This window comes from Chelonia mydas, chromosome 2 (genome assembly GCF_015237465.2).
Source record: "Chelonia mydas isolate rCheMyd1 chromosome 2, rCheMyd1.pri.v2, whole genome shotgun sequence".
NCBI lineage: Eukaryota > Metazoa > Chordata > Testudines > Cheloniidae > Chelonia > Chelonia mydas.
In genome coordinates, this window is record NC_057850.1 from 162,212,620 (window position 1) to 162,789,335 (window position 576,716).

The window sequence follows — 576,716 nt, forward strand, 5'->3', positions numbered from 1 at the left end:
GTAATACACACCAGTCAAGCGTATAACATTTCAGCCAAGCTCTTAAGGACTCTCAACAGGAAACACTTTTAATTGTGATTTTTTTATTATTATTATTTTCTCAGCATTGTGTCCAGAATTGCTAATATGTGGCCCAACCTGGAATGGGTTTTGGATTGGGGCCATAGTGACCAAGAAACAAGTGTAGAGAGAGAACTGACAGAGTTCAATGCAGAGAAATGGAATGGGGCTAAAAACGTGAGAAAGGAATATTATCCTTAAATGCCTAACACTACAAAAGACAGATAAGAAGGGAAATCTGGGGATGATGTAGGCTGTAACCATAAAACCCACAAAACAGTGTCTAGGAAAAGAAATAAATCTAACTGTATATAAGAAACTCAGGATAGCCCAGACTTTAATACTCTTTTATTTTCTTTTTAAAAGATATTTGTGACATGGTACGGCAAGAACTTCAGCTGCTGTAAATTGCTGTAACTCCACTGAACACAATGGAACTACTCCAAATTATACCAGCTGAGGATTTGGTTCATAAAATCTACAATCAATGGAGAAACTATAGCAGATGGCAGCCAGTGAGATTAAGGAACTCAGTGAATTTAGTTAAAAAGAGAGACTGGAGAAAAGGGCCTGTACTCTTTGGAAAAGAAGAAACGGAGTGACCTCATTCACAAAATGCTGAAGGGAATGCAAGGGACAGATGCTTCAAGATTATCTGAACTTGTGTTATATACAATAACCTTGGGCACAAACTAAAGTTTAAGGAGGGTGTAGGGCTTTAAAGAACTGAGGGAGACTTTCCTTCAGGGTACCGTTCACAATGTCTAAACATGCTCTAATGGACACAGTGAGTTTTCATCAACTAGTTCTCACAGCCCCAAAGCTATCTATCTTCTTCTATCCCCGAAATGCATTACTGTATGTTCCTAGGCCACTGTGGGATTAATATGCTAAGGGCTGTCTTTTGTTTAATTTTATTAATGAGCTTTAGCTCTGTTGATCCAAAGATCTCAAAGCACCTCACAAACAAGTATAAATATTATATCTCCATTTTAATGATGGGGAAACTGAGGCTCAGAGGTGATTAACTTGTATAAGAACAGGAGGAGGAGTATACTCTGCATGCACAATTTCCTGTGCACAAAGTAGTATCTGAAATTTGCAGGTCAAACACATACACATAAGTTGCAGCCAGACAGTGTCAGTTTGAACATTTGCAGGAAATAAACTACTGCACACAGGTGTTAGAAATTTTGAAGTGCACACAAAGGTGTTTTTTTCAGATGCAAAATGTAGGCACATAATAATATACCAGCAATGTTGCACACACAAGCGGACATAGTGCCCTTAATAATTTTTAACTCTTTCATACTGATCTTGTCTTGGAGCAAATCTTCGAGAAGATCTTTGTGTGTGTGCACCTGCTGGGATCTTCTTCCATCCTATCTTCAATTGCAGCAGTCAGCATGTGAAACATGCTTCAGATATACAAGCACGGTACTTATACAGCTGTTCATATCTGGCATATAGGAGATGATTGATTTCCTGGTTGCCACCAGAACATACTACTAGACTGCAAGGGATTATTGAGTCATCAGAAACTTGAAGTGTATGTGGGGCCAGGGACAGTGACAGAAAGTTAGGTTTATAGAATTTAATTCTGCTACACAACACACTCAGTGTTGGAGAAAGAGCCAAGCTTCTTCTTTTTTTCTTTTTTGCTCCCTGAGCCATTTACCACAATTAGGTAAAATAATGATTTGGTTAGAATTAAATGGACAAGTGATATTGCATCCATCACTGATTTGTGCCACACCTAAAACTTTTTGGAAATTTTTACAGCATGTGTGTGGTGTTTAGATGTTGCTGGTAATTATTAGAATTGGGAGCACTGGCTGTTGGCAGTCTGAAAGGACCGGAAACAGGAAGGAGAGGGGACGAGTTGAGAGGCTGGGAGAAAGCTACAGAGGGTGCAGCAGCAGCTTGGTAAAGAGGTTTCCATTTTGAAAATAAAGTCCTGTTGAAGCTTGTTAGGTACCTTGCCTGGTTGATACAACAATGTGTTTTCTCCCAAACCGGTTTTAGAGGTAACTTTCCAAAAGCTCCAAATAAAAAAAAATTGATGTACTGTACTTGGTGAACAGTATTCAGAAACTGCTAGTAGTGAGTCCTCTATATATCTATAGCTACCATCTCACCAATATAACATATGGCAAGGGTGACCAGATAGCAAGTGTGAAAAAGCAGGATGGGAGTGGGGAGTGATAGGCACCTATATAATACAAAGCCCTGAATATCGGGACTGTCCCTATAAAATCAGGACATCTGGTCACCCTACATATGGCCTAGACCAAGAAAGCAGATCACAACCTTGCCTCCGATGGAGTGCATCTAAAGTGGTCAATGAAGAAGTAGAGAAACAAGGTGGGCAAGGTAATGTCTTTTATTGACCAACTTCTGTCCATGAGAGAGACAAGCTTTCAAATGTATACTTCTTCAGCTCTGTGTAGCTCAAAAGCTTGTCTCTCTTCCCAACAGAAGTTGGTCCAATAACAGATATTGCCTCATCCACCGTGTCTCTTTAATATTTTGTGACTGACATGGCTAGAACAACATTGCATACAATAAAGAAGCAAAACATTCACATTACTTCTGTTTGCTGGATTCCTGGGTACCCTTAATATGCTGTCTTTGTTTTGCTTTAGGCTTGCTAAAATTGAAAGATAGCAAAGTAAAATCTACAACAATGTCCTGCTTGGGGGATCAAATCCTCAACCCCTAGCCGCCCTGAACCATCAAATTGCTCCTCCTTCTCTTGATCTCTTTGGCAAGCAAGACAAATGGATACTTTGATTGGCTGTGTGTTCAAGATGAAAGGCTTCCAGTTCCCTTTCTATCTGATGTTATTACACCACAAAATATACTTTCAAGACGAAAAGCCCTGGAAAGTGTCTCTACACTCAAAATGTTGCTGACCACTGTAGCTCATGGCTACAAGGAATAATGTGGCCCTACATGCAGGAAATCTATAGTTCTGCAGTGGAGTTCTCTAGACTATAGCGATGTCATGAGGCACAAGAGCAAAGCATGAGTAGTTTATGGCTGTGATTGGTAAACATGGATGAAGTTAGAGCTAATTATATTTTGCATCTATATAACCTTTTTCATTCACACATCTCAAAGGGCCGAATCATTTCCTATTGACCCTCCACATGGATCTCCCTCTAAACAGGAGGGAGGACATTTCCCTACAACACAGCCGTCCCCCGACCCTTATAATAAACAAAATCCTACAATACCTTGAGTTTTGAGACCAGGGACCTGCAAATGGGGAAAGGAGTAGGAGAAGGGAGGAAAGCATATCACTCCCTGAAAAAGCCTTAAGGGGAGCCTGGTAGAAAGTTAATGGAGCACAAGCTTGCAATGTAAAGGTACAAGCACACAAGAGCATCACATGTAAAGTTAGTACCAGCTGTATAGCTGGTTGGGAATTTTGTGAGTAAGTGTTTTTTGTCTGAAAATGAAGATTAGTCAATACTGAAACTTTTTGTGGAAACATATCAGGTTTGACAAACCTTTTGTCAGGAAGGTTTCTCAGGTTCAGCATGTAATTTCTGTTGGATGAATGCCTCTCACTTTCCCTCCAACCAAGAATATCCAATAGCTCAGCGGTTATTCAAATTCCTCCTCCAAATCAGACAGAACAGGACCTGCCTGGAGTGTTCATATCCTAGGAGTACTGGCATTAATAGGAGCAAGATTGGGGCTTTACATGGTCTCTTCTTACTTCTGAAGAACACCTAGAAATTGCGATAGTATAGAAAGAATAATACATTATCAGCAATCTAGCTGGCACGTCTCCAACTTCTTCATGCTGTGGACTGGTGCATAAGAGAAAGGAGATGGTCTCATTAATCCACTTTACATCCCAGTGCCTCAGTTCCCTATTGCTTAATTCACAAAATGCTTCATTCTTCTCACCTCCATGAAGGGCTCCACCATCTTCTGGTGGTCCAGAGACTACAGCTTGGAAACCATGGATCTAGGCAATACAGGGATCCATACGTTCCTTTAATTGGACATGTTTTCTAAGTCTGAGAGGGAATTCTTTGGTGAATTATCATAAAAACATAGGAAAGCAAAGATCCTTCCTTCCTCCTCTCCATTTAAAAAGTAAAAACTTGTCCGCACACATTTGTTTTCCTTTCTTTAGTACTTTCAGTTATTAAACAGCCTGATAATGTTATGAAGAAGAGACCTTAAATATTGTATTTTTTTTTAAAATGGATGGAGAATTCCCCAAATGTCAGAAAACAAAACTAGGAAGTAAATTTGTCTGATCCTATTAAATCAGTTCAACAGGAAGAAACTATATGGTCTATCAGACAAACTGATAGCACTGAGGAATGCACAGGAGACATTCAATGCCAGAGGCACTATTGTTGCTGCCAGAAGAGTTTAAATTAAAACAGTTCCTGAGATTATGTGCTGCTTAACATTGTGAGTTCCTTTCACTTCACTTGAAGCTAGAAATTAGAAGGCCTGTACTCTGTGCTAGTTATTCTTCCTTTCCTAAGTACAGTTGTGGAGAAAAATTCAGTAGGAATGTTATGAATACATTCACACAAGGCTGGGGAGATGGGGAGATAAGGAGGACAACTGTAATGGTGCCCCAAGCTCAAAGGGGTCCCCCAAATGTCTAGTGTCTGTGCAAATAAAGTGAAATGGGAACGGGTGGGGGCCAGTGAACATAATGCCCTGGGCCCCTAGTTTTTTCTTGATAGGTCTGAATACATATGATCAGCCCAGAGGAAGGATGACTAGCTAACTGAGAACATTACCACAGCTAAGGTAGGGTGTGCAGGTTCAGTTGAAACCACATACCCTCTTTTACCTCAACTGGGTGTGGTGGCTTGAGGCAGATGAAGTAATTGATATGGGATGGAATGTTTTCTGGAAATACCATGCTCTTGATACAAAATTCAACCTTTGCCAGTTATTTCCTGAGTCAAATTAAAGGATCCTAGATATCACAGTGTGGTAACTGTTGGTAAAATTATGTCTTTTTCTCAGTGATTTTCTCAGTGATTCTCAAACTTTTGTACTGGTGACCCTTTCACATAGCAAGCCTCTGAGTGTGACCCCCCCCCCCCTTATAAATTAAAAACACTTTTTAATATATTTAACACCATTATAAATGCTGGAGACAAAGTGAGGTTTGGGGTGGAGTCTGACAGCTCGCAATCTCCCACATAATAACATCATGACCCCCTGAGGGGTCCCAACCCCCAGTTTGAGAACCCCTGGTCTTTTTAAATGGAAACCACTGTATACAAGTAGTCCCTTCAAGTGTCACTTAATAGCTTGCGATAGGTGAACTGGTTTGCTAAAAAGGAGAATCAGATTAAATGCAAAGATCCACAAACGTGTCAGTTTAAAACAATTTCGTTAAAGATATTGCTTCCCCCAGCCCCAGTGCACCTTCTGAATGAGTACAACTGCATCTCAGGAGCTCAGTGACTCTGATTGCTGCATTTAAATCGCATGAGTACCAGGGTTTTCCTCAGACTGGGCAGTATAAGTACAGCACCTTAAGCACAGAAAGCTGAACAGAAGAGCTAACTAAACCAGAAAGTATGCCAGATCTGAGCAAATCTGTTTGTTTCTCCCATATACGCTCCATCCTTCCCACTTCTTCCATTTTACAATTAAATATTCCCCACCACCACCCTTTTTTTTAAAAAAACAGGTCAGTTAATCATTGTTCCCCGCAGTGACTTTTCTAGAGCTTTAAACTTGTACTCAAAGTCAAACTCCTTCCCAATGTAATTCCACTGCTATTCATGGAGTTTCATCAGAAATTAATTTGGCCCTTACTTTTCAAGCCTAAACACTTAGCATAAGCTTTATTCAGCATGTTCTTAGCGGCAGCTGTTTGTAGGATTTTTTGCTTAGTTCCAAGGGGAGATTAAAAAGAAAAAACAGGATAGTGCTGCTGAAAATGCTATTCCCTTGAGTGTTCCATGCATTTGCCATTTTGCAAATGCTGTCAATTTCTGGTTTCTGTAAATGGTTACAGGGTCTGCAAAAACGTCTTTTTGACCTGAAGAATCCAGAGATGCACAGAAGCAAATCAGGACTCTACATTTTAGAGTCTTTTTGATTAGCCAAAACATGGAGACTGCACTGGTCTCATATTATGCTAAAATCAATTCAATTAATACCCCCTTCAAATGCCAACAAAGGTATAACACACAGTTATCACAAATGGCAATATGATTCTCACTTTAAGTAACAAAAGCAAGCTCGGAACTAAGGCGATCATTCTCGTCCTGATGCAGTTTTTCTATGAAGCTATAGCATTATCTATTATATTCAATACACCTTTCCTGTCTTGGCGCAGCCAATTTCTCTTGGTGTTAGCAGGACAAGGAATTGGTCTGGACAGTAACAGGCGTGCTTAGGAGCAGTAGTGGAATGACATTAAGAAAAAGAAAACCGTCTGAATAGGAGGATAAAAACTTCTTAACAGTCAGTTCTACTAGCTTGTGGAATAGTTTGTTCTAGAAAAAGGCCTGGGACCCTGGGGTTCTACTCGCAGCTCTTGTATTGATTCATTGTGTGACCTCAGCCAAAGCACTTAGCATCTCTCTGCCTATCGGTACGTTGGGGATCACCATGATTCCCTACGTCGCAAGGGTCTTAAGAAAATTAATGAATGTTTGGAAAAGGGTCAGATATCCTCAGCTGCAAGGTGTGCAACCTCTTGTTATTAGTAAACATATGAATAATCATTTCCCAGCTCTGATTATTAGAATTACAATAAAATCTAGAGGGGTACAGCTGAGATCAGGGCCCCCATTTGTGTTATGTGTTGTACATACACATAATAAGTTACATTACTGGCCCTGAATCTCTTTGTGTGTTTCTACTGGCTTCTGACTCCTGGCCCACCTTGTACAAGGTGCATATTGGGCTGGCAGTAGAGAAGAGGGTATTATGGGGCAAGAGGTGGGGCTGGAGCACGTTCACTGGAGATCAGCAGGGCATGTAACAGACCATAGGGGACAGCTCTGGAAGTTTGCAGGGTAATTAGCAAGTTGTTTTTTGAGTTAGAGGCATTCAAAGAAGTATTAGACGAAAGCCAACATTTCAGAGTAATTTTTAAAAGATCTAGAACTTAACCTTTTGATGAATTTCCTTTTAACTATGCATAAATTCTCTCCTTTGACTTGAGGGTAAACTGGGCAATTTTCAAGCCAAATCAATTTTACAAGTCAATGTCACGGGGCCAAAGTGAGTTTTATAGGGAATGCTGTTTGCAACCTTAGGTCCACATTCCATCACAGCTATTCCCTGTGCGTGGATTTTACTCTACAAATTGTCCCATGGGTTTCAGTCATGCCCTTAATATGAATAGGTTATTATTTCTCTGTAGTAAAGTCCCAACGGTAAACCAGATCCAAGCAACCCTGAACTTTGGGGAAGTTTAGGTTCAGATTCAATTTTTCAGCCAAATTTCTCAATTTGATTCCTTTTTTAATTGTAATAACTTTTCCCCTTACAGACTCCATTGGCATATATTAGGTGGTCCCATAATCCACACATCAGTGACCTGACATGCACTACTTCTTTAGTCTTTAATTCATGGTTCTGCATATAACATGCTCAGTAATTTTACACTCTAGAAGTCAAGAGATGTACTAGTAAGCAAACTGATTTGCCCATCTATTTCTCATTAATACCCAATATTACCAGTTCACATAATTGTCTAAGACTCCAAATCAGCCAAGCACATGCTTGACTTCCATGGGACTATTCTTGAGCTTAAAGTTAAGCATTTGTTTAAGTGCTTTGCTGAACTGGGTCTAACCCAATAGCCTCTGAAGTCTAAGTAATCCAAAGTTGTCAGATGGGTCTGGTTCTTATGGCTGCATGGAACATAGCCAGTGTTACAGAATGCGCCTGGAAAAATACATTCTAATGATCCAGTGACTCAAGGAGAACACAGTGGAAAATGGCAGCACAGATAAGACACAGTTATTATTTTACGAGCATTAGTGAATGTGCAAAGACCCTCACCAAAGTAGTGATGAAGCAGTCCCTGCCCCAAGGATGCACAATCTAAATCCAACTTGACACAAGAGTGAGGGTTGACAATAGACAACTGGGGGGGAGGGCTGAAAGAAGGAAGGGAGGACAATGGTGACAATAGTAAGGTTAATCAATAAGGCGCACAACCTGTTGATGATTTATTTTCTTCTTTCTTTTAAATTGATTTTTGCTGTCACAAAAGTGTTGATCTAGGGAGCCTTTTAAGAGCTTAAAGGAGTGCAAATCACAACAAAATAAAAGGACGGGAAGCTAAAAATATACCATTCTCTCTTTTAGCATTCCTGCTACTGATGCCTTGTAGAATAGGTCAAGTTTGAGCCTTGAGCAAATTCTTAACTGCTAAGAAATAAACCCTTCAAATTAGGAGTTTCAAAACATGGCTATAACCTTAATTATTGTGTGCTTACGGGGAGCAGTGCTATGATAAAAGAAATGTCCCTAGTGTTCTTTAAGGTTGGTTCCTAATGTGTTTCACTTTATACGAGCTGCAATTCAAAGAGCAGCTGGTTGATGAAGCTCCCAGGACAATATGTCCTTCTTTATGATTGTTTGGCCTAGGGGTTATGTTAAAAAAAAAAGTCTGATGTCCTCAATCCTAAACTATGTTAACTCAAAAGGTTTTTTTTAAACTTCTGCTGGATGGGTCTGATCTTGCTGCCAGCGAATTCAATAGCAAAACTCCCACAGAATGTAATAGTCCAGGAGCATATGAGAAATGTGCAAACTTTTCTTCCAGATTTCAAACACACTCAAATACTGTGGCTATGAAAGGATGGGTGGAATTTGAACATGATAGGGTTTTCCTTTCTGATTAGGTGAAACTGTGAGGAAAAAAAATAAAATGAGAACAGAGAGAAAACAAAATCTAATGAAAAAATAAGGTGAACAGTGAAGCAGAGAATGGGCAGAATGAAAAACATTTTTACAGGGTATGTTGCGGCGCGAGTGCACCCCATCCTCTTTTGGGGAGGGGTAAATGTGCTGTAGTCCTGCAGCTAAGTCTGCCTGGCTACCCTTATCTTCAGGGCAGTGCGGCCTAAGGGTCAGAGTCAATAAGGCTGCCCCTCTCTGCAGGGATGTGTGACCTAGTGATCAGAGTTAATAAGGCACCCCTCCCCCCCTTTCACAGGGTGATACAGCCCAATGGCCAGAGTCAGTAAGGCTGCCCTTCTCCACAGGGCTGTGTGACCTACTGCCAGAGTCAATACAGCTGCCCTTCTCTGCAGGGTTGCATGGTGTAGTGGCCAGAGTCTATATGGTTGCCCAGCTCCACTGGGCTCTGTGACATAGTGGCCAGTTGGTGAAGTGAGCCACCCCCTTAGGGTGGGTGGCAGCTGGAGTAGGGGGACCTGGGCCCTCCTAGTCCACCGGGTCCCAGGCCAGGGCCCTGGAAATGGCGAATGTACTAAGCACTGAATAAGTGGGGATCTGACTGAAACACGCTGATTTAATATCTGGTCCTATGACCAGTCCACTGTCTAGTTTCCTTAGGCCACTTCCTACGGTGTCTCCTGATGCAATTGTCCAGGCATCTCATGGGTCTCTAGGTTCCTTGGCTTGTGCTGCTGCCTGCAGCTCTAACCTTTCGTGGGTGTCTGCAGGGGGCTGGTTCTCCACCTGGGTTTCTGGCTTCTGTGGTTTGGGGCGTCAGCAGTGCCCTGGCTGGAGCCTGCAAGGTGCATCCTCCCTCCTCAGCTGAGCTGAACTGCTCCTTTTTATAGCAGGACTCCAGTTGAAGCATGCCCATCAGGAGTGAGGGGGCACAAATTCTGCTGCCAAGAGTGCGGGTTTAACCTCTTCGTGTCCAGTGCAGGGCGAGTGTACCACATCACAGGCTATTTTAGAAAAAATCTGCCATATGAGCAATACGACTGACAGCTCCACGGGTGGTTTTGTTGTTGTTTTGCTTTGTAATATGGCTTGTATTTTTGACCATTTGCAAATATGAGGTTCCCCCTACCATCCCTATTTACTGCCTCAATATTAACACACTGTGGAGTGTCTCTGCATTGTATAGGACAGCGGGTCTCAACTGGAGGTCCACAGCCCCCCGGGGTCTGCAAGCCCTTTCAAGGGGGCCGCGGGGCTCCACAGCTGAAACCCAGAGCCCAAGCCCTGGCGCCTCCCGTGGACCTGAAGCTTGGAGGCCTAGGACTGAAGCCCTGATCCCCAGCACTCCCCAAGGGGCTGAAGCCCCAATCCCAGGTGCATGGGGCTTAAGCCAGGAGGCGCAGGGCTGAATTCCCGAGCCCTGGTGGCTTCCTGTGGGAAGAAGGCCTGAGCTCATGGGCAGAGTTGGGGACAGGGAGGGCATTGCCCTCACCCAAAAAACTGTAGCGCAAGCTCACTGCAGTCCCAAGGGCAGCCCCACACCTTCCCCACCCCCCATCTCCTCTCCCCCACACCCTGGCCAGGTCAGAGGCGGGAGGCCAGAGCCGGGCAGGGTGGGACAGCTGCTGCTCTGGCTGGTGCCATGGAACAGGCAGCAGCAGCGTTCCCTACTCTCCTGTTGGTGCCATGGATTGAAGCTTCTCCTCAGCTCCCAGCCCCCTTTGCTCCCGCAGAGACAGCTGGTAAGAGTCGCCTGGGTGGGGAGACCTGGCTCCGTGGCTGGCAGACCCCTCTGAGAACAGGGAGCACAGGGGAGCCCTCCTGGCACACAGCCCCTAATATTCCTCTCCCTAAACCCTGAGCTATGCCCTCCCTGCACTACTTGAGCTACCCCATGTCCACACACAGCCCCATTTATCCCCTCCCTGCACCCTAAGCTGCGCCCCCCCGGCCTGCACCCAGCCCCTAGCTAGTCCTCTCCTTGCACCCTGAACTTCCCCCTGCCTGCACACAGCCCCTAGCAATCCCCTCCCTCCACCCTGAGCTACCCTACTGCCTGCACATAGCCCCTAGCTACCGCCCTGCCTGCACACAGGTCCTAGCTACCCCCGAGCTACCGCCTGCCCCTAGTTGCCCCCCTCCCTGCACTCTGAGTTGTTTGCCAATTTTTTGAGCTGATCCCCCCACCTTTGAGTTATAATTTTTGGTTGCACACACACCCCAACCCAGACAGGTGGGTGGCCTGCTGAGGTGAGTTGGGGGGTGGAGGTGGCGCTCCCTCCCTGGACCCCACCATGCAGAGGTGGCTTGAGCCCCACTGGCCGTTGCCTCCCCAAAATAGAAGTCAAACTACACCTATGCCCAAGGCCCCTGCTCCGAGACCCCCCTTCCCCACCCCCACGGAGCCCTGGAGTTTTTATAGCAGGTTGAGGGGAGCCTCAGAGAGAAAAGGGTTGAGAACCCCTGGTATAGGAGAACAATGTAGACCCTTAAAGGCTGTTTCTAGCCGTTTAACCAACTCAGTAGTCTGACCGGGGCTAAATCTCCCCCCATAGCTAAAACTGTCTTTCCAACTATTTGATTTTACTTGGCCATTAATTACACAACCACATATCTACAGGCCTGCTGCCTCTTTCGTTGCACAAGATGGACAATGAATGAGGAAGAGGGTTGCAAGAAGAGAAAGAAATTCTCATTGGTTTAATGCACTGGACCTGGAACCAGGAAAACTGGCTTTTTCATATTCAAACTTCCTATGGGATGTTGAGCAAGACTGTCATGGAGCATACATGCAAGAGTGCTGAATATAGGTTACCAGGACAACCTTTTCCTAACTTTTGAAAGGCTTGCCTTTTAATCTTCAGAGTGTAGTTTCTTGTGTGTGACAACATTATGTTTCTGAGAACAAACTGAGGGGGTGCTCTTTGCATGGCTGTCCAGAAGTAGCCTGGGGTTTGAGGAGCACGGATAGCTAAGTCTCATAACAGCCCTTCTGTGTATCTTTAGGAGTGCTGTGTGCACTCTGTTTTGTGCCTTTTCTTGGTACATCTAGCTGGCTTCAATTTTAGTATTTCAACAGCGTATTTTCACTCTTAAACTGCTTCCATAGACAAACCTCAGAAAGGCCACACAGTTTTCTGTTTACCATAAATAATAAAAGAAGATAACTTTTTAAATTGAAATCATACTTCCATATAATGGTTTGTCCTAAGCAGCCCTCCCAAGCTCTCCTCTTTGCTTTCTTCAATTACTTTCTCAGTGCCTCAATTACTCTCGTTTGAAATTACAAACAATAAAACCCTCTTGTAAAAGGTGGAATTGCACCTCAAAGGCATCTTTTTATGACAACAGTGAGAAAAAGAAAAAATCCCACCATTTTAAGAAGTAGAATGACCCATTTAATCATTTCTGGAAAGCAGGTTGCTTTCTGTGTTATATGTTCCAATACTGTTCTCTCAGCTGATCCTCGGTTATTCTCAATATTATGTTTTCTCTATTGATTTTACAGATGCTGCAATGTGAATAAAAACAGCGTACACAACATTCAGGTTAAGGTGGTACAGAAAGCCTGACAAAGCCAAATAGTGACTGTGAAATTAAACAAAGTGCCATGGAAATGTCCAAAGCCCTTTTAATTCCAGGGAGTATCCTTCTAAAGAGCTATGTTAAGGTGGGATGCATGTGGTGTACATTGTCTCACATTCCAATTCTAGAAAAGGTCAGGGTTATGCAAGGAATTGGGAAAGGAGGGGAGGTTCTTTGTGCCCTTTGCCATACTGTGCACCCATGTAATGGCCAAGCAGAATCTTGCCCTTGGTTATTAGCAGTGAATTGTCCCTGGGATCAATGCATAATTAAGAAAATAAGAGGGATTTTTTTTTAAAAGTACATGTTTAACTAGCCTAGCAAATTACACAGTAACTTTCTCATTCAGCCTTAATCCCTGGTACAGATCTGCTGCAAAGGACACAACACGCTACAGAAATTCAACAAAAGAGGGATCTGCTCTGTATGGGCTGTGTCCAAAATAGCAGCGAGTAGGGGCTGGAGGTAAATGTAGACTAATTTTCTGTTTGCAAATCATCAATGTGCAGTTGCAAATGTTTTCCAGTTCAGTACTCATTATCATCTGCCAAATATTTTCTGGGACTGGCTCTTGATCTGTAGATCTTCATGAGCACTTCTTTGCATCTATCTGATCATCAAAATTCAAGATGTGGTGTTTAGTTTTGATAGAGCATATCAAATGACCTTCAGTTCATTTGCAAATTTGACACCATCAGCTCAGGATTAAACAAAGACTGTGAATGGCTAGCCAGCTACAAAAGCAGTTTCTCCTCCCTTGGTGTTCACACCTCAACTGCTAGAAGAGGGCCTCATCCTCCCTGATTGAACTATCCTCATTATCCCTAGCCTGATTCTTGCTTGCATATTTATACCTGCCTCTGGAAATTTTCACTACATGCATCTGATGAAGTGCATCTGATGAGCACCCACGAAAGCTTATGCTCCAATACGTCTGTTAGTCTATAAGGTGCCACAGGACTCTTTGCTGCTTTAATAGAGGTCTGTTCACTGCAAAATATGGTGCAAATAAGCATAATTGGCATTCTTTGATTGGAACATAACTAGACCTGCAGGTGAGCAAAACTATTACATCAGCTTAGCTGTGTAGGTTAGTTTGTAGAAAAACTGCTTTGATTCTAGGCAGGGTGACTAGTTTCTTGGACACGAAACAATACCTTACATTCAATCAAACAATTAAAGCCTGGTGGCTCTGGGTAACTCTGTTATTTTGAAGTGCTTTTAAAATATTTGCATGAGGAGAATTACAAAACACCAGGCAGGGTTGACATTTTGCTTGCTAAGTTTAAAGAGCAATTCCTAGTGGTTCTTTGCCATGTTCTTGGAATGTTACATTGTGCTGACCTTATGGTGTTGAGGTGTTCTATGATAAACAACAACAGAGCAAAGGTACTGGCACTCTCCTTAAAAACCGAAACAAAACCAATGACTGTGCAATAGTTTCAACTTTTTCTTTAAGTGAACTGCCTCTCCTTCAAACTGACAGTTTGATTCTGAACACTGAGGTCAGGAAAATTACTAGTAGCTTTCAATTACTGGAGTAATTGCTACATAGCAGTATTTATTGTTTACTATTACCCATTGTATCATTCATCTGGTAGTGTATGCAACATATTTTGTGGTACATTAACATTTTCTTTTAAATGGCAGTGGAGAGCAACAGGAAGTTGTGCAACCACAAGTTTGTATATTATGTTGAAGTCACCTGAAGTATAATGAGCTAAATAAAGCAATGTTTGCTCAAAGCTTGACAAACAATGCAAATCTGCAGTGAAGGATGGCCGGGCATCTGAAAGCCAAGGAAGCTCAAGATTTTAAATTCTATACATTACACATGGAAAAGGCTCTCTCATGTTGTAAACAACTTAAATGCTGAAATTCACAGTATATTGTGGCTGGCAAGCTGGGTACCATGTTTGATTTCCATGAGCCAAGCTGATCGGAATGGGTTCTGCATTTCAAGTAAGAGGCTGTGGTGCCTCTCCAGGGTGCTGAACAGGTTAGCCTCTCGCTCACTCCCATTCGTTTCGTTCATCTATCAGAGAAGGGCAGAGAACAAAGTAATATTTTTAAAAGGCATGCCCCCCCATTGACTCAAACATCAAAACAAAGCACACACAATACGTTTCTTGTTAAACAGGTGGTCTGCCTTAAATAAAAAGGGATCCATTTCCCAGTCTGTCATAGACAACTGCTGCAGGCCGAAAGCACTTATGATGTCAAATGCTCAAGCAGAACTGAGCTAATCATCATCATCATAATATATATAAATCTGTCCCTTTCTGCAGCACAAATTGAAAAGAAGGGACAATGGTTATGATCCTGCTCCTATTGAAGCCAATGGCAAAATTCCCATTAATGTCAGTGGAGCAGGACTGGACCCAATAATTGGATAAAGATGAGAAACACTGAGCATTTAGCATTTGATCATGGATAAGTGGGTCTGATTTTCAGAGGTGCTGAGCACCCACAGGTCTTATACAGGTCAGTGGGAGCTGCGACGGCTCAGTACCTCTTGAAAAATCAGGCCAAAAACATTTCGATGAAATTCCATTATGTTTAAACTGTGTCAAGCCATTAGTTATCAGAGATATACCTTATTAGGAGTATATGACCATCCAAAACTTTTCAGATGCAAAAGAAGCCAAGGTAGACAAAGAAGGCATCACCCATATACAATTGCTATAAAAATACTAGACAAGTACTAGCTGTGTAAAGGGGCCCATTAAACAAGCAACCTCACCTCACTCCCACATCTATGAGTCATAATCACATTCAGGGGAACACTAAACGGAGGACAGGAGACTATACTAATCATATTGATTAACTTGACCAGATAACCCTTTTCTAACAGTTACTTTCAAACACTGGGCTGTATTTTGATCTATTATACCAATGTTAATGCAGATGACTCCATTAGAGTCAGTGGAACATCTCTGGATTTATACCAGTATATTTGAAGCTACTCTGAAGTCATAGCACTATAGCGGAAAATGGACTATGGCTCTTTATTCTCCTCTTTAAGAAGCTCCAGATTAAATAACTGCATTGATGCAAAATATTTAATCAAAATTACAAGTAAAACAAAGGAAATATATGCTCACCACTTTGAAACAAGAAGCAGAGGCTTTATGTACACTAGGCTACAGAGCCTTTCATTACCTCTCTCATAATTTATTAATATGTTTCATACAAGTTCTCTCTTGTGCATTAATTGCAATCAATTCATAGAGAGTATTGCTAGGAAACAAACCTTTTAGAAGGATCAGTTCCTTAAAAAGTAAAAATAGGGAAGTATTTGTAGCGGCTATCCTCCTGCAACAATTAGACTCCTGGAAGACTCTCTAGATATCTGACAAAATATGGAGATGTTATCATTTAATTGCTTCTAAGAATATAAAAGAAATGAGCAGGGCAAGGACAGCAGTGAAATAGACAAATGCATTTAAAGAAACAAAACTGGATGATCAAGTGAGACAAATTCAGACTAGAAATAAAGGTGCCAATTTTTATCTGTGAGAGTAATTAACCATTTTAACAACTTACCTAGGGATGTGGTGGATTCTCCATCTTTAAAGTCTTTAAATCAAGGCTGGATATTTTCCTAAATGGTATGCTCTGGCTCACCCAGAAGTTATGGTCTCAATGTAGGAATCACTGGGTGAAGTGCTGTGGCCTGTGTTATGCAGTTCAGACTAGATGATCATAATGGCTCATTCTAGTCTGCAAATCTATGAATGTAGGACTCTATAACTGGCCCAGCCAGCCAATGGGAGCTTTACTTCAACAAGGACTATAATGATGCTGATCTTAATCTTGGAAGCTTTGGCCCTGATTCAGGAAAGCACTGAAGCAGTATTTAAGTTCATCGCTATTTGGAACAGCACTTAATCATATGCTTAAGTCCCATTTACTTCCATAAGATTTAAGCATTAGAGGCAAAACATGTGCTTCAGTGCTGTCCCAAATAGGGATGCTTTTCTAAATTGGGACCTTAAGGAATTGGCTTATTCTTAAAAATGAGAGCAAATGTTTAAAGATCAAGGGTAACATCAAGTTTTTTTATGCCATAATTCAGCTCCAACATTCTGTTCTTCCCATCTTGGCAAAACTTCCATTAATTTACAACAGAAATGATTTCTCATAACCGCTTAATCATGCCCTTGAACACCTTCATTTCAACCCTGCCACAGCCCGAGAAGTCTTAGTTGGAACCCATTCCCTGCATTTCCACATTTGATATCAGAAGAAACTTCATCTCTCACAAAAGGGAGATGCTTAGAGAGAAATATTGAAAATGTGGTCAAAGTAAAGAATGTTAAGAGTAAGAGTGTAAGGCAGACTGGGAAATACCGATGAAGATATGTCTGCCACTTGAAGGAACAGAATTCTGATCACAGAGCTTTTCAATCACTCTGACAGCTCTACAATGGCAGTGGGAAAATCACCAAGTGGGGAGCTGTAGAATGTATAGTATGTCACAGCTTCTTCACATGGTTTGTTGAGCAACAGCAAACTCACAGATTTGGTTCTGTTGGTGGTTTGGTTGGTTGGCTTTTTGTGGCCTTTGTCTTAGAAAACAATCCAGGAATGATACATACGTTGCATGTGGGTTAGTATCTACTGTCTGGCAAGTACTATCTACTTGGAACTACTCCTGGGGAAGTGTGTAAATAGCAGTAGAAAGAAAATATTGAACGTAGAGAATGCAAAGCAGTTCAGAAGAAACAGAGATAGACTGTTGTCCAGAAAACCTACTGAGAAAACATAGAAAAAAAAGAGGGTGTTTGACAAACAGACATGGAGGTAAAAACCGGTGAGCATTTCAAATATAGTATAAATCCAATTATCCAAATTCCCTTTATCTGAAAATCCTAGTTATCGGCATGCACAGTGTGTACACCATGTAGTACTATGTTAATTGCCTGCTAATAACTTCTGTTAGCTTCTTAGTGCCTGTTAGTGCTAATCAATGGCTTCATATTTCGTTGTATTTGTAGAGCAGTCCTGAGCAGTCACCTGCAGTTACTGGGACCTAATCCTCTTACAGCAGCACAAAGTATTAAGCAAACATGAGCATACTCCCTTCATTTCCTGATTTTCTATATCAGTGAAATTGCAGCTCAAAAGGTTCCCGGGTTGCCCAGCCCATTCGGATAAACCGGAGTATACTGTATAAGCTAAGGGCCTGTCTCCACTGTCACACCAGTGTAAAAGCAATTCCCCGGACTTCAGCCTAGTCTATGTTTTCAGCCTCTCTGCACAGGTACCACGGTGGAGAATGGTTTGGAAGAGTTATCTGAGGGAAGGGATCAGAAGGAGACCCCGTCGACCGGAAGGCATGGGATGCATTGTCCTAGGGATGGGGGTTCCATGACCACCACTCCCAAGAGAAGGAGATGGGTGGTGGTGGTCAGGGACTTCCTCCTAAGGGGGATGGAATCATCCATCTGCTTTCCAGACTGGGAGACTCGAGAAGTGAGCTGTTTGCCTGGAGCTAGAATTCAGGTTGTGATGGAGTGTCTGCTGAGACTGATCAAGCCTTCAGACCACTACCCCTTTCTACTTCTCCACATGGGCACCAATTATACTGCCAAGAATAACCTTGAGCGGGTCACTGCAGACTACGAGGCTCTGGGAAGAAGGATAAAAGAGTTTGAGGTGCAAGTTGTGTTCTCATTCGTCCTCCCTGTTGAAGGAAAAGGCCCAGGTAGGGACCATCAAATTGTGGAGGTAAATGTGTGGTACATAGGTGGTGTTGGAGAGAAGGCTTTGGATTCTTTGACCATGGGATGTTGTTTGAGGAAGGAGGATTGCTAGGGAGAGATGGGATCCACCTAACGAAGAGAGGGAAGAACATCTTCACAGACAGGCTTCCTAACCTAGTGAGGAGGGCTTTAAACTACGTTCACCGGGGGACGGTGACCTAAGCCCCGAGGTAAGTGGGGAAGTGGGATACCAGAAGGAAACACAAGGAGGAGGGTGCAACTGGGGAGGCCTTCTGATTCAGACTGAGAAAGCAGGGCAATCGGCTAGTTATCTTAGGTGCCTGCGCATGAATGCAAGTAGCCTGGGAAACAAGCAGGGAGAACCGGAAGTCCTGGCACAGTCAAGGAACTATGATGTGATTGGAGTAACAGAGACTTGGTGGGGTAACTCACATGACTGGAGAACTGTCATGCATGGGTATAAACTGTTCAGAAAGGACAGGCGGGGGAGAAAAGGTGGAGGAGTTGCACTGTATGTAAGGCCATGTCTACAATACGAAAGTACTCTGATTTTACAGAAGTCAATTTTTGGGAACAGATTGTATAAAGTTGAGTGCATGCATCCACACTAAACACATTAATTCAGCAGTGTGCGTCCACAGTACCATGGCAAGCATCGACATTCTGAGCAGTGCACTGTGGGTAGCTATCCCACAGTTCTCGCAGTCCCCACTGCCCATTGGAATTCTGGGCTGAGCTCCCAATGCCTGATAGAGCCAAAAATTTGTTACGGGTTATGGGTAAATATCGTCAGTCAACCCTCCCTCCCTCCGTGAAAGCAACAGCAGACAATCATTTTGCGCCCTTTTCCCTGAATTGCCTGAGCAGACGCCACAGCACAGCAAGCATGGAGCCCATTCAGCTTACCGCAGCAGTTATAACCATTGTAAACAGCTCGCACATTATCGTGCAGTTTATGCAGAACCAGCACCTGAAAAACCAGGAGAGGAGGCGACAGCAGCGCGGTGATGAGGACATGAACACAGATTTCTCCAAAACCGTGGTCCCTAGGAATTTGGAGATCATGGTGTTACTGGGGCAGACTCATGCCGTGGAACACCGATTCTGGGCCCGGGAAACAAGCAGAGAGTGGTGGGACTCCATAGTGTTGCAGGTTTCGGATGATTCCCAGTGGCTCCGAAACTTTCGCATGCGTAAGGGCACTTTCATGGAACTTTGTGACTTGCTTTCCCCTGCCCTGAAGCGCAAGAATACCAAGATGAGAGCAGCTCTTACGGTTCACAAGCGAGTGGCAATAGCTCTGTGGAAGCTTGCAACACCAGACAGCTACCAGTCAGTCGGTAATCAATTTGGAGTGGGCAAATCTACTGTGGGGGTTGCTGTGATGCAAGTAGCCAACGCAATCATTGAGCTGCTGCTATCAAAGGTAGTGACTCTGGGAAATGTGTAGGTAATACTAGATGGCTTTGCTGCAATGGGATTCCCTAACAGTGGTGGGGCTATAGACGGAACTCATATCCCTATCTTGGGACTGGACCACCAGGGAAGCCAGTACGTAAACCACAAAGGATACTTTTCAATGATGCTGCAAGCACTGGTGGATCACAAGGGACGTTTCACCAACATCAACGTGGGATGGCTGGGAAAGGTTCATGACGCGTGTCTTTAGGAACTCTGGTCTGTTTAAATGGCTGCAGGAAGGGATTTACTTCCCAGACCAGAAAATAACTGTTGGGGATGTTGAAATGCCTATAGTTATCCTTGGGGACCCAGCCTACCCTTTAATGCCCTGGCTCATGAAGCCGTACACAGACACCCTCGACAGTAGTACGGAGCTGTTCAACTATAGGCTGAGCAAGTGCAGAATGGTGATAGAATGTGCATTTGGACATTTAAAGGGTCGCTGGTGCAGTTTACCGACTTGCTCAGACCTCAGCGAAGCCAATATTTCCATTGTTATTGCTGCTTGCTGTGTTCTCCATAATCTCTGTGACAGTAAGGGGAGACATTTATGGTGGGGTGGGAGGTTGAGGCAAATCACCTGGCCGCTGAATACACGCAGCCAGACACCAGGGCAGTTAGAAGAGCACAGCAGGAAGCGCTGCGCATCAGAGAAGCTTTGAAAACCAGTTTCATGACTGTCCAGGGTACTGTGTGACACTTCTGTTTGTTTCTCCTTGATGAAAACCGGCCCCCTTTGTTGCCTCTAAATTCTCTGTAAGCCACCCGCCCTCGCCCCTTCGATCATAGCTTACTTGTAAAGGAAATAAAGTCACTATCATTTAAAAAACATGTATTCTTTATTAATTGATTACAAAAATAGGGAGATAACTCACAAGGTAGCCCGGGTGGGATGTGGGAGGAGGGTAGGAGGGAAGGAAAAGGCCACTTTAAAAATTCTTGAATGACAGCCTTATGTTGTTTGGGCTGTCCACTGTGGTGGAATGGTTGGGTGCCCGGAGCCTCCCACCCCCATGTTCTTGGGCGTCTGGGTGAGAAGGCTATGGAACTTGGGGAGGTGGGAGGGCGGTTAAACAGGGGCTTCAGCGGCAGTCTGTGATCCTGCTGCTGTTCATGAACCTCCACCAGACGTCGGAGCATGTCCGTTTGATCCCGCAGTAGCCCCAGAATTGCCTCATGTCTCTTCCTGCTGCCACCTCTCCTCACGTTCATCGGCCACTTTCCTGTACTCTGCTACTGTGCCCCTCCACACATTGTGCTGAGCTCTGTCAGTGCCGGACGACAGCATGAGCTCAGAGAACATTTCATTGCGTGTGCGTTTTTTTTCGCCGCCTTATCTGAGATAGCCTTTGGGATGGAGGAAGGAGGCTTGAAACATTTGCAGCTGCTGGAGGAAAAAAAGGGAGTGAAGTATTTAAAAAGATACGTTTTACAAAACAATGGCTATTCTCTTTCACGGTGAACAACACTATTCACATTACATAGCACATGTGATTTTGGTACAAGGTCGCATTTTGCATCTTATATTGAGTGCCTGCGGCTTTGGTGTTAGAGATCATACACACAGGGCCGGGCAACAGAATTCGGATTGCAGGCAGCCATGGTAAGCAATTGTCTTTCGGCTTCTGCAACCTTCATAACAGCAGTGCCCTCCTCTCCCATACCAAGCAAAGCACGTTGAGTTGGCCATTTAGTGCTGTGGTTTTCCTGTTAACGTGCAGCAGCAGAAACCAAACTAACCACCCCCCGCTCCAATTCTCTGGGATGATTGCTTTACCCCTCACCCAACCGCATGACTGGTATCAGGGAAGATCCCTGCTAGCGAAATGCTAACAGCTCAGCGCCAATGCCCCGCCCCACCATGTGGCTAACTGCTGGGAGGATTTCTTTTCAGCCACAGGCAAACAGCCCAGTAGGAACAGCTACCTCTGAATGTCCCCTTAATTAAATGCCCCTATTTCAACCAGATTACCACGAACGATATCACTCTCCTGAGGATAACACAGAGAGATAAAGAACGGATGTTGCTTGAATGCCAGCAAACACCGGGACCATACGCTGCCAGGCTTTGTCATGCAATGATATCAGATTACTTGCTACTAGCATGGCGCGGTAAAGTGTCCTACCATGGAGGATGGAATAAGGCTGCTCTCCCCAGAAACCTTCCGCAAAGGCTTTTAGAGTACCTCCAAGAGAGCTTCATGGAAATGTCCCTGGAGGATTTCTGCTCCATCCCCAGACACGTTAACAGACTTTTCCAGTAGCAGTACTGGCCACGAATGCATCCCAAGTCCTCAGGGCTACTTAATCATTAAAAAACGCTTGCTTTTATAACATGTATTACATTTTAAAAAGGTACACTCACCAGGGGTCCCTTTTCCAGCTTTGTTGGGTTGGGAGGGTATTTCAGTCAGGGTGATAAAAAGATCCTGGCTGTTGGGGAGAATGGTGTGCTGTGTGCTCTCCTCAAGCTTGTCCTCCTCCTCCTCCTCCTCCTCCTCTTCCTCCTCATCTTCCCCGTCCGCAAAATCCTCAGGCATGGCGGAGAGTATCCCATCATCGGAGTCCATGGACGGGGTGGGGTCGTGGTGGTGCCCCGCCCCCCAGAATTGAATGCAGCTCAGTGTAGAAGCGGCATGTCTGGGGTTCTGTCCTGGAGCATCAGTTTGATTCTTTGGTTTTCTGGTACGCTTGTCTGAACTCCTTAAGTTTCACGCGGCACTGTGTTGCGTCCCTGCTGCAGCCTCTGTTCCTCATGGCCTCGGAGGTTTTTTTTAAATGTTTTGGCATTTCGTCTTTTGGAACGTAGTTCTGATAGCACAGATTCCTCTCCCCATACAGCAATCAGATCCAGTACCTCCCGTTCGGTCCATGCTGGAGCTCTTTTTCGATTCTGGGACTGCATGGTCACCTGTGCTGATGAGCTCGCCTGGCCAAACAGGAAATGAGATTCAAAAGTTCCTGGGGCTTTTCCTGTACACCTGGCCAGTGCATCTGAGTTCAGACTACTGTCCAGAGCGGTCACAATGGTGCACTGTGGGATAGTTCCCAGAGGCCAAAACCTTCAAATTGCGTCCACACTATCCCTAATTCAAAACGGCGATGTCGATTTCAGCACTAATCCCCTCGTTGGGGAGGAGTATAGAAATCGGTTTTAAGATCCCTTTATGTTGAAAAGAATGGCTTCTTTATGTGGACGGGTGCAGGGTTAATTTGATTTAACGCTGCTAAATCCGACAAACTCGTAGTGTAGACCAGGCCTAAGAGAGCACTTGATTCCTCAGAACTCCAGTATGAAACTGGAGAAAAGCCTGTTGAGAGTCTTTGGGTTCAGTTTAGAGGCGAGAGAAACAAGAGTGATGTCGTGGTGGGCATCTGCTCTAGACTACCAGACCAGAAGGATGAGGTATACAAGGCTTTCTTCAGAAGTTTCCAGATCACAGGCCCTGGTTCTCATGGGGAACTTCAATCACCCTGACATCTGCTGGGAGAGCAGTACAGCAGTGCACAGACAATCCAGGAAGTTTTTGGAGAGTGCTGGGGACAACTTCCTGGTGCAAGTGCTGGAGGAACCAACTAGGGGCCATACTCCTCTTGATCTGCTGCTCACAAACAGGGAAGAATTGGTAGGGGAAGTAGAAGTGGGTGGCAACTTGGGCAGCAGTGACCATGAGATGGTCGAGTTCAGGATCCTGACGAAAGGAAGAAAGGAAAACAGCAAAATATGGACCCTGGACTTCCGAAAAGCAGACTGACTCCCTCAGGGAATGGATGGGCAGGATCCCCTGTAGGCTAATATGAGGGGGAAAGAAGTCCAGGAGAGCTCGTTGTATTTTAAAGTAGCCTTATTGAGGGCGCCGGAACAAACCATCACGATGTGCAGAAAGAATAGCAAATATGGCAGATGACCAGCTTGGCTTAACAGAAAAATCTCTGATGAGCTTAAACACAGAAAGGAAGCTTACAAGAAGTGGAAACTTGGACAGATGAATATGGAGGAGTATACAAATATTTCTCAAGCATGCAGGGGTGTAATCAGAAAGGCCAAAGCACAACTGGAGTTGCAGCTAGAAAGGGATGCAAAAGGTAACAATAAGAGTTTCCACAGTTATGTTAGCAACAAGAAAAATGTTAAGGAAAGTGTGGGACCCTTGCTGAATGGGGGTGGCAACATAGTGACAGATGACGTGGAAAGAGCTGAAGTACTCAATGCTTTTTTTGTCTCAGTTTTCACAGACAAGGTCAGCTCCCAGACTGCTGCACTGGGCAGCACAGTATGGGGAGGAGGTGAGCAGTCCTCAGTGGTGAAGAAACACGTTAAGGACTATTTAGAAAAGCTAGACATGCACAAGCCCATGGGTCCAAATCAAATGCATCCGAGGGTGCTGAGGGAGTTGGCTGATGTGATTGCAGAGCCATTGGCCATTATCTTTGAAAACTCGTGGCAATCAGCCACAGTCCTGGATGACTGGAAAAAGGCAAATACAGTGCCTATCTTTAAAAAAGGGAAGAAGGAGAATCTGGGGAACTACAGGCTGGTCAGCCTCACCTCAGTCCCTGGAAAAATCATGGAGCAGGTCCTCAAGGAATCCATTTTGAAGCACTTGGAGGAGAGGAAGGTGATCAGGAACAATCAACATGGATTCACCAAGTAAAGTCATGACTGACCAACCTGATTGCCTTCTCTGATGAGATAACTGGCTCTGTGGATATGGGGAAAGTGGTGGACGTGATATATTTTGACTTTAGCAAAGCTTTTGATACGATCTCTTGAAACAGCAAGTTAAAAAAGTATGGATTGGACGAATGGACTACAAGGTGGATAGAAAGCTGGCAAGATCATTGGGCTCAACGGGTAGCGATGAACGGCTCGATGTCTAGTTGGCAGCCAGTATCAAGCAGAGTGCCCCAGGGCTCAGTCCTAGGGCCAGTTTTGTTCAACAGCTTCATTAATGATCTGGATGATGGGATGGATGGCACCCTCAGCAAATTTGCGGATGACAGTAAGCTGGGGGGAGAGGTAGATCTGCTGGAGAGTAGGGATAGAGTCCAGAGTGACTTAGACAAATTGGAGGATTGGGCGAAAAGAAATCTGAAGAGTTTCAACAAAGATAAGTGCAGAGTCCTGCACTTAGGATGGAAGAATCCCATGCACTGCTACAGGCTGGGGACAGACTGGCTAAATGGCGGTTCTGCAGAAAAGGGGATTACAGTGGATGAGTCAACAATGTGCCCTTGTTGCCAAGAAGTCTAAAGGCATATTGGGCTGTATTGTAAGAGCATTGCCAGCAGATCAAGGGAAGTGATTATTCCCTTCTCTTCAGTACTGGTGAGGCCACATCTGGAGTACTGCATCCAGTTTTGGGTCCCCCACTACAGAAGGGATGTGGACAAATTGGAGAGAGTCCAGGGGAGGACAATGAAAATGATTAACGGGATGGGACACATGAGTTATGAGGAGAGGCTGAGAGAACTGGGCTTATTTAGTCTGCAGAAGAGAAGAGTGAGTGGGAATTTTATAGCAGCCTTCAACTATCTGAAGGGGAGCGGGGGTCCAAAGAGGATGGAGCTAGGCTGTTCTCAGTGGTGGCAGATGACAGAAGCAGTAATGGTCTCAAGTTGCAGTCTAGGTCGCAGGGAGGTCTAGGTTGGATAGTAGAAAAAAACTATTTCACTAGGAGGGTGGTGAAGCACTGGAATGGGTTACCTAGAAAGGTGGTGGAATCTCCTTCCTTAGAGGTTTTTAAGGCCTGGCTTGACAAAGCCCTGGCTGGGATGATTTAATTGTGGTTGGTCCTGCTTTGAGCCGGGGGTTGGACTAGATGACCTCCTATGGTCTCTTCCAACCCTAATCTTCTAAGATGCTATGATACTCTAGGAAATTAGGTTGGTATAACTACATCGCCTAGAGGTGTGAAACATTCACACCCCTGAACGATGCAGTTAAACTGCCCTAACCCTCTGTGTAGACAGCCCTAGGTTGACGGGAAAATTCTGTCAACCTTGCTACTGCCTCTCAGGGAGGTGGAGTACCTATGTTGACAGGAGAAGCCCTCCCATCAGAGTAAGTAGTGTCTTCACAGTGGCACAACTGTGCTGCTGCAGCATTTTAGACGGAGACAAGCCCCTAGTGAAGTTACCAGCATCTGTTACCAATGACTGAACAACTGGTAATGAACCAGTGTAAAGTAGAGATCAGAACTGGGCACTAAGTGCCAGATCCTCAGCTGGCGCAAATTGGCTTATCGCCATTCAATGAAGTTACACCAGTTTACACCAGCTGAGAATCTGGCACCCCAGCATTGAAAATGCGAAGGAAATTTGTATCTAGCATTGGGGTAAAGAAACATCATCTCCAGATAAACATGAAGCCTGTAGAAGCTGAAAAAGGAGAGAATTTAAATGTAAAGCAGCAACTACTGTGAGAATGAAGAAATAAGCATCAAACGCTGAAGATTTCAAACAAAAATACTGCCCACATGCAGTAGAGAACTATTCAGTGACCACCTGTTTCTCTGCTACACACACACAAAAAAGGCTGTTTTCCATGGCATCATTAATGCTATGGCAGTGTGAACTAGGCTTCCTGGCTGTCATGTTTGCTGATATGTTTTGCATGAGCGCTAAAGTCACGAGCCCCTGACTAGGGTTTGCAAGTCTTTTCTTTTCCACAACTGTCTCTCCAAATTAGGAGGACAGACATGGGATTGAGTCAGCAATTGAAATTGTACAGAGCATGAGAAAGCAAGAGATTAAGGAGAGTGCAGTGGAGTAGGAGGATGTTGATTGGTATTGCTGATAGTCTATGACAAGAGGAAAGCAGGTCTGGAGAAACAGCCTTCATGGAAGTCTATAGACTAAATATTGACTTTGCACTGGAGGGAGAAGAAAGAGCCCCTTCCCAGTTCACCCTTTCAGGAGGCAGCCAGATATGGTGGCTTGTCCTCTCCCTTGCAAACAGTGCCAGACATTTTAAAAGGAAAGACTATCACAGAAGGTTGGGGATGAGTCCAGAACCCAAGCCCTTCTGCCCCAGCTAGCATTTGGAGTGCTTGAAGGAGTGCACAGAATACCTCTTGTATAATTTGTGGGAAGTCTCCAGCATCCCTAAAGGCATTATGCCTTATGTAGGCATATCATCTTCATGCACTAGCACTTGGACACTCACCTCCCAGGCCCCAATACTTCCCTGGTTTTCAGAGCAGTAATTTAACTCTGTGTATTTGTTTCATTTTAAAATATCGTTAGCCTTTGAAAGATTTGAAGCCAATTAATGGACTGTAACACAACTTTACTAGGCAGAGTTCCCCCGTCATAGCACTGATTGTTTCTCCAAATTTGGGCATAGGCCTATGCCTTATTAACCCTATGGTGCACTGTGCTAGAAAAGTGCAGCAGAAAACATGTAGAAATTGCATTTAGTTCAAGTCCCAGTGCACATGTGCCATATGAAAATTAGCACTTTTGGTACAAGGAGAGAGAGATTCACCTCTCATTGCAGAGGAGATATTTGTTCATAAGTCCTAATATTACTGTAATATTATTACAAAATAATTCCTTAAGTGAACATCTCCCAAAATGTCTGATTTTTCCAGGTCTACAAACAGGCTGTGTGTTGTGTGGTTGGTTTGTTTGTTTGTTTGTTATGTTTGTTTTTTGCCTAATCCACTTGAGCGTAACATCAGTTTTCAGGCACAGGGTCAGATCTCTAAATATCACAGGACACTGCTACATTCGGCCACAATTAATTTATTACCATATTCTTATAATACCTGATACCGATATTGGGGAAAAGGATGTTGGTGGGAAATGCCCTGTAATCTGTAACAATAACTTGGTACACCTTATATTTCTTTCTATTTTGTTTAAAGGGATTTTTTTCTACCTCAAAGATTTAGGTCAGTTCGCGTTGTTCATGGGTAACAACTAGTTCAGTTGCAAATCCTGAACAGAATGCACATGTTGTTGGCAGGCTTACATGTGCCCAAAGGGGTCTTGGATGAAGAGAACTGAGGACTTCAGTTACCATCATGCCAGTCCCTTAACCTTAACCTGCCTGAACATGCATTCAAAATATTGGCACAGGTACAAAAATAAGCAAACAAAAACAACAGTAGTGAGAATAAAACTGAGCACTGGAAATATTCCAACCTTAAATAGCACACTTATGAGACATCATTTTTGGCTTTTGTATTCAAATGTTATTACAGCTTCTATATTAACTATTTACCTTGTATATGAAAATTGTTCTCTCAAAGGATTGCAATTTTGACCTCAACAGAACCATCTGCTCTTAAGGGAACTTTACATTCTTGCTCCCTCTACTGTTCTATCATAGACATACCGATCCTTTTACCTATTCCTTTTCAGAATGTTTTTCTTGTTATTTCCTCTCTCATCACATCCAGCCAGCAAAGTAACCTGATCACAAAAGAACATCACAGCAGACTTCACGAGGGTGTTACTTTGAAATTTAAACACATCCCACCAACTTGGCACGATACTAGATAACCCGAAAATTCTGTGAGGGAGATCCCTTACATCAGTCAAATCAAAGCTAAAAACATACAGCTTGTCATGTTTGCCAACAGTGCGATATCGGGAGAGGGAGGGTGCGGCACATGTGAATTATCAAAGCTGCCCACTAAAGACATATGGTAACTAACCATTGCGGTCATATACCCAGTGTATGGCCAGTAGCTAACTTCCAGCCCAAAGCAAAGAGAAAATGCGTGTGCTAGTCTTTCTTCAATTTAGTTATTCATAACACTGTGCGTGCACACATATACACAGAGAATTCAGGGCTATCTGCTTAACAACAGAGATATCTAAACAAAATAAAAGAGAATTTCCATTGGCACTTATAGCCTGTTTTCAGGCCAGTGGCTAGAAGATGGGACTCTCCCAAGTAATGAACTCCTGAGCGACATGATTATGTGTAGCAGAGGATGGCAATCAGCAAACTTAACATTTTCCCTGAAGGCTGCTGCTAATTTTTGCTGAAATTTCATTTTTAAAAAAGGATGATTATTCCTTATAGTTGCAAATATAAACCTCGGAATGTGAGCTCAGCACAACTGATGCAATGATATCTGGCTGAATCTCCAGCCAGCCTGAAACAACCATTTTGAGAGTCTGTGTGAACTGCTCTCATTCATCTCAATGGGATGCAATAAACTCTGAAGCCTATTGGTAGCACATCGGCACTGTTAACTAGTTCACTGCTGAACAGAAGCATGCAAGAAAGGAGAGGAATGATCATATTATAAAAATCTGAACCATCTACTATGGATAATATTTTCTTCTGGTGTCAGGAGTGGGAAGAGCTTAGGTTGTGCGGGAAAGTTCCAACACTTCCTATTTTCCATTCTGAATTCTGACAGTGGTAAGGAAGTGATACCCACAATCAATCGAATAAAATATGAGTGGTCAAATTCTACTCTCATTTACATCAGTGCGACCTGCTGATGATCTTTAAATTGGTGGTGGGGAGGATCTTTGCTTCCAGTAGTTTTCAATGGGCATATTTTTGGACCAAACTATCACTATTTTTGTAATGCATAAAACCTCTTGGTTGAGAAGATTTAGAATTAATACGACCTTTTTTTAAAATGAATAGGACGACTTCTTCTCTTTTTTATTTCTGTGAATTACTGTACCAAACTCACTGCACGCAATTCTCTTCCAAACTGATAAATATTCTTTCAAGTTCACATATATAGTCCACCAATGACATCTAGCAATTACTTAATTATTGTGACATACTCCTTAGAGATATGTCATAGGGCCAAATCCTCCCCTCACATATTTGGGTTCAGCTCTCATTGTCTTTATTGTGGGTTGTTTCTGCTTACTGAGAGCAGATTTAAGCCTGACTTTACTATTTAAAAGGAGCAATCATAATCCACTTGCAGCTTCAGAAGGCTTTTGCTGTGTGCTGAGCATTGGACCATTAAACTATCGTATTTTGATAAATTCTTTCATTACATTTTAAAGGTCCAATATCATCTCTTAATAACAAACCGGGTCATACCCCTCTTTCTTAAGAAAGCTGTTGATTGAAAAAAGAAAACAAATAATCTTTTTTTCCTCCCATATATTTTTCTAGGCTGCTCGTATTCTATTTGGTCCCAAATCAAAGCAAGATAAAAGCAAATTAAAGATTCTATTAATCTGCTATTCACATTTGGCTAGAGATGCATTTCCTGTTATCTAATGCCATATTATTTAATACACTTGGTTTTATATGTTTGGGAGAAAAGTGGAATACAATATATTTGCAGGTTTCAGAGTAGCAGCCGTGTTAGTCTGTATCTGCAAAAAGAAAAGGAGAACTTGTGGCACCTTAGAGACTAACAAATTTATTTGCAGACGATAAAGTTTTATTTAACCTTGGTAAATATTTATATGCACATGTGAGCAAAATTTAAAGCCCTGCATGGATAAGCAAATGAACTGCAAGAATCAGAAATGTATTGTATTATCAAACAGGGGGATGTGTTTTTTTGTTCATTCTAATTCACTGGGCAAAAATATAATGGGTAGGATTTTCAAAAGCACCAAACATTTTTCATTTCTCCCTCCTCTCCCCACTTTGACCATTTCCTCTTTTTGTCACTAAAAAAAGAGCAGGAGGAAAAGAAAAAGAAAAAAAAGAGGCAAAGGCAGGAGAGAGGAAAAATCAAAACTGAAAACACAAGAAAACAAATCTTGTAAAATAGTTTCTGATTTTGGTGATAAAACAATTTTTTCATTAAAAATGCCATATTTTCAACACTTTTTTCATTAGAAAAATGTCAACAGTCTTTACTAGTCACATGTCCAAAAGCCAGAGAACTTTGAAAGGTCCTTGTCATTTACTCATAAGAAGCAAACATTAGAAAGCATGGAACAATGCTAAGTTAGGATTGACCTTTTCCAAAACCAAACTCAGGAACACATGGAAATGTGACACATCTCCAACACCCATAATTCTATCCCAACAATGCTGCCAGCTTGTACAACACCCATCCAAGGCAGATACTTGCCTGTATCAAGTATGGTAATTGCCTTGGTAATGCAGCATTATGCAACAATGGTCAGGCAGCTGGTATGCTGAAACCATTGCTTTTCATACTCCCCAATACCATACTATTGTTTTTCTTGTGCTTCCCCATCTGTCTGTTTACACTTAGATTGTAAGCGCTTCTGGGCAGGGATCTTCTCTCTGATACTTTTGTACAGCACCTAGGATAATGCAGTCCTGGCCACTAAGCATTACCAAATTATATATAATAGCAGGATGCGGGTGGACTGCTGCACGTCTGTGGATTCCATTAAAGCCAATAGGGCTACATGCAGGCATAGCAGTCTGCCTGTGTGCTACAGATGGCATTACTAGGGCCTAAAGCAATGTCACGGCTAGGTGACATTCTTGACTATGTATTATTTGGCCAGGAACTAGTGCCATCTTAAACCTTTCAAACATAAGCAGTTTACTTAAGCATTCACAAGGAAGGGACTGAATTGAGAGACTAATGGTCACACAGCACACCAAAACAAATAGATTTGAAGGAGAAATGGTGACTAATTTTCTTCTACTTTCAGCAGATTCAGAGTACTGACAGAAGAAATTGACTATATTGTATTTTTCTCAACTCTATCAAAATGGATTAAGTTCCACTGAAAAGCTCTACAATTTATCCGTAAGTTTTGACATAGTTCTACAATCTGGTAACCTTAAAAAATTCACGTGTACACTATCCTCACCCATCATAAGAGCAGTCATAGTGAATAATGTACTCAACCAATTTGCCTCCTCTTTCAGTTTGTGAATCATCTAATCATTTAACTGTAATTTTAAAATCCAGTCAAAAGTAGCTGCCAAATAATTTATATTAATTCGTCTGTAGATTTATGAGTTTGTTGTGAGGTTTCAGTATGCATAATTTGAGCTGCATTGCTTCGATATTGATTGGAAACACAGGTCACATAATATTGACTCTGCTCCCTGACTCACTTATACTAATCCTTGGAATACATTTTTTTTTGGTGCAAATAACTGCAATTATGGACAAATTTTGCTTCTGTGAATATTCCCTAATATTTGTTATTAATATGCTGTTTCTGTTAATATGCCTAACAGGAAACTGCTTCACTAGTAGAGTAGTTCACCAATAATACTTATGGAAAGTAAAATAATTAAGGGCAATGGACATAGGTGAAGAAAATTCCACATTGTGTTCAGGCTTCAGTCTGTGGCATGCTATTAGCTTTTCAGCTTTTGCAGCACCATCTGATGTGGTGAGAGAAACCAGCTAGGAAGGGGTACTAGATCTTCCTGCACTCCACACACATTTAGAAACAAGAGGGACACAGAATTGGAGCAGAAGCTGGAAGGAGAGATGGGATCTGGTAACTGTGGAGATCTGGAGGAGGGGCAGCCACTAGGAGAAACAGCTCAGATTTTGAGGTCATTCCTGCTTTGTAACCATGCTACAAACAAAGGTTAAAGTATCATGACCTGGAGCTTTGCAGGGTGGAGTGAGAGCCAGTAATGCGTTGGAGGGGGTGTGGTGAGGGCTTACAAAATAAACATGCCTTGGAGGTAGAGAGAGCCTGGGGTCTTAGCAGAAGTAACCTTGGCACACATCAAGTCTTATCCCCTTGAAGAATTTATGATACCACCCCTGCTGCATAGGGTCCAGTTTGTCACACATTCAGACAGTCAAATATGTGCCTGGGGACCCGAAACACACTCCTAGTAGAAAGGGAGTAAGACCCACAGCAAGAGATTTCCCACATCTCTTGGAACTCTAACTGCTGGAAATGGCTGATGAAAGCTCTTGTCCGGAGAAAGAGATGTCTGGTGTTTCTGTCACTCTCTGAAGGTGTGAGCCTCAGGAGTCAGCGAGAGGGAGAAAGGAAGGGGTGGGGGAAGAGCGTGCTGAAGCATTTTGCTGAACAACTTTGAAGCATTGACTCAGTCATCCTTTGCCTTTGCTAACCTTTCCTTGCTAATCCCTTTCTTCAGAGTCTGCCACACAGAGCCTATGTTTTATTGTTTTCTTGTAGCTAATGGGGGTGAACTGTAATTACACATGAATAATTGAGGGCTTGTTAGTGTTTTTAGAAATTGAATGTCCCTGGTCTTTTGCCCTTTCTTTCTTTGCCTTTCTATGAAATAAAACTGTTGCCTGTAGTCACCTTTTTAAAAATAGCTGTCGAGTCGGGGCGGAGGGGGACTTGTTTTCCCCCTCCGGACACCGTGTCTGTCTCCATGTTCTTTCAGGGCCAAAAGTCACTTATCTCCCCCATCCCCACCAAAGAGATCTGGCTCACATAATTTATCAAAACACACCAATGAACTAAAAAAGCCATGGAAAAAACATTGGTATAAATATTTTACAAAAAAAATTTATATTAAATAATAAATGGGGAAGGGGAATGTGTGTACACAAGGACAGATCCAATCAATCAGTCATTGGATGGCCAGCAAGACTCAGGAGAGATTGCGGCGGGAGGAAATGGTGTCACTAAGGACACAAGATCACTAAGAAACTGCGGGGAGGAGGGTGGGTTGGTGGTAAGGGCCAGGTCACACAGCCCAGATTTGGTCACAATATTGAAGAACGAAAGAGGGAAGGGGTTCATTTTGGCTGAGGTTTACCTGCTCCTGACTGAATTATTACTGATACCAAGTGAATTTAGTTCTTGGGAAAGGTGCTGGACAAGCAGCCCTAGAGGCTGAATCTCTTAGTTACAGAAGAGATACAGAATGAGCATCACAGTGGAAACTTCTCATGGATACAAAAGCAGTATGGGGCAATAGCCTTTGATCAGAACACACAAGGGTCAATTGGGCCCAGTCTGAGAGACGATGAGCACCTTTAATTCTCATTGATGTCCATGGGCCTGATTCTCCACTGCCTTGCAACATGGGTTGTCCTTTACATCTGTGCAAAGTGAATGCAAAATTCTACCATTCTTATGTAATTCTGTTTCATCCCCACTTCGCATTCATATTGTGAGCGTGCAGGGGGCAAGAGCAGTGGAGGATCAGGCCTGATAAGAGTAAAGGGTGATCAGCCCTTCATGCCGAGGGCAGTCACAATGCTGGTCTTGGTCTCATGTAATAAGTAATCCGTAGACAGGATGGGACGGGGAAGAAACCTTCACAGCAGTGTACAGGGGTAATTGCAGGCAGAAGAATAAGGTGGAGTCTGGGATATCCCTGCCATGGGCATTAAAAATCATCTGACATTTGGTGCCATCTGGTGCATTCTAAATGATTCTCTTCTCTCAGTAAAATAACACCCATCCCGCACCCCCTCCCCAAATTCTGTGTCACCTCTAACTCCATCATCCCTCAAAGTCACCTCTTCTGTACCTCTAAGACACATTGCACCTTTGTTTTCTTTCACCACCGTCAGCCCCACTATTTCATCTCCACCCTCACCAACTCCACTCACTCCTCCCGCAACTAATACTCCGTATTCCACTTCTCTTCTTCCCTCTGCACAGTTCCTTTGCTCCTCCTCCTTGCCTGTCTCTGCCCCACCCCGCACATTGCATCTCTGGTTCCCCCCCTTCATTCCATCTTGTTTCCTCCATTCCCCCACACCAAAAACGTTGTTCCCTTTCTCAGCTGTCCCCTACATCAAGTCAGTCTCTAGCAGCTCTATCAGTTGCCTTATCCCCTTCCCCTCAGGCCTCTCCTAGCCCCAATATCAATTTCTTCAGTAGCCCTGATTTGCTCATCCATAAAAATTCCACTTACCTGTCAGTGGGCCTGGAGAGCGAAAGAGATGGGGAGGGCTCTTAGCCTGATCTGAGCAGCAGGACAGCCGGCTGGGAAAGGCTGTGGCTTGTTGTTCGCTTTTGTTGGGTTGGCAGAAGATTCAGCAACCCTCTCCCTTGATGCACTAGAGGGAGGAAGTGAGACTCCACAGAAACTTCTTTTTTCTCCTATGTGAAGGGAGGGACAGAGTAATAAGGCAGATGGTCCTGGCTGCAACATACAGCAGCTACCACTGTGTCACTCTATCCTGCAACTCCTTTACAAGCATAGCAGACCTACTAGACAGCCACTAGAAGCACTCCTAGAGAGTGTATTCCATGTGCATCAATTGGGTCAGGGAGCGGAGCTCACATCCAGATGGTTTCACAGCAGCTCAATCCAGGCCTGCAGACTTCATCCATACCACAGGGCAAGCAGCTCAAACCCTTCTGTGAATGGACCAGCAGTGTCCAAGACTCAGTAGTTTTTCTCCCTGTCTCTTCAGTCTTTGCTGAGGTTGACAACAAGGTTGCTGAATGATGTTATTTTTGGTGACTGGGTCACTTATCCACTCGGAGCAGGATTGAAACAGGACAGTATGGTGCTGTCAGAGCTGGGCTTGAACCAGCAACCTGGAGATGCAAGTCTGTATCCCATATATGAAAACATATATTTGGTTTTGTGGTTAAGACCTACTAGAAATCAGGGGATCTGAGTTTAATTCTGAGCTCTGCCACAAATTTTCTGTGGGACTTTGGGCATATGACTTAATCACTCAGTGCCTCAGTTCCCCATCTGTAAAATTAGGATAATAATACTTCCTTTCTCCCATCTTTTGTCTGTTTTTGACATCTATTTATATTTATACTAAAGGTCTTCGGAGCAGGGATCATTTTGTGTCTGTACAGCATCTAAATTAATTGAATCTCAGTCTTAGGTGGGGCATAATGCATACAAATATATTTATATTTGGGAATGCTATGGAGTGGCCTCAGACGTAGGTTTCTCTGTATGTCCAAAGACATTTTGCAGTTATTAGAAATGAGAAAAAAGTTTGAGATTTAACTGTCTCTGTGATTTCCGCTCAGGGCAGCATGGCCTAATGGCCAGAGTCAATAATGCAGCCCTTCTGTTCAGGTCAGTGTGGCGTAATGGCCTGAGTCAATAAAGTCGCACCCCTCCATGGGGTTGTGTGGCCTATTGGCCCGCTGGGGAAGTGGGGCGCCACTTGGGGATGTGTGGCACCCCGGGTAGTGGGACTCGGGCCCTCCTTCCTCCAAGCCCCAGCCCAGGGTCCCGGCAGTGTGGGGTTACTTGCCACTGAGTCAGCGGGGATCCTCCCGAAACATGCTGACTGTGTTCCTAGTTCACCCACCAGAGCATATTCTAAGTCCCTTGGGCTGCTTCCCACCTTGTGTACAGACACAAAATGATCCCTGCTCCAAAAACCTTTAGTATAAATATAAATAGCATTTGCATGCCTTGACTCTGGGGTCGGGTCCTGTAGCAGCTCCCTGGAGAGAGCCTGCAATCTGTGTCCTCTCCCTTCAGCAGCCAGCCCAGACTGAGCTGGGCCGCTTCCTTCTATACCTTGCCTCCAGGATGAGCATGCCCATCAGAGGCGAAGAGGCATGGCTTCCTCAGCCTGCAATGCACAGTTAACCCCTGCAGAACTAGGGCCGGGTAGGTGCACCCCATCACACTTTGGGTCAGGGTGCTGGGTTTCATTTAAGAACAGAAACAAATTTGCTTTGAGATAAAGCAATTATTAGAGTACTTCTGACCCAATGAAAATTAGCCCGCAAAAATCAATTTAATCTGTCACATCAGAATCTCAAGATAATGCCTTTTATTGTAAGATTTCCTACTGGTTTTTTAATGCAAAATATTTTGGATAAGTGGAGATAATGCTAGCCTGATGTGAATCTAAACTATTTTGTTTGACCTTTTCATACCCAGAATTCAAAATTATGATGGGGGAGGCAGGAAGGCATATCCACTGGTAAACCTACTCTGCACATCTATGCGTAATGCTGAAAGTCTCTGGGGTTATTTTATTATAATTTATACTACTACTAAGGAGCTGCTGATTGCAATTCCAAGGTTCAATTTGCAAATGGTGTTCCATTATAAGCCTTATTTGACAATCCTAACTCCTAAATTAGGGAACTTTTACCTGGAAGAGCTACTAGTCTGATTTCTTCTGTGATTAGCTTGTGCAGCAGAATTGGTTTTGATTATTTTCAGTAGCATAGGATGGGTAGGAATTTTTTTTATAATGAGAGAGATCCACATTATTTTCTGACCATTCTTATCTGAACATAGATTTACTGCAGAAGTCTAAAAAAAATCATACATGTGTAAACCATAGGACACTTGTGAATGTTGTCATTTAAAAAAAACCGATTTCAAGATTCTGTTACTATTTTCATGTTTCAAAAGTATGTAGTGATTTTACATTTGGAATGTCATTATGTAATACATGTGATGTCAGATGCATTTGGCCTGCTGACAGATTCAAATTCAAACTCTGCAATGCTTTTACTTTACAAAGTGTATGTTTCTAATTCCATCTTTGAAAAAGATAAACTTGGGAATGTAAATGGATATAGTATTAACCTAAACTAATGGATAGGTCTCAGAAAGGAGGTTTTGTCAAATATATTTATCATGAAATGAATTTGATGACGAAAGATAATAAAACCTTTGATCCCAAATATCATATGACTAATGATATACAGGGTACACAGATTGTGTACGTCCAATAGGCTATACAGCCTTTTGTCTATAGGATGTATAGGCTGTACAAGGTATGTACAATATTCATATTATATCATGTTTATCACTTTCAGATAAAACTTGAAACATCTTTTAACAGTATTCAAAATACAACATTATAAAATATTTTATAAACTAGAACATTGAATAAAAATGTTCTTGTTACTATTATGGTTAGTATGTGCTAAGAGGGGTTATACACATCTTTGAACAAACTCCACCATTAACAAGTGTGGAAATCACAATCTGAGATTACAAAAACAGTTTTGATACCAACCTTAGCACACAGTTAACACAGAAAGACACTTAAACAGAAAAAAAGTCTGAATAATTAGAACCCATGGCAATCACAATAGTTGTCTTATAACAAAACAGTCCATTTGAAGAGCAATACTTTTCTGCTGAGGAAACTAGTTCCAGGTTAAAAGGAAATAAATACCATTAGAGACAAAACTACTATGTATGAATATAACTCTTGTTGCCACATCATAAAACATACTGTTATGGATTGCATTAAACCTCACTGGGGAGAGGGCATAACTTCACCCTTAATTTAAGAAGCCATTAAACTCCGTCATGGAACCAAATAGCTGAAACAACATAGGCCTCAAACTGAAACATAGGCACCATGTGAGGCCGATGAGGAATTATCACTGTGAGTGAAGGGACTACACAAATTTTATTTTAACCGGGGAGGAGAGGAGGAGAGAAGGCAGCCACAAAGCACCAGACATAGAAGAACTGGAAGGATGACTCAGGGAAAAAAACTAAGAGAGGCCTTTTGGGTTAAGTGCTGTCTGAAAGAGGCTTGGAATTGTAAGCAAATACCCTATTTTGTGTTTGATTCCTCTTGTGTTCAAGGAAACAAAACTTTGTATATTCTTTGTACAAATAACTGGTTCTATCCTCAATTTCTCCTTCTAATGGAAACTGTAGGACCCCAAATTTTGGCTAAGTACTAGGGGCAAAAAAGGGTATCAATACATAACAGGACCTGTTCATTCACGTCAGTACAAGTCACTAAACTTTGGAATGAATATCATATACACATGCCCTCAGTTATCCATATTTGTAATGTTGAAATGACTATAAGGAACTAGTCCTGCTCTGAGTAAAGTTAAGGAAACACTATCATACTCTTCGATGGAAGTTGGGTTGGAAACCTAAAACAATAACCCTAGTACAGAGACAAAATTAGGGTTGTTTGGATGTTGGTTATTCAGAATTTCTCTGTATAGTGATCTATATCCATGAACTGAGATTTGGGGTTGGTATCAGAACTGTCTATGTAGTCATATCTTGCGATTTCCATACTTCCTAATGTTGAAGATTTTTTTAAGCATGCATTTATGGTGCATCTCTTGAATTGCATTAGCAAACTCAACTGTACCTTAACATTTTTTTATTTTATTTTCCTGAGATTGGAAGAAGTCCATGTCAAAGTAATCCCATGTGATCTCACCTGCCATTCTTGCCTGGCAGGAGGATCCTGTTCATTTCCTGCTGGCTCCCTTATACTCTGCTGAACCCCTACTCTTTAATCCTCATGGTATTTCTTTTAACCATAGCTGGCACAGCAGACTGGCAAATGGGATGGAAAAGGTAGGCAGTGTGTTGTTCTCTAGCTGGAATAAATTAGGTGTATATACAGATCTTGCCTATTGGTTTTACCTTTCTTACAGCTGAAACCCATTTTTCTCCATCTATTGACAATCATGGAAAACCAGGCGTGTGCATTTACTAATTTGATCTGCCTGAGTGCATCACCATCCTTCTTTAAAGTCCCCTGGCTTTTTTAACACACTTTCTTTTCATGGGCATCACATTTATGGGTACAAGAGGGGCCAGAATTCGGCCCAATGTGTATTTCAATTTGGCAGTAAGTATAATTGTACTGATGAAACAATCTTTGCTATGATGCTAAACAACAACAAAAAGGAAGAGAGACTTCTGATGTCTTTTCAGATGACCAAATCATTACTCAGCACAAAGAAGTTTCATTGAAGCACACAATCGGAAGGCCCATGCTGAAAGAACTGGAATCTTGCTTTCTCTGCCAGATTAAGAAAGGTGTGATTTCCATTTCAAATTTGCTGCCACGATCATGACACTTGCAGCAACAGTTTTGTTTGTGATGTCACCATCTAGTGTGTAACTCTGAAAGAATGCTGTCTTCCAGAACTCCTCAGAGAAGCTGTCTGACCTCAGCTCTCACTCAATCAAAGCAAGATATTTTCATTTGTGGCTCTGATCTGATGCCTTTTTTAAAAAAACAAAACAAAACAAAAACACATTTGCAAGCTGCTGACATTAAAAGATGTAAATACCATTCCATCTTTCCCATTTCTAGAGATGAATCAAGAAAGCAGTTATTCTAACCTGATTAGGTTTAGGCTGGGTTCAAGGTTCAGGTTCAAGCCCAATCTGGTCAGATTCAACTACATCAAAAAGTGTCACAAACCATTCAGAGGAGACATGGCCTTTAACGGTACAAATCTCACAAATCACCAGAGCAGATGACTGCAACAAGCCTCCCACCATTTTAACTGGAAATGTCATAAGATTTGATGTTATTTTCAAATTTCCACTAACTATGGTCACATGTGAACCAGATCTGGGAAACAGGTCCCTTTTGTTCTGGACTGAAACCATATGGGAGGTTAAGATCCAAGTAATTAAAATCCTAAATTCCTGGGGGTTCTGATTTGGGCTTTTCTCTTCCAATTTCATTCTAGAAAGCGTGAAAGTGAAATTAGATCCAACCAGTATGGAAGTCAGTGGAAGCCTTTTCTTTTTACTTCAACAGGCATGGGAATAGGCTTTTAAACAGATAGATGTGAAACTCATCTTCCCCATTTCAACTTTAGCATTTCAGCCATTCCTTTGTTTTAAATTCTGAGTTCAGTTCTCATTTCATCCTGCAAAGCAAGAGGTACACAGTCTGACACAGAGAAATCGGTCATGGAAATACCTACCAGAAATCTCATAAGAGAAGGTGTATTTTTTCTTTAAAATCCTCTGTTGTCTTGGATTCAAAATCCAAAGGTGCTAACATGCATACCATTTCTGTGTGATTCATAAATTCAGTGACTCTGTCAACATTAACATATGAATTGACCTTTTCTTGGAACAGATTTTTTTTTCTTTAATTAAAAAAAAAAATTCTTCAAAGACTAGACTTTGCAAACTTCCAGAGTGCAGCATTTCAAAGACTGGGAAAAAGTCCTCTGAGACAGAACCCAGTACACTGGAACTCAATTAGATTTTGACCTTCTTCAACCATAAAGGATTGGGAGAGAAACATTGTTTGCTACTTGCTTCAATTAAATTGGGTCCCGAGAGAGACAGATGAAGAGATTCAAAGAAGAGAAATGTAGTTAACAGAATTGCATTCAACCATCAGTCTGAAATAAATCTTATTTACTTTATTCACCCACTACATTAATACAATATTCCACACTTTACTCAGAAAACTGACATTTAATTAAGTTTTCAGGATTTAACATTTTGAAAAGAGCAAGAATAAGTTTTCAAAGTGGGAACCCTGAGTTCTAAATTCGTTCAAAAGCATCATGGTCCAAAAATACACCTGCCAATGTGAGAATCAAAAACCCTTTTGGGTCGGCTTGAAAAACCTAAGGCACAAGCATAACACTTTAAAATGACATCCTGCTACAGCATGGCATTAAAGCAGGGACACAGGAACACAGATAGCCTCTGATTAGATCCTTTTATCTCAAAGTGTACAATTTGATTTTCACATCAATTATACCACAGAAATACCTTTCTACCAAATCACAGTGTTCCAAAATTTCAACTATCAGATAATAGAGCCCAAATGAAAGCAATATCAACTCCTGGGCACAGGGTTCCCAGAGAGCTTCTTTATAAAAAAAGAGCTAAGAGCTTCTCCTCTTCCCCCCACTCCAAGAAGTTCTGATCTTTCTCTAGCCACAGAATATGAGGATGGATGAAAGAGGCTGAGGTTTTGTTCATTAAATGTTAATTTCTGTCTCAGATTTACAGGCTGGTGACCCTATTGAAGGCTGTGGCACAGCCCTGTCTGAAGAATCTGAAATAGACTCAAAAGGTTATTGATCAATGCCTGTACACTTATCTCATGTACTTCCAATATGTCCTGGGCTACAAACCCAGTTTGACCTTCTCTTAGAACGTTAAAAAGTAACATGAAAAAGCTAACAAAATAGATTATTAACGATGCTCTAGAATCCCTAAAGAAATAACCTACAGGTGTTAGGGAGAACTCATTGTCAAGTGTGATTCATGAAACCTTGTTAAATGTACTTAATATAACCGCACGAATACCCCCTTTGACAAAAAGCCCTTATGGAATATAGTGCTTCTTTTATACAATAAAAAAGGCTAATTTAGCTTGTCATAACACAGAACGGAATTATTGCAGCAGTCAAAGTGCTCTCATTTGAGTTATTAAATACAAATATTATATGATAGCATGGCTGTTCCTAATATCCATTGGGTTGGCTTCCCTTCTAATGTAATAATTATGGATATTTAACGTGACTGTGATCAAATGAACAGAGGGCTACCTCCCCACCCGCTCCAGCAAAAAACTTCTGAAATGTCACTCTTTATACGATCATCCCTTTTACTGTGTTACAGATTTCCATTAATTAGGCCAACTGTTTTATTACAAAATTCCAGTTCAGTAAAGGAGAGTACATTTTTTTTGGCCGTGTGTGTGTATAATAACCACTCTTTCTACTAAGAACTGGTAGGTCTGTTTTTTGGTCTATAAATTGCAAATTTTGCCTTCCCTTTCAGTTTGGCAGTAACCAGGTGAAAAGCTGTATTGACTGTAAAATGTTTTGCTGGATGGTGAACTGCGCTGAGCCTAGACTGGCAGATGGTGATGATGATTGGTGGAAGATTCTTGTGCACAATAAGACGTTTCCTGCTGCTGAGTAGCAAAATTAATAAATACCTGCAAGACACAACAGAGGAGGGCTTATGGGATAGCAATACATGAGCTAGAACTTTGTCTCTTTTTGTGACTTTTTCAGGCCACTTTTATTAAGATGCTTTCTAAAGCAAATCAGTAAAAGTCTGTGTTCAAAACTGATTCGAGTTACATTTGATCTAGAGCAGTTTGCAAACAAATTGCTCCTCACCTCTACATCTTCAAGTCAAATAAAAATAATGATAAAATAAGTTCAAATTTTATATGGTTATCCACATTCCTTGGGAACACTGGATTTTGCTTGTATTGAATAAACAAATCAATATTTTAAAAAAAAAAATTAGGGAGGGGCCTGATCCTGCCTCCATCCACTTGAATGGCAAAACTCCCATTGACTTCAGTGGTGCAGGATCTATGCCCAGATATTTAAAGCTAAAATTTATGTTGAGTAACCTTCTGAACGCTGTGGATTGATGTGGCCAAACATCCATTTGAATTCCAAATGCCTGTTGTATTCAGTTGGGTCCCCTGCTCGTTTCCTTTTCACCTACATTCATGTGAAAGGGTTTTTTGATCACTCGGATATTTGAGGGATGACAGTTCTTCATTCCCATAACAATATTCACATGGAAGCAAAGGAATTCATTCAAGAGGAAGTATATTTGTTATTCAGTAGTCACTATTATCCTGTTTAAAACTTTCACTTATTCAGGCAGGGTGCAAAAACAGTACCATGTGACTGAGGTGAGCAATCACTCACCATAAATAATGAAGAGTAAACAAGCTTGAGTGAACAGTCAAGGAACAACCCATAGGCTATTTGTTTGGATAATTTGCTCACTGAATAATTAAAGCAGCAGGAGCTGATAGATTCATACAAATCAAAGTCTGTTCATGAATGATTTGCTATCTCACAGCAAAAAAAGAGCTAATCTCACAGCAAATATTATACATAATTAATGTTCTGACTAGCTCAGCTTCTCAGTGTTTTCAGAAGATACGTGAGAAGTTATATCCCTAGATGCCACAGGCACCCAGGAATGTCAGGATCATCACTATATTATACATGATGTAAACCCAGGATTTCATAGGCATAAGCAGGGAACCCTTCTATCTGTGTGTTGCTAATGTGCCTGTTGCCGTGCTACATAGGTTGCAAATGCAAGTAAACTGCATGACATTTGCTTCAAAAGGAAAGATCCCAACCACTTGCACTAAGGAAGAAAAGCCTTTAGTTATAAGGTTATCGTGGGTTATGAATCGCACTAGGACAGCTCTAGATAAACTATATACTGCAATATTCTACTGCATACTTAATTCAAGTGGCACAGCATATTCAGAAAAAGAGAGGCAACATAGAGGAGGAGGAACATACCTGCTCTAAAGTGGTTTCATTAATGGAATAATGTTTGATTTGCAGCAGAACTTTGTGGTTCTCTAAAACTTTGAAGAGCTCTGGTAAGCGGCCGCATCCGTATGGTACACGATACTCCTGGAGATTAAGGTGCTGTTCCTTCAAACAAACATAAGTAAATGCTAGTGAATATTCTGATAGAGTTATATTTATTTTCAACTGACCCGGTTTCAATATGAGCCTCAGCTGAAAAATAGGATTCTGTAAGAATCCGCTAGATCTTGATTGTAACATTGTAAAAGGCACAACGTGGTGTGGTTCAGAAAAGATCTTTCAGTTTCCACAAAGCTATCACAATGGACCTGAAAGACAGCGGGCTGTTTGTAGCTGCGGGGATGTATTTTTCTTATCAATTTTAAAGTTAGAGAGGGCTTCAAACCAAACCCATTGATTCAGACACTTTGGGGAATGAGAAACATTTCAGAAGCCACATTGAAATCAGCATGTCACAGCCGGTATCTACAATGGCCAAACCAAAACCTCAAATCAGAACCCTACCCTGACACTCAGGGTGCTAGAAACCGATATGCAGACCAAAATTCTACAGCTTGGGACCATCTACTTTTATAGGATACATTTTCAGAGACAGAGTTCTAAATTACACCTATAAAGGATCAATTTTGCATGTGAAAATATATGTTTTAATCTACTGAGTTTGATATTTATGCCTGAACACACATTTTGGGGATGTGACAGATGGCTGTGGTATATTTGAAAGCATTACCCTTTTATGATGTGTTCATATCATACAATATATGCAAATCCAGGACACTTTTATGGATACAGGGCACAACACACCAATTGACTTTTCCTCTGTGACCTTGGAAAACAGAGGTGCTTCAGAGCACTGGACTATAGCCATCTTACTGCAGACATTGGCAAGATTAGAGAAAGTAGAATAAAGTTTACTTTTATTAACTAGTGGGTACCACATCTATTTTATATAAACACACACAAACCAGCTAATCCTGGGTTACCATTAGAGTTTATTATGAACACAGCTAAGAGCAAAAATGTGTGATTTCTACATCAGCAATATTATTTAACCAAATAGCCAAGTGCCTGTGAAACTGAAAATCTCACTACATCTATGGGCTTGTACACCTCATTAGATTAAGATATCGCACCTGTTTATCTGAACGGATGGTCTAAAGAAAAGAAAGAAAAATGAAAGGAGGAGTTCAAATGTCTTGAGAGAAAATGTCTAAAATATTATATAACTGGATCTCTTGGTTGGGATGCCCATTTCCTTGCATTAGTTCAGCCTCAGAAGAATTCCCCTATTTTAATTCCGAGCCCCCTATTTTAATTCAGGCAACCTGCTGGGAAAGGAGAACAAAGTTGTAGCACAACATTTCAGTCAACTATTAAATATATATTTGAGAGCTTTTCTGGTGATGACATGTATACATAGAAATTGCCATTCAACAATCAAGAGTTATCACACAATGATATCTGAAACACGACGTCATATCCTTATACTTAAAATAGAAGGCATCGGAGGCATTTTAGATGTCACTGTGTGGTAGCTGTGGGTAAATGTTGACTTCCTAATGCAATAAGATCACCTGACTTCCATTTTCTAGGTACTGGATTGACTGGGTGAGGACAAACTAAAATATGGTGTTGCTGATGTATTAACTCCAAAATTACTTCCATTCACTTCAGTGGACATAGGATCAGGCCCTGCGTGCATGTACTGGAAATTCTGACTCTGTAAATACCAAAGATAAGAAAAGGGAAGTGTAGCTCATGAACCAATCACATTTGCTTATGCTGCCGAAATGGCCCTACTCTGCATCTGAGGTTAATCTGCACCGTATTGTGGGTGACAATTTAACAGTTACGCACATATCAATTAAAACGAGTAGCCATATTGATCAGGAAAGAATGAGAAACCAGCTAGTTTATTCAACTTTACCTTTCGTTAATGGTCTCAAGAACCTATCCTTGGCAACTGCTATAAACAGAGAATTTCAGGCGTACCTTAAACTGTGTTCCTGGAAAATGTAGCTGAAGATAGTCCAAAATAGCACCGTGGTTACTTGTTTCTTTGTTAAGCCAAACCTTGACTGAATAGCCATCTCCAAACCTGAAAGCATTGAGCAGAGACACAGATGTACATGTTCTTTTCCATAAAGATGAAAAGAATGCTCAGCTAAATTGATTGTCACACAATGTTATCAAGTAACAGCGTGGAAGCCTATTGTATTATCACCACTGGGATTTTAATATTATATTATCATCAACACACACTGATAACCACAAGGAAGAGACAATGTCACTGATACTCATAGTGCCACAAAACTGTTATTTGTAAAAGGAGGACATGTCTTAATGACTACACAGCTTTGAACAGTCAGTGGAGGATAGCATTTGTTGCCAGAACCAAATACAGAAAAGGAAGAGTAGGAGGTGTATTTTTCCTAATGGGAGAGAGAAAGTATTAAACTGTAGGTGATCACAATACATTGCATTTAGTGAGACCTTGCCATGGAGGAGCTCAAATGTTTTACAAACATGGGTATTATCTGTATTTTAGAGAAGTAGAAAGTAAGGCATAGAGTTGTTAAGTGCTTTGTCAATGTTCATACTACAAATCAGCAACATTTAGGCACACAACCCAAGTCTCCTGATTCCTAGTTTCCTACTTTAACTACTTGTTAACACTATTAAATCTCATGGAATAATGTAGATAATTTATTTTCCTCTCTCTGGACACATTTCATAATATGTAGGTAAGTCAAGTTTTGAAAACCTAACTAAAGCATTATTTTTATTAAATATATTCTTTCTAGCATATAGTGCAGATGGTTAATTTTATACATAAAATAGACACATTATAAGTGATGAAAGTCACCTCTATAGCATTCTACATTTTCTCATGATCATTTTCAACTACAGGTGTACGTGTAAGTGCTTTTTCTGCTCTAAAACAAAGTCCACATGCTATATAGATTCAAAATCTCACCCTCCTTTCCTAGGATTTGGCTATAAAATAACACACCACACACAATTTAATATCATTCAGTATAAACTTTCTGCCCCACTTACCTGTTCCAAGGGTTCCTATCTCAGTATTGTTTTGCCTATACCCTAAATCCTCTCTTACAAGCAAACCACTCCCACCTGCTTCACTTACATCTGGGTGAGGTAATGAGTTGTTGTCTAAGTGAGTCAGCTGAATCCACTTTCTCTCATTAAGCTCAAGGCTTGTTACCAGAGTTGGGTGTTTCAGACAAACTCTGCTATAACACCATGGCTACAGAGTGCTACATGGAAGGTCTGTTATTCACTGTTGAATTAGGAACATCAGAACACTCCTTTCATATGTTGTACATTTTTAAGTGTTTCTAGAATGTTCATAAAGGGTCTGAAGTATGTGGCACATTTATCAAGTGACCAATGCATTTCCAGACTATGCCACCCACTACTGCACAGCACTAGTGGAATTTCTGCGGCTCACGAGAAGTCTACCACATGGTAGAGAAATAGTTACCAGGCTATATTAGCCAAATGGCTGTTCTTCTGAGGCCTGGTGGTGGGAAGGGTTCCTTATTTCACAATGTCCCTGCAGAAATATCCAGTTTCCAGTACACAACTCATGACACATGCTGAGTTCTTGGATTTATCATATATTGCGCAAATTATCATCATCATCATCAAAACAGTGGTAGATGGAATAGTATACAGTTTACTCCCGTTTACCTGAAACCCTATTATCCAATCTTCCACATTATCCAAATCCCTTCCTCGTCCCCCAGCGTGAGCCATGCTGCAGAGGGTGCATTTCTCATGCTGGGGGACAAGGAAGAGATTTGAATAATGTGGAGGTTTGGATAACAGAGCAGAGGCCCCTGGCCAGAACAGCGAGGAGGAGTGGGGAAAAGGCCCTGATATGGGCGAGGCCATCCCGCTGCTGAATGGCTCCTGTGGCAGTGCAGAGAGCCCTCTGCAGCCTCACTGTAATGGGAACGAGTGAGCTTGGCCATGACAGCAGAGCTGCAGAGGGCTCCTTGTGCTGCTGCACCTTGTGTCAGCAGGGATTGGGTGTCACTGGCCCCATAGCAAGTGGGGAGCCCTTTGCAGCGCCACTGTCACAGGAATGAGTGAGCAGGGCAGAGCAGAGAAACCCAGCCTGGGCTACAAGGAGAAGGACAAGCTGTTGTCCATGGGGGAGGCCTCCCCACTGCTGAATGGCTCCTGCCCTCTTGATTATTCAAAATCCCAAAACCCATGTCCCCCATGCCAGTCAGATAATCTGGAGTAAACTGTACATTATACATTTCCTTCTTCAAGTTTAGAAAAATATGTCTATAGGTACACATTGCATAGGTTGAACACACACAAAGGTACAAATAGAAAAGGACTGCCCACAGATATAATCACCCGAAACCCTCAGCTCAACCTCTCCTCAATAGTCTGAGAAAGAAAAGAAGTAAAGATAAGATGCTAAAGCACAAACCTCGGATTCAGGAGATGTTTTCCCAGTTTCATCACAGATTGTCTGCGTTCCTTTGACCCACTTACTTTATAAAACACATGGATTATAATAATGGCTGTGAGATTTGCATTGAGCCAGATCCTTAGCTGGTGTAAAGCCATGTACCTGTGACTACCTGACATGTAACACCAGGTGAAGACCTAGCCAATTATTTCAAAAGTTTAGATCCATAGAGCAAAGTATTATTTTCATGTATCTTATTAGACTGAAGAATCTTATTGTGGGAATGGTTGGTACACAGGCTACGTAGCAAAGCTGTGTTGCAGCATCCTAAAATATGAGTGTGATGACTTGTTTAAAAAGATATAGACAGCACCCCAACACTGCATGTGTTTTGTTTCATCTTTCCGATTGCATTTGGACCCAAACATTTAAATGGCATCGGAAAAGGAAACATGCCATTATTTAGCTTTGTTCAAATGCGACACTACCCAATCTGTGCTGTTGATTTCCAAACATCCTTTGACTAGCATGAAGTAACATGTGAACAACATGATCACAGGAGAAGGATGCGGAATGCTGTGGAATCCAGAGCAGTGGCTGGCTGGCTTCAATGATTTACAAACACATAATAGACTTGTAATTAAATCTTTTATATGCATATCATCATCCCTGCAGAAATGACAAAGAAAATGCAACAAAGATGGATAGTGTTAACAAGGGTATTCAATGTAGATGGAAGCCAAGCGAAGGTAACCTTTTACGAGAGAGCATTGATTCTGATCAGTCTTCTGGTGCTTGTACACAGAGGTCCTGTGGAATTACAGTCAGAAAAATGCTGTTTTATGGAGATGTTCAGCTGTCTCATAAAATGAAAATGTTGCATGCAGTGAAGTTTCCAATGAAAATAAATAAAAATTCTGATTAGCACGGACAGAAATCTCTGTGGCTTAATGTAATTCTTAATCCTGAATGGCATAAATACCAACATGGGTACAAATAAAAAGCTTTCAAAAATGGGAAATGTTTCTGGCTAGTCAAATTATGCATCTCCTATACCTTGAATTCTGCAGAAGTTTCTGTACAGGGTACTGTGATCATCTACAACATCTCCCCCCTTCCTGTAATCAACCAGCAAATTGCTCTCTGTAGTCAACTGAGGCAATGGAAATTGAACTGACCATTTTTTCCTCTAAATGTTTTCCTCTCTGACCCAACTGATACAATTAATGCAGAAACCCAAAGTGGAATTACACAGACCACCACATTCTGGTTTGATTAGCAATGCTAGGAGCAAACCTTTAATACCAAAAAGTTCAAGACCTGAGGAGGAAAACATAATCGTTAAATCAGCATCAGTTGAACCAGCGCACCTGTTCAGCAGCCATCTGTTGCCCTATCTATGGTGCTGCTCAGCAAATGTGTTTTCCATTGCTATAAGCATGCACCATCACATCAATTTAATGCTGCCTTCATTTGTTTTTAATCTCGCTCTTTTCCAACCAGGCTATTTGTTCAATTTGGACTCTGACCAAACCCAAAGGAACTGCTCATGGAAGTAAAGTTACTCATTGAGTGTCTACATGATTGGACCATTATTTTGTAAATACCAACTATATTATGGAGCTGGTTCCCAGCCCTGCTCTGTTCCCTTTGTGCCACACATGCAGTGTAAAGGGAATGGAGGCTGTCTCCTCTAACCGGGGATTCTCCAGTGGATGCAAAGCCATTAATGCTATCTCTTATGCCACCTTCTCAAAAGCCCAGTGCAGGGGCCTGGAGGGAGTCGAAGAGAAGTGGCTGGATGCCAACATCTTCCTGCTACACTCAGTTGGCAGATGTGCTAGCTGAGTGTGGTCACCAATTTACAGAAGTATGTGGGTGCTCCTGTAACCTGCACCAAGAATTGGCAGAGTATCAGACAGCTACAGCAAGGAGCTCCCTGAATTCCAACACCACCCCTCCCACCAAGTTTGCTAAATGTAATTTCAGTGAAGCAGCATATCTGGGCCTGTATCTTAATTCCTGATGACTAGCCCGAGCTGCTAATCATCTAGATATATCTCACTATTTAAAACACACATTTCCTTGATGTTGTTCTTTCTAGTTCTGTTGTCTCCGCCCGGAAATATGCATCACTAAATTAGCACTGTCTGAAAATTTGCTTGTGAAAAAATAATGTGCACACTTTATCATTTAGTATAAAATTAGCTTGACTGATCTCTTCTATTGCTTCATATAATATCAACAGATTACTCAAAGAATGACATTATATCAGACAATAAAATCAAAGCATTATTAGAATTTAATGTCTGGAAGAGAGACCATAAGCCATATCCTTCAGAACATCGGCCATACTTCAAGAATAAGAAACAACACACTACTGCAATGCTTAACTCTTTACTTTACTTCACATTCCTTTCCATACATCGGATGCAATTTTTTCTTCCCTTAAATGAATAGTCATCATGGGTGCAAGTTGCCTGACTTCAATTAGCACTACTCACATAAACAAAGGATCAGGCCCTCTATTGGGAGGCCCTCTATGTGACTCTTCACACAATGCACAGTAAACCTGTAGAACTCATTGCCAGGGGATGTTGAAGGCAAAAAGTATAACTGGGTTAAAAAATAACGAGATAATTTCATGGAGGAAAGGTCCATCCCTGGCTATTAGCCAGGGTGCTCAGGGACACAACCCCATACTTAATGTTCTTAAACCTCTGACTTCTGGAAGCTGCAACTGGATGACAGAGGTGGATCACTGAATAATTGCTCTGTTCTGTTCATTTCCTCTGTCATAAATATAAAGGGAAGGGTAAACACCTTTAAATCCCTCCTGGCCAGAGGAAAAACCCTTTCACCTGTAAAGGGTTAAGAAGCTAAGATAACCTCACTGGCACCTGACCAAAATGACCAATGAGGAAACAAGATACTTTCAAAGCTGGAGGTGGGGGGGCAGGGGGAAACAAAGGGTTCTCTCTGTGTGTTGCTTTTGCCAGGAATGCAGGTCAGAACTTCTGTGAAGAGTTAATAAGCAATCTAGTTAGAGATGCGTTAGATTCTGTTTTGTTTAAATGGATGAAAAAATAAGTTGTGCTGAATGGAATGTATATTCCTGGTTTTGTGTCTTTTTGTAACTTAATATTTAGCCTAGAGGGATTCTCTATGTTTTGAATCTGATTACCCTGTAAGGTATTTACCATCCTGATTTTACAGAGGTGATTCTTTTACTTTTTCTTTAATTAAAATTCTTCTTTTAAGAACCTGATTGTTTTTTCATTGTTCTTAAGATCCAAGGGTTTGGGCCTGTGTTCACCTGTACAAATTGGTGAGGATTTTTATCAAGCCTTCCCCAGGAAAGGGGGTGTAGGGTTTGGGGGGATTTTGGGGGGGAAAGACATTTCCAAGTGGGCTCTTTCCCTGTTATATTTGTTAGACGCTTGGTGGTGGCAGCAATAAGGCCCAGGGACAAAAGGTAAAATAGTTTGTACTTGGGGAAGTTTTAACCTAAGCTGGTAAAAATAAGCTTAGGGGGTTTTTCATGCAGGTCCCCACATCTGTACCCTAGAGTTCAGAGTGGGGAAGGAACCTTGACACCCTCTGAGGCATCTGGCATTGGCAACTGCCAGATAACAGGATATTGGGCTAGATGGATCATTGATCTGGCCCAGCATGACTGTTTTACGTAATAAAATTTACAAACAAATACAAATGTATTTGAAAAGAGAAAAAATTGAGATAAATGTATCTATTAAAAATTAAAACTGAACTGATGAAACTTTCACTTTCTTAAAAAAAAGCTTAACAAATTCAAAACTGGTACCAACTTCTATATGCCATTTCCTTATATGGTTATTCGAAGTGGAACAACCTCAGTGTTGCTGAACAAATACAAAATCATAAGTAGATTATATAGCAATTTTTAATATATAAAATCTCCTTCCCATAAGCTATTCATCAGTTATTTCTTTTCGTAATTATCTGTTTTCTTAAGTAACAACAGGAATGTAAAAACAGACAGATTGACACATAATACTCAGGTATGGGCCATATATAGTGTATTGGACATATAGTTCATAAGACATGTCCATGTATACACACTCAGAACCTAGATTTTTCAAAACCTAGTCTCACAAGTCCATATTTAGGTCGCTAAATAGGTGGCATGTTTTTTTTTTAAATGCTTTGCTCCCAGCAACTCCCACCACAGTCAACATGAGATGTTGGGCACTCGACACTTATGGGTTTAAGATCCTATATGTAGGCACCTATTTTTAAAATTTTGATTATTTTATATACAGTATACTCCTAATTATCCAAATAGCAGGGTGGGCATGGATCTTATTCTGATAATTGAGATTTCAGATAATCAAGAGGGCAGAAGCTATTCAGTAGAGGGATGGCCTCCCCTGAGCCTGGGGGCTCATCCCCTTCCTCTTCCTCCTCCTTGCAGTCCTGGCTGGGGGTTTCTACTCTGCCCATGCTCACTCACTCCCATCAATCCCTGCAGGCGCAAGGTGTGGGGCACAGTAGAGACTCCAGACCAAGACTCTGCATGGAGGACAAGGAAGGGTTTTGGATAATAGGGTTTTGGATAAAGGGAAGCATACTGTATATCAAAATCTTGATAACTGTATTCACATACACATGTATACATACATTTTGTGTGTGTGTTTACGTACGTACACCCACACCCATCCCCTGGGCTTGATTCACCACTGTGATACTCTGGTCTTCCACTGGTGGAGTAATGAAGTGGTGGTTCAGACCCTATATATTACAGACCGGGCTAGTAGCACAACCTGCTGAGGTTGCCTGATACTGCTCATTATAAGATCTTGTTTTCAGTTGCTTGTAACTTTGCCAACCTTTAACCATTTGGGCTGAAATTTTTCATGCTTTGTGCTGGCCTCAGACTGAATTTGTTTTGGGGAAATTTCAGCTAAAATGGTTTTGGCCAATGTCAAGAATAAGGCTAGATCAAAATATGTTGTTTTACTGAGGTTGAGAGAGTCTGGCAATTTTTTATAGAAAAGTTGGAAAAGTTGTAGGGCCCCAGATTTGGAGCAGGGACTTGAAATTTGTCAGGGGGTGTCCTTTATGTCTAGGTGTACTTTTTGCTCTCCCCATGAAGATCCACCTAATTTGGCCAAGTTATAAGCCTGTGAAAAATCGCAGCGTGCACATACTCAGTAGAAACATAGATTTTAGCCATTAAATACCCCAAACAGTCTGTCCGTGTTGGACATGTTCCAACCCTGGGCTGAGCAGAATGTTCCCTGCGGTTACAGATTTGGGCTGCCACCAGCTATGCAGGTCTAGTCACCTGAGCAGAGAGTCTCACTCCTGTGGCCTCAAGTAGTGTGGAGAAGGAAGCTGCCTGATTGGAATGCAGAAGGGACAAGAGCCAGATGTGTGTTGGGGGAGGGTCACGGGGGGAGTAGATTATGAGAAGGAACTTGTAGGGGTGGAGACAGGACTGGAGGATGGCAGAGGGAAATTGGGAGGCTGAGGAAGGAGGCTGGATTGGGACCTGGAAAGAAAAACAGGTGGAGGGATGACTGGAAGCCAGTAGGTCAGGGAAGACTGTGTTTAGATGAGGAAGCAGGGGAAGACTGGGATTGTCTGGAGGAAAAGACTGGACCTGAGACCTAGTGGGGCAGCGGACTGAAGTGAGGGAAACAGATATGAAGAGGAGCCACAATGAGCGGGGAGTACTGGTAATCTTGACAGAGAGGCTGGAAGAAGGAGCTAGGCAAGAGAAGCACAAATTTGATAAGGAGCTTCTGGAAGCCAGAAGGAATGGGAATATCGGCTGGGAGACATAACTGAGGGTAGAATGAGACCAATCAGATGAGAAGAGTGGACTATGATTGTTTCGGTAAGGGTTGTCTGGAGGGATCAGATTAGGACTTGCTGGGCAAGAAGCCCGGGACTAAGAAGAGAAGCCTGAGGAGTGGAGTTTGGAACTGGAGAGGCAAGGAGAATGGGACTGGGATGAGGAGTCAAGGGCAGGGAAGAGCTAGGACTGGGACAGGGACAGATTGTATCAGGTGGGACAGAAGAGGTCATGGTTGGGGAAAATGAACACAAGAGTCTGTGCCCACTAGAGAACACTCCCCTCCAGAGCCTGGAATGGAAACCAAGATTCCCAAGCCTCATAATTCCTCAGCTGTCAGCAAATGTCTATGACACCCACTGGCAAAGTGTCCCATTCCCTCTAGTGCTGGTCTACATAGAGGATGGCAGCTACTACTGCTATCAACTATTTCATTAGCTCACATGGAAGTCTGTACAGTGGATTTAAAGGTTCCAAACCTACTGATGACCTATGTGGATATCAATCTGATGTCAGATGATAGAATTTCTGTTTTCTTCAGTTAGCTTTTTTTAAAAAAAAACCCCTAGGATATTACACACACAAAATTATTAAAACATCATCATTAAGGTTGCAAGGCCAAGCACACAAAAGTCAGGAAATGTTAGAAATAAGGGTGCCTATGCAATCTTAATAGGGCCCTCTTTTGAAAATGCATTATACTAAAGTCTTTAACAGGACCCGTGCCTCATTCAGTGCTCAGGCAACTTTAATTCAGGCATTTCCTAACTTTCTTGTGCTTGAGTTTGCAACTTAATCATGTTATTTTAATGTAAGGTTTGGTGTTTAATATGTATAAATATAAATAGATAGGGCTCATTCCCAGACTTCAAATGTTTGGGAATTTTTAAAGATACATAATATTTGTAATGAAAAATGTACCTTTTCAGGGAGTGCTAGCTGGACTCCACAGAAAGCTGCTTTCAACCTTAATTCTTAATTGGGAATATATTGAGATAAATATATATATGCCTACACACTCAGTGACAATAACCAGTTTGTCGAATGAAAAAAAATATTTTGATTTTTCAAGATAATAGGTATAAAAATTGCATTATTCCATGTCATTAATGGCATGTTTTATGATTTCTAATAAACACATCATGACTTTATTACCTAATAAATCCCGGGATCCTCCAGTATTGTAACTCTGTTTCCACTCAGCACTGGAATATTCATGAGATTTTTAAATTCAAACCTCTCCTTTCACTCTAAGAAATCCACAAATGTGTTAGAAAGAAAGACGAAAATCTTCCCCATCAACCTAATTTTTTAAATGGTAAAGTGTAACCAGTTTGGCAACACATTTTCACTTCAGCTCTGCCATAACAAATGGATTAGTTGTTGGGTAATTTAATCAGCTGGCTTGCTGATATTATTTGTCCACAGACTTGATGTGCATCCAGCACTTGAAAAATGGGTATGGGTATTTCATTTATGAGAAATCTGTCCAGATGGACCCAGAATGAAGGAAGATATTCAAAATACTGTTCCTAGGGGATTGGCCAGCTGTATCGAACATAAAAATGCTTCTGTGCAATTTCTTGAAAAACATAAAATATCATGGAGAATGCTGGGGAGAGAGCAGAAACGTAATCAATTCACAATTTAGAGTGACTTATTTGGCAGGAGTCAATTGAAATTAGGTTTTAGCAGCCACGTCTACTAAAGCATGTAGCTCCTGCAAGCCATATCTAGAAATGAGTTTCTAGCTCACCTCTAAGCTCACTCTTTCCAAGTAACAAAGCCTTTCTGGCATTATTCAGAAATTTAGCAGCTGCAATAAGAGATCTTCTAAAGGAACTAGACAATAACTTTAATAGTGGGAAGGAGTCTGAGATATTTTAAATCTCTGTCAACATAGATAAATATAGTCTTACAAATGGCCCTGAATCTGAACAGGAGATGGACTACCTGCAAGCGTAACTCGGACCTTGGATGAACAGTGAACGTATCAGCTGAGAATAGGGAAGAAGGAAAACCGGAAAAGAGACTAGGGCAAATAGGGAAAGCAGTAAAACAGCAGTAGAAATTATTTGAGTCTAGAAATAACCTCTTCTCAGTGTGGAGTTTGAGTTGCTATATTTATGTATGGGTAAAACCCCAAGACATAATAATACTATGGTAAATAAACTAAAAATATGTCTCCTACTGAGTTCTCCTATTATACAGCATTGCCTCGTTTTAGTATGTTAAAATAAGGTTCCAAGAAAGTGTTACAAAATTGTGCTGGTCACCAAAACGTATGGCTTTTAAATTGAAATGAACCAATGACATAAAGGTTTGGTTCAGATGCTGACACAATATTCAGTCAGATTTATTTGTTTCACTCAACTGTCAGTTGGACCACTATAGCTACATGTGATTTGGGAATATTTATTGTGTAAATCTTTCTAGAAAGATTTACACAGGTAAATAATTGGTTAAAAACAAATTGTATATATAAAAATATGCATAGCATCAGTAGAACCAACATAAAATACCTCTGTTAATGTTAAATGATAAACTAATTTTATTTAATGGAATTAAATGTTAATGAAAGCCTTTGACAAGGCCCCTCATCAAAGGCTCTTAAGCAAAGTAAGCAGTCATGGGATAAGAGTAACTTATAGTAATTGATTAAAAGATAGGAAACAAAGGGTAGCATTAAATGCTCAGTTTTCAAAGTGGAGATAGGTAAATAGCGGGGTGCCCCAAGGATCTGTACTGGGACCATCACTGTTCAATATATTCATAAATGATCCGGAAAAAGCGGTAAAGAGTGAGGTGGCAAAATTTGCAGATGATACAAAATTACTCAAGACAGTTAAGTCCAAGGCAGCATGTGAAAAGTTAAAAAGAGATCTCCCAAAACTGGGTGACTGGGCAACAAAATGGCAGATGAAATTCAGTGTTGATAAATGCAAAGTAATGCACACTGGAAAACATAATCCCAACTGTACATATAAAATGATGGGGTCTAAATTAGCTGTTACCACTCAAGAATGAGACCTTGGAAAAAAGCTGACAGAGGTTAGGAACCATTAGGAAAAGGATAGATAATAAGGCAGAAAATATCATAACGCAACTTTATAAAATCCATGGTACTCCCACACCTTGAATATTGCATGCAGTTCAGGTCGTCCCCACTCAGAAAAGACATATTAGAATTAGAAAAGACGCAGAGAAGGACAACAAAAAATATTAGGAGTATAGTATAGCCTGTATATGAGGAGATATTAGAAAGACTGTTCATATTAGAAAAGAGACAAGGGGGGATATGATAGATGTCTATAAAATCATGAATGATGTGGAGAAAACGAATAAGGAAGTGTTTACCCATTCACATAACACAAGAACCAGGGGTCATCAATGAAGTTAATAGGCAGCAGGTTTAAAACAAACATACGGAAGTATTTCTTCACACAATGCACAGTTGACCTGTGGAACTCATTACCAAGGTGTGTTGTGAAGGCCAAAAGTATAAATAGGTTCAAAAAAGTATTAGATAAATTTATGGAGGATAAGTCCATCATAAGATATTAGCCAAGATAGTAATCCCATGTTCTAGGTGTTCCTAAGCCTCTGGCTGTCAGAAGCTGGGACTCAATGAGAGGGGATGGATTACTCAGTATATTGACCTGGTCTGTTCATTCCCTCTGAAGCATCGGGCACTGTCCACTGTCAGAAGACAGGATACTGGGCTGGATGGCCATTTTTATGTTCTATCATACAATTAATATGGTTTACATGAATTTCCTTTCAGCAGAATTCTTGCTTAAAAATAAACTATAAATAAAAAAGTGTCACCTGTGTAACCAACATACACAAAAATCATTGTTAATTTAAAATTTATGTGGTTTACATGAATTTCCTTTCAGCATAATCAATCACCAAGCAAATCAATTAATATTATGACTAAGCACAATACACACTCTACCACTCAAATAGAATGGGATTCCTCAAACACGTTTTCACTTTCAGGATACAACCACACACAATGCACTTATCAAATTCCTCAAAGTAACACTCAAGCATACAATCTTTACTCCAGTCTTAGCGTGACAACAACAGCAGCCTTTTCAAGGTAAGGCATAATCTATCAATAGCATACATTAATCATGCGGAAGTCAAAGTTAAGGTTAAGGTTGTGCATTTCAGTTGGAAGTGGAAGGGGAATTTTGTTGTAGACGGGAGAAAGGCTGCAGTTGCGTTTGGGCAGTAGAACAGGTTAAATCAAGTTCATCTAGTTGTTAATGTTGCCTTAAGTGATTGTATTGAGTTTTACTGACTCTCTTCACTTGAGTCACCTTAACTGAAAGTTAACTTTGTGTGTACATGTGTGTGCGTGTGTGTAAGGGGTGGGGTTACTTTTTTCCTTTTTTTTTGTTTCTGTTTCTATGAAGTGTTACAGTGCTGGTGGACATTGCGTTGACAGGATATAGAAGAAACAGGGACACTAAAGGGTGTTGAGTAAGTGGGCATGGGGATGTGGGTAGGCTTCAAGGCCGCAGGAATTGGTGAGTGAAGCAGGCAGTAGGTAGCCTGGGTGGTTGGTAAGGGTAGTAGATTGAGGAGGGAAGTAGTGTTTGGCAGCTGGGCATTTAGGATGCCAGGAAAACAGGAGGTGCATTGCATTTGAAGTGGTAAGGTTTCAGTGGGATTAGTAAGGCTGAAAGGGGGGCAGAGGAGGAGGCTGGGAAGAGGAGGGAGTAATGAATGAACTATAAGAGAAGCCGGGGGGGCAGGGGGAGGGAAGGTAAGGAGGGTTCCAGAGGTTGGCTGTGAATATCCGAGGTGGGCGAGCATAGCAGTAGTGTTGAGCAGGGAGTAAGAAAAAACTGCACCAGCTAAATTTCAACGCAGAATGGTCTGAATTGATTTCTCTGGGAAAGTTAGTAACTATTTTTTCCACCAAAATGTAATAGTCCTCTGCAGAATAATTGTGGTATATATTTGGAAACTAAACTCAATCAATCAATCAACCAATCAGTGAGCTGTGAAATAGAGAGGCACTTCACGCCAGCACACCGTATCTGGTCTGTGGGGACCTGGGGTGTTAGCGAGGTGACCATGCAGTGGAATAAAGAAACCTGGAATCAGGAGCTGGCTAGGGATATCTGTATGGATTGGAGCTTGGAAACCAAGGAGGGAGGCTGGACAGCGAGAAAGCAGTGAATGGAAGTTCATGGAGGATACTGAAATTCTCATTGGCTTCCCTTCGGGTATATCCCAAGTGTTAAGATGGAGAAGGGGAACAACTTCTATTGCATTTAATTTTTACTTTGCCCATCATATCATTTTACTGGATGCTTGTGTGTGAGGTTCTAAGTTAATGGTGATGGCAGTGGCTTAGCTACACGAAGCTAAAGACAAAAGTGAGACTGTTGGAGCCAATTTTCTGATTGTCATAAATATAAAGGGAAGGGTAACCACCTTTCTTTATACAGTGCTATAAAATCCCTCCTGGCCAGAGGCAACATCCTGTTACCTGTAAAGGGTTAAGAAGCTCAGCTAACCTGGCTGACACCTGACCCAAAGGACCAATAAGGGGACAAGATACTTTCAAATCTTGGGTCGGGGGGGGAAGGGGGGAGAGGAGAAGACTTTTTTGGTGCTCTTTGTTTACGTGGTTGTTCTCTCTTGGGACTGAGAGAGACCAGACAGAAATCCATCTCCTCCAACCCATCCTAATTCAAGTCTCCAATATTGCAACAAGTATAGGTAAGCCAGGCAAGGCGGATTAGTTTATCTTTTGTTTTATGTGAATTTTCCCTGTGTTAAGAGGGAGGTTTATTCCTGTTTTCTGTAACTTCAAGGTTTTGCCCAGAGGGGGATCCTCTGTGTTTTGAATCTGAATACCCTGTAAAGTATTTTCCACCCTGATCTAACAGAGATTATTTTTACCTTTCTTTTTTTTTAATAAAATCCTTCTTTTAAGAACCTGACTGATTTTTACATTGTTCCAAGATCCAGGGATTTGGGTCTTTGATGATTTTTTAACCAATTGGTTAGGATATTATTCTCAAGCCTGCCCAGGAAAGGGGGTGTGTAGGGCTTGGGGGGAAGAGGTGGTCTCTTTCCCTGTTCTTTGTTTAAAACGCTTGGTGGTGGCAGCATACTGTTCAAGGACAAGGCAAAGTTTGTACCTTGGGGAAGTTTTTAACCTAAGTTGGTAAGAATAAGCTTAGGGGGTCTTCCATGTGGGTCCACACATCTGTACCCTAGAGTTCAGAGTGGGGAAGGAACCCTGATAATGATATTGATTCCTGTAGAAAAGTTAGTGACTTTCTCCCTCCTCCCAAAAGAAAGAGAAAGAAAGAGAAGGAAATTCAGTAGCTTTCTGGATAATAAGTGTGGTTAATCTGGAGACCACATTCAATCACTGAACTGTGAGCTAAAGAAATTTTAATCTTCTTTATGTGAAAATCTTAGTGCAGCTTTAACTACGGGCTCACTACAGACGCCTCAATGATATTGATAACCAGTGCACATATCACAAAATCCCACATGCATGCCATTAAGATTCAATTATTGAAAGAACTGACATGGCAAATAGAAGGAATGCAAATCTGCTGATAATGTAAAATATGCCTGGTGTGCTGTTTTTCCACTTAAAAGTAATTAATTTTACAAGAATTACTACTATGAATTTGTGTCAGACACACTCTCTTTTGAGAATATGTTCTGCTGGAATCCTGTTTTGGAGAAACTGAAAGCAGCTGTTGATTTGTGAGTGTCCAGAAATCATTAGTATTGGGAGGAACTTCCCATGTGTCACCTAGTTTATTCCCCTGCCTAGTTCTCATTGCACCCAGTTGCCTAATAGATGCATATCTATTTTAGACTTGGATATCTCCAGGGATTGTGAACCCAAAAATTCTCTTTAGAGTTTGTTATTATTATTAAATGTGCTTACAGTTATAATGCCAGATGCTCAGCTGGTATAAATTAGCATAGCCTCACTGACTCGAATGGAGTTATGTTGATTGGACTGGAAAAAGGCTAATGTAGTCCCCATCTTTAAAAAAGGGAAGGAGGAGGATCCAGGGAACTACAGGCCAGTCAGCCTCACCTCAGTCCCTGGAAAAATCATGGAGTAGGTCCTCAAGGAATCAATTCTGAAGCACGTAGAGGAGAGGAAACAGATCAGGAACAGTCAGCATGGATTCACCAAGGGTAAGTCATGCCTGAATAATCTAATTGCCTTCTATGATGAGATAACTGGCTCTGTGGATGAGGGGAAAGCAGTGGACGTGTTATTCCTTGACTTTAGCAAAGCTTTTGATACTGTCTCCCACAGTATTCTTGCCAGCAAGTTAAAGAAGTATGGGCTGGATTAATGGACTATAAGGTGGATAGAAAGCTGGCTAGATCGTTGGGCTCAACAGTGATCAATGGCTCCATTTCTAGTTGGCAGCTGGTATCAAGCAGAGTGCCCCAAGGGTTGGTCCTGGGGCCGGTTTTGTTCAATATCTTCATTAAGGATCTGGAGGATGGAGTGGATTGCACCCTCAACAAGTTTGCAGATGACACTAAACTGGGAGGAGTGGTAGATATTCTGGAGGGTAGGGATAGGATACAACGGGACCTAGACAAATTAGAGGATTGGGCCAAAAGAAATCTGATGAGGTTCAACAAGGACAAGTGCAGAGTCCTGCACTTGGGAGGGAAGAATCCCATGCACTGCTACGGACTAGAAACCAAATGGCTAGGCAGCAGTTCTGCAGAAAAGGACTGAGGGGTTACAGTGGATGAGAAGCTGGATATGAGTTAACAGTGTGCCCTTGTTGCCAAGAAGGCTAACGACATTTTGGGTTGTATAAGTAGGAGCATTGCCAGCAGATCGAGGGACAAGATTGTTCCCCTCTATTCGACATTGGTGAGGCCTCATAGAATCATAGAATATCAGGGTTGGAAGGGACCCCAGAAGGTCATCTAGTCCAACCCCCTGCTCAAAGCAGGACCAAGTCCCAGTTAAATCATCCCAGCCAGGGCTTTGTCAAGCCTGACCTTAAAAACCTGTAAGGAAGGAGATTCTACCACCTCCCTAGGTAACGCATTCCAGTGTTTCACCACCCTCTTAGTGAAAAAGTTTTTCCTAATATCCAATCTAAACCTCCCCCATTGCAACTTGAGACCATTACTCCTCGTTCTGTCATCTGCTACCATTGAGAACAGTCTAGAGCCATCCTCTTTGGAACCCCCTTTCAGGTAGTTGAAAGCAGCTATCAAATCCCCCCTCATTCTTCTCTTCTGCAGACTAAACAATCCCAGCTCCCTCAGCCTCTCCTCATAAGTCATGTGCTCTAGACCCCTAATCATTTTTGTTGCCCTTCGCTGGACTCTTTCCAATTTATCCACATCCTTCTTGTAGTGTGGGGCCCAAAACTGGACACAGTACTCCAGATGAGGCCTCACCAGTGTCGAATAGAGGGGAACGATCACGTCCCTCGATCTGCTCGCTATGCCCCTACTTATACATCCCAAAATGCCATTGGCCTTCTTGGCAACAAAGGCACACTGCTGACTCATATCCAGCTTCTCGTCTACTGTCACCCCTAGGTCCTTTTCCGCAGAACTGCTGCCTAGCCATTCGGTCCCTAGTCTGTAGCGGTGCATTGGATTCTTCCATCCTAAGTGCAGGACCCTGCACTTATCCTTATTGAACCTCATCAGATTTCTTTTGGCCCAATCCTCCAATTTGTCTAGGTCCTTCTGTATCCTATCCCTCCCCTCCAGCGTATCTACCACTCCTCCCAGTTTAGTATCATCCGCAAATTTGCTGAGAGTGCAATCCACACCATCCTCCAGATCATTTATGAAGATATTGAACAAAACCGGCCCCAGGACCGACCCCTGGGGCACTCCACTTGACACCGGCTGCCAACTAGACATGGAGCCATTGATCACTACCCGTTGAGCCCGACAATCTAGCCAGCTTTCTACCCACCTTATAGTGCATTCATCCAGCCCATACTTCCTTAACTTGCTGACAAGAATGCTGTGGGAGACCGTGTCAAAAGCTTTGCTAAAGTCAAGAAACAATACATCCACTGCTTTCCCTTCATCCACAGAACCAGTAATCTCATCATAAAAGGCGATTAGATTAGTCAGGCATGACCTTCCCTTGGTGAATCCATGCTGACTGTTCCTGATCACTTTCCTCTCCTCTAAGTGCTTCAGGATTGATTCTTTGAGGACCTGCTCCATGATTTTTCCAGGGACTGAGGTGAGGCTGACTGGCCTGTAGTTCCCAGGATCCTCCTTCTTCCCTTTTTTAAAGATGGGCACTACATTAGCCTTTTTCCAGTCATCCGGGACTTCCCCCGTTCGCCACGAGTTTTCAAAGATAATGGCCAAGGGCTCTGCAATCACAGCCGCCAATTCCTTCAGCACTCTCGGATGCAATTCGTCCGGCCCCATGGACTTGTGCACGTCCAGCTTTTCTAAATAGTCCCTAACCACCTCTATCTCTACAGAGGGCTGGCCATCTCTTCCCCATTTTGTGATGCCCAGCGCAGCAGTCTGGGAGCTGACCTTGTTAGTGAAAACAGAGGCAAAAAAAGTACTGTGTCCAGTTTTGGGCCCCACACTACAAGAAGGATGGGAAAAAATTGGAAAGAGTCCAGCGGAGGGCAACAAAAATGATTAGGGGACTGGAACATGTGACTTATGAGGAGAGGCTGAGGGAACTGGGATTGTTTAGTCTGCGGAAGAGAAGAATGAGGGGGGATTTGATAGCTGCTTTCAACTATCTGAAAGAGGGCTCCAAAGAGGATGGCTCTAGACTGTTCTCAGTGGTAGCAGATGACAGAACAAGGAGTAATGGTCTCAAGTTGCAGTGGGGGAGGTTTAGGTTGGATATTAGGAAAAACTTTTTCACTGAGAGGGTGGTGAAGCACTGGAATGCGTTACCTAGGGAGGTGGTGGAATCTCCTTCCTTTGAGGTTTTTAAGGTCAGGCTTGACAAAGCCCTGGCTGGGATGATTTAGTTGGGGATTGGTTCTGCTTTGAGCAGGGGGTTGGACTAGATGACCTCCTGAGGTCCCTTCCAACCCTGATATTCTATGATTTACACCAGCTGAGAAACTGACCCACAAAGTCTATTCTAACATTTAATCTAAGTTTTCAAAGCTGAAGTTTAACCCACTACTTCTTGCCCTGTTTTTCTGTTGGTAATGTGCACCGGTCCTCTTTATAACATACCCACTTACCTAGATTATGTTTCACTTCAGAGCACATACAAAGCAGAATTGAGTGTGCTCAGTCCATGGGAAGGAAAGAGAAGAACATTATTTATAAATAGAGAGCCTGATTCTCAGGACATACAATTACCATTGAGGTCAGCTCAAGAGGGTATTAGGTGAGAGGGATAGCTAATTTGAGGGCCCAGAAAGCATTTGTTTCGTGGGTACTGTTCTGGTACATGCTTATTTCTATGAGCAGAGAGGCATGTGATGAACGTAAGGCTTTTTTTATGAATCCAGCAAAATGTCAAACTGCATACAATCCATTTCTCAGGTTGGGTGCAATAGAAACTTGATTTAGATACAGTTTTTTGTCTTTCAAATACCAATACATATTATAGAGTATTTTAGCAATGTCATTCATACATCCATTTAGTTTGCTAATATCTTAAATGCTTCTCTTTTAACTTCAGTAATGGTAGGTAAGGGAAAACTGTTCTGCAGTTGTAAGTATTTATACCCTGTTGGCACTATTAAAATGTCTAGCTAAATCTCTGCCTGAATTTAGCAGCAGTAGTTTAGATGTCAACAGATAATACCTGTTTTTAATATGCTGGGGAGAACCAAGACACCTGAAACTGCCATCGACCATAATAGCAAGCCGAGTGCAGAGGGCTTCACACTCTTCCATACTAGAGGAAAAATGGTGAAAAGAACAATAATTAGAACAGATGAAAGTTATTTATGACAAACTTTAATTAAAATTTGAACGAATCTGGATGGCAGAGAAAATGGGATACAGAACCTTTCACTTCTAGGTCAATGGTTCAAATGCATCACAAGTCAGTAGAGACCAAAAGTTATTACCATATGACAGCTGGTGGAGTCCTATAAAAATGAATTCATGTTTTCAGTCTGTTTCTAAGTGGACAATTCTGGCCATGTTACAAAAGCCATACTACTACAGGCACTAATTGACTACCTTATTTGCACTCTCAGCAGAGATGCTAAGGACTGGGCTATCAGCACAATGCTCTCTAACATGCGTAGTGGAGGTCACTCCAAATTAGGGTTGGAATGTTTGGCAGGGCAGCTTTGTAAAACTACACGGCTTCTTTTGCTTCGTGCTAGTCCTTGTGAAGTGAAATACTAAGTATTATTATGGGCTACAGAGTAGAGACCACAAAATGACCCAAACAAAAATGAATTTAGGATATAGCACCAAAGTTCTAAAAGATGCATCATGCTGTATTTGAATGCTTCAAATAATAATGAATTATTGGGACTTACAAATATTAGAGCAAAAGCGCTACCCTCAGATGGAATTGCTTGGGAAAGCACTGTTGAGGTACTCCCATGAGAGGAGCTCATTCACAAGGGGGCACGGAAGCAGGGACAGATAGGGAGTGGGTAAACCATAGCTCCGCCCCTGTTACATGAGGGGAGTATGTTACAGCCCTTAAAGGTAGTTTGTAGATAGCTTTCCCCACAGCACAGACAGGAAGCTAGCTCCAAGAGGCATTCTCTTTGAGGTACAATGCCTCCCAATGCTACCTCTGGGGTGATGCCCCCAAACGAGATCATGGTTAAATACCACAATCCAGCACTAAGGGAAAATTAATACAACCTCCAAAAACAGAGGTACTCTCCAAAATTTAAGCCCACTAACTTCAGAGACTACATTTTCAGAGGGTCCCTTAAAAAGCAGCCATATATTTTATATGTACATTTGTTGATGCACAAAAAACTGCATTTACAAACACAAATTCATTTCCCATTTAAGAAGTCCTTTGAAAAATCTGGCCTCCAATATCAAATGTTGCCCACACGCAACCGGTCGCAGCAATGTGCTATTAATTAGAATTGGAATCCACGTACACTACCACTATTAATTTTTACTACTCTAGCTTAAAATCATTCATTCATGGAGCTGAATGAATGATTATCAATACTTTATTTGAGAAGTTTATTTTCTTTTCCTGCTCACAACATATCTTTGCGTTGATCACTATTATCCTCAGTTTGTTGTTTGAAAATGATGGTTTTATTCTGTGGTTTGAAAATCAAGCTGTGCTGTTTACCGGTGACAATTTACCTAAAATCACATGTTTCTGTCCCCTAGCTGGATGAGTAGTCTAGCAATTTGGATACAAACATTCACGTATGTGAATTTAAAAATTCAGTTTCCATGAATACCGAAACAACTTTTAAATTCATTTTCTGTGAGCCTCAAGCATTTGCACATTGAATATTCACAGCAAGAAAACGTCCTGAACACATCTGAAGCAACTTTCATTTAAAATATCTAACAAATCTTCTGTTGTGGCATTTTATTGATTCATTTACTAATTCAGGATTTAATTTGATCAAAACATTAATTCAGTGTTTTGATTAATTAGTTCTGCCCCTTCTAGGCATTCTTTCATAATTACACAGATAGAGATTTCTATCTGTGAATCAGATTGCTCCCTCACTTTAAGCCATTTATATATAATTATACTTACTATATAGCGTGCCCTGCAGGGAACATGCAATTTATTCAAGTTACTGTAGATGCTACAAAACAGTTTCAATGTCTCCTCCATTAAACTGACAAAATAGAGAGTATATTAGGGAGGATTCACAAGATGTTTGGAGCCATGTTGGGGATCACAAAGAACCACGGCATCCCCGGGGGGTACAGTCATTTCCAGTGCAGGAAGTGTAGATAGATGGTGTATGCTGGACAGGGCTCAAGTTTTCATGTAGTATTTCCTGAAGCTCCAAGATTTGGGGCTTCAGCACCACAGGGCGTACAGGGGCTCCAGCCCTGTGCATTTGAAAATATTTACCAGCGCTCTACTCTGGACAAATGTGGTTGAACTTAAAACCTGATACTGGAACATCCTTTAAGTTGGGGCAGCATGCTTCCCCACTCCAATGCCAATCACCATTTCTGGTCAGTCCAGAGAAGGGAAATGGCCATGGACCTCTCCTCCTTGTCCCCTTTGGTGATGGCTAGTTCCTTGGGGGATGGTTGGAGAGGCTTAAAAGAAACAGCTCTAGTACCCCAGGGAACACAGGGATTGTACTAGTGGTTGATCCTTGAATGAGGAGAGCAAGGGAAGTGGAAAGGTCATTATCTCCTCCCTATCTCAGGGTGCCCATCAAGCCATAATGTAGCCCTTAACACCTAAATTTCGGCAAATTCAGATTTCATGGATGAGAAAGAGCTGCCATAATATAGCAAGAGACTTTAGCACTTTTCATCCTGAACACAAATATCAATTTCTCTCTTTCAGAGGTGTGTGCCTCAGAACTCAATTTGAGCAAGTGATTAGACAAAGAGAGGATGTTAGACAATGTGATAATATTGCACCTGTGGGATGTGAGCACAGCAGCACAGCCATCCTGAACTTCCTTCATGATGGCTTTCCAGAGGTACCGCTTGGAACAGGGATCCATTCCAGAACTGGGTTCATCCTACAGAAACAAATGCATCAGTTAACAATGGAATTAGAGGAGAGAGAGAAAGAATTGGATGACGATGCAATTAGGGCCTGATGCTCTTCAGATGGTCTATTTACATGTAGGCGAAGGGAGGTCTCTGACTTGGGATTAGCAAAGTTTCTCTGTTTTGGTGGGGTGGGGTTTGGTGGGGATGCAGTGTTTGCTGCTCCTCCCTGCCTAGAATTTGTGGATCTGCCAGAGGCACGGGCTAACAAATTAGAGTTCCTGTATCTCCATGAAGAAAAGGAGTACTTGTGGCACCTTAGAGACTAACCAATTTATTTGAGCATAAGCTTTCATGAGCTACAGCTCACTTTGGTTAGTCTCTAAGGTGCCACAAGTACTCCTTTTCTTTTTGCGAATACAGACTAACACGGCTGTTACTCTGAAACCTGTATCTCCATGCTGTCTCCCCTGCACAATCACACATAGCTCCTCAGTGCTCTAAGGGAGCACAGCTTCCTTCCCGCAGGTTCCCCATGCTATGCTTTCCTTCAAGGGGCATTCCAATCTGTGGTGGGGGGAACCATGTGACTACATACTGACCCAGGCAGCATTGCCTTGTTCCATAATATCCCTCAGGGTTTGAGAGAAGACAAAATGCAGAGGCCAGCCATTGCCCCAGCCTGTCTCATTCATAGTCCAACACTTCCAAAAGCTGGGGAAACTAAATCTCCTGGAGCAGTCATGCAGTGCTTCTGTGGAAAAGGAAGTCCAGCAGAGATTGCACTTCCCCTTTCTGCATCCTCTGCGCCTGATAAGATGGGTTTTTATACCTTTTGCTGATGGAAGTGGAACCACCACTGATGGAAGTGGAACTACCACTTGGCCCTTATTCTTTAAAGCCCATCCACTTTTGTAGTGACAGAGAAGACAGCCTTTTCAATGGTTCCACTGAATGCAGGGTGTCATGAGGGTGGCATTGGCTATCAGTACCAATGGTGTGGGGCTGGTTTGTTTTCAGGAAGGAATCCTAGCTGAGACTTGTAAGCAAGAAGTACAGGAAGTTGCAGCATGCTGCTCTAACTCCAATTTTGGTGCTTAGACACAAATGACACAAGGAGAGAGTGAGTCCATCTCAGTCTGTCTTATATTTCCTTTGTCGGCTCTCCAGGGATGGCAGGAGTAAAAGACATTACAAAACAAAAACAAAACAAAACCCAAAAACTTCACTTCTTATTTAGGTGATAAAAATATATGACTCTAAACATTAACGAGGAGCAGATCTGTTGGGTAAATTGATTCTATTTTTAACATTGTTACTTTAATAGAGAAAACACTTCACATGGTATTACTTCTGTTCCTAATTATGGATCCTTCATAAATAAAACCCTCTATAAATCCTTTATAAGTAATCCTTCCCAAAACACTTATAATATGTATAAACCTTTTAGAGCATTCGAGTTATTTAAAAGTGTGTTTTTCCTCTCAAACTACATATGTGAGGATGCATCTTTCACAGCAAGAGGCAAATTGAAATGGGTGCCTCCAGTGGTAGATTGTCCTAAAGAGATTTCATAATAGTTGGAGTACCTTCTGAGAGTAGGGGAAGCGGTGACTTAAGAAGATAGCCTTCCCCTTTTGCCAAGTCATTCAAGATCAGTTTGAGCTCAAAAAATGTAAGTAAAACCATCCAACACATAAGTGGATTAGTGCTATGAAATTAGAGGAAGCAAAATATCCCTGGTCTTATGAACATTTGTAGATTCAGAGGGACAGCTCGGTAAGTGAATTAATCTAGTTTAACCAATTCTGTACTTACTTTGGGGAGACACTCGTGGGATTGATGTTTTATCCTTTTACTCTGGGGAGTATACTCCCACCCAGTGGCATTTCTGATGAGATTTGTTTATTTAATTATTCCCCTCCCTCCCAGGCATAGAAATTGGAGAGGACTTTTGTTTCCTCTAGTGGAATTCTTACACCATATGATGGGTTCAGTATAAGATAAGAAAAGAAAGAAGGTACCCATCTTTCTCTGGCCACCGCTTCCAGCAGCTCCCATTGGCCTGGAGTAGTGAACCGTGGCCACTGGGAGCCACGATTGGCCGAACCTGCGGGTGCAGCAAGTAAACAAACCGGCCCAGCCCGCCACTGGCTTTCCTTGCACAAGCGGTGGAACAACTTTGGGAACCACTGAACTATCGCAATGGGAGAACTCTTCCCATTGATGTAGATAGTATCTACACTGAAGTGCTACAGTGGTTTAAGTGTAGTCATACCCTCCATCTTTCTTGTCCCTTCTCAATTTCTTTGTGTCCTGCCTTTTCTCTCTCTTCCCTGCCCCTCACCACACTCCTACCCAAAACATAACTCAGCTAAAGTCGGTAGGTGGGCTCACACACGCCTTTTGTCTTAGGTGGGGTTTTTGTTTATAGTTATGCCAGGGGTTCTCAAACTGGAGGTCGGGACCCCTCAGGGGGTTGTGAGGTGAGTACATGGGGGTGGGAGGAGGTCATGAGCTGTCAACCTCCACCCCAAATCCCACTTTGCCTCCAGCATTTATAATGGTATTAAATATATAAAAAAGTGTTTTAATTTATAAGGGGGGGGAGGCGCTCAGAGGCTTGCTATGTGAAAGGGGTCACCAGTAAAAAAGTTTGAGAGCCACTGAGTTATACTAATTGAAGGGTGAGCTCACGCGTATCAATCTGAATCCCAGGCAAAGTTCTACCCAGCTCATAAGAATACTAAAGAATGCATTTCCATGATCGAAAAAACTACTGGTACCACTGTCATTAAAATAAAATAATCCCTATTGCTCAATATGCTACATGGAATCGTATCCTTGTAAAGGGCTACACTCACTGTAGGTGTGCCTCCTTGTGGCTAGGTCTGGGCATTAGCTTTTGCTCCATATAGTGCCGCCTGTCGTTGGTTGCTTGTGCTGTGGGCTCTCTCTCTCTCTCCACAACTCAAAGCCAGGTCACTAAACAGACCCTCACTTCCGGGGTATCTAATTCACTCTGACAGGGTGCCCGGATGCCACCTCAGACAGTCTTCTGTTCCACCTCTAGGTCCTGTGCCACTTCCTAGCAGCTAATAGGGGAAACCAGGCCTGTCTGTAACTTGGGTTCCAGACCAGAGATTCTGTGACTAGCAATTCAGGTCTGTTCAGTCTCAGTTGTTGTTTCACTCTACTCCTTCCTACCCAACCTCTCTATATGCCACCAGAGCTTCCCCTGCTCTCTGTGGCTACTTCCTCCCCATCAGCCTCTTGTCAGATTCCCTAGGATGCCCGGTTTTACTGTCCCCCTGGCCTTCCTCCTTGGCCTTGGCTCCATTTCCCCTTAGAGTGTGACTGCAGGCTCCTTCCCTGCAATTCCTGCAGTTCTCCCTTCCTGGGCTTTATAATCCTACCCCAGCTCTACCCCCAACTGGGCTTCATCTGCAAGTAGTGTTTATCAATCCCTGCCTTCCCTCCAAGTGCAGCATATAAGGTTAATTGTCCCCTTCTTGCTCACCTTAACCCTTTCAGGACTGGTGAGCACACCATTACAATCCTATTTTTGTTTTTTGATTTTCTTACATTGTGCAGAAATGTGGGCAGAAAATTTACTATACTTTGTAATACATTGAACAATAAATTCTATTTCTCTTGTTCTGTGAATCAAAGAAATCTCGGTCTAAAAAATACATACCCAAGCCGCAGCAGGAATGTAGCACTTGTACTACTGACAGCCTAGGAAACCCAGCTCCAACTGGGGAATGTTGGAGCACAAATTAAAACAAGTTTATTCTGGGAGCTGAAAATGACAACTGCTCTGCTTCTGTGTCACTTATTCCCTGGAGGCAATTTGGAAGCTGCACTATGTTTTCATGCATCAGACAGGAAAATAAAATAATTAAATATGTTAACACTTCCAAAGCAATAATAATGTTCACTCTACTCACCAGTAAAAGTATTTGGGGTTTGCCAATTAAAGCCAAAGCTGTTGAAAGCTTCCTCTTTGTGCCACCGCTATATGTCCTCACCAGTTTGTTAATATGGGTGTCAAGGTGCAATCGGCTAACAAGGTCCCCAGCTACCTGCAATCAAGAAATGGCAAGCTTGGTCAGACTTTTATATTCAATAGAACAGTGGTTTTCAACCCTTTTTCATTTGCGGACCCCTAAAAACTGTGAATGGAGATGTGGAAATCTTTCCTTTGGAAATCTTAGATATAGTGTGTGGATCACAGGTTGAAAACCACTATTCTACAGCAACAACCTTTCACAGACCCCTTACACATAGTCTGCAGACCCCCAGGGTTCCACAGACCATGGGCTGAAAACCACTGCAATAGAGTCTGCACTAGTATGGAATCTTTTTTTTCTGGCTGAGCACATTAAAAAAGAACACAAAGTATTTCCATTTTTCTCATCTGACACATGCTGTTACTTTTAAGTCCTGGAAGAAGGCTCTCTGGAATCTGTCAGGCAAAATGTTGAGAATAAAAGGCTGCAGCTAGGGGACCCCCAAGGACAAGAAAATTTGGCTTTGTCAACTCTTGTAACAGTCATTTGCATTCATTTTGGGTTGTTGAGTCAATAATTTAAAATGCTCCTCATTCCAACTAGTTTCTGTAATATCTATCTGATCAAACACATTTCTCAAGTGCTAGAGAATCTGAGAGAATGAAATAATAGGTCAGACACAAAAAGATGGGATCAGCAGAAAGGCAATCACATGAATAATGGGTTCAGCCATTCTAAATGACTGAGTTAAACAAGACACAGGGCTAACTTGATAACATCTCCACTTGCAGGCTCTGAGCTGGTAAAGGAGAACGGCAAGTGTGACAATCAGGGTCCCCATACCCCTGGAGAGAACAGGGGGTCTGAACCCCAGAGAATAAGCAACTGAATTAAGTAGCTGTATACAACGGTATTGTGCACAAACTTACATCAAATAAGGTCTTTTATGAAAGCTTGTAATGTTCTGAGCTTGATGGTCATTAGGAGATTTGTATGTAGGGGATGGCTATGAACGTATGCATGTATATGTGCATAGAACATTGTAATTGTAAGTGTGGTGCAACTACAACATCACCTCATAACAGGAAGTGATGTAAATAGGCAGGCAGTGTCATCTCTCAGGCTAGCTGTTTATACAAAACCAACTTAAAGTACCCATCCATTGTCCAGCCAGGAAGACACAATAGTGGACCATTGAAGTTAATGGAAAGGAGGGCGTTTCCTTCACTCTGAACAATGATGAGTCATCATGGCAGGAGAAAGAAAGAAAAAACTTTTTAAAACAGGCTTGGTTTTGAGGTTTGGTATCCAGAAACTGAGGGCTAGCGTCTAAGCCGGGAGCTGTCTGTGAAACACTGAATCTTGGCTATGACACGGTGAGGTAATCAGGAAGGGAGCAGCACCTTTTCTAATACAAGCTACCATCTGCTTTTGCCCAGTTTCCCAGCATGCCCTCTGTTATAGTGAGGATCCAGTGTTTCACAGACAGCATTAAGACACCCCAAGTTAAAAGGCAGTAGGTAACAGAACCCCTTATCAGTCTGGGTCATCTCCAAAATGTTACAGCAAATTAGTCCCAACTCTTTTTGTTTAAGTTGGTCGTGTAAACAGTGGGGAGGGGGCGCGGGGGGGGGGGGGGGCAGGGGCGCACGCAGGGGAGAGGCAGATTAGGCTGGCCCTGCACAGCGGCACTAGTGGAAATAGAGAAGATTCAATCAGCGTCCTCAGATTTGGTGTCTCCTGCCCCGGAGACAATCAGAATCCTAACATTTCTGCTCAACCAAACCCTTAATGTAGCTGGTTTTCTAGATATGAAAATGAGCCACATCTTCTAGTGCATGCAGCTTATGCTGGGTATAGCAATGAGGGGAAGAGCAGTCGGAGTGCAAGTTCCAGTTCCATTAGTTTCCACCTATCGCTGGCACTAGCTGAAAACATCTGCCAGGAAATCCCGAGCAGGAGAGTTATGCACATTTCCTCTCACTCTGCACCATCTGAGTGTCAACAGCAAAAGTCATGGGAAATTGTAGGGTTAAAATTAGACAGAGCCCAGTCAGCTCAGAGAATTCACAGAAAAGTTATCAACACAGAGAAGTGAACATTTACAACCTATTACTGGTATATACATAATCATGCCCTTGGTAATTAATTTATATAAGCAAACTGTCCTTATGCAAAATTTCCTGAGGAAGAGTTGAGAACCTCGGTATACCATAGAAAACATTCTTAACACTACATCTAAAAACAAAACAAAACAGATAAATGAACAAAAATCTTGCAAAGGGATCTCAAACCCAAGCCCCTCTTTAGTATGTGCAATGCTTCATGCACTTGCACATACTGTATTTTAGCACTGTCACCCATATACATAGGTGAAAGGCTCCATCACTTGCATGAACAGGTGATTGCTTTCTGTGCATGTCCATGCTATAACCTGCTAAAAATGTAAGATGTCAAATGGAAGCTACATTTTGGAAATATGGTCCTAACTATCTGCAAGTTAAAAAACACACAAGTTAAAAAAAAACATATCTGACAATCAGGAAACCACCATTTTGGCAATTTGGTGATGCAAAGTATATGTTTTCTTGCTATTCCACAGGTGACCGACAAACTCTGTTTTGCTCCACTTATGAGACAGGTGCTGCAAGAAGTTGGCTTAGTAAGAACACATGGGGCTGCTGAGTCTCCCTGCATGGCCCGTTCACTTCTTTGCCTCCTCTTCCCCACGTATAGTGGAACTGCAGAGATTCTGCTAGATTTGGCACAATCTCTGGCTTTGAAGAAGGCCAGAGGATTTGGCCCTAATATATTATAACTGAGCACTGGTATTTTCCTTTCAAATAAGGAGTCTGGCTGAGCAAAGTTCTAAGCACAGTCAAGTTCTGTTGACACCTGGTGACACTAAGAAGAAAAAGGGATATTAAGAAAAATAGATCTGAAACAGCATATAAAGTCCTTCTCTTTGAAATATAAGGCACGCAGTTTATCCACTATGCTAAACGGCTTTAGTACCATTTGGAAAATGTGTGTTACTGAGAACCAGAGTGGGTTTTCCACACAAGCAAGAAAAATATTCTGAGAATTGACTGGAAGAGCTTATAAAAATAGAAAATAAAGATAGAGAGTTAAAAATCTGATCCCATGTGCTTATCGAGAAAAATGTCAAGGAATCTCAAGAATGACTGTAATTTACACTGAGTTGCTACCTCAACCAAAATCATAGAATCATAGAATATCAGGGTTGGAAGGGACCTCAGGAGGTCATCTAGTCCAACCCCCTGCTCAAAGCAGGACCAATCCCCAACTAAATCATCCCAGCCAGGGCTTTGTCAAGCCTGACCTTAAAAACCTCAAAGGAAGGAGATTCCACCAACTCTCTAGGTAACGCATTCCAGTGCTTCACCACCCTCCTAGTGAAAAAGCTTTTCCTAATATCCAACCTAAACCTCCCCCACTGCAACTTGAGACCATTACTCCTTGTTCTGTCATCTGCTACCACTGAGAACAGTCTAGAGCCATCCTCTTTGGAGCCCCCTTTCAGATAGTTGAAAGCAGCTATCAAATCCCCCCTCATTCTTCTCTTCCGCAGACTAAACAATCCCAGTTCCCTCAGCCTCTCCTCATAAGTCACGTGTTTCAGTCCCCTAATCATTTTTGTTGCCCTCCGCTGGACTCTTTCCAATTTTTTCACATCCTTCTTGTAGTGTGGGGCCCAAAACTGGACACAGTACTCCAGATGAGGCCTCACCAATGTCGAATAGAGGGGAACGATCACGTCCCTCGATCTGCTGGCAATGCCCCTACTTATACAGCCCAAAATGTTGTTAGCCTTCTTGGCAACAAGGGCACACTGTTGACTCATATCCAGCTTCTCGTCCACTGTAACCCCTAGGTCCTTTTCTGCAGAACTGCTGCTGAGCCATTCGGTCCCTAGTCTGTAGCGGTGCATGAGATTCTTCCGTCCTAAGTGCAGGACTCTGCACTTGTCCTTGTTGAACCTCATCAGATTTCTTTTGGCCCAATCCTCTAAATTGTCTAGGTCCCTCTGTATCCTATCCTTATCCTCCAGCGTATCTACCACTCCTCCCAGTTTAGAGTCATCTGCAAACTTGCTGAGGGTGCAATCCACTCCATCCTCCAGATCATTAATGAAGATATCGAACAAAATCGGCCCGAGGACCGATCCTTGGGGCACTCCGCTTGATACCGGCTGCCAACTAGACATGGAGCCATACAAAGAAGGAGAAGATTACTATATTTTAGCTATAAAAAAACTATTTTCTCTAACATGGCTTTTAAACATTACTGCCAGTCTTACTACAATCAGCAAAAAAATATCTTTTAAAAAAAGAATAGTCAATGGGGAGGAATTTAAAAAGCAGAGGAATATTGGCCGAGAAATCATAGAAAGCAGTTCAAGGAAGTCAAGTCGGATGTTAGAGTTTGCAGGCCCCGAGGAGGCTGAATCACATGTTCTTAGCAAGCTAGCCCAGCAGTAATTTACTATGTTTTTCTTTATTAGAAATATGAATGTGGTGTAATTCCCAAATTGTGGATAAATCTTGCCTTTGCTTTAATTTATCTAGAACCAAAACATGCCCCACGATTTGATTTTTACACAAGAATATGCAGTGCATAGACAGTCATGCTAAACTATGCCATTGTCAAAATAGCAAAGGGAAGTAGAGATACCCAGATTCATAAATTCCAAAGCCAGAGGGACCATTCTGATCAACTATTCTGACCTCCTATTTAGAACACAGGCCATAAAACTTCCCCCAAATAATTCCTAGAGCAGATCTTTTAGAAAAACATCCAGTCTTAATTTAAAAATGGTCAGTGATGGAGAATCCACCAGGACCCTTGGTAAATTGTTCTAATGTGATTAATTCCTCTCACTGCTAAAACATTATGTCTTATTTCTAGCCTGAATTGGTCTAGCTTCACCTTCCAGCTATTGGATTATGTTATACCTTTGACTGAAGAGTCCATTTTTAAATATTTGTTCCCCATGTAGGTACTTACACTGTAATCAAGTGACCCCCTTAACTTCTCTTTGTTCAGCTAAATAGATTGAGTTCCTTGTGTCTATCACTATATGGCATGTTTTCTAATCCTTTAATCATTCTCGTGGCTCTTCTCTTAACCCTCTGCAATTTATCAACATCCTTCTTGAACTGTGGATAACAAAACTTGACACAGTATTGCAGCAACAGTCAGACCAGTGCCAAATATAGAAGTACGGCAATTTTTGACATAGAGTACCACTCCCTCTCCCTTTTTGCCCACTTGATCCTTTCTAAATAGGTTATAACCATTGATTCAGGCCACTTATTCTTGTGCTACAGAAATTTTGCTGGCTTCTAAGTAAAGGGCCATTTCATGGTACTCATTTTGCTGTTCCTTTGAATGCATAAAGCTACCCAGCTAGCTTTTGCAGATGATTACAGCATATACACAAGCTGGCTGAAGGTCTAATATATTATCTGTACAACAGAAGTGTAACAGTGCAGCTGTGGGGACTGATTCACAATGGTGGGTAGGCAGAAGGGTTATAAAACTTTCTCAGTCCTAGTGCGGTCTTGAGCGCTATGAAGAGAGTCTGCTTTGCTGGGTGCTCTCAGAAAGAGGCTCCCTATATCCTGGTATCTCCCTCAAACCTTATCCACTAAAGCAGCACAGTAGAATTTAGCTCATCAAATATAACATCATACATTTTATTCGACTATGCTCTTCAGCAGATGCCTCCTCCCGTTATCTCTTTTTCATTAACATATCTATAGAGAGAGACTAAATTTGCAGTAATAGTCTCAAACCCATTAATATAATCTAAATAGTAATGAAGATGCCATCTAAATTACATCTAAGTTAGATATATTGTAAAGTAGCCAATACTTCTCCATTATAACTTCATTTAGCTGCATTCCTAATGGTGTACTGTTGTTTGGATGGTGCCACACCATAAAGTATACATGAAAATACCTCTCATCTTGACGAAACTCAAATGTGTGACATGATGTGTGACAAAGACTTAAAGTGACACACACACACACACACACACTATTCATGCAGAAAACTGAAAATGCTGTGGGATTCCTTCCTCTCTGTCCTCAGTTTCATGAGTCTTTATTTCAGATATAAATAATTTTCCAGGCTTGAAAGTGATGTGACTCCTCAGTTTGTGCAAGATATAGGTGACTCAGACTGAAATAAGGGCTATATGAGAGATTTGTACACTAATATATACATTGTAACTTCATCCAAACCACATAGTTGGTTTGGATGAAGTTACATCCACCTCACCTGAGCACCTCCTCAATGCACACTTTAAGCTCTCTCAACTCTTTCCCTCTCTCCCAGAACCAGGAAACTAAAACAACTCTTCACATCCATAGACAGACATCCGTATCACTAGTCTCCAATGTTACTTAAGTAAACTTCAAGATGTGTTACCTTGATAATTCTAACTCAAGTAAAGAGCTCTCCTCTTCCTAAATTAGAGTCTAATCCAACTCCCACTGATTTATAAAATCTAAGGCCTAGATGCTTTGAATTCCTGCCCATACACTTAACATTACACACAAATAATCCCACTGAAACCAGTGGGACTAGTCAAGGGTGTGAAGTTAACCATCTCTGTAAATTTGTGTAAGATTGGAGATTAAGGTAGGGACCACGTTTGTATTTATCCATAAAGCACCAGGCATACTGATTGCACTGCAAAAAATAACATGTATAATTGATTCCAATTATTAAACCAGAGACTTTTCCAAAGTCAGTAACAGCACTCAGGTAAATTATATATAGGAAGAGGTACTGAGACTCTCCTGGTACTTTCTTCAGATTTACCTCCAAACTAGGGAATTTTTAGTATTGGATATTTATCCATCCTACTAACTTCGAAAAATATCATAAATTGTTAATTTTGGATCAGTCACTTCTGAATAGGACTGATTAATACAATGCACAACTCATCATCCTTATAGTTAACACACACACACACAGCGCCAGATCCAACTTTCACTGAACTCTATAGAAAGACTCCCTTTGAATTTCATAAGAGTTGGACTGCATCCTTATAAACTGGTGATACTCGTGTGAATAATTACAGACTTACTGAACATTTCAAACTTAGAATGAATTTTAATACCCTATAATTAAAAAAAAACATTTTGCCCAATTTTCTACAAATTGTGCACAAAAATTATGTATTACTCTTCAGAGTAAATTTAGCAATTTTAGGAAAACTCATATTATTAGCTGAAGTTATAGGAGTTTATTGCACTTTCAGCTGTGATCCTGAAAAGAGCTGCACACAAGCAAACTTGCAAAGCTCAGTTGACTATAGGACTAAATTCTGCTCAGATTCTGGTTAAGTCACCAAAGTATCAGAGGGCAGAATAGCACACAGCCTTCATAGAGTTCAAGTCAATGGAGCTCCACAAGGGAGCAAAAATCCACCTAGGGACTTATTGAAGGACAAACCCTGCCCATGCTCCTTCAGGCTATCTGTTAGCTTCTGAAGCTCTGATAAAAATCAGAGAAGGTTGGTTTGAAGAATCTCCAACCAGAAATAGTAATTTTAATATTGATAGGCCAAGCGTTGAAACATTGCAGTTGTTATGATTTTAATTAGGTTGGTAGGTGGGACAGATATTTGTATTCTTTGAATAAATGTGTTCCAAATTCTACTCTCATCTACTGTGGTGATTTCATTGGATTTGTACTGGTGTAACTGACAGCAGAATATAGCTCTAACCATTTCCACTGAGACAAATGTAATAAAAATAAATATTTTTTAAAACAAATATGCCAATCCAGTGTGATAACCGGTTGAACATCCCAAGAGCTGTGTATTATTTAAGCTCAACTCAAATTCTATTTAGTTTTACACACAGGTATAGTTTGACTTCTATATTTGGGGGACAGCTCTAGCCAGGCCAATGGGACTATGCGTGGGGAGCAAATGCCATGCCTGCCCAAGGCTTACAGGGCTGAGCCTGCTGTGGGGTCACCGGGCACCTGCCCCGTCTTTGTTATGGTCTCGCACAGGTATCCAGGGGGAATTTAACCAGGAGCACAGAGTGGCTAATGTTCAGGAACCCTGCACCTCGGGAGGGGGTGCTAGAGGGGTGTGTGTGTATACTGGGAGGTGGTATTTGGGGGGGGGGCGGGCTGGAGGACCTGCAGCCTCACATTCAAGGTGGGGGGCAGTGTTGCACTCCCTGTCATGATGGTAGAGTGGCTGGTGCAGGCCCGGGATGCAGTGCCAGCCCCATCAGGCCTCCCTGCAGGCCTCTCCCTCTCTCCAGCGTGGGGGGTCTGGCCTTGTCACCCCTCCTGGCTGGGTTCTGAGGCCCCACAGTGGCCCAGGCACATACCACTCCGCTTACCCAGTGGGCTAGGTTGGACCAGGATGGGCAGGATTCAGCAGCTATGGAGGGCCAAATCGGGGCACAGAGATGGCTCTTTCTGAGCTGTAATGTCTGCTCCCCAAAGGAAAAATCCCAGGCATTGCCTCTTATTTGAAAAGTTCGCCTGGATGGAGAATGGACTATCAAAAAAGAGGCAATGTCCAGGAAAACCTGAACGTATGGTAACCCTACCTTGGGGGAAGGGGGGAAGAAATGCCCCCCTGCATACACTTCAAACTCCACCCAAGGCTTTACAACATCATGATTTAAAAGAAACTTCTAGGGCTGCTTTAAAAAGCAGATTAAAACTTCATATAATATACAGTTTCACTTTGATAACAAATGATCCATTTTCTCATCCTTTCCCATTCAGTTAATTACTGTTTTGGAACATTAAGTGCACTCAACTTCATGTCAGGCATTTAATTCCTGCTGCTGACAAATCTGTCTAGTGAAGGATCGGATCCTTGAAGTTATTGCTTTAATAGATTATATTTACTTATGCGGCAGTGCATACCGTAAGTCACCTGCTCGCTTGCCAACTCACTTTAAACAAAATGAACTCAGATTGCTTTCCACCTTCGAATCAAACAACTGTGTTCCCTAGTGCCTGCTCTTTCCTTCTTTTGTTAACACAAACACTTTAACAGTAAGCACTCAGAGAGCTTGGCCTGGAGCACAGCATAATGTGTGGGAGTGAGACAACAAAAACAACAATTTACATTTCCATAGGAACTGCTATCCTCAAGGATTCACAAGCATTCCGGTTTACAAATTTAAGCTCAAATACAACTTTACACAGGGATCATTTCATTCACCACTGAAATTTAGCCATTTCTGAGGTGCAGCACAGCAGCTGCTTCACACTGTACTGCAACGCTACACAAGAGTCTAGGACAGGAAGTGAACACGGGCATAGCATACCTAGGTCAGATTCACACAAAAGTTTTGTTTGTTTTTTTTCCTAACAAGGTTTAGCTTTAGTTTGACTTTTGGGGGAAGGTTGAAGGTCAGTTATTATATATTATTTACAATAGCTCCTAGGCAGGCCACACATCCGGTATGAAACTGGACTGTCTTGCTTTTCTAAAGTTTGTCCCCCATCTGATACCCAGACAAAACTGGAAAAGTCTATTTTAAGGAAACTAGGACCAGATTTGCAAAGGTATTTAAGACCCGTTTGAAAATGGGACTTAGGCACTTATGAAAATGTGCAACTCTATTTTTTTTTAAAATATAAATAACTATATAGGGGCATTTGACTCCACTTAAGATCCATTATATTTTTGCTGCTAGGGAGGTGCTCTATTGGAAGGGTTACAAGAAAAAGTGAACACACTCACATATGTGGCAGATGTGTCCAGGAATTAGAAAATTTTGGGAGGAAAGGATTAAAGATACCTTATGACAAAATGCTCCTTCCTAGAGATCCCCTGACCTGCTTACTTAATGCTCCAGTCAAGAATCTACTTTTAAACACAACAAAGTCATCTCTTTTTTATTGTTAACTAGACTTTGAATTGCACGGTATTAGAAAAATGACTCTCCTCCTACGGAATTGTGGTATAGTAAAATATGGACTTTCCTTGTAATGGAAAAGCTTTCACACCAAGTACATACACAGGAGAAGTGCCAAAAAGAGGATCAGTACATAGAAATTTGGTCACTTTTTTGTATACTAAGATAAGGAGGAGGGCTCCTCAGCCAATAAGCCAGACTCTTTAGGTCTTTGAATATAAAGCTGATCCTGAATAAGTAACAAGTAATGGACAATGTAGTATGTCAATGTTTTATTGTAATTTTGCCTGAATAAAAAAAAAGTTGTGTTTTTTTTAAATCACCATGTGACTTTAGGAGCCATGACCCTAGGCACAGGTTTATAGTGCCTATGCTTTGAACTGGCCCTGAACCAAAGATGCCCCGCATGGGAAATTTATTACAAGGGGTCATCTAACGCAGTTGCCACATGCCCAACAATGCCGAGGCAGCTATCCTCCTTCATTAGCTCATTCATGCTCCAGCTATCTCTAATTTCCCCATCTGCCCTGTTTTGCACTGGACTAATTCCAGCACTGGGATGGAAAATGTTCATTCTGCACACATTGCACCTGATATAGTCAGTCAGCTTCCTTAGAGCAATGTTGTGGCCATATCGTGTACATATTCCACATCAGGGCACTTCTGCTTAAAACACCCTGGCTGTAATACTGGGGAGCTTACAGGTATGATTTTAAAAGGTATATAAGTGAATTAGGACAATTTCTACTGACTTTCAATGGGACTTGTGCTCTTCAGTCACTTAGGTACTTTTGAAAATTCCACGCCATATCTACTGTTGTCAACATTAGTGCCTCAGTTTATTATATACGTTCTACCATGTGGACAAGTACATTGCAAGGATGTATTGTCGTCTGTTCTGTTGGACAGAACAGAGAAGGTTAAGAACCATGTTTCACAGCATTTTAAGACTTTGCTGCCTAATTAAATAATCAAGCTTTGATTTCTGCTTTAAGTTACATTGATGACCAAAACATAGTTGATGACTTATGTGAGACTTATGAATATTTAAACAGCATTCTCTTAAATGAATGTACAGCTCTAAGAGACATGCCAGAAACTGTTCTTATCCGTGTCTCTATTAAATTCCACGATAATAGATGGTTAGTACAGTTGTGCTAAAAGCTGATCATAAGAGGGGAATTGTCACTGGATAGAGATGACAGGTAATTTTCACCAAGAGGCTTAATGCAATAATAATTATCTCTTAATATATTTCCCTTAGACCAAGGGGAACAAATCTTCATGTTTGCAGTACTCTGGCCGTCTTTAATCCAAAACTAATGAGGTGGGTTGACAACACTGAACAGCTAAGGAAAAGATTGGATGCTGAATTCTAAGTAGCTATCGTAAATGGTGCTTGGCACTGTTTACAAGGGGGGGGCCTTGTTAAGACGGCAAGCTGCATTCTCAGGTCCAGCCAAGCTCTGCTACACACAGGGCTCAAGTGAAGGGGAAAATGTGGCCGTTGCTAACTTTACTGCCCAACTTCAATCCTGGAGCTACATGAGGGGTTTGCTGTGTCCTGGGGTCAGGTTAGACTAGCTCCAGAGCTGCTCTATCTTGTGCGCAGCTGCAATGTCTCCCCAAAGGCCTTCCTTGGAGTTGAAAGAAGAAAAGGAGTACTTGTGGCACCTTAGAGACTAACAAATTTATTTGAGCATAACCATAAGCAGTGCAGCCGTACTCTGACCACACTCCATTCCCCCAACAGGCCTCCTATGCTGGGCGGGGCCTGCAAATTAGTGGTGAAGAGCTAGTTTTGAAGTTATTTTGCTAAGAAGCCAGAATGGTGAAGTGAAAAGTGAAGATGCTACATACGCAGACTTTTAATTTTAATTCTTTTATGGTTTGTGGGCCAGGCATTGCTTTCACACTGGTGTAATTCCAATAACTTCAGGGAAGTTACTCTTGATGTACACTGGGATAAGAGGAAAATCATGCTACATTTAAAACTTCAAAGTAATCAATACATTTTGGGGTGGGCAGAGAAGATTCCTAATGACCAAAACTGTTAAAGACAAATGTCGGACTTAAAAGGTGCATTTTCTAGTGCAAGAAAATGAAACTCATGTGAACTCTATAGCCCAACCTTGCTCCATCTATTCCTTGCAAAGCTACTCATGGATAATTACCTTATGGATACATTGTTTTGGAACCCCACGCAGGCTGCAGTAATAATAAAGATGCTCCCAACCAGTTAGAAGTTCATCCAGGGCATCTTGCTGTGGGCAGTAGCCAATCAAAATTCCTTCAGAGCTAGCAGACAATATATCCATTTCAGACCTATTTAAAAGAAAAGCAAAAGATTTAAATACTTGAGCGTGATTTTCCTTAGTACAGTATACTTAGTACTGGTGTTACTGTTTTACAGCCTTAATCCAAACAGTCCTCAAGAATAAGTATATTCACCTTAGAATTCGAAGAGGGATGGGAGTAGAATAGGCTCAGCTCCCATCTCTCTCTTCTCATTACTTTCCCTGAGATAAGCCCAGCAGCTCTCTGTGCTCTTTCCCCTTCCATTTCTTTCCCCTCTCTAATCCCACAGTCCTGCCAGAAGAGGGTCCTCTGGTTCCACTGAGCTTCCCCATTCTGTAGCTGCTTTAGCTCCCCAGCCAGCAGCTCTAATTGGAGACAGAGCTATTTCTGGGTTCCATGCTATAAAGTATTCACCTGGCCTAGCACTGTCACTTGGAGACACCCAGGCTCTGCTGCTTCTCCACAGGAGGTAGGAAGCAAGCCTCCTGTGCAGGCCTTGGGAAAAGCAGGGGGGAGATGTGGTATGTAGTAATTGACTTCACAGGTGTACCTTCCCCCTCCACCTTACTAAAGCATCTTCATGACACTCTTCTTTAATACAGAAGAATGACCAGACCTGAAGATGTAGAACACTTCAAGAACAGCCAGTTTCATCAGGGGTAAGGTTAGTTATGGGCCTTCTCTCAAGCACTGCAGAGCGTGCCTATGCTGACTGATAAGCAGATCCCTCAGTAATTTACAGAGAGAGAGGTGTGTGTGTGTGTGTGTGTGTGTGTAATTCCACATATTCAAAAACTCTTCAGCAAACGCAAAAAACAAAACAGAAATATTAAATGCCTAATAGTTTAAATGATGATATCCAGATAAAAAACACACTTGTCACTTATAAATTATCACCTGCATCTCAGAATCTTTGGCCTCAGTTTTGTAGCTGTACAACATTACTAGAAACTGCATTCATTGCTAAGAAGCAGGCTTGATTGCAACGGTGTCTCATTACCCATAATGATGCTAAATGTACCCTTATTTATTCCAATACCTAATCCAACATTTGGTGGTGCTGATTTAAATTTACAGAAAATGATTCAGACAAACAGCGCAACTATAGACCTGTCAAAAATCAAGATGCTTTTTTGTAAAGTCTGATGAGCTCTGGGGGAAAAAAGGTAATAATAAAAAAAGGCTTTGAATTACAATATGATATTATTTTTATTTTGCTATAGTGCTTATGTGTTGCTCTGAATCTGATTAATAAGGTTGAATACAGAGCTAATCATTTAGAAATGGAAAAGCAAATGTTCTATGTAGATGGGCTACAAATGCCAAAATTGGAGAAAGCATAAATATGTATCTGTTAATCCTTTACAAGGCTCTCTTGTCTGGGGAGAAAGTAGTACAAACTGTGTATTTTACATTCTGAACCATAGTATCAAAGTATTTTAAATGCTCTCAAAAGTTAATTTATCATCATATGATGCACCTTGCTGGGGACTCATTGGAATGGACTTCTTGCTCTTAATAAAAATAAAATATATGAAATTTTAATACTTATGTAAGTGTGCATGGAACCAAAAAATGCATGTCAGGAGCTCTGGTAAACTCTAAAATGTGACATGACATAAAATGAAAGTCAGGATTAAACTCCACCATTTGCCCATGGTCAGTTCAAGGGTTGCTCTTTAAAAATAAATATAAACATTACAGAATTTCTCCCAACACTATTTCAAGCATATCTAAATCAAATTAAATGGTTTTTTAAAGCCATCTGCATCTTAGGGCATGGATTTACTAATGTGGACTATATTAGCATAAATTGGCAGAGGCAGTGAATTCCTTCCATAATGAACTCTGACATGCAGAAATTCTATTTATAGTCAATTCCTTCCTGGGCACCAAAGACATTGAAAGAGATACACAGAGCAACCTCAAATTAAGGCAAACAGAGCAGTTCGATACAAACCTTCCTTGTGGAGCACTTAAAGTCTTGACTTGAGGCAATATGCAAGGCACACAGATCGGAGACCAAATTAAATGCTGGGGTAATTTTGCTAACTTCTGGAAACTTTCATTCGGGGGGAATTTAGTTTAGTGAGTCTAGTAACTGAATGGGCAATTCCCGTCCAGAATGGTTCTACCATCTGGGTGGAAAAGATCACCTATGGAAGCAAAATAACAAACAGCCAAAACATTCATTAAGTCTCAGTTTGTGTGACTGTGCCTCAATAGGGATACACTTTAGCTAGTTTTCTATTTTGCTTAGGGCAATATAACCCATTTAGAGTCCCTGGCTTCACCGATAATCCAAGACAATATTAGTGTCTTACTTCCAGTTCAACATAAAGACCTAGAAATACAGGGGGTCCCGATGGTAAAGTATAACTTCCATAAAGGAGGAACACATTGCAAAGCAGTTTGAAACATTTTGCCATGTAGCCTTGCACACTTTTGCCCTGATCCTGCAATTAGATCAACTAGTGCAGACCCTGTACTCATGTGGAGTTCTAATGGGTACTGTGACGTTACCCTCCCATAATGTTTTATGGAAATATGCTTATGAAAGTAAATATGACATAACTGGAATATGTTTTAGGCTACATATGCCATGTAACATATCTCTGAAAAGGTTATGAACTACTGAATATATTCATCCTATTTGTATGCATGTATCATTTTTGTATTCAAAGTTATGAATATTGTCAGTGTACTTGTTTGATTTTAAGTAGCCTTAGTAAGGCATTTGGGCAACTTCTTTAGAAAGGAATTTGCAAATTAAATGCCCAATCAATAAACACTTAATGGACAATGGATCTTGGAAGTCTCCAATCCACATAAGAAGTCTACCTGAGAACGTTCAAGATAGCATGCAAACAATGGCTGCTACCTGTAAGTTCTGAGTCATGCATGGACATGTGACTTGCCCATGTGACTTCAAAACTCCATCTTGGAGCTGGGATTCTACACAGGGGGGAGGGAGGGGTGTCCAACCACAAGAGAAAGTCTATTTAAACCCCTGGGAGACCTCTCTATTTTGCTTTCAGCTGGCTCAAGAGATAGCCTCTCCACTGCCAAAGGATACCCAAAAGAAACAGGAACAAGGGACAATAATCATGGGGGTGAGATTTTATCTGTATTCAGTTTTCTTACTGTATTAGGCATAGACTTGTGTGTTTTATTTTATTTTGTTTTGTAATTTGTTTTGTTCTGTCTGTTATTACTTGGAACCACTTAAATCCTAGTTTCTGTATTTAATAAAATCACTTTTTACTTATTAATTAACCCAGAGTGTGTATTAACACAAGGGGGCGGGGGCAAACAGCTGTGCATATCTTTCTATCATTGTTATAGAGGGAGAACAATTTATGAGTTTATCCTGTATAAGCTTTATACAGGGTATAACAGATTTATTTGGAGTTTGGACCCCCATGGGAGCTGGGCATCTGAGTGTTCGAGACAGGAACACTTCTTAAGCTGTTTTCAGTTTAGCCTGCAGTTTGTGGGACATAGTTCAGACCTGGGTCTGTGTTTGTAGCTGGCAAGCATGTCTGGCACAACCAGGCAGGGTTCTGGAGTCCCAAGCTGGCAGGGAAAGCAGGGGCAGAAGCAGTCTTGGGACATCAGTTGGCAGCCCCAAGGGGGTTTCTGTGATCCAATCCGTCACAGGTACAAAGGTCCTTGCTAGCAGATCCAATAGCAAGATCAGGGCCTTTGTTTGTTTCTACTTTTAGAGGCCTTTAGCTCTTTACAAGATAGAAAAATGTCATATATGGTTTACAGAGGACAAAAAGCCATTTGAGGTGGTGGGTGTTTGAGACTTTATGTTGTGTATAGTGTGATGCTTGTTCTTCCCCCAGTGCAGTATAAGCAATCTCATTGACTGGGATCTCCAAATCAAAATGACTACGGGATGAGTGCTTTTTAGCTTTGCCCTATGCTTTTGTTGCATTCTGAAAAAAAAGGTTAATCAAAAAGACAGATTAGTTTTCAAATGTTCTGCTGACCCGAGGAAGGAAACCCCCACTTCCCACCTCTTTAAAATAAATTGACCTCCAAGGAAATCTCATCTTTCCATTTTACTTTCATGTATACAGGAGAAATTCGCATTCCACCTGTTAAAAAAAAATCCTCCTCATTATATAATGTACTGTATAGGGTTTTGCATTCAAACCATAATTATCCTTAATTTATACTTTAAAGCTATTAGTTGTATTAATTATATTCTCCTCCTCCCTCCGCACATACACATATAATATGCATGATGTTATTAAGCCATCCATGTTAATGAGAAAAAGAGCAGGAAGAGAAAATGCAGTTGATTTTATATATGAAGCAAGATTTTATGATGACCGAGTCCAGCCTCACTCTGTCTATAGCAATTGGGTACATCAATAGACACAGTGTTTCTCAGCATAATACCAAAACAATAAAGGCAGTAATACAGCAGCCTACGCTTACATAGCAACTTGCATCTTAATTGCTTTAAAAACATCAGTGAGTTTTAGTAGTTACCTTTCGAACTTGTCAATAGCTTTAGGTAATACAGTACCTTAGAATACTGCATATACTGAAGTAAAGTAAATTATCTAGGCACTCTCTATAATAAGTATAAGGAAAATTTAGGTAATGCTCCAAACATTGAGGTAAACTTATCTAAGGCAGAACTAATAAGACTTAAGGTTGAATGTTGTAATAATAATAGAATAAGACTTAGCTCTTGTATAGCCTTTTCGTTGGCAGATTGCGAAGTGCTTTACAAAAAAGGCATTTTTATCCTCATTCTACAGATAGGGAAACTGAGGCACAAAAAACAACAAGGTCACACATTGATTCAGTGACTTAACAGAGAATACAGAACAGATGTAAAAGAAGTTTATTGACAAAGGGGTCTAATGCCCCATTGTCTGACTCTAGCTTTATACTGGTGGCACTCTACTGTTTTCTCCACTTTGTTTAGCAATATGATATCATATCTAAATGGACTTAGTTTTCTATCTTTTAACCAAACTGTGAAGATGTCTGGACTTTGATATGGAAAAGAAGCAGAATTCTTATCTGAATGCAGCAGCAGAGAAGTCACCCACTCTTAGAAACCTCTTCCTCTTTCATACATGTTCATTCAGGAGCCAGGCTGCCACACCCAGGTGGCCTGGGTGCTCACAGTATACTGAACCTTGGATTAGAAGGGCCTCCATCCCAAAGGGAAAGACAATAAGGGTATTCTACAGAGAGATTCAGAAACTCTGCTAAACGAAGCCCTGAAGTACTTGCTACACCTAAAGCAGAATTTATGAATTGATTGGCTGCAGGGCTCAAAATTTCTTTGGCTAGCAGGAATTGGAGAGAGCACTGAGGAAACCATTGGTTTCTGTGGAATCTGAGCATCCAATATTCAATGCAAGCAAAAAGTCCAGTTTCCTTGGCATTTTAGCCAAAGCAGGAGATACCATTGACAAAGGCTGGTGGTTTTTTCTTCACTGCCATCTAGAAGATGTAATCTTTATTGCAACAGAACAACTGCCTGCTCTGGCAAGTTGTAGGAAAACTAAGAACTCTTCTCTGTGAAGATCTGTTACACTATACTAATCATGATTGAAAAAGTCGTGGGGGAAACTCCCTAAACCATCACATATAACACAGGAACAGTGATCTTTTCCCATTTTCATCTGCAGGCAGGAGGGAATTATACCATTCTCTGAGCTGCCAAACTAGGAACATTGGGTAAAGTTTAAGGGTATGTCTTCACTACCTTCCGGATCGGCAGGCAGCAATCGATCCATCCGGGATCGATTTATTGCGTCTAGTCTACACGCGATAAATTGACCCCAAGTGCTCTCCCATGGACTCCTGTACTCCAGCACCACAAGAGGCGCAGGTAGAGACGACGGGGGAGCGGCAGCAGTCGACTCACCACGGTGAAGACACCATGGTAAATTGATCTAAGTACGTCGACTTCAGCTATGTTATTCACGTAGCTGAAGTTGTGTAACTTAGATCGATTCCCCACCACCACCACCCCCCCGCCGGTGTAGACCAGGGCTAAGAAAAGACATATAGGTGGGAAACAATTAAATGAACTGATCAGAAGAGACAGAGAAAAAACCTTTTATGGTTGTAAAAACTAGCTTACACAAAGAGAGATTTGCACTGGTACAATGGTTAGCCAATATGAAGCAGTTTTCTGGGAAGATCCTCAAAGTCCTGTTTGATGTGCAAGCATTGAATGATTACACCAAGGAAAGAGAGAGAACATATTGCAATTGTTCCTCAGACTTCAAAGGAAAGACAAAAGGGTTAAGAATCAGAAAGCAAATGCCAGAAGTTCAGCCACTAAAAGGGTTGTGGTTCAAAGGGGCAGCTCAGGGTACATGCTGTCTGAGATAGACAAAGGATATTAGAGACTTCAGAGCCTGGTAAGAAATATCTGTAAATGAAATTAACTCCTAACTACAGAAGGCCAGATTCTCAGTTGATGTAAGTTAGTGTCATTCTACTGGATTCAATAGAGCAGGGCATTTTGCACCAGCTGAAGACCTGGCCCAGACTCTTTCCCCATGGATAGCCAGAAGAGTGCTTCACTTATCTCTTTTCATGATCCTAAGTTTATATGCCTTCTTCTTCATGTCTGGAATGCCCCCTTTGATGTGGTCTACCATCCCTTAACCTTTTATTTCTCAACTCCCTCCCTAAAAAACGCTTCCTCTAGATGTTGCAGAAAAAAATAAATATATATTTTAGTGACTAACCCAAAAAATCATAGACCTAACATGCTGAACTGCACAGCTCATTTGCACTATTTTGCATAATATCCCATCCCTCCCATACTCCATTTGCATATTGTGTATGTAGATGGCAGGATCTTTGGGTCTGCTAGATAAAGACCATATTGTGGCCCATCTAGTGTGGCCACACGGATGCCTTCAACCACATTTGAGCTCCCTGCCTAAAGCAATTGACAAGTTTGAAAGGTAACCACTATAGCTCATTGATGTTTTTAAAGCAATTTAGATGGCAGTTGCTATGTAAGTGTAGGCTGCTGTATTACTGCCTTTATTGTTTTGGTATTATGCTGAGAAACACTGTGCCTATTGATGTATCCAATTGCTATAGACAGAGCGAGGCTGGACTCAAAGCCACGTTTCCCTCCCAAGGCTCCAAATGCAGCAATAGGGAATTGATCAAAGTGCAATCTAGCCCTAAATAACCAAAGAAAATAATAATTCATTTCTCTGAATATAGTTAGTAACAGAGCCGTGTAGGGAATGGTTTTCCCATTCTGGGAAAAAATTTGAGATTTCTACAGTTTTTCCTCATACCACATTGGGGTGAAAAGTCAAAATCTCAAAAATTTCCCAGGATGGGAAATCGATTCCCAACACAGCTCTGTTACTAAGTATATTCAGACAAATGAATTCTTATTTTCTTGGTTCAAGTCAATTGAAGTGTTTCATTTAAATAACTTCTAATTGTCTCAATGTTGAGCTTTTAATGATTTAATTCTTTTAAACTAGAAATTAAGTTTCTAAAAGAAATAGCTTAAAACAGAATTTTTGGTTTCATAAAGTGTCAAAATGAAAGATTTGGACAATTTTGAAACTTTTTCCCCCCATAAAAAACTGTTTCTAAAAGGGAAATTTGTTGAAACTGACCCTTTCCCACAAAAAAATTCAGCTTCAATTAATTGGTATTTTTGATGGAAATTTTTTAGTCAAAAAATTGCCGACCAGCTCTATTGAGTAGTTAAGACTGTGTAAAGTGTAACCTAGATATGTATGCATTATTAGGAGACAATATAGCTACAAACTTACATATTATTATTGCCCTTTTTCAAAAGGTAAAGAACTACCTAGCTCCCACATCAGAGGCAGTGCAGTCTAGCAGCTAGAGCAGGGAAATGGGAGCCCTGGGTCCTACTCCAGCCACTTAGTCTATTTTTTTTTATAAAGTCTCGGTGTCTTGGTCACCTCACCTGTAAACTGGGGATAATAATACTACTTCTGCATTGTAAAGTGCTTTCAGAAAGTTCAGGGAGTGGGAAGAAAGGCTTTATATAAATGCAGTGTTGTTCTTGGTTTTGCAAAGTGTTGTGGTTTCTATGACAGAAAGGGCAGCCTCACTAAAGTCAGTGGGGATAAAGTTTTGGCCGACAGTTATTTTTTCACCAGTCTCCCTATGGTCTTTTAACTCAGCGTCCCAAGTGTGGGCCAGAAAACCTTCATACTCCCGCCTGCCCAGAACGAGTGAGGGGACACTCCGGGGCACTGAATCAAAAAAAGACCATAGGAGAATGGCAGAAAAACACCATAGGGTGAAAACGTGCTCATCTTACACAAATCGACCAACTGACTTCAGGGAGACTAGTGGTGAGCGAGGCACCAGGATTTGGCCCTTTATATGTTGTGATGTTAACAAAAATAGAATGTGGACATTTAACGGCTCATTTTTAGAGGTGTTTAGTACCCATAGCTCCCATTGGCCTAAAAGCTCAGCTCCTCTGAAAATCTGCCGCTTGCTGTGCTGGAAGATTTGTTTTACTGTTGACACCAATTTATATTCAGTTTAATTTTTGCAGCTTCTTTCAGGCAGTACAAGCATAAAGTAAAGGCAGTGATATAATCCAGTACTTGCATTGGCTTCAACAGAGAGATAAATTCCATTAATTAGTCAAAATGACATACAAATTTACAAATCACAAAAGTAGTTAGGAACTCCATTGTGCTTATAACTGCACATTTGATTCAGTGCATACTAATACTCGATTAACATTATAAAAAAACAAGGTTAAAATATAATTAATATAACTATAGCTTAGTTATAATTAAAGTAATTATACTGATATACAGTGTTACAACAGCCATCTCAGCCATTATATTGATGCAAATTTATTCTGCTTTTGAAGTAAAGCTATTTGAATTACATTTTTAATTATTTATCAAGCTGAATATCATAACCATGAAAACAGGCCCAGTTCTGGTTGAAAAGAAATACTGTTGTTTCCCCTCTTTGGAGAGGTACCCTCTGGCCTTTTGAACTTCTAATCCAAGATTTTAGATAAAAAATGACTTCTAGTTCAAATATGAATGGGAGCTGCTGTAATAGAAAATCTCTCTATACACTGGGAGTTGCTATAATAGAAAATCTCTCTATACACTGGAATGCATGGGAGAGAAATTAAATCAGTCATATTAGGAGTGTCAAATGTTAATTACTTTATCCACTAGTTTCAATGGGACAACTTGTGCCCAACCTATCTAATCCTTATCAATAGGACCCCAATTCAGCAAACCACTTAAACACAGGCTTTGCCTTAAGCACAGGCTTAAGTTCATGACTATTTGGCAAAGCACTCAAACACAAATATGTGCTGAGAATTAAGCTTAAGTAGCAGTGAAGTGAGAGCCAAAGAAACTATCCAGTTCTCTCATGCTGGTCTCTGGCTAATACTTGAAAGTTGTTTGATATCCTCCTGAGGGATCTGTGTCTAGCCCTCTTCAGCAGCAGGGGCTGCACGTCATACAGAACCCCTGAAGGCTGTTGGGGCAAAGTAAAGAAGGTGGGGGGAAGAAGGCAGCTACGCAACATAACTAAGAAAATGGTACAGATGTATAATGCCTATTTGTGTGGCCTGGTAGTGATATTTAATTTCTAACGGTGACATCTAAATGTGAGCACTATGGCCTCCTTTCTTTTTCTATTTAAACATTCTAGATAAGTGTGTGCTTTTAAGAGTACATTATACACAATCTTATTCCTTACCACATGGGAGTCCAGTACCATATTGTTGAAAACTGATGGCTATGACATACAGATATCATTCAAAAATGGGATATGTGGCCAGATTTTCCTAACATTTTATAGTGTCATTATTTATAATATAGGTAAGGACATTAGGGGTTTTTTTAATATGATATTTATTCTGATTGTGTCCTTTACTGCCCATTTAACTCCCATTGACAGAGGTCAGAAATATTATAGTATTCCATTGTACTGGTGTTTCATTTCCACACCTTCCAGAGTGACTGCTTGTGATATTGTTCCTTGGCTTGGGTTAGTATTAGGTTTCAAATAACTAACTGGGAGGCATTACCTGTATTCAATAATCGTTTATATAGTTTGGATGACTGTGTCACTGAATTATGCCAGCGCTAATGAGATGCATACAAAATGAAAAGGTAAAACTGTTTTTAAGTAGTACATCGCTATTACTGTGTCATGTTTGCTTGTAATTACTGCTAAATTTGTATTATTTCTCTTTCTGGAGCATTTTTATTAGAGTAGTTAATTACAGCTAGAACATGGTAGTAAAACCTTATTATGTGCCTAAAGCCTTCACATCTGAGGAGGAATACTAAAACAAAAAATGCAATTATTTCGTGGACTGATTGTGTGCTTTGGACACAATAAATATGTTTCAGTAGGAAATTCAATAAGACCTATCACAGTAAATGCACAGGGACCACTTGAAATACACATTTACTTTTGGCTGCATTAAAGAAATAGTATAGTAATAAAAATTATGGGACAAATACATCTCTGAGAAGATGCTATTGAAGACCATGAAATTTCAGGAGGGATTAATTTGGCCCTATTTACTTAAAAACAAATGACTGCTCTGTGTTACCAATAACCCCTTGTATTATTAAATCTGAATAACATTTTAAAATATTATTTACTTTCCATCTTTTAAGACATTTTGCCCAACTTGAATAGTGAAACTCTAGAGGTCAGTTTTCTCTTTAGCTCTCATGTGCTACACAGTGCTTTTGGTTTTGGGTTTCCAACACTTAAAAATTTATTTTCAATGCTTTTTTTTTTTTAAATACATGAAAAATACTTCTGTTCACATTAAGTTTTCGAATACAATCTTGTCTTTTAAAAAAACAACAAATTTTAAGATCAAGATTTCCAAATGTGCCTATTGTTTTTGGGTACCCAACTTGAGACACCTTAAAGGGGCTTTATTTTCAGAGGGTGGGTGGGTATATGGGGCACTTTCTGAAAATAAAGCCCCTTTAAGGTGACTTAAGTCAGTTACTCCATAATAGAGATACCCCAAATCACCAGGTACTTTTGAAAATCTTGTCTTAAATTTCTCGGCCTAAACAATGGACCTTTGGTATAAAAGATGGCAGGTCAAATTCAATCCCAGTGTTACAATGACTTCAAATAGATTATCAAATATCTATACTATTAACTTAACATGTATATAGCTGCTCAGGACAGAGAGGGATAAGCAACATCTGACTGTGCAGGAAGGATTCAGCTTCTTTTTTCATGACATATCCTGTAAATTGTGTACTGTCTAGGTATTGACCATTAAAAGTAGCACTTTGACCTGTTCTTCATGAGTTAAACCATAGCTATATGGTTGTGTAGAAACAGAGGTTTGTAGATCTTCCTAAGAAAAAGATGAAAAAATCTGGAGATACAGGATGTGTGTTCATTTCAACCATCCCCACTGTGGGCAAGATTGTGTCTTTAAGCCATTGAACTGCCTTGTGGGTGATGGTGGGGGAGGGAGGAAAGGGAAAAGAGAAGGTTTGCTGCATGCACTGGGATAGTCCATATGACATCCCAGGGACTATTCATGCACAAATCAAATGCAGACACTTTCCCCCCATTTCTTTATACTTGGCACATTTATTCTCAATAAACAAACCTTTAAACTTACGAGGAAAACAAGATTTCGGAAAGTTTCCTGATGTAACAAAAACTACTGCGTGCATGTAGAGTCCTTAGAGAGTATCTTTCAGTGCACAGCAAATTAGAGGAACAGAAGCCTTTCCATGACTTGGTGAAATTTCAATATTGTTTTTGCCTCTAAATACTCACATAAATGTGGTAGCTAAAGAGCCAGGATTTGGTCACTGACGTTCCATTTTCAATAAACATTAGCTGAAGCTGCAGTTCAGAAATATCCAGAACTGGGAAACGTTTATGACACTCCCCAAATAGAAAACAGCTACCAAAATAATTAAAAATAGCCGATTTCCTTGTGGTGCTATTTCTTGTTTCGTTTGGTGGTTAGGACTGGGGAGGGAGTTCTATTCATGTTCTTTTTAAACTGGGTGCATTTGGTAATTACATAAAAAAGACTGACAGATCAAGAAAAGAACCAAGTGAAACTAATGCAATACCCCACCATAGGCATTTCTGTTTCCATCTCCTCACTTTCCTGCATTAAATCTTAGCTCAAGTCATTCACAGACAATGGCCCCCCATCTTACTGGCCTTTCAATTTCACCAACAATTCCATCCGATCACATCCAGCATCAGTAATTACTAGAAGCAGTGCAGGAAAGATAGAGCGAATGCAGCCTGGGGAAATTCCAAGTGGTGTACGTCCAATGAAGGGAATACGGCTGGAGAAAAGGGAATGTGGCCAGACTGCTGCTGTGCTCCAACAATCCCTCCTGTCAGAGCATTCTCCCAAAGCTGCTCTTAGTGGCTTCTTGGGAAATTACGAGTGCCTCAGGGCACCAGCCACCTTTGTAGGCTGCTACTGTGTGCACACACACTCTCTCTCTCTCACCAGGCATCTGGTCATGAGGATCAGACTCAAAGAGAGGAGAGTGTACATTTTTCAACCGACAACGCTATTCAGGTCAGCTTGGCTTAGAAGTAGGTGCTAAAGCATGAAGGAAACAGCGAGGGAGAGTGAAAGGGCACACAGTCATAAATCACTATTAATTTCCTCTTAACTCTTGTTCTGGTATTATATCCACTCATTCCCCTAATACGATCTACAAGTGCTGTATAACTGAATCTCTGACTTATGGCTATAGCTTTCTCATTATCACCAGCCTGTTCTAATATTGCAGTTTTGAAGACAGAAATATAAACACATATTTTATACATACAGGATTTCAGACTTTTTCATTTAACCATTGGCATGTCATTGCTTATTCTCCTCTCTAGTGTCCTAATCTTTGCAATCACTCTCCATCTAAAAGTCTTTCCACATTTGGCTCATAGGGATTTTTGCATTTTTTAACATTTATTTTTGGTTTGCATTTTTTTTTTAACATTTTACATTTAATGTATTGAAAGAAAACAAACAAACATTGCACATGAAAAACATCAAAATCAAGGCAATAAGTATACCCAGGATTAACAAATCTATGTGGGCAGGAACAGTGTCCCCTTGCTATGTAATACCCCTGCTCTTCCTGATCACCTCTGCACTTGATTAATTGATTAATCTGGGGGTTTCCACTAAGCATTTAGAAATTAGCCCTCCTGAGTATTGCTTAGGAGCCTAACAGTGAAAATCTTTTGGTCTGGTATTGATTTATGGGGATGTGTATTTGTGTACCTGTAGAATATGTGCTGATATTTCCTACCTCCCACTCTATTGCTGTTGAACCAACCCATTCCCAATTAACTGAATTGCCAGACAGAATTACATAATGTTAAACTGCTTAACCCAGACAACTGGCTTTAAAACCTTTATTTTTTGCACCATAGCCTTTGTAATAATAATGTAGTGTGCGGTAAATTGTGAAAGAATACAAACCACTCCTTGGAATACAACATAAAGAGTCGTAAGCATGCTGAGGCTTTCATAACAGTATTCTGATCGAGCTCTATGCTATTTACCCTGTAGGAGTCCTCATAACAGCACGCCCCCCAGATGGGGTGATGTCTCCAGTCAGCATCTTAAATGTTGTACTTTTCCCAGCACCATTTGTTCCCAGGAGCCCAAAGCACTAACAGGAAGAGGAAAAAAGACATAATTATATCTAAAGATAGAGATATCACAACGAGCAGCATTAACTTTTCATCATGTTTTGTTTTTTTTCCACTCCTGAACTAGTTGTGAAGAGAACATACATGTGGATGTGCAAATTTCAAAAATCACCTAAGTGACACAGGAATGCATAGTTTTATGTATATACACAGAGAGAGAGAGAGAGAGAGAGAGAGAGGAGGTAATTCAACCTTTATAAGGTTTCTTGAAAAAGGAATTCAGTCAAATTAAAGGGAAAAGGCAATGTAATAAAAACACTAGTTTGATCACTGTGGATAAAAATTTCAAATATTTCCTAAGTCCAATTTTGCAAATAACTACCTAGACACTTAGGACCGTTTGTGTCATTGAAAGTCCTATTCAGTGAACACATATAGTTACCTACAGTATTATAAGCAATCGAAATATTTTCCTTTCAAGTCATGTAAAAGGACAAAAGCAGGATTAATAAATTTGTGTGTGTGTGTGTGTGATTTATACCTTTGTCCTCTCTTTGCTGGATATTGGCCAATTTTTAATCCGTTTGAATAATATTCTTTGGAAACTGGGAAAGGAACTCAAAATTTTGAGGTTCCCATTTTGCCATTTCCCATATGTTGCTGACAGACAGTGCCTAATGTGGGAGCAAATGTACCTATACTACAGACAAGGTAACCTCCTACCTCCCAACACCCGAGGGAGCAGAGAAACAAAATCCTTGCCTACTGGATGAGGGGGAAGATAATAAACACTGACACACATCCCTATGATGGCTCCACCCAATGTTCCCTCTGCAGACAGAGCTGGGATGTTCAGCTCACAGTCCCCAAGGATTGGGAAGAATGGCAGTGAGCCTTCTTGTTGACACCGTGACAACAAATGGTTGACACCATGACAACAAATGATAAGGGTGTTAGTCAGCTTACCATCCTCAGAAAACGATGAAGGGGACAGTGTGTTGAGGGGCAAGATTTAGGGTCTAGAGGGTGGGAATCTGCATCTTCACTCCCCTGCCCTGGGTTTGAGTGAGGGCAGGAGTGGAGGGGTGTGCTTAGTATTTCCTTTTCTTCCTCCTACTTCCCCACCTCCACCTATCATCTCAAACTGTTCAGTCTAGAAATGCAGAAATTCCAAATTCTATAATCTAGATCCCTGGATGCAGAGGACTAGTTCTAATAAGGTTGGCTACAAAATCTAGGCTTTATTCACCACAGAAACATGACTTTCTGAAAATTCTGTCAGGGCTCAATACACTTTATAAACTTCACACTAAATCTAGCAAAGCTTGCAAAGTCTTTCATCAGGGTTTACCATCCAGAGTTGGTTATGCAAACAGTTTTGTAAAACCTCATCTGGAACAGCTCACAAACAAATCTGAACCACATGGAATCAAGGAGTCTGAGTGCTCCTTCTCTAGATCCAACTGAGCTCCTGGAGTATACCCACTGCTAGCACAGCTTTCAGATTGTATAATCTGCTTCAGCGAAATCACTTGGGGCCAGAGAAGTTTACAGACATATCTGGCAGAATTTGTAAATTCTATCAGCTCAACAGCTAGAACGAAAGGGGGTCCCAGAATCCTCTAGTACAGCCTGTAATGTTGGTAAGGTTCATCAGCTGAACAGCTCTAGTATAGTGGAAATATTAGTAGAGTGTTTGATTCAAATACTGTATTGTTTTCTGTTTAATTGAATAATATGTATAATCTTTATGTCACAACTATGATTACAGCAAAACAGTCTTACTATCTTAAGAAAATATACCAACTGCTTCAATTTACAAATAATAGCTTTTAAAACTACTTTCTAAAAAACTAAGGAAATTCTCCCATTGCCAAATTAACTAATTTACAATTACAGTTGTAAATAACTATTAAATTAAAACCACATTACTACAATGTTGCAGTTATTTAAAAAAACAAAGTATTTGAAGTCTGGAAGTTCAAAGTTAAAGTTAATAAATATTTGAAAGTCAGGAATTTCACAGTTGTGGTTTCATGACCAACCCTGACTTTGACCAGACACTGATACCAACCTTCTACATTTCCACCAAGAACTCTCTTAATCAAAACCACTATACTGCTGAATCAATATACCACATTTACATTTGTGAAACAGACCATAAACCTTTATCTAAATATAGTAATAAAATAAATAGTAAATACACGTAAATAAATAAATACACGTGAATTGAAACATTCCACATCTTTGTAATTCCCTGACATGTCTCAGTTATCACATCAAGAATGGCTACACTGGGGATGAGGATACCAGGCCAGACATAAAGTTGTTTTACAAAACAACTGTACATTCTGTAGTGATCAAATGTGCTCACCTGCCTAACAACCACAACCCAAAACTCAGACGATGTTCTTCGAGCCACATCAGGAAAACACGCTGATCCCTGACTGCCATGATGAAGACGACCAGGAAGGAATTGGCTGTGAGCTCCCCAAGTAGCCAGTTTCACCTCCCAAACTGAACCAACTTGCCTGGAATTTGGAGGGAGGCACCCAGGTTGCAGGAGGACAGAGTTTTAAGGAGGCACCAGGAAGTTAGTCTGTATGCTCATGCTATTTCCGCTCCTCCCTGGTCTCACGCATCTGGGCAGAGTTCCTCTGGTCAGCGTCCGCTGGCTCCCTTGACGCCTTCGAGGAGCAGTTGGTGCTGTCCAGGGTTCTCTGCTTGGTGTCCCTGTCCGGTTCCCCTCGTTTAACCCTGTGACCTCACTCCTGTTCCTGTTCTATCTTTAGTTGTCCCCTGTACTTAATTGAGATCCCGGACGTTGTGGATTCTCCCCTTAGGCTGGGGGAGATCCTTAGTAGGATCCCAACAGGCTGGAATGCTAACTACACATTTGCAGCATATCTGTAAATAGCTGTCTTAATAAAGAGCCAGTTTACTTTGTACAAGCATTGAGTCTTTTCATGTTGTTGCCCAGCATGTGGTATATTAAACATTAACTCGTCAATACTGTGGATGGCAGTGTCTGAAATGTGCTAACCATGTCTGCCCCAAACCCAGCACTGAACAGTATGTGCTAATAGCAGGGGAGTACCCTCTGCCACCAATGTCATTCAGTTAAGCACTGCAGCATGTACCCATGCTAGGACAGGGCTTGCATTCTAGTGGTTTATGTTATTTTAATTTAATTAAGCTATTTATACTTTCAGCTGTATTTTAGTGAAGTTGTAAGTCTGATAAGTAGGCTTACATTAGCAATAAACAACTCTGTGTTAGGTATTTCCTAGCAGCTGATCACTGGTTGGTTAAAAACCCACAGCATCACACACTGGTGTCTCACCTCCTCCAGCTGGTTATTAGGAACCTGGAAATACCCTCCCCTTCCCTGACAGCATTTATAGAATAAAGGCAATAATTCCTCACCTGCATTTTTGGAAGTTAAATCTCCACATACCTCTTCAACTGGAAAAACTAGCTAACTTTCCTCTGACATCTTAAGGTTCTACAGTGTTTAAAGATTCAGGTTTAGGTTCCGGTTCATTCAAATATACTGGGACTGTTTCCATAAGGCCAAATCCTCACTGTTTTTAAACTCTTTCCTAACTCAGGCAAAACTGCTATTTAAGCTAATTAGAGTTTAGCCCAAGGCCAATTCAGAATTTAGTCCATGGTTTGTGAATTGTTGAACTAGATATGCACAGTAGTTCCATGCCTAAACAACACTTACTTCCATATACGAGCAGGCTGAAAATCTATGTTGCTTTTTAACTTTTAGGTTACTTTAATCCATACAATATCTCAGTAAAAACAAGCCAAAAGAAATAATACTTTCTGATGCAATGAACACAACGACAACAACAAAGAGATGTAAGCCAAAAAGTAATATATCAATCACCAACAATTGCTTCTAAGATGTTAACAGTCCCCAGCAGTGCTTTCACTTCTGCCCAACATTATCGATTTCTCAGAAATTACTGCAATTGGAAGGCTTCTGCTAGCAACCACAGAGCTTTGATTTCAGACTTTCTGAACATGCCTGAACAATTGCCTATGATTACACAATTTTTTTTTTTAGAAGAGGAGAAATGAAAAGGAAAAAAATACAGAACCTTTTACCTCTCCCCTTGGTATCCCCAAGCTAATGTCTTTCACAGCAGTGTTCCTCTTGCTGAAACCTTGGTAACATTTCCTGAGATTGTACAGTAGGAGGATATCATTCTGAGTTCTTCCACCAAAGAGCCTCTTTCGTTCCACTTGTACATCCTCATCTTCTGAAGGACTGACTGTGCTGCCGATGGAACAGTGACTCCTAAGAAGAAAAGATCACAATAAATGGCAAATTACACACTGTCATTTCATGGATACTAAAAGGAGCACTTTTCTGCTTATTAGAGATGGCAGGGGAAACAGCTTTTAGTTCTGCAAATATTGTTGAGATTTCAGGGGAAAAATTCAACCCAAATCAGAACAAAAAAGCTCAAAAATTTTAATGGAACTGAAATATATTTTCTTTTGAAGCCTGGGCTCCATTTACAGTTTGTTAACGCCAAGTCATTTCCATTTCAACATTTCAATTTTGGCAAATTAGCAAATTGACAAAAATTGTTTCTTTGGAATTTTTCAAGCAAGCTCTACTGCTTATGTCCCATTAAGGTTCAGCCATTCAAATCTCAACAGGATCCGAATGCTTCACAGAAACCCCTACACGTTTGCTCTGCAATTCCCATTGATTCTGACAAGCCTGGTCCATATTTCATTTTTTTTTTAATGAAAGGAAATAGTATATTATTTCACAGGGGAAATAGGGGTCCTGAAGTGAGACTGAAATGTCATTTGAGCATGGAGATAAATCTGCTATACGATTTGAAAATACACCTGAACTTGGGGGGAGGGGTGGGGGGAAGAAGCAGAATTTTCAAAATGGGAGCACAGGGAGTGAAATGCATCTAGGTATGTTTTTTTTTTAAAGCTACGAAGTAAAATGACTTTAAAAGTATGAGCCCACAATTAAACTTTTCTTAAAGAATACTTGCCGCATTCTTTTATATTGTAGATATACACCTACGGAAAAACAGGGATGATAAGAGACATAAGCCAAACAGGCATCTGCCTAGGGGACCCACAGAAAAACTCTTCAGGTCTTTTCTATTAAAAGAAAGTTAAACTAAAGTTCTGACATTGGCCTCCCCATGAAAAAGATCCTGCTGGAGAAGCCAGAAATGTGAGGTGGCTTTGCTAGAAACTTTGCAAGGAATTAGGCCAGCTTTGAAGAAAACACACATTGCCTGCCTTGCTCTGGGGTTCACACAAATAAGGAAAATGAATACTATATCACAGATGTTCCCGTCTTGAGCAAAAGCAGTTGAAGGTGAACAAAATGTGAGCATGAAGTGCACACTCCTTCTCTGATCCAAAATGACAATGCAAGGTGAAGGCTAAGGACCACAGCGATGACAGCCTCTAACCCTGGCATGTCCCAGCCCCCCTTCCCTCCATGTACAGCAGTATGTCAAGTTTAGTAGACTGCCATGGGCTCAGTGCCCTCTGTTGTTCTCTTTAATTCCACAGAGCAAGTCACAGAATGTAAAATGGGAAATACTGCTGCTTGAGGCATCAGTAATTCCCCACAATCTTACTCTGTCTAGGTGGTTTTGAAGAGCAGGGAACATGCAGCATATAGGTACCCTTTTGCTCTGTCCAACCATTCCTCCCTTGCAGACAAGGGTCTAGAGCAAGCTTTTGCAAAGAAGGCAGTCTTCAATGCAAGCAGGATCAAACTTCAGAAGCATAAGTTGGTACAATTCACCATGTTATAAGATGGAACATACATATGGCAGGGTGCAGTTATTAATGCTAAAATGTTTCACAGAAAAGCCAAGCTTTCAGAAGCATTTTGAAGGAGGAAGAGGAGGAGACTGCTTGTTCTCCAACATGATCTTTCAGTACAATGGTACGTGGGGAAAGAAGAACCCTGCAAGTGGACGTCAGAGATCGATAGTTTGTTACCAGCGCAGCTTTCCTGGAAATCCTGTCTCCTGGAGTAAAGGAATTAATATAAAAGAGAGAAAATCTATATTATAATAATACTGGCAAAATTCCTTCTAGATTCTACATCAGAACTGCTATTAGAGCTAAGGAATTTCACAGAAACCTGCTCATGGTTTAAAAGTTAATCAAATAGCTGAAAAAATTCTCCCATCTGGCTTTTTTGAATAACTTTTGAAGTTCTCTTTCCCACCCTATGTGACTAATAAAGATACAGAAATAGCAAGCCATAATGCATGGGCTCATTACAGCCACATGGAATAATGATCAGATTGTCTTATCTTCTAGTTTTCAGAAGGATTTAATCTTCCTCTGTCTTTGGGAAATTAGTCAATGTCCATGAAAGCAGAGTATAAATAATACACACCACACACCTTAGTTTCTGGAGCAGGTCCCAATGCAGCAGAATCCTCAGAAGGAGAATAACTGTGCCCTGCAGGGCCATTTCCACAAAGATCCAGCCCAGGAAATTCATCTCAAAAGGACTCACATAAGAATCGATTCCAAAGCTGCTTGTCAGGTCAAACTTGATCTGATTGTAGGAAAGCTCTAGTAAACCCTGGCCCAAGCAGAATGGTGGGAAAACGATAAAGGCCCACTTGAGGATGTTGTAGATATTCTGCAAACTCTGTAAAGAAAGGAGTCAGTTGGGATTGGGCAAAAGCAAGGCGGAGAAAATGTTGAATCTCTTAGAAATAGAAAATTAAGCAGACTTAAAGGCTATGAGCTTTATTTTATTCTCATACCAGTTCGACACTGTTGCAACTCCATTTACTTCAGTGGAGTCTATTCTTATGTATACCAGTGCAAGATAAGAATAAGGCCCTGGACCATTTCAAAATTTGAAACTTAAGTCCATATGCAATTCTAGCCCACAGATTATTTTGGATACAGATGGTCTCTTATTCTAAGTTTGTATGGTGCCCTAGTTCAATGGTTTTGGGTCCCTAGGTAGTGCCATAATATAAATAGTAATTGTTTCCACCCGGAACACTACCAACAGCAAAATGTTTAGGGACCAAGTAGTATCTAGATTCTTATATGTAAACAAAATGTCTCTAGTTTTTCTTGGTAAGATTAAGAGTGAAATGACAAGACGTATTCAGTGAATGCATGGTTAGCAGCAGTACCAGAACATATATACTACTTCAGCAATATATTATATATATCTTGCAACACTTAAGCACAATGGAATGATCAGGGTCAGTTTACTCACCATTCCTATGCTCTTGCAGTTTTAAACTGTGAGTGCCATAAAAACCGAGCCACAACCCTAGTCCGAATTTGTCCTCAAATGTGTACCCCAACCCTGAGCCAAAATTTAATCCAGATCTGTATTCAAACATCACTTCCTCAGCATAGCCCATTTAGATATGTTCTGAAAACTATGGATTTCCATCTCCTTTCCTCAATTCACGTGTACAATTCCCATTGAGATTAATATTAATGGGAGTTACATATATATACTGAGGGAATGTATTATTATTCACACAATACACTATATCTCCTATAAACAACTGCTTACCACTTATGTTAATATTATTCAAACAAATTTTGGAACACACATTATCTACTCAGTGGACCTGAACAGCTCCCATTATGTGCAAATTATGAATTAAAGGCCTGGAAAATATTACCGTGTCAATTAAAGCTGTTTTTGCATTATTAGAGTGCAATTCTTTTTTTTTTTTTTTTAAACAAGTAAAACCAAAATGGGTTTATAAACTGTTGTGGAGAACAATAACCTATAATGATTGAGGATAAAGAAAAAGTGAAATATTTCATTACAATTTAAACTGCAAGTGATTTGGCCTTGGAAAATACTTTCCTATACACAACATTTATGGGAAGTGGTGCTGAGGGTTCATACTGACCTGTGCTTTGGAAATCGTGGCTAACAAATGAGGCAAGAGGGTCAACAGCATGGTACAAAGGCCAAACACAAAGTTTAAGGAGATGTAAGAAATGAAAGCTATGTCTGAACTTGAAAAGAATCTGGACATCAGATACATCCATGGTAAAGTTGCATATCTGAAAAAAGTAAAAAAAGAATAAAACCACATCATAAGTAATTTATGGTTTTCTTCACCAGCTGACTCATGAGCTCAGTATCCTTTGTGTCACTGTAAAGAAATATAACGGCTACTCATGATTTTATGATTTATAACTCCTTTCCAAATCCTTCAACCTTACTGGTGGAAACACTTACCTATCTGGCTCACCTGTATTTCCTGTATTTCACATACATATTTCACGTGTATTTCCAGTATTTAACAGACATATCTACTGCTATGTGAGGACCAGTTGTAACTCATTCTTTTCTGTTTGTTAACCTCATATATTTTCTTTCATGGCTCCAGGTAGCTCACCACCTTGATTTCTTAACAATTGCAAAACTAAGCCATTTTATACACTTCAGCTAAAATGAGATACAGTAAAAAGAAACTTGTTTAAGAGCAAACTTTGGTCTCACAGCTGCCATCTGTTCTTATAGATTTTACCTCACAAAAATTATAGCATGCTGGAACTGGAACTAAGAACTGTGAAAACGATGTCCAAGCGATAGCTTATATCTGCTACCACCAGCACATTAGCACTCTGAATTATCTATTATGGACAAATGTTTAGCATAGTGGCTACCATTAAAACATCAACATTAACCCACAGTTTCCACATGGTAGTATCTGAGATATGACAGCATAGGCCTGGCTGCTAAAATATGAGTTATATTTAGGTGACTAAAGAAAGAATGGGCAGAGATATGTTGCCCAATCAGACCATCTGGTGCACAAAAGAGCAAAATGTCAGCTTCTTGACAAACAAGAGAGAGATATACCCACAGAACATTGCCCATAAGTGTAGTCCAGGGCAGTCACTTGAGCATGAACACTGTGCAAAGAACAGTATTTGGAGTGAAAAATGCAAAGCAGGACATGCTTACTAGAACTATCGGGCAGGACTGCATATACAACATGAGCATCTCACACACCAAAAATTAACTTATTCATGTCTTTTTGAAAAACAACAGTCTTATTGAAACACAAGTTATTCAGCTCACTCCAGGAGTCACTCGGTGAAATGCTGTAAAACTGGGTGTTCTGCAGGACGTCAGATTAAATGAACAACAGATTTTAAGACCAAAGGAGACCATAGTATTTTGCACTTTTATGGCACCGTCCTTGTGAGGATCTCAAAACACTTTACAAACTTTAGTGAATTAAACCTGCCAACTCCCCCTGTTAAGTTGTAGGTGCTATTATCCTCAATTTACAGGCACAGAGAGGTTACGTGACTTGCTCAAGGTCTCCAAGGAAGTTTGTGGCAGAGTTTAAACTAGAACTTTTATTTTCAAGTTTCCAGTTCCATGCCTTACCTGTCTTTCCTCCCCTTTGTTCTGAAATCACTACTCTGAATTTTATTGAGTTAAACAAGTGCAAATACTCTATTGAAGACAATGGAGTTCAATGGCTTAGGTGGAGTTATATCAGTATAAATGAGATGAGAATTTAACCTATAGGTGTTTTGCCTAAGAATCAAGAATATAAAAATTTAGCTCTAAAATTGTATGGAGTTTTGGCAGATCACATAAAGTCCATACCAGTCTCAGATTCTATTTTTCTACCTTCCCCTCCTGCAAAAGTGAGTTTAAAGCACTCCATATATCATGAGATACTTTGACTTGAGGACAGGTCATTTTGGACAAATGTGCATGAAGGGCAGTGCTGTACAAAATTTCTGTTACCAGCCAGAAAAAAAAATAAGGACAGAGAAGCTTTGTCATGAATTCTGGATATTTTAAAAAATGTCAGTAACCCTGCTTGAATTAATACACCTGAATGACAAAAAATGTTAAGCAGAGTGCTTTCAGTAATGTTAAGCTTCTGTCACATAACTAGGTCATTAAGGATTTTGCTCTTTATTTTAGGTTGGACAAAATGCCTTTTTAAGATCACAAATTGTTATTGAAAAATTTAAAGGGGAAAAAATATGACACGGAATATACATATAAGGAAATTACATGAAACATTTATGGTGGTGGAGGCGAGAGGAAAGAGTCACAAAAGTACTTCACTGAATTGACTGTGTGTTTGGAGCCATGAAGGGGTGATGTGTGAAGAAGATCTAGTACAAATAAATATATGCATTTGTATGTCACACATCATTTCTTGGGGTCTTGTTAAATTTATTGAACATTTGATTGGTACAGGCCTTTTTAAGATTCATTGATACAGGGACTGATCCTGCACCACTGGCATCAATGGAAGTTACATCACTGACTTCAACTAGAGCTGGATCAGGCCCACACAGTACAAAAAGGTTTATCCTTAATGGTTTGAATTCCGTTACAAGCCAGCCACAGCTCTGCTTTTGTAAATGCTCCAGCTCTCTAATTAATAGTCACAAGTTCTGAAGTAACTTCAACCATCACTTGGCTAAAATAACGTTAGCACTAATACCTCGTAACAGCATCATACCGCATAGGCCTGATCCAAAACCTATGGAACTCAGTAAAAGTCATTCCACTAGCTTCAATGGACACTGAATGAGGCTTGTATACTTGTTTCAGGCCCATTGACGTGAGGAGAGAGGTTAGGATTTATGTAGCTGTCCATTCACATATTGTAGTCAACAGCAGGAATCAAAAAGGATTCATCATTTATATAGATGATAAGAAGACAGTTATGTTAGGTAAGATAAACATTTACAAGGGATATATCTCCCCATGCATAAACCAACCATCGACTGCTTGGGGTAATGAAGAAACCTCCTCTCTGGGCAGCATATTCCATAATTCTTTATCTTACACTTTCTTCTCAATCACCCTGCTGGAAACAGAGTATAGGTGTAGATGAACCTTTGGTCTGATCCAGTATGGCGATTCCTATATACCTATAGGAGCTATTTCACCTGTAAAAAAATGACTTGGGAAAATTAGCTGAAGCAGGCCTAGGTAAGTGCTTTCTCATCTCATAATATTTGTTGGAGGTATATCCTCAACCAATCCGGAGCTCAAACTCAGCCAGCTTTCTCACACCAATGAATATAATAAAAGACAGTTTCAGCTCTTGGTGATATTCTGCAACCCAGTCACTGAAATTCAAGCCTGGCTACGCTACTATTTTTGGCACCTAGATGATTCCTTTCGTGAGAATAACACACAATCAATTTTTAACAGTAAAAGATTGTTGTACAGCTTGAGTGTTTTCTTGAGACATTTTTAGTACTACTCTCATTATGAGTGAGCAAATCTCCCTTCCCTTTCCCACATGATGCATTCAGCTTCATGCTGCAGCTTGTTCTCTCATTATCCACTGCCGCCCCATAATCGTCTGCAAAGACAGAAAATCATGCACCCAGCAGCAGGTGCAAACCAAGCCTAAAGATTTCTGTTTGTAAGAAACAAGCCATAATTCTAGAGCAGCATCTCCAATCACATACCCAAAGAGGATCAGCAGGAGAGCTGTGGCTGCCAAGTTTTCTCGGAAAGTGAAGGCTGATAACTGAAAGGCAGCAATAACACTGATACACAGGCCGACTGGAACCAGGTAGAAGAGCTAGAAAGAGAAGAAAAACAGAAACATTGCAGGAAAGCATCTCAGAGTGGTCTTATCCAATGAACATGGAAGTATCTTTGCAATTGGTAGCAACTTTGTTTTACATAGCGCACTAGAAATATGCAGGCAGTGGAGTTCTGCGATCTTGTACTCAGTAGTTCCACCACGGGGCAGCTGGAGTACTGTCTTGCTCAAAACCCCTGCGAAAATACCATCCAAATAGATACATTCACCTTTGTGCCAATCCTACAATCCTAGCTGCCATCACTTGCTGTTAATTTAAGAAGCTAGCTCCTGCACATAGTAGATCCAGGTGGGACTGCTGCTCCAGTGCCCCCGAACGATATTGCAGGCATTCCAGGATGGGCCGCAGCAGCACCACAACTACCAGGGTTTCACTGAACAATCCAGCAACCACAGCAGAGCACTGAGAGACAGTTTCAGCATGACTTTAATGAATGAGAACATGTGCAGGTGAAGCATCCCCTAACATTTTTAACAAAAACTGACACTGCTTGCATTCACACACAGCAGTAACAGACAGACACACTCGACAATAAAGAATCTAGCCTCCCCTTGATACATGCTCCTATCTGCCATTAACATAACAGTTAGCACAGGGAATGATAGCTGTCCTAATGATCAGGCACAGGGCAGAGTCTTCTCCCAGTTCTTGGGTTCTTACCCCAGTTCTACCAATGACCTGATGTGTGACCTTGGTAAGTCACGTCACCTCTCCAGGCAGCTGAACTTGTTGATAGCCAATTTAGATGCATTTTTTCTTGTGCCAACATGGATCCTTAACTTCAGAAACTCCCTCCCTGGTATTGCTTCCTCGGATGTATTTTTAGAGAGCAATCATATCTCCCCTCATTTGCATCGGGTAAACAAGCCTAGAGACTTGAGTCTCCTCTTCTAAGGTAGGTTTTCCATTCCTCTAATCATCCTTGTAGCCCTTATCTGCATCTGCTCCAGTTTAAATTAATCTTTTTTAAACCTGGGAGACCGGAATTGCACACACTATTCCAGATGAGGTCTCACCAGTACCTTGTAAAATGACACTAACATTTCCCTCTCTCTACTGGAAATACCTCACTTGATGCCTCCTGTGCATTAGTCTTTTTTCACAGCTGCATCACACTGGCAGCTCTTAGTCATCCTGTGATCAACCAATACACCCAGGGCTTTCTCCTCCTGTGTCACTTCAAATTGATAAGTCACCAGCTTTTAGAAGAAATTCTTGTTGTTAGTCCCTTAGTGCATGACCTTGCACTTTGCACTATTAAATTTCATCCCATTTCTATTACTCCAGTTTACAAGATCATCCTGATCATCTTGTATGATATTCCAATCTTCCTCTGTACTGGCAATACCTCCCAACTCCGTGTCATTCCAAAGTTTATTAGCACATTTCCTTTTTTTCTGCCAAGGTCAGTAATAAAAATTGTCCCCAAGACCAATCCTTGAGGAACTCCACTCATAACCTCCCTCCAGCCTGATAGTTCATCTTGCAGTATGACTCGCTGTAGTCTCCCCTTTAATCAATTCCTTATCCTTTCAATTCTCACCTCAATCCTCATCTCATCTCAATCCTTATCCTTTCAATTCTCATATCACTTCTTCTCCAATTTAACTCATAATTTCCCATGGGAAACTGTATCAAATGCCATATGAAATCCAGGTAGATTAGATACACTGCCTTTCCTTATCCTTAAAATTATTTTATCCCAATAACTGTTTACCTCTATGTCCTTAACCACTTTTCCTTTCAAAATTGTTCCAAAACCTTGTATACAACTGAGATCAAACTAACAGGTCTGTAGTTTCCCAATTCACTTCCCCCCCACCCCACTTTCTTAAAAATAAGTACTCTATTAGCATTTCTTCAGTTGGAGAGTACGACCCCCGAGTTTACAGATTCATTAAAAATCCTTGCTATTGGGCTTGCAATTTCATGTGCTAGTTGCTTTAATATTCATGGATGGAGATTATCCCCCGCCCCTCCCATTTAGTCCCAATAAGCAGTTTGAGTTTGACTTCTATCTTGGGTGGCGTAATTTCTACTTCCAAAAACTCACTCCAATTATTCACATTGCCACTACCCCTAAACTCATTACCCTTATTAAAAACTGAGGCAAAGTATTTAAGTGTTGGACCATGCATAGATTATCTTTAATCTCCACCCCAGCCTTAGTGTTTAGCAGTCCCACTTCTTTCTTTGTTTTCTTTTTACTTATATGGCTATAGAACCTTTTACTATTGGTTTTAATTTCCTTTACAAGGACCGACTCTGCTTGCTTTTCCACAATTCTCACTTTATCCCGACACTCTCTGACCTCCAGGAGGTAGCTTTCCTTGCTGATCCTTCCCATCTTCCATTCCTTGTAGGGTTTCTGCTTTCTCTTAATCACCTGTTTGAGATGCTTGCTCATCCAGCTTGGTCTGCAACCCTTCCCTACAATTTTTTCCCACTAGCTTTGAAGGTTTCAGATACTTTAATTCTAAGTTGTAGACACTAACTCCATGCCTCCTTCACACTCAGAGCCTTACATTCTTCAGTCCAGTCCAGTCCCTCCTTAATACGTGTTCTAAAGCACCTGGCACAATGGGGCTCTGATCTTAGTTGGGACCTCTAGGTGCTACTATTACAGATAATGATTAACAACAGCAGCCTCTCGTTTTATTGAGGGAATGATAACAGAGTTCTCATTTTTAAAAAGGACATTCAAACTGAGGAACAATATGAAACATCAGACTCATCCCATAGGACACTGACTGATTAGTTCCCAACTAATTTAACACCTTGGAGACTGTCATTTTCTAAGATTTAAGAGGAGGACAATGGAGCCAGATGTGAGAAAGTGGATGTGGTATTTTCCTCCTGCTTGCAGTGCACATGTTATTCAAGCAGCTGATCAATTTTTAGCCCCTGTGAAATGACCACACACTATGTTTATGTTGGCATTAGGACTGGAGAACTGTATAAGTAAGTTTGGGTGAATGTTTCCATTAATACTACCTGTTTTCAGTTGCTAATAACTTTCAGAAACTTTCACCTATTGGTTTGAAAATTTCCCAGCCTGGTAACTGCCCAAAAGTGAATTAAGGAGAAACACATGCACACACACCCTACCCGCCCCCAGCTCACACACCTATTATAAACAGTTTCATGCAACAGTGTTCCATAAATGCAATTTTCAGCTATGCAGGGACCCTAAAATACTTCAGTGTGAACACTGAGTGGAACAAGGTGTTGTTTAAAGAGCTCCAGTCCATGGATTTTTTTCACTAGGGATTTTCAGAATAAAAATTACATTAAGTAGATGTGATGGTTTTGCAGATAAGGATTGAAACATCCTTGTCAACGTTAAGGTTGCACATGCAATCTTAAATTTTGCCCTCTTTTTGTTTATGCTTTATGACACAACATTAATTTAGATTGGGCCCAGAGCAACACAACTTCTCATAATATTTTTTACAGATTACATTTTTCTTATTATTGAACATATTAATGGAAATATTAATTCAATCAATCAACACATTAAGAACAGCCAGATTATCATGATAATGGGATCATAAATCAAATATTAAAATTTATCACAAATCTAAGGAAGATTATCTAATTAATGACATATGACATGATCTGAAACTCTTAAAAAGTCTGGGAGGAATCCATGCTTGACTTTTCATATATTCATGCATTCAGAATCTCTAGCTTACCTGCAGTATGGTTAGCATTTAAGCAGTCCCTGTTCTTTCCCAGCCCAGGATACATCATCCAGAATATGTGACAACATTTTGAAAGCAATGGACTGGCAAAACTAACAAGGAGCTGACTTTTCCGCACAACCAAGCACAAGGAGAAGCCGTGCCCTCCCTATGAGGGAATAAGCTCTCAGTCAAGCACCCTTATTTGAAATGAGAGCAAAGGGAATACAGAAATTTACTGGCTAACTAATGGCTTTTTGTGCTCTCTTATTTCAAGTATGTGTTTTTTGTTCTCTTATTTCAAGTTTGCTCAAGTGTGAAAGTCCCATTTTAGAACACGGTTGGGTGAAGCTCCAGTGTTTCAGGTTCAGATTAGTTTGAGTGAGAACCACAAATGTTCTAAATATCTGTCCCCCAAGAATAACTTGGTGTGCTTAGTGCTTTCAATTGCCCTGTGCTAGACCTGGATTGCATTCTGAGTCCTTCTTTCCCTGAACTAATAAGGATAAGGAGTACTGCAGAAGTATGCTCCTCCCTTGTCATACAGATTGGCTGGAGCGCTTTGAGGTGAAGCTGCTGGATAATCGAATTGGCATCAATTGGTTCCAGAGGCAGCAGAACCCGGTCTCACAAGCCGGAAAACGTCTCCTCCTTGGGAAAAAACCCACTAAAATAATTAAACAGAGTACCTATATATACACAGTGATTTTACTGAGCTTTTCTGGGAGGAGGGAATTCATCTTCAGCATGCCAGGGTCTCTGCTTTGGTTCTGAATAGGTCAGTGCTGCACGGGCTGTTTGTGGATGGATTACAGAATTCATTATTATATAGCTCCATGGGCCAAGCATACACAGGGGACACAAAATATCAGTGAATGTGAATAGGTTTTACTGCAGACTGGCTGCAAGCCGGAATGGTGAGTTCTATTCTCTCACCCCTGATTAGCTCCCTGCGCAAAGGCTAATTTCTCACACTTTGAGAGTGGAGCCATGAATTCCAGCCACAGTGATGATTTAACTGCATGGGTTAAATCCTACTTTCCAAAAGTCATTTCCTACTCATACATGTGTCTTTGCACTTGGTAAGTAAGGAACTGATTGGGAGAGATTGAGAAAACAATAATGTTCTTGATATTTTCAAAGGATGGAAAGATTTTCATATTTTTCTGTGCACTGACTGCAGATAAAGAATGTTAGTTTGTAGGAGACTGAATTAATGTTGCTAATAATCTAACCTAGCTGCACGAGCACAGAAATGTTTAGTGGAACTCTGTTTGCAAGATAGAGATTTTACTTGTATGCCTGCATTTGAGTTAGGAAGTTCTCTACATATAAATCCATATATTCTGTTATTTACTATATATATCACCCACAATGGAGAGTGCAGTTTACAAGTCAACTTCAGAAAACTGAGAACACAGTCCCTGCCCGGAGGAGTTTTATATTAGAGTGGAAAAGCACGAATGGGTATAATACAGTGCACAAATATACAGAATGGACATCTTAACATGTAACAATCAAACAGGGTGTTACCCTAAACATTTCTCACAACAGAATTCTACTGTATTAAAAATGAATTTTATTATGAACACAACTCCTCCACTAGTCTGAGTCCACCCAGAACAACCCATTAAGAAATATACCTGGAGCATGCAGGGACATGTGTTGCCTTACACAGTACGTACCATATCATACAGGAAGTTAGCAAGCCAATAGGTCTTGTAGCCAAGTCCAGAGATGTGCTGCAGGCGTTTTGTACCAGACACTCGGTCTTTCACTACTGAGTTTCCAATGGATGCCATAAGAATAGAGAAACCCAACATGATACACAGCGCCACTCCACACTGACGAACATTCTCCATTCTGAGGTTCAAAACAAAATGGTACTATTAAAACAAAGGCAGGCAAATATTTTCAAGTCCCATTTATTACCAAAACAATTGCTACTTATCTTGATAAATATGAGATTAGTGGTATTATGTACACACAAACACATCCACAAGACAAGTATAGATATAGAGATGTTATTATCTCTTAGTAAATATTAACCTTTTTAGTCCTTTTCTTTTTGTATACTTGATTCATTTATATCTTAACTTTTCTTCAGAATCCTTAGGATATTAACAAAGAGTATGTTGAATTCTAAGGCCCAGAACACTGGTCCTTGACCGATGAGTAACCCGACTCAGGAATTCTGTGCTGTATCTAATCATCCATGGCATCTCTATGTTAATAAAACTCTAGATAATCTGAGAAAATCCCCTTAACATACATACATATACGTAAAATGCTTACATAAACATATATAAACCTGAAAAACTGATGAGAGATTATTGTTGTATCAGATGTTTCCTTTAGAGAATCAAGAGAGAAGAATGATTATGGGGGAATAAAGACCCCACTGAAAGATATTATCCTCACATAGCTGAAGTTGCGTAACTTAGATCGATCCCGCCCCCCAGTGTAGACCAGGTCTCATACACCCTTGTACTATACACTGGCAGTGGAAATGCACAGCTAAATGGACTTGTGCATAGCAAAATTACTGCATAAAATATACGTGCGTTTTAATTTGCAACATTCTTTATTTGGCCATAGGGGCTTTTCTTTTGATTTTATATACAGCTTACTTACATTTTGTCCTCATCTAGCAAGGCTCCTCCATATGGATGGCTATAGAGCGTGATTCCTATGAAGGGAAATTAAAAAAAATCCCACATCAATGCTACAAGCTCTAGAATTAACAGACCCTGAAATTTGTATTAAAATCATTATCTTGGGGGGGAGAAAGAGATACTTATAAAATGTGTCAAAGTTCCTTTGTGATTTTCAGGTTCCAAAGTTGTTTCAGAACTTGTTTTGTGAACAGAGTGCAGAGGTGGCAGAGTTTATGATAATGAGCGATAGAAGAAGAAAGAGCAACAGAGGGGAATAGAGAATGATGCAAAATGAAAAGGGAGAGGAAACAAAAGAAAGATTACTTTATTTTGAATATTATCACTTTCGTATGTAGGCATTACTTAATAGCTCAAAAGTGCCATTAACATGGAGGATTGGTGTTAGCAGCTCCATAGTTAAGTGTCCAACTGTGCAAACTGACCATATGCTGTGAAATTCTGAGCCAATCTGTGATCCAGACAATGGAATTGATGACGCTCAGGACTCAAGTGTTGACATCTTGCAGGATCAGGGATTAAGGCTACAAATTGGCCCTTTTATTTCTGAATTCCAATTATACAAGGATGTTATATTTGGCAAATATATCATACAACGACCTAATATTACTAACTAATGACGGATGGAGTTTACTTCTCTGTACGGGTTTGATCCTGAAAGGCGTTTGAGAGACATTGTCAAATTAGAGATTATCCTCTTTAGAAACATTGTTGATTTCACAGAAGTTACGTATGGGTGAAAATGTAGACCAGTATCCTACATTAACCTTTATCTGATTGTATTATTTTTATTTTTTTAGTATTTTATTTTTTAAAATCACCTATTTTTCAATGTTTATGTCAAAAACTGAAGGCAGCTTTCAGTGTCAGACAATTCTCATTCTGCTCTTTTTGTTGAAGTGGGAGTGGGGGTATTTTCCTCTTGGAGGAAATCCACATTTTGCTCAGGATGAGAGTTTTATTATTTTCATGCACAATTTAAAAAAAGCTTCCACATCAGCTATTAATTGGACTTGCTGTCTTTACATTTATATAATAATTATATTATTATATAAACATAATAAATCCACTTCTCTGTTCTACAAGGCAATAATCTGATTCCTCAGTGGCTGAATTTGAGACTGAAGGAACTGGGTTATTGCCAAGGAAAACAGAGGCACTCTGATGTAATAAAATATAATGATATCGTTAAATAATAATAATAGTTTTAGTTATTTTATTTGTCCATTTTCTGGGATGTTCACAAACGGAGATGTTGCATCCTTCATTTATTTTATGTCTCCATATCCGTTGGCAGATGAGGCCATTTAGAAGAACACTCATGAAAGTTGATGATAACCTGGAGCTGGTCAATTTCATTCCCATTTCTCTCATCCATTCACAGACTCTTGTCATTGGCCTTAGATACTAACCTGTTTCCCCACCCTCCTAACTCCTGATATATCCCTTACCCTGCAGAAGCCCCCTCCAAATCTAGGGATCACTCACAACAGTGAAAAAGGGGATCTCCTGCTCTGTCCTGCTGAATATCTTCTAAGTACTCAGCCACCTTATAGCACTCTGTCTTTTCTGACCTGCCCTGACATTTCACTCCTCTGCAGTACCTGCCCCTTCATGTCTCTCAGTATTAGGATAAAAATGAAACCAAGAGCAAGGGAAGCAGGGTAAATAGTACAAACAGATTAGGGAGGAGAGGTAGCTGTCGGCTAGAGGGAAACCAGACAAGCTGCAGTCAGCCCCTTCAAACCAGCCCCTTCTTTTGTCTACAGGTTGTCCCTCCTCCTTGGTTCAGAACCCACTGCTGCCCTCCCCAGGACTGTTCAGCACTGGCCAGTCCTGATGGGTTAACACCATTCAGGGTTTGCCAGTGTCATACGGATTCATGTCAGCTCTCTTGCATTTGGATTGGGGAAGTGAGTCCAATTGTGTTATATATCATTAGTGGGTTTGTTTCACATAAAAGAGATAATGGGGATATTCTATGGTAATTTTTGTACTTTATGTATTCTCTTTTCATGATTAGTTATGAAGGTTGTTACTGAAATCTAAATGGAATGATTGATATTTTACCAGTGTTTAAATCACACCTGTGGGTTTTCTATGAACCTGATTTCTTTTGTAGAAAATGGTTCTGTGGCTGAAGTACCAAAATAAAAGAAAATGAAAGGCTTGAAAATGTAAGATTTCCTATTAAAAAGTAAAATGCTTGATTTGGTTGGCTGAGAATATTGCTAGTATGATATGTTTGTGTTGGCTTTTGCATACAGCCAGGTTGTAGAAAACTAGTAAATAATAAAGTCATTACACTTCAGGGTTGAGAATTTACTAGGGTCTGGGACGGTGGCTCTGCTGAGTTGGCGGAGAAGTGAGAGATCTGTAAAAAGAAAGCATGGTCAGATCTGTAGCCCTTTGATCTCTAAGCTCTCCCTGGCACGGACAACACCATTTGAAGATTCCTCGTTGCTGGCTGAATCAACAGGTGCCTGGTTGGGGCAGGTTTAAAAGCAGTTTGGCACCACTCTGATGGCACAATCAACCTCATCCAACGTTAGGATCTGCCCCTTTGTTTTAACAAGGAGAGAAATGTTCTTTCCAAAACCCAATCCTCCTCAGAGCCCTGCAGGATGCCAGTTATATGAACTGACCACAACTGTTTAGGGTCCAACTGCATGCCCAAGATAAACCTAAACGTTATTCTGATAATAGGCACAATCAGCCCCTACATTATTGTCCTATCCCCTGAATGCCTTTGTTCCTCAGCTTCAAGCCAATAACAATTAAAACAGGTATCAGGGTTCCCTCCCCACTCTGAACTCTCAGGTACAGATGTAGGGACCTGCATGAAAGACCCCCAAAGTTTATTTCTACCAGCTTAGGTTAAAACTTCCCCAAGGCACAAACTCTTTGCCCTTGGAGGGTATGCTGCCACCACCAAGTGATTAACAAATAATCAGGGAAAGGACCACTTGGAGTTCCTATTCCCCCAAAATATCCTCCCAAGCCCTTACACCACCTTTCCTGGGGAGGCTTGAGAATAATATCCTAACTCTTTAGTTAGTGATAACAGAGCCAAACCCCTGGATCTTAGGACAATAGAGAAATCAGTCAGGCTCTTAAAAGAAACAGAACTTCATTAGAAAGAAAAAAGGTAAAAGAAGCACCTCTGTAAAATTAGAAGGGAAGCTAATCTCACAGGGCAATCAGATTTAAAACACAGAGGATTTCCCTCTGGGCAAAAACTTTAACGTTACAAAAAGAAAACCAGGAATACACCTTCCTCTCAGCACAGAGAAAATCACAAGCCAAAACAGAAGTAAACTAACGCATTTCCTTGCTAGTACTTACTAATTCTAATGGAGTTGGATTGCTTGCTTTCTTGATCTCTCTCTAGTAAGCACACAGAACAAACAGACAAAACCTCCCCCCCCACCTCGCCCCAGATTTGAAAGTATTTTGTCCCCTTATTGGTCCTTTTGGTCAGGTGCCAGCCAGGTTACCTGAGCTTCTTAACCCTTCACAGGTAAAAGTATTTTGTGCCTCTGGCCAGGGGGGATTTTATAGTACTGTATACAGGAAGGTTGTTACCCTTCCCTTTAGATTTATGACAACAGGATATCAATGGAAAGTCATCTTGCAATCAAAACTTGAACAGCGGAAGTTTAAACCAAGTATAATTCTGAGACTACTAAACACTCAAAGTTGCACATCCCTGGCCAAAGCTTGTTATTAAAAGAAGAATCAAAACAATAATGTTTTGATTCATCACCAACAGACATGTGTGCTGTTTGTGGGAGGTTTTTCTGTCATTTGTCCAGAAGGGCTGTGGCATAAATATAAAGGGAAAGGTAACAACCTTCCTGTATACAGTACTATAAAATCCCTCCTGGCCAGAGACACAAAATCCTTTTACCCGTAAAGGGTTAAGAAGTTCAGGTAACCTGGCTGGCACCTGACCAAAAGGACCAATAAGGCGACAAGATACTTTCAAATCTGAGGGTGCGGTAAGGTTTTGGTCTGTCTGTTCTGAGTGCTTGCCGGACACAGATCAAGGAAGCAAACAATCCAACTCCATTAGAATCAGTAAGTTCTAGCAAGGGAATGCGTTAGCTTGTTTTTGTTTTGGCTTGTGATTTTCTCTGTGTTAAGAGGAAGGTGTATTCCTGGTTTTTCTTTTTGTAACTTTAACGTTTGGCCCATAGGGAAATCCTCTGTGTTTCTGAATCTTTTTTTACCCTGTAAAGTTATTTTCCATTCTGATTTTACAGAGGTGATTTTTACTTTTTTTTTTTTTAAATAAAATCCTTCTTTTAAGAACCTGACTGATTTTTCTATTGTCCAAGACCCAGGGGTTTGGGTCTGTGATCACTTTGTAATCCATTGGTTAGGATATTATTCTCAAGCCTCCCTAGGAAACAGGGTGTAAGAAGCTTGGGGGGATACTTTGGGGGAATAGGAACTCCAAGTGGTCCTTTCCCTGTTTCTTTGTTAAATCACTTGGTGGTGGCAGTGTACCGTCCAGTTGCAAAGAGTTTGTGCCTTGGGGAAGTTTTAACCTAAGCTGGTAGAAATAAGCTTAGGGGGTCTTTCATGCAGGTTCCCACATCTGTACCCTAGAGTTCAGAGTGGGGAGGGAACCCTGACAGGCTGTGTAAAGCTTTACATTTTTTTTTTAATTTTATGCTATTAATGTTTTTAAAAGCAATAGTTGTAATTTGTCTGAAGCAGAAACAGGCATATCAGAGACATTTTAGCAAAACTTTCTTTACAACAACCTTTCCTTTACTTAAAAAGGAGTGCAGGAGCTTATTCCTCAGAAAAGTTTTTCAAACTTTTACACAGATGGATGTATATTACAACTGAGATTGTATTTACTCCTTTCATTTGGAATCCTGGGGGACACAGATAAATCTCCTACTGGATTAGAAATGGGTAAACCATTTGGATAAAATAAGAATTGAACTAAACCGTCACCAAAAACTCAAGCTGAACCCAGCCTACTTAGACATTTGAAAAATGTCTGTTAAATTTGCCAGAAGCTGGGAATGAGCAACAGAGGATGGATCACTTGATGACTACCTGTTCTGTTCATTCCCCCTGGGGCATCTGGCATTGGTCACTGTCAGAAGACAGGATACTGGGCTAGATGGACCTTTGGTCTGACCCAGTATGGCAGTTCTTATGTATGTATGTTCTTTCAGTACCCCCATAAGCTCATTTTTCATGGATACCTTCGTCTGAGCTTTCTGTTTCTAACCAATGCCATTTATACCAGTGGCAAAACTTCCATAGACTTCAAAGACACAAAAAGCAGCAGGTTCCAAAGAGAAGAAAACCTGTGACCTCACCCCTTGATTTTAGAGTCCTAGAAATCTGTTTTTTATTTTTTTTAAGGTTAGTGTCTAATTCTTCTCCTTGAAAAGCTAAGATCTGATCCTGCAGAGTGCTTAAGCACATGCATGAGTTTAAGCATGTGAATAATCCCATTGAATTCAATGGAACTACTCATGTGCTTAAAATTAAGCATGTACTTAAGTGCTCTGCAGGATCAGGACACGAGACTGTAAACGGATGTATACTGATTGCTAGGGTAGAAAGTTTACCACTGACAGACTTCAGAAGTCACAAATTATTCATGGTATCCTTGAAGACATGTGGGACTGGCCTTTGGTTACAATAGAATTTGCTAAAATGGATCCTCCATTCTGGAGGGAACATGAGACCAATTCGCAGCTGTTGGAGGTGGTGCTGTCAGCACTGCCTTTAATAACACTACAGCTACTGCAGGTTCCCTTTCCGCTGCTGGCCAGCTCTCTGCAAGTAGCCGATTCCTCTATTGAGCAGCTAGTGTGGCCTGTGGCCTCAATAAGGAATAACTCAGTACTGTGAGAGGCTAAATGGTCCAATGGACCAAGCACAGATCTGAAAGCAAGAGACTCCTACTTTCCCAACTACGATTTGACAATGACTCTGAGTGTGATTTTAATCAAGTCTATACAGACAAAATTTTCAACAATGCCCATTAATTTTGGGTACCTAGGCCTGATCTTTGGAATTGCTTAATACTGACAACTCCAAATTACGTCAATGGGAGCTGAGAGTTCTCGGTACCTCTGAAAATCAGTCCTCAGGTGTCTCAAATTGGGCACCCAAAATTTGTGGACACTTCTGAAAATGAAGACCTTATATTCTGTCTGAATTTCCCCAACTGTAACATGAGGACAATATTTCCTTCTCAGAGGGATTATGATAATTAAATTATATTTAAATTCACCAGAATGCCCACAAAATCCTAGTGGTACCAAGACCCACTCACTCAGTTTATTCAAATAATTGTCCCTTAAAATGTTTTCTGTATTTTGGATATAGGTCTGGATGGGTGGGCTCTACTTCTCCTGCAGCTGGAAGCAAGTTATAGCATGAATACTACCCATTCCACTTCTTATTTAAAAGGAGGTAGCTAAAGAATCACTTTGCTTATCTTCCCCACAAATCCAAGATTGACCCTGGGCACAGGAGTCACTCATCTTTTGAGGGAGGAGAGGCAAAAACTGATTTTGAAGATCTACCCTGTAGAGAACTTGGAAGATAGCTGTATTATTTGTATGACTATTGTGTATGCCTCAATTTACCTGCTCATTTTTATGATACTGGATACATGGTCTCAAAGAGTTAACCTTGGCTGGTGCTCTCAACAGAGTGGGGCTGGAAAATGGACAATGACATCAGATAAACCTTAATGCCTGGTTCTCAAAAAGATAACTGAGGCGCCAATTCCTTTGAAGTCTCACTTTTGCTAGGCTCTGGCTAGCGAAGCTATTGATAGGGGAAGACACTGGCAGGAAAGCAGAGGTGAAGATCTTTGGTTCTGATAAATGTAGCCCTGAAAAAACATTGGGGGCGAGGAGAGTGAAGACTCTCTGAGAGACTGCTAGAGATCCTCTCTGTCATCCCAGCTCCCTGAATGGATGCATGGGACAAATGGGACCTACCTAAACTTGTAAGGAGAGAGTGAGGGGGTAAGGCAAGATCGATTCAGGTAGATTGTTTATTGTCTAAAGATCTGTTTCTCTGAATGCCTTGATTCTGAACAAACAATTATTTGCTTGATGAAACCTGCTTGGTCACTGTAATTACCAATTGATAGAGGTCCTGAAGAGGAGTACCTGGTATAGGGGTCAAATCCAATCAGACCTGCTGAGGCATTCACAGTTGATAACCAGGATAGCTGCAGCTCAGCACTTGGTCTCAGAGAGGCAGCTGTGGGGTCCCACCCTCAGATGTGAAAGTAGTGAGACCTATCACCTGGGTGGGAGATGCACTCCAAGATGCCACACAGGGGTCTGAGATGCAGCTAGCCTGGTAACTGTTACATCCCAAAAGTGCTAAGGCTTGCTCCACAGAGCTAGAGCCAGACTCTCAGCTGGTGTAAATTTGCATAGTTGTGCCAACTTATACCTGCTGAAAACCTGACCAACAGATTATACAGAGGAAAATCATCCACACTTACAATAATTTTCTGAACCAAATCAAACAATATGAAATTAGTGAAACATGCAAAACAGTACTAGAGAGGAAATGGCATCAAACATTTTACTGCAAAAGGACAAAAGTTCTTCAGTGACAATCTCAACACACTCAAAAATACTTTCCCTTCTGAATGCACAAAGGCCTGTATTTATTGAATGCAGCAAGCAAGCCAGAGAAAACACTAACAAAAGTGTAAAATGACTAAGCCACTACTAGACAAGGATCAGCAGAGGCTAAGTTAGGTCCCATACAAGGAATTAGATCATAAGATCATACAATACACACAGATAAAAGAAAATGGGACAACTGCCAGGTAACAAAAATCTGTGGGGAATAAGATGTGCCTTAGACAGTTGCATTACACAAAATTTACTGAAAAAGCAAACTAGTGAAAGAGCTACCCTTTACTCGTTAAGTCGTAGTACTGAAAATAAAATGTGCAATTCACAACGAAGGACATAGTTACAAAATGTAACCAAGCCTCCTTAAAAATAGAACTACTGGAGTAACTACCTTCTATTTCCAAAGTGTCCATAAGCAGAATGCAGATTAAAAAAGAAACAGATTTTTTTTTTAAATGAACACAAATAATTGGAGTTGAATCTCTGGTCTTCGTCAATTGTCTTTACACAATATCCATCATTGTCATACTTAGTTCAGAGCAGTGCTGCAAGTTCCTCTCTTTCCAGAGTACTAAATATTGTTCTTAATTAGTAATTTGTTGGGAAAAAAAGTTCCATATAATCTAAATTGAAAAAGAAAAAATAGAGCTAAAAAATGTCATACTATATTAAAATTAGCAAATGCAGTTTGGTATATCAATAAATATTTCATGTATTTCTTTAAAATAAAATGTTACTTTTCTAATTTACCAACTCCTAAAATTCTCATGTCTAATCACCAGGGCCCTCTTACTTTACATATATATTTGTCCTGACACAGCTGTTAGTGGGAGATGGAATGTACATATTGGTTGCTTTCTTGCCTTTATGTGCCTTTTTTATTGTGTAGACTTGCTATGATGGCTTTTGTTAAACTGAAAACCAAGCACATAATTTTTAAGATCGTAAAGCCCTTTCTTCAAGTTTGAGTCATAACTCAAATCAAGGAATGTAAATGATTGATAAAATAAGGAGGTTCAAAATAATAAAGCCTCTGTTTAATGGATATGTGTCGTGTTTTATTTGGGGATTTTTATGGAATGTACTTGGAAGACTTGAATGAACAGTCTTTAGGGCAAGTTTTACGAAATTGGTATTCACCAGGGAAAACATGTCATGCCACATTGACTAAAGTGATTGATTCACCTCTAGTCCTTTCTGCTTCTTTTCATAAATTTCTTAATTTAAAATGGATTGTTTCACACCTGAAGAATACCACTCTACCCCGTTGATTTACTGCACCAGAATTTTTCCAGTGGCTCCAAAATATCTTCCTTAGAAACTTCAGTGTCTGTCAAGACCACAGACTGATCTCCAATAAAAAGTGTCTTTTGAATAGAAGTATTCACATTTTTTACAGTGAGCATTTAGGGCAGGGTTTTTTAAAGCATATAAGTAACTTTGGCACACAAGTAACATTGAAGTCAATGAGACTTGCACTCCCAAGTCATTTAGTTGTTTCTGAAAATGCCAACCTAAGGCTCTAATTCTGCAAGCTCATGTCAATATCCACTGAAGTCAATGGGACTGTATATGGGCACAGGATTTTGCCTACATAGAACCGATACCAGGACTGGACCTCTATGAGAAAACATCATGTAACTAATCCCTGAGACCATACTTCAGCATCTTCTTACAGCATTGTAACTTCTAAAACTAATTGCAGGTTTCTGCTGTTACTGATCCACAAGTATCTCCGCCCAAACTTGGCTAATGGCAGTGGCTATCAACAAAGTGAGAAAGGCCTGGCCACTAATCAGACGGATGAGAAAGAAATGTGATGTTTCTGCTGTGCTGCAAAGCAAACCTCTTTTCTATGGGTCCGATGCAATGCCCACTGTAGTCAATAGACAGACTAGCTCTATGGCCCCCATCCTCTAAATAAGAATCTTCGAACATGGACTCTGATACCCATGCAGATTCCAGTGGATCAGGATCTTTGGGTCCCAGTCACAGAGGTAACTGAATTGAATATTAGGAAAACTGAACACCATGAAGGTTAGTCTTATTGAGATACAGTAACTTGAGAATGGGAACCACTACTTTATTGTTGAGATACCAGTTCTGAGAAAAAACAACATTGTTTTCTTAGTTTATTTTTAGAAATTTTTTGAAATTTCCTTTGCTTCCTTCCCTCTGGGGCTTTTTCTGTACAGATACATTTTTTGAGGAAAATGTTCTTTATATCTGGTATCTATTCTTCAGTGAAAGACTGTAAAGTTTATATAGTTTCGGAACAAAAAGGGAATTTAGTCATTTTTACTAGCCCTGGTAGCCTCAATGCTGATAGGGAACAGGTGTGATGCTATGATAGTTTTGTCTCTTGCTTTCTTTTCGTTTGCTTTGCTAAATGGACTGTATTGTCAAAAGTGTATGGTGGGAGATGCAGTGTTTCTGGAGAGTACCTCCCCTAGAAAGCAGCATCAGGAATTCCTGAACTATCTGCCAATACTTGTTACTATTAGGTTAGTTGTTTCCTACAATCAGGAAAATCATGCTCCCTTGGCTAACAATACTTGTATATTATGAGGCTGCTTTCCTGAAATGAAGAGGCGGGGGGGGGGGGGGGGGCATCAAACTTCATTATATAACAGAATTTGAAATTCTTTCAGCAAACAATTGATGAGAGAGACTGAATGGATCAGAAATTGGTAAGGCACAGAATCGTTCACCTCTAGGCCCATGTCACAGGGTGCCTGCCCCTTTTAGGGGTGATGCATCTAGCCCGATCAATAATACAGTTAGCTCGCCTCCCCAGGAAGGAGCAGAAAATAAGCACAGTCACATGACAGGCACGTCATGTGGCTAAAAAAATAACCAACCCAGTTCTTCTGGGGTGAAGATAAAAACAGAAGCCTCTGCAACATTAAAGGGGTAGAGAGAGGGCAGACAGCCTGGAGAGGAGCATGGCAGGGGGAATTGGAAGCCTGGGGAGGACAGATTTGGGCCTGAAGGTTCAAAGGAGACCAGATTGTTTAAAGACCTCAAGAAGGGGGAATGTCACTTTGAGTACTCTCGGCTTTGAATTAATTACTGAGCTCAGGGTAACTGCAATACCACATGGTGCCAAGAGGGAGCATGGTTGGGGTCAGCACCCTGTCAGCCCACTAGCTCAAAACTGATCTAGGACTACTAGTAAGTGAGAGAATGCTGTGTCCGTTTCAGAATTCAGTAGACTATGCTGTATGAACTGGAAGACTCAGTACTGTTCCAAGGGTACGCATCATAACACCTGATATGACATTTAGCTCTAACTGAAATCCTGGCCAGCAAGCTTAGGAAAAACCAATGAGTGGAAATAAAGACCGGCCCCTCTTCTGCCTGTGAATGACTCCCTCACATTGAGAAGTGGTTCCTCCAGGTCAGGGCTGAGACACACTGGCTGTCCAATGTACTACTGTCAGTGTTACAACTGTTCTGCACATACTGGGAACTTCAGTTTCTCCTCCTATCAATATAGTGCTGCACCTTTCAGAGATACTTAATTCACATAAGAACAAACTGCCTAAGGAGGTTGTGGAAGGTCCTTTGCTGGAGGTTTTCAGAAGGAGACTCAATAGCCAGCTGTCTTGGATGGTTTAAACCCAACGAATCCTGCATCTTGGCAGGGGGTTAGACTAGATGACCTTTGTGGTCCCTTTTAACCCTGTGGTTCTATGACAAATCCTGGCCATTTCCATGAGAGCATGGACAGTTGCTCCTGCTAGGAACTAGTGTGATTCTACTCTGTAGGAGGGCTGTACTCAGAGAGTCCGCACAACTGCAGAGCTCAAGCTCTACTGGGATCCTAATGTGCTGTCACACAGCAGGGACTGGGGGAGGGGCAGGACAGATGGTACCTCCCTCTGCAGATCGGCTAGATATTCTCTACCCCTGCATGAGTGGGGAAGGAGGTAAGGATATGAAGGGTTGAAGAGGCTATTTCAGCCCTGAGTTTGAAACAGCAGCCACAGAGCAGTTCCAGTATTACTCCATGGCTTGGAAGGGAGGAATATTTCCCTGTCCCCTTCCACAGCTCTGTGGTGGGACTAAGATTTGGGGCTTGAATCATTTTGTAATAAAAAGACACATTCTGAACTGGCTGATGACGACTGACAGCTGAGCTATTATAGAACAGCAGCTGCATAAGTAGAACACCAATACTTTACTTCCTGAATACAGATTTTTAAAATAATTTAAAATGTCTTTCACTATTTTAATAATAATACAGATCCATTTTTTTATACCAGCAAGAGCCACCTGGATTCCCAAAATCTTTCTTTTGTCATACTTCCAGCCTGATTGAAAGTTCTTGCCCTTCTATGTATACACAATACCCAGGGGCCAAACTGTGCCTTCCCACTTATGCAGCCTCATTTAGTTCAGTGTGTGGGTCAATGAGGGTAGAGCTGGGCCAAAGATGTTCAACTACAGCTGTTGTCATGTCTTATAATTAAAATTCTAGTAACAGAGTAACTATAACCGTAACAGTGCATTTGTGAACAGATCAATTCAATTAACAAAGAATCACAGTAACCTGTGTTCCTGATTAAATCTCCTGATGGAGATTATGGAGACTAATGGTATTATAAAGATAAAGCAAAGTACTGGAGCAAATTGCTGCACCAACATGGTTTTATGTTGTTGTTTTGTTGTGTTGTGTGTGTGTGTTTTTAACTCACTTTTATAATCAGTTCTCTAAATGAGACACAAGAACTGTGAAAAAGTGTGATTATAGCGTGGCAAGGAGAGGAGAAAGAGAGATGATTTCTGCAGTGAGAACATCACTGAAATAGTAACACACTGGGAATGAAGATAATTTCATTATGGATTCTTTTGCTGGTAATCCCATGGGTTGCCTCTGATCTTCTACATACAGAGAACATCCACAATCCTGTACATGTAATTCTTTTAAAAGAAAAGATATCCCAAAGCTGCAGAAATAAGTTCTCTATAAAGGTGGAATTGTAGTTATGGGCAAAGGTATTTGAATCAGGGAAACATACAGAACCTAATTCACTGTGGCTCTTAATAGACATTGGTTTAAAAGAAAAATTACCTTCGATATCACATTTACACATCTATCTTTCTGCAGATATTCTATATGGCATGAAACTAGATTGACTCCAATATAATCTACTCAATCATCATACATGTTTGGCCAAATCCTCTGCTCGAATAAATCAGCATAACTCTATTGACTTTAATGGCACTACACTGATTTATACCAGCTGAGGATCTGGCTCACCAAGGACCAGATTGGGTCCAGCCCTGCAAGGATGCACAAGAAACCTTCCCTCTTCTGAGCCTCTGTGCAGTGAGGGGTCTATTGCTAGTAAAGATGCTAGACTGAGAGGGAGAACAGTGAGAGGGTGATGGAGACCATGACACCACACTCTCCATCCTGGATAGCACAGCTAGCTCAAACAGGGGAAACACATGCTGTACACTTTCAAGGGTGTAGCAGTCTGCATGCTTCCACCCTGTTGCATGCCTGGCTGCTTTGGTGAGTTTCCATTGGGGACACCTGTCCCCCATCACCTCTCCTCTAACCGGCGGTTTACTGCCACTTTGGTCCAAAATGTGTAGCTTCACACTAAGCTCAGGAGGTTTCAAGAGCAGGTGACTTGGAATTGCAATTTCAAAACTGAGCATGAGTGTTTCTTTTGTTGACCATAAAGAGAGCCAGGTCCAACTTGAGTGATCGATCCTGCCTTCTTCCTGCGGGTGGTGTAAAGCACTATACTCTGTTGGCCAGCTCAATTCTTACACAATCCAGCTTCCCACTCTCCAGGCCTTAACATGTTGTCAGGTGTTACAAAGACTGCAGCTTTGTGGATGGAATTAGAAGGCCAATGATATGTAACACTTCACACTGCTGGAGGGGAAGTATAGCTTCAGTGCGTCTTCATGCTCATTTACTCTCTGTAAGCCAGCCAGGTCTGTCTCTTATGGCATTGATCCCTGAGAGAATACCTAAGTACAGAGGACCCCCCAAAAATGTGTCCCTCTGTGGCTGTAAATTCCCTGATGCCTTAGGCTAGCCTTTGATCTCATTGCTCTTTTCTTTACTGTAAGCGTTTGTCCAAGTAACATACCACTCAAGAGCCCTCATGATAGATACACCAATCATTAGGGTCTTAAAGTTGACCACACAGGTTCCACACAGGTTAGGATGTTCCCTCACTTTTGTAAATAGTTTATCTCAAAAATAATGACTCGGGAAATTAAAGGTTACAGAGAGAGTCATTTTCACTAAAGGAAGGAATCCAGCAGCCTTTTACGTGTCCTGCAGTAATGTACTTTATGTGTCTCATTCTGGTCTTCTGTCATACACCATGTTCAACTTTTGAGCATTGACAGCTTGAGAGGTATGGTCCATTACCTAGAAAAAATTTCCCCTGCTCTGTCTGTTGTGTAGTGCACTGTGTATTGTCTGCCTTGCCCAGCACCTCCCAACCCAAGGGTATCTACATTTCAGTAGTGCTGATATAAACAGCCTGTGAATCACTTTAGGATGAAAGGGTACATCTAGAGATGTAAAATATTACCTCCAAAATATTATTGACTGCACCAGCCCTAAGTTGCAGAGACTAGGAATTCTTTATTCATGAGAGTGTAAATGGCATTCCACTCCAGCCATTGATGGATTTTGTTTATAACAGGTTATCATAGGTTTTTACAGGTTCTTCTTTGGAGGGAATTTATATTTATGATGAGAATTTCTAAGAGCTCTTGCAAGGTGTTTGTATTTAATGAGACATTTCTATTTTACTGTGAATTACAACTTTTATTTTATGGAGCATTCCACAGGAGCAGCTCATTGATGATTGACATCTCCCCTCCCCCCCACTAACCAGACAAAGATAACAAGGTCCCTAGCACAGGGCTCTTAGTGAGATCCTGGTTTTAGGATTTAAGGCTGGGATTTCAAAGGAGCCTAAGGAGTTAGGCTGACCACTCCTACTGAAACTCAGTGGGCGTTGTCTGCCTAACTCTTTTAGGCTCCTTCAAAATATCTCAGCCCAAATAAATAACTGAGGACACAATATTGGGCTTACAATGAGCCCCCACTATGAGGCTTAAAACAGATAGACAAGCTACAACCCTAATTCAAGGATTACAACAGATGGCCACTACATACATAAACCCCAAATATTTCTGTGCTTACAGATTCCTGTTCTTTGAATAGTGACCTAGGAATGTGATCTGGCCACTGGATATCACCAGAGAATATGACAAGCACGCCTTCCTTCCTTCCTTTTTGTATTGTAAGCTTTCTTGGGCTGGGAATAAGCCTTCCTATTTGCTTGCACTCTGGAGGAGATGATATGATGGGATAGCCTAATTTTGGCAATTAATTAATTGATCTTCGACTATTAGCGGTAGATATGCCCAATGGCCTGTGATGGGATGGTAGATGGGGTGGGATCTGAGTTACTACAGAGAATTCTTTCCTGGGTGTCTGGCTGGTGAGTCTTGCCCACATGCTCAGGGTTTAGCTGATCGCCATATTTGGAGTCGGGAAGGAATTTTCCTCCAGGGCAGATTGGCAGAGGCCATGGGGGTTTTTCACCTTCTCTGCAGTGTGGGGCACGAGTCACTTGCTGGAGGATTCTCTGCACCTTGAAGTGTTTAAAACACGATTTGAGGACTTCAATAGCTCAGACATAAGTTAGGGGTTTGTTACAAGAGTGGGTGGGTGAGATTCTGTGGCCTGCATCATGCAGGACGTCAGACTAGATGATCATAATGGTCCCTTCTGACTTTAAAGTCTATGATTCTATGCTTAGCATATTTTGGGTGCTACTGTAATACAGCTAATAAGGAAACATATTGCCTCTTCACTTCCACGCCATAAATATTTTTAATCCTGTGTCTTTTCCTTGCCCCCTTTACTATTATTTAGCATCGTAAGTATATTATCTAATCCTGGGGATACAGCATGTATGAAATACAAGTTACAAAACAAAATATTATATGCATTGAAGTATGTGCCAAGCACTGCTCTAACACAGCACTATGAAGAAACCCAGCATATTTTCCTTTACTATTGAATTTCCCCCTCCCCACCACCAGTAAAATATTTTTTAATGCTTAACTTTTCATTTTCATGCTGCCCCACAGAATTTGTAACCCAACATGAGCATGGGTCAATACTACCAGTTTTTATGCCAACGGTGAAAGACAATCACATTTATTTCTCTTTTAACACCTGCAGCTTCTGGTGAAATGGATGGGTTAGCATGGGGGCAGTTGTCAGTGATGTTTGTTTGTTTTTAAACAGAAGAGGAAACAGATCTAGGTTCATTATAGGGCTACGGGTTGCTGTCCACAGAAATGCTGAAGACAGGCTATTTTCAGAGAGTGAAATATTCCTGAACTGCCATATCAGAATAGACCACTGATATATTAACTCTGGTATACTTTGACTTTGATTTTGGCCACCTGCTGCTCCATTACCATAAGACAGTGTTCTGCAACCTGTGGTCTGTAAACCCCTGGGGGTCCGTAGACTTATGTCAAAGATTTGCAGAGGGGTCCACACCTCCATTCAAAATTTTGTATAGGTCGACAAATGAAAAAAAAGGTTGTCCAAATCGCTGTCCAAGTATCTCCAAAAATTTCCATGTGAATCTGTAGATGCACTTGCTCATTAAAAACATCTACTCAAATCAAGTGCCTAAATATTAAAACTATGTGAAACTAACAAATTCCCACTTTGCAGTTGTTCCCACAATGAAATAATATTTGATATTTGTGAATCTAAACAGGGGAGAAATGTCAACATCTCTTCAAAGAATGTACCTTTTTGAGGTGCGGGAGGCCAGATTCCATTGCTATTGATACTGCGGGACAACATTCAAGAGGAAATCTCTGCTGGTCACTAAACCATTCCCACCCCCATTCACACACAAACTTAGTAAGGTCAAAGTCAAACTAATATTTTGGGATGACATAGCAGAAGTCAGCAAAGCCTTTTTATCAGGTGCAACCCATTAATCAAAACAAGGAACTGTAAAAGCTAAAAGAAAAGACCTCTCTAACTTAGTCCTCAGAACCTTATTGTAGAACCCTGGCATCCCATGAATTCTCTTCCTCAAATATTCTAGCAGCTCCTCTCCTGTGTGAGGAAAGGACGGGGGGAAGCCAGAATTAACCTCTTACCCATGAGCCATGTCACTCAGACCTATGCCAAAGAGGGGCTAATCCAGCTGGTTTTATGTGAGTGAACTGGATTACTCACAGAAGTAAGGCAAGTAGGATTTTATCAACCTATCCCAAGATTTGTTTCTGCACCACAATGCCTACACATCTCTGCTTGGCATTATAGGCAAAACTATGTTCTTTCATATTCTAGTGAGTCTTTTTCAGTAAAACAATATCTATTTTGTTGCCTTTGAAAGGTCCAATTATTCCCTTGACACGTAAAGAAAGAAATTCAACAGTATTATTCATCTTGACAGGAAAATGTTATCCTCTGAAAACAGAAAAAATGGCATTAATGCAAGAAAGGATACACATCTCAACAAGTTTTCTAAAAGCTTTTTCAGCAATATGCTAGAATATACCTTGCACTCTCCATAAACACGAGTCTCGAGATGAAATTATCCAAGGTAAACAAAAACATTAACAAATAGTCTACCATCCGGAAATTCAATAATCCCTAGTAACCTTTTGAACACCACTTCTAAAAATTACTTTCAATTTCTCTCTCCTATCTGAAAGCACACAATGTTTTTTTTTTCTACCTCAGAGTTGCATGTTTATTAAATCTATCCTTCCGGATGTCATCAAAACCCATTCCAGAGATGCGACAACAAAGCTGTACTTGTAAAAATGCTTTTTTCCGCCCACAAACAGCCTTATACCAAAAAATAATCACATGTCTTCTGTAGCATTAACCTCAAATTCCACAGAGTTTCTCTCCACCAAAATAAGAGAAAGCTGAAAGTTAATGGGAGTTGATAGCCTAATTGCCCTTTGTGCCTTTGAAAATCTCCACCGACTTTTATACATCTTGACCCCTTTCTCTTTCAAAGATGATCCTGTCCCTTTCTCCTCCATTGAGTCTCTACAGCATGATCAACCCATCCTTTTTGTGCCTGTGCCATAGACACACATTATGGTAATAAATACAGTGCTTTCCAGCTTATGAACTACCTGTAGGGATGTTTAACCAGGGTATACCACCAGGAGACTACAGAAACTGGGCCAGTTTAATGTAGTAGTCATTCAAAGACTCCACATATTTCCCATGAACCTTTTCTACTATGCATCCTCTCCTCATTTAAAAGAGCACAAAACTACCCCAATCCATTTGACTACCTTGCACTGACTTCTTCATCCATAGTTTGGAGAAAGTCTCCCAAATCTCACTGAGCACTTCTAGATCTATAGGCTAGAATGCCTAACACAATGGGGTCCCAATCCTGACTGGGATGTCTTCTGCTACCAGAATACAAACCATCACCCCTAACTAGACCTGGTCAAAACATTCCAACTAGCTCTACCTGCAACCATTGCAAAATATTCCTGATGAATAAAATAGGTAAAATGTAAACTTTTGTGGCTTTCGATAATCTACTTTTAATTTTCTCCAAGCCAAGCCAATTGTTCCTTTGCGAGGGACCTCATGAAAGAAAGAGAAAATAGAATCTGGGTAGAGATGGACCAAAGCTGCAAAATGCAGAACAGGATCCAGATTTCAGTGCCCCAAAAATTCAGGAATCTTTGGATCTGGTATTTCGATCTGGCCCATTATAAGGAAAGTGTCCATTTGGATTTCAAATAACCCGAAAGTCTGGTTTTCATTCAGATTGAGGAGATTTCATTCAGAACCTATCATTAAATATGCTGAGCATCACAATCTCTCTCTCTCTCTCTCTCTCTCTCTCTTTCTTTCTGGTTTAGCTTTGGACCCAACATGCAATGTCACTTTCAAAATGGTCTGATATTTGAAAATGCTTATGATTCAAAACAGAATAAATATTTTGAATTTTAAAACTTGTAATTAAATAATTCTGGAACACAGTAATTTTTGATTATTATAGTATATACATACATCAGTTCAACACCACATATAAGCTCTTAGTTACATTGTTATTTTATGGGACCCCCATCTTGTAACCTCCCTGAAAGTATGCACGTCTACTTCTTCCCTTCTGGGGGACTTTAAACATCTTCACATGTTTTCACACTGCTATTTAATTTGATTTCCATTTTTTTCTACTTCTTTTTCTTTTCTTTTTTTAAATCAGCATTTTTAGAAAGAGATGGACGCACATTTGAATAGAGATTTGAAAAATATTACCATACTGTCTCCAGTCCACAGAAGGAGGCAAATTCATCCACAGAATAAGATTGTTGAGTTGATTTAAGTAAGACGGCAGTGAATGGAAACCTTTCTGACTGTACCACACCTAAGAGAGAAAACAGAGATGTTAAATGAAAGGGGTCCTGAACCAGGACCCCAGATCCTAATACCCTGGAATTATGTAAGATTATAGGAGCTATGTGCCCCTCTGAGAAGCCACATGCATGGGATGGGCTGATCTAGATGGAACAGAATCAAATGAGCTGTAGAGGTCCTTTGGCTGAGTACAGTTGTTGCAAACCCTTTCCATTCCAGGGCTCTCCATTCAACTAGCAACAAAGGAAAGGGAAGAGAACTCATGGTTTAGTGGATCATCTAAACCAGCCCTGTCATAAACATACAGCTAAGGGTAGCCTAGAATTCCTCCTTACCTGTAAGGGGTTAAGAAGCTCAAATAACCTGGTTGGCACCTGACCAAAGGGACCAATGGGGAAAGAAGATACTTTCAAATCCGGGGGAGGGGGAGGCTTTGTGGTGTGTTCTCTGGGGAAAGCAGAGAAGCATCAGGTCAAAAGAACTCCTTCTCCTATAAACCATCCTGTACAAGTCTCTGATATTATAAAAACAGTAAGTAAATAAGGCAAGGCACGTTAGATTACCTTTTGTTTTCAACTTGTGAATTTTCTCTTTGCTAGAGGGAGGTTTATCCCATTTTTTGTAACTTTAAAGTTTTGCCTAGAGGGGAATCCTCTGTGTTTTGAATCTGATTACCCTATAAAGTAATTACCATCCTGATTTTACAGACGTGATTCTTTTACTTTTTCTTTAATTAAAATACTTCTTTTAAGAACCTGACTGATTTTTCCATTGTTCCAAGACCCAGGGGTTTGGGTCTTTGATCATTTTGTAACCAATTGTTTAGGATATTATTTTCAAGCCTCCCCAGGAAAGGGGGTGTAGGGGATTGGGGGGATTGCTGGGGCAAGAGGAACTCCAAATGGTCCTTTTCCCTGGCTCTTTGTTAAATGACTTGGTGGTGGCAGCGTTACTTAAACCCAAGGTACAAGGGAGAATTTGTGCCTGGGGAGTTTTTAACCTAAGCTGGTAAAAATAAGCTTTGGGGGTCTTTCATGCAGGTCCCCACATCTGTACCCTAGAATTCAGAGTGGGGAGGGAACCCTGACAAGCCCCTTACTTCATGCCAGGTCTAATATACATGAAACACATAACTCTCCTATTTGTGCTGAAAAGGGAACATTAATTGGTTTAATTTGAAACCCAGTGGGAGAATTTAGAAAACAATAAAACTTTGAGGAACTTTTTACTTTTGAGATTTGAAAATGAGATCTGCAAGCAACAGAAAAACACAACAATTGGCACTAAAATGTGCTCTGACCCTATGCTCAAGAAAAGAGGGGGGGTGGGAAAGGAGGACTCAAAGGCAGGGACTGCATGAAACTAATTAAGCTAGCCATTCCATATGGGGCATGGAGGAATGAGGCCAATAGCATAGAAAAGCATGAATACTGCCCTTAATGGGTGTTGTAACATGCTCCCCCTACCCCACCCAACCCCTGCCCAATGAGGATTTCTGGGAAGCAGTGTGCCCGAGCTTGGGCACAATACCTTCTTGAACAATGCAGCTCTACACTTCCCCAACAGAGTAATACCTTTATAGCACAACCCAACCCTTCTCCAAGGAACAGGTAGCACTCGTTTCTGTCCCATAGCCTGACCAATATGCCTCAGGCTTTAATGGAATTACCACTTCTTGAGGTGAGAAAACAGCATAATCTCCATGCCCTTTCAGCTGATACTACCAACAAAAGTGGTAATGAGTTCCATTTATAGTTGGGGTTGTTGGTGGATACCCGTCCTTAGGAACTCAGCTGACCCTCACCAACTCATTTCACATAGGCCACCAAACGGATACTAGATGGCAACAATTTTAACTTCTTTACACAAAGGGAATATTTATTTGTACAGATGAGAGAATCTTTATTTACAAAAAGGTCTCATTTCTGGAGGAAAAATAATTATCTCATTGCTCTAGAGTATAGCTAACTCTAGTGTGCAGCTACTGACTGTAAAGAATTATGAATTGGGGATTGTTTTGTGGCTCATCGGGTTCTTCTATGTTCCAGTCTGAGACCTGACAACTATTTAATCAGCAGGTGACCCCCTACTGGTTCAGAAAAAGAGCAAGCCCGGTACCTACTAAAAGTTCAGGAACAGTCTCCAAATATTTAACTTTCAGATCTCTGCACTTCCTGGTCACCTGTGCAACCATGTGCCAGAACAGAATCAATACTGAACTAGCAAGGGGAGCGAATGCCCCCACACATCATCCCATTTCTTCCTCTATCTATTCTGCTAAAATCCTCCCAAATAAGAATGTTTAACATATGTAATGGAACCCATTGCAATTATGCACATTGTAAAGACAAAAAGAAGCAATTACAAAAAACAATAATGCAAGATTCTGCTGACACATCCTCAGTTAATTGGAGGCAGGGGAGAGGTCTCAATAAGTATTCACAGAATATCCTAGTAAATTTCATAATGTAACCAAAATAATAAGGAATGCAAAAAAATGACAATATAGCATTGTCTTTAACAATACATTTAGAAGTCCTGCACAGTAATTAGAATCACAGCATCTTCAGAGCATTCACAGCATTGTTCATCCAAGAGTGCGATAAAATTATGTAACTGAGTCAGGCCATCAGGAAATAACCAAATTAAAGCAAAATATTTAATCATTTATAATCTGGCAAAAAGAAAAAAAGTCATTGATGTTATTATCTTCATCAGAGGATGCATCTGGTTCTTTTTCAAAAGCCTGAGCACAACTAATTTTGAACCAAGCAACCACAACATTGAAAAAGAGGTATTGGTATTTAGTTCCATCCAAAACAACATGCAGCTTTGCTAGACAAAACACTGCCATGTGAATAACATTTTTTAAGGTGAGGTGAAAGATGGGGGAGGAAACTGCTGATTAATCTTGGTTTTCTAATTGGGTCTGACATGCCAAACCTTGGAAAATCTCCCTTCTAGCACAGGACCAGTTTTAACTCTCAAAATTGGTAGAGCCTAATCACGGGTAGCAAGCATGATTGAGGGAATAGCGCATTAGAATGGGACTCAGGACAGCTGGGTCCAAGTCTTGTCTCTGTAACTTCCTCCTCCTATTTAATTTGTCTAACTGCGTCTGACTTTTTGTGTGACTATAGATTAATTTATTCACATACCTCAGTTCCCCATCTGTAAAAAGGAATACTATTAAGCTCTATAAGGTGCTCAGATATTATAGGGATAAGGACCATAAAAAATACTTAGATAGATGTGTGTTTATATATATGCATATATTCCTATATATGTATATTTCTACAAATATCACAGGGGGAGCAGTGGTTTGGAGGACAGCAGATATTTTGCCAAGGTTACTGTACATGTTCTCCCCTGACAGGGGTGGTCTCCACGTACAAGGAGAGTTAATATCCAGGAGAGTTCCTAAGAGTTCTGTGTCCCAACAATGCTCTTACCATCTATGCTTTTTTTTATGCCAAGTGTTCTTGAATGGTTATATTTTACTTGGTTCGTTAAAAGTTGTATCTCTCTCGCTCCCTCTTGAGTACCTATGAGTAAAATTCATCTGCAGTGGAATTCTACTGCCTTTGAGAAGAGCAGTTGGGTGTTCCTTAGATAAATGCTATCAAATTGTGAATTTACATAATTTTATCTTCCACTCATAGTCCGACAAATTTCTTCCACAGCGAGAAACATTTTTTTTTCCACGTTACAATTATATGGTGAATAGGCACAGGCTACTTTGGGATCTAATTGATTTCATATTGCCTCAGTTCCATGAACCTGTGACAACTTGGTAAGGTCAAACTAGAGAAAGAACTATCTGGGGGATGCCCCCTAAATTCGTAATTACAGACCACAACAAGAACCCAAACTTTCTTTAGGTTTGCTTAGGCTTTTCAGATGTTTTTGTACAATAGGTTATATACATGTCTGAATATGAATCTTAGCACTTATATAGCACTGTCAATGGGTCATCCGCCTCGCACGTGCCTCCTCATCACAACCCTGGAAGCAGCCTCTTGCCTCAGTTTCCCTCCTCAAGGGGCTTCTTAAATAAACTCCACACAGGATTTCACAAGTCCAATGACAATAGCCCTCCCTAGGGTCTGATTTTATTCACATGAAATTCACAAACAGAAAAAAGTCTTTCACCTCAGCCTTTAGCTGGCACAGTCTCTCCTTTCTGTCTAAGCAGCTGGAGAAGATGCAAGGCCTGACCTGCCTTCAGGCCTTCTCTCCAAATAGAAATCAAACTTCCAGACAGGCTTTCTATCCAGCCACACCCTTCCCAACTGGAGTCTCCCTTCCTCATATCAGGGACCACGACAGGAGACTCTCCCTTCTTGCTGCTTATTTCCCTTGGTTGTCTCTCCTTGAGTGTCCTCTTCTCCCTGAAGCTTCCTGCTGTTTTTATAGGGGAATCGCCCGACTCCTGCTCAGGTGTGCCTCCTTAGTAACTAGAGTTAGCTGGCCCCAGCCCTCTGACCCTTAAAAGAGCAAGCCACCTTGCAACAAACACTTTATAGGTCAGATTACAGAGACAATGAACACGCAATACAACTAAGGAAGGGGCAGGTGTGGGTGGGATGAGCTACTGAGTTCCGCTACACACTCCTGTTCCATGAGTCATCTTTGAATGTCGAATGCCAGAGTTTTTTCAAACATGCTTGGTATGTGATACACACTGTGGGTGTATTTTTGTCTCATACCTGGAACAAGATGCATTTAAGGTGCTTGTCACCTTCCATGTTTTGGCTAGGTATTGTTAAAACTGGAGTGGGAAGTTAGTTGTCATGTACATCCTGCAGTGGAGAGGAATAATTTGTGTAGGACTCAGAGGTTTTCTGCTGTGTAATGAATCGTACAGTAAGTCTCTTCATATGCAAATTTCCCATTTTCGTTCATAAAAGGCTATGTAAGTGGTACATTCACTGTCTTGTGAACAGGCCCAAAAGGTCAAAGACTGGTCATTAATTATTGAAAGGTTAATGCAATAATTTGACACTACATCAGTCGAAAGCCACTTCAAGGAGGTAGTTTAGATAACATAGAGCCCTTTATAAGTCTAATGCACTATTAAGTTGGCTCTGAAAAATGAAGCTTACTCACTAACAGTATAACTATAATTTATTCTTCTGCTGATGACATGTGGAGTAGATGCCAAAGACCAAAACAAACAAACAAAAACAGCAGACAGAGAAACACAGTATATTGTAGCCATTTGGACTCAAGTGCACAATTATGCACTGATCAAGTCAAGAGTTCAAAGCTGCAAGAAATTTGGGGGAACATAAATAAAGTTAAGATTATGTCACAGGTATTTTTAGTAATAGTCAGGGATAGGTCACAGGCAATAAACAAAAATTCAGGGAAGCCCATGACCTGTTCCTAACTTTCACTAAAAATACTTTGTGGGATGGGGAACTAACAGTGGGAGTGCTGCGGGGGGCAGGTGGGAGGGAGGTGATACAGGCCTCTGTTCCAGCCCCAGGACCAGACACCGCTCTGGCAGGCCCCAGGGCCCACTGCACTGGCAGCCCCTGCTCTAGCAGCCCTGGGGACAACCCCCAGCCAGCTGCTTTAGTGGCCCTGGGGCAGGCCACCAGCCACTGCTCCGGCAGCCCTGGGGGCAACTACTCCGGCATCCCCGTAGCTGGCCACTCTGGCAGCCCCAGGGCTGACCGCAGCAGCTGCTCCAGCCCCAATGCTGTTCCTGTGGCAGGGGCTGACCCTCCCCGCCCCCTGCTGCTTCAACCCTGGGACCCCTGCTCTGACAGCCCTGGAGCTGACAGCTCCTCCAGCCCTGCCACTGCAGAAGTCATGGAGGTCCAGTAAAGTAATGGAATTAGTGACCTCCATAGCAGAGTCATACCCTTAACCATAAAGAACCAAAAAATAAAATGTAAACAGTTAGTTTTTTGATGGACAAATCCAGATTTGGCAAAAGTGCCAAACCAAACTTCAGATAAGCGATGTGTGCATGTCCCATTTTAATAACTAACCTCCTGCCCCTGCTGGTAGTTTGGGGCAAGGCTTGGATAAATGTTTCCACCTCTACTTCAAAAACAACAAGTTTTTATCCCCTTTCCAACCTATATAAAATGTTTAAGGTCAGGGCTTCTTTCCGTCCAGCTCCAATTTAACATTCAAAGGTCAGCTCCCTTAACTTACAAGGCAACTTGCTTCTTCAGTGCCCTTCATTTCAACAAAAACACAAAACAGAGGTCAGTCATAGAGACCCTGAAACACATCTGGGAGACTGCTGTTCCCCTTCATGTTGCTGGACTCCGGGTCTAGAAGTTCTCTGAACAGTTGTGTGAACCTCAAAGATTTTTCAGGTAGTCTGAGGAAGGTCTTACAACCAATGGAAACACACTAAAATTTCTTAGACTCCTAAATCCCCACTGGACCATAGGTCTCATCCAGTCTTCTACAGTGTCCTCTCTGGAAATATTTCCAGTGCACTTCAAAAAGCCTTAAGAAAAGTCTGAATTTGGTAGATGGAGGACTACTCCTACAGTCTCTGCCTCTAATGGATCGCTCCAAAACAGTTAATCAGGAAAACCTCTGGTAGTGAGGTACAGTGCAAGACAGAATGATTTACTGGTTAAAACATAGTCTGGAAACCGAGAGATCTGGGTGCTAAGCCTCTGGCTTATTATGTGACCTCATGCAAGACGTGAACTCACAGTTTCTCCTGCTGTAAAAGGGGAATAATATTTACTCATATTTGTAAAGTATTTTAGGAGCATCTTATAAGTGCAAAGTACTATTTACTTTATTATTCTTGCAGTAGCTACTCTAGACATCCACATCTTTACTCTTTTAAATGCAATGAAATTGCTATATTTTAGTTTGTTTGCTTTCAGAAAAAAGAATATTGATCACAAGACTGAAATAGCCATCAATAAAACACAATTGATAGTTCACTTTACTTCAGCCAATTCTGAGATTGATTTTAGTAGGAGTAGAAGGGAAATAGAGAAAAATGTAGGCTGACTATCGGGAAATAATCTTAAAAAGTGAGGTCTATTAGACGGTGAAATAGTTTCCCAAGGGAAGTGATGGAAACCCCTCATTTGAGTTATTTACGACTGAATTGCACAAAGCACAGGGTAATACAACAATCCTGGGACAGAGTAATTGACTAAAAATATCTTAGGATTTTTCCCAATTTTAAACACAAGAATTCTAAAATTACATTATTTTACAGTAGAACCTCAGCATTACGAACACCTTGGGAATGGAGGTTGTTCGTAACTCTGAAATGTTTGTAACTGTGAATCAAACATCATGGTTGTTCTTTCAAAGATTTACAACTGAACATGGACTTAATACAGCTTTGAAACTTAACTATGCAGAAGAAAAATGCTGCTTTTTAACTGTCTTAATTTAAATGAAACAAGCACAAACGGTTTCCTTCCCTTATCAAATCTTTTTTTTAAACTTTCCCTTTATTTTTTCAGCAGTTTACATTTAACATGGTTCTATACTGTATTTGCCTTTTTGTGTGTGTGTGTGGTCTTTGAGGCTGCCTGATTGCATGCTTCCAATTCCAAATGAGAGGTGTGGTTGACCAGTCAGTTTGTAACTATGTTAAGTGCCAAGGAGTTAGGAATCTGAATACTTTGGCATTGCAATACGGATTGGACTCTATATGCATATCTTACCTTAGCCAGAGGCTTAGAGTATGTTTTATTCAGTTTCTGGTCTTGAAGTTCAGGGGATGTTTTCACACCAAAAGACCAGCCTCCATATCTGGTAATACAAAACAAAGTAATAGGAGGCTGTCTGTCACCAGCTTACCTTTCTTAGCATTGTGAGGAATGTTTTCTTGCAACACAGAATTCATAAGCATCTTTATTATTGTTTTACATTTCAAGTTAGAAGTACAGCTCAGCCCCATATAATCACGATATCTGTATTTGAAAGAGACGTCTAATCTACTCCTTATATACAGGTGAATGGTATGTGCCTTGAAACAAATGTTTTCCCTTTGAACCCGGTAGTCAAAACCTGTATTTTCAGAAAAGGAAAACACAAATAAGCTGATGAGCAAGGAAGGGGTAGTTTTGAAAGTTCCCAACACTCAAAATGTGTTTTGGTCATTTACCCTAAGAGCATAACTTTCCTCCATGTTATTAAATCAATTTCATGTCGTGTTTCGCATGTATGTGTAACACTTCCCTCTTCTTGATAAAGTTGCACCTGCTCAAATGTTTGTAATTATGTCACTCTTCAGTGGTTGACAATTAAGCCGGGCTGAAGTAACGCATAGGCACTATATGGGGCCATGTCGAGCCCCGGCACCTGGAGTCATATGATTACGCCAGAATCAGAGTTTTCACTTAAATAAAAGTCAATTTCTAGCTCTCAGAATTGCAAAGAAAATCTTGAAATGTGACTGGAGTGTTACCAATACAGCAATGCCTGAGTCTACAGAAGGCCTGCAACAATAGCTCTGAAAAATGTAAATTGTCCTATTGATCTTTATGTAGTGTTAACGCCTAGATCTACTGCCCAGCCAACACCACCCCAACAGAGGTCTCTGAATGGCAAGAGAGGAAGAGTGCAGAGAGCCCAGGCCCACTCACCCTCCCAAACACATACAGTTCAAGCGCAAGTGTAAATAATGGGAAGCTTCTGTGGATATAAACCCTGCTACCAGTGACAGATTAAGATTCTCCCATAGCTCCAAGAGGCCTATGAAGCAGGAAGTCCCATGCTGCACATATACAATTTAGCTGGCACACATATGATCTGTCTGTACGTGACCAAGCATTTGATCAATGCTATCTTAGGGTTTTATACTGCTGCTCAACTCTGTACTATCTGAGTGCCTGTGTTATCCACTTGGCTGGGACAACTTTTCTAGGCAACTGATTAATTAAGAGGAAACCCTGCAGAAAGAAGAAGTTACTCACCTTGTGCAGTAATGATGGTTCTTCAAGATGTGTCCCCACTATGGGTTCTCATCTGTTGGTGTGCTTATATCCCTGCACTGCTGGTTGGAGAACTTTGGTAGCAGTGTCCGTTGCATATGTGCTGTCTCTCCTTGTGCCCTACCACAAGGCTAGCCCATGCGCCTGGGCTAACACCCCCCCCACACACACACACACAGTTCTTTCTCCACCACAGAGTCATTGACAAGAACTCAGAAGCAGAGGGGAGAAGGACAGATTGTGGAGCACCCATAGGGAGTCACATCTCAAAGAACCATCGTTATTGCTCGAGGTGAGCAACTTTTTCTTTGAATAGTGTCCCTATGAGTGCGCCATTGTTGGTGACCTCTGAGCAAAATCCCTACCAGAAGGCTGGGGCTTCGGAGTTGGGTCACTTACAGATGACAATACTGTGGAGCTGAAGATGGCATCTGAGGCAGAGTCCCCAGCGATCACCTTTTGAAAAAGGTATGGACTGATGCCCATGTCGCCACTCTACAGATTTCAGAGATAGGGACATTCTTGAAGAAGGCAACGGATGAGGAGAACAATCTCGTGGAGTGTGCGCGAATATTATCTGGTGGGGTCATGTTGCAGATCTGATAACATCGTCTAATGTAGTTTGATATCCATTTGGCGAGTCTCTGGACTGATATTGCTGAGCCCTTCGATCTTTACACAATAGAGAGGAACAGTTTAAGAGATTTCCTGAAAGCCTTCGTTCTATCCAGGTAAAAGACTAGGGTTCTCCTGACATCTAGAGTGTGGAATATAGCCTCCCTGTTGTCACAGTGAGGCTTGAAGTAGAAAAGTGGAAGGTGAATAAATTGGTTCATGTAGAATGGAAACGTTACCTTAGGGATGAATTTTGGATCTGGCCTGAGCACAAGCTTGTCCCGAAAGAATACTGCATAAGGGGGCTATGCCATCAGAGCTGCTATTTCTCCTATTCTCTGATAGCCAAAGTAATTGTTATCAGGAAGGCCTTCTTCATTGAAAGGTATGTAAGCAAGCAGGTAGCCACAAGGCCAAAAGGAGGTCTAGTCAGGCCTTTCAATATCAGGTTTGGGTCCCACATGGGGGTAGAATGTCAGGGTTGTGGGAAAAGGTTTTCTATATCCCTAAGGAATTGTTTAGTGGTCGGGTGTGATAGCACTCAGTATCTCTCTATTTGACTGTGAAAGGCTGCTATAGCCAGTTGGTGGACCCTGAGGGAACTGATGGTCCCGATTTAAAAAAAAGAAAAAAGAAAAAAAAGTGTTAGTACATAGTCTAGGATCTTTGGAAGAGTTGCAGATGCCAGAGAGATTTGTGTGGAAGTACACTGAATCCAAAACCTGGACCATTTTTGTAGGTAAGATGGGCATGTCGAGGACTTTCTACCGTGCAGTAATACCTCTTGTATCTCCTTCAAGCAGGAGCTCTCTGTGTATTGGAACCATGAAGGAGCTACGCCTTGAGGCCAAGAATCCCCAGGATGGGTTGTAGGGTGCGTCCTTTGTTCTGCGAGAGGAGGTAAGGAATGGATTGGAGAGAGATTGGCGGGCATATAGCGAGTTGTGACAGGTAAGGATACCAAGTCTGTTGGCCAAGTAGGAGCAATCAGTATGACATATGCTCCTTCTCTTTTTATTTCTAATAGGACTTTTGACTGTTGGGTAAACAGAGGAAAGGTATAAAGAAGGTCCTTGTCCGAAGGGAGAAGGAGAGCATTGCCCAGGGAGTGTTGTCCCATCCCTGCTCTGAGTAGTAGCATTGACATTTCTTGTTTAGGTAAGTGGCGAACAGGTCTGTGGTTGGTCCCCCACCACCTGAATAGGTCATGAAGCACTGCTGAGTTTATCTCCCGCTCATGGTCATGTGGGAATTTGCGACAGACGGTCGGCGATCAAATTTTGAGTGCCCAGAAGGTAAGCAACTGATAGCGTGGTCAAATTATCCTCCCTCTGTGCAGAGGCAATCTAGCTCCCCTTTGCCAATTTATGTAGTACAAACATGTTATGTTGTATGTTAGGACTCTCATGTGTGATCCCTTGATCAGCAGGAGGAAATGGGTGCAGGCATTCCTGACTGCCCTGAGTTTGAGGAGGTTGATGTGGAGAGATATCTCTGTGCATAACCACCTGCCTTGTGTCCTGAAGTCATTTAGATATGTGCCTCATCCTATGATGAATGCATCGGTGGTGAGAAGCAATGATGGGGAGGTTTCTGAAAATGGGATCCCCTTGCAAACATCTGCTAGTCTTTCCGCCAGTCTAAGGACTTTTTGATCCTGGTGGGTAGTGACAGACATTTATCTAGTCTGTCTCTGTTTGGTCTGTAAACTGAACTGATCCACATCTGGAGGTATCACATGTGAAGCCTGGCATGTGGTATTACTGCTGTAGCTGCTGCCCTATGCCCCAGTGTAGGCAGTGTCTGGAGCACATGGCAGCAGTGTCTGGCTGATATTTGTGGGCTGCTTTGAACAGTGTCCATGAATGTGGCCAAAAAGAGGAATCTGTGTTAAGATAAGAGAACTCTGACCTGTAAGGAGTCAAGGTCAGCGCCTATGAATTCCAGGTGCTGCACTGGAATGAGAGTTGATTTCTGGACGTTGATCTGTAGGCCTAGTTCTGTGAATAAATCTATTGTAGACCTGGTGACTCGGTGAGTCTCTTGAAAGGACTGAGCTCTGAGAAGGCAGTCATTCAGGTACGGGTACATCATGATCCCTTGAGAGCACAGGTGCACAGCCACTACTGAGAGAACCTTGGAGAATACTCTTGGAGTGGCTGATAACTGAAAGGCAAGTACTCTGTACTGGTACTGGGGTCTTGTCCTAGGGTAAATCTGAGGAACCATCTGTGAGATGGTAGGATTGAGATATGGAAGTAGGTGTCCTGAAGGTCAAGGGTCGAAAACCAGTCTCCCTGTTCCAGCAGTGGAATAATCATTGCTAGAGTGACTATCTTGAATTTTTGAGCTTTGACAAACTTGTTGAGTGCTCGGAGGTCTGATATGGGTCTTCAACCTCCCTTCCTCTTAGGTATTAGGAAATAGCAAGAATAAAAACTTTTGCCTTGTAGATGTTGAGGTACTGGCTCTAAGGCTCCTAACTAGAGGAGACAATCTATCTCTTGTTGTAGTAAACTCTTGTGAGAACTGTCCCTGAAGAGGGACAGGCAGGGGGTAAGGAGGTAAAATGGATGGAGTAGCCATTCTGAACAATCTCCAAGACCCATCAGTCCGATGTTATGCATTCCCTGGTCCTGCACAACATTGCCCGGTGGTAGTCAAATGGGTAGGAAGCGGTGGTCAGCTGTAGTAGTTGGGTGGTGTGATCTATCAATGCCTTGACTAACACATCAAAATTGGTGCTTGGAAGTGGACGGTAAGGATCTGTGGGCCAGATGATTTAGGCCCAGGGAATTTAGTTTTCTTCCTGTGTGGCTTGTAGTAGTGCTGAGTAAGGTATTGGGAGGTGCATGGTTTGTTCTGGGGCAGTGGACTAAATTTTCTCTTTTGTCCTAGCATGTAGATGCCCAGGAAGTGGAGAGTGGTCCTAAAATCTTTGAGATATGAAGAGAGGAGTCTGTCTTCTCTGTGAAGAGTTTAGTGCCTTCAAAGGGAAGGTCTTTGATGGTCAACTGCACCTCCTTAGGGAAGCCCGACAGGTGTAGCCACGATACATATTGCATAACCACCACTGTGGAGATGGATCGGGCTGCTGTGTCAGCTGCATTGAGGGCAGATTATAGCACCATCTTGGCCGTTAGTTGTCCACCCTGGATGACGGCTTTGAACTGGTCACAGTGCAACTCAGGCAGCTGATCAATAAAGTTGCTAAGTTTCAAATCGTTGACATTGTCATACTTTGCCACTGGGGCTTGGTAACTGGCAATTCATTGTAGCATGGCCGAGGAATAGCTTACTTCTCAAAGAGGTCCAAGCACTTCTAATCCCTGTTGTAGGGAGTGGACCTCACTTGGTGTTGATGACCACAAGAGTTCACAACACCCATCATAATGGAGGTGGGTGGAGGGTGGGAGAAGGGTAATTCCATCTCCCTAGCTGGGGCATAATATTTATTGGCCCGCTTTCAAGTAGGCACCACCAATGCTGGGGTCTGCTGTATAATTTTGCAGGGTCCAGGAGAGCCTCATTAATAGGGCAGGCTATTTTAGAGGACAAGGGGGAGCATAATACGTCAAGGACCTTGTGATAGGTGTCCTTGATTTTTCTAATGGTGTCTGTAGAGTATCTACAACTCTTTTTGCCACATCCTGGAAAAGCCAGAATTCACAGGCCTACGAAAGTGGTGGATGCATGATGGCTTCATCTGGGGAGGAGGAGGAGGAGATGTTGGTACTCAGAGTCACTACTTCCTTAATGCCACCATCCTGTTCCTCCACAATCTCTTCTGGAGGTTCCAAGGCTCTGGATGCTGTGGCCGAGGGGAAGCATCTCAGGGGTTCATGGGTGAGCCTAGAAGCCCAAGAGGCATGGGGGGTGATATGCAGCCCAAGGATCCCAATATGGACACTGGGATGGTAGTATAAATCCTGGTGCTGGTGCCTATGGTTGGCTCTACTAAGGTGGTGATGGTGGGGCGGCCTAAGGGTATGACTGGGGACCCTCTTGGTAATGAGCATCATAGGGAGCATGGAGGAGTAAAGAGACACGACCTCCTCTGGTTCTCTGTCTGAGTCTGCACTGGAGAGTGGGGCTGCGTGGGGCAGCAGAGAAGACTCGGTGTCGAGGTCCCAGTACCAAGGAGGCTCTGGTATGTTGGATACACGGAGATCTCTACAGTGCCGGAAATCTGACGGTACCAACTGACTTGGAGCCACTGGCAGGACCAAACGGACTGGAGATCTTGCTTGCACTGACCAGTCCAGTGCTGGATGGGGCATCAATGCCAGTGCCATTGCTACAGTGCATACCAGCAGCATCTTCTTAGTGGAGTGCTGGCTCCTGTCTTTGTCCTCCAGTGCCATTGACTTGGTGCCTGTCCCCATCGGGTCCTTAGGCATGTCAGTGTCACATACCGCTCCAGATCTTTGTGAGCTGTGGGAACCAGCTGGGATTATCTCAGTGCTGACAGTACCAAGGATACAAAGCATGTCAGAGATCATTTACGGCTGGCTCAGGGCTCACTCTGGGGACTTCCGGCTCTCTTTTTTGATGACTTGCGAGAGAGGTCTCTGGCTGATTTCTTCAACTCACAAACCCTGGATGTTGAGGTCTATGGGGAAGACTCATGTCTGCCAGGTGACTCTCGGTGTGGGTCCGGGGAAGGTTAGAGGACTGCCTCCGTGAAGATAATCTTCTGTCTCAACACCCTGTCCTTGCGAGGCCTGGGTCTGAGTTGCTGGCAGAGTCCACACTTCTGTGGGATATGGCCTTACTTGAGGCAGCATATGCACTGGGAGTGCTTGTCTGCTACATGGATGGCCTCTTTGCAGGAGAGACATTTGTTGAAGCCCAGTGAACCAGGCATACCCTGTGGGGTGGGAGGAAGGGTCCCCGATGAAAAAGTTGGGGTGGGGGATTTGTGGGGGAAGTGTGTTTGTTTGTCTGTTTGTTTGGGAAGAAAGTACAAAAAGAAAAAACTACAACTAAGTCTCGGGAGACTGACTAACTATAGAAATGTAAAAGAAGGTGATGGTCATAAACAGACTGCTAATAGCTCAATCTCTAGCCCTGGAGGTTGAAAAGGAACTGAGCGGGATTAGCCCCTGTGCACTGGGCTAGCCTCATGGTGGGGCACAAGGAGAGACAGTACATGTGCGGGCCTAACGGACACTGTTATTGAAGTTCTCCGACGAGCAATGCAGGGACGCAAGCACACCTACAGTGGAACACCCGTATGGACACTACTCGAAGAAGAATTTTAAAATTACCTTGCTTTGTTTGTAGACATGATTAAGTATTCTTCCACACTGAAACCCGAGAGGTTGTACAGAACATGCCCTTTCCTGTTCTCCAGATAGGCAGCAGACACATTGAAGCTTGGACACTTCTGGAAAACAATATACATATATCAGTAAGGTTATTTTAAAAGCCTCAGCCACTATTTTTTAGCCATGATTCTGAATTCACACTCAAACTTTACTGCCTTGCTTTTCAGCTGGATTGGCTTTTTCTGGCTTTTATAACTTTTCAACAAATTAGGTATGTTTTTTATGTTCATAGGACATCTGAAATCATGGTAACTGTCACTAGTAAATCAAAGCCACCTTTTATTTCCGTTGTAACCTTATCAGTCAACTTTGTTTTGGAAACAACATTTTTTATCATGCAATTTTGGGAAAGTTTACAGCAATGAAAAGGCAATGAGACTTTTACAGCCACTATCATTCATCTGCTGAAGCTGAAAATAAACACACAAAATTCATTGAACAGAGTATGAGGGGGAGACAGGATTCAAATTCATGTGATCTGTTTGATGAGAAATACATGAAAACATTCTTTAATGATTTATGGGAATTCTCTCCTTGGGCCAGAGAGTGGGAAGAAGAGATACAAAAATCTGGTGAATGCGGAGAGATGTAATATGGTGGACATAAGCTCACAAACAACTATCTACTCCAAGATCTTTTCCTCAGAGGCTGGCTTCATTTTCAAATGTGAGCAAATGAACTCAAAATGCTGTCCTAATAACCTGCAGATTTCTAACTTCTATCAGCTGGGAGGAGAGAGAACACAGTCTTCCAACTCTGAAATTAGACCAACTTTCAGTTTATTAGACATTATTTTGTATTTTAACCACTTAATTTTGTACTTTGAAGTTTAATTTCCATATTGTCTTAAAGGCAAAGTTCTGCCTGCTGATATAAGTTCAACTCCTCTAACTTGTGTTACCTCAATTCAAGTGGTATGAGCACGATGGAGGGCAAATTTTTCCCCTAATATTGCTGGTATTGTTTGCAGTGTACATTATATTCAGATAATAGAACATTTTCATATAGAGAGATTCTCTGCCCCCTCCCCAGCCCCCAAGCTTGAGCTCTATTATCTCCAGAGCAGATAAGAATAAACTACAGTAATAGAGGGTGGAAGTGGGGCAGTGATCTGTTCATTCTTATTACAGTTACAAGACTATTGCAGGATGCAAATGAGGGTTTGGGAATAGATAGGGGGCACTTGGCTAACAAAACCCCAGAGTGGTGTTGTTCACAAGTGCACAAGGTGGAGGACAAAAGTTCCATTGTGCAGGTGCCAGCCACATTTGCAGTCCTTGTGCTATCCTGCATACAAGGACTGCTTCCTGCTAGTGTTTCACTGGGTTCCAACACCCCATCCCAACCTCCAAAGGGTGAAGACGAGATGAGACCAGTCCCCAGCCTTCTCTGCACTGCCAAGTTGTGTTTGATAGCCAAGTTGAGTTTGATAGCCATAGATCAAATGCTGCTAAGACAGGTTTGAGCCCCAACTCCACAAATGCCCAGATCTTGGTTTTGCTGGGCTTATCACATTCAGATTTATATAAAATTATATCTGAAATGTCTGACAGCTATCTTGGAGAAAATATGTCTTTAACAAAAAATTGTTTCATATACAGTGTCCTCACAGTGATACATTTCTGGAAGATATGATAGTTCACAAGGTTGACATAGTGACAGCAAGTGTTTTGTCTAGATGTAGCCTAATATTATTTTATACATTATTTCCCTGAAAACTTTTGAAAATTAAGTCAAAGCAATACTAGACACAGAATGAAAATCACCAGTCATAATGAGCCCAATCCATTAGTTTCATTTTGTTAAGGAAAGGAATAAAATATACCCGATGATCTGTCACACACCCACATGCATCCAAGAATTCCTGTGGTGGACTAGGCTCAGTCTGCCAGCATGAATCATTTTTTCTACTGGAGCAAAAATAACAATAGGAACAATCATTAAAAGATAAACTATAATATTTTATCTAACAGTGGATGTCGAAAGAATGATAAACAGATGCTGTATCTTGACCACCTCCATCTTCACCACCTCCACAATATTGGTGCTAAAACAATGGTTGTATTGTTGTTCGATGAAATGTCAATTTTATTCATCGTGGATCAGTGTAATAACTTCTGACATTTCTCACTTAGTGGCTTCTAACTTGTCACTGCAAACATCTGACAAGTGCATGCAAATCAGATATTTCCCTGAGCAAACAGCCAATTAGTTGTACACCAGGTTTTTGTGTGCGTAACACAGATGCAAGTAAACATACTACCCAAACCAGTCATGTCTAACTTGGAAAATCTGGCCTTCTCTTTAACGAACATTGATTCAGTATAGTGTCACTAGCAGTTACTGACTGTATCACCAACCTTCATTCTTACTGACTTCGGACCTGATCCAAATCCTGCTGAAATTAATTGGAAGGTTCTCACAGACTTCAATGGGACTTAGAAGCCTATTATGCATTTCAGCTAGAACCCAGCTCATTCATCAATACAATTTTTTAAAAGTCATACTAAAATGGTCAAACAAAGCATAAGCTGTATGGACATACTACATAAAATAGGACACAAAATTATTTAATCACAGGATTCCATGTTATCCATTCTTTTACTTTTGGAGGCACATATATTCTATTAAACTTACATTTCATAAGGAAAGATTGAATCCAGTGTTCTACATCTAGTGAAGATTATTCCTATTCAGGCAGCTAATAGCTAATAACTTTTTAAACGAATAAATATTATAACATTAACATAAAATCTTACAAAACATGAAATGTAAATAGTAACTATTGATTCACTCCCCCTTGCGAGAACCTCTGTATCAACAGCAGTAATCATTAGTCACTTAGTACTTTAAAAAAGTTGCATTGTTCACACTTACACATCTTGTCTTGAATAGGTGCATGGGTGATCCTGGCCTGCAAAATGTCTCAACAGCACATAAGAAAGGTTTCCTAGATCATCACTTTCAGTGCTGCTCAGAGGAAAGGGGGAATAAATAAGGTCATTAGAACTAAGGAGATCCACATTCAAGTACAAGATAGAAACTGAGGCAGCATAAAATAACTCTGTTCAAAACATGTGCCCTGGCTATATAGTCACAATAGCTTTGAGACAGAAGAATAGCTCACAGTTTATTTCACTGATTAAAAACTAACATTTTTTAAAAACTAAACTAATGGTGAAGGATTTCAAAGTAAAGGTTACGACATGGACCTTAACTCTGCCTATCCTCCAGTTATTGGCATGAACTTCCATCAGTTGCCATAAAAAAGAAATTTAAGTCTTTCACATTTCATGTATAAGTTCAACAGTATGGACTTTTGCTTTATGATACAACCTGCATCCTCCCTTTTGACCTATGCCAGGTACAGGAAGCATCTCTATCCAATATTGCAAGGCAATATATAGTATTGTGGCAGTCTGTTGTCTGCACTTGGTATAGAAAAGGACTGCGGACCCTGTAAACTGGGCTGCACCGACAGACATTGACAGATCCAAAGGAAACACCTGCAGAGCTAGTACATTCCACAGCCATAAGTATAGCAGTTAAAAGTTCAATAACAGAGACTCTAGATCTTATAACTGCTGGCTTGCATTTGTAGACCAAGAAAGCTTTACAGGCAATGCCTACAGACCTAGTAAACGAAGCAGAAATAAGCTAAAGCAATAAACATATGCACATGTGTATGATTGTGTGCACACATATACATTATATAAAAATGCTAATGACCTATCTTGAAAGAGATTGCCCAATCCAGCCTGATCCAAAGCCTCTGTCCTTTCTCTACCATTTGCTTTGTGCCTCAGCACATAATAAGATGCATTTCTGTTATTCAAATAGATGCAATTTACCCATCACTATTATCCACAACATTGAAATAAGTGACTAACAAATTTTTGATGGGGTGAGCAGCTCTCAAGACATTTTGTTTTTAAAAAATCCATTTGCTATAAAATGTGAGTTTGATTACTCTGCTTAGAGAAAAAAAAAAAACTTAAATAATCAAAAATGACGATCCTGCTCCAGAGTTACTGACGATGATAAATGGGTTTTTTACCTAAAGAAGGAGGATTCTGCGTTGTCATAAAGGCCTGGCATCAGCTTGAGTGAAGGATAATCAATAGCTAATGGCTTCACAGTAAACAACGCCATTGCCATGGCGACAAAGAGGACAGGGAGCAGAACATTTGACAGAGCTCCTCTCCAGTCTCGCCTGGTGTGGTGAAACCGCTTCATTAAAAGGGCAGCAATCTGTGTGAGAACAAGCCTTGTTCCACGCACACTCCGGGCATCCAGGAGTGAGCTACCTGCCGGGAGACAGACAAAGCTCTTCACAAACATGCACTGTCATTTCTGGGAAATCACATGATTCTCATCTGATGCTAGATCCGCAAACAGAGAACATGATGACCTCTTTAAAAAAAATCTCTCTCTTTACCTTCCCTGGGAAACATTTAGTCTCTTATCAAGGATAAAAATAAAACAGCCATAACAACAAATGATGATAAAACAAAATCACAGGCCCAATCTTGCACTCCTGACTCAGATAAAAATAACTACTGAAGTCAATGGTGGAAGTCAATGAGAGTTTGATTGAGTATGGGCTGTGGTGCAGTTCGAAGGAACTGGAACAATAAACCCACAAACAATCCTGCTTACCATTTTCGGTATAAGGCATTTTGTGTTTTCAAAGTGCTATACAAATATTCTCTCAACTTTCAACATTTAGCCACTGGCCTCAGGAGGAGGCATTATAGAGCTGCATTGCTCCACAAGGCATACAGGGCCCTCAGAAATGCACAAATCTGCCCACAGCAACCCAGAGAGGATTTTGCCACCTACAGCGGTATTTGGAATGGTGCAACATGATCCTATGATAACTGTGGGTTCCCCCTGAGAATCGTGAGGCATCTCACTATTACCTGCCCTTAGCATGAGGGAGTTTTGTCTGTGCCGGCTGTGGATCAGCTCCCTGAATCCACCAGCCTTTGGCAACACGAGCACAACCTTCCAGGCCTTGCTCTCCCTCTACTGGTTAGCAATAGGCACACACCAACCCCCGAATCCTCCCAGTGTCCTTCTGCAATGCTCAGTACCTGTTCCACTGAACATACACAGGATTGTCTGATTTACTACTCCCAAAGGAGTAGTACTCACCAGCTTCCAAGATTCAACTCAGGATCCTCACTCTACGTAACACACAACACGTATTTTACTTACACACACACAAACAAAGAATAAGTTTATTATCAAAGAACAGGTTTCAGAGTAGCAGCCGTGTTAGTCTGTATTCGCAAAAAGAAAAGGAGTACTTGTGGCACCTTAGAGACTAACAAATTTATTTGAGCATAATCTTTCGTGAGCTACAGTTCACTTCATGGAAGAACAGAGATTCAGGTAACAGAATGTAAGAATATTGGAAAGCAAAAGCATAACATCTCCTATAAGATACCTTATCCTATGTCATTTTCTCAGCATTTTCAACCAGGCTGGCTGAAATCCCCCCTTTCACAAGATCAAGGCCGCTGTCAGTTCGTCTTTATAGATGACAGGATAACCGGGGGTTCATCTGCACACCAGATATAGTTTCAAAAGTTCTTTCTCACTCCTAAGCAGGATGACCCCTATTGTTTTTGTTCTTTCCCACAGCCCACATAACCTGTTGATTAACATCTTGCTCAGACTGTAAATGGGTGCCCATTGCAAAACCAATACTTAATTTGCACACGACCAGCCAAGTGACATAAGTGTTTCTTCTTCCTTTGCCTCTGCTCCGCAGGTATGAAAAAAAGAGTGGTGGGACCAAGGTCCCATCTCATCTCTGCCACCTTTGGGGCTCTGTGCACAACTGTGAGAGTGCTGAGTATACAATTTTGTCATGCCCTTGCCCAGGCCATGGAAAGGGGGTGGGTTGCCTCCTTGCACCCTGGATAAATGCCTGTTATTATAGTCTTGACCTGTGTGGACATCAAGGATCTGATCTAACTCCCACTGAAATCAATGAGACTTTTTCAGTTGGCTTTAATAGGAGCTGGGCCACCTATCAAGAGAAAATATTGTAATATCACAGGAACTAAACATGAAAAAGTCCCATTAATGCATTCAGTTCATCTCCCTTTCAATACAGGAATCTCCCCTATAGAACATGTTCTAATGTTTTATCCAACCAAACTGATGGCTCCAAATCCCAGCTGACAGATCTTCCATCACTACCTGACAGGAAACCCCATCCATAGTTAAACCCCTGTGAATATTGCTAATTACTTCCTCTTCATTCTTGACATTAATACCCTTCAAATATGTGTAACACTATTACCATGCCCCTTACCACCATTCAGTTGTAGGTTAGCCAAACTCTCTCTCTGTATATATGTGTGTGTGTGTGTATTTATATATTTATATTTCTACTTTCTCTTTTGGTTAAAATACACTGGTCTCTGGGGTTGCTTTTTAACAGCAGGCGTTTGTAGTGTTGTAAGACCGAATGGCTTGTTTGCACTAGGGCTCAATAAGATCTAAGAAGAACTATCATGTCTAGTTAGATTTGTCCCTCTTATCTTGCATTCTATGTATTGAGCTGTTCACAGATGTTATTTCTGCACTAGATTTTAACCATTGTTTGTGCGGGTGCTTTCAGTTAGCCTCGGGGTCAATTGTCTCTTGCCTTTCATGGTTTCTTCTGGTGCACTGGAATTTTCTTCTTTAATTTTGAAAGGTGACTCCTCATATTGACATGGGGCGGTGTTTTATATAGAGAACAATCTCAGTTAAACATAAAATGATGGCAGTTGCAGAGGGAGGGGGAAAGGTTAGTGAGTACAAATCCAGAAAAAAAGAGTTAGTTTTGATACAGATAAGGGGAGAGAAGTTGGACTGATGAAGATAGAGATAATATCAAAAGCTGAATTTACTTGCATCCGAGAGTGCTAAAGGAGTTGGCGGCTGTGATTGCAGAGCCATTGGCCATTATCTTTGAAAACTCATGGCGATCGGGGGAAGTCCCTGACGACTGGAAAAAGGCTAATGTAGTGCCCATCTTTAAAAAAGGGAAGAAGGAGGATCCTGGGAACTACAGGCCAGTCAGCCTCACCTCAGTCCCCGGAAAAATCATGGAGCAGGTCCTCAAGGAATCAATCCTGAAGCACTTACACAAGAGGAAAGTGATCAGGAACAGTCAGCATAGATTCACCAAGGGAAAGTCATGCCTGACTAATCTAATTGCCTTCTATGATGAGATTACTGGTTCTGTGGATGAAGGGAAAGCAGTGGATGTATTGTTTCTTGACTTTAGCAAAGCTTTTGACACGGTCTCCCACAGTATTCTTGTCAGCAAGTTAAAGAAGTATGGGCTGGATGAATGCACTATAAGGTGGGTAGAAAGTTGGCTAGATTGTCGGGCTCAACGGGTAGTGATCAATGACTCCATGTCTAGATGGCAGCCGGTATCAAGTGGAGTGCCCCAAGGGTCGGTCCTGTGGCCGGTTTTGTTCAATATCTTCATAAATGATCTGGAGGATGGTGTGGATTGCACTCTCAGCAAATTTGCGGATGATACTAAACTAGGAGGAGTGGTAGATACGGTGGCAGGTAGGGATAGGATACAGAGGGACCTAGACAAATTGGAGGATTGGGCCAAAAGAAATCTGATGAGGATCAACAAGGATAAGTGCAGAGTCCTGCACTTAGGATGGAAGAATCCAATGCACCGCTACAGACTAGGGACCGAATGGCTAGGAAGCAGTTCTGCAGAAAAGGACCTAGAGGTGACAGTGTATGAGAAGCTGGATATGAGTCAACAGTGTGCCCTTGTTGCCAAGAAGGCCAATGGCATTTTGGGATGTATAAGTAGGGGCATTGCCAGCAGATCGAGGGACGTGATCGTTCCCCTCTATTCGACATTGGTGAGCCTCATCTGGAGTACTGTGTCCAGTTTTGGGCCCCACACTACAAGAAGGATGTGGAAAAATTGGAGAGAGTCCAGCGAAGGGCAACAAAAATGATTAGGGGTCTGGAACACATGACTTATGAGGAGAGGCTGAGAGAACTGGGATTGTTTAGTCTGCAGAAGAGAAGAATGAGGGGGGATTTGATAGCTGCTTTCAACTACCTGAGAGGTGGTTCCAAAGAGGATGGTTCTAGACTATTCTCAGTGGTAGACGATGACAGGACAAGGAGTAATGGTCTCAAGTTGCAGTGGGGGAGGTTTAGGTTGGATATTAGGAAAAACTTTTTCACTAGGAGGGTGGTGAACCACTGGAATGCGTTACCTAGGGATGTGGTAGAATCTCCTTCCTTAGAAGTTTTTAAGGTCAGGCTTGACAAAGCGCTGGCTGGGATGATTTAATTGGGGACTGGTCCTGCTTTGAGCAGGGGGTTGGACTAGATGACCTCCTGAGGTCCCTTCCAACCCTGATATTCTATGATTCTATGATACTTCAGACATTTGGCTTTTGAAAAACATAGGCCAAATTCTGTGCTCATTCCCATACTGTGTATCTTCAGTGAAAGTCCATTGATCTACATGGTCCATTGCACAGAACTTGGCCAATGGGTTTCTTGTTACATTCAAAATTCTGTACATTTTGTCATAAGAAATTGCAATATTATAAACCATACTACAAGTTAAGTTTGCTGAAGACAGCATAAATGTGTCTTTAACTAAGGCTGTATTTTTGTAACTTACACCGAGGGGGCTGGTGAGAACAGGTAGGGGACAGGAAGTAAATATCAAGCCTAGTGATGAAATATTAAGCTTTACTCACTGGAAATTATGACCATTTTAATTAGCATGTCTGGAGGGGAACAAAAGGAGCAGTATCTTCCTTGGAGAAATTCCACCTCTAACTCACAATCTGCACCTTTGGCTCCCTACTTTGCATCAGTCCCATATAGTTCACCATTCATGCTCTTTAACGAAGGTTGAAAACTTTGGCATCACTTTAATTTCAGCAAGAGTCACAATTTAAGAGGCTCTTATGCTTGAATTCCCCAGATAGCCCCACACAGGCAGCAACATATATTGCAGGCTTAACTGTGGCTTTGAAAGCCATGGCAACAGAAGGGGGATGCAAGCATGTACCATACTAGTGGATTAGCCCCAGGATTCTGTTTCCAGACCTCTGAGGCAGCCGGAATGCCTCCAGGGTCCCTAGAGACACACCACATTTCTGTTTTGAGAATTTTGAATTTGCAGCATGCACTTCCCTGACCTCAGACCTCCAGCTGGTGCTGCCCTAGCACAGATTCAAAGAGGCATGGAAGGGCTCCCTGCTTTCTATTCTCACTCTGCACTTGGGCTCCCATGCAGTGTCAGTCATGGTAGGCTCTATGAAGGTTCACAAACTACAATGCACGTCTGCATTAAATATGCTACTGAGCCAAATTATTCACTACGGGCTTGATACAACACGCAGTGCAGCCCACAGACGTTTTTCTACTGTCTTTAATGGACATTAAATCAAGGCCTAAATGCAGTCGCACTTAAACTACATAGGTTACACTAGCTCTGGGGAGCATTTATCCCACTCTTCTCACTTTCTTCTTCCCCTCACGAAAGTGATTTTTATTTCAGAACAAGGAAAACAAGCCAGACAGGCTGAAATAAATCACTGTAAAATCTCCATGAAAGAGAAAGCGAAATGTATTTCTCACATGGCAGGAAACCTCAGAACCAGCTCCCTGCACACCTACCAGGGACAACTTCTTACATATAAAGGTGCAGGCTGGAGAAAACAGTATCATAATGTAAATCCCCCCTACATTTATAGCTGCACATGCCATAGTTTGTCTCTGGGGTTTGGGTCCATTAGAGAGAGAAGGGCTTAGCTACAAAATTCAGATCCACATCTGCATTCCAAACCCCACCTCACAGTCCTGGGATGTTTTGATGTTGGGTTTGGGAGCCATATTTTTAATTAAGACTGCTTAAGAGAACACAACTTGAGTGAAAAAAGAAGAGTTCATTTAACCGATTTCTTATGTACTTTTAAATCTCTACCAGGAATACTGACCAAGATTTTTGCATGTGACAAGGGATTTTGGATGTCTGATTTAAGACACCTTGAAGTACCCTGGTTATCAGAGGATGGTATTCCACACTTTCTGAAAATCAGACTCTCTTAAAGCATCTCACAATTGAGGCACACAAAATTAGTGACTTTTTAAAGTCTTGGTCAATGCATTTTCAACAGAACAGTATGTTGCTGAGATAAAAGCACAAATGAATAACATGGCCACATGGGAATAAATCACACAATGGGATCTGAATCATTCACAGTATCTGACTTTTGGAACATAATTCACAGGTCCAAGGTAAAAGACAAATATGGTGATTTCTTAGGGAAAAGTCTGACAATGAAAATACAGCTCTGAATTCACCTGCTTCTCAGGAAAAAAGAGAAGAGAAAAATAGTAGCAGATTAAGTCAGGTATTTCAACAGATAGAGAAAACATAGGACTTGCAAAGACTGGATCAGACCGAAGGTCCATCTAGTCTGGTATCCTGATCAACAGTGGCCATCACCAGATGCTTCAAGGGAAGATGCAAGGAGCCCCCCTTAGGGAGATGTGGGATAATCCATCACAGAGGGAAGACCCCTCATGACCCAAAACACTTTGAGATTGGTGTAAATCCTAAAACATGATATTTTACCTTCACTATCAACAATCCAAATTTTTCAATCTCTCAGCATGTAATAATTTGTCCATGTCCCTAATCATTCTCACTGCTTGTCTCTGAACCCCCCTCTACTTCAACAATATCATTTTTAGCTGAGTGACCAGTACTGCACACAATGTTCCAGATGAGGGCAAACCATGGATTTATACAAATGGCATGAAACTTCTTTGTATTGTTCTCCATCCCATTCCTTAGGCAACTTACCATTTTTGTTGCTTTTTTGACTGCACCTAATGGGAATCCGGGAACTGGCAGGCAGAAGTCTGCCCACAGCAAAAGGTCCCTCCCCCCTGGCTGCATATCAAACATAGGTCTATGTAGACCTTTCCACGTTCACTTGAAATTCACCCAAGCATGTCCTGTTTTTTTCATTGAAAATGTGATGTATTTGCTTATAACTGGAATTCAGAGTCATTTTTGCTTTGCTTGGTGTAAGGAAGTAGTTCCTTACATCCCTTTTGTACGCATGTCAGGAGGCATAAGCAAAGCACAAACTTATGAGAATCAAGAGTTTTTCAATTGGTAAAGTAATTATAACAGAAAAGGACCAACCAACCTCCCAATTATGAATTTAACTTTCATGCTGATGGCATATAGAAATCTTCACATGAATAATTTAGCTGATAAAATTAAAAATCTGACCCAACTGTTAAAAATTGTCTTATATGACTTATGAGTGCAATTATGTGCAAGTGCAATTATGTCCACAATTAAATTGTACTTCCCAATTCACCCAGACTCTCCCTTTGCATTTCAGAGACGATTATTAGTGAATTTTAATTCATGAAGCTACAGAAAAATGAGACAGAAAGCAATCAACTCATTTCAATGAGTCCCGTAGTTTTGGACTCCAGGAACACAGAATTTATAACTCATTCAAAAGTTCATAGGTTCCAGAATTCTGAACAGTACCAAAAGTTTTGAAGTTCTCATTTAGGATATAAAACTTCTGTGTTAAAATTAGTTGAAAAAACAATGTGTATGTTTTTAAATGTCTTTTGTCATACAGAAGCACAGTAGGAAGGAGGGTGTCTAACTATTACAGAAGGTGACTGGGAGTCAGAGGTCCTAGATTCTGTTTTGAATTTTTAACTGATTCAACTGTGAGGTTAAGTGACTTGCCCAAAGCCCATCTCTGCATCTGTTTATCAATCTGTAAAACAAAGATATTTATTGACCTCACAAGTGTTGTGAAGATTTTCATAAAGTACTTTGAGATTTTTGGATGAAAAGTGCCTTAACAGTGGAGAACATGAAGGGGTAGGCCATGCCTTGTGAATCCATGGAATCATAGAACTGGAAGGGACCTCAAGAGGTCATATAGTCAAATCCCTGGCACTCATGGCAGGACTATGTATTATCTAGACCATCCCTGGTAGGTGTTTGTCTAATCTGCTCTTAAAAATCTCCAATGATGGAGATTTCACAATCTCCCTGGACAATTTATTCCAGTGCTTAGCCACCCTGACAGTTAGGAATTTTTTCCAGATGTTCAATCTAAGCCATCCTTGCTGCAATTTAAGCTCATTGCTTCTTGTCCTATTGTCGGAGGTTAAAGAGAACAATTTTTCTCCTTCCTCTTTGTAACAATCTTTTATGTACTTGAAAACTGATATGTCCCCTCTCAGCCTTTTCTTCTCCAGACTAAATAAACCCAGTTTTATCAATCTTCCCTCATAGGTCATGTTTTCTAGATCTTTAATCATTTTTGTTGCACTTCTCTGGACTTTCTCCCATTTGTCCACATCTTTCCTGAAATGTATCACCCAGAACTGGACACAATACTCCAGGTGAGGCTTAATCGGAATAGAGCAGAAGAATTACTTCCCGTGTCTTGCTTGAAACACTCCTGCTAATAAAACCCAGAATTCTGTTTGCTTTTTTTGGTAACAGTGTTACAATGTTGATTCATATTTAGCTTGTGATCCACTATGACCCCCATATCCCTTTCCGCAGTACTCCTTCCTAGGCAGTCATTTCCCATTTTGTAGGGAGTGCTTGTACTTTCCTAAGAGGAATACTTTCATTTGTCCTTATTGAATTTCATCCTATTTACTTCAAACCATTTCTCCAGTTTGTCCAGAGCATTTTGAATTTTAACCCTCTCCTCCAAAGAACTTGCAACCCCTCCCAACTTAGCATCATCTGCAAACTTTACAAGTGTACTCTCTATGCCAGGGATTCTCAAATTTCATTGCTCCGCAACCCCTTTCTGAGAACAAAAATTATTACATGACTCTGGGAGGATGGAACAAAGCCTGAACCTGCCCAAGCTCCGCTGCCCCAGGTAGAGGGGCCAAAGCCCCAGCCCAAGGGCTTTTGCCCCAAGCAGGGGGCCTGTGCCCAGCTGCTGAAGGCTAAAGCCCTCAGGTTTCAGCTCCAGGCAATGGGGCTTGGGCTCCGGCCCCAGGCCCCAGCAAGTCTAAGCCAGCCCTGGTGACCCCATTAAAATGGGGTCCCAACCCACTTTGGGGTCCCAACCCACAGTTTGAGAACCATTGTTCTATGCCATTATCTAGATCATTGATGAAGATATTGAACAGAATCGGACCCAGAACTGATCCCTGAGGGACTCCATTCAATATGCCTTTCTAGCTTGACTGTGAACCACTGATGATTACTCTCTGGGAATGGATTTCCAATCAGTTATGCACTCACCTTATAGTAGCTCCATCTAGGTTGTGGAAAGTCATTTAGCCATTTCCACATTTTCTTTTATTGTCCCCAGCCCTTGAGTGGTTCCATGCATAGAAGGACCAATTCATATGCTGAACTACCCTATCTATGAGAAATGGGGGCACAAGCTACCTCCATGGTAGAGCTAATGATAAAATCTAGTTTATCTGTAAGGAAAAATTCCCAGGGAATAGAAATTAAATAAAACTTTCAGGTGTTACATGGGAAATTTTGTTTACACAATGTTTCAAATCAAGACAAAATAAAAACTTTTGTTTCATTTCATTTGAAATATTTTAGACTCAAAGTGTCATTGAATTTAAAGTCAGAAGAGACCACCAGCTCATCAAGTCTGACCTCTTGTGTACCACAAGATACCACCACCAGCACCACCGAGCACCCACATGCTAAACCCAACAACCAAAATTAGCCCAAGGTATTACAATCCACAAGAGATTATACTATTATGTGCCACAAGTAGAGAATCTGAAACAATTTTATTTTGAGAAGTTGATTCAAAACAATTCATTTTTGTTTTAGAATTTATGCTCCAGAAAATGTTGATTTCAGTGAAGCCCCATTTTTCAATGGGAAAATTTTCTAGATGAAAAATGTCAACCAGCTGTGGAGTAGAGCTTTATATCTATGTCCCTCTGCAAAAGAACTCTGGATGGGGCTTAAGATCCATGAACAGAAGAGCTGAAGCAGCTGTGGGGGCAAGACCCCCACAAACCTCTGTGGAATCTGCTTGGGAATTAGTACAGCTGAAGCTGGACACAGGCACAGAGTGATTCAGCTGCGACTCCATGACCTGGTAGAGGGGATTTTTCCTGCTTCCAAATGCAGATTGACCTAGCTCATTTTTTTCAACCCAGGCACTGGGCAGAGGATTTCCTTTATGTATGTAAGGCATTCAAAGGGCTTACGATATCATATATTAGGCATTTAGTACATGGCTTATAAGGACCGAACCTGGGAAAGCAAGGTCATCATCATCAGATAAGCAAGTGGCTGAAGATTTCGGTGACGCGGAAAATTCAGTTCATACAGAAAAACCACAGCACCCACAAGACAACAGACACAACATACGGAGTGCACCAAAACAAGATGAGGTTCATTAGAAAAAAACTTGCTGGCAACTTTTTCTGGCCAGCAGCCTCTCTAGGTGCCCAGTTCCTGCTATTCTCAGAGAGCTGAGGAGAGAGGAAGCCCCTTCATTTGTATGCTAGACCCTTCTCTGCTTCTGGAGGAACAGCCTTGACTCAGCCCATCAGGCCCATCACTTACTATTCATAAGGAGGAATTTATTTTTAGGCCTTCGTTACCATCAAACTTACTCATATGGGGCCTACTTCACACAGCCTACCTCAGTAGGCTTAAAGTAGATCTGGGTTCCTCTTAACTGAGGATGGTAGATCTCACAAGATCTTCCCCATCAAAAAAGAACATCGAAGCCTGCCTAACTGCTAATACCCCCCACATACCTATTCTAGGAATATGTACAAAAAGTACAGCAGGACTTGCATTTAGTTCAATGCTATAGTCTCTGGGCTGGCTGGGCTTAGGATCATTGTAGCAATATACCTAGCCAATGTGTGACTGGGAGCAAGCACCTTGTGGCCCCCTCAAAGCTGGATCAACAGCTTGTGGGAGAACAAGCATCTCACCTTTATCAGCTAAAGGGAAAGACGAGGTTGAGCCTTTGAGGGTGGTGAGAAATGTAAAATGAGGATGGGCGTATGGACAGCCACCCGTGCTCATTTCCCACCCCTCCACTCCCAATAAGTGCATTTTTAGTGTTTCTATCTGGGATTTTACTACACTCATGACAGATTTATACCCAAACCACAACTTCTGAATCTAGATTTCATGTTTGGGATTAATGTTCAGGTTTGCCTCAATGTGTAAACACATTGTATAGTTCAATATAAAATAGATATTAAATGCTGATTTAAAATACATTGCTAATACATACTGGGGGAAAAAAAGCCACAAGAATCACAGCCTCTCCCCCATTTTGGCTTTTATTTCAATTCCATACTCTACACCATGCAATACGCTAAGAAATTTATCGAACAACTCATGATCGATCTGTCAATTTGTGATCAAATACACAGGGTGCACGTTCCTTGTTCTGGTTGCTGGAAAAAAGCAGTTAAGTAAGCAATTTTCCAGTTGTCATGCAGCTGTGTTTCAAACGTTATGCAATTGTTACAAACATTTCACCACTGGTTCAAAAACACACTACTCCTCTCGCACACAGTGATGACAATGGCCAGAATGTTAACAGCATCCGCTTCCCTTGCCTTTTTCGGAGATTGTTTTGGGATAGTTAACTAGCAAATGGATAATTCGTTGCACCTTGTATTGTATCTTGGGTACTACTGACTAAATGATATTTGGAGTCTCAGCTGCTTCTGGATCAGGGAGTTGGCTACATAACCACTACTGACATACATTGAGCTCTGTGTTGTTGATGGAAATGTGGGATCACAGCCTCAAAGTGAGTGGGAGATGCACACACATTTCCATAGGTAGTACGAATAATTTCAAAACCAAAAAATATCCCCTGGCAATCCATCTGTATAGGCTACTGAAGCACCATACATAGCCAGCCTCAGTCTGACTTTCTGTGAAAGTGTAAAAATCAGACTAAGGAAGTTTCAACAGGCATGCTGCTTTCCAGATGGCTACTCGTGGATGTACCAAGTGAATCCTAACTCTTCTTGGCTGAAAAACTCATACACTAAGCATATCAGGACCATACAGTCAAGTGAAATTCAATTAATTAATTTCAGGATACTTTTTAGACAATATCATCACTAGTTTGTTATACCTTTTAGCGTTGAAATTTTATAAAGAGCTGTGCAAATGAAAAGTTGAAAAGTGAAAGAAGGAAAAGTTATTCAAACACACACATGCATCTGACAATTTTATTTTGTAAAAAATATTTTTCCCTATGCATTCTGATAACTCACTTGGCTGGATTAACCCAATAGCTGCAAATAGCTACGCGGATTTTAATTAACCGAACCTACTCTTTTATTATCTTGTAAGGCTCTCTGATGAGTGTGATATATCTAGGTAGGTCAGATAAACAGAGACACTGGTGTGTTGAGAGAGACAGAACAGTGCTCACTATGGGTGAAATTCTCACTTACGCCAGAGGTCCAGCATAAGATTTATGCACTATACAAGTGCCATTTAATCCCCCTTTGGAAGTCTCAAACCTCAACTCTGTGGCACAATGCATGATAATAACATGCTAACAAAGAGGTAAACACAAGATCACTCCATGAACAGTTAGGAAGAGAACCCAGGATTCTAACATGGTAGACCTAAATCCTATCTAATTGACACCCTGCCTTTCAGATTGAATGTGCTATATTTATTCTCCCTCTAAGCACTAAACCAGATTCTTTTCTCAGAGCCAGGGATATCAAGCCAGGATTCCTGATAGCCAGTACGTTCCGCACTAGGAAACAGTTGTGCAACCCACTGGAAAAGCGTGGGTTAAGTCCTCCTCTAGTGCATGAACTAAGTACTGGCTAACAATTGCTCCTGTAGCTCAAGTGGTGAGGATCCCAGAATGGGGGAGGAGGGAGAGGTCTGTCAGTTATAACATGTCTATACTTACTGGTAGATCAGCACTGCTGTGATCGATGCAGCAGTGTCAATTTAGCGGGTCTGGTGACTTAGGTCGGCTTACCGCAGTAGTGTAGACCAGCCCCTTACCTCATATGCTAGTACAAAATTTTAATGATGGCATCATGAAGAACAACATGAAGCCAGAATAACTTCCCAAATGTACAGAATGTGTGACAGTCAGATGTGCTGGTCTGTTGATTCCAGAACATTTGTTATCTGGGTACATATTGCTTTTTTTGGTATCTGTTTGAAGTGGAAGTGAAAGCCTGATGCTGTGCTGAACTGTGTTACCATGCAGATAAGGAATGCAAGAAACTTTTCCCTTAGCTTTTTATTTCCATGCTTTTCAGGTTTTCCATTGGTGGGCTGTGACCTGATTGAAACTTCACAGTCAATAAACCAAGTTTTTGTGTGTTTATTCAGTAATGTTTGTGAGGCATTTAGATACTACAATGGGGAGCATTACAGAAAGGCCTATAAATAAAATAATGTGTTTTTCCCCTTTCTCCAAATGCAATAAAAGCTGTAGCCCTTATACATGCCAAGTCTTAAATTTAAAAATAAGGCTGTTTTCTCACAACCCGCCCAAATCTGAAACACTGGTTTGGTTAAAACACAAACAAAAGCAGCATGGTGTCCAAACCACCTTCTCATAATTCAAAAATGAATAACCTAAAAAATGAAGTTACATGATGCTTACTAGAAAAAAAGATTCAACTCAGACTGGGCATGAGTAATTTTAGCTGAAGTTTTGTTTTGTTATTTCTTTTGAGAAATCTGTAATCAAATGAAACGGGAGTTTAAAATGGAGGTGCCATCAACCCTATCGACAGTCTTGTTAGCACAACTCTCAAACAGAACAAACTGTATTTTATGCATGGTAGTTATTCTTTAGATATTTATGCATTAGATGAGACAAAACACCAATGACTCAACATCACAGTTCTTTCATTAGCCATTGTATAAACCTTTTCTGGAGTAAAAGTTCTTTTAATTAGCACTCTGCATTCTTAGCAGTATTTTTCCTCCTGTATAAGAAAACATAACAATACCTGAACTTTAAAAATGCCTGAATAATTTAATGCATCTGAATTTCTTGGGGCAGCTGCATGAACAGTGATGTCAAGTACATACTTAAGGTTTTAAAGTGCATGTGTGTGTATATATATATATTTATATTCCCTATTAAAAATGTAAATTGAGCTTGCAAAATAAAGCAAAGTTAGGAAATGCCAGAATTAATTTTCTGTAGACAGGCTGGAAGATGGCAAGCAGTCAGTGAATTAGCAACCATTCAGTATTTCTTTTTTATCCTCTCCAATCAGTGTGTGACATTCCTCCAACCCACTCTTTACATATACCATCCAAACTCTGTAATGGAATATTTTTTTAAAAAAATTCTTAATGGACTTTTCAATTGCATTCATTGCTGTAGTATTCTAACATTAATTATTATTTTTATTTCTTGTATTAAAGTAGCAGAAATTATCTTCACAACACCACTGTGAGGTGAGATGGCTTTATCTCCATTTTACATGGGGAACTGAGGCACAGAGAGTTAAGACCAAAATTTATCGCAAATGAAATCTTGTACCAAAAATATGAAGATTTTTTCCTCGTCTGGGTTTACAAAGACCATACTCTAATGTGCCAGGTGTCCTATGGTAGCAAATTATTTCAATATTACCTACGTCATGTTTACAAAATCTCAATTTTTTATTTTTGTGGCAATTAGAAAGAAATCTTTATGTCGCCTGAGTAGCTACAGCATAGAAATGTCACGTTTCCCTTTCACAAAGGTATATTAAATTTAGTTTGTAAATTAGATTACCTTACATACATCGTAAAAAACGGTTACTCACGTCTCGTAACTGTTGTTCTTCGAGATGTGTTTTTTCATATCCATTCCAATTAGGTGTGTGCGTGCCACGTGCACAGTTGTCCAAACGTTTTTCCCCTAGCAGCACCCGTTGGGTCAGGTGTGGAGCCCCCTGGAGTGGCACCTTCATGGCGCTCAATATATGACCCTGCCGACCCAGCTCCTCCTCAGTTTCTTCTTGCCAGCTGCTCTGACAGAGGGGAAGGTGGGTGGGTTTGGAATGGATATGAGCAACACATCTCGAAGAACAACAGTTACGAGAGGTGAGTAACCGTTTTTTCTTCTTTGAGTGATTGCTCATATCGATTCCAATTAGGTGACTCCCAAGCCTTACCCAGGTGGTGGGGTTGGAGTTAAGGAAATGTTGATTGTAGCACTGCTCTATCAAAAGCCACGTCATATCTTATGTGCCGGATGATGAAGTAGTGAGAGGTGAAGGTATGTACCAAGGCCCAAATCTGCCCTTCAGATTTCTTGGATCAGGACCTGAGTCAGGAACACCGCTGATAAGGCCTGGGCCCTAGTGGAGTGTGTCGTGAGAGCTGGGGTCGGCACACTGGCCAGTACATAGCATGTGTGGATGCAGGAGGTGATCCAGGAGGATATTCTTTGAGAAGAGACCAGGAGGCCTTTCATCCAGTCTGCCACTGCTACGACTAGCTGGTTCAATTTTACGAATGGCTTAGAGCACTCGATGTAGAAAGCTAGCGCTCTTCGAACATCAAGGGAATGTAGCCGTTGCTCCCAGGTACTGGGATGAGGCTTAGGGTAAAAGACAGGTAGGAAAATGTCCTCACTGGTGTGGAATTGCAACACTACTTTGGGGAGAAAGGCTGGGTGTGGCCTGAGTTGCACCTTATCCTTGTGGAAAACTGTGTAAGAAGGTTATGAGGGGAGGGTCTTTAGCTCAGACACCCATCTCGCAGACGTACTGGTGACCAGGAAAGCTGTCTTCCAAGACAGATACAGGAGGGAGCAAGTCGCCATTGGTTCGAATGGGGGCCCCATGAGCCTGGAAAGGACCAGGTTACGGTCCCACACAGGTACAGGCTGCCAGATCTGAGGATGTAGGAGCTCCAAACCTTTGAGGAAGCATCCAACCATAGGGTTGGCAAAGACCAATTGACCAGATACTCCCTGGTGGAAGGCCGAGATGGCAGCAACGTGTACCCTTATGGAGGACACCACCAGGCCTTGATGTTTCAGGTGCAGGAGGTACTCTAAGAAGAGGGGTACTGGTGCCTGGAGGGATGGGGGTGTTGCGACTCTGGTCACACCTACATGAGAATCTTTTCCACTTTGCCAGATACGTGGCTCTAGTAGAGGGCTTCCGGCTGCCTTGGAGGACCTCCTTTACTTGTTCCAAGCACAGAAGTTCCATGGGGTTCAGCCATGAAGTTCCGAGCCATGACTTGGAGGGACCATAGGTCGGGATGACAGAGGCAACTGCAGTCCTGAGTAAGTCAGTCAGGAAGGAAAGGCAAAGTGACTGGTGTGTCTACCGACAGCTCCAGTAGTGTGGTATACCAGTGCTGGCGAGACCAAGCTGGAGCTATCAGAATTACCTTTGCCCCATCCCTGTGGATTTTGAGCAGGACCTTGTGCACAAGAGGATATGGGGGAAAGGCATAGAGCAGGTGACCTCTCCAGGGTAGCAGAAACGCATCCGTGAGGGAGCCTGGGCTGTGACCTTGGGCACTTCCTGTTGTGTGAGGTGGCAAACAGGTCAACCTGGGGAAATCCCCACCTTTGGAAAATGGGTTGTAGGAGATCTGGTCGGATGGACCACTCATGAGTGTGGAAGGACCTGCCGGTTTGTTCTGAACTCCTGGTAGAAAGGAAGCATCCAGGTGAATGGAGTGGGCTATTCAGAACTCCCACAGCCAAAGGGCCTCCTGGCATAGTGGGGAGAAATGGGCTCCTCCTTGCTTGTTGATGTAAAACATGGTGGTGGTGTTGTCCATTAGAACTGCTATTCCCTGTCCTGGCAGTCAGGCCTGGAAGGCCTGGCAAGCAAGGCACACCGCCCTCAGCTCCCTGACATTGATATGGAGGGAGAGCTCATCCTGTGACCACAGGCCCTGTGTCTGGAGTTCCCCCAGTTGCACCCCCCCATCAGATAGCCAAAGCGTTCATAACCAGGGACAAGGAAGGTTGGGGATTGTGCAAGAGGACTCCTCCATACACCGCTTGGGGGTTGAGCCACCAGCAAAGGTACATGAGGACCTGTCCCGGCACCGTGACCACTGAATTCAAGCTGCTGTGCCCCGGGCGGTAAGCCGAGGCGAACTACGTCTGCAATGGTCTTAGCTGGAGCCTGGCATGCCGGGTCACATAAATGCAAGAAGCCACCCCTTGCTGTTGAGGTTGGGAATTGCTGGAGGCTTTGAATGATGTCCATGATGACTCGGAATCAGGACTCCGGTAGAAGGCCCGTGCCTTCAGGGTTGACTTCCCCAAGTTGAGGAGGAGACCCAGCTACTCGAACGTGCACCTGACCAAGTGGAATTGGGACTGCACCTGTGTCGTGGTGCAGCCCCTGAGCAGCCAGTCATTGAGGTAGGGGTATACCTGCACCTGCCATCGATGAAGGAAAGCATCCACGACCAACATGCACCTGGTGAACATTTGGGGGCTGTTGAGAGGCCGAATGATAGGGCAGTGAATTGGTAATGTTTGCGGTTGATCACAAAGCGCAGGAAGTGCCTGTGTGCTGGACGAATCGCTATGTGGAAGTATGCATCCTTCATGTCGAGGGCGGCGTACCAGTCTCCCAGATCCAGGGAGGGGATAATAGTGCCTTGGGAGACCGTGCGGAACTTCAACTTTACCATGAATTTGTGGAGCCCACAGAAGTCTGGGATAGGTCTGAGAACCCCTTGGCCTTGAGGATTAGGAAGTATCAGGAGTAGAATCCCTTGCCCCTTAGTTCCTGAGGAACGAACGTATATTAAATTTCTACAGGAGTGCCCAAACCCCCTGTATAAGGAGTTGCTCGTGAGGTCCCTGAAGAGGGACAAGGAAGGGGGGTGGGAGGGAGGGTAGGAGCAGAACTGGAGAGAGTATCCCGCTTCTATTCTGCAGAGGACCAGTGGTCTTATGTTATTTGGGACCAGGCACAGTAGAAGTGGGACAAACAATTCAAAAAGGGCAGGGAAGGATCCGGTGATGAGTCTGGTGCGCTGTCCTCGGGCATCCCTTCAAAAGGCCTCCTTGGAACCCAACAATAGTTTGATCAGGCCCTGGCCTTGCCCAGACAGGGGTTGGAGGGCTTCCTTCTGCCGTTCTTGCTCCTTCATCTGTTAAAGTCCTGCCTCGGCTGAGAAGGGTAGGAGCGCTGCTGTGGAAGTTGAGGCTTGAAGCGTTTCTGTTGGGTTGCTGGGGTGTGCATACCCAAGGATTTCATACCCGCTCCATCAAAAGCCAGGTCCTGCATTGTCAGCTGAACCTCAGGTGGTAGGGCAGAGGCTTGCAACCATGAGGTGTGTCTCATGGCAATACCTGAGGACAGAGTGCACGCCTCCAATTCCACAGCATCCAGTGAGGCCTGTAAAAAGGTCCGTGCCAACGCCTTGCCCTCCTCTACTATGGCCCCAAACTGCTCTGTGGACTCAGTTGGCACAAGCTCCTTGAATCTGAGCATCAAGTTCCAGGAGTTGAAGTTATATCAGCTCAGAATTGCCCGCTGGTTGGCAATCCTGAGCTGGAGCCCCCCCGTAGAGTACACTTTACGGTCAGACAAGTCCAGGCACTTGGACTTCTTGTACTTGAGCACTGGAGCCTGCTGTCCCTACCTCTCTTTCTCATTTACAGTCGCAACCACCAATGAACAGGGTTGCAGGTGCGTAAAGAGATATTCATACATGTTTGAGGGCATGAAGTACTTCCTCTCAACACCCTTCGCTGTGGGAGGGATGGAGGCCAGAGTCAGCCAGATAGTCTTGGCATTGGCCTGTATAGTTTTGATGAGGGGCAGAACCACCCTTGAAGGACCTTCTGGACCCAGAATGTCGACCACTGAGTCCTGACTCCACCACCTCCTTGGCCTGCAGACCCATGTTGCATGCCACCCTGCGCGGGAGGTCCTGGTGGGTGTGGCTGTCTATAGGAGGTGGTCCAGAGATGGAAGTGCCTGCCACGCCCTCCTCTGGGGAGGAGGACGAAGAGGCCAATGGGGGAATCGGGTTCTCCCATACCTCCTGCTCATCAGGAGCCCCACAACCTGCTTCACTGGTAGCCCCTGGCTCAGGAACCAGAGTTGGAGTCAGTTCCAAGGGGTGGCAGGGGCATGGCACCTCCTCAGCACCTCTAGGGCGGGCTGACTGGCTGAGGCCTCGGCACCCTCGGTTCAGAGGTGGCCGATCGGGAGCCTTTAGACTGGGCACCCTGAACCTGGTTGTGCACCCATGAGGTCCAAAATAGCCACTGTGCTGGTCCCTGCCCCCACCTCAGAATGTCGATGGCCTGACCGGCGCCGGTCCCACTCCAAGTACCTAGATCCTGCCTCTGAGGACCTGGATTGGGACTGCGAGGGCCAGGGTGGTGCCGAGCGGTGCCGCGATCTAGAGTGGTACCATGACCTGGAGCTACACAGGGTTGTTGAGCGGCACCGGGATCGGTGCCGGGTCCGGGACCTGCTCCACAAAGGGGACCGACATGCAGATCGGCGTCATGATCGGGAGCCCTGGCATGACCTACAGAGGTACTGCAAGTCTGACCGGAGCCACAATTGGAAGCAGTGCCGGGACTTGATCAGTGGTGCCGACAGCCGGATCATCGCTGGTTTGCCTCGAGATGGTGCCATATGCTCTGGTACTGGAGGCTTGGCGCGAATTGTAGGCAACCTGGGAGCTGTCATAGAGATGAGGTCCCTTGCGGCTGCAAAGGTTACTGGAGCGGATGGTAGCTTTACCTCCTCGATGATGTGGGCCGGGGAGTTCAACAGCACTGGACTCAATGGTCCCCCTTGCGGCGCCGAAGTCAACGGTGCCACCTCCGCAGGCTTCGGCACTGGGTGCTCCTCACGAGGATGTGCCCCATTGGCCAGCTCCAGAGTGGTGGGCCTCTGGGATGGAGAGCCACTCCTCTCTTGCTTCTGGTGCCGCTTCTGCACCAGATAGTGGGAGCGGGAGCAGTGCTGGGTGGATCCCACCAGTTTCAGCGCTGGGGAGTGGCAGTGCTGCAGGTCTCTGCTAGAGTCCGTCCACAGTGCTGCTTCCACCACTGCCACTGGGGCGCTACGCACTGAAGAACTCGGTGCCAGGTCCTGCTGCGCCAAAGGAGGCTGAGGTCTAAGTGCTGCCTCCATAAGGAGCTGCTTAAGGCAAAAGTCTCGCTCCTTTTTGGTTCTAGGGTGAAACCCTTTGCAAATCCTGCACCTACCGCTTGGTTAGCCTCCTCCACACAAGCATCGTGGGGGTCGCCTGTTGGCATGGGATTGGAGCAGGACTTGCAGGGCTTGAACCCCGGGACTTAGGCATGAAAGCCCTCCCAGGAAAAAGCGGTCGGGATGGAGGGTAAACCCCCCAGCCCAACTGCTACAAACTACTACTAAAATAAACTACAAGAAACTAAATAAAAGGTATAAGAACAATGAGAAACAAGAGCTAGGAAAACATGGAGAACTTGCTGAGCAAGTTGCCACAGTTCCAACGACCATCACGTGCGGTAAGAAGGAACTGAGAAGGCGCCGGGTTGTCAGGGTCATATACTGAGTGCCATGAAGGCACCACTCCAGGGGGCCCCACAGCCGACCCAACGGGTGCTGCTAGGGGAGAAACTTTTTGATGATTGTTCATGCAGTGCACACACACCTACTTGGAATCAATATGAGCAATCACTCGAAGAACAACTTATAATTTACATGAAGAGTAAATACAGAGCCTTTGATATTGATGTTTTATAATGTTCACGTGAAATACTGTAAACTGTTTACCAAGGACTGCCTTGATTTCCAAACATCATTCTATTTCACAGTACATTAGGCTTTATTACACCTTTCCCTCCCCCCTTCACCATATTTTCATTTTCTGCAATAAAGTAAACTAAATTTAAAATATGGAACAATCATTTATTTCTCTAAACTGATGGATATCTCTCATAAAGATTTTGAGCAGCCATGTCAATCTCTGAGTCACACACAGTAGGATTGTATATTTGCTCATCATTGCTCAAGGGAACAAAGGGAATATTTAACCCAAGAAAAAGACAGCAAAATGAAATCCATTGAGCAGAGTGAAGGAGCATCTCAAAAGGTGACAATTTTTGGCTGTTGAGACTCGGCTTTAAAGATTAAACACATGGCTTAACACACACTACAAATGAGTATCTGGTGCTTTGTTTCACTGACCTAAACTTCCAAAAAACTAACTGAATTATGGGGAAAAAATTCACCACAAATAGGAAAGCTTAATGTGCTGATTTTGGAAAATTCACGTTAATGAATGAGAAAATGAAGACCTAAACCAAAAAACCAAAAGGGCAAGGGATCAGATAGGTGAGGAGGGCAAAATAGATAATGTTATTGAGCAAGTACAATTAAAAGTTTTACCTCTACTGTCTATCGTTTTTGCCCCTGGCTTTTCACCTCATTCTTTCAGTACACTGAGGTAGAGGGATAACCTCAACCTGTACATATTTCTAGTCCTGAAATTTGGAATTATTGTAGAAGTAAAACCAGGAGGATCATGGACCATACCTGCTCAGTAAAAGCCACATAAGGTATGTCTACACTGCCAAACACCCCCTTCTCCCCCCGCCCCAAAATGCCTTCTTAAATCTGGTTAGTTAATTTGGATTAAAATAGCAATGAAGATACGACATTACTTTTAGCTCACATTAACATCTCAAGTAAAGCCTATAAAGGGAGGCTGAGATTTAATTGGAGTTAGTAACTTGAATTAAAATCTGGAATGTCCACTTTCCATTGCAACTTTAACCTGAGTTAGTTACATGGGTTAGCCAACCCAAGTTAAGAACAGACCTTTTTTTTCCCATTGTAGACATAACCACAGTGAATTGGCAACAGAAAAAGAAATAAAACCCATGAGGCCTAACTTCCAGGCCCCGCCTCCAGCCACAAGATAGTCCAGCTTCCCTTGGTTATTGTATTTCTTGTTCTAAAAACCCATAATGAATCAATGTGCAGTGATATTCAACATGGAACTGGCTGGGCAGCTTGGGGAGCAATTGGGATTTTCCTGTCCATATCTTACCTCATCAAAGGAGATGATGGAACAATGTGGTATCACCAGCACACAGGCACCTGCTGCCTACCAACCCCATAAATATTTTGGTTTCAGAGAGCAGAGGCACTAGGTAAGTTGGGAAAAATTGGAGTAAATTCATACACCAATCAATACACCAGCTACCATGCCCAATACTGACATTGACTTATTACAGTTTCAAGAAACTCTGTTGCCCACCGACTAAAACTATTCTCAGATGCCTTCTTAACAGGTTGGAGAGCACATCTGGGGTCACTGAAAGTTCAAGCTGTGGTCAGAACAGGAAGCTTCTCTCCATGTCGATGTTCTGGAGATTCGGGCCATTTGATGCCTGTCAGATTTTTCAAAATCACATCAGGGACTCAGTGATTCTCATAATCACCAACACCACTGTGAGGCATTATGTAAATGTACAGGGAGAAGCACACTCCAACATGCTGTGTCAGGAGGCGATCAAGGTCTGGTAGTTTTGCATCTGGGGAAACATTACATCCATGATCAATCATTTACCCGAGGTCCAGATCACCTGGCCGATCGCCTCAGCAGAAATTTCTCTGATTAAAGAGTGGTCTCTGAAGCATCCTGCGGTCCATTTTTTCAGTTTGGGGCATCCCCATGATCCACCTCTTCACCATGAGACAAAACAAGAAATGCTGACTGCTGTACTCCCGAGGGTGTCTCTGTCCGGTTCCTTGACGGATGTTTTTCACCAGAGCTGAGAATCAGCACTCCTATATGCTTTTCCCCTAATTCAAATAATCTCACAGGTCATTTTCAAGATTAAATTGGACCATACCATGCTCATTGTCATTGCTCCTCCTATATCCCTTCCTCTTCATCCTAACCTTCTGACCCTGAAGCATGGTCAGGTTTTGAATCCAGTGTTCAGCTGCCTGCATCTCACAGTGTGGATGCTGCATGGTTAGACGAGGAGGAGGAATGATGTTCAGAAGCAGTCCGGTAAGTCTTGTTCAATAATAGGAAGCCCTCCACCACAGCAAACTATTTGGACAAGTGGAAGTGGTTCTTGTTGTGGTCATTAGCCCGAGGTGGTCAACAAAGCTGCTGGCTTGTTTCCAGGACATCTTGGATGATTAGTTACTGCTTGGCATGGGTCAGCCCTGAAGGACATTTAGAGCTGCTTATTATAAAAGTTTATATTACCTTTTTAAATCTAAGACTGTAACTGCTGTGTGTGTGTGTGTGTGTTTTTCCTGTTTTAACCTTTTAAATAACCTTCTTTTATTTTTCCTAGTTAATAAATCTTTAGCTAGTTTATTACAGGATTAGCTATAAGTGTTGTCTTTGGTTTGAGATCTGAGAACAAGTGCCTTGGATAAGTGACTGGTCCTTTGGGACTGGAAGTAACCTGAATACTGTTGTGCAAAGGGACACACAACTTGGTGTAAGGGACCATCTATCACTAAGTCCAACTTGCCTGGATGGCAGGATAGACTTGCATACCCAAGGGGACTGTCTGTGATGCCATGGTGAAATTGTTATAGTGCTTTAAGAGTCCACATGTGTTACTGGGTTGGTGAAGTCTGATTATAGAACATACAATTGGTTTGGGGTTTCTGCCCTGCTTTTTGACAGCCTGCCCTGAGGCTGGCACTTACAATCATGAGCCACTCCAGACAGCATGACATGGCCACCCAATTAACAAAGTCATATTTGGAAAGCAATGCCTCCTGGTTCACAATGTGCATCTGCAGGGAAGAAAAGGTATACATCTTTTCCCCCATAAAGTCCAACCTCTTGGACTCCTTATCCTTAGGGGTAGACCTACACCTGCTTTGCCATGCCATGTCATTTGCTGCAGTTACCAGCCGAGAGTTAGGGGACAAGTGGGTGAGGAAACCCTTAAAACCCTGAATGAAGTGCCCCTTCATTGTCTCTCTGAATAAGAGACAATGAAGCTGGAGTATTCCAGAGGTCCTTTGCAGGCTCCAAGACAGCCTCATTTATTAGGAGGGCTCTTCTCCCCAGAGCTGATGATTGGAGAATATCTAGCAGTTTGTGTGTATTCTCCTGCAGGAATTCTGCCTGGATGCTCAAGGTAGTGGCCATTCATCTTAGGAAGTCCTGATACGCTTTAAAGTCCTCAGGCATGGAGAAAAGATTCCAGCACAGTAGAGTTATCCAGAGAGGACCAAGAGGTGGTTTGGTTGGCTGTGCCAACAACAGTCCTGTTCTTGCACCACAGGATCTGCTCAGAATAACCCTAGTGGTCGAGAGGGACCAGGTGCAGCAGTCACTACCAGATGAGGTGGTTTGGGAGCAGGAGCCACCATCAGGACTTTCCTCCTGGAGCAGGTCGAAGAGTGTGACCCCGGGGACTGAAGAGTGCCTAAAGACATTGGTGGCCAGCACGCCCTAGCCAAGAGTTCCCATCCTGACTACAGGACAGATGGTGATCTCGGTACCAATCATGATCTATGGAAGATCTCAAGGGCCTACTGGGTGACGATGAAGGGGAGATGACTCTGAACTGGATATTCAGGAGTCCCTGAGGTTCTCTGGTGATAACAGGAGAACCAGCCCCCAATGGGGAAAAGAGTCAGAGTTGTCTGAAGCCCAACATGGGGGCAGCATTGGTCCCAAATAGGAATGGGAATCAGCACAGGCAATAGCAAATGGGATACATTCTCATCCAGTACCAGAAGAGGCACTATTATCAAGGCTAAGGGTGGTACCAAACTCTACGCAGGGATCTGCCACACCACACCAACACAAATTAATTTTTCCAGTAAGATTTTGAGACCTAGTATTGAAAGATTTATTAAAATCCATCATCCATCTTTTTAAACAAAACTCTCCAGGGGACAGAATGCAGAGTTCCACTTAAAAAACAGTGGCACAGTATGTCCCCAAATATATTACGTCTACTGCCTTCCTGCCATCCCAATTTTTATAATTCTATCAAATGTAGGAATTGCCAACAGGGATTCAAAAAGGTTAATGCCATAAAATCATTTAGTCTGAACTCATATCACAGGCCAATATATTTCACCGAGGTACCCCTATATTGAGTCCAATAACTTACATTTAGCTAAAGTAAATTTTCCACAAAGGCATCTAATACTGATTTGAAGACATCAAGAGAGGGAGGATCAACCACTTCCCTTGTTGGTTTGCTCCAGTTGTTAATCACCCTCACTATTAAAAACAGGTTTCAGAGTAACAGCCGTGTTAGTCTGTATTCGCAAAAAGAAAAGGAGTACTTGTGGCACCTTAGAGACTAACCAATTTATTTGAGCATAAGCTTTCGTGAGCTACAGCTCACTTCATCGGATGCATACTGTGGAAAGTACAGAAGATCTTTTTATACACACAACCATGAAAAAATGGGTGTTTACCACTACAAAAGGTTTTCTCTCCCCCTACCCCACTCTCCTTCTGGTAATAGCTTATCTAAAGTGATCACTCACCTTACAATGTGTATGATAATCAAGTTGAGCCATTTCCAGCACAAAAAGATCTTCTGTACTTTCCACAGTATGCATCCGATGAAGTGAGCTGTAGCTCACGAAAGCTTATGCTCAAATAAATTGGTTAGTCTCTAAGGTGCCACAAGTACTCCTTTTCTTTTTACTGTTAAAAACACACACCTTATTCCCAATTTAATTTCTAGCCACTGGTTCTTGTTGTCCATTTCTCTGCTAGATTAATGAGCCCCTGAGTACCCTATATTTTTTTTTCAGTAGAAGTACTTACCCACTGAAATTAACACCACCTCAATTTTTTTGATAAGCTAAGAAGATTGACCTATTTACAATTCTCAGGGCAAGACATTTTCTCCAGCCTTCAGTCATTCTTTGGAATCATTTCTGCACCCTCTCCAATTTGTCAACATTCTTTTTAAAATGTGGATGCCAAAACTTGATACAGTATTCCAGTCTTGGTCTCCTCAGTGCTCTATACAAACACAAAATCACCTCTATACTCCTAACTCACCACCCCTCTGTGTATACATCCAAGAATCATATTAGCCCTTTTTGAGATGGTATCAGAATGGGAGTTCATGTTCCATTACTGGTCTACTAGGACCCATTTTCAAAGTCTTTCTAGGAAACCATCCTTTATTCCGTAGGTATGGCTTGCATTCCAAAATGTGTAACTTTGCATTTAGCTGTATTAAAAACACATCTTGTGTGAAGGGACCCAGTTTACCAAGAAATCCAGATCATACTGTGTATGCCTGTCCATATCACTATTTACCATTCTAACAACCTTTTTCTCATCTGCAATTTTATCAGGAGTGATTTTATATTTACTCCCAGATCATTGATGACTGTGTTGAATACTGTTGGGCCCAGAACTGGTCCCTGTGGATCCCCACTACAAACATCCACATTTAATGATTCCCCATTGATGACTATTTTTGAGATTGTCAATTAGCCAGTTCTTAGTGCATTCAACATGTACCTTATTGATACGGTATAGTGCTAGTTTTTTAAAATCAGAGTCAGAGCGGTGGTCCATCTAGTCCAGTATCTGCTTCTAACAGTGGCTAATATCAGCTGCTTCAGAGAAAGGTACGAGAAAGCCTACAGTAGCAGTGATGGGATAATCTGCCCCCAGGGAAAGTTTCCTTGTGACCACAATGGTAGGAGACTGGCTTGTACCCAGAAGCATGAGGATTATCCATTTCAATTTTTTTTAAAATATTCACTATTATAAACATGGATTTCTTGTTATCTAAATAAATGCCTACTCCTTTTTCAATGCTGCTAAGCTTTTGGCTTCAGTGATCTATTGCTGCATTGAGTACCACAGGTTAATCATATGTTGTGTGAAAAAGGATGTGTTATTTTATTAGTTTTACATTTTACCTTTCAGTTTCATTGAACATAACTTTGATACCTCAGCCCCTGACTGCATATTATCTTTATATTCAGAAAAGATCAGATCCAGCATAAGTACCTTGCTAATATGCTCTGTAGTGAAAAGTGATGCAGATTATTCATTTAGCTCCTCAGCAAAGTATTCATATACCTTATTTTCGCCTTTCCTCCCTTGTGGTCCAGTTTTAAAAGCACATGTCACAGACAACTGTATAGGCATTCTGTGATGTTAAAAATTCTATCTCCTCTTCACAGAAAGAGAAGAGCTATATAATTATCTAATCTTTACTGGAAATAAATTAAGGGGGACCAGCAGAGCTTCTGCAAAGTAATATTACCGATTGGAAATAACAAGTAAATGTTTATAGACTCCAAAATTACAAATACATTAAAAGCATTAAAATGAACACACTGGATACACAAGTTGTTGCTTTACTTTTGTGTTGATGTGTAGGTTTCCAACTCCAATTCAGCAGTCCATCCCTCTTCATGAGTGCACTTAAGCATGTGCTTAGCTTTAAGCATGTGATTATGTCCCTTTGCCTTCAATGGGGCACAAGCACATAGTTAAAGTTAAGTGCATGTTTAAGGTCTTTGATGAATTGAGGTCCTGTATGTTTTTTGCAACTGCTCATTGGCCAAATCCTGTCATTCTTGGATCTTAACGTTTTGGTTTTTTGCCTTCTGGTTTTTATAAACCTTTTACAGTTCCTGTTCCAACATCAGCACTTTTTCACCAACACACACACACACCCTATATGCCCTCAGAAGGCCAGACTCTGATACGCTTATACACACACACACGCGCACACACACAGTAACACCCATCAGCACGTGGCCCAGATTGATTTGACCTTCTCTGCTTGAAGAACAAACGCAATAGTTAGTCAAAATAGATTTTTAGGAAAGACAGATCAAATTAGGACCGAATGGCAGCCCGCAGTCCAGATCCAATCATGTGGCTTTATTATGGACCTGAATTGGACAAATGGATCAAATCCAATAAAAGAGCTTTAATCTGTGGAAAATGCTCTGAAGTGCAACAACACGGGAAGGTACCTTCAGCTCCAACAACCGCTTCAGGACATTCAAAACCACAGCTGACTACTGCTAGGCAATGGGAGAGGAATAGGTAGCCCCACTACACAGATTTGACTCTTACGGATTCATGCTAAACCTAAAGCTACTGGCATGGACCTTAACACATCCAACTTCCTCAGATTGGTGTGGCCATATAAGATAGATATTTCCATTGTGGGCAGTCCAGATGCAGGGGTCCAAGAGACTGACTCCAGTGATGTTCTCTAGAATGCATCCTCACAACAGCTCTCTAACCCAAATTCTCTCTAGCTGTGTTCTTAACAATCCAGCCATTTGCTTTTGGGCCTTTCTAAAATCCATTGAACTGCTCTGAGAAAGAAAAAGTTTTTGACTGTCTTTGAGTCTGCTTTCCGAGACAAAAGTATACAGGTCAAGCTATTGCCCATGGAATATTCTGAATAACTAACAGAGATGGATAGCTTTCATGAGCAATTTCCAAAGCCCTTATGCCTTCACTTCACAACTGTGCTTAATGATGAATGACAGTCATCAGCCTTGAATGAAAATTTCTCCTTCATCTTCCTTCCCACAGAAATGACATTATCACCATATTTTCTTACTATAATTTATCAGCCTCAGAAATATGGAACTAATTACCAATTCTTTAATTATGTGCCAAATACCAAATGAAGACACATCCTGGAAGGTTAGCTGGTAATTATAGCTTACGTTATTAGATACAATATAGTTCAAATATTGATTACCATAGAAACTGCAATTCTTAGACCCTAATGAAAATGCAACATAGAGAGGAGAAACAAATCTAACTGCACAGTTATCTAATTGGAGTCTTCAGTAATACAGAATTGTATGTCAGTTATAAAATAAAGGGATACCCCAAACTGTACCTTTTAATTGAGCAACTGTTTTCATCTCTCATGGCGTTTTTGTTGTTCTTATTTTATTTTGTTTGTTTTTTTTCAGAAGAACTCTTGTCACATTCATTCCTCATGCACATCTCCACCACCATATGTATATGACAAGAAAAGTAGTAGCCAGGACTAGTTAATTAACTAATGTACAAGTCACTATAGGGTATTTAGAGAGATTTTGAAAAGAACTCGATGTCCCATTGAAGTCAGTGATAAAACTCCCACAGATTTCAATGGGAGTGGAGCTAAGCCAGCACTGAACGGTTTGTAAATCCCAAGCCACAGTGTTTGCACTTGGTGAGGGATGGTGTCAATTAGGTGACAGTTCTCTTTGGCACAGGTGCTATGCCATAGTGACAGCCTTGACTGGAGGTTATTGTGACAGAGGACACAAAGCTTGGTTCAAAATACCCCTAGTCAGAGCGAGCAACATGAAGTGTATCATCTGAGAAGGATTATTTGGCTACTTCATGTGCACACAAAAGGGCACTACCAGAGCACTATGGGGACACATGGCAATCTCCACATGCTGTCTAATCTAGGAAAGTTTTTGCCTGTTTAGCTGCAAGTCTCTTACTTGTATGAGCACAGTTGCTTTCAAGGAGAACTTAATTTTCTACTTACAGTTTTGGTAGGTTGATTCAGGGCTGTTAATGTGGGGGAGCCCCAACTCCTCTGCCAGGGGAACTTGTGGCTTCTGCTCTGTGTACTGCAGCAGCTTCAAAAATACCTTTTGTGAAATAAAAAGAGAAATGAGACTTATTTGCCATAACTGGCTTTCACCCTCCATCACCCAGGGCGTCAGACCAGGATGTACCACCTCACTCCACTCTGCTGGAACATTTCCTATAACTTACTGATCCAGTATAATTACTTTGGGCAAGAGCTTTCCCTCCAGTGGAGAGGGGTAAATGTTCCATGGATTCAGAAGTACTCATATGGAGTGCTGCTGACCCCAGCACACTGCTCTTTGGTCCTCTCTGCCCTCTAATTGCATAGCTCTTTCAACAACCCTGCTGTCATTGACTGAGTCTCCCAGGTGTGGAGTCATAGGACACATGGGGTCCAGAGTTAACGTGCACTCGAAGCAGCACTAATTCCCCCACTGGTATTCCAAGTTGAACTCCGTGGGCTCAGCAAGGGACAGTGCTGCAGACAGTAGCCAGTTCCCCTTCCTATCTCCTTACATTCCAGGCCCAACCCACAAAACTCTACAGAGTGCTGAAGCCTTGGAACACTAGCAAAAGAGCTTCCTCACGGCTAGCAGAAGTGGGTGGGCAATCTCCCCAACTCTACCCTCCCCCGACTAGATCGGCTCGTCTTGGCCCTCTCCACTCATGGAAGTGGAAGGGATGATTTAGCCCTTTGAGAGCAGGAATTCTGCTGAAATAAAGTTAAAATAATGTACATTTTGCAGCAAATGCAGTTGCCATCTGCACACAAACACCACAAACGATTAATCAGATTTTAAAAAAAGATCAGAGGGTCTTGTTTGAGGGATGTTAGCGTATTTTAATCAAAGTGACAGGCATGTAATTTCCATCAGTGCATCTGAAGGGCAGAAGCCTCTAAGGAAGAGATGGAGAGAAGCTCGTGGAAGTATTTTTAAAAAATAGCAGTAATATTTTCCATGGGTTTAATAACCTAAAGATATGTCTACACTGCAGTTAGCACCTGCGGCTGGTCTATGGGGCTCATGCTGCGGGGCTGTTTAATTGCAGTGTGGACTTCCAGTTCTGGAGTGGAGCCCGGGCTCTAGGATCCTGTGAGATGGGAGGTTTACACTGCAACTAAATAGCCCTAAACCCCAAGTCAGTTGGCATAGGCCAGCCACGGGTTTTTAATTTTGGTGCTAACATACCCTAAGAGGCACATGTAAATGTTACACACAGTGTGTCCACTAGATTTGCCTGAGACCTACTCTATTGGGCTTGATCCTGTTTCTACACCTTAAGTCAGCAGGAATTTCAAAGTTAGAATAGTGGGGGTTAGAGGTGCTGGAATACCACAGTAGATTGTTAGTAGTGACTTAAGAGTTAAGACACTCACTCACTTCTTATTGTAAGCCTGATAAATCAATAAAAACTCAAAAACGTCCTTACAAGTATATGTTCCCTCTGTAAATTCACGTTTTCTCCCTAGGCCACAAATTAATTTTGTGGGGGGGGGAGGGGGAGGGAGAAGAGAAGGCACATGAGGTCTGGGGGAGGATTTTAGATTAACCAGAAAAGAAACCAAAATACATCCACTAGTGGGGTAAGTAGGCCCATGTTCAATTTTGTCAACAGTGAATTTGGCCCAAGATATACCTGAGATAGAAAATGCTGAAAAATAAGCTCTTTTCTGAAGTATTTTCCCCCCAAAGCCACCTGTAACAACACAGCATGGCCTAGAAACTCCAAATTTGTGTCCAAAATTTCAGATTTTGCTTCCAGTGTAAGCTTGCACATCAATTCAGCAGAGCATATACATCTCCTGAGCACCTTTAAACAGAGCTTTCACTAAAATTATGAGCAACTTTGACTCTATCTCGCTTAAACCTCCTGTTTGGGAGTGCACATCAAATTCTGATTATAACAATGTTAAAAAATGTTCATGGCCATATTTAATTGCTCCCACAAAGGATTCCAATATTGGCTATAACAAAAGCACATAGTAGCTAAGGAGTCCACTATACAATGGATAATAAAAGCCAATCAATTTGAAATACATTAGCTTTGAGGAAAGGCACTTTCTTGCTCCACTGTGGTCTGCTAGCTACAAGGATTATGTTTTGTTTAGTCAATATAATTGCTGTTTAATAGCGATGACGGACTGCCTAGCTACACGGCAACTTTAAGTGAATGGTTTTGGCCATTAGTTCAAGGACAGAGGAAGTTAAGTGTCTCACGCTGTTTCTGTATTAGAGCCTATAGGGGGACACTGACTGTCCAAACCCATATCTTGTTTGGCTCCTGTGGGATGGTTTGATGATGTCACTGCTGTGCATCAAATTTCCAGTACTGCAAAGCCAGAAGCTCATAACTAAAAACCAAAGCAAATACCCCTAATTAAGTACTTCAGTCCCCCACCATGGTATCTGAACACATCACAAGCATTAATGAATTTATCTTCAGCTCCCCTGAGAGTCAGGAGCGTATCACTGTCCCTACTGTACAGATGTAGTAGTAGGATTTTATCTTTGTATTTTGCATAATTTAAAATGATGAATAAATAATAATGAGATAATGTAGTATGTATTAAATGTATTGGTGTATGATTTGATCATATCCTGCCAGCCACCCTTTTTGAATAGCAGAAAAGAATGGCCTTATGTGCCAATGGGTAGAGATACCTCAGCCAGAATCTGTGTCTGGACTGATTTCAAGGCAGCGACAGACCTTTGAGGTTTGTTGTAGGTTTAGCATTTTAAAATAATTAACAGAATTTAATGATTGTTTTTCTTTTGCATTGCAACTTGATTTTCCTGTTCAAAATATTCTGTGTAAATTAATTTTGTTTTGTGTGTGAATGAGGAGTGTGTGTGTTAAGAGATAAGTGTGAAGGCCATCACTGAACCAGATGGTCTATGGAGGAACCAGAGACAGATGCAAGGGCGCCAGGAGGCTGTAACACACGCCTATTAAAATGTCAGAGGAGGGCAGATTGATGACACTAAAAATGAGACAGGCACCTTTCAATGGGGACAAGATAGCTGTAATTAAAAACCAGCATGGGATAACTCCCTGAGGAACTTAATGAAAGAACAAGATAAAGGATGAGAAGGACAATTTAAGAAAACAAGCACTCATCAAACAACAATTGATTACAGTGTGACAGTGCAAAACTCATTGGTCCCAATGAAGGAAAATCACTATATAAACAGGGTGCCTTGCCATGAAACTTTGGGTTCGTCCTGCCAAGACTTCCCAGGAGCATCGTGTCGCAACCGACTGAACCCGCCTCCTACCTACCCATGGTCAACCTAGCTGACCACTAGATTGATCTGGACTCTGGACTGGTAACTAACATCAACTGGCGGGACTGTGTGTGTATGTGTGTAGTGTGATTGAATGCGTATGCTAATTGTAGTATCTTCAATAAATGTGGCGTATTGCCTTTTCCCCTGAAAAAATCCCATATGCTTCTTATAAGCATAATACAGATGGAAACTAAACCACACAGACTGTAATTTGCCCAATGTCCCAAGGAAAGTCTGTGACAGACCTGGGAACAGAACCAAAATGCTACTGCCAGTGCTAGCATCATCTCTGAAATAGGAGGGGAGATTTCGGGAAGGAAGTCATGGACCCCATGAGATGGTGCCATCTCAGTGCAGATCTGTGCCTTTAAGTGATGGGAGGAAAGGAAGCTTCCTTAATGAGTGAACGAGAGAAGAAAATAGAAGCAGATGGTGGAGGATGAGGGAGAGGTTGAAGAGGATGATGAAAAGTTGTAGACTGTTCTTGCAAACAAAGTATCAAGCTACTATTTCAGCAGCATTTTAGGGTTTTCCAGTCCCACTTATCTCAATTTCCACTGTAAAAACAAAACTGCTAAGTCCTGGATGTGCTCATTTAATTTTTATATTAGAAAATGGCTACTGGCCAAGAACCTGTTGATGAAAGGGCAGCAAAGATCATGGGAGATAACATGATGGAACCAGAGTCAATATAGCCAAGGAAATATAGAACAACTGAAGAGAAGGTAGAAAAAATAATCAATACATATAGCCAAAATTGTAGGGAAATGGTGCTTAAAGGTTAAACACATTTTCCCTACTGTAATCTCTTGTTCTTGTACTAGGAACCACTGAAGTTCCCACAAACATATGAGTGGATTGGGAAGAATGTTACACATTTTGCTTTTTTATCTTTTTTTTTTAAAAATAGAGATAGCCCTCAATCAAAACTCCAGATCTGAAAATCTTCAGCTTTAAGGATATTCAGATCCAGATTTGGGAATGTTTGAATCCTATATGGCTCTGTATATCTGTATTTTTAAATGAAACCTGGGAAGTAGCGGGTCAAATATCCCTCTGACAGTTTTGATTTTTAAGTACTTTAATATCATCAAAATCTTTACTCCTACTACTATTTTATCTTAAACATATTAACACTGTCAGAACTACTGATGCAATTCTCTTCTCTTCTTTCCTTTTTTGTGTTGTTTTTATCCTTTCTTCAGACAGTGAATGCTCCTATGGCTGCAGCTGAAATCAATGGCAAATATCCCATAGATTTAAATGGTGCAGGACTATGCTCATAGCCATTAACTGTATTTCCTGTGTCAATAGGGAAACTAATGCACAAGAGATCTAGGTTTAGCAAACAACAGGAACACACTTATTCAGCTGTAACATTCAGGGCTCATGTATATGGCCCACAGTTTGACCTAGAAGTGTGTGAATAGCTGGACTCTATTAACGCAAAATAGGAACCTTTTAGTTCATGCCTGCAACATCCACAAAGGGGAGTTACAGCACAGCACTTGAGTGTGAATTGCTAATCACGCCCCTGAATCCAAACAGAGGTGTAGTATAGACACCGCCTCAGAAGAAGAGAGACATTACACAGCTTACAGTTACCAAAAGAAATTGCCTGCACTTTCATAGAGCCAAAGTCAGGTTCACAACAAAGTCACTGGTAGATTCAGGCCACAAGGGACCCGCTTGTGATCATGTAGGCTGATCTCCCACATCACAAAGAGTGCAGTACTTCCCTAAAATAATTCCTGTTTGAACTAGAGCATATATCTTTTAGACATGGATCAATGAGAGGTCATGATGTAAGGCAGACAGCCCAAATAGCATACGAAACAGATACATTAGTGTGAGTAGAGCTGACTGGAACATTTTTGATGAAATGTTTTTTTCATTGAAACTTGCTGTTTTGTTGAAGGTGAAACATTTGCTGGAGCTGTATCTATTTTAACAAAATTTTGCCGGGAAGAGGTCTGTGATCCAGCATGGCCTTTCTGGTCATTTCAAGAGAGAAAGGTCTGAACAGAAAACCTTTTCAATCTGGAAATGGATGTTTCATCACAATTCCATTTTGCAACAACATTCCAATGCAGAATGAACACAAATTTCAAAAAATCAAAAGTTGTCATGAAACAGATTTGTTATCCTCTAGCCAGCTGTAAGCGTTATGTAGTGATTTTAATAAATCACGGTCCTGATTCTCCCCCAATTCCCACTCTTGGCTTTTTGCTTATATTTATATTATATTATTCCTAATTCAGACAAGGAGAAAACAGTTAAAATCAAATGTAGCTAAGTTGATAAGAATGGGTTTGATGTGCCAGTGACATGTTTTCCACTCACAAGATGCTTCCTAGACATGAGTGGCAATATGGTCTCCCTTAAAGAGTTAAGATTTTGAAAGCGTACAAGTGTTCTGAAAACAAGTGGACTGAAAAACAGCAGGGAGTTGGGGGGGGGGGGCAGGACCTCTGCACAAACAATAACTTGATACATTTTCCTTTTAAAGTCAGAGTTCTTTGTTTCCAGATTGAATTATTTGAATAGACTCAATAGAACTATTATGTGCTATCCATTTACTTGCCAGCGCAAAGAGGCTTTTGATAAGAAAATGGAGAATGAAGGTAACAATGGCTAATGATGACTGTGCAGAGATGACAGAATTCACCACAAATTAACTTGTTAGTCTTCAAGGTACTGCATGATGTATCAGTATCTGTTGCCATTTAGGAAAGCTTATTTGCTTTTCTGCAGAAAACAACCAAGGCCAGGTACCTTTAAACTGAATGATCCAGAGAAATATGCTGATGAATGTTATATGTTTGCTATGATTGGTTTCTGTGGTAGGGCTATAATTTCCCTTTATGTAAAAGTCCTATAGAATTCAAGAGGATGAAACCAAATCATATAGAGAATATTCTAACCACCTATAAAATTTAATAGATTATATCCTTTCCATACAAAGTTAAAATCACCCTGTATAATTTCAAAGAGAATGACAGTCTTTCATAGGCTTTTTTGACTCACCCCATAGAATTCTACAACAAGGATATAATTCACCATTACATTCTAAAGAATGGTTATAAAAACCTGTAAATTATCTTTATTATGATTTTATTACTCTTATTGCAGGAGCACATTGTGCTAGCAATTGTCCTCAGATATAACAAAAAGAAGGTCCCAGAGTGGTAGCTGTATTAGTCTGTAACAGCAAAAAGAACAAGGAGTACTTGCGGCACCTTAGAGACTAACAAATTTATTTGAGTATAAGCGTTCATGGGCTAAAGTTCAGCCACCAGGTTTGCTGTGACATTATCGGGGATACTGTTCCTGATGGCTTGTAGTCCATTTTTGTGTGGAATGTTGGTGTAGAGGGCTTCTACATCCATAGTGGCCAGGATGGTGTTCCTGAGGAAACTACAATCCATTGATGATCTTCCAGAAAACACCATCCTGGCCACTATGGATGTAGAAGCCCTCTACACCAACATTCCACATAAAGATGGACTACAAGCCGTCAGGAACAGTATCCCCGATAATGTCACGGCTAACCTGGTGGCTGAACTTTGTGACTTTGTCCTCGCCCACAATTATTTTGCATTTGGGGACAATGTATACCTTCAAGTCAGTGGCACCGCTATGGGTATCCACATGGCTCCACAGTATGCCAACATTTTTATGGCTGACTTAGAACAACGCTTCCTTAGCTCTCATCCCCTAAAGCCCCTAGTCTACTTGCGCTACATTGATGACATCTTCATCATCTGGACCCATGGAAAAGAAGCCCTTGATGAATTTCACCACGATTTCAACAATTTCCATCCCACCATCAACCTCAACCTGGACCAGCCCACACAAGAGATCCATTTCCTGGACACTACAGTGCTAATAAGAGATGGTCACATAAACACCAATCTACTGGAAACCTACTGACCACTATACTTGCCTACATGCCTCCAGCTTTCATCCAGACCACACCACATGATCCATTGTCTACAGCCAAGCTCAAAGATACAACCACATTTGCTCCAGCCGCTCAGACAGAGACAAACACCTACAAGATCTCTATCAAGCATTCTTAAAATTATAATACCCACCTGCTGAAGTGAAAAAACAGATTGACAGAGCCAGAAGAGTACCCAGAAGTCACCTGCTACAGGACAGGCCCAACAAAGAAAGTAACAGAACGCCATTAGCTGTCACCTTCAGCCCCCAACTAAAAGCTCTCCAGCGCACCATCAAGGATCTACAACCTATCCTGAAGGATAATCCTTCACTCTCACAGATCTTGGGAGACAGGCCAGTCCTCGCTTATAGACAACCCCCCAACCTGAAGCAAATACTCACCAGCAACCACACACCACACAACAAAAACACTAACCCAGGAACCTATCCTTGCAACAAGCCGGTTGCCAACTCTATCCATATATCTATTCAAGGGACATCATCATAGGACCTAATCACATCAGCCACACTATCAGGGGCTCGTTCACCTGCATATCTACCAATGTGATATATGCCATCATGTGCCAGCAATGCCCCTCTGCCATGTACATTGGCCAAACCAGACAGTCTCTACACAAAAGAATAAATGGACACAAATAAGAATCAATAATTATAACATTGGAAAACCAGTCGGAGAACACTTCAACCTACCTGGACACTCAATTACAAACCTAAAAGTTGCAATTATTCAACAAAAAAACTTCAAAAACGGACTCCAATGAGAAACTGCAGAACTGGAATTAATTTGCAAACTGGACACCATTAAATTAGGCTTGAATAAAGAGTGGGAGTGGATGAGTCATTACACAAACTAAAAACTATTTCCCTATGCTAAATTGCCCCCTGCTGTTACTCACACCTTCTTGTCAACTGTTTGAAATGGGCCATCCTGATTATCACTACAAAATTTTTTTTCTCCTGCTGATAATAGCCCACCTTAATTGATTAGTCTTGTTAGAGTTGGTATGGTAACCCCTATTTTTTCATGTTCTATTTTTAGCCCCACAGCCTGAGCCCTCAATCCATTGACCTGGTCAGCGTAGACATATCCTGTGTGTCGGAAGGGTACATGAAGGGTCTTAACAACTTTTTTAGCACTTCACATAGTTCTAAGGCTGCGGTTCTCAAACTGTGGGTCAGGACCCTATTTTAATGGGGTCACCCAGGCTGATGTTAGCCCTGGGCCCCAGCAAGTCTGAAGCCTAAACCCCACCACCCAGGGCTAAGATTACATGCCCCCCATCTAGGGCAGAAGCTCCTGGGCTTCATCTTTGGACCTCCCGCCCAGGGCAGTGGGACTCGGGCGATCTCAGTCTTCGGTCCCCCCATCCTGGGGTCACATAGTAATTTTTGTTGTCAGAAGGGGGTCCTGGTGCAATGAAGTTTGAGAACCGCTGTTCTAATGTATGCATCAATGCAGTGGCTCTCAGCCTTTCCAGACTACTGTACTCCTTTCAGGAGTCTGATTTGTCTTGAGTACCCCTCAATTAAAAACTAATTTCTTACAAAATCAGACATAAAAATGCAGAAGTGTCACGTCACACTGTTACTGCAAAATTGCTTTCTTTCTTATATTTACCATATAATTATAAAATAAATTGATTGGAATATAAATACTGTACTTACATTTCAGTGTTTTGTATACAGAGTGGTATAAAAAGCCACTGTATGAAATTTTCATTTGTACTGACTTCGCTAGTGCTTTTTCTGTAGCCTGTTGTAAAACTAGGCAAATATCTAGATGAGTTGATGTACCCCTGGTTGAGAACCACTGCTCCAATGAACCCTTTCACAGAACTGAATGTATTTAGTAAACAGGAGCTAAGCATTTCTCATCATTCTAAGTTTGTTCGTATGAACGTGGATTTTTGTATTTTTTATTTGAAAATAAAACGTCAATTCTAAATTGGCACACAAAAAAGTCTCAGTGTTACAAACCAGATAACTGCTAATGGTTTTTATATCTGACCCCATTATTTTCCACATGCATAGTTCATGCTGCAAAGCTACAACACATAATTAATGTCCCAGATGACAAGCTTTCCAGAGTCTTTGTTTCATAAGCCCAGAAAAGAGATAAGTGTCTTCCCTAGATGACATTCTCTTCAGACGGCTGCTAATAATGCAACATACCTTCCCATCCCTTAGGGCGCTGGGTACATAAAATGATTGAAAGTTTATCACACAGTGTATAGTAAGCTATCTAACTCATAAAAATGTGCATTTTGTATGCTTGGCATTTGTTTTGTTCTTGGTCATATCCTAAGTTTTCTTTTTGTACATGACCCACTTTGGGCTGTTTACAGAACTAAAGGAGATCACTGGAAAAATCATATTTCCACGAAATGCTGCAGAGTGGATTGTGCCAGTAAATGAAACTATTGTCTCCCATCTACTGAAAAATATTAGCTTTGTTCTTATGTCATCATTTCAAGCAGTGAAAAACAGGGGAGTGTTTTGTTTTTTTTTAAGGATCTACACTATGATACTAGAGTAACGATGGGTCAGGGAATTTTGTAGTGGAAATAATTCATTCTCTGGCATAACCAGTTAAATAATGCCAGAGCCAAAACCAGTCGTGATGAACCCCCATCAGGTACATTGGCCAGATTAGAAGCTGAAGTAAATTTGCAAGAACAGCTATTCTTGTCAGATTTCCAGGCCAGTTCTGCCAACTCCTGAGGTTTTGTTAGTTCAGATAGAATTCAGAGAAGAGACAGAATTTTTTTGAGTTATCTGAACTGTACAGCCAAACCTTCTGAAGTTCATCCTCAGTTAATTCAAAGCTCAATTTTTTTCTGATGCTAAGAGTTAATGAGAGATTTGGACTGACAGTGGTTTGGGGTTAAAGCCCAGGTCATGTAAAAATGTCCTGAGATCAGCTGAGATAGAGAAGAACTTTCCAAAAGGCAATATCACCCTTTAGGATACATCAGGCTGTTGGAATGAATTATGGGAAGAGTGTGGTTGTTGCCCTTAAATAACACAGCAAAATTTAAAATCTATATTCTACATGAGATGCTCTTTCATTCTCCCCTCAGGAACCTGTCCTGAAATATTCGGTAGTAAAAACATGGTCAAGAAGGTTAGATAGAAGCCAGTAGAGCATCTTTAACCACTGACAGCTACTATGGAGAGAGAAACAAAGTACCTCTTCCAAGGTGGTATCTGAAATACCATAGCCAGTCACATGTAGACGTTCAAGGTTTTCATCCATAGCCTGAAAGAGGCCATTAAAGAAGGCCTTATCTGCCTTCATTGGAATCACATAGGTCAGCTCACTCCCACTGTTCTCTTTTAGGAACGCTTCTGGTACATAGAACTGTACCAGAGATGTGACTTGACTGATGTACTCAGGATCCTCGATTTCAAATGCAGAGGGCTGTGCAGAAAGGAAAAAAATAATAAATGGAATTTATATGCCATCAGAAAATTGTAAAACAGGTCAAACTGAAAACAAATATGGGGCCAATGCTGGAAATCCTTCCTCAATTGGGTAGTCCCAGTGAAGTTCCTGGGTCTAATCTTGTGAGCAAGGGACTACTCACCATGAGTAAGGGATTCCAGGATTGGTCCTCTATTCAGCAAATCATCAAAATTACTAATTTTCACTATGTTGCTAGATTATTTTATGTGCAAATTAATTCAACTATGAAGGTTGCGAAAAACATTTGCTATACACCAGTATTAAATAGACCAAGTCTTCCCTGCATTGCTGGTTATATAAGATAAAAGAATTACCACATTTATCTCGCATGTAAATTACTAGCAGCGTTGCAAGGTTCCCTCAGAATAATTGATATGACCTTTTCTTAGCTGGAAGTACATATTGTGCACAATTCTGTCACCATACCTTTTTTATGAGTGTTAGACGGTATCCCTGGCCATATGTTTCCTTCAGATAAGAGGGAGGACCACAGCATCTCAGCTGCCCCTGCTGCAAGATGGCAATGCGATCACTGAGCACTTCTGCCTCATCAAGATGGTGAGTGGTGAAGATCAAGGTGCAACCTACCCCAGGAAGAGCAGTGCACACAGATTAAGATTTTATTTTAAAATGTTTTCTCATGAGAGAGACTTTTTTTTCCAAGAGGATACTTGAGGCGATAGTAATTCTATAAATTTACAAGCATGTACTTCAGTATGCAGAACACAGACACAAAATGCCTGCTAACATGTGTCCCATTCACACTCACTGAGACTATACAGATTATAAATCAGTGCAAAGTTTGGACTAGACTCTAAGAGAGACAACAACAAGCAGTTGCAATTTCAAGGTTGAGAAGGTGTTTTGTGAGATTAAGAGATTCTTAAAATCACGTAACTCTGGTGCCGGTTTCAAGGGATCATTCACTGTGGTTTATTCCAGCTAATAGGGCGGGGAGGTGCCTGCTATCTCAGAAGCTTACCTCCTACAGTCACTTTTAGCTCAGGACACTTGAAAATCAATGGAATGGTTTGACTGATGAGTATTTTCTTTAGAAGAAAAATATATGCAGCCATATGGGAAAGTAAGAGCCCCCCCAAAATGAAAAAGCAAAGTCAAACAGTGATGAAAGTAGGAGATAACCCTTTTCATCCAGGGCAGGATCAGCATGGACTCATAGCTAAATTGAATCTTGCATTAAATCCAATAGATTTTTCAAACCGTGGTTCATGACCCGGAACTGGGTCATGGAATGGAAGGGACTGGGTCGCAGCAGCTCTGGTCAGCACCGCCAACCGGGCCATCAGCAGTGCTACAGAGCTAAGGCAGGCTAGTCCCTATCTGTTCCGACACCGCGCTGCGCCCTGGAAATGGCCAGCAGATCTGGCTCCTTGGTGGGAGGGGGGCCATGGGACTCCGCATGCTGCCCCCGCCCTGAGCACCGGGGGCTATGACTGCGAGAGCTGCACGGAGCTACTTGCACACCTCTGCCTAGGATCTGGACCTGCTGCTGGCTGTTTTCGGCACGCAGCGCACCCGCAGTGCCAGGACAGGCGGGAATCCTGCCTCTGCACCCCAGCTGCGCCGCTGACTGGAAACCGCCAGAGGTAAGCCCACGCCCCAACCCTGCACCCTAATCCCCTGCCACAGCCCTGAGCCAGCTCCCCCTCAAACCCGGAGCCCTTTCCTGCACCCCAAACCCCTCATCCCGGCCCCAACCCAGAGCCTGCACCCCTCCTACACCCTACCACGGCCCTGAGTCCCCCCCAAATCCAGAGCCCTTTCCTGCACCCCAAACTCCTCATCGCAGCCCCACACCAGAGCCTGCACCCCCAGACCAGACCCCCTACTGCACCCTGCCACAGCCCTGAGTCCCTCCCCAACCCAGAGCCCTTTCCTTACCCCAAACCCTTCATCCCCAGCCCCATCCCAGAGCCTGCACCCCCAGCCCAGAGCCCTGACCCCCTCCCACACTCCAACCCCCTGCCCCAGCCCAGAGCCCACACCCTGAAACCCTAATTCCTGGCCCCACCCCACAGCCCTCACCCCTGCACCCCAACCCTCTGCCCCAGCCCTGAGCCCCTCCCACATCCCAAACCCCTCATCCCCAGCTCCACTGGGTCGCGGGCATCAACTATTTTCTTCAACTGGGTCATCAGAAAAAAAAAGTTTGAAAACCACTGCACTAGATCAACCATCTTTCTTGAAGACAAAGAGAAGTAAGCTTTGAATTTTAGTTGTCTGCTTTAAAATTTCAACAGCTGAATGAAACAGTTATCTCTGTTAGGATTTCTGTTCAGCAACTGGAAAGCAAAATACTATTTTCAGCCACCCTTTGCCTGGGAAGGATGTTCGCCAGAACATGAGATAAGTTTTGTACCAGCTCTGTACTTCAACAGAATATCCCAGATTCTCCGACGTGAACATGGATCCACACCACTGGTGGGCTCATCTAGAACAACTGTCTTTGAGTTTCCAATAAAGGAAATAGCAATTGAGAGCCTCCTTTTCATTCCCCCAGACAGGGCTCCAACATGTTTGAACTGATGGTGGGATAAATCCACATCTTCCAGGGCTCTAGAATAAGAATACAAATAAAACTGTGACCTTTGAAAATTGCAAGCCTTTTTAGATCAACTACCACATCATCCCAACCAGTGACGCTGGAACATTTTGAGTAGTGGGAGTGCTGAAAGCCAGCCCTCTTACCCTTTCTCCCCTCCCCAGAGCTGAGTCTGGGAGCAGGGCTGTGTCTCTGGGAAGGGGGGACCCAGACAGGGTTAAGGGGGCTGAGGCTGTGGCCACCGCTGGGTGCTGGCGTGGGGCCCGGAGCGGAGCCCCAGTCAGGGGCTGGCAGCCAGGACCCCAAGTGAGGGACCTGGAGCAGAGCCCTGGGAGCGTGGGCCAGGCATGGGGTCCTGAGAGTGGAGCCTTGGGAGCAGTGGATGAGGCCAGGTGCGTGGCTCCGGGCCAGCAGCTGGGGTGGCGGCCGGGACCCGAGGCCCAGGTGCAGGGTTGGGGAGTGGAGTGCAGGGTGTGGAGCCAGCGGCTGGGGAACGGGGCTAGTGGCTAGGTCCTGAGCTGGGGAGCAGAGTCCCAGGTGGCATGGTGAGAGCAGAGCCCTGGGTGCAGAGCCAGCGGCTGGGGAGCGGGGCCAACCCTTGGGACCCGAGCCAGGGAGTGGAGCCCTGGGCTTGGGGCCAGCAGCCCCATATAAAACCTGGGGGTGCTGCAGCACCCTCCCACACCCCTACTTCCCGTGCCTATGATCCCAACCCTCAGCAAAGTGACGAAAAGTCACTTGTATGCAAAATATCCATGGGCAGTTCAAGTACAGAGCAGCATATATAACTATTCAGTTTCTTCTGGTATCCACTGAAAAGAAGTAATAGTAATAATCAAAAAAATTCTTATTTTTAATGGCAACCTCCCCATGAGCCTCCTGAAATATACTTTTAATGGCCTCTGTACAGGCTAAAGCAAAAAATAATTCAAAATTATAGGCCTCAACCATGTTCCAGTGAAGTCACTGAGAGTCCTTCCATAGATTTCAATAAGCTTTAGATTAGCCCCTCTAAGAATCTGGAGGGAGTGGGGAACAGTTCAAGGACAGCTGAGGATAGTTCAAGGACTCTGAATTATTATTTAATATTTGTATAACCTAGAGTTACCAACTTTCTAATTGCAGAAAACTGAACACTCTTGCCCTGCCCCCAAGCCCCAGCCCATGTCCTGCCCCTTCCCTGAGGCCCGGCCCCCCACTCACTCCATCATCACCACCCCTATCGCTTGCTCTCCCCCACCCTCGCTCACTCGCTCATTTTCACCAGGCTGTGGCAGAGAGTTGGGGTATGGGAGGGAGTGAGAGCTCAGGGGTGGGGCTGGGGATGAGGGCTCAGGGGTGCAGGAGAGGGCTCCAGGCTGGGGGGGTGGGGCCGAGGGGTTCGGAGTGTGGGAGGGGGCTCCGAACTGTGGCAGGGGCTTGGGGTGTGGGAGGGGGTATGGGCTCTGGGCTGGGGCCAGAAATGAGATGTTCAGGATGCAGGAGGGGGCTCAGGAAGGGGGCTGGGGTGCAGGAGGGGGTGAGCGGTGCGGGCTCCAGGAAGTGCTTACCTAAGGCAGCTCCCAGGAAGCAGCAACATGTCCCGCCAGCTCCACTTACTGTTCCTGCCTTCAGACACCGCTCCTGCAGCTCCCATTGGCTGTGGTTCCTGGCCAATGGGAGCTGCAGAGCCAGCGCTCGGGGTGGGGAAATTGCGTGGAGCCCTGTGGCCAGCGGGACATGCTGGCCACTTCCCGGTAGCCGGGCAGAGTCATGCAGGGAGCCTGCCAGGACCACTGTACTGCCAACCGGACTTTTAATGGCCCGGTCAGCAGTGCTGACCGGAGCCGCCACATCCCTTTTTAACCAGGTATTCCGGTCGAAAACCAGACACCTGCTACCCTAGTATAACCACCCAGGCAAGTAAAAACCCACACATTGATCTGAAAGAAACAATTATAAGAACTAGAGGATAATTAGCACATTCTGCTTCTCCTTAAAAACAAGAACTTTAAGGCCACAGCCCTGCAAAGAGATCCCCCAATGCAAACACGTCTGTGTGGTGTCCCATTATATCAAACAGATGCCAAACAGAAGCAATGGTATGAAGCCCTGATGAATTCAGCTTGTAAATAGGTGCCAGATTGAAAGGCAAAGCCAACAGAACAATATAAACCTCAGCAGAGCACATTTCCCCACACTTTGTGAAAGGTCATCCCTTGGGAAAAGGAGGTAGTTTATTTGCCACAGCTAGTCAGTCCTTAGCCATTGTTTGATGCTGCCTCCATGTATTATGTGGACACCTGTCCAATAAGAACTGGACTGCAAGGCCACTAACTTATTTCATGTCACTCAACAGCCATTGGCTGCTAATTATGTTCTATCACTATCAACCTGGATTGATTTGAACTGGCAAGCAAAAGACAAGATATCCCAGTGCTTGTCTGCTCAGTCCTCCAGTCCTTCAAAGTAATTTCCTACTTTAAAGAAAGCAAATTTTTACAGCAAAGAGCTGACTTTATATGAATAAATACATTTATATCAAGGTATACACAGCAGGTTTTCCAATCTTCTGACAAGCTACATTAAAATCTTGTGTTATTTTGTTTAGAAAAAGAAATGTTACTGTTGCCTTAATCTTTTTTTTAATTTCTCATTTCTGTTATTAGCCTTAGCAATGGGGGCCTAATTTGATACAAATGTTCTGCTTCCCATAAAAATATCCAGTTAGTGGCAAGAATCTATCCCCCGTGTCTATGAGGATCTTGCATAGCATTGTTATTACATGGTTCTAGGGTATTCAGAATTCAGTCGTCCAAGTACTATAAAAGAGAGTGTTTCCACTTCAACTATGCTTTAGCTGAAACCACTAGAGAGTTTTTTTAAACCTTCTCTGTAATATTCTTACTCTAATTTTTATTTCCATAATTTTATTACTGAAAATTAAGATCAGGAAATACATTTACAAGCCAGAATTTTAGAACACCAAACCCATCATTAGCGCTCTCAGGATTCCAATAGTTAGGGCTGACTCTCCTAGCATGAGGCTTTGTTCGTTCACCACAGTGTTCTTGGAATGGTTTTGAAGGACAGCCTACATACAGGTTTCCCACAAGGAAAATAAGAACCACTAACCTACTGACTTGCTGATGTAACTGTTTCTTTGTCCATAGAGGTGCTTTCACTGAGCCATAGAACAGCAGATGCTCTCGCACAGTTAAGGTGTCAAACAGCACATCATACTGTGGGCAAACACCCATCTCCATTCTGATAGCAGCCAGCTCAGTATGTATATCCCTTCCATTGATGATGATGGTCCCAGAGCTGGGCGGGTACAGGCCTGTCAACATTGATCTGATACAAGAAATAAGTGTTGTTGTAGCTGTTTTGATCGCAGGAGAGAAGCAGAAGAGCTCTGTGGAGCTCAAAAGCGTTTCTCTTTCACCAACAGAAGTTGGTCCAATAAAAAAAAATATATTACCTCCCACTCATAAGAAATAACACAAATTCAATAAAACCACCACATTCAGGACACACTATGTTGTACTCTGAATTTGATCAATTCACTTCTGGCAATATTTTCTTGTCTAGCAGCTGCACTATTTAAATGATGCTGGAGTCTGTATGGAGGAAACCTTGAGATTAATGCAAAAATGGTTATTAATAAAATTATCATTTACTCTTACAATGTTATCTTTACTGATTTTAAGAAAGACCTACATTTATATGTATACTCATTGTGCTTGGAGATTTGAACACATATTTTTGTTTTTGGTTGCTTATTTTATTAAATGGAATGTTTAATTTTATTAAATGGAATTCTTTAGGCAATCTTCTTTCTGGCAACCATTGACAAGTCTCAAGTGTCAAAGGAGATACCTTTGCTATAAAACTCCTGTATGTTTATACAGGGTCTAAAAATTAACTTTTACCTTCAATTTTGCTTTAACTTTCTATACTACTTTCTTTTATGTTTTTAAAATGTACATAAGCATTGGTTATTGTGATGAGTGTTTTGCATAAAATAAATATTTAATACAAATCTTTACTTGAAAGATGTAAATATATCGCAAAAGCAGATCGTAAATCCAAGAACCATTTTGGTCCAAAGACCATAATAAAGGGGTCTTATAAAAAACAGGACATCTTTTGTGTAAGATACCAGGTGATATAAATATGATCTTACCTTAAAAAAATTGTATGATGATATTTATGCTTTAGAAAGAGTCCTGACTTTAAAAGAAGGTAAGGATGTTCTGTTTAGAACAAAGGGAAATGTATGGATGTGGTGTTAACTGTAAAACTAAGATGTAAAGTGGGCTTTCGTTTTATCCCACCCTCCACACAGGCTCTTTCAACACAAAACTTCTAATTTAAAACCTACTCATAAGGTGCTAAAGAATTTTCTTATTGAAAATAATTTCTTCTCTAAGCACTCAAAAGCATTCATTCTTCATACTAAGAAAATCCCGGATAGCTGGAAAATGTTTTACGGAAGTTGTTGGTTACTTTTATCTACCTCGTTTTTCCTTTTAATGGTTCAAAACTTTGTTTATTCCTTAAATGCTTTTGAGATGTACAACTGCAAATATTTTATCTAAATGACAAGTTTTTTATGCAATAATTTACTAATATCTTTGCTAAATGGTAAGATGCTTCATGTACTATTATGGAATCCACTGACCTTTCTGTGACTGGCTATTAGTGTAAGAAGTCATCTGAGTATACATTATTAATTTTTTATTAATTGGGGGGGGGTTAATTAGTTATCTGGCAATGCTTAAGCAACTTCCTTACCGAACTCCTAAAAACAAGCAGCACCTCTCCAAAGATTGAGTAGGAGAAAGGACAATAATTTATTTAATGAATACTGAAGTTTAAAAACCTCTCTTCAAGAATTAAGTTTAAGACTAATTCAAAATTGAAAAACTTTCATATCTAACATATGGGTGGCTTGAACCTATTTGAAACAGAATTTCAACTCCTGATGAAACCTACTGAATAGCTCAGAAAATGGACTGAGTAAAAAGTTAAAACTCTAACATTAAGGATGTTCTGACAGTTTCCTACCACAAAAAAGCAAAAGCAATTAGAAGTTTATATTTACAAGGGAGGGTTTTTACTAAGACCAACCCACAAAGGCATTGAGCCAATGAAACAATGACAACAGCTTATCTTAATCCTACTAAGTTTTCTCCTCTTTCCGTGACATTAGATGACGAGAGGTGCATAAAGCAAATGACCAGCAACACTCTGCTCTCATCCTCAACTTTGCAGAATTCATCACAGTTCATCCTGTTCATCTCTGCAACTGAGCTGTGACCAACTACTAAGAAGAAGACAGACACTGAACAGCATCAAGAAGAAGTAATTTTCTAGCTCAAATGGCATCACCATCAAGACTTCAATATGGATCGGTGAGATGAAGTTGTAGAGGGCTGCCAAGGAATTAGATTTAAAGTTTTCTTGTAATGATGTTCATGTGATATTGAAATACCACTGTAACTTAGGATATCCATAGTTTCTTCCATTAAACTACAAATTGTTTAGACCATTTATTTTTAGAGAGAAGCCACTGACTAACCTTTGGTAAACAGAGAAAGAGAAACAGTGGGATTTAATTTGAATTTAAGATTCTGGATATTAACTAACTTGCCATTCAAAGAGTGGTCTTGAGACTTGACACAGGACTCTCTACTAATTTTGGGAATAAAAGGACCTCTGTCAGGGCGCACAATTTTCAAAGGTGTAACCTGTCCAAAGTTCTCCACAGACTCATACTGTATATAGAAGAGTTTGTAACTGAAGTAACATTTGTTTATCTTTTGTTTTTTATTTTTCACATTTCCTTTCCTTGGTAAGGCAGTCATAGTTACAAACTGGTATTATTTTGCTTGTTTTAATTGCAGTTTCCCCTTAATCCTGGCAAGGGACGCCTTGTGACTACAATAGTGGGAGTCATGTCACTGAATTAGCATTATGAGAGAGAATTAAAGGTTTGCCCTGCTATTTCTTGTTTCTCTAAATTGTAAGTTTTAGTAATTTTTTTTTAAAATAAAATGACTTGGTGCTCAACAACTTGAAACACTCCTTTGTACTCCAAAAGTGCTTTAGGTAGATCTTCAACTGATGTAAATTGGTATACTTCTATTAGGTGTACTGGAACAACAACAACTTGCACAAGTGGAGTATTTGGCCCTTTATAATTATGGAAAAGTTTCTAATGGTATAATCTTTTTTTAATTAAACCCAATATCAACAATTCATTATCTCTCTTGCTATTTCCTGAACAAGGCTCATTTGTCTAGCAGGCAGAAAGAGAGAGAGAGAGATCAACTGACCAGTGTTTCCTGGTTAAATATGATATATCTCTCACAGTTTAGCTGTAAATGCAGGGTTAAATCTCTAATTCCTAATTCATGAAGGTCAGTTCTGCAGTCCTTACCCATGTTAATCAAGTTGACTAAAATCTAGAATCCAGTTCTTTCTCATTAGTAATTTATGTACCTGCAGGGGTTGAGGAAAAAATGGTCGAAATTCTTGATATTTCTTTAATATAAAGGGCAGAAATAAATTAACTTTTTAATTAAGCCAGATTTTTTAAATGTTTTTCTTTGTTATTTCTGCTTCTTTTCAGTTGTCAGAACATCCTCTTCAACATCCAGGAAGAAAGCTTACAAGTTCAGTAAACCTCTAAGATCTCCATCTGATGGAAGCATAAGTGTGAGGAAAAGAAAGAAGGGTTTCCTTCAGGTGTCTCTGTACCCATGCCCACAATAACCCCTCGTCTCCCAGCTACCACTAAAGCTGCTTAAAACAATAGCTTTACCACTGAGGTTATGATAAAGGAGACCCAATTTTCCACTGCAATGCATTTGTTTTGCCAGGGGCACCATGGCACAGTAAATTCATTTAAGCCGTCTTAGTGACATCTTTTGCATGGCAAAACTGTGCAAGAACAATAACCAAGCAAGGAGATGGAGTAGTTCATTTGCTGATGTACAAAACATTTCAAGGCACCAGATAAGGTAAAATGTGTAAGTCGGCCATCATTCAGCAAAGGACATACATTATTGTAGTCTTGCCAGCTCCATTGGCACCCAAGAGAGCTGTGATTTGACCCTTGTAGAAAATGAGGTTGAGATCTTTAACTGCAGTCTTTTTGTTGTCTGTGTATTTTTTGGTGAGTGACATCAGAATAACTCCTATTGGGCTTCCTCCTTCACTCATGCGTCTCTCATCTGGGGGCAGAGAACCTGTGTAAATGAAGAATAAGGCTTTAAAAGCACTGGCAGTTATATAGTGAAAATTCATTGGCTTTACCTTTCCTGAAATGGTCCTCACTGCTGTGACATTTAAGCTACAGGCTCAGGTGGTATAAATTGGGATAGCTCCATTCAAATCAATGCTGCTATGCCAATTTATAATGATCAAGGATAGGGACCACAGTTATGCTAAGTATCTAATCAGTGAAAACGTTTAATTGCAGTTTAAAACACCCAAACTAAAACTGATAAACATGTGTGCACATGCTAATACAAATATACACATATATAGTAATTATTAAAAAGTTAATGTCATCTATTAAAATGTATTTCTTGAATAATGAGGTTTTTACAAAGGAACGAGCAAAAGTGGAGGTTGCGGACCAGAGAAAATGGGAACAATATGGATTGACTAAATGGAGTGGAGAAAAAGAAATGCACACAACATGAAGGAAAAACAGACTAGTGTTTGGAGAACCAGTTCTGTTTAAATATGAAACAACCAGAACCTCTGCTCGTTGCTCAGTCATTTTTCATATTAGCATAAAGTTGGTTCTAACCCCTTCCAACAACCCTGTGAGCATCCTCCAACTAGACTTTGCCAGCTTCCCTGCAACTCATACCAATGTCCTTCTCCTGGTTCATCCTCCCCTTTACCTTTCCTGGATTGTGTTTCAGAGGCCAGAACCTTTAACTCTAGCAGCCCTTTCTGCTACTTGATATGAATCCCAGGTGTACTCTGGAGCCTAATACAAAGGTACTGGACCCTGCCATTGCTCAGGTGAGAGAGAGAGACTGGAAGGAGAAAAGAAAGACCAAGAAGAGCAAAGAGTTGTCAGGACTGAGAGAGAAAAAGTGAAGGTCTCTATCCAAAGAAAACATCAAAGGTAAACGTGAAATCTATTTTTTGGAGGGACCTGTTTGTGAGGAGAGATCACTCTGTGGACGGCTTCAAAGTCAAGATAGTTCAGATAATATTCCAACTAAGATCTACATATTTAGACATTTAAGTGAACCTCTGAAGCTTCTGAAATTTTCCCTTCAGTAGTAGAGAGGTATTGATACAAAATTCTCGTGGGTGACTGGGACTTCTGGCTTCCACTATAGATAGCTGAACCAGCCCAGATAATTACCAGATAGTATGTAATTTCATATAGTCACAGAAGACTGCCAAGGCCCAAGAATGGATGTGGGTGGCATGTGTTCCTCTATCCATGAATCTTTAATCAAAATAAATACATGACATTGTAGTGAAATGGGCCTTGGAGAAAAGAAAGAAATCAGATTTTAAAGAGCAAAACATGTAAGGAATGCATAAGTAGCCAAACACAGAACTGGAAAGAAATAGTGGAAATGGTTGTAGGCAGCGGTAGCCCTGGAAAATAGAGATGATAAGCGTGTTATTAAAATGTGAGGTTAAAAAAGAGAGCCAGAAAGGGCAGAGTTTAGATAACAAGACAGAATGAAAAAGAAAATTCACATAAAAGACAAACTTTTCACAGAAGCAAATAGAAGATAAAAACAGAGCCTTATGTTTGATTTCATCTGAAAAAAAGTGTAGCTGAAGAAAAACAGAACTCTGGCCATGAATTTTAATGAGCACAAAATTGTTCAGGTTAGTGAACACTGTACAACACTGTGAGGAATGTCAAAGGGACCTTAAAAAGCTGGGTGAATGGGCTGCAAAATGGCAGATGAAATTCAGTGTTGACAGATACAAAGTAGTATCTATTCAAAGAGTCATTTGAACGACTCATACTGTAATACCAAGGTACCAAATATACAGGAATGACAGAATAGGTCAGGCTAGTGGGAGAGTGGCACTTTATGTGAAAAAGCATAGAGTCAAATATAGTAAAAATCTTAAATGAATCAAACTGTACCACAGAATCTCTTAGAAATTCTGTGCTTGAATAATTAGAGAATAGTAAGAGGACTATACTACTGATCATTTGACCCGGATGTTGATGGTGATTGTGAAATGCTCAAGAAAATTAGAGACAAAATAAAAAATAGAAGACTCAGTAATAATGGGGGATTTCAACTATCCTCATATTGATTGGGTACAGGTCACATCAGGATGGGATTCAGAAATAATGTTTCTAGACACGATTAATGACTGCTTCTTGGAGCAGCTATCCTTGGAACTCACAAGGGGAGAGGCAAATTTTGACTTAGTCCTAAGTGAAGCACAGGATCTGGTCCAAGAGATGAATATATCTGAACCGCTCAGAAATAGCAACAACAATATAATTAAATTTAACATTCTTGTAGAGGGGGGAAATAGCAAAGAAACCCACCACAGTAGCATTTAACTTCAAAAAGGGGAACTACACAAAAATGAGGAAACTATGTAAATGGACATTAAAAGGAACAGTTATACGGGGAGATTATGATGGATCAGTAAAATTATGCAGGGAGATTATGATGGATCAGACCACTACCAGTGACTGGAAAATCAATTATCATGCTTATTGACAAAAACAGCCAATTTAGTGGGCCCGTGTTAGCATAACTAAGCCAGGAGGTGAGGGAGTTTGAGCGACCACAAGAAGGGAGCCTGACCCTGCATTCTCCCTGATAAGATCTCTGTTGAAATTGCTGAGGCATGGGTTTTAGAAAACAGGAAGCTTATCTATATTTGTACTCTGGGATGTGTTTGTCAGGGCCCTCAAGCATGCAGACTTTGAAAAAACACATTTTTCTAATTAGCAGTCTGAGGAAACTTATTGCTTAACCTCTGAAATTGTTTGCTTAACAAGTTTTTTTGATTGACATGTTATTGTCATACTAACAATAAATAAGGGGGGAGAAGTTTGGGTAGTTGGAGTACTTTGTGAACAAACCTGAGGGTACCCAATGGCAGATGGAAGACAGGACATTGGATGGCTGTCATTGTGCCACTTGAAAACTGCTCCAGGCTTTAGTAATTATTGGGGGTTGGGGGTTTTTACTAACCAGTTGGGGACATATGTAAGTGCTTGAGACTAAATAAAGTACAACTTTAAGTAAGAGCACTCTTGTACTGTAATGTCAATCATCTATCAGTTGGATGGCCATGTCCCCATTTACTTATGTCCTGCCTCTGCCTCACCAAGAGTAAATGTTACCAAGAGCTTTGGGTTCATAAAGCCCCGGATAACACAGTCACAAGAGTGAAATGCCTGCAAGCTGCATGGAAACTTTAAAAACACCAAATAGAGGCTCAAATTAAATGTATACCCCAAATTAAAAGAATAGCAAGAGAATCAAAAAATGCCACCATTGCTAAAAAACACAGTAAAAGGAGCAGAGACAAAAAGGCACCCTTTAAAAATTGAAACTCAAATCCTACTGAGGAAAATAGAAAGGAGCATAAAAGTATAAATAGGCAGACCAAAAAAAGGATTTGAAGAGCAACTAGAAAAAGACTCAAAAACTAACAGCAAAAATTTTTAAGTACATCAGAAACAAGAAGCCTGCCAAACAATGAGTGGGACCCACTGCACAATCGAGGTGCTAAAGAAGCACTCAAGGAAGACAAGGCCATTGCAGAGAAGATAAATTAATTCTTTGCATCAGTCTTCACTGTAGAGCATGTGAGGGAGAATCCCACACCTGAGCCATTATTAAGTGACAAATCTGAGGAACTGTCCCAAATTGAGGTGTCAATAGAGGTGGTCTTGGAATAAACTGATACGTTAAACAGTACTATGTCACCAAGACCAGATGCTATTTACCCAAGTGTCCTGAAGGAACTCAAATATGAAACTGCAGAAATGTTGTATGTAACCTATCGCTTAAATCAGCTCCTGTACTAGATGACTGGGGGATAGTTAACCTGATGCCAGGTTGTTGTTTTTTTAAAAGACTCAAGAGATGATCCTTGCAGTTACAGGCCAGTAAGCCTATCTTCAGTACCAGGCAAACTGGTTGAAACGACAGTAAAAAAAACAGAATTATCGGACACATAGATGAACACGATTTGTTAGGGAAGAATCAACATAGCTTTTTCTAAAGGAAAATCATGAATCATGGGCTGGGGGGGTCAACAACATGTTGACAAGGGTGATGTGGTGGATATAGTGGATACTGGATATTGCACTTTCAGAAAGCCTTTGACAAGATCTCTCTTACTTAAATAAAGTAAAGATAAGAGGGAAGGTCCTCTCATAGATCAATAACTGGCTAAAAGATAGGAAACGAAGGGTCAGTTTAAAAAATGGAGACAAGGAAATAGTGGGAAGCCCCAGTGATCTGTACTGGTGCTGTTCAACATATTCATAAATGAGCTGGAAAAAGGGGGTAAACAGTGAGGTGGCAAAGTTTGCTGATCATACAAAATTACTTAAGATAGCGAAGTGCAAAGCAGACTGCGAAGAGTCACAAAGGGATCTCACAGAACCAGGTGATTGGGCAACAAAATCGTAGATTAAATTCAATGTTGGTAAATGTAAAGTAATGCATATTGGAAAAAAAAAATCCTAACTATACATACAAAATGATGGGGTCTAAATTAGCTGCTATCACTCAAGAAAGATCTTGGAGTCATTGTGAATAGTTCTCTAAAACATCCACTCAGTGTGCAGCGGCAGTCAAAAGAGCGAAAAGAATGTTAGAAAGCTTTAAGAAAAGGGTAGATAATAAAACAGTAATTATCATAATGCCATTATATAAATCCATGATACGCCCATACCTTGAATACTTCGGGCAGTTCTGGTTACCCCATCTCAAAAAAAATGTATTAGAAATGGAAAAGGTACAGAGAAGGGCAACAAACTGGATTAGGGGTATGGAACAGCTTCCATAAGAGGAGAGATTAAAAAGACTGGGATTATTCAGTTTGGAAAAGAGATGACAAGGGGGATATGATTGAGGTCTATAAAGTCATGAATAGTGTTGAGAAAGTCAACAGGCCCCAGGGAAGTGTTATTTACCCCTCACGTAACACAAGAAGCAGGGATCACCAAATGAAATTAATAGGCAGCAAGTTTAAAACAAAATGCAGAGTCAACTTCTGGTTCTCGTTGCCAGGGGATGTTCTGAAGGCCAAAAGTATAAGTGGGTCCAAAAAAGAATTAGATAAATTCATGGAGGATAAGTCCCATCAATTGCTATTAGCTAAGATGGTCAGGGATGCAACCCTATGCTCTGGGTATCCCTAAGCCTCTGACTGCCAGATGCTGGGACTGGATGACAGGGCGTGAATCCCTTGATGATTGCTCTGATCCATTCACTCCTTCTGAAGCATCTGGCATTGACCACTGTCAGAAGACAGGATACTGGGCTAGACGGACCATTAGGTTAACCCAGTATGACCATTTTTAAGCAATGAGTTCTAACTGAACTTTATCCACTCAGACATCTTTGTGGACAGCTCAATAAAAACTTTTTACTCAACAAAATCTTTTTAAATAAAAAAAAAGCCAACAAAATGTTAGGATGCATGAGGAGTGAGATATAAATTTAAACTTAGACTCAACCAATTATAGAAGATGGATTAAAAACAGTGAATTACGCAGAAAAAGAAAATAATGTTTACTAAAAGGCTCCTGCTATTACAAACCTTCATTGACGAAAACCAGATTGGAATTTAGATGTTTCCTTCTCTTCTCTGTACCACACAGCTCCTTCCAGTAAGAGATATTAAAGGGGAAGTACCATGGCTTTCTGAACCCCAGTCTTCCTAGATGTTAAATATAAGAGAAACATTTGAAACATATTTTCAAAATTCATTTGTTGCTCAAGCATATAAAATAATCCTATTATCCTATATTTCTGTTGTTGTTGTTTTCCAATGGAATAGGGCTATAAAATCTTATCTATACTGCGTAGCATAGATTTTTATATAGCATTTTTCTTCCCAAAATATCCAAAAGCACTTTGCAAGCTTTGGGGCCAATCTTGCTATCTCAGAAATCAATAGAACTTTTGACACTGAAATTTTCTTGTGGAAACAGCTCTCTCATCATTACCCTGGCATTTAATGAGACAATCCAAAAAAAGATTGTGGTCCAGATCTTGAGCTAAGCTTAGTAAGGCTCAGGGTAAAGGTGTGAAGTTTTTCACCTTCCCGAATCTGGGCCAGTCCCTAGCATGTGCCACCTGCCAAAAGGTGCCATTCTAGCAGCAAGAGATACCAAGTGACATCTTAGCCACAACTGCTTTTTTCCAGATTTGCTTCCTACACTAGGGGAGGGAGGAATGATGTAGAACCTGCTGCACCAGTTGAATGGCACTAAAGATACTTCTCCGTACACAAGTGGAATCATCAAGGAGACAGATTTGCTACCTTTCCAGCTGCTTTGCACCACCATGGCAATACAAGCCAGCTGGCAGAGGAGCAAGGATCTGGCCTTGTACCTTAGTACATTTACACAAAGGGGCAGAATTATGGCTGTACATATCACCTTAACTTTTACATTTCCTGACCTTTTCAGTGCTTCCCTCAGCATTCACTTAATGTGGTTTTTGTATCCATGGAGTCACAGTATGTGGTACTGAATAGCAAGTGACATTCTTAATTTTTATGTGAAAGGTTTTTGCCTGAGATACAGTTACATTATTGTATTCCCTTCCATTTCCATGTCAAACTTCTCAGTTATTCATTTTGAAATAAATATACAATAAGCAGAAAAAAAACGTGTAATATGAGCAACTTGAGCAAGTGTAAATTTCAGGCCATGAAAGAGGTGTTTAGAAAGCATTCCAAATGGCCCAACAACCAACTTAAGGGAATTAATTAAAAAAAACCAACAACCTGGAGATTGGAGGAAAGATGAATCCCACCTTCTGAGAATAAATTTGGGATTTAATTCATTTCAATTGTGACATAGAGTTACTGGTGGTGAGAGATGATAAACAGGAAATCAATATTGTTCATTAGCATTCTGAAAATACATTATTAATAAACAACCTTAATAAAGGGGCCCAATCCTGACTCGGACAGAACACCCAGTTAACTCAGTAGGAGTTCCTCTACTGGATGGAACTCTGTCATTACGTAGTGTCAATCAGCCTGAGAAGTCCTATCCAATTATCTGCTCTCCTTATATGCATACACAAATAGACTTCATACCATATTACAATTCTAGCCCACCAGTTAGCGTCATTCACTGACCTATGGATGCATGAAGGGTTTCTTAGTCTCACTCTTAGCAGTAGTCATGTATTTTGCATGTCAGAAAGCCCTAACTCAGAGGCATCAAAAATTTAATATTTTAACTATAAAGGAATGAAAAAGTAGAACTCATTTTGGTATTAATAAATCTATGTGTGCTTGTTCTTACCAGGAATTACATTGCTGAAATACCAGCCAACTAATAAATATAGAATTGAATCAAAGAAAATCATCCAGCTAGCCCATCCAAAGGTCATGGATCCTCCTTGTGCCAGGGGCTGGTACATGTTACTCCACTGAATTCCTAGTAATAAAAAAAGGTCAACACTAAATCTGTAGAGCACCACAGGTAGCAGGATCATAAACACGTGAACACCAAACACTCAAGAGGTATTTGAGCACTGACGAACAAAAAAGAACAATGTTAATAACTGTAATTTTAACTGAATAGAAACTAAATGTTAGGCTGCTCCATCTCTATGTGCAACAGCAGGTAACATTACTGCTGAGAAAATGTGAAAGAACTCGTAGTGGAAGCGAGTTTTTAAGAAGTTCATTATTTTATTTTAGCTGTCCTTTTATTTTAGTAAAAAGAAAAAAAATAGGACCACTAGGCAAAATGCTGAATAAAATATGAGAGAAGCTCGTTTTCAGTTGTTCAATAAATCAGGGATTAAGACAGTTTGCTGATACATGTAAACAAATGGTTTAAAAGAGATCTGCTGCAAATTTATTTAGTTGCAACCTGCAAATCCTGACTAAATGCAATCTATTATATAGCATATGTTTTATAGTAGTGCCTGATGGTGACAGCCAAGGATTGGGGCTCCAGACACTAATCATTTGAAAAATTACTTCAACTCATATTCCATCAGGTGTATGAAGAAAGGAATGAAAACACAAAACACTAGCAGTAGTTAGAATTCAAATGTAATACCGCTACTATATTTCTGAATAGAAACGTTATTCAGAAAACTAGATTATTGCACTTTTCTACATAATATCTTATAAAGGTAGCCACATAGCTTCCAATAAAGCAGGTCAAGAACATATTTTTCCCTAGGGGGATGACATTTCTTATTTAAAATTTTCAATCAAAAAAATGACTTTTTTCACAAAAGCATATTTTTGTGGAAAAAATTCTGATAGCAAATTGTCCACCAGCTCTAGTTTGCAATATCTCTTCTGATACTTATCAGCTTGCACATAAATAGAAAACCCTCTATCAGCAGCTGGTGCTTGAGATGGCTTCCAGTCTGACACCAAGACCGTCTTGCTGTTAATAACCCCAAATGAAGAAAAGATTCCATCTTGGATCAGTTACTTGGTTCAAAAATCCATACTCAGGACAATCATGAGGGTATTACACAAGCAAGCACACGCACACACGAGCTAAGATTTTCAAAACTGTTTCGAGGATTTGTACATTCAATTCCCATTAATGTTTGAAAATCTCATCCATATATTTTTTTCAATATATGAAAACAATAAAATAAAATCTGACCCCCAGAATGTCTTATAAGGCAAAAGAGCCCAAGGTGGTTAAAATGACCTGCTGTTCCACAAACTATTACAGCTTATTATAAGTAACATATATTCTATAAAGTACACAGTACTATGTAATCAGATGCATACTGCTTGATTCTGAAATCACTGGTAGCATTGACACTGACTTCAATGAGCTTTGGATCTAGCACATAGTAATATTACTGACTTAATTATATTTTGCACCTGTATTCTTCAGCACTATATAAATCCAAGAATTTATTTTAGGCTGAAACGTGGGCAGTACTGTTAGCAAGTGGAAACAAATACAATTTTGAAAACTATATCTTTGGCAGTATATTCATCTATAAAAGTCTTCAATAAAAAGCTTTTAATAATATAAAAATATTCTTATTTTCCAAAAATTTGAACATATTTGAATTATAGAAGAAAAATGGTATAAAATTATCTTAAATCCAATCTTTATGAAAAATAAAGGAAAACAATTTCTGAAAGTGTCGTGTTAGGAGAAACTTATCAAGTGTCCAGAGGTAAATCAGAAAAGCAACTGCTTGTTATTAAGAGGTAAATTAAACTGCAGCATCAACTTGGAATCCTCTATGCTTCATAGCTACACCTACAACTCCACCAGCAGGATACTGAGAGGCAACACACTAAACCAGTGAAACACAACAGGCTAGCTCTTCAGCGAGGGTAAATAAGCATAGCTCCATTGAATTTGATCTAGCAGCAGATCTGGACCTGCATCTTCAGACATTTTCACTGGCTGACAATACCCTAAGAGCAGCTCATTGTCATCTAGCAGCTTCTGAGAGTTGATTAAATCTTTCACGCATGTCACATACACTACATCAGCAATGTTGGGGGTGTGCCTGGGGCTTCCTTACAGCCTGCATTATTAGCCCCTGGTGGGGCACTGGCAGCAGCCATAATTTAGAGCAGCCTTAAGGCTTCTCTAATTTACTGCAGGAGACCAACACCATCAACCTGGCCTGGGAATCATGGAGCACAAAGGTGGCTTAAACCTACATCTACATCCTCCCTCCAGTCCTGAGTTGTACTACTTGCTGAGGATCAGAGATTCTACAAAGTTTCACTCAAAACAAAGCAAGTGAAATAAGTTTCCAAGTTTAGTTCTTTATATACCATGATCATTATAAAAAGGTTTTGCTAACTAGCTATCTTACCTATTTCTTGGCTTTCAAAGAATGTAATGAAAAATACTCCTTGCCCAAAGGCAGTTGTAGACAGAAAGCACTGCAACAATAGAAAAGAAACAGGAGATGAACATAAATAAATCTCCATTAACATATTGTGTGATGTAAATAACTATAGCACTGTTCAGTGCAAATGGAGAAGCAATGGACCTTTCAGTTCTAGAAAGGTTAACAATCCCATCTTTCATTTACCTTTTTTGAACCTGAACAATATTTACCTGCATTTTGCAGAAATGTGCTCTCCAAATAAAAGATTGTTATGTATCAGGTTATTAATATTTGAAGGCATTATTTAATGCTATCACAATTTATGAAGCATCATAAATCCTCCATATATTGCAAATATATAATGCATAGCATTGGAAAAGTGGCTAATGCAATTTATTTTCTGTAGTAAGTGAATGACCCTAGAATTCACGAGAGACAGGCTGATGGAACACACATTATACTGTACAATGGGCAGCTATTCTACTGCAAGGAAATAACATTTTATTTCCAGTGGAGCAATATAAATTGCACCGTACTGCATCAGAAAAGTATAAAATGGAAAATGACTAACTTCAGTGATGTAATGTAACAAGGATGGAAGAATTATGGTAAATGGAAAAAATCACTAACCAGCATCAGAGGGAAATAAATCATTACTAAATACTGATAAAATATATGCATTGTTGTATGAAAAACGTTCTATAGTTTGAAAGTCAGCTCTTGGAGATGACTTGTATTTTAAAGTAAGTAAATCCAATATGTTTCACATTGTTTAAAACAGAAAGGCAAAATTCTGCCAGGGGCCTGGAAAACAAGTATAACTTGCCTCTCTCTCAAAGACGTGCACCACTACAGATGTAGGCCCCTGATCAGGCAAAGGCTTATGTACATGCGTATCTTTATACACTGTGAATAGTTCTATTGGCTTAAAATAAACACATGGATAAGGCTTTGCAGGAAGAGAACACACAATGTAGGCAGTGTATTTAAATATACAAATGTATTTGTCTTATAGGAGTGCCTGGAGGCCCTGAGCAGGATCCATTGTGTCAGGCACATTTAAAAAACCAGCTTCTGCCCCTAGGAGCTTATGGCATTTGCATACGATGTAAAGACAGGTGGATAATACAAGTATATGGTGGGGAGGACAAGGTAAACATTGAAACAACCGAGGTAGCTCTCTCAGCCTACCCCATGAAAAACATGGTCTGGAATGATGGCTACCTGCTGTGTGACCAAGGGCCTGATTCAGTTCCCATTCTAGTCAACAGGAGACTTAGAACTCATCAATCAGAATCAGAATGGGTAAATATGTATTCAATAGCATAAGGATTGAATGTGTGCAGCTGGCAGCTCTATGCGTAGCAAACAGAGTATAACGTACTATTCAACCCTAAACACTGATCTATTGCATTTCTGGTTTGTTTTTCCCTATTTACAGTGTCACTTAGATTGTTTAATTCTGTGTATATAATATTTAATTTTGCAGGTATGGAATGAACAGGAGCTTAATGGTGGGTAAAACTGTTTTTTTTTTTTTGCTGATATTAAAAATGTTAAAAATTCAACAAAATTCTAAAGAGCTTAAAAAAGTGTTGTTTTGAGACAAAGTCCTAAACATATTTAAGAAAGTGCAATGTTTGCATAAGCTGTTTGTGTTTCTTGCATTAATGTTCAAGAAATTTACAGGCATAAATTCATGTTATTCTTAATGGAATAACTTCTTGTCTCTATTGGGCCTCAATTGGAGAATAACAGATTCATATTTGGATGTACTCCTGCAGTGTTTACACAGACATAGCAGATTCCCTTCACTTTGTGTGTTCATCGATGAACACTTTTGAACTACAGTACTGTTGAGTTTAATATTAAATTACAACTGGTATTCATTGTATATTAGTGTTCTATTTTTTCCCCTCTCTGGAGAGGATTAGGTATATCAAATAAAAAAGAGAAATCTTAAAATACAGTAGTAGGAGTAGGGTTTGTTTGCTTGCTTGTTTGTTTTCCTTGAATTGGAAGGAGGTCAGGTGAGCTAACATAGCTGTGATCCTGACTTGACAGTACCTCCAGAATAAGGAATACCTATTCCGAGAATACAGCAGTCAGGAGAACAAACATTGCTTAGATCAGACCTTATCAGAGATTCATTGTGACAAAAGGAGGGTGCTTTGCAGAGCACAGTGAAACACAAAGCAGAGGATAGGAAAATACCACCTAGGAACTCTAAACAGACAATGTGGTAAAGTAGTTCATGAATAGCTGTTTGAATTGTAATTTATATTGTAGAATAGTGAACATAAAACAAATTACGAAACATGATTTTCAATAGTAGAATTTTAAAGGAAATCTCATTCCTCTCCCCATACATAGTACTCTCTGCAAAGAGCAGGATGGGCAATATGTATTCTTACAGATCTGTTTGTCTTGTAGTTGTTTTTTAAACAAAGGAGCGATTTCTATAGTTCACTGGTAAGTTTTATATTCATTTTTTCTGCCCAGGATAACCACTAATCCTATAATGGGATGTCAACCACTATTTGAGAGCACATTAATTTTCCAAACTATTCTTTTTTTTTTGTAAGAATGTATCATGCATGTGCATTGGAAATATGGAGCCTTATGGTTTCCATAGGGTTCCGCCAACTTCTTGAACATTCATTTTAGATTCCACTCTGTTGTGTTCAAAGCTGTATTTCTCGACTGGTTTTCTATCTCGGAAAGCCATGCAATTTCAGTGAGATGTAAGAGCAAAGTAGGAACATCTGGACAGGATAATGAGGGGATTTGCGAAAGGTCACATAATTATGGAAATGAATCAATCAACAGTTTTAAAAAAGAAATACTTACTGTAATGATCTGGAGGGCAAAGCTAAGTTGGTTCTCCAGGACCAACAAAACTATGTAAGGTAAAAAGCTGATCACATATATAAGGCTGGCACAGAGAGCCGCTGTATTGGCACTGCTAAAAAATGCACCCAGGAGGTAGCTTAGCATCACAACCGCAACTCCAAAGTCGAGGAGGAAGAGGAAGACTAGGAAGCCATCGCTGTACACAATGATGCCGCTCACTTTTAAAATGATGACCAGAGCACAACTGCTTATAGTGAGCACAATGACATTCTCCAGAAACCAAGCTAGGAAGTGAATGGCAGGATTCACACCCATCGTCTTCATATACTACAAGAGCAGAGACACATTTTATAATTAGTCACAACTTTTTTTAAAAAAATTAACCATCAAGAAATATAGAATCATAGAATCATAGAATATCAGGGTTGGAAGGGACCTCAGGTGGTCATCTAGTCCAACCCCCTGCTCAAAGCAGGGCCAATCCCCAATCAAATCATCCCAGCCAAGGCTTTGTCAAGCCTGACCTTAAAAACTTCCAAGGAGATTCTACCACCTCCCTAGGTAACGCATTCCAGTGTTTCACCACCCTCCTAGTGAAAAAGTTTTTCCTAATATCCAACCTAAACCTCCCCCACTGCAACTTGAGACCATTACTCCTTGTCCTGTCCTCTTCTACCACTGAGAATAGTCTAGAACCATCCTCTCTGGAACCACCTCTCAGGTAGTTGAAAGCAGCTATGAAATCCCCCCTCATTCTTCTCTTCTGCAGACTAAACAATCCCAGTTCCCTCAGCCTCTCCTCATAAGTCATGTGTTCCAGACCCCTAATCATTTTTGTTGCCCTTTGCTGGACTTTCTCCAATTTAGCCACGTCCTTCTTGTAGTGTGGGGCCCAAAACTGGACACAGTACTCCAGATGAGGCCTCACCAATGTCGAATAGAGGGGAACGATTACGTCCCTCGATCTGCTCGCTATGCCCCTACTTATACATCCCAAAATGCCATTGGCCTTCTTGGCAACAAGGGCACACTGCTGACTTATATCCAGCTTCTCGTCCACTGTAACCCCTAGGTCCTTTTCCGCAGAAAATATGCACTAGCCTCCCAAGTGACCATGTAATCCTATTATCCTTACCCCTGTGTTATACTTTTCCCACTCTCTCCATGTGCTGTTAACTCCTTTTGTTGCTCTCATCTTAATTTAAGGCCCAATTCTGTAGACACTTGCTTTTGAGCATAATGCATATGAGTAACCCTATTGACTCCAAAGGGACTATGCACATTCATGAGCAAGCGTTTGCAGGATCAGACACTTACATTGTAACCTCTCTTGGGTAGAGAATCCACCTTTATTCTTTCAAGTGCCGTACACATCTATGTCATTAGTATAAAATAACGGTAGTAATATAAAAGCACTATAACCATAAAAATAATGGACGACTATGAATGATTATCAGACACAGACTAAAAGTGCTATGCAAAAAAAATTAGAATATTGTAAAAATATGAAACACAACCTTTCCTTTATTTTTGCTGTTTTCTTGCTGAACTTAAAGGCAATTTCTGAAGAGAAAATGTGCTATTTCTCATCCAGAAGTAAATTTGGGGAAATTTACAATTTTGCCTATCACAAAATTTTGCAGAGGTCATAGGAAAAAAGGACAAATTTTCACCATGAACTAATCTTTTGCATACATTCGTGAAACTCTCAGATTTAACATTGCTCATATGGCCAGAAATAATTGTCACATGCATCTGAGCCCACCATTCTAAAAAAAACACTTTGTTTTGGATTCTAATACACTATTTCTCTAGTGTTTTTCCAAAAGTCACCTTGAAAACATTGGTGAGTTAATACTTAAAACACCTCTGCAGAGTAGATAAGCCCTGTTTTATGCATTGGAAAACCAAAGTCTAGAGATGTTAAATGATTTGCTCAAGGTCAAACAGGAAGTTTTCAGCAGAACCTAGAATAGCATTTGAATTCTTGTGAGTTAAAATGTTGTTATATCCATATCTAAATATGTGGCTTTTAGGTCTCGATCCTGCAAAATACTGAGCACCTTCTGAGTGCCATAAACTTGTCTCCTTGACTTCAATTTTAGCTGTGATTATTTGTCTTTGTAACTGTTATGCCTTCGTTTTCTCTGTGTACTTTAAATACCTAAAGACTAAAATCCCCAGCCATTTTTACTCAGTTCAGAGTACCTAAAGGAGACCGTACTTTTCTTCTTTTTGTTGTTGTTCTCCTAATCTAAAATAAAGGTAATTCTGAATGAAAGTATGTGGCTGCTCTTTGAGGATGGATAAACATAACAGCAATTGAAGGCATTCAGCACCATGGAAGATTGGGATCTCTATCTGCAAGCCTTGGTTCAAAGAAAAGTACTCGGCTTTAAATTTCATAATTCTGTCATTTACTGCTCTCCTTTATTTCAACAGAGATAAATCTCTGCAGACCAATGGGACTCCAAGAAATATCCCTGTGAATCTGATTTGGCAGCTGAAACTCAGCTTAAGAGCCCAGGAGAGAGTGAAAGACAAAGCAGATGCATTATTGTTCACAAAACCATCTCTTCTAAAGTTTAATGTGCATTTTCGGTATACCCTCTAAACCAGTTTTACAATCAAAGGCTCAGCTAACTGTTACCTCTTCAAGATGAATCTCCCTCTCATAAACCCGTTTTCGGACCATGCCAGCAACAGATACCATCCATGCTAGCATCATTATGAATGGAAAAAAGAAACCAATATTGTTCAAGAACCTGTTCAAGCAAAAATATACGTGTAAGACTCAAAGGAGAAAGATGTAAAAGTAGAAAGTTAATATTTTAATACTCAGAAAATATTACAATATGTAAAACAATTATTGAGGGTATGATTTTACTCAAGTCTAGTAACAATACTTCCTTTGCTGCTACTAGTTAAACATACGTACTATAATTTAATGGTAAAATATAGGATCAGTATATAGGAACCTGTAAAGTGTATCTCCAAGACAGTGACACTGTATTTGTATTGAAGAAGAATAAAAGTCCCAAATTATTTTAATGTTTTGCAAGGTGCTAATTGCAAATAAAGATATTTAGAGTGCCTGTTATGTTTACAAGGCAAATTTTGCTCCAGTGTTTGTGGCTTGCATTTCAGTTATCTACTTTTATCTTTTGTTTGTATAAACTAAACACTTTGCAAACCAACAGACAGATTCTCAGCCTCTGCTATCCATAGTGGAGGGGATAAATCGCACATGAGCTGGTTTCTGCTGCCTGATCATTGAGCTAGTCCTAAGATAGCTCCAGCCCCAGTGTAATTTGGAAAATCCTTTGGGCTGCTGTAAAGTACACGTGCTGATAAGAGCTCCCAAAGAGGACTGTCTGCCATATAGGAATCTCTCAGTGTCCTTTTACCATATCCTCTTCTCCCTCTATTCTTTCTGCCAGGAATGGCAGAATGAGATGCATAGGAGCCAACCACACTGGTTCTATGCCAAAATGGGGCAATCACCAGTTAGGAAGACCTGATAGCTTCCCAACCCCTTTATACAGCTCAGTCAGATCACAACCACACTATTGAGAGTGCAGCACTAGGTTCAAAAGGAGGGCGTTTACTTACAGGTCACTGATGTGGCATGGATATGGCATAGCTTGTACTTGTATTTCTGCCTCAGAGGCATCTGCTCCAGCGTGTACTGCAATGATGGCTTTTTCAATCATGTCTTGAAGTGGAACAAAGATGTAATTGTATCTGAACCCATCACCTGGCAGGTTTGGTGGATGGGATTTCCACACTGGGTTTTTTATCAGATCTGTTCTCATGCTGTACAGAATGCTAGTTCTAATTGTATATGAAATGTGTTGTGAGAGGTGGCTAGCAGAATCTTGTCTGCGTCTCCTGTTACTTGAGGTGTTGAATATAATACCTGATCAAAGAAAGGAAAACAAAATCAAGAAGGTGTTTCATGGATTGGAAATAAAACTGGGTAAATAACTGATTTATCACTATCCATTCCAAAAAAATTTAAAATTTTAAAATTGTTATATTTTACCCCAAACAAAAAATTTTGGCAAACCAAAAAGTTTAAAAAAAAATTTTCAGGTCAAACCAAATATTTTGTTAAAACTTTTTAACATATATATATTTCAGGTATATTTCTAAACAAGATGTTTTGAATCAAAAAATCAAAATGTTTCATTATGAAAATGTCAAAATAAAATTTATTTTTTTTTAATTTTTTTAACCATGATGTTAAAATTGACACATTTAAAAAATGTTTCAGTCAACAAGAATTTGTTTTTATAGCAAAAATAAAAAATCTTTCATCTGGAAAATTTTGTCCAACTGTAATTGGAAATGCTACAGATTTTATATTCCTGTCTTTTTTATGTCCTGTGTCTTATGTTTCTGCTAGGATGCTGCCAATGAATAGTCAGTCATCCATCTTCAAAAAGGCCACATTGTCTTCTTGTAAAGAATGTGGTATTGGTATATTAATTCCTTGTACTGTAAACCTGAGGTTCGTACTGGTGGGATTCCAGCACAGAAACATGAAAACCTTCAAGTCTATATTCATCACCCAATGCATTTTTTTTTAAATTACCAGAGGCACCTTTTACTGTTAATGTTAACACAGTTAAAGAGCTTGATATTTTATCTTAGTACTCAGCCTTCTAAGATCTAGAATTACCCTCTTCTCTGTGGGCCTGGAAAAAATCTTAAGAAAAACTTCCTTGTACTTTCTCCTCTAGAACTTGTTCTCCAGATTTGCTTTCTGAAGCTGGTAAGATGAATTCAGACAGAGTACCAATAGACTAGGTTCCTCCTATCCCTTTTACTCTGCTATATTTTCCTTCTTGATTAAGAGAAAAAGTTGCCCTTGTCTTCTTTTAAAAGGTGTGGTGGGATATACAAATCACACACTGGACAACAAAGGATTAAGGAGCTGCTCTGGGCTCAGCCAGCCCTACCCACTACACCTCCAAGAGAGTCACAGGCTGGAGGGGAAGCTAAAAGGTAGCAGAACAGCTCACTTGTGGGAAAGCCAGGGAAGACAAAGGACCTCTACCTTGCAGCTCTTAGGAAAGACAAGATCTCACCTATCAGGTGAAGGTCCCTCCCTGAGGGAAGGGAGGACCTACTTTTGATAGATTACGTAACATGTGCAAGATCACACAGGTTATCTGTGGCAGAACTGGGAATAGACCCAGATCTTCTGAGTACTAGTCTCGTGTCTAGATTTTAATTGGTCTCACCCCCATCTCTGCTTTACCATGACTTCTCTTATAACTCCTAGGAGCCCTGGGGCCTTCAGTGCGAAACTTCGTCAAATGCACAAATTAAAAATAAAAAAAATGGAAAAAAACCTACCCCATTGAAGTCACTGGCAAAGCACCTATTGACTTCAATGGGGCCAGAATTTTATTCTCCTCTCCAGGGAGTGCTATGTACCAGGAGGGAACAGTTCAGGCAGGGAAAAGAAATTTCTACAATGGTGAATGACTGTTCTCCTGCTTCCTCTTACAGCCTTATCAGCACAACAGGTAGATTTCCAGCAGTGGAGGAGACATTTCAAGGAGGTGGGACAGAGACATGACAGAAGAAATAATAGAACTTGCTCAAGAATTAACTTAGTCTATGTAAATGAGCTGATTTGAAAGTTACCTTCTTAAGCAAACAGGCTTCCTACAAAGATTAATTTTCTTAACTCTCTTCTGCAACACCAAAGGATATGAAATTTAAAAATCAGAGGAGGAAAAACTAGGTGATGCTGTCTTAAAAAAGCAACGAAATAGCCTCTTTTGAATATTTTGTTTTCAAACCTTTTTATTCTATGGCTTCATTTCACTCTCGCTGTATATTCATAGAATCACAGAATCATAGAATATCAGGGTTGGAAGGGACCTCAGGAGGTCATCTAGTCCAACCCCCTGCTCAAAGCAGGACCAATCCCCAACTAAATCATCCCAGCCAGGGCTTTGTCAAGCCTGACCTTAAAAATATCTAAGGAAGGAGATTCCACCACCTCCCTAGGTAACTCATTCCAGTGTTTTACCATCCTCCTAGTGAAAAAGTTTTTCCTAATATCTAACCTAAACCTCCCCCACTGCAACTTGAGACCATTACTCCTCGTTCTGTCATCAGCTACCACAGAGAACAGTCTAGCTCCATCCTCTTTGGAACCCCCTTTCAGCTAGTTGAAAGCAGCTATCAAATTCCCCCTCATTCTTCTCTTCCGCAGACTAAACAACCCCAGTTCCCTCAGCCTCTCCTCATAAGTCATGTGTTCCAGTCCCCTAATCATTTTTGTTGCCCTCCGCTGGACTCTTTCCAATTTTTCCACATCCTTCTTGTATTGTGGGGCCCAAAACTGGACACAGTACTCCAGATGAGGCCTCACCAATGTCGAATAGAGGGGAAAGATCACGTCCCTCGATCTGCTGGCAATGCCCCTACATATACATCCAAAATGCCATTGGCCTTCTTGTCAACATGGGCACACTGTTGACTCATATCCAGCTTCTCGTCCACTGTAACCCCTAGGTCCTTTTCTGCAGAATGGCTGCTGAGCCATTCGGACCCTAGTCTGTAGCGGTGCATGGGATTCTTCCGTCCTAAGTGCAGGACTCTGCACTTGTCCTTGTTGAACCTCTTCAGATTTCTTTTGGCCCAATCCTCTAATTTGTCTAGGGCCCTCTGTATCCTATCCCTACCCTCCAGCGTATATTATATTACTATCTGTTGTTCCTGGTATCATATTTATTAGGTATAACTGACTCCAGGAATTTGTTTAGTAGTGATTCCTCAGTTATAATAGCAATATCACTAGTTTTTATTGCTTGCATTACAGTGTTCAAGAATCACGGGTATAATTTTAGCAGGCAAATGTGGGTTTTTTTATTGTGTTTTACCATATGTGTTTTCTATGTGTTTATTACTCCCTGTCTTCCTGGCTGCCACGTCGCTGAAGCACTCTTGTAACAGGGAAAATATGGGAATGATAGTTTTATGAAATCAGGGGTTTCTTGTCAGTACGTATTTTAAATGAGATACTTACTTGCCAAGAAATTATTTTGTTGCATGAGCTCTTGTGCCTTCGCCTCCAATTTCTCCACAGATTCAAAATGCTGGAAGCGATCCAGTAACACACAGGAGGAGATATTTACCATGAGCTGTGCCAATAGGTTAATCTGCTCAGTCACCGAGTTGTGAAGCATTTTCTCCATCATAGACTCTGAGAAGAGTAAACACATTGGGAACTATTGGTTTCAAGGCAACATACAGAGGTCAGAGCCATGTTTTCTTGTAAATGTATTGTAGAACCATAAAATTATTTGTAAAATATCATTTAAAGGGGAGATTTTCAGAAGTGCCTAGGAAATTGAGGAGCACAAGTACAATGTTGTAGGACTATGCTCCTAAATCCCATAGATGCATAAAGTCCCTCCCTAAGTTCACATTCCATTCCAGTGCAGTGAGAATGCTATGGGTATCCCAATTTTGGAAAGATTACCTTGACCATGAGATAAAAGAACAGTGAATTTTATGGGTCAGATTCACCCCTACAGGTACCAATTCCATCCCCTTGCTCTTGTGAGAGCAGATGTACAGGAGAGTGACTACTCATGGGAGAGCCAGAAGAGTTTCCATCTGGGGAGCAAGTCAGATTTGAAGTCCACACAGGACTTCATAAGAGTCATAAGGCAGGGGCTGCCAACACAAAGCCTGTCCTCCAATTTCTACTTGAGCCCAGTTTCAAACCTTGTCCTTGGTGTAACTGGGTATCCTTCATCTGGTACTTCTGTGAGGAGGATGAGTGAAAGGGATGTGTCTGCCTGAAAGCAGGCTTGTACTCCCGTCTTAGAATACTCAGAGGAGAGAGGACAACGTGCTTTGATTCTGCAGCATTTTCTGCCACTATCTTATCTAGCTTTTCTCCAAAGAGGAGAGATCCCATGAACTCAGAGGAGCACAGGACTTGCTTGGAGAGACCATCCAGGGGCAAAACCACATATGCTTCCTGGCTGTTGACTTGGATGTCTGGCTGAGAATTTCATGGTAGCAAACTTCTCTGGATACGGGGCGGGGGTGGTGGGGGACACAAAAACAAAACAAACGCACACAAAAAAACCCACCACCACATTTGTTGCATTTATCCCAAGTCCTGCTCAGATTTGGAGCCTGAGAGCTCTCCTTCCTTCAAAGAGGAAGAGGTGCCTGAGTCAGAGGATTTTACCTTTTGGACTTTTTCTTCCCCCTTGTATTCTTCTGGGGCTTCTTTGACCTTTTGGCATGCTTTGCAGGCATTACTACCTGGCTGCAACCAGAGTGTAATCTTCTGTGACTTGGCTTGTGCAGAGTCTAGAGCTCTCTAGAAACCTCTCCATCTAAGTCTTCCCCTTTGGGGTCCCTCTCCTCCTGAGCAGGAGATGGAGTCTCATTATCAGCACTCCCTAATTCAAATTGGGAAGGAGGGGGGCTAGACATGAGCGCTGCTACTCTTCCCAAGGTTCTCAAGACCCATTTTAAGATGGGGGGAGGGTGTGACAGCCCTGCTGAGGTCTAATCTGTGGTTCTTGGTCACCCCAGGATTTACAGCCTGGGTCATCTGGATGAAGCCCTCTTCTTTCTCAGAGCCTGTCACTTTTCTGTTCTGTCTTCCCTAGTTGGATTTTCTTCAGTGTAGTCATGGCTATTTGTGGAGGTAGGGGCCCCAACTTGCCTGTCCCAGGTAGGTTCAGGTAACTGGGGGAAGGCAGGGCATAATTTACCCTCTATTGAGCCTTGGAAAACTCCCTCCCCTACAGAGCACCTATTGGACTTTGCCAACAGAGGAGCTCAGCAGGGAGATACTGCAGGAGAGGTGCTGGGTGGCTGTGACCACAACACTGAACAAACCCTGTACCAGGAAAGAGGCTTGGAAGAAAGAAAAAGCTTGTTACTGCCCCAAAATGGTTAGAAAATCATAAAGGCAGAAGGAAAGGGTGGAAGCAAATGAACTGTCACTTGACTGCTGCCATGGAAGCTGAAGATCTGGCAGCATGCAGGAGAATGAGGTGTGGCCAGCACACACTTGTGCTGCAGCTTGGAACCACCTCCAGAAACTGCAGAGAGTGGATGGGATCAGCTCAGTTGTAACAGAATTGTGGGAGATGCAGGGCTGCAGAAATCCCTGGTCTGGAGGCCCTCCGATCATTAGTGATGTTTGGATCTGGAACTTCACAGCTGGCCTCGCTCTAAAATTGAACTTCCACCAAAACCAGGAGTATGAACATCCTCAAACTTTGGAGGAGTTCAGATCTGCAAATAATTTTTTGTGGATTGTGCTAATTATATTGGAGAGAATAATCACAACAATGGGTTTACAGCACGGGGCAATTTTAACTCAAAACAATTCTTACTGCAATTGGATTTAACAGAAACTTGTGAGGAAAGTCTAACACACCCACAAAACTAGCTCATCTCCCAGCGAATAATTATTCATATTTGAGGAGTGAAAAATAGGTACTGGGAAGTCCAATGTGAGCTTCCAGGTTCCTAAAAGTTTTAAAAACAACATTTGAATGTTTAATCCTTAAAAACATTAGGTGATGAGTTGACTTGGTAAGAGTCATTAACTCATTAACATAAGATTGGGACTCAGTGCACCTGAGTGGTGGCACAGCGGGTATCACAATGGGAAGGCAGAGAAGCAGAAATGCACTAAACAGATCTGGATGGAAGACAGCACTGTTAGTGAAGAAGGGATGAACAAGGATCAGGAAGAGAGGCAGTTGTGAGACGAGACAGTGACAGATGTACTAAGAAGCAGAAGGCAAGCCAGTATCAATGGGATGGATTCAGAAGGAACACAAGCAATGGAACAGGGGTGGGGATACCATACAAATATCTACTATTTTACCCAACAGGAAGGCACAGAAGAAATAATACTATATATATATTGGTTTTGTAGCATCTCAGGGGCTAGAATATTCCTAATACTAATAACCTAGCACTAACAAGGTTAAGCATCCATGTATGTCACCAGAGATTTTCCCCCTAGCTGATTTTTAGAAGACCTTATTTTGAATAATACATCATTTTTTAAATTTTCTCTTACAACTTAATCATTTAAATATTTGAGCATGAGAAATATCAACTGACTTGCTACGTGCTTGGAATATTGCATAATTACATGTTTCTGTAAGTGAAAGCAATATTTCACAAGTTGCATAATTTACATGGAACCAACACATCTAAATATATAAAAAGGTAAATCCTTGGGGAAGTTTCAGAACTTATTAAATAAAATATCCTCTCCTGCATTTTCCTCAAATAATTTAGCAATATTTTCGTAAAAACAAAGGGAAGGGTAACCACCTTTCTGTATACAGTGCTATAAAATCCCTCCTGATCAGAGGCAAAACCCTTTCACCTGAAAAGGGTTAAGAAGCTAAGATAACCTCGCTGGCACCTGACCAAAATGATGAGACGAGATACTTTCAAATTGAGGGGGGGGGGAAACAAAGGGTCTGTCTGTGTGATGCTTTTGCCGGGAACAGATCAGGAATGCAGTCTCAAAACTTCTGTTAGTTAGTAAGTAATCTAGCTAGAAATGCATTAGATTTCCTTTTGTTTAATGGCTGGTTAAATAAGCTGTGCTGGATGGAATGTATATTCCTGTTTTTGTGTCCTTTTGTAACTTAAGGTTTTGCCTAGAGGGATTCTCTGTGTTTTGAATCTGATTACCCTGTAAGGTATTTACCATCCTGATTTTACAGAAGTGATTCTTTTACCTTTTCTTTAATTAAAATTCTTCTTTTAAGAACCTGATTGCTTTTTCATTGTTCTTAAGATCCAAGGGTTTGGGCCTGTGTTCACCTGTACAAATTGGTGAGGATTTTTATCAAGCCTTCCCCAGGAAAGGGGGTGTAGGGTTTGGGGGGATATTTTGGGGGAAGACATCTCCAAATGGTCTCTTTCCCTGTTCTTTGTTTAACACACTTGGTGGTGGCAGCATAGGGTACAAGGACAAGGCAAAGTTTGTACCTTGGGGAAGTTTTTAACCTGAGCTGGTAAAAATAAGCTTAGGGGGTCTTTCATGCAGGTCCCCACATCTGTACCCTAGAGTTCCTTAGTATCTTAGTATTCCTTGACAGATACTAAGACAGCAACCTTTTCATAGCTATTTCTGGTACCTACTTTCTGCTTTGTTACTTACCTTAGAGCCACTCCTGTAAGGTCCTGAGTCAATTTTCAATGGCCTTCACTGAAGGTGAAGGCATTTAGCACCTCTGAGAAGGGACAAAGAACCTTGCAGAATCAGGTACCGTTTCTGCAGATTCTGCTACAGAATCAAATGCCCAAGAAACAGTCCTGATCCCGAGAGGTAATGAGCACTTGCAAGTAGAGCAGGCTGAGAATTTTTCAGTGAAACTTTTGGGTGTCAGAGAATGCTGATTCATTGAAACACTTTCTTGGGTACATATTGGAATTTCTGTTCATAACCAGACAGTGCGGGAAACAGGTGCCCCCCAGAATAGCCCAGTGGTTAAGGCCCTCACCTGGATCAAGTCCCTGCTCCAAACCAGTCAGATCTGAACCTAGGTCTCCCACATGAAAGGTGAGTGCACTCACCACCAGATTATACAGTCATTGTTTTCCTCTCTGACCCAATGGATATTTTCCTATTTATTCAAAATGGATCAGCCCCAACAAGCGAAAGTGAAAGGACTCAAAATTAGGCTGAGCAGGCCCTTGAACCTGGGTTGTCCACATCTCAGATAAGTGCCCTGACCATTAGGCTACTGACTATTCTGTGTGTCTCATGTTTTTACATGAAATATTTCAAAATATCTCATTTTCATTCTAATGTGGAATGGAACAAATTTCAGACCCTCAACATTTTTTGTTAAACAGAATTCTTGTTTTACACCTAGCCGCACTTGCCACTCTCATTTGGATCAACAAAAGTTGTGGGTGTTCAGCTCTTGAAAGGATCAGGCCCATAAGGTGGGAAAGAACTGGATTCAAATTATTTATAAAATAAGGGAATTTCTATTTTAAAGATATTAATCTTTATCTGTTAGTGAAATGGATGGAATTTAATTGTATGGACATGAGGTAAGATGCAGCAAAATTAACTGTGTTTCTTTACAAAAGGATAAATGAGCAAACAATATTAAAAATGTTTGAAACTAAAATGAGATCATTGTAAAATGCACTTTTAGTTTTTATTTAAGTAAGGGCAATGTGAATCATAACCAAGAGTTATTACTGCTAAATTTCAGTCAAACACAAAGTCATGGGGATAATAAATCTTGTGTGTCCATATGCAGATATACCTACCATACTCTTGCAGCTTTCCAATGAGATTCCCCACATCAATATTCAAGTGACTTTCTATGAAGTTCTTTATAAAACTGTTTTGGAGAGCTTCCTAAAGTAAGAGAAATGATTTGCAAGATAGCATCTGTGATAGTCAGAGTTGCTGAATTTTTTTACATACACACACACACAAAGAGTCACAGATCTCCCTACTCAGCCATAGATTTCTTCTGTGTGACCTTGGGCATGTCACTTAGTATCTGTGCCTGAGCTCCTCATCTGTAAAATGACCTCACGGAAATACGAGGAGAAATGCACTGAAGAGTATGAGGCAATTAGATACTACATGGATGGGAACCAAGTAAGTGCCTATCACAGATTGATATATCATACCATACATTTCCATCATCATCTTCATCTTGTTGTTTTCTTTTGTTTCCATTATTAAACCAGCACAGAGATTGCAGGGTTTTCTTAACTGGCTGTTTAAGATCAGCAAAGGGATTAAAAAAAAAATCTATTCATGTTGTTTCAAACTCTCCCTGGGGAACTGCTGCCCTAATCAGAGTTGAGAGTTACTGGGAAATGAACTGGCATTTGGTATCTTTCAGCCATTCTCTCAAAGCAATATGGCCAAAGGTGTGACCCTGCCTTTTCAAACGTACGACAAAGACCCCAAACTCATAACCTGATGTTACGTAGGAATCGTTAGTTAAGTGGAGAATATCGCTAACATCTGCACATACCTTAACTAAGAGTAAAAAGATTTTTAAAAAAATTAAGATGCCCACTGTAGAAAACTTTCTATAAACTCAGCTTCAAGATTCCACATTTTAGCTGTCAATAATTTATGGCATTAGTGAGCTAACACCAGGTTTGTATGTCGTGGAAGAAAATGTGGCTCCAAAATGGCAGATACACTTCATAATGAGATGCAACTAAAGATTAGGCTTATGGTTCCAACAGCTTTGGGTACCAAAGAACCACTGATAAAAACACCCCCTCCTACGGACAAGCACCTGACAAATCTTTAGTGTATTTGTCCTCACAACACTCTTGTAAGATAGGGCAGTGCTATTATCCCTATTTTACTGATGGGGACCTGAGGCTAAGTGACTTGCACCAGGTCATACAAACAGTCTCTGACAGTGACTAGTAGGCTAGTGCCCTAACCACTGGATTGTACTTCCTCTCCAATTCTGATCCCCTTGATTCAGTATAATAGCTCCATACTCCATGGGAGTTCAGTGGGATTACTCATGGAATAAAGTACTATTCAGCATGAACAAGAACATCAGACTCTGGCCCCTTGTACTTAGCAGATACATGAAAGTATGCACATGCCTAAAATAAGTAACCATACAACCTTATTGTTGTACACCTTTAACTTTCCTCACCCCTTGTTTCCCCAACTCACTGAGTCACATCTATACATTTATTGTAAATTGGATAGGGAAGAGACCTTTCCTTTTGCTTGTTCTGTAAAACACAACATTTTGGAGCATTGCATTATTAGCAGTCGTACAAACAATGTTATCTGGAAAATAGCATCTTCAGTTTCCATGTTCATTGTCTCAATTTCTACATCTCATTTGCTCAGTTTCCAAGAAAAAGGACTAACAATTAGCTCCACGAGGCCTTTCAGGGATCACAAGTAACATTCCTTAATTGAATCTTAATTAACAATTCTATTGTTGATGCATGAGCATCAGTTTATTCTTCCACAGCTTAATGGCTCTGCAGATGGTGAAGAGTAAAAAGTGCCAAAACTACATTTTAGTGACTAAAGAAAGAAGATATGACTTGGAAACAGACAAGAAGAACTGTTAACCAGGTGCTACATTTAAGCAGTCACTGCTATTGTTGCATTTTAAATTTCCTCCATTGTCCCTGTGAGAACTGATCAATTACATTGGGGGAGACAATTATGAGAATTAAGCAAGTTCAAGCTGTAAAGAGTATTTAAAAACTTGCCAATTGTCTTAGATTAACTTTTCTCAAACTGCGGTCAGCAGACCCCAAGGGGTCCCCAAGCATACTCCGGGCGTCCGTGGGCCCCACTGATCAACTCCTCCCTCTCCCTCCCAGCGCCTCCTGCATGCCAGGGAACAGCTGTTCAGCAGCGTTCAGGAGGCGCTGGGAGACAGGGTGAGGAGCGGGGATGGAGTGCGCTCAGGGGAGGAGGCAGAAAGAGGTGTGGAAGAGGAGGGGGAGGGGTGGAGTGGGGGTAGGGCCTGGGGCTGAGTGGGAGGCTTGGGGGCCCCCCAAAAATTTTAAATCAAAATGGGGGTCCTCAGGTTGCTAAAGTTTGAGAATCGCTGCCTTCAGTAAGTGACTGTTCGCCATTGTACTATTCATCGTATTTCCAATATCACATGGTAATACTGCAGACAGGGAGGTAACTACTCATTTTAGCTACATTAAAATTGAAAAGATTTTCAGGACCACCCCATTGTAGATCTATAATCTAAACTTTAGCAGGGTTTACTGTTGCAGACATACCGTCTTCAAGTGAAGAAAAACTCATGTCTGTGCTGACTGTACCACCACCGCTATCCTGCAGAATTTCTGGTAATTCCTCCACCTGAGAGCCAGGATCTTTGTAAAGGCTGATCCTGAACTCCATTTCCTATAGTGATCTAGTATTTCGAGAATTACCACTTCTTTACAGGCTACTTTAATTCTTCAATTATTTGTCCCTGGGGATAGTACTGGAAAGTAGGAAGTCATCGACAATTCACCAACCTGCAGCTGATTGACCATGAGGAAGTTTTCACTGCTCTTAAAAACCTCAGACATCCTTAGCCATGCCTCAGAATAAATCTTCAGGTTGTCCACAAAACCAAATGTGTGATTAGCCTAAAGGAAGAAATGAAGCCACATGAAATGAAAACTGCAAACAGTAATTCCTGTGGAAACAGGAACAACTTGGGTGGTTCAGATCTCCCGAAACTCCTCTGCATGTCAACTTTAATTGTCAGAAGTAAATGCATTGTGTTTCCTTTAATCTTCAAAGGAAAACAAAAATTCAGAGACTAACAAATCACAGAAAAGGCTTCCTGCTGTGTTTATGTTTTCCACGTGAAGAGTAATAATATACAATTTATTTTTATATACTGCCTTTCGTACATGGTACCACAAAATGCTTTAGTGAGAGAGCCAATCAAAAAATAAAAGAGGTTCAAATTAAAGCCTCTCTCTTGATCACAGCACCGCCTATCTGGGAGGAATAAGTGGAATATCTGGATGCAACCTACAGTTCCTTCAACCCTGAGGACAATTTTGGTGCTGATTGAGTCAGGGAGATCTAGCAAGGTCCAGTAAGGAAGAAGACAGAATTAGGGACCTTCTCAGTTGACTGTAGGGGGTAGCAGCCAAGTCCTTTCCTTCTGCCCTCACCCAAGGATGGACTTTGAATGACAGAATAGTGAATAATGCACATTCTAGTGTGAATTTTTAGAAAGTCTGTGGTAAAAACTGGTAAACGTTCAGTTTTCACAAACCTGGGTGGTTTCTCCAAATATACATGAATCATGAATAACATGACTTCACAGTCACAATGACTCAGCCTCAATGATTTTATTCACAAAAGGATCAGCAAATCAATTAACTTTTCCCATTTAGCCAGATCTAGTAGTGACTGGACTGACTTTTCAAACGATCCAGTCAACAAGAAGGTTCAGTGTGTTCCACTATCACTCAAGGTGTCTGCAGCTAGGTTTGAAATCACGTACCAATATCACTAGGGGGTACCAAAGAAGGGACCTGATAAGATGAGCAAATTAATCACAAACGAGGAAAGAATTTTAGCATTGAAATTCCCCCCAAAATTATTCAGAAACACTGTTTCAGTAATGTTGAATTGGTATAATATTAAATGTAACATTTAAATTAAATATTTAAGTCAAAATGAAGCATGCTAATATTATTGAAATGAAGCATTGTGACACAAACAAAATGAGAAAGTTAAACAATTAATTTGGACTTTAACCTGTCAAAATGTCATCAAAATGTACATGTTGATGCTAAATGTTTTAATTTTGACTAAATTGCACTATCCCTCAGAAAATGACAATGAAATTTTTTGGCCACCTCTAAAAGTTGTATAAATAATAGGTTCAAGAGATCATTTTTTGTGACACAGCTGAGGTGTTCATGTGTTTTAGGGAATAATAGATGAACAATTCATAGAGCCTGATCCTGACAGAGAGAGCAAAGTTGAATTTGATGATGATGCGATTGCAAATAGCAAAAACGGATACAGGAAATTGATAGGAGTTATAATATATGAGTACACCACTGACTGAAGTCTTAATGTTATATCAATACACATACATCTGTACAATAATTACCTCTCCAAATTTGATTGAACTATGATAAAGAAAACACTAAGCTACTGTTGCTAATGGTGATTTAAGCTAATTCTGGAAATACAGATAAGTATTAGTTGAAGTATTACATTCTATGGCCAGTTCTGTCCTAATGCTTGTTAGGGATCATTATTATCATGATAAAGGTAGATTATACGAGGGGATTATCGAAAAAGGGGCATGCGTGTGTGGAGAGAGACATTCTGAGTTGTAAGCTGATTCTTGAACAAACACCAAAATGAAAAGGATCAGTATTATTAGAGATAACACCTCTGAAAGATAATTTAAACCTGACTAAAATTTAGACTGCCATTTTGATGGGCGGGGGAGGCGGGGTGAGACAGCAGGATCTGTGGCATCATTTTTTCTAGTGAAATACATCACCCCACCATGTCTGATGGCTACTGAACATTAGGATTTATTCAAAGCCTATAAAATTACGCTCCTTTCCCTGCCCCACCCTTACACACATGCAAGTGTTTGTTCATGTTTGGTTTTGGCAATTAACTTTCCATTGGTTCTGTTAAAAAACAGATATTTACATACAACATGCAAAAAACTGGCAATGGATAACACAGCTAATTAATGGTACTTTCAGAATATTCCTGTAACTGCACTACATCAATCAAATGTTTATGTACAACTTCTCATTAGGGGAAATCACTAGTATTTCAAAGTATCTTAAGTGTAGTATTTGGTCAAGCTAAGAAGCTTGATTAAATAATAAGGAATAAAAGTTAAACATAACAAACAGATTGGAAAATAAAAACAACTGAAAGAACATATTCCATCTGAAATCACTGCTGTGAGGCCAAATCTTGTGTCCCACTGCTATGCTTTAATCACTAGACTATGCTTCCTCTCAACTATCTTTAAACATCTGTCTTATTTTCCCCTTGCCTAATAGATTAGGAATCTACAGCTCAAGGTTAGAGAATGCTGTGATATCAATTTTGCTTAAGTTAATATCATAGCCGTCATAACTGTTTTTAGGAACCAGACCTCTTCATTATGCTCTAATGATGGTGGTAGGGTAGTCATGTACAGCATTGCCCAGCAAAAAAGAGCTTCTGCACTGAGTTGCAAATTAGAATTGGGGGTAGATTTATTCTAATACTTCCTGTCAAAAGTGCAGAACTTTGGCACAGTCCCACACCATTTAAGTGCCTTCTACAAAGACATTCAGATAAACTCTGGAAGTGTAAAGCGACAGGAGATGCCTGCCTAAGCAGCAAAAAAAAAACCCAGAAAAGGTCACTGGTGACCCATTCCCCACACTAGCTGTGCAGGAGGTGCTAGGATGGTCACCGGCAGCCAACTACATTTCCCTCTGGCAATATTAAGTCTTTAGAGAGGGGATGCTGGTGGCCAGTTTGTGAATAAGATCTTCTGATAGAGGCCACAAGGGCTTCATTACAAGTAGGAAAGTGGGTAGAGTGGGATGCTTATCACTGGGACATATGTAGCTTAATAAACCCTGAAGATTCAGGTTCAATTCAGAATAAAGGAAGGGTTAAAAATTTAGACTAGGCCCAAACTTTAAGTCCCAGTTCACCATTTTCTACTTAAAAACTAACAGAGAAAGTGTATAGACTGTTAAGAACTGCTTGGCTGGTGTGTGGTTATTGTGCCTTTAAGACCTGGAAAATTGTGAAGGAAGAGTTCAGTGGAAAGTCTCCTCAGAGCTAAGTAGATGTATCTAAAGAATGAAAACAGCTGTATTATATGTGGGGCTTGTAGCACTGCCTATTACTACCCCTGCCTGATAATTCCCATTATAAAGCCTTGTTTAAAGGTCCATATAACTTTGCCAAACTTTAACCACTTAGGCTGAAATTTTCCATGACAAGTGTCTGCCCCGGGGCTGATTTTTTTGGGGGGGAAACGTCAGCCAAAAGGGTTCAGCTATTTCTTAGAAAAAGGTTGGGCAAAATTTCCTCTGTGTCAAAAAAAAAATTGTTCACCTTTCCTTTAAAAAGCTCAACAGCCTCCCCATGCCCTGGAGCAAGAACATGAAATTGGGCAGGGGCTGGCCTTTGTGTCAGGGGTATGCCTTTTACTGTCCCTGGGAAAATCTGCCCCAAATTTAGCCAAGTTAAAATCCTTTTGAAACAAAACAGTTTGCACAAGCTCAGTAAAGACTTGCTAGCACTTCATAGCTCCCTGACAACCCTATCTACACTTAGCACGCTCCATCCCAGGACCACAAGAGGCCGAGAACGCAACAGGTGCTGGACAGCAGCTTTGGTTAAGGCTGGAGACTTGAATTCCACCAAAAGTCCTCTCTGGTATTGCCTTCAGACTCACCCTTTTATAAACCTCCTAGTTTTGTGAATAAGGTGAAGCTAGAAACATCCTTTTGAGGTTATTTGTCAGCCTGTTAAAACATTTCATTGTAATATAATTTTTCATTATGAAGGGAGTTGAAACAAATGTGTTTTTTTTTCAAATGCCAAACTTCAAGAGACAATTAAAGTTGTAGAATAAGAACCTCTTTATCTTATTATGAAGGCTTGATATTTATAAAGAAAGGCTTTGCCTTTCATATTAAGGATTTGTGAGCAAGGTGGCAGGAATCCAAAAACAGGATGAATTTGTCAGACTTGTTTTCTTACTTTTACTTCTGAATTGTTTTCATGTATTGTTACATACATTCTGTTTTAATTGGAAAAATTTGAAAAAAAAATCTTTCAATGGCTATAAACTTTTTAAATGTAACATCTCTTTCTTTAAACTATCATCCTAAATGGAGATGCAATAATATGGCAAGAAAGACACATTGCCTCTGATGAGCCAATCAGGAATCAGAGATGCATGCTTTCTGATTGGCTCAGAATTGAACAAAAATTTCCATTAAACTTAGCTGATGTCAGTCGGCATAGTCATTTATTGTGTGTGTGAACTTGACTGGTCAATATTGATTTAAACCTCAGGATTGTTTATTTATCGCAGGTAGAAAGCAAATTTAATAACTTATTGTAAGAATGGTTGTCAGTAATCTTGAGATGAGATATTCCATTTTATGAAACAAAACATGAAAATTATCCTGAAATGCAAACAGATTTTAATGCTACCAGTCTTTGTAGCATGTACCTAGCTACCCCTGGGGAATAGTAGTTGAATGGGTACCATCCTGCAGTCCATGTTAGGGGAAAACTTGCACCTCTACTTCAATGGCACTTTTGCCTAAGTAAAGGCTGCAGGATTGGACTCAATACCAATATTTAGGATATTTGTTGATAATAATTTAGTTTTACTTAATTTCCATAGGGTATGATAATTAATAAGACTGTGCAACAGGAACAGTAAAGATGGATTTGATGGAGGGACCTACCTGCTAGTTCCATGTTTACAAATAAACAGATAATTTATCATTGATAACTTGGTGAGTCTAGCATTTATTTTTACAAGACATCTTGAATGAGCTGATGGAACTGTCTGAAGTCCAAGCATGTTAATAGATTTATTAGGCTATAATATCTGATAGAATCTGTGTAGTTACAGAAGATGAAAAAAACAAAGTAAAATTGTCTCATTGAAGATAACTTGACAGTCTCAGTGCTGTTACTGAGTAGACTTTGTTTCACTTAAGATCTAGACTAGGATTCAACATGTGCCAAAAGATGTAGCTGTCTTATCATGGATCCCATTAAGATAGTGGCTGTGGCATACTAATTGGCAAAATAACTTGGAAATCTCTACAATGCATTATTCTTGGTGTCACTGTAAAGCAGAATGCAATTCTGCATACAGAGTTTTATCACCACTTACAGTTCATACCTGTAAAAATCAAAAGAGCACCTTTTTTTTTTAAATCAGCCTAAAGTTTTAAAATGAATTATATTCAACTCAGCAGACTAAGGGAGATATAGCCTGTCACCCAAACTAAGTTCTTCATTTTAATTGTAAACTAAGAAACCACAGAAGTGTTATTTTTGATTCACAAAGGAGTATTGTGAAGTTAACGAGTAGTTCTAACGTTTATCATTTCACTTAGATTTTAACATCTTACTTTTTAGAGTAAAAGTCAGAACATTGTACTGATATATGTTTACCATGGAAAACACTATCATTAAAAAATATTTTGTATACCATTATCAAGCAGTAATGCTTTATTTCACATTTTAAATGGACTTAAATTACCGTTCCTGTAATAATTAAGATTTCATGACAAGCATCATATTTGTATTTACCTTTCAAATATTTCCTCTGACCTCCAAGCCCTTTTAAAAATAGATCATAATACTTATTACTTATTTGTATTGCAATAGCGCCTAAGAGCCTTGGTCACGGACCCCCTACTGTGAGAGGCACTGTATAAGCATAGAACAAAAACAGTGTCTGAACACGACTATAAACTCTTTGGGATTGGGACTATTAAATACAGGATACCTGCCAAGTAACAACCTTAGAAACCTTAGAATTTTCCATCATATAAGCAGTCACCAATGTCATCAGCCAACCAGGTATTTGTACAGTATAGACAGGAAAATTCATAAGAGTTGCCTTAACACCACCCTCCTCCTTGCCACTCCCCTATGCCACAAGATTAAACTAGGTGAACTAAAGGAACAATTCCACTAGTTGAGCCAATGGTGTGTATATGAGCATATCTAACATACTTCCATTTAGTAGAGGGATATGACAGACATACCATGTACTGCACAGACAAGGGTGGGATTTTCAAAAGTGCCTAAGAGAGTTAAGCACTCAAATTCTGTTGACTTTCAGTGGGATTCCTGACTCCATTTGAAAACCCCACCCATCATCTATAATTCAGAGTTGGTACTGTTTTGTAGCACAATTAGGCCTCATATGCACTGGCCAGGAAAACCATATGAGCACATCTATAGTCGTGATTACGTTTTAGCATGGTAAAGGAGAGGAATGAAGCAGCAGGAAAAAAAAAACCCAGCTATGCTCACTAAGGTCTTTTCTTCAAGGATTAGTATTTGTAACAATAAAGTAAAATAAGTTAATGGAATCAAAAAGAAAACATAGAAGCACCCAAGCCTGGATTTTAACCCAGTCCATTGACCCTAGGCGTACAGCCTATCTTCCCAAAGGCTTTAGTACAGTACCACCTAGAAGCCCTAGTCATGGACCTAGACTCCATTGTGCTAGGCACTGTACAAACACAGAACTAGCAGATGATCCCTCATGCAGCCTTTCCTGTGAGCAGCTGCGCAAAAGGAGGGGGAAGTGGGGCAGAAGTTAACCCTTACTCACCAAGGACTTACCTAGGGCCCCTGCACTCTGACACTGCAGGGCTCACTACAACACTTTTAACATGGTTTTCCTGGCTCACTTGAACAGGGACTGCAAAACTTTGGGCCAAGTTCTCTTCATTGAAACTGATGCAAACTCACTGAAGTAAATGGAGTAAATTGAAACACAAATACTACTAAAGAAAAGGAGTACTTGTGGCACCATAGAGACTAACCAATTTATTTGAGCATAAGCTTTCGTGAGCTACAGCTCACTTAGAATCATAGAATCATAGAATCATAGAATATCAGGGTTGGAAGGGACCTCAGGAGGTCATCTAGTCCAACCCCCTGCTCAAAGCAGGACCAATCCCCAATCAAATCATCCCAGCCAGGGCTTTGTCAAGCCTGACCTTAAAAACTTCCAAGGAAGGAGATTCTACCACCTCCCTAGGTAACGCATTCCAGTGTTTCACCACCCTCCTAGTGAAAAAGTTTTTCCTAATATCCAACCTAAACCTCCCCCACTGCAACTTGAGACCATTACTCCTTGTCCTGTCCTCTTCTACCACTGAGAATAGTCTAGAACCATCCTCTCTGGAACCACCTCTCAGGTAGTTGAAAGCAGCTATCAAATCCCCCCTCATTCTTCTCTTCTGCAGACTAAACAACCCCAGTTCCCTCAGCCTCTCCTCATAAGTCATGTGTTCCAGACCCCTAATCATTTTTGTTGCCCTTCGCTGGACTCTCTCCAATTTTTCCACATCCTTCTTGTAGTGTGGGGCCCAAAACTGGACACAGTACTCCAGATGAGGCCTCACCAATGTCGAATAGAGGGGAACGATCACGTCCCTCGATCTGCTCGCTATGCCCCTACTTATACATCCCAAAATGCCATTGGCCTTCTTGGCAACAAGGGCACACTGCTGACTCATATCCAGCTTCTCGTCCACTGTAACCCCTAGGTCCTTTTCCGCAGAACTGCTGCCTAGCCATTCGGTCCCTAGTCTGTAGCTGTGCATTGGGTTCTTCCGTCCTAAGTGCAGGACCCTGCACTTATCCTTATTGAACCTCATCAGGTTTCTTTTGGCCCAATCCTCCAATTTGTCTAGGTCCCTCTGTATCCTATCCCTGCCCTCCAGCGTATCTACCACTCCTCCCAGTTTAGTATCATCCGCAAATTTGCTGAGAGTGCAATCCACACCATCCTCCAGATCATTTATGAAGATATTGAACAAAACCGGCCCCAGGACCGACCCCTGGGGCACTCCACTTGACACCGGCTGCCAACTAGACATGGAGCCATTGATCACTACCCGTTGAGCCCGACAATCTAGCCAGCTTTCTACCCACCTTATAGTGCATTCATCCAGCCCATACTTCCTTAACTTGCTGACAAGAATACTGTGGGAGACCGTGTCAAAAGCTTTGCTAAAGTCAAGAAACAATACATCCACTGCTTTCCCTTCATCCACAGAACCCGTAATCTCATCATAAAAGGCGATGCAACACTTCATCGGATGCATACTGCGGAAAGTGTAGAAGATCTTTTTATACACACAAAGCATGAAAAAATACCTCCCCCCACCCCACTCTTCTGCTGGTAATAGCTTATCTAAAGTGATCACTCTCCTTACAATGTGTATGATAATCAAGGTGGGCCATTCTTGACGGCTTGTAGTCCATCTTTGTGTGGAATGTTGGTGTAGAGGGCTTCTACATCCATAGTGGCCAGGATGGTGTTATCAGGAAGATCACCGATGGATTGTAGTTTCCTCAGGAAGTCAGTGTGTCTCGAAGGTAGCTGGGAGTGCTGGTAGCATAGGGCTGAGGAGGGAGTCTACATAGCCAGACAATCCTGCTGTCAGGGTGCCAATGCCTGAGATGATGGGGTGCCCAGGATTTCCAGGTTTATGGATCTTGGGTAGTAGATAGAATATCCCAGGTCAGGGTTCCAGGGGTGTGTCTGTGCGGATTTGATCTTGTGCTTTTTCAGGGAGTTTCTTGAGCAAATGCTCAAGAGTTACCAAAAGAAACTACAGCATTTGTCAAGAATTAAATAAATAAATGAAATAAACCAGTCGGAGAACACTTCAATCTCTCTGGTCACACGATTACAGACATGAAAGTTGCGATATTACAACAAAAAAACTTCAAATCCAGACTCCAGCGAGAGACTGTTGAATTGGAATTCATTTGCAAATTGGATACAATTAACTTAGGCTTGAATAGAGACAGGGAGTGGCTAAGTCATTATGCAAGGTAACCTATTTCCCCTTGTTTTTTCCTAACCCCCACCCCCACCCCCGACGTTCTTGTTAAACCCTGGATTTGTGCTGGAAATGGCCCACCTTGATTATCATACACATTGTAAGGAGAGTGGTCACTTTAGATAAGCTATTACCAGCAGGACAGTGGGGTGGGGGGAGGTATTTTTTCATGCTTTGTGTGTATAAAAAGATCTTCTACATTTTCCACAGTATGCATCCGATGAAGTGAGCTGTAGCTCACGAAAGCTTATGCTCAAATAAATTGGTTAGTCTCTACGGTGCCACAAGTACTCCTTTTCTTTTTGCGAATACAGACTAACACAGCTGTTACTCTGAAACCTGACAAATACTACTGTTATTTTTTATGTGCAGTGGGAGCAGGATGAACATATTGGGGAAATAACCCTGCCAGTTTTCTTAAAGGAAACACTTCCCATTCTTTCTACCATCCATATGAGTACAGACATTTGATTTATTCATTTCCTTAGATACTCACCTTTTCTATCACCATGTTAAACGTTTTGCTGTTGGGGGTGTACAGTATCTTCCCATGTAACAGGGGCTTCAGGAAGGTCCACACCAAAGCCCCATTAGGTGACTGTAAAATTTCCTGATAAAGCTGCAAGCAAAATGGAGCTGTGGTAAAAGAGAGAGAAACAGAGAGAGAGAGAGAGATCATATTTAAGAGATGGTGCAAGGGGATGATTTATTCAGCAACAAAATGCCTATACACTTTAACTTAGGGCTTGGCCTCTGTAAGGTGCTGAAAACCCTCAATTCTCACTGAACCATCACTTCAGCTCTTTGGAGAGATGTAGTTCATTCACCAAGTGCTTGAACCTGTGAGGAGCTGGGGATCCACAACTCCCAAATAAGCTGAGGACAATCATCCCCCAAAGAGATCAGAATCTTAGGGCATGTCTACACTACAGCCCTAAGTCAACCTATGTTACGTTGACTTACAGCCACTGAAGTAATTACACACTACCCTCCTTCTGCCGGTGGTGCGCGTCCTTCCCAGGAATGCATGAAGCTGTGAAATTGACAAGACAGCAAATATAAGTAACACAGGCACCTAACTACACTGACATAAGCACTACACCTCTCGTGGAAGTGGAGTTAGCATGCTGGTGTAGAAGAACACTTACATCGGCGGGAGGAAGGCTGTATTGTGTACTCTGACATAATTAGGTCGTTGTAAGCTGCCTTACGTCAACCGAATTGCGTAGTGTAGACCAGGTCTTAGTGAAAACACTGCATACACTGCACCTATCCTAAAAGCTGTATTGGTATATTACAGTTTTGGAGTCAAAGTACACAGGCAAAACATACATAAAATAAATGCTGAGGGAAGATTCACTGCTATAAATTCTCATACAGATCAAAAGTTCTTTAAAGAATAAGAGACTAGCACCACCAATTATAGACCAATGAGGGATTTATAATAGTCTGATCATTGTTTTCATGCTCAAGAGAAGGCAAGCATAGTTCTAATCAGCAGCTGTACACCTTCTTGTGGAACTTTCTTAGGCCATTCAATGAAAACTATCTTTTCTATTTGACAAGACAGCTTTTGGGTGACAGTGAAATGTCTACTGGCTTCTTCATCAAGAAAGGTAGCACAGCCTATTTCAGAAAGCTGCAGATAGATGCAAATGTGGAATTGAACTGTAGGATGTTTAATTCATTTTTTAAACCTATCTATATTTCATCTGCCTAGCTGAAAAATCCATTCCCCTAACCCAAGTAAAATTTGGTAGTCAAGCATGTTAAGATGGATGTATATTCTTAATAACCTCATTGTGAGCCATGGCCCTGATCCTGCAAGCAGGAACATGTGGACAGACTCCCCACTGAAGTCAAGGGGCTCCTTTTTGCAGGATCAGGTCTAAATTTCTATGCTTAGTTTACATTGGGTATTTTGGTGACTAGTAGATTTAGAAATATTTAGTAATATTTTGTAGTAATTTTCATCTTCAGTGTACTGTACTGTAGAAACATTAAAGTAATGTCTCTAGTAGAGCCGAGCGAGTAATTGATATTTTAATTTTGGTGGCGAACCAAAAAAATTCTAAAAACCATTCTAACCAAAACTAAGCTTTTGTTTTTTCTCCCCAAACAAAAAAATTGATTTGAAACTAAATGTCAAAACAAATCATTTCAACAATTCCCAAGAAATGTAAGGTTTTTCAGCGGAAACTATTTGCTGTATTTGACCTGAATTCACAAATAGTTTCAGTACCTGCTAAAAAATTTTAACAAAAACTTCACCCAGCTCTAGTTACACCACCTCTACTAGGGAGACAAATGCTATTATTTGCATTTTACAAAGGCAGACTGAATTAGCAATGTGAAGTGACCTGCCCAAAACCAAGGAGTGAGTGTCAGAGCCAGGATTGTAACCAAGGAGTTTCTAGACCCCAGTCCTTTGTCCAGATCATTCCTCCACAATCTCCCTTTAAGAAATTAGTCCCCTCTAAACAAGATCTGTAACTGGAGAAAAATTAACAAGTGCTCAAAGGTGGCCAGGCCAGAGTGATGGTATGATGAGCATATGGAGCACTGTAGCTAATCTTTAGACGAGAACTTTTATGAAAGTGTTGTCCAGTTGTTGGACTATAAGACTATAAGGCAAGTTCAGTAGTGAGCACACAGGACTGGAAGCCAGGGCCACTGAGATTTATAAGGAGGGGGAAAGTGGGCAGGAGGGGTAAGGACCCATACACAATCCCCTGTGCAGCCTCTCTGCAACTCCACTACTAGTAGTGGAAGGACAAGCAGAGACAATGTGACTGGTACTCCCTGCCTGTGTGAGTGGCAGGGCTTGGGAAGAGCTCTGACTCCACGTTCAGTGTGCCAGCTTGAACAGCTGAGTCCAGACAAGATGTTGTAATCTTCTAGTCACAGAGCCAGAAGCAGATATTTTTCCATTAGAGTTAATATTCCAAGTTGTCTGCACCCTGCTTTTATTCTTCTATCATGTGTATGAGACTGCTTTCTAGACCTATCTAGTAGCCAACAATTCAACTACAAGAAAAGACAAAAGGTATTCTTCTCTGGTTGTATTCAGAGGCTTAAGGATTTTATCATAAAATACCACAACACCAAGTTCACAAAATAAAAGTATATAACTATAGATTTGCAACCTTGTATCTAATAATGTATTTAATTTTGAACATTCAATAAACTTCCAATATATACGTCCTGCCTGAGACGGGAGTCATTTATTGTTGTTAAATGCAAGAATACAAAATAACTTGAATTGCTTGTCACTTGTCTCCATAATCATTTCTGTGTAATAAAACCTTTCATCAAATCATTCCTTGTGTTCAGGATTGCAATGTCAGCTAGCTGAAATGCCAGTTAATATATCAACATTCCATTTAAGTGGAAAAGGTTTAGAATGCATAGCAAACTCTGAATGAGAGTACGTATATGTGTAACTTGTGATTGATGTTTCCCTTACTTGAGTCTTCGGGAATGCTGTATTTTGCCATATCATCTTCCAAGAGCTCAGTGATCCTGGGCATGTCAATGAACATGTTGGTGTTGCTGAAGAAAGAGGATTCTTCTTTACAGACTGCCCTTATTAAAGACTGAAGGGATCCAACAATGGAACTTCTAGATTTCCCACCCTGTAAGAACTAGAACAACAATTACTAAGGAATGGAATCCCAATTACAACACAATTGCCCTGAACTATCCTGTCATAACTTTCATAGCTGCAGTAGTAGTTCAGATGTTCTTCCCCATTACTGCATCCAAGGAGGTCAACAAAATGACAGTTTTCAGATTGTCTACAAGAATGGACGCATGTTGTGCTCTCTTCTGTTCTCATGACCATCTTTGTCAGGGAAAGATAGCGCCACTTTAATGGCGAGAATACTCTGTGAAAGACGTTAGTATAATGTACTACTTTAACCTTTCGAAAATGTCATATTTTCATGGCTTGACTGGACAGAAAAAGAATGGAAATACCAGGACCATCAGATTGCAGACCCCTGGATTACCTTGTCATTTTCCATACACTCTGCTTCCCTCAACAAAAACAGAAGTGGTATTGAACGCATTACTCTTCTGTCACACATTATAAAGATAGCAACAATAAAAATAAGAATCTTTTTACATGATGGGAATGTCTTCCGTGAAAACGGGCCTGCTACAAAGGAACAGTTGTACTTTGTTCAAAATATTAAAGTGCAGTTGTACTTTCAAAATATACATACACCAGGACCAGATTTAATAAAGAACATACCATTTTACACAATCATTTTTCAATTAAATCATCCCTCTTTACTGAAGAAAGGTAGATTTTTATTGTCGTCAGTCCTATAGAACAGATGCTGTTCTGGGAGACTGATCTGACTGCTTATGCTTATAGCTTATGCACCTTCAACTGTGTTGTTAACCAAGTTCCAATAACAGCCGACCTGTGCAATTGCAGTTTTCAAATTATGTGCTCACAATTGTGCAATCCCACTGAAGGCTACATGGTTGCATAATTGTAACTGAGGACATAACTGGATGACAGTCAGGCTGCAAAGGTGTAACTAAAACAAGCTTTTGGCCTGCCTGAAATGTATCACTATTGAAGATACCCATGTCAGAAAGAACCTAGCTAGATTTTCAGATCTCAGGTTGAGTTTACAAGACTAGCAGTTGGGGGGAAAATACTTAATCTGATAAACTGAACATGTTTAATATTGAAATCACTCGGACACAATCAGTGTGAAACATGATTTTTAGAAAGTCAATCTTCAAAGCAGAACTTCACTTTAAGAATGTAATCGGTTATGGTCAGCTTGGAGGCTGTACCTTTCGAAACTTTTTAAATTAAATACATCAATCAACAAAGTGAAAGAAGCATGTTCACAGATCTAGAGGAAGTACAATGAGTACTAGTTAAAAACTCAGTACTCACTACCTCTTATATAGCACTTTCATCCACAGATCTCAAAAGAATTTTTTGGCATGAACATTCACTGAAAGAAAATTTTATGTATTGCAGAATATACAAACCAAAGAATTAGAAATTCATATCATGACTCTTTGCATTGGAATCATGTTTCTAAGCACACCCAATCAGGGAAGAGAAACATACCAACCATTTAAACACCCGAGGACCCAAAATACTTTGCATTTAAAATCCTGAATACTCATAACAAACTGTTTGTGAGTGACATAGAGAAATGATTCAGTGAACGATTTTAATTTGCAAATAAACTTGCAAAAAATCATGATCAGTTCACCAACCAAAAAAAAAGTGATTTTTCTCAAATAAATTATCCATTACAAAATATTCCCCCAGTGCACTTTAGAACAGAAAGCAGCTCAGTATTTCAATCACTAGAGTAAAAATCCAGCAGGAAGGCAACACAGGAGAGATGGAAAGTGTCTCAGGATATGCCCCAGGGTTATATTTGCCATTACCCAAGGCTACAAACTTGGCCAGTGTGGATGAGCTGAGAAGTGAACAAAATAATCAAGGGTAAAAGGGCATATACTATAAAGTAGCAGAGCCTACAAAGCCTGAGAATGAATGGAAGATTAAGATAAATAACTTTTCTCCTGGTACATAAAGGAACAAAAGGTCAGTAATGTAGACAGAAGGGCCTTTGAGAAATCACGTGGGTAATTTATTGACAAAAGAGGTAGACACTGAATTGCTAAAACAATTAAATGATTATTTTTTGCCTCGGTGTTTAGAGGGGAGGCTCAATGGCAGACACAGACATAAATTTCCCAGGGGAAACGTTTAAAAAGAAAAAGCCCTGCAAAATATAAAGATTGGGCTAGAACAAGTAATCAGGAAATTGGAAGATATGAAAAGACACAAAACTTCAGGGTGAGATGGGTTGCAGTCCAGGATGACATAAGCAGCAGCAAATGAGAGAGCAAAACTGACGAGGTGGCGCCCTCTGCTGGTGCAGTCTTCTCTCTGCAGAGTTTTATCAAATACGTTTTTTCAAAGATTAACTCTATCAAATCATCAACTTTGGGGAGGTAGGCCCAATACATAATATTTTATTCACAGTTGAGAAGACCCTGAACCTGCTGTAAATCAGATGAGCTGATGTGAAAAAATGATAGGACCAGATCCTCAGCTGATGTAAATCAGTGTAACTCTCTTTACTTCAATAGAGCTACAATGACTTATACCAGCCGAAGAGCTAGCCCAGAGAGTGGAAGGTTATCAGGTTAGATATATAGACAAATGCCGCATTGGAAAGTGGAGCATTAGAAGAACCAAACCTATAAAACAGCCAGACAAGCTCTGAATAAAAGAAAAGCTTTAAAGGACAAACAGGCAGGCCTGTCTGAGTAACGTTTTGACTTTTTAATTTTGTCATACAAATTAGAGCCTTATGGGAAAAGGTGCTTATGGTACTTCATACCACTACTGAAGTAAATGGAGCCATGCTGATTTACATCTGCTAAGAATATTGCCCTCTATGTGGGATTTAAGGAAGCGTTGACCATTATACTGTAGTAACAAGCAGGCATGCATTACCTACCGATGAGGCATTTTAAAGGTTTGCAATTTTAGGGTCAGGTTCTATCATCTTTACTCTCAGTAAAATCTTACGCCAGAAAGTAGTGCCACTGAAAACGATAAGACAACCTGTTGCAATAAGGTCTTACTCAATGGGAGAAAGGGTAGCAGAATCTGGTCCTTAGACAGGGGAGTCCCTTTATTATGACCCATTATTTATTTTATAATAGCTCCAACATTGTACTAGCCATTGTACATACATGTGGTCAGAGTCCTTGCCACAAAGAGCTTACTTCCTCACTCTGTTTGGAATGTATCATCATCCTCTCCTTACAGACAGGAAATTGAGGCAGAGAGGGATTCAAGTGTCATAGCCAAGGTCACAAAAAAAACACATGGCACAGCTAAGAACTGACACCAGCAGTCCTGAGTTCAGTGCCTTAACCACAAGACCCTCCTTCCTACCAAGGAGACAATTACCAGTCACTGGCTAAAATCAAGCACCCAACACTATGGATCTATCAACTGCCCATACAGTACATTTGGAGAAATGAGTTATGTGATTTACAATAGGTGAACAATTTTCACTATAACAAAGTAGCAGATGAAGAAACGATGCAAGATCAGGGTCAAAGGAATGGCTTTTTAATTAAAAAAAAATAAATGTTAGTACTGTGTGCTCCATTATCTCCATGACAAACACAATAGATGTCATTGTTAATAAACAGCCTGTGCCGTATCGGTTTAGGCTGTGATCTCAATTAGATAACAAGAAGAGCGGGCAGTATTTGGATGGGAGATCATCAGGAAAACCCTGGGCTCTGGCAGGAATGGGTACTGGTGATGAAAGAGACCATGAAATGTACCAAGACCTGAGTACAACAGGCTCAACTCACCCATTATGCAACACCACCAAGCAGTTTATGGGATACATTATTATTTTGCCCAGCATTCCTCCTCATTATTTAGTGCCTGACCTTAATGAAGTCCTCTAAAAAAGGCGATTATGCTTGCACTATAAGCACAGCTAATGGATGAAAGATCACACACATACCTGTTGAAATGCTGAGATGTCAAGCAGATCAATGCTTTTGAATGCTTGGAGGAACATGGGAAGATTTTCAAGGACATGTTGGCCTTTATTTGAAAGGGAGCTGATGCTAGTGACCACTTCCAATATTGCACTCAGTAACTTGTTGACCTCAGAAGGTATCATGATCTTGAAGAGAAAAACATGAGGATCAATTAACATAAAATCCACCCTATTCAGACAATATGGAGTTTATAAATTCCTCAGCCTCTCTTGCACTGCTTAAAACTCCAGCAAACACTTTTCCCCCCAAATGCTCTCTCAGTGCCCTCACGCTGGCTGTGACAGGAATGGGTACTGATGATGAAAGAGACCACAGTCTCCTCACAATTTTCTAAGGACCCTGAACTTTGTCTGAATAAAGTGAGATAAGGTGGGCAAGGGTAATGGCTTTTTATTGGACCAAATTCTGTTGGTGAGAGAGAGATACAACAATTACAAAAAGTGTTCTATGGTTAGAACCCCTTAAGTTTAAAATTGAAATAGACAGAGCATGTTTCTGCTGTCTAGATACACAGCTCTGTCTCTCCTTTCCTACTTTGGGCTGATTCCATAGGGGAAACTCTGGCCCCCTTTGACACCAACGGCAGAACTCTCACTGACCTCAATGGGGCCAAGATTTCACAGTGAATTTATTACAGAAGTTTAATATTTAAAAGAAAAATCACTATCTATTCACTTAGCTGAGCTGCCAATTCAGTAGGTTTTAAAGTCACGTTGAATTGCTATTTCTTAGTCTGCAGGTTTTTCCCTGTCCTCCCTTCATTTTCATCATAATTATTGTCTCATAGCTAGAACACTCAGTTTTATATATTTCATCTCCTGCTTGGATCTAAATGCAATTTGTCTTCTGCTTTTGCCAGTGAAGATCTTAGTGTGGGGGGGGGGCGGGGGGGAATGTTTTTATAGGTCACTCTGATGTTACATTAATGCAAAATTATTTTAATAAGGTTAGCTGTTCAAGGGAGACAATAAAAAATAGTCGTGTTTTTCCACTGTTTTACATACTCTATTTCTTTCCTCCACCCATACTTTACTAGTGCATTTTCTGGAATTATGGAAATGTACGGTGTGTAAGTTTATCAGCTTTTTGGATTTCATCCTCTTTTCCATATGGTCTTTAAATAGCAAACATTCTGGAACATGCTTTATTCAATGAAAACAATTAGCCAATTAAGTCAGAAAAAACTCCCATAAACAAATGAGGAGCAGTTGATGGAAACAGTCAAGTGAACGATGCAGCCCTGTACTAGGAATTTATTAAAATCAACAAGGCTCAGTGAAAGAGCCATTAGGAGAGTCACTGTTTTGTTCCGGTTGGCCTATTTTTCAAGAAGCGACTAAAAGCTCCTGTCCTCACCTTAGTTATGTATACATTCTAGGAACACTTTAGTCTGGCATTTTCAGGAGCTTGGTCTGTTTATTACAAATCTGTTGTCATAGTCATCAGTTTAACTCTACATGTGTGGCATCAGAAACAAGAATCCAGGACCTCTAGCTTCAAAAACAAACGTTTCTCTCATTTTGAGCTCAAGTAAATACCTTTCAACTACCAGAAATAGGTTTGCCTTTTCTCATTCTGGAGATCAACTACCACAAAGGAGTAGAATGCACGCACAGTAGCCACCACATATCCCACCCAATACAGGATAATTTTGTTCATAACTGTCTCATCTCAAACTATATATCCAGATTTGTTTCTGGTTAACCACTCCCAAAGGTATTCACAGAGGCAACTCAGTTTCAGCACCAAATGCTTGGTTCCCCTTCATAATGCAGAAAGCTGTGTACAATGGCAGCACCAGGATTTTCCAACCACATACAAGCCTTAAACTTCTTAACTTTGTCAATAATCCCCAAAAGGCCAGTCTACGTGGGCAAAAATTTGCATTTTTCAATTGAGTTATATTAATTCAGCTGAACCCCATTTCCTCTTAGCACCCATGTAGGCATAGTTTAATACCATTAAAATCACGTGAGCTGGTCCTATAGTAGCCACTCAAATGATTTAGAAGTTTAAAATTCTGTTAACATGAACATTAAGAGGTGGGGGGGGTGGAATAAAATTAAGCTAACTGGAGTGAGCTAACTAATGTGATAAACACAGCTACCATGTGGACAGACGCAAAGCGAGGAGTTTTCTGGACTTGCAGATTCTTCACTACAAGAAGAGAGATTTACAAGTTGAGCTAATTGTATTCTTCTTTCATACACAGGAAATGCATTAGTCAGGAAGCAAACTAGTGGAAATTAGCAAGCAGCCTAGGAATGAGGAAAGGAAAGCGAGAAAGGGAAATGTTAAGAAAAGAGAAGTCAAAGAAGGAAGGAAGCAAGCCTGTGGCCCAGACATTTTTGCCACTTTCCTGTTATCCCAAGTCTCAGTCCACAAGCTAGACTGGAGTGAGGGGGGACAAAAAGAGTCCCTACTGCTTGCCAAGCCCAGAAGTCCTAGCATTAAAGAGGCAGAGTGCCACAGTGAGCTGCCTCTAGGTTGTGGCATAGCTCTCAAAAGCAACAAAAAAGTATCCAGCTCAGTTTCCTCTATAAATGCAAGTAAACATTGTCACCCAGCAGTCTGTCTTTGGACTAATGTGATCCTTACACATGAGAACCCTCTGTTGCAGATATTAGACCACAGCCCATGATATTCTTATCTTGAAGAGATGAGCTATTGTAACATCAAAGGCATATGGAGTAAAAATTTTCAAAAGCACCCAAGTCATTTTGGATACATCTACACAAACCTCGGCAGTGAGCCTCCAAGCTCGGGTCAGCAGAGTCAGGCTCATACTGCTGTGCTAAAAACAGCTGTGCAGACAGCACTTTTAAGTTGCAGCTCAGATCCTGAAGCCCACCACCTTCCCTTGACTTCAGACCCCAAGTTCTAGCCTGAGCCATGTCTACTCAGATACTTTTGGTGCAGTAGCATGGGGATCACTGCTGTGGGCTGTGTAGACATATCCTTAGGAGCCTAAGTCCCATTGGAACTTTGGAACCCATGTTCCCATAAAACTTAGACTCTTAAGTGACTTAGATGCTTCTGAAAATTTGGACCATGGTACAATCTTACTGCTCCCAGATGATTCTGGGTCCTATTGTCCTCAATCACAGAGTCTGGTGTGAAAAAGAATTTTGATCTGTTCACTTATCTTTTTAGGCACAGTATTTGTACAGCACAAAAAGTTATCCCAGTGCTGTTATGCATTGAAGGGGGTGGCTCTGTATTTGTGTAATCCCAGAATGATTTTATCCAGTCCATGCACATAGTTACTGTTACAACTTCCATAACACAGTGAACATTTTTACTTCTAAAACAGAGGCTTTGGAAAATAAAAAGCTCCAAAGACTAGTAAAGCCAATAAAATACTTGCATTGCCCTGTGGTCTTAGATAAGTGCCTTGGTAAAAGTAGTATCGGGGGTTACATATTTATTCTCTCTCAAATGGTGCTACATGAAATTTGCTCAATTTACAAGTCAAAAGATTACTAATTCTAACTTCCAGCACTACAAACTCAGCCAAAGACCTCAAAACTGAGCTGTGTTTTTATGGCCTCTTAAAGGATCTCCACAGTTTCTGTTATAGCATTTAGCTGACAATTTTATTGGCAATTCAGGAAACATAACATAATCAAAGAACACTCCTGTGGCAGCTACAGCAATTGCTCACATGGAAGACTAATACTAGCAAAGGTTTTATGCATTCTTAGCTTCATCCAATTACCAACAGGATTGAGAACAGTATGACCAGCCAGCTTTCCAAGAACCATCAGAACACAGTTTGGGAACTTCTATTTGTTAGTGCTAAACAAGAAAGCCGGAGCCACAAATCAGCTGCAATCTGTTGCCCAAACACTCTGCTAGATGGTGCAGTGTTAATTATAGAGCTGTCTTTTGGGTGAGATACAAGACCAAGTTCTGGATCCCTTGGGTATCTAACAGTCCCATACAACTTTTTGCAATAGTTGGGGGTGTTTGATCTGGTATCTTGGCTAACCTCCAAGCAGCTAAACCAACTCCATAGTATCAATAGAATAAGCTGTTCCTTACCCCCATTCTTAAACTGTTATGCATCACGGCCAGGATTAGAACTTGGGGTTCCCTGATTTCCATTTCTGTGCTTAAAATCATACCCTTCATAAGGAGTCACAGAAGCAGAGTTGCCTATGAAACTAGTGAGAAAACCCACCCTGAGACCTCAGTCCTGCCACCCTCTGTTGCATTGGTGTGGGAAATGAGGGGAAAGAACATAGGGGCTCCCTAAATCTTCCTTTCCCACCCCCCACAAACAGCAGGGCAGGATCCATCCTCAGTGTCTGACTGAACTCCCATTGACTTCAGTGAAAGCTGGAGCAGGCCCTCAACATACAGGAGTACATCCTGCTGCAGATCTACTGGTTCCACAATGCAAAGTGAGAGTGCAGGAACTTCAATAAGGACAGTGTTTGGGTTCTACTGGGATAAACATCTAGGACAACAAAATATATGGGGCAGAACTATGATCAGTAATTGGGTTACTTATCCATCTAGCGCCAAAAAGTTCAGGAAGTAAGCACTTGCTCCTCTTACCTTGTAAATGATATAACGCAAGTTTAAGTTCTGGGCAATCACTGTAATCATGGTGTACAAGTCCAGCGCTGGGAGAGAACAAAGTTCCTTCACTGCCAGAGAAATTTTGCCATTTGCAGGAAGTGTCAGCAAGAGACTAAGAATTTCTTCGTCACATCTTCCAGCTAAAGCTACTGCAAGGGCACTGTAGAGTAACTTTTGTAAAAGTACATGGATTAAAATGTATCCTGCCTGAAATGTATCAAGAATTTTTTTTAGAATACACTGTAAATGTGTGTCTCATAACATAAATAACTGTATTTATAACAGCTACCAATTGAACTGGAAGACAGAGTTACATATTTGTTAAGATGACATGCTTGCACTTTATACTATATGGGCATCTAAACAAATAAAATACATTTCTCATTACTATTTATTTTCATTTATAAAGATGTTCATCATTCAGTTAACAGGCACCATCCCTTGATCTGGGCAGGCATACTTACAACACTGAAAATTCATAGAAAAAATGTCATATACATTTCATAAAAATATACTTCTTTTGTGATAGCACCTAAAAACCACAACAAGGATTGACATATCAACCACAAAATTACTCAGGATCGTTAAGTCCAAAGCTGATTGTGAAGAGTTACATAGGGATCTTACTAATCTGGGTGACTGGGAGATAAAATGGCACATAAAATTCAATGTTAATAAGTGCAAAATAATGTACATTGGAAAAAATCATCCCAATTCTACATGCACAACGATGGGGTCTAAATTAGCTGGTACCACACAAGAAGATCTTGGACTCATTTTGGGGAGTTCTCGGAAAACATCCACTCAGTGGGCACTGGCCATCAAGAAAGCGAACAGAATCTTAGGAAAGGGATAGATAATAAAACAGAAAATACCATAATGCTACCACGGTATGCCCACACCTCGAATACTTGCATACAGTTCTAGTTGCCCCATCTCAAAAAAAAGAGATATTAGAATTCAAAAAGGTGTGGAGAAAGACAATGAAAATAGTTAGGGATATTTAACAGATTCCATATGAAGAAAGATTAGAAAGATTGGGACTGTTCAACTGAGAAAAGAGATGAGTAAGGGGGGAAATGATAGATCTCTATAAAATAATGAATGGTATTGAGAAAGTGAAAAGGGAAGTGTTATTTCCTCCTTCATATATTACCAGAACTAGGGGTCATCTGATGAAGTTAATAGACAGCAAGTTTAAAAGAAACTCAGCGCACACACAACCTGTGGAACTTGTTGCAATGGGATGTGGTGAAGGCCAAAAGTATCACTGGATTCGAAAGAGACTTGGATAAGTTCATGATTGGTCCATCAATGGCTATTAGCCAAGATGGTCCGGGACGCAACCCCATACTCCATACATCCCAAAACCTCCAACTGCCAGAAGCTGGAACTGGATCACTCCATAATTACTCTGTTCTGTTCACTCTCTCTGAAGCACATGGCGCTGGCCACTGTTGGAAGACAGGATACTGGGCTAGATGGGACATTGGTCTGACCATTATGTTTATCTAATGTATGTCTACACAGCACACTAAGTCGGGGTTTTGACTCAGGCTTGAGCCCAAGTCCCCCTTCCGCTCATACACAAATCTGTCTGACTCGGGTCAGCAAGCACTTTGGACCCAGGTCCTAGGATCCTGTTTGGGGCAAGGGGTTCAGAGTCCAAATGCCTCTGTGACTTGGGTCCAAGTCCTGTCATTTTGCAGCTCAAGCAGCAGACCTGCGTCATACAGTCTGCATAGTGCAGTAAGGATACGTTAAGATGGCTGAGAGACCAAGGTCCAGCAATTGTAAACCCAGGTTTACAATGCAGTGTGGACACTCAAACTTGGGCTTCAAAACAACGAGTACACGAGCCCAGAACCCACAGACCCGGGTTTACAATGCAGTGTAGGTACACCCAAAGACCAAGAGAGCTTACACAAAAATTTAGAAAATACACATCATATGAACAGACAAATACAGCAATGTGAGGATAGGACAAGAAAACAATAAAAACAGGTGCATTTTTTAATTTAGTAATGAATAGTACCATCCAGTAGTACAGAAGATGACTCATCCCTCCACAAATATAGGAGATCAATGACAAATCCTACCAGCCCAGATACATCACCAAACCCCTCAGACATCCTCCTCCTCTAATGCCCAGGAGAAAAGACAGCTCTTGTAGTGAGTTCAGAGGAACAACAAATCCAAGGATCTGAGAGACAGAGAAGGAACAGGAGTTCCAGGGTCAGGAGGTCTTTGCTGAACACAGAGCTTGAAACTCCATGTTCACGAGGAGGGAACTGTCCCTGGAGCATCTCTGTTAATTGTATCAATGGTAGTGTCACACAGGGACACTTGGAGGGAGATGGTTCCTCAATAATCAGATCCCAAAGTATAGCTGGATGAAAAATCATTGATGAAAAATGCAGTTTATTGAAATTATAATATATTGTGGGAAACGTGTCATTTCAACAAAAGTTTCAAAAGGAAAAAGTCAAAAGGGTTCATTTTGACTATTCTTTTCAATTTAGTTTATATTATATTAAAATGTTACTGCTAAAGATATTTACTCTTAAATAGATAATATCTATAATTATTATATTTACTATTTTAATATACTATACATGTAAAATAAATGTTTCTACACTATCAAAACAAACCATGTTGATTGTTCCAAATCCAACTTTTTAGGAATTTTTGTTTCACAGGATTTTTTTCTTCAAAAATCTTCTGTGGAACAGAAATTCTGGTTCCTAACCAGCTCTATCCCAAGCCGCTTAAGGCTTTATCCAACAGGTTAAAACCAACCCTATGAACTCTTTCTGGAAATTCAAAAGTAGTGCAGTTTTCTGGGCAATAGTTTTATGCACTGTTCACATAAAAGGCCACTCATTAAGTGAGCAGCCAGTCTAGGTTAGATTCAGTTTCTGAATGGCCTTTTAAAATAAAGTACCATAAAGCACATCACTGTAGTCTAGTCTGGAGGTGAGACAAAAGCATGGATAAGTGTAGCAAGGTTCATATTCATAAAACGTGGTCAAACTGCCCCCCACAACTGCAAATGAAAAAAATGCTTTCATAGCTATGTCCACAACATACCATTTACATAACAGGAGATGCATACATTGCATCTGAAATATATACTTCCATGCTGTGCAAAAGTAAAAATGTATTATGTCCCATACGGATTGGGTGTGTCTACGTCCTTTTTTTTTTTTAACACAAGCAAATGTTTGTATGAACATGCAAATGTGGCATTTGCTTGCATATCAGGGTGTGCCCACAATATTTGCAGACATAAGAGACCACATTTGAAAATTCAGCTCCATAGCATTATTATTTCAAGAGAATAGGGATATAAAAAGTTTACTGTCAAATTCCTCTTTTACTGAATCCCTTCCAGGTATCTTGTCTACATTTACTGTTAACAAAGTAATGAAATGGCAATAATAGCAATTATTAACATTGACAAAGGAACAGAAGCCACCTATAATTAAAGTTAAGCTTGTTGTGTGAAAGAATTCAAACTGAGAACTGCCATTCTAGTAGTCAAGCTTTCTACGGACAAAACCTTAAGCTTCCTCTGATTGTAGAGCATCAGTGACATCCAGTGGCTGCTTGATTGATCTGATCAGTTTCAGTCAAGTACCAAAATACCAATTCATTTCCAACACGCACACGCACACACACAGAGGAAAGAACACCTGTAGTTAGCTTAACTTATGATTCATACTGGACAAAGGAGAGTTAATACTACTCCAAGCTTCAGAGAGGGAATCGGTCACAGTCATCGGAAACAGAGACAATGACATCAAGGCTCTTGGGGGAGTAGCACATCACAGGAGCACAAGACAGTGATCTGCTCTCCTCATTACAAATCTGAGAGCTATGTGGGGTCCAGTACAATTTCCCCATGGAGATTATGGGCTTTCCAGAATTTCCTGGTGGTAAAAGGACAGCCTTTTGTAGATAAAAATGGGTGAAACTCCACTGAACCCAATAGAGCTGTGCCTATTTCCAGAGAATTTGTCCCTGTCCTGCCTCCACCCCATCAACTAAAAGTTGAAACTTTTTGCCCATTATAGGAGAGAATAGGAAATTAACTATTCAGGAAGGTGAAACCTTGAAGTTTCCAGAAGACTCTACAGTGCCTCAGGGGGTTGGCTGCTAGTATCAGAGGGTTTTCTCATTGGGCTCTTAATGCTTTATTTTGAATTTCCCAAACAAAAACAATCTTCCATATAAAAAAAATGGCAAATGAAAACATAGGAGGCCCACATACCTAACAAATCTTGTTCATTTCTACACCAGCTAAAAAGCTGGAAAGCATTTTTATAGGTCAATATGTTAATCCAGCATCCCATTTCTCGCCTTGTACCTTGGACTGTGAGAAATTGGCTTCCAAGAAGGTGTTGATAGTCTCCTCAGAAATGTTGACTAAAGAACGAAGGTCCCGAGCCAGCTCAGGAACATTATGCACACAGTCTTTGATTTTCACATCTGCAATGCAGGAAAACATGGATTGCCGATTTCCCACCACACTGCTTTAATTGGGGGTCAGCAGGCAGCCCTCCATTTCCTCGCAGATCTATGCTGTGGGGGCAGGAAAGGGCTGAGTGCTGTTTCCAAGGCATGCTATTCTCTTTCCTACCAATCCTACCTACCTAAGGGATTGGAGGGATTCGAGATCCACAGGCAGAGAAGGGTGGCAGGAGGGTTACTCCATTGGAGCATACACCATTCCCCACAACTGGTTTGGGAAGAAGGCACCTTAAATTACCAAAGGCAGTTTTCAATCACTTAATCTGTCTTCTCTCTCTGCAGTTTGGATCTCCCCTTTCAGAATGATTCCAAGAGCATGTGACTGGAGCAGCCCAGAACACAGAAACTATACTGACCTGGGGCCAGTGGCAACAGGTGGGCCAGGGTGATAGTGAGGAGGAACAGACCCCAAATTATTCATAAGACACCAATACAATGTCACCTTGGTACTTTCCCTAAGCAGCATTCTTTTTACTTAGTTATGTTCTCTCCCTTGCCTTGTGAACAAATGTACCTCAGTGATCTCCAAAACAGCACTGTAGTTTATGTTAGCTCCTGTAAAGAAACCATGTACTCACCATTTGGCAGACTGAAGTTACTGACAAAAGCTACCACTCGATTTCCTGACAAAGGTGCCTCTAGGTTTCCAGCCAACCTGAAATGACAACACTAGTTTTACAAGCAGCCACTTCCAAGTAGTTCATTTTACCATATGTTAAGCTTACTAAGTACAGGTCTTATCATGGACTACTGAAGTAACATTAATGAAGCAAAAGGTTAATCCTAAGGACCAGATTAGTCCTGGTGCTTGTACATGTGAGCTGTTAGAGATGGAGAGAGGGGTAACAAGCCTTCCTACTATGCACACACACTGCCTGGGCAGGGATAATCACACTTCTTACCCGTGGGTGAGTTATGAGAGGAGATGATTCATGAGATTCTCCATTATTAAGTTGTATGAAAATAAACCAGATGAAAAAGCACTGGTCTAGCAGTTTCTCATCTCCATGACTTTCAGTACATGGCCTAAAAAAATAGGTGACATGAGTCAATGGTCTAGAGGTACAGCAGCTTCTGGCCACAGACTCTTCTTAATGGTACTAATGAACTTAAGTCTTTCAGGTAGATTTTGAAAACATGGTCTTCTTGATGGAAACTGAGAGGACAGTAAAGTAAGTAATAAGTGTTACCCTTCTACAGGCAACTGGTTTAAAGAATCTCCAAGGTTTCCAGTACAGTTTCATTTACCTTTTAGTTAACAATAGTATTTGCTACTCTCTCGGGTGGCTGCACAGCAGCACTGTATAACGGACAGAATAAAAATCTAAGACGACTTAGGGCTCAATACTGTGAGGTGCCAAGCATGCCTGTGAGTTTTTGTGCACGCTCAACTTGAATTGACCTGAATATTTAGCTCATTGCAAAAGACGCTCAGCACGTCATAGGATCAAGCCTTGGAAAACGGAAGTTAGCGAAAATGTGGTGGCTTATTTGAACTGTCTGGCGTAGAGATAAAAGAAAAGAATTTTCAGTCAGGAGTCAAGTCAGTAACTATTGCTGCAGTATTGTTGATACCACTAATGACTACACAGTAACTTTTTTCTTTGTTTGAAAACTTCCAGCATGTTTTGATAAACAGGGATTTTGATCATCATGGATCAGTGGTACATATTGCTGTTGGGATATCTCACCAATCTCCAATTAACCCGGACCTTAGATTGTTAACCAAACATTAGGTGAGCAGAGTAATTGTGCAAACTTTTTATGAATACATATGGAACGATATCACTGTGACTAAAAAAAGTAATGCGTAGCAGAACAACATGGCAGTGAAAACTAAAGGCTTTACGTTTGCATGTGTTTCTGGATGTTCTCAAAGGTGAGTTGACATTCACAGCTGCTGTAGGTGGTATTTTGTAATGCTCTCTGGAAGCTCTCCAAGGTACTGGACAGGTTCCTGTTTACATATAAATGGTTCCCACACTCCCCTTCATTGGAAGCTGACAACATTGTTTCAATATCCTGCAAAAGATGGCAACCATAGTTAAATTTACATGCTGTGTATTTATTTGCTTGAAATAACAGGCCTAAACTGCTAAATGTTGTGTAGTTTCTGGTTAACTTTGTTTAAAAATAAACACAAATCAAAATGTGGATAGATAATGATTTATTAAATACCTGCAACCAGGTGCCCCCACCCCCTTGCATCATGACATGTGTACTGTTATCGCTGTTTTTCCTTTTATCTAACTATTCTCTGTCAAGCCAGGACATTTCTTTTTGGCCTTTTGTACATGTGCTTTGTGTAGGTGGGTGACTGGTGTTATAGAGACTGGGAGAGAGAGAGAGGAAAAAATCAAGAGATACATGGTCTCTGAGCAAAATTCTACTCTCAGATTCATTAGATGGCTCCCAACTCTGTCTACTCGCCTTACCTACTCAGAACTTCCATGTACATCAACAAGAGCTCTGAGTAGACCAAGTGCAAAATATCAGAGCGGGGAGCCAAAACTGAGGAAAGGAAAACTTTATAGTAAAAAAGGTACATTTAACATGTTGGTGGTGTCTGATGATTTGGTTCTCCTCTCACTGAAGTCAATGGCAAAACTCTCATTGACTTCAGTGGAGCAAGACTGAGCACTGAATGGGGCTCTAAATGCTACATTGTTGGTCTTCTGATTACGAGTTTTGCCAAACTTCAGAACTGTTGTAGATACAGAGATCAATCTCTCTTGGCAAGCACAGTTAATATGTACTCTGGGTATTATTTTAGCCCAGATGCTTCTGGCTGGGGGACTGATTTGTATTTTGTTTGGATTTTTCCCTTGTCCTTATAAATTTTTAGTGCTGTGAAAGCACCTGCAATACCAATTGCTGTTTGGTACCCAATGGCAATCTAGTTATTCTGTTTATGACTTTCAACACTTGTCAGCATATATTATGTGATTCCCTCTCGGTATCACTATCAAGTGTGGCGGAACAACATCCCTTAAAAACCCTGATTATACACAAGCATGGTGATTGATTTTTCAGGCAGCAGAAAAAAAAAAGAAGGAAAATATTTATGGAGTAATTTTCCAGTGTGAAATTTAAAGCATGACAAAAGGATGTTGGCAGGATTAGAAATTGTTCAAACCTGATACTGCTCATGAACCAAATTGATTCCTTCAATGGCAGAAAGGAGGAAACACCTTGTTAGGCCATCCTTACAGCTCGTAAAAGCACAGAGAAGGTTGCTGATGACAGTCGGGTTATCTGTAAGAGAAAACACACAGGCTGAATCAGTGAAAAAGATCACTCTAAACATGATTCCCTGACAGAAGTGCCGACAGCATTGAGAAGGGTTAGGAGTGAGGAAAGAAGTTTTAAAAGTAAGGGCAGAAAAATATTGTGTGGTACACAACTGCTAAGTATTATTTCTAGAGATAGTCATTGCACAGGCTATCTGGGAGAAAAGGGTATGTTACCCTTACACCAACTGTATGGTGGTCCTATGCCATCCTGAGCAATTCCCAAGGGCAATCAGGTCTGGTGCAGAACCAGAGCTGAAGGACTTAGTGACGGTTTCATGAAAGCAAGACACAGAGACAGTCAGGAGTTTTAAGTTTACTTACGCCCTCCAATGACTCCTCCATCTCTGTCTCATCTAACATAAGATACTTGTCTTCACTTTCAAGGCCACACACCGTCAATCCCCACCCTATAATTTCTATTTTGCCATCAAGCTGTCAATTTTTGCCTCTGATTATTCCAACCTCCACTGTCCAGCTATAATAATTTCAAGAAAGCATCTTTGTGCTTCCTCCCATGATGCCCCTTGTGCTTGGGAGAAGCTCCCTGTAAACATCTGCTATTTGCTACCTTATTATCCTCCTTCAAATCCCTCCTCAAAACTCTCCTTTGCTGTGATGCTTACAAAAAACTTGAGAAAGGTTAGGCCAGTGGTGTGATAAGACCACTGCCCATCATGCTGACCAATACTGTCTCACTGTTCATTTATACTCCCCACATCTGTCTGTATCCACCTGGTGTCTCTTATCTCACATTTAGACTACAAGTTCTTTGGTGCAGAGACCATCTTTTTGTTCTCTGTTTGTACAGCACCTAGCACAGTGGGGTTCTGATCCATGATTGGGGCTCCTAGATGTTATGATCATACAAATAAGTAATGATATTTTTCACTCTGAGCAGCTCTCTGGGACTCTCATCATCCTATGGTGAAACCTTAAGGTTACTGTATCCCCAGGGCAGCAGTAACTCCCACAACACAATTGCAAGTGGAGGGAAGGGCCAGTATGTTGGATGCTTTTCAGCAGAGAGATAATCCTAGGGATCAGTCATGAAAGGGGTCTTCCATCATTCCTACCTGATCCCCTGGAGGAGCAATCTTTACACAAATGGTGCGCCACCATATCCAGAGCAAACAGCTCCATTCCGCTGCCTTCAGTAGGTTTGTACATGTGACAGTGAGGAGAGACTTTGGCCCTACAACTGCCCTATGGTTAACAGAACAAAATCCAGCTGCCTCACAGAGCTGGACTGGTCCACCAGTTAACAGGAAAAAAGACAGACTAATAAAAATTCATTCCTGTCATTAAATCTGCAGATCTTACACTGAATACACATAGGAGAGAAATGGTGGGGCCAATTCTATCTAGTCACTTTTCAGAGCAGTCTTTTTAAATTCAGATTCATTCAAAACCAGCAGGACAAATTTAGGTGACTAGCTGAGCTAGGCAACTCTGCAGAAAATGAGCACGTCTGATTACCTTTTGTGTATCTTACATAGAGTTCTGTGTGGTTTCACTTGACCCAGAAGACTTAAAGTAACCAAATACTACAAAGATCAAGACAGACAGACAGGTGTCTAAATGTTAGATTCCTAAACCCCTATGTAAGCGCTAAATAAGTGACCTGATTTTCAGAGGTCAGTGGGCTCTTCTGGGTGCTCAGTACATCTGAAAACAAGAACTTATTTATGGGTGGAATTTTCAAAACCACTCAATGTTGGCTTAACTCTGATCTCATTGTGAGGTGTACTCCATTAGGTGCTGGAGCAGAATTAGGCCAACACTGACCACTTCTGAAAATCCACCCCCACCCCAATCCAGGGAGCCTAAATATGGATTTAGGAATCTAACTTAAGGCATCCATTTGTGTGGCATTTTGTTATACTAGGCCTTCTGAGTCAAATTGTTTTCAGGTGCCTCTCAACTTCATTCTGAGGCTTGAGACCATCCAAGTGAATTTATCGCTATTACACATGAATGCCCTGAGCACAGTCTTAGCAACACAGCAACAACATGAATAATGAACCCATCTTGCTAATAGTTATTATTACAGCAACCAACCTGAAAGGATTGTAAATACACTCAAAGCCATAATCTGCACCTTCTGTAGCAGTTGGGCATTAGCAGGGCTTAAATGCTTCTGGAAACCCTGGCACATCTCAGAGACTCTAAGGAAAAATAATAGGATACCATCACTTTTATGATGACAGAATCAGAGAATGGCTTCAATAAGGCCTGCACACACTATTACAAAGGTCAGCGAGCCTGATTCTCATTGCAGTTACACATCACTCCTGATTTACAACAATGCGAACTAGATCAGAATCAGGCCAAGGGGTGGTGGCACACTATCTTCAGATGTTAGTAGGAATGTTAAGTCTTTAAATGCTAACTACTTTTCTTGTGTTGGCTATAGATTGTTTCCCCGGGCCCCTTTCCTTCTTCTCATTTCTAAAACAATTCAATCTCAATATAAATCGATCTGATTTTCAGAGATGCTGAGCACCTCGCTTTGACTTGACTGCCAGCAGTGTTCAGCACCTCTGAACAAAAATCAGACCTAGACAATGATTTTAAAAATAAGCCAACCTTCCAATATTTACCTTTGTTCTTTTAGTGGGCCTTGTCGCCAATACTCAGCCAAGTTAACCAACTGTCTGGCATACTTTTCATATGATGATAAAGGTTTGAAAATCAAGTCAAAGTCATGCATCATCCTTAGTATGCTGTTTTCCAACTGGGCCACGTCAGCTACATCAGAAGTTCCATTAGCAAAGAACGCCATAACTGTTTGGAGTAAGGCTCTTGTGGAATTCACTTGCTGATCAGCACTTAAATGCAGCAACTCTATCCAAGGATTAGTTCTATTTAATGAGTCCTCAGTAATTGTTTCCCAGATGTATGGTTCCTTCTGCTGGTAAGTTATATTTTGGTTCATAAGGCTGGCAAAAAGTGACCACAGGTTGAAGCTTCCTTCAGAAACATTCTTCATTAACTTGAATGATTCCATAGTGACTTCTAAAACTTTAAGAAAGTCATCTTCGTTGTCTGCATAAGTCAGCAGCAGATTTAAGTCATGTTCACTTAAGTGATTTTTCCAGAAAGCTCCCAGAAAGAGATCAGCTACAGCTCTGATAGAAGCTTTTATTGCTGTAATGTTTCCTTTGCCCAAATAAGTAATCATCTCCTGAATTCCCTCCCATTGTTCTTCATTTATTGGATCATGAGTAAAATTTAGTCTCGAAGCTAAATGTATTTTACTAATAATATCATTAATTGGTACAAAAAAATCAAGAAGATCTTCTATTAGACTGGCAGTATCATCAGATGAGTTTATGCTTGCTCTGGTAACAATTGCAACAAGTCTTTCCAATTCTGCAGAATAATTTTGCCCATTTGCTAAAAACTCAGCAATTTCACCTGCAATATCATTTAAACCACTGAGTTTGTTCAGATTTGCGACCAATCTGGTTGATATGTTTGCAGTTCCAGAGCTATATGATCTGGAAAGCTTATCTCGAATAGACAAGTACGTCAAATCAAGAAATGCTTTCCCCAAATCTGCCACTTGATGGTGGTTTGAAAGCAGAAGCTCTGCAGTCTCAGTTTCAGTTAACTCTTCTATTGCATCATGAACAGCTCTTTGGAGGTCTGAATAGACCATCTCAATGTAGTCTAAGTTTTCCGTAGCATTTGAGTTGATAGATAGTTCCAAACAGCTAGCTACCTTTTCTGAAGCTTTCTTGGACAATGTCAAAAACTTAACAATGGCTTCTACTATTTTTGCTAGCTTTACAAATTCATTGCTTTCCCACAACAATGAGCCCAAATCAACAGCAAGCTCTGGAAAGGGGTTGCGAGTATAGTTAGCTCCACCGCTCCACGAGATGAGATCAAGTAATGTCTCTGTAGTTTCTATTATCTGCTTATTTTTCAAAGGAAACACCTTATCCACAGAGGCCAACAGTTCTGTTAAATTAGTAAGTACCATTTCTCGAAAAGTAGGATAGCTAACTAGGAAATCCTTGAAATGGTTGTTAAAAAAATTCATGAGGTTTCCCATTTCTGCAGAAGTTTGCCGCATAAACTGAAGAGTTCTTGAAAGATCTCTAATCAGCTGGGCAAAGTCACCAGGATTACTTGTATTAAATAACACATGATTCACAAAAGTAAACAGTTCATAGTTACTTCTGCTGCCATTTTTTACAGAAAAATCTTTAAACAGAACATTAAACAAATCCCTCATAAACTTAAGTCCTTTTGCACTCTCAAAATGAAACGTCCCATTTTCAGATATGGCTGCATTCTTGATTAGGTCATACATATTTTCTTTCAACCCATCAACTTCTTCCTTTAGATTAACATACTGATCCAAGTTTAGTGGAGTTCCAATATCATCTTTGGGGAATATCCTGCAACAGAAATATTGCTGATTGGGATGATGCAAATTATCATTACTGTAAGACTAGTTTAGGAAAATATGGAGTATTACTACAAAATAGAAAGATTGCCAGTAAGCTATAATATGATTAATGTTTGGCTGTGGACTCTGGTCATCCAAAGCGACATTCTGGTTGCCCGATCTGGCCTTTTGGATGCTGCCATAACAGGCATCTCAACAATGGAAAAACCCTATACTCAGTATTTTATAAATTAGTACAGGAAATGTAGAGGCTTTTGGGATAATAAAGAGAAGAAAATGGTGGCGAGGGGGTGGGGAAAGAAATCGGTGAAGTACTATTAATAAAAGTATTACCCAAAATTGTCTAGCCACTTTGTGATATTGATTAGATATTGTGGACCTCATTCATAACTGATATATTCCAGTTTGACAAGAGTGTAACTTCATTTCAGTCAACAGCCAGATTACCCCAACAAACTGAAGTCAACAGAGTTACAATGACATAAAACTGGAGGAGTTGTTATTTAGGCTATTGTATTTTACTTCTATTATGATGTTAGAGCAGAATCCTTTTAACATTCTGTGTTATGCAAGCAGGGGACGGGGGGATGGGGAGGGGGACACTTTCCACATTTTCAAATTAAATTTTTAATCACAACTTGAATTATTGATGCCAGAAACTTTAAATTTGGATTATTATTCACTGAAGAAAAAAGCAATTCAAAACTTGAGGAAAAACTGGTGCAATAACTTTTAAGATACAAACATTTAAAGTTGGGAAAAATCCACAAGCACGTATTTTTTAGTTGTTTGGTTGTGAAATCAAACTCAAGAAATTCAAAGTTTAACATTTTGACATTAATTTGGCTATATTGAACATATGGAATTTTCTGTTCTTTTTTGTTTTGGTAAATTCATACTTTACTATATTACTCAGTTTTAGATGTTACAGTGTACATACTGAAATACAGAGGATGTGAAATGGATTTAAGTGTTGCCTCCACTTTTATCATGTGTGTACTCGATTTTCCAGTTTTAATAGTGCATTGATAGCAGCTTTGGGATTATTTTAATTTGTACAAAAATAATTCCTCAAAACTTCAGTGATTCAATTATTCTGCACAAAATTCCATGAAAGTTCATAACTCAAGACTCCTTGCACTGGTATAGGAACAGTTAATTTTTTAATGAATTACTTTTATACGCAATTTGAATTTTAAGCTGAAACCATTTCAAGTATAGAATTTAAGAGGCATGTTCTATGTTTGGTCACCTCGAAGGCAACGTAGGTTAGTTTCAAGTATTTCCATATTATTTGGTGCAGCAATCCCATACCATTTAAAAATCAGTCCCTTTTTTCAGAGCAATACCATTTTTACAAGATGCAAAACAGTGCCTTGAAATGTTTCGCACTATCATTCTTTCCAAATTGTGTATCCTAAAATCCAAAACTGTTACAGAAATTTAAATGAATAAAATAATAGCCCTAATCCATTAAATATAGTTTTGGTCCCAGATATGGGTTTACTCACAGGTTCAGTTCTAAAGTAGAAATATAATAAAATGTATAACCAAATTGTCACTAATATACAGTAGCCCTGTCTCTAAATGTATTTGGACACAAGGTTAATAGACAAACACACTCACCTCATTTCTGCAATTATATCCTTATGTAAGTTTTTTAATAAGACAAACATTTTGTTGCTATAATGTCCTCCAGAAGATGGAAAGATTATCTGTAAAAATTCTCTTATCATCTCCATTGTCCTGTTTTGGAATGAGGCGATCTGTTTTCCATAATTTTCATATTGTGCATCATCAAAAAACAAATCAATGAAGTCCATTATCTGAAGGTCTGTATCATTTAAGTTCAGTACCTCTTCTTCAGTAGTGAGGTCAGAGATCATGTTAAGCAGACTGTTCTGTAAAATCGTGTGAGCAACATGAACGTTATTCAGCTTTTCCCCACTAAGAAGATCAGTAACAAATGAAATATCAATGTGATCTTCTTTAGAGCCATTTCTGAAGAGCTCCAAAAATTCAGTGATACCTTTGATAATCAGAACTATGTCATCAGAGGACTTTTCATTGGCCAAAAGGACAACTAGTGCATTTATTATTCTAGAGAAATTTTTATTAGTGTACTCGTATAGCCAGTCTCTTGCAACTTCTTGAAAGTCCTCAAAGCTTCTTAGTAGAGTTTCTAGAGATGATGAATTAAACTGTTTCAATAAACTAGCAAGTGCCAATGAACAAGTTTTTCTGGCTGCTGCACTTAGTAATTGAACTTCTTTGTCTATCACAGAAAGTAAGTTCGGAACACTAAAATTGACTAATAAATCTTGTATGCCTCTCTCTCTATCAAGCCAAAGGGCCTCAAAGTCACCAAACAAGCTATTATTTCTATTCAAAGCTGATAATGCTCTAAGCACCATGTAAGTTTGGTTTCCAACAGGAGACAGTGTGAGAAGAGGCTGGGCTGCAGAAAGAAAATAAGACAGGACATCTTCATTATTCAGTGCTCCAGATATTTCATTGGCCATGCTTTTTAAATGAGTAAGAAGAGTCTTTGGAATAGACATTCCTGTGCTTCTATCCAAGTTTAGGGCATGACACAGATCTGCTAACTGTTCAAAAATAGCTTTGGCCATAGCCATCTCTGTTGATGTCATGTTGTTTAATGCTTCTATGAGCTGTAAAGCAGCTTGTCTCTTCGGTGTGGAAGAGCAATAGACTGCAATGGTACTACTATTTCCAAAAGCCATAACATATACTGATAGCTTATTCCAAAATCCCAGTAGCTGTTTCAGAGCCAAACTATTTATGTTATGGATCTCAGAAAGCTTCAGAAGAATGGAGTTCCACTCTTTGAGCTGATGAAAGAAGCAAGTCGCTTTGTAAGTGATCTCCCTCCGATAATCTCCATTAGAGCATAGGGCATGTCCCCCTGGAGTTGTCAGCTTGAACTGCTCAAGTACATCAGCAATTGTGTTGTAAATAGATAAAAAATTTCTGTGTTCATTTAAGTTACAAGTCCTTAAAGCTGAGTCATTCTGAGGTGTCTCCGTGGTGAGGTTCCAGCATATAACTGCAGTCAGACAACTCAAAGCCCTTGCAGATTCCTGAGGCATATCAGCTACTACCTCCAGTAACTCTAGAAGGCGATCTATTTTATTGGATAAATCTTCCTTGGTACATATTGACATGTTTGCTTCCTGAGTTGATGTGAAAGTGTACACTTCTATTAGGGTATCAGTGATGTTTTTGTGATCCAAACGCTGTATAAGACTGATAGCATCAGGAAGGAGGTAAAGCACCTGTAATATATCATCAAGCTCAGTCTCTTTAAATAATTGAGTCATTTGCCATAAGTTGGTCAAGTTCCAAGAACATGAATTGTTCTCAAAGGAATCTAACCAGCCTGTCAACTTGTCCAGAACAGAATTCTCAATGTACACAGTTTTGATCTTTTTAAAGAAATGATGCAGGCTTTTTCGGATTTGTTTGAGTTGATCTATTAAGAATTCTAGATCTTCATTCTCAGTGTTTTTCACCAAAGTTGCCATATGCTTTGGAAACCCTTTATCACCTGATCGTATCAGAAAATTGGTAAGGTTATAAGACTTTAAGGTGTCTAGTGCCTTCCTTACTAGTTCCACATTGAGGTCTGCTGCTTTCATCCATCTATTCAGAGTTACGTTTTGCAAACTTTGCATATTGTGAGGCAAGTTTGACATAATGTAACTAATCAGATGTTGAAAGCACTTTTTTAGGAAGCTCATATTTTTGTCTTGTGGAAGAGCTTCAAATGCATTTAGAAGATTTACAGTGTCCAGAGGAGATGAGCTATTTTGTAGGGGTTCAGAAGTTATATTCTTGAGAAAAAAATGAATTCCTCTCAAAAGTGCTACTGAAGAAGGCTGGAGACTCTGAGTCAAATTAAGGACTTCTCTTGATTTCTTGATGGCTCCAGTGATTAATTTAGTGAAATACATCTGTTCTGAGTCAGATGTATATGGTGAGAATCTCATTAAGTCTTTGACAATTGACTGAATTTGGCCCCTTGACACATTCAAGACAGTAAAGATAAAGTCATGGGTCTGTCCATCATCTTTTGCAGAAAATGTAGGAAGAACTTTTAAAACGTTTGCTAGAATGCTGAAACAAACATCTGCATAATGTGCAACAGAACCATTGAGTAAGCATGGAGGTTCTATGAGGTTAAAAGTCATGTTAACAATGTCCAGGGTATTCTTTAAGCTAGTATCAGTCTCATTAATGCTTCCCAGAAATGTCAACAAAAATAAAACATGTTTTGCATTCTCAAGGTGGGAGTAAGTGATGTATTTCTCACTGAGGCTACTGATAATATGTATCCATCTATTACAGCCCTCTACTACATTCACTGTGTTATCCGAGGTTAGAAGAGGATTAAGATGAGACAGAACACTTATCTGTGAAACATTTTTCTCTTTCAAAATATCTTCCAAAACTAACTTGGTAACATTCTGGAAAATGATCACACAAGACAATAGATATTGATCTTGGGATATATTTTTAAGGAATCCAGCAGTCTCTCTTAGGTCAGTGAGAACAGTTCCAAATTCCTCCGCAGAAAGTGTTAGAATATCTGAAAGTGAATACCCATTGAAATCTACATGTGTATCTCTATATTCCACTTTAGAACTCAATGGAAAGAAAACATCAAACCAGGAATCCAAAAACTCCCTGCTAACATTAACCTTCAATAGAGATTTCTGCAATTTGACAGTCGCATTTTCCATTGTTTGAAAAGCTTCCTCTAAATTCTCTCTTTTAATTGAGCTGATAACATTAATTATGTTGCTAAGTTTACTTATGAGACCACTTAGAGTCTCAAAGTCTTTCCATTCATTTAAGTTATAAGCTTCTGTTATTATTTTCAGTAGATGTATTGCTGATGTAGTTTCAGCACTGATTGTAAATGTTGTATTGCACAGTTCAGCATGGGTTATATTTTCAAGGCCTTCAGAAAGGTGGTTCAGCCCATTCTGAAGATAACTGAAAAAATATAAATCCAACCCTAGTATTTCAGACATTTCTTCCAAAATCTCTGTCCACATCTGAAGCCAGGTAGTGGTGCAATGCATGGCAAAAGGCACATTTACCTCACTTTTGAAGTTTGATGTATTTGACAGAACTCTGACCAATGGGAGTACAAGTGAGTTGTGAACATCTCTTATTTGCCTCACAGAAAGAATGCTAGGTGTATACCAATCAGCACATTCATTATTTAACAAGCTTTCTGCTGAGATGTCAAAAAGTTGTTTCAAATACTGAAAGGCAGTTGTATGAAGCTCCGTGTCTCTAAATATAGTTTTAAGGTTGCCCAGAGTACTGTATACCACTTCTATCTCTTGTTTCCCTTTCCGTGCTAGAGACTGGGCCTGGAGCTCTCCATAGTTGTAAACTGTTGCTAACTTTTCACAGAGAGGTTTCTGGGTGAGACCCTGGAGGAGATGTATAGCTTCAGACAGAAAGTCAAAAACCTCACTCATGTTTTGGAAATCATGTTGAATTAGAGGAGATGAAATGTCTTCTGAGATCTTCTGGAAGAATGTTAGCACAGAATTATTGCTCTGGGTACTTAACTGATCAATGTTCTGGTGGACAAAGAAAAGCATTTGAATAAGTGAGGCTGCATTACTGTCCCCTACCTCTGGGATGTTTTGGTAGAAATCAGACACAATTTTCCCTATGTCTTGTACTTTGAATACAGAAGTTGTATTTGAGACTAGAACAGAAGAGACATTTCTCATAGCATGAATGGTGCTGAGAGCAGCAGTGAAATGTTCTTGAGTCAACACTCCAACCTCATAGAGATTCCTTATGAATTTTTCACTGAAGTCATTTACATAATCTATGTCAAAAAAAGTGAATTCAGGCCACTCCGTAAGGATTTTCTGGAAGAATTGCAAACTTTCATTAAGGACGTTTTGATTTTCCTGAAGCAAAGATATTCTAATTTTAGATAAGAACATCTGCAGCATCTCTATTGCTTCCATTGGACTTCCAAACATCCTATGGTCATGTTGATCCAAGACCTTTTTTACTACTTGCCAAAATACTTCCAGCTGCTCACTCTGCCAGAGCATTGTAAGAAGTTGATAATTCTCTAGTAGTTCATTATCGAGTTCAGAAAATATATGAACATCTGTAGCATCTGCCTTCATATTGGCAGAACTGTTAAGCCACATAATTGCATTAGTCAAGGCTATTTCTATTATGGACTGGAAGTCTTGGAGGCTTGAGGAGGCTGAAGAACCAGGCATCAACATTTTTTGTATGAATTCTGAAAGTTGTAGAATGAAGACCAACTCCTGCTCCTCAAGAACCTTTATGTTCTTTTCCCTCTTCAAAAGCTCTTTGACAGATGTCAAGATCCTGTAACATTAATTGAGATATTTTTCAAATTAATCACCTATAGGAAAGTTACATCCCAAACCAGTTAAATGTAATGGTTTATCATAAATTAGAACATAGCTATATTTACATCTTAAAATTGTATTTGTAAAGTGTATTTCATATATACAAAGCACATTTTGCTCAATAGTGAAACAATTAAAAAAACACCAGAATTGTAATACTTTAACTGGCAATCACAACCTATTTTAAAAAGCATGAAAAAAACAGTCATTAGAAAGTCACAACATGTAAGTCCTCTGAATACAGTTGAAGTAGGTGTTCTTAACAGAGCCACCTAACCTCGACTGGCAAAGTTGGCATAGTCAAACATCTGCAGTTCAAGGAACTTGTATATTCTGCTGATGAAGCTAACAATGCCTTGAAGCTCTACAGACTGATTAGCTTGATATCAAGGAACTTACAAGTACAACAGATAGAAAAATGTGTTTTATTTTCCACACTTTTTGAAGAAAGTGAAAGTTTTCAAGGTTTTTGCCAAAACCAAAAGCCAAAAATCTCCCCCCCCCCCCCCCCCCCCCCCGCAACAACTGAAAGCAAATAAATGTTTGGTTTTCGGTTTTTCAACAAAATCTTGAAAAACATCCATTTTGTCAAAGCCATTTTTCAATGAACATAAGTGTTGACAAAAAAAAAAAAAAAGACCAGTTCTTCTTACAAGGTTGGTTAAAAAGAGTTAAGCTTTGGACTCAACAATTAAGGAATGTTGGGATCAGAGGATCTCAAGACATGGAGCTCCAACTCAAGAAACTTATAAATTCCATGAACAGAGCCAATAGAAATTATATGGTTTCCATACCAACAGAGTAGCTACACCACACCAGACACCAGTTTCTACGTACCTGTCTTCCTGTCACAATGCTCATTTCTCACCTTGCTTTACTGACATTTTTATCCAGCTGGACAAGTGCATTTGTTCCTGTGTGGCTGATAATGTGAGCCTGTGTGGCTGATCATGCTCCCAATGAATTGAACGGCAAAACTCTCTTACTGTCTTCAGTGGGAGCAGAATTCAGCCCTATTACTATGCATATAACAAAACAGACCATGTATCATCACTTTTAAGCAAACTCCTCATTCAAATTATTAGGGAGTCCTCCTTAACCACCAAGGGTACAACACAGGCCATGGGATGAGCAATGTGGTTCAGTTATGGAAGCAGCCTTAAATTCTAGAATGTACATACTACTGAGCGCTCATCTTCTATTGCACTTATGCTCATTCTTTCTGTTTCACAGGTTAAGAAATAAGTCAATATTTAGCAGCCATACAGAGCAAGAAAACTGCATAATGTGAAACTAGGTTCACAGAGGGTGGACTATAATGTAGCTAATGCTTACCTACAGCCCTCAATTACTGTGACTAGGTTTACAGACACCACCAGGCATGTCATTTAAAATTTACTTTTCACAATTAAGTATGCCATTAATGTATTTAGAATCACAGAAATGCACTGGCTGCCCTGAATCTGCTCCCTGATGGAAATGCTATGTAACAGTGTTGATTAAATGGATTCTACTGTATCGTTCAAGTAGACATGACAGCCCTGTCAATAAGGCAACCAACTTGGGGGGGGGGAAGAGACTCCAATATAATAGTACAATTAGTCTTCCAAGAGCCTGTTACACTAGTTACATGTGGTAATATGAAGGCTGCAGAGGGCTATTTTATTAAAGCTTTTGAATAGGGTATAACCTTCAAAGATATAACAAAACAAAGATATAACCTTCTGTGATCCTACATAGGATAGTATTTCTTATTGGTAACATGTAGAAATGCTAACCATCTCCTTAAAATGAGAAAAAAATAATCCAATTTAACATTACAAAATATCTAAAATACAGGGGGAAAAAACCCACCATGCTGTTCTGGAAAACAGTGGAGGAAAGCATTGACATTGAATTAATTTAACTTACCTGGACCATGAAATGAATGGGGAATTTGATAAGTTTTGCAGAAATGCTAAGTAACTATCAGTGATGGCCTTCAGATTGAGCTGTTTTCCAGAACAGAGAGATGCTTCAGTATCATCTGCAGAGAAAATACATTTTATAATTTAAAAGGAGATGCATCATGCATTGTCTTGTCAATATACGACTAGATGCAGGCTGTCATGCAGCGGAGAGAAGCAAAGTGAACTCTGTTCAATAGGGGCCCTATCCAAATCCCCCTGAAGTCATTGCAAAGATTCTCACTGAGTTCAGCAGTTGGATCAGAAGAGACGAGAATTACAGCTACATTCTGTGATACTCCTACAGAAATCCAGAAATTATATTCTTCGAAGAAGAAAAGATACGACACTTTTAATAAGGGCATTTTGATACCAAGCAGCATTGAATGGTTTAAAGGACCGTGATAGAGAGTCAGTAAACATCAGACCTGCATAAAACACACCAGTGATAGCCAACTCATCACAGAAAGACATGAAGATATATTTTGAATTAAATACCAAGTGCAAAGCTACTGTAAAATGAAGATTGATTTTTATTATAGAAATATGTCCTGAATGTCTCCCACCAGCCAGGAGAAAGGAATTCAGCACAGCAGTAACTTTTCATTTCCTAGCACTTTAAAAAAAAAAAAAAAACCTTATGAAATTCACAAGCACGCCCTGGTTATCCTGCAGAGCCATCACAGCTTCCACAACTCTGAATTCCATGTAATCAATCATCTTGCTTTGTGGGATACTTTCACATCATGCCAGGTCATATCATAAGGAGGATTTAAAAAAAAATCCAATAATGTAGTACTTTTTGGGGGGTCAAATTCTCTCAACAGCCCGCTTAGCAGCACGGTATTCAGTGCTTATTTCTAATTAACTCCGTTTTTGTTAGAGCTTTGCAGTTCAGTTGAGAGACACTGATTAAGAACTATTTGGAAAATGTGTCAATGGGCTGAGCAAACCGAGTCTTTCAAAATGTGTGCAAACATGGATGGTGAATTTAGGTGAAGGAACAGTGGTGGGGATAGAAATTGAAGGAAGCAGATGCCTGATATTAGAGTGGGCCATGTATTGGAGGTGCGTGGGGCTATCCTGAGCACTTTCAAAATCCAACACTAGAAATGCTGCGGATCTAACTGCTCTTACTAAAAAATAGTAACTAAAGCATTCACAGTACAGGTCAGACTCAGAAATAGATTTCCTGTCCAAAAAACATTTTCAAAAATTTCAGAATTCTTTTCTGCTCCACACCAAGACAAAACCAAGACCTACTGGAACAAAATTATGAAAAACAAGGGAGGCACTCCCACCCCAGAACTGCCAAGAGCCAAGTGATCAAGGCATTTACCTTGGATGTGGGAAGGAGACCCAAGTTCAAGTCCTACCTGCTTCAGAAAAGGAACTTGGAACCTGGGTCTCACCCATCCCAGGTGAGTGCTCTGGGCTACTGGCTATTCTGAGATCTCAGTCTCCCTCTGACCAGAAATTCCATTCAGGTATTGAGAAACCTTCCTGAAAGTTTGACGAATCAACATATTATGACAAAAGAATGTTTTGTTGAAAGATTCCCACACAACTTTAAATCACCCCGATCTACTCTGGGGTAAGAGAGTGCAGAATCAGACCCTTGTATGTTCTGGATTTTTCCTCAGCTAGCAGTTTAACTACTGCTTTAATCATAAGAGTGACAGCTTTCTTGAAAATAGAAATGTACCCATAATGAACCTGCCTGTTTCTTTTTTGAGTACTGTACCGTGAGAAGCATACAGAACCTTTAGAAGCAAAGAATTTGTTGTGGCAATAACTAGTTGTTTCCTTACTTGAATAACCTCTGGTGAAACTTTCTTCCTTGTTCACATATTGAGCTATCTCACATGTTCTCCTAACAAATGTTGTTAAGTCCTTCCAGTATGGGTCTTCCTCAAAAGCAAACCATATTTCTTCAAGTGTATGAATAACCCTGAAATGATCAAGGATATATCATGATCGGAATGTTGATTTTCGGAAGTAAAATTATTGGGTTGAGCACACACGGTTCTGCTGTTTGGTTAGAGCTAAATCCTGCTGTGTTTTACTTGTACTAGCTGTCCTACTGACTTCAGAGCAACTATCACAGGAGTAAGGCAAGCAGGGCTCATGGTCAGCTTCTGCTCCCACTGGCATCAAGGGCAAAATTCCCATTGATGTCCATGTGAGCAGAACTGGGTGGCTGTCTTTAGTGCCACACAAGTTGTTGATCAGATGGAAAAAGTACAAATAATTAAAGAAATACTAACAACTAGTTTATCTCAAAACATGACATGTTCCAGTCTGGGAGGGAAGTGCATCTTCCTGATTATAAATACCTACTTTACATTAATCACCCACCACTTTGTCATTAAAAAAAGAGAAATCAGTCAAAACAATAGCCAACATTCATGTGTGTCCTGCATAAAAACAGCGCTTTGTAGAGCCAACTGAGGTGACACATGGGCCCTCTGTTTGTCACGCTCTATTGCCAGGGTTATGCTGTAATTATCTGTGAGGCTGGTGATCAAATGAGAGAAGCAAACAAAACACCCCAGTCAATTTCTAATTCATTTAGAAACACATAGGGGGCGAAAAATCAATTTTCTAACAAATGGAAAACAAAAATGAGACAGTAATAAATTATCGAATATCTGAAGGCTAGTACAAGCAATGGGCTTGTTCCTGCTGCCATTTAAATCAATGGGCTTTCTGGCAGCGACTTCAATGGAATTAGGTTTGTGCCTAATGGAGACTTAAAAAATAAACCAACCTCCTCTATAGCACAGCTTGATGATGCAAATACTTATGCACAGGAGTATCTTCATGCAAAGGATGGGATGTTACATTCTTAAGTATCTGTAGGGCTATACTCTCAGAAAGTACCTGACGGTAACCATGTAGTATACATGCAACTTTATTTTAACAATGTTATGCCTAGATTTAACCTTTGAGAGAAAATATAAAATCACTTCATATTTAAGCAAGTTTTCTTGATACAGGGCTGGATTCTGATCTCATTTACACTAATTCCACATTGGTGTAACTCCACTGATGTCAGTGGAGTTTCTCCCCAATTTAGATGAGTGTGAGAGAGAATACAATCAGGCCCTTTATATATAAAAACATGTACAAGTCATTACAATGAGAGGAGTAGCTGCTCCTGACAAGAGCGGAAATAGACATCCTCCCCAGATGGTGTCTTTGTGCTCAGCAACTGATTAATTTTACAGAATGCAGCACTATTTTCAGTGAGCTGCTGTTCTATTTCTTGCCATCCCAAATATTCTTCCATCATTGAATCTGGCAGGCTCTGTTCTCCACGAAGTACTTTCTGCAAAAGTAGGACCTTTGAAAATAAAGAAAGCAATAGTTTGTAAACCAGTAAGCTATTAAAGGGGAAGATGCTTTTCTGAGACTTGGGCCCTGTCTCGTATACTAATGTAACTTCATTGACTTCAGTAGAACTATTCCCAAATTATATAGGTGTAGGCAAGATTGAGAGATGAGAATCAGGGTCCTGAATCTGTTCTCCTTCTGGGATACCCTGGCAAGGTGGCTCATCCAAATTGTCATAGGTACACAAGATACACGCAGGGATTGTATGAGTATTATCACAAATTTATTATAATTCGTTTATTGAAGGTACTTTACTACTCCAGGCCATTCTGAAAGTACAAAATGAAGTAAACTGAGGATGCACTTCAGGTCTTAAATTAAATAAAAAAAAGAAAAAGATATTTATAAACACTTACAGACTCCTTTATTGACTGGATTTGGTTGCTTAACTCGAAAGTCTCATTTGGATAGTTCTGCTGGCACACAAATCCCGCTAAAATTTCTCTGACTTTTAAGTCCTGTGGAAGCTGAACTGCCTTCTCAAACATGGTGAACAGATCCTGGCATGTACAGGACATGTTACTCATCAAGATCTAAAATGCAATTGATACACTATTACTGTGAAAATGGGAGGTTGATTTAATTCAACCCTAGCCATGTCACCCCATGACTAGAACATCTAAAATAAAAAGTAAACTAAGGCCAACAGACAGAATGGTGAACCACTTATTTTAGCAAGCATGATCTATATAAGGAACAAAAAGGAACCATTTTTAACCTGTAGATTTTATGCACATTGTTTAAAGACTATGAATAAAGTAATGACTTGCCTGTTTTAACTCCAAAAAGAGTGCTCCAATGTCTAGATGCATGAGCCCATCTCTTTTAATAAAGGGTGTCATTTTTTCCAGGTTATGTACAATTTCTGTAAGACATTTATACATTTTTTCAAGAAAAAGGAAATCACAGAATCATAGAATATCAGGGTTGGAAGGGACCTCAGGAGGTCATCTAGTCCAATCCCCTGCTCAAAGCAGGACCAACACCAACTAAATCATCCCAGCCAGGGCTTTGTCAAGCTGAGCCTTAAAAACCTCTAAGGATGAAGATTCCACCACCCCCATAGGTGATGGAATATTTATCCCTGTGACTCAGAATGTGCAGTTCTTTGATGTGCTATAAAAGAGACAAACCTACCTTCTGGAATATGCATGAAGCACAACATAATGTAAGTGTAATACCCCTTACAATACAATACGCTTATGTGTATTGATAGGGAAAGCACAAGGAGCCTTCTCCATCCTCCTTTGCAGGAGGTGTGTATACAACTGCACTCTTTGCACTCACAGAAAGCAAGGACTACTCTTGACTAGCATCCACACCAAGCAGGTTGGGAGGGAATGAGTCCAAAGCTCTGCTTCCACTCCTAAATCCAGCCAGCACTGCTGCCTCTGTTTGGCTGGAACAGGTACATAGCACTTCTGTGGCACGATAGCCATGCTCTCCTGGAGCTCTGGGAGACATTGTGAAATGCCCAAGCTCCCAAGCCTCTATGCTAGCTGAAACACTGGATCTGTACTATGTGAGGGTCCTCCAACATTCAGCGATCTTCCTCGGGCCAGCTGCTCTGGCTTCCAGACCTCTTTATACTACTGGAGCTGTACAAAGTCACCCCAGTACCCCCCAGAACTGGGACCCGAATGGCCATATTGTACAGTGCAGTGGGCTACAGAAAGCAGTTGCATTCAGATTCCATTCCCTGCAGTTCTCTTCTCTGACACGAGTTACACTGGTACAGCTCCACTGACTTAAATAGAGTTCCTGGTGATTTATACCGGTGCAAGAGGAGCGTTGGACTGTATGACAACTTCTGTGATTATGAGTACTGCCTACAGGGGAAGATGTATTACTGATGGGCATTTAGCCACCAAGCTTTCATGAAATAGTCAGTCCCTAAGCACGATCTTAGAGCTGTGCCCTTGCACGTGTTCTTCTCAAAGAAGCAACAGCCTTTCCTACACCTTAAAGAAGTTAATTCTCCACATCCTCAGACGGTAGAATCAACATAGCTCTATCAGTATCGGTGCAGCTACACCAATTACATCAGGATCGGGCCTAAAATATTTCAAATTAATGCATCTGAAAAAAAAAAAAAAGTACAGGCATGACCCTGAATTTCTTGGAGGTTTGGGGCGCACAAGTAAGTCAGGACTATGACTACTACTACAAGTTATTTTTATTACCACAGCACATGTAATTATTTTTATTGCATAGGAACCCCAGTCATAAGGACAAGGACCCTATTGTGCTGGGTGCAGAATACAAAACAAAAAAAGACTGTTCCTGCCCTAAAGAATGTATATTCACAGCTTGCAAAAGCCAATTAGCAATTGTTTTAAATTAGTTTATGGGCCTAATCCTGATATTGCTTACAATACGTCAGTTTTACAGTGGTTTCACTCCACTGACTTCAGTGGAGTTATCCCGATTGGTAGTGGTGTAACTGAAGTTAGAAATATAAAGTGCCTGATTCTGAACTAAATTTCGTTTCTTAGAATTGTGCTTCTACTTTGAAAAGTGATTATGTAAAGAAAGCATTTTCTTCCTCACCAGGTCTGCTCCCTGTTGTGCGCTCAGAGTCACGTTGCCTGTCTTTAGTAGCTAAAATACATTTTCACGGCTTTTCCCCCCACAAAGCCAACACAGCTAAGACATTGACTTGGATTATACTTTTTTCTTGTGCATCAGCAAGAGAGCAGTGTACTGAATTTCAATTACATCAGCTACAAACCCACTAATGGTAACAGTAATAGAGATATCACTGATGCTATAATCTGAAGAAATAGCCACTATTATCACTGAGGGCATAATGTGACCTGTAAAACCTTTATATCTGATAATAGTGCAAAAGAAGGAAACTCTTGACTCTGGGAACCTTCCTTGATTTTGCAAACACTTTTATATGTAAACTGAGCACATGTGATTTGGAAGTCATTGAGACAATATAATTACACATATTTTACAATAATTTTTCAGAATAGAACTGCACTTCAAAGACACTGAAAGTTGATTAATTAATGTAGCACTTAAAACTGACTAATGCAGAGTCATCTGAAAATACAAAAAAAATCCGACATAGCTATTTACAGTCATAAAAGAAATACTCTAAATCTGAAATGTTCGCACGGTATAGGCAGTAAGAAACACAATTATCAGATACAGCCCACTGACAGGGAAAAGACTTATAAAACAACAGAGATGGGCCTGAGCCACAAAGGTCAGAGCCGAATCCAGATCTAAACTCCCCATGTATGTTCATATCCAGGGTTTCGGTACAGCTACACAGGTAGAGACCCAGCCACAGACCTTGGACTAGGATCCAGATCAAAACACAAAATTGTGGTCAAGTACAGGGTTGTTCAGATCTGGAGATCTTGTTCAGATCCACTTTTGTAGGAGACAACATATTTTATAAAATTACAATTATTCACCTCTTCATGAATTTAATCCTTGAAAAACAGAACATATCCTACTACATAGGCATGTGTTCATCAGGATGAAAGCAGATTACTGATAGAGCTATACAGTTACTTGTTTACTAAATTTGTAGAATGAAAATGTGTGTGTATACATATACATATATAAACACACACACACATATATATATATTGTGCTTTATCATTAAGAGGAATGAAGTTTGAAAAACTCTAGAGACACTGGAAATATATTAGCGTGGAATGTATTACACAGTCTAAATACTTTCCTAGATGAAGAATGCTATTGATAAATGCCATGGCAGCCATTTGAGAGCTGGTGAAAAGTAACTACAGTGCAGCTTTACCTTTAGTGAAATATAATTTTTGGATTATTACATTCCTTATAGCTCCATCTACCAGAAGCAGGCTCTTCATAATAGGCCATTGAGGCAACCTCTGAATCACAGTCTGCAGTTTCTCCAGATACAGGTTTCTGTTGGCAAAAAGAATGATAAAAATAGAATGGAAAGTTCAATGTGTCACCAAGAAGGATGCAGTACTGAAGAATGACCTTATTTTTGCAGTGTATTTATCTTCATATCATGTATTGTGTTTGCAGATGTGGTACATCTTGATTTTAGTAAGGCTTTGGACACAGTCCCACAAAAATCTAGGGAAATGACATATAAATGAAATTACTATAAGGTGGTTGCACAACTATTTGAAAGACAGTACTCAGTGGTACTCAAAGTCAGTGGTTCACTGTCAACCTTGGAGGACTTACCTTGTGAAGCCCAGCAGGGCTCTGGCCTGGATCAGGCACTATTCAATATTTTCACTAATGACTTGGATAACAGGATGGAGAGTAAGCTAATACAATTTTCAGATGACCCCAAGATGGGAGGGGTTGCAAGTACTGTACTGTGGAGGATAGGATTAGAATTTAAAAAAGCTTGATACATTGGAGACTTGGTCTGAGATCAATCAGATGAAATTCAATAAAGACAAGGGTAAAGTACTACACTTAGAAAGGAAATCAAATGCACAACAAACAAAATGGGGGAACCAGTGGTTAGGCAGAAGTGTTGATGAAAAAGATCTGGGGATTATAGCGGATCACAAATTTTATATGAGCCAACAATGTGATGCAGTTGCAAAAAACACAAATATAATTCTGGAATGTATTAACTGAAGTGTCATATGCGATTAAATTACTTTTCACATTTATTAAAGAGTCGAGGTGTTACCATTACAGCAGGTTTAATCCCAAAGCCATCCTTCCTCCCTTTTAGAACATTCAGGGGATGGCATTTTCCACAAGATATATTTTACTACATGGGTGTTCATGGTATTTTAAATGAAACACTTCTGCACATGGGGATCTTCAAGAGGCAGCTCCCCAAAAAGGGATTACGGGACAGAATGCATGGCTGGTACCTTCCAAGTTCTATCCCCAGTTCTATCAAATGGTTTTACATGCCACTTAAACAATTTAGTTGTAAGTAGGTAAATATCAGTATATCCAATTTATAAGAAGGGAAAGTGTGGTGCAAATTTAAGTTAGCCATGTTCACACACCAACAATGTCAGATGCAGAACTATAATATCTCTCTCTTCATTCCTCATCTTGTGCTTTATCTAAACACTATAGTGCCCCTCAGACAAATTTAGCCTTTGAGTCTCAGTTTCCCCAATCCATAAAATCTGGATACTACTACTTAGTTACCTACCTTTCTATGGCTGCAGGACACATTAACTCCTGTATAGTATCTTTTAAATTTTGCCTGTGGAAAGCAGTAATTGCTTCCCATTTTACAGATGGGGGGAAACCAGATCCCTAAAGCCTCTGTTTGTCACAGGTAACTTAGCAGGGTTGTATTTTAGCTTGTGCCATGAATTGGAATTCTTGAAATGAATGAGCAATCAATTCTTTACAGAGCTGCAAGCATCTGTTCGCATGCAGTCTGTTGTTTTGAGAATTGTAGGCATCCCTAAAGCACCAAGGTGGATTTCAACTAGCCCAGTGACTGACCGCTAATAGGATACTTCTATTGGACTGGAAGAGTACAAAATAATATTTGTACATTAAAATAGAAAGTATTTGCAGTGTTGCATGCACTACTCAAGAATCTCAGGGTAAGTATTATTCCTTTTATTCTTAAACTTGCATAATTATAACAAGAGATTTAGAGCCTGATCCTGCATACACTTATGTGCATGAATAATCTCGCACGTGAGTCTATGGAACTACTTGTTTGAATAAGATTACTGTTTGTGTTTGCTGGTATTTGTACTTGCATGTGTTACTAGGTATAATTTTAAAGATTCAGGCCTCAATTCAGCAAAGCACTTAAGCACATGCTTCAGTATCATTAATTTCAATGAGTCTTCAGGAAGTGCTTAAATGTTTTGCAAAATCTGTTTTTAGGTGCACTCTTTGGAGTTCATGCATTTTCTTTTTTCAGCAGGTGGGTTCAATTTCAGATTCTTTATAGTTTGAGAGTACATAATGGCTCTGAGATAAAAATTAAAAAGTAACAACTCAAAAAACAACCCTCACCACACCTCTAAAGACACCCAAATAAAACAAAATCAGTGCTTGAAGATTCATTGGAATGCTAACATGAATATTCAAACTAATCTCAGCTTTAGATGGTGAATGTCAGAATGAATTCTTTTGCCTCATGATCCGTTCAGGCTACAGAATGACGTAGTCTGTGGTGTTTTAGCAAACTCACAAGTCTCAGCAACATTAAGGGAGGAAAAGAAAAAGTTTTGCACTTTTGGAATTTACCTTTCAGTTCAAGAGAGAAAGAAAAAGAATGAGAGTCTCTCAAGGTTCTTAAATGGCCTTGTCACAGGATAGCTGGTCTGTGCAGACTGAGCCAAGATGCCCTGGACTGGAGTAGGTGAGCCTAATCCAGCTAGTTAAAGAGGCTGGGCAACACCTGAGCCTATAAAGGGCTGCTACTCTTCAGCTGGGAACAGACAGAGCCCTGGGGAGCAAAGCCATGCTGGAATGAAGCTAACTCAGGGGTCCCTGGAACAAGGAGCTCAAGGAAGCAACCCCACGGCTGTGGCTCCAGGAAGGGAGCAAAGCTGGAGTGCCAAAGACCCCTAGTAGTGGTGGCCCTAAAGCCTGGGGGCCAGGTATTGAATCGAAAGTGTGTTCTGTTTGTTGGTTAACCTTGGTTATAAAAATAAATCTTGACTGAGAGTGGCATGACCACACATGCTGGAATTGGGAAGCAGCAACAGGACCCGGTGACAGGCCCCCATTACCTTTGTATTGAGCGCCTCGCAACCTCTCCATTAGGTAAGGAAGTACTATTAGCCCCATTTTACAGATAGAGAACTAAGGCACTAAGGGACCAAGGAAATTGTCCCAAGTCACATAATAAACCTGGCATGGAATAGGGGACTTGAATCCACGTCTCTCAAGGGTCAGGCCAGTAAACTAACTACTGGACCTCTCTCTCTCTCACTCAGATTACCCTCCTTCTCTTAATCTAGAACAGGGGAAGTCCAATTATTCTTTGTCAAGGTCCAAATTTCTTGGTCAAGGTATAGTCAAGGTCTGGACTACAGAGAAACATTTTTCACACTGCAATAACAATAATAAGTAAATAAAAAGATTTCACCGTCCATTCAAAAGTGCCTGGCGGCCTGCTTATTGACCTCCCCTGATTTTGAGTAATGAAGCCATTTCATGAAAGAATAAAATTAAACAATTTGGTTTCATCTATACACAGACAGACACATAAAATTCCTTTCCTAACGAAGTACTTCAAATAGTGGTACTGATGTCGGGCACACAGCAATTCCTCACATATAGGGCCCTTCATGTTCAGGTTTTATGTTATTTAATTTTTCCCGTGAATTTCATGGTGTTTATTACAACAACAAAAACAGGTGAAAATTGATGCAAAAAAACCCTTATTTTTTCTGCATAAATATTGGCCTTTATTTTGGTGGACAGAAGGATGTGAAAAAAAGTATTTAGTAGATTAATGGTTTGATGAACGGAATTCAATGTGGTTTGCTGCAGAACTAAAACAGAACTCAAAACCCAATGCCACCTCTGAGTTTAAGAAAACAATCTCTCTCTAATCCCCAAATAAAACTTTTCATTTGAATAAACAGTTTACTGTTGCAGACTTACATGTATTAGCCTATACATATTTACATTTAATAATTGGGCCACAGCATTTGCATCGCGTACATTCAACTTCACCCTTTTCTCCTGTTTTGTTTTGTTTTTTAAACTTTTGAATACTTCCTTGTGTTCTGAAATGTATTATGATACAGATTTTTGTTTTCTTCACATTTTAGTGTGGCAAATATTTAAACTGTTAGCTGCTAACAGCTTGAAATGTGTGCACGATGGGCATGAGATTTATCTGTACATTCAGATGTGCATACTTAGAGCTTGAATGCGTGCCTGTTTGTTTACTGTGTGTATCTTCTAAACTAATACATAGACTTACTTCAACAGGCAGCTTTGCATATACGCAGACTACTATATTATCCGTAATACATTTATCTCATGCAATGTATTGTATTTTCCTAATAAAACATGTTATTTTTTCTATATTTGAATGATACAAAAGTAGGGTGAAAATCAGAAAAAAAAGAGTAATACTTTTTGTAAAACTTGGAATTTTTTCTATAAAAATCGATTTAAACTGAAAATAAAAAGAGGCTTTCTCACACAGATTAAAAACTGTATTTTGGGTAATAAACACTGGCCACACACTGACACTTTTTGAAGTCCTTCATCACAAGACTGATCTCTCTCCCATTCAGGAGGCCACAGAGGGACCATCTGCAGAGACACCTCTACATTCCCATCGTCAGAAACCAGCGCTAACGGATGCCAAGTGACCAAGCAGGGAACTTCTAAGAGACTCCTCCAGGTTTCCCAGTTGGGTTTCACTGTGAACCTCTGGGAGCTATGAAAAGAGTGCTCCACTGGAGACATTCTCCTTCTCTAACAAAAGGTTTCAGTTACCCCAGGTAATCAGCCAGTGAGGCCACCTTGCAGAATATGGAAGAGTCATTTGGTGACGGCCTGGAGGATTCACCATATATTTGGCAGCAGTTTCAGTGCCTGGAGTCACCGGGGGCTAAACCCTGCAGTCCTGCAACCCAGGCTAACTACCACTCCTCTCTTGTCTTGCTGCACTAATTGCTGGTGCCTGTGTATACACAGAGGACTCAGATATTTAATATGAGGCTGATCAACATCAAATGTGGCTCCGTCCAAATCAATGCTGAAACTAAGTGAAAGAGCAAAGCTGGGACACAAGTGACCACAGCCAGGAGAGAGAAGATGGGTAACACTAAAGCGGATGGCAGCCGTAGTAAGGGAAAGCAGTTTGGCAGCCAAGAGATTTGAAGTAAATATGAAATGAATGGTGAGGGCTTTTACCCAGGTGATGATGGGTTTAAAACATCTCTCTACTAACAAACTAAACTTTAAAATGTGTTTCCATATCTCTCGCTCCCCCAGACCTAATAGACAATCCTTCCACAATATCCAGTCTGTCAGTGTTCTGGATGCCACTGTAGTCTCAGCCCCCTATATACCTATCCTAGATTCATCTCCCTCTACTCTTCGTTCCTTCCCTTCAATTTTGATACCCTTGCCAATCTGAACGCCCAGTCTGTTCTGGGACTCTGCGGACTTCCACAACAACTCTTAAGCTCTGCTGTCTTTCTTGCTAAACAGCTCTGCGCCTCTTTGGATTAAATTGTATGCTTACAATTCTGACACTTTGCCTTCCTCGAACCTATTCCACCACCCCACTCCTTTTAGCTCTCTGATAGGGTCTTGCCAATTTCTTCAGGAAGAATAAGGATATCACCCAATGGGAAACCGTACTCCTCATCCTGTCCTCCAACCCTCTCTTCTTTCCAGGATATCCCTTCTATATCTTCTTCCAGCCTATCACTGTATCCCTTTGGCCTCCTTCTCCCAGCCTCCTTGCCCATATCCCTTCCACCACCCTTTTCTATTACTGTCCAATACTGAACACCCACAATTCTCCCTAATGTCAGTGGGAGTTGCGGGTGCTCGACAGCTCTCAAGATTTGGTCCTTAGCTTACAAGATCAGGTCCTAAATTCCCTAGGACAGGGATTTGTCAATTTTATGGTAGTTGTCCGTAAAGCAACAGACACACCAATGGTGTTACACAAATAAAATCATTCAAGTATCAGTAGCTTTTTCACCCTTAGTTACAGTAATGAGATTCGACAAACATCTGTCAGGGATGGTCAAGGTACATTTAATCCAGCACTGGGGAGTAGACTAGATGACCTCGAGGTCCCTTCCAGCCCTACATTTCTATTTTAGTCAACCTCTGCATAAATTCACTGAGCCATTTTCTTTTCCACCCTCTTCGCCCAAATTAATACTCTTTTACAGCTTGTTTACAATATTAGTTTTAATAATAAACTGCTCAAAGAGGAGTTTGTGTAAGAGCAAAAGCTTTACTAAAATTTTACGCTCTGATTATTACAGCTGACATTCTTGTCATTGAAGTAAAATCAATATAGCCCTATGAATATTGAAAATGGAGATGCATAAACTTACACATCCGGAGATTCATGATGTCTTTCTGCAAAGTTTGGTTCCAATTTCTCATTCACATGTTGGATCAGGATATTTATTCCTGAAAAAATTTTCCAGGCCTCACTGTCCTCTGGATATTGAGATACAAGATCAGCCATGCTTCTTCCAAGTTCAAAAAGGAATTTTTGAGACTCGCTGCTGCTTAACCACTGCTGAAATATCTAGCACAATAAACGAGAAACAAACTTTCATTTATTACAGGATGGAAGGGCTCCTCTCCATTTTCAGAGCCATCCCTTGGGTACGGCGAATCAGGGCGACCACTCCAGTGTGGGTGCGTGGTCCTTCTACTGGCCCTCCACACAGAAGTGAATCTCACTCTCTATGTGCTGTCAGGTTTCATGCCTGAGCTTCAGTTAATGAGGAGTTTTGATTAACTATTGGCTGGAGAAACAGGGTTTCCATTATTTTTCCACTGTAAGGACTGGCTAATGCTAACTGTGCAGATTGTCATTTTTAAAAACAAAATACAGTCAGCCTGTGGTCTTGAATATTGTCTAGCTCAATAAGGGCTAATGATTGACCAACAGTATATAAGCAAAATATGTATCATATCAGCTGTCCTATTAAAGCATACCTGCATGTAGAGTTTGATCTTGTTGACAGAATGGACAAGATAGACTTTGGCCTCAAGCCATGCAGGGATACAGCCTCCTTCTTTATCCTCTTTGTTAACTTTAAATTCTGACACATTGGACAGGACTGAGCACACAAACTGCTCCAGTGTGCCTTCTGTGGGAATCTAGCAGTGACAAAAGAAATAGATGAGCACACCAGAGAACCACTCAGTATTATCACCCATATCATCTTACTTGTTGGAGAAAAAAGCAGAGCCGTGGGGCTGCTTTCAGGATGAACAAAGCCCAGTTATCACCATCTAGTGAGCTACGATAGAGACTGCAAATGTACTCTGAACATTTTGACAGGAAACACTCCAAAAAATCATTAGCCACTACCCAGTTGCGTGCATTTCTGGGCTGCTCTTCATTAGGGATTTTTGCATTGGTGTAGCTTGAAACCAAATAAATGATACTGGTGCAAGCCCCATTTTACACTGGTGCAAGCCCCATTTTACACTGGTGCAGCATACGTCTCCAGGAATTTTGCACCAGAATAGCTACGCCAGTGTAGCTACACTGATGCAAAATTTACAGAGGCAAACGAGCCATTAGATGGAAGATGGGATTGTTTGGGATAGATTACTAATTTATATATATTAGAAGTTCATAGCTTGCGAAGGCTGCCAAATGTTCACCATGCTTTTTACTCATGGAAAGTCAATCTGGCTTCTGTACAAAAAAAATAGAGAATTTCCCTGGGAAAATTCCTCTATTTCTTAATAATATCATTTCAAATCACTCTGTAAATACTGACTAACTCATCCTAACAATAATCCTGTAATCAGCCTTTTGAAATTCTGATTTTGGTCATCTGTGACTAGGGTAACACTGGAGATCCTGCAAAAAGTTTTGTCAGCAAGCAAGTTGGAACATTAGACAAGAAATTCAGGTCTTCATACATCGATGCTGTGAATGTTTGGGACTGACATTCACAATCCTATATATTTCTTTAAGTAGCAGCAGTGGCTTAAGACTTATCATAAGTGTAAAGTATGTAGAGATTATTCCAGTTTTGTAGATGGCTAATCTGAGACACAGAAAAGTCAAGGGACTTTTTGGTCACACAGCAAACCAGTATAGCTGGGATTAGAACTCAGGGGCTCTTGGGCGATAGTCCCATGTTCAGTTCGCTAGATCATGCTGATCCTCAGTGACAAAACCCTTCCAAGAACTCAGAGCCAAATTTTTGATAATCTGGCCACTTCTTTAGGTACCTACATGGAAGCTGTGTGCGCCAAGCTCCTTTGAAATTGGTTTCAAACTCGGCCTGGAAAGCACCACTTAAGAAGTTTCTGAAGAGTACCAACATATTCTAGCCCAACCACAAGACAGATCTGAAGCAGGAATTACTAGGTACAATCTGGTGTGGCTAGACAGGTCACATATTATCACACTGATCCTTTTTGGCCTGAAATTTTTTTATCTTAAAATTGGACTTTTTTTTTCAGAATTAGGGACACTTTTCTTTTCCACTATTTTCTCTCATGTGAATAGTCCCATTGAGATGAATGACTAGATTACTAGAATTTAGTCAGGCGAGGATTGGGTGAGTAATATGAAAAAGGACACTACATAAAAAAAAAAAAAACAAATGTCTGAAATCAGTTTAACTAAATAACAAAAAAAATGCCATAGATGGACCCCATCTTTGCTAATTTGTCACATTTGTATTTGATTTTAATATGTTAAGGGGGTAAATGAGTTTTATAAGAGCTGTTTGCCCTGCCCAAAGAGTGCTTTTTGCACTGACAGAAGAAATGAGACAAGAAAAGAGGAAAACATCCTCCATCAAGTTAACCACTCACAACAGGGAGAGGTCATACACAACAAAGGGCGAAAATCGGAGTTTTTCTGTAAACAGATTTTTAAAAGGGTTTACTATAACTAGGCTTTTCCAAAAGCTATGACATATCAAAGCAGTGCAGATATAATAGCTACAGTTCACCAAAGTGCCTAAACTTGCACATGCTAGTGCGACCCGGGACAGCGGCCAGTGACCTTGGTGCCCGCATCAGTGGCGAGGCTGGGGGCAGGACTGGGGGCGCGGTACCGTCACACCGGAGGAACTGCCCAGCCAGGGCAGTGGCTCCTGCAAGCAGTGGCCCGACATGCTGCTGCTGTGGTTCCTGGTAGAGCCCTGCAGCTCCACTGATATCGGATTTATATCCCTGGATATAAAATTTTGTATCTGAACAGGGCTCTGCTCGTCAACAGTTTACTGGTTTGCCAGTAGAACAGAAACTGTGCAGACCCCACTTCACTGGGGTTCATTTATTAAAAAAAAAGATTTCCTCTTCTTGCAATCAAAGCTGTTCTTATTACTGGGCCTGAAATAAGCAGAAGATCTACCAGGGAGCATATTGTACATGGTAGCATTTATAACATTGACAATGTCTATCTAACATAACTTTAATCAGTCAACCTTTATTGTTGCGCATCTTTGGACTCATTTTCTTCTCTTTGATTCAAGATTTTAACCTTCCTTAATTAAGTGGCAACCTTCTAGATTAAACTACTAAACAATACCCGCCTAAAGCAATCAAAATTTATACCAGTGAAGGGAGGAGGTGTTATTTTAATTACAATTATTTGGTCCCTGAAGTTTTCATCACATTAAATAGATGATCAACTAAATTAGCAATTGAATTAACTGGAAGGCAATGTATTTGCATTTCTTCTGAAAACAGAGAAATTGGAGTCCAAAGTGCATGAATATTAATGATTGGTGAATGCAGAGAACTTCAAATTCAGGATTTAATCTGAAAGTTTAGAGGAACCAAACCTGAACCCTTCCCTTCTCTTCAGAACTGGAGTAACAGAGCTCTGTTCTGGGCCAACATCACAATATGGTGAGTTTGCACTGTGACGCTGGCAGACCAGGTGCCAGCTCATGCCAAGGCCACTGGGCCTCACTGAGCACAGACAAATGCACAGCTGGAAACCAGTATGACTTGCATGTCTATTACAATAGATATTAGAGTTATAAGAATGTGTTTAAACTTTATGAGATGAGAGTATTAATCTTACTTATAATATCTGCATCCCATGTAATAAGGTAATGTTTAAGAGTTTGCTCTGTAACTACAAAAAGGTTTGCTAAGACTGTAAACCCCTCCAGATATCCGAAGATTTTCAGGGCTCTACACCAGGGGCCAGGCTGAGGCTCCAAGGTACTCTCCCCCTCCCCCATCAGAGACCAGTCCGGGGGAGCCACGTGGGCAGCTGGAGAGAGCCTGGGTCCCTCCACCTGCCCTGGGTGGGGAGGGGGAAGCAGTTCCTGTCCCCCAGACCCTCTGCCCAGGACAGGTGAAGGGACCCAGAATCCCCACACCTGTCCCCGATCTGGCTCTGGTGGCGACGTGCCTCGGAGCCACAGCCCAGCCACGGTAAGAGTGTACGGGCAGCTGTGGGGAGCCACGGCGGACCCTCCAACTGCCCTGGGTGGGGGGCCCCAGCAAGCCCTAGCCCTGCCCCCCAGACCTCCCACCATCAGAGCCATGCACGGATACAAAATTTGTATCTGCTTCCACGCTGCTATCCGCACAAATGGTCCATGGATATAAATGGATACCCGTGGATTTGCATGGCTCTACATGAAAGGTGTCATCTACTTCCCAACAAAAGAAGGCCTATAGACACCAGACAAGTCATTGTAGAACATCAATGGACAAAAGACTTTGTTGATTGCTTCCCCCACATGCTTGAAGAGGGTATGTGCAGAAGCCACTGTTCCATCACAGCTTGAACGCTGGGGTAAGGGAATAAAAATCCCTGTTAAGGAGAAATTGTTATCCCTAATCTGCTTGAACATTTGAGGGGTAAAGATTTCTGAGCATAAGTAAGAGGTCCCCAGCTGTTTAGCTTTGATTAGCCCTCAGGGACATACAAAGCTTACATATTATAGCTACTGTCATCTTTTGGAACCTAAGACTGTATCTCATTTGTGTGTCTTATATTTATCTGCTTTAACCTTGTAAATAACTCATTTCTTTTTCCTACTTAATAAATCTTTAGTTAATTAATTACAGGATTGGCACCAAACACAGTCTTTGGCTGGAGATCTGAGGTACACCTGACTTGTAGTAAGTGACTGGTCCTTTGGGGTGATCTGAAGATTGTGATTTTTGGTGCCAGAGAAAAGGAGGCTTGCTTGGATGGGAAAATAGACCCGAGTACTCAAGAGGATCGTCTATGACTCCATGTTCAGGCTCTTACAGTGCCTGAGTTCACACTTGATACTTGGTTGGTGAAATCTAATTCTAGAACACACATCCAATTTGAGGTTTCTGCCCTGGTTTGTGGCCAGTCTGCCCCGAGCTGAGCATCCATGTTCATGAGTCACTCCCGAAAGTTTGACAGAACCTTTTCTAAAATAGCAGCATTTGGGGTTCAGTTCAGAGAAGCAGCCAATACAAAGCAAGTTTGGACTCAATTGTTTGCCCAGAACTTATAAATATACCAGGATTTTTTTTTATTTGTCCTTTTAGGCATTCATGAATCATTACAATGTTTAATTCTTGACTATTTTCTCCCGACTAACATTATTAGAGAGGTTGTCATCTTTGCATGGAACGATTCACAGCCACGGGCTCTCTTCTTTAAACATGGAGATTCAGTTTTAACACATGTGGGGATTAAGGCAGAAATATCATTTCTGAAGGCCCCTCTGGGAAGGGTAACAAGAAAGATGGCAGAGCCCCATCACCCTCATATTGGGTGAACAGAGCCTGGCAGAGAAACCATTTTTTTAAAGCAAACAGGCCTTTAAACAGCTCCATTTGCACAAGTGCCTGCTGAAGCTAATTGCATTTATTTTGATGGGAGCTGAGATGAGACAATTTGCAATCTTGTGGCTGCTGCATGAATTTCCATCATTGTCTCATTGTAACATATATTTACTTAACTGGCACTTCAAAGACAATGTTGGGCAAACGGAAAACTGCTATTTTGGTTCTTTTCCCCCCTCCTTTCATTTTGTTCTGCATATTATTTCAAAAACCCATCTTTTTAATATCACGCATTGGCATGTCGACATTGCAGCTGGGAGGGTGCTTCCCAGAGCAGGTAGACAGACATGGGCTAGCTCTGCTCAAGCTAGCACACTAAAAATGCAGTGTGGATATGGTGGCTCAGACAGCAGCCCGGACTAGCTGCCCAAGTGCAATCCTGCCTGAGCCCCTGGGTACGTACTCAGGTAACTAGCCCAACCTGCCTCTGGTGCTGCTTCAGCCACACTGCAATTTTTAGCTTGCTAGCTTGGTCAGAGCTAGAGCTCTCTGTCTATTTGCACTGGAAAGCACCCTCCCTGCTGTAGTGCCATACCCACGTTAGATCTCAAGTTGCCTGTTTCCCTTTAAGCTACGGCCCCTTGTGGAGGATGCAAAGAAAGAAGATAGTGCTTATATGAAATGTTCTTTCCCATCTGTACCCTGTTTTCGTCTAAATAAAACATTCTCTCACTCCATTATAAATTGCTTCAAGCGATGATTGATGTTCTTCAAGAAGCTCATCATGTATCATGATGCAAATATTGGCTGAACAAAACCTGCAATGCTTTCATTCAAGTTTGTGGACGGAGGCTGGGCAGGTGTCATTCACCCAATATGAGATTATGCTGTCTTTTATGCAATGGCAATGCCTGCTAAGTAGCTACTTCTGAAAGACGTTGCTTTAGCGTCTCCAAGGGATGAAAAGCTCTCATGAGTTACAAAGGAAACAAAACAAAACAAAAAAGGAACATTGACATTTTTAGAAGTTTACCTTATTTAACTCTGCCGTATAGTTCAAGAGTTTTTCAATATGAAGATCATCGAAACCAAATCTGGATTCAAGTTCCTCTTTGACTGCACGTGGATCCCACACAATATCCCAAAAGGTCAGGTTGTACAGAGAACCTATAACAAAAGATTAATTTATGTGATACATTTCCTACGTTTTCTGAATTTACCTTTCTAGTGACCGATCTCTGACAGGGTCCATAAGTGACACTGCCACCTTTTTATGAGAGAGACCCTAACATGGGAGCGTGTGCATAGGAGACAGACACATATAGTCAATAGGCACAATTTCACTAGAAGTCTGGTGAGTGGAGTTAATCTAACAGTATAAAGCAAATAGTACATTGATTGAATTTTGGTCTATTGTATTAGGAGCCAATACCAATTTCACCAAATTAATTCAATATTAGAAGATACATCCCAAATAATAAAAGTACACAGTGAAGAGCTTTTACATTATTCAAGAAGGAATAGGGATAGTATTCATGATTCAATACCGGTCCTCCAGAATGCCAAAGCCTTCAGATTTTTGAACTACTCACAAATTTTCACCCTTCCTGAGACTTAAATAGGGTCTCAATGGGTAGAGGAGATGATGGTGTATGGAGGAGGGGTTCAGATATATTAGGTACTGGAGACACATTTGGGAAACGGGAAGCCTATTCAGGAAGGATGGGCTCCACCTAAACCAAAATGGAACCAGATTGCAGGCCCGTAAAATTAAAAAGGTTATAGAGCAGTTTTTAAACTAAGGGCTGGGGGGAAGCCGACGGGTGTGGAGGAGCACATGGTTTGGACAATGACATCCCTTAGGGGAGGATCTATTAATGGAGATTCTCTATGTCCTAGGAAGGAGAAGAGGATGAAAGATGATAAAATACAAGCAGGATCTGATGAGAAACAGTCAAAGGAAAAAAAGTCTCATTCAATTACATCATGTAATAGCAGACAGCTAAAAAAGTGGCAAATTTTTGAAGTGCTTATATATCAATGCTAGAAGTCTAAATAATAAGATGGGTGAACTATAGTGCCTCATTTTAAATGAGGGTATTGATATAATAGGCATCACAGAAACTTGGTGGACTGAGGATAATCAATGGGACACAGTAATACCAGGGTACAAAAATATATTGGAAGGACAGAAAAGGTCGAGCTGGTGGGGGAGTGGCACTATATGTGAAAGAAAGTGTAGAATAAAATGAAGTAATAATCTTAAAAGAACCAAACTGTACCATCGAATCTCTATGGATAGTAATTCCATGCTCTAATAATAAGAATATAGCAGTAGGGATATATTACTGACCACCTGACCAGATGGTGATAGTGACTGTGAAATGCTCAGGGAGATTAGAGAGGCTATTAAAATAAAAAACTCAATAATAATGGGAGATTTCAACTATCCCCATATTGACTGGGTACCTGTCACCTCAGAATGGGATGCAGAGATAAATTTCCTTGACACCTTAAATGACTGCTTCTTGGAGCAGCTAGTGCTGGAACCCACAAGAGGAGAGGCAATCTTGATTTAGTCCTAGAGGTGAATATAGATGGACCACTTGGTAATAGTGACCATAATTAAATTTAACATCCCTGTGGCAGGGAAAACACCATAGCAGCCCAACACTGTAGCATTTAATTTCAGAAAGAGGGACTACACAAAAATGAGGACATTAGTTAAACAGAAATTAAAAAGTACAGCACCAAAAGTGAAATCCCTGCAGGCTACATGGAAACTTTTTTAAGACACCATAATAGATGCTCAACTTAAATGTATATCCCAAACTAAAAAACATAGTAAGAGAACCAAAAAGTGCCACGGTGGCTAAACAACAAAGTAAGAGAAGCAGTGAGAGGCAAAAAGGCATCTTTTAAAAAGTGGAAGTTAAATACTAGTGAGGAAAATAGAAACGAGCATAAACTCTGGCAAATGAAACGTAAAAATATAATTAGGAAGGCCAAAAAAGAACTTGAAAAATAGCTAGCCAAAGATTCAAAAAGTAATAGCAAAAAAAAAAAAATTAAGTATAACAGAAGCAGGAAGCCTGCTAAACAACCAGTGGGGCCACTGGACGATCGAGAAGCTAGAAAAGCACTCAAGGACAATATCATTTAAATCAGCTTCTGTACCAAACGACTGGAGGAGAGTTAATGTGATGCCAATTTTTAAAAAGGGACCCAGGGGCAATCCCAGCAATTACAGGACAGTAAGCTTGACTTCAGTACTGGGCAAACTGGTTTAAACTACAGTAAAGAACAAAATTGTCACAAATATGAACATAATTTGTTGCGGAAGAGTCAACATGTTTTTTATAAAGGGAAACCATGCCTCACCAATCTACTAGAATTCTTTAGCGGGTCAACAAGCATGTGGACAAAGGGGATCCAGTGGATATAGTGTACTTAGATTTTCAGAAAGTCTTTGACAAAGTCCCTCACCAAAGGCTCTTAAGCAAAGTAAGCTGTCATGGGATAAGAGGGTAGGTCCTCTCATGGATTGGTAGCTGGTTAAAATATAAGAAACAAAGGGTAGGAATAAATGGTCAGTTTTCAGAATGGAGAGAGGTAAATAGTGGTGTCCCCCAGGCATCTGTACTTGGCCCAGTCCTATTCAATATATTCATACATAATCTGGAAAAAGGGGTAAACAGTGAGGTGGCAAAATTTGCAGATGATACAAAATTACTCAAGATAGTTAAGTCCCAGGCAGACTGCAAAGAGCTACAAAGGGAACTCTCAAAACTGGGTGACTGGGCAACACAATGGCAGATGAAATTCAATGTTGATAAATGCAAAGTAATGCATATTGGACAGAATCCCAACTATATATACAAAATGATGGGGTCTAAATTGGCTGTTACCATTCAAGAAAGAGATCGTGGAGTAATTGTGGGTAGTTCTCTGAAAACATCCACTCAATGGGCAGCAGCAGTCAAAAAAGTGACCAGAATATTGGGAATCATTAAGAAAGGGATAAATAATAAGACCAAAAATATCATATTGCCTCTATATAAATCCGTGGTACACCCACATCTTGAATACTGCATGCAGATGTGGTTGCCCCATCTCAAAAAAGATATATTGGAATTGGAAAAGGTTCAGAAAAGGGCAACAAAAATGATTAGGGATATGGAACGGCTGCCATATGAGACGAGATTAACAAGATTGGGACTTTTCAGCTTGGAAAAGAGACGACTAAGGAGGGATATGATTGAGGTCTATAAAATCGTGACTGGTGTGTAGAAAGTAAATAAGGAAGTGGTATTTACTACTTCTCATAACACAAGAGCTAGGGGTCACCAAAAGAAATTAATAGGCTGTAGGTTTAAAACAAACAAAAGGAAATATTTTTTCACACAACGCACAGTCAATTTGTGAATTCCTTGCCAGAGAATGTTGCGAAGGTCAAGACTATGACAGGGTTCAAAAAAGAACGAGATAAGTTCATGGAGCATAGGTCCATCAATGGCTATTAGCCAAGATGGGCAGGGATGGTGTCCCTAGCCTCTGTTTGCCAGAAGCTGGGAATGGGTGATGGGGGATGGATCACTTGATGATTGCCTGTTCTGTTCATTCCCTCTGGGGCACCTGGCATTGGCCTCTGTTGGAAGAGAGGATACTGGGCTAGATGGACCTTTGGTCTGACCCAGTATGGCTGTTCTTATATTCTTAAACTAATGGTTAACTATTGTGAGTACTTCATTCTTTTGGATGGAAACTGCTTTTTATTATAAGAATAAAAAAAACAAGGCTCAGATTTTCAAAAGTATTCAACATTGGCCTAACTCTGCTTCCAGTGAAGTCATGGTGACTTCAGTGGGAGCAGAGTTACGCCAATAGTGAGTGCTTTTGAACATTTCAGCCTCAAGTAAGTGTTCAAGTTTACCATAAATTTGCTCATAGGTTCTACTTCAGATAAGAAAGAAACAGAGACCCATTGTATGCTTTTGAACACACTGGTTTACGGCCAATGATCTTTGAGCCAAAATCCCTGATTTCCGCCTCCCCCTCCCCCAACCACCACCACCATTTACTGAGTCAATAAGCGAAGACTACGAGTGCAGTCATCAACATTCTTTCACCACCGTGGAGGTTGGAAATGTCACAGGCCTTGCACACACAAAACTACACTTCACTTCTTAGGAAGTTCCATGTATACACATGAGGTGTATAAAAGGCTGCAGGATCTAAATCTGGAGCAAATATTTTTCAAATGGCCGTCATTTCAGTGACAGGATTAATTTTAGTCTCAAAGTTATCTAGGTTCCAGACCAAAATTAGCATCTCCTCTATTTTCTCATTCAATGTTATTTACTTGGAACCACAGAATCATGAAACTGAGGTTACAGAAAGTTCTTTACACTAACAAGATGAAGCCCACAGCATTTTAAGCTTCTTGCCTAATTAATATTTTGTGTCACCTTCAGACCGAGTCTGTCCCACTATCTTCACACGGTGTCCTACATCTGGATCTAACCAGATTGAGAGGTATGATAGGGTGGGGCACTGTTTACACAATCTCAACAAAACATTTCCAAAGAGCTAAATTTTCTGTAGCCTTCAAATCTACATACATCCTAATCTACTCTGTAGGACAACACTTGCATTTAGATTCTTTCTACTTTTCCATTCCTGTCTTCTCAATATTATTTCAGTTGAAAGGGAACAATGTCCTTCATTTTGCTTGATACTGTTGCTACACTTATTGAGTTCCCTATTGTACACTATGATTTGGCAGTGCCATCTATTGAAAAGGAGGATTAAACTGGTTAATGACCATAATTCAACAATAAGTCCTTAACACTAACTAGTAAAGGAAATCATAAAACGCACAGTTAACCACGTTTCAAGAATTTATTCTTCTGTGTAATCTATTCTTATCTTATTTCTGGCACCTGTCACTCCAGTATTCAAAAAGCAGCTAGATGGATAGTTTATAGAAACTGCCTTGTCCCCTTTTCTTTGAGTAGTTTAATAACCACATTGCCACATCTCCCACGTAACTCTCTCAGCTTAGCCTACCAAAGGCATGAAACCAGATGTGGAAGTCAGCATCTCATACCAAAGCAAGCCTAAGAGTGATAAATTAAATACTGAAATGTGACATATCATGGAGAAAACAGATGTAAACAGCAGAGCAGATGACAGGATGCCCCCGATGCAGCAAGTGCCAACAGACCCTGCAGCATCCCATTTATCTGAATTAGTGTCTTTAATTTGGCATGCAGTATTGAATTGTGTGCAACTGCGCTGGAATGAATGATCACCGAGGGGTAAATGGACGTGCTAATAGGTTTGAATGAAGATGCAACTTCTGTACTCTAGGGTTTCAGATTGTCTATAACATTCTAGCTTCTAAAATCCTGATTTAGGGCTTAAAATTCTAGAGTGGCACTGTTGTGCCACGGCAGCTCTAGTCCTTCAGTGTAGATACTCCCTATTCCAACAGGAGGGATTCTCCCATCAGGGTAGGTAATCCACCTCCCTGAGAGGCGGTAGCTAGCTCGACGGAAGCTAAGTCGACCTTCTGCTGTCCATACGGGGATTTAGGTTGACTTTACACTCAGAAATGTGGATTTTTCACACCTGTGACCAACAGTTAAATTGACTTAATTTTCTAGTGTAGACCAGGCCTGAGTCATAATTTCTCTCATCTGTAAGAGATATTCATACAGTTGATTAAAACCTTATTCTGCACACAATATTTACTATACAGGCCACCTTTTTTTAATACTCCCTAACACTTCCATCCACCTGTCTGAAGCCCCCAGGGACTTACTTTCTGGGTTTATCTGCGGTGGGTGGGAGGAGGGGTTGGTTTGCTTGTGAGGGAGTTTAGGGCACAGAATTCAATCCTGTGTAGGGGGCCAGCAGGCAACCTAAGTACCTCTTAGTCCTTATTTTGAGGGCTTATATGGGATTTAAGAGTCATACAGGCCTTGGGCTGCTCTTCTACACAGAAGGGGCCATTTCATCCAGTGCGAGCAAATACCACCTCTGTCCCCATACTGCTCCGCCAATTAATCATAATCCTGACTTTATCCTGGGGAGCCATAAGTGGAAGAGGAACAGAGTGGTGTCAGCCATTCAGCTGGCACAAACACCAAGCTGCATTTGCAGGCCAAGATAGCAAAGGATGGGTCAGAACAATGCTCTGCTTACTGCTCAGCTGAAGTGTACCTGCCTTGCCTAGTGCTTGCTGTTGGCTGTACAAGGGCCATGGTTCAGAAAAGCACCTGAGTGAGCGTTTAAATTTGCACTCAAGTCCCATGAGACTTCATTGATTTCAGTAGGACTTCAGCACACTTTTTTCCTGAATGGGGCCTGGATGGCTGCAAGACGGAGAGTCCGGACATGGCTCCTGAACAACAGACTACACCCCTTGGTGTACAGCATGCCCTTAAACACTTAGCAGGATCCTGCCTGGCTGGATGCACAAGGGGAAGCCTCCCAATGACTCCTGCTCCCTCAAACTCAGTCCATGCACCTGTGCAGCAGATGGGATTCAGCCCTTGAGCAAAGACTGGCATTTACAATAGGAAACAAAGGAAGACTAAGGTAAGATAACCACGTTAATTTTCACTTGCAACTGGGCCAAAACTTGAATCCAGTTCTCTTCATAACCGAAGGAAACTGAACTAACTCTTTGTGAAACACCCTCTCCAAAGAATCACCATGAGTAAAAGGAGATTATTCTCAACCTGATCTATTGGGACTGCACTGTGTTATGTCAAACTTAAGAAAGGTTTGCCAGGCTGCACAATAAGCATATTTTTGTAATTTAACGGACAATTAAAATTATGCCTATCCAAGGCTCTAGGTGTCCCAACGCACAACAACAATACAATGCAAATCTCAACAGTATTTAATTATCAGCTCAACAGGAGCTCAGCCAGCTGCCTACAAAAACATTTTGGCTCCACCCTGACATGCCTGTAATTCATGCAGCAACTTTTAAAGAAAGAAAGACAGAACCCCAACATCCCCCTCCCCCACCACACACACACACACACACACACACACACACACAGCCTTCAATTACCTTCAAGGCTCCAGTCTTGCAAGAAGCGCAGTGCTGTGATGGTTATATTCAGTCCTATTTTCACTGTTTTGTAGAAACTTTGGTTTGATAGAACTGCATCTAAATCTTCTAAGGATGCTAAGGAACTGAAAGCAAAAATGAAAAATCAAGCACTTGTCAAAGCATGGCAACATTGTGCGCGCTCTTTGGAGAGGGCAGCAGAAGGATTGTGAAGTAGAGCTGGATGAAACTTTTTAACAACTTTTTTGTCAAAAAATGGGGTTTCGTCAAATGAAGTTTCTAGTAAAATGTTTTGCCTGACAAAGTTTTCTAAAAAAAGAATATTCTAGGAAACCCTGAAATGGATGAGTTTGGTGACATGTCTGGGGTGGATATCTGAGGGTTGTCCATTATCTTGCAAAACCTGCACAACACCTCCAAAAGATGAGCCTGAGCACCTAAATTCATAACTTTGCCAGACGCTAAAATTCATGAGCTGTCTAGAGAAAAACTTGTCTCTCTCACCAACAGAAGTTGGTTGAATAAAAGATATTACACCTCACCCACCTTTTGTCTCTAATATCCTGGGACCAACATGGCTATAATGACACTGCATATAACAAAATCATTTAGTTTATTTTCTAAATTTCTTCAAACAGACCAGCTCTGTTGTGAAGTTAATATCATTGTAAATTTAATTTGATGATACATTTTAGAATCCACACCAATTTTATCTGACACTTCGATAGCTTCTTTTACCCCATGGCTGTTATGCAAATGAAAATCCAACAGTTTTTTTTTTTTAACTTGATCAGCTGTTGCTGTACTTTGCTATTTCAAACAACAAGAAATTGCAAAAAAAAAATTAGCTTACCACAAGCAGTTCACCCATGCACATGCCAATGCGTAGAGACTGTGATGAGCCCTGCTCAAGCAGGCTACAAAGAATATAAACATTGAGCACCACCATGCCTGTCACTTATTCTAAATAAGTGAGACACAATATTATCTTCCCAGCTGCAAACAAACAACCTACAAGTTTGGTGCTTTTTAACAAGGCAAAGGAAAGCCCTAAGTAGGAGTGGCAGAGTCAGTGCAGAGATTTTCAATTTCCCATTCTAAGCACATGTGGTGTGGGTCCCATGCATGCTGCAGATTCACCGAAATGACTAGAATATGCCGGATGGTGTCATACCTCAGTCGGTTCAATACTAGGGCAACTGGGTAAAATTCTATGGCCTGTGTTATACAGGAGGTCAAACAAGATGATCTACAGGTCCCTTCTGACCTTACAATCTATGAATTGATCATTTTCCCAAATAAATTCCTGAAATTGCTACTTTGCATCAAGTTTCAGGTGCCCTCCAGCCATTGTGTCTCCCTGCCTCACTCTGAGATCCTCTGTACTTTCCCCATAAAGGTAAATAGCGTGTTGCAACTACATCTCCCTCCTGGTGCTGCTGCCCTTAAAAAGAGAGAGGCAGATAGAGATTTCTCCGGCACACAGGATTTGTCTACACTGACAGTGCTGCAGCTGTGCCACCATAGTACATAGTGAAGATGTTACCTATGCTGATGGGAGAGCTTCTCCTGTTGGCATAGGTACTCCACCTCCCCAAGAGGCAGTAGCTATGTTGATGGGAAAAGCCATCCCATTGTCACAGCTCTGACTACACCAGGGAAAATCCACATCTCTGAGCAACATAGTTATACCCATGTAAGTTCCTACTGTAGACCTAACGTCTTGTTACGTTCTGATGCATCCAGGATAGCAATCCCAAAATACAAGGAAATTGAAGCAAGACACGCAGGTAGGTGGTCAGTCAAAACATGAAATAACCATGAACCGGTTAAGTTAGCAATCTTCTGAACAAGACATGAGAGCACATCCTGAATAGCCACACACACCCAATGCCATGCACGCACGAGCGCACTCACACTCAGAGGCACTGGAACACTGAGTTCAGGAAGCAATAACCAGGAAATGAACAGGAACAGAGAGCAAGAAGCAGGAAAGCAGCACACACACCTCCATGACCTGATCTATCAGTCTGGGAAGACCTACACAACTCAATCACAAACCAAAGCCACTACTGGACTTTTCTTCTAATTAACAGGGATTATTTCTAGTAAACCTGGCCAGTTAAGGAGCCGTGGAGGGCATCTGTGGAAGGAAGCTTTCAGTTTTGTATGGAGTGGGTTGCTTAAAGCAACTTGGCACTGAAATGGGACAGGTCTACACTTAAAATGCTGCATCGGCACAGCTGCGCCATTGTAGTGCATAAGTGAAGATGCTCCTATGCAGATGGGAAGAGGATTAAGCGGTGAAATAAAGTCACTTACCTGACACTGATTGCTACAGATTGCCAAGTGCCAGTTTAATTGAACTACATTATATTAAAGCACTTAAGAAATAAACTGGTTTTAAAATGATAGGCATCCAAATGGATTAACATCAAATGGACTCAAAGGCTTCAGTATTTCAGATCCTCCTTGGATTAATAAAAGTGGTAATGATTTTACATTAATATATAACTCTCGATCCAGAAGAATCCCATCAAACATGACAAAACTAACACCCTCATACGCAAAGGGATCGTTTCAGTCACCACTCACATGCAGCAACCTCCCAAAGATTTTTCTGCTGAGATGCACCTGGAGGACAGGTAGAGTTGTGAAAGGGTCTGGAGCAAAAGGCAGGGACTGCAGAAAAAAAGGAGGAAAGAGTCCCGAGCTTTCCAATAGCACAGCCTATAGGTACAGGTATCTGCTAAGTAAGGCATAGGTATAAGTGTAATAAAACTATTACAAATTCAGAAGGTTTTTCATGTGTGTGTGTGTAGGGGTTCCCAACTGAATAATAATTCTGATCATATTGGGCCTGATCTCGGGACAAGAACCTACCACATCTCAGAGTTACTGGGCAATTCTTAAGTAATCAGTATAATTAATACAATCAATAGACCAGGTGACAATTGGGCCCAAGGACCTTTTTCTGGGCAAGTGTTGGCCTCACTCTGCTCCCATTGGAGTCACCTGTAAAGCTCCCATTGACTTCAATGCAAGCAGAGGGAAGCCAACGCTGACAATCCTGCTGTATATCTATATCTTGCTATGAATTCTCCTGCTATTGATCATGCAAGTGGGAAGTACAATGAGTTAGATAAAAGCATCAATCCATGGAAATAAAAGAAAGCACAAATAGGGAGAACAAATACATTACCCAGATTTTAGTACTTACTTTTTAACAGTCTGCAGAAACTGAGCTGTAGCACCTATCCCACCTTCTTTGTAAAGGCTGCTTGCCTGCAGCCATGGGAGTGAATGCAGAAAGTCCCAGAAATAGGGTTGGTTGTGGAGGCTTTCGACTACAGAAATCATCCCCTCCGTTTCATTCCAGTCCATCTTGATTTTTAAGAAAAATGTGTTAAATGTGACCCAATTATTTCATTGGGGGCGGGGTGGGAGAACAGCAACTGTCCTCTGCCTCCCCCCATACACAGGGATTTCTAACCATTTAAAACCCTTCTTGGGTGTGGCATTGTGCATTAATGAAATTCACCATAGGAATGAGAACCCTCTTTTTTCAACTCATGGTGGTTGTAACTCTGCTGCATGTGCATCTCTTGTGGGAAAACTGAGTTATGAAAAAACCTAACGAGCCCTTTCCTCTGCTTCTGCTCATGAGTGTACAGGCCACGCCACTGCTAGGAGATGGATTCTTTTTGAAATCTGAAAGATGATTAGCTTGACAATCACACAACAAATCTGTAGAGTCTAGAGAATCATCACTGCACATCCGTGAGGGGTGAAGAGGTGTGCTATAGTGAAGCCTCTATGTATGCCACCCCCACTTTACACCTCTTCAGGAAAGGCCTTTCATGTAAACAGACAAGAAATAGACTGAGGGGATGGACTCATTTCTGCTGAACTGACTGACTGGGGAGATCTATTTTGCTGGATCACACCTTCAAATGCTTCTGTAAAACAAACAAGCCATGCTAACCCCTAGCTTATGGGGTCATGTTGGTGAATTAGATGTAAAATCATGTTGGTGAGTACTTCAACAGGACTCCTTTGCATAAATACTCATCAACACGAATAAGGCTTGAAGTGGAAACTGGAGCCTTTGTATTTTTTTTTCTATTTTTTATTTAAAAAATAGTAAAATCTTCAAGGCCAAATTCAATGACACTGACATTTGTCTTTGTAAAATGGGGATGAACACAATTTTTGTTTTTACTTTCAATTCAGTACGAGGAAGAAAACTTTGCATTTCTGCAGCTTCTTTCAATCAAGGCTCTCGAGAGCAGTTTACAAATGGTACACTAAACGGCGTCCAATCCCAGGTTCCAAACTGGAGTTTGCAGTTTCATGAAGAGTCAGAAATAGTCACTGAACAACTATGGAGGGAATTCATTAAGTGAAGGTAATGATTTGGGAAGGATGCAGAATTGACAGCACTAAAGATTGAATTCTGTGTCTATTCAGCCTTGGGCTTTTTTGTTGAGACTGTCAACTGTTATGATGGTGGGTGATTTATCTACTAGGGACTGGACAGACAGCCAATTCATTTCACAGAGGCTATCACAGGGGCCATGGGAGGCATTTTTCAGCTAAACCGTGTAACCCTTGTCCTTCTTCACTCCATGTCCACCCCTCCTCACTGCATCCCATCTAAAATTAGGGTGTAATCTCTTCTAGGCAGCAACAACCTCTTTCACTGTGAAGTGCCTACCACCTTTTAGATGCTGTAAAAATAATCAACAATTCTCAATACATAAAGATGAGTCTTTTTAGGTGTTTTGTATTATGCTTTTATACATTTTTGTACACATGTTCAGAGAGTGGCCTAATGCACTTTTTAAAATCTCCAGATAATCAACAAACATACTTCACACAATAAAGGCTTTTAGCCACTAATAATGCAGATTGGATTTAAACCAGTGATGTAGCAATCCGTGACCCTCTACATTAGGTCCCTGCATCACTGTGCCCTCAGCAGCACTCCACTTTCTACAATATGCTTTACTAAAACTTGAAAAAGAAAAAGAAAATCTATCAATTATTGCTAAGTCTGAAATTGTAACTTTCCACACACAAAAAAAAATTACTTACGGTTAAGAAAATGGAACTGTTGGTGGACCCTGTAAAAATAAAAAGTTTTCCTTTTCAAAGAGCTGCATTATTCTTCGCAACAGAAGCATCACTACTAAATATAGCGAATGAACACTTAATAAAATGCATTTTGTTGAAAGGAAAAGGCCATAAAACTAGCAGTGCACCAAAGAAGTGGTGATCTGATCATCTTTTGTACTTCCTAATATTTCCAGGTATCATTACATAGCCAATTTTAATAAAATTACTTACCAGGGATGATTTTCACTGGTAAGGCAAAATTATCATGTAAACTGTAGGAGAGCAATATGGTCCCAGGCACTACTGACCACTCTATTCTGCTTAGACAGGGTTACCAAAAGAGTGCTGGGTGTTCTACCCAATATAAGAGGTAGAATGTCATCCTATTTCAGAGGAAAGGCAGCAGAGCGGGGGTAGTGAAGCGTGCTGAAATGCAGATGAGTGGGAGTAATGGAGGGTGCTTTTGGTAGATCTGACAGGACAACTACTCTGCACGGTTGCTTTGTGTGTACAGGAGGGGTGCATTTGGAAGTCATTACTGCTTCTTTAGAGCAAGACAGACAGGCCCTCTCTCCCCAGTATGCAACCCCTTTCTAAGCTCCCCATAGACTGGTGTGGTTCTGTACCGTCCCTTACTCACACCAGTGGCTGAATGTTTCAGTGTTTGCAGCACGTGCACAGGCTGTAGCATAGGCACTAGGGGAGACAGGGGCTAGGTCAAGTCACTCCCATGTGCACACCATGCCTCTGCACACCTGGTGGGCCAGAAGGGTGCTCTTGAAAACATGCCTGACAGGGTAACCAGATGATCATATTACTAACCCTGGTCCTTGTCCTATGTTATTAGCAATAAGTAAGGCCTGGAGTCTCCAGGAATTAAAGATTATGTCATGTGATGAAATCTCCAGGAATACATCCTACCAAAACTGGCAACCCTACACAGAGCTGTAGGAGAGAGATCTTTAATGAGCAGGCTGGGTGGCCAGTGTTCCACACTGCAAGACCTGTGTTTGTCCAGTAGTAGCCAGGCCACAAAGTCTGTGCCTTTGTGCCAGATGTCATACCAAACTAGGTCTCCTCCTGAAACCTGACCTTCTTTTTCCAGTCCCACTCATTATATTCCTCCCCAACCACTTCCCTGCTATTTATCTCCCACAATCATTTTGCCATGTCTAATATTTAGATTGTAAATTTATGGGGGCAGGCATCCATGTCTCTGTAGAACACAGCTAGCACAATTCTGGGCTCTATAAAATAACAAAGCAAACCCCCAACAATCATTATGACAACGACAAGAATTATAGATCAACTTCTTAGCTAAAACAATAATTTTTTAATAATAAAAGGAAACATTGTCTTTTTCAGTCGCTTTCACTCAGTGCCAGGTAAGCACATCAGCCAATTACTAAAAGAGGATGACTTACCTGAGAACTTTGATTCTTCCTCCCACAGCTTTTGTAAAGCAATAGCTTTCTTAGAGGTCTCTGAAATCCCTTTTGCAAGGTCTTGTATCTCTTTCAGGAATGTCAGGTCAGTTCCCATCATGCTGTCCTGACCACCTTGGAAACTGGAAGCGCTTTCCATGAAAGGGGAAAAGGGAAGGTCATTTCAAAATAGAAACTGGAGAAAGCAGCTGCAAGTTCCTCTCTATCAGCTTTGAGCGCCATTTTGCATTTTTGGGGTGAGAGTTTTTACTGTTCCCCATTTACCCAATTTTTATTTGTCAGCTCATTACAGTTGCCTTGAGTTGTGCAAAAATCCCACAATGCTGTGGGTAGCAGGACAACGAGAGCTGCCCTACTGGAACAGCTAGTCTGGTGTCTTGACTCTGACACTGGTCAATGCAGACTCTTCCAAATAAGTCTAAATGAATTAAAATGCACCTAGAGGTGAGAGAGGATTTCTTCCTGAACTTGACTGATGGTTAGTTTTTGACTTGAAGACTGAGGATTAACAGGATAAAATACCAGAGACTATCTAGCACAGTAGTCCCCAAACTGTGGGACATGGAAGAACATTCCAGGGGTCAGCAGTGGGGTCCGGCTAACCCCTGTGGGAGGCAGGGAGGGAGCACCACCCAGCCCAGCTCCATCCCAGCTACAGCTCCACTCTGCCTTCTGCTCTGCCCCCAGCCTAGCTCTACCTTTATTTCCTCTCTCTGCCATCATGCCAGCTGCGCCTCTGGCCCCAGCTCCTCCCCCAGCTCAAACTCGTCTGCTGAGCCAACTGTGCAGTAATTGAAAGGGGATGGGCAGATTTCATTACTGGTAATCGGGGGAGGGGGAGAGAGGGCATGACAGGAAAAGGTTCTAGCCGAAACTACAGTTGCTATTCAATACATGAGTAGGGTTGCCAGGCATCCAGTTTTTGGCTGGAATGCCCAGTCGAAAAGGGATCCTGTCGGCTCTGGTTGGCACCACCGACTGGGCTGTTAAAAGTCCAGTCAGCGGCGCAGCAGGGGCTCGGGGCTAAGGCAGGCTCCCTGCCTGCCCTAGCTCCACGCGACTCCCAGAAGTGATCACCAGGTCCTTGCAGCCTCTAGGAACATGGGCGGCCAGCGAGGCTCCTCACGCTGCCCTCATGCTCGCAGGCGCCGCCCCCGCAGCTCCCACTGGTCACAGTCCGGCCATGCCCCTAGGGGCTGCAGGAACCTGGAGGCCGCTTCCTGGGAGCTGTGGTAAGCGGCGCCAGGACCCCACACCCTGAACCCCCTCCTGCACCCCAAACCCCTGCCCCAACTCTGAGCCCCCTCCTGTACCCCAAACTCCTCATCACCAGCCCCACCCCAGAACTCACATCCCCAGCTGGAGCCTGCACCCCCTCCCACACTCTGAACCCCTCTGCCCCAGCATGGAGCCCTATCCTATACCCCAAACCCTTCAGCCCCAGCCCCACCCCAGAGCCTGCACCCCTAGCTGGAGTCCTCCCCTCCATGCATCCAACCCCCTGGCCCAGCCCGGAGCCCTCTCCAGCACCCTGAACCCCTCATTTCTGGTCCCACCCTGAGCCGACAGCCCCAGCCCAGAGCTCATATCCCCCAGCACCCAACCCCTTGCCCCAGCCCGGAGCCCTCTCCTGCACCCCAAACCCCTCATCCCCAACCCCACTCCAGAGTCTACACCCCCAGCTGGATCCCTCACCCCCTGCCCCAGCCTGGTGAAAGTGAGAGAGGGTGGAGGAGAACAAGCAATGGAGGGAGGGGAGATGGAGCAAGCAGGGGTGGTGCCAGTAATGAGCTGCCAAAATCTTAACAACTGGTTCCCTCCTCACCCCACAAGGGGGTCATTGCCCACCCCTTCCCCCCGGGACTCCTGCCCCATCCAACCCCCTGGGTTCCTTGACGCCCCCCCGGGACCCCTGCCCCATCCACCCACCTTTTCTGTCCCCTGACTGCCCCCAGAACCAGGCAGAAGGGTCTTGTGGGCCACCGTAGTACATGCCCACCCCACCCCTAAGAGCCAGAAGGACCTGCCAGGGGGCCAGGTGGGGAGTCCCAGCGGTGCTTACCTGGGGCAGCTCCCAGGAAGCATCCGACAGGTCCCTCTGGCTCCTAGGGGCGGGGTAGCATAGCTAGGGAGGGAGCAGGGGGAGCGGCTGCTCCCCCCACTGATCACATCAAAAGTGGCGCCTTAGGCTCTGACTCCGTCGGTGCGCCGGGGCTGGAGCACCCACGGGGAAAATTTGGTGGGTGAAGAGCACCCACCGGCAGCTCCCCACCCCGCACCCGGCCCCAGCTCACCTCCGCTCCGGCTGCTCCCCTGAACGTGCCGCCCGGCTCTGCTTCTCTGCCCTCCCCCCACAGCTTCTGCGAATCAGCTGTTAGCGCAGGAAGCCTGGGAGGTTGAGACGCGGCAGCTTCGCGCTCAGGCCCAGGGAGGCGGAGGTGAGCTGGGGCAGGGAGCAGTTCTCCTGCATGCCCCCGGGTTACCTGCTGCGGTGCAGGTGGCCCTCCTCGTGCCCCCCCGCCCCAGCTCACCTCCGCCTCCCTGGACCTGAGCGTGAAGCCGCCGCTTGCTTCTCAGCCTCCCCCCCACCCCCAGTTTCCTGTGTGAACAGCTGATTTGTGGGAAGCCGGGAGCGGGGGCAGAGAAGCAGAGCGGGGCAGCGCGTTCAGGGGAGGAGGCGGAGCGGAGGTGAGCTGGGGCTGGCTGGGGCCAGGCGTGGGGAGGGGCAGGGAGCTGCCAGTGGGTGCTCTGCACCCACTAAATTTTCCCCTTGGGTGCTCCAGCCCCGTAGCACCTATGGAGTCGGCGCCTATGGCGCCACTTTTGGCCGGTTGTTAAATTTAGAAGCCCTTTTAGAACAGGTTGTCCCTTGCAGAACAACCGATTCTAAAAGGGCTTCTAAATTTAACAACTGGTTCCAGTGAACCGGTGCAAACCGGCTCCAGCTCACCACTGGGTGGTGCCTTGGAGAAGGGGTGAGGTGGGGCAGGGCCTCGGGGAAGGGGCGGAGCATGGGGTGGGGCAAAGGTGTTCGGTTTTGTGCCATTAGAAAGTTGGCAACCCTGCACAAGGGTGAAATTCACTTTGGGGCAGGTGGTGTGAAGCAGTGCACAGGACTTATACTGGCCCCTGCACTACCATATATTTCACTCTCCGTGAATGTTACTACCCTACTGAACTGCCTTACAAACATTTGGTGCCTTCACAAGCAACAAATAATAACCATAACAAAAAGCAGAAATAGTAACAGCTTCTGAGGCAAATGCATGCTGATGCAGGCTTGCTATTTAAAGCACAACTAGTCTGAAAAGCGACTGTAGAGATAGCGTCGTGGGGTTAGTTGTCGATTGCCTTGCACTGATTTCCATATTACATTTTCCAGTAAAATAGAAATAAACTGCACATTTCCAGACTTGCCACTACTGGGCCATCAAAAGTTGTAGTTATGAAGATTTTATATAAATATATGCAAATTTCATGCAAATACAATTTCAGGCATTTGATGGGCTAACAGAGGCATGTCTGGGGACAAGTAGGAGGTTCTGCTTTATTGTTGGCAGTATCTATATACCTAAGGCTTATGACAGTTTTACTGGTATATGCAGCAGCTCCCATAAAAAACAGCATTACATTACCAGCACTGATTTCCCCCAGATCTTACCACATACACTTTTTCCAGCTAAACCGAGCTATACATACTTTCTATAATAGTGCCATCTGGTGGCTTGCTGATAACATCACAGTTTCGAAGCCCTGAATACAGACGCTCCCCGGGTTATGCAAGACCCGATTTACGCAATTTCGCACTTACGGAAAAAGTTCCATAAGCCAGAAATAGGATTTTCGAGTCGCGGAAGTGTTTGCGTAATGTACGCAGTGGTGAGCTGGAGCTGGTTCGCACCGGTTCGTGAGGGACAACCAGTTCTAAAAGGGCTTCTAAATGTAACAACCGGCCAAAAGTGGTGCCTTAGGCGCTGAATCCGTTGGTGCTCCGGGGCTGGAGCACCCACAGGGAAAATTTGGTGGGTGCAGAGCACCCACCAGCAGCTCCCCGCCCAGCCCCAGCTCACCTCCTCTCTGCCTCCGCCTCCTCCCCCTCCCCTGAACGCGCTGCCCCGCTCTGCTTCTCCGCCCCCTCTCCCGGCTTCCGGCAAATCAGCTGTTCGTATGGGAAGCCAGGGTGGGCTGAGAAGCAAGTAGCGGCTTCACCCTCAGGCCCAGGAAGGCGGAGGCGAACTGGGGCGGGGGGGGGGGGAGGAGCACGAAGAGGGCTGCCCGCACCGCAGCAGGTAACCCGAGGGGGGGCGCGCAGGGGAACCGCTCCCCGCCCCAGCTCACCTCCACCTCCGCCTCCCTGGGCCTGAGCGCAAAGCCGCCGCCTGCTTCTCAGCCCTCTCTGGCTTCCCGCGCAAACAGCTGATTCGCGGGAAGCCGGGGGTGAGGGGGCGGTGCGTTCAGGGGAGGAGGTGGAGGTGGAGGCGAGGTGAGCTGGGGCTGGGTGGGGAGCTGCCGGTGGGTGCTCTGCACCCACCAAATTTTCCCCGTGGGTGCTCCAGCCCCAGAGCAGCCACGGAATCAGTTGCTCCCCCACTAGCTTTGCTACCCCGCCCCTAGGAGCCAGAGGGACCTGCTGGATGCTTCCCGGGAGCCACTCCAGGTAAGCCCTGCTGGGACTCCCCACCTCACCCCCCGGCAGGTCCCTCTGGCTCTTAGGGGCGGGGCAGGCACCCCCTATGGTGGCCCACGAGACCCTCCTGCCCGGTTCCAGGGAAAGTCAGGGGACAGGGGAGGGGAGTGGATGGGGCTGGGGGGGGGAGGGGCCTCAAGGAACGAGGAGGGTTGGATAGGGCAGGAGTCCCGGGGGGTGGGGGCAGGCCACGACCCCCTCGTGGGGTGAGGAGGGAACCAGTTGTTAAGATTTGGCAGCTCATCACCGAACGTATGGGTATACATTCTGACATACACAAAATTTGAGTCTTTCTGGAATGGAACGATTGCGTAAGGCTTTCAGGAATGGAACAATTGTGTAAGTCGGGAACATCTGTATTAGTTGTCAGATGAAAAAAAAGAATATGGCCCATATTTCTCTCTTCCTTTTCTTTACACAACAAAATTTCCAAGAATGACCCTGGACACAAGAAACCTCATGAAAGAAAAATTCTAATTAATACATTTTCTAGATTTCTAATGGGCCCCATGAACAGAGTTCTGGTCTGGCTGTCAACTTCCCCTGAACTTTAAGCAGACATTTGGTTCTGGGAGTTCAGGCCTCAGTCCTACATTGAACTCTGTACTGGCAGACCCCTAGGCCCACATGGAACCCCACTGACTTCAGTGGGGCTGTGCAGGGATGAGCCCATGAGGAACTCATTGCAGGACTGATCATTCAGGCTTACCTCTGATTTTGGTCATTTAGCTGCTCATATACCTGAAGAGTTTTTCATATTAGGAATATTTTAAATGTGGATTTGGGGGGCTTTTAAAAATTAAGCAAATATATTGTTCAGAGGAGTTACAGTGGTCAGGCCCGGGGTCCAGCTAGTCAGGTGTCCTGTCTCCAACAGCACCAGATGCTTCAGAGGAAGGTTCAAGTCACCTCAGACGAGGCAGATATATGATAATCTGCTTCCCTCACCATGTCTCCTCCTAATCCCTTTTATGGGGTTTGGTTCTAGTTAAGACACAAGTCTTCTCAGGGAGAGGGAACTTTATGTTATTTATTTTATTTAGATGGAGAAAAAGCACATATCCAAAACTCTAAATAAAAATACAACCCCAAACCTACCTAGATTAGCCCCAACCCACAGTGTAAATCAGCCAAATAACTGGAATTAAAATCTCCCTCCCTCCCTCCCTCAACTTCTGTTCAGCTGATCAACAGCTTCTTATTAGCCACTGTGCTCACTGACCACAAGCCGGATAAACAGAGGAGCCTCTCATCATGACTTTGAGACCAAGAGAAGCAGTGAGGTGGGGAGCAGTTATGGAAAGCAGCGGGCTGCCAGCCCTTTTTCTTTCCATCCAAGGGATTAATAGCTTTAGTGCCTCTGCGGATCACAACTACAGCAGTACTATCCAGGAAGGGAGATTGCCGGTTAGATAGGCAGAGCACAAACCATTTAAAGTCTGGTTTATAACACTTCAAACTTCACTTGGAATTAACTGGCAGCCAGTGCAGACCCTGGGTACCACCATAACATGCTCTCAGTCTGCAACGCTGCTTGATAAGCAGACAGAGAGTTGAATTCTGTATTATTTTACTGAGAGTTTGAATGGTCTTAAGGTAAAACCACATCTAGAGAACACCAGAGGCATGGGTAACTGTAGGAAAGCAAGCTCAGACAGGGGGAAAAAATCTTAACCACAGTTCCTACCTGAGCATGCAGGAACAGACAATCTACTGTGACATTCAAATTACAAACTAAAGCAAAAAACACCCAAAGCCCTCCCTCAGTCAATGAGACCGATATAATCACTTCCAGTTGTTTTGTTTGGCTTAACCCTCATCCAGCAAGCTCCCATGCAAACCTGACACTCAGTGCTTAATTTGTAATGAAAGAGGTGCCTGGGCTCAGGCAATTTTTTAATTCATAACTGATGCAGCAAGCCCAGAAGTGCCAGAGCTATGAGCTTCCAAGCCTAGAGTTGCCAGAGCTCAGCCCTGGCACAAATTAAGCACTGCTCATGCTCAACCAGATGGGTAAAGTACTCAGCCAAGGCAGACAGATCATACCGCCTCACTATTGCCGTCAAAGGGCAAGCCAACTGCTTTCCTGCGCAAATTTTGGAAGTCTTCCTGCAGCCTTCCCCCCCATACTTCTCAGTTTGTATAGGGCTACACACAATCAGTATCTGCCCCAGCAAAGAGAGCAGCAGGAATTGCTAGATAAGGTTCTGATCTTGATTTTAGAAAAACTGCCATACTTGAGACCCATTGGGCATTTTGGGAGATCTGGGCCTGAATTAATTAATTCCATGGTGCAGTGACCAGGAGGGGAGGCAATAAGGATGTAGGGGGCCTTCTAACCCTATGGCTCTGGTTAAAGTAGTCCTGAGGGCTGCCCTAACTTGCACCTCTCCTGCAATGGCCACTGTGGGCAATTACAGCCCTGCACAGTAGCTAGGTCATTAGGCAAGCCCCAGTCACACCCCCACCTATCTCTAGAACAACTGCACCAGCTACTCAGGCTGGGGAGGTATTTGCTGAAGGCTCCTTGTAGTGGCTTTATGGCTGCTTGGAACTGAATTCCTTCCCCAAGCACACACACTGTTTGCCACTGACCCTACCTGCAACGATCTGCTTCGCTGAAATTACAGAACCAGAAGATTCTGAAGGCTGTGAATTTAAAAATCAACAGGCCATTCTCAAACTATAGAATTATCAGACTGGAAAAAGTGTGGTAATTGGAGATTGCTTGTTTGCGCAAAACAGTTAATTGGAGCTTGTGACCTAGTTTTAATTGTGAAAGTCATATGATCACAAGCTGAGTTACAGTGGACTGTAAATGTGAGAAAGGACTTCGGTAAACGTTTGGAGGAACTACTTAATTAGCAGCTATTTTGAATAGTTATTTAATCTGTACTTTGCATTTGGGTCTGAATATAAGTGAAAATATTTTCCCCAAAACTGAATCAAATCAGAATATGCCAAATATAGACAAAAAATATCTGATAGAATGCTTCTAATAAGCCTGTGAGGCATATTCTACCAGGGACCATTACACCAACCCCCACTGTAAAATTCTTCCTGTGTAGGGAAGGCCCCATTCCCACAATCCTTAGATATTCTACTGACTGGTAGAAAATGAAATCATCATAAAACTTCCACTAGGCTCTTGACTACTTAACTAAATTTCACTTTCATGCAAGCTTGCCTGATAGCCAACAGGAATTGTTGAAGACTCATTATAGTCTGCTTCAAATCTGAATGGATTACAGATAGAAAAGGTAGATTCTTTTTATAGTACTTTAATAAGAGACTCAGTTTTTCAGCTGGGGCTGTGCTTGAGTGATTAAGATCTGAAGTTTTCATTTTGAAAATGGACCCATGAAAGTTGAAACAATTAATATCTACCAACCCCTAAAAGCTACAGACATGGTCAATGGGAAGAGGAAAATAGGAACTCTTTAATTGCACTAAGAAACTTCTGGAGGAATGGAGTGAAAGATGGTCAATATTTTGCTGAAATATAGAGGCAAACTCACAGAGAGAACAAATCGACTCTGAAAAACAGATATATAAAAAGGTGATTGTGGAGTTCTAGGTTTGTCTCTGGGGAATTTTCAGAGTAAAGCTCTGATCCTGAAAACACTCAACTACATGCTTACCTTTAAGGATGTTAGGAGTTCCACTGACTTCAGTGAACCCATGAATCTAAATTTAAGTATGTGCATAAGCATTTGCAGGATCAGGGCAGAAAAACAGCCAGATTACAAGTAAAACTTCTCCCTCTAAACAGCAGCCTTGAGAACTCACTCTTGGCTCTGAGTAGCAAATTAGATTCTTGCACCTGCCCACCACTAATTAATGGTCTAGCAGCACAAATTATGCCTTTACTTGCACCTGTGCAAACCCAATGTCTTCAAATGATGCCTCAGGAACACCTGTGCAACTTCACTTTCTTCAGCGTGTTTGTGAAGAATAGAAACAAGGCACAGTTTTTTAATAGTGAGGATAATTAACCATTAACACAACCTCCAAGGGGTTGTGGTGGATTCTCCATCACTGGCAATTTTTGAAACAGGATTGGATGTTTTTCTAAAAGAGATGCTATAGGTTAAACAGTAATTAATTCAGAGAAGCCTCATAGCCTGTGTTATGCAGGAAGTCAGAGTAGATAATCACAGTGGTGCTTTCTAGTTTTATAATCTATAAAACCAATTAAAATTTAGTAAACAATCCTGTTATTTTTAGTTCCCTCTCTTAGATGCGTTGGTTCTGCAGGGCTAACAGCACTAAACACAACAACATTTATTTTAGTTACAAAGATCAGCCTTTTAATATACAGCTGATTGCACACTCATCACAGCGGAAGATCCATTCCATACATACAGCATATTGTATCTGTACTATGTTCCCATTAAAACAAATTAATATATAGAGTAGCACGCAGAACTAGCCACTGAAAGTAATACACACGCACACACACACACACACACAGAGTTCTCAATTTTCTGTGAAAGTGGTGGCAACACACTCTTGGAATCTTTTGTCCCCAGATCTATCACTCTTGCGTCTTTGAGATAGAGCATGCAAATTATTCAGATTTGTTTTAAATGTGTGGCACCCCTAGAATACAAATGCTTAGCCAGGCTCCCATGAAGATCACATGTTGTTAATATGCCACTTAGATGCCATGAGAGTGACTTTGGGCATGCCTTCTGACCTTTAAATTAGGGCTGTCGATTAATCGCAGTTAAATCACGAGATTAACTCAAAAAATTAATTGCGATTAATCGCAGTTTTAATGGCACTGTTAAATGATAGAATACCAACTGAAATTTATTAAATATTTGGATGTTTTTCTACATTTTCATATATATCTTGTATTCTGTGTTGTAACTGATACCAACGTGTATAGTTTGATTACAAATATTTGCACTGTAAAAATGATAAGCAGAAGAAATAGTATTTTAGTTCACCTCATACAAGTACTGTAGTATAATCTCTTTGTCCTGAAATTGCAATTTACAAATGTAGATTTTTTTTGTTACATAACTGCACTCAAAAACAAAACAATGTAAAACTTCAGAGGCTACAAGTCCACTCAGTCCTACTTCTTGTTCAGCCAATCCCTAAGACAAACAGGTTTGTTTACATTTACAGGAGATAACGCTGCCCTCTTCTTATTTACAATGTCACCTGAAAGTGAGAACAGGCATTTGCATAGCACTTTTGTAGCCAGCACTGCAAGGTATTTACGTGCCAGATATGCTAAACTTTCGTATGCTCCTTCATGCTTCGGCCACCATTCCAGAGGACATGCTTCCATGCTGATGCCGCTCGTTAAAAAAATAATGCGTTAATTAAATTTGTGACTGAACTCCTTGAGGGAGAATTGTACGCTCCCTGCTCTGTTTTACCCTCATTCTGCCATATATTTCATGTTACAGCAATCTCAGATGATGAGCCAGCACATGTTGTTCATTTTAAGAACACTTTCACTGCAGATTTGACAAAACACAAAGAAGGTACCAATGTGAGATTTGTAAAGATAGCTCCAGCACTTGACCCAAGATTTAAGAATCTGAAGTGCCTTCCAAAATCTGAGAGGGTCGAGGTGTGGAGCATGGTTTCAGAAGTTTTAAAGGAGCAACACTCCGATGCAGAAACTAAAGAACCTGAACCACCAAAAAAGAAAATCAACCTTCTGCTGGTGGCATCTGACTCAGATAATGAAAATGAACATGCATCACTCCACACTGCTTTGGATGGTTTTCAAATAGAACCTGTCATCAACATGGGCACATGTCCCCTGGAATGGTGGTTGAAGCATGCACATCTGGCACGTAAAAATCTTGCAATGCCGGCTACAACAGTGCCATGAGAACGCCTGTTCTCACTTTCAGGTGACATTGTAAACAAGAAGCGGGCAGCATTATCTTCTGCAAATGTAAACAGACTTGTTTGTCTGAGCGATTGGCTGAACAACCAGGACTGAGTGGACTTGCGAGCTCTAAAATGTTACATTGTTTTATTTTTGAATGCAGTATTTTTGCACATATTATATATTTGTAAGTTCAAGTTTCATGATAAAGAGATTGCATTACAGTACTTGTTTTAGGTGAATTGAAAAATACTATTTCTTTTGTCTTTTTACAGTGCAAACCCTTGTAATCAAAAATAAATATAAAGTGAGCACTGTACACTTAGTATTCTGTGTTGTAATTGAAATCAATATATTTGAAAATGTAGAAAACATCCAAAAATATTTAAATAAATGGTATTCTGTTATTGTTGAACAGTGTGATTAATCGCCTGCTTAAATTGTCCTTTTTAGTTAAAAAAGCATATCTTGAGCATAAGCACCAGCAAACTGAGGAATAATTGGGCCATGCGATCTAACGAGGAACCTCTATATAACTTTTATGTCAGCACTTGGAACCTAGAGGCTGTTGACAGCCAGCATAACTCAGAGAAGCCCTCAGGTTGATCTAATTTATACTGGTGGACTGGTCTGGAACAGACTGTTCTCAGGATGAACTTTATGCCAACTTTTCACACTTTCTATCCTGAGTAGGCTGTGTGCTTCATGCTTCTCAGCCATAAATCTAGCATCTATATATCTATAGATAGATATTACTTCTAAATCAACTTGATGAAATCCTTGGAATATCCCTTCAGATTCCTCACTAGATCTCTGGAATGAAGGAAACTCTGCCTCCAGGAAATATTTTCCTGTTTCTACATTAAGCTGAGATGTGACTTTGAGACTATAGTCAGAGCTGTGCAAATACTCATGCAGTGCAGACAATCAAGACAGTTTACAGTTAGGTACTTCACTATATGAGTGTCATGTTTTAATATCAGGAGCTTCCAACCACCTCAGACAGAACAGAAAAAAAACTTGATTTTTTTTTTAAATACAAAGTCAGTGTCAAGGCATAATGCCTTGTTATTTTAGCACTGATTTGTGTGGTAGAGAAATAAAATAAACTGTAATTTCAGGGCTCCATTTTGTACTTTCTACAATACAGCATGAGGAAAATTACCAGTCTGGGATAGCTTTTCAGTTTAAACGACTTACAAGGACTCACATATAAAGTAAATGGAATGTGATTTACTCCAAAAACTGTAGCACGTAACATAAAAGGGACATGAAGGTTGTGACATATGACTGTGACATTGAAAGCTTTACACTTGACCCCTGCTAAAGTCCACATTATCTTTAAAATTAAGCTTTTCACTCTGAAGGCCTATAAAGGAGCAGTTTCATTCTACTTGACTGATTTTTTTTTTTATTTTTATTTATTTATTTATTTATTTGCTATATATTCACAGCCAATCACTGCGTTCTGGCTGAGTGACCTGGTTATCCAGTTTGCCCTGAATATAACTCTGAAAAAAGGCTATTTGCAACTAGGCCCATCATCTACAGAGCACCCTGCTCACTTACATTCATAATTCTCAGTCTTTGGCAGTATGTTGAAGTAAATTAATGATTTACATGTTTGCTACTATGTACTATTATTATTACCAAACAGGAAAGCTTTTTAAGTTCAGTTCTTTTGTGGCTGTTTATTACTTATCATTTATTTGTATTGCAATAGTATCTAGGAGCTTTACTCCTGGACCAGGACCCCATCGTCCTAGGTGCTGTCCAAACACAGAACAAAAGAAAAGCCCCAAAGAGCTTAAAATCTAAGTGTACTCTTGGGTTTTCTCTCCTCTGTTTGACTTTGCCCTCCATTGATTTTCTTCTTATCTGTCTGACCACTCCTTTAGCTCCTCCTATTTCCTTCCTCAGCTCTCTGTTCTTGTCCCTCAAGATGCTGTCCTTGATTCCCATTCTCTTCCCTCTGCACCCCATAGCTGGGAAATCTCAGACACTCCCAAACTATCCAAAATACAAATGTGCAAATATAGTATTATCTTCCATGCACTGCCCCACATCGTGTATTGATAGAACTTCTAACAAGGATAAATTATTATCTGTCTTGTGTGAGTGCATGGGGGGCTGGCGAGAGCACAAGAAGTCTCCCCACCTTCTCCCCTGACTTTTTTAGACAGATCAAAATAGCAGCCCCTGTGAGAAGCAACGGCTAGGTCCTTGCTATCTCTGGGGAGCAAAAACACCCTGAAAAATGTAAGGAGCGGTCAGAAGGAGCTCTGCCCCGCCCTCACACAGCACACTGGGGGAAGCAATCTAGCCCACAGTAATTAAATTCCTGCAACTCCTAGCTACTAGACAATAATGACCCTTCTTATGGGAAAAGACATATTAGTCAGAAATACTGATAAATTGGTGCATCTTACCGGAAACTGTGGTGTTTCTGAGATGTGTAACTGCTGTTTTTGCACCTTGAGCCAACATTACAGAAGAGACTCTGAACAAAAGGATAAAGGCCCCGACTTGGCAAATCCCGGGCTTCTAAATAACCTAAAAAGCAACAGCAGACAAAATTACATCAGTGAGACTAAGGCTATAAAGCTTTAGTAGTAATGCTGCTCCCTCACCCCTAAAACTCGTTGGAAAAATTACATTGCAACACAGAACCTTTTGTGAAGACAGGCTCATTTCACTGGTGTTGTGGAGGAAACCTTTGCCGGATTTCCTGCCAGCTCATCTGCTCAGGTCCTTGGCAGTCTAGCCTTCCAAGGCATATGGCTCCAGGGCAGCCCACCATGCAGACTGCCCCAGGGCTAGGGACCCCAGGTGTTTGAGGGTCCACGGCTGTGGGGAAGCCAGTAGTGTGGACTACCCCAAAAATGGGAACCCAGGGCTTTCAAGGGCCATGGCCTTGGAGCAGCCCGCCAAGTGGCCTGCCCTAGAGCCAGAACTCCATTTCCTTTCTCAGAAATTTTTTTTTTTAAATGGTGGGTTTGTTCCTAATTGGAACAAAACCAAATTTTGAAATATCAAAATCATCCATGAAATGGAATTCCCTTTCTCCACACAGCTCTACCTACCACAACACTTCGCGAGTAATGCAGCTATCCCAATCTCTTGATAAAACCTTTATACTGCACCACCATGCATTCCGTTTATAAATGATTCACTCAGCACTGAAACGTAGGCACGTCTGGGGTTCAGTATGACAACAGTTTAACAGCACAGAGCAACACTGTAAAACAGTGTTATACGAACTTTTGAAAGCTGAGCTCCCCTTTAGGAAAATGAAACCAGTCACTCTTCTGCAACCTCACTGTGTGTTTGTTTTTGGCCTACCCAAAATGACTGGCTATTTAGAGTAGACTGTGCAAGTCTTCCTAATAAAATATGTCCTTGCCTTCCTTCCATGATTTAATGAGCAGTGAAATAATTAACAATGTTGACATTTAATGTATCATCACTGGCATTTGAGCTACCACTCATTGAAATGAATGGGGCAGTTTGCACTTCAGAGCTATTGTTTCAGACTTTCTGCAAACTCAGGCAGACACTGCTGCACTAGTTACACTTTGGTTACACGTATTTTGAAGGGTTTCAGAGTAGCAGCTGTGTTAGTCTGTATTCGCAAAAAGAAAAGGAGTACTTGTGGCACCTTAGAGACTAACCAATTTATTTGAGCATAAGCTTTCTGCATCCAATGAAGTGAGCTGTAGCTCAAGAAAGCTTATGCTCAAATAAATTGGTTAGTCTCTGAGGTGCCACAAGTACTCCTTATATTTTGATGGGTGTTTTTTCTTTGTTTGTTTTTCAATAAAGCCGAGACTCTAGTGAATAACTGAGAAACCTGTCCATTCCTCCATTGTAAGCCCACAGTGAGAGCCACAGCTATGTAGGAACCTTTGGGCAGGAAACGGAGACTATTTCATGCAATTGAATTGCTGGAGAAATAGCTACAGTGAGTTACCCAAGTTGAATTAGGCCTGGACATAACATTCCTATTGAATGTTCACAACAGAAGTGGAAGAACTGGAGAAACGGTGTATTCAGGTATTCCATACTACCTAAAAAACCCAAGCTAGTTTTGTTGGAACTGAAATATCACTATTTTTGAGACATATATCACTAGAAATTGCACTACGAGTTAAACAACATAGAGATGTCCTTGCATAGCGCCCCAGAAAGAGTATTAGCCTGCTTCATAAAAACATACGGCCTAGTTCTAGTTCTGTATGTCCAACACCATTTTGAAAACAACCCATCTTAAATAAGTTTGACAGTTTCTAAATTTTACTGAGACCGTAATATTGGCCCTGATCCTGCAAGCTTATCCAAAGTAGCTTGCAGAATTGGGACCACACTCTGTAGCCAACAGAACAAAATTCTGCCCTCAGCTACGCTAGTGAAAATTCAGTTACTCTGTTAAATTCAGTGGGGCATTACCATTGATTTCCAAAAGTGTAACTGACAGCAAAATTTGGTCCACAAAGATCTCTTCCCAAAAGAAATAGTTGTGTTCTCTTTTATACATACAAACATATCAGTTCTCACAAGCAAAGCAGAGAAGGTGTAGGATCAAGAAGACCTTTCCATTCATGGTCATTATAAGATCCCGAGGCACTTTTCACAAAATTGTCCCAGCAACATGCCAACTTGTGTAATTATGTTCAGTTTTCTTAAATGCCCCCATAGTTTGGAGAAGATATTCTTCACTTCCTATCTCCTTATTAATAGAACTGAGTGCTAGGTTCTTTAGAGATATGTAGGAACTGATCCTTGTATATACACTGCCACACACTGAAATCCTTCAGGGTTAATGTCATTCTGTGAATGTACGTATTCAAATTATAAATGCAACAATCAAAGTTAAAACTGATTGAACATGCACCATGGGTCTCAGTCATCTCGCAAGAATGAATCATTACTAACAGTATCAGTTTCTATCTGGAGAATTGTGACAACAAAGTTACTGGTAAAAGTCACTATTCCAACTGATAGGACTATGTTCCATTCAACAGAATGATGAATTAGACAGAGAGAGTGGGAGTTATACTGACACTAGATAAACACCAAGAGTCCAGACACGTCACGATGCAGCATTTGCAGTACTGTTTCAGACACCAGTCTTAATTAACACCACTAAATCTAAAGGTTTGTTATATAGCTCATAGCTGTGTGTGTTTAATTTCTAAGCAAGCATAAAGAAAGAGATCCATGGTTTCTGGTCTCATAAGCCTTTTACAAGGAAATAGGTTTTACATGTCAGTCTTAAATACAGGATCACTTAAGCTCCCATACAATGGTGTGACTGATTTTCATTGTTTCTTTTGTTGTATCCTCTATGCCAGGGATCGGCAACCTTTGGCACGTGGCCCGTCAGGGAAATCTGCTGATGGGCCGGGCCAGTTTGTTTACGTGTGGCATCCGCAGGTTTGGCCGATCGCAGCTCCCACCACCGCGGTTCGCCATTCCAGGCCAATAGGAGCTGCAGGAAGTGGCAAAGGTTGCTGATCCCTGTTCTATTTCTTGTTTTAAATGACATTGCATTACATCATTCTTCTAGGAAGTTGAGAATGTGTGGGTTGAACCCAAGATGCCATTTCCAGACAGGTTATAAAATACAGACCATGCCTGAATCCTATAGAACTGCAGCAACTAAATAAAACATAGCATAGTAACATCTACCACACTGTTTTAGGTAAGATAATGCTTGGAAAAGGTGAAGCAGAAAGAACTATAGATTGCAGGGGGACTCAATATTATAATGTTATAGGACACAAAAGACAAAACCAATTTAGGGCCTGATCCAAATCCCAATGAAGTCAATGGGCTTTGATTCAGGCCCTCAGGTTTAACCTGCTGATATTTCCTTATTATGAAGCCCTCTTTAGAATATAGTCCACAGATGTGCAAAACATGAAGGTTAAACATGAAACATACAGTTTTCCTTGTATTTTGAAGGTTGTTGGATGCGAATTGCAGCCAGAATAAGGAACAGTATGCATGGCCAGAGTACTTCAGAGAGAGACAGCACCTGAAAAGTAAACCCAAAACGATAATATCAGCAATGTAGAAATTGAACTGCATCATACAAATATATATTATTACACGGACAAGCAAATGAATATACCAGTATAAATGCCATAAAAAAGAAACTATTAAACCAGATCCTGTTTTGTTTGAAACTTACTTCTAAGTAGAAACACATCTATTTTTAAGGAGCAAAGAACACTGATTTCAAAGCATGAGAGTAAAGGCCATTGTCTTGTTATTTACAGTATTTTCATGAATCTTTTCTTCTACATCTATATAAAATAACTAATCGAATGAAACAGGCACGCTGTTCTCCAAAATCTAGAAAACTAGTTTAGGACAGAGTGAAAGCAAGTCATCTTCATGCCTCAGTTGCTCCAGCTGCAAAATCGGGATGATATCAGCCAGCCAGCTTTGTAAAGAGTAGTAGGATCCTCATATGCAAGCTTTTCAGTAACAAAGCAGTATTTCAGAAGCAGTTAAATAGGGCAGAGTCACAAAAATTTTAAATCAGAAAAATAAAAGAATTACAGAACATGAAAGCCTGACAAGATCATTACATTGAACCTGTAGATTTTTGAGGCTACTAACTCTAGTAGCTTAAATGCTAGATACAGTACTTACATCATCTGTCCATATCAGGGAAGATATTCCAAAAGATAAAATTGTTACAAAGACAACCTAATAAAAGAAAGAGTGGGTGGTCTTTGATTCCTGTGGAGCAAGTCTAGATTCTGGCAATAATAGTGTTCTGAAAGCGAATCCAGCCATTCCTACACTAAAATAAGCCTAGCCACACCGGAAACAAGATTGATCTACAATGACAGGAGGAAAAGAAGTGCTTTAGGACACCTCTGACTGCCATCATCCTCTTTCATGCTATACTGTCTGGCATACAAATATAGATCAGAAGTACACTTTCTCTGATAAACCCCCAAATATGTAAGTGATACAGCTGGTCAAAGGGGGAGTGGGTCACATTTTTGTTTTCAAATTTTCTCCTTCTTTGAGATTTTAAAATTTTAAAAATGTCAACCAACTCTAATAAATAATCTACTAAGCTAAGATTGAAGACACTGAACAGTGAGATATTGTAAACCTAAGCAGCTCACCTGCTTATTTTAAGATTTAAAATACTCATAGAAGCTGATTAACTCAAAGTATATACAGTTTCATCTACTACAAAGTCTTTAACCAACAGCGATTGAAAATCAAAATATTAAGTTTTTAATTTATATACTCTACTCAACACACAAGAGGTCCCAAACAGCTTTGTGTTTGAGATAGGGGATCACTGAATTGTGTTAGAGATCTCTCTTCAGTAATATCTACTGGACAACTATGGAACACCTGAGATCCTTAGCTATGACAATAGGCAGAGCTGGTATTACTGCCTATATTTAAGGTTGTCTGACATTTTCTATTAAAATATGCTGTTTTCAGTTGCTTATAACTTTGCAAAACTTTAACTGCTTGGTCTGAGATTTCTGATGTTGGGTGTCTCTTTCAGGCTGAATTATTCTGGAAAGTTTCAGCGAAAGCAGTTCAGCCACTTCTAAGAACAATGTTCTTTTGCCCATGTTAAAAAATTCCTTTTCTTTCAGAGGTGATAGCTCTCCCATGTTTTGGAGCAGGAACCTGAAATTTGGCAGGGGGATGGTCTTTGTATCAGGAATGTGCCTTTTGCCACCCCTGTGAAAATCCACCTACATTTGGCTAACTTATAAGACTTTCAAAAATCACAGTTCTCAAATGCTCCATCCAGATTTGTTAGAGTTTGGCAGGTAAATGCTCCTCTGAAGATTCCATCTGCACTGGGCATGTTCCATCCAAGGGGTATAAAGGTTGAGCAGAAGTTTCCCTGCAATTGTTGTCCAGCTGCTAGAAGCCACACTGCGGCTGGGCACCGGAACTGAGAGGAGGGAGAGTATGCTTCCTGTTCTCTCCATGGTGCCCATGCTGGAGCCCAGGCAGCAGGGAGAAGGAAGCCTCATGACTCAAATGCAAAATGGAGAACTACTAAACCTAGTGCAGATGGCAAAGGGTGTAGATTGGGGCAAGGAGCCTGGGGTATGTGGAGGCTGTGATTGGAGACTGGTAGGATGGAGAAGAGAAACTGAGACTTGTAGCCAGAATGGGGATGTGGGAGAGACTGTCTGCACAGGAGGACTGGGAGCAAGGGAGGAAAATGGGGGACTGGAAGCCAGCTGGGAGAGGGAAAACTGAGACTGGAGGGGAGTCTGGGACTGAATGGGCATCCTGTGCACTGAGTAAGTCAAGGCTCATGTGGAAAAAATAGTACAAGAACATGTAATTAGAGACTGAATCATAATGCACATGCAATCTTAATTCTGGCATTTCCTAATTTTTGAGTGTTTGACTTTACAACCTTAATGTTTTTTAATATAGCTATTTGTATGCAATAAAATTACATAGTACAAAATTCTAAACAGGGCATAGGTTTCAGAGTGGTAGCCATGTTAGTCTGTGTCAGCAAAAACAATGAGGAGTCTTTGTGGCACTGGCTTTGGTATGGTAACATAAGAGACAGATGACTACATCTGATACAAACTGGAATATCAGGGGTAGCATGATGTATTTGCTAGTGGAATGCCTCATGACAAAAACTCTCTGGAAATCAATATCAATCAGAATTAACCCAGTATTGCATAATATTTGTTTTTACTTTGTGTCATTTGTTTGTGCTGTTGTTAGTCCACCAATGAGCTTGGATGTTCATGATACAGTGATTATGAAAAGTGATTGTTTTTTAAAGGCCACTTGACTGGCCAACAAGTTTATCTTGTATGTGGGAAAGAGATATCCTGGACGTGACCCACAGAAGTAATGCCCTAAAATTCCTCCAATTGAATAAGCTCCATTTGTATGAGTAATGCAATGAGCCAGATGCAATGAGCTGGATTGTCCCTTCTGTGAGCTTCTCACACATATGCGGAGACTTAGAACTGTATGTGTGTTTAAGCTTGCAGTGTTTTTACATGCTCATTCTGTCTAAGCAGAGGGTTTATCCATCTCCCTCTATTATCCACCTTTCAACCACCTGTGGAACTGGCAGACTCAGGATTTGTCTACAGTGAAAACACTACAGAGGCACAGCTGTGCTGCTGTAGTGCTTCAATGTCAGGGCTGGCCTTACCATGAGGTGAACTGAGGCAGCCGCCCCAGGTGCCAGATTGTTGGGGGGTGCCACTAGGACCCAGAGTGTAGAAAATTTTGTCTGCTGCTGGTGCATATGTATTCTCTCTGCTCTAGATGCACAGAGATGGTGGAGTGCTGTGCTGGAGGAAGGAGGGCACAAGGGACATAACAGGCAGGCAGGAGAAAAGGTGAGAGGGAATAACAGAAAGCAGCAGGAGCTGCAGGGAGAGAGAGGAGGAGGAGCCTCTTATGTACCTCTCTAGCACCCCCAGGAGCCTGGACTGATTAACACCAGTTTCTCAGGGAGCTTTCTGTTTCCTGCTGCTTCCCTGAACCCACTTGAGGAGAACAGGCAGTCTAGTAGGAGCTAGTTAGGCCCTTAAGATGGCGATAACTTCCTTCACTCAGGCCCTGCTACCAGCCTGCTTATTTGTCCCCTTCAGCTGAGTGTTGAGAGCCACTATAGCTGGCACAGAACAGCAGTCATGAGTGAAAGAAGAAAACGCCCCCCTGGGACAGCATTCAGAAGAAAGAAAGAAAGAAAGAAAGAGGAAGCTTTTCTATCTAAGCAGGAAGGAGCTCTCACAAATAGACACAAATATTTATGGTGAGCCTTCCGGCCCCAGTGAGGATGAGAGTGGTGAGGAGATGCCTGATTATCCAGTTAATCAGAGTGCAGGTGACGTGGCAGCTACTGCAGCATCCATATCTCCATCTCAAATGGATGTAACCATGCACATTCCTGAAGAAAAGTGTAGATCAGAGAAGAGTGTGGTGGAGGTGCAAGAAACAGCTGCTGCTGAGTTTAGTTCCTTAAATCTAGATGATCCAGGACTGTGGACCCACTTGAGCAGTAGCCTGAGGGTCTTCCTTGTACTGTATGGGCCACAGCAAGTGAAAAACTTTATGTTCCCCAAAGACAATGAAAATAGAAGTTTCCATCCAAGACATTACTGGTGTGAAATCCCCAGTGGTGACAAAGTGGAGAGGCCATGGCTTATGTACTCAAAAACCCAGAACGCTGCATACTGTTTTTGTTGCAAACCCTTCAAGTCTAATGTTCCAGCCACATTGGGTTCTACAGGAACAAAGGACTGGAAAAATCTGGCTAGAAATCTGGCATGCCATGAGAAGGCAGCAAATCACCAGAGATCATTCCATAGGTGGAAAGTGAATGGACTATTTTCCTCTAATGTGTTTCTTTAAAGGACACATCCAGAGGTGTCCCCATCACACATAAAATTAGGATGTTAATAGGATGGCTTGATGGTTAAGGCACTGGACTGGGAGTCAGGAGATTTGGGATTGGTTCCCATCTCTGCCATAGAATTCCTATATGACTTTGGACAAGTTTCTTTCTCTGTCACAGTTTGTCATCTGTAAAATGGGATAATACTACTTCCTATCTCCCACCCATTTTTTGTCCATTTAGATTGTAAAGCCTTTGAGGCAGGGACTAGCTCTTACTATATGTATGCACCGCACTTAGTATGATGGGGCTCCAATGTTGGATGGCTCTACTATATTAAAAATCACTGTTCATTATGGACTTCCAAAATACCTGTACACTCATCTATTATTTCTTCTTTTTTTAGCTATCCATGTAATTCATAATTACAATAATTAAAAATAATACTTGGCATTTACATCATGTTTTTAGCCATACATCTCAAAGAGGTTTCCCAAATGGAGTATTCATTATTATTAGCCCCATTTTATAGGTGGGAAAACCAGGGCACAACTAGGATTAAGTAACTTGACCAAGATCACACCGGGAGTCTGTGGGAGAGCCAGGAAAAGAATTCAAGTCCCTAACTCCTAGTCCATGTTCCCTATCCTCTGGCTCACCCTGATCCATCTTTAGACAATCAGCTCCTAGGTGCAGTGATTCTCTGTCTTCTTGTCTTGTCACAATTTGTGCTACATATGTACATAAATAATTAAAAAGCCCATTGGGTTTGGTAGCTATAAAGTCAACTGCACCAAATCTGAACTCATGGCAGTGAGTCCTGTGCACCAGAGTCTCAGCCCAGTTAGGCATCCTTTGTGTTGTTCCAGTGACATACATCAGGCAAAAAATTGGTATAAAGGAATACCTAGATAGTATGGAGCTGCTGTAGCCAATTCCAGGGAACTCTATCTTTCAGCCCCCACCATAGGATGCCTGGTGTTTAACATTACAACTTGGAGCAGTCCTGAGACTCGAAGTTATGCCTGAGGACCAGGCTAGCCCTCAGAAGCCACTGGATTTGGGAGGTGTGAAAGTGGTTAAAACTAATCTTCATGCCCACTTGTACCCAAGTTGCATTAAGCCCATAAGGGCCAGTCCCAAGGATCTGGTTCTGTGTGTACATTTCATTATATGGAGTGAAATCCTGGCCCATAGAAGTCAACTGGAATTTTGCCATTGACTTCAATGGGGCCAGGATTCCACCCACAAGGATGAAAATTCAAGTGGAAACCACAGGGGATTAAATGCCTTGGTGAGAAATATGTGTTTGCATTAGAGGGCACAATGGGATAGAATTAAGATCTTATCATCATCATAAAGGCCACTGTGAAGGGAAGGAACAAATGTGATTGAAACCCATTGGGGGAGAACATAAGTGACCTTAAAAATCACAATATTCTATTACTAAAACTGAGGTATAGCATATCATTAATACTGTGAGCTGCCCTTGTCTTTTATAGTAATGGTTTTAAGGAAATTATACAGAGCAATTCTATTCCTTTGCAACAATAGAAAGCCATGAATTATATTATGTTAAATTGTCCTTTGACAAAAACAAGGAAGAACCACATTTCCCAGCAATTCCAAATGCTGTTTATTCTTAAATGCCACACTTAGGGAGGCTTTTAATCCCAAAGTTTAACATTAGTTTACCCAGATAGATAAAAAAGGTGCAAAATACTGGCGCTCCCTTCCTCCAATCATCTTTTTATTAGTGTATACCACGTATTGAAAATGTGCTGTATTAAATGCCACAGTAATCCATTTAGGATAGCTGAGAAGTGGCAGGGCTTTCTTAGCTGGAGGCTCTTAACCTCTGGAATTCGTTCTTCCTGGTAGCCCATCAAAACCTAGCTCTCAATTCCTTTGTGGTGCGATACATCGCCTGATCCAAAGCCCATTGAAGTTAATGGGGGCCAAGACAGCTCATTTATTTCATTTAATTAACTGATTTTGGCTATTTCTTAGTCTTTCATATTGGCAATAATATTTTACAAATATTTCTTATTCTTTGCAATTAAAGTCCTCTCTGTCAAAGTAATGGGTACTACTAAAATTACTAAAATATATAAAAAGCTGAGCTTTTGCGGGGACGGGGGAGAAATCCTGGCCCTCCTGACATCAGTAGTAAAACTCCCATTGAACATAAGAACCACCATCCTGGGTCAGACCAAAGGTCCATCTAGCCCAGTATCCTGTCTTCCAACAGTGGCCAATGCCAGGTGCCCCAGAGGGAATGAACAGAGCAGGTAATCATCAAGTGATCCATCCCGTCACCCATTCCCAGCCTCTTGTAAACAGAGGCTAGGGACACTGACATTGACTTCAGTAGCCCTCAGGATTTCCACCCAGGGTTCCTGAACAAGCTGGCATCACTTGCAACTCCTTTCCAAATCAAACCAAATTTTAAGCTGATGTATTTTGGTGAGACTTGCTGTCTTTAGGTTTTCAAAATATTTAAAGTTTCCTAATGGGGAGCCACCATATGTATTTTGAATACATCCAGGCTAAAATACAGCGCTGCACAAACCCATTTTTGAGCTGTATTCTATTACAAGACTCTTCAGCAAACATGGGTTATGACGGGGAAAATGAGAGTCTCGGCTCACTGAAGTCTAGGCTCAACGGGATTCAGTGATTCACATATTTTGGACCAAATTCTGTCCCTATTTGTGGGTGTGGCATGCCCTACACATGCAGAAATTGCCACAGTCTCAGGCCTGGTCTACACCTAAAACTTAGGTCAATTTAGGTGAACATTGCTCAGCGGTGAGAAGAAATCACACTGACCTAAGCCCCTAAAATCATACAGACCTAAGCCCCTATGTAGACACCGCTTGGTCAATGGGCCTATCTACTGCCTCTCAAGGGAGGGAGATTTACATTGATAGAAAATTCATAGAATCATAGAATATCAGGGTTGGAAGGGACCTCAGGAGGTCATCTAGTCCAACCCCCTGCTCAAAGCAGGACCAATCCCCAATCAAATCATCCCAGCCACGGCTTTGTCAAGCCTGACCTTAAAAACTTCCAAGGAAGGAGATTCTACCACCTCCCTAGGTAACGCATTCCAGTGTTTCACCACCCTCCTAGTGAAAAAGTTTTTCCTAATATCTAACCTAAACCTCCCCCACTGCAACTTGAGACCATTACTCCTTGTCCTGTCCTCTTCTACCACGGAGAATAGTCTAGAACCATCCTCTTTGGAACCAACTCTCAGGTAGTTGAAAGGAGCTATCAAATCCCCCCTCATTCTTCTCTTCTGCAGACTAAACAATCCCAGTTCCCTCAGCCTCTCCTCATAAGTCATGTGTTCCAGACCCCTAATCATTTTTGTTGCCCTTCGCTGGACTCTCTCCAATTTATCCACATTCCTTACATTCCTGTAGCAAGTGTCTATACTATAGCACAGAGGTGGGCAAACTATGGCCCACGGGCCACATCCGGCCCGCGGTACCATCCTGCCCTGCCTTTGAGCTCCCGGCCGGGGAGGCTATCCCCTGGCCCCTTCCCTGCTGTCCCCGCTCCCCTGCAGCCACGCCACCACACCACCAGCGCTCTGGGTGGTGGAGCTGTGCACTCCTGCCAGGCAGTGCAGCTGCGTGTCTAGCTCTGGCCAGGAAGCGCAGCTGCCAGACATGCTGCTCTGAGCAGCATGGTAAGGGGGCCTGGGCTGGGGGGTTTGGATAACGGGCAAGGGGTCCCGGGGGGCAGTCAGGGGACAGGGGGAGGTTGGATGAGGTGGAGGTTTGGGACGAGGGGGGCGGTCAGGGGACAGGGTGGGTTGGATAAGCGTGGGTGTCCCAGGGGGCCTGTCAGGGGGCGGGGGTGTGGATAGGGATCGGGGCAGTCAGGGGACTAGGAGCAGGGGAGCTGGATAGGGGGTGGTGTCCCGGGGGCAGTTAGGGGCCGGGGGTCCCGGGAGGGGGTGTTTAGGGGACAAGGAACAGGGGGGGTTAGATGGGTCGGGGGTTCTGAGGGGGGTGGGAAGTGGGAGGGGGCAGATAGGGGGCTGGAGCCATCCTGTTTGGGGAGGCACAGGCTTTCCTACCCGGCCCTCCATACAGTTTTGCAACCCCAATGTGGCTCTCGGGCCAAAAAGTTTGCCCACCCCTGCTATAGCACTACAGTGGCATAACTGCAGGGCTAAAGCTATGCTGTAGTAGGGCTTATTGTATCATGGTACCCTTAGTGTATGGGACAGAGAATGCAGAGAGGACAGCAGGAGGACTGCACAACCCCGCCCCATACACTGTGCCGAGCAGTGATCCATGGTAATTCTTTCTGCAGCTCCTGAGGTTCCCTCTCCCAGACCTGTGGGGGAGATGCTTCAGAAGGGTTCACCTCTGTCTTTCCAGGCCAGGTGTTTCGGGAAGGGAAGGAAGGAACAGAGCTGCCCTGAGCTGCTGGGTTCATTCTGCTCCCTCCTCCCACTTCTGCTCCTGTGAGAACAGCTTCCGCTCCTGAGCAGGTGTGGGCGTGAAGAGCTCTGCCTGCATCCTGAAGCAGCTCTGAGTGGTTGCTCTGCCCCGGGAAGTTGGGAAAGCTCCAGATCAGAAGGGGTTTTCTCCAGGCAGGGCTGTGATGTGCCCGCCTCAGTGATCCTGCTGGAGTGGCAGAAATTTTATTTGTGGTTCTGCGACTCCTTTCGATCTGTCGCACTTTAAACACTGGATTTGAGTGAGGGGATGGGAGGTCATAGGGTTACTGGATACATGACTTTATCAATCCACTGGCCTAAAACCATATATGGGGAGAGTGCCAAGGGACCAGATTCTATTGAAGCCTATGAGCTGTAATAGCGGCTGCACTGGATCTGTATGTCCCATCCCCCAGAGAGAGAATTCACATACTCATAAACGTGCATGGAGAGCCCCTACACTAAGTCCTTTGAACCCAAGATAAATAACAAGCAAATGCAAGAGCATGAAAAACAGGGGCAGAAATTTAATAGGCCTCTCTTTGACTATAAGCCATAGTAAGAGGGGTCTAAAGAGATTAAATATCCCCAAACCAATTGTTTTTTGCACAGGAGATATGATAGCCCCCCTAGTAGAATGCAAAGGACTAGTATTTTAGTGTCTAATTTATACTGAACTCTCAATGAAACGAGATTGTTCATATTTTGTCTGAATGTCTGATTATGTCACAGTATGGCATGGAAGCTGGTAGTCATACGATATATTTGTAGTATTTTTACAACTGCTGTCTGCCAACCCAGGAACTCTACTGGCACTCGAAGACTTAAAAGTAACATGAAACTACTGATAATTCTAAAAAACAATTATTCTAACAATCAGTATTAGTTGGAATGCTAATTTCTTATTTGCATTTTCCTAAGGTTTTCCATTTGAGGATCTCAGATACTATTGTAATGAGTGTGGTATAAGGATCTATATGGAATAGAATTATTACATACATTAATAAACTGAGCGTTACAACTCTCCTCTGAGATAGCTAAGTAAAATATCTACTTTACCTTCTGTGCCTGGGTAAACCTTGTTGTGTGTATTTAAATATGTGAAAGACCTGCATGGTACACAACCAAACACTACTCCTGGATTTGATAGTGATCAATGAACGGCATGCAAGGGTTGCTCTTTTTGAGAGTTTCTTTCACATCGTGATTTTATGTCATCAAGATATGGCATGGGGACATGATCATGTTGCATCAAAAAATAATCATGTCATAGCACGTATGGAACAATGATGAAGACAAAGACAAGCAGCTCAGTAGAGAGGATGAATATTAATAATATTATGGAGGAAGACACTACAAGATTTAGGAGATTCTGGATATGAGGGAAAAGAACAGAAAGAAGTTGAAGATAACACCCAATTACATCTGTTTTTATACTGTGCTCATAACCATGGTATGGAAATATCTGATGTGGTAGTGATGTTGGGAGATGAGAAATCATGAGTGATAAATCCCTTTAGTCAGAGAAGAAAGCTTGGAAAGAAAATTGAGACATTCTGGTTTGGACCTATCTGACAAATCAAGCCATGGTATAATTGTCGTAACTTTAGTGGAGTTATACCCAAAATGAATTTGGCCCATTGAGGACTGCTACCGGATTACCAGGTAGCATCTGAAAAGCAAAACTGAAGAAGTCAGCGATATAGAGGTAGTTTTAAGAGTTATCTGCCTAGAAATATTAGCTGAAATCACTGAGGTGGATGAAATCATCTGTAGAAAGTGTTTAAGGAAGTGAGATGAGGGGAATGAGCAGAGGGCAGTATACCAAGGAGGGGAAGTTGGTAGGATGAAAAGCTACCGAAGGAGGCAGTGGTTAAAGTTGGGAGACCCAGAACAGAGTCACAAAATTTGGGGAAGAGAGCAAGTCGAGGAAGAAATTATCCATAAGGTTGAAAGTTCCTTCACATAAAAAAAAAAAAAAAAAAATCTGTTGAAATCCCAAGATTTTTAAGGGGACTGCTGATTGCTGATCAGATTTACATTAAATTTTTCTGATGAAAACCAGTATGTTGACTTAATTATCAGCCTAATCCTATTTAAAACAGCCAACATGCATCATTGTGAATCCCCGAATCAGCACTGACAAGGGAAACAATGACAAACCATCAACTAAAGTGACACTATTTTTTAATACACAATTCTAACATCAGCGGAAGAGTCCTTCTTTTACCACCTTTGAAAAATGACAACCGCATGTTAGTCATGGTGGGCAAAGAAGAGCCTTTCCTCTCTTCAACTGAGCATTATTTTGATTTTCTCTATCTTTTCAAGATAACAGCCAGCTTTCTCTGCTTGTTTTAGTTTAATCAGATGAACCAGAGTTTATTGAGAGGAAAAGGAGGAAAAATATTTCTAGCTAATATTTGCACTCTGCTGCCCGATATCTTGTTTTAAACCCTTTGTAGGCTACATTCTGATCTCAGTTACAACAGTGTTCTCTCACTGAAACTGAAGGACAAGTGATTTTCATCCCAGGAGGGTCCCAAGCACCAGTACTGCCCAATGATCCAACGTGGCTTCTCTGTGTCTCCTCAAAAGCACCTAAGCGCTTTCCTTTAGAATTTGCACACTGGAAAGTGTTGATTTTTCAGCTATTTCAGTGTTAAAATGCAAGGTTCTGCTCTACTCTTCTTTTAAATCAGGAGCTCAGAGACAGAACATGAAGCGTTTGCAGCCAGCTGATCCTTATTATTCTCTAAGGCAAGAGTCGAAAGAACAGACACACTCGCTTCCACAGAAATGCAGGGGAGGAAAATAAATCCCTGTGTTAAGCATTTGCCAAAACTTACCGGTTGTCTCAGCCGGCAGAGCCAGTTCTTCCAGAACAGCGCCTTGAACTGGTGAACAGAACGCCCCATATTGCTGTGTCTTTTTCCCCAGCCACTTAAAGAGTGGGTATTTAAAGACCTTTAACTCTTAGTCACCTGACCAGGGACTAGTTAATTCCAGCACCAGGAAAAGGTGGGAGAGGTGTGTCTGTTTAGGAAGAAAAGATTAGATTATGTTTCTGCCTTTTGTTCTGTATTCACCAAGGAATCTCATCTTTCTACTTGCTGCTCCATGTGATGAACAGCAAGTGGATGCTTTTATATAAATGCCTTCAGGGTGTTTTAGTATGCACTTGCTTTTCCTTTCGAGAAACAGACATCACTGCAAGCCATTACAATAAACAGCATACATTTAACATTAGATATTTAAGTCTCGTTTCCATTTTCATAGCTAGGTTACTTTTCCACCCCAGGCTCTGGCCACAATGGTTTGGTCTCCATTTCCCAGCTTGGGGCTTCAGGCTCTGGCCCCTAGCTCTGGAGCTTTGTCCTCCAACCCTGGTTTCCAGCACCCAGTTCTGGCTACGGGGCTTTGGGCACTGACCCCCAGCTCTGGCCGTGCGTCTCACCCACCCCCAACGCTCCTGGCCTTTGCAGTTATTGCTATTTCAACTGAACAAAGATCGGTTTTGTGTGTGTGTGTGCGCTTGCGTGTGTGTGTGTGTGCGTGCGTGCTGGGGGGAGGGGTGTTATAGGAGAACAGTGAATGAGGGAGGTGTGAGAATAATAGTGTGTAGTAACACTGGGGAGAAAGCCAGAGAAAAGGTGGACAAGCCTGTAGCTAGAGAATATATTCAGATAGATCTTTATTCATTTATTTATTTCTGTGGTTTCTCTTAATTTATTTTTCTGCACAAGCTACTACTTTGTATGTGATGTAGAATATGTAGCTGTAAACATCTAGCATTGGGTTATTCTTTCAAATGAACTTGTTATGACTGAATGTCAAACTTTCACATTCAAACCAGCACAATCTAAGTCATGACCAGAGCTAAATAAACTCTCCTCTGGGCTCGGGGCTATTAGATTTTGTGGGGCCCCTGTATACAAGTCTTTTTCCTAATTTAAAACAAAATGATCACAATTATGGCATTGAGACTATTAACCTGCCAATACAGCAGGGCTCAGGCAAGCTGCCTGCCTGTCTGTCATAGCCCCACGCAGCTCCTGGAAGCGGCCAGCTGCTGGCACATCTCTGTGCGCCCCTGGAGGGAGGGGCAACAGTGTGTCTCCGTGCACCGCCCGCGCCCGCAAGCGTCACCCCTACAACTCCCATTGGCTGGTGCTGGGAGTGGGGGCAGCAGCGACGTGCCAGCAGCCAGCCAGCCGATTCCAGGAGCGGCATGGGGCCACGGCACGCTGGCAGCCTGCCTGAGCCCTGGTGCGCTGGGGCCCCAGGCTGTAGCCCCTAAAGCCCCTGTGTTAATCCGGCCCTGGTCAAAACAAGTTTAAATTTTAAAATAAAATAATTGATTGAGCCCCAGCAGCTCTTTCATTACAAATTAGATACTTCCTAAAACTACCGTGAAGGACATACATTTACTGGGCCTTTGGGTTTTTTTCAGGAACATGAGAGCAGTTCACAAAGAGACAACAAAAACTAATCCAAACTAAAAATTTTAGGACATTTTAAACATTTATTTCTTTTCTACACAAAACAAGTATTATATTAGCCATGGACATGGACCCCAGATTTTAAAACACCTGAACTTATTTTTGAGAGAGAGAGAGAGAGTGTGCAAGCGAGCTGTAAAACAATGAAAATAAGGTTTGTCAGTTTACCGTATTTTACATTAATTTTTTTCGTCACATTCACACAAAGAAATTGTATTTGTGCATGTTCGCAGTGCTGTTTGCTCTGTCCATAGAGCCACCACCTTATCCTCCCTCAGTTCCCTCCTCAGAACTTGCTTCTACACAGGGGCATGTGCAGGAATTTAAATTCCACCGCATTTGGAGGGGCACCTTCTGTACCTCTGCTGGGGCCCCGGGACCGAAGGAGCTCGCTCTCCCCGCCTGAGCTTGGGGCTGGAGGAGCTCTCGTGCTCTCCCCACCAGGGACCTGGGGGCTGGATGAGCTCTTGCACTCTCCCCACTGGGGCTCTGGGATCCTCTCGTGCTCTCCCCGCAGAGGAGCAATCATGCTGTCTCTGCCGGGGCCCAGAGATGCTCTGTCAGCTCCTGCCAATTATTGGGGGAGGGGGCATGCACCTGCTTCCCCTCTTGCACATGCCCCTGCTTCTGTTGTATGCACAAAACTACCATCAGATAACATTTAAGTAGATGACAAGTTGTGATCATTGTTTATGGTTGGCAAAGAATTGCACACACAGCTATCCTATTCGTTGTGATGTTATCCTTCTGTTGTAGTAGCCAGGCAAGGTACTAACAAACTTCAACAGGACTTTAGAAAATAAAGTGGAAACCTCTTTTCCAAGCTGCTGCTGCTGCCCTCTCAGTAGCTCTCCCTCAGCCTCTTCAGCTCCTCCTTCCTGTTTCCTGTCCTTTCAGACGCCCAACAGCCAGTGCTCCCAATTCTGATAATTATAAGCAACATCTAAACACCACATTCCCTCCTCTCTTAAGAAACTCTCCCAATTACAAAAAAAGGTTGTTCTAACCACAGGAACAAATAGGAAACAAGGCACTATACTGTTGACAGAAATATTACACTAAAAACACTATAGATACTACATAACATAGTCTCCAGTCCAGACAGGTGGTCGTCTGGGTCTGACAGGCCATCTCTCAAGCCCCGGTTCCAGTGCAATGTCTTGTTGTGTTGATACTACGGTGAAGTCATCCAATGCAGACGAGGTGTTGGCATAATCTCCTCTTGGTGCATAAGCAAGTGCAAGACAAGAAGCATTCCGTACCCACCCATCAGAAAGTCGAGAGGTGTAAGGTCCTTTCTTCTCTATGATTTTAAGAGGAGTTGTGAATTTATGGTCCCCTTTGTGTAAAATTCCAGGTTTTCATATTCTAACGAAGGAATCACACTGAAACTTTGGTTCCTTAGCACCCCGCCACTTGCCTGTGAAAGCCTTATACTTTGCTTGGTTCTGTTCAACTGTTTTTCTCACATCATCTTTGGCTGGGGCATCAGATCATGCCTTTAACAATCCAGCAATGTTCAGTTTAGTATTCATCTGTTTCCAATGCAGTAACTCTGCGGGTGATCTTTGTGTTGTGGCATGTCATGTAGCCTGGTATGCTTGCAAGAAATCAGTAGTAAAGGTTATCCACATTCGCCCTTCCAGTTTAAAGAAAAGGAGTACTTGTGGCACCTTAGAGACTAACAAAGTTATTTGAGCATAAGCTTTCGTGAGCTACAGCTCACTTCATCGGATGCATGCAGTGGAAAATACAGTGGGGAGATTTTATATACACAGAGAACGTGAAGCAATGGATGTTACCATACACACTGTAACAAGAGTGATTAGGAAAGGTGAGCTATTACCAGCAGGAGAGAAAAAAAACCTTTTGCAGTGATAATCAAGGTGGGCCATTTCCAGCAGTTGACAAGAACATGTGAGGAATAGTGTGGGCGGGGGAGGGGGAAAACATGGGGAAATAGTTTTGCATTGTGTAATGACCCATCCACTCCCAGTCTTTATTCAAGCCTAATGTAATGGTGTCCAGTTTGCAAAGTAATTCCAGTTCAGCAGTCTCTCATTGGAGTCTGTTTTTGAAGTTTTTTTGTTGAAGAATTGCGACTTTTAGGTCTGTAATCGAGTGACCAGAGAGGCTGAAGTTTTCTCCAACTGGTTTTTGAATGTTATAATTCTTGACGTCTGATTTGTGTCCATTTATTCTTTTATGTAGAAACTGTCCAGTTTGGCCAATGTACATGGCAGAGGGGCATTGCTGGCACATGATGGCATATATCACATTGGTAGATGTGCAGGTGAACGAGCCTCTGATAGTGTGGCTGATGTGATTAGGCCCTATGATGGTGTCCCCTGAATAGATATGTGGACACCGTTGACAACGGGCTTTGTTGCAAGGATAGGTTCCTGGGTTAGTGTTTTTGATGTGTGGTGTGTGATTGCTGGTGAGTATTTGCTTCAGGTTGGGGGGCTGTCTGTAAGCAAGGACTGGCCTGTTTAGCCATTTGCAAACTCTCTTTCAAACTTCTGTTAAACTGTTCAATTTCCCCATTGGCTTGAGGGTAGTACAGGGATAACCTTCTGTGTAAAATGTTCCTCTCGGCTAGAAAAGTTTCAAACTCCAGGGAAGTAAATTGACTACCATTATCTGAAACCGGTTCTTTGGGGTTACCTTCCCTGCTAAAAACTGAAGAGAGGAACTTAATTACTGTAGCAGAAGAGATTTGTGATGTAAACGCTACCTCAGACCATTTACTGAGATAGTCTATTAAAGTGATGGCACAATGGCAGTCAATTGGAGCAGTGTCAAAGGGTCCTACAATATCTATCGCCACTTTTTCCCATGCAGATTCAGGAAGAGGGAACAGGCTGTAATGGAGGGGTACATGTCACTGCTGTCTTATCATGCATTTGGCAAGTGACACACGATTTTATGAGTGCTTCAGTTTGAGAGTCCATCCCTGGCCACCAATACAGATCCCATAGTCGTTTGGTTCTGACAATTCCTTGATGAGTATCGTGTGCCAGGTGTATGAGTTTTGACTGTAATTCTTCTGGCACAAGTAGCCGGTGTGTACCTCATAGCACACAGCCATCAAGCAAAGAAAGTTTATCCCGAACTCTAAAATAAGGCAGCAAAACTGGGTCAAGGTTTTTAAGGTTACTGGGCCATCTCTTTGTCAGAAATTCCCATAGTTTTTGTTGAATTGGACACGCTGAACAAGCAGCTTGAAAATGTTCTTTTGTAACTGCAGTGAGAGTGCTTGTAATAAGCGCAACTACTACATCCTCATCCTCTGGTGGACCATCTGGTGAAGGCAAAGGCAGGCGAGAAAGGCCATCAGCGACCACATTTTGGTTTCCAGGCTTATATTCCAGTTCATAATTGTCATAAATATAAAGGGAAGGGTAAACCCCTTTAAAATCCCTCCTGGCCAGAGTAAAAATCCTCTCACCTGTAAAGGGTTAAGAAGCTAAAGGTAACCTCGCTGGCACCTGACCAAAATGACCAATGAGGAGACAAGATACTTTCAAAAGCTGGGAGGGGGGAGAAAAACAAAGGGTCTGTGTCTGTCTGTATGATGCTTTTGCCGGGGACAGAACAGGAATGGAGTCTTAGAACTTAGTAAGTAATCTAGCTAGGTATGTGTTAGATTATGATATCTTTAAATGGCTGAGAAAATAGCTGTGCTGAATAGAATGACAATTCCTGTCTATTTGTCTTTTTTGTAACTTAAGGTTTTGCCTAGAGGGATTCTCTCTGTTTTGAATCTAATTACCCTATAAGGTATTTACCATCCTGATTTTACAGAGGTGATTCTTTTTTACTTCTATTAAAAGTCTTCTTGTAAGGAAACTGAATGCTTTTTCATTGTTCTAAGTTCCAAGGGTTTGGGTCTGTGGTCACCTATGCAAATTGGTGAGGATTTTTACCAAACCTTCCCCAGGAAGTGGGGTGCAAGGGTTGGGAGGATTTTGGGGGGAAAGACGTGTCCCAACTACGTTTTCTCAGGAACCCAGATAAAGTTTGGTGGTGGCAGTGGAAGTCCAGGGGCAAAGGGTAAAATAGTTTGTACCTTGGGGAAGTTTTAACCTAAGCTGGTAAAAGTAAGCTTAGGAGGTTTTCATGCAGGTCCCCACATCTGTACCCTAGAGTTCAGCATGGGGAAGGAACCTTGACAATAATTGAAAGAGAGTAGTCTTGCAGACCATCTAGCAATACGATATCCTGCTCTTCCCAGTCCTTTCGTGGTGAGCAACATCATCAAAAGGCTGTGGTCTGTGCGCAACTTGAACGTGCAGCCCCACAGGTAAATTCTCCATTTTTCAGTAGCCCAGACACAAGCAAGTGTTTCTATTTCGACTGGAGAATATTTTCTCTCCGCATTACTTCATGTCCTTGAAGCAAATGCAACAGTCCTCTCTGTGTTGTCCTCATGAAGTTGTGTGAGGACAGCCCCAAGTCCATAATCAGAAGCATCAATAGTTACAATTGTGGGCAATGCAGGACTGAATAGTGCAGGTACTGGATTATGTACAATCAGGTCTTTCACAGTTTCAAAACTAGCTTGTGCATCTGTTGTCCACACTAAGGTTGAACTTCCCCATAGTAATTCTTGTAACGGTTCAATGACAGAAGCATAATTGGGAATGAATTTTGCATACCAGGAGGTAAGACCCAAGAAGGAACGTAAGGTTTGCAAATCTATTGGAGGAGGAGCATTTGAAATTGCCAGGATATGAGCCAGATTAGGTTTTAGTCCAGCCTGTGAAATTGTATGTCCCAGAAAGGAGAGTTCAGTTTGTCTAAACTTGCATTTGGACCTATTGAGCTTGAGGCCTGCTTTGCTGATGCAGTTTAGTACAGACTACAGGTTATTGTCATGCTCCTCAGAAGTATTTCCAAACACGATAATATCATCCAGGTAGCACTGAACTCCATGTTGATTCTTCAAAATCAATGACATCATTTTTGGAAGGCACTTGGGGCAGATGCGAGACCGCATGGAACACGTTTAAAACGGAATAGTCCCTCGTGTAATAAATGCTGTGAGGTCTCTGCTATCTTCATGCAACATAACCTGGTGGTATGCACTCTGCAAATCAAGAGTAGAAAACATCTTTGCTCCATGGAGTTCTGCAAATACTTCTTCTATGTGAGGAAGAGGATGGCTGTTAATCACAATAGCTTTATTTGGCTCCCTTAAGTCCACACAAAGGCGAATGCCTCCATCCTTCTTCTGCGTCACTACTATAGGTGAAACCCATTCCAAGGAGTCGATCTCTTCAGTAAATGTCCTTTTGAACACATTTTCTAAGTTCCTCTGAAACAGCTTCCCTGACTGAAAATGGTAAGCGCCGTAACTTCTGTCATACAAGTATCACATTATTCTGCATTTTAACTTTATGCAGAAACCCATAAGCACAGCCGAGTTTCTCCTCAACCTGGTGTTGGGTCCCAGCTGAAACTGATGTGTGTACCGCAAGAGTGCTTTGCTGAGGAAGATCAATTCATCCATTAACTACCCTGAGATTTAAAGCAGCCAATAAATCTCTGCCAAGCATAGGAGTGCCTTTGTGGACAACGTAGAACTCTGCAGTTACACAGCAATTACCAAAAGTAACTATTGCTGGCAGGCAGCCATGTACCAGAATATGGTTTTTCAAATAGCACACCAAGTGAAGCTTGGGTTCAGTAAGAGGCACATCTCTAAAGTAATGCAAATAGATGGAATCAGGTAGTATAGATACTGCTTAGGCAGTGTCCAACATTAGCTGAATAGAATGTGATTTCCCTGAGGGTATGGCAGAAACGTTTACCATGCACTTTATTTGTTCTGGGATATGTGCAGTAGTGATTTTGTCCACACTCAGCACAGTAACATCTGGTATTGTAACTGCATGCACCTGGTGGTTGAACCGGCTGCTGAGACATACTTCAGCAGAATGTCCAATCTTTTTGCAATGATTGCACTGAGATACTTTTGCCGGACATCCTGTGTAGCTTGCAAGGTGTTGTGGGGATCCACAGCAAAAGCATGCTTTTACTGTATTTTGAATTTGCTGATTTGGTGGTTTTTCATTAGTTTTCCTCTTGCAATTGTTTATCTGCAGTGATAGTGAACTTTTCTGCAAAGGAGTCACAGCCTGGACTGTGCCTCCTGTATCCATGCTCATTATTTTGGCTTCACCGGTAGCTGACTCAATCTGGGTTGCAATGGTTATCTTTTTCTAGTGTAAGTTGTGATTCTAGAAGTAAACATTCTCTTACATGAAGCATGGTTGTTTTCTCAATGAGCTGGTCTCTAATCATCTCATCTGCCATATTCCCAAAGTCAAAAGTTACAATCAGACTCCTCAGGGAAGCAATATACGGCATTATAGTCTCCCCTGGTTTCTGCTCACACTGGCGAAATCTGTAGCAATTAGCTACTACATTCACTTCTGGTACAAAAAAGTTCTTTAATGCCGTAAGTGCAGTCTCATATTTATCGTCTGCAAGGGCAAAAGTGTAAAATATATGCTGCTCTTCTGTTCCAAGGCAGTGGATTAGCAGAGCATGCTTTCTTACTTCAGAAATCTCTGTAGCACTGATTGCAAGCAGATAAGTCTCAAACATATGGATCCAGGCAGTAAAAGCAATTGGATGCTCATCTGGGCTTTGTAGAAAGGGTGCAGGTGGGTTCAGAGGCAGAAGATTCATCCTCGTCGCCAAAATGTTGTAGTGGCCAGGCAAGGTACTAACAAACTTCAACAGGACTTTATTTTTTAAAGTGAAAACCTCTTTTCCAAACTGCTGTTGCACCCTCAGTAGCTCTCCCTCAGCCTCTTCAACTTCTCCCCCCTCCTTCCTGTTCCCTGTCCTTTCAGACACCACACCTTCACACCCCTCCTGCCCACACATGACCTTTACCTCCTTGTCTCATGCTGTTGTTACATCTTTCCTTTGAATTTCTACGTTCTTTGGAGCTCGGAATATTATTTATATGTTTGTGTAGAGCCAGAATAATCAGGTTCTGACTTATTGAGAACTGTAGACACTAGCACAACAGAAATACTAATATTTGTCAAGGTTGTGATCACACCACTCTGCCTGTCTTGTTTGATTGATTGCCCCAATGCTAAGAGGCTTTGTTCATGCTGTGGGGAAAGTGCTTTACTTCTCCAGAAAAGTCCAGCAAACATATTTGTGCTGCCTACTATAGTCCTGCGTGGGACTATTTTTTTTTAATCCCACTCCTGTCCCACCCTGCAACTCCCACTCGCTCCCACATTCTTTGTCGAATTTTTGTCCTGCTCCTGCTATTATGGCAGTGGGATATAAATTCAACACACAATGCGGGTCAGAGTAGGAGTGGGTATTGTGGGACAGAATGGGAGTGGGACTAAAAAATAGTCCCCCACATGCTGCAAACAAGATGAATGCCCTGGCCAGCAGCTGTCACTCTCTGGCCACCCAGCTGTGAAGGCAGCGCCATCACCAGCAGCAGCACAAAAGTAAGGGAGGCATGCTATGCCATAATAGTGGGAGAGGGATAAAAATTCAACAAACAATGTGGGTGTGGGTCAGAGTGGGAGTGGGAATTGCGGGATGGAATGGGAGTGGGATTAAGATTAGTCCCGTGCAGAGCTCTCGTAGGAAGCGCAAATGTTTGCTGAACTTTTCTGGAGAAGTAAAGCACTTCCCCAACCCTGCCCCACATCATGAGCAAAGCCTCTTGGCACAGAGACAATTAATCAAACAAAAGAGGCAGGGATGTGTGACCAAAACCTTGACAAATATTAGTATTTGTGTTGTGTTAGTGCCTACAGTCCTCAACTCAGCACCTGATTATTCTAGGTCAGCGGCGGCCAGCCTGCACCCCTTCCCCACAGCTCCCATTGGCTGGGAACGGCGAACCGCAGCTAGTGGGAACTGTGGGAGGCCATACCTGTGGATGGTCAATGTAAACAAACTGTCTTGCGGCCTGCCAGCGGATTACCCTGACGGGCCACGCACCACTGTTCTAGGTTCTATACCCAGGGATAAAACGATGAGGAAATCGTATATACAGAGAAGTTGCTGAAGTGGACATTGGAGAGTCAGCAGCAGCAGGCAGCCCAACAGCAACAGCAGCAAAAATAGCTTACCAGCAACAAGAAGAGAAGCAACAGATTATTTGCAAACTGGCGGCCAAATAACAGATGCAGCAAGAACAATGGTCCAACAGAGGGCAGCGCTCCTACATCGGCACGGGATATCTAACACCACCATTCCAGGGCTAATAGGAGACAACCTCCTTGTCAGGTTACCCATACAACGATGGGGCCTGGGGATGACCCAGAGGCCTTCTTAGTCATCTTCAGACAAGCACGCTGGCTACCAGAGTATTGGGCTACCTTGTTAACCTGTACATAACCAGCCTAGCACAAGCAGCATATCACAATCTGAATCACACAGGACTACACAAAAGTGAAGGCGGCCATTCTAGACCACTCAGGCATCAAGCCTAAGATGTTCCAACTGAGGTTTCCTTAAGAGAAGTACCCAACTGGACCCTACCCTTGGGTGGTAGCCCAGCATCTTTGGGACCACTGCTGACATTAGCTCAACCCCCGAGAAGCTGATGGGAATGCCAGTAGCCAAGACAGTTGGGCTGCTAAAACAATTCCCCAAATTCTCCCATCCGGAAGAAGGGAGTTAGTGAAATGCCACCAGTCACTGACCCTGAAACGGTCACATTTACATGGACGCTTAAATTCAGAGACCCCAAAAGTAAGGCCCAGAATCCCAATGGATGCCAGCCTAGAAGTGAAGGATGAGGATCATGGAGCAGACCCATCCTGCAGGAGATAATCCCAACACAGGGGAAGAACTGGAGTACGAATACACTACAGAGGAGGGACCGAGAACTCTTGGGGGGCAGGAGACACACCTCCCGAGCATCCCACTGTCCCAGCAATGAGCACACCAACAGGAGCCCCAAAGAGCTAATGCTTGCGTGTGGCCAGAAGGAGCATTTCAGGCAAAAGTGCCACTTTATGGACTGTAGCTATGGCCTGGCATAGATTTCAGGCCTCTGAGCTCAGAAGAGAGGCTTGGCCAAGTTCTTGCTCCCAGTGTGGGTCAACAACACCCAGGTAATGGGCTTGGTGGATTCCATGTGCAGCCAGATGATTATCTGGACCAGTCTGATAGAGTCCCCTGACATGGCAGAGGCCCTCATCTACCTCCAGTGCATCCATGGGGACAGTTTTCATAGCTGAGGATGTAAGGGAGATTCCCAAACCTGAGCCATTCTTTTTAGGTGACAAGTCTGAGGAACTGCCCCAGATTGAGGTGTCATTAGAGGAGGTTTTGGAACAGATTGATAAACTAAACAGTAATAAGTCACAAGGACCAGATGGTATTCACCAAAGAGCTCTGAAGGAACTCAGATGTGAAATTGCAGAACTACTGACTGTAGTCTGTAACCTATCATTTAAATCAGCTTCTGTACCAGATGACTGGAGAATAGCTAATGTGATGTCAATTTTTAAAAAGAGCTCCAACAGTGATCCCGGCAATTACAGGCCAGTAAGCCTGATTTCAGTACCAGGCAAACTGACTGAAATAATAGTAAGAACAAAATTGTCAGACACACAGATTAACATAATTTGTTAGTGAATAGTCAACATGGCTTTTGTAAAGGGAAATATGCCTCACCAATCTACTAGAATTCTTTGAGGGGGTCAACAAGAATATGGATGAGAGAGATCCAGTGGATATAGTGTACTTAGATTTTCAGAAAGCCTTTGACAAGGTCCCTCACCAAAGGCTCTTAAGCAAAGTAAACTGTCATGGGATAAGAGGGAAGGTCCCCTCATGGATCGGTAACTGGTTAAAATATAGGAAACAAAGGGTAGGAATAAATGATCAGGTTTCAGAATGGAGAGAGGTAAATAGTGGTGTCCCCCAGAGATCTGTACTAGGACCAGTCCTATTCAACATATTCATAAATAATCTGGTAAAAGAGTAAACAGTGAGGTGGCAAAATTTGCAGATGATACAAAATTACTCAAGATAGTTAAGTCCCAGGCAGACTGCAAAGAGCTACAAAAGGATCTCTCAAAACTGGGTGACTGGGCAACAAAATGGCAGATGAAATTCAATGTTGATAAATGCAAAGTAATGCACATTGGAAAACAGAATCCCAACTATATATACAAAATGATGAGGTCTAAATTAGCTGTTACCACTCAAGAAAGATCTTGGAGTCATTATGGATAGTTCTCTGAAAACATAAGAATGGCATACTGGGTCAGACCAAAGGTCCATCAAACCCAGTATCCTGTCCTCTGACAGTGGCCAATGGCAGGTGCCCCAAAGGGAATGAACAGAGAAGTTATCATCAAGTAATCCATGCCCTGTTACCCAATCCCTGTTTCTGGCAAACAGAGGCTAGGGACACCATTTCTGCTCATCCTGGCTAATAGCATCCACTTAATGTGCAGCGGCAGTCAAAAAAGTGAAAAGAACATTGGGAATCATTAAGGGATAGATAATAAGACAGAAAATAACATTGCCTCTATATAAATACATGGTACACCCACATCTTGAATACTGTGTGCAGATGTGGCCTCCTCATCTCAAAAAATATATTGGAATTGGAAAAGGTTCAGAAAAAGGCAACAAAAATTATTAGGGGTATGGAATGGCTTCCGTATCAGGAGAGATTAATAAGACTGGAATTATTCAGCTTGGATAAGAGACAACTAAGGGGGAATATGATAGAGGTCTATAAAGTCATGACTGGTGTGGAGAAAGTAAATAAGGAAGTGTTTCACAAGAGCTAGGGGTCATGAAATGAAATTAATAGACAGCAGGTTTAAAACAAACAAAAGGAAGTATTTCTTCACACAGCACACAATCTACCTGTGGAACTCTTTGCCAGAGGATGTTGTGAAGGCCAAGACAATAAGAGGGTTCAAAAAATAACTAGATACGTTCATGGAGGATAGGTCCATCAATGGCTATTAGCCAGGCTAGGCAGGGATGATCCCTAGCCTCTGTTTGCCAGAAGCTGGGAATGGGCAACAGGGAGTGGATCACTTGATGATTACCTGTTCTGTTCATTCCCTCCGGGGCACCTGGCATTGGCCACTGTCAGAAGACAGGATACTGGGCTAGATGACCTTTGGTCTGACCCAGTATGGCCGTTCTTAAGTATGGTCCTACCTGGAAACCAAGGTCTGGCTCGAAGTAAAGGGCCATGAGGAAACGTGCCAAGTCAGCCAACAACTACCCTAGTTAGCACTGTAATCCTGGGGCAGGACTGGTGGTGGTTCAGAGAGATCCTACAGTGATGGAGCAACAGCCACCCCATAGAAAAATCCCAGTTCTGAAAGCGAAGGGGCTCATGGGCTGAGAGGATACAGAGAACCTGGACAAGACCCTCAGGCCAGGCAGAGATCCTGGTGTCGCACCCTGTGGAGACCCCAGACAAGATGGGCCATGAATGGTTGACAGACAATGGTGACTTCATACAGAGCCCCTGGAATACCAGCCTATAGGTTGCATTTGAGAACAAATAGCTATCCTGGAGGAGGAGGGGAGTGGAGATCAATGGACACCACAGAGCCCCCACTTCAAGATCCAGAATGAAAGGTTATACCGAGTGACTAGAGACATCCCCAAACCCAGGAAATGTTGCAGCAACTGCTAGATCCCAAAAAGTTCAGGTGGGAACTATTATGCCTGAACTACTTGGTACGTGGGCTGGACACTTATGGAGAGAGAAGATGCTGCAACGGGTAGTCCTCAGGTTTTCTGCCCAGGCAATCATAAGTAAGTCCACAATTTCTGTGCCTCATACCCCAAGTGACAGCTTACAGGCCCCCAAAGGATACCTAAGGCACCTCTGATCCCACTTCCTGTGGTGGGGGTACTGTTTGAACAGATCGGAATGGACTTGGTGAGGCCCTTAGAGAAGAGTGCATCTGTTTTTTGTACATACTTATAAATGTAGCCCATGACACCCAGTACCCTGAGACCATCCCATTACACACAACAAAGGCACCCACCTTAGTGAGAGATTTCATGAAGGTCTAGGAAAAGGTCAGAATAGCAAGAGAAATCCTAATGGACAGGGGGTCCAACTTCTTGTCTAGGTTGATGAAAGAGATGTGTGTTACTGACAATCCGGGCCCTCTAGACATCTGTCTACCATCCACAGACCAACAGTCTGAAGGAACAATTCAACAGCACCCTGAAGTTGATGCTAAAGATATTCATCAGTGTCAACCTGTGACACTGGGACAGACTGCTACCAGCATTGTTATTTGACATACATTAGATTCCCCCAGCCTCTGTGGGATTTTCCCATTTCGAGCTCCTTTACAGGCAACAGCCCAGGGGGATTCTGGATCTCCTCTGGGAGACTGAGGGGGAGCAAGGCTCAGTGCCACATATACTACAACTCTGGGAGTGACTCAACACGCTAGGGGGATTTGCCAGGGAGAACTTGCTGAGCACCCAATAGATCCAAGAAATCCTATACAATCAGGGAGCCCAACTATGAACATTTGATCCAGATGACTGAGTACTACTGTTACTTCTGTCCTCAGAGTCAAAGCTCCTAACCCGGTTGCAAGGATTTTTTCACATGGTCCAGAGAGTAAGGCCTGTGGCCTATGAGATCCACCTGCCAGGGTGTCAGAAAAAAATGCAGAGTTACATGAACCTCCTGAATGCTTGGAAAGCCCAGAAAGTTTTGTTGATAGCTCTGTACTCCCAGAACCAGAACTGGGACCTAAAGTGGTGGCCCCACCAGACCCTATTCTCATATCAGTAGGGCCAAAACTCATCCCAGATCAACAGGCACAACTGAGTCAACTGTCCCAGTCCTTCCCTGTGATATTCTCAAAATGCCCAGGGAAGACAATCCTGACCCGCCACCACTCTGGGATATAAGGTGTAGGCACCCTTGCCAAAGAAATTGTGGAAGATGGTCCATGAAGAACTCGAGGTGATGCTAGACCTAGGATTGTTGAAGAATCCCAGAGTGTATGGAGGACCCCATCACCCTAGTACCTAAGATGGACGACTTGATGAGGTTCTGCATCAACTTTAGAAAAGTTAATACCATCACTCACTTCGACACCAACCCCATGCCATGATAGATAAGCAACTAGAAAGGCTGGGGGAATGCCGAATATATATCCGCCCCAGACCTAATGAAAGGATATTGGGAAATGCCCCTGACAAGAGTATCCAGGGAGAAGACAGCTTTTTCTACACTCTAGAGCCTCTACCAGTTTGTGACCATGCTGTTTGGCCTGCAGGGAGCCACTGCCACCTTCCAACGACTGAGGAACCAGCCATTATGACCACATGGCCAGTACACAGCCACATATATGTGTTTACAGCACAAACTGGAAGGACCACCTGCACCATCTCACTGCAGTATTTTGAGCCCTCAAGAAAGCAGGATTAACTGTTATCCCAGCTAAATGCCACTTGGGGCAAAGAGATGTGACCTACCTGGGGTACACTGTTGGATGGTGACAGTTACACCCCCTCGTAGACAAGGTCCAATCACTGAGGATTTCCCAGCCCCCTCAACCAAAAAACAGATACAACAGTTTCTTGGATTGGATTGCTTTGTACCCAATTACACCACAAAAGCTGCCCCCTGCCCCTGATCTCATAAAAGGCACAAGGCCACGGAGGGTGAAATGGTCAGAAGATTGTGAAAGAGCCTTCCAGGCTTTGAAGGACGAGCTGAGCTAGGGATCCATTCTCTGCCAGCCCAGTTTTACAAAACAGTTTTCGTCCTCCAGATTGATATTTCTTAGGTGGGCCGAGCTAGGGATCTGTTCTCTGTCAGCCCAGTTTTACAAAACAGTTCGTCCTCCAGATTGATATTTCTAAGGTGGGCCTCGGGGCTGTGTTATCCCAGGAGGTGGATGGCAAGGAACATCTGATACTGTACTTGAGCCAGAAGCTGTTCCCTTGAGAAACCATAGATTCAGTGATTGAAAAGGAGGCACTGGCGATAAAGTGGGCAGTTGAGGCCTTGAATATGACCTACTGGGAAATTCCTTTCAGGTGTTCTTGGCCCGCACCCCCTTTTGCTGGCTTGATTCAATGAAAGATACCAGTGCCTGGATTATGCAATGGTATCTCTCTCCACAGCCTTATGACTTTCAAGTACTTCACTGCCCAGGGAAGGCACATGCGAATGCCGGTTTCTTCTCATGGGTGGGAGGGGGAGGAAAATGGACCACCACTAGATCCTAGCCTGAGGGGGAGGTTGTGTGATGTAGTGTATCAACCCCACATCAGCAATGCAAGAGTTAAGGGCTTCTCTGGATGCAGGAAGCCACGCCCCCTCACCTCTGCTAGGCATGCTCCCAGTGGCAGGAGTGTTCAAAAGGCAGCAGCTCAACTCCATCTGGGATGACGGAGGAGAGCTGTTGGACATTAAAGCCTCCTGCTGGGAAGCCACCAGGTTTCCAAGCCGCCACGTTCAAACTACGTAGCCAAGCCACTGGAACCCCATTGACCATGGGAACAGAGGGAAACAACTCACTGTTGCCAGTGGAGGAGATTCCGGAGACGGAGCAGAGGCGAACGCAGGAGGGACTCCCCGTGTCCAGCCCCTGACGATGCCGGAGGGACTGAGACAACAGTGGGAAGTGATCCAAGGAGTGCATTTGCCGTTTAGAGCTATCAAGCCCTAAGTCCTATGGAAGGGCTCTGGTTTGGAAGCCAGTGGAGTAGGCAGGCCCAGGGTTCCCTTAACCCACCTGTCCCTCTTGCCAGTGGGCAACACTACTCTGAGCTATTGCCATTATGTAAGGCAGCCTTTGAACTCTCGCCAGCAGAACTGACGCTCCCCCAGAACTGTAGCCACTTGGAGGAGGAGCAGCCTTTAGACTCTCACTAGTGGGCAACACTACCTCAAGCTGTAACGGCCAGAGAACGCGGCCCTTGGACGCTCACCATTAGTCATCACACCTCAGAGTACTGCCACTGGGCAGTACTGCTGGCCTGGAGCAAACACCCAACCACCGACAGCATATACTAAGTACATGCTTGAGTCTAGCATATATGTAAAACTAACTATGTGCATAAATGTTTTGGTATGTAGGTTTGTAACTTTAAGTTGGGACTACTCACAAACTTAGAGTTATAGAATCATAGAATTGTAAGACTGGAAGGGACCTCAAGAGGTCATCTAGTCCAGTCCCCTGCACTCATGGCGAGATTAAGTATTATCTAGACCATCCCTGACAGGTGTTTGTCTAACCTGCTTTTAAAAATGTATGTTTTTAAGTCTTCTGATGGACTGGGACCTTTGTAAATATCCATGTGAGCACAAATTTTGTTCATGAGAATGTTACTGGAAAGAGAAGTGCTGTGACTATTTGTGTAACTCAGTATTTGCAGGCAAGTATTTCTGAATATGTATAGCTTAGCAAGGGTACTCTAACCAAAAGTGTTCACATGGCCATCCTGAAAAGTTGTGTGGATTTGGAAGTTATCCAGTCAGGCAGCAGACAAAATATCATGGGATTTAGCAGGCAATCAAATTGTCTGAGTGGCAAATTATTAATAGTGATTTATCAAAACAATAGTTATGGTAAATAACTGATAGGCTGAAATATATTCAGATAAACCATTCATCAAATAAAATTAAACAAGCAAACGTGAAAAAGCTCTTTTTGCAGGTCATTCACAAATAGAAATTTAGCTAAAATAACTTAAATTGTTTGCTGTGAATAGTTCTTCCAGCTTTGTAGTGCACACAATTTATTTAATGTGCTGTAAAACTGTGTTACTAATAGTTGTATTCTACTTAATTCTGACTGTCAAAAGGATTTCTACAAATGATTGCAGAACCTCCAAAGGTTCTCTTTGGATAGCAGGTCCTTCTATTCCTAGGATCATAAATGCCCTTGTTAGACTTTGTACACCCTCACACATGCACACACGTGCACCCCAGAAATTAGTCTAAATTGGAATATTGGATCCAAAACTTTAGAAAATTGAGACATGACTATAAAATAAATATTCTGTGAGCTATGATACAAATGTTAAAGTTAAACATTGACTCGCTGCAAAAAGATATTATGGATAACACAGTGTTATGGAATTATTCCGAGGACTTATAGCCAAAATGCCCTTTTGGTCTTTTAAATGGTCTTATTTAGATGTGGGCAAAAAAAACAAGTGGATATAATTAACATTCTGTTAGAGTTTGGTTGTTATAAATGTTCACTGACCTAGATATTTGCATTGTAATATACTAGGCATCCACACAAGAGAAAAAACCTCATTTACTCAAGAAATCTTAGATCTTTCTTACCTTATTTTCCCGTCATATCATCATCAGCTTAATCGTTTCATTCTTACCTAGTGAACTCTTTTCCACTAAGAGCTTTTATTTTACTGATAGACACTTACAAAGTCTCTGATGAATACGCAGCAAAGAACCACGAAAAGTCTGTAGAGAGTTGTAGGGAATTGATTCCAGGGCAGGATGTGTGACAAATTATTATAATTAATAACTGGGCAAGTTATTTATGGTACTGTAAAAATATTAGAATTAAAAATAGTATACCTAAAAGAAGCAAATGCAAATAGAGATGTCTATTAAAAATTAAGCAAAAGCTTGCAGTTCAGTGTAGAAAACAAATCTGTTTTGAATTCTTTTAGCAAGAAGTTTTAAGCCATATTGCTTCTACCCTTAGGGCCTTTTAGGATGAGCTTGGTTTCATCAGCTCAACATAAGGTCAGGCAGTATATTGTGCATCTAAGAACTTTATAAATATTTTTTCCTTAGGAACTGTGAGTTAAAGGAACTCAAAAGGTTAAACCAGAGAAACATTACTCATGAGCTAAATATATTGTATAGCTACAAAGCCAGCTTAGTTAAGTGACTAGAGTGAACTGGAGCATTCTAGAAACACCAGGTCATTTACAGGTCAGGAGAAGATGATGTGTTTCATCTAATGCTGCCCTTATAACTGTCTGGAATGGAAAAATAAAATCTTTAGAATCAAATCTTTATAATGAATGAAGACAAAGAAGGGGGATCTGCTCCAGTTCTTGCTGGTAGCTGCTTAATTGTCCAAGATCCTATCTAGTCGAGGATTGAAGCGTGCATTGTTAACATGTTCTATGTAGAATGTGTAACATGTTCTAACCAATATGTTCTAAAAGTCCAGTGTAGATAAGGCAGTGTCTTCCTTAAAACGTTCTGGTACCCTTCTTAGCTTTAAAATACAAACAGTTTAGCACATTACAGCTAATGTACCTTTTCTACACTAAACTTTTAAAACATGTTAGTTAGAATGTGTTAGCTAACACACTTTCAAATCTTAGTCTGGATGAGGGCCAATACTCACAAATGCTGTTTGGTGGGAAGGAATAAGGTCTAATAGTTTGAGGTGAGGACTGGGGTTCTGGATATTTAGGTTGTCTTCCTAGCTCTACCAACAAATTGATGTTTGACCTTGGGCAAGTCACTTAACTTTCTTGTAAAATGGGAATATTAATGAAGTAGGTAGGTCTTAAGGGCTTAATTAAGAGGTGTGCAATCATTTGGTAAAAGACAATATAGACTTGAAAAGAATTATTACTATATCAGCACTAATAACTGAGATGTATTCAACAAGAAATTCTCATCCTAGTAAAGTTATCTCCCTTAACTTCAGATACTCCAAATCAAAGGAGTGCGCCAGATATTTAGGGCATTCCTAGAGGCATAAGATGGTGATATTTTTAGTAATTATGTCATAAATCACAATTAGTTATTTGAATATTATCAGTCAATAGGCACCTTTCATCATTGTAACATGTATCTTTGGCTTTTAGGGACAGTACTGGTCACCAGTTTGGAAACAATTGACCTAACTTTGACCCTCCTATTTCAGGTGTCCTTAAATGCATATAAAGAAACCAAAGTTACAGTGTGATCTTGCTCACGTGGACTTCCCTTTAGCAATATTAGTAGTAAATGTTTACATTTCAAATCAGAGTTCTGCATGCCAAGAGCTTGCAAGCAATCTGCATCACCTTTTCTTGGTGATACTCACCTATCTTTCCAAAAAGAACGAAAGAAAAAAGGCTACTAGTTGAAAAAGGACAAGGTGAAAAAATGGGATTTTTTTTTAAATGGGGGATGTATTCATAGGTTAAATAAACAAAATACACCCTGATTCTCACAATAGAAACAGTGATTCATTTGAACTTCGGTCAGTTCTAGGAGTGTTCTGCTTATAATTTGAAAGGTTAAGAATCGGCTTTTGAAAACTCTCTCACAGAGACATATTCATAACTGACAAGAAGCATCTGGGATCAGGTTTCGGTGTTGTGCAAAACTGGCTTTGCCTGACTCTTTCTGCTGCTCCTTTTCCTGTGGAGTTTCAGTAGAATCACTACCCCCATCACCGCTAGAGCGACTTCTATAATTGTACCGGAGAGTTTCAGATTTAACATTGTTCTGTTCAGTGACCTCCTTTCTCTCCATTACACAGCAGCCATCTGACTTTATTTTAGCTGTTGTTTAATTCATTATTTCCTTTCTGTACTCTGTGGTCTTTTATTAAAGAAAAATATCTGATTGCCGTTATTTTGACTTTTCATTATTATGGACAATGAACAGGAAAGGAAGGGACTTTCAGATTAACAGAAAATGTGTGTCACAATCACTGGGCCCTAAAGACCGAGACCCTTAGAAGAGAAGAGACTATTCACATTTTGCATGAGATAGTACAAGTCTCTCCTATTTCACTGCTGTGATTTATATAGTTGATGGTGGCATGCATGCCCCAGGGTTATTAGCTTACTGCATATAGTCCTGGACATGCAGCAGTGGGAATGGAACATTCACTTCAGTATCCTGCACCATGATTGGCGCTGGAAATAAACCACATCACCCTTATACATGCTAGTGGGATGTTTTCTGATCCTCATGGGATTATGGAGGAAATTGTTTTCTATATAATGCATAATTAACCAGTAGAACTCACTGCCACATGATATTACTGAGACAAAGAGCTGAAGGAAGACTTTTAAGAAGGATCACACATTACGTTTGTACAATTTCCCCTTAATAAGAACATCCATAGTTAAGATTTTTTTTTTAAAAGGACAGATCTAAACCGTCATGCTTTAGAGTATAAGTTAAGCACAAATTGATGAGGGTTAGGAAGAAACTCTTTTGGGTGCATTATTCTACAGTATTCCTGTTTGGGTTTCTTGCACCTTCCTCTGAAGTGTATACCTCTCCTGGAGCAGCGCTAGAAAATAAAAATGAGTCTATTTTCTCCCTCCTAAAAAATTCTGTTATTCACCATAGGATCAAAGGATTCTCATTTGATTGTGTTCTAGAGCTGATTATCACTCACAGCTTGTAGAGCTTGTCCACACGAACAACTTCTTAGCATATGCGCAATGTGCCGCACATTTAGTTATATAGTCTATGGACGCTATTTCAGGTTCTGACTGTCCTATTTTGATTTAACTTAAGTTGGCTTATTAGTGACTGAAATTAAATGAAAATAGGACACTTGCTCTGAAGTCAGAGTGTCATGCTTATAAGAAGCACACAGGATTTTTTTTTTTTTTAGGGGAAAAGGCAATATGCCGTGTTTATTGAAAATACAATTAGCATATGCATTCAATCATACCACACACACACACATACTGTTCCACCAGTCAATGTTATAGTTACCAGTTTAAAGTCGGAATCAATCTAGTGGTCAGCTAGGTTGATCACAGTAGGGAGGAGCCGGGTTCTGTCGGTCGTGACACGATGCTCCGGGGAAGTCTTGGCAGGACGAACCCAAAGTTTCATGACAAGGCACCCTGTTTATATAGTGATCTTCCTTCATTGGAACCAATGAGCTTTGCACCATCATGCTGAAATTAATTGTTGTTTGACGAATGTTTGTTTTTTTTAATTGTTTTTATTTTTTATTTTGTTTTTTATTACGTTTTTTAAAAAGTTATTTTATGCTAGTTTTAATTACAGCTATTTTGTCCCCATTAATAGGTGCCTTTTTTATTTTTAAAGTTGTTAACTTGCCCTTCTTTAACATTTCAATAGGGGTGAGTTGCAGCCTTCTGGAGCCCTTCCCTCCATTTCCAGTTCCTCCCTAAACCATCTGGTTTAGAAATGGCCTTTACATTTATTTTTTAACCCACACATTTTTATTTATACATAAAACAATTTACCCAAAACATTTTAAACAAAAACATTAAATTGCAATGCAAAAAAACCCAATCATAATATTCTTTTACTTATTTTAAAATGCTAAACCTACAACAAATTGGTAACCTTTAAAGAATGTTACTGCTTTAAAATCAATCCAAACACAAACTCTAGCTAATGTATTTTTACCAATTGCCCGTTAGGCCATTCCTTTTTGCTATTTAAAAAGAATGGCTAGCAAAATATAATTAAATCATACATCAATACATTTAATACATGCTACATTATTATTTATTTTAAATTATATAAAATACAAACAAAATCCTACTACTACAAGAGTGACAACACACAGATATGCTCTGAAATAACATTTCAGTGAAAACAGATATAGCTATTTTGGTTCCAATTTGTGCGTAGACAATTCCTTAGTTTATTGATTTCTGAAATAATACTGGCTAATTCTTATGCAATGCTTCCATCTAGTGATCAGGTGAAAAAATATACAGGCCATATAACCTCTAGGATTTTAACAAATCTTCTACTTTAAAGGACCAAGCAATAGCAAAAAGAAACAAACACCTTATTTAGGAAACGGAATATTTGGAGTTAAAAGCCAGAATATAGACTAAAACCACGAAAAATGAAGATACTTAACCTCATCTCAGTGAGGCAGAGTGCTAGGTAGGAAACCCTGAATCAACAGTGGTCACAGGAGCTCCAATCAGGCACTGCAAATTGGAGCTAATGAGGCAGACCTGTGCCTAATTTGTGCTTGGGGAAGGACAGAAGGCTAATTGATCCATTAGCCCAAGCCCTCAAATAGGCACAGGAAGGAAGTAAAAACAGGGGAAGCAGGCAGTTAAAGGAAGAGAGAGTTTACTCTTCCCCTGCTTATAAAGGTGCTAGGTATGCTGTGAAAGTGGTGGGACTCAATTATAAATAAACTGCACAGGGTGTTGAACCAGCACAAAGGTCTCTGCATGGTTTTGTGGACTGAGACAAAAGTAGGATGGAGGAAGCCTGTTATATGGGGGGGCTTATCTGGGATCTGAGCCAGCGTGAGGGTTTGGTGGCCCGGGCAATGGAGAAGACCTTTCAGTGGCTGGTAAAACAACAAGAGTCAATGCAGAAGGCCCTATAAAGCTTTCAACAATCTCACCACATAGAGAGACAGGCTTTGCTTACCTGGCAGAAAAGCCTCCAGGGTTGCCAACTTTCTACTCACACAAAACTGAACGCGCTTGCCCTACCTCACTCATCCTTTAAGGCCTTGCTCCTGCCCTGCCCCTTTTCCAAGGTCCTTCCCCCCCACACACTCACTCCATCCCACAACCCTCACTCGCTCATTTTCACTTGGCTGGCTCAGGGGGTTGGGGTGCAGGAGGGGGTATTGGCTCTGGGCTGGGGGTGTGGGTTCTTGGGTGGGGCCAGAAATGAGGGGTTCATGGTGTGGGAGTAGGCTCTCAGCTGGGGCAGAAGGTTGGGGTGTGGGGGAATGAGGGCTCTAGGCTGTGGATGAGGGATTTGGGGTACAGGAGGGTGCTACCAGCTGGGATCAAAGGGTTTGGGGGTTAGGAGGGGAATCAGGGCCCCCGCAGCTCCCATTGGCTGCAGTTCCTGGCCAATGGGAGTTGCAGAGATGGCGCTTGGGACAGGGGCAGTGTGCAGTGTGCAGAGCCTCCTGGCTGCCCCTATGCATAGGAGCTGGAGGGAGAACATGTTGCTACTTCTGGGAGCTGCACGGAGCCATGTCAGACAGGGAGCCTCCCTTAGCCCCACTGAGCCATTGACCGGACTTTTAACAGCCCAGGCAGTGGTGCTGACTGGAGCCACCATGGTCCCTTTTTGATAGGGCGTTCCAGTTGAAAACCGGACACCTAGCAACCCTATTCATAAGGGAACAAGCCAGCATCCAGCAGCAGCTCCTACAGAAGGTGGTAAGTCCCGTGGTGGGGGATGGTGCTTGAACACAGAGCCTAGGACCATGTAAAATGAGCTCTGCAGATGACCCAGATGCATTTGTGGGCACTTTTGAAAGGGTAACCATGGGTGCTGGATAGGATAGGGCAACCTGGGCCCTGCAGTTGTCTCCCTATCTGTCAGGAGAATTCCAAGCAGCCTATATGGCCCTGAGTGAGGAGCAGGCCAGAAAATATGAGACGGTAAGGACAGCCATCCTGGATTGGGTTGGGCTGTCTACTGAGAAGTACTGTCAAAAATTCAGATCAGCAAGGTGGATAGGAGGTTTATGGCCCTGGGCATTTGCCCAAAAGGTTGATGGACTGGTTGAGACCAGATACGCAAATGGTGGCAGAAATAATGGATGCTCTGGTATTAGAACAGTTCCTTCAGGGCCTCCCCAAGAACATATGAGTGTGGGTCAGGCAACATCAACTGGGCACGGTGAATGCTGACTAAAACTGACAGGGTAGTATGCAGAAGCAGACTTTCCCAGGAAAGAGGGGTGACCATATAAGGGTCCATAGGTGGGGAGGAAGACCGGAGAACCCACAGCAGAAAGGGGCATGGACAGGAAGAAGGAAGAACCCCAAGCAGTTCCAGCTGGGGCTCAACCCATTATTTACTACCAATGTGGACTACCCAGACACAAGAAAGGGGACTGCCCCACCTGGATTGTGGCTTTGCCAAGTTTTCTGGCTGGGCCAGGGCTGGAGGGAAGGAGAAGGGGGCAAAAACTGTCCACCATTTCTCTGATGGTGGGGAGGAAACTCCACAGAGGCCTTATGGATATGGCCTCGGCTTGCTCGCTTGTCCAGAGGGAGCTGGTGAAGCCTCACTCGATGATTCCAGAGCAACGATGGCCTTACGGGGTGTCCCTGGGGATAAGAGGCATTGCCCCAAAGCCCAGGAGCCCCTGAAGGTCCGGGAAAGGTTTCGGTGGAAACAGGTTGGAAATTGAGGAGATGCTTTATCCAATTGTCTTCGGCATGGACTGGAGTCCCTTCCCCATTGGGAAGTGAGGCGGTGGGAGGAATCCCCTGTTAAGTAAAGGAAAATGAGGGGAAAAGAGAGGAGGAACTCCAAAAAAGAAGCAGGAGAGACCCCTGGACGACAAAGCCTGAGTCAGGAGGACAAGAGCTGTCCCCAGGGAAGGAAGGAGGCACAGGGGAGACAGGCAGCCCAAACTCCTTAGCAGAGGTCAGGGAGCCAAGGGAGCTCCCTGCAACACAACCCCCAGGAGAAGAAACCCAGGCACAGTTTGGCAACTTGAGGGGCCCTGGGTGATCCAGGGAATGAGGGGAGTAACCCTCAAATACCCTGCCAGATGCAATGAGAGAGAAGGAGAGGAGTAACCCCATGGGATGGGCTGCTACAGAGCTATGGGGATGCCTGCCCCCCACACTGTATGAGTTTGGGGGGGGGGGGGGGGAATGAGCAAACCCCACAAGGGAAACCCAGGTGATGGCCGTGGAGATTGAGAGAGGTTCCCACAGGCTGGCCCCTCCGGTAAGGGTGGGAAAGCCCAGGGCAAGAAGAACCTTGCAGTTAAACAAGGGTGGAGGTGTGTGACAAAGTGCTAGGTAGGAAACCCTGGGTCAACACTCTATTCACAGCAGCTCTAATAGGGTATAGCAGATTGGAGCTAACGAGGCAGACCAGTGCCTAATTTGTGAATGAGGGCTGTGCAGAAAGGCCAATTAAGCCATTAGCCTGAGCCCACAAATAGGCACCGCCGGGAAGTAAAAAAGGGGGAAGGAGGCAGTGAGAGAACGAGATCTTCCCCTCTCCCAGGTGCTAGGTATGCCGTGAAGGTGGTGGGACTCTGTTATAAATAAACTGCACAGGCTGTTGAACCAGCACACGGGTCTCTGCGTGGTTTTGTAGACTGAGACAGAAGTAGGGCTGAGGAAGCCTGTTAGTCAGCAATAAAACTTTCATATATTTACATCACTTCTGTTTAAAGAGTTTAATGCAATGGAAATGCTGCAACCATAATACAAAAGAAAAACTGATACCATCCCTGAGTACGGACACAGTTTTCAAATGATTTAGACTCCTAAGTGCTTAAATCCCTTTTGAAAATGAATGTTAGGCTCTTAAATGGGTTTAGGCACTGCAATTCTAAGCACAGCAATACCTCAATACCTCTGAAAGTCTGGTCCTGAGTAATTTTAGAAAATGAAACTTAGCAACCTCAGAAAATGGTTGGGAGGGAGGCAAGGGTGGGATATAATGGCAGTTCCTCCACTCCAGCACTTGGAAGTTGAATCCCCTTATGAGTAGTCAGGGGAAAGGCTGGTATGTTTGTGTACTTAGTTGTGGTTAAAATCTGAAACTGAAATAGCTACAAAAAAGGGAAGGTGGCTTAAAGCATAAATTAGAGAGCAAGTAGAACAGCGTTGTTTCAATCATCATCCTGAAGCCAGTCTCCTAACTTCTTGGTTACCCAAACTGGCAATATTGCTAATGCCCACTTTGGGTACTCCGGCATTATGGCTGAAAAGGGTGGCAAAGTAAATTTGTAGTTGCAATTATAGTTTAAAGGCACAGGTGGTGCATGAACTCTTGTAAATAGAAATCCAACAGATGCATGTTTGCAGCAACACCTTAGGTTGTAAGAGCAATGGCTGCTTACAAGCAACATTTCCCCTGGGAACACTTTCCCTACCATGAATTGTCCACTCAGTAACAGCAACAGAGCTGCCACATAAGAGCAACATTTGCGATGTCACAGCCAGAGCTAGAGATTTGGGGGATGTAGGGGTGTTGCTTCCCCCCTCCTCACCCCCCAAACGGCATCTTTTCACTCCCCTCCTGACCCTTGCCCTTCAGCGCAGTTCCAGGGCCCTGCCTGACAGAGCCTGCATGGAAAGCATGTTTGGAGGGATGGTCTGGAAGACAGGGGCAAGTTGGGGTCCCGGGAACAGCAGAGGCGCAGTTGGAGGGTTTCCTCCTCCCTTCCTCAGCATCGGGCTGGCAGACAATGGGGGGGAAAGGTTGCTATTTTGCAGTGAGGGATCAGGGATCCCCCTCCCTAGGGCACTGATCTACCCCCTTTTCCCCCTCCCATCTCTGCTGTCTGTGCTAGGAGCCACCCTGCCCTCCATCGCAGGGTGCACATGGTACCCTCCCCAGCCATCAATCCCTCCTCATGGTGGAGCATAAAGCTACCATTGGGAGCACCCTCAGCCTGCCCTGGCAGCCAGGCTCTCTCAGATGTTTTGCTGACTGGGGGTTCCCCTGCCAAACCCAGGGTTCCCTGACCCATTTCCCCCAAACTTGGGGTTCCCCCCACTCACCCCAACTCCCCATCCACAACCTCGCTGCCCCACCCCTTCCGAAACACCCTTAACTCTTCATACGCCTTTGGTCAGACGACACTCCCCATAACAACAACAGCTGCTTAGGACATAGCAAAAGGCCACTGATTTGTTGCTAGGAAGTAGCATCTACTCTACTGTCACCGGTTTTGTGTAAAGGACATTTTTTTCAGTAAGATTTTGGCAGCTGCCACCTAGTGGACATTTATGTATTTTTCATTTAAACTCCCTCAAACACAATTTTGCCTATCAGACACTAAACCATATTCAAAACTCCTGTAGAATGCAGTGTCAACACTTGTTTGTGTTCTCTTTTTCATTTTTTCAATAAAATGTGGGTTTTTTGGCTGGTTTTTCATATGTTTGGTAGGAACAACAGATTCTCATGCCTTGTTCCTATTCCCCACTCATCCCACAAGCACCACACCAGTGTTTGATTATATAATATTTTGCCACTAATCTGTGTCATTAAAACTTGAAATTGTGTCTCCCATCATTTTATTCTTCCCCAGAAAACTTTCTTCACTCATTTTTCCCTTTCTTATTATCTGTCCCTTTCCCTCTGTCTGTGTTTCTTGCAGATCACTTTCATTCACATTGCCCCTCCAAATCGCTTCTCTTCCATCTCACTCGTCTTGATTGACCTCACTTTCCTCTGAGCCCTCATCTCATCTTATATTTGTTCCTTTGCTTACTTTCTCTTGTTCAATCTAATCCCTGATCCTGATCCTCCACTGGCTTGACTCTTGAGTTGGCTTTTACACCTGTGCTAAGTGGGTGTGAAATGTTACCAGATCAGAATTCTTCACTCACTCATCGTGACTGGTGACTGGCTGACTACACAATGTGCAAAGTAGTGGAAAATAGGAAACACCCCCCCCCATCCTTTTCTATCTATTTAAGTGTCTTCCTGCTTGCACCCAGTCCCATGTTCTTTTATTTTTCCCCTGACTTCCCTACCCTTTGTCTTGTTCTTTGCCCTAGGGCCTCCCATGTGCTCCCAGGAAACCCATCCTCACAGCCATTCCCATCCCATTAATTTTTTGTCTCCCAAGACCCCACCAATCAGTTGATCATTTGACATTGCCCCCTCCTCATTCCTTTATTCAATTGATCCTCTAAGCCAGACCTTCTACCAGCCAGCGTATCCCCTGCCTCCTCCAGCATACTGATTCTGTGCCTCCTTCCTGTAGGGAGTATCTGCCATTGTTGTGTGAGGGTGTGGCTGCAGAGACCAAGGCCATCCTCCAATTTGGAAGGAGGGCTGTGGACTGCAGAGGGCCGAGCAAACTGCCATCCGCTCACATCAGGATCTTGCTGCTGTGGCATGTGAATTAACTTCACTGGTAAGTACAAGCTCCCCGGGCCTTTAAGAACAGACCTCACCCTCGATACCGCTCCTCTGCAACTGCAGCAAATTGATACGGCATGTGGTAGAGCGTGTGGAAGCCTAAGGGATGGATCTGTTAGAAGGGGAGTTTAAAAATAACAGTATGTTGAGTACATTGGCTCAATGAAGGGCTTTAATGTGTAAAACCTAGGGGGAAGATAACGAGGGAGACCTTGACGGCAGGGTCAGGTGCATGCTGCAGCATGACTTCTTCCTTCCTCTGTCCAGTCAGCTTCATAAGCAGAGACTGGGTCATTCTTATCCTTGGAAAATGTTTCTAGAACCAGGAGAAAACACAGCTGTTGTTGGATTTCACCTTAGATTATAGGAGAGAAATAGGGGGTAAGCCTTGTAAGTCATATGTATAAGGTTCTGTAGCACCCTCTTGTGTTTGCAATACAGTATTGCAAGGAAAGTTCTATGGCAGCTTCCCATGGAAAAGTGAGGAATGGTGAGGTATGTTTGGTTTGCCTTGCTCTGGCTTGTAATTTTGGTTTGTTTACTGGTGTGGCTCCTTGCTTGCTCCGGACCTGAGGAAACAAGATGGAGAAATACTTTAATAGAGGAAAAAAATAAGCACATGAAAATAAGTGTGAGAAAGGACACACCTTGGAGGAAGTTTAATGGCTAAAATCTACAAGGGGTGGAGCCCAGGAACAATTAAGCAGCTCTCCAGTATTACAGTGAGAAAGTAAAGCCACTACAGGAAAGACTGAGGTAGGGCCTTAGACCTGGTTAGAACATAGTACTTGTTAGATTTCAGTGTGAGGATATCCGCTAGATGCTTTCTTGTCCTTGAAGGTAAATTGTATGAAGAGATGACTACTTCATATCATTGTTAATATGAGAACTTTATAAGTTAAACTGATATTGTTATGGGCTCTTAAATAAAAGTCCTTTATTTTTTATATCTAAAGTAGGCTCCAGATTCTTGCTGCCCATTCCTCTTTACTGTTTTCTTAAGCATAGAACTCATTTTCTGTGCTACAGCTGCAGTGTGATAGTGTTCCTCCCTGTAAACAGATATTGTGCCGCTTCCTCACAATCAGAGAGTGTCTTTCTCCTTGCTGTTATCAGCTGACATGATTCTACTGGGGGTTTCAATTTGAGTGACGTATGCTGGAGGTCTCATGCTGCCAGTACTAAAACATCCTTGGAATTTCTAAACGTCATAGATGACAATTTCCTAACTCAGAAAGCATTGCAGCCGACATGAGGAAATTCTGTATTAGCCCTTGTCCTAACAGATAAAGAGGAACTGATCACATAACTAAAAGTTAATGGTAGTTTATGTAGAAGTAATCAGGACTTGATCACATTTATAATCAAGCAGAATAAAGTGACGTCCTATAATAATAATAATCTAATCTATATCTATCTATCTATCTATATATATATATATATTTGATGCTTTAATAGGGCTAATTTCATCAAACTGAACATAATTATGAGCCAAATCATCTGGGAGGAAAAATTTTATCAAAAAACATGAATGATCATTGGGAGTAATTTAAGGACACCTTATTAGATGACCAAGAAGCCACAATTGAGGAAGAAGGCTGTGATGAGTTTTGTTTTGTTTTTTTTAATCTCATTTAGAGGAAGTGAAGGCAGCTATAAAAAAATAAAAAGTAATATACAACAAATGGAAGAAAGAGGAAGTTGATGGGGATTGTAGAAAATTCATAAGCGAAGCTTAGGGACCCAAGGATAAATCTATGGCCAGTAGAATTAAAGACAATAAGAAGGAGTTGTTAAAATATATAAGGAACAAAAAGAATCCTGGCAGTGGTATCTAGATGGAAACAGTAGAATTATCCATAATAATGCAGAAAAGGCAGAAGTGTTAAATAAATATTTCTATTCCATATTTGGGGAAAAACAGATGATATAGTCTCATCATATAGTGATAACACACACTCTCTTCCACTAGTATTTCTGGTGGATGTTAAACAGAAGGTAGACATTTTAAAATCAGTAGGTCCAGATAACTTGCATCCAAGAGTTTTAAAAGAAAGAGCTTGCTGGACCATTAATGTTGATTTTCAGTAAGTTTTGGAGCACTTTGGAAGTTCCAGAAGACTGGAAGAAAGCTAATGTTGTGCCAAGTCTTAAAAAGGGTAAATGGGATGACCCAGGTAATTATAGGCCTGTCAGCCTGGACATCAATCTCAGGCAAGATATGAAGTGGCTAATACAGGACTCAATTAATAAAGAACTAAAGGAAGGTAATGTAATTAATGCAAATCAACATGGGCTTATGGAAAATAGATCTTGTCAAGCTAATTTAATTTTTTTATGAGATTACAAGTTTTGTTGATAATGGTAATAGCATTGACATTATATATTTAAACTTCTGTAAGGTGCTTAACTTGGGACCACACTACATCGTGATTAAAAAACTAGAACAACATAAAACTCACGGGGCACGCATTAAATAGATTAAAAACTGCCTAACTGATAGGTCTCAAAATGTAACTGTAAACAGGGAATTGTCATGGAACAGTTCTGTTTCCACTGGGGACCCACGAGGGGTAGGTTCTTGTCCCCTTGCTATTTAACATTTTTATCAATGACCTGGAAGAAAACATAAAATCATCATTGATAAAATTTGCAGATGACACAAAAATTGGGGGAGTGGTAAATAACAAAGAGGACAGGTAACCGATTCAGAATGATCTAGATTGCTTGGTAAACTGGGTGCAAGCAAACAATATGTGTTTTAATATGACTACATGTAAATGTATACATCTAGGAACAAAAAATGTAGCCATACTTACAGGATGGTGGACTCTATCCTGGGAAGCAGTGACTCTGAAAAAGTCTTTTTTGAGATGGGATGACCAGATCTGCACACAGTATCCAAGATGTGGGCATACCATGGATTTATATAGAGGCAATATGATATTTTCTGTTGTATTATCTATCCCTTTCCTAATGATTCCAACATTCTGTTAGGTTTTTTGAATGCCACTGCACATTGAGTGAATGTTTTCAGAGAACTATCCCCAATGACTTCAAGATCTCTTTCTTGAGTGGTAAATGCTAATTTAGACCACATCATTTTATATGTATAGCTGGGATTATGTTTTCCAGTGTGTGTTACTTTGTATTTATCAACACTGAATTTCATCTGCCATTTTGTTGCCCAGTCACCCAGTTTTGTGAGATCCCTTTGTAACTCTTCATAGTCAGTTTGGACTTAACTATCTCGACTAGTTTTGTATCGTCTGCAAATGTTGCCACCTTACTTTTCACTCCCTTTCCCAGATCATTTATGAATATGAATAGGACTGGGCCCAGTACAGACCCCTGGGAGACACCACTATTTACCTCTCTCCATTCTTAAGTATTACTCCTGTCCCATTTGCACCATCCATTGCAGGACAGACAGTTTTTCTTAGAGTTATCCAGAGTCCATAGTTGTAAAAAGAGCAATTTTAAAAAGAGCCATTATAAGACCCAGGGTGATGGTAATGGAGGAACTCAGAGATGCTCTTTAGAGACATCAGATGTGGATTTGTTTCAATAGCTGAAGGCATTCCAGAATTCTCCAAAAGAACCATGAATGATTGTAGGAGTGACTGCCATCCCCTGAGGATGTGGAGGTGAAGGTAAGTTAAGAAGAAAGGTGGTGACTGTTAAATAATCAGGAGACAGAAAACATGTCACCTGTCACCAATCTTGAGTATAGTGTATATCTCCTGTGAGTGCCTTCAATTCTCACTGAAGTCCTTTGATTCATCAAAGCACTTAGGCACATGATTAATTTAAGATATGGGACTTAAAAGCAAGCTTAAGTGCTTTACTGAATATGTGTGGATTTAAGCACATGTTTAAAGTCAAGTACAAATGGCCTTGTTGAATCATGGCTTGGGAGCTGAGGTATGGTTTGGAAATTCAGTCCCAGGCTTTGTCATTTCATGAATTTTTTACTGAGATGAAAATAATGCAGTTTACACAAAGATTAATAATATATGAAACAGAGTAAGGATTTACAGTGGACCTTGTTTTTGCCAGATCAGTTGTGTGAAATAAGAGTATAAAAGGCAGTGATAACTATTTACATGGCATTTTGATACAATGAATTTAGCTCTTCTTTTGAAGCTAGTTTTAATGTTTGGCTTTGCAAACACTTAACATGTTCTTCTCGCAAGAATGAATAAATAAAGCTTTTTTATATATTACCATAGTCTAATCCTGCACATTAGGACTAATTTCTAATACAGTAACTCCTCACTTAATGTGATCCCGGTTAACATTGTTTCGTTGTTATGTTGCTGATCAATTAGGGAACATGCTCGTTAAAAGTTGTGCAGTGCTTCCTTATAACGCTGTTTGGCAGCCGCCTGCTTTGTCCACTGCTTGAAGAGCAGCCAGTTGCAGCTAGCTGGTGGGGGCTTGGAACCAGGGTGGACTGGCAGCCCCCCTCTCAGCTCCATGCTCCCCTAAGTTCCCTGTGCAGCAGCCTCTCAGCAGGCTATCAACTGCCAGGCAGCTCAGCTGCTCCTCCCCCCACTGCCATGTGCTGCTCCTGCCCTCTGCCTTGGAGCTGCTCCCAGGAGCCTCCTGCTTGCTGTGTGTGTGTGGTGGGGGGGAAGAGCGAGGTACTAATGTCAGGGTGTCCCCCTCCCCCAGCTCCTGCCCCCTGTTTCTGTACCTCATCTCCACAGAGCGGGGGGACACACTACAGAGCTCAGGACTGAGGGAGTTTGCTGGCTGCTGTCTCAACTTGCTGATCTACTTTAAAAGGCAGTGTATTTAGAGTGGGGTCAGCGTACTTAAAGGGGCAATGAGCGACTCTCTCACTCACACTCGCACGGTGTGTCTGTCTCTCAGTCTCTCTCTGCAATGCTGTGTCTCCTCCCTCCATTCGTTTGCCTTGTAGAGTGTGAGGCTACATTAACAATAATGTGTTAACCCTTGAAGGCTCAGCCAAGTGCTAGTTCATCATTAGCAGGAAGGCATTCCCTGGGAAATATCCCACCCTCTTCCACTCTCTGACTCCACCACCTCAACCAAGCTTCACAATCATCATTGCTGTGTACAGTATTAAATTGTTTGTTTAAAATTTATACTGTGCGTGTGTGTGTGGTGAAAAAAATTTCCCTGGAACCTAACCCCTCCAATTTCCATTAATTCTTATGGGGAAACTGGATTCGTTTAACATCGTTTCACTTAAAATAGCATTTTTCAGGATCATAACTACAATGTTAAGCGAGGAGTTATTGTATATAGAAAAGTGTAAAACCTTATGTCTTCTGATATACAAATAAGATATTCAGCATGTTCTGCTACTGAAACATACAGCTACTAATGATTAGCTTTAGTGCATTTTGGTTGGTGTAAGCTATCATGAGGTAAAAAAGAGATTTTATAGGCATTTATAGCTATGAGCATTGTTTCAAGTCAGAAGAAATACTAGCCTTCTGCTAATAATCAGCAAAGGGTGGGTACATCACTCTTTCCCAAGGCACTTCTTAATAAAGTGTCCCACTAATTTCAGTGGTCTCTGCTGATACTCCACAAGTACATCATGCGAGCTGCTAATCTGATCCCCTTCAAGTCGATTCAGAAGTGTGACACACACCACAGCAGCTAGAGATAAAAGAAATAGTGTTTGTTAGACATGACATTTAGGTAACTTTCACCGTGAGAAAGCATGAGAGCATCTTCTATTTGTACACCCGCGTTTGAGGTATCAAAACAGACAATAGGAGATAAAGCCAAGAAAACTAATAGTTTCAGTGATGGGTCTGAGCAGTTGACAATGGAAATCACACTTTATAATAAATAACTGGATTAAGTGCCTATCTCACTTTAGATGTTATTTAAAAATTACTAATAGTTTGAGGCAATCTATCAAGCCATTAGTAAAGTCAATGGAGCTGCTCCAACATATGGTCACATTCAGATTATTCATAATCATTGCATCATTAGAACCTTTTTCTGAATGGGATTTTTTTTTCCCAAGAAGTGTGTCAAGAAGTCAGATTGGTAAAATTGCATCAGAGAATAAGGGTATGTCTACACAGCAAAAGCTGTGCATGGACTAACAGAGCTGAGCTAGCTTGAATCCAACTACTGTGGGTAACAATAGTGATGAAGAGGGCAGGTGCAGTGTGGGCTTCCCGAGGAGAGAGAAAATGGGAGAAAAAGAGGTGGTAAACTCCTCACAACAAGTCGTGCTCTCGTATCTCAGACCAGTTAGAAAAGAAAGACTTTGTGCCTTAGAACATGGACACAGCAAATGGGAGAGTAACTTAAAATGACTATTCTAAAGTTGTATGTGATCAGCTTTCGTTAGGTCACCTACCATAACTTTAACTACCTCATAACTAAAGTTCACAAGAGTGTATACTTTTGTAATTGGGAACCACATTATTCACCAGGCAACTGAAAACCCTTCTTAATTGTTTCAGAATTGCAAATGCAAATCTAGTTATTCTCTTTCTTGATATTTCATTTTGATATGCAAGTAAAGAAAGTGACTATAGTTTCATGTACATAGAGACTACCTGACTGATTAAAGTTACTGCAGTTTCCTATTTGACTTTAAGACAGTTACATTAGTCCCCTCCGCAGGTCAAAGTAAGCTGGTATGGTACGGTATGGCGTACCGGTAAGAGCCGGTACACAGCTGACCGTATCAGTGGCGGCCGGGAGCCCTGGGGCCCTGGCAGCAATTTAAAGGGCCCAGGGCTCCGGCCCTTGAAATCACTGCCGGAGCCCTGGGGAAGCGCTAGTGGCAGCGGTGGCCAGGAGCCCCGGACCCTCTAAATCAGGGGTCTCAAAGTCACGGCCCGTGGGCCATCTGCGGCCCGAGAACTGCAGCACACGGAAACTTTTTTAAAAGTTCTTTCATCTGACCCTCATGGCTGTCAGCCGAAGAGCGGGGGCGGGAGGGGAGCGGGCAGAAGAGATTCACATGCCCCTTTCCCCAACGTTGCTCCATCCTGCTGCTCCTGGGACCCTCCCAGGGCTTGCACTTGGCTAAGTGTCATTCATCTCGGGTAGCTCGGTTCCCTGCAAGCAGTTTTCTATCCCTGCTGTTGCCGGGGGAGCTGCAGAGGAAAGACCCAGGCAGCCACACAGCTGGCTCTCTCCTGCAGGAGCGAACCCCCCCCCCCCCCCCCACACCCCACACACACACTCGCAGCTCCCATTGACTGGGGGAGAGGGACAGAGATACCATCACTAGTCGCCGGGCAAAGTCAGCCATGGAGGCAGCATCACTAGTTGCCGGGCAGAGTCAGCCATGGAAGCAGCGTCACTGGACAGAGTCAGCTGGGGCGGCATGAGACCAAGGGAGTGAGCGAAAAGGGTAGGAAACGGGCTGGGAGGTGGCGTGAACACCACCTTCAGTGACATTATTAGCCCACTGGGAAGATTTAAGGACTGGCACTGGCCCTAAGGTAAATTGAGTTGGAGACCCCTGCTTTAAATCATTGCCGGGCCATGCTGAAGGGCTGGCTGGGGAAGTCTGGCCCCAGCCCCGTCCCTTCTGCCCAAGGCCCCACCCCTTCTGGTTGAGCCTCTCCCCCCCAGGACCCCGGCTGCCCTGCGTACTGGTAAGTCTGTTCAGTTACTTTCACCCCTGGTCCCTTGGGATACTTTGATACTTGAATGGTTACTTCTCAGTGCAAGGCAAGAGCTGGAACAGCAACTAATCAGGACTAAACTGAATCAGAGCTTTGTGTGAGGGGCTTTACATAGACCTGGCACACACACACACTGCAAAGTTCTAGCAAATCATACTAAAATAAACTTAACAGCATCTATACATATTTATAATCATATATGCAAATAGTGCAGTATCGTAACTTTCCACTGCAATGAATTTAATGCTCTGAAACTCTGTACACTGTACGTTTTATGCAACGCAGATGATTCAGTCTAAATAAAATGCCATATATCCAATTACCTCTGACACCACTAAGATTACAAATAGCAGCAAAAACTGAAGATTCCATCTCAATGTTTCGGACTCCAGCATCATAAGCTGCCTTCAAATACTGCAATTTCTCTTCTTCAGTATATAAGCAGATTGCACCATCCAGACGGGCTTGGCCTATAAAGCATATAAATATAGATTTTTTTTGTGTGTATGCTGATGAAAGTACAGGGGGAGTTTCAGTCTCTGAGGGACACAAGATTTTTACAATTTCTAATATACCCTTCCTAATTTTTATCACTGCACTAAGCTCAGTTTTCACTTAAAAGGCACTCTACAAATGTAATTTATTAGTTTATTATTTGAATTTAGGATCAGGGTAATTAGATATGAAAAGACCAACTAAATTATCAAATTCATAAACTGGAAAATGTAGGCTATAGTCCCTCAGATGAATTGTCAAATTTTAATGGTGACATTTCCTCTTGGCTAGTTTGATGTATTGATTATGTTTGAGTTTAACAGTCCCCTAAAAAAGCATCCAGATCTGCTAATGCCTTTCTGATGCAGTGAGAGAAGGAATAATCTCAGCCCTTTTGATGCTTAGAAGACTTTTTAACATAAGGAGAAATCAAGAGTTTTTTTTTTTTAATTGGACATTATTGGTGCCTATTTTTAGGAAAGAGTTAGCTTATTCCAGCTCTTTGGGGCTTCAGCCCCAAAGAAATAGATTTTTTTTATTAAGCAGTGTTAGACTGCATACAGCCAAAATAAACTTTACAGTTCTTTAGTTGTCATATTTTTTGTTTTTGGGAACTGAATTCCCAAAGCTGAGGTTCTCTGCTTGTTTGCAAGTTTTGTAGTAGATTTGGTAGCATCTGTAGGAAACCTGTTGGTGTGCTTTTAGGACCCAGTGACTGGACCACGGACTCATTATCCTTCCTAACAGTGCCTGAAAAAAGCCACATATTGACATTGTTCTGCTTGAGATCTGCCTTAAGCACTGCTAGAACCATGGATTGTGTGTCCTCCAAGCAATGCTCTTCTTGCAGTATATCCAGCCACAACTAGAGGCAGAAGTGCCAGATATCTGGGGAGAAAGCTTGTTCTCACAAGATTTCCAGCTCGGTTTGTAGACCTGGGAGGTTCAGAGAAACATCTGAAATTGTGGTTGCTTATCTAAATCAATCCCAAATTTAAATCCGTGATGTTTGCCCATCCCAAATCTGGCACGATTGATGTAACATCCAATTATCCAATTAATGGTTAATTAAGGATGAATCAGCAACTCTTTCCAGGGCTGCTTATAGAGAATTTCTTCTAGACACATGAACAATTAAAAGAAAAAAACAACCAATAACTCTCGTTATCAAATTCCATAGGGCACTAACGGCGATTATAGCAACTCCACTAAATAAATACCCTGATAATTCAGTAATCAAAAGATATACAATTTATGAGCTGTCAGTCATTGTCAACTCTTTTTTTAGATAATCACTGGGAGCGGGGGAAACACCACAAAATTACACCCCAGTACAGCAAAGATTAACTGGACTACTCATCTCATTAAAGTTAAGCATATATTTAAGTGCTTTGCTGGATTGGGGCCTAAATCCCCTAATCCAGTTTGATTTGTATATGTTACTGCTTACCAATTTACTTCTATTGTTCTGTTGCTAGCCTTACCTTCATAGAAATCCAAAGTGCACATAGTATTTCCAATGACTGTATTGAATTGATTTATCTCCTTACTGCACTGCATCAGTTCCTTGGCTAGTTGGTCATCTAGGTTGGTACTACGAATTATAGTCTTTCCTAGGATAACCTGTTCAAATTGAGGCTTGAAGGTAGCATCTACTGATTGACTGGTTATTACCACTGAGCCTGGCTCCAGACCTGTTGTAAAAAAAATATATATAGTGAGTTGTTCAGCCACTCTGCTCGTATGTAAACAAGGTACATTATAGCCCAATCCTGCTCCTACTGAAATCAATGAGAGTTGCCACTAAATTCAATGGGAGAATATTAGGATCTATATGCATGTTTGTAGTTTATTCCAAATGCTTTAAAATAGCTCTATAGAGAAGACACAATATACTGCCAATTAAAAAGGACAATACAAAGAGTCATAAAGTAATCTTAATGGTCTGACAAATCCCAACTGTTAAGGGAATGTTTCACATAGGGCATGAATGATCTTTTCTCCAGCTTGCTGCAGATCTCTTCACTCAAGCACATTTTCCTGTCCTTTATTATAAAATTATATAAATCAAAGAATCCTTTATCTGATGGGTAATTAGGTCTAAGGAAAAATAAGAGTACTGTGTATGACTGAAAACCTGAACATTCTCTCTCTCTCTCTCTCTTTCTCTCATGATCCAGAATTCTGAACTATGGCATGAAAGATAGAAACTCATGTGTCCTATAGCAGAACTAAGATCCACTCACTGGGACTGTACCAGTATTTTAAAGATGATCTTAAAACCATTAAAAGGTTTTTTAAATATTGGACTTGCATTCTTTTTCATTTCTCTATGATGCCTTGAAGAAGCGTTGAAAGGAATTTCTTCTGCTTTTCTTAATATTAGAACAAACAGGAATGTCAATTTCAGTGCTCCCTTATTTGGATGGAGGACTTCTCTGGGATGTATAATGTTAGCTCTGACACCTGAATTTAAGAGAGATTATTGCTGAATCTTGAATCTAGTCCCCCTTTATTCAAAATGTTTAATTATTTGAATCAAATAGATATTAACAAAAACAAGCAAAAATTTTACACAGTCTGATTAAAACTCTCTTTCAGTTGTTCAGCTTTCACTCTCTTGACTCTTGTGTCAGCATTTCACTAGTTCTCCAGTTATCAGAGAAACATTCAGGCTAGACAGGAACAGAATTGTTAATGTAAAAACCAAGCAAAGTATTTAAAAAAAATCTTCAGGAGTTCTTTGTACATCATAAAGAAGGAAAAGAGGCAACAAATCCAATTTATTTGCAAGTCACCTTTTAACCTCTGCTTTATCTGTAAAGTGTGGGTGTTAATATTTACCTAATAAATATTCACTGTCATAAACTGTCATGAGCATTAATTAATTTGTAAAGCCCTCTGAAAATGAAATGTGTTAGATATTATCATTATTATGACTTTGTTTTATAAACCTTTAACTACAGATATGCTTTAATTGAAAGAAAAGAGAAATATCAAGGGGAAATACCTATTCCACCAGAGGTGCCAATGCGAATAATGGTTATGTTGGAACACTTGGAGTGATACAACAGCTTCATCAACTCATGTAACATGATTGCAATAGAGGGAATGCCCATACCATGCTGAAATGAAATCAGAAAGTTACACTGAACATTCATATACATTATTAACAGAAGAGTTGGGAACTGGAGCAGATCTCTTTAATGAATTACTACGAAAAATACATGCAAAAGTATTCTTGTACAAACCTAACCTATTGGCAGGGCAGAAGTTTATTGTGGTCAATGGAAAGACTCCTATTGACTTCAATGGACTTTGGATCAGGTTCATTGTTCCCTAATACCATGGGTTATGTTAATTTTAAAAATGTTATATTCTCTATATTCTAAACATGAGTCCCATTCTAATCGTTTACAGTTACATGCCCTCACAAAGCTTCTACATGGCCCAAGAGCAATGTTCACACTAGTTCTTAATGACCTGAAACACTGGTGATTCCAGCTGAGCTAAAATATTACAAATGGCGGAGGCTATGGTATAGTCACAAAGTTCACAAGGCTGAGTCTGCTCCAGCTTACACCATGATGTGACAATTCACACCTTCGGGGAAAGAGAGCACAATAGGGCTACAGCTGTGGAGTTGATGCTAGGGGTAGGTTTTCAAAAGTGCTTTTGGGTATGTCCACGCTGCAATAAAAAACCCGTGGCACCAAGTCTCAGAACCCGGGTCAACTAACTTGAGCTCACGGGGCTTGGGCTGCAAGGCTAAAAATTGCAGTGTAGACGTTTGGTCTTGTTCTGGAGCCCAGGCTTGCAGTGGTCTCAGAGCCCATGCTCCAGTCTGAGTCCAAACATCTGCAAGGCAATTTTTAGCCTGCAGCTCGAGCCCCACAAGTCCAAGTCCCCTGACCCAAGCCAGCTGAAACTATGCCATGAGTCTTTTATTGCAGTGGAGACATAGTCTATGTGACTTAGCAGCACAAGTCCCATAATCTTTCATTGGTACTTGTACTCCTAAGCTACCTAAGTACCTTTTGAAAATTTAATCCTGGATCCTCAGCCTTAGCTAAGAAACAGCCACCTTTGTTCCTTCCCCATCTGCACTGAGTGTAAGCAGTCTCTGTGTTGTCCCTAGCATAGGACCAATAGGGTAGAAAACGTGCTACTCATGATTACAAAAGATTGTTGTGGCAGCCAGGAATCACTGGGAATATGCCAGCCATGGCCCCTTTCTCCTTGGAAAGCCTTACTACCCTGGGATCCGGAAGGAGAGGTGGCATAAAGCCATTGCATCTATGTGACTCAATGGTTACTCTTACATGGGGGGAATTATGAAGGAGCTGGCTGAGCCAGCTTTCCAGCTACTTTGCACCACTGAAGTAGACCTGAAAATTTGGATGTATATCCTCAAAAGAAATATGCATTCATGTCCCATTTAAAATGTGCTTAAATTGTTGATTCAGTTGCAACTGCTGCCTTGTATATTGAAAAAAACATTCTGTTCTTCTATTTCAGGAACACTCAAAACAAAAATCCAGGACTAGGCCTTGTCCTTTTCTTTAGAAGCACTGACAAATCTAATTCCTCCCCCGCTTCCTTTAATGCTTAATACTTACACTGACTGATAACACGGGTCCTACTTTGTACATCGCGTAACGGTCAGTTCCTTCACAGATGTTGGGATAGTCAGCACCAACGCTCCCAAGTCCGAGCTCTTCAGCTATGTAGGCGATAAAACCTTTCATCCGTGAAGGGCTTCCTCCAACACACACAAACTAGCATGGACAGAATTCAACAAACCACAACAATTGTGCAGCTGACTACATGATGCAGCATATTCAAGAACCGGGAAAGGTAAATATGATAATGCAAAAGGTTTAATCCGAATTATTCCCAACTACATTATTTTTATTATTACAGACCTTGTAGAGGTCTGTAAAGATAAATGTTTGAAAATAAGGCTTAAATGATCTCACAAGTTGTTTGTCATTGCCTGACAATGGAATTTCATTGGTATAGTACAAAATGTAGAATTCGCACTACATACATTTAAAATGGCGTTTTGTATTGGGGTGTGTTTTTAATAATAGCTACCAGAGGCAGACTGGATGTGAAGGAGAAATGATCTGAATATGCCGACGGAGGGAGGGCTCCATAACTGTATTGGCATATAGAGAACTCTCTAGGAATGAACCCTGAGGCTGAGATAGCACTTCCCATTTGGAATATACTGGTATTGCCAAACCCAAGAGTTCAAACACCAAGCCTAAATAAGACCATGAGATTTATTTCTGATACAGTATCCACATAGAACCCATTTCCAGGGCACACACATTGTAACACAGTGGTGGGCAACCTGCAGCCCACAGGCCACACACGGCCCGTCAGGGTAATCTGCTGGCAGGCCGCAAGACAGTGTTTACATTGACTGTCCACAGGTATGGCCGCCTGCAGCTCCCAGTGGCCGCAGTTCGCTGTTCTCGGCCAATGGGAGCTGCAAGGAGTGGTATGGGCTGCAGGGATGTGCTGGCCACCGCTTTCCGCAGCTTCCATTGGCCGGGAACAGCAAACCGCGACCACTGGGAGATTCGGGTGGCCGTGCCTGCAGACGCTCAATGTAAACACTGTCTTGCGGCCTGCCAGCGGATTACCCTGATGGGCCGCAGGTTGCCCACCACTGCTGTAACGCTCTGACTAGTAGCATTGTGTCCTAAAAAAGAAAGGCAGTTAATGTATAAAATATACCTTAAAAATGGGGCTTGCAAATGAGGCACTTTCTGTCACCTCAGGAGTGTTATTTCAGGTATGGGGTTTTTGTTTGTAATGGATTGGGCAACTCATCTCACTTCATATAAACCTTGTACAAGAAGCTACCACAGTAGATGCAAAAGCAGGACAAAATGCTAGTGTACTCAGTAAATGCAATATGGGCCAAAGCCTCCGTACCCACTCAGTCCTTACCCATATAAAATGTCAACTAGGCCGCTAAGACCTTGAACCTGCTCCCACTGAAATGAGTGAAAGTTTGGTATTGACTTCAGTGGGAACAGAGTAAGGCCTCACAAGGGAGATTGGCTTGACTGAAGTCTGAGTAGGGACTTCAGCATTTGGCCCAATAACCACAAAAGGAGATTGATAGCTCTGGTAAGTCTAAAAATTGTATGGTCCTCCAGCATTCCCCTTGAGAAGGTCTTACCCTCTTTCCATACATTTCTCAAACTGATTCATGCCACTGTCTTTAATCTCATCCTGGACACAATTAAATTTTAGCGGGAGTTGCACAGTCTGCTGACATGTTTAAACTTCCAGAATGAAAGCAAGGTTCTTACCTTTACATCTCCAAACAAGGCAGGAAAATCATGGGTGCTAGTCCCAAGAGCAAAATGGTACAGGATATCGTCTTTCATTTTCTCAAGGTGAGGATTGGAGAGATGAATTAAGTTGTTTCTGTCATGGAAATGGAAAATATATATTAAACTAAAAAAAACTATGTTAAAATAACATTATTAAGGTTGTAAAAGTCTAGTGCTCAAAAGTTAGAAAAAGCCAGAATTAAGGTTGCCTGTGCATCTTTAACTCAACCCCTTGTGTGTATGCATTATGAGACAGTCTTTAATGACATGATCACATGCTGTTTTTTTCCAATAGACCCCTGCCTCATTCAGTGTACAGGATGGACTGTGCTCATTAAGTGAGCAGCTATTCAATTTTTTGTTTTATTCTCATTGTTCAGTGTGTGGCCCCAGGCCTTATTTACTTCACAATATTCAAACCTTGTTCAAAACACAGAATTATTAATTTCCCCAGGGGTTTTTCTATGGTCCTCATCACTATAGAAACTGAGTGCTTCATAAACATTCATTTATTTTCACAGCCTCTTTGTGAGATGAAAGGGTGGTATTATCCCCCATTTTACAGATGGGAACTGAGACACACTAGTTTTGGGTGCAAAATTTGGGACTCCTAGAATCTGAGGTTTTGTAGCATGTAGCATTATATAGCCCTTTATATGTTCAAAGCGCATCTTTCATTGACTTCAAGGTATCTGTAAGCACTCAGCATTTCTGCAAATCAGACCTCAGCCTCTCAAAATGGGCAGCCAGAAAATGAGGAACACACAATTAGAGACCATCTGTGAAAAATTTAGTTTAAGTGACTTGCCCGCCATAACACAGGAACTTTGTGGCATAGAAACCTTAACATGAGATCTTCCTGTGTCTTCCTGCAACTCCCTTTTTCATTCACCTTCCAACTTCTTCAGTCAATGAGGCAGGGGTCCTACAGACAACAGCCTCCTTAACTACACAACCCTGATTCATCCCCAGAGCAGGTCCAATCTGTGCACTGAATTAAATGAGGCAGGAGTCCTGTGGAAAAAACACTACATGATTATACAGTTAAAGACTGCATCATCATGCATAGACTACTCCTGGGGGAATTCTGTGCCACTGTGCATGTGCAGAATTCATGTCTGGCACAGAATTTTTTTCTCTCGCAGAAAATACATTCTGCCCAAGAAGTGCTGCTGTTCCACCTTTCACCCACCAACGGCTGCTGTGGCACCAGAAGAGCCAGCATCATGAACGCAGCCGGCTGTTCTGGTGACACAGTGGCCTCTGGTGAGCAAAAGGCAGAACTGCAGCACTGGGACAGAATGTATTTTCTGTGGGGAAAAAAATTCTGTGCATGCTCAGTGGCGTAGAATTCCCCCAGGAGTAGAAGTTCATCACAGCACCCTGCCTGCAGAGCCAGGTTAGGACAGACTGAATAGGGCACATGGGGTTGCTGGAGGGTCATAGACTGGGGGTTCAGAATGGTTAATGGGGGGAATTGGGATGCAGGCTCAGGAGCTAGTGGGGTGACAATGTTAAGCCAGGGGCTGAATGGGAGTGGGGCTTCAAGGCTACATGGGGATGGGGACTGCAGGGACACATGGGGATGGGGGAGGAGGCTGCAGAAGCCCATAGGGATGGGGGGTGCGGAGACAGGGGCAGATGTGCCTGATTGGATAGGAGACGCTCGGGGTAGTCAGGGTCTGCATGGGGGAGGCTTCTCAACTCCCAAACAGTCCTGTCCCCCAAAAAACCTGTTCCATACTTCTCCCACCCACACCCAACAACCTTCCAGGTTCACAACAGGCTCTTTCCCTCTCCCTCAGCTTCTCCGTTACCCCTGACTCCCCCAAGCCTTTGCATTGCTTCTGGTGGATGCAGGAAATGCAGTTCTGTATTGTAATTTAAATGAATTACTCAACATTCTCTATTAATATGCCTCATAAGAAATCTATTTGTAAAAAAAGATATATATGTATATATATATATACCAGAATCCTTTTTTTTGTCTGTATTGTTACAGACATACTTGCTGACAGATATTTTGAAATAAATTACCAAAATTATTGAAACTGGAAAGAGTATATTATTTTGAGAAATAAAATATGCAGAATTTTAAAATACTGTGCTCAGAATTTTTAATTTTTTAGTGCAGAATTCCCCAGGAGTAATACACACATGGGGGGCCAAATGAAGGGTTGTACAGACAACCTTAATATTGCATTTTATAACTTCTGAGCGCTTGACTTTACAACTTTACTAATGTTCTTTTAATGCAGTTTGTGAGTGTGTGTGTGTGCAATTTTCTGTTTTTTTGTTTTTTTTAAAGCAAACAGAAAAAAACAGATTTCATCATGTGGCATCATACTGATGCCTATGTGGTTCAGCAGCAGAGTGTAAGTCTTACATTCACCATGCAGACCTGAGCCTCTGAAGAGTAATGATAGTAGTAGAAGGTTGTCATCTTCTATGTGGACCAGCACGAGAGTGAGATGAGACACACATCTTTCCTGTGGGTTTCATAGATATTTGCTGACAGCAGAAGAATAGTGAGATTATGGAATCTAGAGTTCCATTCTACACTCTGGAGAGGAGTGTTCCCTTTAATGGTTACAAACAGTGATGAGCTGCCAAAATCTTAACAACGGGTTCCCTCCTCACCCCACGAGGGGGTCGTTGCCCACCCCACCCCCCAGGACTCCTGCCCCATCCAACCCACCACATTCCTTGACACCCCTCCCCCAGGACCCCTGCCCCATCCACTCCTGTCCCCTGACTGCCCCCAGAACTGGGCAGGAGGGTCTCATGGGCCACCGTAGTGGGTACCCACCCCACCCCTAAGAGCCAGAGGGACCTGCCGGGGGGTGAGGTGGGGAGTCCTGACGGTGCTAACTTGGGGCAGCTCCCAGGAAGCATCCGGCAGGTCCCTCTGGCTCCTAGGGGTGGGGTAGTGTAGCTAGGCGGGGAGCAGGGGGAGTGGCCGCTCCCCCAACTGATCACGTCAAAAGTGGCTCTGGGGCTGGGGCTGGGGAGCAGTTCCCCTGCGCGCCCCCCATCCTGGGTTACCTGCTGCGGCGCAGGTGGCCCTTGTTGCGCCCTCCTGCCCCAGCTCACCTCTGCCTCCCTGGGCCTGAGTGTGAAGCCGCCGCCTGCTTCTCAGCCCACCCTGGCTTCCTGCGCTAACATCTGATTTGCGGAAAGCCGGGGGCGGGGAGGGGGAGGCGGAGAAGCAGAGCGGGGCGGTGCTTTCAGGGGAGGGGGCGGAGCAGAGGTGAGCTGGGGCCGGGGGCGGGGAGCTGCCAGTGGGTGCTTTGCACCCACCAAATTTTCCCCAGGGGTGCTCCAGGGCTGGAGCACCCATGGAGTCGGTGCCTAAGGTGCTACTTTTGGCCGGTTAAATTTAGAAGCCCTTTTAGAACCGGTTGTCCCTTGCGGAACAACCGGTTCTAAAAGGGCTTCTAAATTTAACAACCGGTTCTAGCGAACCGGTGCAAACTGGATCCAGCTCACCACTGGTTACAGACACTTCTCTCTGTCCCTCCACCCTAATCCAAGACTGACCGCTCCAACCTGTTCCTCTCCCAGTCCTCCCCACCCCGGCCCTTTGTCCCAGTACCATTTTTCTTGGCCAGCCAATCCTAGTCTCCCCCTCGCAGCTTCCTGTCCAAATTCCAGTTCCACACCCAATTCTCAGTCCCAAGCTCCTTGTCCAGCCAGTTCCAGTTCCCCCGACCCTAACTTTTTGTCTCCAGTCTTTTTACCCAGCCAGTCCCAGTTCTGCTTTGCACTCCAGCTCCTCATCAGACCTATCTGGCATCTGTCCCCATTCCTCCACCCACTGGTTCCCAGTCCCAGTGTCCTTGTCCAGCCAGTTCCAGTCTCCTCCCTCCCCTTCAGACCTGCTTCCCCCATCCCACGCTGTTTCTGTCACTAGTTCCCGCTCCAGTCTCTGAGAACAACCAGTCCCCATCTCCCCTCAAAGCTAGCTCCCAGTCACCTTGCCCAATAAATTCAAGCCTCCCCATCACATCCTCTTCCCCAGCTCCCAGTCTCCTGACCCAACCAGTCTCAGTCTTCACTTTCTCTCTCCTTCCCAGTCCTCCTGCACTGAACTCTGTGACAGTTTCTCTCTTTCCTCTAATTTTAGTACCAGTCTCACCAAGCTTCTTGATCCAATCTATTCCTTTCCTTCCCCTCCCAGTCCTCCCTGATTCTGCTCTCAACCTCTCTGCATTCAAGTTATGTGGCTTCCTCCTTCACACTGCCTGGACACCTGATATGGGGGTTGCGAATCATTGAAAGCACAAGAGAGACAGGCTCCCTGCTTTCAATTCAGGTGCCCAGCCATGTGGGGATGGTGCATGCCCAGTCCAGACACGTGTATGAGCTGTGAGGGGATGGAGCATGCTCAGTGAGCACAGAATCTTTGGAGAATTTAGCAGCAAAATTCTATGACATTCTACTGACCGTATGTGAACTATGAAGTTTCAAAGACTTACAACTTTGTCAAATTTGAGCATATTTTTAGGGTACATCCCTGACACCCAGACCTTCTCATGCAAAATTTCAAGCCCCTGCTCCAAAGCATGGAGGTGCTAAAGCTTCTCAAAGAAGAAGCTGGAAGAATGTTAACATTGCAAATCAGTGTATTTTCCCTACCAGCCTGCATGGAAAATTTCAGCCCTAATGGCTGGAGTTTGAAGTTATAAGGAGCTGAAAATGGGATCTTATAATGGCTCATGTTTGGCAATCTTAGTCCTGGTCTACACTACGAGTTTAGGTTGAATTTAGTAGCATTAGATCGATTTAACCCTGCACCCGTCCACACAACGAAGCCATTTTTGTCAACTTAATGGGCTCTTAAAATCGATTTCTGTACTCCTCCCCGATGAGGGGATTAGCGCTGAAATCGACATCACCGGGTCAAATTTGGGGTAGTGTGGATGCAATTCGACAGTATTGGCCTCCGGGAGCTATCCCACAGTGCTCCATTGTGACTGCTATAGACAGCACTCTCAACTCGGATGCACTGGCCAGGTAGACAGGAAAAGCCATGCAAACTTTTGGATTTCATTTCCTGTTTGGCCACCATGGCAAGCTGATCAGCACATGTGACCGTGCAGATCTCATCAGCAGAGGTGATCATGGAGTCCCAGAATCACAAAAGAGCTCCAGCATGGACTGAACGGGAGGTACTGGATCTGATCGCTGTGTGGGGAGATGAATCCGTGCTATCAGAACTCCGTTCCAAAAGACGAAATGCCAAAATATTTGAAAAAATCTCCAAGGGCATGAAGGACAGAGGCTATAACAGGGACCCACAGCAGTGCTGCATGAAACTTAAGGAGCTCAGGCAAGCCTACCAAAAAACCCAAGAGGCAAACGCCCGCTCGGGGTCAGAGTCCCAGACATGCGGCTTCTATGATGAGATGCATGCAATTCTAGGGAGTGCCCCTACAACTACCCCACACCTGTACGTGGACTCCTGCAAGGGAGTCTCACGCAACAGGGATGAGGATTTTGGGGACAAGGACGATGAGGAGGAGGGAGAGGTTAAAGATAGCGCATACCAGGCAAGCGGAGAAAAGGTTCTCCCCAACAGCCAGGAACTGTTTATCACCCTGGAGCCAATACCCTCCCAGTCCGGGCTCCTGGACCTTGAAGGTGGAGAAGGCGAGTGAGTGTACCTTTGTAAATATAATACACGGTTTAAAAGCAAGCGTGTTTAAATGATTAATTTGCCCTGAAGACTTGGGATGCATTCGTGGCCAGTACAGCTAGTGGAAAAGTCTGTTAACGTGTCTGGGGATGGAGCAGAAATCCTCCAGGGACATCTCAATGAACCTCTCCTGGAGGTACTCCCAAAGACTTTGCAAAAGGTTTCTGGGGAGGGCAGCCTTATTGCTTCCTCCATGGTAGGACACTTTACCACAGCAGGCCAGTAGCATGTAGTCTGGAATCATTGCATAAGAAAGCATGGTAGCGTGTGGTCCAGGTGTTTGCTGGCATTCAAGCAACATCCGTTCTTTATCTCTCTGTGTTATCCTCAGGAGACTGATATCATTCATGGTCACCTGGTTGAAATAGGGGAATTTTATTAAGGGGACATTCAGAGGTGGCCGTTCCTGCTGGGCTGTTTGCCTGTGGCTCAAAAGAAATCATCCCTGCTGTTAGCCACGTGGTGGGGGGAGGGGTGAAGCGCTCATCCCAGAGAATCGGGTGTGTGGAGGCTTTAGCTGGGTTTGTGCTGCACATTAACTCGAAAACATCAGCCCCTCCTTTTAAATGGCCAGTTGTCTTTTTCAATTTTACTCTCCCTTTTTTGCTCCCGCAGCTGCAAATGTTTCAACGCTGCCACTAGCATCTCTGTCCCAGAGGCTAGCACAGATAAGATGATGAAAAAAACGCACTTGCAATCAAATGTTCTCTGAGCTCATGCAGTCCTCCCACACTGAAAGAACCCAGCAGAATGCATGGAGGCAGACAATGTCAGAGTCCAGGAAAGCACAAAATGAATGCGAGGACAGGAGGGACGCACGAAGGATAGATGGCTGGAGCAACAGGAGAGGTGGTGGCACTGTGATGAGAGGAGGCAGGATGCAAGGCTGATGCTACTGGAGGATCAAACTGATATGCTCCGGCGTATGGTTGAGGTGCAGGAAAGGCACAGACTGCCACTGCAGCCCCTGTGTAATCAACCGCCCTCCTCCCTAGGTTCCATAGCCTCCTCACCCAGACGCCCAAGAAAGCGAGGGGGGCGCTCCAGGCACCCAACCACTCCACCCCAGAGCACTGCCAAAGCAACAGAAGGCTGGCATTCAAGAAGTTTTGAAGTGCAGTGTGGCCTTGTCCTTCCCTCCTCCCCCACCCCACCCAGTGCTTCCCTCCTCCCCTACCGCTCCCAGGCTACCTTGGCAGTTATTCCCCTATCTGTGTGACAAATTAATAAAGAATGAATGAATTTGAAACAACAATGACTTTATTGCCTCTGAAAGCAGTGATCAAAGGAGGGAGGGGAGGGCGGTTGGCTTACAGGGAAGTAGAGTGAACCAAGGGGGAGTTTTCATCAAGGAGAAACAAACAGAACTGTCACACAGTAGCCTGGCCAGTCATGAAACTGGTTTTCAAAGCTACTCTGATACGCAGCGCGCCCTGCTGTGCTTTTATAATCTGGTGTCTGACTGCGTGTAATCAGCGGCCAGGCGATTTGCCTCAACTTCCCACCATAAATGTCTCCCCCTTACTCTCACAGATATTGTGGAGCACATAGCAAGCAGTAATAACAATGGGAATATTGGTTTTTCTGAGGTCTAATTGACTCAGTAAACTTTGCCAGCGAGCTTTTAAATGTCCAAATGCACATTCTACCACCATTCTGCACTTGCTCAGCCTGTAGTTGAACAGCTCCTGACTACTGTCCACGGTGCCTGTATATGGCTTCATGGGCCATGTCATTAAGGGGTAGGCTGGGTCCCCAAGGATAACTATAGGCATTTCAACATCCCCAACCGTTATTTTCTGGTCTGGAAAGTAAGTCCCTTGCTGCAGCTGTTCAGACAGACCAGAGTTCCTGAAGATGGAAGCGTCATGTACCTTTCCTGGTCATCCCATGTTGATGTTGGTGAAACGTCCCTTGTGATCCATCAGTGCTTGCAGCACCATTGAAAAGTACCCCTTGTGGTTTATGTACTGGCTGCCTTGGTGCTCCGGTCCCAAGAAAGGTATATGCTATATCCCCACCACAGTTAGGGAATCCCATTGCAGCAAAGCCATCCATTATGACCTGCACATTTCCCAGAGTCACTACCCTTGATAGCAGCAGCTCAGTGATTGCACTGGCTACTTGCATCACAGCAGCCCCCACAGTAGATTTGCCCATTCCAAATTGATTCCCGACTGACCGGTAGCTGTCTGGCATTGCAGGCTTCCAGAGGGCTATCGCCACTCGCTTGTGAACTGTGAGGGCTGCTCTCATCTTGGTATTCTTGTGCTTCAGGGCAGGGGAAAGCAAGTCACAAAGTTCCATGAAAGTTTCGCAGCCACTGGGAATCATCCCAGATCTGCAACACTGTGCGGTCCCACTAGTCTGTGCTTGTTTCCCAGGCCCAGAATCGGTGTTCCATGGCATGAGCCTACCCCATTGCCACCAGGATGGCCAAATTGCCGGGGCCCGTGTTTTGAGAGAAGTCTGTGTCCATGTCCTCATCACTCTCGGCACCGCGCTGCCATCGCCTCCTCGCAGCGGAAGCGGTGGATGATGACGGTTATATAGAGGACCTGCGAGATGGATTCATAGCACCAGGAGAGCAGAGTGGCAGCGGAAGTGGTTGTTCGATGACGATAGTTTGCAGCCCTACTGCACCGTCTGCTGAAAGCAGTATGACGCGCGCACGGAAAAAAGGCGCAAAACGATTGTCTGCCGTTGCTTTCACGGAGGGAGGGGCGACTGACGACATGTACCCAAAACCACCCGCGACAATGTTTTTGCCCCATCAGGCATTGGGAGCTCAACCTAGAATTCCAAGGGGTGGCAGAGACTGCGGGAACTGTGGGATAGCTACCCACAGTGCAATGCTCCGAAAGTCGACGCTAGCCTCGGTACTGTGGACGCACTCCACCGACTTAATGCGCTTAGTGGGGACACACACAATTGACTGTATAAAATCACTTTCTAAAAAATCCACTTCTATAAATTCGACCTAATTTCGTAGTGTGGACATACATGTAATAGGGAGTGCTACCAGCCCTGCCTAAAATAATTTCATAATAAGCAGTGAAACTGGTTGTGGAGCCTGCAAGGCTAGGGAGGAGGTGACGATGGGGGTGTGGTAGGCAGGTACAATGTGCATCACACCCTCCTGCCACATGAAGAAACTGCAGCAAAGTTCATATGGCCTGAGGCTGTATTATATTTCGACCAGCCCTCCCACCTTCTTGAGGATTTGAGGGGCAGTCCCTGTGGGAATCCCAGGCAGAGTGGATCCATTGGAGCCATGCACCCAGACCATAGTGGGAGGAAAGCAATGACAGAATTTGAGTAGGGGCTGGCGAGATTGGTGACAACACAAATGGGAATCTGAAAGAGGAGATAAGAGAGACAATGTGGAAGAAGTGGAAATCAGAGACAACATAGTAGGGAGAAAACTACTGAAGAGTAAGAGCAAACAGAGAATAGAGTGTAAAAAAGAACAGAAAGGGAAGAAAAGACATAAATAAAGACTGGTTTCAGAGTGGTAGCCGTGTTCGTCTGTATCAGCAAAAACAACATTCGTATGCCCCTTCATGCTTTGGCATGTGTTGTAATTGAAATCAAGATATCTGATAATGTAGAAAATATCCAAAAATAAATGGTATTCTATTATAATTTAACAGTGCAATTAATCCCACAATAATCGTAATTAATAAAATTAATCATGAGATTAATCACACTGTTAACAATAATATAATACCATTTATTTAAATAGTTTTGAAAAATACTATTTCTTTCATCTATCATTTTTACAGTGCAAATATTTGTAATAATAATATACACTTTGATTTCAATTGCAACACAGAATACAATATATATATGAAAATGTAGAAAAACATCCAAAATATTTAATAAATTTCAATTGGTATTCTATTGTTTAACAGTGGGATTAAAACTGTGATTAATTGCGATTAATTTTTTTAATCACGATTAATTTTTTTGAGTTACTCACATGAGTTAACTGCGATTAATCAACAGTCCTTATATATATATATATATATATATATATATATATAAAAAATCCACAAATATTGTCAAATTCACAAGGCATGTTCCAACATCACTGTCTTCATGATTGGCTTTAATACTGTGTCCCTCCCTCCTTCTGTCTGCATTTTGTCCTTATAGGGCCAAACCCTTTAATCAGATGCATACAGATGGACCCCTGCACCCACAGACACCTAGGGCCTTGGGCTCCAATCTTGCAAACACTTGCATATGTGATTAACTTTACTACAACAAGTAGTGCCATGAGTTTACGATAGTAAAGTTTTTGCAGCATTGAAGCATTACATGGTAAGCTCTTCAGAGCAGAGAACTTTTCCTCTTGCATCTGTGTGAAGTGCCTCCCACATTTTAGGTGCCAGCTAAGTAAATAAAAAATATCTGAGGGCTAACCATTAATCTTTGACACTCAGTTTCTTATACCAACATAAATCTAAAGAAAGAATGAGATAATTGGATTGAAATATTTGTTCAAAATTCCAGAATACATGGGATGAAATTCTGGCACCATTCAAGTCAATGGTAAAGCCCCCATTGACTTCAGTTGAGCCAGGGTTTCATGCACAGTCTACACTCGATTTTCCAGTATAAGTATACTGGTATAAAGAAAAGGAGGACTTGTGGCACCTTAGAGACTAACAAATTTATTTGAGCATCAGCTTTCGTGAGCTACAGCTCAGTTCATTGTAGCTCACGAAAGCTTATGCTCAGATAAATTTGTTAGTCTCTCAGGTGCCACAAGTCCTCCTATTCTTTTTGCGGATACAGACTAACACGGTTGCTACTCTGAAACCTGTCTTTATACTGGTATAGTTATTCTGGCAAACCCTTCTAAATTAGACACTAGTCTAGTATAAATTAGCTTATACTTCAAGAGTGCTGATGTCTGAACTAAATAAAACTATACCTGCCAACGCACTTTTTTGCCAGTATAACTGAGTCCACACTAAAGCTTTTCCCAGGACAAAAATGTTGGAAAGAAATCACGTGCCTAACTGATATTACAATAGCAGTGAAAGTTTTGAGCTTAGACCTGGCCACAGTCTACATATGTTCTGTAGAGTTTTACTATTTAAAACATTAGGTTGTGAAATGAAAAACATGCTATTTGGGAGGAGTTAAAAGTGGTACATTTATATACCTTCAAAGTAGATACTGAAATTAGTTTTGGTTCTTACTTTGACGACTGTTCATCCTCAGTCTTCTTCTCAGCTGTTATACCAGGTGCCATTCTATACAGTTAGACCTGAAGGAAGAAAACAGTGTATGGTACTTCAGTGACAAAATAAGGCCCTGATCCTGCAAAGATCTACATGCATGCTTAATTTTACACACTGCTTAGTCCCATTTTAAAATTAGTTTCATTAATTGTAACGCAGATGTTGCATCTAGTCTACATAGTCATTACTCTTAACTCTAAAAAATTAAATAAATACATTAATAATAAGGTCCACACATAATACAGCCCCTTCAAAAATGGTGAAATTTCAACAATGTGAACATCTGACCATTAGATTTTTTAAAATATGCATTTACCCAAAATTAAAATGGACAATTTTACAGCTTATGCCAGTGGGTTAAATATCTCTGCATCAAAACTTGAACTACACAAAGACATTTTTTGTCATTCTTATGCAAAAGAGAATTAACACATTCTGTATGACTAAGACAAATTATAAAATGTCGTAAAGGAAGTTCTGCATCATTGCGGAGCCCAAATGAGTACACAAATAAATGGGAGGTGAACACTATTGAGTCAAATCTCTTCCTTAAAGAAACACTCAACCTAATGACTGCAATAGAAGGAAAGAGTCAGATTTTGCAACAAAATTACAAAATATTTTTTTCCGAGAAAGAAACACAGACGATCTGATGAAAAAAGCCCAAATATTTACATGTGGGAAAAGAGAAGTGTGTTGCCCCTTTTTGACCCCAGTGGCTAGTTAAAAGTTTGGGGCCCTGGGGATCTTCCAGCTGGAAGCAGAAATTGATTGAGTCTAGTATTTTTCTTGATGCAGCCTGTTTATTTACAAGGAATGAGCAAAGTCCCTATGTCTCTGAATACGGAAGGAACCAAGAACAAAAGGGGCAATTTCTTAGGCTATGTCTACACTATGGACCTTACAACGACACAGATGTACTGCTTCAGCTGTGCCGCTGTAAGGTCTCCTGTGTAACTGCTCTATGCCAGCGGGAGAGAGCTCTCCTGTCGAAATAATTAAACCACCCCCAATGAGTAGTGGTAGCTTTGTCGGGGGGAGAGCATCTCCCACTCACATAGCACGCAGCTTTTGTCAGTGAAACATGTCAGTTGGGATAAAAACTTTGCCAACAAAAGTACTAGTGTAGACAAAGCCTTAGTCTACACCCCCCACACTACATGAGCCAACACTAGACCCCAAAGAGCTCTCTCTAGCTTTTTTTTCCAGGGTCACACTGTGATTAGTGGCTCGGAGCTCCTACTTGTCTTTCTTGCCTCTCCCTCTGTCTGTCCTCAGTTTGTATGTGATCTCTAGACACACACACACACACACACACACAATCTGTACTCACTTTGTGTGTGATCTCTTTCTCTACACACACACACACACAACCTACCCATAAAAATATTCAGACAAAAGTTCCTGGGCAGGTTCACACAGGGCAGGTTGTTTTAGGCGGGGGCTTATGTTCACAGTTATGTTAACTGGGGTTTTAACTCAACTTATAACAAGTTTCACCCCGCTCATAACAAATTATTGAGTATTGGGAATGTGTTGATGCTTAGAGGAAGGGTTTTTCCTTTATTTAGGGTAATCAGCTTTATCAAAAGAAACTATATTAAAATGTATAGAGACATTGCAGTAAACTATAAAAGTACTGGGTCAAATTTCATCACCAGTTACGCTGATCCAACCCCATGGACTTGCCTCTGTCATTATAGTCAGGCATCATTACAAGTGCTTAATAGAGGAAGATATCACTGTTAAATGGGTTAATATTTGCATAAAATTATTCTACACTTCTTAGGCAATTATTGATCCAAGTATGTGAGAGAACTGGAATTGTATTATTTCCAATAATAAGAATGTATAATTGTATAACTAATATATTATACTTATGTATCTAGACTACATTTGATTCCAGATGGAGAAGAAGTCTTTCACATTCTGTTTAGTGCCTAAACTGATGAATGAATAAATGATTTTTAAAGTAAATTTACAACAATTTAAATTATTTTCAGGACTTTTAATTTTGGATCTTTAATCTTCTTTACTAGTGGAATCAATATTCACTTCAATACGCTAGTGTGTTATAGATCGCTAGATGCATAGATTAATACAATCTACTAAAATAGAAAATATTACTTAAAAGAAAAATTTCCATTTAAGATAGCCATGGAAACTATTTAAACAATCTTCCTTTTCTATGATACAATTTACATTAGATAGGTGTTAAGAAATTATTGTTTTCTGAAGAAGGTACACAGTATATAGTACAAAACAGGTGCAAATTTCAAACCTAGAAATAGATTCCCTATTTTAATCAGTGTTCAGATTTGATGATTAATATTTTACAACTATGCAAAGCCCATAATTTTTGCCGTGGCTTTCTTTGATTAATGTCTTATCAGTACTTTTTTGAAATAGGAGCTAACTCTCAGGTTCTGCTCTATCTCCTATTAAACTCATTGGAATGACTCCTGCTGACATTAACAGGAGTTGGTTAAGCCCTCAATTTTCAGTGTGAGCATATTTTTCCTCATCCTTAAGTGATTGCTTCCATTATATAGCACTTCTGCAATAGGCTTTCCGTTCATATTGTATGCCTACTTCTGTATCACTCAGATAATGACAGTTCAGTATGGGTTTCTTCACATGAGGAACCGCTACCTGATCTGTTAGTCTAATTGTGAAACATGGGTATACTTTGCTCCAAAGAAAAACTACCTCCCCGGCCAAACATCTGACCCCATAAAGCTCTCTCTACCAGTACCAGCAAAAATTCTGGCATTTCATAAAATAACAGTACAGTGCTGTTGGTTTTAAGATTCATCTCCTCATCAGCAAGGGAAGGGACAAAGAAATGAAATCCCAGTTCCCACAAGGGGCTTCCAGTACCGGATTTTTAACTAGGAATGATGAATATTGGGCACAATAGCAATCGACACACTAGGCATCTCTCTGCACAGTTAAAGGGGGGCATTGCTTGGCTTCCGTTGCACCAGCTGTAACCTACCTTGCGGGGAAGGAGAAGCTGAACTCCAGCGGCTGCCCAATTCCAGCGGCTCTCGATGGTATCTGAATGGCACAAGCTATTGCACCGGTTTCCAAGCTGGGAAAGAAAGAGGGGAGTCAGGTCTCTGGCAGAGGTGGGTGCTGCTGCTGGACCAAGGTCCGGGACGAGGGAGCGGCAGGAAGTGGGCGAGCAGCATATGCCCTTAGCAACGGCACGGCTCCTTTTCACTCCTCCCTCGCTCAGGAAGGAGGTGGAAACCGAGTGCCGTGAGTAAGCACCTTGCTCTGTGCCCTCAGTGCCCCTTCCTGGCACCGCACCGCCCCGCCCCGCCGCCGCCGCCGCTGCTCGGGCTGCTCCTGGCCCCCGGGAAGGGCACGTAGCCCCGCCCCAGCGCCGCGGCAGCGGCTCTCGCCTGGCCCCCTCTCGCAGCCCGAGCCGTGCGGAGAAGGGGTTTCCCCCGTGCCCCGCGCTCACCTGGGGCAGGTGAGGGAGCCGGCGGCGGCTGCGGTGCCTCTCGGGTCGCTCCCGGCTGGGGGCTCCGGCCTCCCTGCGTCCCCGTCGCCGCTGCCTTCTCCGGCTGCCGCTGCTGGGCGGGCTGTTCCCACGGTCACCGGGCTGCCGCCGTGGGACACACTGCACGGCGCGGCGGCGGTGTCTGGGGAGAGGCGGGTAGGGCTGAGCTGTCAGTTTCTCCCGCCCAGGCTGAGCAATGCTGGAAAAGCCGGGCCGGAGACGTGAGGCAGTGACAGGGAGCGGAGGGTTTCAGCCGGTGGTTCCCAGGATGTCTCTGTGACGCGTGTGTGTGCGTGCAACAAAGAGTGTGTCATGTGTGCGTGTGTGTGTAAAGCAGGACAGTTGTGTGTTTCATTCTGTGTGCATGCTGCAACTGTGGGTAACAATGCTTGTGCAAGTAACTGTGGGTCACAGAAAGTGTGTGAGTCTGTGTGGACTTGGGAGCGTTAATTACGTATGTGATAAGATGGGTATATATTCAGTTTATTGTGTAACAGGAAGTATGTGTGTTTACAAGTGTATATAAGTGTGTGTTTAAAACTGTATATACCCCACTACACATACAATCACACAGGTGTAACAAATTGTGTGTATTTGGCCTTGTGTATATTAGGACATGTTACCTGTGGGGGGAACTGGATGTATGTGACTGTCTCTGTGTGCGCGCAATGGGATGTGTGTTTACTTTTGTTTCGGACAAGGTGGGGGAGGTAATATCTTTTATTGGACCAACTTCTGTTATTGATCCAGTAAAAGATATTACAGCCCCCAGCTTGTCTCTCTAGTATGCTGGGGCAGACCTGGCTAGAACAGCACTGAATCATTTTATGTTTAACGGGATGTGCAGATGTGTGTGTACTGTGAAAATGTGCACAGTATGTGTATACAATAGTACAAATTCAGGTCCCTTTGAAGTCATTAAGGGATTTGCCATGTAACCAATATTTTCAATGGGATCAGGCTCTGAGCCAGCATGTATGTGTATGGAATGACTGTAAGCATACCTGTCAATGTCTTTCTAGAATTTGCATACAGTATATAAACTAGATTTGATGGCATATGTGCCACCATGTGTCTAAACAGTGTGACCTTGAGCCACAAAGGGACTTAGTGCAACACTGAACATCACAGCACCTCTTAGGCACCGAGAAAAGTCACAAAAGCACTGCAGTACGCAAAACCTGTGTTAGGTGCTCAGGTTCCCTATGCAATGAATGGGGAGAGATAGGAAAACAATCCACAAAAGCCAGCATGCTTGGAGGGAAGCTGCCTAATCTAGCCGATGGGAAATGCTGATCAGAGGGGCCTGCAACCTGGTGCATGGCCTTGTAGCATCATTCAGGCTTGGGCCAGCCAACCTCCACCATAACAGAGGGGTGGCTAGGCCAACTCTGAGTGAGTAGTGCTGTGACTTAGTGCATAGGGTCACAGCACCACTCAGGTTTGGCCTGGCACCTTCATGATAGAGGGGTGGCTGGTCCAAACCTGAGTGGCGCTGTGACCTGCACAAGGTTGCAATTCCTAAAGCAGGGAACCAGGCTCCATCCCCTGGGGTAAGTGCTGGAACTAACTCACTCTCCAACCCCCTGTCCCCCATCCCAAGGCGCCTTCGCTTTGCATCAGGCTAAGACAAACGTATGTTTGCCTAGGCCAGGACCCAGTGATGGGTCAGTCCAGCTTGACAACCCATCTAGAACTTCCTTGTGACTCACTGGTGGGTTGGGACCCACGGTTTGGCAAATACTACTCTAACCACTGGGCTAAAAGTTAAAAAGGGGGCATACTACCATCTCCTCCTCCAGTTAGATTTTGAATGGGATCCAATCTGGTAGGCAGCCTCTGTGTTTGCCCACTGGATAGGGCCCCACATGTGATGTAGGCAGCCAAACACCTGCCTCCTCCCAGTTTGTGAATTGCTCTGGGGCCCATGCAGGAGATAGGCAGCTGATTCCCAAGAGGGAGGCAGAAGTGCATGTGTGCACAGGCAGAACCTTAGGTACTGAGGGAACATCTTGGCTGAAGACTTAGGCACCAAGTGAGTTTAGGTGCCTACAGGTTCTCCAGGAGTTTTGTGGACTGCAGTAGAGCATAAGCCTTAGGTGCCTATGGGATTGAGTGTAGGAAACAATGGTGTGCATGGTATGTTTCATACGTGCAGGGTGTGTATGGGGAGTTTATATGCAAACTTTATTGCAAAAGTGCAACCCAGTATGGTAAAGATGTGCAAATATATTTAAAACTAGACTAGACAAAGCATTACAGGATATACTGCCAGGTGGAATCCTGTATTAGCAACAGGATGATAGGTGAAATGACCTTTCTAATTTCTATGATTAAGAGGTTAGCTCACTCAGGGCGAGAATTTTACCAACAATGTATATATGATAACATAATACCAAACAAATGGGAACCAATAGGAATTGAATAAGGAGAAAAGTTCTAGAAAGGTGTTGGCCCTTACCTTCTGCATAACTAATGAAAAGTAGCCCTGTGTTCAGATATCCTCTGAGTTGATTCCTTCTAAAACCTAGCCATTTTTTCCTTATGCCATACCCAAAATTTTCTTAAGCCACATGAGCACAATTATTGTGTCTCCATGAATTTCTGAACAAAAATATAAATATTACCTAATGGACCTTTCACATTGCTGTTTTGTGAAGGCAAAATAGCTTAGTGAGAGAATTTGATACTGTTTAGTTATTCTACAACAAATATTGTGTGACTAATAGATAATAAGACTTAGGCAAATCATTAGTGTTATGTTTTTATACAATTGTTAAGGCTTTATAATTGCAAATCAAGTGATATAGTTATGTAATACCAAGTTTGATCTTGAAGCTTAACTTCCCTCCCTGCTTAGGCAAAAAAGCGGAAGTGTTATCAATAGGAAACAAAGGAGGTGAACCAGGATAATTTAAAACGTTAGCAATCTTAATCCATATTGACCCACATATGGCAGGAGAATGGGTTGTTTAAAAGACATACATATCAGATTTGGAAATAATTGGAGGATCAGTTTTTCCCTTTAAAATGGTGAATTGTTTAATTTCCAAGCAATGTTGTGTTGCATGTCACCATAGAACCAGATTTTCAGTTCTCTGGCATATGTTTAGATAAGCATTCAGGCACTCCCCATGGTGATGAGCACCATAAAAATATCTATAAATAGGTTGCATATGACATGGATGTCAGATTTGATATTTGGGAAAATGGAACAATGAGGAATGCAGTTGAGCCTCTCTACAAATAAGATTTTTGTAGGATGGATTTTATTTCATTGAATGGTTCTTACTCACTTACCATTGGCATTGCTCCAGAATCATTTCCTTTAATACATGGGTTCTTGCAGACAGGAAGTTCAGGATTTCCCTAAACATATTTCTCTTATTAATTGATTGGCACAGCAGGAAAGTGGGTGAGAAGAAAAAAAATTCCGATGGCTCCTGCTGTCTCCACATTTTGCTTCCTTCCTGTCTTATTAAGAACTGAGTTAGTCACAGGCATGCCTAAATCGCTGCACAGTATGTCTACACTGCACCAGAGAGTGAGCCTCTCCCCCCGCCCCCACGTAGACTGACTAGCAGTTGTGGGGCTTGGCTTGAGCTAGCCCATTCAAAATAGACCTTGGGGCTTGGGTTCTCAAGCCTACAGGGAACAAGCTGCAGCTGGAGTCACAACATCCACTTGGATATTCAGGGGTGGCACCAGGGGCTGAGATGGGCCAGATAGAAAATTCAGGGGGGGCTGCACTCCCCACGCCATGAGACCTCACCCTGTCCAGGGCCCCTCCCCCTGACCAGGTTGGAGGCTGGAAGCTGGAGTGAGGCAGCACAGGGCGCTGACTGCTCGCAGCTGATAAGACCTGCCTGGGTAGGGGGACCTGGGTCCAGGGCCAGCAGAGCCCTCGGGGAGCAGCAACCATGGGGGGAGGGCCCAGTAGCCTGGGTCAGAGTGGGTCAGTCCAGGCCACTGTGGGGAGTCCTGGACCCACCACCCACCCTGGATGATGCACCCTGGCAGGCGGGGACACAGGCTGGGGGCTGCTCTTGGGCACCCCAGCCTTCCGCCCAGGCATACTTCACCGCTGCTGCTGGAGGTGGGCACCTGGTCAGCAGCCACCGCTTTCTCTGCTCTACCTTCAGAGTTGGGCAGCTGCAGAAGAGCAGCTGCTACAGGGTGGCAATGGAGGGGCTAAGGCAAATTTTGGGGTGACTATAGCTCTCACTAGCCTCCCTCAGTGCTGCCCCTGCTGATATTTTTAGTGTGCTGACTCGAGCACTGCTAGCATGAGTCTATCTACTTGGGCTGGGGGGCGTGCTCCAAGCTGCGGTATAGACATAGGCTAAAGGAAATTGACCACCACTATTGGGCTTCTTTGTAAATATCACAACTCAGGACTAAGGAATCAGGGACCCAACAGCCTCCCTCAGGGAAGACATACTGAAGATGTGGGAGCTTCTTAGCTTCCTTAAGTTCCCCCTCAGAGTTGTGGATGGGAAGCAAGCTACTGCCAAGCAGTCTCTTACTGAAGTTAATTCCATTTGTAAACCCCATATGACCCACCGTGAACAGAGCATCCAGTGTGCAGAACGAACAGAACTGTATACTGGTGGGCAGTTTCACCAGCCAGGGAAGGGAAGCAAATACCATGCCCAAGTCTTTTTAAAGCCCTTGCCCCAGGACATGATTTATTGTTTGAAACAAAGGACTTAAACAGCACCATAATAAAACAACACAACTCAGGGATTGTCTTCACTCCAAAGTTAACTTGAGTATTGCCCCAATTTGCACCCCATCCACACATACAAACTCTGAACTGGACGATGTTTAAACTAAAGCTCAAGTTAGCACAGCTCATCAGCAGCTAACATGACCACTCTGCAATGTGGACACAAGCTAACTCCACTCTAGTGCCTCTAGGACTCCAATCCCCTCCCACAATTCCTACCATCTGCCCAGAAAGAACAGACACATTCTCCCACAATTCCCTGGGAAATAATTCATAAAGTGGCTCCACTTACTGCAGTGTGAAGAACCCTGGGACAAGCCCCCAGAAACACGAGCAGCACACATAAGAGGGTGCAGCACCAGTATGGACACAACAGCTTTCACATTATTTTGCAACATAGCTATTCTCACTGGAGTTAGGCAACTGGAGCATAGGTATCTCCAGTTAACTGCAACAAAGAGAAACTCTGACAAATGCTGACTATACTCCCCAGAGGCACAGTGTCCCTCCACCTGTGAAGAAAAAGAGGACACATCCTTCTGCTTAGATTTCTTTTTCTTATATACCCCACCCACATGATAGGCTGGGACCCGGTAAACCTTTGAAGGCTGCTGCCTCACCTTGTCACAAGAACATTCAGACAGGAATCTCAGGCACATAAAGAGATCAAATAGCTCTCCAGGCTGCTTTCTACTGGAAACTAATGAAAGGTTAGAAAAATATGCACTTAGTAGAACCAAATGGAGGAACATATTCAATTTACAGCTCTTCTCTTGCAGCTCTCTAAAAATGTGAGCTTAAAAAGTTAATTAGAAAGTATTCTTTAACATTATAATTTGAAAGATCCATCTTAAAAATGTCCTTAAAGCTCATTTATTCTTCAACTCCAATACTGCCTGCTATTCTGTTCTGTATTAAGTATTCTATATAATATCAGGTTGTGACCCAATGTAAGCCCTTTGGGGCTGGGAACCAGTTACTTGATTGCACAGATCACCAATTCAGCAAGTCTGTGTACACCAGTAGTGCAATAAGAATATGTATTTTGGTAGAAATTAAACTGTTAACTGTAATATGCATATTATACCTACAGTCTAGGTATTAAAAGTGTGCTACATTCTTAAAATAAATACTAATTACACAACAGTATTTTGCAGGAAAAAAATAGCTGATGCATTACCTGGAGAAGGAGCAGGGACTTTGCTTTGAGGTGTTGGGAGAAAATGTAGGGTACTGAAAAGAAATTATATATATATATATATATATATATTCAGTCATCCAGTGTAAAATAATGAGGATGTGGATTCAGGAGATTTCCCTGTGTTGCTACAGACTTCCTATGTGACCTAAGTACTTAGACCCATATCTAAGACCCAAATTACAAAGGAGTATACGTTTAAAAAAAAATCAAATGAATAATGTGATTGCTATTGAGAAAATACACCGTATGTTTAAAGTAAAAGGAATGTAAGAATGATTAGGATAGCAAAGACAAAGACACAAAAATAAACAGGAAAAAAATTCCCAAGTATTTAAAGAACAAGAAGTCAGTGAGAGAGACTTCAGGCCCCTTGTGACACAAAGGGAGAACATGACACATTGCTGAGAAGCTAAACATTTTCTTTATCTCAATAAGGAGAATGATAAAAATGTGGTAGGAGTGGAGATATATATATTTCCCAGGGGCAGGAAGTTTAGGGCCCAATCCCTCACTCTTCACTCAGACAAAACTCTCATTGACTGTAAGGAATGCAGGACAGGGACCTAAAAATGACCTGTGAGCTTGACAAAAGGTAAAAAGTAGATTAGAACAAAGGTTTTCCAAACTATGACCTAAGAGACATTGCTTGGAGAAGGTTCTACCATGAGGCACCTCTAGATGGCGCAAATCTTAAGTGTGAATATGCAGAACCACTTGAAGAACTACAAATACTTTTTTGATGGACAAGCACAATAAATAATGCCTCTCCCAGACTCACCTGCACCTGGACCCCACCCAAATGAACCCCACCTCCCCTGCACCTATACCCCCCCCACCCCGCAGAGCCCCAAACACATTCACCTGGATCCCCTGTAGAGTCCCAATGCCCCTGCATCTGGAACCCCGCAATGAGCTTCTGTGCATCCAGATCTCCCACTGAGCCGCCCGCACCCAGATTGCCCCACAGAGAACTCTCTTACACCCACCTGGATCCCTCTGCACTAAGTTCCTCTGTACTTAGAGGATTTGGCCAAAAGAAATCTGATGAAGTTCAACAAGGACAAGTGCAGAGTCCTGCACTTAGGACGGAAGAATCCCATGCACCGCTACAGACTAGGGACCGAATGGCTAGGCAGCACTTCTGCAGAAAAGGACCTAGGGGTTACAGTGGACGAGAAGCTGGATATGAGTCAACAGTGTGCCCTTGTTGCCAAGAAGGCCAATGGCATTTTGGGATGTATAAGTAGGGGCATTGCCAGCAGATCGAGGGACATGATCGTTCCCCTCTATTTGACATTGGCGAGGCCTCATCTGGAGTACTGTGTACAGTTTTGGGCCCCACACTACAAGAAGGATGTGGAAAAATTGGAAAACGTCCAGCGGAGGGCAACAAAAATGATTAGGGGACTGGAACACATGACTTATGAGGAGAGGCTGAGGGAACTGGGATTGTTTAGTCTGCGGAAGAGAAGAATGAGGGGGATTTGATAGCTGCTTTCAACTTCCTGAAGGGGGTTTCCAAAGAGGATGGATCTAGACTGTTCTCAGTGGTAGCAGATGACAGAACGAGGAGTAATGGTCTCAAGTTGCAGTGGGGGAGGTTTAGGTTGGATATTGAGAAAAACTTTTTCACTAGGAGGGTGGTGAAACACTGGAATGCGTTACCTAGGGAGGTGGTGGAATCTCCTTCCTTAGAAGTTTTTAAGGTCAGGCTTGACAAAGTCTTGGCTGGGATGATTTAGTTGGGGATTGGTCCTGCTTTGAGCAAGGGGTTGGACTAGTTGACCTCCTGAGGTCCCTTCCAACCCTGATATTCTATGATACTTGGATCCTGCTGCCGGGCTGAGCCTGCTCACCCACACCTGGTACGCCTGGCACAGGGGGACAGGGCCTCAGGGTGTTTCTGGCCATTGCACTGTGTCAGGGTCAGGTGAAGCCTCACTGCCGAGTCCCTGTCCTGGGGTGGGGTGAGGCTGCAGGGTAATCTCCCACCTCCATGCAACCAGTGGCCTGTGCTCCCACTGCCATGTTGGAGCCTCCACATGTATTTATTGACAAATAAAATTTGCAGAATTTTAGAATATTGTGCGCAGAATTTTTAAGTTTTTGGTGCAGAATCCCCTCAGGAATATGGGTGCTGTGCAGCTGTGATGGTGGGACTGTGAGGAAGGTGGTGGGCAATGGGGAGGTCTATGGGCGGGGGGCGCTGGACAAGTGATGTGGTGTGCAGGGTGCTGTGCAGTTGTGGTGGGAGGTCAGTGGGGGAGGTCTCTGGGCGGGGCGGGGGTTGGGCATAGAGATCTGTGGTGGAGGTCTCTGGACAAGGGGGTGCTGGATATAAGGGTGGGGCACTGGGCAGGGGAGCGGTATGATGTGGGCCTGCCCTCAAGGGGAAGGAGCATGCTGGCAGCACAGGGCTGGGCAGGCCAGTGTGCATCTGGCAGTTGCAGGTTCGTAAACAGTGCCTTCCTGCTGGGCTGCACAGAGTGGGGCTGCTCCTGCCACGCTGTGCCTCATTGCCCCCAGCCCGCCCTTCATGCTGAAGACTGACCATCCCGCTCCCCTGCCCCGTGGGCGCCCACAAATATGTTTGGCTCCGGGCCCACAAAAAGTTAATTCGGACCTGGCTACACGGACGTTAAGCAATTGTTTTATACCCTCCTATTTACATTCTCTCTATTCAAATGTAGTCTACACACTGAAAAAGTTTGAGAGCTCCTAATGTAACTGCTTTTAAGTGAGTTAAATAGGACAGAGTGAGGTCAGAGGGATTCAGTGGCCATGTCAGGAACAGACTGGTGAAGCCTGACTTCCATTCCCCTGCTACAATCTCTACACAAAATTGTTAGGTAAGAATCCTATCAGAGAGATAAATTGCAAGGAAGCGGATTTATGTACCCCAGCCTGGATTTTTAAATTAATTTGGGAAATTTTGGATAGAGCTGTGTGAGGAGGGAGGAGGAAATATTACAGCTGTGAAACAGAAAGAGCAATACAGAAAAGGAAGGCCTAACCAGACTCTTCTGCTTTGCTTATAATTCCCCTGTCCAAGTCAACAGTATTAAATAGATTACCATGTTCTCTGTAGCAGTTCCTTTAAACAATAGATTTTTTTGGCAGTGCATGTAGCTTTAAGTCTGTAACAGAGGCTACAAACAAATAATTTGATTAACTGCAGAACATTTTTCTAAGAAAAGATTCAAATAAGTTGTTTCCCACTCATTATTTACTCAATTCCACTATATATGTTCTTGAAGGGAACTCCTTGAAAAGAAATTAAACAGGCTGTTAGTGCCCTGTCAAACAGACTGAAAGAAGTTCAATATCTATCTTAAGTATTTAGGTCACAAATCACCATAGTACATAGGAGTACAAAACCCCCACAACATTAATAAGAAACAATATAAAGGATTTAAAAGTGGACTTTGCTCATAGCCATCCTTTAGATGGACTGCTTAAATCTGAAGAATTATTTCCACTTCCTCCCTTTTCTGACTCTCATTCCCTCTTCCTCTTGTTTTCCATCACTAAAGCCCATGACAGTGAGCATTGAAGAACATTCCACTTAACACAGGAGGGGTTTCTTTTACAGTGAAAAAGAGAGATTAAGATGGCAATATTACTTCTTACAATTTAAGTAATATAAGTTGTCATAAATATAAAGGGAAGGGTAAACCCCTTTAAAATCCCTCCTGGCCAGAGGAAAAATCCTCTCACCTGTAAAGGGTTAAGAAGCTAAAGGTAACCTTGCTGGCACCTGACCAAAATGACCAATGAGGAGACAAGATACTTTCAAAAGCTGGGAGGAGGGAGAGAAACAAAGGGTCTGTGTCTGTCTGTATGCTGCTTTTACCAGGGACAGAACAGGAATTTAGTAAGTAATCTAGCTAGGTATGTGTTAGATTATGATTTCTTTAAATGGCTGAGAAAATAAGTTGTGCTGAATAGAATGAATATTCCTGTCTGTGTGTCTTTTTGTAACTTAAGGTTTGGCCTAGAGGGATTCTCTATGTTTTGAATCTAATTACCCTGTAAGGTATTTACCATCCTGATTTTACAGAGGTGATTCTTTTTACTGTTTCTTCTATTAAAGTGTTTCTTTTCAAGAACTGAATGTTTTTTTCATTGTTCTCAGATCCAAGGGTTTGGGTCTGTGGTCACCTACGCAAATTGGTGAGGATTTTTACCAAACCTTTCCCAGGAAGTGGGTGCAAGGGTTGGGAGGATTTTGGGGGGGAAAGACGTGTCCAATCTATGTTTCCCAGTAAACCCAGTTAAAATTTGGTGGTGGCAGTGGAAATTCCAAGGGCAAAGGGTAAAATTAATTTGTACCTTGGGGAAGTTTTAACCTAAGCTGGTAAAAGTAAGCTTAGGAGGTTTTCATGCAGGTCCCCACATCTGTACCCTAGAGTTCAGAGTGGGGAAGGAACCTTGACGTAAGTATTCCCGAGGCTTTTATGAATGACATTGATCTTATGATCATAGGTCATCATTGTTAGAAATGTACAATTAGAACTGTCTATTGTACTGGAAGGTAGTCATTCTTTTCAGACACTAACAATAGATGTAATCCTGTCAGCAGGCATACAGTTTACAATGCTGTTTCAGCTGACAAATGCTGAATTCCCAGGATGTGGCTTGGAGAAATTTATATGAGTGTATGGTTCTACAAGATTTTTATAAAGCTACATAGAGTACTTATTCTCCTGAATGCTTTGTGGAGCTACAGGTAGGTTCTACAAGAAGTATGGCATTTTGTAATTGACCATATCATCTGTCCATTATAAAGCAGGAGCTCTTATACAAAATATATACCTTATTATATTACCTTTTTGAAATCCTGATACAGAACTGTCCACAATCTCCCTGCTAAACGTAAACAATTTCCACACACAAATTCCCTTTCTCCCAAAGACACGAATCATTATGGAGAGGCAGTAGCCTCTGCATGGTTCAGGTTGTAACAAACTTTCATTATAAAGTCTTATTTTAGCATCCCTATAATTTTGGGGATGTGTTTGGGCCCAAAGTTTCCACATTTACTCTTAATGCAAAAGAATTCTGCAAAGCAGGAAGAAAATGTGTCAACTATTTTTGATTTACAGGTCGTAAAGAAATTGCCCTGAATTTGAAATTCTGACTTTCAGCTGACATTCTTTGTCTTCCTCTTTCTGAGAAATAGCTTGTTACTACCTTTTCAAATAGTTAAATCTCTTGGGAAAATTCATGCATTTCTTTATGCTTAATAGGAATGTGTTTGCTTATTTGCGAACGTTATAAGATTTATTTAAGCACTTGGGTTTTGTAAATAATGTGATAAGTACAATGTTTGCCATTTATTTAGAAACCTGAACCGGTGTTTGAAATGACAAGTGAAGTCTTGATCCCACTGACCTGAATGGCAAAACTCCCACTGTCTTCAATAAGGTCAGGATTTCTCCCTAAGTTTTTTGGTTTTGAATTAGTAATAGGCCCACTTTCATAATAGTGTCTAACCAATTTTCATACCAAACTAATTTAAAAGTATTGCTAAATCAATGCAAACTAATTCAGAAAACACTGTATTCAGACAGATGCTTTTTTGGTAATATGACTTAAAACTTTTAATTTTGGATTAACAGATGTACAATGAATGGTGAGTATATTCTGAAAAGGAAATAACCAAATTAACATTTCAATTGTAACAATTTTTGGGGTTTTTTTTCCCCCACAGTACAAAAAGAAATTTCTTAATGAACCAAATCTAAAATTATGTCCATTCTCTAGTGGAATCTACTCAAACAGATTCAATGTTTGTATGGCTTATGGGATTCAAGGGACAAACCCTAATTCAAACAGACAAAAGTAAATGTGAAAATGCAGTACTGAAGATTGTTAATACGTCCCAGCTTTCAGAGTAACATCTTTACCATTAATATGCATTGCTATTTCAAAAATATAACCTTTTTTTGCTTAATATGAACCAACAACATAGAATTTTCTTGACCCAGTCAAAATTACAAGACGTACAAAATTATTAAGACTTTAAAGGCTTTAAGTGCAGACAGCATGCATTGCTCAGATCAGTCTCATTGTTTGCGCTATTGAACAACTTCCAGTGATGCAAAACATGCAAAACTATGACACATGATGCTACAGGATCTGCTGAGTTGGTCCTGTTCCTGCAGCAATGCCACTGATCAACCAATTCTTATGTAGCAGGTGCAGTGCCGCAGTGCTGTAAGAAAGCCGTAAACCTGGTCTAAGAGTTTTTGTACCAGTATAACTTTTCAGTTGGGAGTGTGAGATTTTATCTAAGTAGTTATACCAGTACAATCTTTAGTGTAGACACGTTTACATCAGTATACTTTCTCTTCCTTTAACGGCATAACTGTGTCCACAGTACAGGGGATTGTACTACTTTAACTATACTGGTACAGTATTTGTGTGTAGACAAAACCTTAGTAAAAGGCAAATTGATGGTAATGGTGTAGTACTAGTCTGGTGGAACCAGTGATAATATAGGCTTCAATTTGTATGCTGACATGACATTAAAACCAGACCTAGAAGTATACTGCAGTAGCTATTGCCTACACTGTAGAACTTGCTGGAGTGAAGCACTGAATCAATTTCATCTCTGGTGTAAAGCTACTGAAGTAAATGAAGTTGTACCAGGGATGAATTTAACTACAATGGTTAGATACATGTAATTAACAAATATCAACCTATAAACATAGGAGCCTGTTTCATAAGCCATATCATGCTTTACTGTTCTTGATGCTCTTTTTAAAATATTAATATATTTATTACATCTCTGAAGCTGCAGCTTTTACTTGTTGTCTGTTGGAGTCAATTCGGGCTGGGATGTCTCTGAACCTGCAATACAAAAAATGAGAGACTAGATGACAACTTCTGACAATAAAACAATGTGGCCAAATGCTAACCTTTCACTTGCAAAAAATACCTACAAAGTCTAATACTTCTATATCTGTAAGTGACCGGGAGAAAAGACAATGCTACATGTGAAGTTTGCAATGCATTGCTGCTCTCTGACCAAGAATCAATGCCCTGTAATGCTTCCTTATCCATTGCTCACTTGTATGCATCCTGTGTGGTGGAACAGTGGCAAAACAGCATCAGATATAGCAATGCTCCACACATGAAGCCAGCTACAGAGAGAAACTAACTAAGACCCTGATTCTGCCAGTTCTATGTGGACAGACCCTAGTGCATTTGCGGAAGTCAATGGCCAGTGGAGATGCCTAGCTGTAGATCCGCCACTTCAGCTGTACGATGCCCCTAAACTACCTCTGCCCGTGAAAGCACGAAGGGAGCCCAAGCAGAGCTGAACTCCATTTTTTGTGGAAATGTACACTCCCTGTGAGGGGCCCCCATATTCTGATATTCAACTGTTCAGCAGAATCACAGTAGCTGTGCTCCATTTGTGAAGCTCCATACCCATTAAGGAGGGGGAAAAAATTTATAACTTGATTGTAATGTAAATTTACAATCCTACTCAGTGAAAGTCACTTTAATTGCAGAAGAGCTCTACATTTGTAACCCTCCAGCCCCACTTCTATATACAAAGCTCACTCATAATACTACTGTTGCTAACTGTAACAAGAGGAGGAAGGGAACAAGATAAAAAAATAAAAGACAGGGGAAAAAAAGTTTGGGGTAGGGGAGGTAAGGATACATAGAAAAAGGTAAGTGCTAAATACAAAAGTAGAAATAATCGTCCAAACATTTGTATCCCATATAATTTTCCAACCGATTATTATGTGGAATACCAAAATGAGAAGTAAAACAGCAATAGGTGAACTTTAATAGCTTAATACCATGCAATAAAACAGTTTGTCCTCCCATTCTAACTAACCTTAGATGATATGGAATGGGTTATGTTTCATGTGGGAGATTTACATGATCACAATCTAGGGAAATTTCAACGCCTGTGCCCTTTTAGGTATTTCTTTGCATAGTTGTTACTCAATTTAAAGTTGCAAATTAAAAACACTTCATTCTCACTGTCACTGCACATAACTCAAACAAGACCCTTAACAATTTGACATAACACCAATTGGCTAACTACATCACCGACATCTTGCCATCTCTCTCACACACCATGGAACTCCAAAATCTAGATACTTTCTGGCAATTTACATAACACCAGTCAATGTGGTGGGTGTTTACACGGACCTGTCAGTTTATGAAGTTAGTACTTTGGGACTGTTACAATTTAAGGATGGTGCTGTAGCCATTAACCTAACTGGCACCCAGTAAATGTGCACAGCAATTATAGTGGTAGTATCCTAAGTTCTAAATTATAACGTTGCCAAGCCTGAGCCTTGTTGTGAAGTGGGAAGAGATGTACTGCTTCAGCATCACTGACTGGCAGTACTAAGCCTTTGAAAGAGTGTGGGAGATGGAGGGGAGTGGAAGAAGGTACCGCAAACAGTCCTCCCAATGCAATTCTATCAGCATGGTTGATGTTTAAATTCTATTTGAAGTCACACTATATAAATTAATTAAAAAAATAAAAAATAAAATGAAAAGTGAGAGAATCAAACAACTAGCCATTACCCTGAAATTTCTACATCATTGAGACAACATCTAGTCACACATACCTTGAGTCAGAGCTTGGCAGGTTAAGCTACCTACCTAACCTGCCTCAGTTTCAGATGCACTACAGTAAAACAAACATTAAAAATTAAAACCATGCATGTTCTGAGACTCAACGTATGTGCCTTTCCTTCATTTCCTGAGATGCTCCTTCCTAGGCTCACACACAAACCTGCTTCTACTGAAAAAATTAAGTTGGAAATTTAATAATGCAGTATCTTAAATTTCCACATACAGAGACCCCAATAGTTGAAAAATTCAGGAAGAAGTGTTCTGTGTTAAGTAAAATCCAAAACCAAGAGTAATAAAAACATTAAATGTTTGTGTTAGGGGAAAAGTTTTTAGGTTGCTTCGTTGATTAATGAAGTCTTTAATTCTCTAAAGACAGCAATGGGTTCTGTACGGATAGGGACTGGGGTGGCATACATGTTGAGTTTGAAGAGTGACTTCTTAGGTGGGGCACCTATTTCAGGTCCAGATTGAGATCTGGGTTCATCCTTTATTTTTGCAACAGTTTTTCTTTTGAATGACAATTTATATTTTTTAGCTTTCTGCTTCTTTTCTATTTTCTTCTGGTACTCACTTGGAGGAAGAGACTCTGCAAGAAATAATGCAGAAAGAACACTTTACTAAAGATGCCATAATAAAAATAACAGTGCATAAAAAAAACTGATATAGCAAGTTTTAAAATTCTTAAACCAACCTAAATCAATTACCTGTCTCTAAACCTATTTATAATTACTGGCTCTGTGGATGAGGGGAAAGCAGTGGATGTGTTGTTCCTTTACTTTAACAAAGCTTTTGACACAGTCTCCCACAGTATTCTTGCCAGCAAGTTAAAGAAGTATGGGCTGGATGAATGGACTATAAGGTGGATAGAAAGCTGGCTAGATTGTCGGGCTCAACGGGTAGTGATCAATGGCTCCATGTCTTGTTGGCAGCCGGTATCCAGTGAAGTGCCCCAAGGGTTGATCCTTGAGCCGGTTTTGTTCAATATCTTCATTAATGATCTGGAAGATGGAGTGGATTGCACCCTCAGCAAGTTTGCAGATGACACTAAACTGGGAGGAGAGGTAGATACGCTGGAGGCTAGGGATAGGCTACAGAGGGCCCTAGACAAATTAGAGGATTGGGCCAAAAGAAATCTGATGAGGTTCAACAAGGACAAGTGCAGAGTCCTGCACTTAGGACGGAAGAATCCCATGCACCGCTACAGACTAGGGACCGAATGGCTAGGCAGCAGTTCTGCAGAAAAGGACCTAGGGATTACAGTGGACGAGAAGCTGGATATGAGTCAACAGTGTGCCCTTGTTGCCAAGAAGGCCAATGGCATTTTGGGATGTATACATAGGGGCATTGCCAGCAGATCGAGGGACATGATCGTTCCCCTCTATTCGACATTGGCGAGGCCTCATCTGGAGTACTGTGTACAGTTTTGGGCCCCACACTACAAGAAGGATGTGGAAAAATTGGAAAACATCCAGCGGAGGACAACAAAAATGATTATGGGACTGGAACACATGACTTATGAGGAGAGGCTGAGGGAACTGGGTTTGTTTAGTCTGCGGAAGAGAAGAATGAGGAGGGATTTGATAGCTGCTTTCAACTACCTGAAAGGGGGTTCCAAAGAGGATCAAACTAGACTGTTCTCAGTGGTAGCAGATGACAGAACGAGGAGTAATGGTCTCAAGTTGCAGTGGGGGAAGTTTAGGTTGGATATTAGGAAACTTTTTCACAAGGAGGGTGGTGAAGCACTGGATGGGTTGGGGATTTTGAGGGGGGCAGGCAGTGGGCGGGAAGTGGGAGGGGGCGGATAGGGGGCAGGGCCCAGGCTGTTTGGGGATGCACAGCCTTCCCTACCAGGCCCTCCATACAGTTTCGCACCCCGATGTGGCCCTCGGGCCAAAAGGTTTGCCCACTCCTGGACTAGAGAGATGTTGTAAACAGCTAGTAGGATGGTAGGGAGTCTAGCCAACTTGGGGGAAGAGAGGGGGGGGAAAGGTTACATGAAATGGAAATGAACTGTAAAAGTCTGGTGGTCCAAACTATATTTTTGTATTTAGTATCAAATAATAATGGTTGTGTGTCAGTGAATATGTAGCTTACAGATTACCATATAATTATTAATAGAAGATTTCTTGAAGTCAATCGTTGCTTGTGGATGTTGCTCACTTTAAAACACTCAAATACACAAATAATAATGCTATATATTTGTAGTTTTATGGAACAGTGCATGACAAAGTGAGATTCTAAAGCATGAGCACTGCATAGCTGTGTTTTATTTGTTGTTGTTGGATTTTTTTCACCCTAACAGTGTTTCTTCTAAACCTCCAGACTCAAAAGCAGACAGGAATTAGTTTTTGCATAATGACACTGATTGATCTACCTATCATACCGGTGTTTTTTGCTGTGTTTGGGATGGAGATTTCAGTAAAGAACTAAGAGCCAAGTTCTATGTACCCAAGCCAGGATCCAGAAGAGTATTTAAACATTTGCTTAACTTTAAGCATGTGATTGGACCTGTCTCTTCAATCTCTTAGATAAATAAAGCAAGCAGAATTTAGCCACAAGATAAAGCCAAAGCATACTTTCACAACTTAAAAGATATACAAAGCCACTGACAACTTTGCCCTTACAATTAAAGTCACATGTATTTTTTAAATTGAGCCCGTATTGGATTAGTTAGAGCAAAATAATAAAGTCAGTGTAATCATATTCAAAAGTAAGATGTGTGAGCGGATAGAGCTAATATTGGTTACTAACTTTAGATAACTGCTAAATTAAAGAAAAAAATAGTCACAATACACTTCACCTTCAGGCTGCTCATTATTTTTTGAGGTTTGCTGAATCTTTTTCTCCCAGTCATTACGCTGCTGAATCCAATCATCCCTGTAACCATTGCTAATCAGTTTGCTGAAGTTTACTGGTTCGTTGTTTTTCTGACCAGGCCTATACAAAAATAAATAAATACAAATATATAATCAGACAAGAGTTCAGAAATAAAACATAAGAAAGAATTGGCAGCAACAGTTTTATTTTACAGAAAAGAGAGTGGTATCTTATACCAAGTTCTTTTATATGCAAGTAAATAACAAAAACAGAAATGTCATTTATATTTATTTTTCCCAGAGGTTAATTAGCATAATATGAATTTAACATGCTTCTTATAAAATGTCATAAGGTTTGCATAATCAATCATAAATAACCACTGTTTTTTTATCATCATTAAGAGACAAAATTTTGTAGTCCTCATTCAACAAAACTCAATTAATGAGAGATTTGTGTGATCGAGGGCTGCAAGATTTGGCCCTGTAGCAGAATGGTAAAGTGAGATGAAAAGGGTAATTCATGTCAGTAATAGAGAAGTAAAGTAAATAAAGTCATTAAGTTCAAAAACTAGATTCCTAAGCAATGTTAACTCTAAGGGTGTATCTACACACATTTTGGTGTGAGCCTCCCAGCCTGGGTCGACAGACTTGGGCTAGCGGGGCTCATACTAGCACTCTAAAAATTGCTGTGCAGACAGCGCTTTTAAATTGCAGTTCAAGCTCTGAAGCCCACGGAGAGGGGTGGGCTTCAGAGCATAGGCTTCAGTCCGAGCGGCAACGTCAAAGCACTGTCTAGAGAACTGTTTTTAGAGGGCTAGCCTGAGTCCCATTACCATGTCTACCGACCCAGACAGGCAACTCACTCTAAAATGCTGTGTAGAAATACCCAAAGTTACATAAATGTGGCATTTTCTATTCCCATTTTTGCTGTTAAACATATACATAATGTTTTTGTTCAAATTATTAAGCATAGATTATAAAATATATTGGGACTACACATTTATTCCTTTATGTTTTATAATAATTAAAGTAAGTATTCTTTTAACAACTTGAAACCATCTAATTATACACATAGCTATTTGATGTAATCGCATGTTCCTATCAGTTACCCTGGTTCTCCCTCTTATAATTTGTTACACCACTTGTTTCTCGTCTTAAATTAGATGGTAAACTCTTCAAGCGAAGATGGTAACTTAATGTGTCTACACAGAACCCAGACCAAACATCAGTCTCAGTCTTAACTGGATTCTTTGTGCACTACTTTAGTACAAATAGTGATAATGGACATTATGGTCCATTCACTGCATTGCATTGAGAACCAAAAACAAACACTATTTTAAAGTCTTGTGTTTTAAAAACACAACAACAAAAAAGTACTGGATGTACACAATAAACATCACTGTAGGAATCTAAAAGTTTGGAATGTACTGACTTATATGTGCTTACTTTTTCAACTTTGTAGTTACATTTAATGGTATATCCTAAAAATTAAACAACATGACTTAAGTTATTTATAAAACCATTTTAATATTTCAGATAGTACATGTGCTAGCCTGAGAGTCAAGGTAGCTCAGGCCCATTACAAATATAAGCCCTGATCCTACAAACATTTATATAGGTGAGTAAAGTTAAAATGTTTTCAGAATCATGGCCTTAGTTAATACAATGTGTGTGCTACTTACATAGGTGGAAAGTAAAGCCTATTTCCCCCATGGAATTCCTTATTTGCAATAGAGGGTTGTATTCGGTTTGGGTATTTGGGGTTTATAGCAGGAAGCTTTACCTGTGTTAAAGAAAACATTGTTGTTAAATTAGGCTATGATTAAGGAAATATACATGATCAGGGGACATCAGAAAAAGGGATTACTTTGGTAGCTCTAAATATCTTCAGTATCTGCACAATTCAAGGTACAGTATTTCTAGCAGTAAGTTTAGGGAAGTAAATGATAAAACTGAAGAAAATTAGGTAACCTTATTTATTTATCACTAGTTATATTAGTAGGCTTTTAAGTGACACCACTAATAAATCTGCTGAGCCATAAGCATTTCTCCCTGACAAAAAGAGTTGTAGTACATTTCTAACTAAAACGAAGCTGCCAAATTAAAATTTAGCAGTCAAAGGTTCTCATCACGGCTCAGTCCACTGCATGGAAGAAATGAAACAACTTTGAAGTAAAATCCTGGTCCTACTGAAGTCAATAGCAATGCTCCGTTTGATTTCAGTGGGGTCAGGTTTCATCCCTAGTTTAAGAACCACTGTCCATTTGGTTAAGAAACAAGGTCTCCCAGACAGTAATAAATCCATTGTACTATATTATTCTGAGGTGAAAAATTCCAAACAGATACACTGAAGGTGGCCTCAAAACTGAGCTTTTGCCCTCTTTTCTTAATTATGTACAAGGAAGACCTGAAAGGTAGTGGTTTTTAAATTCTGCTTGTTTATTTACACTGCAAATTCAGGTTCAGTCTAGCATAGAATATTCTTTGATACTTGGAGACCTAGTGAAATGGTCACATCAAAAGAGCCAAGAGAGTAAACAATGAGTAACTAAAGAGAGATAGGAATCTTAATCGGACTGTTTAAAACTGTTTGTATGTTTTAACATCTTTATCCAAAATGTTAATTAGTTAAAGGAAGTCTTTGTTAAAGTTTCGATACCCTTGCCCCTTCAATTAAGGAGTTGAAGTCAAAATAAATATCCCCCAAATGTCTCAGAGGTTCTTCAACAATAATAGAGAAGACCAAACCTGACTTTTCCAATAGTTCTAAGGTTAAAAAACATAGAAATAATGTTTTAAAACATTCTTTTAAGCTTCCTTTATACATCATAAATAAGCTAAAAATGGCACAAGCCCAGTATTTAAAGGTCACCTCTAAGAATTTTTAAAATCTTCTTTGTGTATTCTTTAGATTATTAGAATCAAAATTATATTTGAACATATTTTTATCTACTAAAATATCTTATGTACTAGTTGAAAGTCAGAGTTACCATGACATTCCAACACACCAGAAGATATAGATATAATCACTGCTATCATATTATTACAAAAGCTTCAAGACTGGATGATTAGAAGTGAATTTTTTTTTGCTATATAAATTAGCTGTATACTACTGGGCATAGAGCCATACTGTATTAAGTTGGATCTGATCATTACAAGAAGACTACATATAAACCATTAAAGTACAAAATAATAAATAATATTAGTAATTGCAACAAGGTTGCAACCCTTACAATATATTTTATTTTTGTATTGTAACATTCATATGAAAATATAATTGAAACACTTCCAAAACAAATGCAGCTCATTCTTCTAAATGGAGGTTGCAGGTAGCCTGTGCAGATGTGATATGAGATGAGTGAAGACGAGTGCAATAAAAATGTGAAATGATTGAGCATGTACTAATTAGGAGGCCAGTGAAAGACAAGATACAATGAGAGGTGGTGAGGAGAGGAGGAAGAGGAGAGATGAATATTTGTTGAGTCTGAGGAACTGGATCATTTCCCCTGCACCTCTATTTTATGGAGGACACCTAAGTCTAAGATGGAGCTTTTGTACTGATTCTGAACTGGAAAGACCAGGGGTGAAATCCTGGCCCCCAGTAAATGGAAAAACTTTCAACGACTTCAGTGAGGCCAGGATTTCACCTAAGGTGATGGATTGCAGCATCTGGTAACAAGTAAGATGATGGGGTTATTTCATTGTGGACAAAATGACCCTTGAAGAGTTGGGGCTTAAAAAGATGAAGAGATGGGAGATACTGTTGTTAAAATGAAAAAAAGTTTACATGAATACTAGTTTTATGTTGCGGTGTCTTTTACCCAGACCTGGGAGTTGTAAATTCTAGTGGTTTAGAATCAATCAGTCATTCTCCTACACTATCAAGTACTGAAAAATTGAGGCTCAGTTTTTCTAAGTAATTTGTTTGTGCCTTATATTTCAAAGTAATATGCTTAGGTGCAATGAATCTGTCTTATTGTTGCCTTCCTCTATCTCCATTACCAGCATTGTGAGTGTTTTTTTATTTTTTTATTTTTATCAATTTAAATGTTCAATTGCACAAAATTATGTTTTAAGCATTATTTTAATTTTTATCAATTTAAATTTTGACAGTTGTGGGAAATTATGCAGGGTCACATAATGAGGGGGTCAGACAATAATTATTTAATGACAGTAGACATTGAGATTCAAAAAGTTAAAGCTTTATAACAGTTAAAACACAAACTGTCAACATCACAGCTCAAAATATACAAAATAAATAGCCTTAAATCAATCAGTATTTTTCTTACTTTGCCTATCTGTAAATTTTGATTAGTATTGATGGAAATATTTTTTCATTGGTATGTGTGTATATGATGAAAACAACATATATTGAAATTTGCTGATAAAAATCTAATCCTCCCGACCCTACACAGAGAGTACCACAGAAACAGTTTGATATGGTTATGTATATTATGAACAGCAGATGGAAAAACAATACGTAACAGGAACATAAGATGGAAAAAAGAGAAGCCTAAACAATTACAAATAGTAGGACAGGGAAAACAAAGTAAAGAGGTAGGCATAACCCTACTGCTTTTGATTTTTATTAATCATTTTTTATTTGTCTTGAATTTCAACAAACAGCCACATTGCAGCTGAAGGCCAAGGCATAATTCACTGAAGTGTTTCCTGAAGCTTACTTGATTATGGACATGAGAAAACTAAAAAGCTGTTTTGCCATACTTATTGTGTAGTCTTGTGCTCAGACTGTGATCAAGGCAGATTCTCATATTTTCATAGTTAATTTTGATTCTCATTTTATATGCATTTCATGGGAAAACATGAAACAAATTGTATGTAACCATAGATTTCCTTAAATTACAAATGAAGTGCAGATCTCGGTTTCTCAGCTAGAAAACAGCTCATTCTTCATCTTAGGAAAATCTAAATAAATTGGGATAGATGTTGGATTTAAGTTCAAAAATATAATTCTTCTCTTCTCTATGAAAAGTTTTTCCAGCTGCCTTTATGCTAAGTATATATGAATAATCTGAAAGCCATTCAGGCAGCTAACCCACTTGGAGAAAACAGCTGTCTCCAGGGCTTCTCAGGCAACAGCCACCACAGCAACAACTCAAAGAAGCCAGACTAGAGAGAATGCTATCGGGGGCAATGAAGCCAAATGTCACTTACTTTTTGCTAAGGAGTACAGTTATTTACATTACTAATAGCGCAAAGTTCAAGCTATCACGTGGGTGTAATTTGTAAAGTCATCTTTGTAAAAAAGCCAGAAATGGCTGAGAAATTTTAAAAAATGGAGGTTTACAAACTGAGAAACCCAGTGACAACCGAATGTGGTGATATTCTAAACAAAACAAGCTCTCTGCCATGCTTGCAGCTGTTTCCATTGCTTCACACTGACTGAACGGACATCATAGGTTTCAGAGTTAAGTTTGGGGGTCATTGTGTGTACTGGTTCTGTTGTTGTATGGGTGGCTGTGTTGATTTGTGTGTGGATTGTGCTGTGCTGGGAAATTTCTGTTGATCTGTGATAGTGGGAAATGTGTGTTTGCGGTTGTTGTGTGTGCTGGTTGTGTTGTTGCGTGCTTGGTTTTGAAGAACTGTGGCATTTAGGCCAAAGTAACTCAACATCTGTTCAGTCTCTCTCACACAACCAATGAAGCTGTTGCATGAAAATTAGCTATATAGTAAGGGTGGTGATTGGTTGAGTTATCTCTGATATCACAGTGATCTAGGACTCTTGGTATGGCATAAATAAATGCCTTGCTGTAGCAGGGATGTAATTCATAGAAGTCATAATGGCTGAGAACTTAAAAATTGGATGGGAACATTCTGCAAAACCTAATGATGACTGAATCTGGTGATATTCTGAACAAAAAAAGCTCTCTGTCATGCTTATAGCTGTTTTCATCACTTCACACTAACTCTACAGCCATTTTAGGTTTCAGAGTGACAAATTGTGAAAATCATGGAATCTTATTACTGTATATAGCTACAATATTAAAAGCTGTGTAACTGTGGTTCACTATTACTATATTTTAAAGTCTTTTTATGCAACAGTGGGTCATTTATGCACATTCCAGTGTAAAGTGTTCCAACTTTTTTGAAGAGAAATTGACAATTAAAAAATGCTGTAAATAAATACATTTCTTTACCTATGTTTTTAAAAGCACCATCAATTACTAAGTAAAATATATTTTTAAATGCTCACATTTCATTATTTACGCTCCGCTTATTTTTGCATTTTCCTTAGCAATGAAGTTGATTCCAATGGGTGAAATTCCTCTCTGTGTAGGATGTCAGCACAAAATTTATATATCATTTCAGTCTGAATAAGTGGACCATAGGCCTTGTGCTAGCCTTTTGCATAGGAGTGTATTTCACATTCAGGTTCTTAGTTTCATATATTACCTGGGACTGATTGTTTAAAAACAATTGCTTTCACTGAAGTTTTTTAAAACTGTGGAGGTGAGTCTACTGGCCTTATATTTTATAAAAATGTGTCAGAAGCACTTAATTTTCCTCGGAATAAAGGATAAAGCAATATGAGGAAGCAAAGAAATTTTAAGGTATCTATACATGAAACCTACATTTTATTCTTAAACCTTTTTGCTGTTGCTTCTCATATGCTCATATTGTAAATAATGACCTTTCCTATGTGTTAAATAAAAATAGATGAATTTAAGATTTCTATTTTTAGTAACAAGAATGAGAGAGGAAAGAAAGCTGAGTAGTTAAAGTAGTTCAAATAAAAATCGGTAGTAATATTGCACATCTCTGTGATTTAGTGTTAAAGCCCTATTGAAGTCTAGGAGTTCTCAGATTACACTTTAGAGCTTTTTAAAACTAGTTTTTAAATTGTATGATGTGTCCTGCTAACTATATATAGGAGGATTCTGACATAATTTTACTACTGAGCTCAAATATAGTCATGGCAGAAAACCGGTTTCGTCTTCCAAGGTAATGGAGCAAGTCCAGTAGTTCACTTAGGAGCTTATTCTGAGTTCCACTGCATATCAGCTGGGAATAAAAGAACAAAGATAGAAAGGGCCAAAGCACAGAACTGGTACACAGGAGATTTGAGTTTTAGTACCAGCTGTGTCACAGACTCCCTTAGGGACTTGAGCAAGTCACTTACTCTCTGTATCCCTGTTTTCCTATCTGTAAAACTGATGACAATGACTGCCTACTTTACAGGTGGTGAGGCTTAAATCATTAATTTTTATAAAATGCTTTGAGGTCCTTGAAGATAAGGCACTGTAACAGTGCAAAATAACTATTATAAAGCATGTCCAAAAAAAGGAAGAAGATTGACTGAGTGACAATGATCAGGTTATCCTTTTAAAAAAATCTTTTTAACCTTTGATACTGAACTTAGTTTTTAAAAAAGTGTTAGACAATTGTAATTATAACCACATAGCTACATCTAAATCTTGTATAAAAGTGATTTAAAAATGCATAATTCCCAAGAAGCTGTTTACAATACAATGTAAACTGTCCTGTACATAACAAAGTTAGCAGATGAGATACTAGGAGATACGTTTTAAAAAAAAGAAAAGAAAGCAAGAGTAATTTTAGCCCTAGAAGAAAGAAATTTTTAGCAAAGAAGTTGAGACGGTCAAGTGCAGTATTATAACATAGATTAAGTCTGCTTTTGGGAACAATACTTTTTGGAAAGCCAATTTATACTTTTGGACAGTACTGTAAAATGATTACTGCATGAGGCAAATTTCTTTTCTGTCAAACCACACCCCTATTTTAGTGATATACGCACCTCTTTTGTGTTGCCCACATGGACCTCAACTTGAGCAGCATTTTCCTGATAGGAGAATTAGTGAATATTGTAACTTATGCAAGAGACATGATTTAAGATGCTTGCCTTTTGTAAATTGCAATAAATTTTACTGATAGTTGTTGCAAAATTTGACCTGCAGGGTATCACAGCTAAAAAGGGGGAAAGAGACCAGCCCTGGAAACATTGTATCACTGCCTTAGGGAAAACTAATCCCACTGAAATACCCTTGCATACCTCTCAATCTGCCAATGCTCAATTGTGAAATAATGGCAAGGAAGGAGCGTGAGGAAAAGTTACATTTCAGGATGGTTATGTTTAAAAAAAAAAAGTCAGTACCAATACCTAAATGTCAAATTTCAAAGATTCAAAACAATAAGGCAGCATGATTTAGTGGCTGGGGAACTACACTAGAAGTGGGAGGCTTGGGTTCTATCCTCAGCTCTGTCGCTGACCTAGTGTGTAATCCTGGGTAAGTCGGTTCATCTCTTTGTACATCTGTTGGTCTTCATTGCCCATTTAGATTGTAAGCTTTTTGGGACAAGATGTGTGTCTTTCTATGTGCCCACACAGTGCCTAGAATAACAAGACTCCAATTTTGATTGGGACAGTTGGGTGCTACTGTAATGAAAATAATTAATAATGTGTTAATCCCAGTATGCTGTTCATACTCTGTTCAGCATCTCTTTCCTTTAAACTTTGATTCCATGATTTCTTAGCATTCCTCATGCCTAATCAATGTGAGGTCATCATGGATGAAATCTAGCTGGTTTAATTCAATTTATAATATGAAATCTAACTAAAATTGAAAAGATGCTGGTGGCGGAGAAACATATTGAAACGCTGATGGATATTACGACTGCTCCTTCCAATGAACAGGTAATGTTCAGACTATTTCTAAATGGTTCACAGTTTCCAGGTCTTATTGGATCCTTCATTACAGCTTCTCTGATGTAGGCCTCATCACTACAATACATGTTTTGGTTATTTTCATGTTGGACTAAGGTAATGTGATGTACTTAGGGTTACTGTTAATAACTACTTGAAACCATCAGTATATTATAGCTAGCTATTCACCTTTTAAGAGGCAAAATCCATGTGAACATCTAATACCAGTGTTCCATGCACTGATTTTCAACTTTCATCTGGGTGCAATTTAAGGGCTTTAAAGATAACCAACCAGCATCTTTAAGTCCCAGGGCCTAGCTATCTCAGAGACAGGAAAAATATATATTTTGTAATTCTGCTTCTCCAAAAATACCACTTTGAAAGATTCTCAATCCTGGGTCTTAGCCTCTTACAATAAGATCGGTGGAACTCTGCTAGCTCTTAGGCTTTTGACCATTAAAGGCAGTAATAGCAGGGCTGAGAATGTTTCAGGCCTTAACTGGTTATCATGCATCAACTCCACTCAAGTCCAAATCCTCCTCTCCAAATAGTTCACTTAGTTCTGATTGCATAAGATGTGAAGCTCCTACTAGCAGTAAACCAGAACAAGATGATTAACATGATAAAAAAGCATTAAATAAAAATGAAAGAAAAGGTACAAAGTGAAAGACATCTCAAAAGATAATCGGTAAACTCTGAATAGAAGTAGGTGATAGAGAATCCTACAGCATATCTTCTGAGAAAAAAAGAATTATAAAGGTAAGTAATTTTTTCTTTAAAAATATAATCTATACAGGATTCTCACTCCTGAATAGTAAAAATTTGAGGGATGTCTGCCCCATAGAAAAATAATTCAGCTGCCACGATAAGGCCAATGCCTATAATATGACCTAGGAAAGTATAATTTTTTAAAATAAATACATATAGAAGGCTACCTCTCAATAAATAACATCAGATATAATTCAAATCTTTAGAATCAATGACTAGTCAAGAAAGTTGATATAAAAGTTGGCTAACTGAAAATAAGAAACAAAAATATTTGGGGATGGGTGAGGAAGTTTGGCCACCTCTATTTGTGAATAAGTTCTAGGGCACTGAACTATTGAAACTGAATTACTTCTTGAAACCAGAATACAAGCAATAATTATATGTAAGTATGCACAGAGATCACCATGTAGCTGCTACATATGTCTGTGATGGAAACATTCCTGAGGTAAGCAGTGGTGATCATCTTATCTTGGATAGAGTATTGACATGGTTTAGCTTCATGTCAGCCAGGTCATAGTAATGAGAAATGCAATCACACAGAACTTGAAGAATATTGGCAGGACAATATGCTAGGTAAGGTGGAACTCCAATATCCCATTGGAGAGGAAATGAAAATGAGTCTGTAGCAATACCACGCCCTTATGAAATTTGGCATAAGGCAGTTCAGTCACTACAGCCAGAAGCTTACTTAATCTATGAGCTGAGGTCACTGCCACCAGAAAAATGAAGTTCCATGTAAGAAATTCTTCTCTGTAAATTACTTTAGGGGTCAAGAGAACACAAACCACCTGCCTGTAGACACCTTGCCTACAGATCTCTATCATGACTGGAGCTACCAAGTTAGAGAGAGAGGTCTGGAAATGGGATGGAACAAGGTGTCCCCGTTCTAAGTGATTATCTGAGGCCAGACTCTCAGCTTTATTGGACTGAATTTGGCCATCTGCAGCAGAGCTGAGCACCTTATTTGTCTGAATCACCAGGAAACGTAAGATAAAACATAGTCTCGTCTAAGGTCTGCCATTAGCTTTATTACAAATGGGATCAGGTGGAAGGCATAAAGGAGCTTCTCACCCCAGGGGATGGAGTTGTCACTTGCTAATGTGGTCCTTTCTTGGTGTCATTCATAAAGGACCAGTAACTTCTTGTTCCAGTAAATGCTGAAGAGATTCACCTTCAGTGTAGCCCACTGAAAGGTCTGACCCCCCCCCCCACACACACACACAGTGATACAGAGACCACTCATGAAGATCTGTCATTGTTTGACTCAGTATGTTTGTGATCATATTATTCTTCTCTGCTATGCATATGACAACCAGGATTGTCTTGAGACAGAATGCATTTCCACCTGCAAGGCTTCTGGATACAAGAAGCCCTGAGTCTCACACATCCTAGTGCCCTTCTCCAATATAGAATGTGGTGGCCTGCTTCTATGTTTGAATCAGGATCACCTTTTGGAGGCATTTTGAAGTTCCATACAGCATTCAGGATTAGAGCTGTCTGAAATTTTTTGGATGAATAGTTGATTTGCTAAAATATGCAGTTTCAGTTGACCTAAAACTATTTGCAAATTTGAAGCAAATTGATGAAATGAAAAAAAAAAAAAAAAAAAAAGGAGGAAACCTCCTTATAAAGGTTACCCCAGTGGTTAGAACCCTCACCTGGGCTGTGTGGGAGACACAGGGTCAATTCCCCTTGTGATGGGGTGTATCTACCCCGCACTGACCCAGCTGGGGCTAACTGCACATTGTGGACGAAGAGGCAATGCCCCCTCACTCCTGCTGGGCAGGCTCAACCTGAAGACAGGATAGAAAAGAGAGTGACCCAGCTCAGCTTGGGCTGACTGAGGAGAAGAGTGAATGTACGCTGCCAGCTCCTGCCAGGGAGTTACTGGAGCTAAGACTGTGAAGGCCGAACCAGTGAGATCAACAGTGAAAACCCCATTGACCCTGGAGGATGAAAGCGAGCCAGAAAGCCAAGGTCCCCAGGAGAACTGACAGAGCAGGAACCAAGGGTAGGAAGTGACCTAGGAAACGTGACTGTTAAAATAGGAAACTGAGCCAAACTGCAGACCACCGATTTCACAGGGCCCTGGGTTGAGACCCTGTGGAGAAAGGTGGGCCTGGGCCTCTACCCCACCCCACACCTACCACAGGGTGTGGGCACTGCTTAGGGACTTTGGTCGTTAGGCCATGCTGCCCCAAGAGCAAGAGCATGGACTCTGGCCAGTAGGCTGCAATGCCCTGCTTTGTAGATTAGGACAGCAATACCTACTCTAGACACTTGATTCATAACCCCTTATTGTGGCACGCAACTGGACACCCTGTGGCACTCTTCCTCTGCCTTATATGGAGCAGGAATTTGAACTGGGGTCTACCCCATTGCAGGAGTACACTCTAACCAGTGGACTATGGGATATTCTAGTGTAGAGTTTTCTCAGTCTCTCCTGTTGAAGCTGTTCCACTTTGTATGAGTAGTCATTAGAGCAGGGACTTGAGTCATCCACAACCTATGAAAGTGCTCTAACCACCAAGCTATAGAGTCACTCTCTCACTCTTTTCCTGGACCAGTGACCATTCATATTCATTTGCTGTGACAATTCATATTAATTCACATCACATGCTTCCAGATGTCCTAGTGACACATATAGGTGAGCATAGCACCAGTGAAGAGAGAACTGAAATCTTTAAGGACTGAGCTTTGTTCACTTAAATGTTTTGAGTCTTAAAAGTACCAAGAACCACCTTAGCAGAATATGGCTTTTGAAAAAAATTGCAAATTGTACAATTGTATGATTGACATGGAACTTGAACACAATTTTTGGCAAGAAGCTTGAAGCTCAACAGTGTAATACTGTCCTTAACATTTAAGTGAGGGGGGATGAAGGTTAAAGAAAAGACCTCCCAGGCCCCAGTTTTCCTGGACATGGCAACTGTCAGAAACCCATCTTTCAATATCAGGAATAAGAGTTTCTCACAATTCAAAAGATAGAGACACAAAAGGTTGAAGAATCAGCAGTAGAGCCCAGAAGGGAACAGGAAACCTCCGGGGTAAAATGTTTTTGCACTTGCCCTTAAGGGTTTCTTTCTATGACTGCAGCAAACAACTTTTGTACCCTCAAGAATTGTGCCTAATGATTCTGAACTTTAAAATGGCACTTTGCTTTCAAATTTTTAAACCAAAGATTGTCCTGTTTCTGCAGAACCTTAGCTCTACCCTAGCAGCTAACTACAAATTATCGAAAGCATCACCATAAAATAAGGAAATGGAAGACTTATTGGAAATTTGTTTAAACAGCATTAAGAACCATTTGTAAAAGTTCAACTATATAGATTGCAAGGCCAAGAAAGTAGAATAAAAATTATTTCATGATGTTCTCTCCATTTTATTTACTAGAAGAATCTGTAGGAAGGAGAAAATATTTGGTAGGAGGGCATTCTTAAACAATAACAAGATAGAAAATCCTTATGAGAAGGGGGCAAAGAGGTAAAAGTTGCTATGAAAGTGGGGCATGCCATGATATTTCATGTTAAATGGAAAATTCTTCATAACTGCCACCAGAAGAGATTCATGAACAAGCAGAGAAAAAACTCTTGAATCTTCTGCAGCCAAGACATTTTCTTCAGTAAAGGCAGACCATTTCCCCAACCTATACGAATAGTGTTTGGATTGTGTAACCCCTCAGAAACACATTCTTCCAACTTGTCATAGAAGTCAGATATGTGCTCGCCCTCCTCTTTAGGGCCTAATTCATCAAGGTACTTAAAGCAGAAAAATCCTGAAGGAGAAAGCTGGAATGACAAATGCATGAACCAAGGGCTCTAGGGAGGACAATCAGGTAGGAAGCAAAATAAAATTTAAACTAGAAAGAGTTAAGTGGTCAGAGATCATCTTAGATATCTTAGGGCATTTAGCCTATGGGAGTTAGTTTTTAGATTTAGCATCTTTGGGTCAAATTCAGCAGTGGTGAAAATGGTGGCATAAATTGCATGTTGGCCCTCCACAGATTAGAAAGCAGGTCTAAGTAGCATAGTGTAATGTATTCCAATTTCAGATTCAGTGGAGCTACAAATTGAATATAAATTACTGACTTGGCATGCTGTGGACCAAATTCTGGTCTTGGTAAAAATAGGCCAAACTCCCTTTGGAGTTAACTTGTTATGCCTGCTCACCCCAGGAATAAAGTTGGCCCCAGATATGTTGACAATAGTGGGGTCATAAGCAGGAGGATCAGGGGACCTGTTTTATCTTACACCATCCTGTTTTCATCCTTTTAAAAAAGAAAAAGCTTCCTCCCCTGTTTACATCACCTTGAAATTTAACCAGGAGGCTTCCTTGGGAGCTTAAGCTTCTATTTTAAGTATTGGTTATTTAAGTCTTCTTGGGGACTGGATAGTTCAGGAAATAAACTTCATGTCTCTAAATTATTATCTAAATTACAATGTAATCACCTGACAAGCATTTGATTGCTTATGTGGACTGGCAAGATGTTCCCTGCCCAATTCTGTATGGACAAACATCATTACAGGAGCCCCAATTCCCAACTTCACTAACTAGTACTTTCAGCACAATCCAAGGGAATTTCGCCCAAATTTTCACAAGTGACTTAGGTTTACAACTTGAAATACGTAAAGCCTGATTTTCAGAAGTACCCCCTTTGACTTGAAGAGAAGTGTTGGTGTTCAGCACCTTTGAAAATCAGGTCCCAGGTGTCCGAAACAAAGCATGAAAAAAATTGATCACCCAAAATTAGTGAACACGTAAAAAAAAAAATTAGGCTTTAACTGCCATCACAGATCGTTTCAGCCAGGTCAAGATCAATCCAAACTAGAAGGATAATGTGTGAAAAATTGCAGTAATGACTGCTTGTGCTGTACCTATTTTGTGGATAAATGGAGGCTATCTGTTTCCAGAACTGGTACCACAGCACTTTTCAGAGTATTTCCTCAATTAAACTAAACAAAACCCAAATAGTACACCTGAACATTCACCTGTGTCTAACAAGAAAAGATCTGGAGTAAGGCCCATATTGGCAGAGAGTGAATAGAAAATAAACTACATTATGAGAGATGATTGGAGAATATTTCACTTTAATCAACTTTGCAGTACACGAAATGTACAATGTGATTGGAAAATGTATTCCTGGTACAGTATGCTGAAACAAGAACACTTCATGACAGAACTATGTATTTTAAATCACTTCTGTAACTTCAGTACAAAAATGTGTTGTTCTAATGCATTGCCATTCCCCTTAAGAAAAAAAAAAAAACACCTAGTTTTTTCAGAAGTTTTACACCAAGAAGAAAGTCTTTAAATCGTACCTTTTTTTTCTCTTTGTTCTCCTTGTCCTCAGCATCCCTCTGCCAAATACTTTTTATATCAAAATCAAAAGGCCCTCTTTTTGTTTCATAGTTACCATTGAGCTGATCAGACTTAAACTCTTCATGAACCATGTAGTCAGGCATTGAGGAAACATGGGCTCTGTAGACCAAGATTTCACAATTATTTTTCCTATATTATTTCTCTGTTGCAAAGGTATTAATTCAAAGTCTAAAACTTAACAGACTAACAAAAGGAAAATACAGTAGGTTATAAAAAGTTACACAGCCTCCATGGAATCATAGCATACTTACTTAGATTCATCATCTGTTGGAGGTTTACTGTGGTGTGTATACCAGTCAGGTGCAGCATAAGATACTGGGGATGTTTTTCTTGTACTAGGTGTAAAATGTTTCAACAAATCTTAAGTTAAAAAAAAACAGATACATTAATGCTGTAGTATTTTCCATGGTTATAAATGAATATTTTTATGTTGCTGTTATCTTTTACTAAAATTTTTATAAAAGAAATATTTCTATTTGTAGCCCTTACTGAGATTCAGTTTGGACAATCAGAACTTTCACTACTTTTTAATCCGAATAGGATAATCACCAGCAGTGATTACCCACAAGGCCAGCAAGTGGCAGTAGTTTTGAAGGTCTGGCCAATTAATTTTTCCAATATTATTTCCAATACGGTATTTCAATTATATCAAGCATCTCATTTTACATATCTTGACATATAGTTATATAATACAGTGCCTGATAATACATGTGGATATATTTCTCATTTTACAGACTGGAAATCATTGAAACTCTGTGGCAAAGCTATGTCCATTTAAGTTTTTCACATCTTCAATTAACTGAAAACAAAATATATGTATAATAATAAAAACCATTTACTGCAAAAACTGAAAAGTAATTTTAATAAAACCTTTACAGACTTTTTCCAATTTTATGACAATTTCCTTTTGGGATTAGACCATTCCCCCCACCCCCAAGTTTCAATGCTAAACGTATATATTTACAGTTATAATAAACCTTCCAAAGCTCGGTACCCAGGTAGATGTTTTCTCTGTTAAACACAAAATAAATTGTTCAGATCCCCAGGTAATGCAGCTAACCTGCCAAATAATTTATACTATAGTTAGAATGTATCAGCATTAACATACCCAGGTTTTATCATAAAGGTCTGGCAATGTTCTAAATTCAATTTAATAGGAATAGAAAAAACATTCTGGATCAGATGGAATATACTTTAAGAGCTAATCAATGGATTTTAGCCTAACAATAATATTTTAGCCACGAAAGATAAAGGAAGGGCAAAAGCTGGAGCAGAAAACAGTTAAGACTCCAACAATGAGGTATTGGGGTTATTGCAATGTGACATTAGACTATAACGATTACATTTACTGATAAAGATTTTTGCATTGTTTTCTTGAGGATTCAACATATTTCAACAACATACAGCATTTCCCTTTCTATAGTTTCCCCAGAAATGTGTCACTTTTAAAATTGCTGGAATAGTCTCCAGTTATCGTTGTCAAATTTTTAAGCTCCCCAAACCACAAATAATGCTAAAATGAACTGTGGTTCACCAGGTCGGCCTCCTTGCTTTGCCAGCTTTACATATTCTGAGTCTGTGTCTTTGATCCATTTCCTGCGGCTCCCAAATGTAATTTCATTGTGATGCTCTCCGAGGTTGCTCAGACCTGGGATCTGAGATGGTGGAGGGATTGGAATTTCTGAATTCACAGACTTCTCTGATCGTTTCAGTGGAACATGGTAGTACCATTCTATAATCATTATGAAAAAAATATTTAGGTTATACATTTACTGATAACATTACTGTGTCAAAGAGCAGATGTAATAATCAAAGTCCACATTAAACTACAGAGTAACATACTATATTTTATGAAAGATGTAACAGAAATGAAATGCTCACTAAGGAGAAAATAATAAATACTTGATACTTCTAGGTGATCACACAAAAACTGTGATACCACTGTAGAGCCTTGTTTAAAAAGCCTTTAATGTTGTTTCAAATTGTCACTACAACTGTCCTACAATACAATGTTATTATCTTTCCCATTCAGAGAACTAGGTTAATGGATGCCGAGATCAGTAAAATGCAAGAAGACAGCAGTGGAAGGCATTAATTTTTTGGTGACCTTTCCTCCTTCAACTATTAACAAAAAACACTTAAATGCATTCCTACTTTTCTGCGATCAGCTCTTTACTTGTTTAAGTTAACTACTGAAATATAATCTGAAGAAATATAATGATTAAATTAAACATAGCCCTAGAGAGTAAGCCGCTTTCACAACATACCTAATTTCTTCTAATTTAAGATGAGTTCCAAACATTGCATGGCTGAGCAATATTTCAGTGCACTAGAACCAGTCAGGTTAAGTCATTTGCTGGACACCTCTGCATACTGCTGACGTGCTATTTTAAAAGACAACCTGAACTCAAGTCAGTTTCAAAAAGTTAGCTCGGAGTAGCTGGATGTACTACATCTGCCCTTGAATCTGACTCCCAAATTTTGTAGTTTTACACTCACATTTTCCCTTTGTTTTTTTCAAATATTTCCACTCCCATTATTGTAGCAAAGACCACACAAATAAAGGAAATGGACGGCTGACTAGGTGGGAAAAATGGTTAAATGGAATACACATAATTGTGCTATCAAAGCACAAAGTAAATATACAGAACAAAAGAGAAGATTTTTATTTACTCACCTTAAATTATAACATTCTGAGGTGTTACTTATAGCAAGTGTAGGTAAAACATTTTCAGAGAGAACTGTGGTTTTTAAGTTAACAGGTTCTCTATAAACAGATATTCCATTGAAATCAGTTAATATATTCCATGTAATGGCAATGGAAAAAGTGTATAAATGATAATTAAAAAACAAAAGAGCTTTCCTTAGTAGCAGAGGCAAGAAGCATTAGATTGTTTGCGGGGGTTTTTCCACCACACTTTCTCATTGGTCCACCTGGAATGGGATGTTTTCATCCATCAGGAACCTTTTCATCCTAATTAACTTGCTGGATAACTACCAACTTGGAACCCTACCTTATTCAAACATATTTGTTGTGTTTTTATTTAATACTTTAAGCCCAGTGAGAGTTTTCACAGTTGAATTACAAACTCTTTAAAATTAGTTTATAATGGAAAATGCCAATGGCCTACCCATTAGCAACAGAAACAGTTTGAGACCTTCTGGGAACCTCCTGTAAGAAGGACCTGTGACCCCAACTGAACAGGCTACCCTATGTTCTGATTTATAAATCAAAGCGTGAAATTTTAAAGCTGGTTTTATCTCAGTTGAGTTTCTCTCAGGCAGCATTGGGGAAGCAGAACATCTGCATGATTTAGAAAGCAACAAAATAACTCTTGGTATGGAAAGAGTAAAGGGTTCAGTCAGGAGCAGCAAATAAAAATCATGCTCAAATCTGTAGGAAGCATTTCAAGAGGACATACGGGGGGTGGGTGGGCACAACCCCATTATGTACCTTGGAATCACCCATAAATCCTTAAAACTCTGTTAATAAACTAGAACTCAGAAAACACAAATTACTGATTTACACGAGAAATAACATTCCATCACTATAAATTTCACACAAACCACTACATTAAAAAAATTTAGTTAACTTAATCAAAATAAGTTTACTTCCTTCTTTCACAATGCTATTTATAAGAAAAAATTATTTTTAAATCTGAGTTGACTAGTTTTCATGAAAAGTGCTGGCTGTTGCTGGGTACTACAGCATGCAAAACTCAAGTTTAGGAACAACCTTGGGTCTTTAGGCCAGTACTCAGGCATGTGCTGGAGATGATGTCATGATGCCCAGGGGCAGATAAAGTCACTTGGTAAAGTGCATCTAACTAGCTGGATTATAGTGTGGCATTAGCTTCTGCCTTGAAGCAAGAGAGGGGGGTGTTCCAAACAAGGAAACCAGAAGAAGGCCAAAATGGGAAATGGTGGTTTCCTCACATTGGTGGGGTTGAAGAGCATCTCAGATTCCTGTCTTGAATATCTTGTGTGACCAAGACAGAAAGAACGCAAAGGAAATTCCACTATCAGCTTCATCCTTCCCTCCAAAATATATCAAGGATTACGGTATTATGCATGTTCCCCGCAGCATAAAATGCTGATATAGTAGGTAGTATATGTGAAGGCTTCCTTCTTAGGAAGCAAAGGCTTCATTTCATTTTTCAGACCTGAGACATGTCAAAATGTACATTTACATACAGAGAGCAAACAGTATACTTGCCACAAGAAGCGTATCGGTTGGGGGGTCCAGAGGGCTCTTTACTCATATTCCTCATTCCTCAAGCCTATATGAAGGAAGGGACAAAAAAGGGAAAAATAGCAAAAAAAAATAGTTATCACTGAACAGGAGTGTAGACAACTTTTTTTTTTTTATTGAGGCAGGGCTAAAGTTAAAAAATAATAAAACAGCAGCTGTTGGATATCGCTTCAATTTGTAGCTTTGTACCAAAATTAAGTCTGTCCACTTTTAATTAAGTGAGATAAACAAACTTCTGTTCCAGGCTCAGTGGTTCCTGATTTGTTGTTCTTTCTGAGGAGTTAGAGCCCCTCCAAATCCCCTTGTATTTGCCCCTGTTTAACCAGATGGTGAATAACCACCACCACTCCCCCGCCCCCCCGAGCTCCTTAGACTCCTGGTGCCCTACAACAGCCTGGCCATGATCAGCATCAGGCGGGGGTCCCCCGAACTAAAGCAGCACCTGGGCAGGGTGGGATGTGGCCTGGAAGCCCCCACCCCCAGCAAGGGAAAGGGCTCAGCTCTGCACCCCCCTCCCCACCCGCGCCCAACCTGGCACCCACAGACACGCCACCCCCGACGGACAGACAGACACCCCCACCCCCTCAGATACCCCTACCCCTTGACAGACACGCCTCCCCTCCCCCCGCTTTCGGGGTCCCTTACCGGGAGTGCGGGGGGGGGATGGGGGCGGGAGGGGGCACGTCCCCTTGGAACCCGGCTCACGCGCGCGCTGGAAGGAACCGACCCAGCACCACGCCGCCTTCCGCGACAACCACAACAATCCCCGTTTCCATGGCAACGGGGACTCTTTCAGGGCCACGCGTGGCGGAGGCGGGACTCCAGGGGCCGGAGGGAAGGGACGTGGGCGGGCCCGCGAGCCGCTGCAAGCGCCGCGCGCGCGAAGGGGCGGGTGAGCGAGTGAGTGACGGGCACGCGCCCCGCGGCAGGACCCCCGCCACGCTGGACCTTTCCCTCCTGTGGGTGCAAATGACACTCAACCCTTTGGTCCATGAGGTGCGGTGCTGCCCAGGATTGGCATGCCTGACAGAGTTGGGGGCCTGAGTCAGGGGCTTTCACATTTTCTTGGGGTGAGCTCCCGTTATTCCCACTGTAACTGATTGCCCAGACCATCTTCCATCTCCTTTCTGATTGCACAGCACCCCTCTGGCAGCCGTAGCAAATGCTTACCTAGAAAAGTAACAGGAAAATATTTTTGACTTTTCTGATGATTCCGACGGTCTCTAAAGGTGGCTCCTGTTTCCTCTCTTCCTATATAGCAGCAACTACAACTGGAGGCAGCCAAGCTACTTTCTCCTTTTGCAGACATGCAAACTCTTGTTTGCAATGAAGGACCTGGGTATCTATAGAAACAACTAGTGGAGACAAGAGACTGTAATCTGCCAGCTCTTGACAGATTGTAAGAAATGTATGGACCTCAGTTTGGGAGCTCCTGCCCTTAATGCTCATTAATGAATTCAGGGAAGTCCTCTGATGTATGTATCAGAGATGGTAATAATGGTTTCTTCTGGTCCTAAAATCTAAATGCCAGTGGGAATAAAAGGAGTTCAGCCTTTCACAGGAGACAATGTTGGAGGATTCAGCTCCATGATATTTTTTCACTTGTTGAATCTCTTGAAATAAGAATGTTGAACGTATGTCCCATCTTTCCAGGCTGAGCTCAGGGACCTTATGCTTGGCTTGTTCATTATGATATCACCAAGAACAGCCTGTGACATATTTAACAGCACTGAGTAGGGCAAAGGACATTCTAGGTTGACACCTCTCATTATGATGTTATTCACTCTATCCTGAAGGCAAGTGCAGTACAAGGACAGCTTTCCTTTCAAAGAAGACTTACAATTACTAGATATTACCTTATTTTAAATTCATGATTAAAATTGTGGGTCATAAATAATAATAATAATATGATTAATGCCTGATTTCACCTCATTTGCATGCTCCTATTCTTTCAGTGGTGAGTGCAAAGCAAATAAAAACATGTACAGAATTCCAAAGTCTTCAGGTAGCACCTATCTACCTCAGGATGAAACAAGCCATGGCACCAATAGTGACAGCTCAGACACAGAAAATCAAAGCCAAGATCTAAACTGGTATGGATACTTTTCTTTTAAAATATTCAGTCTCTGTTAACTTTTGTCATATGTATACAAGTTATACGAATAATTATAAAATCTTTTTTAAAGTTCTTATGCTCCCAAATACACTTACCACTCCTTCATCCATTTAAGAAGAAGAGAAAAGAGAAAAATAAAACAATGGCATATTCTCAGGGCCCAATCAAGTGCTCATTGAAGTCAGTGGCAATTGTTCCATTGATTTCAATTTGTCCTGGGACCTAAATAGGATTTGATTTTGTTTCAAATGGGCAAGGGAGGTGGTAGTTATGTAATATGATATGTAAAGTCATAAACATTTGCACTGCTCAGTCATATAATCTAATAATTTACAGATATTAAATAAAGCAATTCTGTTTTGAAGCCTGTAGATTAACTATTTAGTAACATCTAAGTTATTGAGTAACTTAGTGTTACTGTCATTTATGTAAATTGTGGTTTGGAGGATAGCCATTCTTCCTCTGTCAGTAGTGTGTTTTGCTTCCGTTATTTCAAGATGCTCCATTTGGCAGAAATCAAGTTGATTCTTAATCAAGTTCTGTTTTATGAAGTAATGTCCTTTATTTAATTAGGGATGTGACAAATATTCTATTCATATGTGATTTGTATGCAAATATTGCCATTTTAAAAGGATTTCTATCTGGCCAAATCGTGAATTTGTGAGGGAAAATATGAACAAAAGAAAGCAAAACTTTGTCTTGGAATCTTTTACTGTTTGAGACAGTAGGCCAAGTACCCATTTTTCATCTAACCAAATCGTTTGCTTTTCCTGCATCTCTGACCATGTCAGGCCCTTTTTCAGTCCCTTCACTAGCTTTCTCTTGATTGCCCCTCACATTTAACTTGAAAAATGTATTCTCTCCTGAAAGGCCCTGAAAACTTTCCCCATACCTATTCTTATTCTCAACTACCATCCAGCACTCTCACTCCACCCTTCAGTCTGTCCAAGTGTCCAAGTCACACCATTTATTGCCCTCCTCACATTCTTTTCTCACTCCCATCTCTTGTCCTTCATACATGGTGACCTATCTGCCTAGAGCATCCTATCTGCTAGTTAAATACTGGTACCCTCCAGGGATCTGTACCTGGACCAGTGCTGTTCAGCATATTCATAACTGTTCTGGAAAAAGGGGTAAACAGTGAGGTGACAAAGTTTGCAGATGGTACAAATTTTTTCAAGATAGTTAAGTCCAAAGCAATCTGCGAAGAGTTACAAAGGTATCTCACAAAACTGGGTGACTGGGCAACAAAATGGCAGATGAAATTCAATGTTGATAAATATAAAGTAATCCACTTTGGAAAACATAATCCCAACTATACATACAAAATTATGGGGTCTAAATTAACTGTTATCACTCATGAAAGAGATCTTGGAGTCGTGGATAATTCTCTGAAAACATCTGCTCAATGTGCAGAGGCAGTCAAAAAACTAACAGAATATTAGGAACCATTAGGAAAGGGATAGATAATAAGACAGAAAATATCATAATACCACTATATATATATATCCATTGTATGCCCACACCTTGAATAATCTGTGCAGTTCTAGTCATCCCATCTCAAAAAAAGATATATTAGAATTGGGAAAGGTATGGAGAATGGCAACACAAATTATTAGGGCATGGGACAGTTTTCGTATGAGGAGAGATTAAAAAGACTGGGACTTTCAACTTGGAAAAGAGACAACTAAGAGGGGATATGATAGAGGTCTATAAAATTGCGACTTGTGTGGAGAAAGTGAATGTGGAAGTGTTATTTACTCCTAACATAATACAAGAAGTAGGAGTCACCCAATGAAATTAATAGAGAGCACGTTAAAAACAAACAGAAGGAAGTATTTCTTCACACAACGCACAGTCAGCCTGTGGAACTTGTTGCCAGAGGATGTTGTGAAGGTCAAAGCTGTAACGGGGGTTCAAAAAAGAACTAGATATGTTCATGGAGGATAGGTCCATCAGTGGCTATTTGCCAAGATGGTCAGAGATGCAACCCCATGCTCTGAGTGTTCCAAGCTTCTGATTGCCAGAAGCTGGGAATGGACAACAGGTCACTCAATATTTGCCCTGTTCTGTTTATTCCCTCTGAAGCACTTGGCATTGGCCACTGTCGGAAGAAAGGATACTGGGATTGATGGACTATTGGTCTGACCCAGTATCGCTATTCTTATGTTCTTATAACCCAGACTGCATGGCTGCTCATTAAGGTCCCTCCTCAAAACACTGCTCTTCCCAAAAAAAGCCCATAAATCAAAATCCTCCCTGCAATCAACTACTGAACTGAAATACATACCAATAAAGCTGAAGCAGTCTAGCAAACTTTGAATAAGCTTGCTGTTCATCAGAGGCTCTGGATCGTAGAAACAGAGAAAACTGTGAAGATACTGTACAGTACACAATGCTCTTTACAATGCTTGCTCTTGATAATAAGAATGGGTAACATGAAATTTTTGAAATTCTTTGAATATCAAATCCTTGGTCTTTCTTATTAAACAAAAATACTTGATTCTAAAAACTGTGGGGATCCATAAGAGCCATCTGATCAGGGTTACAGGCAGCAATCCTCTATACCAAGCAGCATGTGGGGAGCAGGCTACAGTGTTTCGGTGGCAAGAGACAGGTGACATTAAGAGGGAATGGATGGGACACTGGGCTCAGAGCTGGGCTGGAGGGAAGATGCTGCAGTGGGAGAGAACTGATGAAAGATAAGAGTACAGGGTCAGGACAGTTGAAAGCAGGACCAGTGGGAGAGAGCAGGTGGGAGACTGGGAAGAAGTGCTGGGACAAGATGGATGGCAGAAGCTGGGAATCTGATGGAATGAGTACAGGACATGACACAGTATTTGTGTCAAATTTCAGAAGCAGATTTGTATAAATTTGAATCCAGCAAAATGGCCAGATTTGTGTACCAGCAGATTTCATTTTGAGATTCATCACATCTCTGCTTAAAATTTTAAGCATGTTGTAGATGACAAAGTTTATTAGACTGCTAAATATTTTTGGACCATATTATAAAATACTGTCTCCAAATCTCTGAATGTGTGTACTGTCACTACTCATGCTGATAAAAAACACCTTATCTCATCTTATCTTTCTCCTTTGAACATTCAATTAATTTGACCAGGAGTTTCACTGAAGAACTACATTTCTGCACTGTGAAGCCTTCTTAATCTCCCATAGTACAGCAACTGCAGTGTTTTATAGAAAATGCTGGATGTTAGTAAGGGTAACATATGCGCTGGTCATTGCTGCCTCTTCTTCATCCCTGAGGGATACAGAAAGGCTTAGTTTTAAAACATGCAGTGTGTCAATTAAAAATTGCAGGTATGGTTAAGTGTGTTTATTGCAGGTTGAACACCTACAGTCATAGCAAATAGTATTCACTACAGATTGTACTCTATTCTTTATCTGATATTGTTTGTTAATTGCCTAAATATATTCCATAAATAGAAAATAAGTTGAAAACATTACGGTTGCACAGTTAAACACTCCAGAGTCAGGCAAGTTGCATGTGCAACTTAAGTGCTGGCATTTCCTGGCTTTTAAAGTTTTTATGTGACTTTAAAGTTTTTTTTAGTATAGGATTTTTAATGGAATTTTAAAAAAGATTTATAAAACTAAGGTAGTTTCTTAATTATTTTTGTTCATTATTGCCAAATTCCAGAGCCAAGTGATAGTCCAATTAGTTGAATTGGCTGTTAGGTAGATAAGCTAGAGAACACAGGGTAAAGAACTCTGTTTCCTGGTCTGTGAAATGGTAATTAAATCAAGGCTTAAAATTTTGCCTCCCAGTGTTTACATGTATAGTTAATTGTACCCATTTGGATAATTGTCAGTCAGATATGGGTAGCTAGGCATCTAAATGAGTGCAACTGTGGGTGCAAATACTTGTACCTAAGTTCTAGAGGTTGTTTTCTTCTGTTGTTTTGCCTGCATCTGGCCACTCATACAACTCTTGGATTTCTAAAGCCCTTTTCTATTTTCTAGGCTATCTCAAAGACAAGGACCCACACCCAGTAGTACTGAAAGCCAGACCCCTATTAGTCTCAGGCAGGAAGATAGGCAGCTTCAACGCTCACCCAAGAGTAAGTTCAAGTGATTAGTGATTGTAAACTGTCTAGTTATATGTTGTGCACTTACAACATTTCTGTTTTATAAGTTGTTCTGTTGTACGTGTTTTTACATTTTTGATTGTTTACGCACCTAAAGAGATGTTGTTGATAGACACATCCTATAAGGTGGGGGGAAATATATTAAAGCAGAACTGAATTAGGACCATGTTAAGGTTGCATGGCTAAGCAGTCGAAAGTCAGGAAGTTACAAAGTTGAGGTTGTGTGTGCCACATTAACTTTATTTCCTTATATCTATGCATGACAATACAGCCTTTAATTACATATTCATGTGCTATTTCACAAATAATTCCATGTAATACCATGTAATTTTTTCTACAACCCTAAATGCACAGGAAGCATCTTATAGTATTATGTACTAATCAGACAAACAGAGTTCATGGCAGTTATTTATATATAATATTGGCAGAGACCAAAGCTAGAGCTCCACAGAACCCCTTGTCTCATTCACTGTGCACCTTGAAGGACTGACCTTATAATGTTGGAGACAAAAAAATAAAAAGATCATTGTGGAAGCTCCATAATGGATCTAGAGTTAAGGTTCATTGAGATCAGGTTAGTTCAAGTGGAGTTAACTGTTGCATTGAAGAGAAGACCTTAGTGGTAAGGATACTTGAGCCAGAAAGAAACCAGCTGGACGTTTTGCAGAGATGGTGATAGGGAACACAGCAACATCTCTTTATTTTATAAACTGAGAAAATGTGATCTAGAACAACTGAGCATATGTCTTTATTGGAAAAAAGAAAAAGTGTGTTTTTAAACTTGGGTTAAAAGATCAGTGAACATACAGGGTTAACAAACAGCTCCAGGTCAAATCCAGGCCCTCCATCTACTTTAAAATAAGGTGATAATCCAAATTAAAAGATGAGTTGCCATGTCTTCACTGCTATGCTAACCCAAGTTAAGAACACACCTTTTTTGCAGTGAAGACATAGCCTGAGAGACAAACATGAACCCCATTATGCCTATTTTGCAGCGACTTTTGAGAGTAGAACTGCATTTTTAACTACATCTGAGCTCATTTAACTGTATTCTTGTTGCATGTTTTCCAGAAGGTATCAGGCTTGTCTTCCACTTGCTGGGGCTATGCATAACAGTTCTGTGGCACTTTGTGTTGAGAATCTGCGGCGCTTTTGCAAGGTAAAAATGAACAAGAATCTTTTTCTCAAGGATGGGTGGGGAAATAGATAAATGCAGGTGGGCAGTAGAGATAGATTGGTATTAATCACACTCCCAAACCTGACAAAGAATTAAGAGAGTGATTTACATTGGTGTCAATCCAGGCTCTTGCTGAAACCAATTCTGGGATCAGGGGTCACAAGACGAATCACTAATTTTAATGTCTCTTCAGTTTTTGATATAGTGCCTGAATCTCCACTGCAGAAGTTAAAAGAAGCTTCACCATTAATTTCAATAGGTGCAGGATCAAGCCCATGATGAAGCCAACAATATGGGCTTCAAGAAATCCTAAATAAACTTTTTGCTAATACAGAATATGTACATGAAATGTGTGGATGTTGCTAACTTTATGCTTTCTTTCTCCTTACTGTTCCCCAGGAAGATTTGGGCTCGAAAGATTATTTCACTGGTGCTGTTCCTCCTTTCTTTATTCTTTTTTGGTGAGTTTCTATAAAGTACAGAGTTAACTGAGACTCTGTAAGGGGGACCAACTTCTTTGCTCTGCCCTGGCCCCTTTGTGCTGCTTTGACAGAGAAGCCCAGCTGAGAACTGAAGTAGGCAGTTGGATATCCAAGCTGGATCTGCCTGCCTCTTCCCAGAGAGTGGATGGGAGGGAAACTGATGTCGGGGTGGGGAGACCCAAGTGCCCTCTCCCAGCACAGCCGTATGGAGCCAGAATTTTCCCAGGCTTGAGGAGCAGCAGTGATTGGCCTTCACTCACCCCAGGAGGCAGAGAGCCCAGCTTGGGAGGAAGAGCAGCTGCTGGGGGCAAAATCTTCAGAGCCTCAGAAGCCCATGAGATATCACTAACTCTTTTTATTTAACATAATGAAGAAGAAAAAATGTCTTTACTGACTATGGGGCAATGGCACTTTGTGAAATTGGGGGTCCCCAGGGAACTGTTTGTGTTGTTTAGATTCAACTGTTTTGTATCTTTTCTGATAGTTATAAACAGTTATTTAAAATGAAGTTAATAAAAAGAGGGAAATAAAAATAATTAAATAGAAATAGGCGGTAGTAATTTTTTGAAATAGGTGGTAGTAAAAAAAATTAAATAGCGGGAATTCCACAAAGTTAATGAAAACATAAGCAGGTAAAAAAGTGGAAATAAGCAGAGGTTAAAAAATAAACAACAAATAAAGCTACTGTCCAGTTTCATCAGAAATTATGTTACCACCTATCTCATCCTTTTTCTTTCACCACTGCTTACAGTTTGTTAAACCCATTAATTGTCTCTTATCTCAATTTTTCTCCTGTGCATAAAGTTAAGCATCTGTAATTCTCTACAGGTTCATAGCCAAAAAATTAAGTCCATGTGTAATTCTTTGCTGGACCAGTAACTTCGACTCTGGTGTCGCAATGAGATCTAATGAGGCAGATTTTTGAACGTGCACAGAGCTCCACTGAAGCCAGTGCAACTGTGTGTGGCCACAAGGTCCTGCCTGTGTGGAGATCATTGCAGGACTGAGGCCACAATAATCCCTGTTCCAAAGAACTGTCTTTTTATATGACCCCCAATCCTGCAAATCCATACCCTGGTGAATAGACCCATTAACTTGACAGTGAGTAAAGTCAAATACGTGCTCTCAGGATTAAGGCCAATAAATATAGGGGACCCTGATCCTGACTGTGATCCGTAGGCGATACTTCTATATAAATAAAAAATAACACATGTAATACGTGAACAATTTAATGTAGGATAAGCCTTAACTTTTGCATTTGAAAATTTATTTTAACGTTGTAAACCATAATGCTCCATTAGCATATGTTGAAAATGTATTTTCAAAATTTTTCCCCAGGAAAGAGTATCTCCCCAACTCAAAATCTATAAGAATGTCATTTCACCCTCCCTTGCAAAATATCCAGTTTGGAAACTCAAGTGGAGGGATGGTATGAATGTAGAAAGGGAAAGGAGCCATAAAGGTTGATTTTGCTTATTGAAATGCTGATGACAACTAATACAGCCCTTGGATGTCCCTCAAGGCTGCATTTTACATCCATCCCAAAATTAGACCCCAGTCTTGCAAACACTTAAACGTGTATTTAATTTGACTTTGGTGGGACTATTCACTGATAGCTTTACTAAAGCTAAGCACATGTGTAAGTGTTTGACAGATTGGGGCCCCTTGCTTTTGAAGAGAATAATCTGCTGGACATGATAATGTTCTAAATTTAAATAAAGTTGTTCTTTTTATGACTAACAGGTACTTACCACATGAGATTGCTTGATGGAGGAGGAATTCAGATGTCCAGGGGAATATATAATGGCTTTGTCCTCTATGATTTTAACCATTTCTGGAACAAGGTGACTTATGATTAGATTTAATCAAATAAGGACTGCCACTACCAGTCTAGTGCTAGGACAGAAAGTGCTTACACAATAACTTGCACCTTCTTTCTGTGGGGTTTCAGGTACTATATATTGGAGACTCCAGTATCTTGGGATTTAATTATATTGCATTTAGCCACACAATAATAATTATTTTGTTTCCGGGTCTGCTACTTTTTTACTATATGCCTTTGAACAAATCACTTGGGCTAACATTTTCAGAAGTGGCCTTTAATTTTGGTCTTCTTCATTTTTGGTTGCTCAGCTTTAGATATCTGGGATCCCATTATCAGACGTACTGAGCCCCTACAACTCCAGTTGAAGGCACGTAATTAAACAAAAGGCTTTATAATATAAACACTTAAAAGAAAACTCCTTTTGTTATAGTTTCAGTATTAGTTAGGGCATGGCTACACTTGCAGATGTAGAGTGCCGGGAGTTAAACCAGCTCTCGGAGACAGCAGCAGGGAAAGCGCTGCTGTGTGTTCACACTGTGTTCCTTGTGACTGTGGAGCATGTCCACATTAGCAGCTCTTGCAATGCCACAGAGAGCAGTGCATTGTGGTAGCTATCCCAGAGTGCAAGTGGGTGCAGTGTGCTTTGGAAAGGGTTTGCAAAGCATGGGGGGCCGAGTGTGTCAGCATACTATCTTGTAAGTTCAGACAGCGGCAGGGGGAAACCCAACATCAGCCCCCATGCGCGCACACACACACACACACACACACACACCTCTGCAGCAGGAGCATTACACAGTAATGGTTTGCTTTGTGTCCCGGAGCAGATAAGCATGCAGGCTGTCAGAAACGGAGCTTTGAAAGAGGGTATCCACGTGCCTGCAGCCCAGTTCAAACAATGACCAGAGTGGCCAGTTCAGGGGATTATGGGACGTTTCCAGAGGCCAATCACAGCGCAGTAATGCAACATGTCATCCACACTGACACCCTAGCGCTCCAGCCAGGACACAGAAAGCTCTATGCTTCTCGTGGAGGTGGACTACCAGGAGCGCTCCAGATGCAGAGTCCAGGCTCTCCAAGTGCCTTGCCAGTGTGGACACCTCAGGAGTTAGGGCACCCGGGACTGATTTAATATGCTCTAACTTGCAAGTGTAGCCAAGGCCTAAGACTTGTATCAAAAAGAGAAACTGGAATAGTAACACACTTTATCATAGAGAGTAAAAAGAGTATGGCCACAAGTATTCCAGCCTTTCCTCATAGATAATATATTTACTTGTGTCAGAAGACAGTGAAGTAATGTTGTATTGATAACGTAGAGGAAATCCTTGGTTACAGGGGCCCCAAAAAACAACTGGAAAAGAAAAGAGCCAAAACCTAAAATGGAGATAGTCATGGAGAAGTTTTAGGGAAGGTTCTGACCTCCAGTTGTCTGGCTGCTATTCATTTGACCCTTTTTCAGAACTGTAAAAGCTGGTTAGAGAGGGGAAAAAGTTATTGGATTGAGAGTTTGGAAGACATACTTTGAGGATAGGGTGGTTTGATGGAAGTTGACATAAAACTAGATGGAAATAGGTGTGTCCTTGATGTATCAATTAATTTTTTGTGTTAGCAAACTAGATGGTTTGTTTCCTGAAGGGTCTTAACCAATATCCAGGAGCCTGTCATGTAAATTCTTCTTTTAAATAATTATTATTAATAAGAAAAGTAATGTGTAAAATTCTGGATATTGCTTGCAATCAGATAAGTTTGAATTATATTATAACAAACATTTATCTAACAGCAAGATTCAAGTTCCAGTGTTTTCCATGCTCCCTCCACAGGAAAAGATGTTTCTTTTTATTCAGATGTCTCTTACTTCCAGTCTGCTTGCTGCAAAAGAGCAGCCTTTATGGAATAAGCTGAGACATTTACAGACACAGAAAAGTTGAAAATTCAGTACACATTTTGTGTATATGTTTACCGAGATGATGATTGCTTCCTATGGTGGTGGTTTGTTTTTAATAAATTATATTTACCATCTTAGAATAAATAAATCAAATGCATGATGGGAGACTGTGGTATCTGCTTCATGAATAAGGAATTGTCCTGCATTAATCTTATGATCTATTTAATTGTCTTTCTCTCCTGGGTATTTATAGGGTGCCAGTTACTGTTGTATGTTAGTGTTAAACACTTGTAGTATGTAGGCATTGTGTCTCTGAGTGTCTACCATCTCATGTTCCTGTAGAGAGTGATTGCCTCTCTCTGCAGGAGGCTCTGTATGAGCAGTGTTAGTGTTTGGAATGAATGTTTTATTAATATTTCCATTTAGGATGAATCAGAGATATATGGAATGGATATGGAATCTCTAAGGTAAGGTGGATTTCTGGATGACTACTTGACTCATTGCTGTAAAGGAATTCAAACCCTGAGCACAACAACTGCACAAATGGAGGAGTTGGGTCTCCCACAAATTTTATACACATTGATGATGTTCCCAATCCGAAAAGTATCTGTAGGGATTTTTTTCTCCCCCTCCCTTAAAATCCAGAGGAAGGGAAGATGTTGGAGCTGGCAGTTTTTCTCCCCTGTCTTACAGGCATATAAGTTACTCATGTGTACAACTAAATAAGAAGGAAAAACTGCTTGCACTTCCATCTTCCTTGGGTGTTTGCGGAGAAGCAATAAAGATTATTATTCTCCTACTGTTCAGCTTTGTCTTCCTTGTGGTGGAGGGACGGAGAAAATCTTTTGCTGGTTCCCTCCATATTCTGAAATGAATAGGAATAGAAACTTCTGATTGTTCTGCCTTCCTGTAAGGTGGAATAGAAGCTCCTCTGTACACCTTTCCCACTGTAGGTGGAGGAAACCTTTGCTTCTTCCCGACCCTATCCTGGTGGTGTAGGAGCTGCATGTGAAGAAGCCCTGCATGGTTAGCCAAGATCAGAGGAATAAGAGGATCCATGTGAGAATAATCATCCAAGTCACTAAGGGGAGAATATAGGAGTATGGAGGGGGGAAAGAACAGCTGTGGGGCAAAATGAGAAACTAGAACACTTAGGGTAAGAAGGTCGTTATTGGGGAGAGAGAGTGAGGGGGGGAAGTGGTGGACATGAGGAATGAAGTAGAAAAATGTTTAACAGAACAAAGATATTTAAAGTGGAATACAGGAAGATCAGAAGGAAGGAATAGAAATTACCAAAACCGGTGCAGCAGATACACTAAAATGGACTGTAAAAGGTATGAATGAAGAATGGAAAGAGAAGGAAGAACAAAAACAAGGGAGCCTTATCAAGCAGCAGTTTTTGAAAAGTTGATGTCAAGATGCTAGAAAAATAACATGAATGTTTAATTATATAGGAGATATTAGGGTACTATACAGAACTGTGTAGGCTGAAAAAGTGATGGGAGCTTTGGAGTTCAGGTAGGAGGGGGGCATGGGAACTCACTGTTCCCATGTGTAAGGAAAGGGGGACATTTTTTGTCTAGTAAAATATGTTTTAGAAGTTGTTGCAGTGGTGACTGCACTTTTTAATATGTATTTTTCATTGTTTTATATCTGTTTGTGGTCTGTGTCAGAGATGTCAATTGAGAGATAAGAACTGAGCATATTCTTTTGTGGCCCTGTGTGCCATTTGTGTGAGTAGTTTTTAATCAAATGTAACCTGCTGCTGGCTTGGTCTGCATTCCAGATAAAACCGGTTTACTTTTTCAAGCATATGTTCTTTCTTGTTTTGAAATGCTCTGAAATCTTTGAAAATGCAGGTTATTGCATCTTGTATGCCAGTATTTTCCAGGCAGAATCCTTATTCTTTTGTCCATATTTTATTTTTTTTTCTACATCAAACAAAATCGTAGACCTTCAAACCCGCCCTTACACATTTTTTAGGATAGTTGCGGATATGCTTCCACTCACCTCCGTGTTACTCAGGAAGCAGGGTAAAATTTTTGAAAGTGCCTAAGTCCTATTGAAAGTCTATTGGACCGAGGGTCCTAAATTGTTTAGATATACTTTTGAAAATTTTGCCCACGGGGCAGAGAGGTAGCTTCGCCATCTGAAGGTATTCGAACTGGTATTGAAGTCTAGTTTTCCTATCACTTACAAATTGATCATCTGGAGCACATTTCTTTAAAGGTATAAAAAAAGGTGTCTGTTGCCTGTCTCTCATTCTCATGACATACTGCAAGCCAGACAGGCCAGGAAAATAGTGTTTTCTGTCACTTTTTCCCACTTTTTTTAGGCAGGCAAACCATGTTTTGAAAGAAATCCAATCTCTTAAAGAGCAGGTAGATAAGCTACAGACAGAGCTTCATACTCTGAGACAAGGTACAAAGGACATCACCCAGCGTGCTATCAGTGAAGCCCTGGAAGGGAGTGAGATCAAAGGCGTTACAACATGGGTAAGAGGACATTGCAGGATTTTGTAGGTAGAGATTTCTATCTTTCTTTGTATCTACCACAGTTCCTTCTCACACATTTTTTATATTTCATTGACATATGTAGTGTAACAGTCTTGGGAATCCAGGAACAAATGTTCACCCACAATAAAAAATTTCTCTTTGGACTGCAGACTTTTTTGCAGGGTAGCTGGAAGGGTGGGATAACATAGGTAGGAATTTCCATCACCCTAACCATTAAAAGAATACCATCACCTCCTGAACAAAATGTATACTACATTAGACATTTGAAGGAACAATAGTCTAAGCTACAGTACTGATTTTTCACTTTTACCCCGAGAGAATGATCTGGTGGAAAATTCATAAGGAGAACCTGCAACTCAGTCTCCTGAGTCACTTCTGGTACCGTTGGGCTCCCTTTGGTCCCTGTCAGTGTTGCCCATGGGAGACCTGGCTGCTGCCAAGACTTTCCCGAGCCTCTCCCCAGGGAAACTCTGTATGGAGGGGCTATTTCACAGGGCTTGCAGGAGATATTATGTATGTCCTCCTAGCCTTCCACAGTCTGTCCCACAGGTCTGTACAGGGGATCCTCAGCACAGGTAATATTGTCTAGAGAATCTGTCCTTTCATCTTCAGCAGCTGGTCTTTGATGTAGAAGTGAATAGTATGGTAAGGGTTTCCCAAAGGCAATCTTGTTGGCAGTATGCACTCGGTGTTCCTGAGGACAGAGTATATCGAACATCTTTGCTCTTTTGAGTTTTGTTCTATTTCTTGGAAGTTACAGGAATTTAACCAACTGGTGTGATCACTCGCTTTTATGAACTACTTGGTGGGTGGTGATTAAATTGCACATATATAAGGGGTCATTATATAATGACACGAGGGGTCATTATATAGGTAGTTACCACTATTATGATATAGTAAAACAACTGCACAGAAGGAGGGCTATACACACTCTCCTACAAAGGTGGCTATTGCCAAAATTATAGAACAAGGTGAACACAATAGTTTTTTGACACTTTGGTTGAGATTCCAGGTGGTTTTCAGAACCTCTAACAAGTGGTCTCTGACTCAAGAGATAATACCTGCACTTGATACCAGGCATCCTCACCCAGCCTCTTAGGGTATGTCTACAATTTGAGCTGGGGGTGTAATTTCCAGTGCAAGAAGACATGCCTGTACTAGCTGTGATCAAGCTAGCGTGTTAAATATAGAGTGTAGCCACAGTGGTGTGAGCAGCAGGAGGGGCTAGCCACCCCAAGTACATCTTAGCTGTTTCAAGTATATACCCATCCATTTCATTGTGCCATCGCGACTACACTTTATTTTTAGTGCACTAGCAACATCTACACTGGGGGAGTTAGGGATTTTTTACACCCCTCACTGCTGTAGCTATGTCACCCTCAATTTTAAGTGTAGACCAGACCTTAGTCTAATATAATGGTTACTTCATGATTGTTTTACACGTACTTCAGATTGTAGGTGACCTGGTGTGTGTACTACTTTCAAAGTCCTTTCCCCTCTCACAGTTCTTACCTTTTATATTCTTTCACAGACTGTTAAAAGGATGCTGAATAAAGTACTTGAAAAGCTGGATGAAGACCAAGTCCAGATGCCTGATTATGCCCTAAAATCAGCAGGTATTATTATTCTCCCCAGTTAGAATCAGGGTCCCCATGCTGTTATGCACTGTAAAAGCATATAAGAAGACAGAGTCCTTGCCTTCAAAAAGCTTACAATCTAGTTTAAGACAAGATTTACAAATGAATGTCACCTACACTAGGAGGGAAGAGGAAGAGAGGACAAGGGTCACAGTAAAATAAGATTATGCATTTACATAGTCTGACAATGTTCCAAGCCTTTTTATAAAAATGAACGCATATTTTATATTGTTTTTATTAATCACTATTTTCAGTATTATTACCCACCGCCTATTATCAATTTTGAATATTTTAATTAGCCACCATGGCCTGTTACTATAGAGAAGGACAGAATAAGTGAAAGAGAGACAAATACTGTTGCTAGAAATCAGTCAAAACCTGTGCTTGTTCAGGTCAAAGTATGGTAAGAGCCGACATTCTTATGGTATTACCAGTGCGGGAAAGCTGTGCCAGTGTCCCTTCATGCCCATTTGAGAAGAGTATATGGAAGTAAGCACGTGGGGAAGAGAGAGCTATAAGAATTATGGCTGGTGTATGTTGATTGAGTCACATAAAAGAGTTGTTTGATAATGGATTTTTTTTCTGAGGGTCACATGCAGTGATGCATGTCCAGTTTGAATGAGTCACTCACATAAATGATAATTGTATTACAGGGTTTTGTTCTCTATATATTAGGAGTTAAGCACCCAACACCTAGTGTTGGTCATTAGATCCTCTGTATATTTCACATTGTTAGGAATACCTGCTATATTAGAGAGGCAAAGTGAGTCCAACCTCTGTTGGTGAGAGAGACAAGCTTTTGAGCTTACTTAGAGCTCTTCTTCAGGTCCATGTAATGCTATATGTGAGATATTATCTCATTATGGTATGAATATTTTAATTTCAGGTGCCAGCATTGTTCAGTCCAGAACTACTAGGAGCTACCGTCATAATAGAGGAAAATTCTTTTGGTTATCATTTCCAATGCTGGTTTTTGTAAAGTCTCCAGAAGTTATTCTTCAGGTAGAAATCAAAATAAAAGAAGTCTTGAGAGTTTCCTTTACCCTTTCCTCTCTTCCTTTTGGGTCTCCTATTCCCACTACCATTCCCCATGTCTGCTTTCCCTGTTCTTCTCTCCGTACTGCTTGAAGTTCAGGGAGGGATCAGTGGAGTAGAAGGCCAGCGTATGCTGCTGTATTTCATGACATTTTTGCAGACAAACCCAGGTTGGCACCACACCACAAGTGAGGGAAAGAGAGAAATAAAAGCAACAGAATTAAGAATTGGGACCTGGGAATAAACATAGTTCATAAGTGCGGGAGGAAAGGGAAGACCATGGTACTAGAGCTTTTATGAGTGGTGCAGCCAGTACAGTCCGTCTGAATACTGCATCGTGGAACTAGTATTTATCCTCAGCATTAAACAACATATTTTATATTAATTAGACTCTAAACATATGAACTTTGTGATGATTTAAATATCATTGGCATGTTTCAAGATAGATTCTAAGGTGCCAAAGGAATCCCTGGTTTCAGGGATTCCACTGATTTTAGTGGCACTATACCAGTGATACCGTTAGCCACATGGTTGCCTAAACCAATCATCATTGTTTTGTGTTCTGGTTTTAGCCCAATAATTATCCTGGGGACTGCTGGCCTTTCCCAGGAAGTCAGGGTGAAACTGTCATCAAACTGGCTGTGGAAATAATTCCAAGAGCGGTTACAATGGAGCACATTCCCAAGAAAATCTCCCCTACAGGAGAAATCTCCAGTGCTCCTAAGGACTTCGCTGTCTATGTGAGCATCTTCCTTAGCTTTTTATATAAGATTTCTAAGAAGGGGGAAGGGAAGTATGGGGGAAAATATAGGAAAAAAGCAAGTTCTGTATATTTCCTTCACATCTACAGCTCACTCCATGTTGTAGGAAGGGAGCAATTCATATATATATAAGCACAATCAGCACAATCCTTGTTATTCCATTTACTCTTAAAAATGAGACTTTCCCATTCCTGCACAACCTGCTGTGTCTACATGCTACCTATAAGAGAAGTAATGTGATTTAGGGGATTCTGCACAGGGCTGGGTACTAGGAACTTCTGATTTCCAATCCTGGCTTTGCCATTAACTCACTCAACCTCTCACAATTTCCCCAACTATAAATGGGGCTAGTACTTACTTACCTATCTCACGGGACTATTGTGACTATAAATTAACCAAAACATGAAGTGGTAACTAGTAGGCCACAGCTATCAGGCTTCTCCTGATATTTGTAACTTTGGAGCTGTATTTGAAATAAATCGTTGGTTTATGAACAAGAGTGATATATTTCATGTGTTGTACCATCTATGTTTGGATTTTTTGGATATCCTGTGATACCACCATCCTGGTCAAACCTGGCTTTTGGAATGGACTGGTGCTACAAGGACCCTTGTTTTATGGATTTAGCACATCACTGTGCATCTGGGATATCATGTCATGCCTTTTGTTTTAACTGTCTGCATGAAGACAAAACACATTTAAACGTGTTGTAATTGCGTTTTCACTGTCTTTTGTTTTCTCCATGCCTGTGTTTTTCCGCAGGGTCTGATGGAGGAAGATGAGGAGCAAGGAACTTTCTTAGGACAGTTCATATATAACTGTGAAGGAGATTTATTTCAAACATTCCAATTGAAGGTACATTAAGGAAGAGGGGACGTGACTGTGAGATTAAGATGGATTCTATTGCTTGAATTAGGGGGTTGTTTGAGTTTCCCAGCAGCAGTGATCTGGAGAAATAGCCCTGGGTGGAAAGGATTGTAATTTAGTCTGTAGTTCTGTCAATGGTGGCTTTTAAACTAACAATTTTTCTGCAGCGCTATTGCTGGAGTCTAACCTGCTGTGTTACCTGCAATGAATTTGGGCAATCTTCCCAAAATCTTTCTTAGTCTGCATAAAAAGAAAACACCTCACATACCACCAGAATATTGGTCCATCAAATTAAACATTACTGATCATTGTAAGGAAATCTTTTTGTTACAGATTACTGAAAATAAATCTGTTCTATTTAAGTGCTTGTCTGTGTAGAAATTCTGTGCACAGACCTCACATGGATATCAGTGGGATTTCTACATGTGGTAGAGTCAGCCTCTAAGTGAGGAGAACTTCATAGAGTTACTTTGCTTACTGAGGCAGGCTAGCCTATTTTGTGGCTATGGCTCTATAATTACTATTTTAAAGTACAGTTAGTAGAGGTATAAGCATCTTCATATCTTGTGGGCAATGATTTCACATGAGTAAAATAGTGAACAAGTCACCCCTGCATGATGCTAATTGTTGATCGGCAGTGAAAGATACATAAAGTAAAAAATAATAGCTTTAATTTCTTTCCTTTCAGAATGAACTTTCTGAATTCATGAGGTTCGTGAAATTGAAAGTGCTAAACAATTGGGGACACCTAGAATATACCTGCATTTATCGATTCAGGGTACACGGAGATCTAAAACATACCCAGGAGTTCTTTGAACAGAATCCCACACCTTAGGAACTCAAAATGGCAACAACACCAGCAAACTAAAAATGAAATTCTTAAGATCCACTCCACTTCATCACCCAAGTGAAAGGGTGTCCATAGAAGACAAAAATAGAAAAATAAAAATGCAAACAAAATTATTTTTGGCAAAATTGTTTTTATTCTTCAAAATGTTGTTGTTTCTATAGAAAAAGGTACAGTGTGTATAGTAAATAAATAGTATTTGTCTAATATTTCTGAGATTGCCTGGGGTAGGAAATTTGAATCTGAGCAAAGAGGGTTCTACAGGGCAGGATTTAACCTTAGGTGCCCCTAGGCACAGCATCTTCAGCACCCCCCCCCCCCGCCCCACCCCACCTACAGTTGACCTTCATATTTTCTGTAGAAAAATGAAATTTTTAACCCACTTTTAATTTGTAGGTGTCCCTAGAACACTGGTGACCCTAGGCACGTGCTACTGTGCCTAATGGGAAATCCGGACCTGGGATTCTAATGAGATAGAAATATGTCAGATGGATTTTTCTTCAAATCTAAATTATTAACCAGAGAAAATTTAGTGTTTTTTTCCTTTCCCCTTGTTTATCCCCCCCCACCACCCCGTTCCTCAGACGTTCTTGTTAACTCCTGGAAATGTGCTGGGAATGGCCCATCTTGATTATCACTGCAAAAGGTTTTCTCTCCCCCCACCCCACTCTCCTGCTGGTAATAGCTCATCTTAAGTGATTACTCTCCTTACAATGTGTATGGTAAACATCCATTTTTGCATGGTCTGTGTGTATATAAATCTCCTCACTGTATTTTCCACTTTATGCATCCGATGAAGTGAGCTGTAGCTCACGAAAGCTTATGCTCAAATAAATTGGTTAGTCTCTAAGTTGCCACAAGTAATCCTTTTCTTTTTCCATAGAGATGGGCTCTTTGTATTTCCTATCAAAGCTTTCCCTTCTGTTCCATGTGGCATTCTTCTTTGCTTATCCTCTGTTGACCCACAGTATTGGTTAGGGGCTCCTGAATTCATAGACAGTGATTGATCTTGGAGAGTTTCAATCTTCACCTACACCTTAAACTCCTGGGGGCAGTTTCTCAGCTTACGTAAATTGTCCTAGCTCCACTGACTTTGCATTAACAACTTATACCAGCTGAGCATCTGCTCGTGGGATGCTATTTTTTCCTGGTGCATCCCCAATCTCCTCTCTCATTTTCACATAATTTCAATGGAAGTTAGGAGCCTAAATGCTATTGAGGATCTGGGCCTGTATATTCCTGTTGGTGAGAAGAGAAGCTTATGTATTATATTCCCCAAGTTTTTTACCAAGGCAAGACAATTTGCTATTAAAATCCCACCAAGTCACACAGTTATTTTATTATGTATATGTACCCCTCTCCCTTTCTCTCTTCAGCTTCTCTCTGCCTTTTAGTTTTTGATTTATTAACTGTTTTTTTACAAATAGGAGAGCTGGCATTCACCTCTTGAACATTTAATGCACCACCTCTGAGACATGCCATTTTCTATCCTCATAGGATTCATCCAACAATATTAACAGCAACAGCATTGCAGCTTAGTTGCTGACTATCTGTGACATCAGACAGTAAGTTTAATAACAAGATCTAGGAGGCACTTGCATCAATCTTGTTATTTATTAATATCCACCATATGCATTACTCTTGTATAATGTTTCCCAAAGTCTCTGATAACTCCCCAAAATTCAGCCAGTAACCAAACTAGCACAATGTAGTTTTATGGTCAAGTTAGGTATTGCAAATTCAACAACAAAATAATTGCAAAACAAAATAAATAGTCCGCTTTCCACATACGCTGTCACTTTGTGCTGTATGCAAGTCCTCTGACTGGATTTGAGTTTCTCCTCATTCTTTGTTCTTACAGCTTGCTTGCTTGTTTGTTTGTTAAGAATTTTGCATTTATATGTAGAATTATCTTCCAGTGCTATTGTCTCTTTCTTATGATTATCTTTTGTGATTCTTCTAATAATATTTTAATGATTGCTCCATCCATGTTAAATTAAGTTCTTTTTCGGGTTCTGTTCTATTTGGTTAATGCTTACATTGGTTTAGTATTGTATTTCTGTGTGTTCATTATGAAAAATGAAAACAATTAAACAAGAGAAATGATAAATCTATTTATTTTGTTTTGCTTTTATGTCAACTGTATTATTCACAACCCCATAGCTATTTTTAGTAAAACAAGCTAGAAGTAAATACTCCTCCGGACTAAGAGCTGCAAAACTCTCATTGAAGTAAATATGTCATTGTAAAACCTACTGCTTTTATTGGGAGGCCAGACTGACACCAACATGCCTTACCATTCCAATGAGTATTTGCCCCCTTAGACTATTCCCTCCTAGTTGCTGGGAGGACATGCAGTAGGACGTACCAGTATACTGTACTTACAACACCTCTAGCTTCCCCCTCAGCTGCTCGCAGGTGGAAGATAGCCTTATTTCATCCACTACACCCACTGTTGCTTTCCATGAGAGGAGCCTCTATCCTTCCTCCTCCCAACTGCAGAAGGTAAAGGATTTTTCCTCTTTCTCTCCTCTTTTCTTGTAGTTATAATGATTTCAGCTGCTACATGGCACCCTCTTCACACTCTGAACCACCTGCCCAGATAGTTATGGGGAGGGAGAGGATAAAGGACCTCCTAATAAGCTCCTTGGGGGTAAGAACTGTCTTATTGTTCTGTGTTTGTACAGCACCTTGCACAATGGGATCCTGGTCTATGACTGGGATTCCGAGGTAGGTGCTATGAATACAAAAAATACATGACAGCATTTTCAACAGCAGCAAGCTTGGATCCTGTGGCTTTGAGCACTGATTCCATATAGGGTTCCCCTTGTACCACGAGTCAGAGGAGCATAAATTCTTTTGTACTGTAATGCTGGGTTTTTATTAATATGCAGTACACCTGTCAAACCGTAACACAGGTGTCCCGCCCCAGTCAAACTCCCCACTTGACACTGTCCCCAGAGCATACTATGCTTGCCATCAGACTGTAACCGACTGTGAGCTCACCAGCCCCATCTAGTGTTCACATTAAATCATTTCGCTGCCCCGCCCCTCAAGGCAACTCCTAGCCTAACTTTAGTTCCTAAAAAAATATTAAGGTGCCACAAATACTCCTTTTCTTTTTAAAAAATACTCAGTTCATTTTCCCCTCTTTTCCTAACCTTTCCTTAGGCCTGATTCCCCACATGGCCACACTAGTTTTACACCAATCTAACGCCTTGATTTCCAGCAGTGTAACATTGGTGTAACAGAGTGGAGAGTCACGCACAGGTCTAGCCTCCATTTTTTTAACTGTTACCTATTTTCACTTTTTATTTTCTTGGTTTATGCTTATTTCCCTTCTTTCATATTTTGGGCCACTTCTAACCCTATGGTTTTTGTCTCGTTCAACTCCTACCTTTTTTATGTGGGTAGTTTTTTGTTCTGTTAATAATTGATACCAACTTTTCCCCTATTTCCTTTAGCTCTTCATTGTTTTTTTTTTTTTTTAAGGAAAGACGTAACATCATCACCACTTTGTACAGCAGCAGAGCACATGCAGTGGAGGAGTGCATTGTGCGAGTGATCTGCTCTCCCTGAAACACCCCCTCTATGCTGCTCATCCTGAGCTCGCGCTGGCACTGCTTTTACACCAGCTCAGCGCCACTGATCCCCCGCCCAATGGAGTAACGCCGCAGTGACACCCGAATCAGGCCGTTCCTTACACTCTTCCCGGGGCTAAGCGCACGCTGACGCTATACGAGGCCGCAGAGGTGGGCGGGGAGGAGACGGGGAAGCGGAACTGGGTTGCGCGGGGCCGGGCTTCCCGGAGAGGTTGAGCTGCGCCGGGTTTATTTTGCTTCCAAATTCAGGGCGGCTGCTGCTGCTATGCGGTTTCGGGCCAAGATCGTGGACGTCGCCTGCCTGAACCACTTCACCCGTGAGCGGGCTGGGCTGGGCTGGGGGGCCGCGCTGCGCGGAGCCCCGGGGAGAAGGTCTGCAGCAGCGGGGTGGGAGGGAGCCCAGGGGGCGGGACGGGAGCCTGCCTGTGGGGAAAGGGGTAGGGTGAGCTGTGGCGGGGGCTGGGAGATGGAGTGGGGGGGAGATTACAAACCCTCATGCCCCCTGAGCTTTAAAATCTCGGGGAGATGTGCCGCCAGATCCCCTAGCCTCTCCCCGTACCCCAGGGAACGATGCACCCCACAAAGAGTGACATGCGTGAGGAGGGGAAACCGGGGCTGCTTTGCAAGCACACGAGCCTCATCTTTCTGGCTGCTGCTGTCCTTGGCCATACAGTGCTTTATAGCCAGAGCAACTAAACTGGAGTCACTAGCTGGTTTAGAAGACAGATTTCAACGCCTGCTGCCAGGGGAGTATAACACCCGGCCCTTGCATAGCACATTGTATCCCAAAAGCCATTACTAAGAAAGGTGTCCCTGTCTTCATTTTACAAATGAGAAAACTGAGGCACAGAGCCCTGCAACAACTTGCCCAAGTTCTCAGAACAACTCAGTGGCAGATCTGGGAATATCTGTCTATCTGGGATATTTCCAGGGCATGTTGTACTGTAACATGTAGGCACAATTATACATAAATAAAATAAGAATAAAAAAATTACCATGGACCATTAGTCTGTGTCTTGTTCCTGTGTTCCAAAGATTTTGCTCTGTAATCATCCACTTTTGTGTCTGTGTTTGTTTACTATTTGTGGTAATGGTAACACCCAGGAACCCTAAACAAGTGGGCCTCTTACAGAGCAGCATACAGACAAAAAATAAAGAAGATAGCTCCTACCACAGATTTCTCACAGTTTAGATGTCAGACAGGATAGGAGATAGGTGACAAAGCAAAATAATTATGTGCAGCATAGTTGTAGCTTTTTAGTTCCAGGATATTAGAGAGACAAGGTGGGTGAGGTGATATCTTTTATTGGACCAACTTCTGTTGTGAGAGAGACAAGCTTTTGAACCATAGAGCTCTTGTGTGGCTTGAAAGATTGTCTCTTTCACTAACAGAAGTTGGTCCAACAAAAGATATTACCTCACCCACCTTGTCTCTCCAAACAAAATAATGATGGGGGGCAGAGGGTTTAAACCAAAACAACAGAATTTAACAAAATATCAAAGTCTTGGGTTGCCACTTTCCATTGATTTATTTATTTTAATAATGTTCTTTCCTACTGAACTGCAAACCACAACCTTGCAAGCAAAGCTTTTTTTGTCCTGTGCTAGAAGTTTTAGGAAGTCATTTAATGAAATTTTATCCCATAGGTGTGATCAATACAATTGCCAAACTAGCCAAGACATGCACTCTACGCCTTACAGTGGACAAACTTTACTTCATCCTTACTGATAAAGTGGCTAATGGAGGAGTCAGCATGTGGTGTGAATTAAGTCAGGTACGTGCCATAGAAATAGGCTGATACTGCATAATTAACAGTATATGAAACATCTCTCATTGTCTTTAAAACTAAGGTGGCTGTTCTAAAGGTTTAAGAGGGACATCAGTGGTGTATAGACTTTTGCAGGAATGTATTTCACCAGCAATCAAAAAAGCTAACAATGTGAGGAACCATTAGGAAAGGGATAGATAATAAGACAGAAAATACCATAATGCCACTATATAAGTCCATTGTATGCCCACATCTTGAATACTGTGTGCAGTTCTGGTTGCCCCAACTCAAAAAAAGATCTATTAGTACTGGAAAAAGTATAAAGAAGGGCAACAGAAATGATTAGTTTCAGGGTAGCAGCCGTGTTAGTCTGTATCCGCAAAAAGAAAAGGAGTACTTGTGGCACCTTAGAGACTAACAAATTTATTTGAGCATAAGCTTTCGTGAGCTACAGCATGCATGCATGAACAGTTCAAAACAGCGTACATATTGAGTGAATTACTTATTGTAAATCTCGATCTTTCTACCTGAGTATTGAAGTACACATGTAAATACTCTTCTACTTCCTTTTTTGGGCTCTTATTGTGACGTCACTGCAAGGCTGTGCTAATATAGTCTTCATGCTGTTTGGGATAAGGGTGGTATTGGTTTCTTGATGTCACATCTATTTACATGCGAGGAATTTGGAGGCTTAACAAGTCATGCAGCCTTCTCTCAGAGCAGAAGCCACTGCCATGCACTCTATGCCCGATCACAGTGAAATCATCAACAGACTGTGAATCGGGTTTTAAAGAGAATTAAATTCCAAATTCTTTGCATGTTCATAGATGTGACATCAAGAAACCAATGCCTCCCTTATCCCAAACTGGCATGCATCCGATGAAGTGAGCTTACGCTCAAATAAATTTGTTAGTCTCTAAGGTGCCACAAGTACTCCTTGTCTTTTTGAGAAATGATTAAGGGTATGGAACAGCTTCTGTATTAGGAGAGATTAAATAGACTGGGACTGTTCAGTTTACACAATGTGCAAGCAACCTGTGAAACTTGTTGCCACGGGATGTTGTGAAGGCCTAAATCATAACTGGGTTCAAAACCAAATATGATGAGTTCATGGAGGGTAGGTCTGTCAATTGCTATTAGCCAAGATGATCAGGGACACAGCCCCATGCTCTGGGATATCCCTACACTGCTGACTACCAGATGGTGGGACTGGACGATAGGGGATGGATCAGTAGATAAAATGCCCTGTTCTGTTTATTCTCAATGAAGCACCTGTAACTTGGCCACTGTTGGTAAGCAGGATACTGAGCTAGATAGACCACTGGTCTGACCCACTGTGGCCCTCCTTATGTTCTTAATTTCACGCATAGAGAATGTGTCTTCATGTGGCTGAACTCTTCTGTTTCTAGGGTGACTTTCACATATATTTTCTCTCAGATTTTGTGTGTAGTTGCACAAGTGATAAGAATGTTTTAACCTCTCTGTTTACTAATGGGAGGTGGCATGTAAGAGACTGAAGTTAATAGGTTACGCATTGAATTTGTCACAGGGTCCACACAACTGGACCTTTATGGCTGCAGAGCCTGTTTTGTAACATACAGAACACACAGAGCAAAGGGGAGTTTCAGCCTGTAGACAGTCAGTTCTGAATGTATGGTACAATGCTTTAATTCTGCTTATTGTGACTTGCCTTATTTTAAATTTAAACAGTTTTTCCTGTCATTCCTCCCCTCTGTTTTTTTTTTTTGTTTGTTTGTTTTTTAAGGGGAACTTCTTTGATGAGTTCCAAATGGAAGGAGTAGCAGCAGAACACAATGAAATTTATTTGGAGCTGACACCCGAAAACCTATCAAGGGCTTTAAAAACAGCCCAGAATGCCAAGACGGTGAAAATCAAGTTGACTAACAAGCACTGCCCCTGTCTCACAGTAGCTGTGGAACTGGTAAGAGCAAAAATGCTTTTTAAGTGCCCTTGGGAACAATGTAGTAAACATTGTGCTGTTCCCTAAATCTAATAGCTGATTTTAAATTCATATATGTCCTTTCCTGGAATAGTCTGAAATGCTGCTGGGAAAAGAATCTAATTTAACTATATTGATAGGGGCATGCCTTATTTTATGCTTGGAAAGCACCTAGGATAATGTGGGTGATCCTAACCAGGGAGGGAAAGGGAGAATAAAATATTACAGAATGAGTTACAACAAGGCAATGGCAAAAAAGTAAATGCTTCCATTCTTCTTTCCATCCAGTGGGCCAGGTTTTACCCTGACATATACCTCTTGCATTCCCATTGAAATCAGTAGGTTACATAAGGTAAAATGGCAAAACTGTGGCTTTTTTAGTTTTGTTTTCTTTTAATTTAGATCTGCCCCCATTGAGGATTTTAATATTACATTATATTGCTGTAACACCATTCATTAGCAGATCCTAAGTTGTTTTACAAACATTAATTATTTTAGCCTTGAAAAATCTCTTTTAGGAAGGGAAGTATAATGCCCACTTTCTGACACAGAAAGCTTAAGCGTTTTGTCCGGGGTACATCACAAATACCTGGCAGAGCTAGGATTAGAAACCTGGTCTCCCTGACTATTAATCCTGTTCCTTAACCACAAGTACTTTATTTTTCTCTCTCAAGCCCTCATTATCGACCAGTAGTCGCATTGTGACGCACGACATTCCAGTGGGAGTTATTCCCAGAAGACTGTGGAATGATTTCCGAGAGCCCAGTGTACCAGACTTTGATGTAAGCAACGTTTTTTTAAAATCACTATTGAATGCACAGGATTGGGGTGAAACACTATAAGCTGTGTATGTTGTTAAACTTTAGTGTGTGTGTGTGTGTGTGTGTAATATATATATATATAATATACACCCCCAGCTTGAAAAGGTAGCCCAATTATTGTCACTATGAGGTGTACAGATCACAGATATTATTATAGATGTTTCTTTTTCTGGGTACAAGAGACCACATAACTTTTGGCAGAGCTATCATTAGACTGTGTTTTTTACTCTTCAGTAAGCAGCCCAAGTACATCATTTTGTATGACTGTATTCTTTATAAGGTACAGATCCTTTTGTCATGAGCTCTAGAGCTACGTAAGAAAAAGACCTCTGCTCTAAAGAGAATACATTTTGTATGTAGTTTCTGTCTATCTGCTCACCATGTCTACTACACTAGATGTACAAAACCTTTCATGAACAAGAGGAAACTAACAGAGTTTTGAATTTACGTGGCTTGGAAATAACTGGGATTAATTGTGTTCTGTTTCACCAATGTAGCTCCACAGTAACTCCACTGAATAATGAAGTTACTTTGAGTTTACTATGTGCAGAACTCCCCCCCCTTCAGCTCTAGATGTTCCTTGTTATAACAAAGCCCCTCCCCTCCTGAGTTCATAGGAATGCTTATCACTGAGGAACAGAAACTCTGATACATATTTTGAAAAGTTGTTTGGGCTAGACCTTCTGCTGTTGACACATAACACAGATTAGGAACATAAGGGGGAAAAAGTATATAATAATTGCTCCTTCTCAAGTGTTGTGAACTGCTAGGAGGGCAGCATGCTGTTCTGAATGAACCAATGATGTAATCTGGTAAAGGAAGTGTTCTGTTCCTTGGTAGTTCACTGATTTATTTCAAGTCTGTTGTGCACCCCTTGCTGAAAAAGCATTTGATAAATACAGAAGTAAAGGAAGACCAAGTGTCCCATCCCATCTATTTCACTTTGTGAAATATTATTTCATAGTGCTGTGTGTTTTACTTTTAAATGTAGTTGATGTGATTTTTGTAGGTCAGTATTTACTTACCAGTGCTGAAGACCATGAAAAGTGTTGTGGAAAGAATGAAAAATCTCAGCAATTGCATTGTAAGTTAAAATATCTCTCCTAATCCCTTGAAAAAAGGGGTCAATTGCATCCCTTACTTACATAAAGAATTTCCTTCTCACTTTGCGTAGTGATCCCTTGTTAGATCTTGCAAGCTAAGCATGCTTGGGCCAGGTTAGTACTTGTGTGGGAAACTTCCAAAGAACATCCAAGTGCTGCGGTTCAGTGTTACTGTTGTTTTACAGGGCCTAAAAGTACACTGTGTGCTTCACAGTCGGTAGTACTTTTCCTTCTGAATCAGTACTGAACAGTTGCTTCAGTGTGATGTTAGAGAGAAGTGTGATGCCACAGATACTGTCTTGCAGATGAGATGTAAAATTGAATTCCTACTTGGGTTGTCAGAGTAAATGGGTTAATGCTGACTAATTGATCAAATTACAACCTGAGCCCCTCATCCTGCAAATACTGATGCCTATGCTTAAATGTATGAATGTATGTAGCCTCGTTGATTTCAGTGGGACTATTCACTGGCACAAAGCTAAACATATGTCTGTGTTTCCAGAATTGAGGGCCTAGGATTTACCTTTCGACCTGTCTAAGTTCTCTTAGCAGCATTTCAGCTATAAATTGCAATCTTCACTTCTTAACCGAAATGGTTGGCTAGCATTGCTGAGCGCTGTTAAAGGTCTGTCACATTCCATACTAGGAATAGCAGCATATCAGTGTTGGATGAAATGATCCTTGTATGCCCATTATTTTCCACTCAGGAATGTTGTGTGCCTTAAGTATTGTTTGTTTTTAAAGTGCTTTGAAATCTTCGGAGGGAAAGTGCTCTAGAATTGCGTAATATTAGAAACAGTATTATTAGCAGAGTTTGCCTTACAGAAAATTTTTAGTTCTATGGGATAACAAGAATTATTTTGAATACTGTGGTAGGAGCTCATAACTTCAGTCATTCAGATGATAGCTAGGCACAAAAATCATTGTTGAAAATTTTCTCATGTAGTTTTTCACTTTCAAAAGGATAAACATATCTAGAATTATCCTCTTTATAACTCTCTTGGGCAGAGTTATCTGTGTTTTGTCAGTAAAAGTGTGATCAGCATTGTGAGGCAGGTCCATGCAATGACATACGTTTTTCAGAAGCTCTGTAAAGTTATAGTTGTCTAGCACCTTTTATCCCAAAAGGTCTCACGTTATTTTGAAAACTCTATTCCTGATAATACCCATATTAGAGTAAATGGCCACACTCCATCTGCTTAAGTGGTGATGGATCAGTCCTTGAGTGCGCGGGATAGGGATCATTTCATTCGCTACTGACTTGCAGCCACCTTTCCCTTTCATTTTTCTAAGGTGGTATCTAGGAGCCAAACACAACAGCTGTGACCTCTAAAAATACTGGAGAGTAAATGAATTTTTCTGCTACTACATAATGCCAGCTCCTCCCACCCTACCCTACCCCGCTTTTCTTTCTCTTCTCTCTAATCCCCATCAGATGTTAGTCATGGGAAAGATAGTTATTGGGTGAAACCTAAAGAAAACCCAAATCTAGACTAAAGTTTTCAAAAGCACTTAAATTCCATTTTTGAAAATGGGACTTAGGACCTTAGATTATGGCTCACTGAAAGTCTATTGGATTTAGGTCCTTCAGTGCCTAAGTCACTTTTGAAAATTAGATTTAAGCTCCTAAATCATGCAGGCACTTTTTGAAAAGCTTACCCCTTTTATTTTATCAGAATATAGTCAGGTTTGAGTTTTTTCTGACCGCCCCTACTAAGGAGTTCAGTTTTACATGATTTATCTCCTGCTGCATTGTCCCTTTGGACTGTAGCTGTTGCAGAGAGTGAGACACTGTGAAATAACTGCAAAGTTTTAGACCTGGCCTTGCAGACTAGGGGTTTGAACTCATGTCAGAAGCAAGGAGAGAGTTTGTGGAGAGTGTAGTATTATCAGTGTGATGTGCTCATGTTGGTCATGGTGCTTTTGAGGTAGGATGATGCAAACTGTATGAGTTGTACATTTAAATGTAATTTAATTATTTTCAGAGGGAAAATTTGATTGATAAATGACTTACTTGTATTGTAGGTGCTTGAAGCAAATTTAAACGGAGAAATGAACTTGAAAATAGAAACTGATTTAGTGTCTGTTACGACCCATTTTAAAGGTCTTGGAAATCCTCCATGGGGTAAGTCTCCCGCTTTGCCCCATCCAGATGTCTGTTTTATCTTACTGCGTTAGTTTTGGTACTGATAAACTTAACTCTAAGGGCTGATCTTGTTAATACCTGGGGAAATTCACTCTTCAGAACGTTTTAACAATTATCATATAGTCAACAAATTTTAAATTCAAATAAAATGGATGTTGGCTTTTTTTTTTTTTTTTTCTGTTTTAGTTTTTGGAGCATTTGAGTTTTAATGAAAAGACTGCAGTTATTAATTGCGTAAGAGAAAAGGGATTTAAAATGATAACCCATGTACATATAAACTAGTGCATACTGACTAGAGCTGATACTCATCTTGTGAGCGTACTTTTGATACAAAGTCCTCTTTTATAACATTTTAGTATCCGAGGATGGTTCGCAAAATTCTACTCAAGACAGAGATCCGGAAAGCATGGCTGAGGCACGCATAGACATAAGGAAGCTCCTGCAGCTACTTGCTGGGCAACAAGTAAATCCCACAAAAGCCTTGTGCAGTAAGTTCAATGGCTCTGACTTCAAGAGAAACTTATTCAGACTGCCATTTTCAGCTTTTAGGTGGCCAGCCTGAGACATCTTAGAAGGGCATACTTTTCAGAAAGTGCTGAGAGCCCAGCTTTTGCAATATCAGACCTTTTTAAAGTGTCTGAAATTGGCACCCAAAAATCACTAGTCATTTCTGAAAATTTAGTCACGTAAATTTAAGCTGTGAAAGTCATGCAGATGGTGTGCCATTGGAAAGTCCAATCCTGCCCCATGGCACAATTCTCAAATCTCTAGAAAATAATGTAGGTATTCTGGCTACTCTTTCTTTTCTCAAGTGGTTTCCCATTGTGTTCAAGGCTGTTTTTCTAAATCTGTTTAAGTGTATGATGTATGCTATCAATGTACACTGTCACTGTTCTTATATGTTGAGACCTAAATGTGTATTACAGCCACAGGCAGATAGAAATGGGGTGTAGGATTTTGTATCACATTCAATACAAGTTCAGACCCTGCTGAGAGGAGAATCCTGGATCACCGCTGCATTATGTTGAAGCGGGCTTTTCCTCTGAAGATGACAGAGCTTCTGCCTCTCCTATATAGAAGTTTCACTGTGTTATGTATTTGTGCCAGCCTTCCAACTAGCTTTTTGGTGTCTCTTTTACAGATATTGTAAGCAAAAGGATTGTTCACTTCATTTTGCTTCATGAGGAGGTTTCCCTTCAGTACTTCATTCCAGCACTTGCATGAATACTCTTCTACAGCTCAACAGTTCTACCATCTGAGGCCTTCTCTACAAAGAGTGAAACAAGCATAAAGAGTGGGGATTTTGTGCATTGATGGGCTGTTGGTCTATAACATTTAAATAAGTTATATATTTTATATTATATATATTTATAGAATTATTGTAAGAACTTGATTCCCAAGGATATTATATTTTTGTGCTGATTATATATTGGATTAAAGTGAAAGTATACGGAAAGCTGGTCTTTCTAGTGTCCTGGGCAGGGAAATTGTAGAAGCTCATCCATGGTGCTGTTCACTCCACTCAGTAACTAAGCAAGTAGGTGAGTGAAGATGCTGTAACATGAATGTCTCTTCAGCATGTCATAAGGCATAAACAGAAGTTCAGCTCAAAGTACTTCGGGTTTCTTTAGATGAGGCCGCAATGTAGGCACATCAAAGAGAGCTTCTTGGGGGATCAGGGTAAAGATTGTGAAATAAATTCCCCTAGGAATTAAGGGCCATCACAAGCCTCACCACCTTCCACTCCATGGGCAAGGTGCATTTCTTTGATCTTGCCTTTTACTATAAACATAGCTGTGTGTATATAAAAATTGCAAAAGATAATGGGGACACTTCTGCTGGGGAGGAGAAGAGAACAAATGAGACAGATGCTGCTCAGATGGCTTAATGGACTCCCAGAAGGTCCTTAGATGAGTGCAGTATAAGAGTCTATATAGAATGTTTGTTTATATTTTGGATTGTTTCAGCTACTGAGCTGTAAGAGTAGGCGGTGCAGTGCTATTTGAGGCCTTAGTGAGTAGGGGTATCAGTACTTACCCTTACTTTTATATTCATGCCGACTGTTAACATGGGTTATTTTCAACTAGGAGTCTCTCCAAAAACATCTTGTCCCTGTTCATGAAAAATAGCTCTCTTTTGCCCTAAAAAACTGATGACAGGGCATTTGGGGTTTCAGATAATATATTGGGATGACTTACCTTCTGTTGCCAAAAACTCAGCTTGTCAATGAATTGAGGCAAGACTGGAGAAGCTGTGTCCTGTTTACAACAAGAGAGGTAGCCAGAATGCCATGGGCTTTGAACACCAGAGCCTTTCAGGTTTCAGAGTAGTAGCCATGTTCGTCTGTATCTGCAAAAAGTTCAGGAGTACTTGTGGCACCTTAGAGACTAACAAGTTTATGCTCAAATTTGTTAGTCTCTAAGGTGCCACAAGTATTCCTGTTCTTTTTGCAGAGCCTTTCAATGAGACATTGGGTTAACAACTGGGATCAGCTGGTCTACAGTACTGGCTGCATTTGAACATTTTGTGTTGGCCATTATCACCCAGGGTTTGGGCTGCTTCAGCTGCTCCAGAGACAGGGTGACTAACACCACAACATGTGGGTGTTCAGTGGAACTGCAAATTGCCCCTCTGGCCTGCAGTGGAAGGTACCTCCACACTCCTGAGGTCAATAGACCAGGACAGTGCTGTGCCTACAGGCAGAAGGAGGTGTTAATTAACATGCCACTTCTAGCACCCAAGGCTTTTAATTTAATGTAATTTTTGGCCTTGGATGTGGCAGCCAGATAGCTGGGTTCTTTCCAGAACTCATTTGTTTTGGGAGAATCCAGACTGATGAGATTGTTTGCAGCTGGAAATTTCTTAGGTAACTGGCTGCTACGGAAGCAACCATTCATCTTACAGTTAATTTTTTATAGTCACCTCTAACTACATCTATATGCATCTGTGCAACTCCTCCCCTTAAGTGAAGTGTGCAACCTGTATACCCTGCCTCTGTCACTCACTTCCTCTGACCCCCAAACTGCCTTCAGACTTAATCAAACAGGGCTCAAAATCCACACCAGTTCTGTCCGTGAAAGGGCCTTTGGCATCTTAAGGATTTGGTTCCAGTGCTTTTTGTCACATAAGTGGGACATTCTGTAGTCCTGAGAAAGTACGTATATTACAGCTCATGTCCTTAGTTCTCCACAATGTAGCAAACAGAATACCAATGCTTGCACAGGGCAATGCAGTCAAGGCTGAGCCAGAGGAAACAGAACAAAGGTGAGGTATGAATGAAGAATGAAGGACGAACCCATCGGCCTGGAGGAGCAGATGTATAGTGGCAGGGATCCCAGGAGCAGCAGAGGGCAGAATTTGTCAGGATAGCACAAGCCCCCTGTTCCTTCCTTCCATCAATAAAGTAAGCAGGACACACAATTTAAATAAGCAGTACACACAATTATGCTTTTGTGTGCAGGGAGTACAGAAGAAAGAGGGGACCTAACAAGTGCTTGGAAAGTATGTGGGTAGAGGGTATCACCACTTACCTTTTGGTTGTTGGCTCTTTATGGTCCCCTGCTTGACTGTGGCTGAACTCTTCCAGCTGAGACTGGAAAGAGGAGGCTTCAGAAGATGATGGTGATCCTGCACTGTTATCTTTCTCCATCCCCACACGCTCCAGGACCTGAGGTCATTCACACTTGTAGAGGTTGGCTCACTGCTTTGGTCTGCATGAGTAGACAGCTCAATGTTCCTGCAACATGCAGGAGACCATTTAGAGGGATGCAAACATCCTAAGGCAGTGGTGGGTAACCTGTAGCCCACGAGCTGCATGCGGCCCGTCAGGGTAATCCATTGGTGGGCCACCAGATTGTTTGTTTACGTTTTCACGATGGTCCACAGCTTCCAGTGGCCGTGCCCACGCCTCTTCCCGCAGCTCCCACTGGCCAGGAACGGTGAACCACGGCAACTGGGAGCTGCGGGTGGCCGTGCAAATGTAAACAAATGGTCTGGCGACCCGCCAGGGATTACCCTGATGAGCCGCAGGTTGCCCACCATTGTCCTAAGGAGTCATTGCCTGCAGTACAACCAGATGTGCCTGCTACCTCTCTGTAACAGTCTACCTACAAGTCTGGACTGATCTCTTAGAGGAAGGAGGTAGGTGGTGGTTTTTGTGGAGACAGGAAAGGATTGTTTTCCACTGAATGCATCCGATGAAGTGAGCTGTAGCTCACGAAAGTTTATGCTCAAATAAATTTGTTAGTCTCTAAGGTGCCACAAGTACTCCTTTTCTTTTTACAACAAGTTTGTGGCAGACTTGACCTCCCTCTCACTCTGGCTCGAGGGGCCACCTGTGCTCCAAGCCCTCTCACCAGTAAGTCTCAGCAGCATTCACCCACCTCTAATTTCCCCCAAAGTTGGTCTTTCTGCAGGGCTTTAATGTAAATCTGACTTTCACTGATAACTGGCTTATGGTTTTACAGATGCATTTGTGATTCTTCCCCTTGGCTCAAAATTCCACCTTGCACCTTGGCCTGCCTCTGTCTGACACACAAACAGATGAAGGCTTCTTCAAAGCTAGTCCTCAACTGTCCAATGGCTAGTTCCCAAGTGACCCATCACAGTTTCAAGAAACCTCTATCTGTGACCCCTCTGTGGTCTGGACAGGGGTGCTACTTCTTTTGAGTTTTTTACCTATCCCAGGGTCTGCAGCAATTACCCACCACCACTAATTCTACTTCCTGGAGAGAGCTCTAACCTTCTTCAATGGAGCCAGCATACTATCCCTTGCTCCTAAAGATACACATAGCACTTATAAAGTTGATGTAATATCTTTGAGGTTATTGGATGTGTCCATAATGTCCCTCAAACCACGTTTATGCATGACAGGTTGAGGCAACCAGGAATAGTTAGCATATAGAGTCATTTGCATAGGCCTCTCACAAGCAAGGAGGCCTAGCGCTAGACAGTTCTCTCCTTAAGCACCTAATTAGAAATTCCACCCATTTCCTAGACACTCAGATTCATAGGAATCTCCCACCCACCCTCCTTCATGGCTTTGTGGTTGCCAGCATGCTCTGTATTGCCGCCCCTTAGCCCAGTGGCACCCAACAGCCAGTCTGCAGTCACTGAGCCAATAAGCGCTCATCCATTTGAAGAGAACGTCCCTTACTTCAGCAGCATTCAGCCTGTGTTCTTCTAAGAGAGGTTGTGGGTCCTTTGCAGCCCCTTTCCACTTTTTCCCTTCTTCTGATCCCTGCTTTACTCCCACATGGGGCTTATTTTAACAGTTCCCTGTGATTCTGAGCAGATGTGATAAGTGATCACTTCAGAGAACAGCCTTGAAAATGGGAGGAAGAGATCAGTGATTTAAGCCCTGAACAAAGACAGCAAACCAATAAAAGCTAATCTAACAGCAAATCTTTAAGGCAGCCTTAGCTGGTTTATGGCTCCTGAAGGAGCCCTGCTTGCCTGATCTGCCCTATAGACTAACTTGGAGATACTCTTTTCCTCCTCAGATTCTCCCCTCTTTCTTCCAGCTTTGTTCTCACACAGGACTTAGCTGCAGGTGCCCAGAACTACTGGTGTTCACAACTTTTCACTTTAAGAAAGATCCTTGAAAGCAGAAGGGGGTCAAAAATATGCCAAAAGCAGCCTTATCTTGTCTTTATGGCTACAAGCAGGCAGCGAACCTCCTCTGCTCTCTGGAATAGCTTGCAGAATCCAAGGCTGTGGGAAAAGAAACACAGAAAGATCCCTGTTTGCCTTGTGGGTGCCTCCTCTTAGCCCTACAGCTCAGCCCACAGCATAGAACACATTCACATCCAGATATGTCAAGCAGATAAGGTTTATCTGGGACTGGAGTCTATTTTTTGCACTAGGTTGATTTCTAGATACCAAGGCATAAAATTAATTATAAAATAGTTCCCCACGAAAGTGCAGCTGTCTCCTGGCAAGAGCGACCTGTGGTGGGGTCAGAGGGCTGGAGGAAGGAGAAGGGGAAACACTGGAGATCGAGGAGAAGTTAGTTCAAAAAGTTGTTAATTTTGGATGTTAATCTTCCTCCAATCTTGATGAGATCCAAGGGAACCAGAGAATCTCCTGGGCCCAATGGCAGGGATGTCCTATTTCTATCCCCTTTCATATGTTCCATGTACCTAGTTTAACCATGCATTTAATAATTCCAGTGCAGAGGTCCCAGGGCACCCCATCAACTCGACAGTAGAGATATACCACTGAATGTTGGGGCTGGTGAGAAAAGCGTCACCTGGTGGCTCTCCCTTGGATCTCTTGGTGCCCCACTGGCCTGACGGACATGACTTCAGCTTGTAAAATATGTGGCAAGCCTACTACTTTCTCCCATCCCACCTCCACCCACGCAGATTAGCTATGGGCTGCCATTTTCTAGGACTGGGTGGCTGCTCTGTGGTCAAGAGCTCTTCCTTGCTGCTTGTCTCCCCTTTAGGTCTCTGGCAGCTCTGGCTGATGCTCAGGCACTAGCTCACATCCCTCTAGGGCCTGGGTGCCCTCTCTGACCAGTCACAGATGCACTGTGCTCTTCCCTCTTCAAGGGCCAGTGTCACCCGGTGACAACAGGTTTAAAAAAAAAAAGCATAAAAGCCTTTAGTTACTTAGGAACAGAAGTTTTTCCTGATTATTATCTTGCAGACTTAGTAAGAACTTCAGGATTGAGCCCACGGGGACTACGTGTAGCTGTAATACCTGCAATAAAATACTCATGTTAGATAGCCTGAAATAAATTAACCAATACAACACCTCATTTTCCCCACATTTGGCCTTTCCAACATGTTTTATCCCCCACTGGCCAGAAAAGCCACAAATTAAGTTAAAAGGAATTTGTCTGGATCACAATGCAGGAACAAGTGTAATACTACTGATATATATTGTATTGAGTCTCATTTTTACTTGGTTATTTCTGTCAGAAGAGTAGGTAGTTATCCTTCTGATTCTAGTACACAAAACTATATTGCATCTATAAGCTCTTTCGAAATGTGTGCGCATCCATATATTGATTAACCTAGTCCTAATCACATGTGTAGCTTGCCATCTAGTGGTAATTTTGTTGTACTGCTTCATTATCCCTCCTCCCCTCCCTTCCCCCCAAGTTATTTTATTTCGTTCTACAGATAAACTTATTGCTGTTTGCCTCTCTGTGTATAACCTACTGTATTGAATTTCAGTGTTCTGCAAGTCAATAACATTGCAAAGTTACAGAACATTAGAAATACTTTGTTTTGAAAAAGAGACAAAGGGATGCATGCCCCTAGACGTAAATAAATTGTAAATCTGAGCTCCCCCTTTAGTGAGATTTTGATCATTATGTTATACTTAAACAGGTTTGATCAAGATCAAACTTTAAAAACAAAACAAAAAATACCAGAGATAGAGGTACCAACTGCTAAAAGCCTCCCAGCACAACTATACCTCATGGGAGTTGTTGCATGACAGACATTCTGTTCAGATATAAAAACAGAACATAAAACACACTACTAAAATCTTTCCATGAAAATCTGCATATGGGAGTATAAAATCTAGGAGTCAATTAATATTATGTTCTGAAGATTTTGCTAATCTAACCAATATAATGAATAATAAGAAAAATGATTAATTAAGTGACATTTTAAAAAAATCAGGAGGATACAGGAGCAAATCTAGCCAGTTATCATTAAATGCATACACACACACAAACACACACACTCCAATTCAAATTATTGGACTTTACACAGCTGCTTAACAAGTTCAACGATTACATGAAATATTGAGGTACATGATATGTGCTACAGGAAGTCACACAACATTGAGATGTAATCTTACAAACCAATGGGAGCAGAGCAAACACTCCGGGTGAAATCAACAGCAGCAAGAACTGACCAGTATCTTCCTAGCCGGTAGGTTTTCCTTGTTGATGCATACTAGGAGTGGATTTAAATACCAATAAATGCTGAGCCATCACTTACTATTACTCATTTATTGCCCCAATCCTGCAACTGGAACCACATAGGTAGACACCAGTCTCCACTGACTTCTGTGAGGTTCCATCCACTTGAATCCAGCAGCAGGATTAGGACCAATTTTACCCCCAACTCTTTGGTAACATACCAGCCAAGAAAATTTGCTTTTAAAATAGTCTCCCCCTGATTTTAGCCTTTGGGCTTGTATTTATCATTATGATTTTATGCACACATTGTACATAAAACAGTATGAACTAACATCTACAGAGACAGGTTGTAACTAGTGATTAATTTGTGAGATTCCTATACAGGCAAGAGTCACACAATGATATTAGTGTCCTGCAGTATGGTCAGCAAATAAAAATGCAAGCCACCAAAAATTATGACATGGAGAACGATACAGTCCCTAGCTGGTAAACTGAAGAATGCTTAGGCCCAGGCAGATTGGTTGAGGCCAAGAGAGGAGGAGAAATGTCCACGCTCAATCACTTCATAAACTTACTGTGTATATGTACAATAATATATCAAAAGAGCTTATTGGTTAGCAGGCAAGGTTTCAGGACCAGGAACAGTCCCTAGGGGTGGAGAGGGAAAATGTATTACCTTAAGCAGATCTCTACTGAGAGCAGCAGAAAATAGCAGTTTATCATCCCCAAAGGGAACATTGCTTTGCTGCTTTCTATGGGCTGCATGTTGAATCCAACCGAGGAAGGGGAGCAAGTCATTTCCCGTTCTCCCACACCTTTGCTGCATTGCATAAACAGTGAATCTGAATCAATATCTTATCTGTGGTGATGTGTAGCCCCAAGAGAGAGGAGAGGTCCTGGTTGTTACTTTGGCTCCTGTCTGGTCTCATCCTGCTCTTCAAACTTTCTGCTCCTGTGAGCAGCACAAATAATGGTAAATTTATTACTTTAACCTCCCACACCCTCCAAATTATTGTGAATTTCCTGTTTGAAAGGCAGTGGGTTCAAATAGTCTCCCGTTAATGTATTAGCTGATTCCACTTCTCTATTTCCATTTTCATGAGAGGATAATCACTGCCTCTATTTCACTGGAATTTAAATCCCATCTAGTTGCTAGCTGCTTCCCGCCTCAAGTTTCACAGAAGGTGTGATAAATGAAGGGGGTCTGGGGTAGCTCCCTTTTATGGATACCCAGCCAGCTAGCTATAAAATCCCTGTTAGTAGCTGTTCTTTACTTGCTTTACCTGTAAAGGGTTAAAAAAATCTGTAGGTAAAGGGGAGGGAGTGGGCAGCTGACCAAAAGAGGCAATGGGAAGGCTAGACCTTTTTAAAATTGGGAAAAAACATCCCCTTTGTCTCTTTGTTGTTGTTCTCCAGAAAAAGGAGACAGAGCAGGGACAGGGCTGGAACTATGCTGTAAAAACATTGTGCCAGGTATGAAAATCATTAGATCATACCTAGAAACTACTGATTTGAAACCCCAGATATGTAAGTAGATCAGGAAATGTCTAGGAAGATGCAATTAGGTTAATATCTTTTATTTCTTTATGGTTTGTGGACTCCTCTGCGCTAACCCCAGGTCCTTTTGTTTTGCTTGTAACCTTTCAGATGGACCTCAAGAGAGCTATCTTGATGCTTGATCCTTGTAATTGTTTTTTTTTAATCTAACAAAAAGCCTAAATTCCAAATGTATTTTCTTTCTTTTTTGTTTTTAATACAATTTACCTTTTTTTAAGAACAGAATTGGATTTTTGTGTCCCTCAGATGTTTGTGCTTATGTTGTTTAATTAGCTGGTGACAACAGCTGATTTCCTTTGTTTTCTTTCTCGGCTATTCCCCGGAGGGGGGGGGGTAGAAGGGCTTGAGCGTACCCCACAGGAAGGAATTCCCAAGTGCACCTTCCTGGGTCCCAAAAAGAGGGTTTGGCACTTGGGACATGGCAGCATCTACCCATCCAAGGTCAGAGAGAAGCTGTAACCTTGGGAGTTTAATACAAGACTGGAGTGGTCAGTTTTAATTTTTAGAATCCTTGCGGGCCCCCACCTTCTGCACTCGAAGTGCCAGAGTGGGGAATCAGCCTTGACAGATGGATAGGGGACATAATATACCTAGACTTCAGCAGGGCTTTTGACACAGTCCCACATGAAATTCTGAAAAGCAAGCTGGAGAAATGAGGGCTTGGTGGAACTACCATTAAGTGAATATGTAACTGGTTAAACAATCACAATCACAAACAAAGAGTAATTATTAATGGAATGATGTCAGATTGGAGGGAGGTCTCAAGTGGGGTTCCACAGGGATCAGTTCTGGGTCTGGTGTTGTTGAACAACTTTATTAATTACCCGGATGTAGAAATAGAGAGCATACAGATCAAATTTGCAGATGACACAAAGCTAGGAGGCTTGCCAAAACTTTGGAGGATGGAGCTAAAAATCAAAGGGCTCTTGATAAATGACCACAAATGAAATTCAACAAATACAAATGTAAGGTGCTTCACATAGGGAAGAAAAACCAACTGCACAAATACAGAATGAGGGATAACTGGTTTGGCAGCAGCACTGCTGAGAAGGATCTGACAGCTGTGGTGGATCACAACCTCAATATGAGTCAGCAATGTGATGCTGTTGCAAAAAAAAACAAATGCAATTTTAGGTTGCATTAACAGAGGCATAGTATGCAAGCCACAGGAGGTGACGGTACCTCTCTGCTCAGTGCTGGTTAGGCCTCAGCTGGTGTACTGTGTTCAATTTTGGTCACTGCTGTATAGAAAGGATGTAGAGAAACTGGAAAGGATCCAGAGGTGAGCGACAAAGATGATCAAAGGGATGGAATGCAAGTCATACGAGCAAAGGCTGAAGGAATTGGGTATGTTTAGTTTGGAAAAAAGATTAAGGGGGGACATGATAGAGGTCTTCAAATACTTGAGAGGCTGCCATAAAAAAGATAGAGAAAAGTTGTTCTCTCTTGCCATAGTGGGCAGGACAGGAGGCAAAGGGTTCAAACTACAGCATAGCAGATTTAGATCAAATCTCAGGAAAAACTTCCCAATAGTAAGAACAGTGGGACCATGGAACAGATTGCCTAGGGAGGTTGTGAAAACTTCTTCACTGGAGGTTTTTAAAGGAGGCTGGATAGCCAGCTGCCTTGGATGGTTTAGATACAACAAATCCTGTTCCTTGACAGAGGGTTAGACTCGATGACCCTTATGGTCCCTTCTAACTCTATGATTTTATTAGTAGGGCCATTGCTAGAGTGGAAGATGCCATCCCACCTGCCATGTACCTGGGAGAGAAAATTCTTCTGCGTGCCCCTTGCTGGGGAGAGGAGTGGGCGGGAGGAATCTGCTGCCTAGTCCCTTCTAGGGTTGCCAATTTTGGTTGGATGTATTCCTGGAGGTTTCATCACATGACATAATCTTTAATTCAACATTAACCTTTAATTCCTGGAGACTCCAGGACAATCCTGGAAGGTTGGAATCCTCCCTTCCCCAGGAAGATGTGAAGATTCTGTTGCCACTGGCCATTCCCGTACTCTCGTTGTTGGTGAAGATTCAGCTGCAACCTTCATCCTCTACATAGAGTGGTGTAAAGTTTATACTCCATCACCTCTTCTGTAGGGAAAGGGTTGAATGGCCTTTCAACGGCAGGAGAGTTCAGTACCATCATCTGCCTCCAAGAGCGTGAATCCTGTGGTTGTAATACTCACTGGTGACTTAAGTAGGCAGAAAATGGGAAAGTGTGTGCTCTCAATAGAGACGACCTCAGTCCAGCCTACACATAGTTATACTCCCCCATTATCTCAGACATGATGCTAATGTGCACAAGGTACGGCAATAAGACTGACTTTATCTTTAGACATCAAATGCAATTGCACCAACAGTTGACTTTCCCTATTGCTAGCCAGCTTCCATAACACAATGTCAGTTGTTTTATGGCTTAGGGAGTCTATTTGGAACATACCTCCTTGGATGGACATGGTTCTGTTAGCACCTTGGGAACTTCCCATACTTTGTACCTTCCACTCTTGAAAGTGATCAAACAGGAAATTAGTAAAGTCAGAGAAGAAAACTGCTTCAGCCACTACAGTGATTTCAATTCTGGAAATGCTCAGAATCCTTGCTTCTCTTGAGATTGTCTAGAAAGTATTAATAGATTGAGATTGCTGAGGTTCTATAGGAGAGATATGAATTTCTACAATATAGAGATACATCCCTTTCCCAACCCCAAAGCCACCCCTGTCCCCACAAGAGTTGTGCTAAACAGATAGTACTGTTGACTGGCTGCCTAGTTTGTTGTACTACCTCAGCCCTAGTAGTGAAGGTCCGTAACATTTGTTTCAGCCTGATTTTCAGCCTGACCTTAACCTGGACCTCTAATTTTACACCCACAGTTTTGCAGTTCAACTTGTCTCTTATATGTCTAACTACTTGATTGTGCTCAGGTTAAAATCCATGGAGTTACACTGGGTTGTTAGAAGAATTTGGCCCTTTTATAGTACTGTAATATAATTATAGTATGTAGCTGTCATACAACAGTTTTAGTATAAAATGTGCCAAAATGCCAGTAGTTACAATCTCTAGTGAGGACATAGGCAGTATTCTGAGCATTGTAGAAAATCTTTTGTACAGTAAGGCCATATTTTGCTGTTACTTACACATTAATGGAGTTACTCAGATTGATAGATTCCAAGGCTAGAAAATATCATTGTGATAATTTAGTCTGATCTCCTGTATAACACAGATCCTAGAACTTCCCCAAAATAATTCCAGGAACATATCTTTCAGAAAAAAACATACTTGATTTAAAAATTGTGGACTATGAGCCTTGGTAAATTGTTCCAATGGTTAATTACTCACTTGACTCACGGTTAAAAACTTACACCTTATTTCCAGTCTGAATTTGTCTAGCTTCAATTTCCAGCTGTTGGATCCTGTTATAATTTTCTCTGTTAGATTGAAGACCCAATGATCAAATCTTTGTTCCCCAGGATTTACAGACTGCAATCAAGTCACCCCTTAACCTTCTCTTTGTTAAGATAGATAGATTGAACTTCTTGAGTCTTTCATTATGAGACATGGTTTCTAATCCTTTTGTCATTCTCTTGGTTCTTCTCTGAACCCTCTCCAATTTATCAACATCCTTCTTGAATTGTGCACACCAGAAAGGAACATGGTATTCCAGCAGTGGTCACATAAGTGCCAAATAAAAGGTAAAAAAAGCTTTCTGCTCCTACTTGAGATTCCCCTGCTGAAATTAGCCCTTTTGGCCAGTGTTGCACTGGGAGCTCATGTTCAGCTGATTTTCCACCATGATACCCAAACCTTTTTCAGAGTCACTGCTTCCCAGGATAGAGTCCCCCTTTCTGCATGACTACATTTTTTGTTCCTAGAATCCAGCCAGTAAGACTACTGAAGCATGTGAGAAGAGAAACCTTTGCTTTGAATTCATTTAGCTTGTTAAGTTAGAGAGTTGTTGTTTTACTTTTTATTATTTTGTAACCAATTCTGACTTTTAGCATGTCTCATTACTTGTAATCACTTCAAATCTATCTTTCTTTAATAAACTTGTCTTATTGTTTGATCTAAACCAGCGTGCTTGGACTGAAGGGTTTGGGAAACTCCATTTTCTAGGATTTGTGCATATCATTTTCGATTAATAAAATTATGGCATTTATATGAGCTTGTGTTCTCCAAGAGAGGGCTGGGCAGTATGAGATGCACATTTCTGGGGGAAAGTCTGGTATGGGGAATTTGTTGATGTTACTCTGCAGTGTAATTCAAGAGTGGCTGGCCATAGCACTCATACAGTATAGCAGGGAGTAATTTACATGCTAGAGGCTGTGTGTGAGCAGACCAGCAGGGATTGCTCTCCCAGAGAAGCCGTTTAAAAGGCACCCCAGGTTGGAGAATTGAGGGGACACAGCTGTTCAACAGACTGTACCCTGGGTAATGTCACAGTCATGCAGTACCAAAATGCCTCTGTATGCAGTGTACTTGTAACAGTGTTGGTCTCAGGATATTAGAGAGCCAAGATGGGTGAGGTAATATATTTTATTGGATTAACTTCTATTGGTGCGAGAGACAAGACTAGGGTATAGTTCATGAATCCTATTGCATACATCAATCAAACTTGTAACCTCATCAAATAAAGATGTGTGTGGATGTATCTAAGAGCAGAAACTGGCCCTAGGTTTGGGAGTTGGGTTTGGCAAGAGATGGGGGTTTTGTGTATTGTATAAGAGTATTGTAAAAATGTTTAAAACAGATTATTCCACCTTTCATGTCAGTAATACCTTCCTCTGAGAGTGATCCCATTGATTTTGGTCAATGTGAATAAGGCTGAAAGAATAGTGACCCTTAATTTGTTGCTGGACCTGTTAAAGTATGTAGTGATAAATTAAGGAGCTGCTGTACTACCTCTAGACTGTGAAATCATTACTGCATATGAAGGAAGAACAGTCTACCCTTCACAGTGACTGAAGGGTAAATAACTGATCTTCCCATACTTTAAGTTCAACTTTGGCCTGAATTACTTTATCAAGATAAATCTATTAGTATCCATTCCAGGAGATCATATATTAAATGTCATACAGATTTGCTAGTTTGCTTTTCGCTCAAGAGATCATTAACCTATTATCTGCATCCAAAAACAAAAGGTTGTCATCCGGAACCAAACGGTTAAACTATTGAAGCAAAAAACTGTTTACTTTAGAATCTTCTTTGTGGCATTCAACAACTTTAGTGTTCTGGATTAGAATCAAACAACTCTTTAGTCAGCAAATAGAAATGTGTGCAATATAAATAAAAATATTTTATTTACTTTGGAGCAAATTCTGCTACCCTTCCTCAGATTGACTAGTACTTCACATGAGTAGCCCCATTTCAGTATTAAAATGTAGACAATATAAGCCATGTATTAACTGGGTGCCTGGCTTGTGTTTTGCATACTTTAATACACCAACAGTTGTTGGTATGTTTTGATGGGAGGCACAATGTTTATCAGGAACTGTGCATATTTGTTTTATCCAGGCACAATGAATGGGGGCTAGATGGTGACTGGGCAGTAGCCATATACTCAGGCAAGGTGGAGATAGTGTGTGGGGGTTCCCCTGGGATGGGGAGACCCAGATCTGTGGGGGTACTGCCAGGGGGCAGCACCCCAGGGAAAGGGGCACCAGAGTCCGGGAGGAACACGAGGGCCAGCAGAAGCGGGACACTGGCCTGCAGAGGGTGCTCCGAGGCTGGAAGAGCTAATTCCCTGAGAGACCAGCCTGAGGCGCCACAGGGGTGAGTCCCGCCCCTTTACGGTGTGGTGGAGAATGCGGGCATAGGCGGTCCACCCCCAATAAAAGGGGAAAGGGCAAGGATGGCGGAACTATTGCCCAGAGACTGAGAGACATAGGGGATGATGGATCCCGGTTACACGGGGGTCTTCTATGCAGAGACCCCGGCTGCAGTCCCTGGCAGCGCCCCGGCAGAAGGGGGCAGAAGATCTGCAGGGGATCCAGGAGGCCCAACAGGGACTATGGGAGGTGCATTTGGCCATCCATGAGTAGGTGGGCAAGCTGGCGAGGGAGCAGCGGGCCCTGGCACAACTCCTTTGGCAGGAGTTCTGAAGGGACCACGGAGGGCATGAGCAGCAGAGCGCCAAAGCCAGGAGGCCTGTGGCAGGGTGCAGGGCTTGCTACGCCTGCAGGAAGATGGGACATTTAAGACAGGACTGTCCCTATTGGGGTGGGGGCAAGGTGCCACAGCCCAAGCAGGGATTAGGACAGGTCCCGAAGACAGTCTGCCAGGTGAGGGAACCTGGGCCGCTGTTGACCTGATGGGCCTGTGCACGACAGGGCCACGTGCAGTGGACATGCCAGGCCCAAAGCAGATGGTCCATGTCAGTCCCGGCAAGGGGATGGAACCCCAAACGGAACATGGGAAGCCCCGGGCAGCCCAGAGACGGGGTGCCTGCTGGAGCTGCCATGTGCCCGGACATATTAGGAGGCACTTCCCCCTCACGGGAACTGAGCAGCGGTCAGAGGAAGTGCCTGTAGGCCCAGGAGGGCCAGAACTGGAGAAGGCAGTAGTGACTGGGACAGCGGGGATGCAGCAGGAGGCTGGAACCCAGACTGTCATTAAGCCAGTCGCTGAAGGGGAAACCCAGACTGTGTGGGGCCAGCAAGAGGCTGGGTCCCAGGTGGTCCAGGAACAGGCCACCAAGTGGACCCAGACCCTGCAAGGGGCGGGGTCCGGGAGATGCTGACCTACAGGCGCAGCTGGAGGCCACGGAGCTGGCCCATCGGAAGGCAGAGGCCCAGTTTCGGGAGGTGGCCAGAAACTGGGAGGCTGCCGAGAGGAAGTGTGCGAGCCTGGAGGCCCCCCCTTCCCCCAGGAATGGGGGTTTTGAGGATGTGTGTATGTAGCTGGGTTTTCACCTGCTCTGGCCCTAAAGGGCTTAAAACAGCCCAGGAGAGGGCTGTGACTCGGAGCAAGCAGTTCCCAGGCTTCTTGGGGGAAGCAGGCTTAGCTGTGGCCACATCCCAATCAGGGCTCAGCTGGCCCTTATAAGAGGGCAGTGGACCAGGAGTAGAGAGCCTCCTCTAGCTGTGGAGGAAGATGGGCGTGGGGAGCTTGAGAAGGTATCTGGAGTGGAGCAGGGCTGGGGGAAGGCCAAGGGAGCTCCAGCCTGGAAACCCCCATCCCGGCTGCGGCCTAGTATAATGCCAAAAAGGGTACTGGGGTTGTGGGGGCAGCCCACGGGTAGGCAGAGGCAGCAGGTCCAAACCCCCCTTGCCTGTGATAAGTGATTTATATACTGCAGTCTGCCCCAGTGAACGGGGGCCAAATGGTGACTGGGCAGTAGCCATATACTGAGGTGAGGTGGGGATAGTAGGTGGGGGTTCCCCTGGGAGGGGGAGACCCAAATCTGTGGGGTACTGCCAGGGGCAGCAATATTTTGCTGCCTTTACCAGCAGCCTAGGTCAGTCTAGGCTGACTACCAATGAGAAAGGATGCTTGGTAGAGGCTCTGGACCAGGAGTCGTTACAGCCCTTACCTACGGGAGTCAAAGAGCGTGAGACCTGGACCAGAAGCCTGCTGCCATTGCAACCCCAGGTAGAGTCTGGCACTGAGGAGCCTGGAGGCCCCGATACCCTATGGGCTGCTGCTGCAGGAAAGCCAGTAGGAAGTGACCAAGGGGGGGTGAGGGAGTGGTACCTCCCACCCCCATGAGGTCAGAGTGTTTGGGTGGGACTCCCCATTGACCCAGTGGCAGACCCTATTGTCGAGGGTGGGACTCTGAACGCTAGGCCACCCTACCCTGCCTCTGAGGGTGGCTGTATTGACTCTGGCCGTTAGGACACGCTTCCCTGCATCCCAGGGTAATTATCTTGACTTTGGCCACTAGGCAACACCACCCTATAGTCAAGGGTGGTTGTATTGACTCCGGCCACTGGGTCAAAATTCCCTACAGACATCGGAAACCTTATTGACTCTGGCTGTTGGGCCTCACTTCCCTCACAAGGGAAGTCAAATTGACTCCACCCTTTGAGCCACGCTAAGGGGAGCCCTACTGACTCTGGCCATGGGGCCACACTTCCCTACTGACAAGGGAAGCCCTACTGACTCCAGGCATTGGGCTCCACTTCCCTGAATACAAGGGGAGTTTTATTGACTCAGGCCATTGGGTTAAGCGACCCCCTTGGCTTCACCGTGGGGCTGTCACGCCCTTGCTGCAACCCCAGGGTGACTGGGTGTACAGGCCCCATGACAGTGAGATTCTTGAATATTTAGAATCTAAGGAATAACTACAGGATTTAGCTTTCTCTTAGGGGAAACAAACAAACATCATATCAACTTTAAAGAGATATAGTCATCCTGAAGCCTAGTCAATTAAAAAAAAAAAAGTTAATACTTTCAGGTCCTATACCACCTGTCCCTGGGATCTCCTGCTTATTAAACTTAGTCAGATTTTCCTAGTTTTAAAGATTTTTTTCTCTTTAATACTGTGGGAAGGATCCAAACAAATAAATGGGGGGAAAATGGCTAAGTAGGTGACTATACAGGTGAAATGTGAAAGCTACTGCATGCTATCAAAGTAAACAAATTATCAAAGGAATATTTTTCTAATTTTTCATTTAGTCATTTTAGGTGTTACATAAGTAGGTAAAACTTTCATAAAGAAGTGTTAATTTTAAGTTAATTGTGGTTCTTTACATTTTAAATTAATCGCTAGTTTTGCTTTGTCAGTTTTGTCAAGGCTTTGAAGATGAATGTTGATTCACTTATAAATATTATGAGCTTTAATTGTTAAGGCCAGTGTATGCCTAATTATATCTCATCTATCAAAAGTTCAGCAAGCATGTTTCTACTTGCCTACCTGACATTTAACCAATTTCTTCAAAGTTAATGAGCCTTTGAAAATGTATTCTCATCTAATGAAAATGCCTGGGTGGTCAGGTGTTGCAGCTCCAAATACTTAATTCTAGTAACTAATCGATCATTTCAAATTTCTTTTCATAATCTGGGATTAGCCTCTAGTTAGTGTAACCGGAAATCTGCTATTAAATTGAAGACGCAAGATATTTTTTCAAGGTTTGCATGCAATATATCCATGCAAATAACTGAAACCCAATCCTTTTTAGTTGTGTATTTGTTAAATTTAAAAAACACTAAAGTATTGGGTATTGAGGTGATCCTTATTTTTTTCTGACTTTCACTGGCTAACTTGCCTGTTTACCAGAACAGGGCCAAAAGAGAAGGTATAAAGACCAAGACTGTATTCTGGGCTGCCTCCACAGCAACAAACCAGGCAGGGCTTCAATAGGTTGTCTGCTGTGAGATGCTGCCAAAATCTTAAGATTTTCTTAGCTGACAATTAAACAATATGCAATGGGATGACTGCTGTATGGAATGAAACTGACTGCTTTTCTGCCAGAGGCCTCAATGTATCTCTAAACAGGGTACCAAAGCAGATGGTGGTAGTGCAGATATATTTTATAGCAAGTGGGACAATAATTCAACCCCAACAGCTGGAGAATGCAAAGATAGATATGTTTGCTTCATTATATATCTGTGCCATAAGTCAATTGAAGCTGAGACTACCCGCACTAAATAGAAGTCTCTCTCTAGTTTTAGTGTTTTTGTACATGGTAGTTTCTAGGAGCCCCAGTCATGCATCAGGACCTCATTGTGCTAGGCACTGTACAAACACACAACAAAAAGACAATTCCAAGTACTGGAGTACTTCCCCATTTGATACTGGGTAATCGGATGTATACCTTACAAAATCTTGAGCATTAGAGACCTAATTTGTCATTCACTGGTACTAAGAAATGTATGTTGTCCCCTGTGGCATTGGAAAGCAATAGATGGATACAGTTATTTATTTGGCTTATGCAATCTGGTCAAGTCAAGTGAGAGTGTTCCTATCAACAATGTTCAAGGCACAAAGACCTCCAGGAAACTGAGTCATTTTGCAGTCAAGGGCTCCATTGGGGGGGGGGGCAGAGGGGGGCTGCAACCCCCAGTTTCGTACCCTAGCTGGGAGCAACACTGCTTCCTTCTCTGCCTCCTTCCCTCACCAGCCATTAGAGTGAGAGCAAGGCAAGCGGCTTGCCTCCCTTACTCCTCTCCTCAGCCAGAAGCAATTAGGCTCACTCTTCTCCCCCCCTCTTCCCTGGGCTGGCTATTCTTTGCTCAACCAATAGGAATGCAGAGGTGTATTTGGCAGAGCCAATAGCAGGGCTGGGCTTCTGCAGCACTTTTTTCAAATTCATTTTCCTGAAACAAACCGGCTCATGATGGTGGGGGGGAAGTAAACTCTGGATTTAGGCAGAAGATGCTTGCTGCAGATTTCATCATGATCTGCCCCTCACCTTCACATGTTGACATGTTACAAATGGAGGTGCAAGCACCTTGTGGCACTAGTAGACACAGAGCTGTTCAGGAGGGGGAGGAGGCTGCTGCCTCAGGCCCTGCTGTCAAGAAACAAACATGTGCTGTCACACCCATAGGCACTGACACAGTGGGTGCTCAATGGCAAATTAGCCGGAGCCTCATCAACCTTTGGAGGGCAGCTGGATAAGCCATTTCCAGCCAATCAGCTATACCATGCAGCCGCCTATCATCTGTTTGGCAGGGAGGCAGGAGATGAGCTCTTTCGCAGGGTGTAGCTGTAAATCCTAGCTCAGCTCCCACTGCAGGTAAAAGTGGTCCCTTTCCAGGGTAGAGGGAGCAGGATGCCATTTAGGGAGGGCAGAGGGGGCTTCTGCTTCTCCCTGAGTTTCCTACTATGGAGTGCAAACAGAAATGAACTGCTGCTCTGCACTGTCAGCGGAGAAACCCAAAGCCCATAGCTGTGAGCTGAGCAAGAAGTTGACAGGGCTGTCCTGGAGGAGCTGGAACAACAGCTCCTCCCTGCCCCTCGGCTTTGGGCGGTGGGAAATGTAAATTCCCCGTTGTGCAGGCTGCTGCTGCTCCATGGTGGGGAGCCGGAGAGCTGTCTGTATTCTGTCCACCCCAACCCCTTCACACACACAGGGAGTCTTTAATGAGGTTTACTAGGATAAAGTTATCTAAAAGGCATTAAGTGATTTAGCAAGTCCAAGTGACTTCCAGATAGAAAATATCTGCACCACCTATCTTAGTTTATGATATTTAAATATCTTAAGATAAGTCTACAGTACAATACCCACAGCTGGCCCATGTCAGCAAACTCGAACTGGGGTTATGGGGTTAGTAAATCTTTTATATTAAACTCTCTTGACCAGACACCCCAGAATCTTTTCTGTGTTAGCCAAAGGTGTTGGCTAAACACTGTTGGAGGGTCTTGTTTTGGATAAATGAATATCTTTGTCCTAGAAGGCCTGAACTTCATTATCCACTCTAGTTTCACTCTAAACATTAGCTGACCCTAGTGTGTTACTCTTAAGCTAGTTTTTTAGTTAGAACTCAGTGCATTATTAAATAATGGATTCATTGTGTCCTTTTTACTCTAAACTCTTGATCCTTAAGAAAATATCCAAAAGGAACCACTTGTAGCCAATATGGGACAGGTTTTTCTTTAATAAAATCTATTGGACGATGCTTTTAGTCTATTAGGAATTACTCAGATTTCTGTCATAATGACTTCATTATCAATATATTTTGTAATTTATGTCTTTAGCTCATCAATTATGTAAGCCGAATGACATGAAAAGAAGTCCATGGTCAATAGTTCGTTTTCTTTTCTGTGAATACAAAGAGTATATAAAGATGCCTGTTATTATAGAGGTATGCTGTGATGGGGTATGACTCACCACTGCAGCACCCCCACTGGATGTCCCGGGGGATCAGCTCTCCTAGCCGGTGCACTTCTGCTCCAGGGACCCACATCACTCCCAGCATCCTCTTTGTGACACAGCCCTCCAGCTGTGCCACACTCTGTGCTCCCCCCTTCTGGGGGACAGCATCACAGTCTGTTGTCCAGCTACTTCCCTCAGTGGCTTCTGCTGCCAGTTGTCTGGCCACTTCTTCAGTGGCAAAGCAGGGGAGGGGCAGAACCCAGGCCCACCCACTACTCCAGGTCCCAGCCCAGGGACCCTGTAGATGGTAGCCACATGCTGCATCCCCTCCAACCTCTCAGTACCTTTCCCTGGGCCACTTCCCCCCTCCCCACCCCCTTCTGCCCTTGCCTCAGGGTATCAGCTTGCAGATCCCTGTAGCCTGCCAGGAGCTGCCTTTAGCTCCCTGGGTCTCTGCCTGCAGCACTGCTCTGTCCAGGGTGCTTGCTACCTTCAGCTTGTAAAGAAGCCAGTCTAGTCACTTCTTGGAGGTTGAGGAGGGAGGTAAAGCTGCTCTGCTGTGCAGCCCTTCTTATATGGGCCAGCTGGGCCCTGATTGGCTGTGCCTCACAGCCCCTTTCTGATTGGTTGCCTCCTGTGCAGCCTCCCAAGGACACTATTAATCTCTTAGAGCCCAGTGTGGGGCTTTGTTACTAGTTTGGTTGGGTCTGTCTTTGAAAGAGACAGCATGGCCATGTCAGTAATGGTGCTAGGTGGTGGAATGCACTTCAATTTTGCCAGCAGTAGTGAGGGTGATTTGATTCATCTATGCTACCTGTATTGCTGCAAATCTCATTATGCTGAACTGGTCAAAAAGGTCTATTGACAATGAGGTTTCATCGGGTATGTCTGCCAAATTCCAATGGTGCTGTAAAAAAAATCTATTCTAGTGTCTCAGTGAGAGGCCATTATCTTTCCAAAGTTTTTAGTTCATGTTAAATATTTGTTTTTTCTGTACTTCACATGTTAATGTGAATGAACAACTGATTATTTATATGACTTAAAGGAACCAACCAAGATTAGTGCTTCATTGTACAAAGCACTTCTTGTAGACAGTGGGAGACAGTCCCTGCCTAAAGAGCCCACAATTTAAACAGACAAATGGTGGGAAGGAGAACCGAGAGGAGAAGTGACCTGTGCAACATCCCACAACAGGTCATTGACAGAGACAAGTTTAAAAACCCTGATCCCCTGACTCCCAGCCCAGTGTCCTAAGCACGAGATTTTATGAGAATGTATATTGTTTGATGGCAGGCAGGAGGTTAGGATGAGGAAAGTTCTAGGCAGAAACTTTGCATTGAATCAGAGAGTGTGTAACTTTAGGGATGAAATTGTTTTCATTCTTCTAATCAATTCCTTGTTCTGTGTTAGAAGAAAGCAGCTCTTTCTGTAATTCTCTACTATTGTCACATTATACTCTTTTTCTATATAACTAAGGAAATTGAGTGCAAAAATTGCATTCATGTAGTTAAAATCTCAACACTTATCTGGCATTAAAGTCAGGAAATTCACACTTTTGGTTCTCAGCAATTGGATCTCTTTTTTTCCCCTTGAGCACACATGGTGGGTGGGGATGATGAGTTGTATCTATCCCATACTATCCCCACAGGGATTAACTGTGCATTGCAGGCTGAGGAAGCCAGGCCTCTCTGTCCCTGATGGGCATGCTCAGACTGGAGACAGAGTATAAAGGGAAGCAGCCCAGCTCAGGATGCATATTGTGAGCTGAGAAGGATGGACACATATTGCAAGCTCCCACGGAGTTGCAGAAGCCCTGGTTCACAGAGGCAAGTCACACCAAGCCCCAGGCAGACAACAGACAGCCGGCAGAGACCTGGGAAGGAACTTAGTCACTGCCAGCATCTTTGCCAGCAGATGACCCCAGAGACCCATGGACTGCTGTACTGGGAGACCAGGTAGGAAGTAGCCCAAGGGAAATAGATACTAGTCCGGTTGACTTGTCAGCATGTTTTGATGGGATCTCTGCTGACCCAGTGGTGGGAACCCCTGCCAGTGGAGCTGACGGGCCCGGGTCCCCCTACCTCCTGCTGTTAACCCCACACCAGGATGACAGTTTCTCCCCATTTTAGGCTACCTTGCAGTTGTCTACCATTCACCTGAGTTAGAATGCTAGACTGTTGAGTCTGAGTTGCCGCTTCCTCCTATCTGAGGGCCTAAACAACCCAGATTGTTTGTTTGCTATTCTGCCCTGTCCGAGGGCGCAAGCAACCCAGACTATTTGTTTGCTACTCCACCCGATCTGAGGGCCTGAGCAACCTGGGAGTGTTTGTTTTGCTGCTCTGCCTTACCTGAGGGCTGGTGCACCTCAGACTGTTGATTTGATGCTCTACTCTGTGGGGATGGGGCGGCCCTGTGACTACTTCGGTTACACTGCCCTGGAAGGAAGGGTAGCCAAAAGGACTCTGCCTGCTAGGTCGTGCACTCCCGTTTTGTGGGTTAGGCCATCAGAGACTCTAGCAATCGGGCCGTAAGCTCCTCACTGACCACAGGGTGTATCTACCCCGCAACAGGGGGGTACACTCTAAAAATACTATATAATAGAGTAACTCAACAAACGATTGGGCCAAACTGTAGTTGCTGTTATGCTTTTATAACCGACTGTCTAGCCCTCTGTGGTTAAACCCCTCCGCCAAAATGATCGTTTACTGTGAAATAATATTCAATACTGTGGTCTGAGGCTTTTAAATGTTTTGGGTAGGCTCTTCAAAAATGCTCAGTGTTGGCCAAACTCTGCTCTCTTGGAGTCAGTGAAGTCCTATTAAAGCCCTTATGTATAAGGATTCAAGTTAGGGATTGGCAACAAGTCAGAGTGGTAGGGCAGGTCATTGATGAAAACTAAGTCAAATTCATCCCTGGTGTAACTCCATTGACTTTAGTGGGGTGATACTTGAGGAATACATTTGTCCCTGAGAATTCTAAACTTCTGTGCTTTGCACAGAATAAAACTTCACTAGTAGATTGAAGAAGATTCTTCTAATTATTTTAATCACTTTTTTATCATGTGCTCCAAATTGTACCCTATTAAGATATAGCTCCACTTGGAAAAATAATGATATAAATGACCCTTTCTTACTCAGCATATCTAATTTCTATGTATTTATAGTCCTATCTGTTTTGTTTATTGACAAATATAGGTGTTCCACTGCTGCTTACTCCTAAGAGATGGTCCATTGCATTTTATTTCTCCTTATTTTCTCATCAACAGAATTTGTGCTGAGGTCCCAGTCAGCTACCAATTTGTGAACCTATTGGAAGTCGTGGGACTGCACAGGGTCACAGAAGATCTAGTCTGAAGGCTGCCCCAGAGCTGCAGAATCTAGAAGTATCAGAGTCTCTTACCCCCGGGACAGTCCACATGGTAGGTCTGCCCCAGAGCTGCAGACACTGGATGCACTGCCTTGGATTCACTGAAAGTTCATCAGGCCAGAGATGTTTCAGGTGAAACATTTCGGGCTTAACAAATCTGCATTTTCTGAAGAAACTTTGTTTTGTCAAAAATGTTCTAACTACTGATGATGCATCCGAAGGAAAGAGCTTGGATTGTCTCTGACCTCATGTTGAGTTTACAGAGCTGGTAGTTAGAAAAATAATCTTTTCTCTTGTGAACTGGGTACCTTTTCAATAAGGAATCACTGGGAATACAATAAACAATGGAATTCCATGATACCATTTTATTGTCACTTTTCAAAGTCGGACTATGCTATAGTGGCATGCTGATACAATATTGTAAATGCCATTTCAAACGGTTTTTAAGCGAGAGGGTGACTGATGTGTGAAGAAAAAAATGGAAAGGTTAAATTCACAGGTAATTTTGTTTTGGATCATTGTGACCTGATTCCCATTTTTATGTCTCCATCTATTTCTTTTCTGTGTTAAGTATCCACCTCCAACAGTGATATTTAGGCCCTTTGTGCTGAAAGGTAGTAAAATGTACATGCTAGAAGTTGCTGTAGGTAAGTAGCCAGTAATTTCCAGTTACACTAAGTTCTTATCCACAATAATCTCTCACACATTCTGTACTCCCTTTTTATGGTCATTTGCTACCTAGCTAATACCACATCAAAAGGCAGTACTCTACTGGTTTTAACCTCCAATTATTATGGTACTTTATCCAACAAACCCATATATTACATTGTAAGGCACAAGACTTGGTAACGTAAAGTTGTGAGTAGAACACCGTGAAATGTATGGGATTAATGGCTAAAAGTTGTAAAGTTAAAACCAGAGTAAGAGAGCAGTTTGACTGGGTATTAGGAAGATGCAGATGACTATAAATAGGGAATGCAAACAGTATGTGAAGGTTATTGTTGATAAAGGAACAGTGTGAATCCCAAAAGTTCTATCATCAAGACAATAAAGATGAGCGTAACTTATCTGTGCTGCAGTAATTGTTAGAATCTCAGCTTCCTTCTAAATAATAGATATGGATTTTGCTTGTTTCTATCTTTGCTTTCCTTTTACTGTCTCTGTAGCCTTGAATCAGGAGCTCATAGATAAAGCTCAGCTATATTTCAATGTCAATGAGGTGCCAGAAGAAATGGCATGCCAAGTATAGCCAAAGCGTGGCTACAAAATGTATACAGTTTTCAGCATCTTTTGCATTTCGGGCAAAGTACTGAATGTTTGTTGGTTTTTATTCAGTAGCATGATGGTATTACAGAACTTTCAGGCCTTAAGTAATGGTGCCTGTCTTATCTCTTATCAAAATTTAAGAGGTGTATTTACAAAATACAAAGATGATATTGTCCTTGAACTGACTCCAGTGTCATCACAGGAGTTATCATATGTTGACGTTTTATAGTTGACAACCTTGTTTATAGTGCCTTCAGCTGAAAAATGCAGCACTCCCTGGGGAGAAACAGCAGATACTTTTATCATTGATATGATGTGTTCTTAATAAGAGAATCTTCTTAATGTAATTTTTGCCTCCTGTGTTGTGGATTGGGTGGTTAAAACACAAGTCAGTCTTTTATCTAGGAAGCTTATTATTCCTGTGCTAGACAAGTGTCTGTATTAACTCACATTAATATTTTAATTATGTTTGAGTATGACCATAGATCTTTATTAGTTCATGAGCATGTATAGAGAATCTTTTGAGAAAATTGGGTTTGGTTTTTTTTAAACGACATAATGATATGTTAATGTAAAGGCAAGCTGTAATATCTGGTTAGAATTCACACAGCACATGGCCTTTGGAAGATTATTATTTTTTCTTTGGAGTTTGCTACTACATTGGCTAGGATCTCCAATATGAATTTAGTTACCACATAGGAAAGTCCTCCAAAAGGCTTCTCTACAAATGGAGAGAGATCCAGTATTGCATTAACTTGCCTACTGGCGATCCATCTGACTATAAAGGTTTGGGGGGAGGGTTGGAGGACTTTTTTTTTTTTTCCATTTCAAAACCTCTTTCTTGGAATTGTTTTCCTGTGAAAGGACAGATTCTTGGCTCTGTTAAACCTGCTTTGTTGTTCCCGAGCCCAGGACAGACTTAAAACTATTTTAAGTGGACAGCCAAGGATCTCTGTGCACAGAATTCTTCAGTGATCCAGAGTCAACATGATCTATTTCCACGCTAGAGCTGGTCAAAAAACATGGTTTGGTTTTTTGTGTTTTTTCCGCCCCCATGAAAAATTTCAAACAAAATTTTAATTCAACATTTTTAAATTGTTCAGTTTTCATGAGAAAATTGCAAAACAAAAGCAATCAACATTTTCTTTCCTTTTAGAAAATGGAAGAATTTTGTGTTCAGGGTTTTTTTTTTCTTTTTCACCTTCCCCATTTTTCCCTGGTGGAAAATGAGGATGAAAAGGTGTGTGTGGGGGCGGGGGGGAGGGTTTAAAAACTTACCAGTGCTCTTTTACTCTCTCCCTACCTGAAAAAGTTGAAAGGTTTTTTGTATATGTACCAATGCAAAAGTTGCCTGCAGGTACTTAGATTAAATTAAAATGTCTGTTTTTTGTCTGTCTAGCTGTATTTGACCCATGAATACTTACTTGGAATCTTTTTTTCTTGATTCACATAGAGTGAAAATATTTATTGGTCTTGGTCCTGTGCTTCTGGGGTTTAGGGCTCAATGAACGGAGACACACAAATTGCAAACCTTTCAGAAACTTTCAGATTTAATTTAACTTCCTGTTTATTCCCTTTCTGCAACTATTAATATGACTGAAATTTTCTAATGAATGTTCATGAAAAGTAAATGGTGCGCCTGTAACCAGGATTTGTTAATAACTAAACAAAATGAAATGAAATTTGTTTTGGGCAGAAGTAATAGTTCATAAAGGTCAGGTCATCTAGTCAGGAAACAAACAATATCATATGACTTAAGTGACCAGTCTCAACTAAAATATCAAATGGTGAATAACTTGGGGCGGGGCGCGGGGGGAGGAATCTGTAGGCTGAAATGTTGGATGAAACATTTTGTACAAAACATGGTGACATATTTTGAATAGTGAACAACTTGTTTAAAAATTGCAGTCTGTTCAGACAATTTATGAAGAGGAAAAAGGACTACTAACATCACAGAAGAAATTGCTGGCTGTAACTTATTTGCCCAGCTATTCTTGGGTTATATTTCATACCCCTTGTGAGGGAACAAGTGTCTATGGAGTATCTAAATTTAGCATGTACAATCATATTTGGTAATTGACATGAATTAACTATCAGTCTATTTAAATTACAATGCACAAAAAACTAAAGTTTAGACAATGACTTGGATTACCCTATGTAACTGTATAGTAGCGTGTGCATGCCTCCTTTATAAATTTCCAATTCCTTTATGATAACCAATATGGTATCAGTATTTTCATTTCAAATTTTCGTGTTATTTCTAACTTTAAAGCATTTTAAATTTAAACATTAATTTATTTTATTGAAACCTCCTCAGATAACAATGTATCTTAATTGAATAAACATAACTGTTTTTACAGTGAGCTTTGGTTGAGATATTAAATATATAGCTCTGTTCTGTTCACTCCCTCTGCAGGACCTGGCACCGGTTACTGTTGGCAGACAAGACACTGGGCTGTAAGAATTTTTAGGGAGCCTATCTGACCAGAAGACTTTGGGGAGCCTTACAGTATACCTCCCACTGGGTCCCCCCTTAAGCCCATCTATCAGAGCTGGAATAAAAGAAACCACCAGACAGATATGAACTCACAACCCTTTATTTACTAAAGGGGAAGGAAAGGGAGGGGGATGGATTAAGGACACTGGAGCTTGAAATATAAGCATACACATGCGCACAAACACACTCAATAAAGCAAAGATGGTTTTTCTATCTCCTTCAGGTACTGCCGGTGGCGAGGCTGCAGACTGGTGAGATCAGCAATGGACACCAGCGATGGATCACAGGTGTCTAAGACAGGTAGGTAACTCTATCAGACCCACCCTATCCCTCGCTGCGTCTATGGGTTAGGGTCAGATCTAACTAACCAGATCCAGTGCGAGAGTGCACGTCTGCTTCCCAAAAGAAAATAACTTATAAACTCCAAGATGACGACCTCGTTCAGTGAGTGGCTACTGCAGGCCAGTAGCCAATGTGGAAAGTGTACCACATCAGAGAGAGAGCTTTTAAACACCTGAGCCCCAAAGACTCCAGAGCTCAAGAGCCCCCGGCCCCTCCTTTCATTTCTCTATATAGAAACCGGTTACTTAGCAACAACTGATTCCCACTCTTTTCACTTTCCCGCCATTTGCCCAGAATAGGAGAACAAGAAACTGTCACAACATGGAGGTCACCTTGTTCTTATCCAGACCAAGATGGCCACCTAACAAACAATGCCCTAAAAATCCAACTGGGTGTGTGCCTTCCCCAAGAATTTGGCAGAGCTGTACCTAACAGGGCTAGATGGACCATTGGTCTGATTCAGAATGGCTGCTCTTGTGTACTGTTGATTTAAAATTTGAAAAATATTTAACCAACTTTTAAATAGACTGTTAAAAAGTCAGAGTCCAACAGGGCTAATACTGAACACAGCTGAAGCATAAAAATATGGTAATTTTTAAAACTTTTTTCCAAACTTTTAAAATTACTAAAGACATTGATCAGAAAAGTTTAAACATTGTATATAATGTTAAAGTAATTTTGGATTATTTCTCTATTGTATTTCATTGGTTTAATTTTTTATCATATAAATATTGCCATAAGAATATAGCTATTTTACCTATAAAATGCTAATTAGTATTTATCTTATTGTAATTGTTCAACAGTCACCAAAGAAAGCAGAAACCTAAAAAGTAACTTCGAAAATGATGCTGTTTCCCAGTTTTTGAGTTATGTGAAATCTACCAGTTGATGTTTCATTTCTTTATTTCAGTAATTTACAGCAAGAATGTCAGCATCATATTGTTCCTTTGTTTTGCTAAACTCAATGGTCAGTGAAAGGGACCAACTAAATAATAAGCTGGAGCATCACAAGAATGAACAAATACTGTAAACATTTCTCTACAGAGCTCTGCCTGAGCACCTGAGTCATAGCCTGCAAAGACTCATGTTATTTCCAGCAAGGGCCTTTCATTGCAGTGAGATTTGAGGGCGCTCAGCGCTCCATCGCAGCTTCAGGCCCAAATAGCACACCTCTAATTTGGGGGGTATTTGAAATGTCAATCCGTGAATTTCAAGGCATACTATAAATCAGGATGATTTTGTTCAGAACAAAGTTCTTGATCTCAAAGCATTTTACAAAGAGGTTTATCCCAGCTGTACACAAGGGGAAACTAAGACTCAAGTAAAATGCTTGAAGTCACCCAGCATGCTACTGGCAGAAATGGGAATAGAATTCGAACTCAGGTCTCCTGAGTCCCAGTCTAGTGCTTTTTCTACTAGGTGACACTGATTCTTAAATATGCTTTATGAAAGCAAATATACTGCCATGAATCCTTTAGTTTATTAACTACTAGAATATTTGTTTTCTGTTAGCTTTTTTTATTCCAACTTCAGAGTACCTGGAGGATTTTCACATGTGGAGTTCAGTGTGCTGCCACCCTTTCTGTAGCTGCTTCACTCACACACAGAGACTCACCATTTGTCTGGTCTTGCTATTATCATACACGTGTCTCAATACTGTGCTGGCTCACTTGAAACAAGAAGAGGTAGGAATGGTTGCTGAAATGGGAGTTGTGGGTGCTGAATAGCTCCGAAAATCAAGCCACAGTTGCCCATAATATCTAGTTTTTTTACAGTGCTTTTCATCAGTAGATCTCAAAGTGCTTTACAAAAGATTGGGAAACTGATGCACAGAGATTGGGTTAAACTTGAAGTGCCCTAATAAGATGCTATTTTAAAATATTTAGCCTGCTTTGCAGACCATTGTCTTTCCAAAATCATTTATTAACAATTTATTTTATGAAAACAATGAACTAATCATTCATAAGTCCTGGTGTGTGTCCTGGCTACATTAGTGACCACCTCGATGTGAAGCCATTCCTGCTGTGATCAGCTGAAATTCTTGAACTGACTGCATGTATATTGCCAAATCTCATGATTTTATTGTGAGTCTCATGATATGTGGTGTTTTTCTAAAAGCCCCAGTTCCTGCAGTCATATTAGTTTCTGAGAATCTCTGCTTTTAATTTTACAAAATCTCATCCTCATGGGTTGTGGAGGAAAAGGTTAAAAACCTGATCCCCATGCAGTCTAATGGCTCAGAAATCAAAATGAACCCCAAATGTATTACTTTTAAAAAAAAATCTCATTTTTAGTACTTGACTCAGGATTTTTGAATGCTTTGGGATACTGCTGTATCTCAGATCAAACAGTAGGGGGTTGATGGCACAACATAAGGTTAAGGGCTGTCAACCCTGGCACTACTTCTCTTCTCCTTGGGCTAACGAGAGCTTTGATTCATCAAGCTATAAAGACTGGTACAAGCCCTATTTCTTTGCTTTTGAGACCTTCCATGAGTGGGTGGATTGATCTAGCAGGGGATTGTAGAGAGAACCTTTATTTACAATGGATGATGAATTTTGTGGATATTGTGTGTACTGAAAGAGGCGACTTTCTTTAGGGTGAACTGAGGAGTTTGTATGAATATGAATCTATTTGAACTTCTGTGTGGTTTTTTATATAATAGGTCAATTTATCAAGAGCTGTGGATAGGTGCTCAATAAATATAAATGAATAAAACTTCAAATTCTTTTTCCAGCCACACATTCTGGCTAAACTATAAAGTAAAGGTGGATGAATTTGTATTGAAACTCATAGCTAAATAGTTTAGATTGTATATCATTCACATCAGTGTCTTAGTTATGCTGGAAATGTTAACAATGAAATCAGTTCAAACATTTTTATCTAGTTTTTTTGTGAGTTTAGCATATATAGCTGAACTTGGTCTCATAGACGCCTTCATGACAAGTGGAATGCTCAGAACACTAGTCATTATTTCCAGTGGCATTATTGCTGTTGGTGATTTTCAGCTTCAGTGAGGTAATAGCTCCTATTCTGTGTGCAGCTAATCTAATTTTCCATAGCTAGCTTATTGTGATCCTATTTAATATCTTTTTTTATTCTTAGAGGATCAACAAGGTCAACATTGGAGAACAATGTAAAGCTACTAGAGAATCTTGGATACATTCAGTAGAGGGTATGGATAATGCTCAAAACTGGCATGATTCAACAACAAAAAATGCAGTAAGAGAAGCACCCACAGCTCTGACCTGCACAGTGGCCATCCATCTGCTGGGGATTGCCAGAGCACAGGCATGCACTGGCTATATTTCTCCTTCCCTTGGGAATGTCCTTGATATGCCTCCTACTCCAGGAAGGGTTGGCGTATGAGTCAGGTATCATGACTCAGTCTCTGAGGAATTTCCTCCAGAGATTTCCCTACACTGCCCACCCCCCAGTGGTCAACTAGTTACATGCCGTGTTGCCAGTTTAGTCATTGTTTGGAAATTTGAATTGAAATTGAAACATTAATACACACTTTAAAAGCACATGCAATATATGATAAAATATTTGTACCTGAAAAAGCAGAATAGGTTTGAAAAGTATGATCAAAGACTGTCATAAAAAACAACTGTGAGGAAGCTAATGTTGCCACATTCATTTTGGTGATGTGGTCAACCTTATAATTTCAAATTATGATTTGTAAGTAAGGTCTGAATGAGCTCTCCCTTGAGAGCTAGTGATGAGCCAGGGCATGGGGAGGAAAAGCTTCAGGACCAGACTGTATGCACATGAACATACCTACTATGCCTAGGTATCCAGCAGACAGAGTTGTGTTGCCCAAGTGATCAAGTTTGGCTGGTGTTGGGTCACAAATCACTTTGATATTGAATGTGGGGGTAATGAAATGTTATCCTTACATATGAGTAAAGGGCAGCAGACTTGTGCTTAGCCTGTCCTGAATGAGGGGGTGACACTCAGGGCTTAATTTGTGCCAGGGCTGAGCCCTGATACCTCTAGGCTTGGCAGTTCATAGGCCCAGGACCTTTGGGCTTGCCACACTAGTGATGCATATAAAAAACTAGCTTGAGCTGTGGCACCTTTCATTACAAACTAAGCACTGGTCACCCTCAGCTGAACTACACTCGCTAAGTAAGGGGTTTGGATGCCAGATCCCAGTGGGGGTGGGGGGGGGGTGAGAAGACAGGTGTTTTGCTTCATGGTATGGGCTCTGCCTAAGTCACAGGCACCATTTGACCTACCCCTCTCTCCTGTTTGGAGAGAGCACTGTTTAGGCTCCACAGAGTCTCTTGTTTTAAGTGACCACTTGTTTTAAGTGCTTAGACCTGCTGTGGGACAGAGTCTGTGTGGAAGAGACAGCTCAGCTTGCACTAGCAGTCAGGTTTCCTCACTGAGAGCTGAAATCGCTGAGAGCTGGGTGGAACCTCAAGAGACCAGCTCACAGAGGTCACAGTGGCAGGTGGCAGCAGTAGTTAATGGCACAGGGCCATCTGTAATGGAGCAGTTAAGTGGACAGTGGCACGACGAACAACAGCAGCCAGAGTGAGCAGCTGGAGCGAGTGGCTGAAAGAACAAGGAAAGTGCCTTCTGCCCTCGCACCCCCGAGGGTCCGAGGTGAACTCACAGAAAAGTGCCTCTGAACTCTGGGTCTTCACTGACCAAGGACAACAAATATGAGTGGGATGAGGTGGAGGGATAAAGGAGGGGCACATTAAAGGAACTTTTTTTTTTTTGTTGGACTATATTTTAGTGACTTTGCTCCAGAATGCTAGATTTGTGTTTGGAAAAATTATATAAATATACATTTCCTAGTAGGTCAAGATTTTTAAAAGGCACTATTTGCCAAGGTTGTTATCTCACATTGTCGCCATCCTGAGGAGTTTCTATATTAAATATTTTTATATTATAATTAATTTTTACATAAGAACGGCCATACTGGGTCAGTCCAATGGTTCATTAAGCCCAGTATCCTGTCTTCCAACACTGGCCAATGACAGGTGCTTCAAAGGGAATAAACAGAAGAGGTAATGAATTGATCCATCTCCTGTCATCTACTCCCAGCGTCTGGCAACCAAAGGCTCAGGACGCTTAGAGCATGGGGTTGTATCCCTGCCCATCCTGGCTAATGGTCATTGATGGACCAATCCTCCATTAACTTAACTAGTTCTGTTTTGAACCCTGTTATATTTTTGGCCTTCATAATATTCCCTGCCAAAAAGGTCCACAGTTGACTGTGCGTTGTGTGAAGTATGTCCTTTTATTTGTTTTAAACCTGCTGCCAGTTCATGTAATTGGGTGACCCCTGGCTTTTGTGATATATGAAGGAGTAAATACCACTACTTTATTCACTTTCTCCACACCAGTCAAGATTTTGTAAACCTCTATCCTATCCTCTTAGTCATCTCTTTTCCAAGCTAAGAAGTCCGTCTTTTTAATCTCTCCTCATATGGTATCTGTTCCATACCCTTAATCATTTCAGTTCCTCTTCTCTGTACCTTTTCCAATTTCAGTATACCCTTTTTAAGATGGGGTGACCAGAACTGCACGCAGTGTTCAAAATGTGGGCATACCATGGATTTAGCCAGTAAAAATGGAGGCACTTGGTTTGCCAGATCTAGCAGCAAAGCCAATGCTAACAACCTACATGAAAAGATTGCCAGTTACTGTAAAAGCCAATTTTTGAAGTACTTAATGAGGCTGTTGAGAATGCTGGAGACACAAACACAGTTTACACAAACAAACATGGCTGTGGTATCCTACTTTCTATTTAAGCAAAAGACACCACACACTACAAACTGGAGGCAGTGGCGTATTAACGCCTAGGCCGACTAGGCCTAGGGCGGCAAATTTATAATAGCAGCCAGAGGTGACTGCTTCCCCCTGCACCGGTTCGCACCCTCTGCCACTGGCCCTGCTCTAACTCCACCCATTCCCCACCCTGGCCCCACCATCTCTCCTGAGCACGCCACATTCCCCCCTCCTTCGCAAAGCTGTTTTGCACACAAGCACTGGCAGGGAGAAGCAGGACGCGGCGGCGTGCTCAGGGGAGGAGGCGGAGTCAGAGTGGAGGTGAGCTGGGGGTGGCAATTATTTCAGGGCCCAGGGGCAGCAAAATCATTAATCCACCACTGACTGGAATCCAATGTTAAGTCCATTGTCACTTGTTAATGCTAAAGCTGGACACTGGTTCTGAACAAGACCAGCAAATGCTGAATATCTTTCACTCTGCTGACTGGTTAGCAGCATGAAGTACAACAGTGAAAGACTCAGCAGTTGAAAAAGTGAAGAACTCTCTCACCATATTCAAAAAATGTGCATACATGGCAGCTGATGCTCATTTGCATCGGTGCATTCAAGTATTAGGTCATTGTGGCTATCTTCATGTTAGTAGTAGGCCAATAGATGCATTTCTAGACCTTCAGGTTATAGAAGACTGACTGCATCTGTGACAACCCACATCTTAGAGTTTTAAATGTTTGTAAATTGAACCCCAAACGGATGGCTACTTGTGCATTTGATGGAGCGGCAAACTTCTCTGGAAGATATAGTGGAGTACAAGCTTTGCTCAGAGATAAGTGTAACCCTAATCTCTCCTATACACACCTGGAAAACCCGCTGGCTTTCTCATGAGTGATCCATGGCTATTGTCTTAAAATTACTGCAAGTGGTGTTTGGCTTTGGAAAGTACCTACCTAGATGGGGTGGATCGAGGTAGTGAAGCTGGTGGACTACTTTTGCTACTAAGGTCAGAGAAGACTATCGCCATTCTTTCTCTCTTGCAAGTCTACTGATAAAACTACTTGGGTCATTAAACAGTGCCATCCAGGCATCTCCTACTGTTGTAGCAGATCTTGGACCAGCAATAGAAACTACACTTGGATCAATTAGAGGGAGATCCATTGAAAACATACTGAAGAAGCAAAGGCTTCAGTCCAGGAGCTGGCTAATGAAGGCACTTGCATTGAATCCTTAAGTGAAAAGTACAAGAAGTGTTTGTTAAGCTAGCTGAAAAAGTACACAGATCTTACAAACCTACAATAGCTACTTCTGGATTTTACTCAACCTCTACATAGCTTTTACAGGTGTCTATCTTAGAAAACACCGACCACTAAATGGAGTTAGGCATTACCAGCAATGGGGCTGGCATGTGATCAGGACAGACTAGAGAATTTGAACACTGAGTCGAATGTCATATGGTGAACGAATGAAGATTTGACTACAACTTTTTTATCATCACTAGTGGTTTGACCCAATCTTTGTGCTATGTTTCCTGGGGTAGGAAAGGAGTAGGAATTCATCTCATGTTACTCCCAGTCACAACAGCTACAGTTGAGCGTTTTTTTTTTTCCTCATTGAATAGAATTTTGTTTCTCTTTTTGCTGGATCATGAATATATCATGAAGGACTGGAAGTACAGGACACATGAAAAGCCTTCAAAGATGAACGTGCTGCATTCGAGAAGTTCATTAACAGAGTTGTGCAAAATTACAACAAGAAACCAAGAAGACTGTAGATGTAGGAGGCTTGTGTAGCTAACTTTAATTTGTGTGATGATGATTTTAAAATAGGAGTTAAATCTAACAAAATGGTGGTGATGAAACATTTTTTCAGTTTTTATTGTGGTGCCATGCAACCCACCTTCGCCTGCCTGGTCTCACCCCTCCCCCTAATAAATTTGAACCCTCCCTAATTTCAAATCCTGGGGAAAATACAGATTTCCCCCACCTCAGGGAAATCATCATTTGGGGAAATCTGTTGACTTTCTGGTCTGGAGAGCTGCTGAATCAGGCTCTGTACTGAACCTTGAATTTTTGCTACAATCAAATGGCAGAACACAAACCATGGCAGCAACATCAAAACACCATTTCAGCGAAGAACAACCAGCAGGAGAAATTAAAGTTGTAGAAGTTGTTGTATTCACTTATTTTACCAGGAAAAAGTCTAGATCCAATTGCTTTTTCACCAGTTTCAGTGGTGATTTTGTTTATATGGTAATTTTCAAATGCAAAGGACAATATATTTTGCTCACTGCATTTCCTGAAATGGCCCGTCGCCACAGTGAGAAATCCATCTTATTTAGCTTTTATGTGTAAATGTGCAATGCAGCTCATCAAAATGTTTTATTAGCTGAGGAACCTATTTCTGAATCTTCCTTACCATGGCAAAATTTTGACCACAGGGAAAAGAAACATGCAAGAAGAAATATGAGGTATGTAGGGATAGCCAAAACCACATGCAGTTAATTATCTGGTTTCTTTTCTGTTTTTATTGACCTCCTTCCTCTGTTGGATCTTTGAATGTTTAGTCTTGCATGGATTTCTACTCTAGTTTTTTGTTCTTTTGGAATAGTGGTTCTAAATGGTATAATGTTTGCTCTGGTTAATGTTACTGAGGTAATATATACATTAGTCCTCTTTTTCCCATATAAAGTAACTTTTTTTATTAAATCAGTCTGTTTTCAGTGTATAGTACTTTAGGTCTGTATAGTCTTCACAGTCTCTGCACCAATAGATCTTATCTTTCCTGCCCAGACTGGTCATGTCAGTGACTTGGAAGAGAAAACATATGTCAACTTCTAAGGATATTCACATGCATACAGAAAAAATGCATAGCTAATAAAGCTAACTGTATTATGTCATTGGTAGAACATATGAAGGGTTCATACCCATTATCTTAAATATTTTGTTTTCCAAATGAGCAAAGTGTTTAATGGTGGTTTAGGAAACTACTAAAAATTAAACATGTTGCAGTAGGGCTCGATGGGAGATGTCATAAAGGCTGAGCTTGTAAAATGGGCCTATGGGGAGTTGGTGTGCCCAAAATCCATTGGCTTTCAATGGGAGTTGGACACCTAACTTTCCTTAGGTCTCTTGAAAAATGATACCAAAATTGCTTTTTATCTGTAGGTTGCCAGTTGATATCTAGTTCTAATCAAAAGTGATTGCCACCTGATGGCTCTTACAGTCACCTAAGAGAAATGAGTTGGAGCTGTTAGCCCATTTCCTTGGGGACAAATGTCCACATCAATTGAACAAAACACACACCACCATATTTGACACTAACAAGCATCCTTGATCTCAGTCTCAGATGAGACCCAATTACTGAATGGACATGGAAAATGAATTCCCTTCTTGTCCTCAGAGATGCTCCCTCCAGGTCGTGGCTGAGGTACATTGACAGGTGTGGTGGGGCGGTGCCCCACCTTCAGGCCAAATTGGGCTACAGCAGGCCAGAGCAGCTGCACAGACAGGCAGCCAATCAGGGCCAGGCTAGGCCCTATATAAAGGCTGTTCAGGCAAGAGGCAGGCAGTCTCTCCCAGGCTTTCAGAGGCTGAAGGTCTGTCTTCTGTGTGAGGAGACTAGCACTAGGGACAGCACAGTACTGGGCAGGCTGGGGGAGCAGAAGGGAACTCCAACCTGGTACCTGCCAGGCTGCAGGCCCTGAGGAAAGTGCCTGTGTGGTGCAAAGGGGCACAAGGGGAAATGGCTGAGGGAGAGAGACGGACAAAGGGAGAGAAGGAGGGCAGGCAGGAAGGCAGAGTAGAGGGTGGGCCTGCACCCCCCCTTGCACTTACCCTGGCCATTAGGAGTGGCCATCATGGACTGCACCAGACCCCTGCCAAAAGGGGTCACACTTTGGGGGTGTGGTTGGCCACTGTGGCTGGGACAAAGCGGAAAGACTACTTTAATCTATTTCCCCCTCCCCCCCACCCCGGAAGGGGGTGAGTGTGGACTAGGGGGCACTGCTGGAGGACAGTGTTCTAAAAAGGACCGTGTGAGAAGGGAGCAACGTGGGTCCAGACACCAATGGAGTGCGAGAGATGGATGGGACACCATGAGTGGAAAGCGCTCCACATGGACTGAGCTAATTCCCAGAGGTACCAACCGGAGGCGCTGCAGTGGTGAGACCCAACCCCGTCACACAGGGCAATACAGGAAAGCTTACATTTCTGCTACCCAGGCTGTAATTCAGGAGTAGCCAATTATTTTTTGTCAAGGTCCAAATTTATTGGTCAAGAAATAGTCAAGGTCCAGACTCCAGAGAAAATATAAGTGAATAAAAAGATTTTGGGGTTTGTTCAAAAGTGTCTGGCAGTCTGGATTTGACCTGTGACTGCCTATTAACTACCCCTATTGTAATTGTGCTGCATATGCAAAGATGATTTTGGTCTCTAGTGCTTTTGTTCTAGGATCTTTAATAAATACTAAGGCCCTAGTTCAGCCAAACACTTCTGCAGATGCAATGACTTTAAGTGCTTTGAACTGGTACCTTTGTGCTCTTAAAAATGAAAAGTGCAGTAAGACTACTGAGAATTTTTTTCAGTGTTGTGTATCATTGTGTTGCACAAAAATAAAGAACGCACTGAAATGCATAGAAAGTGTACGAATCACAGCCTTTGAAAGATTAGCAAAGATACAATGGGCCAATATATCCTAAGGTGTATCTTCATTGGCCTTACTCCAGAAGTGAATCTGTCCCTGTCATAAATATAAAGGGAAGGGTAAACCCCCTTAAAATCCCTCCTGGCCAGAGGAAAAATCCTCTCACCTGTAAAGGGTTAAGAAGCTAAAGGTAACCTCGCTGGCACCTGACCAAAATGACCAATGAGGAGACAAGATACTTTCAAAAGCTGGGAGGAGGGAGAGAAACAAAGGGTCTGGGGCTGTCTGTATGCTGCTTTTGCCGGGAATAGAACAGGAATGGAGTCTTAGAACTTCTAGTAAGTAATCTAGCTAGGCATGTGTTAGATTATGATTTCTTTAAATGGCTGAGAAAAGAACTGTGCTGAATAGAATGACTATTCCTGTCTTTGTGTCTTTTTTGTAACTTAAGGTTTTGCCTAGAGGGATTCTCTATGTTTTGAATCTAATTACCCTGTAAGGTATCTACCATCCTGATTTTACAGAGGGGATTTCTTTACTTCTATTTAAAGTCTTCTTGTAAGAAAACTGAATGCTTTTTCATTGTTCTCAGATCCAAGGGTTTGGGTCTGTGGTCACCTATGCAAATTGGTGAGGATTTTTACCAAACCTTTCCCAGGAAGTGGGATGCAAGGGTTGGGAGGATTTTGGGGGGGAAAGACTTGTCCAAACTACATTTCCCAGTGAACCCAGTTAGAGTTTGGAGGTGGCAGTGGATATTCCAAGGGCAAAGAATAAAATTAATTTGTACCTTGGGGAAGTTTTAACCTAAGCTGGTAAAAGTAAGCTTAGGAGGTTTTCATGCAGGTCCCCACATCTGTACCCTAGAGTTCAGAGTGTGGGAGGAACCTTGACAGTCCCAAAATATGAATGCACAGCCAAGGTACTGAAATACATCATCCTGCATGTAATTGTGCATTTTTACATACCAGTCTGGTATGCTGGACTCCTTTAGTCAAAGCAGTAACTCTGGAAACTACAGTGAGAGGAATAAGAAAGAAAGCCTTTGTTTCTCTGACAGGAGCCCCAGTGGGTTTGAAGATGGTAGCTCCTGTGATAACAAACCTGCTCCAAAAGAAAGCCGTGATCTCTGCTCTGACTACTCATCAGCTTTTATATGCATATTCTCTCACTAGTTGATTAGAAGAAACATTTTTTTCAATAATTACAAAGTAGAAAACCAGCCTAGAACTAAATTCATGGTCTAAAACCTTCAAAACAGTTTTGTTAATCAAATGGATTTTTTTCCAGTTGCTAGTAAATACTTAGTACATGTAGTCTAAGCAGGTATCTCTCATTGTTCTGCTATTTCGATTACACCAACCTGTTTGAGCTACCAGTCTTCCATGGACGCAAAGTATTACCACTCTGGTGGAGTTATGTGGCTCACATCACCTGTGTTCTGATTATTTTGGCTTGTGTGTCAGTAACAGGACTGCTGGGGCTGACTAAAGAAGCAAAGTATTTTAAACCTTTTGATAGTTTCTGAATCAGTCAATAAATGGACAGGCAAAGCAGCTCCTGGGGATCTTTTTTTTCCTGCTTGGCTTCATTTGCCTTCACATCTCAGTTCCAAGGGTGTGAGACTGATCTCATGAAGACGGGTTTTACATTGTTGTAAATCCATTGGCTTCACTGGAGTTATTCAGAGTCTCAGCTAGTGTGAAGTAAGAATCAGGCATTCCGTTTACTTCTGCTAACATACTCTAGTGTTACTCTTACTACAGCCTTCTTAGGACTGCATCTATGCTGAAATTTTAAGCACTCTTCCCACTGTTGGTCTACTGGTAGTAGTGGAGGAGATGCTAAAGTTAGGCTGTGTCATCTAGCCCTACTTGGAATCAGCTGAAAAGATTTCAGTTCAGTGTTCTATCAAAAGGATAGCATAGCCCCACCTAGCACTGCACTGTCACCGTGGTCTAAGAACCCAAGTCCAGGTGTGTAATTTGAACTGGTGGCCTACAGTGCCAGAGGCATATGTGCTACCAGCTGAAACATTTAGTATAATCACAAATTAAAGTTGAAGACTGTACTTGTGAAAGCTATAAACATTAGAACTTTTTCTCACTTTGCAGATTTGGTTCTTCAAAATGCATTCTGTGGCTCCATTCATTTTTCTTCTGTACTGTGTGCTGCGTTTTCATTATCTGGCCACTTGCAGTAAAATACTGTATTGATTATTGGATAATAAGAGATGATTAATACCAAGAGTCTGTCTCGTAATTGCCCATAGTGCCATGGACTGTAACATTATTACTTAGTATTTCTATTGTGGTAGTGGTCACTGGCCACAATTTGGGATCAGGGTTTCACATATACTACTAAATATAGGATCTAAATATAGCATTTGCATTCCATTTTTCTTGAAATAGCAATTACATGTACATAGAAGAATCATTGTATAAAACTTGGCACGTAAACTCAGTAATAAAAGGAAGGTCCATTGAGATGGACCTGATATATCAGAAAAGAAAAGGCCATCTGAGTAGGAAAGGTTCTGGGATGTTTTAGTAAATCCTTGTGGAATATAAGGAAGGTATAGAGAAAGCAGGGAGGGCATGACAGTGATGGGAAGAAAACTGAGGAGGTAGAGTCCCAAAACATCAGGGAAGGGAGGGAGGTCTCAGTGGAGAAGGGTGGAATTCCATGAAGGAAGTGGGCAGGGCCCCTGTTCTGGGCAAGAGATTCAGGGGAAATGGGGGATTGAGATTAGATTCTATAGCCAATTAATCCCAAATGCTCCTAGCAAACCAAAGACTTTTCTAGCACAAGAGATCACAGCACTCCTGTCTCCCTTCACTGCCAGTGCTGTCTCCTGCTATGGCAAAACCCACCACTCTAAAATGATAGTTCCCATTCCCATGGGTCCTTGGATGTAAATTTCATGGGGCTATGGACCCATTCCCTTCAGGGCACAGATTTCTGTATTCTCCTTTAATCCACCCTGGGAAGGGAAATGCCAAAGGCATTTGGAAAGCCAGAGAGGCCCTTCAAAGTGGGAAGGGAAGCAGAGAAAAGCAAACTTAGTTTGGAAAATGTGATAAGGATAATCACCTTAGTTTTGGAGGTGACTTTTGCCTGGATTGTCTAGACAATCCATGTCTCTCTTAGGTAGAAGAAATGTATTTAAAAAAATCTATATTAAAACTCTAAAATAAACTCCATCTCTTGTAAGGTACATTTTCTTTTCTCTTCTAGATATTTATCATTGCATTGGTAGTGGCATGGAGAAATAGAGGTCACAATAACTTTTTTGCAGAGGCATTACATGATGCCACTAAGCATCTTGTCTCAGAAACAGGTCATGTTCCCAAGAATTATGTTTTGCATTCCTATCTCTGCTTTCATGATCCTGCCATTGAATTTGAAAAAAGTAAGAGTTGCAATCCCCCCATTTTAGCTGCTGGAAAGATTTTAGTCAGAGTAGGAGTTAGTAAATGAAATGGCTTTTGAAGGTTACTTGCAGTATTTATTTATACAGTGTTTGTTTATTTATAAATAAAATATATATAGTATTCTCATAAAGCTACCACATTTATGTTTAGAAATGCATAGATTTTCCCTTCTTTCATGCCCTCGTCCCATCTCCACCACCTTTGTTCCAGAATGAGAAAGTGGGAGGAGGAAAAATATTTTTCAGTTTCCAAAACTGAAACAGAATGACATTTTAAGCTGAAACAGGCTCAATTTTTAAAAGTCACTTTGAAATGCAATAAATAACTTCTTTTTGAAAACACCCCAAAAACCTCCTAAAATCGATTTTTTTTTTCCTATACAAATTTTCATAGGCAAAATGGGGGTTGTCTGACCAACTCTAGCGCAAAAAATACTAGTATGCAGATTACATGCTACACTACCCGTAAGAGCACCCCAGATCTCTAGTGCTCTTTACTGAGCGCTCTTTTGCCTGTTCTCCCCTACGTTACAGCAGGGGCTTTCTGCCTTCACTGTTACATTCTTCTCCCTCTCAACAGAATGAGACCCTCCCATCTCCTTAGTCCTCCTCTATACACTCTGGAAACCACCAAAACATGCACGTCTCCCTACCAGTGAGCTTGACTGCCTCTTGTTGTCCTCCCACTCTCTATGGCCCCACTTCCCCACTCCGGCATCCTGTCAGGTCTGAGGCAGTTTTTCCACGCCCTTCACACTGGAAATTCTAGTTATCGTCCTTTTCAGTCTCCTTCCTTGTATGAGGGACAGGTCAGGAAACAACAGCAGAGGTAGGCATGTCACTCTGGAAAGTTAGGCCGGAGTAGGCCAGTCAGATTGAGCTGATCGCTTCCAAGGGTTCCAACCTGACTCACCTTCCAGAAACCCTCCTTCCTCCCCAGCATAGTACGCTTAAGATCCCCAGCAGAAATCCTAAGTAATGGCCACTTCCCAAGATAATGTTGATAAGCCTGTGCCATAAGGGTTAATACAAAGATATGGCTAAGTGGTTTGGTTTGGTTTTGTTCGTTTGGTATAAAAATCACGAAATTCTAAGTTACAATTCCCACAACCACCGTAACTCAGAACTAATGCACACTGGAAACAGAAACATCTTTCAACGTGTCTCTAGTTTAAGGCTTGTTTTAAAGTCTTAAAACTTGTGAAATAGACACTTATTAATGTACTGCACAAGCGTGTGTGTTTTAACAGGGTCAATAAAATGTGACTTATCAATGTGTCTTAGCCAATCATTTAAAAAATCATTGCAATGTGAAATGTATGAATTGTTGCTGGTGACTCGCTTGCCATTAAAATGTTCGTTAGCTCTGTGTTGCTTGTTGGGCACATGCTGAAAATTGACCAGATGCTGTTCTCTTCCAGATTCTTGCTGCCCATCGGAGAGCATGGTACTCACAACTGGTTTGCCCTGCTTCATATGCACAGAAGCTAAGGACAGAATTAAAAAAATAAACTCTCCCAACAACATCAGACACTTAGGTAAGAGTAAAATACGTTCTTTGTACTTACCCTATGATCTGTTGCTGTGCTAGATACGCTATCCCGGGTAATGCTGACTAGTGTCTTTATATAAAGAAAAATATTGCCCTCCTCTTCTCTGAATATGTTAAACTTACTATTATTTTGAAAAGATTACTAAAGTTCTATGCTGAGAACTTATTGACTTGTTGTGAAGAATCAGGCCCAAGCAAACACTCAGGCAAAGATCTTTAAAAATATGTGCCTAATTTTCTAAGTCTGTATTTAGAAACCTGAACAAGTGGCCTGCAGAGTATTCTACTGCAGTCAATGGGAAGTGTTGAATATGCAGCACTTTTTATAATTATGCTGAGTAATTAAATATCTAAATGGGGACTCAGAACCCTGACTTCATACTAAGCATGCAGCTGCCCTCAGGACAGCCTGAAGTTCCTGTATCTGTAGACCACCCTGGTCACTGAGCAAAGATTTATTTTTGCCCTAATCCTACTTAGCAATATTCAATATTTCTTATCAATCTCTGCTTTATATTATTTTTGTCAGCAAAGGCAACAGATTATCTAAGGACTTCAAGTTATAATGGCTACAGCTCAGGAGAAATCCTACTCTAAGTCCCCCACCTAGACGTGATTGTACTAAGACAGTTCTTTAAACACTGTCAGTTGGTTTATGGCACTCAGTCCTACACAGGAGAGAATGTGGCAAGAAAAAAAAAGGTGATATTACTCTGATGGCCACAGTTACAACACATTTCTCCATGAGACAATGCACATACAAGTAGGGAGTTGAATTTTCTTGCACTTCCCATAATCTGTGGATTAAAGAGAAGACTGTCATATCCTCCTACTGAAGATGTTTTGTATATAATGCATTGAAGAAAATGTTTGTTTTTTAAACAAAACTTGTCTTGTTAAAGGAGCTGCCTTCTGAAGGCTGGGATCTGAATAACTTCCTAGGCCATCAGGAGATGCCATGTAATACAACACTGCATGCTGCCTTTCATTTGAGAATAGTTCACAGGAAATATCTGGTAGGATTGGCTGAACATTTTCAGTCAAAATTGTTTTTTTCGAACAAGTGGGTTTTCAGTTAAATGCAAAAAATGTTGATTTTTATTTAGAAAAAAGAACTGAAATATTTTTCTTCAGATATCCAACTGTGATGCCTCGTGGGAGTTGTAATTCAGTTGCTTATGTCCCCTTTCTTCTCTATGGGATAGGGTTGACTTCCCAATTGAACTATTACTCATGTACTACAACCAGGTATTCTTTAATGCAATACCTCCCCGCAGCATGAGAGTAGACCATGATTAGGGCGAGCAGATGTCCCGTATTTAAGACCTCCTAAAGGTGTCCTGACTTTTTCTTAAAAACGGGCAAATTGTCCCATTTTTTTTTTTTTGTTTCTCCCCCACCCCCATCAGTACTGGTGGGTCCTGCTGCTGGCCGGATCCCTGCTCGCCAGCCACCTGCCCATCAGCATTGAGTGGGGGAGGGGCCTAGTGTCCAACAGTGGGGTGGGTGTGCAAGGCTGATGGCGCAGCAAAGATGCAGTGTGTGTGGGGCCAGCTGCTCCCCATGCTGGTCTGTCAGCGCAGCCCCTGCTGTGAGCCAGCTCTTGGCCAGCAGGGCTCCCTGTCCCGTTTCCACTGGCCTTGGCTACGCGGTGCGGTGATTGGTGAGTGCAGCTCTCTGAGCCACCTCTCTGGCCGGGAGGAGTGGGAAAGAAGGAAAAGTAGCTCTGCAAAGACTTGAGCCAGGTCATTCCTTCCCCCCTCCCTCCCTCATCCTCCCCTGCAGCTGGAAGCAGCTTCCGTCCCACACAGTGCCAAAAGGGGGCTGCTGGCCACATTCTGGTATGAATCCTGGCAGAAATCTGGGGGAGGGGATATGTGCCCCCCATGTGTTGCCTCAGGAAGATGCGGCTCCAGGTACCAGAAGAGGTGGATCCATCCCAGGGGCCCAGCCAGGCATGGAGAGCAGAGAGCACTAGGCAGAGAGGGTCAGGTCGGTCGGTCATCTCCCCTGCGTGAGAGAGGTGTACAGGCTTGTGTGTGTGTCACCCCTCCCCCTGTGAACCCTAAAGCCTTAAAGATAAGAAAGTAAATAAAAATTCAACTGCGCAGTATTTCTTTTTAATGGGCTCAGTCAACTTGATATTAATTTGAACATTTGTACTGCATAGTTCTGACTGATTGCAGTTGAACTCTTACCAGGTGTCCGGTATTCAGCATTGTGAAATGTGGTCACCCTAACCATGATGCTCCATGGGAGATTAAATCCAACTAGGGAGCCTTGCTTATAGCTGTGAATGGGAGTATGAGAACTGAATTACAACTTCCATGAAACATTAGAGCAGCATTTCCAAATGGATATATTTTGGTTTTTTACTTTTCGCTGCTGAAATTTGAAAGTTGAATTTTTCCTCAGAAAATAAGCCCATTTTCCAACCAGCTTTAGTAGTACATTTTAAGAACACTTCTAGGGCTGGCCCACACTAGAAACCTCCTCACCATCCACAACCCAGCGAGACAGTGACTAAGCATGGTAACAGACAATGACTTAGAGTAATGCTGTTAGGACATAAGGTTAACACTGAGAAAAATTGGCACCACAATCTAATCTGCCATATTAGTTCTGGCTGTATAAGTTAGACCAAAAATAGGAGTATAAATTCAGGTTTTACAGTATCTGCCCTGGACTGACATTTAGAAGCACTACCATTTAATCAATTTCTCCATGCTTTAGAATGCACAAGACTATGTTCAAATATCATTGAATTTAGCTGCTTATCTGAGAAAGCAAAATTCAACTGTCAAACTATAAATGCTTAAAATCCTCCGTCTATATCTAGGAAGATGTTGACCCACATCCTCTGGTCCAGCTCTAAGATGTGTTCAGAGAGGATGGAGTAAAAGTTACATTGTTACCTTTCTGAATTCCTGGGGCAGGAGTCATTGTATGATGCCCAGTCCTCCAGCACAAGACAGAGCACTTTGTTCTGTCCAGCCCACAATAGACATTCCAGCAGCTGTGGATCAGCCTGGCACACAGGTGCCTCTATCATGCCTCCATGGTGAGAAGCCATGGAGAAGTTAGAATTAAAACTGATGTAGTTTACACAGTGTTCTCTTTTTTTGTTTTTCTCAAGTACACTTAAACTTATTTCTGAATTGGGCCCTTTATGTCTGACCCGCAGCCAGTCTTTATATCTTTGGACCATCTCATGTTCCATTATTAACTCTCTGAACTGTGTCCTCCAGAGGACTAGGCAGGCCTGTGGTCAGTAATGAGCTCAGATCACTAGAGTTTTCTAGTTCTGAAAGCTATCTTTACTCCTTCACCTTTCTTGGGTTTAATTCTTTATTCTAGTTGTCCATCCCACTGGCATGAATCTTCCTCAGAAATTAGTTCTGCAAATTATCCAAAATGCTATCTGTCACTTTAAATGCTTGCCCATGTTCCATATTCATGAAATATCATTAGGAATACATCAAGTTCCAGTTGCAAGTCTAAGACCTGCTTTTCAAGCAGCTTTAGAGGATGAATACTCCTGGCAATCAGAAGTACAGAAATGATCAATTATTCAGTATAGTTAAATATAAAATCTTTAGAATGGTCTTGACTGCTCATGAGTGACTTCAGTGTAGTTTCAGAGAGTATAAAAAGTTTATTCCGGAAATCCTAGCATCCGGCATCTTGCTTTGCATGCAGACATTTTGGCCAACTCTTAAGTTAAATCATACGATTAGTGGTTTGGGCTGAAGTTCATAGGAAGAAATAATGGCTGATGTATCCATATAATCGCTAAATAACCATGTCTAGCAAGCTGAATGCATTTGGAACTTTATGACTAACTTAAAAAGAGACTGTCTTGAATATAGTGTTTGGTATTAAAACATTGTTAAATCAAGTTCACATTATTTATAAACGTTCTTGACATGGCATTGTATATTTTTGGCTCCCAGTTTACATTTATAGACTCATCCTGCAGTCCTACTCCATTAATATTCAGACAAAACTTGCACTGAAGTCACAGAGTGAAATCCTGACCCCATTGAAGTCAATGGCAAAACTCCCATTGACTTCAGTAGGCCTATGATTTCACTTAAAGTGAGCTGATAATCAGAACAAACCTGAACTATAAATGTTTCTTAATTGATGCATATGTGTGTGTGCTGTACATTTTATAACTGTATTTTAAATATTTGTTTTATTCTGTAACTTGATTCCTCTTAAAGGTAATTAAGTGAAAAAATGCCATGGCAGCTGTACAGTATTTAAAGAATTGATGTAACTGTTCATAACTGAACCAGTAGATGGTGCTAGAGGGCAGAGGAAATCTTCTCCTATTAATTCTCATAACAAAGTTCAGTTGTCTTAGTTTGAGGAAATCAAAGCAACTAAGAACAAAACTCCTTTATACCTTTTGTCAATTTATTTTTGCTCTCCTCTTTCATGAATGAGACTTTTCAAACGTGCAGTCTGGCAGATACTTAATTTGTACTGGAACTTTTTGATGCACACAAAAGAAATACTGCCTTCACATAGGCTTCCTATGTGGGCTTCAGCAGGTTATCTGACCTCTCTGTGCCTTAGTTCCCCATCTGTAAAATGGGGATAATAGGACTTCCCTACGTCCCAAGGGTGTTTTGAGGATAAATCTATTACAGATTGTGAGGCTTTGAGAGACTATGGTGATGTAGTCAATAAAAGTACCTAAAATGAATGGATGGATAGACAAAAGAACTCCTGACTCCAAACTCTGCAAATACCTGACCATGTGAATAGCTTTACTTACGTGAGTGTCCTATTGAATAGTCAGTGGATCTAGTCACGTGGTCCTTTGTAGGATAGAATCATAAGTTATTGACTTAAATTTCTCTTGGGGTGAGGTCTGATTTTTGTTTATGGAATAAAAAAAATATTGAATATAGATTCTCTCTCTCCTCTGATCCTGTGAAATATGATTAAAAGTAGGTTACAAAATTAGATTATGGCAAGCTGCATGTGTATTGCAGTTTGTCAAAGAAATACATACAGGCCTCCCCCCACTTTCTGGCACCAAATAATTTACTGGGCACGTAGGTTGACACCTTTCCTAGGTTTAAAGATCATACTGGGCAAGCTTGGTTTTAACACTGTATTTATAATATATGTAAGTCATACCAGGGGGAGCGGAGGGGTAGAGTTGGGCTGGAAAATCATTCCTGAATGAGAAGGGCCCAGATTAGTGCATGAAAGATGTGTTCTTATGTTTTCAGAGATCTGATGATCTGCCACAAATGGCAACCATAGAAGGAAATAACCTACCCACAATATCAGCAAGTGAAAAGTGAGTTGAGTTATTTAACAAAGGGAAGTCAACAGGTATATAAAAGGAATACATGGGAATGTCAGAGCACATTCAAACCTTTTGTATTTCAAAAAGAAAAGGAGTACTTTTGGCACCTTAAAGACTAACAAATTTATTTGAGCATAAGCTTTCGTGAGCTACAGCTCACTTCATTGGATGCAAGCTGTAGCTCACGAAAGCTTATGCTCAAATAAATTTGTTAGTCTCTAAGGTGTCACAAGTACTCCTTTTCTTTTTGCGGATACAGACTAACACGGCTGCTACTCTGAAACCTTTTGTATTTCAAGTTACTCAACCACAGATGGGCTCTTCCACCTCTCTAAACAAACTGTGAAAACAGTTTTTTCAAACTGTGTCTTTGTTTCCCTCAGAATAATTGGCAGAATTTGTAATTGCTACAGCAAGCTTAGGTACTACTGTAATTTTTATGAGGCTTATGCTACACAGCGAGAATGCAGAAGCAATAACCACCTCAACAGATTATCTTTACTTTTGCAAGTAGTTTGCAAGTAGTTGCACATAGATCTGAAACTTTAGTGAGGCTCAAGATTCCCTGCTTAAAAAGGGGTGAAAGTAACTTAAAGGACTTACCGGTACACTGGAGTCCTAAATAGGGGGGCAGGGCCTTAACCAGAAGGGGCAAGGCCTTTAAAACCTGGGGCTCCGGGCCCGCGCTGCTGCTACCCTGGGGCTCCGGCAGCGGGGCTCCGGTGGTGATTTAAAGGGCCCGGGCCTCTGGACGCTGCTGGGAGCTCCAGGCCCTTTAAATCGCCGGCCTGGGGAAGCTGACCCCTCCCGGTATGGTCAGCTGTGTACCGGCTCTTGCTGGTATTCCGTGCCGTACTGTACCGGCTTACTTTCACCTCTGTGCTTAACGTACAAATAGACCAGATCCTCAGATGGTGTGAATCGGCATAACCCCACTGAAATCAACAGAATTGTGCCAATGTTTTTCATGCATCCAAAATGGGGGGAAGGGTTGGCTTGTCCAATGGTGCAGGAGCCCTGTTTATTGCCCTCTTTGGTCCAATATTTATTTGAAAAGCTGAAAATAAATCAAGGTTCTCAATAAGGAAATTTAAATTACCAGTAGGCATGACAGCTTCTAGAGAAGACACAATCGCCACCTCACACAGCAACGTACTCGTTTTTTTATTCTCATTTTTGGCTTTGCTCCCATACAGTCAGTCCTGGTCATTTAATTTGAGGAATCTGATTCCTAGTGGTTTCAACACAAGGTCAAGTAACGTAACGGAGGGCATCTAGTTCCCCTAAAGTAAAATCAATCTTATCAGTAGTTGAGAAAGCCCAGGGGAACCTTAGGGAATTTGTATCTATCACAGGAAACTCTGGCCTAGGCCATACTGCTGAATGAGATCAAACAGACTCTCATTCCACTTTATCAATGGCCTTCTTTGCATTTCAAGGCCACCAAGCCGGGCCAACCTCCCAGATGCTGAGAGGTTAGGTTAAGAACTTGATATTCAGAACTGAACCAGAGCCCATACAAAGCCTGTTGGATTGGAGTTGGCTGAGAGAGGCAGTAAGAGATTCAAGAAGCCAGGTAAATTGTTAGCCTGGGGCTAATTTTAAAAGTTTAATAAGGAAGTGGAGAGATGTGGACAATGCCTTAGGCGGCTTGACTCCTTCTAGAATTAAGGTGATGCAAACCATATTTGAAAATTTAGGGAAGTAGCACACATTAAAAGGTTGGTTTTATGCCTTGAAAAGAATAAGATAAGAAGATATGTTACTGCTTTATACAGTTCTGCCTCAAATTTGTGTTGGTCCAAAGTCGCAGCAGTATTTCCCCTAAATGCTTTGGTAGACTGCTTCATTTACCCTAGAGACACACTCAGGACCCAAAGCAAGGATGGTGGTGTCCAAAAACTCAGAGAAAGCTCCAGCCTTAGTGACAGACTGAGGGGAATATAGTGCTTGATCAACATCCGAGACCTGCAATTAGTACAATTAATGTGTTTCATTTCTAGAGTCTGTGATGCCAGAGTCATTGTAATGACCTTTTTTCTAGCCTAACTAAAAGTTTCCCAGCCTTATTTCGCTGTGTCTGAGGTGGTAGGGGGGAAAGAACTGGAACGCATTTTATATGCCTCAGGTCAAAAGGGTGAGCGTCACATTCTGTGGTGTAAGGCAGATGAATGAGCGGTTGTCACCACCTGCCCTGCAACCTTGGGTGCCTCACAATGCTTTGCTGTTGTAGCTCCCAGCCTGGGCTGCTCAGAAACAGCCTCCCAGCATGGAAAGTCACACCCTGAGTGTCTGTGTATAGCTGCTGCCCTGGTCCAGCAACTCTGACCTCAGCAGCCTGTCGGCAACACACCAGCCACACTCTGGCTTCCACCAGCTTTTGTTACTACTTGCAGGGTGACCCCAACACACTCCCAGTTCTGAATTTTCTCAAAAATGTGGGTTCTGCACTATCCGTTCCTCTCCTGGACAGTTCAGATATTAAAGGTCTGTTGCCCCTGTAAGGAGTGAGTATTCAATAGTTTGCTACTTCAGCTGGAGTTACCAAACAGTTCAGTTTAAGCACAGCACTGGGTGGGATTAGATTGAAAAATAAAGCAAGTTTAGTAGCAAAGGAAGATAGGATTTTAAAGTGAATTCAAGTATAAGAGAGAAAGTTAGAAACGGTTACTAGCAAATAAAAGTGAAAACATCCATCTAAATGTCTAAAATTTAACCTAGCAAGTTTTGGCTCAAGGCTTTGTTTAAGATGGCCTCTCTTACCCATCGTCTTCTAGCAAGATGGTCACTGACCCTCTCCTCTGTCAGGATCTCTCCCAGATGCTCAAAGTTGCTGGTGCCTTTGTCATCTTAGGTGAAAGAGAGAACTTGGGGTTTCTGCCCCTTTCTTTTACAGCCCAGTGAACCTTTGAAGTGGATTCTTCTGAAGACTTCCCCTCAAAGTAAGGTTTATTCAGAGGAAGGTTACATGGAGTCTGGTGATGAAGGAGGCTCCATGCTCTTTCTCCGCCATTCTGCGTTTGCTGAAATGCGAATTTGCTGTCTCCTCTCATCTCCCCTCACTCCCCGCTTTCTTGCTGTCCCTGTTTACAATTTATATGTAAATTTGAGGTGTAAACACATTCCTTTGTTTAGGACAGGCCTGTTTAACAACTTTTGCCTAGGCAGGGCTGTGTGGTTTTGAACATATGCTAATAATATCAGACAGGGAAATTTCATAACTTATTGCTATGTGTACTTCTCCATGATAGTATTGACCATGAAGTTATTAGTGTTCAAATAATACTTCACAAGGCATATTTTGTACAAAGATTATTAAAATAGTGTGTAGGGTGTGACGAGAAGGGTGTTTTTGGTCACCGTACTATAAGTGAATTACTCTCTAAATCACTCAACATATCCCCCAAGTTTTGTGAGTTTATGATCAGACTTTTTAGACTGGAGCCTCAACTGGTATAAATTAGTGTAGGCCCGTTGATTTCAGTGGAGCAGTTCTGATTTACATCAGCTGGGAATCTGGACCTTTACATTCTGCAGCAGTAGAGGAGATGACGGTTCCCATGAGAGAGGCCTCAGCAGTGGAATGTGTGTTTAACTCTCCAAGTATGGTGTATGTTGCTTATTCAGTGATGTGCTGCCAATATTTTAACAAGGAGACCACAAAAATTTCCTCATTTAGCCTGTGATAAACTCCGTATCCCAGAGGGAAGGGGAGTGCTTGCAGAGAGGGGAGGGAGGAGGCTCTGGGGAACATATTCATTTGCTTTCCCATTGAAACAAAACCACTTTTTCATAGACAGGGAAGTAACAACACTTTTCAAACAAACTTATATTCAGTGGCACTTGACTGGGAATGGGTAAACCCAGAGACATTCAGCTTGTGGGTCCATACTGATCTTAACTGCAGGGTTGCAACACAAAAAGGCAGTCCCTGAGGATATGCAGTATCTCAGACCATAAAGGTCTACTCCATCTGCTTACGCTCACCCAGTTTTAATTTGCAACTAGCCATTAGTTTCTCCATCCAGGATCCATTTGAGCAATGCGCTTAAACACATGCTGAAGTCTATCCCTATTCATCACAGCAGCAAAGCACATGCTGAATCCATTGACTTTAATTAGAGTTCAGAACATCCTTAAAGTTAAGCATGAGCTTAAGAGTGGTGCTGAATAGGGATGGTTGGCTGAATCAGGGCCAGAGATATTACATAAATCAGCAGCTCCTATAAGATTGTAACATAAGAGGCTATAGTCATTCTTGACACAATTCTATTGACTTCTATAGAGTTATAACAAGGACCCAAAAGATTTATTTACAAGAAATACTAATACCATTTATAAATAGATCCATAGTATACAATAAAATGCCAGAGAATAATTTCATGACTATTTAATTTGCTTTCATACCACCAGAATGTTGCAATAATTCCTATGGAGTGAATCTTGTTGTTTTGAATAAATATGCCTTTGTTTGTCATTCCCCTCCCCATGCCTCTGGCAACTAGTCTGTCTGTCCTTAGAGTATGAGTTCTTCAGGGTGGGAGCTGTGGTTTCCTGAATGTCTGGAAAGTGCCTACACGTTGTGGGTGCTACCATAAACAACAAACTTGTCAGGGAAATTATGGTAATTATACTCACAGCTTTGCTTGCTGATGTGATATCCCAGGTCTTAAACCCAGGCCTGGGACTTCCCAGACAGCCACCGCATCCTGGCCTCACCCTGTGTTGGCTGAAATCTGGTGAGCTGAGAAGCTAGTGGGACTGCTAGTAGTAGAAACTAGTAGGACTACAGCCTCAGCCAAGGCACCATCCACAGGAGCCCTGATTGGATGATTGCCTGGGCCTCACCGATTGGTCCAACCATGCTATTTAAGACAGAAGGAGGTACAGGAAGTTGTCTGAGTAACAGAGTGGTTTTCTGTTGTAGCTGCATTAGAGCCTGCTTCTTTCACCCAACCCTATTCCTGCTCTGCTTCATCCCTGCCTTCACTCCTGCTCCAACCGTGCTCCTGCTCCATGCTTGATCCTTGCCTCTCGCCTCTCCTCCAGTTCCTTCCCTTACCTCACTTCTACCATCAGTTACCAGTCCTATCTCCAATCCTGGCTTTTGACCCTTGGCTCTGGCATTTGGTATCTGACTCTGACTTTTGTAATAAGTAGTTGACTCTGGTGCTGACCCTCAGCTTTGTTCCCCAACCTGAATGCCTGCTCTGCCCACTAGTTGTAAGTTGATATAATGTACTCAGTATGGAGACAAGAAATATTCTGTGAAATAGGTCAAAGCAGGACCGGGATAGTGATAGTTTCCAGTTAGGAAGCTCCTCACATCTCAGAGTTCTCTGCAAAGTTATGTGCATAAGGACAGTGCCACTGGAATGTTGGCAACTTGGATGCAGAACACGTCACCTACATGTTGTGCAGCCAACAGTAGCAGGAGAAATGTAGTCCAAAGGCATAGGGTGAACAGTGCCATGGATGTTTACGGTTGGGAAATCCAAATGTGCTCAGCTTTGATCTAATTCTGCTTGTGGTGAAGCTAGTGATCAAACTTCCACTGATTTCAGTGGCAGCAGAGTTAAGCCAACACTGAGGACTTTGGAAAAACTGAGCCTCAGTGCCCATATCAAACACATAGGACCTCAGTTTTTAAAAACTCATCTGAAAGCCCTTTTCACCAGTGGTTCTCAAAGTAGGGGCACTGCTTGTTCAGGGAAAGCCCCTGGCGGGCCAGGCCAGTTTGTTTCCCTGCTGCATCCGCAGGTTTGGCCGATCGCGGCTCCCACTGGCCACGGTTCACTGCTCTGGGCCAATAAGGGCTGCGGGAAGGGCGGCCAGCATATCCCTCGGCCCACACCGCTTTCTGCAGCCCTCATTGGCCTGGAGCGGCGAACTGTGGCCAGTGGGAGCTGCAATCGGCCAAACTTGCAGATGCAGCAGGTAAACAAACCGGCCCAGCCCACTGGGGCTTTCCCTGAACAAGCGGCGCCCCAAGTTTGAGAACCAGTACTCTATACAGTAAACAGCATGGTAGGGTATGTCTGCACAGCAATCAGGAGGCATGATTGCAGCATGTGTAGCTTTGATTGAGTCAGTTTGCTAAAACTAGCTGTGTAGCTGTGGCAGCCCAGATTAGCTGCCTGAGTACAGTCCCACCGGAACCTGTTGTATTAAATTAGACGGAATAAATATGCCAAAGGTGTTAACATAATGCAGTCACTGTGTAACATTAAACAGTATTAAACAAAGTCTGGGGTTTGGTATACAGAGATCTCAGCCTGCTTAGTACCATGGCAAACATGTTAAAAGTTCTTTTAACCTTTTGTTAAAGATACAGAAAAGAAGGGAAAACAGTTAAAGCATTTGGAATGTAGTAAATCTCTGTAAGTAAATCTTTCATTTTAACAGTATTTCCTTTTCCCTTTTTCTGGAAAGAGTTTTAGAAGGAAACCCTCCCCCCTTATTTGATAGGCTTAGATGTATCAAAGGTGCTGATAACTGTCCTTTTGGGGGAAAGAGAAGAAGTTAGCTGAGGTGAGCTAGTGCTGTTGTTAAAGCACAATCCCATTTCATCCCAGGTGGTGGTTGAGTTTCAGTTGGAGCCAGGTGATGTTATCTGGGTCTTTCTCTCTGGCCCTATCAAGCCAGGACATCCCTCAGGATTAGGATGTAGAAGGTCTGAGGTCCTAGGAGCTAATGGGGGTGGCAGCCATGGTGATGAAGTTTGTTCCAGTAGCTTATGTCTTTTCTTGCTTATTTCCATCTCCCCTCAAAGTCAGTCTTTATTTTTTTAGACCCAAAAAGGGAGTGGTGGGTGGAATAACTATCCCCTCATTATTTTGTCCACCAATTAGACCCAATATCTGACATACCAATTTTGGTTCATTAAGTTCTGGTTCCACATCTTCTGTTTTTACCAAGCATAAGTTTAATACAGTTCTTGAGTTATATCAGTAGGCCTTTTTGTGTTGCCTAATTCACCTTTTAGGTCTCCTTTTTACAACTTTTCCAGTCAAGAGTTGTCATAGGTTATCATTACATCTTATGAACTTTTACAAATGTTTTACAATTAAGCTCACAATGGCAGTAAACTTGTTGCCCCGATTTTTCACAACAGACCTTAGGCAGGTACTCTAACCTGTGTTGCCATGGCTCAATCAAAGCTAGTTCAGATATGCCTAAAAATCCTGTCCTGACTGCTGTGTAAACGTACGCTTGGTCAATTTAGCTACCTTAGAAGAACAAAGAGCTCAGTTGACAAAGCTGGGATTTGAATCTGTGGTTGCAGGGAGTCTAGATTTGTCAAATCTGATGCTTGATGAGTAAGCTATTCCCCTTCTGGTATATGCAGTGATGATGAATAGTTACCAGAAAAGTAAAATAATAATTTCCAATTTTGACACTTTGCAATAGATCATAATGTAACCTGCTTTAACATGGCCCCTTTCCAAGATATCTCAGCGTTTGTGCAAAAATATCTGGTTTTCACATTAAAATATAATTTGAACACAGTAAGATTTTTAGCTTGGCTTTCCATGTGTCAGTGGAATGAAATCCTTTATTCATTTTTTTATTTTAATTGTTGTTTATTTGGATTACTTTAGCACCAGCTAGACGCAACTGAGATTGGGACACCATTGTGCTACATGAACAGTCCTTGCCTTGAAGAGTTTACACTTTAAATAGACAAAACCGAAAAGAGAAGAAAAGAAAGTGAGGCAGAAAGTGGTAAAATGACTTGGGTGAAGTCTGTGAATTAAATCCACCATCATTTCTCTCTTTGGGTGACTTACCTTGCCACCTGTTAAATGCTGAACTGTTTCTGTAGTTGATTAATAGCTTTTCTTTGGTTGCTTAGATTGCTTCTTCATTCTTAGTTTGATATAACTCGATGAAAATGCTATCTAATTGGTGCTTCTGTCCTCAGATAACTAAGATTTCCCAGCAATCCTGCATGTATGGTAAGAAAGTGCTACCTTTGATATAATAATAATAAGTGGGGTTGTTCAGACTTAACCAGCTATGCTCTGGCCACATGAGTAAATGAAGTCTGAGTCCAGGCTGATCTGGGCTGCAGAAAGTAAGTTTTACTTTAGTAGTCTGTTGCTAAATTGTGGATTCTTCCTATACTTTGCCCACGTTCGTACAACATCTATAAACTTCAGTTCTTGGTAGGTTCACTTGCTTCCTATGGAGTTGGTAATGGCAAAATTTGCAGTGAGGTTAGAGGTAATTTTGCATATTTATTGGGCAGGAGCAGATTAATGGGTCAGCAGAGCTGAGCCCTACACCTTAAAGTAGTCCCAGAATGTGCAGCACCTGTATCATGGGATTGTAATGCCCGATCGTGATCAATGTCTCCATTAAATCTTTCCCTATGGATGAGGGCATTGGCAGGTGCCTAGCTGGCTCACTGTAGGACATCTGACATATATCCAGCCTTCTTGCATATTCACATTGTGCTTTCTAAATCAACACTCCCTTTGAGAGTTTCAATAAAGCAAGAGAGACTGGATTTTTGACTACACGTGAGCATGGGTACTTAATGAACTTGTTTAATTCTAATCTCTAATACACCCTCTGTTTGGTCTGTGTGTTCTTTATTGATAGGTTAATGATCTAGATGATGTAACTGGACTTTTCCTTTTCTGATTTAAGAGGATTCATTTTAATATTTTCTACCCTATTGTCCATGCAAGTTCCCACCAGTTTTCAGTGTTCATTGAGGACTGTAAACCTCAATACAGCCCAACTGTTCAAGCTTCTGAAGACTATAATACATTGGACGTGGAGACAAAGAGAGCGATGCAGGCTGGAAGGTACCATCAGTATGGTCAGGAAGTGTTATGAAGGCGGGGGATCGATGTCAGCTTTGAAAAGACAAGATACGCTGTCAGTTTCACTGAACAGCTTCTTTGGTACTAGCCCTTTCTCTGCTTGTTTGAGTAACATTTTGCTGACAGCAGCAGACAGGTTGATAAGAGAAGCACTAATAAGTCTCCTTGGGACTTACTGTGACATTCCAACCACCTGAGCAGCCTCAAACATCTACCATTTAAAAAAAAATTCTTGTCTGCCTCCCAAGTGCAGGATTCCCCTTTACAAGCTTCTCCCCTGAAAAAAATAAATGAAATAAAATGAGCCCTGTTTAGGACCAGGATGGGGAAGATTCAGTCCTGCACCAGTAACATCTTTTCTACATATTCACATATCTAAACTTCAAAGTCCAATACCATATGCCCTGCAGGATTTGAAATTAGGGCTTTTCCTATTGAAGAGGGGAAGTGAAACATACAAGCAGTCTGCAGTGCCTAAAGTGTTAGGTGTTTTTTCTGAATGTCTTAAGGTTTCTCTATCATAATTTTCCTTGAGTAATAATTATTTTTGCTCTTTAGGAGTGAAGCCTATTGAATTTACAGAGAAACTGTTGGATAGAAAGAAGCACTAGGGCAATAGTAGTACAGTTTGCCCTCTCTTCCCTCCCCCCCGCCTCCAACCTCTTCGCTATGGTGTCTCTGCTGGCTGAAATACCACCATCAGGGGGCATCATTCTATCCTCATTTATAGAGTCCATTAGTATCAACCAAGACAGCTCACTTCTAGATTATTGCGTCATGGCTTCAGGGGTTAGTATTTTTGTTCTTGATTTAGACCTTCTTACTCCCTTAAAAGCTTTTGTTTGTTGTCTTTTGGTTTATAGAGGCTAATCTGCTTCAAAGATTTCTAAAACTGAGTAAAAATAATATCTGTTAACATACTATGTATAGTGCATCTTTTGATGAGTACATGCTGGATTTAGAATTTCTTTAAAATCTCATTTTCACTTGATTATGTGACCAGGTCATCAGCCATGCCTCCTTCCCCATTCTTCTGATTGCTTATCCCTTACTCCAGGGGGAAACAATCAGCTTCCCCATACCAGATGCAGATTACTTCATCTCTCCTTCCCTCATGCTTATTCACCTGCACTGACTGAGTTTGGATGGGCAAATGGAGTCAACACACATCTGCATGGGGAAAGTAGTGGCCTAGCAAAACCTGCTCTCTCCCCTCACCCAGAGTAGTGGTTTGAGGAAGCCACACAAGTGTGGGTGTGTGTCTTATTCCCCTTCCGTCCCTTCACTGCTGCAGAAGGCAGGATCACAAACTGGTCCTGAGAGAAAGAGGACATGACATGGTGCAGACAGGTGATAGGAGGGTGATGAAGAGATGGCTATTCTCAGTTGGCATGTTGAGTATCTGATTCAATTTTGGTAGAGCAGCTCTCTGAGGAAACAACTAGCAATTCTCTCTGGTATGTGCAAACAGAAGAATGTCACGACTGATGTGGCTCTTGCATGATTTGTCGGCTTTTCAGTCCACCTGGGAAGTTATACATTGCTGCTTTTTTTTTTTTTTTTTTTTTTTACCAGCTTGTTTTCCTGGGGCTCATCCTCATTAATCTTTATTTTCAACTGTTCAGAATGATTCAAAAGAGTCTCCTAGAGTACTGGCAGGAACCATGGAACTGGCTAGAGGTGAGTTCTTGTTTCATTGTAAAGCTGTAAAATACAGCTAAGAACGACCTTCCAACTGCATTTCAAATCATATTGCTACATTCTGCCTCAAATGCCCATTGACTTCAATGTCAGATAAGCACCCACATTCAGAGAAGCAATGTAGTTAACAAGGTGGACAATACTCTCTCTTGTAAAAATAAATAAATACTCTCTCTGCAATCACCAGCTCAGTGTGGATTTCTCTTTAGAAAATTCTGTAGTGGGCTAACCTGAAAACAGGAGAATACTTGTTTCTTCCTTTTGTTGTTTTCATTCTTCAGAATCACAAAGTGAAAGCGAAGTATGGTGCAGTGGTTGGGGCAATAGCCTAGGACTCTAGTTCAACTGCCTGCTCCACCAGAGGGTTCCTGTAGGACCATGGGCAATTCACTTAGCCTCTTTGTGCCTCAGTTCTCCATCTGTAAAATACTTCCCTGCCTCATGGGTGTGGGGTGAGGATAAATACATTCAAGATGGAGGTGCTTAGTTACTATGGTGATGGGGCCACAGAAGTAGCTAAGATGGATACAAAGTGTTCCAGGAACTATGCATTGATAATACCACTGAAATGCAACCACTTCTGGTATACCATACTCAACAACAGTCAAGAGATAGGAAATTTGTCTAAGGACACCACGCTACCCCTTCTTATAAAAGTTCCATGGGATCGTTAACAGTGCTGAGGTTCTCCTGGTAGCTGCTGAACAATTTTAAATCCTTTTGAAGGCAATGGGGCGTGACTGGGCTTAGTAGAGCTAGTCGAAATTTTTCTGACAGAACTTTTTTCCATCAGAAAATGCTGATTTGGCAAAATGGAAATGTTCTGCTGAAAAGTATTGATTTTGTGGACTATTTCCAATGAAAAATTATTGAAATGTTCCATTACAATAAAAAATTAAATTTAAAAACATAATATCAACATAAAAATAAAATTAAACATATGAAAATATTCTAAAAGTGAAAATTTTTCTGCAACCATGTAATATAATAATATGAAATACTTTGGAAAGGTTGAAGTGAAATTTCATGTTCACTTTTCCCTAAACAAAATTTCAGAATTTTGTTTGGAAAATTTTGAATTTTTTCATTCCAATTCTGAATGAAAAAATACAAGTTTCAGAATTTTTTACAGAATGAAAATTTCAGTGTTCTATCCAGCTCCCAGGAGAAGCTCCCTTTAATCAATCAACCTTTTGTTTCAAATATGTTTTAAAATTGCACCTGGCAGAGTCCTTTATTTAAAAATAAATAAATATATAAATTAACGTGTTTTTTTTTTTTTTTATTTTACAGTTCTCTCGTTGGACTTCGTTTTTTTTCTACTACATATTCTACATTTATCATTTTGTTCTTGTTGTGAGTATGATTGCTCAGTTTCATAAGGAATTTTTCTTGTAATTGTATTTGTAGACCCAGTTTTATCTCCCATAAGGATCTGATTAAAAATGCAGTGCAAAACTACAAGACAAGTAGCTGTGTAATATGGTATGGTCTGCACTGATGCATCTCTTTGTGATGTGCTCATCACTGTAATATCTGAGGTACTTGTGTTATGGTAACTATGTAAATCCCCTGTGCATCCTGTGAATAGGACCCCTATAATGTAAGAGATGATTCCTAGATAAACTAAACTCAGGGTTGTAATAGAGTCTCTCTTAAATAAATAAAATATCCTTCTGCTTGAAATTCAGTCTGAATGAGCTCCCTCTTAAAAACTCCCTGAAACATCTTAAACGGTTGGGTTGCCTTTTTTCCTTGTTTGGAGGGCAAGTCTCTCTCCTTTGATTTCAGTTCAAATAATGTGTTTTATTGTTTGAAGTAGATATCAAGAAATATAAAAACCTAAAAAATAGCCAGTGGTTTTTGTAGTTAAAAGTAGGAGTGGTCAAATTTTTCTGTTGAAACTGCTTTTTGACAGAAAATTGGATTTTTGACTAAATGAAATTTTTCACAAAAACTTCCTCATTTGGAAATGTAATCCAGCTAGGCAGCCTGATCTGCAAAGGAGAATGGGTGTGTGAGGCACTGCAGCCATAATTTGGAATAGAAATATTTCAGTTTTCTTTTTTTTTTCACCCCTGAAAACATGACAGGGAGAAAAAAACATTTTCTGAACAGTTTTAGTGAAAACTATTTTCAGTGCAATACAAAGACTGTGTACCATGTGACTGGAACAATGGTTTGTGTTAATCGATGTGAAATACAGCAGACTAAAGCAAACTCATCATTTTTATGTCAGAGAGGGATCACTGTTTTGAGTGGGATAATTTTATTCCTCTTGTTGATAAAGTGCATATGTCTTCTCCGGGTTCAAAAAGCACTGGTCCCTTGCATGATGATGTTACGACTTTGCTGCTCCAGTGTAAACAGAACATGGGTGAGGAGCTCTCATCATAAATATGTTTTCTCTGGTAGAATTTCTGTTCAGCAGAGCGATTCCAATTTGATATCTATGTTCTGTTCTATTAGTATGGGTCAGCTTAGGGTTTTTTCTCCAGCTAATGAGCTAGCAGGCAGCACCCCCCATATAGAAAGCAGCTGTGAAGTGACTACCTGCACTCCACAAATACAGGGCAGGGAGTGGTTGCCTGTGCTCACCCCCCCGAGAGGAGGCACATCTAAGCTGAAAGGCTACAGTGGATGTAGCTGCAACTGCCCATGAACACATCCCCACACAAATCTCTATCTGTTTCTCGCTACCAGGAGTACTGTCTGCTGCTTAGGTGGTGCCCATCTTTTCCTTTGCTCACTGTGTCTCTTAGGTATAATAGAGCCCTACAGCGGTGGGAAACACAATGAATGGTGTCTGCATTGGGCCCTTGCTTACTTTTCCTTGATATCTTCCCCTTTTGATTTTTTTTTAATTAAGGATTAAAATGCTTTATGTGAATCAGGAATGAGAGGGTTGGGAACAGAAATGCGGATTTCCCAAAACCCAGCAGGGTCCACCTTAATATACCATAGTTACCTATAGGTCAGTGATACTCGGACGTCAGTGGTTCAGGAGCCAAACTAGTGATCAACATTACCCAAAAGAGCCACAGTAGTGTGAATTCATTGTTTCATTTACTACAGTACTATTCATATTTAAACAGTATGATGGGAAATATTTTGTGTGTCTTTGTGCATGTGTGTACTATTCCCACAGCAAATAAGTTAACAACTTAGTGCACATTGATAACTTCATTGGGTAATAACATAGTGAAAGCATCCTGACTGGTTAATAACTTAGAGTGCTTAATAATGAAATCACACACTGGTTTAATATCATGTGCTGCAAAGAGCTGCAGGAGACACATTAAAGAGCAACTTGGGAGTTGCAGTCTGAGTATCGCTGCTGTAGGCCCTTTAAACCAGCCACCATGTCTTCCTGGATGAAATACTGATGGAAGTGATACTTTTGGAAATGTGTGAAATGGGTAGGCCACAGAAAAAATTACAACCTATACTCCAGCCTCTGAAATATAACCCTGTGTTTTGCGGTGCCTATTTTTCAATCCAGCCAACCTCATTCAAACCAGCATAACTAAATCAGTTACTGTACTCTTCATCTGTCTTTAATTTTCAGTCTGAAAAGAAGAATGTGGCCCTTTTTTGTGTTTTTCTTAATGAGAAATTCCCCATTGGTTTCTGGCAGCTGGCAGATACTGTGTTTATGGTGGCCTGCTCATATCTTGTAAGGTTGCTCCTGCCCATTTAGCAGCATAACATGTTCCTTTCAGACATTGCTCTAGCATTTCCTGGGAACTGGTGAGATGAAAACCATGTCCTCTCTGTGCAAGTCCAACCAGTTCTTTGCAGTTTGTTGTTATGGAACTTTTTTCATAATCGTGGCAACATTGTGGACTGGAATGGTAAGTATTTTATGTTTTAAAAGTGAACTTTTGTGAAACGCACTAGACAGCAATTTAGGGTCAAACTTTTCTCTGATTTTCACTCTACTTTTGTACTCAGTAGTAGTTGCAGTATGCTATTTTTTTTACAGTATCATTTAAACTATCCAAAAATAATTCACTAGAGGCAGGATTGGGGTCCAGACTCTATCAGACCAAACAACCAAACCAAGAAAAGCCACTGTCCACTTTCTTAAAACCCTGAAATGTTATGGTATATATATGATGGACGAATTTGTATAAGTATTACATTTCTGTAGTTTAATAAATAAAAATGATCTCTTAATTATTTATTCAATCTATCTTCCTCTGGAAAGCAGTTTCATAAATCCCTTCTCTTCAGTTGAGTGCTGCTCTTTTTGAATCTTCCAGTTAGAAATATATCAACCTTTCAGTTTTAAGATACCTATTGAAAGATTAGGAAGAGGAAATATATCTTTACATTGTCATTTTTTGAATATTAGAATTTAGAATGTGGTTGCAAGAAAACATGTTTGAAGTAGAAGATTTAAAATTGATATTTTGTTGTGGAAATACTCTTTTAAAATCTATTCATATTTTGATTAAGAAGTTCTAGCTTCCAGTTTGGCTGGGTTGGTACAAAGGCCTAAGAAGAATCTCAACCCATTAGTACATTGAGCATTTATTGATCCTTTGTTTCTCTTTACCAGCTGAAGGGGGTACTCATCACTTTTGCACAAGATGCAAAGAAATCCTTTCAAAATTAGCTCTTGGTGACGTTGAGGGAAGTCACTCTCTGCACTTGTGGGAAGATGTCCTTCATTGGTCAACGGAAGCAAAAATCAGCTGATGGCAACTCTGTGCAGCCTGGCAGTGTAAGTAAATCTAATGCTGTGAATTTCTCATTCCAAAACTCCAGGTATCTCCAAAGCTCCATATTAATTATAAAGAGGCCAAATTCTTTGCAAATATAAGTTAGGAGAGTTACACTAGCAGAGAATTTGGCCCAAGATCTTTCTCCTTACCATTTCTTCATCCTCCATCTGTGTTTATGCAGTAGAAACACAAAAATACTACGTGATAGCAGTATGCTGTGATAGATATCAACACCAGTGTTAACGGATCGAGTTTAATAGGATGCTACTGAATCTATTCGGTAAAAACTTAGTTATGGCATGTCAGCCTGCATTTTCCAGTACATACCATATAGCATGTATGTAAAATTTGATGCTTGACTGTAATAAAAAGTGAAGCTCAGTGTGACAGTTTCCCCCTTGGATGCCACCTGGAACTGGGGTACAACTGAGACCCCCTGACTCACTAGTCTGAGCTCTCTCTTTTACTGTACTGCTGTGACAAGCTACGAAGCTCTCTCCAGGCTCCAGCCTACACTTTCACCAGCACACATACAGGTAGGGACACACCCAGCTGCAGTTACATGCAGATGCTCTGACCAGCTACTGCATGGGAAGGCTTCAGCTAGGGTATTTCCCAGCTACTCAGGCACAAACCCCTTCTGGTGTGTAACCCCCAAATTATACTATCTTGTGCTGCACAGGGAACTACACAGTGTAAGGTCATGAAATTCACCCCCTCCCTCAATGTGGAGAGGAATATACCACAGCTTTCTGCCCTGAGTTATGACTCCCACACACTGGTTTTAGATATAACCAAAACCAAGTTTATTAACTACAAAAGATAGATTTTAAGTGTCTATAAGGGATAGCAAACAGATCAAAGCAGATTACCTAGCAAATAAACAAAAAGCGCAAACTAAGCTTAATATACTACATAGATCGGATATGAATAGCAAATTCTGACCCTAAGTGAAGATACAAGCAGGCTGCAGATTTTTAGGGGGCAAGCTGCCTTGCTTACAGCTTGGAATCCCCAGGCGTTCTATTCAAAGCCTGAGTCCAACACTTCCCCCAGTTCAGTCTTTGTTCCTCAGGTGTTTCCCAGGAGTCTTCTTGGGTGGGGAGTCCATGAAGAACCCCGGATGATGTAACTCCCCTGCCTTATATAGCCTTTGCATATGGCGTGAACCCTTTGTTTCAAAGCTTTGTTCCCAAGCCAGTCAGTGGAAAAATACTGACATCCCAAGATGGAGTCCAGCACCAGGTGATCTAGTCACATGTCCCTGTAATGTCACAGCAGCCATTTTTCTGAGGATGTCTGTAGCATCCTCAGGAAGGCTCCCTAGGTGGGAGATAAGCTTCTCCTAAGGCCTATTGTTTCTTCCTAATGGCTCATTAACCTGAATGGGCCCATCCCAGCCAGCCATCTAGACTGAGAGCCTTTTGCCTCATGGGCATTGCCTAGGAATAGCTACATGTGAAATAGATGCATAGTCAATATTCATCCCTTTGGATACAAAAATGATACATGCGTACAAATAGGATAATCATATTCAGCAAATCATAACCTTTCCAATGACATCTCACATGACTCTTCTTGCATAAAATACATCATAACTATGTCAAAATCATATCATAATATTACTGTGAAGAATACGGGGTGCAGTGTCACACTCAGATAGATGTCTCAGTTGCCACAGTGCAGCAAATGTTGGTAGATATGGAATTCTAAATGGTGACCACTGTTTCTTTGTTTTTCCCTTCAGAATTTCTATCTGGATGAGTTTGAAAATCTGACCAATGAACTGCTGTTCAGAATCAATGCATTTCTCCAACAGGCTTCACTGCTCCTTCCCTGCCAAGCCCCCCGTCCTCCCCCATCCCCACATACACACTTACAAAGAGGAGTGGGGATGAAAAGGATGAAAACCCTTTAATGGCTCACTCTGATTATTCCGACAGTCAGGCATCGGAAAGGCCAAAGGCAGTCTGAATTTAGGTTACTCAACTGAACACATTGAAATCACTTAACGTATTAGATAATTCTCCCCAAGGAAAGTACTCTGGGAAGTGAAATCCTTAATGTTCACAGTCCAGCTGTCAAGTGTGTGCACCCTTGTTTGCAAAGAGCTATTTTTAATGTAACACTGTGGCTAAAAATTAATCACATAAAATTTAATCACATAAAAGTCAACAATTCAGAATTTGGTTTTCAGAACTACTTTAATTCACATGCCTCACACATAATGGGCCCATTCTCAGCTGTTATAAATTGGCATAGTTCCATAGACATCAATGGAACTACCTGGATTTACCATCAGCTGAGGGTCTGGCCCTGTACTAAGAGGGTGAATGAGGTAGAGCAGGATATCAGGTTCCTAGTAGGATGATTAGAAAGGCTAGTTATTGTGAAAACAGTGGGCCAGATTCTCTGATGCAGGACCCCTGAGTTGGCAAAGGTGATTTAAACCAACTTTGCATTCCCCCAGACCTGGAGCTGCTAGGGATGGCTTGGCCCCTGGAATCAATTTGGAGCAACTCAAAGCTGCACTAAATTTATTCCTGGCTGGTTATGGCCCGTAGCAGATATTTCAGCAACTGCAAATCAACAAGATGCAGCACCATCCTGAGTGTTTCCTCTCCCCTAGCTACATCCTCTCTGCCAGGGCCAGGAGCAACTACACAAGAGGAATCCTTCATTGTCCAGATTCATCAGGCTTACAGCTGCTTTGCCACAGAAAACTGATGCCAAGTGGCTGCAGTGCAGCCACGCATCTCCCCTTGTCCAGGGGTTAGTATGTGTAATGTTGCAACTGACGACCTCCACCATAAAAGTGTGTGAAGGGTTTGGTCTCTAGGCTCCAATTAGTGCATGGGCTTACAGGCCAGGGGTAGAGATTTATTCAGAAGAGTGAGGTTCCTGGCCCATAACTGAACTGCTAATTAGCAATTTTTTCCTTATGTCTGCATTTTAAAGAATTTGCCACTTGATGAAGATCATAGAATACAGAAAGCTGCTAAGGTTGACAGGAACTGTTCAGGTTTCAGAGTAGCAGTCGTGTTAGTCTGTATCCGCAAAAAGAACAGGAGTACTTGTGGCACCTTAGAGACAAACAAATTTATTTGAGCATAAGCTTTCATGAGCTACAGCTCACTTCATTGGATGCATGCAGTGGAAAATACAGTGGGGAGATTTTATATACACAGAGAACATGAAACAATGGGTGTTACCATACACACTGTAATGAGAGTGATCAGGTAAAGTGAGCTATTACCAGCAGGAGAGAAAAAAAAAACAAAAACCTTTTGTAGTGATAATCAAGGGGGTTCCAAAGAGGATGGATCTAGACCAATGGTTCCCAAACTCGTTCCGCCTCTTGTGCAGGAAAAGCACCTGGCGGGCCGGGCCAGTTTGTTTACCTGCTGCATCCGCAGGTTCGGCCGATTGTGGTTCCCAGTGGCCGCGGTTCGCCGCACAAGCGGTGGAACAAGTTTGGGAACCACTGGTCTAGATCCATCCTCTTTGGAACCCCCTTTCAGGTAGTTGAAAGAAGCTATCAATTCCCCATTCATTCTTTTCTTCTGCAGACTAAATAATCCCAGTTCCCTCAGCATCTCCTCATAAGTCATGTGTTCCAGCCCCGTAAGCATTTTTGTTGCCCTCCGCTGGACTCTTTCCAATTTTTCCACATCCTTCTTGTAGTGTGGGGCCCAAAACTGGACACAGTACACCAGATGAGGCCTCGCCAATGCCGAATAGAGGGGAACGATCATGTCCCTCTATCTGCTGGCAATGCTGCTATGTATACAGCCCAAAATGCCATTGTCCTTCTTGGCAACAAAGGCACACTGTTGACTCATATCCAGCTTCTCATCCACCATAACCCCTAGGTCCTTTTCTGCAGAACTGCAGCCTAGCCATTCGGTCCCTAGTCTGTAGCAGTGCATGGGATTCTTCCTTCCTAAGTGCAGGACTCTGCACTTGTCCTTGTTGAACCTCATTAGATTTCTTTCCCAATCCTCTAATTTGTCTAGGTCCCTCCATATCCTGTCCCTACCCTCCAGCGTATCTACCTTTCCTCCCAGTTTAGTGTCATCTGCAAACTTGCTGAGAGTGTAATTCATGCCATCCTCCAGATCATTAATATTGACCAATAACAAGATTAAATGACTCCAGAGCATGAGTCAGTCATCATTTCCAGCACTGTCTGTAGGTTCACTCACAGGAATACCAACTTCCAGGGTTGTGTTTCCTGGAATTCATGCAAAAAACATACAATGGCTGTAGACAGGGAGTAGCCTTATTACATAACACAGCTGTCCTAATCAATAACTGTCATGCTTCAGGACATAAAATGACAAGCAGCTAGGGTCTGAGGGAATTTTCCACCCTGGTACCACATATTATTGCACATTTATTTCATTATGCAGTGTGTACTCCTTCTACTGAAGTATCCAGCATTGGCCAATGTTAGGTACAGGCTATTGCACTAAATACCATTTCATAGATTTGGGTGAACCAGTAAATCTGTTGCATCCTCTGGTCCTGATAGTGGTTTCAGGTACTCCAGTGTAAATCCATCTATTTGTGTAAATATATCTGTTTTTTGCAGTTCCCTTTCAAACAGTCCAAGAACTTTTGAGTTTTTGCTAGTTAATTTAATAGTATGTCTAGCACGTACTATTTTGATAGCCGCAATATCAGGTTAAGCTTGAATGAAAACAATTAGGTATAAGAGTGCAGGGTAAACTTGCAACATAGAAATTTAGCAAAAAGGGGAAAAAATTCTTTGTTTCCGGAATGGCATGTGAATCAGTTTATTAGCTGCCCAGCCATTTTCATTATTAGTAGCATGACAATTGCTTGGTCATTTCTAATTTAATAGGATTTTATCTAGATCTTGCCTTGGACTTGAAACAGTCCAACAATGTCAGCTACAACGTAAAGGTAGCTCACAAGCAGATTCATTCAGGGTTTCCGAGGAATACAGTTCAAATTGGTAACAGTCAACCAGCAATGTCTGCCCATCAGACCATAACCACGAAGCATCCCACTTCAGTGAGAGAGGATTTCGAGTGGAGCTTTTCTGTAGAGCAACTCAAGCAAAAGTGTCAGTGACCTCCATGTCAGATGCCATTAGTGTGTCACAACAGAACTCATGGAATCAAGGAGACATGAATCCAGATTGCTATCACCTGACAAAAATGGGAGATGCTTTGCCTCTTGTGTTATCTGGGGCTCAATATCCAAAAAAGCAATCTTCAAGGGTGTGGCACAAGGAGAGCGGAATGAACAGCCAGCCCTCTTGTGCACTAGCTAGTGCATCTGTTAAAAGTTGCAAGCTGCTCAGACATTCCTAAACCACAGTCATTGAGCCTTTGGAGACCACTAATGCAGTGCACTAAAGACGACCTCTGTAACTCTGTGCTTGAGAGCCTGAAAACGGTTAAGGGACCAGCATCTCAGCGAGTCAAAAGTGTAAATCAGGTATCAAATTCTACATGTTTAGACAAGGTCAAGAGAAAGCAAAGGGAAGGCAAGTATGTTGGACGAGAAACCAGTGAAAATGGAGGGACAGAAAAGAAAAAAAAATGGATCAGAAATTTTCATGCTGCCCAATGGGCAAAGTATGCCATGTCAGTCAAAGTCATTGAAAACAATGGGATTTTTTTTTGACCCCCTACCATATAGTCATGATAAATAAAAATAAACACATATTCATAGCTGGTGAATGATGCTGAATTTAATAGCCTCGACAGACAATAATTCTCTATCGATTCATGGAACAGACAGTCCTCCCAGCACTCCCCCATCAGTGTGTCTCAGTTATCACCTACTCCAATCTTTTTACTTACTGAATTTTTTTTCTGGCAAGGGTGCCAATTAGTGTATGTTGTGCTAAAAGTTTCTATGTTCTGGATGCCTTTTCACTGGGAACTGGACTGAGATCATGAGCCCCATTCACAATAGCCACTGAATAACCACTAGATTATAACTGTCATTTTCTACCAACCTTATTTCAATTAGGACAGCTCACGCTGATGTAAAAAGTTTGATGTTGCATGGGGGGCTAATGTTTAGTCCATTTCTTAAATCGTTATTTATCTTTCTTGACTTCATTGTTACAATCTCATTGTGCTTCTTGTCTAGCAAAATTAAACAATCTAAAATAAGCAAATTAAATTAACTCTCCTTTTTAAATAATTACTCTTGGTTAGTATGATAGAAATCAACTAAATGCAATAACCTGTGCCTTAGGAGACCTGTATTTTATTGAATTTGTGTTTTTAAAGAAAGACTCCCAACCACAGTGATTCTGTTTTGTTCAGTGAATAACCTTCACTTGTTTTCATTAGCATTCACTTCTATTATGCTTCCTGAACAGGGATTTGTTAACCCTTTGGAGACTGCTGACCTACATAGCTTCCTAAATTCTCATTCAGTCTGGAGAATACCAGTATCCTCAGGTTTAAAATAACAAATCAAAAGGAGTTTACTTAGAGTGTGTGTTTGCTTAAAAAGCAAAAGGTCACAAAATACTGAGTTGCTATATGATATTGGAATCTTGAAAGATAATCCTAGAGATAGAATGTTTTATTGCAAGTTATACGTACAGTTTGTAAGTCTAGCATAGTTGGTCTTTTCCTCTCAAGACTTATAGGATGAGACATTCTATAAGATTCTGGGTTGCTCTGCTTTGGTGTGAGGTTTTTATGGAGTTTCTAAGCATTGTGAATTTTTTAAAAATGAATTGAAAAATATTCTGTTTAAAATAATCAGTGACTTCTCTGTATTTATGAAAATCTAATAAAAATAAGTTTAGTTGGAACATGATATTGTAGTCTAGAAGACTGAGCACAAGACTGGGTGCCAGAACACACCAGGGTTCTGTCCCTCAGTCTGCTTGGTGACCTTGGGTAAGTAACTTATACTCCTCATTTGCTGGTTCTCTAACTGTATAATGGGCATAATTGTACTTACCCATTATTGTAAAGCACTTTATCTGAAGGTGCAAAAAGCACTGTATAAGTGCTCCTTATTATTATGTGTCACAGTACAGCAGGCACTCTGCATAGAACAGTGTTGCCCAAATTTTTCTGGTCATGCTCCCCCTTACCAGTAATGTCTGCATCACTTCTCCATTACTGGACAGCTGGCTCAGCAGAGGAGCTGGGGACAGAACTGGAGCTGCCAGGCTGAGAGGGAATGAAGGCAGAGCTGGCCTGGGGGCGGACCAGGGAACGGAGCTGTGACTGGGGCTGGAGCTGGGGCTGGGGCCAAGAGTGGAGCCGGGGATAGGTGCCAGGCTGGAGATGGGGACACACAGCAGGTCTGGGTGGTGCCCCCTCCCCAGGCCCTGCCACCCCCTACATTCTTCTGTACCCCCCTGGGGGGGACGCCCCACAGTTTGGGTATCACTGGCATAGAAACACCTCCACTATATAGATGGCAAGTGGATTTGCTTTGCCATGGGCCCAATCCATTTCAAACTCTTTCCAGCACATAAATCCTTTTTTATGGAGAAAGTTAGTATGTAATCTGACAGAGCCAAATATTTTAAATGTGGCCTTAATTTGTATATATGTACAAAGAGTAGTTTGGGCATTTTTCAAGCATTCACCAAAACGCTGTACATTGGTATCAAATTATATACTGTATATTATGTGACAGTGTGATCATATGCTAAATCACAGTAGCAAAATAACAGCATGCACTCTTTATGATGAGCAGTGGGACATAAAAGTATGTCAGCTTACTCAGAGTTTTGGTTAAATTAGGTATATTTTAAGGCTTTATTTATATTCAGATTGTTGTACAGTAATTATAGGTACCTGAAAGGCTGATGGTCAATATTTAAGGTCCAGATATCTGAAGGTCACTTTTAGGCATTGGCTTTTGTTTGTTTATTAATCTTGCTGTAAGGGTGCTCCCCACACTGGCCCTGAATTAGTCCAGATGGGCCCAATCAGCCAATTAAGCTGCAAATGGGAAGATGTAGGCTGAGTGGAGGTGCTAATTAGGAGGAAGCTCACCTGTGAGGGAACAGGCAGAGCTTCTATAAAGCTAGAAGGCTGGCAAGAGGGTGAGAGGTCATCTGTAGCCTCCCTCCCTGAGGTAAGAAAGGGGTGATAGAAATACCTCAAGAGGATTTTCCTAGTAGGCCAAAGAGAGAAGGGTCTGACTAGGAAGACTGGAGAAAAAGAAGCTTAAGAAAGCATGGTAGGGAAGAGAGCAGAAAGGGTGAAGTCCTGGAACTTAACTGTTCACTGTTAGGCCCTGGACTGGAGCCCCAAGTAGAGAGCAGGCCTGGGTTCCCCTGCTATCCATTGCAGAGTGGTATTGCTAGAGACAGTGAATTGGAAGACTGCCTAAGTCATTGTGGGAGTGATATAGCCAGGGCAGGACTGCCTGATGTTGCTTGTTCAAAGGGCCTTGGAAGAACTCCTCCAAAAAGGGAAATCGAAGTGAACCTTCCAGAGGGCTGAGTCACGAAACAGCCATACTGTGAGAGTGGGGAGAGCTGCAATGGTGGAGAAGAAGAAAGGGGGTGCTGAACTGTCTGGAGTTAGTTTCCAGAAGGGGGCATGACCAAGTGGTAAGTAAAGCAACCTAAGACACTTGCAAGACTTTCTCAGCTCTTCTTAGAATCCTGAGCATCCCTCCTTCTTTTTTCTCTACTTATCTTCACAGACTGGGCATCATAGTGACCCACCGTGAGGCTGGCTACTCCATAAGGAGCTTATCACTGCTGTAATGGTAAAAAGGTCTTCTTCTACAGTGCAGGAATCAGAGTTTGGTTTTCAGTCTCCTAGGTCAGCAAGTGCAGTAGAAGGAGCATGTTCAGCTTGTAGAGGAGCAGGACAGGGGTTCCCATGGTGGGATGCTGGGAGTTTTGAGGGCAAGGGGGAGTAACCAGAAAAATGATAAATTTCTTGACTACCTCAGAGGAAAATGATGAATTCTCAGACACTGGCAATAAAAAAACCAGAGTGATGGCTGGCTCATTGGCCCTGCCAGTTCCTTGGTTTTATTTCAACAGTAATCAAGAGAGGTAAACTTTTTCAGTTAAAATCAGAAAAGAGCTTCACGTCAGCTCTTTTCCCCCGCAAGCAAATCTTTGGAGCTAAATAGTGCCCCCACTCCTGTGAATGGTGTTGGATGCTGAGCACATTTATCTGTGGTACATGTTGTGTTCTTCAGCATTAAAGAAGTTAAAATGAGGCTTGATTGTGTTTGTAAACAGATTTAAAGAACGAAACAATTCTCCTATTTTTCCTGAATTGCCTGTGTCAGTGGTGTTTTTGTGTGCCGGCTCCCCCCCGCTCCCCCCCGCACCGCCCTCCCCTGCAGCTGCTTCACTTAATGTACACTTTATAGTGACTTTTCACAGTGATTAGTCTTGTCACTGATTCCCAAGAGTGAAGAATTGTTAGCTTCTCCCAGGTACGTAACGTGTCCTCTGTGTAATTATGGGAAATCTGAAAGCATAGCAGTCTCATGACTGAATAACATCAGCACTCAGAAATCCAGGGAGAAAAGTAGAACCAAATTCTGTGTTCCCCAACTCATGGGAGGTATTACTCCCTGAAGCTTCGTGTCTGTCTTTCAATTTGTGCTATCATGTAAAATATTTAAATTCTCTACCCTGCTCTCTGTACTTCAGCACAGACCTTCCTTGAGTTGCCTTTTCTTTCTTTGTGGCGAAAATAAATTCCTATATTTTTAATCTCAATTTTCCATTTAAAAAAAAATCAGGTATTACATTTAGCATTTTCATAGTTCCAGCAATAGATTTTATAATGCTTTGTTTAGGGGAGTGAGCATGATCACCATTTTAAGATGGGTGGTGCGGGGAATAAAGCACAGAAAAAACACTAAGTGATTTGCCCAAGTTTACAAGGTGAGTGAGTGGCAGAACAGGCGCTAGAACCAAGGCTTTTGACTTACATTTCACTGGGCTATCAGAGAAGGGCCCAAACTACCTTAAAGCATGGGAATACATTAAGATCCATCTCTAATTTAAAGTTTGAATTTCTTTTTGATTTAACTTGTTGCTGAAAACTTGTTTGGCATTTCCAAAAAATACAATTACCTCCTGCTTTGGGACAACTCTAAAACATGAAACATCCATCCTCAGGCAGGTCCCAAGCACAGATGCTTTCAGAATGTGAATATTTCAGGAAGTTGACTTGCTTTGCATTTTATCATCAACTGCTATCTATGGTACTATCTGATACTGCATATTATGTGAGCACCACACAATCTTTAATATATTCTCATGGTAACCCCATCAGGTAAGACAGTATAATTATCCCCATTTAACAGATGAGGATTGAGGCACAAAGCGACTAATGATGGGATCCATAAAGGGACTTAAGCATTGCAGGACTGAGCATTACGGTGCCTACTTCTAGACACCTGGAAAATCACAGGATCCACAGTGATCCACAAAGCCTGAATTAGGTGCCAAGGTTCCGATGCCATGAATTGGGAGAGATAGGAGCCTTAGCATGTGATCCACAAAGTCAGCATGCTGGGTTGGGAACTGCCTACGCTAAGCAGTATGAGGAGATGTGGATGACGCATATGTCCAAAGCCCCACCTCTCTCTTGGAGCGAGGTGCCTAAGTTCAGGCTGCAGGGAGGTCTGCTGATTATCCACAAATTGGTGGAAGATAGGTGGTACTCTACCTAAGTGGGTGGGGCCCAAAACAATACAGCTGGGTTGGAGGGGGAACTCCCTTTTAACCTTTAGAGCTGTGGATGTGGGAGACCCTGCCCCCCCCAGTTCAAGTCTCCCCTCCACCTGATGAGAAGGGATTTGAACAGTGATATGCCACCTCTCAGGTAAGTGTTCTAACCACTAGGCCATGAGAGAGTCTGAGGTAGGTCTCCCTTAATCTCTCCTGTTGAAATTGTTCCACTTCAATACTGTCCTCCTGCTCTGCTTAATATTAAGTTAATCTATAGGTCCAGAATTAGGACACTTAGCTGTTGAAATCCTTTCTCTCTTTCTCGCAAGGAAGAGAGACTTGAACCAGAGGTCTCCCATGCCCTGGGTGACTTCCTTATCCAGTAGGCTAAAGGCTATAAGGGATGTCCTCCCCACCCTCCCTGCCTATTTCATGTCAACTTGCCTGAGGGGCCCAGTTCTGAGCATGCCTACTGGATTGGGCTCTGCATGTCAGGTAGGCAGCTGAATGCCTGTCTTCCCCAGGTTGTGAATTGCTCTGGGGCTTAGGAGCACAGCACACATGTGCATGAGAGAGAGTAGAGGAAGGCAAAAGTGCACATGCCCAGAGGCAGGAACATAGGTGCCTCGGGAACTTTTACTGCAAACACTCACTGAGTGAGTTTAGGTGCCTACAGAGTTGGACAGCAGCTGAGCAAGAGTTTATGGATCATAGTGGTGCCTAGAGTGACCAGACAGCAAATGTGAAAAATCGGGACTGGGTTGGGGGGTAATAGGAGCCTATATAAGAGAGACCCAAAATTCGGGACTGTCCCTATAAAATTGGGACATCTGGTCACCCTAGTGGTGCCTAAGTGGATCGCACCCTAAGTTACGTGCCCAAATTCCTCAGGACATCTGTAAAGAAGCAAGGAATTGAGGTCCAGGTCTCCCTAGCCCTAGGCTACTAACCTCACAGTTGGACCAGCCTTCCTGTCTATTTGCTACGGAACGGAGTAGCTTCTAGATAGAAACAATAATTTAGATGAGCAATTGTTCTGTTTATAGAGGTGGGTCACTGGCCAAATGCCTGGGTTGGGGTAGGTTTTCTGGAAGGTGAATCAACTGTTTCATGAATGTGCATAAAATAAGATCGGGAAGGTGTAATATGTTACTTTCTTCTGGCTCCTGATCATGTCAGTTATACCACGTTAGACTCAGACTCCTTTATACATCGCTAACGTACAGCCCTTTATACATCACCTCTCACTCTGAGCCATCAACGCTAGTTGTGCCCAGAACTTAGAAAAAGTGAAAGTAAAAATAAGTGGGGTTAGAGAGTACTTATCTTATAACCTCCTGGAAGTTGATTTTCCTACTATGCCCCTCTCAGTAATGTCACGTCGATTTAGATCCCTTAGTCCCACTTATCAATATCTCACTTACATATCTCCTCTGTATTTGGCCCTATGATTTCAGCTCCTGAGTCTATAATTAAGTTGGACCGTCTCCCTACCCTGGAGCACCAAGTCAAAGTGAACACCGGCTGCAGCTTCAGTTTTTGTATACAATAGAATTACTCTCTCTACCTTAGCTTCTATTGACTGCTTACAAGAGCATCCTGCTGGGCTGGATGGTATCTGCTGGCATCGGCTTTAAGTAGCTTGTCTCTAGTTCAGGCTGGGCACCGGAATATACTTCTGATTCTCCATTGGGTAAAGCAACGTGTACATCTAGGGCGAATGAACTACACTAAGGCTGTTCTCTTTAAGTGGGGACTCTAGCTTCTAGGCTCAACTTGAGTTGAGCTGCAACCTCCCAGCATCAGTCAACTAAACTAATTAGTTTAGAAAGGTAGTAAGTGCTGTACAAATAAAATGGTGTCCTGGATCATGGCTAGAGCTCGTAATGCTATGGTAATAATAAAAAATGAAGGGGGTGGTTTCTTCTCTGATTTTGGAGGAGTTTTAGGACCACAAAGTGCTGTAGTCCTTGTGAGGAGAGAAGAGATAAGCACCATTCGTTCCTTGTTTGTATCACTCAAACATGCATGTACTAGAAAGGGCTCCCTACAGCAGAAGTAGTAAGACAAAAAACTTCAATGTCAACAGAAAACCTGCAAGATCTTGGAAAGGAAAAGGGAATGGATCTTCTTTCAGAGATCGCGAAAACAAAACAGAGGTCACAACAAATCCCATTCTCGGTAGTATAAATTCATATATATACTTTTTAAGGCAAGACCACCTAGTTTGGCCTGCTGCTCAACATAGACCATTGAAACACACTGAGGGATTCCAGCATCTAGCCCATAATTTCTGCTCAAGTTATAGCATCTGTTTGAGAAAGATCCAGTCTTGAACTGAATTCCTTGAAAACTACCTACCCCCTGTCCCCCCAACACATGAGCAGGCTAAAGCAGAAGTAAGACTCCATATTTACCGAACAACCTATGACATGGCAAACAGAGAAAATATGGAAAAGTTAGTGTCACAATTGAAGTAAATATATTCTGTATGGGGGAAGTTTGCTGTCTAATTTACACTGATAAAAAGAAAAGGAGTACTTGTGGCACCTTAGAGACTAACAAAGTTATTTGAGCATAAGCTTTCGTGAGCTACAGCTCACTTCATCAGATGCATACAGTGGAAAATACAGTGGGGAGATTTATATACATAGAGAACATGAAACAATGGGTGTTACCATACACACTGTAACCAGAGTGATCACTTAAGGTGAGCTATTACCAGTGGGGGAGGGGGGGAGGGGAACCTTTTGTAGTGATAATCAAGGTGGGCCATTTCCAGCAGTTGACAAGAACATCTGAGGAGCGGTGGGGGAGGGGGGGATAAACATGGGGAAATAGTTTCACTTTGTGTAATGACCCATCCACTCCCAGTCTCCATTCAAGCCTAAGTTAATTGTATCCAGTTTGCAAATTAATTCCAATTCAGCAGTGTCTCGTTGGAGTCTGTTTTTTGAAGTTTTTTTTGTTGAAGTATTGCCACTTTTAGGTCTGTAATCGAGTGACCAGAGAGATTGAAGTGTTCTCCGACTGGTTTTTGAATGTTATAATTCTTGACGTCTGATTTGTGTCCATTTATTCTTTTACGTAGAGACTGTCCAGTTTGGCCAATGTACATGGCAGAGGGGCATTGCTGGCACATGATGGCATATATCACATTGGTAGATGTGCAGGTGAACGAGCCTCTGATAGTGTGGCTGATGTGATTAGGCCCTATGATGATGTCCCCTGAATAGATATGTGGACACAGTTGGCAACAGGCCTTGTTGCAAGGATAGGTTCCTGGGTTAGTGGTTCTGTTGTGTGGTTGCTGGTGAGTATTTGCTTCAGGTTGGGGGGCTGTCTGTAAGCAAGGACTGGCCTGTCTCCCAACGAGACTCCAATGAGAGACTGCTGAATTGGAATTAATTTGCAAACTGGATACAATTAACTTAGGCTTGAATAGAGACTGGGAGTGGATGGGTCATTACACAAAGTAAAACTATTTCCCCATGTTTATCCCTCCCTCCCACTGTTCCTCAGACCCCCCACCCCACACTGTTCCTCAGACATTCTTGTCAACTGCTGGAAATGGCCCACCTTGATTATCACTACAAAAGGTTCCCCCCGCCACCCCTGGCTCTCCTGCTGGTAATAGCTCACCTTAAGTGATCACTCTGGTTACAGTGTGAATGGTAACACGCAATGTTTCATGTTCTCTGTGTATATAAATCTTCCCACTGTATTTTCCACTGAATGCATCCGATGAAGTGAGCTGTAGCTCACAAAAGCTTATGCTCAAAAAAATTGGTTAGTCTCTAAGGTGCCATAAGTACTCCTTTTCTTTTTGTGAATACAGACTAACATGGCTGCTACTCTGAAACTTACACTGATGTAAATCAAAGGTAATGCCATTGAAGCCAGTGAAGTTACATCCATGTAAATTCAGGGTAATGGAGGTCAGAAGCTGGCCCATAATCCATGGTATGTTGATAATTGGGTTTCAGTATAATGTGCAGTTCTTATTCTTTCATTAGCTGCTCTACCTATGAACCTACTAACCACATTGGAACATTTATGCTTCTGAAATTAAGTTACTTGTCCTTTTTTTTCCATTTAAATATTTCCTGCTTCCATAGGGAAATTAAATATCCTAATTCATTAATTTTCATTATATAAAAATTAATTACTGGGGGGTGGGTTGTTTTGTTTTGAACAGTGTTAGCAAATTACCTAATGAAGCAGAAATGGCTTGTATGTTCAGTTCAAGGTTTGGGCACTAGTTTATGCTGCTGTTTTGTTCATCCAGATGGGTGTGTCTTTTCTTGAAAAGTATGCGTCTCTGAAGCAAGTGGCAATTCCAATGGGAATGTTAACATATGCACAATGCTTTCCTGGTTGTGTCTTTGTTTAGGATCTTCTTTATTGCTAGTCTGTTTTCCTTGCCTATATAGTTTTCAAGTGCCCTATACCAGGAACAAGTAGTCAGAAACCTCTATCTACTGATCACTCACACACTTACACATTTTAACAAACATTGTACAGGGCCAATCAAGAGATACTTGGTCTATTAAGGGCAGTTATAACAAATATGCAATCCATAATGTTCAGCAGTAATAGTTCTGTATTCTCTCCAAGCAAAGAAAGAATAGTGACCATTTCCCTGAAAACTCAGCACATTGCTGTTGGTTTTTACTAAGATGGTTTTGTCCCTGTATTTGTAGACTGCTACAGACTGGCTGCAGCTGGTTGTTGGTTACACTAAAGGCTTTTTAGGTAGATCTGGCAGTGTGATGGTACCTTTAAAGTCAATGTAACTGGCCCCCTTGTGCAGAGGGCTTTGCTGGTCAGAGCAAACCTGATATGATTCTGCACTGACCCTGCTCCAAACCCATGGTATAGGGGGTGAGTTAGGGGATGTGACCCAAGCGTATTGCACTACAGCTATTGTTTGCTTCATAGGGAGCTGTTCAGCTAGAAGGAATCAGTATCTGTTGGTGACTTTGCACATTTTAAGCCACCATGAGATGCGATCATAACCTCTTATGTGTCTTCATCACTTTATCTTGCACTCAGCTATTGTCTTCTGTCATCAACATTTCTGTCATCCATGATATGTTTAACTCTCTCCTTGCAGTAGAAGACTGTTCTTCATTAGGCATAGGCAAATTATTGTAAACTTTACAACTCACAGATGAGGGTAGCAAACCCTTTCAGAATACCATCCTGCCCATGAGTCTATTTTGCAAAACAATCTGTTCTGTCCTTTTGGTACTGTTTTCACTGCAGTAGCATGGAAAGTAGAGAGGATTGAATTTTTCAATGGAACATTTTTCTGTAGGAAAATGTGGATTTGTTCACGGCAAAACATTCTGGGGGAACATGTTGGTTTTGATTAAAATTCATTGAGGGGAAAAAACGAAATGCTTCATTTCGACCTTATCAGAATGTTGATATTTCTTTATGAAATTACATTTACTATACCATTACAATACCAATTGCCTGTGAGCAAACAAGGTGTCCATTACCAAACCAGTTATGTTATCAGTTACTTTTTAAAATATAATTGGTAACAAAATAAAATATTTAAAAAAGGGTGGGTCTACAGCCTCCTTTCTTCTTTAGGATTTAGAAATAGTGGGAATAAAATCACTTGCCTCAGAACTCTAAGGGCAGTTTCTCCCTGACCCTGGCTTCCAGTTGTAAGAGGAAGTCTACCTCCTGCCTCAAAAATCTCTTGTGAGAGGGGGTCCCTAGAAAGAGACGGAAACTGCATGGGACATCTCTTCTGATCTGAAGGACCCACTGGTCCTACGTAATCCTGAACCAAGCTTCTTGAAAATAGGTGGTTGCCAGAGGGGGAGGGGGTAAAATAGATCTTTGGGAGCCTGCTTGGACCATCACATGATGGCTTTAGACCTGCTGCCCATTCAAAGTCCCAGACTTTGGGGCAGCAGAGTAGGAGCCAGTGGGTTTCAACCAATAAAATCTCTCTCTTCCTTGGCAGCTCAGACAATCATGGAGATTGGTGATGATACTGCACTGAGAAACACTTCCTAAGCTATGGCTGTTTGCATTGCTTTCTTTTAGGGCAGTGGTTCCCAACCAGGGTACATGTACTTCCCTCGTTTTACAATAGGCTACATAAAAAGCACTAGAGAAGTCAGTACAAACTAACATTTCATACAGACAGTGGTTTTATGCTGCTCTATATACTATACACTGAAATGTAAGTACAATATTTATATTCCAATTGATTTTATAACAATATGGTAAAAATGAGAAAGTGAACACTTTTTCAGTAAGTGTGCTGTGACACTTTTTAAAATACCAGACATAAAAATACAAAAAACTACTTGCTTACATGAGGTGAAATCAGACTCCTGAAAAGGGTACAGTAGTCTGGAAAGGTTGAGAGCTGCTGCCTTTTATATTATGATTATATATGCTTTATATTAAGATACAGACTTTAGAGTAGGCTTCTCACATATTTTAAGCAATAAAGATGTAATGTTTAGTACTACTATGTGGTTGCCATTCAAACCCAGTATGCACATATCTGTATTTACAGTACCAAACCAGCTTCAGATTATCCTGCTTCTCCAAATATCTTAAATGTATTGCTTATGTAGATGGAATATTTTAAAGCCTGGAAGTAAGCTTCATTTCTTGCCACATAGTAATCCTTTGATTTAAAAGGCACAATATTTGTCACAGCTGTTCAAAGATTTCAGGAAAATAGCGATTTCAAGTATGGTGTCTGAGACATCCACACAACCACCCAAGAATGATTGTCTTAGCAGGAATGAAAATAAGAGTTACAATCTGGTTTTGAATGGCCATTACATCATTTCCAAACAATTCCAGCAATTTCTTTTAATGTAATTTCAACAGCATAAATTGGATGGAAAGTTATAGGACTGTACTGCCCTTTTGCATCTGGTTTCTGTTACTGCCAAGCTGACAAACACCACTTACTCAGAAAATTTTCAGAGAAATAACTTTTTTTTTTAATGTCGCCTCCTTTTGCTTTCAGCAGCACAATGTCAAAATAACATGATGCGTATGTCATTTCCATAGGGCAATATGAGAGTTGTAGCTGAGTGGTTAAAAACTTTTCTACATGCCACTTCTTACATGCTTGACACATACACAAGATGGGCTTATGGGAGCGCAAACTGTTTGTTTCAAATATTCGTTGTGAATTAAGAGTCTGATCTAAAACTCATGTAAATCAACGGACATCCACTGACTTTAGTGGACTCTGGATCAGGCCCTCAGCCCCCTTTTCTTTTGTTTTGTGAATGGGTCCTGATTTCTCTTAATGTATCAGTTGTTAGTAGACATTCACCAAATAGGTTAGTGAATAATTTTCTGCCTGTGCTTTTGTCCCTAGAAGAATGACCCACAGCTTAATTCAGGTTAAAACAACTGTCTTCCATCTTGGTGGTTTTTATGGCTTCTACTTTCTTACCTGCAACATCTTAACTGTAAAAATTAAATTCTTCCCTTTCTTTAGAAATCAGGCCACTTTTAAGCTATCTCAATTTGGACACTCAAAAATAGAGGCACCCAAAATTGCTAGTCAATTTTTTTGAAAATTTTGACCTAGAAATTTTCTGAATTATGTGCTAGAGATGTTGGCGTCATCAAAATTGTTACTTTTATTACCTTAAGACTTCAACATTGACCAAGTGAACACTTCTGATAGAGGACTTTGGGCCATAGTGTCAGATTTAGGCCTGCAGCAGGTAATACTATGTGCTACAGAAATAGCCAGGCACACCCTAGACCTTTGGAGTAGGAGTGGACGGGCAATTTAACCTCCCCCCACCCACCTCTGTTCACAGGTGGTAAGTTGTAATATTTAGTCCAAGATAGACAAAGAAGGAAGCCCAAGGTGTGGGGGGTAAGAGCCTGGTTCCCAAATGCAGTGAGTCCCCACAAACTCATGGGTCCAGTTAGGTTTGAGAAGCGATTCAGAGAGAACCACGTCTAATCAATGGGCTATAGGGTGGATATGCTGAAACATTAGGGTCATATAGTGAGCACTGCTGTAAATAGAGTGGCACCAACTCTCCACCACCACCCCTCTGACAAAAATCCAAAGCAGAAGCTAAGACTCTAAGAATTTACTACAATCTGACTTAACAACTTAGGTAAGAGCGGGGAGTGGGAAATCATTTTTCACCTCAGCCGTTGTAACTGCTATATCATGACCAGCAGAACGTTTCAAGACAGTGAATCGCATCATCAACTCAAGCGACTTCAAACCAGCCTGGAAGCCAGGATCACATGCTGTGAAGACTTGTTATGGAGTAGACCATTTAAATGACCTCTCCAGATAACATGATCCATATACTGATTTCAGGACCAGAAACATTCCTCACCTTTTTTCAGTCCTCAGCCCATTTACACGAGAGACGCTTGAGGCAATGTGAGAAACCAAAACAACACAGATGACTCAGCCCTATGCTCCTAGTAAACAGTGAGACAGCTGGAATGACCTAAATCTTCTCCCAGTACAGATAGCTAAAGTTACTGCTTAAACATGGAAACCTACCACTCTAAAAGGTTCAGCCAGTACTCGAGCCAATGTTGGGCCCTATGGATCTAGTAAATTACCATCTAATATCCAACTTTTGCAAAGCAACTGAAAGGCTAGCAGAAATCCATCTCCAATCAGAACTATCCATGGCCAAGTTCCCAGACCTCTCCCAATCACACTTCTGGGCAAGACGTGGAACAGAAACAGCATGAGTTCTACTGATGGACTACCTCCTCTTGGGTATTAACAGGGGAAGGATGTCTGTTCTTATATTTGTAAATCTTTCAGCAACAATGGATAATCTTCACCACAGAGTACTAATATCCCACTTTTAAAGAAGTAATCAAGGTAATGGGAAGGAGATTACTTAGATGGGATCCTTCCTTTTAGGTCGCATTCAGAATGATGAGTGACAACTTCTGTTGGTACCACACCACAAATCATTAAGTTATCATCTGATTGATATATACGGTTTTTGGAGCCACTTGGGCATGAATACCTAAAAATTGTCTATGGAGGTTGCTCCTATTAATTTTATTAGTATTTGTGGATAGGAATGTGTTGAATAGGCCTGGAGACTGAAGATCCTCTGCTTATCCACAGAGCTGATGAGAGCAGACAGTTAACTCATTGTTCTCTCCATAGAACAGTCACACCATAAGTAATGCCAGTGGCTCTCAATCTGCGAGCTGCTTGCAGCCCAATCAGCACAGGTAAAATGTGTTGTATATTAAAAAATGTGTGGGTCACCTCCACACAACACACAGAAAGCTGCATATGTGGCCCACAGTGGTAAATAGGTTGAGAACCATTGAGCAATGATAAAGCAAGCTTCCCCTAAATGCCGCACCATTGTGCTTCAAACATACCCTGGAAGGACCATCTACTTCAGAGGTCACATATTGCCTTTTCTGCTGAAACTGCCTATAATGTCAATTGTAACTGTAGTTCTTCTGCAGTGGTTTCATATCCATTCGGATCTGAACTTTACTCTTATATTTAAAGATTATAAGCAGCCTGACCACTTACAGGGTGAGAACTATAGAAAACCATTCCAGGAAGGAGGAATTCTATTCAAAGAAATACAGCACTGCTTCTGTAGCTCATAGGGCAAATTAAGAAAGGAATCAGTAAAGTGGAGACAAGTAGAACTGGCTTTTATTAAATTAGGGAAATTTAAAATAGTTGGCAACAGCACCTGCTTCTATTCTCTGTTAAGAACAGCAGGAATGGCCAATACATACCAGTTGCTAAAACTGTTAAATAGCCAGACATAGTACTGTAATACACTATCCCCTGACCAGCAACCTGTACTGCTGACTATTGGCAATACAACTGGTATCTCAAAAAAGATATATTAGAATCAGAGAAAGCACAGAGAAAAGCAACAAAAATTATTAGGGGTATGAAATAGCTTCCGTAGAAGGAGGGTGTGGGGAAGACTGGGACTGTTCAGCTGGAAAAGAGGTGACTGAGGGGGAATATGATAGGTTTATAAAATCATGAAAGGTATAGAGAAATGGAATAAGGAATTGTTATTTAGCCATTGATAGAGCTGATGGAAGAGAAGATCTGAGACGTGGTTGAGTTTCAAAGGGAGTTTGAGCAGATGATGGAGCAAAGGCAAGAGGAGGCTGAAGGCAAGAGTCAAGACTTGCAGATGCAAGCTGGACTGAAAAACTTGGACGGGAGACTGCTGGGTGAGGACAGTGGTCCGTGGAAGCATGTGACTAAGAAGAAAAGACAAACTAGTGAAGGAGAAATAGAGCTCAGGAGGAGGTTTGCTGAGCTGGAAAATGAAGGGGCACAGGAGGCTGCAACTAAAGGAGGAAGGGCAAGGAAGAAGAGAGGAGCAGCTAGTCCTGTAAGTAGATACCCAGAGTTCAGAGCCCCGGAAGATACAGGATAACTTGCAGAAGATGGCAAGGGACAATGAAAGACAAATGGACTTGCAACCAGAACGACCTGCCTTTTCCTAGTGATTGTGTGATTCTCTGGCCTTCCTCCTGTTCTAAGTGATTTGGGGACTCCCTAATCAGAACAGCCATCCCTATCACCAGAGCTGATCTGGAGAACAGGAGGGTGTGCTGTGTGCCAGGAGCTAAGATATGGGATGTGGACCTGAGGCTGAAGAGGATCCTAATAGAAGCAGGAAAAAAAATCCACTAATTATCCTTTGTGTGGGAACAAATGATCCAGTGAGAATCTAGCTGTATCCTATCAACAGAGACTGTCAGGCTGGGGAAGACACTTCAGGAAATGCAGGCTTATCTGATCTTCAGTGGGATTCTGCCTGTCCCTAGAAGAGGAGAATGAAGGCAAAACAAGATTGATGATCAACAGATGGCTCAAGGCAGTGGTGCTTTAAGGAGGGTTTGGGGATGGTTGACCACTGGGAGGCAGTCATGGACAAATAGTTCTCCTGGGATAGACTCCACCTCAGAGGAGAGGGAAATAGACTTCTGGGATGGAGGTTGGCACAACTTATTAAAGGAGATTTGAACTAGGAACTCAGGGGAAACACTTGGGAGATGCTCATGTAATCTCCACACCTGATTTTTAACACTGAGAGGGAGGAAAATTTAAGTAAGAATGGATACAGCAGTGGGTAGGAAAATGGACATTAAGAGGAAGGATAGTGCTGATACCAATCAGATAGGTGACACTGGCAGTAGAATGTCTGTACCCAGTCAGGCAAGGAATGTGGTTGAAACCAAGCAGCAACAGTTAAGATGTCTGCTTTGGTGTACAAGGAGCCTGGGTAACAAAATGGAGGAACTAGAACTACTGGTGCAGGATGTGAAACAAGATATTCTACAGATAACAAACATGGTGGAATAGTAGTCATTACTGGTATTGAAGTACAAGTATTGAAGGCAAATAAAGGCAAAGGTGATGGAGTAGCATTGTATATTAATGAGGTAGACTGTAAAGAAATTAGTGATAGAATGGGTAAGACAAGGTCTGTTTGGGCCAAAATCACTTTTGGGAAGAAAGGTAAGAGGTTTTCTTGATACAATGCTTGGGGTATGTCACAGACCACCAGGATCCAGTTTGGATATGGATAGAGACCTCTTTAATGTTTTTAATGAAAGAAATACTACTGGGAATTGTGTGGATATGGGAGACTTTATTTTCCCAGATATAGATTGGAGGACAAGTGCTACTAATAACAGTAGGGCCCAGATTTTCCTTGATGTGATAGCTGACAGATTTCTTCAACAAGAGGTGGTGCCATTTTAGATTTGGTAGTAGTAAGGACTTCATAGAACTGGTTGTAGAGGACAACCTTGGCTCAAGTGATCATGAGTTAATCCAGTGTAAACTAAATGGAAGGATAAACAAGCATATCTTTGCAAAAGGTTAACTTTTAATAAATGAAGAGAATATAAGCAAGTTGACTGACCCAAAAAACTCGAGGATCTCATTGTGAAGGAGTCTTGGAATTACTTTAAGTCAAAGTTTCAGAATCTATCTGAAGCCTGCATCCCAAGCAAGGGGGAAAAAATTGTAGGGAAGGGTTGCAGACAAGCTGGATGAGCAAGCATCTCCGATAACCTACAAGGCATGTGTGACATTATTGATATGAACTGTGACCGTATAGATCATTGTTGCAACCAAGGTCCTACAGTTGCACCAAATCTTATACAAAGGAGATCAATGTGTAAGGTGTCGATACAAAGGTTGTAATTTGCTGGTTATGCTTATGCTGTCTGTATGTGTGTATCATTTTTGTATTTGAAGTTATGAATATCGGCTATGTACTTGTATCCCAATGTGTTTGATGCTAAGTAGCATCAGTGAAGCATTTGGTCAGCTTCTTGAGAAAGGACTATTCCCAATAAGTGCCCAATCAAGCATCCGATGAAGTGAGCTGTAGCTCACGAAAGCTTATGCTCAAATAAATTTGTTAGTCTCTAAGGTGCCACAAGTACTCCTTTTCTTTTTACTTAACGGACAGTGGACCTTGGGAGACTCCAATCCACATCTGAGGAGCTTTCCTGGGAATGTTCAAGGTAGCATGTGAGCAATGGCTGCCGCCTGCAAATTTAGTCATGCAAGGACATGTGACTTGCCCATGTGACTTCAAACTCCATCTTGCTGCTGTGATTTTTCCACAGTAAGAACAAAGGGGTCCTTCAACATGATAGAGGATATAAAAGGCCCTGGAAACCCTTCCATTTTGTCTTTAATCCTGCTTCTGACCTCTGGAGGAACTGTGCTTGAAACTGAAGCTCTGAACAAAGGACTGAACGACCCATCCAAGCTGGGATGTTTGTACTCCAGAGACTTGATTGGTTTAAATCAGCAGTAATCCCATCAAGGCTGAACTAAGAACTTTGCAATTGTATGTATTTGATTCCATTTAACCAATTTTAACTCTCATCTGTATTTTTCTTTTTATGAATAAACCTTCAGATTTTAGATTCTAAAGGATTGGCAACAGCATGATTTGTGGGTAAGATCTGACTGGTATATTGAGCTGGGTCTGGGGCTTGGCCCTTTGGGATTGGGAGCACCTTTTTATTTTTATTTTACTGGGGTATTGATTTTCATAACCATTCATTCCCATAAGGAGTTGTGCTGGTGATGATACCGGGAAACTGGAGTGTCTGAGGGAATTGCTTGTTTGACTTCTTAGCCAGTGGGGTAAAACCAAAGTTCTCTCTGTTTTGGCTGGCATGGTGTGCCTTAGTAGTGAAGGACCCCCAGCTTTGGGCTGTGACTGCCCTGCTCTAAGCAATTTGTCCTGAATTGATACTCTCAGTAGTGTCCCGCCAAAGGCTGCTTTGTTACAGCATGGAAGATCGGAGGTATCAGCATGAAAATCTAACTTCTTGGAGCTCAGACAGTGTAGGGATAAAGTGAAAACTGCGAAAAGCCAAGCGGAGTTGGACCTTGCAAAGGGAATTAAAACCAATAATGAAAGGTTCTACAGCCATATAAAAAGAAAAGAAGTGGGACCACTAAGCACTGAGGATGGGATGGAGATTAAAGATGATCTACACATGGCCCAACACCTAAACAAATACTTTGCCTCCGTTTTTAATGAGTCTAATGAAGAGCTTAGGGGTAGTGGCAGGATGGCTAATGGCAACAAGGATATGGAGATAGAAATTACCACATCCGAGCTGGAAGTCAAACTCAAACTGCTTAATGGGACAAAATGGGGGGGCCTGTATAAGCCCAATAGCAAGGATTTTTAATGAATTTATAAACTCAGGGGTCATACCCTATGACTGGAGAATTGCTAATATAGTTCATATTTTTAAGGAAGAGGGGAAAAAATGTGATCCAGGACACGACAGGCCTGTTAGTTTGACCCCAATTGTATTCAAGGTCTTGGTATAAATTTTGAAAGGGAAAGTAGTTAAGGACATAAGTAAAAGGTAATTGCGATAAAAGACAACCTGGTTTTACAAAAAGTAGATCATACCAGACCAACGTGATCTCTTTCTTTGGGAAGATACCTGATTTTTCAAACAAAGGAAATACAGTAGATCTAATTGACCTGGATTTCAGTAAGGCATTTGATACAGTTCCACATGGGAAATTATTCCCCATATTCTCCAATTTAACTAATAATGTAAGAACTGAAAGGTGAATAAGGAACTGGTTAAAGGAGAGACTATAGTGGGTCATACTGAAACGTGAACTGTCATGCTGGAGGGAGCTACTCGTGGCGTTCATCAGTGATTGGTCTTGGGACCAATCTTATTTAATATTTTATTAGCACACTTTATTATTTTTTTTTGTGCTAAGGTCAGTAATAAAAATTTGTGGATGACCCAAAGTTGGAAGGCATTGCCAGTATGGAGGAGGACCAGAATATCATACAAGAACATCTGGATGACTGGATAAAGTGGAATAATAGAAATGGGATGAAATTTCATAGTGTGAAGTGCAAGGTTAAGCATTTAGTGACTAACACAATTTTTGGTATAAACTGGGGGCTTATCAGTTGGAAGCAACAGAGGAGGAGAAAGTCCTCCTTTGATTAACCAGTACATCCAGGTCTATGAACCATCAATGTAATGCAGCCATGAAGAAAGCTAATGTAGCACTAGGATGCATCAGGTGAGGTATTTCCAGTAGCAACAGGGAAGTGTTAGTACTATTATACAAGGCACTGGTAATACCTCATCTGGGATAGTGTGTGCAGTTCTTGTTTCTCATGTTGAGAAAGATGAATTCAAACTGGAACAGGTGCAGAGAAGGGATACTAGGATGATCAAAGGAATGGAAAGCTTAACTTTCCTTTATGAGAGGAGACTCAAAGATTAGCTTGTTTAGTCTAATCAAAAGAAGTTTGATATGATTGGGGAGCTATGATTGCCCTCTGTAAATACATCAGAGGGCTAAATACCAGGGAGGGAGAGGAGTGGTCTTTTAAAGTTAAGCACTAAGGTGGACACAAGAACAAATGTCTGTAAACTGGCCATCAACAAATTTAGCCTTGAAATTAGACAAAGTTTTCTAACCATCAGAGGAATGAAGTTCTGGAACAGCCTTCCAAGGGGAGCAGTGCGGACAAAAAACCTAACTGGCTTCAAGACTGAGCTTGATAAGTTCATGGAGGGGATGGTGTGATGGACTGCTTACAATGCCATCTGGCCCACTGGTGATTGCCAGTAGCAAAAATCCCCAACTGCTAGAGACTGGATACTAGATAGGGAGGGATTTGAGTTGCTAAAGAGAATTCTTTCTCAGGTATCTGCCTGGTGGGTCTTGCCTACATGCTTAGGGTCTAACTGATTGCCACATTTGGGATGGGGAAGGAATTTTCCCCCGGGTCAGATTGGCTGAGACCCTGGAGAGTTTTTGCCACCTTCTGCAGCATGGGGTGCAGGTCACTTGCAGGTTTAAACTAGTGTAAATAGTAAATTCTCTGTAGCTTGAAGTCTTTAAACCATGATTTGAGGACTTAAGTAACTCAGCCTGAGATGAAGGGTCTATTTTAGGAATAGGTGAAGTTCTGTTGCCTGCAATGTGCAGAACATCAGACTAGATGATCACAATGGTCCCTTCTGACCTTTTAAAGTCTGAGTCATTCACATAACACAAGAACTAGAAGTCACTCCACAGAATTAATAGGCAGCAAGTTTAAAATAAACATAAGGAAGTACTTCATCACACAACACACAGTCAACCTGTGGAACTTGTTGCCAGGGGATATTGTGAAGGGCAAAAGTATAATTGGGTTAAAGAAAGAATTAGACAAGTTCAAGGAGGATAGGTTCATCAATGACTATTAGCCAAGATGGTCAGGGAGGCAACCCCATGTTCTGGCTGGCTGTAACCCTCTGATTGCCAGAAGCAGGGTTTGGATCACAGAGGATGGATCATTTGCTAATTGCCCTGTTCTGTTCATTCCCTCAGAAGCAGCTGGCCCTGACCAATGCTGGAAGACAGAATAGCGGGCTAGATGGACCATTGGTCTGTCCCAGTATGGCTGTTCTGCAAGAGTTTGTCTGCAAAGAGAAACCGTAAGAAGATTGATTTAGGAGATAAAGTAGCATTGATACAACATGGCACCAGCTCTCAGGCAGAAAGTCCTTTACTAATTTGGTTTAATAAAGGAAAATCTGCGCTTCTTGCTAAAGAAAGAATACAAGTTACTTTATCATAGTCTTGTTTGAATTACACTTCCTCTCCTAGAACTTTGCTACTCGCTTAAGAACCATTACAGTTATAGCCTAACAACTGTTAGACCAGTTTGGGCTGCCATGATCTCACTAGCTCTCATAGCCCCAGCAACGATAGGCCTGCTAATATTTGGTTCGGAGACTTCCAAGGAAAATTTAGGGTGCTACAGGGGATGGTATTGATGGTTTCAGTGTGACCTTCTTCTGTGTCTGTATTGTAAGAATGTCCCAGCGTGGCGCTAGAGGTGTCCATCCTCTAAATGAGATGGAAAACTTAATAGTTACCACAGAAGTAAGGAAAAGACAAAACATCTTGTGGAATAAGAGTTATTAACTCTGGTGTCCTGGCCAATGTTCCAAAGGGTATTTTAAATTCAGACTACAGTATTTGACCTGTATTCTGGAGAGCCTTATATGAAGACTCTCTTTTTTGCTTTTTAGTATGTGTGATGTGATATGATATGGGCAGTGGGTGAAACTTCCCCTGGGTGTGGCTAGCTCCTTATCCCACCTCTTCTGCGCACAGCCCCACCCACACTCCACCCCTGCTCCAGCCCAGGCCCTGTCCCCTCCCACTGCTGACTCACCGCTCACCTCTTCCCCCCCCCCCCCGCCCAAGTCTCTCCCTCCACTCACCTCCTCCCCCACTTGCTGCTCACCCTCCTGCTGCTCGCCTCATCACCCCCCCCCGACCACAAGACCACCCCCACACACTCACACAAACACCTGCCATGAAGCTGGCTCACCACTCATCTCCTCACCCTGCTGCTGCCCCCCACCCCCCGACACCATCCCCCCTTTCACCTTAGAGCACTAATAACAGTTCCCCAAGGGATCTGAACAGGCAACAGCTGTAGTTCAATTGCCAGATGGATTCTCCTCTACGTGGCAGGGAGTTCGGTGTATACTGTATATAGAGAGGAAAAGCCAGGCTACCTGCACCAAACTGAAGCCTAATCTCTCCTTTTTGAAAAAGTGCTTGTCATTGACAGCCGGCATTAAGGCCGTAGTTTAATAACGTCTCTTACAAAGAATTTCTTGCCAGACTCGTTTACTTAAACTGGGTTAGAATAAAATGACTAGATCAAGAAATAAATTTACGGGCTATGTCAGCTCCTCCTTGAAGCTGGTTAGTAGTTACTTGCACTGAGTACAGAGAATATAACTGACAGGTCATTTGGAAACTCTTTTAACCCCAAAACCACATTTTCCTACAATATAAAAGCCAGCTGAATGTGGCCAAAGGCTTCCTGGGCTTTGGCAAATTCCTGTTAAAGAGATTCCTTCCCACTTTAATGGCCCGTTAACAGTTTCTGTGATTTGCTACTAGACTCTGGAATTTAAGGCTTTTTTACTGTAAAGTTACTCAGGGAACTCCTCTCCTTGCTCCCCTGCCTGCCACTGGCTACCTGCTTGCATATCTCTCTCTTACACACACACACACACGCGCGCGCGCGGAGGGACTTGGCTGGCAGCTTCAGGGACCTCTGAAGGGGGTAGGGGGTGGAGTGGAGGAGAGGAGGAAGACTCACCAGGTTCTGGGAGCCTTAGGGAAGGGTCAGAGCAGGGAGGAAAAGAAGAGGGGGGGTATGCGTGGCACCAAGGCCCAGGTGTTGTGCGTCACGGACTGCTGTGCTGGGGAGGCAAAGCCTCCCCTTGCCTATTATACCTGCTGCCCATGTGTGATGTATACGTGACTCAACTTCATGAAGCTCTATCTCGGTTCTATAATAAATTGGCCAGTGATGTAGCTGCTCTGTTGTAATTGATTGAGATCAATCAATGGAACATTTACTTTGGATCAAAGGTGTTATATAGATTAAGAACATAGCCTACATCTATGCATAATGTCTTTTTTTAAAATCTTTTTACAAAACTATGGAAATTCCAAGACCAAAAAAAGTGTCTAAAAATTATGAAGTGATGTTGGGAATTTTGGCTAATTATTTAATAGAAAGTACTTTGAAGATAAAATGCAATATACTGCATAAGTGCTTGGTATCATTACTTCAGTTGTGACAGTGACTTCCACGAGCAAGTAAGAGTCCGATCCTTCAAGATGCCAAGAGCCCTGAGCATCCTTAATTTTGGTGGATCTGATCTCCAAGGGCACTCAACGTCATGAAGGATAGTCTGCAAGGTGGTTGTGACTCTCTGTCCATTGTAAATCCAATTTCTCATCACAATTTCATTGAAGATTCTATATCGTCAGATTCTTTCCATCTGAAGTTCTGCACATGGATTCCCACCAGAGGAGAATGAGTTTGTTTCTAAAATTTTGAGGTTAATGGACAAGTTATTTTGATGACATGGATCTTTGAAATATAAGCTGTACAGTAGAACCTCAGAGTTACAAACCACTCAGGAATGGAGGTTGTTCACTAATCTGAAATGTTCCTAACTCTGAACAAAACATTATGGTGGTTTTTTCAAAAGCTTACAACTAAACATTGACATAATACAGTTTTGAAACTTTATTATGCAGAATAAAATTTCTGCTTTTCCTTAATTTTTTAGTAAACACAGTACTATACTTTACTGTGTTTTTTTGGTTTTGTTTTACTCTGCTGCTGCCAGATTCTGTACTTCCAGTTCCAAAACAGGTGTGTGGTTGACTGCTCAGTTTGTAACTCTGGTGCTCAGAACTCTGAGGTTCTACTGTACATAAATTTTGCAAAGTCCTAACTATTGTTTTTAAAGATCTATCTGAAAGATATCTTTTCCTTGGAACTTTAGGCTTAATTATTGAGCAGATAAGATGAAGTAAGTTATTGTGGAATATTTTGGAAGTTTGGATGTCAATTTTAGTAGTGTTTATACTACATCAGGTCTCAGCAGACTTTAAGTCTTCAAAGGCCTGAGGTTTTTAAACTTTAGTAAATGTCTTTCAACGTTTAACTCTACCAGTGGAATCAGTTTGATATTTGAAGAACCTTAAAAAATTTCAGAGCACCTATGAAACCTCAAAACTCTCATCAAGAGTTGAACTTTCTAACATTTTGGGTGTTTGAAACTAGGATTTGGTTAGGACTCATCTCTATTATTTTTATTATGAAACATTTACATTCTGATAGTGCCAATAGGCTCCAGTGAGAATTAGGGACAAGTTGAAACTCTCCTTTTGAGAGTGCGTATTAAGAGAGCATGCAATATACTGAATTCTGCCTTCTGAGAAGGGTGGCAGAGATTCTGAGAGGGCCAGAAATGAGGTCAAGAACTCTGGACCCTTTCTGGATGTGAATTTTGTACATTTACAGCTTTAGAAAATTTTAGTATTGGTTTCACTAAATGTTTTGTTCAAACTATTAACCTATCAAAACGCCATAAATCTCCCATACATAAAATTATAATAAGCTCTATAATTGTTGGTGCCTTTTAGAAAAACTGAATTAATTTGCTCTAGCTCTCTAACCTTCATCTGTTTTGCACAGAAAATATTAGTTGAAAACACTCTGACACAGAGGGGTGCTTTGGGGTTTGTCCTTTTTTTTTTTTTTTTTTTTTACAAAGTTGGGGCCAAGACCAAATGAAGTGATGTCCTTCTTGTCCAGGGTAAAGGTGCTAGCTGTTGTCAGTGCCACTAGAGGGAGTTCCTGACTCACCACTGAGGCTTCACACACAAGTAATTTCCATGTAACTTGCAGTCTTCCCTCCCCACCCCCCCCCACCCCCCCCCGGCCGCAGCCTGAAGGAATCTGAAAAAAGAGCGAGGGATTTATGTTTTTTAAAATAAATTGTGCTTAGAGTAAACTTTAACTTTTTTGGTTGGAAGCTTCATGAGCCCAGTGAAAGCAATTAATTTCCCATGTGCCTTGGATTTGAAACCAGGGATTTGTCAAATTGTTGCAACAACTGTTCCAGAGCAAAGCACCATCACTAACAAGACTTCCATCCTAGCAAGCATTTGAAGTTTCTTTTCTGATGGCAATTCAGTTTGACAGGCCTCTGAAAGGAAACCAGTAAAGAAATTCCTTTATGCTTGGGAAGCAGGGGGTCTAAGATAAACTTGTCCAGTGGTCCACAAATGTTAAATTACAAACCAGGTGGCTACAGATTGCAAGCTACCTGGCTGACAAAATTGTGGGATGGGGGGGAAGCACTGACCCCAACACCAAATGAAGCAATGAAAATTAATAATCTGAAATGGGGCCTTTTTGCAGACATTAGTATACCCCACACACAACAATCCAAGATTTTGAATGTATACCTCCTCTCCTTTCCCCTCCAGGGCCTCAACATGGACAAAGATCTTGTAGAGAAGATCAAATGAGAAGAGATGATTTGTACATGGTTTTTAAAATAACATCAGTGGGACTAAAAGCCCGTGCTGTCTTGTTAGTGGAGGGAAAGCATTCCGTACTCCTGTCTTCTGGTGCTCTATCGGTTGGCAAGCAGTGTCTCCTTCTGAATTATATAGATCCAATGACCAGTGAATTTTGGCTGCAATTATCACCTAGCTTGTCACTATAAAGAGGAAGAAGCCCCTTCTTTCTTCCCTGCTGTATCACAGCTCCATAGTTTTATGTCCTCCTCTTTTATCTTGTGTGTGTTAGCAATCATGTTAACTCAGATGATTGTGAATTCAGGATGCACGTTAATTTGTATTTATGTTAACTTTTGTGTTGGGGCAATTCAGCTTTGTGTTAGAGTTGGATGGAAAAGGGCATTTCCGTCCCAGGGAAAACTGTGATTTTAGAAAAAAATTCATCTCCATGCAGGACAAAAAGTGAAAATCTTGACACTTTTTTTCACAGGGCAGAATTTCCAAAAATTTCTTTTTTGGGAGAACTGAGATGTAATTTTTTAGCTTGCCAGCTGCCCATGTGGAATGCTCTTGTCAATTTCTGTCATTCCCTGCAGCCAGCAAATGAAATTCACAGAGCCTTGCTGGTGGGCTCAGGGAGGCGGAGTGACCCGGCTTCCCAAGTCTCTGCTTCTCTACCTCTTCCGAGCCCAGTTGCTCAGTGACCCTCTCATGCACTCCTGCTGGGCTGTGGGTCTCCCATTGGTTTCCTGGCAGGGAGAAAGTGAAATGGAATGACCCTCCCTGCCAGGGCCAGCTTTACAGTTTTGGCTGCCCCAAGCAATGGGGGAAAAAACCGGTCGCCGTGGCCACAAAGGGGAGAAGCTGCTGCCGATTTGCCATGGCGGCTTGAGGAACTGCGGCCCCTTTCGAACTACTGCCCTAAGCACCTGCTTGGAACGCCGGTGCCTGGAGCCGGCCCTGCTCCCTGCCATCCTGCATGTTTCCTCTAACATAGGCTCTAAATTGGGGGTGTGTGGGTAGGGGGAAATTCAAGTATTGTCGACTCTCTCATGATTTTTATCACCACTTTCACAATATTTGGAGTTTTTTCTTAAAGCTCCAGTTCTTGGAACCATGTTTTATGAGAATCTCCACTTTCATTTACACACAGATTAAGTTTCCAGCCCTTCTTTTTTGGGGAGAAAAGCTTGAAAATGTGACACAAGGACACACTAATGGCTCACAAACTAGAAGGCAAAGAGACAAAGCTCAATATTTATTACTGGCACAAAACTCTCCCGATTGGTTTTTAAAAAAAAAATCTTATGATTTTGAGGGCCTGAATCATGATTCTTGAATTGTGCTGGTGGGGCAATACTGGAAATACTTTTATTCACACAAATCCTTCCTGAAAGCTTAGGAGGGAATAGTACAGGGGGATATGAATAGAAAAGGGGAGTGTGTGTGTGGGGGGGGGAGAAAGTGTTTTTAATATAAGTGACTGTTTTTAATTCTTTTAAAATTACAGATTGAATTATTTGTTACCTAATCAGACACAGGGAACTCTGCCATACAACACACATATTAAAAAGCTCAATATTTCAAATCTGTTTTGTTCTCTGAAATATTTGATATATTTAGCATTGTAGTAAAACACTCAAAGGTGTGGCCTGGGCAGAGATATTTCCACACTTCAAGTAGCAGCAACGCTTCATCTTCAGCTTTTCATATAACATGTGAGAGGAATGGTGACTCCACACACTCTGCCGTCCCTTATAGCTTTATTTTATTTTCTACCCCAGCCTGCATTCGCTGGTCTTTTGTTCCTTTGACAGCAGGCTGAAGCAAAGCGACTAACTATGTGTCTCGGTTTCTCAGATGGCAGCAATCTTCTTCCTCTGCTGTCTGGTTTCTACAGCTTGAGAACTAAACCCAAGGGCATTGTAGTCTTGGCAGTGCTATAATTTTACATGACCTTTAATGCCCTGATGTCATCATTAATTAGGCCATTGCCAGCCTTTTATGATTCTGAAAGTTAATGCTTGTTTTCCTGCCCACCTAATTAAATCCATCTTTTAAGAGTTGCAAGGAAAATTGGCATTTTCAACTTTAAAGCTGGCGGCTAAAATGTTGGATAGTGTCCTATGGGTGGAAGTGCTCAGGACACACACTGGCATGTGGATGGTTCAGGGATTCTGGGATCATAAGATATTTGTCAGATGCAAAGTGAAATGAAAGCCGTTGGAAAACAGTTTCTATGATGCACATTTCCTCTTATGGTTGTAAAGCATAGGAGGTGTGAATACACGAACATGTTTGTTTCTCATGCAATGGTGGCTTATGGAAGCACACTGCTGGTTTTTAAAACTCTTCTTTAAGAAGCTAAGGGGGCTGAGCTAAACACAGCTGCAAGTTGCCGTAGAGATGGCACTATACACTGAGCTTTTACAAGAGGCTGATATAAGTGTCACAAACTGGGGTGTGGGCAGTCATGCCTAGTGATCAGAGACTGAGTCCAAGGCCAGGGACAGCACCAAAGGTGAGAACGGCATCAGGAACCAAGAGTCACAGCTAAGATTTAGGAACTGAGCAGTGTAAGCATGGGTATGATTGCAACTTCAGCCATGAGCATTGAGCAGCCACTGGCCTTTTGCTGCTGCTGGGTTTAAAAGCAGGTCTGGTGACACATCTCAATTGGCTGAATTGATCAATCAGTGTGTTCAGCTGCCAGGCAGCTAGCTGGTCTCAGGCTCAGCTGTGGGTCCTGGTTCTTCACAAGAAGCATAATTGGTTTCTTATGTGTTCTGCAGGAAATTCTCAGTTTCCATCTTGTGTACAATTTCCCACTCAGATGATTATTCTAATAATTTACTTGTATTACCTGTAAGCAGAGTCAGGATGAGCTCTACCCTGACATCTGGTGGTGAGTCTTGATGGGTTGTGGAAAAGAACTTCAGGGGCTGATCTCATTTGCATAGGCACACCCACCCTGCCTAGATGGTCACTTTGGCTGCTGTAGGAGCCCCAGTTTCTCTGTTATTGGGGCAGGAATAAACTGTTATTCTGATTATGTGAATCAAGGACAGTGGAACTGTACTTGGCCTTTTGTTATGATGTTATCACTGTCAACTAAACAGCACTCGCTAGGCAAGGGTCATGGGTTCCAAAACCCAGTGAATGAAGAGAGGCTGGGGATAGGTATTAATACTTGGTGGTGTGGGCCCCCTGGTGAGGGTCTTACATGCTAATTGCACTTCCTCCTCTCTCCACTGTGGAATATCAGAGCTAATTTTGATTCTATTAGGAGTCTAGTTACAGGCTGCTGAGCTGCATTCACTTTGGGCTGATGGTGCACCAGCATCGAGGCTCCCCTACTAAAAGCTGAAATCACAAAAGAGCTAAACTTACTAAGAGCTGAAATCACTTAGTGTTGCGTTAAGGAGTGGAGGAGCCTGAAGATATATGGCGGAGCAGTTTGCGGGACAGCTAACAGAGCAGTTTGTCGGGTGCCTGGAGCAGCTCATGGGGGCAACTGGCAGAGTGAAGCCCCATGGAGAGGTGGGGCAATCAGCTTTGGACCATGTAAAGTGCCCCCTTACCCCACCCCACCCCCACCTCCACCCAGGTTGGGAGGTAAAACTCTGCAGATAAACTTTCGAACTCTGGGGCTGCCCTGACCAGGTATAGACTTTTGGGTCGTTTGGACTTTTGGGACTTTGGGGTGATTTTGGGTTGCTGGACTCAAGAACCAAAGGGAAAGGACATGCCCCAATTTGCTTGGGGTGGGTTTTTGCTCATGGGTTGTTTTATGAATCCTGTTGGTGGTGGTTCCCCAACATAATGCCAGATTGTTTCTCTCTGTTATTAAAAGGCTTTTTGCTACACTCGGACACCGTGCTTGCGAGAGGGGAAGTATTGCCTCTTGGAAGCGCCCAGCGGGGGTGATATATATTTGTCCCAGGTCACTGGGTGGGGGCTCGAGCCAGTTTTTTATTGTGTTATTGGAATGGAACCCCTAGATACTGAATCTGGCCCTTGTTGCTGCCAACTCTGACGGGCAGAAGGGTTACGTACCAAAACACTGAGGAGCCCTAGTCATGGTCTAAGACGGGGTGGGCAAACTTTTTGGCCTGAGGGACACATCTGGCTATAGAAATTGTATAGTGGGCCATGAATGCTCACAAGATTGGGGTGCAGGAGGGAGTGAGGGATCTGGCTGGGGGTGTGGGCTCTGGGGTGGAGCCACATCTGTGAGTGAGCCAAATAATTTAAAATAAGGCCTTGCTAGCACTTTATGCCTGAGTGCTCATGGAAGTAACGTTATTGGGCGCACACAGTGCATAACAGAACACTTGTCATTGAAACGCTTTGGGAGTTAATACAACAGTGTTGTAGCAGCAGCAGATTGTCCCTGGAATAACATCCTTCCCTTTTCTGGCTGAGTGTTTTCTCTCAAAATCCAAATCCATGCTGTTTGTTCTGTGCCTTCAGAAAGGCTTTGCAAACTGCAGTGTCAAGTGGAAGTGACAAAGCAGGATGTTTTCTTTGCAAGAAGGTATCCTGTGTACACAGCCCATCATCACCATTCAACTTTCAAAACAGAGGTGATGTGGCGGGAGAGCTGCCAGTGAAAGGTCCAGGCATCGTCATCCCTCCTGTCTCAACTGACAACTAGAGAAAAACAAGATAGACACAACCTGTGCAGAAACCCTGAGTTGTTGATGCTTCTAGCTAACTTGGTGAGTGACTTGGGGTGCCTTGGTTGCCACCCGAAGCCCTTTTTGGTGATGCTACGCAGACAGAGCTTTGACTGACAAGCAATCTCCTACCCCAGAATATTATTTTATCCTTAACATCTACTTTTCTCTTTCAATTTTTGATTTATTAGGTTCCTTGCTTTAGTCATAAATTGGCTCAAATTCATCCCTGTTGTAACTCCACTGACGTCAATTCTATTAAAATAATTCTATAGTCAATGAAGATAAACCAGAGGTGACAGAAGCTTGTCTTGAATGGGGAGGGAGTGCTTTGTGTGGGGAGAAGAGAGTTGGGGCAAAGGCAGAGGGGCAAAGGAGGAAGGTTGGGGTGTCAGGGAGAGAAGGTGGGTGCTCTGGATGGGGAATGAGATGAGCTGCTGAGGTTTATGTGGGCCCTGAGCAAAATCTGAAACTGAGGCCCCACCTTTCCAAAAAATTACCATGGAGACAAAAAAATACGATTGAAAACTTTAAAGAGGATTGGTTGTAACAAAAGACAAATCACATTTCATCTTCCTTGCTTTTGTTTAAACAAAAGCATTTATGGTACTATCAGAAAAAGATCACTCTCTGTTGACGCCATCACTAAGGCCAACATACAATTTTGACCCATAGCAGATCAAAGACAGTGTTTTATCAGGGCTAACTTGCTAAAGAAGTGCTCTTCTTGGGAAAATGAAATTGATATTGAGATGAAATTCTTTAGAGTGACATAGGTCTGCAGGAAAACATAATGCAGTCCTTTTTAAATAAATCTTATTTAGCAACTTAAGTCACTTTTCCAAATAATGTGTGTCTCAACTTGTTTAAAAGTCAAATTTTGTCAACAAAATCCTCTTTGATCAAGTCTCCGGTAGCGTTTTGGTAGTTCTTGAGCTTTTTGATCCTGGAATGAGCATAATTTGGTCAGGTTCCAAATTAAATGAAAATGCTTGTTTTTTTTTTTTTTTTTTTTCCAGACCTTCCAGTAATGTTGTAGACAAGCATGTCTAGAGCAATGTAAAAATGTCAACTTGAACTTTTATTTCTGGTTTTCATAGTCCGACATGGTGTCCTGTCTTCATCATGGAATGTTTTCCTCTCTTAATCTTTTCTTCTTGAAAGCTTGTTTAAGGCCCAGGCCAGCTGCTACAAGTTTTGATTCATCGAGAATCAGAGGCCAAAATTCTTGAGCGTGCTATAGTTCATGTTGAAATGATTTTATCAGCCTTGATTCCTCATCAAGCATAAGCTCAGTGTCTTGAAGTAAATGACTTACATTGTTGATGGCTTATAGGGTTTTAAACCAGAAAGTGGCCAGTAAAATGAATTCAGAAGACTTTAGAGTCTGCTTCATTGCATAAGTCTGCAGGCAAGTCGAGGCTTCCTTCAGTTTCACAAAAGCTTGTAGGTTTTCCATCAGTCTCTTCACTAGTGATTTCATTGCTTCAGTTCTTGCACTCTGAGTCTGCTGCATATTCCGCAATGACATGTTTGCAGCTCTCTGTAGAATTTTCTGTTGGGCAGGACTGCAACTGAACAAGATGTAGAGGTTTTTGAATGTTTCCAGAGAAATGCTTTACCTCCATACTAGACTCTGCTGCATTCCCATCACAAAGATTCAAACTGTGTGCGCTATACCAGTGAATAGACTGTGGAATCTTCTGTACAATTATAGCTTGCGCGCCTAAATCCCAGCTATGTTTTACTATGTATCCTTGGGCTCGACAATTTTGGAAGTCAATACCATTCTTTTCTAATTACCTCTGCAACTTTCTTTCCGGTTTTTTTCCATCAAAGTAGAGCAACAAATGGATGGAGTTATACTCATGGCTTTTAACCTGATCATACAGCTTCTTTCAGTTGTCTCTGAATCCAGCATCCGATCCACTAAGCATTTGTTACTTGGTGCTCTTGCTCACTACATCCATCAAAAAGACAACAAAGAAAGCAACACAGTGCTTCAGCAGATTGAGTCCACACCCACCAGTCTCTGCACACCTTTTCTCCATTAGGCAAGGTCTTAGGAACCCCATTCAGTACAATCAAATCTCTATTTGCACGTGTTAGCTGTCTCCATGTTGCTGGATTACTATTAGGCTGCTGTTGATCAGTAGTTTCACTCTGCAATTTCTTATCCAAATTCAAGGCTAATATCTCTGTGACTGATGTCTTTTTGTACTTGGCCACAGTAGACCAGTCTAAAGCACTGCCGCTGTCTATGCTGCCTTGTGTATCTTCTTCTTCATTTATGTCATCGCTGTTCTCAATGCAGAAAAGAATTTTTTTTTTCTTGTGAGATCCTCCTTTATCTCCTGGTGGTGACAAGCACCTTCTGGCATTTTTTTCTCCACTCCCCAGCCACCCACCCCTAAAGTTCACTTCCTCTTTACTTCATATTCGAGTCATATTTTCTTTTTCTTTCATTTTAATTGCTTGTGGCACATAGTGCTGTATTCCAGGCATTTCTTTACTAGTTGAGGGTCCTGCTCAGAAAGGCTGCACCTATGATTCATACAGTAACAACTAAAACAGCGCTACTCAAAATGTGACCTGCATGATTTTCAAAAGTATGTTTTAAATAAAAAGACCTAAAATAAATATGTAAGAGAAAATATGGGCAATGAATTGTACATTGATAAATTACTCTCTTTGCACAACAACAATTATACTGAACACACCAATGCAGGCCTAGAATGCTGCAAGGCACAGATCAGCGCAAGACACTGAGAAACACAATGCAATGACTCAGCATAACTGACATATTGCATGGAGCAAAAAGAAAGAAGGGTGCCAAGGCTGATGATTTGACATTTCATGTGTTTGTTTGCAACCAATAAGAAGGGCAAGAATCGGGATTCTTGATGTTGAAAGGTGGTGATGGCTTATAGGGTTTCAAATCAGAAAGTGGCTAGTAAGACGAGTTCAAAAGGTTTTAACCATTTAGATAAACCAGTACACTTCATCGAATAAGTCTTCAGGCAAGTCACGTTCTTCCTTCAGTTTCACCAAAATTTGTAGTTTCTCTTGGTCTCTTTACTGGTGGTTTCATTTCTTCAATCCTTGCACTCCACTGAGTCTCTGACATACTATGCTGCTAAATGTCTGAAGTTTCCTGTAGAATTTTCCACTGGGCAGGACTGGAATTGAACAAGTCCACTGATGGCCTGATCAGGGAGAAAAATCGCTTTATACCTTTGCAAATTCTATTTTTATACAACTTCCCCTTTAATCTTATTTCCTGTTTTGTTTATATTTAGAATTCTAGCACTCCCCTCCCCTTTAATAAGCTGGAGAACCTGCAAGATTCAGTTTTATAGAGCTCAATAATAGATAAAGATTCACTCTAGTCAAGGACTGTGGCAGTCTTGTGAACAATCTCTGCAGGAAAGTAATGCAGCAGGCTCGTCCATGTTTACGTGGAATCCATCACAGTAGTATAAGCATTTCTGCATTTTAGTGTCTTCTTACTTCATATGCAGGTGCTGTGGAGGGCTATTTAAATTAGGAGGGCCACCCTGCCTCCCCCCCAACCAGCTGTGTCACAGCTTCCCCTTCCACCTGCCCTTCATCTCTCAGGCATCCCCCACCAACAGCCTGACACCCCACCCCCGAGCTTATGAGCCCCTATACCCACCTCCTCCCAGGAGCCCCTACCTCCCTCTTCCCACTCCCTGATGGTGAGCCTTTCCCTCAGGTGCTAGGGCCTTCCCACTCCCTAGCAGATTCCCCTTCTTATCAGCTTTCAGATCAGTTTTTACTTTCTCAAACCTGGGGCTAAAGTATCTGCAGTTTATGATGATCAGATGGCCTCAGGAGGTGTAAAATTAGATCCATTTAATGGTTCTGGATCACTCAGAATAACCCTAGCAAAATGAAAACACATTTGGAAACTTTTATGCCAATTTTAGAAAGACTGAAGCCAAAATTTTCAAACTAAGGGGCCAAATTTGGGCATCTAAATTCATATTCTGGCACCTAGCACAATGGAAATAATAGCTTGATTTTTTTTCAAAGGGGTAGGTCCCTTACAGGCCCCAATAACTTCAGTGGGAGGTGGGAAAAATCAGACCACAGATATTTAGAAGTCTGAAATATGGGTTTAGGAACCTGATTTTAGGTCCCTGGGCTTAAAAATCCCAGCCTTACCCTTCCAGCAGAAGGAGACTATTTCCCTAGTGTCTGATTCAAAGGGGGACTGTACATGTGAGCACTGTAAAGAGATGCTCTCAGTGCCCTTCTTACTTCAGTTGGTCTGTAGAAAATAGCAAGGACTTTAATTAGTTATTTAGATCCCACAAATTCTACACTCAAGTCTTTAAAAATTTATAGCTCAACTGTCTCAGCAGCTGTTTGTGTCATATATTTTTCATTTCTTGCAACTGCTTTTCCCAATGAGATGTATTGGCTCCAGAGTAGATTACACCCAGCCATCCTTTCTCCCTAGGTCAGTCACAGTGCAGGGAATGCACTGGAATGGAAGTAACTTAAGAAACCAGCAGAGCTGTTCATGTTACAGCATTAGCCAAAATGTAGGCAAAAAAGGGCTGAGATCTTGGAGCCTGCTAGCTGTTGAAGTTCTCAGTAATGAACTCGGATCCTTAGCAGGGTGTAGCTGCTGGCAGTTAGAGCAGGATGCTTAGTATGTCTCTGCTGTAAGTGTATTAGAATAAAAGGAGCTTGTATGTAAAAAGAGCACCAAGTTCAGAATCACAGTAAATGGACCCAGCTTCAGTCACTTCTCACAGACAAATGGAAAGTGACATTCTTTAAATGCCAAGGTCCCCGTGCTGTGTGGAACTTGTCGCATCTGATAAGCTGGGACACACGGAAAACTTGGCAGTTTCCTAGGTTTCGGCACTGTTTCTTCACTAGATGACTTTTTTTTCAAAAGTTGTAAGAGGGACGAGTGCAAACTGTTGGGAATGGAAAGGCACAAAATTCTACCTGTCTACGCCATTTCCTTTCTCTGTATCGTCCACAGAGTCCTGTGAGCAAAGCCAAATCCTAATGGCTGATTTTACAGCGAAATTGCAGTCACAGTTAAAATATATAAGGGCCCAGTCCTGGAGGGCGGTGTTGGTGGAGCTCAGTCTCTTGTAGCATTTCAGGGTTGCCAACTCATGCTTTTATTGTGAATCTCATGACATTGGGCCTTTTTCTTAAAGCTCCCACTCCTGAAGTCATGATAAACTGAAAATCTTGGCTTCTGTTTGAGAAAACCAAAACCACAAATTATTTCTGCCCCTTGTGACTGTACACCGTGCCCCTAAAAAAGCTGGAAAATGTGAACCATAAATGCTCAAACAACAGAGAGAAAACCAAAAAGACCCCAAATGTATTATTGTTTATAATCTCATGATTTTTACACCAATCTCATACTTTGGCGCCTGACCTATAATATTTAAACTTTTAGGGTTGTAGCCATTAATGTGGCTACATAAATATTTGAATAATTCAACTGGAGCCACAAAGTATAGATGAGGATATTGATTATAAAGTCCTGGGATTGTTCAGATCTGGGCCTTTGATTCTGGTCCCTCTCATGCAGTTTTCCGATTAGTTGCACCACCGTTCAGTCTCTCTCCATAAATATGAACAGCACTAGTTGCCCTCTCTGTAGGAGGTGGCATTTTCTATGGTGTTTGGTAGATAGGCTTGTTGGTCAATAGTTTATTTATTTTGCATGATACAGTTGTGCTTTGTGAGCTACAAGAGTGCCATGGGGACAAGGGAATCTTTGAGTTCAAACACGGACAGCAAGGCCTACATCCTTAAAGGTATTTTAGATGCCGAAGTCCCATTGAACTCAAGTACCACTGAAGTCAGTGGGAGTTAGGTGTAAAAACACCTTTGAGGATCAGGGCCAAAGCCCTTCTATGGCCACGGGTTAGTCACTTAACCTTTTATTCTTATAATTAAAATGAAAAATATTACATGGTAAAGTCTAATAGCTCAGCATGGTACCATTTATCTGTATCATGGTCATGTCTATAGATTCTAGCCATGAATTAGGGCCTTGTTCTGATAGGCACTATACAAACACATAAAGAGACCATCCCTGCCTCAATTTTTCTATTTGTAAATATTACAGGTAAAAATAATATTGACCTCTTTCACAGGGTTGTTGTGAGGCTGATGTAGATGAAAGCGCAAGGACTAATTTTTAGGTAGTGGATTAAGACACGGGCCAATACAGATCACCATTGAAAAGAGGACGGAAAACTGAGATTTTTTCAAAGATTTAGAGTAGGTTATCTTTTTTGGTTCATGAGACAGTTGTTTTTAACCACTGTTGAACTAACCCATTTAAAAATTGACAACTTTCTGCCATTCATTCCTATAATAAACTTCATTTCCTGCATACTAATCTGCACCATAACACTATCAGGAATGGTGGTTTTCTATTTGATTGTTAGTTGTTCTTTTATACTTAAGGACATTTTGAATTTTAGACCATAATCCTGCAAACCTTTACACAGGTGCTTAAAGCCTTCTAACCATGTGAGTAGAGACACAGACTGAAATTCTCAGAGTCAGCTAAAGGATTTGGATATGACATTCCTATTTATTTTAATGGGAATTGAGCATCCAAATCCCTAAGGCAGCACTGGAAATCTTAGTCATTGGCTTCAATAGGATTTGTGTGATTAAAATGAAGTATCTTCATATGCAGACTCAGGGCTTCAGTGACTGCCATTCCTTTTGTAAAATATCACATCACATTTGAAGTAACTGTTCTTAGAATGCTAATTTTTTCTGCATACTGCGTTTGAAATAGCAGTTGCATATTTTGAAATGCAAAGGGCAGAGAGAAGTTCCAAAACAATGCTATCTCTAAAAGAATCAACATAGATTGTAAGCTCCTTGGAGGCAGGGACTGCATTTTTGTAATGTTTGTACAGTGCCTAGCACAAGCGGCCCTGATATCTGATTGGGCACTTACCCATATGCAAACAGTAATAAATTACCATAGTCTGGAATTAGACTTTTATGTGGTATCTGTGATATTTTCTATTTTAAGTATAAGAAATACCACAAATACTGCGGTTAAAATTAACTGAGTGGAGCTGGAGAAATAGGATCAGCTTTCAGGAGGAAATATATATTGCTTCAGAAGAAGTGGCTCAGGAATGTAAACTTGGGGTTTGTTTTGAGGTGTGGCCCAGAACAAAACAGCAGTGGCACCATAGTATGTCTGATAGATCTGTGCTCCTTACAACTCTGCCTGCTTGCTGCATTGCATTTTGCTAATGAGTCTCTCATCAATTCAGTAAAAGTATTATTCCAAGAGGCGAACACTACTTTTTTCTTCCATTTTTATTCCCATAATCCATTTCTTGTTGTTCAGTTAACTCCGACTGACACTCCAACATTTGTTGCAGGAAAGGTCCTCTCATGGATCAGTAATAGGGTAAAAGGTAGGAACCAAAGGTGAGGAATACAAGGTGAGTGTTCACAGTGGAAAGGTAAATAGCAGTGTCGCCTAGGGATCTGTACTGTTCAACATATTCATAAATGATCTGGAAAAGGGGGTAAGCAGTGAGAGGGCAAAGTTTGCAGACAATACAAAATTGCTTAAAATAGTCAAGTCCAAAGCAGACTGTGAAGAGTTACAAAGAGATCTCACAAAACTGAGTGACTGGGCAGCAAAATGGCAGATGAAATTCAATGTTGATAAGTGCAAGTAATGCACAGTGGAAAACATCCCAGCTGATGGGATCTAAATTAGCTGTTGCCACTAAAGAAAGAGATCTTGGAGTCATCATGGATAGTTCTCTGGAAACATCCCCTCAATGTGCAGCAGCAATAAAAAAAAAAGAAAAACTAACAATGTTAGGAACCATTAGGAAAGTGAGTGATACTAAGACAGTAAATATCATAATGTCACTATATACATCTATGGTACATCCACACCTTAAATACTGCCTGCAGTTCTGGTTGCCCAATCTCAAAAAAGATCTATTAGAATTGGAAAAAATACAGAGAAGGGCAACAAAAATTATTAGGGGTATATAACAGCTTCCATACAAGGAGACATTAAAAAGACAGGGACTGTTCAGCTTGGAGAAAAGAAGACCACATGATAGAGATCTATAAAATCATGAGTGACGTGGAGAAAGTGAATAAGGAAGTGTTGTTTGTTCCTTCAACATAACACATGAACAACAGGTCACCCTATTAAATTAATAGGCAGGAGGTTTAAAACAAACATAAGGAAGTACTTTTTTACACAATGCACAGTCAATCTGTGGAACTTGTTGCATTGGGATGTTGTGAAGGCCAAAAGTATAACTGGGTTCAAAAGAGAATTAGATAAGTTCATGGAGGATAGGTCCATCAATGGCTATTAGCCAAAATGGTCAGGGAGACAACCCCATGTTCTGGGTGTCCCTAAACCTCTGACTAATAGAACATGGGACTAGATGACAGGGGAAATGGATCACTTGATTGATTGCCCTGTTCTGTTTACTCCATCAGAAGCACCAGCCGTTGTCAAAAGACAGGGCTAGTTAGACCTTTGTTGTGACCTGGTATGGCCATTCATATGTTCTTAGCCTCTCTGTATCTCTTGCTATCCCCTGCTTGTGCAATTACATGTCACAAGACATGTAGATTAGGCTGAGGTACAAAGCATCCTATGTCAAAATTACTATTCTGTGTTGTTGGGTGCACATCATGTTTGGTTTTATGATGGCTTCTTTTTTTAAAGGTCTGAACTAAATTTGGTGGGGATCAAATGGTAGTAATTTATTCAAGCTGTGTCCTTAGTACCAAACTGCTTCCACGATCCCAGAGTAGCTAGATATTTCTACTGATGTGATAAACAGTGAAATAGTTAATGATGACTTTAAAATTGTTGTTATGGTTTTAGCCTGAATGAGAGCATTCATCAAAAGCCTAAGGAAATGGATTTTGCATCAAGGATCCAAAGGGGAATGGGTAAAAAGAAATCTTCTCCATCACAGTTTGGTGCAGAATGGCAGCATAATTATGCTACTGCAATCCACGAGCTTCTGTAGCAGCTGAAATCTCCGTACATGAAAGGAACGAGGTTCGACCTGAAGAGGATGTAGTGACGATGCCTCCATTCTATTTATTTTTAATGTAACATTTGTTTCAAAAACAGGAGGCGCAACTACACTCAGTGCGCTGCTTCTTGGTATGTGTATAAATTAGATTGAATTATGCTTCGAAAGGAGGAAAACATTTCAGTATTTTTATTATTTTTTTCTAATTCCAATTTAAACTTAAAAGTTCTGAACAGCTTACTGGTGGATGGTGGGAGTCCGGTAGCGCAGGCAACTCAAGTCATTTGTTAAGATTAATAAGTGGGCAGGTCCCAGCTAGCCTTTAATATTAACCTACACTAATAGTACATAGCTATTTAAGCCCTGCCTACACAAGAGCTCATACAGCTATGTTTAAACGCTGTTCTTGCTAGCAGCATTGCTATTCTTTTTGGGTTGCTGGGGATGTCGATTCTGGCAAATAAATAACAGTCCTGTATCCAGACTTCAGGGGCTACACCCAGGACTTTGTGATTACCAATTATGGTTACAGCATGCAAGCAAGAGTGACTAAAAATAGCAAGGAGGAATAATAAGATAGACAATATGACCCAAATCCTGCAATGACCACTGTGCAGGCACAGGGATCCGGTCACATAAAGCTCATTATAGGATCAGGGCCTATATTCTCACACACACACACACACATAGCTTTGACTGACCAAAGAGAGCAGCCTGGGACTCTCTTGTTCCTTTCTCCTAAGTAGCTAATTGTCATTATAAAGGCCAGAGTTCTACCGTTGACTTGTGTAACCTTCAACAAGTCACTTCATTTCTCTCTGCCTCTGTTTCCCCTCTCACCTTGTCTATGTAGACCATAAACTCTTCAGGGTAGGGAGCATCTCTCACTATATGTGTGTGTATAGAGAAGGGGTCGGCAACCTATGGCACGCATGCCAAAGACGACACGCGAGCCAATGTTTAATGGCACGCTGCTGCCTGCTGGGTCCCAGCCACCAGCCCCACTCAGCCGGCTGCCAAATCCAGGCCAGAACCCTGGCAGGCAGCAGCGTGCCATTAAAAATCCTGCCCGCCCCGGCCCTCTCTTCTCCGCCCCCACCACAGGGGCAGGGTGAAGAAGCTTGGTCCTGCCGGCTGCTGCTGCAGGGCAGGCAAGGTCCCCTCTCCCCCGCCTCTTCCCCCAGCATGCTGGGTTCATGCCCTTCCTCCTCTCCCTCCCTGCCGCCGATCAGCTGATGGCCCTTGCGAGGGAGGGGGAGAAGCAGAGCCGCCATGCGCTCATTGCTCCGGGGAGGAGGCGGAGAAGAGGTGGGGACGGGGCCTTGAGGTAGGGGGGTGGAATCAGGGCATATCCCCTCCAGCCCCCTGCCATGAGCTGCATCCTCCTCACATACCCCCAGTCCTCTGCCCTGACTCCTGCACCCCCCACACCCCATACCCTGACTCTTGCACTCCCCACATTCCCACCCCCACCCTGAGCACCAAATGGGAGCTCCTGCACCCCCCACACATTCCCACCTGCACCCCTTGCACCAAATGAGAGCTGCCCAGGTAAGCACTCCACACCCAAACCTCCTGCCCCAACCCTGAGCCCCCTTCCTCATTCTGCCTCCTGGCCAGACCCTACACCCCAACCCCTAGCCTGCTCCTTCACCCCCAGCCCTGTGCTCAGTGCAGAGAGAGAGGAAGCGAATGGGCTAGAACTAGGGAGAAGGTAGGTACCCACTCTGTGTGGGCAGGGCTGGGATCCCAGACTGGGAGCGGGCTGAGCGGGGCCAGCAGCCGGGACCCTGGCTGACAGGAGCCGGCGGACGGAACCCCAAACCGGCAGTGGGCTCAGTGGCAGTGGACTGAGCCGCTCAGCCCACTGCCAGCCGGGGTCCCAGCCACAGGCCCCGCTCAGCCCGCTGCCAGTCTGGGGCTCTGGCTGCCGGCCCATTGACAGCCGGGGTCCCGGCCGCTGGCCCCGCTCAGCCTGCTGTCGCCCTACATGAACGGAACCCCAGGCTGGCAGCAGGCTGAGGGGGCCGGCAGCGTAAGATCAGCATTTTAATTTAATTTTAAATGAAGCTTCTTAAATATTTTGAAAACTTACATAGACTTATAGAGAGAGACCTTCTAAAAAATGTTAAAATGGATTACTGGCACGCGAAACCTTAAATTAAAGTGAATAAATGAAGACTTGGCACACCACTTCTGAAAGGTTGCTGACCCCTCCTATAGAGCCTAGCACAATGGGCTCCCAATTGCAGCTGGGCCCTTTAGCTTCTACTATAATAATATATATCCAGCTCCTGCTCCTTATTAGTACAAATCCACCATAGGGAAGGGTGTCTTCTATATATTATACTTATTTATAAATTTTGATTTGTAAACCAGCAAGGGGCACCTATCTTACACTCTAGGCTCACCTGATAAAAGCCAACCTGCAGCAAGCCCCCAAAACTTCACAGCACAAACAAAATAAAGTCCCCAGCCTCACTAAACCTCACCCCTCAAACAGCATTTCCCTCCTTGAAAGCGCCCTTAAAAAGATGACCCTTGTAGCATGCCCTGAAATTCAACCAGCCTGGATTATTTTGGATCAAGGGAGGATAGCACAGTCCAAAGGAGAAGCGTGGAAAGCACCCTGCCAGCATCTCCCTGTTTATAATTAGAGGGATTCAGGTTGAGTGCCTATACACCTTTCAGTTGTGACACAATGGCACCAGGGAGCCGGAGCAGAAGCTGTCTCTCAGATATGGTCCTGGTGAAGAGAGGAGCAAGAAACAAATCCATTTTAAATAAGAAAAAATAATATAGACAGACAAAGATGGGTAGAAAGATGACATGTGCTGGGACAAAGTGTGTGTCCTTGAATGTGTTTTTAAGCAACAGCCTGATCCTGTTCCTATTGAAATCAATGGGAATTTTACCACTGACTACAAAGAGGCTGCAGAGTTTTCTGTAAAAGTAAAACTTCATCACACTTCTGAATTTAGACAAAATAACTGAGGGTTTGTGTGAATGTTCAGTCACACCAGATGGTCTCTAAAAGGGAATGTTTTACATTCTTGATGTAATATTAAAAGATCAGTCACAGTTCAATGGTTTTAGTCAAATCTAGAAATTGCTGGGGTGGGGGAAGAAGCAAAATTGCGTATAAGAGCTCAACTACACGTTGTGGGTGCTTGATCCCAGTTGTAGGTGTTTGATCCCAGTTTTGTAAATGGTCCCTATCCTCATATGGGGCTGAACAGAAATCACAGAACCTGACCCCATTTAATCCTGTGGCACCTGAAAGCATATCCTGGATAGGAATTTTAGAATCTGAGCCTTTCTCTACTAAGAAGTGTTATGGGGCACTCAATCTTGCACAGTTAAATTGCCCACCTGGTGAATATAGATCAAAGTAAATCCATTATTTCAGGGACTATCTATGTTTCCCTTTCTATAATGTACCTCCCCTCTATCTGGACTGCCCTTACTGCTCATGTCCCAGTTTGTGTTCCATTCTAGTGATTCCACAGCAGAATGGGGATAAATTAAGGCTAAATGGGAGTCAGAACTGTGCCAGACTCTGCTGGTTAAACTCTCTTTCCCTTTCCCCTGTGAATATCCAGCTAACCATCTTTTCCCTTAACACTAATGGATTTTTACCTTCCATGGCAATTTTTCTCTGTCTTCAATCATGATCTTTGAAATGATCTTTCTCAGCGACACCTCTTAGGGAATACAAAAATCACTGAGCTGCTGCTAATCCTGAGCAAGTACCCCATGTGCCAACAGCAGATGGCAATTTCCAATGGGCTGAAGGTTGCTGTTTGTTGTTTTTCTCTCCTCCATGTGTGCAGCTGTTTCCCTCACTACTGAAGGAGAAAAAGTCCACCCCCCTTTTTCTTTTCTTTTTTTTCTTTCTTTTTTTTTTTTTTTTGCGATTGGGACACAGATATGTGTAAACTTGTCTTCACTAATCTCCAAGTACATTCAAATTGTATGTCAGACTAGTACCACTCCCTTGCTCTTTTACAATGACATTTACAGCTGCATTTTCTGTGTTTTAGTGAGAGACGTGTAATAAGCCCTCTTTGACATCTTTTAAGATACTAATGACTGGTAACCTACTCAACTCAATGTTAAATCCCATCCTCATTGGTGGCAATCTTCAATTCCCTGAAGTTTTAATGTGCTTAATAGAATTTTATATAATCTTATTTAAAGACTTGATTTTGCTCATGGAGCTGTGTTTGGTAGAATCTGATCTTGTGCAGAGGCCCTGATCCTGCACATTCAAGCAAAAGTCTCAATTGAGTTAGGTAACGTGAGTTCAATGGAGGTTTTGTCTGGGCAGGTGCTATGCCTACACAAGTGCAGCCATTGGTTAAGCAAGATGTTGTGATGCTCACCTCCTGGTGGAAGAGCTGGGCTGTTCCCTAGAATAGAGAAGCAAAGCCTTTATCACTTGGGAATTACACATACATCACGGCTTAGGGTGGGATTTCAAAAACCTTCACCATTGGACCTAACTCTTCTCCCATTGAAGTCAATGAAAGTTTTACCACTGAGTTCAGTGGAAACAGGCCAGTGCTGAAAATTGTTGAAAATCTCACTGAAAAGAGTAGCTAGATACAGTGTCCAGAAAATCCACCAGTTACTTCTCTCTCAAACTTACCCAGTTTAACAGTCAAAAGATTTTTCTAACTACCAGCACTGCAACCTGGTACATCAAAATCAAACAGTGTTCTTCTAAGAACACACACATCTTTCTTTGCGATTACTGCTTTCTCCTAATTCTCTTCAGTGCAGGATTGTCCAAGATCATTTCAACCAAGATCCTGGAGTAAGAATTGAAGGGGTAACTTGTTTTTGATACCTTGCCAGGCAGAATAAAATGAAATGTGCTCTTGCACTATGTTTGCTTGGCAGTATTAACAGCTGGGAAAACAATTGTATCAATTAACAAGGCAGATGTGACTTGATATGTATACAGATTGTGACAGATGTATGTCACCCACTGGTGGGTGTTGGTTACATGTCTCTACCTGTTTTTATGCTGTGCCTTTAGTGGAGTGAAGTGAATTTCAGTATTGTACTCAGGAAAGGTGCTCCATCACTAGCTCTGAGTGGAGATTGAATCCGGTGAACAGATACATTGCTGCTGTCCTTGCTGTAAGCTTCCCTACCCTGCCAACATTCTTCAGCCCTGCTCTAGCAGGGCCAGCTCTAGATCTCAGGGGGAAATTCATTTTTTCATGTCTATTCAATTCTTTGCCTCTCTGTTGGAACTGACAATCCAGTCAATCATTAGTGCAAAATGGAATGGCTCTTTTTGTGATGACCGCTGTCTGCTGGGAATTGAACAGAGACACCCCCCCTCCCAACTCATTTCACATAGATCGCTGAAAAAATCTCGAGGTGACTTTTGGTCCAACCTTGCTGAGACTGGAACTAGTGTCCTAAGCTGAATGATTGCACAAGACCAGATTCTCAATCTTTCTCAGCTATTTAGTCCTCCTGTAATGTTCCATAAACACATAGAAAAAAGAAACTGTGTTTTATAATGAGCAGTCTGCTACATGGCAAAACAAACAGAACTTTGAATAGTGTGCAGACCTTCTCTTTGACTGCACTGTAACTTCTTGGAAGTATGAATGTCCCAGTAGTTTATAGCACAAATGAAAAGATCACTCATGGGAGTACTAGAAAGACAAGGTGGGTGAGGGAATATCTTTTATTGGACCAAATTTTGTTGGTAAAAGAGACAAACTTTCAAATTACACAGATCTTCTTCAGGTCTGGAAAATGTACCGTGTTTGAAACAATGTGTTCCACCTTGTATTTAGTTGTGACACTTTGAGTACATTTCCCAGACATGAAGATCTCTGTGTAAGCTCAATTCTCTCACCAGCAGAAGTTGGGCCAGTAAAATTACTTCACCTACCTTGTCTCTCTCATACCCTGGGACCAACACTGCATACAATCATGTCCTATAATGGGGGCTACAGAACTTTCTTTGCTATTACTGCTTTCTCCTAATTCTCTTATAAACCCTTTTCTCCTGCATGCTCTTCTGGTGTTACCCTAGGGTTGCCAGGCATCCAGTTTTCAACTGGAACTTCCGGTTGAAAAGGGATCCTGGTGGCTCCGGTCAGCTCAGTGGGGGCCTGGGACTAAGGCAGAAAGCGGCCTGGGAGACCCAGTGCATAGCCCCCCACCCAGAGGGCTGGCTCCGCAGCTACCATTGGCCAGGAACTGTGACCAATTGGAGCTGCGGGGGTGGTGCCTGCGGGTGCGAGGGCAGCGCGTGGAGCTTCCTTGGGCACCCATGCATCTAGGGGCTGCAGGAACCTGGCAGCCACTTCCCAGGAGCCATGGTAAGCACCGCTGGGACCCCAAACCCTCTCCCGCACCCCAACCCTCTGCCCTAGCCCGGAGCACTTCCCTCACCCAAACTCCCTCCTGGAGCCTGCAGCCCCCTGCACCCCAAGCCCTGGCCTCAGCTCTGAGCTCCTGCTCGCCAAACCCCTCAGCCCTGGCCCCCCCGCCAGAGTCTGCACCTCCTCCCACACTCTGAATCCCCCTGCCCCAGCCCAGAGCCATCTCTTGCACTCTGAACCCCTGATCCCTGGCTCCACCCCAGAGCCCGCACCCACAGCCGGAGCCCTCACCCCCATCCACCACCCCAATCTCCTGCTGCAGCTCGGTGAAAGTGAGCGAGGGTCGGGGAGAGTGAGCGAAGCGGGGGGGAATAGGATGACCAGGGCAGGGCCTCAGAGAAGGGGCAGGGCAGGGGTGTTTGGTTTTGTCCAGTTAGAAAGTTGGCAACCCTAGGTTAGCCCTTTAAATTTGGCAGGCTCAAGCAGCTGCCAACCTAAAGAGGCCATTTTTTAACTGGGTAGAACTGCTTCAAACTCCTTCCTTACTAGCTAGTAGGTGTTATCTACTGTTATGTTTACGTCTTATTCTTAAAGATATGAAATATGTTTTTTTCTAATCACTGGTCCACCGCTGCTAAACCACATCTTTGGTTTGGTAAGTCAAGAAAAGTCTGGAAAGTATTTGTATTAGTCCTCCAAAATGTTCTTAGCTCTCGTAGCTCCTGGTATTTTGAGCCTTAAAATCACAACAGGGCTCTAGTTGTGGACAAGACTGCTTCTGTTAAAATGTTTAGTCCATATACTGTATTTGTTTTATGTATGGTTGTATGAAAGGCCAAATTTACTACAATCTCTGTATGAATAGGAGAAGCATTTTAAGGATAGCTCTTGGAGAAAATTATGTGATTAGGATCAGTTAGGGTTTGTAGTAGTTGTGTTTCTTATAAGAGCAAAGGTAAGGTTGCATAAGTGCTGATGACTGAGACTGTTCCAGTTGAATGGTCTCTGTGTAAATGTACATAGCCTCCAGTGTAAAAATCTCAGAAGTGACAGGACACCAACCTGACCTGTTAGAATGTCTTGCTTTTGCTTTTAGATTCCCCTCTTGTTGCTGCATGAAATAAACAATAATTTTAATTCTTTTCAGTAGGAAATAAACCACTTAATTTTAAAGTATAGAATTTAAAGCCTTGTGTTCCGCTACTCCCAAGTAGAAAGGAGAATTTATTGCATTCTGGGTGTAGCAAATGTGTCTTCAAGTAGTGTAGAATTGTTTTTCATTTTCCTGAGTTGTTATGCCATATGTAGAACGAACACATTGGGCTTTCATTTCCTCTTAATAAGAAGAGCTTTAAAAAGGCTTTAAGGGTGTTTAGAGCTTAATAGCTTCAACTCTCATAAAACTGGGAAATTCCAGTTTAAAAGTCATCTCTTCTTGGATGGGACATTCTATTTGCAGAACATTATACTTTTTAAGTGCTTGACTGCTGGCATCGGTGTGA

At 41.6% G+C, this 576,716-nt stretch overlaps 6 protein-coding genes and 2 long non-coding RNA genes across 16 annotated transcripts; 5 read left to right on the plus strand and 3 right to left on the minus strand.

The window, feature by feature from the left end:
• Positions 1–40,667: 40,667 nt before the first annotated feature.
• Positions 40,668–335,038, minus strand: ABCA13 (ATP binding cassette subfamily A member 13). The gene is made up of 62 exons (XM_043540473.1): positions 334,858–335,038; positions 323,106–323,199; positions 319,592–319,715; positions 306,595–306,746; positions 305,150–305,178; positions 303,273–303,436; positions 300,053–300,177; positions 292,997–293,130; positions 287,194–287,358; positions 286,578–286,777; positions 280,346–280,473; positions 277,335–277,429; positions 276,921–277,097; positions 276,309–276,514; positions 274,980–275,119; positions 273,134–273,248; positions 266,403–271,178; positions 262,957–264,765; positions 262,415–262,521; positions 260,200–260,318; positions 258,913–259,085; positions 257,642–257,718; positions 256,900–257,021; positions 252,507–252,701; positions 247,904–248,068; positions 243,823–244,000; positions 240,853–240,992; positions 231,255–231,368; positions 228,531–228,621; positions 223,261–223,437; positions 219,822–220,128; positions 218,860–218,974; positions 216,207–216,536; positions 213,339–213,408; positions 210,815–210,949; positions 209,092–209,211; positions 203,351–203,537; positions 199,417–199,635; positions 196,120–196,316; positions 194,166–194,323; positions 193,464–193,694; positions 182,971–183,076; positions 153,477–153,726; positions 152,297–152,389; positions 151,245–151,329; positions 149,360–149,478; positions 142,203–142,290; positions 134,434–134,542; positions 115,412–115,466; positions 114,463–114,640; positions 108,954–109,069; positions 105,389–105,545; positions 103,889–104,142; positions 101,586–101,778; positions 97,377–97,486; positions 83,660–83,810; positions 71,488–71,622; positions 67,463–67,566; positions 64,704–64,796; positions 45,597–45,702; positions 43,572–43,709; positions 40,668–42,220 (listed from the first exon to the last, which is right to left on the minus strand). The coding sequence occupies exons 1-62, from the start codon at positions 334,924–334,926 to the stop codon at positions 42,131–42,133; spliced, it is 15,159 nt and encodes a 5,052-aa protein (XP_043396408.1). The 5' UTR covers positions 334,927–335,038; the 3' UTR covers positions 40,668–42,130.
• A 26,971-nt stretch (positions 335,039–362,009) lies between these two features.
• Positions 362,010–392,519, minus strand: UPP1 (uridine phosphorylase 1). 2 transcript variants are annotated; one of them, XM_037889962.2, is made up of 10 exons: positions 392,239–392,518; positions 391,765–391,860; positions 388,725–388,792; positions 377,790–377,907; positions 376,077–376,235; positions 374,468–374,582; positions 372,942–373,151; positions 371,286–371,432; positions 368,788–368,959; positions 362,010–363,891 (listed from the first exon to the last, which is right to left on the minus strand). In XM_037889962.2, the coding sequence occupies exons 3-9, from the start codon at positions 388,775–388,777 to the stop codon at positions 368,820–368,822; spliced, it is 942 nt and encodes a 313-aa protein (XP_037745890.1). In that variant the 5' UTR covers positions 388,778–388,792; positions 391,765–391,860; positions 392,239–392,518; the 3' UTR covers positions 362,010–363,891; positions 368,788–368,819. The 2 variants fall into 2 exon arrangements, with proteins under 2 accessions (XP_037745890.1, XP_043396410.1); XM_043540475.1 differs by lacking the exon at positions 362,010–363,891 and having other exon boundaries at positions 368,745–368,959; positions 392,239–392,519.
• A 10,276-nt stretch (positions 392,520–402,795) lies between these two features.
• On the plus strand, positions 402,796–414,578 carry LOC122464628. Its single transcript, XR_006288827.1, has 3 exons — positions 402,796–402,936; positions 403,552–403,634; positions 414,260–414,578. It is a non-coding gene; the product is annotated as an uncharacterized LOC122464628 (long non-coding RNA).
• C2H7orf57 (chromosome 2 C7orf57 homolog) lies at positions 403,914–429,580 on the minus strand. 6 transcript variants are annotated; one of them, XM_007061352.3, is made up of 10 exons: positions 429,361–429,518; positions 428,680–428,743; positions 425,998–426,195; positions 424,715–424,823; positions 424,403–424,562; positions 417,411–417,455; positions 411,316–411,416; positions 409,618–409,754; positions 407,232–407,403; positions 403,914–405,062 (listed from the first exon to the last, which is right to left on the minus strand). In XM_007061352.3, exons 2-10 carry the CDS (start codon positions 428,732–428,734, stop codon positions 404,993–404,995), a joined length of 1,047 nt encoding a protein of 348 aa, XP_007061414.2. In that variant the 5' UTR covers positions 428,735–428,743; positions 429,361–429,518; the 3' UTR covers positions 403,914–404,992. The 6 variants fall into 6 exon arrangements, with proteins under 6 accessions (XP_007061414.2, XP_037745892.1, XP_037745891.1 ...); XM_037889964.2 differs by having other exon boundaries at positions 407,389–407,403; positions 429,361–429,509; XM_037889963.2 differs by lacking the exon at positions 417,411–417,455 and having other exon boundaries at positions 429,361–429,580.
• A 1,115-nt stretch (positions 429,581–430,695) lies between these two features.
• Positions 430,696–448,072, plus strand: SUN3 (Sad1 and UNC84 domain containing 3). The gene is made up of 12 exons (XM_007072713.4): positions 430,696–430,808; positions 434,816–434,913; positions 436,012–436,099; positions 436,517–436,578; positions 438,343–438,443; positions 440,733–440,773; positions 442,642–442,801; positions 444,354–444,438; positions 445,346–445,461; positions 446,067–446,234; positions 447,018–447,110; positions 447,811–448,072. Exons 1-12 carry the CDS (start codon positions 430,696–430,698, stop codon positions 447,955–447,957), a joined length of 1,272 nt encoding a protein of 423 aa, XP_007072775.3. The 3' UTR covers positions 447,958–448,072.
• Positions 448,073–451,726: 3,654 nt separating this feature from the next.
• HUS1 (HUS1 checkpoint clamp component) lies at positions 451,727–460,826 on the plus strand. Of its 2 annotated transcripts, none has more exons than XM_007061353.4 (8): positions 451,727–451,888; positions 453,219–453,346; positions 455,106–455,282; positions 455,975–456,082; positions 457,131–457,205; positions 459,250–459,349; positions 459,727–459,858; positions 460,512–460,826. In XM_007061353.4, the coding sequence occupies exons 1-8, from the start codon at positions 451,837–451,839 to the stop codon at positions 460,592–460,594; spliced, it is 855 nt and encodes a 284-aa protein (XP_007061415.1). In that variant the 5' UTR covers positions 451,727–451,836; the 3' UTR covers positions 460,595–460,826. The 2 variants fall into 2 exon arrangements, with proteins under 2 accessions (XP_007061415.1, XP_043396413.1); XM_043540478.1 differs by having other exon boundaries at positions 451,839–451,943.
• Positions 460,827–498,698: 37,872 nt separating this feature from the next.
• Positions 498,699–526,123, plus strand: PKD1L1 (polycystin 1 like 1, transient receptor potential channel interacting). Of its 2 annotated transcripts, XR_006288828.1 has the most exons (6): positions 498,699–498,740; positions 503,272–503,388; positions 519,141–519,245; positions 520,560–520,622; positions 523,831–523,995; positions 525,744–526,123. XR_006288828.1 is itself a non-coding variant. In XM_043540479.1 (5 exons), the coding sequence occupies exons 1-4, from the start codon at positions 518,235–518,237 to the stop codon at positions 523,885–523,887; spliced, it is 345 nt and encodes a 114-aa protein (XP_043396414.1). In that variant the 5' UTR covers positions 517,695–518,234; the 3' UTR covers positions 523,888–523,995; positions 525,744–526,123. The 2 variants fall into 2 exon arrangements, 1 of the variants encoding a protein (XP_043396414.1); XM_043540479.1 differs by lacking the exons at positions 498,699–498,740; positions 503,272–503,388 and adding an exon at positions 517,695–518,354.
• On the plus strand, positions 498,703–530,148 carry LOC122464629. Its single transcript, XR_006288829.1, has 2 exons — positions 498,703–498,755; positions 529,010–530,148. It is a non-coding gene; the product is annotated as an uncharacterized LOC122464629 (long non-coding RNA).
• The last annotated feature ends 46,568 nt before the right edge of the window (positions 530,149–576,716 follow it).

Excerpts from the sequence above, each read along its gene's own strand:
- PKD1L1 (XM_043540479.1), top strand. The coding sequence starts at position 518,235 with ATGGTGTCTCTGCTGGCTGAAATACCACCATCAGGGGGCATCATTCTA. Across the intron at positions 518,355-519,140 it reads ATTGCGTCATGGCTTCAGGG|CTTGTTTTCCTGGGGCTCAT; the intron begins GTTAGTATTTTT and ends TTTTTTTACCAG. Across the intron at positions 520,623-523,830 it reads TTTATCATTTTGTTCTTGTT|CTGAAGGGGGTACTCATCAC; the intron begins GTGAGTATGATT and ends TCTCTTTACCAG.
- ABCA13 (XM_043540473.1), bottom strand. The coding sequence starts at position 334,926 with ATGGGGCGTTCTGTTCACCAGTTCAAGGCGCTGTTCTGGAAGAACTGG. Across the intron at positions 105,546-108,953 it reads CTCCTGCTGATCCTCTTTGG|ATATGCAACTTTACCATGGA; the intron begins GTATGTGATTGG and ends TACTTTTTTCAG. Across the intron at positions 67,567-71,487 it reads AACCCCAAATACTTTTACTG|GATGAACCCAGTTCTGGAAT; the intron begins GTGAGTAGAGTG and ends TTGTTTCTGTAG.
- SUN3 (XM_007072713.4), top strand. The coding sequence starts at position 430,696 with ATGTACAGAATTCCAAAGTCTTCAGGTAGCACCTATCTACCTCAGGAT. Across the intron at positions 436,579-438,342 it reads CCTTTCTTTATTCTTTTTTG|GTACTTACCACATGAGATTG; the intron begins GTGAGTTTCTAT and ends TATGACTAACAG. Across the intron at positions 444,439-445,345 it reads TTATGCCCTAAAATCAGCAG|GTGCCAGCATTGTTCAGTCC; the intron begins GTATTATTATTC and ends TTTTAATTTCAG.
- UPP1 (XM_037889962.2), bottom strand. The coding sequence starts at position 388,777 with ATGGCACCTGGTATAACAGCTGAGAAGAAGACTGAGGATGAACAGTCG. Across the intron at positions 376,236-377,789 it reads CCTTGTTTGGAGATGTAAAG|TTTGTGTGTGTTGGAGGAAG; the intron begins GTAAGAACCTTG and ends TGTCCATGCTAG. Across the intron at positions 373,152-374,467 it reads TGGCACCTCTGGTGGAATAG|GTCTGGAGCCAGGCTCAGTG; the intron begins GTATTTCCCCTT and ends TTTTTACAACAG.
- C2H7orf57 (XM_007061352.3), bottom strand. The coding sequence starts at position 428,734 with ATGAGGAATATGAGTAAAGAGCCCTCTGGACCCCCCAACCGATACGCT. Across the intron at positions 424,824-425,997 it reads AAAGCAAGGAGGCCGACCTG|ATTTGTTGAAACATTTTACA; the intron begins GTGAACCACAGT and ends TTTTAACTTAAG. Across the intron at positions 409,755-411,315 it reads AGGCTTTACTTTCCACCTAT|GCCTGGTCAGAAAAACAACG; the intron begins GTAAGTAGCACA and ends ATTTTTGTATAG.
- HUS1 (XM_007061353.4), top strand. The coding sequence starts at position 451,837 with ATGCGGTTTCGGGCCAAGATCGTGGACGTCGCCTGCCTGAACCACTTC. Across the intron at positions 455,283-455,974 it reads TCACAGTAGCTGTGGAACTG|CCCTCATTATCGACCAGTAG; the intron begins GTAAGAGCAAAA and ends TTCTCTCTCAAG. Across the intron at positions 459,859-460,511 it reads TCCCACAAAAGCCTTGTGCA|ATATTGTAAGCAAAAGGATT; the intron begins GTAAGTTCAATG and ends TCTCTTTTACAG.